This window comes from Gopherus flavomarginatus, chromosome 4 (genome assembly GCF_025201925.1).
Source record: "Gopherus flavomarginatus isolate rGopFla2 chromosome 4, rGopFla2.mat.asm, whole genome shotgun sequence".
NCBI classification, from domain to species: domain Eukaryota; kingdom Metazoa; phylum Chordata; order Testudines; family Testudinidae; genus Gopherus; species Gopherus flavomarginatus.
Window position 1 is genome coordinate 83,476,430 of NC_066620.1, and position 576,716 is coordinate 84,053,145.

General features: G+C 43.1%; 1 protein-coding gene across 1 annotated transcript; it reads left to right on the forward strand.

The window, feature by feature from the left end:
• Positions 1-44,666: 44,666 nt before the first annotated feature.
• SIPA1L2 (signal induced proliferation associated 1 like 2) lies at positions 44,667-294,522 on the forward strand. The gene is made up of 25 exons (XM_050949013.1): positions 44,667-44,820; positions 105,971-106,045; positions 141,624-141,670; positions 150,181-151,879; positions 172,462-172,595; positions 175,204-175,392; positions 181,183-181,357; positions 193,046-193,149; positions 196,587-196,664; positions 200,443-200,600; positions 203,714-204,290; positions 212,512-212,786; positions 235,308-235,565; positions 238,778-238,861; positions 240,500-240,600; positions 241,156-241,259; positions 244,974-245,362; positions 257,158-257,382; positions 261,661-261,814; positions 265,070-265,289; positions 277,218-277,349; positions 285,291-285,344; positions 286,524-286,647; positions 291,766-291,847; positions 293,294-294,522. Exons 4-25 carry the CDS (start codon positions 150,418-150,420, stop codon positions 293,438-293,440), a joined length of 5,226 nt encoding a protein of 1,741 aa, XP_050804970.1. The 5' UTR covers positions 44,667-44,820; positions 105,971-106,045; positions 141,624-141,670; positions 150,181-150,417; the 3' UTR covers positions 293,441-294,522.
• Positions 294,523-576,716: the final 282,194 nt, after the last annotated feature.

Genomic DNA, 576,716 nt, shown 5'->3' on the forward strand with positions numbered 1-576,716 from the left:
ATATGACAATTAAAACAACTGATTGGCTACTGTTTCTAAGATATTTAAGTTTTTACATTTTATGTCTATGTATGTTGTGTAGATAGTAGAGTTTTAATCATAAATTGTAAACCTAGGTCTTTTCATGTGTTTATGGTTGCTTTACATGATAATATTTCACCTGTCTTGTTTATGTAACACTTTAAAAATCAGCAAAAGGGTTATGTAAATCAAATTTATTATGAAACAAAAGGCAAAAAACTATTATGTACATAGTTTAGTTCTATTCAGTGTCTACTCGGCGCTTCTTGGCTTGTCTCTTGTATTCATTAAATGGAGCATCTCTTGTCACTGTCTGCAAGCATTGATGGGCTCCATTTGCCCTGATAGCCTGCCAGGAGGTTCCACTGCTGTAGTCTGGAGCCCAACAGCTCTGCCTTACTCTTGGGTAGTTCCAAATCCCTGACAAGGCCATTCGGTTCACCTTGTGTTAGGAGGTGTGGTTCAGAGGAGGAGGATGGGAGAAAATGTGGGTCCTGTGACATTGATGGTTCAGGACCAGAAGTTTCATCCTCTTCCTCTTCCTCGTCTGACTCAAGTGAGAATGATTCTGGTGCATCAGGAACCGGCAGTCCTTCTCCGTGGGGTACTGGGCATATAGCTGATGGAATGTTTGGATAATGCACAGTCCACTTTTTCTTCTTTGACACACCTTTCCCAACTGGAGGCACCATGCAGAAGTAACAATTGCTGGTATGATCTGTTGGCTCTCTCCAAATCATTGGCACTGCAAAAGGCATAGATTTCCTTTTCCTGTTCAACCACTGGCGAAGATTTGTTGCACAAGTGTTGCAGCATATGTGTGGGGCCCACCTCTTGTCGTGATCTCCAATTTTGCAGCCAAAAGAAAGGTGATAGGCTTTCTTAACCATAGTGGTTATACTGCGCTTTTGTGACGCAAAAGTCACTTCACCACAAACATAGCAGAAGTTATCTGCACTGTTCACACAATTACCAGGCATCTCTGCTCACTTTGGCTAAACAGAAATGTGTCCCTTTGCAAAATCAAACACTGGCAAAACTGTATGATTTTTAGAGCTGATATAGGGCAATTTGTTCAGCAGAGTGATGTAAGCTTCCTTATGATTGCATCATCCATGACTTCTAGGAATAACATGATGCAATTCATATCATGTATGACGCAATACCAGCTTCAGATTGCAGCATTCATTGTTTTGCCTCAAAAGCAAGTACTGTCCAAACCCAGTCATAGATTTATTCATAGATCCAGTCAAAGATGTATTTTAGTCATTTCTGGTTTAAATTGAGATCCCTTCCCTTTATAACTCACTTATCCTCCGCCATTCCCAAGTCAAGGGTCGTATATACTGACCCAATAGCATATCTTGAAAACTAGAGCCAATCAACAATTTTAAGCATTATTTTCGTTCTCAGTGACCCAGAATTAGTAAAGTTGGACTACATTTATTTCAGAAGCATTTTGGCTGTAGAGCAGTGTTATCATTTTAGGCAAGAAATGGTTTATGCCATTCATGTACTTTAGTGTGCACCATGTAGCCATGGCAGGCAGTGTGATCTAGTGGATAGGGCACTGGCCTGTGAATCAGGAGACTAGGGTTCCTCTACAGACCAGTTGTGTGACCTTCGGCAAAAGCACTTCACCTCTCTGTGCTTTTGTTTCCCCATCTTCCCTTTGCCTGTTTAGATCATTAACCCATTAAGGCAGGGACTGTGTTTGTACAGTACCTATGTAATGGGGTCTTGATTTTATTTGGAGCGAGTGCAATACAAACAATAAATAATAATGTAACCAAACAACAGTTGTACAAGGTATTTTTGTATTCTAAAGGGCTCAGTTGTGGCTTTGCCTTGAGCATGAGAATCACAATGTGGTCACTGGTTCCTACCTTGCTTCACTTCACCCTTTGTTCTGGCTCAGCAGTGCTGGCTGGCATGTTGGAGGGTGGGGGAAGAGGGAGAAGAAGTGGAGCCAGTGAGCACTCTGACTACTCCCTGTTCCTGCCCAGCTGATGAGTGAGAGGGGAGAGAGTAGTCCCTCTATGATCCCCCCCGATTGCTACCTGTCATATTAATTGCCTATGAAGGGGTGTCTTATGCCCTCTTACTCACCTTTCTAGGTTCATAGCCAGTGTCATGACTGTACTAAAACAGAGCTAATACTTTCACCACTCTAAGTAGCAAGAATCACGTTAATGAAGCTGAATTTTCAGAGCTAGGTGGAGATGAGGCCAGGTGAGTCCTAACGAGGTTGCCAAACATTTTTATGTGAGCTTCTGTCTTTGTGTTTAAAGGCAATTAGGCTTTCCATTTGCAGTTACTTCAATGAGGAAAGTACATTTTTCATAAATGAACTCACTATAATCATCTTATTAGGGTGTATTTTAAAAGAAGTTGAAGAGACAATTTTGGAGGGAGGAAGAATTCTTTTCCAGGTTGCATTACTCAGCACATTGAGTTGGGATGTAAGGACCTGCTTTCTGGGAGAATCCAGGTGATTGCTATTAAAGAGCTGGCAATGTTCCTTTCTCCTCTCCATTTTGTCAAGCAGAATGATGGTTTAAAGTTCAAACAAATAATGGGAATATTTCCAAGTTCTCTCATTAGAGTGAGCCCCATGATTTCTTAGTCAAATTAAATTGTAAGCTTTTCAGAACATGTTCCCTGTTCCTGTATGTTTGTACAGCCCCCAGCACAATAGGATCTGGATTCCGATGGAGCCTTTTGACAGTACTGCAACATAGTCCTCATAATAGTTTTTGAAGTTCTTCTACAATGCTGCAAGCATGAGAGCAATAGGCAAGAAATTTGACCATAGGTGGAAAACATCAAATAACACTTGGATGTGGCAACAGCATTTGTGACAATATCAAAAGATAAGGCCAAATCTTCAGCTGGTGTAAGTTAGCATAGCTTTGTTGACTTCAGTGAAGCACGGCTCATGTCCACCAGCTGAGGATTTGGCCCTCTGAGTCAAATCCTTCTCTTTACTCAAATAGTCCCATTGAAGTCAATAGCCATGCTGTAATCAATGCTTATTACACTTGTCATAAGTGACTCACTGTTACTTGTTCATTGTGTCCACCTGTGGTCTGTCATCTTATACTTAGATTGTAAATTCTTTCAGACAGATATTGTTACTACATTATGTGTGTAGTGCCAAGTACCTAACACAAAGTGACTCTGAACTCTACGTACTAACAAAATACAAATAATAATGGTTCATCTGAACAAATGGAGTAGGTTTTGGCCTTTTATCTGATTTAAAGCTAAAGACTTTTCACTCTTACCCAGTAGAATAGAAGTCTACCATTATTGTCTTTTTAATACATGGCCATTTGGAATGGATTGATTGGTCAAAGCTTATTTTGTCCACTACAGCTGTTGTCTATTCTAAGCATCTTTAATGAGATCAGAGTTCAGGAGGCAAGGGAGGCAGAAGGGAAACAAGCAAGGAATGGGAAGCCAAGACATGAGTTTAGGAAGGGAAAGATGTGGCAAGTGGGAGCAAAAAAAAAAAAAAAAAAAAAAAAAAAAAAACCACAACAAAAACAAACAATGGAAGAGCCAAGATTTAGGTTCAGGGTTTGGTACAATCTAATCCAGTGAAGACTGTGAGTAGTTGGTTGCCTATTTTTTTTTAAATAGGAAGATAGCACAAATCTGTTCACCTTCATGCAACTTACTTGCATATTCTACATACAGAAATACAGACAGCAATATTCTTGGGGTTAGGGAGGTTTTGACCGTGTTCAAATTATTTTAAAGAAATTGGTGGTATTTATGCCAAACTTCCATTACTTGCAATCCTCTTGGGGAACTTACCAGGTCTGTTAATTTTACAACTGATGTTGCTGATCTATTCTACGCTCTCAATTTTAAAGAGGTTCATTTTTTTATCGTTGATGATGAACATAGTGCTTGCGCTTCACAGTGCTGGGTATTGAAGTCCTTCACTTAACCACAGAACAGGCCTGGCCCAAGCAACAGTACTGCAAACTTTCATGCCTTGTCCTACCAAGCGTCCCTCAGTCCTTCTGGTGAGCACTTTAGGGCATGAGAATAGTTCATTCTCCATGTCTGTTCAGTCATTGGCCTGTCATTTGAGACTGCCAACTAATGCTAGTTGTGGTGGTAGCTTTTGCACCTTTGCATTGTGGACAATTATCCACTAGGTATTGGGCTGAGATTATCAATTCATTTCTTGCAGAGCTCTGCAAGAAATCTGGTGGTAAAAGGTTTAATCAGTACTGTGATGCTTTGGGGGTTCACTCACACCAATAAGGTGTTCTGTCACCATCTGCCATGTAACCCTGGGTACTTCTGTGTTATGCAGCTTTGGCTCAGAGCCCTAAAACCAGCAGCCTGCTCACAGTACAATGAGCTCATCCTGGGTTCCACCTGCAGGGTGACACCAACAGCTTTTCCACCACAGTCTCCCCTGCAGCATCCAGTCCCTCTCACTGGATGCTCACAGAAGTTATGAAGTTTCCTGCCTTCAAAAGAGATAGAACATACATCAGCTTGTTAGTTTAATGGATGACTTTACCCTTCAGTTTAATACACAGCACTGAAATGGTTTTGTAATAAAAGAATTATTTTATTAACAAAGGACAGATTTAAGTGATGAAAGTAAGAATAGAAAACAAAGCTGTGGTTACAAGTAAAACATGACCACACACGCTTTCTAGTGACTAAAACTTAACTTCAGCAAATTATAATCTTTGTCTAAGCAGGTATCTCACCTATACTCTTGATTTTCAGGCTAAGAGGATTCCCTCTTTTGAGTTCAAAGGGCACTGCTCCTTTTTTGTCCCGGTATCTATTGGGTTTCCGGGAAGTGCTAAAGGATCCTACCCCAGCATAAGGGGAGGACCCACAGGACCACAGAACCCACTGATTACAGGGGACAAAAGAACAGGGACAGGAGTGCGGTCAAACCGGGAGTGGCACGACCGGTGGGCCCCCACCCGGACATAGGTGAACGTGGAGACATCGTCCGGGTGGTGGTCGCGCCAGACGTCCACCAGGGAGTGATGGTTGACGATCTCCCGGAGGACATCCACGGCGGCAGGGCTCTGCTCGGTCCCCGAGCGGTCCCGCTCCTCTAGGACGATGTTGAAGTCCCCGCCCAGGACCAGGCACTCACGAGGATCCAAGGAGCCGAGGAAGGTGGACACCTGCTGATAGAGGGATACCCCTGTGAGCCCGTCTCCCGGCCGTGGGGCACCGGCCGTCGCCTCAACGGGCTTGGTGGCCGTCAGCGGGGTGCCAACCACGACCAGGCAGGGCAGGGGACCCTCAGAGGCGGGAGCGGACGCAGCGGCCAGGAGGAGGGAACATGGGGAGAGGGGAGCCGGGGTGAGGACGGCTAGGTCGAGGCCTGCTGGCGGAGGGTCATCCTCCCCCTGGGTAACCGGGGTAAGACCCAGGGCCTCGATATCCTCAAAAATGGAGGGGTGCTCACTGCTCACCACCCCAGGGTCCTCCCCACTAGAGCCCGAGGCAATGATTGCCCCAAGCGTAGCAGGGGGCTCAGGTGGCAAGGGAGCAGGGGGGACCACATCCGAGGCCTCCACAGATGGGGGTTGTAGAGGAGGGACGGGGGTTCCCTCTGGTGCCGCCACGGCATCCCTGGCCGGCACTGGCGGACGGGCAGACCCCGAGGGCATGGCGGAAGGCTCGGCATCCGCGGCCCCATTACTGGTCTTACAGGGGGCTCCCGCGTCAGGTGGTAGGAGCGGAGCTCGAGCCTTCCGCTTTCCCCGCCTACCCTGGACTCGGGTCCAGCCCTCCATGGCATCGCTTACGGGCTGGGTGTCAGGGGTCAGGTCAGAGGGCAGGGTTGGTGGGTCGTGGACCTGGAGAGGCACTGGTGGGACAGCTGGAGGAAGGGAAGATACACCTTGGGGAGGGCCCTCTCCCACGCCCGGCGGTACCCCTGCCGCACCCTCCTCCACAGGCCCCGCCAGAGTGTAAGCAGCGGAGACGGGGCTCTCCCACTCGCCTGGGCATGCCGAGGGAGGTACCCCTGCAGACCGAGCGGGAGCAATGATGGATGGATGAGGAGGAGGGGCGGCCCTGGGCTCCGGGCGGCCAGGGGCGCCGGCGATGACGGGGCCGGCACCCTGCCGGGGCTTGGGGGTCCTGGGCGCTCCTCCGAGCCGGGCCAAGGGGCAGTCCCTCCAGACGTGCCCGCCGCCCGGCAGAGGTAGCACCGGGCCTCCCCCGTGGAATAGTGCACTCGGTAATGGGCTCGCTGGTAAGGGACCAGGAAGGACCCCTCGAGCGCCTCTCCGCCACGCGCCACCGGCCCGGCGGCAGTTGAAGCTGCACCTGCCGGTGGAACGAGAGGACGTGACGGAGGGCGGGGTCCTTGCAGCCCAAGGGGAGAGGGCTCACTACAGAAATGGGCTTCCCTAGAGTCGAGAGGACGGGCAACAGGGCGGCATTGGGGAGGAAGAGTGGGACAGATGTCAGGGTGACACAGACCCCCAGGTCCTCCAGCGGCTCCAGGGGGACGAACACGCCCCCCACCGCCAGGCCCTTCTCCTCCTGAGCGGCGGCCTCCGAGGCAAGGAAAAAGACGACCTTGCCATACATTTTGGAGGCCGCCACAATGGCCGTGGGCCCCACCACCCTCGCCAACGCCCGCACGTAGGTCTCCACGTGGGGCGAGGCGGGCACCAGGAGGCAACGGACGCCGTGCTTCCTGGTCAAGGTGGGAAAGGGGCCCTGGCCGCTATAGATGGTAGCGGAGGTGGCGGCCTGGGGAGATGACGTAGTGACAGGCAGGGGGGCCGCCGCCACCTGGGCATATGCCCTGGGGGCCGGGGGAGGGGCACCCTCAGAGCTGGTGGAAGGAACAGCGGGGAAGGGCGCTGCGGCCAGTTGTGGGGCCGCGGCAGAGGTGACAGGCTCCGCCATGGAGGGCTTAGGTTTCCTAGCAGGGCCCTTTCCCTTCTTCTTGCCCTGGCCCTTCCCGCCAGCCGGAGGGGGTCCCCCAGAAGCAGAGGGGGCGAGGGACGTGGCGGCAGCAGAGGTTACCCCTGCACCCTCCGGGGCCGGCGCCGCAGCGAGAGCGGTGGCAGGTGGTCCGGCAGCAGTGGAGACTAGGGATGTGGTCGAGGGAGCAGGCCGGGCAGAGGGTGCAGGGGCCTCCCAGGGGTCCCATCCGCTGCGTCCCCCGCCATGACGAGTAGGGAGGGAGGGGAAACACCGGAGAAAGGGAGGGGAGGGGAAGCAGGGCAACCACTCCTCCCTGCTAGGCTGCGGGCAGGGGAGGAGGGTGCCAAAATGGGGGAGGGCAGATAAGGGGCCAAGCAAGGACTCGGGGGCGAGGATCAGTCACCGGACACAGGAGGGAAAACCGGCTCCTCTAGCCGCACTAGGGGAGGGAAGGGATACAAAAGCAATTGGGGGGTGCAGTGCCAGAGGGGAAAACTCAAATGGGGAGGGCACAAGCGGACGAGAGAGGTACAGGCGCATGAAGGGAGGGGGCCGAACAGGGCAAAGGGGCAGTAGGGAAGGGGCACAACAAGGCTGGGAGTGGGGCAGAGGGACCAAGGGGCCGGTTGCGGGGCTGAGGCAGGACAAACAAGGCTGCAAAGGGGGACGGGCGGGGCAGGCAAACAAACTGAAGCTGGGGGTGGGTGGACAAAAGGTTACAAGGGGCAGTGGGGCAGGCAACAAGGGGAAAGGCTGGGGGGCCTGTCACAGAGGGGAAGGGGTCAGTTTGGGGAGGGGGCTGGGGGGGTGCGTGCACCCACGAGCACTTGTGCAAGGGCAAAAGGTTTGGCTGGCTGCTGCTGGAGGCCCGAACGGTGGAAAAAGGGCGTGGCTGGCCAGGCAAGCAGCTGAGTCCCAGAGGTGGGGACCGAGGCAGATGGTAAGCAGTCTGTGGGGGTGGTGGAGGGGGCAGCGGTGGTGGTGGGGGTTGGGGGGGCACAGATGGACCAGGGGGCAGGCTCCACGCCACAGCCCCTGTGCCCCCACAAACACAGTCTACACCCCCACCACTAGAGCACAGTCAAAGAGTTACTCAGTTTCTGAGGGCCCCCTCCACAGTGGTCTTCAGGGTCTTCCTGTGCGCTCCCCCAGCAGCCGGTGGTCCTCTCAGGCCTCAGGTGCCTCCAGGCTCCAGCAGCTCCCCAGGCAAACACAGCTCCAGCAGCAGCGGCTCCTCCTCCAACAACCCAGGTGGCCAGGCAGGAAGGACCCCACGCAGGTGGTAGCAGCGGTGGTGGGGTCCTGGCTTCTCCCTCCGGAGGTGGAGGAGTGGGGGCCAGCCAGCAAGGCCCCCCCCCCCCACCTCCTGCTCAGCAGCAGCAGTCCAGGAGCTGAGTACTCCAGTCAGCAGCAACAGCAGCAGCAGCCCAGGAAGGGAGAAGGAGCTCCAGCCAGCAGGGCAGCCAGAGAAGGGTGGGAACACTACAGCCAGCAGGACAGCCCAAACAGACACAGAGCGCTCCCGGTATCTATTGGGTGTCTGGGAAGTGGGCGGGCGAAGCCCGCCCACTGCTAAAGGATCCCCCCCCAGCCTAAGGGGAGGACCCACAGGACCACAGAACCCACTGAGTTCGGGGGACAACTAATAGAAGAACAGGGACAGGAGTGAGGTCAAAGGGTCATAAGAAGGGAACCTGATGGGGACACCGAGCAGAGAACCCCGGATAGCGCCCACTGCTCCTCGAAGGCGTCAAGGGAGCCAGTGGACGCCGCCCAGAGGAACTCCGCCCGGATGCGTGAACAGACCACGGATCGGAAACAAGCTCCACAGTCGCCGGGGTCTCCATCGGCCAACCTCCTCTCTCTGGTCGCGTAGATGGCCTTTTTTGCCAGGGCGAGGAGGAAGTTGACCAGGAGGTCCCGGGACTTCATGGGGCCACGGATAGGGAGTGCGTAGAGAAGGAGGTGAGGGGAAAAGTGCAGCCAGAAACGTAAAAGGATGTTAATGAGGAGCCGGTGTACGGGCTGCAACCGGGCGCACTCTAAGTAAACGTGCGCCAGGGTCACCCTCACGCCGCAGAAGGGGCAGGTGTCCGGGACAGGAATAAACCGCGCCAAGTACACGCCCGTGCTCACGGCCCCATGAAGGAGCCGCCAACTGATATCCCCAGTGGGCCTTGGGACCAAGGTGGAGTAGAGGCTGACCCACCGGGGCTCCTCACCCTCCAGAGGTGGCAGGAGGTCCCTCCACTTCGTATCGGGGCGGGACACGAGGGTAAGGAAGTGAAGGGTGTGGAGCACGAGCGCGTAGAGCTGCTTCCTAGGCGCGGTTTGGAAATGGACTGGCTGCAGATCGTGCAGCTGGCTTGCGGAGAAGGGGCGGGGGGGCCGGTCGAGCCTACGGGGCAGGGGCCCGATGAAAAGGTCCGGAGGGCTTGGGGTAGGGGGTGGGCGGGGCGTGCCCTCCCGCAGGACCCGGTCGAGGTAGGCCCGAGCAGCGGGCGGCAAAGCGGCCTCCACCTCCTGGAGTATGCGCCGGGGAGTACAAGGTCTGGAGAGCCCCATGCGTTGAGCGAGCATCAGAGGATCCAGCCAGCCTCCCCGGTCATAGTCCAGGAGATCTCCCATCCTGGTAGCTTCCGCCAGGACCAACCTCCGGCGCACCGCGGGGGACTCCGCCACCTGCACACGAAGCTGGGGATTGTGCAGCAGGGGCTCCGCGAGGAGGTCGGCCCCCTCAGTGGCCGCCACGGACCTGGTCGCAGAGAACAGCTTCCAGGTCCGGAGGAGGTCCTGGTAGAAGACCGGCAGCCCGGAGAGGTCTCGCGGAAGACCCCTCGGTTCGAGATAAAGGAGCTGCCGGTCGTATCGGAGCCCTCGGAAGCGGCGCAGGAAGGCGTGCGCCAGGGCTCTCCACGCTGGACTACCCGCACCATAAAGGAGCCTCTGCAGTGCCTGGAGGCGGAAGACGTGGACCTGAGTGCGCAGGCACTTCAGGCCCTGCCCTCCCTCCTCCAGGGGCAGGTGGAGTACCCCTGCAGGGACCCAGTGCAGTCCTGGCCAAAAGAACTCCAGAACCACCCTCCGGAGGTCGGCCAGGAGACCCGGGGCCGGGACCAGGGTGTTGAGCCGGTACCAGAGCATGGACAGGACCAGTTGGTTGAGCACCAGTGCCCTCCCTCGAAGGGAAAGGCACCGGAGGAGTCCTGTCCATTTCCGGAGCCGCTCCGCCACCCTGCCCTGCAAACTTGTCCTAGTTCTCCGGCGGAGACGGATGCGTGGCGGAAAGGTAAACGCCGAGATAGAGCAGCGGACCCGTGCTCCACCGGATGGCCTGAAGCGCGGGTGGGAGGGAGCCTGCCTGCCACCCGTCCCCGACCACCAGGCCAGAGCTCTTGACCCAGTTGACCCGGGCGGAGGAGGCCGCCGAGTACACCGCCTGGCAAGCCTCCACCCGTGCCAAGTCGCCCGGGTCCTGGACCACGAGGAGCACATCGTCGGCGTACGCCGACAGGACTAGCCGCAGCTCCGGCTCCCGAAGCACCAACCCCGTCAACCTCCTGCGGAGGAGACAGAGGAAGGGCTCGATGGCCAAAGCATACAGCTGGCCCGAGAGGGGGCACCCCTGCCGCACTCCCCGCCCGAAGCTGACCGGCTCGGTCAGGGTCCAGTTGAGCCTGACCAGACACTCTGCGGAAGCGTACAGCACCTGGAGAAAACCCACAAACTGGGACCCGAAGCCCAACGCTCGCAGAGTGCCCAGGAGATACCCGTGGTCCACCCTGTCGAACGCCTTCTCCTGATCCAGGGACAGGAGGGCGAACGACAGACCATCCCTGCGCCCAAGCTCCAAGAGATCCCGGACCAGATAGAGGTTATCGAAGATGCTACGGCCCGGGACGGTGTAGGTCTGGTCTGGGTGGATGACGTCCTCCAGCACGGACCCCAGACGCAGCGAGATGGCCTTGGCGATGATTTTGTAGTCCGTGCTGAGGAGCGAGACGGGACGCCAATTCCGTAAATCGCGGAGGTCCCCCTTCTTCGGTAATAAGGCGAGCACAGCTCGCCTGCACGAGAGAGGGAGGACCCCACCCTGCAAGGACTCGGCCCAGACGCCGGCCAGGTCTGGGCCGAGGACGTCCCAGAACACGCGGTAGAACTCCACGGTCAGCCCGTCCATGCCCGGAGACTTGTTGGTGGGCATGCGACGGAGGGCGTCCGAGAACTCGGCCAGAGAGAGAGGCAGCTCTAGCCGGTCCCGGGCGCCCGCGCTGAGCGGCGGGAGCCCGTCCCAAAGCACTCTGCGAGCGGCAGGATCGGTCGGATCCGGAGAGAAAAGGCGCGCGTAGAAGGTCCGGGCCCTCTCGCACATCTCCGCCGGATCCGTGAGGGGGGTGCCGTCCTCCGCCAGAAGGCAGGTGACGTGCTTCCGGGCCCCCCTCCGTTTCTCCAGGGCGTAGAAGAAGCGGGAGCCGCGATCCATCTCCCGCAGGAGGCGGATGCGGGAGCGAACAAAGGCGCCCCGAGCCCGATGGTCCTCAAGGACCCGGAGCTCCTCCCGCTTCTCCTGGCACGCTCCGCAAAGGGATGGATCCTCGGGGCTGGCGGCCAGACGCCTCTCCAGCTCTAAGACCTCCCGTTCCAACTGCCCTATCGCCGCATCCCTCCGTCGGCTGACGCCCCGGGTGTAGTCGCGGCAGAAGAGCCGGGCGCGCACCTTCCCCACGTCCCACCAGCGCCGTGCCGAGGGAAAGGCGCGCCGCTGCCCTCGCCAGGCCAGCCAGAACTCCCGGAAGGACGCCACGAAGCCCGCATCCTCCAGCAAGCTGTTGTTGAAGTGCCAATAGGCCGGCCCCGGCCTCTCCGCACTGAGAGAGGCCTTCACGGTGACGAGGTGGTGGTCGGAAAAAGGGGCCGGCCGGACGCTGGAGGACTGGGCCTGTGAAAGGTGAAATCGCGACAAGTAGATGCGGTCCAACCGGGAGTGGCACGACCGATGGGCTCCCACCCGGACATAGGTGAACGTGGAGACATCGTCCGGGTGGTGGTCGCGCCAGACGTCCACCAGGGAGTGATGGTTGACGATCTCCCGGAGGACGTCCGCGGCGGCCTGGCTCTGCTCGGTCCCCGAGCGGTCCCGCTCCTCCAGGATGATGTTGAAGTCCCCGCCCAGGACCAGGCACTCACGAGGATCCAGGGAGCCGAGGAAGGCGGACGCCTGCCGATAGAACGGCAACCGCTCCGGGGCCGATGTCGGGGCATAGACGTTCACGAGGTTCACCACGAGCCCCTCCAAGCGGACCCGGAGGTGCAGCAGGCGGCCCGGCACAGCCTCGGCAACCCCCAGCACCTCCGGCCGTAGGTCGGGGGAGAACAGGGTAGCCACTCCAGCACTACGGGTGGTAAGGTGGCTGAAGTAGACCCCGTCCCCCCACTCCAGCCGCCAGCTGGCTTCGGCGGCCGGATCCGTGTGGGTCTCCTGCAGGAAAATCACAGAGTACCTCCCCTCCCGAAGGAAAGAGAGCACCTGGCTCCTGCGGAAACCCACCCTACAGCTCCGGGTGTTCAATGTGGCAAAGATGATGGGCGCCATGAGGAGGGCTGGGGGGGATCCTCGCCGGCAGGGACGCCCACGGCCCCCAGCGGGCCGCGCAGCAAACCGTGACCCACCCCGAAGGTGAGCAAGGAGTCACGGAAGCCGCGGACCCGCTGGTAAGTCGCGGCACCCTGCCTCCCGGTCCTCTTGCCCTCCCCCATGAGGGCCCTCGCGGCTCGGAGGATCTGATGGAAATCCCCCCAGCGCTGGAGAGCAAGCGCCACCTTGTTGCGGGAGCCCCTGACGTCTTCCAGGAACTCCCGCAGCTCCTCTCGCAGCGCGTGGGGGGGTGGGGCCCCTGGCCCCTGGTGACCCACCGGTGGGGCCTCTGGGACAACCCCGTGGCCTAGGGGGACGGGAAGGCAAGGGGCGGACCCCCGACGTGGCGCCTGATGGGCCGGCGCCACACGGTCCGCCACAGAGCCCGGCTCGACGGGGGGCGGCGGAGGGAAGAGTGCAGCCCCGAGGGGGTCGGGACAGTGAAATGTAAAGGCCGCCCTCTGGGGGTCACCCTCCGGAAAAGGGAAGGGGACAGCCCCAGGGGCGGCAACAACAGCAGGGACAGGGGAGGGGACAGGGACGGGGTCAAGGGCAGGGGCGGGGCCGAGGTCAGGGATAGGGACAGAGATGGGATCCGGGACCGCGGGAGCTGAACCGTCAGGAGCGTGCTCCTCGCGGCCAGGCGCGGAGGTCAGAGGGGCAGGGAGGGGGTCCCCAGCGACGCCGGGCTCAGGCTCGGTGGTAGGCGCGCTAGCCACGGCATCGGGAGATGTAACACTGTTGGTGGGGCCCCCACCCGGGAAGGGAGTCAGGTGCCCCGCACCACCGGGGGATACCCCCGTGAGCCCGCCTCCCGGCCGTGGGGCACCGGCCGTCGCCTCAACAGGCATGGCGGCCGTCAGCGGGGCGCCAACCACGGCCAGGCAGGGCTGGGAGTCTAGGGGACTCCCGGAGGCGGGAGCGGATGCAGCAGCCAGGAGGAGGGAACACGGGGAGAGGGGAGCTGGGCTGAGGACGGCTAGGTCGAGGCCCGCTGGCGGAGGGTCATCCTCTCCCTGGGTAACCGGGGTCAGACCCAGGGCCTCGATATCCTCAAAAATGGAGGGGTGCTCACCTCCCACCACCCCGGGGTCCTCCCCGCTGGAGCTGGAGGCAAGAAGCGCCCCGACCGTTGCAGGGGGCGCAGGCGGCAATGGAGCAGGAGGGACCAAAGCCGAGGCCGCCACAGAGGGGGCCTGCAGGGGAGGGACGGTGGAACCCTCTGGTGCCGCCACGGCTCCCCTGGCTGGAACTGGCGGACGGGCCGACCCCGAGGGCACAGCGGAAGGCTCGGCATCCGTGGCCCCCTTTCTGGTCTTACAGGGGGCTCCCGCATCAGGTGGTAAGAGCGGAGCTCGAGCCTTCCGCTTGCCCCGCCTACCCTGGACCAGGGTCCAGCCCTCCATGGCGTCGCCGACGGGCTGGGTGTCAGGGGTCGGGTCGGAGGGCAGGGTTGGTGGATCGCGGACCTGGAGGGGCACCGGTGGGACAGCAGGAGGAAGGGAGGATACCCCCCGGGGAGGGCCCTCACCCACGCCCGGCAATACCCCTGCCACACCCTCCTCCACAGGCCCTGCCAGAGTGCAGGCAGCGGAGGCAGGGCCCACCCGCTCATCTGGGCATGCCGAGGGAGATACCTCTGCAGCCCGAGCGGGAGCAGCGATGGATGGAGGAGGAGGAGGGGCGGCCCTGGGCACCGGGCGGTCAGGGGTGCCGGCGATGACGGGGCCGGCGCCCTGCCGGGGCCCGGGGGGCCCGGGCGCTCCTCCGAGCCGAGCCAAGGGGCAGTCCCTCCGGACGTGCCCCGTCGCCCGGCAGAGGTAGCACCTGGCCTCCCCCGTGGAGTAGTGCACCCGGTAATGGGCCCCCTGATAGGGGACCAGGAAGGACCCCTCGAGTGCCTCTCCGCCACGTGCCGCCGGCGGCAGTTGAAGCTGCACCTGCCGGCGGAACGAGAGGACGTGACGGAGGGCGGGGTCCTTGCAGCCCAAGGGGAGAGGGCTCACCACTGAAATGGGCTTCCCGAGAGTCGAGAGGACAGGCAAGAGGGCGGCATTGGGGAGGAAGGGGGGGACAGAGGTCAGGGTAACACGGACCCCCAGGTCCTCCAGCGGCTCCAGGGGGACGAACACACCCCCCACCGCCAGGCCCTTCTCCACCGCCTCCTGGGCGGCAGCCTCCGAGGCAAGGAAGAAGACGACCTTGCCATACATTCTGGAGGCCGCCACGATGGCCGTGGGCCCCACCACCCTCGCCAACGCCCGCACGTAGGTCTCCACGTGGGGCGAGGCGGGCACCAGGAGGCAACGGACGCCGTGCTTCCTGGTCAAGGTGGGGAAGGGGCCTCGGCCGCTATAGATGGTAGCGGAGGCGGCGGCCTGGGGAGATGAGGAAGCGGCAGGCGGGGGGGCCGTCGCCACCTGGGCGGACGCCCCGGGGGCCGGGGGAGGGACACCCGCAGAGCTGGTGGAGGGAACAGCAGGGAGGGGCGCCGCGGCCGGTGGTGGGGCCGCGGCAGAGGTGACAGGGTCCGCCATGGAGGGCTTAGGTTTCCTAGCAGGGCCCTTTCCCTTCTTTTTGCCCTGGCCCTTCCCGCCAGCCGGAGGGGGTCCCCCAGAAGCAGGGGGGGCGAGGGACGTGGCGGCAGCAGAGGACACCCCCGCACCCGCCGCTGCCGGTGCCGCAGCGAGAGTGATGGCAGGCGGTCCGGCAGCAGCGGCAGCGGTGGAGACTAGGGGGGTCGCTGAGGGAGCAGGGTGGGCGGGGGGAACAGGGGTCGTCCCAGGGGTCCCATCCGCTGCATCCCCCGCCATGACGAGTAGGGAGGGAGGGGAAACACCAGAGAAAGGGAGGGGAGGGGAAGCAGGGCAACCACTCCTCCCCGCTAGGCTGTAGGCAGGGGAGGAGGGTGCAAAAAAATGGGGGGGGGCAGAGAAGGGGCCAAGCAAGGACTCGGGGCGGGGATCAGTCACCGGACACGGGAGGGAAAAACCGGCTCCTCTAGCTGCACTAGGGGAGGGAAGGTATACTAAAGCAATGGGGGGGGGGTGCAGTGCCAGAGGGGAAAACTCAAATGGGGGGCACAAGCGCACGAGAAGGGTACAGGCGCACGAGGGGGGGGGCCAAACAGGGCAAGGGGCAGTAGGGAAGGGGCTCAACAAGGCTGGGAGTGGGGCAGAGGGACCAAGGGACCGGTTGCAGGGCCGAGGCAGGACAAACAAGGCTACAAAGGGGGGGGGGGGGACGGGCGGGGCAGGCAAACAAACTGAAGCCGGGAGTGGATGGGCAAAAAGCTACAAGGGGCAATGGGGCAGGCAACAAGGGGAAGGCTGGGGGGCCTGACACGGAGGGGAAGGGATCAGGTTGGGGAGGGGGCTGGGGGGGGTGCGTGCACCCACGAGCACTTGTGCAGGGGCTAAAGGTGTGGCTGGCTGCCGCTGGAGGCCCAAACGGTGGAAAAAGGGCGTGGCTGGCCAGGCAAGCAGCCGAGGCCCAGAGGTGGGGACCGAGGCAGATGGTAAGCAGTCCGTGGGGGCGGTGGAGGGGGCAACGGTGGTGGGGGGGGGGGTTGGGGGGGGCACAGACGGACCAGGGGGCAGGCTCCACGCCACACCCCCTGTGCCCCCACAAACACAGTCTACAGCCCCCCCACTAGAGCACAGTCAAAGAGTTACTCAGTTCCTGAGGGCCCCCTCCACAGTGGTCTCCAGAGTCTTCCTGTGCGCTCCCCCGGCCGCCGGTGGTCTTCTCAGTCCTCACCTTCCTCCAGGCTCCAGCAGCTCCCAGGCAAACACAGCTCCAGCAGCAGCAGCAGCTCCTTCTCCAGCAACCCTGGTGGCCAGGCAGGAAGGACCCCACGTAGGTGGTAGCAGCGGTGGTGGTGATGGGGTCCTGGCTTCTCCCCCCGGAGGTGGAGGAGTGGGGGCTGGCCAGCAAGGCCCCCCCACCCCGCCTCGCCCAGCAGCAGTGGCAGCAAGCAGCAGCAGCAGTCCAGCAAAGAAGCACTCCAGCCAGCAGCAGCAGCCCAGGAAGGGAGAAGGGGCTCTAGCCAGCAAGGTAGCCAGAGAAGGGGGAGCACTCCAGCCAGCAGGGCAGCCCAAGCAGAGAGAGCGCTCCCGGTAGCAGAGTGCTGACCCTGCTCCTGCCCTGAAGGGGTGAAAATAGCCCAAGAGAGGGCTGTGGCTGGGGCAAGAAGCCTGAGCTGATTGGGGAAGTAGGCTCAGCTGTGGCCAAGCCTCAATCAGGCCCAGCTGGCCCCTGTAAGAGGCAGTGAGCCAGGAGCCTAGTCAGTCTCCCTCTGCCTATCTCTATGACGTGTTCAGGGAGAAGGGCCTGGCTGCAGGGAGCTAGAGACTGGGGACCTGAGTGGAGGAGGGCTGGGGAAAGGTAGAGGAGCTGGGGAGCTCCAGCCTGGAAAGCCCCAGTCTGTGGCCTAGCATAAGGCCAACAGGCACTGGGGGTTGCAGAGAGCAGCCTAGGGGTAGGCTAAGACAGCAGGTCCAAACCCAACCTTGCAAGTGATGAGTAGGCTGAGACTGCAGTCTGCCCCAGGGCGTGGGGCTAGATGATGACTGGCAGTAGCCTTATACTGAGGTGAGATGGGGATAGAGGGTGGGAGTTCCCCAGGGAGGGGAGACCCTAAGACTGAGGGGTTACTGCCAGGGGGTAGCATAGCAGACAACAGGGCACCGAGTCCAGAGGACAGGTGGATCACTGGCCTGCAGAGGGTGCTCCGGAGCTGGAATGAGCTAATTCCCAGAAGTCACCAGCAGGAGGCACTGCAGGGGTGAGGCCCCCTCCTCTACAGTCCCCTAGACGATGGATACCAAAATGGCTTTCTGCCTTTGCTTATATTTCCCAAAGCCTATTGTCATCTCTGTTTCAAGAGCAAGGAAGACTTCCTGGAGTACAGGCTCCATCCCTGTCCTGATCATTAAGCGGTCTTTAACCCTGCTCATTTAGCTTGATGGTTTTGTTTACCATATAAATAGATGTACTTTTCATTGTACTCTAAGGTAATAATACTTAACTCAATTTACATTGGAGACATGGAAAAACAGGTGAAACAACATTCCTTTATCTAGGACAGGCTGGGCTTATCTATTACTTGCAAATCACCTTTTAAGAATATATTTTTATCACACATCTATAATTCTTTACACACACTACCCATACAAACATCACACAATAATATTAATGACCAGCACGTTACCAGTTGGTACATGATACTTCACATGACACCTTTTAGATACAGAATATGACAACAATGTGTTGGGGCACTGAATGTGTCAGGACTGATGATAGATGTGGTATGGTATGCTCTTTGCAAGTTGGCATTGAGGTACTCTCTGGGTCAAAACTATCTCTACTGATTTGAATCTAGAGGGGAAAGGATTATTAGCCCATTAATAATTCACTGAACTATCCACTCCTTCTGTATTTTCTCTGACAAATATCATTCAGCATCTGACTGGCTGAATGGTGTCTAATTTGTTGCCCCCGTTGTTTACCACAACTCTTGTGGTTAAGACTCTGACCTGGGATTCTGGAGTTAATTTTTGGCTCTGCCCCAAACTTCCTACCTGATCTTGGACAAGTCATTTAGTTTCTCTGTGCGTCAGTTTCCCTCCTGTAAAATGGGGATATTTCCCTAGGTTAGTGAGGTATTGTGAGAATAACTTCATGAATGTCTGTGAGGCACTCAGATACTAAGGCCTGGTCTACACTACGGGGCGGGGGAAGAGGGGAATTGATCTAAGTTAAGCAACTTCAGCTACGTGAATAACAAGTGTCTAAATTTGAGGCCCCCTTTGAATTTGAGGCCTAGGCCAAATGGCCCTCCTGGCCCTGCTTCTGATTGGCCCTGCTAGTAGCTCCTTCAGGTTGCCAGAGTCTGCAAAGCAATGGGATAACTGAAAGAAAATGCTGTTTTGTGGAAAACTCACAGTGATGGGCCCCAAAAATGAACATTTCTGGTTTTCAGTGGCATATGGTCACCATAGGTTGGGGGCACAGCCTGAGTTCCACTGGCACTAAGGGGTTGAACTGGGCTCACTAATTTCAGTTATGGTTGTAGCTTGGGATGCTTTTTAAGCCTATAGAAAAGAAAACAATCACTTCTGTATCTCTTTATTTAACCTTTTGTGTTGTTGGAAAACTTCAACCATCAGATGTTCAGTTTCCTTTCCTCCTCTTCTTTGCTCTGTCTCTCTTTCTATATTCTCATTCCATTTCATGTCTAAATTTTTATTTTATTTATTTACCTCTAATTGAAAAAAAAAGCCCACCTAAAGTGTTAACAGATCTGGCACTGCCCCATAAACTCACACTATGGCCTGGTCCAAAGCTCACTGAAGACAATGGGAATATTTTCATTGACTTCAATGGGCTTTGGATCAGACCCTTACAGCAGAAATCCATTACACAGAAAGGGAGAGGAAGCTAAGGTAAACAGCTTCCAGAATCTTTCAAAAAATAGATCATTAATTTGATTCTTTTCTTTTGACTGCATTTAAACCAATACTGTTCTCAACTCTTTCTTTCTAATTTGTGTGTGTACATTTTCCTTTCTTTTCCATGCTTTACACCTCATATGCAGAAGAAAGAAAAATGAGATATACATCCATTAAACAAGCCAACAGACAAGAACGTTCATGATAGCTTTTATCCATATTGTTGAGCGGCTGAAAATAAAGAAGTCACCCTTTAACTTACAGGCCAACAAAGTACAGAGTTGTGTGGGACTGACTGCCAGAGAGTTTTCCACAAATTCAGTAAATAGGTTGGCCAACTTCAGAGTAGTCTCCTAATTTCTGTTCCTTTTGAGAGGTTTTCCATAGACCTCACCTCTCAAATTTTGTTGAACCAGAATGATAGTACTGGGAAAAAACAAAAACAAAACCCTCTTTTTCTGGCTTACATTATTTCCAGCACAAATGTTAAAATAAGATTCTGGCTACTCAAACATTTCTACCTAAGTACAGTGCAATATTCTGTCTCTTACCTGTCCAAACAATGTCACACGGCCAAGTGTGTTGTAAAACTATAAATTAGCTGTTGTTTCTGCACAGTGCCTTTCACCTTTTCTCCACACATGAACTCCCGCTCCCTCTTTGTACACAGCCCTGGTTGTGAATTGACCCAGGCCTAGCCTCTCACTGTCCAAATTATCAAGCTATATGTGTTTTGAGTTACACTTGAAATATGACAACTGGGAGACCAATTGTGAATGAGTGAATTATGCTAATTGGCAAAGGAATAAAGGCAATTAAAAAAAAAGAGTAAAATGTATCTTCTATAGATATTTATGTTGACAGCTGCAGGTTCATTTTAATTATTTCTAATACTTCATAAAGTACAGTAGCATAGGAAGACATAGTATCACAAGACTACACTGCTATTAAATCAGTGGCGAGTAGTAAAGAAAGGTCACCTTCTTTGTGCAGATTATACAATGGGGGCTCAATCCTGCAAGGTGCTGAGCACTCCAGCCCTGATCTAACAAAGCACCCAAGTACCTGCTTAACAGCAAGCAGACAATTAGTCAATGTGACTATTCATGTGCCTAAATGCTTTGCTGGATCAAGTCCTAAGTGCACAAGGAGGCAAAGTTACAAGGAGCCTTTCCTACTTGGACAATCCATGCAGGAACCAGACACCATTGCAGTCCCTGCTAGTGCTCTCGAGGGCAAAAGCCATTCCAAAAGGGGCAGTATGGTGGTGGTGACGTGGCTCCATCTCACCCTACATTGGCCGGCAGAGATGGAGAGAAAGTGGAGAGAGCACATTACACCCTTTTAAAGGGTGATACGGTGAGTTCTTTCCTCTATGTGCTGGGGAGCTCTTGGAGGCATTCTCTTTCCCAGTGCTCCCGCTGGGGAAGTGAGGCTTTAATGAACCCCTAATGCAGGATAGTACTTAATTGTCACAGTCTGACCCTGTATATGTGGATTACTGAGATTCTGCTCAGTAGAGCTACAAAATACACTCCTCCTCCCTGCCCCTTGCAATATAACAGCAATTTCATATCTGGCATTGCTGCTTTTGAATTGAGCTTGTAGGCTTATTTGGCCCAATCCTGCTTCCGATGAAAACAATAGCAAAGCTCCCAGCAATTTATGGGAGCAGGATCAAGCCCAGAATAGGGATAACTTTTTAAAATCTCAAATGACACCAAAATGCCACTTTTAATTTAAACAGCACAGTCTCCTCTTAAAAGGCTGCATGCACATTTTGCCTTAAGTCAAACCCCAAGAGATATTGTGACCAACAGACTTTACACATGAGCTGTCCAGACACTGTAGTTAGGTTAAAATGAGCTTGCAGTGGAGGAAAGCTGCCTACATAAGGAAATTTCTCAGTTCCTTAGCTTTGAAATCAGGAACATTACTTAAAAAAAAAAGTATAAAGACCCAAAACAGGGGACACTCTCTGTGGAGACAGGAACTTAAAGTACCTAAGAAGCTGTACTATTGATTATGAATATAAATATTCAGCTCTTTATTTCTATGGTCCTCAGCACCATGATATCTGAGTGCATTAATTGTTCTTACAACCTCCCTGGGAGGTGGGGGCAGGGAGGATTACATGATATCTGTTTTACAGATGGAGGACTGAGGCCAAGGCAATTACGTGACTTGTCCGGTCACCCAGGAAGTCTGTGACTGGGCCAAGAATAAACCCAGGTCTCCTGTCCCATGCCAGTCTATTTCCTCTTCTCAAAGTCCAGTATAATATAGGAAGAGCAAGTGCACAGGTACTACTAATTACACAGAATAGTCTCTAAGCGGCAGGAGCAGATGAATCCTAACATAACAAAAAACATGCTTCAATGCGCTATTTCCTAGCGGCTTTTAGTGGGAGAAATGTAGAAAATATTGACCGATATTCAGGGACACACTGGGTACATCTACACCGGAGTGGTGGGGCTGCTGTGGAGAAGGTGCTCTCACGAAAAATATCAAGATTATAAAAAGAGTCAAAAAGGAGAGCTAAGGAGGAGGGAGAGCTCAGTGGTTTGAGCATTGGTCTGCTAAACTCAGGGTTGTGAGCTCAATCCTTGAGGGGGCCATTTAGGGATCTGGGGCAAAAATCCATCTGGGGATTGGTCCTGCTGTGAGCAGGGATTTAGACTAGATGACCTTCTGAGGTCCCTTCCAACCCTGATATTCTATGAATAGAAGTACCAGGGAGGGGACAAAATAAAAAAGGTATGAGAGTTACCCTGGAACACTTTTATATAGGGCCCACTTGTGATACCCTGATTCATATAGAATAGTACTTTGCACCATGTGGAGTAAGTTACTATTCAGTCTGAATAAGAATATCAGACTCTAGCCCCCAGACTTTTAAAAGCAAGGAAGGCAATTTCTGGAGGTGTCCACTGAAATGAATGAATCAATAAAGCTCTCTTAGGATGGGGTGATGGATCACTCTACTTAGTATATGTAAGGTGGGTGATACTTTGGGAATTTGCTGGCAATTTTCAGTAATGAATATCCGAACAATTAACAAATATTCCTCAGAAGCAATGCTTGAATTAGGAAAGAAAAGAGATTGTGTGTTACCCATGCTCTCAAAATGGCATCCATGCCCCCCAATGATAGTAAGCCCAGGTTTAACTTTCTTCTTTTATTCACCTGGCAGCAATAGGAAGAAGTAGTACAGCATAACCACGGTACTCCCACACATGCAGTTCAAGTGCTGCACAGAAGAAAGAAAAGGTTGAGAAAACAACCGGGGACAGTCTTCAGCCTGAAAACCTTCTGAAGCAAAGGATGGGATGACACAGATGTCTGGACATCTGGTACCTTGTGTCTGATAGTTCTTCTGGTTTAAACAATCTCTGTTCAATGAATTTTCAAAAGTTGAATCAAGCCCTTTAGCAACTCTATCACGTGCTTTTGAATTTTGATTGAACAGTGATTCTTTTGCCCCAAGTTTGCAAAGGCTAGAGAAGGAATATGAACTAAAACAAAGTATAGAGGACATTTGGGGGGAGGAGGAGAGAGAGAGAGAGAGAGAGACTCATAAGGCATCAAGTATTGAACACTATAAAAACATTGTCATTTCAGCAGCTTTCATTAAGGAATGTATTTTCTTCAGTAGCACGCTCACAAGGAATTCTGTTTTGTCCAGTTTTTATGGTACATGATATAGTTTAGCAAACTAATTTCTACTCTATCTTTTTTCTGAATAAATGTAAGTCTAGTTGTGAGTGAATAGGTGTGTATATATTTGTTACTGTTTCTTGTTTGTCTTGGAAATTCCAGTAGGAGGGACCACCCAATTAACGTATTACAAAGACAAGCCTCAAACCTGTGGACTGAGATTCAAAAGGACTCCTTGAATGAGGGTACTTTACTTCAGTGTGATTTAGATTGGGGGAATGGATGCAAAGATCTTCTCTGCCCAGTGTTCATATGCAGGAGGAACCATAATTTGATAGTCTATTCTCCCTCAGTGCAAAGGGAGCAGGGTCAGTAATGCTGCTGGCAGCACTGAAAGGCCCAGAGGAATACTCACAGCTGATGCCACAGAAAAGGTGTTGAGAACTTTTGTGGGCATGGGAAGAACCAAACCACCTCAGGATACCAGCTAGGTTTACAAAGCCACTGGAAAATGCAGCAAGTATTGCTCAAATAGCTGGGAATGCTGGCTGAGACTGAGGGGAATGCCTTGAGAAAGGACACTGGAAAATGGACAGAGGCCTGCCCTGACTCTCCTATCCTGCTTATTATGCACCAGTGTAGCTCTGTTGAATGCAATGGATATGCTTCTGATTCACACCAATGTAAGAGAATGATTAGGCCCTGAAGGTCTGAGTTTGGATTTGATGTAGCTCTTGATTTATGTATGTGTACTGGGATCAGAATCAGAGGCCCCAGGAGTCTTGATTCTCCATCACCTGCTTTGATGACTAACTGAACCCAATTCTCAGTTAGTCAGGTCCTGAATTTGGGGCAGGAATGAGGGGGTGGGCAAAGGTGGCTTTAAACCACCTTTGCGATCCCTCTATGCTGGGCTCACTCAGGGGCCCGCCTGACTTCTGGCATAAGTTAGAGCAGCCTTAGGTCTGTTCTCACTTACACTTTGCTTCCAAGCCTCCTTATGGGTCTTGTACAGAATAGCTACATTCCTGCTACACCCCTGCAGCATCCTGGCACAAACCTGACTCCAGGGGCTAGCAGCAGGGCAGGTATAGAGCCCGTGTACCAACTGGGAAGACTCCTTGCTCAGGATAGGGTTGCCAATTCTGACTGAAGTTATTCCAGGAGTTTTTGTTTGTTAGTTTGTTTGTTTTACAACATGACATAATGTCATTTTCTTAAAATATCCTATTAAAATCTCCTGGACTACTTTCAATAGTCACCGGGAGATCAATGCCAATTCCAGGAGACTCCAGGCCAGTCCTGGAGGGTTGGCAACCCTAGCTCAGGGAGAATTCTCTTGTGGCTGTCAGAGTGGTATAAAATGCAAATGAGGGTCAGGCCTTCCTTGTGACAAATTTAAAGTGTAGACCACATTCCTAATAATCCAGTAGTAGTATATAAAGTTCATTAATGAATCAAGAAAAGTTACCTGTGGTACCAGTTAGTAACTGCAAAGGGCATACCTGTTCTAGTAGTATGTTGAGGTTCTTCTGCATGTTGAAAATCTTTGAATGATGGGACAGACACCTCTGGGAAGAAGATTATGGACAACGTTGGGAGAAAAAAGCCAGGGAGAGGATTCATTCCAGTGACTGAGGATCTATTCCTTTTTTACACCTAACAGTGCACAGAATCAACTCATCATTATAGAAGGAGATTGGTTTTGTCTCCTGTTGAAAAGTATTTAGGCTATAGTGTGCATTCTTTACTCTGCAAAATGCAGGCAACTTCACAAGAGGACTGAATATCACAGATTATTTTTATGATGGGGAGTCCATTTATAGAGCTCAGAACTAGTGAGATTGTTGATTCTTATTGATCAGCTTCTTTGATGGTGTTAAAACAACTATGTGTTCATTAGTGCCCTATATCTATTAACAAATGATTTTCCTCCAAATATTCCCCACCTCCGATGCCCATCAGTAAGGTGATTTCTTCTGCTTCCCAAAGTGTCCTGTTATCTTCCATAGCTCAGCCTCCTCTGTCCTCTCACCCACCCAACCCATATTCTTCTGTCTTTGCAGTGGAATCCATGGGGATTCACAATACAGGGGAACAGTACAGGGCAGTTTCCATGTGCCATTGTGCTTTGACTCTACTGCAAAATCAAACGTACTAACATTCAGGTTTCAGAGTAGCAGCTGTGTTAGTCTGTATCCGCAAAAAGAACAGGAGTACTTGTGGCACCTTGGAGACTAACAAATTTATTTGAGCCTAATCTTTTGTGGGCTACAGCCCACTTCTTCGGATGCATAGAATGGAACATATATTGAGGAGATATATATACACATATAGAGAGCATGAAAAGCTGGGAGCTGTCTTACCAACTCTGAGAGGCCAATTAAGTAAGAGAAAAAAACTTTTGAAGTGATAATCAAGATAGCCCAGTACAGACAGTTTGTAGCAAGCATGGGAAGAAGAGACAATGACATGTGGGGTAGAAGAGTCAATAGGGAAAACATGGAAGGGGAGAGAGAAGAGGCAATGCTTTGCTTAGCCAAGGTTTGATAATTGCATGCTTGGATCTATAGTCTCCTTGGGTCACATCTCCATATTAAAAATGACTGCCGCTCCATTTTGGATAACTTAGGTATTCCTGGCAACTTATCAATAAAGCCTTCAGTTGAGCAATGTTTGGACAGCCCCTTCTTTCATGGTACTTGCTAGGAATATTCATTCCATATCCCATGAGTAACACTTTCTACCATCTCTGCCTGGCTAGGAAACTCCATCCCATCCTCATGGATAAAGACCTGCCATCAGTTACTTATGCCTTCATCTCTTCATCACTGGAAATAAGGCATCAGTTTTTCAAGACGAGAGTAATTAACCACTGGAATAATTTATCAAGGGTTGTAGTGAGTCTCCATCACTGACTATTTTAAAATCAAGACTGGATGTTTTAAAAAAAGATATGGTCTAGGAATTATTTTGGGGAAGTCCTATGGCCTGTGCTATACATGGGGTCAGACTAGATCAGACGTGGGCAAACTATGGCCCATGAGCCACATCCGTCCCACGGGACCGTCCTGCCCAGCCCCAGAGCTCCCGGCCAGGGAGCAGAGTCCCTGACCCCTCCTGCGCTGCCTCCCTCCCCTGCAGCCATGCCAGAGAGTGGGCTGCACTCTGGCCCACTGCTCCCGCTGGGCAGCGTGGGGAGCGCAGCTGGCTCTGGCCGGATCTCGTGTCTGTGAGCTACTACTGCTGGTAAGGGGGTGGGGTGTGGAGTGATTGGGTAAGAGAGTGGGGGGGTCCTGGTGGACAGTCAGGGAGGAAGGGGCAGTTGGATGAGGTGGAGATTCTGGGGGGGCGGTCAGGGGATGGAGGACAGGGATGGTTGGGAGTGGGAGTCCTGGGGAGCCTGTTGCGAGGCAGGGATGTGGATAGGGGTTGGGAGGGCAGTCAGGGGACAGGGAGTGGGGGTGGTAAGATAAGGGGGTGGGATGCCAGGAGGCAGTTTGGGGTGAGGGGCCCCAGCAGGGGGTAGTCGGGGATGAGGAGCAGAGGGCAATTGGATAGGGGGTGGCAGTCCTGGGGGGGGGGCTGTCAGGGGGCGGGGGTGTGGATAGGGGTCGGGGCAGTCAGGGGACAGGGAGCAGGGGGATTGGATAGGGTCGGAGGTCCTGGGAGGAGGCAATCAGGGGACAAGGAGCAGGGGAGGTTGGATGGGTTGGGAGTTCTGAGGGGGACAGTCAGAGGGTGGGAGGGGGTGGATAAGGGGTGGGGGCCAGACTGTTTGGGGAGGCACAGCCTTCCCTACCCAGCCCTCCATACAGTTGCGCAATCCCGATGTGGCCCTCGGGCCAAAAAGTTTGCCCACCCCTGGACTAGATGATCATGATGGTCCCTTCTGGTCTTCAAATCTATGAATCTATGATTATATCAAATGCAATATACCTGGGCATGAAGCTTTTGGCACTTAGGAAGCTCCAGCTAGTTATGATTGCTACAGTGTCTCCCCTCAGCAACACAGGTTACCACAGACATGTCACGCTTGTCCTCCATGACCTGTGTCCAGAGTATCTAAAAGACCATCTACTACTCTGGGATGAAGACTGTGATTGACAACTATGCTTCTCTGGCCCAATGAAACTCTCAACAATAAGAGTAAAGCTTGTCTGTGTGGGAGACAGACCTTTCTCTGGGAGGGTTCAGAACCATGGAATGAACTCCCCTAAGAACTAAGGGCCGTTCACAATCCTCACCAGTTTCTCCTACAAATGCTGGGGCATTTCTTTGACCATGCCTTCTCTAACAAACACACAGCAACAGGCATATTTATATTAACAAAAAATAACAAACCCTACCAAAACAATGTCTTGTTTTGGGGAGAGGCTGAGAAAACAAACAACCCATAACAGATGTGTTGTCATGTTGCTTAATGCACTACCGGAAGATGCTGAGATGCTACTGTGATGAGGGTGGTATAAAAACCCGTGTAGAATAGAATAGAATAGAATCCTGAGCTGAAATACCATTAGTGTCTTTAAAACTTGTCTCTGCTGGTTTCAGTTGATGGACCATTAATTCAAAGACCCAGTAGACCAAAAGTGCTGTTGCCTAGTTTCAAACCTAGTGGGCCAATCTAAACCAGTTTAATATTTTAAAACGGCAATTTCCTCAAGGAATATCATATGAGCTGCCTTAGCCCTCTGTCTCCCTGCTGACACTTCCACACTGAATAACACCTATGCCTAATGCAGCTTTTAACACAAACCAGCACACATTGAATGTGTCTGCTGCAGATAGCCAGGATTTTCTTCTCAAATGTAAGAGACTGGAAAATCCCATGCATTCTTTATTTTTCACATTGTAGGCACATCCTGAGGCAAACACCACAACAAAAGGACTTCCAAGAGTCAGCTGTTGCCCTGGAGGACATGAAAAGGAAGTGTTAACAGCACCAATATAGAAGTGTCAATGGCACCATAATCATTGTGTTACCAGTCAGATTCTGACTCTTCCATTAAGATAAGCATCACAACTGTGAAATTCAAGACTTTGCAATTCACTTCTCTTGAGAAAACAGATTTGTTCAGATAGTCAGAAGATCATTTGAAATTTGCAGATACATTTCAGATGACATTTAAAAAAAAATCTATGCATGGGAAAGTCATTAAAATACTAACCAGGACTCAGTTACAGGGAATATCAAGCATATATTCTGAAGATGATCTGCAAAAAGAACAAGAGTACTCGTGGCACCTTACAGACTAACAAATTTATTTGAGCATAAGCTTTAGTGGGCTACAGCATGCATTCAGTGAAGTGAGCTGTAGCCCACGAAAGGTTATACTCAAATAAATTTGTTAGTCCCTAAGGTGCCACAAGTACTCCTGTTCTTTTTGCGGATACAGACTAACACGGCTGCTACTCTTAAAGATGATCTGTTCCCATTGAAGCAAAGTTCTGTGCACATAGGTGTACAACAAGAGAATGCCACATCTAATGCATGTGGCAGGTGTTTCAACTAGAGCTGGCTGGAGACCAGCAATTCCATTTCATGAAGACTTTGTTTTTGTTCCAATGCAGGATGAAAACCAAACCTTTCAAAAGTTTTGCAAAATTGAATTTTCTTTAAATGTCCATTTTGGGGACAAAAAGGTCACCTTTTCAACTCTAGTCTCTTTCTGTCTCCATCAGTAATGACTGTAGCAACTTGCATGGAACTTGATGAGAGGAGCACAGGTTGCAAGAGGGAAGAGTTGGGAGGATACACCAATAAGTCAGTCTGTTTGCTTTGTTTCTTGGTGGTGGTGGTTTGTTTTCCTGTTAATTACACTCTCTTCCTTACTGAGAGTTATTGGCTGATATGTTTCATGTACCACATACCGGGTAATATGATAGGACTCCACGTTTCTAAAACTAAGCTGTCTCTTTAGTAAAAGAACTATTTACAGAGATGCTGCAATTGCAGCTAATATTTGCATAACATTGCATGGGCAAACAGACTGACTTCCTGGTGCTTCCTCCAAACTCTTCCCTTCTGCAACCTGTTCTCCTCCCTTCAGGTTCCATGCATCTTGCTAGAGACCAGAGAGCCCTAGATTTCAGAATTTTTCCCTTTGAAAAGTTTGTCAATACATCTCCAGGAAACATTTCAGCGTCAACAAAACAAATTTAGTTAAAACTACCCTTAGCAGAACATTTTTCTACCAGCTCCAGATTCAACAGTTCTGCTGAAAAATTTTCTTCTATTTCCAATGGCAAATTAAAACAAGCCTAACAACTTTAACTATTTTTTATAATAAGGGGAGATACAATGAGTAACTTGTTGAAAACGTGATGTTCAGTCCTGTTCCCATTGAAATCAATGGCACAAGTTTACAGTGAGTAATTGCTCTTGTGTGTCTGGCCTGGCTTTGGACAGTTTGAGGCATGAAGTGTAGTTTCCTGCTCTTTGCAAAACTAGAATGGATGCAGTAAATTGGGGCAGGGTACCTGACTGACCATTTCCCTGGAACTTTGAAGAAATGGAAGAGTAGGAGAAATAAGCTAAATTCTGCAGGTGCCCAAGATAACAGCTTCAGAGTGCAGGGGACAGAATGAATTTTTGTGAAGGTGACACCTTCAAAAAGAGTGAATAAAGAATTGCAGGAATCCAATAACTTCCTGGTCCTGCATTGCAGAGGTGATGCAGGAGTTAATCCTATATAGATTTTTCGAATATGCAGCCTCTTTTACATTTGAATATATATTAGAAAAGAAAGCTGAGACTGGAAAAACTCCCAAATGTCTCCCCACACTGGAAATAGCCAATATATTACCTTCCAAGGATGTAACTAGGTTTCATTTAGGTCCCTTTTACTGCCAGGAATCTATTCCTGGGGTTTATTTGGATTTAACTTTTTTTTCATTCAGATTTGAATATTGCACAGTATAATTCTGCAGATAAAAGAAAAACTGGACAAATACTAGGATCAGAGTCAAAAGAATAACTGGCTGAGATTTGCCTAGCAGTGAAAGTCCATATTATGCTTGAGAGAGATAAGGTGAGTGAAATAATATCTTTTATTGGACCAACTTCTGTTAGCAGGGCTGGCTCCCAGGCACCAGCAAAGGAAGCAGGTGCTTGGGGCGGCCAATGGAAAGGGTCTTGGAAATGGATTGTCTGGATCTTTGGCGGCAATTCGTCAGCAGGTCCCTCACTCCCTCTCAGAGGGAAGGACCCGCTGCTGAATTGCTGCCGAAGAATGAAGCGGCGCAGTAGAACTGCCACAGAAGTGCTGCCGATTGCGGCTTTCTTTTTTTTTTTTTCTTGCTTTGCCGCTTGGGGTGGCAAAAAAGCTGGAGCCGGCCCTGTCTGTTAGTGAGCGAGACAAGCTTTCAAACTTACAGAGAGCTCTGGGATAATATGCTTTAGTCAGTGTATTTCTTTACGGGCTTTTCTATGGTACTCTTATCATGTACCTTTATCATGTCTAGCCTAGATGTGATAAATCGATCCCTGAGCACTCTCCCATTGACTCCTGTACTTCAGCTCAGCGAGAGGCGCAGGCAGAGTTGACAGGGGAGTGGCAGTAGTCGACTCCCCGCGGTGAAGACACGAGTTATTCATGTAGCTGTTAATAACACTTGTTAATTTTTTGGCATTTGGTAAGTTTGAAACTTGTTTTTATGCACATCCCTATCGGACCAGAAAAGCATTTGTTAAATTAAAAAATATTCAAATTATGTCTCTCTTATTTTTTTTTTGGTGCCTTTTGTTTTCATGTTTTTTGTTTTTATTATGGGTTGGGACCTCAAAAACTGGAAGTGGCCTGGGCCTCTCTGGACCTCTGAGAGGGTCTGACTACGAGTCAGCTGAGCTTTGAAACTGACACCAGCTGGCTAAGTGCATAAAACCACCTTCTGAAATATATCCTTCTGTGGCTACTGCCTTGATTTTTAACTCATTGAAAATCTGATCATCCCACTGGCAGCAGAAAGCCTACATGGAGTGGGGATGCAGCAGTGCAAAGGGTTCATAACTCTTACTCTGCTGAGGGCATAGTCAACAGTGCATAGCTGAGGGCAATGATAATTTAGTGTATCTCCCAAACAGCCTCTGTCAGCTGAGTTCCTAAATTTCTAACTTTCTCCATAAAGCCTTAAAGCTGCTCACGCCTTCTGGGGTGTGTGTGCACAACTGAGAGAGCATTCTCCATCACCCATGAGGTGAATCAAGCCCAATATCTATCTCCAGTGTGCATTTTTGAATGTTCACTTATACTAACCTCTTTCCCATGCTCATTTGCATCTTGTCTTAAACTAAAATTGTAAAAACTTTGGGGCCAGTCTTTTACTATACTTCGGCATAGGACCCGCACATGGGTTACTATTTACGACTGGGATTGCAGTAGTACCTAGAGGTGCCAATCAGGGTCTCAGTGTGCTGAGCTGGATGCCATACAGATATTCAAGCAAAAGACACAATCCCTGCTCTGGAGAGTTGACAATCGTATGTCAAGACACAACAGAGGGACGAGACAAACAGAAGTGGTGGGAAGGAGCAGATGATGAGGTAACAGTAAAACTTATTAATGATGCAATGGTCTGAGGTCTTTACTCAAGTTTTACTCTCGCAAAACTCCCATTGCAGTCAAGGTGTCTGAGTTCTGTTTACAAACAACATTGTAAAGAGCCTTAGTATAAGGAAGACTAATGTCCAAGGACTTCAGAGTTTGGCCCAAATCATTTACATCTAACTGTTAAAGCCTAGAGTTTCTGGAATGATATTTATGATCTGGTAATTTCTGAAACACTGAACAAATTCATTGATTTTTATTGGTGGGTCAAAAGTTAGGTAAAGGTAGTGTTGTAATACTAGTCAGGGCACTGGGTGAACAGTCTTAGCAGAAAAATAAAACCCATTAAACTGTTAAATGTCTCATGTGATGGATGAGTCAGAAAACCTTTGTTTCCAGCAACAGTCATATCACTTTAGCATGGCGTGCAAAAGGGAAAATAGGGTTATGGTTTAGACAACTAGATAGAAGAGATAACTTGTTGTGAAATGACACCCACAACTGGCAGCCAAGATGCAGCAATTATAAAGTACCAGGAGACATAACACATGGACAAAAAGTGTGTCTAGCCCTTGAAAACATTTAAGAATTCAACTTCCGGGTTACCCTCCTTTCTAAAGATTTTCAGCACACAGAAGCAGGTGCTTCCTTGATAGAGTTCCAGTAGATACATCAGAGTACATGTTGTCTCTGGCATCGCTATGAAAGATAAATATTTGGGCTTTAGTATTCCTATGTTGTGTTTAGGCCCAGATGTGCACCTCTGTGAATTCCAGAGGGAACAAATGTTTTCTGATTGTAAAGCTCAGAAGCCAATGCTGCAGAGAGGCAGATAGGCAGATAGGTATAGAGAACAGACAGAAATGGGTTTGAGCTAGGATGACATCTCAGACAAATAGAGAAGAAGTATATAGATTGGGTTGAGGCACAGATTCAAGATCACTCAACAAAGTTACATTTAAATCTGCCAAATTGAATCCTAACAGAATGAAATTCATTCCCTGTGTAGATGATCCATACAAGGCCTTGTGCCCTACTTAATCCCAATGATAAGGATTGTAGAGGGGCTTAATTGGTGCATTGAGCCTTGTACGGACCACCTACACAGGGGTGAATTTCAACCACAACAAATTTGTTTCAGCTGATATAGGCTGAATATGAGAGAATGACCTGTATGAGATTTTTGAACATCCACTGGTGGATTAACAGATTAATTCCAAATGCAAGTCACTTGGGGAAATGTATAGTATATTAGTTATTATCCCCTTTAATTCTGTTGTTCCAAGTTGAAAAGTTCTTAACAAATGTGTCTTTACCTAGGGTATTCTTAACAATGATCTATTTTAGGATTTTCTATAGTTCCCCTCACTGTACTATCTAAATTCTCCCCGGGTTAGCATAGCAAGGGCTCTAGTGAATTTCATGCAGTCTTCTGCTCTTCATGCTTCTGTAGTTATAGGAGCATCTACTTGAGCTGAATATATATAAACATTTTAAAAAATATTTCGAAATTTATTCACTCATTTATGTCTCCTGAAAATGCTTTAAAAATACATTAAAAAGTTCTAATGTACATGTGTGAAATTGCCAACTTTGAACTTTCATATCTTTAAAATTTCTGAACAATTTTCTTTCAAAAAGGTTTGATTTTTTTTCTCAAGAGATAGTGAGGTCTACAAGATAAATAAGTTTAAAGTTTTTAATTTCAGCCATTTTTTTTTGAGGTGGCCAAGTGCAAACATTGTGATTGGAACATAAGGCAAAAGTATTTTTTCACACTTGAATAATTCAGTTTATCTTGCTACATCTTTCAAACACCCAAAGATGATTTTAGGCTAAGACTAAATCTGGAAAATGTCAGTTCAAAAGGAATTTGTGAAAATTATTAGCAACTGAAAAAAGAAAGAGGAGGGGTTAGGTTGGAAGCTGGAACTCAAGTATAATGATGGTGACAGGAACTAACTACATTACACACTTTGCATAACATCTCTAAGATGCAGCCTTTCCTATCCATCTACACAGCTAAACTCTCATCCAGGCTTTCATCTTCTCATGTCTTGATTACTGCAACATCCTTCTCTCTGGCCTTGATAAATGCCTGACTCATGTCAATTAATATTGCTGCTGCAAAGATCATTTTCTTAGCCCATCGCTTTGGCCATGTCACCTCCTCTCTTTGCATCCTTTCACTGCCTTCCCTTTCTCTATCGGATCAAATGCAAGATACCTGCTTTTACCTTCAAAGCCCTCTACAACCGTGAAGGCCCTACCAATCATCTCTCATTCACTACTAAAGTGTTGACTCCCACCTCTGATCAGCCCATGATGTCAGCCTCCATTGCACACTTGTTAAATTTTCAAACATGCCCCTTTATGCTTTCTCCCATGCTTGGGAGGAGCTCCCTGTAAACATTATCCTCCCTCCAATGCCTCCTTAAAATTCTCATTTGCTATGATGCCTACAAAAAACACTTGACAATGGTTAGCCTGCTGATGTGATGAGACACTACATGTCATGTGACCATTATTGCTTCATTGTTCCCTTGTGCTTCCCTGTTTGTCTGTATCCACCTATTGTCTCTTGCCATATGCTTAGAGAATAAACTCTTTGGGGGCAGGGAACATCTTTTTGTTCTTTGTGCAGTGCCTAGCACAGTGGAGTTCTGGTCCATTACTGGAGTACCTATGGGTTATGGTAATAGTAGTAGTAATAATAACTACACATTTGGCTCTTCTATAGCATCTTCCAATCTACAATTCCAAAGCATTAAAAAACCACTGGACTTGATTCACTCCACAGATTCATTGGGGTACCACTTGCACTCCCCTCCTTACATGGATACAGCTGCCCCCAAAGGGGATTCCCCCAAAGGAAGGGATACCCCCAAAGGAAGGAGATAGGATAGTACAATTGCTACTGCCTCATGGAATTCTATGCTAGGAGAGGTGGGGACTGGGGTGGAAGCAACTTTATGTTCCATCTGGTATTCAGTAAGAGCCCTGCCGGCAGCGGTTGTTGGGGAGATGTGCTGAGTCAGTCCATCTCCTGGATGCCCTGGGCTTATCCTCTCCATGGCTGACCTCCAGGGCCAGCCTTAGGATTTATGGTGCCCTAGGCGAGATTATTAAACTGGTGCCCCTGTGCCTGATCTGCTCTTAGCAACACAAACATAAGCTTACAGTATTGGAAAACTTGCCACATTCACGTTATTAAAACCAGTTTAACTTAATTAAGCACACTGTAATGTTGATGGACTAGCACTAAAGAAGCAGCACTATAGAAAAAATTCTGATATGACAGAATGATGCAAATAATATATATTTTTTAATTTATCAAAATTTTATTGGAAATTTATATGAAGAGGTATTGAAACAAAGATTTCTTTTTAATTAAAAGCAATCTTTCTGGCTTTTTTGGCTGCAAAATCAGTAATAATGTCATCGTATGACAAAGTCGTGTCTTGTTCGATTGCAAGAATAGCAAGACCAGTTAAGCGTTCCTGACTCATTGTAGAGCGGAGATAGTTTTTAATGAGCTTTAGTTTTGAGAAACTCCGTTCTCCTGATGCTACTGTTACAGGAATTGTCAGTAGAATACGAGTGGCAATGTACACATTAGGATATATGTCAACAAGTTTGCGGGTATGAATAAACTGTACAATGTCCATCACCGATTTTGCATGTGGCAACATTGATGACAGTGTACTCAATTCTTCGTACAGTTCAAGTCCATTTAAATCAAAACTATCACCGTGCTTCAGGAGGCTCTCTAGGTTCTTGCACTTTGTCATTAGTTGCTCTTGTTTTCCTATTTCGTTGAATTTAGTTATGTCATACAAAAATCCAAACTGTTCATGGTGTACTTGCAAGGTATTAAACCTTTCATCAACAGCAGATACTGCTTTATCCATCACAACATTAAAAAATTCAACCTCAAATTTCTTTTCTGAATCGTCTATGGGCATGATCTGCTGTACAGATTCTTCACAAAGAAGTGTCCCTGGCCTTTTTTACTCATATTAACTATGTATTTACTTTATGAAAGTTGGAGAAAACAATGTGAAAACGTAAAACATTGGCTGCCCAACTTCTGGGCTGGCAAAAGTTATACTGACTCACAGGGAAAAAAAAAAGCAGGAGAATCTTAGTACAACATATGGTCACTCTATACCAGGGGTCGGCAACCTTTCAGAAGTGGTGTGCCAAGTTCACTGTAATTTAAGGTTTCTCTGCCAGTAATACATTTTAATGTTTGTGGAAGGTTTCTGTCTATGTCTATATTATATAAATAAACTATTGTTATTATCTGAGGTCTTGGCCACCGGTCCTGCTCAGGCCACTGCCAGCTGAGTAAATGAAACCCCAAACCGGCAGCGGGCTGGTGGCTGGAACCCTAGACAAGGATCCCAGGCCCTGCTCAGCCCACTGCTGGTCTGGGGTTCTGACCACCAACTCCTGCCAGCCAGGATCCCTGCCGCCAACACCCCCTCAGCCCGCTACCAGCCTGAGATTCTGCTCACCCAGGCTGGCAGGAGGCAGAGTGGGGCTGGCAGCTGAGCTCCTGACTGGCAAGGGGCTGGCAGCCGGAACCCCGGGGTAGCAGTAGGCTGAGTGCTGCTGGCACCCCAGACTGGCAGCAGACTGAGCCACTCAACCCCCCATCGGCCCTGCTCAGCCCGCCACCAGCCCACTCAGCCCGCTGCCGGCTGAGTGAATGGAACCCCAGGCTGACAGCAGGTTGAGTGGTTCAGCTGGCCTGCTCAGCCCAGTGCCAGCTTGGGGTTCCTTGGGGGTCCCCAGGCCAGCAGCAGGTGCTGAGTGGGGCCGATGGCTGGTATCCCAGCTGGCAATAGTGCAGCAGCCGGAACCCCAGAGCAGTGATGGGCTGAGCCGCTCAGCCTGCTGCTGCATACCATCAAAAATCAGCTCACCTGCCACCTTTGACACGTGTGCCATAGGTTGCTGACCCCTGCTTTATACACTAGTAAGGAGATGAGCATATTACAGTTGTTGGAGGGCTCTTATCAGGAGTAACAGGCTATAGGAAAGTCAGTCAACATTTTTTGTTTCTCTGATGAAAACTGGCCCACTCCCTGCCTCAAACCAAACCTGTCACTAATAATTGTCAACAACTTAATTTTCTGTTTTTGGCTAAGATATTGATTTTTTTTAAATAATATTGAAATTGGATTCAGGATTGTTAGCAAGAATTTTTGGCAAACAAAGTTGTTAAATGACAATCTAAATGGCAACACAGTACTGCTTTCATGCTTGGCTCACCTCCCAGCCTGCTGGTCCAACAGCTGCAGTAGAGGAGGAGATAGGTGGAAAACTGTAGGACCCCAAAATCCACCTCTTGGGGTGCAGAGTGGCAACAGCAGCAGCAAACCCTCAGGTCCAATCACACGCCAATGGGCACCACCACCAGCCTTACGGACCATGGTGAAGTTAGCACAGCATCTGATCTCAGGGACGGGGCACCCATGGAGCCACAGCAGCTCATCCTGCCCTGTGCAGCTCCCCCCGGATGAGATGGATCGCTGGCAGCTGCCAGCCCAGGGCAGAGGCGCTCCCCAGCTAGGGTGATAGATCCAGATGTCTTGATTTTATAGGGCCAGTCCCGATATTTGGGGCTTTGTCTTATATAGGCACCAATTACCCCCACCTAGAGTGACCAGACAGAAAGTGTGAAAAATCAGGACAGGGATCGGGGTGGGGGGTAAAAGGAGCCTATATAAGAAAAAGACCCCAAAATTGGGACTGTCCCTATAAAATAGGGATATCTGATCACTGTACCCCAATCCCCTATCCTGATTTTTCACACATCTGGCTAACCCCAGCCAAGCTCTGTGTGACATTCCAATCCTGGCTGCCTGCCGAGGAAGTGAGTTACTTTCACTTTCATTCCTCAGCAGGCAGCCAGCCAGCCTCCTCCTCTCACCTATCCTCCAGCACCTCACTCAACCCAGCCCTGACGGAGGGGAGGAAGGAGAGAGAGAGGGGTGCTCCTGGGGAGGAGGGAGAAAGGAGGGGGTGCTCCGTGGGGCGGGGGGAAGAAGAATTGATGTTATGGGGGACAACAAAGGATACTGGTTCCAGAGCCACAGAGCCTGCGTCACCTCACCTCAGCCGGGGGGAAAGAGTCACACTCACAGGTGAGCTCCTTCCCCAACCCTTACCCCCTCCCCTGCCCAGAGACCCCAGCAGCCAATCCCATTCCTCAGACTGTGCTGCATTCGCCTCTCTCTAGGACCCAGCAGCCCTGCTTCTACACTGTCTGGACTGCCTGCAGAGTGGTGCCCCCAGGCAGAGTGAGGCCCTACGCGGCTGCCTATTCTGCCTATGCCTAAGGACGGCCTTGCTGACCTCATCCATTTTCTGGACAATGCCAGCTCCCTCCAGGTCCCCCAACAGACTAGGGTGTTGTAGTCAGCTTGTACTGCTTGGGGGGAAGGGATAGCTCAGTGGTTTAAGCATTGGCCTACCTGAATCCCAGGTTGTGAGTTTAATCCTTGAGGAGAGCATTTAGGGAACTAGGGTAAAAATCTGTCTGGGGATTGATCCTGCTTTGAGCAGGGGGTTGGACTAGATGACCTCCTGAGGTCCCTTCCAACTCCAATTTTCTATGATTCCCTCTCACACTGAAATGTCTGCCACTACCCATAGCCAAGTTTCTGCCAGCCTAACTCATGTAAAGAATTGTGTCTGTCAATTAAGCGCCCCCCCACCCGAGGTAGGTAAGGGATTGGAGGTATCATTTCAATAACTACTGAAATGCAGCCACAGTGTTGCACACTAATACTTAACAATAGGAACAGCAGAAGAATATTGAATCCAGTTGATACAATAGAGGATTTTGGGCAAATTTGAGTGTAATTTTCCTGTGTTCAAATTTGGCTGGAATATAGACACCTACACCCCTATTCACATGAAAAATGACATGTCATCTAACATGAATGTAAATTTTACATACCTGAGGGCCTGATTTTCCATAGATTTGCAACTTGCATAGTCATTCAGAGTGGTGGAACAGTGAATGCAAAATGGGTTTTCAACACTAGCAGCAGAGTTAAGCATGTGGAGAATTCTGATTTGGTAGCACTGTGTAGAGGGCCAGCTCCAGGCACCAGCATTCTAAGCAGGTGGTTGGGGCGGCAATCTGCAAGGGGCCACAGTCCGTGTGTTTTTGCAGCCCCAAGCAGTGCGCCAGATTGCTGCTGCAGACGGTGGGGGCAGTCCATGTGCTGTTAGGGCAGCACGTGCGTTTCCGCAGCAGCGGCAATTCGGCAGCAGCTTCTGTCTTCAGCTGCCCATGGCAGCAATTCAGCGTGCTCCTTGGGGCGGCAAAAACAGTAGAGCCAGCCCTGACTGTATATCCACATTACAGTTAGATCAGCTGTTCTCTTCAGGCATTCAGCCTGGTGAGAACAGAAGGTGTTTCTTGCTGCTGCTGCAGCCTCCTTCAAGGTTTATGCCAAGAGAGGATAGCTTTAGTGTGCAGTGGGGGCCCCATAGGAAACCTGCTGGTATAGGCTGCAGTGGAGAAGTGCTGAATCGCGGCATATCCCTGCTGATCCAGTCACATCCCCTTTCTTGCCATCACAGCCCATGTTTCACGCTGTGCTGGCAGCCACAGGGCCCTCAAGCAGAGCAGAAGTTGCAGCTGCCTTGCAGGTCCATAATTTCTCCCCTGAAGGTCTTTCCACTGCCAGGAGCTCTGGGACGTGGTTTCGATCGGCATAAACTGGGGTGAATCCAACATATTGTCTAATTGCTCATCAGTGAAGAAACCCAATTTTTATTGTGTGGCACTTTGTCACAAGAAACGTAACTGGCGGTGGGAGTGTGGAATTAAACAAAATTGCTTTCTTCCCCCCGTGAATTGAAGCTGGAACAGCTGTGATTCTCATTTCAGAGTTTCACAGAACGAATGGAGAATGTCAGCTTGGTTAGAGTAAAGATGATAATTATATGTTGTCTAATCTTATCTGGATATGTCCCCTCTAGTGGTTTCCTGCTGGTAAACCACAGAAAAGGGAGGCAATAGTAAGTAAACTAGGGGAAATGAGATGAAACATTGTATGTCTCTTCAGTTAATATGAGGTTCATTTGAAGGATATCACTAATGAAAACAAATAGTATTTTCCTGCAGCTAGGCTTTCCAAGTCCATTTCAGGGGATGTAGAGCAAAGTTTGTTACACTTAGTAAGCTGTGGTTTAGGAAAGCCACTGGGATGTAATATTAGCATCGTGGTAAATTGTTTTTGTATTTTAATAGCAATGTGTAAAACAGACATTTTATGGATTATGGGAAATTGGTTTTCCCCACATGGCTCAATTAAAAGGTCTTCATATTGTTGAAATGCATGGGGTTTGAGTGAGTAAAATCCACTCCTCAGTCCCACTGTGAGGTAAGTTACCACTCTTAAGGGCTGGAATAGTGGATGCAAACTGTTTTATGGGATCTTAGGGTCACTGATTCTATAGAATAACAGATTCTGTGGCTCCTTTTGCATCATGCTATGATGGAGCCCTATGGTGCAAAGGAGGTGTGGAAACCAGTCTGCAAACCCACTCTGCCCACAGCTTTCCCCTACACAACCCCTTGGAAGGGTCTAGCCTTGTGTGAGACCTCTGCACCTGTGTGAATTTTATCCTGGGTGAGTATTTAAGAAAATACTAAACAATATCAGAGAAAATATTTGCAAATGATATGACCTCTCTGTATAAACTGTCTGATCTTGCAGTCAGTACTTATTTACTTACCCCTGCTTCACCTGGATTCTAGGGAGTAACCCAGGATCAAGGAAACAAACAGATCCTTTCTTCATTTGCCCTGTTCACACACTCACATCAGCCAAACATGCCTCACTGCAGGGTCTCCAGCCACTCCTCCTTTCGCCTGGCATACCAACAGATCTATTTCTAGATGCATGAACTGAGAAGTCCATTTACCAAGTCAATGGAAACAACCGACCTGTATGAGATTTTTGAACAGCTACCCATGTGTTAACAGTTTCTGAACTCCAGCTCCAAATGTGGGTAGTTTGGGTGAGACAGCATTGTAGCTGATTTGAATTTAAATAAGGAATGGAGATTTGAAGAAAAGATACGGTGGCGATAAAGTTGATTTGCTGTAGGTTTTAAATCTCAAATATATGTTAGAAGGGGTGCCCTCCACCAGAAAATTCTAGAAAAATTGGTACAATCTGGAGGTATTTGAATGTCAACATCCTCCCATCTTTCCATCCCTTTTCCGTTACATTTTCAATTTGTTTTAGTTTTGCTAGGACAAGGGATTCATCCCCTTCCTATTCTTCCTGCATTCCAGATACCTGAACCAACCCTGCTTAATGCAAAAGCTCCTGTTTACCTCTCTGTACCTGTATTCCGTCTCCTTTTCTTTGTTTCTTTTCTGTCATGTCCCTGAGAGTGCACAGATGGTAGCCTTGCAAGCAAATGGAGTGACACTGTAAGAGAACTACACTGCCTAAAAATAAATAAATAATGATCAGAGTATGACTTCAGGCTGCTCTGGCATCGCACATGTCTGTATGACAACAGCAGCTTATTGGGTCTTTTCAAGTTATAGGTAATATATAATTTTAGGAATTCAGTCTAAGCATATTCTGTGTTGTATGCCTGCTAATGTAGCACACACACTCACTTCATTAACTCAAATGACAAATATATTTTTAACTACATGTGCTGCGTCATTAGGGCTGTTCATTAAAGGTGAAATTCACCCCAGTGTGAAGCACCAACATGAGGTCTATGTACCTCACAAGTCCAATTTAAGCTTTATTAAATAAGTGTTAAGTGGTGCATGGGCCTTGCACTGGCTCTCTGCAGAGAGGTGAATTTCACCCTAAGTGCAGGAAGGAGTTAATGAGATTGCTGTAGAGGCATAAAGAATATCCTTATAGGGATTTATTAGCATGGGTCCGTGGATGATACAAAGGTGCCCCGAAACATACAGCACATCTAGACCTTTCAGTCAGTTTTCCTTGGCATTTTTTTTCCTTTGTCAAGGTTGGTGAAAGAGTACTTTTGGTGCAGAAACTCAATCTGCATCCAGAGCACTTTATTATATACATCTTAAACAATCAACAAGCAGATGCCAAGTGTTGTTTTCAGCGTGCAAGATGCAATAGTGATATTTGTTACACTATGTCAGATCAAAAATATTTCACATGAAAAGCCAAGTTTGTAAAAGAACAGTTTAGCCATATTGAGAAGTGATACGCAGGAGAAATGCAACAATAGTAACTTGTTACTCATTTGACTGAATGCAAGTAAGGCTGAATTAGAGATATCTTAGTGCTGTAGAGAGTCTGCTAGAAGTTAGTACAGTATTGTTGTCTCTTTCGAGGCCGCAACTGTGTAACTGATAGAGGACACCTAAAAGCAGCAAAGAATCCTGTGGCACCTTATAGACCAGCAGACCTTTTGGAGCATGAGCTTTCGTGGGTGAATACCCACTTCCTCAGACATGCATCTGAGGAAGTGGGTATTCACCCACGAAAGCTCATGCTCCAAAACGTCTGTTAGTCTATAAGGTGCCACAGGATTCTTTGCTGCTTTTACAGATCCAGACTAACACGGCTACCCTCTGATGATAGAGGACACCTAGTGGTGATTAGTAGTAAAAGCACACTCCTGAATAAGGAGTATAATAGTTAGAGATGCACAATATTTTTTACTCTTTTGTTCCCAGACTCGTAATTCTCGGTCAGATTCTGCTATCAGTTACAGGGTTGCCTGGATGTAACTGAGAATAGAATTTGACCAAGAGTTTTTTGCATCACTTAATACGAACATACACTTGTTAACTCAGGGACAATCATGTAGAGAGAAGCTTTCAGTCCTCAGCCAGCAGGACCAACAGGCATAACCTGGGATTTTGGGGGCGGGGAGGGGAAAAGAAGAAAAAGGTGAGGAATGATTAAGAAGGGCATTGTGGATCTGCTTATGGAAGGCTTCTAGGAAGGACTGGGGAGGGGGGAGCAAACCTTTGGGTGAGATAACTTCTCATCAGATGTAGAGAAGTAGAGAGACAGCAAGAGTCTTTTTCAGAATATGAAAAAACTGAATAGCTGTAGCAAGAAGCTTGAAATCTAAGAGGAGAGGCACCTGGTTTCCTGAGAAAGATTTAACCAACAAGCAGCCAGAGCACTACAATAAAAAGACTGGGCAATAAGAAGAAATAATAAGAAATAATAGCAAAAGTCAGGCTTTATAATATATGCTTTATCCTACGCTTAAACCTAACTGTATTCTCTGGGTTAAGACTCTTTCTCTTGAGGTGAGTTTTCCTGAACTAGCCCGGGTTTTAGAGGAATTAACTTTCCACCAAGAATATTTATCAAATGCTCATAATGGAGAAATACCTTGTTTTACTGGCTGTGTTTCTCTCTGAAGTTTCATGGCGCCAAAACGGTGCCTGTCCCCTTGCCTTAATACACAAATCAGCTATTGTCTAAGAGTCATTTTAGTTTAAAATAACATTTAAAATTAATCCAAATATTAAATAATAGATATGTTTATCTCCTCCTTGGAGTAAATCATGATATATAATGGTGTCTTCTGTCAGTAAATATGGAGTCTCTGAATTCTGTAGAGGGCAGTGTATGTTTCTGATTTAAAATGTATATAAAAGGAACAGTTAAAGTGAGCATCTATAATTTGATCTAGCATTTGATCTAGCATGTGTATTTTGGATACTGGGCATCCATATGGCATTTCCTCTCCACTGTGTCTTTCTGCTCTGTTTCTATAGGAAGAATAGGCAGTAAAGTGAAATTTACAAGACAGCACAATTCTTGTAAATGTCAATATGCTGCCTATTCACAAGAGCTGAGCAAACTGGTACAACCAGAAAGTTACATAATGATCGGAAAAAAGCAGTACCATGGGTTTATTTCTATAGGCTTACATAGGAGTGGGCTTTTATTTTAAAGTATGTTGCAGTCCTCTTCATAACTTGGAGTAGTGGACAGGGAAACACTATTTCAACTGTCAGGATGATGGCATGAAAATTTACATATTTATTCTGCAACCTTGCCTTGGTAAGGTGGGTCCCCTATCTGAACTGGCCCTAATACAAATGGAGACAGTCTGATGACTTTTTCAAAGCCAAAACCAGATGTTGTTTGCATCACTTATTACAACACCCTGAAGTTTGTGGAGGCAGGGGAAATTTGGATAAATAGTTGTGGTTTATTTGTTAAGTAAAGACAATGTGTTCATTGCCGTCATAAACAGGATGAAGACATTCTCTGCCCCAGTTTACTATCTAAAAGAGTGGCATACGGAAGGCACAATACAGAGGGTAATTCAGAAGAAATAATTTAGTGTGTATTTATTATAAGTATCTCTATTGATTTCAAAACAATCCTATCAAACTATATATAAGAATAACAGTAACTGTGGAAAAACAACAAAGATGGACAATGCAAAAACAGAGCCTTGAAGTGCTACACCATCCTAGCTCAGTGGGATCTCATACTTCTCACTTGCATGTGTATTATCCATGTAGGATTTCATTATTATGCAGAATATGAATGTTTATTAATAATGATTGTATATTTTAAAATGGCTACTAATTCAGTTCTTGTGGGACTTCAAGAAGAAAAGAGATTTTAGGAAGGATTTGAACAAGGGGCAAGTTGGGGCCTAGCGCAGAGTTTGGAAGGTTGGCTGTGCTTGAGGCACAAAAATAGGAGTGGGAGGACATGGAGTGGGCACTGAGGAGAAATGGACAAAACCCAGCAAGGAATGAGATCAGAGATGTGTGGGTCTGGGTGGAGTTGTCCAGGGTCTTGAAAACGAAGACAATGATTACTGAGTGTTGACGTGATGCGTACAGACTTGCTGCAAAGGGCGCAGCCTGGCTTCCAGCTTAGTGCGAGAGCAGGGCCCAATCCTCATTGTCTGGTGCGGATAAGGCGTTTTTCGAAGTTCTCTTTGGGACCAGGTGGTGCAGCCAGCGCCGATCACACAGCAGTCCAGGCCCTAGGAATCCCCCCTCCCCAGACCTCCCTCGCGGTGCAGCACCACCTGCTCTTGCAGCCGTTGCTCCCCGTGCAGCGCGAGCCCCACACATTCCCCCCAGGACGTTCCAGAACGCGGAGCCCAACCGCCGGAGGGTAAACACCGAGCTATCAACGGACCCACCCGCAAGCAGCGGGTCTCCAGACGGCGTGGGTGTGACGTTGCCCCTTGAGAGACAGGGAGACCCCCCCAATCGAGAGTTAAGAATCTTTCAAGGGGCGGGGTTGATTCGGTGCAGCCAATGGGAGGTGGGGAGGCGTGGCCAAGGGCGGGATGCGTGCGGGAGGGCGGGAGTCTCGCTCCCCCTCCCTTACCCGTCCGGCGGCAGCTGAGAGACAGACCCGAGACCCAGTGCCGGCAACTACGCCGGGCAGCGGGCGCGAGAGACCGAGTCGCTCCGCAGCCCCGGCCACCCCTGCCCAGCCCGGAGCGTCCCGGGGAGCCGGGCGGGGGACACGGCTCGGGGGCGGGGATCCCGCAGCAGCGCTCGGCTGGCGGCGCGTGCCAGGTAAGGAGCCGTGCCCGGGGGGTGCGGGTCTCCTGGGGGGCGGGCGAGCGACGCGGGGTCACTTTGCGGGGTGGAGTGACGGGGGAGTCCCGGGTTCGGGGGGTGTTTGGAGGGATGGGAGCGAATCCAGGCTCGGGGGGGGGGAGGTTCTGTAGAGGACACCCCAGTTTGGGGAGGGCGGGGATGTGAGGCGCCGTCTCGCCAGCCCCGGAGCAGCCGTGTTGTCTGCCGCGGGCGCGTCCGTGGACAGACGCCCCAGAGGAGGCGGGGCGGGGTGGGGTCATCTCCCCCAGTCCGCCACCCGCGCGGCGCAATGGGGCGCCCCCTCTTCGGCGCTACACCTGGCGCGCTGCTGCTGCACTAGGCTTTTAAAAAGAGCTCCAGTCTGCTGCGTAAATCATTTCCAGGGGGGGTCGGTCGCCTGGAGGTGCTGATTTTTTTTTTTTTAAAACAGGTCTGTTAAGGTGCGTTGGTCTTGAAAAGCAGCTTTTAAAAAGTTTATTTTTATAAAGTATCTGTGGGTTATTCTTAGGGAGCGATCATGGAAGAGAGAAACCAGTGTAGGTTTAGGATTAGCAGAGGGACACACACTCTGTAACAGATTGAACTGGTCCGATTTCTTCAAGTGATTTCACAGACGATTTGATGTTTGTTTGTTTATTTTGTATCGAGGACTCTACATTCTTTTTCAAAAACATCTTTTGCTTTCTTTCTTATTTCTATAATACAGTTCTCTCTAACATGTACCCCGTGATCCATTTTCAAACTTTTTTTATGTTAAAGTATCTGTCTGGTTCATTCCCTGAAACACAGGAGAGAGTTACTTTGTGTTTACTTATTTTAATGTTGCAGTTACTGTATGATAACATAGCCTTTTGCTTCGGAGGTATTAGTCAATATTTTCTTGACAAAAGACTGCTCTAAAGTTGACTTTCAGATGTGTTTATTAGCTTACTGATCCACTTAGTATGTTGTTAGTATTTGTTGTAGGATAACTTTAAAACATTGGTACTTAGAATGTTATAACTCAGCCTTTCTTCATGTGGCTAAAACTTTATTTTTGTTGCTAATGATGCTGAAGACATTACAGAGTTGATAAGAATTGCGTATGTGAATTCTTTTCTTGAGTCTTTTGTGTGCAGTTTTCATTTCTAAATGCTAACACTAGGTGGCTTTCTTATATCAGAAAACAGGGAACGTTTCTGTCTCTGCTGCCTGATTTATGTATCTCTGGTTTTCTACGAATTCTGAAATGCCTTCATAATCAGTTATGCACTGATTAGACCTAAACAGAATTTAAAGTTTACTCATTTACCATTTATTGTTTTGGTCAGTATCTAACTGTTGACAAAAGTCATTTTACATGCACATTATTACCAACATTTAAAGTAAATCTTTTAGTTCTAAGACAAAGTCTGATGTTCAGAAAAATATTTAGGGTGTCTTTATAGCAGATTTGATTTGGAAGTTTGAGAAATCCAAGTATGGGGTTCATTATAATGAAGCAGGTTGTTATTTTTTATTTACAAACAACCCATTCTAAGTGATCCTATTCTTTAATAGTTTGATAGACTTTCTTTATTTACTTATTTTAGGACTGTGTTGTACTAACATTCATGGGGAAAACAGCTAATCTCTCCTAAATTCTGCAGATGCTTTTAGAGATGCCATGGTACACTTCAACCCTGAGTTTAGTAGCACAGTGCATCAGAGCTTGCTGGGTTTAGGAATAATCATGGCCCAATCCTGTATTTTATGTCCAAAACTCATTTAGTGTTCAGTGAAATGCAACATTGGGCCACATATTCCTTATTACACTTGTATCTCTGGAAGATTTGAATTTTAAAACCACTTTGAAATGTTGTTTTTTTTAATTTATGCAAAAATGTTTAAATCATGAAGGGTTGTAATGCATTTTGGACATTTAACATTACTGAGACTCCACAACATTTGATTTATAATTCATGTAATGTTCATATAAAGCATGACCACAGAGAGGTCTCTGAATCCATTGTCTTGGTTTTTGCACACCCAGTAGGTTGATTTGACAGGTCATAAAGCGTCAAGGAATACCTGTGTGTCAGGGTACAGGACCACTTAACTCATGACATTTTTGTTCAGTAAAAAATGCTTATTTTAAAAGTCTGATATGAATTCTAGACTAAAACAAAAGCTGAGGTCTATCTTACTGGCATTAACATGCTGCTCAAGGAAGGACATTCTTCAAGGCTTCTGTCCAAGGAGAACCTGAATTTCAGTGTTGATTGACACAAATGACACTCATTTTTTGGGTAGCCGTTAATTACTATCAGTGTGCAGTGTGATTCACAATTGTGAATTAGGAGAGCTAGAAGAGGAACTAAGCAAAGCTATGGTCAAAACAGGCAAAAACATAAATCTCTTTTGCTGGTTGACATTTACAAGTGAACTGAGGCAGGAAGCCGGTTTTCATTTTCATCTTTACATTGGACACATCAGTCACTCACTGCACCCAGGATTTTTAAGTGCAGATCAGCAGTTTGACCTGCAGGCAGTAAGTAAATAATTTTCATTTGCCCAGACTGGGATTTTGACTGTCTTGTGTTGTTGGAAATAGGATGTTTTGTAGCTTCATGTCTCTTACAGATGAGTGAATGGAGTGTTGTAACAATGAGTGAGAGCTGCCATGTAATCAGTGTAAAAATACAAGATGCATACTATAGATATAGTGACTCTGGAAAGAGGGTGGAGCTTCTGCTGATCTAGTTTCTCACATTAGTCATTCAAGCTTCCCAACAGTAGCAATATTGTAAGCTAGAAATGAAACCTTGTTTTGGAGACTGCTGCTCTATATCAGTGTGGTTTGCTTCACAGTTTAAAATGTTATACTTTTTATGTTATGTTTTATGACCAGACTTGAAGGTGATTGGACAAATTGGATTGTGAATCAGTGAACTAAAAGGTAGACGATTGCTATTTTTATTGTTTAGGTTGCAGTATTGTACTTATAGTATGTCAAATAGTTTAATTTTTATCTGACTTCTGAAACCCATTCATTTTTTCAATCTTTAAAAAAGTAAAAGCTAAATAAATTTTAAAAATCCTCATTTTTGAGGAGAATCTCTTGTAATCTGAGCAGGCTGGGCAGCTGAGTTTAGTGATGCTTGTTCTTTCTCCAGTCCATTTATTTCACCTGTATTTCGTGGGAGACATCAGGGAAAGGCTCTCTGCTAACTCAGTCTGTTTATATGATGAATGAGTATACTTTCTAGTTTAGAACTCTGATGAATATAATAATTGTTTGTTACTTGGAAAGGATTTTTTTATATAAAAATGCTATTTTCTCTAACAAAAGATGCATTAAGAATGTGTCTGGCAAAAAATATAGACCTGATGCGTAATGCCTATTTTGATAGTGAGGTACATAATTTGAATTTTCAAGAAACTTTTGAACCTGAATGAAGTACAAGTCTCTCTCTTTTTTAAATATGATTAATGTTCAGTTCACTTTATTACAGTGATGCTAAAGTTCAGACATATACAACAAAAGCAAATTGTTGAAGACTTGAGACTTTATCCCATGATACTTCTATCTGTAGAGCAATGACCAAATTTTCAGCCATATCTAGGAGCAATTGAATGAGTTGAGAAGCTTAAGAGTCCCACTAAATTTAGTTTTTGAGTTGATAGCAGAAATGATGTCATGTTAATGTTGTTATAGTTTTGTGTTTAAAATTCTTATTAGAAACTATGTAGAACTTACTGTTCGGATCATTAACTTATTTACAAGTATAATAGCAGCATTTAGAAAATCCACTTGGTGATCATGAGTAGTGAGTTTCCCTAGTGTGTGTGAAATAATCACTTTCTACATAATTAAAGGTTCCATTTCAAAATAAAGTTTCTAAATTTTGACTATAAAGACAATTTTCCAAACTTGCAATAAATGTGAACAGATGCTCTCTTGTCTTCCTGAATCTGTAGACAGACAACTCCAATAACTGGTGCTGTTCATAGGTTTTAGGAGCAGTAGCTGCTGCCTGAAACAAAACAAGGCATTTGCTTCAGTACTGTTATTGAGGATCCTGTGGGCACAGTGAAACTGACAAATTATTGCAACTACACCCTATCCCTGCTTGATAAAGCTGAGCAGGAGTATAGGAAGACAGTGTGGCTGTTTCTGAGAAAAAGAGGCTGAGGAGAGGTAGGCCATTCCCCAGCAATAACCAGGGAGGCTCAAGATGAGTGAGGGGTTGAGAATATCTTTCTCACTGTTTCTCATTTGAAGGCTCTTCAAATTTCAGATACTTAAATTGAAATCCTGGCCCAATTAAAGTCAATAGGAGTTTTGTTGTTGTCTCTGACAGGGTTAGGTTTTCACCCCTAGTATGCAGAAACTGATATGAAAAATGGAGTCTCTGTGCAGATTCCAGGACAGCTCTCAGTATCCCCTCCTCTTCCTTAGCTTCCCATCCAAATTCTGGGTTTCTCACCAGGACAACGCCTGTGGACTCTGTTGATGGTTCTCCATCTTTCATAATGGCTCTGAATTACATGAAAAAAAGTTAAGAATGCATTAGAGTACTTAAAGTTCATTTAGGAAGATATGAAATATAAATTTAAATTCGTATTTCATTTTTTCCAATCTCTGTTCACTTTATTGATCTTTACTTTAAACTAGACAGGGTCTATGTTAAAGTTACAGAATTGACACCTGTTTTGTTAATAAAACTTAATGGCTGACATTGCATAATTATTGCAACAAAATCTACTTTGAACGCACTTTGAGGGATGGAGTAACAATGTTATATGAAATAAAAATGTTTGTGTAGCCTAATAAGTATTCTTGAGTCCTTCTGTAGATGTTTTCATAGGTTGCTGTGGGGGAGATCAAGCTTTGTGGTTTGACGTGCAATAGATAGAGGGGCCAACTCTGACCCATCTCTAATTCCTTAATGCTGGATCTGATTCATATGGGATTTCACGTTCAGCATAATCAACTCTCTCTAGTTCAATTGTTACAGGATATGAAAGCAGAGTAGCAGAAGAGAAGCAAAGCCAGAATACAGCTTTCATAGTTTGTTAAATGTACACTTTTTGCTTAAATATTTATTGTATCTTTTTTCTCCCAGAAGAAGGATTAAAAGGGGATGATGCAATTAACACACTGCTTAGAGTAGCTGGCAAAATTCTATTACTCAAATTCAGGTTTTTTTTAATATTCTGCAGAGAACTTTGTGAAAGAGAAGATGTCAATTACTTTTTTTTGTTTCTAAGCTCTGGAAGCTAGTTACTCCCTTTTGCTCCTGTCTCTTCTTCCCTCCTTCCCCCCGGTTGTATTCATTTGTAGCTTCTAGTTCAGAATGAACTATTTATTCATTTTATAAGTCACCTGAAGCAAACAATACACATACTCCTAGGTATCTTCTCATACTCTTAACGCTGGAAGCAACTATTTTAAATGCTCTTAATCTTATGCTCAAAATCTCATTGAAATATTAGCATGACTCCATAGTGAAGATTAAACACATATGCATATTTTTGTTATACTTGTTTTTGCTTATTGTAATGGCTAGCTGTTTTTGATGAATTAGGAGCAGTTTAAGGTGAAGAGATTATCCTTGCTTTTCTGCTGGAGTAAAGTAAACCTAGTCTTTGCTTTGTGAGGTTGTCAGGACAACAGCGTATTATTGTCCTGACTGTTTTTCTATATCAATGGAGGGAACTGTTTAAAAGAGTGAGTGGCTGCTTTGCCAGGGTTGGTGCTGTGAGGATTGCCAGCTGTGATTTGGATTGAGCAGGATGGTCTGGGTTTGTCATGTAAAAATTCTAATTGATGATGAATTCACACCCAGTGTGAGAATAATTTTGTTTGTTAGACTAATGGAAAACAACGCATTGTGTTTACAAATCCAAGTCCTATTTTCTCAGTGATATTGTCATTATTACTCTGATCTCTTCCATTCTGAAACTCAAAGCAAAATGTTTGAAGTTTAACAGTGTGGAATTTGTGGGATGGGTTCAGGGAAGGAAAGAACTGATTTAAGGTCTGGATTGTGTCTATTTGCTTAATCTGACATTGGAGAACTAGAGTGAAAATGCTAGATATTCCTGCCCTTCTGCTAGATGTATTTAGCTATTTAATCCGCACAAATATATTATGCAGTAAATGTTCAATCATAAGCTATTCACTAATGATAGTGTTGCCAGTTGGAAATTAGATGCTTTACGTTTTTTAAGAATTTGTATTCTGTTCTATACCAAATGCATAATGCCTGTTTATACCAGTTAGTTTACTTACATGAAACTAAAATTACCAGAAAGGTAGTTCTGTGTATGTGGTCATAATATGTGAAGTGCCAAACAAGTACAGTTAAGATGATTGTTTTAATTTCATATGAATTTGAGTATGATTATGGGGGTGAGAAATGTGTGAGAGAAGGTACAGAATGGGTTTGAGTAAAATAGTATTTATTTTACAGGAAGACAAAGAGGACTTGTTAGCAATGCTTTTATTGATTTTGGTGGATCCTGAAGTTGTCCTGTACCTTAATTTTAGGAATCACTTTGATCTGTATTTAGCTATATTTACCAGCCAACTGGCATTCAGGTAGTTAAAATACTCCATGAGATCAATATCGGGTCATTTCAAACTCCTTAATAGTCCAGCAGTTTTTTCATTCATGCTTTCTTTCCATCCTAGTGGTTTGTAGCAGATATGTACTGCAGTTTCTATGTTCCTGTATCTTCTTATTTGGCATTTTGCTGCTAGCTTCTTTTCTTTTTTCTAGTATAGTACAGTATTTACAAAATCAGCAAACACAAAAGATCCTTTCAAGAGTAGGTTTATGCAAATTAAGTATTTGCATGCACAAAAAACCAGTGAGGCAACTAATTTGCCAAGTGCTTGTGAAAATACCATGGCTATTTGTGAAATGTTGAAAACAGAGTATTTCCATAAATAGTTGTCCACTCATCTTTGAAAACCAGACCCATGATAATGCTCCTCACCTCTTCCTTTTTTCTTTCCTCTGTAGACTTTACTCAGTGATGTCAGTATTCCATTTTACTAAATTCACCAAATTAAGTATGCAGGAAGGTCAGAAGTTGTCAAACTTTTTATTGTGGGAACCTCAATTTAATAGAGGTTCTCATGGACCGAACCCTTTCTCTCCCACTAACAACTGTGCAGTTGCCGTAACATTCTGGTGACAATTACAGCAATTACTTATGTGGAAAAATATTAGAAAATAATTAAGCGTACTTTATCTGTCTGTTATGTGCAATTTAGCAACAGGAAACCAGGGAAACCAGATCCATGTAACCAGCTATTTTTCCATGGACCACCACTAAGTGGTTCACCCATTGCCATCCACGCATCAACCAGAATCTGAGAACATACAGAATAATTCATACTGTCCTTCATATTATGTCATATCTTGCTCACCAGGAAAGCCATTAACTGATCTCTTAAGTAGCACTTGCATATATGGTAATGGTTATATTTTTTTAAATTCAGTTGAAGTGGTGTATTTAAAAAAAAAAACCACACCAACAAATTTCATTAAAACCACATTGCAAGTATCCAGAAGACTTTCCTGTCACATCATTGAAGTTTCAAGATGGGTTAGATTTTTAGCTTTTATAGGTTGATAATCTGATGAAAACAACATTTTTCTTGCTGAAACAATTATAGATTATAAAATTTACATCTTTGCACCTTGTGCATAACCATATTATCTCCCCACCAAAAGTAAACAAACAAAATTCTAGAGAAAGTGTAGCTTTTCCTAAAACACTAATTTATACATGTCTCATCTTGCTTGAAAACACTGATTAATTTTTATATGTTCATAGATAGTCCTGAGGCTTTACATTGTGTTGCTGAAAGTGTAAATCTCATCAGATTAGATTTACTCTTGCTTGTGGCAGTTGCTATACCAGATCTTACAATTTGTGGATTTGATAATTGAGTCAAACTGGAATTTCAGTTGATATCCAGCTGTAGTATGTTTTCACTTTATATCCTTACTTGAAATGAATTTTTTGTGTGTCAATGTAGTGTTGACATTTTTTCAATCTCACCTAAGATGAAATTTAGTGCTATATAGTCATTGCATCTTTTTTATTTAAACTTTTTGTGATGTGGTTGCTTATCCTCTGGGGAAAATGATGATAAAACATATTGCATACAAGCCAAAAGTGTAACTTTTGGTCATGAACCGGCTGGATTCCAACAGATAATTTAGAGGTGAAAATTGCTACTTCTCCTTGACTAGCATTGTGGCACCTTGTACTATACAATACGAGTCTCCTGAGTGATCTGGTTATCTTGTTTCTTCCCCTCCCCCCACCCCTGTTTTTGTTTTGCTCTGAAGGTGGAGTAAGTAACTGTTAAGTAGACATATAAAGGTAATCAAATTCCTTTCTGTTTAGAGGTTGTTGTTGTTGTACTGAATACTATAGACGTGTTCATCTGAATTTATTTTATCCTTTTATAAAACTATTTCTCTTTGTGGATGGATTTGGCTGTACCCTTCTTTCATATGTGACACAAGTCCATATCTTACTCCTGAGGGGAATTTTTGCACCAGAAAATTAAAAATTCTGCACACAATATTTTAAAATTCTGACAAACAAAATTTGCAATAAATGTGGTTCTGGCAGTGGGGCGCACAGGCCACTGGCTGCATTGGGGTGGAAGATCACCCTGAAGTCCCTTTTCCCCCCAATACAGGGACTCGGCAGTGAGGCTGCACCTCACCCTAACATAGTGCAAGGGCAGAACCTTCCCCAGAAACACCCAGGAGCCCTGCCACTTTGTGCCAGGCACCAGGAAGGCTCAGCCCAGCAGGATCCAAGTGTGGAGGGGCTTAGTGTGTGTGGGGGTGGGGTGAGGGGGGAGATCCAGGTGTAGGGTGAGAGATTTCTGTGTGGGGCAGTCTGGGTGCAGGCAGCTCAGTGGGAGATCTGGATGCACAGCGGTTTGCTGAGGGGATTCCGGGTGAAGGGGCAATGGGACTCTGCAGGGAATCCAGGTGATGGTGGTTGGGTTCAGTGGGGGGGATCTGGGTGTGGGGAGATGGGGCTTGGTGTGTGTGTGGTGTCTGCCATTTTCTGCAGGGAAAAGCAAGAAATCTACAGGGTGGGGGGCGGTTGTTTTTCTGCGGGTGCGCAGTCCTACAGAATCCCCTCAGGAGTAATATCTAGATTGTTCTTCATCCAACTGCTGCAACATTGAGGGTAGCAAGTGTTGCAGTCCAATTTCCGCTCTTTGAATTGTGCACTCCTCCACCATATGTTTGATCATCTGCATCGCTGTCCTGCAGTCACGCTGCAAATTTCTGCATTGTGAAAGCCTCTCTTGCCACTCAGTTTAGCAACCTGTTAAGCCTAGTCCAGGATCTGCATCACAGGTTGCAAAAAGTTGGCTGTAAGTTAGAACTTCTGAAGTTCATCAGCCCGCCACTGTGTGAGGCTGTTCATCTGAAGTAGGCACTGGACATGAATGCATGAAGAACCTTTGCAACAGGTTGTCACAAAGTCAGTCATGGCAAGTCAACAGGAACATCAGGTGCGTCTTTTCTTCTGGAGCTGTGCAGATCTTCATGTGGGAAATGTGCATTGCTTATTGCACCTATTGGAACCATTGTCAGCCTTGTGTGTAGCGGGTTATTTTCATCCATTGTAGACATCTAACCAAAACGCTGTACTGAAATGCACAGGAGGAGAATTATAATTCATGTAAATTAAGATGATAAACCTAGTTTTCCTTTTCACCTACAGGGGAAGCAGAGAGCCTACTTTCCTTTTAAGCCTTCTAGTTTTAAGTGTTACATCAGTAACATGCAGTTCCCAGTTATCAGTGTGAGTGAGGTGAGGTTCTGCTGGATGTGCAATAGGAGTATAGGGAAGAGTTAATGTTTCTTTGGAAAACTTCACTTTTGAATCTTCCTGACTCCTAAATTTACATTCTCCTTAAGGTTACAGTCAACCTTTCATTCCTATGTTTTGGCTATTACATCCAAAATGAATCAAAACACCCAGGGATTAGCAGGCTGCTTCCTGCCATCCATTGAATCTGCCTTGGTGATTAGAGAAGAGGGAGACTACTTTACCTTTAATTGGGAGTTTTTCTGACTCTGTCACTTAACTTTGTTTTTATGTTGGTAAAAAAAGCTGCTAAACCTAGATGTTTGATTCCTAATTTACTTTTTTATAATGGAAAGTTCAATGGCACAGCCGTGGATGAAGTACTTCTGAAAGCCTCTACTGTGCTAACTCAATACAAGAAAAAATATTTTTCAAAAAATAAAATTATTGGCACAAAGATGACTTTTAGTGGCTTTTCATTCCAATACATATATCAGTCAACTCAAACTGTTGATTTCAAAAAGCAAATTCTGAATTAAGGGGGGAATTAAACACTACTCAGTGTGTGATTTTAAAAACGGTGTGATTGCAGGGGAAATGCTTACTAAAAAGCTATAGTTGTACATGTGAGAAGAAAGCAGATATCAAAAGGACACAAGGTTCATAGAATATTGTCTGTTTTCTTCTAAATAATAAACCATCTTTTTTTTTCAAAAAATCTTTCTTTAAACCCTGTTAAGGGTTGTCAACTTTTATAGCCTCTTTACAAAAATCATGATTGTACGCCTTGCTGTTGTGAAAATGAGTCTTTCTAAGATCTGCTGATATCCAGTCCATGTACTGAATCTTTGACCTCTCCACTTGTCTTCCATCCGTGATCATTGCAAGGGCCATCCTACCCATATAATTTTTGCCATCTCTGCTGGGCATGTCCACACTAACATAGCCTAGTCTCCCTCAACTTTTCTTCATTTGGGGCGACCTGCTTTAGGCCCCTTACAACTTCATTTCATTTATTATCACGTGGCATCCAACAACTTGACCATCTCGATAGCTTTCGTTTCATAGTGGAAAACCTACTAATTTCTTTTCTTGTGGCTGGCAAAGTCTGTCCTGTATTTTAGGATGGGTATAATTACAGTTTTATACACTCTCTAACTTTTTTGGCATCTTTTTATCACAGTGAATTGGGGTCAGCTCCTGCCATTTGTACCAAACATCTTTGGTATGATGCTAGGCATTGCTCAGGAGGGCACCATTGTTTGCAACCAGTGATCCTCAGTATTTAAATTATTTCACTCTTCTAAGTTCTCTGTCTCTAATATCCTTTATGGTGGGTCCTCTCTCTCTCTCTCTCCATTATCAAAATCTCAGTCACACCAACATATACTCTAAGTCCCACCTGCTCAAGACTGTCACCCTGACTGTAATTATTGAACAAATATAGTGGTCTGCTTTTTATTTTTAGTTGGGTTATGTGTTTCAAGCCTTCATTCCTCCAGGCTTTGCTCCCCATAGGGTTGCCAAGTGTCTGGTTTTCGACCAGAATACCCGGTCAAAAACCCAGTTAGACACATTGACCGGGCCATTAAAAGTCCGGTCAGCGGGGCTAAAACAGGCTTCCTATCTGCCCTGGCTCCACGCAGCTCCCGGAAGTGACCAGCATGTCCCTGCAGCCCCTAGGTGCAGGCATGATCAGGGAAGCTCCATATGCTGCTCCCACAGCTCCTATTGGCCAGGAACTGGGAGACAGCGCCTGTGGGTGTGGGCAGTACACACTGTGCAGAGCTGCCTGGCTGTGCTGCTGCCTGGGGGCTGGACATGGTGGCTGCTTCTGGGAGCAGTACGGAGCCGTGGCAGGCAGGGAGCTGTGCCATCGACCGGGAGCCGCCTGAGGTTAGCTCTGCCTAGCCGGAGCCCGAACCCCCTGCTCCAGATCAGAACCCCCTCCTGCACCCAAACTCCTGCCCAGAGCCTGCACCCCAACCCCCTGCCCTAGCCCGAAGCTCCCTCCTGCACTCTGAACCTCTCATTTCTGGCCCCACCCCAACCCCCTGCCCCAGCTTGAGCCTCCCGCATCACAACCCCATGCCTCAGCCCAGTGAAAGTGGGTGAGGAGGGCGGGGCGAAGGTGTTTTATGCAATTAGAAAGTTGGCAACCCTAGCTCCCCAGCTTTGTCTCTAAGAAACAAGGCACTTCCCCCTTCCCCATCTAGGTAGCTCATTTGAGCTATCTTAACTCAAGCTGCTAAAATCTAGCTGAACATTGTAACTGTTAAGTAGGGTTTTCAGCTGAGACAAGCTAGCTTGATTGAGCTATCTGGATAGGGGAGTACCACCTCTGCCGGTTTAGATAAGGTTGTAAATGGAATGTCTCTTCCCCCCACCTCCTCCTAATTCTGCTTGCACTTTGCATATGTCACTCCTGCCTTTTATTTGCTCTACATGATCATGCTGTATTGGCCAGAATGAACAGAGCACTAGACAGTGGAATGGATCAGGAGTAAGCAAAACACTATCATACTGCTAGCAGTATGGGGAGGGAAGAGGAGAGAAGTTAGTGGAGTCTGGGAACTGTAGAAGGGGGAGAGATTGCTTGATGTGAGTGGCAAAGAAAGATTTCAATTCAGCTTTTATTTGAGGGGGGAAATCAAACATTAAGTGGGTTTCTGGATGGTGTTAGAAGGTGTATGTCAATGTTTTAAGACTACAAAAATGTCTTAGTTTTGGGGTGTGATGTCATGCTCATGATTGTTAGATTCTTCTACAGCTTTATGGTAAGGCCTGGTCTACACTAGGGAGGGATCAGTCTAAGTTACGCAACTTCAGCTACATGAATAACGTATCTGAAGTCGTTGTACTTACACCTATTTACTGTGGTGTCTTCTCTGCGGTGAATTGACTGCTGCCACTTCCCCATTGACTCTGCCTGTGCCTCTCACGGCGATGGAGTACAGGAGATGATGGGAGAATGCTTGGGGGTCGATTTTATCACATCTAGACTAGACCTGATAAATTGATCCCCGCTGGATCGATCGCTGCCCGCCGACCCGGCGGGTATGGTAGACGTATCCTAAGTGAATGTTATATGGTAGAACCTGGAATGGGTTTTGTGGCATCTAAAAAAAAAAAACTAAATGTGATGTTGAGTATATAGAGATGAGAGGCTCTATACCTTACACTAGATACTCCATGTATTTCAGGGAGGGAATGTCTGGATCAGGCATACTAATGGGTTCAACTAAAATATTAAATACGGCAAAGAATAGGTACCCTGACGCTTCTTTCTGTTCAGACATTGTCTGCAGGCTCTGTTTAGTTTTCTGTCATTTAGGGTATCTGTACAAGATCCATTCCAAGTAGTGTTTCAGAAGTACTTCCACTCAACCTGGCTGAAAATCTCTTCTGCATTTAAGCATACTATAAGGCTTAACTTTGAGTAGTGGAGAACATTAGCCAGTTGTCATATATTATCAATGCCTTTCCTGCCCTGGAGGAAATCAACTCTATTTATTTTAATGAGTTTCTCCATCATATTAAATTTTTATAGGTAAACTGTCTTCTTCTTCTTATCACTGCGTAATGCAGTGGATCAATAATTGACTCTTTCCCATGGTGACCTACACACTTTTACACGGGATAATACAAGTATTGAGAGAGAAATTGAAGATGTCAATCTAATTTCAGGATTCCATTGAAAGTTCTTTTATATGGGCATTATCTGTCAGTGACTTGCACAATTCTGTGGGTGACCCATAAAGTCTTGAAGCTCTTTTATTTGCGAGGGGTTTGTTTGGTCACTCAGACTGCCATCAGTTGAGATGTCATCTTCCTGGAATGAATCTGTCACATTCAAACCCAAATTTGTAATATCACAAATGCTCTGATGATCCCAATTGTCTTGTTTTGTTGTTGTCTCTCCTTTTTATAGCTTTTGCTAGCTGTTGTAATTTGGTATCTGATCAGTTATTTGTGTCAATGTTTCACTTGTAATTTCCAAAACAAACTTTTTCCACATTTTTTGAGTTCTAGGCAACTATTTTGCTAATTTGAGGTATTTATTGTTAAACTTCTTTCTTTTTAAAAAAAACTTGTTTAGGTTCAGTTTCACTGTGAATCTTTCACAAAATGTGAAATCAACATATAAAGCAAAATCGGTCACAAGTATCAGAAAGATAGGTCTGAAATTGCGACGGTAACTATTTCAAATGTAGCAGCAAAGATAATCTCATACCTCAAAAGATTTATATGTACATGTACAACTTGCCTACCATAAAGGGTGTTCTGTCTCCACAAGCTTACTCTTGTGATCTTCTCCATAATGTATGTTGATGGGCAAGGCTGCAACTTGAATAATTCTTCATAGGATGTCAGTTCAACCTATAATCTAACTTCAGTGTTTTCTACTATCTACAGGAACAGACCTTTGGGAGGTGGGGGGAGAGGGGGATTCTTAGGCCCTTTATTAGGGTACAGTTGCCATTTGTTAGGTTGCTATGGTTGATAAAAAGCTATCAACCATAACTGTTTAATAATGTCCTTTGGGGAGGCCTTTGTCTTTATTGCATTGTATTGGGTTGTGTAGGTGCTCAGTGAATCTGGTAGGGGCAAGCATGTAGATAAGTAGTGTAGTGCCTCTACTTTTATAGCTATAAGTAGAATGGGAAAATTCTCTAATCTGGTACAATTAAGTTTTCATTGCTAAACTGTTAAGATCTCTCCTTTTTCTCTTTGCAAACTTTTGTCTATTTCCTTTGTACTGACAGTCAACAAACAACTGTCTGATTATAAATCCATCCCCAGTTGTGAAAGGCAGACTTCTCAGAGGATGCTCTGGGGACTTTTTTGTCCTTTATCTATATCCCCTATTCCCACATCCAGAAGGAGTGATCTATTGTTTATCCTCTGGGACTTGTGTGGAAGGAAACGGATGAGAGGGGGGCCATCAGGCAGGTATCCTCTCCCAACGCTCACTTAAACATCAGGAGAAAATGGAGGGAGGCTTTTACTCAGGCGTGGGGTCGATTTGTTAAGTACCTGAAGCAGTCAATGCTCTTCCTGTAACCCATGTAGAATGGAATAGCATTACCTGCTAGTGTCTGTGACCAAAACATTCCCTGTTGGTGGTTTTTCATTGGCAAAGCTCAGCCTTCCAATCCACTACAGCCAGGAAGGCTCCGTGTCAAATACTGAGACCATGTCTATGCTACAAACTTTGGTCAGTGCAAGTAAAATTTGGCATACAGCTGCCAAAGTGTGTTGCTTGTGCACATACATACTTTACTGCTTGCATTGATACTGCACACACACTCAGGAGGACTTGTGTTGATGCAAAGTGCGGGGCACTTTGGGTAAGTATCCCGGTGTGCATGTGCCGCTGTCCGGCACGGTGCCTTTTGGGAAATTTTCACAATGTGGAGTTGGGTAGAAATGTCTTGCCCGGGGATCTCTGGGAGCTAGTGGTTAAGCTCCCAGCATCCAACATTCTGCATCTTATTATGCCATCCAGGTCCTATATTTTTTGTGCCTTTAAAAAAAAGATCCCACAAACCTGTACAGCACTTTTCTGTCTCTGTCATCTCTTTCAGAAGCATGGAGTCCACAGGGCTCTGCACTATTCTTGCAAACACTGAAAATATAGGACATACAAGTCTCCTGTATTTGCAGATCCTCAGGAAGCACTGCAACAGCAGGGGACATGACAGGACAGTTTGCCGTGGGACAGAACATAAAAAGAATTCAAGGTTGTTGGTGGTGTTTGCAGAGGAGCTGCTGCTGGGACCAGGAAACGAGTACTTACTGGTGGGATCACATTGTAATGCAGGCTTAATTGGGATGATGAGCTGCAAAGCTTTCAGATGCAAAAGGCCTCATTCCTGTATCAGTGTGCCAAGGTCCTCCCAGTCCTTTGGTGCAGTCCTCACCAAACTGAGAGCTGCATTAATAGTGGAGAAATGAGTGGTGATTGCACTCTGTAACCTTGTAACGCTGGGTTGATACCATCGGTGGAAAATCGTTTTGGAGTTGGAAAATCCACAATGAGGACCTGTCACGGGGTGCAACCCTCATCGCCCAACTGGCTCCTTCTCTTGGTCGTACTGGGGATTAGCTTGAAGCAGACACCTACATCCACGGTCTGTACACTGGCACTCTCTCTGCTCCCACCTACAGCTCCTCTGTCAGCTCCCAGAACTGCAGTGTTCTCTTCTTGATTCAGCCCTCCAACTAGATTAACTGTGTTTCCCTGTTCTAGGGGGAGGACCTCTGTCACCAACAGTCCTGCCACTTTACCAGTGGCAAGTGGGGGGACCTAAGCCCACCCACTACTCTAGGCCCCAACCCAGGGACCCTGTAAATAGCAGCCTCCTGCTGCTCCTCTGTAACCTCGATCATTGATGCTCTTATTTTCCTGGGCCATTTTCTCATGGCTCCAGCACCTTCTTTGCCCTCAGCTCAGGGCATTCAGCTGCTCAGTCCCAAGATCCAGGCACTGCTCAGTCCAAAGTGCTTATAGCTTTCTCAGTCCTCCAGGGATGCAGTTCTTATTCCCTGGGCTCCCAGCAGCAACTGAACTACTCTACCCTGCAACTTCTTTTTATGTGGACCTGCTGGGCCTTGATTGGCTGTTCCTTGCAGCCCCTCTCTTATGGCTGCTTCCCATGCAGCCTCCCCCTGAGGCTCTATTAACCCCTTCTCTCCCAATATGGGCTGGCTGCCCCATCACAGGGCCATTGTCATGCAGGTGTGTAGGGCCATGAATTGCATTCTGCTACTCAGGACTGTGACTCTTGGGAATATGCAGGAACCTATTTCCCGACAGGCAGGGTACCATAGGTGATATTGAAATGCCAATAGTAATGCTGTGGGATCCAGTCTATCCTCTGGCTCATGAAGCTGTGCACCGACTAGCTCGACAATACCAAGGAAAGATTTAACTACTGGCTCAGCAGGTACAAAATGATTGAAGGGGTTCTGGTGTAGTATTTTTCCAGTGAGAAAAATATTGCAATGATTATACCTGCCTGTTGTGTCCTGCATGATATTGGGGGTGGAGGGGTAGGAAGGAAAGCTCCCACCATAGTGGAGGGCACAGGTGGAATGGCTGTTAGCTGACTTCGAACAGCCAGACATAAAGCTGAACCCAACGTGCAGCTATGTCATCGAGAGAGGCTTTGAAAGAGCATTTTCCAGTACAGAACACTACTGTGGTTGCCCTTAGTGTTCTTTGGGCCTGGAACTTTAGGTGCTGCTAAGAATTGGGAAGTGCTTGCTATGCATTTGTCAATATGACTGGGTGTTTTTCAGATGCTATGAATTATGTGGTACTTGCTGTATATTTACAATTACTGTTTACTTTGACTACTGCTATGCATTCTGCAATATATATTGTGAACTATTAAAGATAATTTGATTCGAATTAGAACTCTGAGTAAGGAAAAACAGAAAAACTGGAAAAGAAAACACAGGCAATGCAATACAAATTTTTAACATAAATTAATGGCGGGAAACTTTGAAGTTGGAAAGGCAGCAAACATTTCTGTTCTTTTTAGCGCACAAATGTAGTCCGTTGTGGCTACACATATACCACCAGGGTTCTCACATATCAGCGTATGTGAAGCTGTGGATTTCTTTGCTGTTCCCCAGCATGCAGCAATAAGGGTGAGGATGAGAGCGTTGATGCCATGTGGTATGTTGGGGGTTGTATGGAGCGTTGACTGTGGAGATCAGGGCCACCCAGAGGATTCAAGGGGTCTGGGGCAAAGCAATTTCAGGGGCCCCTTCATAAAAAAAAGTTGCAATACTATGGAATACTATATTCTCATGGGAGCCCCTATGGGGCCTGGGGCAAATTGCCCCATTTCCCCCCCGCCCCCTTCCCCGGGCGGCCCTGGTGGAGATTTCCAAGGATTGCAAAGGGTGGGGAGTCTGGGGTTTTTGGACCTATAAATTAACCAGGGTCTGCAGCATTTGGATTTGCTGCCAAAGAAGACAACACATTATATCCCTCTCTTTGTCCTTCTGGGACTCTTGGGCTTTTCTCCTGTCCTCTGTTGTTCTCCATGCTGTCAGTCATAGTGGCCTTCCAATCTTTGTTCATGGTCAGATGCAGCACTGGCTTGCAGGATATCACTGAACATGTATTCCCTCATTGTCTTCCTCCTCCTCATGGTCAGGTGTTCCACAGGAGTGGTGTGTGTGTGTGTGTGTGGAGGGGCATCCCTCAGGGCCACCGCACCAGCAGTTGCTGATTAAAAACAGATGTATCATTGGATTTACAATCACAACGGAAAGGGAAAATGGATTCAAAATGCCTGTCCTTTGTTCTCATACACACTTTTAATAAGAAATACTTATTCACACTTCTGTTTTGCAGTGCCTCAGGACAGCACTGCTCTCTAGCTCCTGGAAGGGGGAGGGGTGGGGAAGGATTTTCAGTTTCAGAAAGCAATAAAATATTGGCCCCTATTCCATGGGTATGAATATAGAGCAATGGCACTGAATATTGGCACTATTTTCAACAGGCAGTGGGGGTGGTAGCTGATATCTCAGTCCTGAGGGTTATAAAGGTACAGAGAACACTGCTGTTGTTGGCATACCGAAGGTGCTCGGGGCTGTATTCCATTAGCCTGTTAACTGCAAAGGTGCCAGCTGAATTCGTCACAGAGTGGCATGGGAAAGTGTCTTACCAAGGAAGAAGAAATAAGGCAGCCATCCTAGAAACATTCAGGAGAAGATTGCAGAGTATTTCCAGGAAAGTTTCACTTGTCTCTTTCAGAAGGATAAGAGACATTCCTGTGTAGGATTACCATGTTTCAGGTTCCCAAAAAGAGGACGCTGCTAGAAGCTGGGGTGGGAGGAATGTGGAGAGTGTACAGTTGAGGAGTCTGGACATGTACTGGGATGGGTATTTGGAGGGGTGCTGTAGAGATGTGGGAACTGAGAGGGGATATCTGGGGCAGTTGAGGGGGAATTTAGGAGGTGCTGGAAGGGTGTGTGTGTGTGTGTACTGGGCTGGGATACTTGGGGAATGCAGGAGGGGGTGCCAGAGGACCCACTCTTGAGGTGGGGGTGGGGCAAGGCTGCTCTCTGTCATGGTGGCAGGGAGGCTGGTGAAGATACGGAGGCACAGTGACAGTTGTGAGCACCACCCCACAGGGCTTTTCCCTGCCTCAGGGCTGGGAGCTGGGGCCTGGGTGGGCTGAATCCAGCAGCTGTGAGGGACCAATCAGATGTGGGTGCAGGGGAGGGACCAGTTGGGAAGTGGGCTCTTTCTAAGCTGCTACATCTGCTCTGCAAAAAACCCAGACATTGCCTCCTCTTTGAAAAGTCCACCCAGACAGAGGATCAAATAAGACGCAATGTCTGGGAAAACCCAGATGTATGGTAACACTATTCCTATGTACATAAACAAAGTGCTCCATGTGTTTCCTCCTCCCACCTCCGCCTAACCCAACGGGTATAAAAAGCAGATGACTCTAGCTTTGTTGTACTGCTACCTCTTGTGTGAGTAAAACAATGAAAAGTTGATGCTTGTATCTTTGGTTAATAACTTAAGAAAAGTCATTGGAAGAGGAACACTAGGATCCTAGTGTTCCTCTTCCAGATGAGTGCTCTAACCACCAGGCTACAGAGTCATTCTCACACATGCTTTCTCTCTCTGACTCAATTATTTTCATTATTTATCCACAGTGGAACAGCTTTGACAGGAGAGACAGAGAATCAACATCAGAACATCCCATAACCAGTGGTTAGGGCACTCACCTGAGTTGTGGCAGATCAGAGTTCAAATTTCTTCCTCCATTAGGTGGAGGCGAGGACTAAGAGGTGGAAGCAGTATTGTTTGCAACACAGACAACACTGTTTCAGTGCTTTAAAACACAGCCAGTACTCTCACAGCTGTCACTAACTAGCTGACCCTCTGGATCAGCTGTTTGCTGGGAGGAGGAGGAGCAGAGCCTCAGCATGCTCACTGCTCTGGGGAGGAGGCAGAGAAGAGGCAGGGCGGGGCCTTGGGGAAGGGGCTGGAATGGGGGCATATCCCCTCCAGCCCCCTGCTGAGAGCACCCCCACAACCCCAGCCCTCTGCCCACCCTGACCTCTGCATCCCCCACACCCAACCCCCTGCACTCCTACACACTCTGAGACCCCTGCCCCAAATATGAAGCTGAGCACAGGGTGAGGGGACCCCACTAACTCTAAATCCACCGCAGGCTGTCACATCACCTGGGCTGGGGATACTGTGTCAGCTGATCTGCACAGTCTCCAATCTACCTGGGCAGTACAGCAGACATGGCCCTGCCCATTAGCTTCTCTCCACTCCCTAGCCCACCCACCCCTTGCTTCCCATCGGTTAAGGGTTAGCCTTCTCACTTTTAAAAATGATTGCTTGCCCCTCCTCCACCCCTCAGGCTTTTCTGGCACCCCTGTTGCCAGGTATCCAGTTTTAGAGTGGAAACTCCAGTAGAAAATGGGACCTGGGTGTCTGATTAGCAGTGCTGCCTGGAAACTAAAAGTCCAGTTATGGGAGTAACCACATTACCCTCTGCTCCTCTCACTCCCAACAGCTACCCCTGAGGGCTGGAAGAGAACCTGTCCTGCTGCTGCTGGATGTCACGGACTGTGGGGGAGTCAGGGTCCTGCACTCTCCACTTCCTGCAATTCACTGTGACTCTCAGCCAGCAAGTAAAACAGAAGCTTTATTAGACGACAGGAACACAGTGAAAGCAGAGCTTGTAGGTATGGAAAACAGGACCCCTCAGTCAGGTCCATCTTGTGGGGTAGGGAGCCCAGACACCAGTGCTAGGCTTCCCTCCGTTTCCCCAGCCAGCTGCAAACTGTAACCCCCTCCTCTGTCCTTTGTCTCTTTCCCTGGGCCAGGAGGTCACCTGATCTTTTTGTTATCCAACACCTTCAATTGGCACCTTGCAGGGGAGGGACCCAGGCCATTCTCTGTGCAGGCAGCATTACACCTGTCCTCTAGGGCTCTGTAACAGTCACATAGCCTTATCCCAACACCTAGATACTTAAGAAATGCATAGGGAAAACTGAGGCACTCACACAGTATTCAGAGAAAATATTAAGAACATTCCCACTTTGCCACACTGGAGGAGGGGCAGCTCAGTGCAGAGAGAGACAAAGAGAATGGGCTAGAACCGGGGAGAAGGTAGGTACCCGCTCTATGTGGGCGGGGGTGGGGATCCTGTTTACTCCCTCTCCAGCCCTGCTGCGCTTGCAGTTTACCCCTGGCCCCTCCCTAGCTCCAGGGACCAACCCTAGCTCCCACCCCACTGTGTTTTTTCCCCTCGCGGCCCCTTTTACAATAATTCCCTAGGGGGCCCACAAATATGTTTGGAGCCGGGCCCACAAAAAGTTAATCTGGCCCTGGCTTCTGGGTAGAAAAGAGCTCTGGACTGCAGGCATCTCTGGCCTCCAAGTCATCCTCTGCCTCTGGTTTCCCCTCCCCCTCTTCATCTAAGATTGGCTCCTCCTGGCTTGGTCCACTCTTGACTGGCAACGAAGCCAACAAATTATCCTCAGGGGACTTCCCAGTAGAGGTGGGGTCACCAAGTATCGCATCCAGCTCTTTGTAGAACCAGCAGCTCATGGGTGCAGCACTGGAGCGGCAGTTTGCTTCCCATGCCTAGTGGTAGGCGTTCCCAGCTCCTTCAGTTTGACCCTGCACTGCAATGTGTCCCAGTCATGGTCCTTTTCTATCATGCATCTAGAAATCTGTTTATAGGTATCATAATTCTGACAGCTGGAGTGCAGCTATGACTGCTGCCCCCCTTCCCCAAATGCTGATGAGGTTCAGCAGCTTGGTATTGCTCCAAGTGGGGGATTGTTTGGTGTGTGGAGCAGGCATGGTTACCTGGAAAGATGTGCTGAGACCACTGCACGCATCATGGAGCAAACAGGAAGGGGACTTTCAGATTTGCAAAGGAATGTATGGGGTGGGGCTGACAGTTGGTCTCCTGAGGGCAGGGCAGAAGAGTCCAAACCGATGGCCAGAGAGGAGCAGGACCAAGTACTGATTTTGCCCCAGATCCCTAAGTGGCCCCCTCAAGGGTTGAACTCAAAACCCTGGGTTTAGCAAACCAATGCTCAAACCACTGAGCTATCCCTTCCAGTTTCATTATGGTGTCAAATGCACAAAGTAAATGATGGAGGAGGAGTTTTTTTCCCCGCTCCCCTCTAACTTTTTTTCCCCTCTAACTTTCACTTGTAGTAATCATAAGTGTTGGGATAATAGTATGTTTTTAAAGAATGTTCAGATAGTGATTATTTCCCCCCCTGGAGCTGGTGAGTTTTCTACTGAAAACTTTGTTTTAGATTTTCAAATAAATGTCAGATATGCCTCTCATTTTTCTCAGTGCCTAAAATATTTTAAAATTCAGGATACTGTTTTTTGTGTTTCATATTTGCTGGGGAAGGCCCCAAGATCCACCCCCCCATTTTTACGTTTTATATATAAAGTTTTTGGCCTTGCCCTAGCCTCTTACTTTTTTTGCTTGCCTTGTTTTAAGCCTGATCTTGCTTTGTAAAATATTAGCAGTATTCCCAACTGGAAAGATTCAAAAATTGAGAATCAGGCACCAAAATATCATGCAATTAGTTTAAAGTACTTTAGTTTCTAAAGCCTAGAGAGTACATGAAGATCACGTGTTTAAAGGTGTTGGTTGCAGATGTGAGGGTGAGAAACTTGAAAGCTGAGATTTTCATGTAATCACTTGTCTCCGAGAGCTTGGGTTTTAATTAAAACACCAAATATCATAAGGTTTGTGATAAAATAATGAGTTGGAAACACAGTTAGTAAAATATTACAAATAAAGTAGAGAACTTTCAAAAATGGGCAAAACTTTAAAAAAAAATAGTTTTGGGGCTCAAGGGAAAAGGTTGAAAATAAGTTTGATGTCCTTGAACTCTGTGACAAACTTGGTTCTTGATCAAAACTTAAAAACAAACAAACTTGGGAAGTACACTTTTTAATAATGAGGCTATATAATATTGATAAAAGAGAACCACTTTCTTTCCTGCATTGGACATCTTGGATTACTGAGAATTAGAATAATTCACTTTGCTCTTTTTATCTTGTTCGTGTGGACAGTAGAATCAAGTTAGTTTTATTTGTCAGTGTCTAATCATTTTCACTTTCTTACTGTCCTGTGTGTTAATACTTCATTCTTGGTTTTGCAAGCACCACAGAAGCATATGTAAATTTCCATTTGAATTACATGAATTAATAAAAAAGAGACAGTCACTTCTTTTGGAAACCAGGACCAACATCTACCTCATCTGTCCTTAAATCTCCACCTAGTATCAACCTGTATAATTAATAGAGCTTAAAACTGGCCACCATAACCAGTCTAGATTTACAATATGATACACAGGCTAGCACTAGTCTCACGTACGTGCTATATTATAACCAGTGAATTACCCATTCATTTGCTATACAGAAGCTGGAGAGACTCTTCTTAAATGTATCTCCTTGCTATGGGTCAGAGATATCACATATTTGGTGAAATCCTGGTCCCATTAAAGTCAACAGCAAAACTCACATTTGCTTCAATGGGCCAAGGATTTTTTCCCTTTTATCTTGCTCTTCATGTACAACTGAGAAACAGCCCTTTTTCATTTACCATGCCAGTTGGGGCTGGAGGGGCCAATCTGCCCTGGTAATCCTCCCTGTATAGCCTGGATATACTTGTAGGAGAGTTGAGATGTGCAGATACTCAGTTACTGTCCCAGCCAAGGATTCTGAGACACCACCCTCCAGGCATGGTACAGTTAGTTTTCTCTTTACATTGCTTACCTAACACATGGGCTGCTGTCCAAGAATAACTGACGCACCCTTCCCATAACAAGGGAGAGGGGAGCTGGCATGTGCGCAGGCCATGCTTGGCAGCTGCCTTCCACCTCAAGCAGCATACAGTTGCCAGCATTCATTTGCCCCAACCCAGTAAATCATGTGATGTAACCTGAGGATGTTTTGAATCCGCTCTACAGTAAGGACACTCTCCCTATAATTTCTCACTTTTGCTGATACCAGTTCATCTCAACTCTGTTAACAGTAGTGGGTCTTTATATGATTTTAAGCACGGTGTTGTTTAAACCTGTTCTGAGACGGATTAACTGAAGTGGTACTTTAAAAATGGTGATGGCAGCCAGCCAGTCCGTGTGCAACAGTTATTCTGGTGTTGCTAGTACTTGTAGAGCTGAGTCATTGGTGGTAATGGTAAGAAACGTATGAAAAATCGCCATAGTGGGAACTTGCTGTGTGCAGCTCCTGTTCACTGATGTCTCAGTGTGAACCCTCCATATTACACCAGCAGCAGGCAGCTGCCTGTTAATTAACTGGGTGTTGCCTGTTGACAAATACAGAGTTAATATTCAGTACTGGGCCTTCATCCCAAAGATAAGACTCTTCTCTGACACCCTCCTGATATCGGAGGACCTTTCTCTGACGCTCTATTCAATGTAGGCTTCAAGAGTGGGTACAGGTTGTCTTTGTACCACTGAAGACATTATTGTTGGAATTCACATATGCAACAATTTAATTTGGCATCTGTTGAGGATCCACATTCTTTAGGTGGAAGGTGAATAGGGCGACGGGGGCAGAGAAATTAAAAAAAAAAATTATACCTTTTGTATCTTTTTATATTGTGTAAAGAGTGCCTCAAAATTCTTTTCTTTATTTTTGTTAACAAATTATTTGCTGCTTTTTTAACCTTAGGAATATCAACTCTGATCTCAGGATGTTATTTCCCCCTTGAGATGAAGATATATATGTTAGCTCTTGTAACTTAGTTGAAGAAGTTGGAATGTTGAAACTTTAACAAAGATGTCCTATCTCAAAAATATTAGTCAGTCACTGGAGCTTGAATAGGTAATAAAACAGAGTTTTAAACACTCTGATTGAAAATCTCCTAGTCGCTCACTACTTTACTTTAACTTTTTACACTAATGATGTCATAATTTCATTAGTTCGTTTATCATAGAACCTTCAAGACTATACATGACTTGAATTTCTAACATCCGGTAATAGATTGCTTTTGGTGGGGGAAAAAAACAGAAGAAGCTTAGTTTCCTCCCTTTGCAGGTCATTGTTAAGGTTAATATGGAAACCTTAACTGCATATTTTCTGAGTTTCTGGTATTTTTGATTAAAATGTTTCATTGATATTTTAAAGGGCAATATTTCAATGTGAAAACTTACTTTTTTTACCTGGGACTATATTTAGAATGCATGGGCATTTAAAAATATATTCTAACATTGTTAAATTTGAGAACTGAAGTGGGAACTCAGATGGAGGTATAGTATTGTAGGATGGTGTAAAGAGAAAATTGATTAGCATTCACTGTGACTGCCAACTAGCAGCACTGGAGAGCTGCAGATATTGCACCTTAAACTCAATTCCAGATCAAAAGAAAGGAATACACGTCTACTGGCAGTACTCCAAGTAAAAAGAAATGAAAAGTGTTCGGATTCAAGGAAAAAGTGGAAAATAAGCTTGACTTCCTTGAACTGTGACAAACTTGCTTATGAAACTAATCATTTAAGATTTTGATTAAAAATCTAGGACAGGCTATAATGCATAGGATTGAATGGGGTGTGGTAGCAATAGGGATCATTGTATCACTGGAACTCAGCAGAGGCATTTGGACTTCAAATTCTGCTACGGGCACTAGAAATCTTGCGAGGATTGTTGGGGAAAGTAAAAGGAGGCTGAGTCATTTGATAGGGATGAAGGAAAGCAGAGAACATTTGAGACTGGAAAACAAGGAAAGTGAGTTAACCATCTATTTCTATTTAGCCCGTCATGATTTAGGATAACATCAGCCATTCCTTAACATACACTCCTCCCCATTCAATCCTTTTCAGGGCACAAAAAACCATTTGTGTCTTAATTCTGTTTTCCTCACTTTCAAACATTGTTCAACTAAGTTCTCATTTTTTCAATTACTTGATATCCATTTATAATCAACTTGAGTCTTAATGAAGTTATTTTTCTGGGACTAGACTAATAGAAACCATTGTTCTGAGGCCCTTTGTGCTGAAACACTACAGCACAATTGTAACTACTAGAACAACTCTTGAGAGCCTTTGTCGCAAACAATTCAATTTATTTACAGCAATAATATAAAAATGCTCACATTTGAGCTGACCATGCAATCTGAGATTAAATATAAACCTGAAAATGTGAGTTTTTTATAATGAAGCTCTTGATGCCTATTTGCATTGGTGTAATAAATGTGTATGTAAAAAAAAATCTGCCTAGAACAGTTCATGACTTGAAACCAACTGTGGCAAGACATAATTGCACCAAGGGTACCCATTCATTCAGGCTAGTTCATTTAAAATAGCAATGAACGTACGTGAATTAAGGAGTACTTCTTTTTTTCTTTTCTAAGGGCTTGGCTGCACTCAACTCCAAAGCGCTGCCGCAGGAGCGCTCCCATGGCAGCACTTTGAAGTGCGAGTGTGGTCGCAGCGCCAGTGCTGGGGGAGAGAGCTCTCCCAGCGCTGCACGTACTCCACCTCCTCGTGGGGATTAGCTTACAGCGCTGGGAGCCGCGCTCCCAGCGCTGGGGCACTGTTTACACTGGTGCTTTACAGCGCTGTAACTTACAGCGCTCAGGGGAGTGTTTTTTTCACACCCCCGAGTGAGAGAGTTGCAGCGCTGTAAAGCACCAGTGTAGCCAAGGCCTAACTTTCAACTCATGGAACGGTTCTTTATTAAAGGACTAAAGAACACTGTTAAATATTAAATACGCTTTTGCTAATTTTTAAAAGGGAGAACTTTGTCCTTTCAAACAAAACTTCACGAGATGAAACAGCACACCATCAGAAGAGAGAAATACTCCTTTCATGGCTTCAAAAGATAGGAAGGTACTGCATAGAGCTAAAGGAAGTTTTTTTTTTTTTTTTTTGGCAAATAGTGAACTTGCTGAAAAGTATAGTTTCAATGAGGCCAAAAGTATTCACTAATTTGTGTCAAATTTGGTGAATATTTTCAGCTGAAAAAAGGGAGGTGAAATTCCAAACAGTTGAAATATTCTGTTTGAACACTTTCAAAATGAAACATTTGAACTTCTTGTTTCAAGTTGGTCTGGTTTTGGGGTTGGGGGAAAGGGCAAGAAGAAGAAGAAAAAATTAACCCCAAATTATCCTATAAATCATATTAGTACAAAAAAAAAAGTTTCCAGACTACTAGTCATTTGCACTTTAATGCTCGAAGTACTTTTTATTCACATTTTAATAGGTGAGGAAAGGAAGGATGGTTCAATATAGGGCACTGGTCTAGGATTTGGGAAACCTGTGTTCAGGTTCCTGCTCTACTACAGACTTCCTGTAGGACCTTGAACATTTAGCTTTTCTGTGCTTGAATTCACATCTGTAAAATGGGAATAATATCACTTCTCTACATCACTGGGGTGTTGAGAATGATACATTAACTATTGTGAGATACTACAATGATGGGAGCCATGTAAGTGCTTAAGATAGATAGGCCAGTTATCCATAATACGAATTAAGAAGTTTCTCTGTTTATAAACCAATAGGTTCAAATTATTTCATATATGCAGCAGTTTTTTTAAAATTCAGCTGCTCAGTAATATTAATACCACTTAGCAATTTGATGGCACACTTCATCAGTAGATCTCAAAACAATTTCCAAAGCGGCCAATGTCATCCCTATTTTACAGAAGGGGAAACTGAGGCACAGACTGGAAATGACTTGCCCAAGGTCACCCAGCAGGCCAGTGGTAGATCAGGGAATAGAACCTACATCTTAGTCCCAGTCCAGTGCTTGATTTACTAGGCAACACTGCCTTTCTTATATATATTTCTTCTATAGTGTATTAGTCTGTATTATCCTCAAATGTGCTGTTTTAGCTTGTGAGATCTTGAATGCAAGGATTTCATTCTTTATTTGGCATACTATTGTGAATTACCATATATGCTGATAGCTCTGTCTGGTGGCGTGGCAGCGCCACTGTGTTTAAGGTTGTCATGACTCCTGTTTAAAAGTTGACTTTTCAAACTCCTCTAAAATCAACATGCTTAGCCAGATTCCTTTTTTAAATTTGGTGTGCCTCTGGAGGATGCAGGGTGGGGTTAGTGACCCAAATTCTGAGTCATTTGAGCTAAGATTCTGAAAATATAAGTCTTCACTCTTAGTAATTTTTAAAGAAGTTTTGGTTTTTTTGCAGGGGTATGTCTACACTGCAGTAAAACACCTGAGGCTGGTCTATGTCAGTGGATTCAAACTGATGGTGCTTATACTAGAGTATAAAATTGCAGTGTGAACCTTTGGGCTCAGGCTGGAGCCAGGGCACTGGGACCCTCAGGCTCCAGCCCAAGCTCTGCGAGCCCGAATCAACTGACACAGATCAGCCACAGATGTTTTATTGCAGTGTAGACATACCCTAAGGCCACGTCCAGACTAGGAATTAAAATCGATTTTAGATACGCAACTTCAGCTACGGGAATAACGTAGCTGAAGTCGAATTTCTAAAATCGAGATACTCACCAGTCTGGACGGGGCGCCATCGATGTCCGCGGCTCTCCGCGTCGATTCCGGAACTCCGTTCGGATTGATGGAGTTCCGGAATCGATGTAAGCGCGCTCGGGGATCGATACACCGCGTCCAGACTAGACGCGATATATCGATCCCCGAGCAATCGATTTTAACCCGCCGATGCCGCGGGTTAGTCTGGACGAGGGCAAAGTGTCTTTTGCAAAGAGTTAATGATAAAATCATTGATGTGGGTCAAAATGTTTTCTGTCTGTCAAGTCTTACCCAAGATAGTGCATAGCACCCACCAAAATGGCACATGCACTCTGTAAAAATGTACAATACTGAAAAATCGCTATACGGTTTCCATTCACACCATTTTATATACTTCAAAGCTTGACTACTGATAAGTGCTTTAGAATCCAAACAGTTACTCGGATTGCTTTGAAATTTTGTGCACTTTCTAGAGTCATAGGGTAGGGTTAGTGATACAAATTTGGAGTCATATGATTGAGGGGTTCCAGAGTTAGAGGCCCCCCTAAAAAGATTTTCTTCTGCTGTTAAACTGAGAGGTACTAATGACTGGATGAATCACAGATCTCACTGAGCTTGGTGGCTGTGGAGGTGGGGAAAAGAGGGAGTGAGGCTGCAGTGAGGGGAGGAAGTTATGGGGGGATAAAATGGGAGTGGGTGCTATGGTGGAGAGAGGTTGGAGGTTCAGGTGAGGGAGGTTGGGGAGAGTGGAGGAGTGGGAACGGGGATGTGGTGGTGAATGCCAGGGGAACTGAGGGGGCAGGAGCAGTTTCAGCCCCACATTCCCCTCCCAGATCTAGGGGACTCTTGCCCCTCTAGTAGAGTCTGAGTCCCCATCACCTCCCTCAAATGAGCTCAGATATTGGGGCCTTGCCCCTCTGAGTGTGTCTGAGCTCCTCATACTGCTCTCCTTTATGTGCTAGGATTTGGGGGCCCATCTACAGGGGGTTAGTTCCCCCTCCACCTCATGTGAGCCAGTTTTTGGATGATGATGCCCTTTTGGGTGGGGAGCCGAGAATGGGCACTTTTCATATATATCAGTCTCTAAAATTCTTGGGAGTGGATGGGAACATCCCTTGAGATGAAGAGAACAGTTCATATGTCTCAGAAACATTGTTTCATGTTGTACTCATGTTGCGGTCTCATTCAGCTGAGAACATCACATTACCGTGGGCAAACCTCTCCCCCAATTTTGTCCTTTAATAGTATTAGATAGAATACTATGGGTGAAAGTGAATGGGTTACAAAAGTAGGTGAAGATCTTGTACCTTTCAGCAGCTGTGAAGTTGGCAGAGTAAAGGGGTGCATGCGCGTGCGTGTGTGTATATTAATGGGATGTATGAGGGCATTTCTGAAATAGGGCAGAGTTAAGTTTGCATGGGAAGCCTTAACTGTATTTCCTGATTTTTTTTCAGAAGTTTGAGGTTTTGCTCAACCCAATTTTGTGCAAGGAGGCAACACACCACCAAACAACCTTAATTCTTTGTTAACATAGTTTTTTGCTTCTGAATAAATATTTGACACCGCAATTACCTTCAGAAGCCTTGGGAGCAATTGCTGCAAAACTACTGCTCAGCTCTGGACTGGTGCATGCTCAGTGCCCTCTGTGAGGATGGCACGTTCTTCATGGAATTAGAATGTTTGGAAGATCTTGCTCTCTGCTTTGAACAAGCCTCTTCTGAGCATGTGTAAATGGTGATTTTCAGAGGTTCAGAATTCAGACTAATTTGGGTAGATTTTCACAGGGACATGAAAAAATTATCCTGTCACCAGGGCCGCCTGGGGGTGGCAAGAGGGGCAATTTGGCCTAGGCCCGCAGGGGCCCCCATGAGAGTTTTTGGGGTCCTTCACTCGCTCCGAGGGCCCCAGAAGACTCTCGAGGTTGTCGTCGTCAATTCGGCGGTGGAGGGGTCCTTCTGCTCCGGGACCCGCCGCCGAAGTGCCCTGAAGACTCGCGGTGGAGGGTCCTTCCGGCACTTCAGCGGCGGGTCCTGGGGTGGGTCTTCAGCAGCAATTTGGCAGCAGGGGGTCCTTCTGCTCCGGGACCCGCTGCCAAAGTGCTGGGTCTTCGGCAATTCGGCATCAGGGGCCCCCCGCTGCGGAAGACCCCAGGCCACCTGAATCCTCTGGGTGGCCCTGCCTGTCACATTTCAAATCCCTGTTCCAAAGCATGGAGGTGTGTTAGAACTTTTCAGAGAAACAGTTGTAAGAATTTTTTACATTGGTAAAACCATATTTTTCCTAACCCTTTTTCTCAGAAATGGATTAACAGTTTTTGCTGAAACTTCTGCCTTCCTACTCCCAGAATAAATAAAAATAAATTCAGGTTGAGGCAGAGATCCAACATGGAAAACTTCAGCCTGAAAGGTTCAAGTCTGTCAAATTTATAAGCAACTGAAAAGTGTTAGACTCACCGCTAATGCTGCCTAGAATGTTCATATTTTACTGTTTACAGTAGACTCATAGTGTGTGTGATCTTTGATGCTGACACCTCCTTCTTCCGCACATACAGGCCTTGTCCAAATCTTACCATTTTTTCCTCCACCATGTGTTGAAAATCCAGTTCTTCCTTTTTTGGCGTCTAAAGGCTTGGCTACACTTGAGAATTACAGCGCTGGTGGTGGCTTTACAGTGCTGTAACTTACTCCCCGTCCACACTGGTAAGGCACATGCAGCGCTGTATCTCCCTGGCTACAGCACTGGTTGTACTCCACATGGATGAGAGGAATAAAGAGAACAGTGCTGGTGCTGCAGCGCTGGAGTGCCAGTGTAAACAGTGATTAATCTTACTACGCTGTAACTGACCTCTGGAATTTCCCATAATGCTTTTAACTAAAGAACTCTTTGTTTTGTTGTGATGCCTCTCTTTCTTTTGTTGTGAACTCAGGGCTCCTGGGGGGTGGGGAGGGAGTCCATTGGAGCAGCTGCTTATCTGGTCTGAAGGCTATTTGCATTTAAGAGTGAATGAGAGAGGGGTAGGGGAAGTGGTCGGAATTTGCAAGGAGGGAGCTCACAGTGTCAGCTCCAAAAATCCTTCCTCTCTCTCCCCCACGCTCCCTGTCACACTCCACCCCCCTCCTTTTGAAAAGCATGTTGCAGCCATTTGAACGCTGGGATAGCTGCCCATAATGCACCACTCCCAACACCGCTGCAAATGTGGCCACACTGTAGCGCTGGTAGCTGTCAGTGTTGCCACACTGTAACGCTTTCCCTACATAGCTGTACGAAGACAGCTTTAACTCCCAGCGCAGTACAGCTGCAAGTGTAGCCAAACCCTAAAACTCTTGTCTGTTCTCTGGTAATCTTGTATCTTGACTATTACAGCTGCTTCCTTTCCCCTATTGTAGTTGCTACAGTTCATCCAGAATGCAACTGCTAAAATGAACTTTAACTTTTATTTTATTTGACTGTTAGTGCTACCTTCAGATACCTCTTCTGGCTCACACTTATGCAGCATATGAAGATAAATTACTTATTCTTTCCTTTAAGGACCTACCTAACTCAACCTGACCTATATATCCAATCTAGCCTAGTGATGCTGGTTCCAGTGCCCTGTTTTTCCATTTCTCTCAACTATGTCCAAAGCTGATTCAGCTCTTCATCCTTCTGAAGTAAATAGTTCAGTGTAGTGCAAGTCTGTTTCAGATGTGGTCCTTTACAGCAGAACAAATACAAACAAAAAGACCAGCCAAGGTTGTGTCTTTCAGCTTTGTATGGATGCTAACTATACTTTTGGCATTTAAAAGTGTTGGGATACTAGCCCCGTTGCCTTTGACCAAAAATTCTCTTCCTTTTCTCCCCAGTTGGCTGCCACTCTTCACTTAGAGCAGTGATTTCAAAGTCCTGGCCTGCGGGCCATCTGTGGCCTGAGAACCTCCCCATTGTAGCCCATGGAAGAGAGATGCATACAGACATGCTGCCCAATGTCTCCTGCAGGCGCCGCCCCTGGCAGCTCCCATTAGCTGGGGGAGAGGGACAGAGATATCATAACTAGTTGCTGGGCAGAGTCAGCCATGGAGGCAGCGTCACTTTTTTCCACAATGAATATAAACAAGTCAAAATACTGAACACAACTATCTGATGCACACCTTGCTGCAATCCTGAAGGTTTCAACTGCTCAGTCACTGAGACCAAACATCAACAAACTGACAGACCTGAAGCATTGCCAGGTGTCTGGCAAACCCTAAAAACTCTCTGGCAGGTGAAGAATTGTATAAAGTTATATGACAATTTTATTATTTCTAAGAAATTCAAAATAAAAAATACAATATACACATTTTCTTTTCTGAACACCATCTTCAGTGACATTATTGGCCTGTTGGGAGGATTAGAGGAACGGCACTGACCCTAGGGTAAATTGAGTTTGAGACCCCTGACTTAGAGACTGCTAAATTTTGGTGATTATTACATCTTACATAAATAAAACTTAAAGATCTTTAAAGATGAGGCGTTATATGAAATATCAAACTACTTGCATGTGGAGAAAATGAGATGTAGTACTTTTAACATGACTCTCTCATCAGAATATTCTAATGTGCACATTTAAAGCTTGCTAACACTGAGACAGTCAAGATGTATGGAACATTAATGCATATAGAGTAGCAGTTTCTCTCCACACTACTTCCCCATAAAGTGTTAATGTATAGCATAGGATCCTCATTGGTTTACTTCCCTAAAATACACACCGTTTACAAGAGTTGGAGTGCCTGGCGCTTTCAAGAGACACTTAGGTACCATAATGATGGAGACAGAGAGGTGAAAAGAGAGCAGATTAAGATCTTAAACAAAAACACACACACAGAGAATTGTTATTAAGCAATTGACATTCAAGATTTTTCCATTAGATTAAAGAAATGTCAGATGCTATCATTTAGGCGTATTTTCCCCATGTTTTCAGTTTTAGACATTACTTCTCAGATTTGCTTAAACCACATTTATCTGCTGAAATCAAAACAATGACTTAATGAAGTTCCTGGTTACCATAAATGTATTTCACAGTGAATGCCACAGACCTAAATTCCATGTTAATAATCTAGATTTCATGTTGAACATTGCATAATCTCAGTTTTAAACTCCAAATCAGGTCAATTTGACTCTTTTCTTCATAAATTATTTTATCCGACCTATCTTTGTATTATTATGTGAGAGCAGGGTCTGATGAAATGAAAGAGTATGTTTATAGGAATTCACAATCAGGTATGTAAGTCTGTATGTCCTGAACAAAGATGATCTGTCAGAAAACTTAATGCCATCTTGTGTGATGGGGTGATGTATGAGAATAAGCAAAAACTCGAGAAGTGAGCCTCCCTTTGTGCAGAACTGTCACTGCTGCCACATAGCTGATATAGACTCTTTTCAGCTGTCACTTTCAATAGAAAAGAGAGAAGAAGTAGGGTTTGGATGCTTATTCCCAGTGTACTAATCTGATTGTATCTCTCTAAAACCAAGCTTAATGTCTGCAAGGTCACCTATTGTTTTTTCTCCATCACAATGGAAAGGTCTGGAGTTTTGACTTTTCTATACATTATATAAATTCACTTAACAATGAAGGCCAAACCTTAGGCATCTCTTTGCATCAAGAACAAAATAGTATCTAATGTTGATCACTATATATCTTGAGGGACAAAGACTGAAAATTGTGTAACAATATGCATGACATTGTTTAAACCTTTCAAAACTCCTAAATGCATTGGGTAGACTTGTTTGTGTTGCTTATATCCTATTTAATCGCAAGAGCAGAGGATTAATAGCGAATATATAAAATAAGAACAACTTGTCAACAATAAATTAATGTTTGTTCTCAGTAGCTAGCATCGTCGGTTATTCCACTGTGATAGATGTGGTTTTGTGGAGGAGCTGTGAAAAAGCAAACAACCCACCACCCCCATCATGGTTCCAAACTCATATGGTTGCCAGTCATTGCCGAATCCATATATGTTAAAGGAATACCAGTGGAAAAATAAACAATGTGGGCAATAAGATCCTTGGGTCAGTACATTGTATCTTAGTACCATATATCCCTTAAATGCCTGCATGCGTGTGCGTGCGGGATGAAACATGTGCCCTGTGCCTCTTCGTGCCTTCAAGTGAGTGGTATAAAGGGTGGTACCATCCACACTTCCCTTCATTTCCTTCTTAGTACCTGTAGCTATGAGCTGGGGCTTTGCCAAACTATGGAGTGACTTCTTTGTTTGTGTAGGCAATTGAAAAAAAAGGATGAGAACTAAAGATTCATGTAACACACCAGCTCTCTCTCAATTTCTGTTTAAAAGGACCCAACTTTACTTTCACTTGTCCACATAGATGCACAAAGTGTCAAAAACTGTCATTCTGGATCAGAGAAATGTTCCTTTTTGGTTCTTTTACGTAGTTATTCTTTGCACTAAACAGAACACAGATCAGTTTCTCTTCAGCCCATAGTGGCCAGGCTCATGAGAGGTCTGTTCATATATGAAACTTCCTGTTAGGTTTGGAATTGTGATATGCCTCCCTTTGAGCCACCTGTGAGCTCCCATTTTAAATTAGATTTTTATTCCTGTTGACAATGATATCAGTTCACAAACAAAGTGAGCTTCAGCTGTAGTGACTGCTCGATGCTACCCTGATTTTTACAAAATGAGATACTACAGGCTAAATTCTCAGCTGGTGTAGATCAGCACAGCTCCATTGAGCCCTGTGAATTCCTTAGATAAAAATAGGATGGTGTTGTGGATACCTCAGATTCCTTGTAAGTCAGTCAAAATTTCACCTTGAACATTTAGTGCTGGCAAGTATGTTTCTCCTTGCATTGTATGGCCATTTAAGGTATGTCCATACAATAGCTCGGAGGTGTGATTCCCAGAGCAAGTAGACATATGCTCACTAGTTCTGCTCAAGCTAGCATGCTAAAATTAGTAATGTGTCTGTGGAGGCTTGGGCTATCCACCCAATTACGTACTCAAGAAGTCAGACGGGATTGTACTCAGTTGGCTAGCCTGAGCTGCTTCCTGTGCTGCTGTAGCTATTCAGAGCTGTCATGTTTCCCTCTTCTTGTGCTGTGAATTGCACCTCCCAGCTGCTGTGTAGACATACTCTTAGGCAAGAGCCTGATCTGCTAGTTGGATGTGGAAAAACCTCTGGGTTTTTAAGTAGAGTGGATTAAAGCCCTAATTATTTAAATCCAACTTTTTTTTCTTGTATTTGGCAGCAATACAGTAGGTCAAACTATGCTCAGAGTGACCATTTCTAGCCATGAAGGGCACATTAGGTGGAAAAGTCATAAGTGACTTAGGAGCACAAGTGCCTCTGAACGTTAACTTAAGCCATTTTAAAATTCCTACACATCAAGAGAAGGTCAGAGAGATGTTAATAAGGGTATGTCTTCTATACAGGGTAGGGACTTTTTGTCTGTAACCTGTAGTCACTTCTGTGGCACGATGTTATTTCTAAACAATTTGCATGTTGAAATGTAATGGGTTACCTTTTGGTTAACGTACTCTTTAAAAAAAAAAAAATCGTAAGAGAATCTTTTTCCTTGTTATAACTATTGGAGAGCCACAACAGTGTCTCAGAATTACGGACATGTTAAAATCAGCAGCAGATTTTCTTCAATTGGATATGGCACACTGCAAAGCAAAATGTTATCATTGCTAATTATTATGATTTAAATCTGTGTTGTATCTATTTTATTTCAGACAGTAAAAGTCTGCTGAATACTACTCTCGTTTATCATCATTTTAGCAAATGAATCTGGGTACCAAGAGAAATTTTTGTTCCATAGTAAATAGACAGGGATGGCAGAGTCTTGTTCATGCCTTAAGTGATATTTGATGGCATTGGAAGAATGCCAATTCCTTTTTCCTTCTATGTATAGTTCACATGCCCTGTTCCCCATATTAAGCTGTTGTGTGTGCCTTTGGGGATATATCTGGTTTAGTTGACTAGTTGGTTTGTTTAAAAAATTCTATACTACAGTCCATATCTCTTCTTAAGAAAGCACACAAACTATGTAATGTTAAGTAATCTAATTGAAATCCTTCTGCAGTAATGGTAGGGTTAAGAATTTTAAGCTGAATTTCTGTCTACCTAGGTCTTTGCAGAAAAAGAGAACAGAAAAGAGCACATCTGTCACATTCAGAAGAGGAAGCAAAATGAGGCTGATCTCCTAACCAGAAAGTAGGTTTTAATTTCAAACTGCTCTATGGAAGGTTTGTCTGAATCCAGCTTGCCTACCAATAAAGAAAAAAAGGAACGTGGGAAAGCAATGTCAGTCATAATTATCATGAACCAGGGATAGGCTGACTTGTATCAGGAGATAGAGGGCTCAAAGTGTATATCTACTCTCAAGTGTTACACTCTAAAGTAACACTGGAAAATGGTACCACCTTACTAAGATCTGTTGTCTGTATACATTCAATCACATCTGCTTGTTTTAGTGACACAAATTTTTACTACCGTTCGGTCCTGCAGAACCAACACACATTTGGGCGAGTGGACTGGATTCATGTTATGCAAACTATTCAACAAAAACTGTTGCATTCCAATTGGAGTGTAAACTGTGCACGCGTCAGGGCAGACTGTCAAAAAGTAGGGCAGACACCCCAAACTGGCTGTATGTTCTATAATTAGATTTCACCAACCCAGTAAAAATGTGAACTCCTGAAGCTCTGTAACAGTCTTACCATGGAGTCACAGACAGTCCCCTTGGGCATTCTACTCTATCTTCCCACCAAGACAAGATGCATTTTGGCATAGTCTACGCTTTTGGGAGCGGGGGGAATCGATCTAAGTTACACAACTTCAGCTATGTGAATAACGTAGCTGAAGTCGACATACTTGGGTCTACTCATTGTGGTGTTTTCATTGAGGTGAGTCTACTGCTGATGCTTCCCCGTCATCTCTGCCTGTGGCCTCCCCCCAGCCCCAGTAGAATACAGGAGTTGACAGGAGAGCACTCTGGGGTTGATTTATCAAATTGATCCCCGCTGGATCGGTCGCTGCCCGCCGATCCGGCAGGTAGTATAGACATACCCTTAGTGATGGTCGGTTACCATACATCAGAGATCACACAAGATTCAGGTTGTTTCCAGCCACTTATCCCAGGTCAATTTGTACCTCACATCTCATACCAAAGACACCACTTGTAGCCAATCCTATAGTAAACCAACTAAGGATTTACTAACTAGGAAAAAAGAAATGTTATCAGATTAAAGCAGGCAAACATATATACATGAATGAGTTAGTCCATTTTTAAAAGGTGACAGAGATGTAGTCATTTGTCAGCACTGAATGTCTTTTAGGGTTAACCCAGGTTGACACTGGGAATCTCTGCTTCTGTTTCCTAGCTCCAGCCCTGTGAGAGTCCAAACAGCAAAGAGATGACAGATTTTCTTGTTCACTATCTTTGTCCTTCCTCCATAATTCAAGTTGATGGGATGAGCTCTTTTGCACGTACTCTCTTCATGATGTGTGAAGGGGCAATTAACAGTCTTTGTATAGTGATGTCCCACAATGGCCTATTTAGTTTTGATAGCCTTCTTAATGAGCAGGAGATGATCCTTTCTGACAGTTTGACAGTTTCAAGGTAAACATTTTTACAGTTATAAAACAAACTTAAGTATTTCTTTATAGCACGTGATAAAGATATGTGAGATTAATGTATACAACAATTTACAAGCATTTGATAAAGTCTAAACACTGTTTTTAAGTTCAGTAACCATCTTAGGCCATGGCTACACTCACACTTTACAGCGCTGCAACTTTCGCGCTCAGGGGTGTGAAAAAACACCCCCCTGAGCGCTGCAAGATACAGCGCTGTAAAGCCTCAGTGTAATCAGCGCTGCACGCTACACCCGTAAAGGATGTGGTTTACATGCTGCCGCTCCGACTACACTCACACTTCAAAGCGCTGCTGCGGCAGCGCTTTGAAATTCCAAATGTAGCCATACCCTTAGCCATACTAACTCAGAGGTTTTCTTCAAATACACAAGTGGTTTCGGGCAATGAATTTGTCAGTGCTTGGCCAAGGCCTAAAGCCTTGGGAAGAGCTGGCACCTGGACTGCCAGTGTCACACCATTGTCTTCAAATTCTGCCATCAGTTGCACAAGTGCAGCTTCACTAAAGAGTAGAATTTGAAGTAGGAGTTGCACAGATTTAATTAAGAAAAGCGTTTGTCCTGTTGTATCTTTATCGCTGGGCTGATGAATAAGCCATCTCTCCACTGCTAATATGAGATAAATGAGGACAGGATAAAGCAATAATTGAATTGGTCACTGTTAGCAGAGGTACTGGACAAATGAAGTATACTGAGAAATACATAGTGATATCCAAATATATCTTGTACTGAATGTGACGGATGGCAGTTTCCTGCAGTGTCCTGGACAAACCTTATTGAATTAAGTTTATGTATCATTGTGAGCTGGGGACTGTATGTAATTCCATGGGGGAGGGGGACTGCAGCCCCCCAGAAACTAAGAACAGTGAGGCAAATTCACTCAAGTTGTAGCACTTCCAGAGAGCTACCACCACCACCTGTTGACAGGCTGTTATATGCTAGTTTGAACTGGATTCTCCAAGGACTACTAGATAGAGTAAGGATTTTTGGATAAATAGCCTGAGTTTAAACTGACTCAGGGCTCTCATTTTGATCCAGCAAACAGACAGGACCTTCTATCAAAGGGAGGACCCCAATCCTTAGGTAAGGATTGGAAGGACTGACACTAATTAGAGCCCTTGTGAGAGTGAGAGGATGATATCTGGTAATTTATTAACATGCAAATAGGTTGTTTTATTGTTTTTAACAGGTTTTCTCTAATGCTTTTACCTCAAGAATAAACATGCTTGCTTAGAAAGAGCTGTGTGGTAATTTAGCTGTGGTAATTATGCTGTTTGCCATCTCTGAAGAGAATAGTAAAGCAGACTGGCTTAGGTAGCCTGACTTTGCTGGGGAGGTCACAGTAGAGGCAGGAAGCTGTGCTGTGTGGAAATACCTGAGTCAGGAGGGTGAGAGATGCAGATCTTAACTTGAGAGATGACAGCTAAAGAGCTGGAAGCCTAGAGTGTGTACTTTTGCTGGACCATGAGGGGAAAATACAGCTGCAGTTGCCCTGGAGTGTGACACTGGATATTGGCTGAAGTGATTTATAATACTAATTTTTATACAACCCAAGAAAACGTGGGTAAGATGTGCAAGTATAAATAAAGGCTTCAGCTTAAGGAATTATGGAGGTGCTTTCTGTGGTAAACATTTATAAGCAGGACTATAAAGGTAATAATAGCTCTTAATTTAGTCAAGATAGGTAGGGTGAGCCTCTTTAATTGTGTAGAAAGGTAACAAAAACAGACCTGTAATCCTGTTCCCAGTTCTTAAGAACTGATTATCATATCGTATCAAATCAATACTGTAATTATATTTACTTTTTTCATCAGGCTACAAATTTTCTGATTTAAAGACACCCCTTCACAAGAAAACGTCCAATGTTATGGCCCTCATAGGAGATTGCATATCAGTCCTCTCAGTATATACTCTATGGGCTAGATCAGTGGTGCGCAACCTGTGACCCGCAGGCTGCATGTGGCCCATCAGGGTGATCTGTTGGTGGGCCATGAGACTTCCCGCAGCAGCTCCCATTGTCCAGGAACAGTGAACTGCGGCCACTGGGAGCTGTGGGCAGCCGTGCCTGCGGACAGTCAATGTAAAGCAACTGCCTTGCGGCCCACCAGCGGATTACTCTGATGGGCCGTGTTCAGCCTGTGGGTTGCAGGTTATCTGCCACTGGGCTAGATCCTAGGTCATGTTGAAGTCAATAGCAGATTTCCCATAGACTTCAGTGACACTAGGATCTGGATTGATATATTTTAGGTTGCACTTTCTTGCACTGAAAGGACATTAGGCTAGTGTCTTCCCTCTGTAGCCACATCAGTGCAGGGATTCCTTTGTTCTTGATCAGCTTCAGTTTTCATGTACAAATTCCTTTAATATGGCCAAATTACATTAACAACATAAAAAGAGAGATCCAGTTCCTTGATAATGACTAAAACACAAGGCTGAATTTTCCTCTTTGACGAGAGAGTGCAAACATAATGATATCGCAAATAGTAAATTAAATGCTGCATGTTCTTAGAATAAGTTTGAAGACCAACTGAACTCTTTGTTTTTACTTCTTGTGAGGGGAATGGAAGCAATTCAAAGATGTTATGCAGGGTGGGGAAAGAATATTTATAGTTATCTACTAAGTTCTGTTTAATATTAATATTGAGAGGAAACCCAAGGCATTTCTCCAAATCAGTAAGTAAATCTCAATTACTTGCCTTTTGCCAATTGAAAATTGTGCAGCTTGCCTGAGGTAGGTAGTCTGTGGCTGTGGGGAAGCTTCTGTGTTAAGTTGTGTGGGCTGCTGAATATGTGTGTGGCTGTTACCACTAGACTTTTTTTTTTTTAATTTTTTATTTTTTGGGTCTTACCATTTGTCACTGATGGTATCAACAATAAGATGAGAATGGTAGAATAAGACCAGCCACTGGCATTTTATCTACAGCATGATTACTGCAGATCAAGAAAACAAAGTGGTTAAAATACCACCTGCCTGGTGCCACTTGTACTATTGCTACTGCTGCTGGAGCTGCAGTGATAGGGAATCTTAAGACTAGAATCCACATTTGTTTTATTTATTTAAACTATGTCCCCTTTTCCATTTAAACTTTGCTGAATTTGCTGTGATTAATAAGCAAATTTGGCAAGCAAACAAGAATCATGTCAGAAAGCAGATCCTGAATGTGCTGTGCTCTCAATCATGTTTTTCCCACAGTTCTGTTTACTTTGTTAAAATGTTGTAAAATGGTGCAGAGGAAAGTTTTTTGTTTTTGTTTATTAGGAATGTTTCCAAAAAAGTCCCCAATCTCCTGTAATTATAGCTGGTCAGAAAATATATTCTCCCCTTCTTCCTTCCCTGCCGCTCCCCCCCGCCCCCAATTTCAACTTTTATCAGTTTAAAAAAAAGAAAAAAGGTTACTCATGCTGTGTAGGAGAGGGTAAGAATTCCACTTAATCCTTAGTAGGAGTCAGAAACTTCATTTGTTTTACTGCCACTACTTGTAATAAGTTTCTCTGCCTTGAACATCACTGTGGGAATGAAACTAAGTGGTGTTCTTCAAGTGCTTGCTCATGTCTATTCAGTATTAGGTGTGTGCGCTCGCCACATGCACTGGTGCCGGAAGTTTTTCCTGCAGCAGTATCCATAGGGGACTGGCTCTGGAGTTACACCCGCATGGCGTGGTAAGAGGTGCCGCCAGCTCCTCCCACCCTCAGTTACTACTTGCTGCCAGTAACAATGCTGGAACATCTGCTGCTTCAGCTAGCATTGATTCCTTCTCTGTTCTTGGGAACTTTGAAATCCTGTAAAATAATTATACATAGTAGTTTTCTTAGTTACCCTTAATAGTAATTCTCAAACTCTCCGTTAATCCCAAACGAGACCTAGCCGGGTGTCAGGACATGCCCCGGTCCTCAGGCTTTAAGCCCTGTGGTTTCTGCAAATGGCCTATGACCATCAGTGATCACCATACCAGCTGCCGAAGGTGCTTAGGCAAAGGGCACGTAAGTGACAAACGCTGTATCTTCAAGTCTTTCAAAGCTAGGACGAAGAAGGAGCGCGATATCCGCCTAAGAGCACTCCTAATGAAGCCGGCACTCACTTTGGCACTGGAGCAGCCGACTGACTCCGCACTGAGCACCGTGGCCTCTGTGTGCAGTGCACCCCCAGCGCCATCCACGAGCCGGCACTGGTCTCCCTCCGTGGCTCTGGTCAAGAAGCCGAAAATGACTGTGAAGGGAAGATCTCCCACCTCCTGCAAGGGAAAGGAGAGGGAAGGGGGCGCGAGCCAAGACCTGTGTTGGGCAGCTCAACATCCCTCTTGGGAAGTTGGGCCCCAGCTCAAGTCAAGCGGTGCAGCCCATCCCATGCCTTACCTGCGACTTCAGGTAGTGATGCAGGCCCCTGCCGGCTTCAAGTGCCATCAAAGCCCTTCAAGCAGCTCAGGAGATCCTGACACTCCCGGGGCTGCCCTCACTGACTCCTGCGGTACCCCGGTCTCAAGGAAAACCTGTGTTGGGACTTATGTGTGTGTTCCCGCCTCAGCTGTACTGTTCCCCATCGAGGGGGACATCCTGCCAGCGTTTGCTTGTCTGGGCTTCCAAGAAGGAGTTCTGAGTGATCCTCAATGAGGGCATGACTGGCCAGGGCGGCCCTCCAGGTGACATCAGATGCTGCTGTCTGCACCATGGCCTCTGCTATCTCCATGTGGCTAGCCTCTTGGCTGCTCCTCTATGTTGTTCACTGAGGCTCAGCAGTCAGTACAGGACCTTCCCTTTGATGGCTGGGCCCTATTTACGGAGCAATCAGACAGAAAATTGCATGGTCTCAAGGATTCCTGCATCACTATAAAAACCCTGGGTCTCTATGTCCCAGCCCTGGCGTGTAAGCAGTTCAGACCGCAGCAGCTGCAGGGCCGGGGAGTCAGCCTCAGCAGGACCAGCCCCATAAACGAACCAAGGGCTACAAGTGCTGCCTGAACCACCCGTCTCCACCCTCTGCCCAGTTGGGCTTGACCCGTAATAAGCATAGGACTGAACGGTGGTTTTGAGGGTGTGCCCAAGGGTGACCTACCAGCCTACTCCCTGGATCCATCCTTTCCTGTGTTCTCCAACCACCTTTCCCTTTTCCTCCCTGCTGGATGGCTATAACCTTGGACCGATGGGTCCTCAGCACAGTAAAACAGGGTTGTATCCTCCAGTTCCTTTCTACCCCTGCTTCCCTTCCCACCTGCTTTCTCCATCCCTCTTCAAGGACCTCTCTTACAAGAGTCTCCTCGCGAAGGAGGTGAAGGGGTTACTACAGCTGCGTGCGGTAGAAGAAGTTCCTCTTGAGTACAGGAACAAGGGGTTCTGTTCCTGTTACTTTTTAATCCCAAGGCCAAGGGTGATCTACGGCCCATCCTGGACCTGCGAGACCTCGACAAGCACCTAAAGAAGTTAAAGTTCCACATGGTTTCCCTGGCTTCTACTATCCCCTCCCTGGATCTGTGAGACTGGTATGCCGCCCCTGACTTGAAGGATGCATACTTCCACATAGATCTTTCAAGGGCACAGATGCTCCCTCTGGTTTACTGAGTAGGAAGCCCTGAACCAGAATGACTTACTTGGCCAAGTGGATGAGGTTTTCCCACTGAGCGTCGAAGCATGGCATCTGTCCCTCGTGTTCTTCCATATAGGCTGTCCTGGACAACCTGCTCCATTTGCAGAACCAAGGCCTGGCACACTATTCCATTAGAGTGCATCTAGTGGCAATCTCCGCTTTTCACCCACCGATCCAAGGACAGATGGAGTTTTCCCATGACATGATGGTCAGATTCTTGAGAGGGCTCGAGAGCCTCTTCCCGAAGGTACGGACTCCTGTCTCACAGTGGGATCTTAACTTGGTCCTCTCTAGGCTCACCGGCCTGCCCTTTGAGATGCTGAATTCCTGCTCCATTTCCCACCTGTCATGGAAGGACACATTCTTGGTGGCAGCGACATCAGCAAGATGGGTCTCTGAAATTAAAGCCTTGACCTCAGAACTTCCGTACATGGTCTTCTACAAAGATAAGGTTCAGTTGCAGCCCCACCTGGCCTTCCTGCCAAAGGTGGTCTCCACCTTCCATATGAACCCCAGGACATCTTCCTCTGTGTTCTGTCCCAAACCACACAAGACCAGTGAGGAGAGGCATCTTCACGCCCTGGACATCCAGAGGGCCTTGGCTTTCTACTTAGAACATACTAAGCCTTTCTGAAAATCGACTCAACTCTTCATCGCTACAGCAGATAAGATGAACTGTCACCCGGTGTCCTTGCAGAGGATTTCCAATTGGATTACCTCATGCATAAGGACCTGTTACGACCTGACGGGGATTCTGCTGCCTCCAATTGTCAGAGCCCAGTCGACGAGAGTGCAGGCATCTTTGGCAGCCTTCCTGGCACACATCCTTACCCAGGACATCTGTAGAGCCACAACGTGGTCCTCTGTTCACACTTTTACTGCTCATTATGCCATCACTCAGCAGGCCAGAGATGACGCTGGGTTTGTCAGAGTTGTATTTCAATCTACATGTCCTTGAACTCCTATCCATCTCTGGGTTACAGCTTTTGAGTCACCTAATATGGAATGGACATGAGCAACACATCTCGAACACCAGTTACGGAAAAGGTAACTGTCTTTTACCATACATACATTTTATCCTGTTGAAAAGCAACATGGACTGATGTCAGAATCAGTGGGCATGCAAGGATTCTCAAACTTTTTTGTAGTTTGGATGGCATCGTAGAAGAAAGTGTCCCACTAACCAAGTCTCCTGTCATGCAACAATCACATTACTGAAGCTGCCACATAGAGGTTATTACTGAAATGGAAAAATATTAAGAAACAAAATTTTAACTTATTAAATCTCAGCAAGGAGTTAAAAATAACTGGAAATAAGAATTGGTACTAACCCCATATGACCGTCCTACTATCCATGGACAACAGGGGTTTGATAGTGGAAGTGTCTGTCTTGCATTAGAATGATGCAAGCAGTAATTGTGGTTTCACTTGTATTGCATGTGTGACTTGAGACTTGAATCCATGTCAATGGAATGAAGGTTTTCCCCTCACTGATGCGTTGTCTTTTGTATGCTTGAATTGAAATGTACTTTTCACCTTATAATAAAAAAGCAAATTCTGTTGTTTTAAATAGGCTAATTAATTTTGCTTGCTTTTTCCTATTACAGTTTGAGTCATTTCAGTTCATTAGCTAAATACTAATTTACACAACCACCTAAATATTTTTTAAGTTTCCATATAAATACTGGTTTTGTATTTTATTTTTTTCAAATACCCTAGAGCTTCAACATATACTTAGAAAATTTCATTAGCAGGCTCCATGTTCTTCCTGTAGGACTGTTGTTTGTTTGTTTGTTTGTTTGTTTTTTTACTATTCTGTGTATAGATAACTAGATTGCAGCATCATGAGTGTTGGGCTTAGTTTATATTTATTTTAGGACATGCAAATAACTTGTTTCCTTTTCTTGATGAGTTGGGGGGAGGGTTTGCCTTTTTCATTAGTATGTTAAGAACGTGGCATGGTTAACTGCTTGGTCTTTTTAAATTAAAAAAAAAAAATGCCTAAGAGAAGGCCTGACCTAGCCTTGGCCACGTTTTGTCTAGGGCTCTCGTATTGCCAAGAGAACATTATGTAACTACATTACCAGGGGAAATTATTTGTTATAATTAGGTGTGTTAAATACTGTTCTGCTCTAGACTTCTTGGGCATAATCTCCACTCCTTTTGTTTTGTTTTCTTTAGAAATATAGTAGTCACTTAGAGTATTAAGGGTATTCATGAGTTTTGCACGGTCATAGTTTGAACATGGCAGCCCTCATGATGTTACAGTGTTGTGAGCCAAAGTACTCTTATGTCCTGTTCAGAGGAGGTTGTGTGTTCCTCCACTGTTATCTGCTCCAATTAATGGTTATTTGTGTTGACTGTGTAATAGTACAACTATATAACATGGTACCGTTTTTCTCTCTAAAAAGACATAGAAATATAAGTATAGGTAACTAGTTTAGTGCATAATACCTGATAGCTGTTTGGGTGAAAGGGGCTCACATAGCAAATTCTAATGGAAAGTCGGTATAAGTTAGTTAGGTGTTGTGTGTTCTAGAGTGAATTTTTTCTAGAGGAGAAAAAATGTGGTTGGTGTTCAGTAATATAGTCCACCTCTCCAAAAATATGACATATAGAAAGTAGTAAACTAAACTGGAACATGGAAATAATTACTGCTGTTTTATTGCTTCATATGCTGACTTCTGAATTGACTTTATGAGCTGTTCTAAAAATATTTTCTTTTGGTGTCAGCTTGCTGTTTTTAAGCATTTGCTTTAATGTGCCAACTGCCTGCACTGCTGTATTTTTAATTGGAAATTGTCAAGTACCACCTCTTCTCTTGCTTACTCTTTTTTTGCCACTGGCATCACAGTTTTCCACTTGCTTGCTTTACTGTGAACACCATCAAGGATTTCTGCCTCATTTAATAACTTCTACCCAAGATCTGCTGTTCCATCTGTAAGACAGTCATTAACATTTTTCAGCATCAGCACCTTCACATCCTTTCGTTTTTTCTTTTCATGTAGTTGATGTTTGAAGCACTGCAAGTTTCCCACTGCTCTGCTTGTAAGATTGTGGAAGATGGGGACCCTGTCTTGTTTCCCTGCAGTGGTGCTTCAATCTGTTTGGTATTTCTCGGCCTTGTGACTGAGGGGTGAAAACATTATCTTAGTTTCACTAATATTGCCCTTGATGGTCTGATTTTCCTTCATGTGCTTCTCTCAGCATCAGCAGCCATGAGCTGGGAAGGATGTAGAGAGATGCAGTGGGCAGAAAATGGTTATTTATGCCTTGGCAGAGGAATCCCTTAATGCCATAGAAGTACTGTGTCTGCAGGTTCTTTGCAGCTCCTGCTTCCTGAATGTTTTCTGCTCCAGCTCCAAATGGACCTTTTTCATCATTAGGAATAAGTGATGTGGCAGGCTGGTAAGTTGTAATGGTAGAGCTACGAATAGAACTCTGGTTCCCAGTCTTGTGCTTTATTTATTAAATTATGAAACTCTGTATACCAGCAACACTTTAATAGATGAACAGTGTCTATTACTTGTCTTCTATGAAAACTTTGAGTAAGTGGGCCAGTTCTATGTGTATTATAACCTTCATCCATAGTGAACCTGTTAGCTGAATTTAGCAAAAATCTCTGGCTGACTGCACAAGTGACTTAAAACATTATAGTAAAAAACTGTCCTTTAACACTTTCGCTTCCCTATTGGCAAGGCAGCTTTTGAGTATATTCCTCCATTTGCAGTGGATTGTGATAGAAAAGGCTGCAGCATGGATCTAGTCCAGTGAGCTGTGCAAGAGACTTGGAGTTAGGAGCTTTTTCATTCTAATTCCAGTTTTGCTGGTGACTTCCTGTGTGGCCTTGAAATCTTGTTTTTGGATGGGGTTCTTTTTGGGGTGTTCTGTGAAATGGAGATCACATCAGCTAATTATCTACTACTTAAGGCAGAAGTGGTCAAACTATGGTCCTGAGGCAACATCTGGTCCTCCAGATGTTTTAATCTGGCCCTCAAGCTCCTGCTGGGAAGTGAGGTCTGGCGCTTGCCCCGCTCCGGCACTCCAGCTGGGGAGCAGGATCGGGGTCTTGTCCCAATCCTCATGGCTCCTGGAAGCAACAGCACATCCCCACTCTGTCTCCTATGCCTAGGAGTAACCAGGGGGCTTCACATGTTGCCCCCCCCAAGCGACGCCCTCCAAGCTCCCATTGGCCAGGAACTGCAGCCAATGGGAGCTGCAGGGGCAGTGCCTGTGCACAGGGCAGCGCGCAGAGCTGCTTGGCTGTGCCTCTGCATAAGAGCTGGAGTGGGGGCATGCCGCTGTTTCTGGGAGCTGCTTGAGGTAAGCGCTGCCCGGAGCCTGCCCCAACGCTGATCCCCCTCCTGCCCTCTGAACCCCTTAGTTCCAGCCCAGAGTACCCTCCTGCACCCCCAATTTCTCAGCCCCACCCCAGAATCTGCATCCCCAGCCGGAGCCCTCACACCCTCCTGCACCCTAACCCCAATTTTGTGAGCATTCATGGCCCGCCATACAATTTCCATACCCAGATGTGGCCCTCGGGCCAAAAAGTTTGCCCATCCCTGCCTTAAGGTGATTGTGAGGGCTAAATATCCAATGTTTGTACACTGCTTTGAAGACGTAAAAGAACTATAAATATTAATCAAATATTGTTAATAGATTAAAAGAAGGGATCATTACGTCACAATGTGATCACCTGTATAACAGAGGTCATAGGACTTCCCTGGATTAATTCTTGTTTGAACTAGAGCAGTCATTCTTAAACTTCATTGCACTGCAACACCACTTTGACAACAAAAATTACTACACAACCCCAGGAGCTGGGACCAAAGCCTGAGCCCACCTGAGTCCCGGGCCGTGGGGGCCAAAGCTGAAGCCCAAGGGCTTCAGCCCCAGGAAGGGGGCCTGTAACCTGAGCCTCGCTACCCAGAGCTGAGGCCATTGGGCTTTGCCTTTGGCCCTGGGTAGTGGGGCCCTGGGTAGTGGGGCTCAGGCCCCAGCAAGTCTAACATCAGCCCTGGCGATCCCATTAAAATGGGGTCATGACCCGCTTTGGGGTCCCTACCCATAGTTTGAGAACCCCTGAAGGCTGCCTATATTTTAGAAAAACATCCAGTTTTGATTGAATAATTGCCAGTGTTGGAGAATCCACCTCAGCCTGTGGTAAATTTTTTCAATGGTTAATTTCCCTCACTTGTTAAAAACGTACACCTTAGTTCCAGTCTGAATTTGTGTTGGATCTTTTTATACCTTTGTCTGCTAGATCAAAGAGCCCTCTATCAGATTTTTTGTTCATTTGTTTGCTCCCCATATAGGTACTTGTAAACTCTGTAACTCTCCCTTTGTTAAGCTAAATAGGTAGACTTAAGGAGCACAGTCACTATGACCTGTTCTCCAATCTTTTAATCATTCTTGGGGGTTGTATCCTACACCCTTTCCAATTCGTCAGCATCTTTCTTGAATTGTGGATACTAGACTGGACACAGTATTCCAGTAGTAGTCGCACTTCTATCAAATATAGAGGTAATATAACCTCCTTACTCCTACTTGATAGTCTCCTATTTATATAGTGATGGGTTGCATTAGTCTCTATGATCACAGTGGGAGCTCATGTTTAGCCAATTATCCACCACGACCCCCCAAGTCCTTTACGGAGTTGCTGCTTCCCTATAAGTATGGCCTAAATCCTTTTTCCTAGATACGACTTTATGCATATTGTTTGCTTGTGTCCATCTTACCAGGAGATCTAGATCACTCTGTTAGTGACCTGTCCTCTTCCTTATTTACCCCTACCCCAATCTTTGTGTCATCTGCAAATTATTACTGAAGAAACTGCTAATGTAGTAAAAGGAACTCTGACTTCTTGATAATCTTTGTAGGTAGTATTTATAATTTAATAGTTTATTTTACAGCTCCCAGGAGTATGGGCAGCGTCTTGCAACACTCACAAAAAGGCATGATGCTGGCCCCAAGGTTCTTAAACTGGTATTTTACATAAAGGTTGTAGCAAGACATTTAGGGAGCAGTTTGGAAGGGGGACAAGGAGAGAGGGGTTACCAACAATAGGATTGACCCTACTAATACAAGAGAACAACTTGGAGTAAACTTATTCTTTTGTTTTTTAAATAATGAATTCTTATAGGTGTCAGGCTAATTATGGGTCTTAAGGGATTTTAATAAGAGGGTCTTATGGACCAATTTAGGAGAGGTTTACTGTGCCTACAATGCTGAATGGAAGAAGGCATGGAGATATTTTTTAGGTAGCCTAGATACAAAGTTTGTTTGCTTCTCTATCTGTCTTGGTATTTACAGTTTTTATCACCAGAACACCTCACAACATTAGTATATTATTATCACAATATTTCTTCATTTTTCAGATGGTAAGCTTAGGCACAGACTAGTACAAGGTGCATAAGAAGATCAGAATCTAGGAATTGAACCCAGGTCTCCTGAGCCCCTGACCAGTGGTCTATCCACTAGAAAAGAAGTGGTTTCAGACCCTCATCTCACATCTTTATTACTTTGTTTTTAGCTGTGTGGACAAAACAAATAAACAGATCATAGAAATGTTGTGGAGGAAGAAGTGACAGAATCTGGACATGTTCCATATGTGAGGAAGAAGGAGGGAATGAAGAGAACTTCCATAATAGGAAAGGTGGTAGTTCGTTAAACAGTGCCAGTTGAGTGGTGAGGATTCCAGAGGAAAGATAAGAAATTTGAAGCTAAATTATCACAGTTTCTTATTAGCTACCTATTGTGTGGGTGGTAAGGAGACCCAAGTTGAAATGATGGGCAAATCTTTTCCATTGATTCTTTGTTATCTAACTGATGCATTCAATATGAGGCACAATTCCTCTCCCATTTGAAGAAGGAAGTGGAGAGGGTAAAGTAATCTTTAACTTGTATTTCCATAATTAAATTCAGCACAATAAAACCATGCAACTTGGAAAAAAAAATTCTACATTCAAAATGTGCTAAAACCACCCCATGGGTAAGAGTTACATTGCACTTGAGCGCACACAAGTGTAATTGAAAGAAACAATGAAGTGGTTGCCCTTTAGCCGCACAGCAGTCTGCTCCAGGTTGTTTCACTAATCAATATATTGTGCACTACATATTATGTCAATCTCACTATTTACCAACTGTACTTCATTATCTAAGACATAGAAAGGACCCATAAAAATTATCGGACATTCGGCAGATTCTATAGACAACCCAACTCAGCAACTGACTGTGCAAACAAAAACTAAATGGTTGTCAATTTTTAACATACAGCTACATGTACAGCATATAACTAATCACTTTCAATTAGCAAATTCTTACTACTTTTATAAGTAGCAGGCTTCAATGATGTCATTTACATGGCCAGGTCACTGATCATGTATCGTATGTCAGTTCAACTTTGCATGAATGCATTGCTTCCCTGGGGAAAATGGGCATGGTATGTCTTATGATAACTCAATGAAAATTTAAAGCACAAATAGCTGTAGGTTGCAGTTCAAAGGATGATATGAAGAGATTTTTGTAAATGATCATGCACATATGTCATGTGTTGTAGTGTATGTACAGTAATTCAAGTGTGTGCACGGATGTCATGCAAAGTGAAATACAGACAATCAAATACTAAGAATTCAAAAATATACATAAGCAAATAAACTGTCAAGCATTCAGGGAAGAGATTTTTAAAAATTTGAATTTTGTTAAATGAAAAATGCTTTAATTAAGATTATTTGATTTAGTGATTTTGTAATAACTTTCAAGATCTTTTTAAACAGAGGTAAACATATTACAGAATAACTTATTTTAGTTGCACGTGCCTTATTACAAACGTATAGAAGTGATTTTTTTTTTCCCCTCTGATGTTGGGCAATAGAGAATTGCAAGGCCCTGATAATGATCTTACATCATGATAAAAAGGTTACATGAAGTGACTAGCATCCTCAGACCAACTAATGTTAGCACATCATAGGATTTGGGTGGGTGGATGGGTAAGGTTATTCATATATTCATTTTAGTGGTGGAACACCAAGAGAAATCTCTAAATGGAAATTCCGAGGTGGGTTTTAGTTATACCGTGTCTAACTTGGAATTTGGCCTATAGGGTTGCCAACGGTCTAATCACACAAACCCAAACACTCTTGCCCCGCCTTGGAACTGCAGCCAATGGGAGTGGCGGGGGCAGCGCTTGCAGGAGTGGCGCGGGGCCAGGGCAGGCAGGGAGCCAGCCTGCCTTAGCCCTGCTGGGCTGCCACCCAGGAGCTGCCCGAGGTAAGCACCTCCTGGCCAGAGCCTGCACCCCCTCCCATACCCCTATCCCAGCCCTGAGCCCCCTCCCACACCCAAACTCCCTCCCAGAGCCAGCACCCCAACCCCCTGCCCTAGCCCTGAGCCCCCTCCTGCACCCAAACTGCCTTCCAGAGCTTGAGCCCTCACCCCTTCCTACACTCCAATCCCCTGCCCCAGGCTCAGCCTGCACCTCCTCCCACATCCCAACCTCCTGCCCCAGCCCAGTGATGGGGAGTGGGGGTGAGGGAGGGCAAGCAACGGAGGTGGGATGGGGCCTTGGAGAAGGGACGGGGTGGAGTGGGGCCTTGAGGAAGGGGCAGGGAAGGGATGGGGCAAGGGTGTTTCAGTTTGTGTGATTAGACAGTTGGCAACCCTATTGGCCTGGATGTTGGAACTGACACAAGTACTAAAGTGCCAAAAGATTTTTAGTGACCATGTGTCGTCTGGATGTTGGCTTTATATCAGATACATGGTCCCCTAATGCTATGTAGAGGCATTGATTTTATTAATGAAAGGAAGATATTCTTAAATATTGTTAATTGTCTATCTATATCCTACCCAAAACTAAGTGCTTTACAAACACACTGTTTCTGACTTGAGGCGCTTATACTTTGAAATCTTCGGGCATATCTACACTACAGCGCTAAGTCAACCAGTGTTAGGTCATCTTACAGCCATGGCAGTAATTACTGTGGTGACTGTGATGTCCACACTATCCTTGTTCTGACAGTGATGTGTGTTCTCACCAGGAATGCTTCCACCAACTGAAGACGGGTGGGCGAGGGGAGGCTGAAAGCCAGGGCTCTCAGTGCTGTGCAGCTCCCTGCCAGAAGCCCAGCTGCTTCCCCCTCCCCCCCCCCCGGCTCTTGGCTCCCTGCTGCCAGCTGGGAGAGGGGAGCAGCCACCCAAGCTTCTTGCCTTCCCGCTCCTAGCCTGGGGCTGGGGAGAAGGGGAAGCCATCCAGACTTCTCGCCTCCCTGAGTGGTGAGCCTCCAGGCAGCAGCCTGGCTGGGAGTAGGGAGCTGTTGGCAGCCAGTCTTGAAATTGATGACAGCAGCCGATGTAAGTAACTACACCAGCATAAGCGCTGTGCCTCTCATGGAGGTGTAGTTACTTTGTCGGTGTAGTAGGGCACTTACATCAGCGGGACAAGGCTGCAGTGTGTACACTGATAATTAGGTTAATGTAAGCTACCTTGTGTTGACCTAACTTTAGTGTAGACCAGGCCGTAGTCCTGAAACTGCCTCTGCATAGGCACAGGAGTAGAGTTGCTAGGTGCCCTTTTTTAACCAAAATCTCGGTCGAAAGGACTCTGGCAGGTCCAGTAAGCAGCACAGTGGGGCTCCGTGCAGCTCCCAGAAGCAGCAGCAGCATATCACCCCTCTTGCTTCTACGCATAGGGGCAGCCAGGAGGCTCTGCACGCTGCCTAAGCCCCAAGCTCTGGCTCTGCAGCTTTCATTGGCCAGGAACTGCGGCTAGTGGGAGCTGCGGGGACAGCACCTGTGGACAAGGCAGCATGCAGAGCCACCTGGCCGCACCTCCGTGTAGGAGTCAGAGTGGGGATGTGCTGCAGCTTCTGGGAGCTGCTTGAGGTAAGCGCCGCCCGGAGCCTGCCTCCTATCCCGTGCCCCAGCCCCCTGCCCCAGCTCTGATCCCCACGCCCCCCTCAAACTCCTTGATCCCAGCCCAGAGCACCCTCCTGTACCCCAAACCCCTCATCCCCAGCCCTATCCCAGAGCCCGCACCCCCAGCTGAAACCCTCACACACTCTAACCACCTGCCCCAGCCCAGAGCCCTCTCCAACACTCTGAACCCCTCAGTCCTAGCTTGAAGCCCCCTCCTGCATCTCAAATCCATCATCCCTGTCCCCACATCAGAGCTTACACCCACAGCCGGAGCCTTCACCCCCACCCCCTGCCCCCCAACCCCCTTCCCCAGCCTAATGAAAATGAGTGAGTGAGGGTGGGGAGAGTGAGCAACAGGGCCAGGGGGAATAGAGTGAGCGGGGGTGGGGCCTCAGAGGTGGGGCGGGGCAAGTGTGTTCAGTTTTGTGTGGATAGAAAGTTGGCAACACTACACAGGAGTCTACCTGCTGGGGCACTTGCAGGATTGGAAACTAAACAGGCAATGAGCACACAGATATTGGCGTCTGAGAATGAGATGCAATAAAGGTGACCGATCAGATGATAAAGTTCTGCACTTGTCTTGTGATTTCATATTTTTTACTCCATTGTTTTCTCTCTCTATCCTCCCTTTTGAAACTGGCAAATAAAATAGGAAAACTTGTTGGTCTTGTATACGGTTTGGTGGCTGTATACTTCAGTTTTGCTTCACACTGAAGCATACTGCTGTTTCCTTAATTCTGTTGTTCTGTTATTCTTGGTCTGTGCTTTGGAAAGAAGCAGCATGTTCCCTCTGAAACGAAACTTGAAGGATTACAATAGATGCCTTGTATAAAACACCTGCACAGTAGGAAATGAAACACAACTTTCTAGTTCTCACTGCTGCATGCCGAGTTTGCTATTGCTGTTCCTGCCAGTAAACAAAAGCAATCAGTTAACAGAGTGGAAATAGATTGTTTACAGGATGTTTTCTGTATGAAAGGAAGGAAAAGTGCCTTTTTCGGAGATCAGCCCATTGTGTTGGGGATATTGCAAGTTAAATTAAGTTTAGCTTTCTGAGGGGAAATTAGCAGCAAAATGCATGTAATCATTTCAGCCCTGATTTTGAGAGATGTACTGAGCAACCCATGTTAACTGTTGAAATCAAAGGAGTTCTTGGATATTCAGTCCCTGTCAGGATCTGTCCCCAGCCACTACATTTGTGTTTTTTAGAACTTGATTAGCTGTAGAAAGTGCATTTTTAAAATAAAAACTAGGCATTTATAGAGCATGAGTATCTCAATACTTTATGTAATAGTAAAACCACCTTGAAAATGTCTTATTTATTGCTTCAAATTGCTTTGCAGGGCCCGCTTTCCAGCTGGCAACCTTTGAAATACAATCTCCTTCACTACCAAAAAAAAAAAAAAAATCCATAGTCAAATTTTCCCCAAATAATGGCTTAAAGGACATGGAGTATGCTTTCTTTAGTTTGGCATGACTCATAAAATATATTAAATGTGATTCTGGTTAGAAATGTAGTGGTAATTCTTCATCAGTGAGTTTGTCAATGTTCAGTTTACAAGTTAAACAATGTCTTTTATTTTTTTCTAGCAGCCAACTGTATAATCTATGATTAATCACTAGATTTTCATTCTGTCTCTTTTGTATCCTCCATAGCACCCACCAGCATTATCACCAGCAAAGATTGTGGGCTTAGTAGCTTTGAATTCTGATGATCAAGCAATAAGCATTATAAAGTAAGCAGACTTTCTTGAAGATATGTTAACAGGAAGTGCAGACAATAATAAAAAGCTCTAATAGTAAAATAAGCAGTTATGACACAGGCATGCATGGAGTAGATATAGTCCTCGACAAAGTGAAATTTTTAGTTAAGCATTTTTCTACCATAACATTTTAAAGTTGAAATCTATTCTAATAATTCTACTTATTATGTCCATTCTTCTACTCCATATTTTAGAAGCGTTTAATAGATGTACATAGTAAAAACACCAAAATATATTTAAATCATGGCAGTGAAGACACTAAAGAGCAGTTTGCTTAAAATACAGCTAAAAGCCAGAAAAGCTAAAATTCTAGCATAAGGCTACCAAAATATAAATTAGAGCAGGGGTCCGCAACGCAGTGCCCACGGGCGCCATGGCACCCACCGGGGCATCTAAGTGCACCCACGTACTGGCCAGCGGACGAGCATCTGCCGAAATGCCGCCGACAAGCAGTGTCATCCAGAAAATTGGCAGCATGTCAATGGTGACACCACTGGATGACACTGCTCGTCGAAGACAATGCCTATTAACGTTGCCACTTGGCATTTCAGTGGCGGCGCCTACTGATGTTGCCACTTGTTGGTGGCATTTCGGCGGATGCTCGTCTGCTGCCATGGTCCTCCATGGCTCGTCGTCTGGCGCCCGCCAGGCGAAAAAGGTTGGGGACCACTGAATTAGGCTATATTTTAAGAAGCAACATATCGTGGTAAGAATGAGTCCCCTTTTCCCACTGTTCTGAATGGAAATCCTAACTCCCGAGTGTTTCTACCCAAACCAGTGAAAAGGGGTGGGGGCTGGGTTTTGATTTTGGAAACTGGAACTGAAAGTGTGCAGTCTCCTGACATGTTTGAATGGACCTCAGTGGTGATGTTGCTAAAACTTTATGCTTCCTAGTTCCCCGATTTTAAAGTTATTCTAGAGTTTTATATAAAAGGCATTTTCTTAAGGTCTGAAAAGGAAGGAGTTTTGTTTCGTTCAAATCTCAGCCTATATGCTATGCACCCTATCCTCTTACGTTATATTCTTTTGTTAAATCCTGCCGTTTCTCACTTTCTAGTTGTGGCTCTACAACAAATATGTTTAATGCAACCTGGGGATCCGGGATGTTTTAATGTTCTGCTACAAACCGTCTTAAAATTACTTTCAAGAAGTTATCCAGCCATGTTTTCTGCCTATTTTCTAACTCTCTAGGCCTTTCTCAGAGTTTTCTCTTAAACTTTGTCTACACTGGCAAGTGAAAGACACAACTTCTGTTGTTCACAGGTGTTAAAAAAAACACCCCTCCAAAACACAAAAGTTTTGTCGATGACAAGTGCCGGTGTAAACCGCGCTTTGTCAGCAGGAGTGTTCTCCTGCCGACAATGTTATCTCTTCTCGTTGGGAGTGGAAGTGTTTTGTCAGCAGGAGAGCTGTAGCGAAACAGTCGTGAGGGTTCTTTTATTTCAGTTGTAGATGCTTATCAATATTCTGAGTAAGGGATTCTGTAGACCAGTCCTAAAATGCTTGTGGCTCAATAAGCTTAATCTAAAGTAGTTAATTCCTTTTCTTTTTAATCATACCCACTTACAATAAACTTTCTTTCTCAGGAAGTATTCTGGATGAGTTTTAGATAAAAATATTCTAACCTGTGGAGGAAGTCTAATGCTTCTCTCATGGTTATATAGCTTTTTATGAGACTGCCAATCTTCTAAATACTACTTCACCAGATAATTAATTGATGCCATTTTTCCGGCACAAAAATCGGCAATCTAGGAGCCTTCTTTGAGATTTGGGGCACATTCTAGAAGTATGCACTGCATGGAAAAACCTCAATGTATCATGTGGGAAGGAGGAAACTTGCTAGCCTGAAACATTTAGAAATCAATGAGTCAGGGCTAAAAAAAAAGATGATATTGTCTTGAAAATCGTACAATTAAAATAAAAAGATTTCTATCTTAGATTTCTGGCATCTGAACCTTTAGAGTAAATTTAAGTCATGTTTTCAAGTTTTTTCTCCAACTATGAGGGCTAGGGACTTAACCAAAATGACAATTAAAAAACGGTAAAAGCTGAGATTCTCAGGTAATGACATGCCTCTAGGATCTGGGGATTTCAGAGAAACCTCAAGCACTGCAAGACTTATGATGCAATTGTGAGCATTTGCAAAATTGCATTGTGGTCATCTATGCATTCTTTTTTTAAACATTGCAAAACTGTCTTGCTATATTGTATTGGAAACAAATTTTTTAATAACATCTTTTAAACTGCTCTCAATATGTTTTAAGATGAAGATTTGTATTAAATAATGTATTTGTATACAATGCATGTATAGAGATAAAGCTGTTTCTTCTGGGAAAATAACTTTTGAATTCAAAGCTAATTGAAGGGAGTTTATAATATATTTTTAGTCTCAGGTTATTTCTATTTTGAGAGGGTTTCTCAGTGGTCTATTTTTGTTTGACTCACGCCAACTTTTTCTTTATTTGTAATGACTATGTGTTCACTTTTATTACTCTCCCTATATGGTGATTGGGTGATGGTCACTGTTTACTATTTCCCATGAATTGTAATTTCTGGGAGCAGTGAATTGTATTACGGAATTAGTTTTCTTACCTCTGATTTTGATTTCTCTTACTAATTTGTACAGATCCTCCCTATGCTTACCACATATTCTATGTATGCTTGGCTTAGTCTGTGATTCTCTTTTGTCTTTATTTAAATTGGGACAGAGTTACATATGTTACACTGATATCAATACCATGCTTTTATGTATATGTGTGTGTTCAGTTTACACTGTAATAATCTAGTTTTGAAAGCATTTGACTGGTGTGTGTAATTGGTATAGCAAACACAGTAGCTGGGAAAGCTTTCAGAGGAATTTTGCCCCATTCTGATGGGCTGGACAGAAATACCCATGAGTTTAGACATCAGTCCAGAGAAGTGGATCATTCCGTGAGCAAAATTACAGATGAGAGAACTAATTTTACCAGTCAGTCCTACTTTTTGCTATATAGTCTGATATATACCAGTGTTGTTTAAAACTTGGCAACATCTATTTTTCATGTACTTTTACTCTATATACATTTTTTGGGTGAAGTTACTCTATTTAATGTACTTTTGATGGTCTTCCATGCTTCTGCATGTTAATATAATGCCAACAGATCCCGGTAATCAGCCAGCAGGATTGAATTTAGGACCTCTGAAGTTTAGTGTATGAGCCTCTATTGCAGGGGTCGGCAACCTTTCAGAAGTGGTGTGCCGAGTCTTCATTTATTCACTCTGATTTAAGGTTTCGTGTGCCAGTAATATATTTTAACGTTTTTAGAAGGTCTCTTTCTATAAACCTATAATATATACTGTATATACTCATTCATAAGCTGATTTTTTTTAGTAAAAAAGGGGAGCACCAGAGTTGCATTAGAATTTATCAGAGTTTCTAAAAAAAAAAACTAACCAACAGAAAACTACCTGCCTTTGATCCTCAAACTTCACTTAGGCCTAGTCTACATTAAAACGTTTGACATCAAGGGGTGTGCTGCCTTTTTTGTGTTTTATTAGGTCAAGGGTTTTACTTTTGTGCTATTCCTTTGTCACAAAAATCCCCAGTGTAGACAGACACAGTTAAGCTGACAAAAAGTGCTTTTCCCAGTATAGCTGATTTTATTGACCCAACTAGTATAAGCTATAAGGGAAAAAAACACTTTTTTGATGGCATAAAACTGTGTCCGTACTAGGAGGGTTTTGCCAGAATAGCTATTCTGACAAACTTTTAAGTGTAAACTATGCTTTAGGGAAAAGGCAATTGGAGACTGCCACTGGCCCTCAGATAGTATTTTGTTCTCCCTAATACAGTAACTCCTCACTTAGCCATCCCGGTTAACGTTGTTTCATTGCTATGTTGCTGATCAATTAGGGAACATGCTCGTTTAAAATTGTGCAATGCTCCCTTCTGAGGTCGTTTGGCAACTGCCTGCTTTGTCCACTGCTTGCAGGAAGAGCAGCCCGTTACAACTGACTGGTGGGGGCTTGTAACCAGGGTGGACCGGCAGTCCACCATCACCTCCCCACTCCCCTAAGTTTCCTGTGCTGCAGCTGCCCAGCAGGATATAAATTGCTGGCAGTTCAGCTGTCCCTCCCCACTGCCATATGCTGCTCCTGCCCTCTGCCTTGGTGCTGCTTCCAGAGACTCCTGCTCGCTGTGCAGGGCGGGAAGGGAGGGGGCTAATGTCAGGATGTCCCCCTCCCTCCTGCTCCTACACCCTGCTTACCCCTTCTCCATATAGTGTCCAGGGAGGAGACATGGACGGAGAGAGACATAGAGAGCTTGGGGCAGCAGCTGCTGTCTCAACTCCCTGATCCACTTAAAAAGACAATGCACTTAAGAGTGGTTCAGCTTACTTTAAGGGGGAGTGTGCATCTCTCTCTCCCCCACACACAAGGTGTGTGCCTGTCTGCTATGTTATCACCCGTCCCTCGTGTTCTTGCTGCCTTGTGTGAGAGGCTACATTAACAATGTGTTAATCCTTGAGGGCTCAGCCGAGTACTTGTTCATCATTTAGCAGCAAGCCATTCCCTGGGAAATATCCCTCCTTCTTCACCCTCTAACTTCACCACCTCAACCAAGCTTCACAATCATCATAGCTGTGAACAGTATTGTTTGTTTAAAACATATACTGTGTGTATCTATATAATATATAGTTTTTTGTCTGGTGGAAAAAAATTTCCTGGAACCTAACACACACCCCCCTTTACATTAATTCTTATGCGGAAATTAGATTCACTTAACATCATTTCACTTAAAGTTGCATTTTTCAGGAACATAACTACAACGTTAAGCAAGGAGTTACTATATATACATACAACTGCTGTCTACCATATCTAAATGCAGTAAACTTTATGTAGCCTGCTTGGATGGATTTTTAGTAAATAAGAAATTAATCATGTTCACTATTCTGTAACAGTGGTGTTTCTTTTAATCCTGCATTGATCATTTAGTTTAGGCAGCCACATCTGTTCCTACTGTGTTTTACTATATAGGTGTAAAACTGCATATAAAAGTCTATTTTAATATCTAGGGAGCGCATTAAATGTCTGTATTGCAATTCTGTTAATACAGATATAGATTAGAAAGGGTCCAGCCACTTTTTATGGAATATTAGTTTGTATTCCACATCTGCGTGTTGATTGGCTGAACAGACCTATGTAAAATGTTCTTGTTCTAGCTTCTTTCATATAGAAATATTCACTCTAGTACTAAATGTCTAGGCACTGGAATGTATAGAATGCGGATTTTTTTCATTAATATCTCAACAAATTGCTTTTTGTCTTCAGGAATCAAAGTTAAATTCCTTGACATTTTGTAGGCAGGAATAATTACCACATGTTTTAGCATATTAATTACACCTAAGAAGGTATAGCAATAAATCATATAGGATATGAAACAGTTGTACTGATTGCTTACCATTCAGGGCTATATTTCCATATTTGTGTATGTAGATTATTGTTCTATGTTAAATAGACAGCAGTTCTCAAACTGTGGGTCGGGATCCCAAAGTGAGTCGTGACTGGTTTTAATGGGGTCGCCAAAGCTAATGTTAGACTTGCTGGGGTCCAGGGCTGAAGCTGAAGCCTGAGCACCACTGCCCCGGCTCAGGTTACAGACCCCCACTGCCTGGGGCTGAAGCCCTGGGGCTTCGGCTTTGGCCTGCCCCCGCCTGGGTGGAAGGGCTTGGGTGGGCTCAGACTTCAGTCCCCCCTCCTGGGTCATGTAGCAATTTTTGTTCTCAGAAGAGGATCATGGTGCAATAAAGTTTGAGAACCACTGGTTTAAGATATATAGAATATTGATTTTATGTATGCTTGCTATTGATATACATGTTTAGAGTGCCTTCATGTTAAAAATAAGGGTTTCTCATTTGACTTCCAGGCTCCTCTTCATTGTTCCCTATATCACTAAACAAGGAAGTGAGAAGGCATACTTTTGGAACCCTTATAACCAAAGGTAAGCATACCTGTTAATCTGTTGAGGGTAGTGATTTCACAACCAGGCTATCTAAATGAATGATGTAGTATGCTCCAGTCTAATTTTAAATTTGTTTGGAAAACCCTTAGTGACCTTTTTAAAAAATATATTAATCACCTTTTAAAAAGCTAAAGTCTCCACAAAAGAAATGCATTCACACATGCATCTACATGTGTGCATGCAAATACAAATTTGTGCATGCAAGTAAATAACTTGAATGTGCAAATGAATGTTTTTGCACTTGGTACTTGAGGTTGTTTGCTCTAATTTTTGACTTACTAGGTTAAACAGAAGTTTGTTTGGGGTTATAAAATTTGTTGATAAATTATTTAATTCTCTTCCCTGTTCAGTAAAGGAGACAGCTATAAAATTAAATTAATGATTAAAAGGTGGTTTTGGTTTTTTTTGGTTACCCAAGAAGTTAAAACCATTCTTGGGCTAGTCTTTAAACTGTTATCATTTGATTAGGTAAGATTTAATATGTAGTTCTATCATACTCTAAAAGTGACTGCTTAAAAAAAAAATTGAAATATCCTGACATTATTCTCACTCAATGACTTTCTTATGAGATTGTACTCGGTTTTGCAGATAAAAATAGTTTTTCTAACAACCAGCACTGAAGACTCAGTTGGATTTTGAAAGTTAAGCTGGGTTCTTTCCTTTTCATATATCATTGCTAGAAATGGTCTCAGTGACACCTGTGCAGTGTCATTGTTTTCCATGGCTTCACACTAATGTACCTGGAGCTTAGTAAGCAATCCTGTTTATGCCTCAGAGAATAGAATCGAGCTCTTGCTTTCTTACTATTACCAGATTTGGATTCTGAGTACTAATGGGGTAATAAGCAGTGGAAACATACTTTACTCATCACCATTAGTTGATAAGACTTTCAAAATACACAAGAAACTTTTTTGTGGAGTAAAAGTGCTGTTTGCAGAATAGTCAGTGATGTGCTGTCAATTCATTCATAAGGGGCTCCTACAAAAAAAATTTCCTTGTGATTAAGCCCTGTGTTCAGTGGGGAGGCGGAGTGTGTGTGTGTGTGTGTGTGTGTGTGTGTAGGTGGGGTGCTTACAGGAAGGAAGGAGGAAGGTCTGTGAAATATATTAATTTATCTTCCTCTCTAAATGAAAACTCTCAAAACCATAGCCAAAGAGGGAGGACATGGCACTGGGCCAACTTAATATTAAGCAGTAGCAGTTGTTATAAAAGTTTCTGAAAAATATATTCAGTGTATTGATAGTTATATAATAGTGTTCATTTTGGGGATTGTTGGTATTTTCCACAGAGATTTTGTTACTTTACTCCAATATTCTGGATTTTTTGGCTTTGAGTTGACCAGAAGTATTTTTGAGCCATAGGGATAAATCCTCTCAAGTAGAGATGACTTAACAGTGAGCAGGGAAGGTGTGAACTCCAAAAGAGACAGGGAAATCATCTTAACTTTCCACTGTACTTGATGGAAGATATTTTAAGAAAGGGTCCTTGGGAGCTCCCTTCAGTGCATCACTGGTGGTAACGTTTTAGAGTAGAACCATACTTTAAAGAATCAGAAATAGCTGTCCTCAAAATTCATTTCACAAGGCCAGATCCTGCAAGTTTTAAGTCCCTTTTGCTCATTGAAATCAATGGCTTTTAATTTCCATCTAACAAACTGGAGAGCCACTATTTTCATTTGAATGTCAAAAACAATTTTGTATGGTCCAGTACTTCCTTTGTTAGGAGCTAACTGTTGAAATAGTGCTGATGCTAATGATAGACCATGAACATGGACATACTTCTCTGCTAACTGGAAAAGAAGAAAAGTGGTAAGGAAGATGCTTCATTTTCAAATAGGATATTATAAAAGGAGATGAAATAACGTGGAGTGTGGGTGTGTGTGAGATACAGCCATATCTATGTCTATCTCAGTGTCCTTGCATTTCTTCAATTTTGCCAAATTAGAATTTTCTCCTATTTATTTCAATCTTAACATTCTTCCTCTTTGTCTTTCATATAATGTTAGGGTTGCCAACTTTCTGATTGCGAAAAACTGAGCACCCTTGCTCCACCCCTTCTCTGGGGCCCCACACCTACTCACTGCATACCCCCTCCATCCATCACTCGCTCTCACCCCCTTCAATTACTCGCTCATTTTCACCAGGCTGGGGCAGGGGATTGGGGTGTGATAGTGGGTGAGGGCTCCAGCTAGGGGAGCAGGATCTGGGGTGGGGCTGGGGATGATGGGTTTGGGGCACAGGTGGGGGCTCAGGGCTGGAGCAGGGTGTTGGGGTGTGGGATGGGGGACAGGTTCTGGGCTGGGGGTGTGGGTTTTCAGGGTGGGGCCAGAAATGAGGGATTTAGAGTGCAGAAGGGGGTTCTTAGCTGGGGCAGGGGTTTTGGGAGTGGGAGAGGGTTTGAGATGTGGGCTCTGGGCAGCACTTACCTTGGGCAGCTCCTGGAAGTGGCTGGCATATTCCTCTGGCTCCTAGGTGGAGAGGCGACCAGGGGGCTCGGGGCGGTGCCCCCATCCACAAGTGCTGCTTCCACAGTTCCCATTGGCCATGGTTTATGACGGGTTGGCAACCACAGGCACGCAGCTTGCCAGGGAGCCGGGCCAGTTTGTTTACCTGCTGCGTCAGCAGGTTTGGCGGACTACGGCTCCCACTGGCCGCGGTTCGTCGTCCGAGGCCAATGAGGGTGGTGAGAAGTGGCATGGGATGTGTTGGCTGCCGCTTCCCACCACCCCCATTGGCCTGGGATGGCGAACTGTGGCCAGTGAGAGCCGCGGTCTGTCGAACCTGCCAATGTGGCTGGTAAACAAACTGGCCTGGCCTGCCAGGGTGCATACCGTGGCGAGCCACGTGCCAGAGGTTGCTGACCTCTGGTTTATGACCAATGAGAGCTGCGGATCCAGCGCTTGGGATAGGAGCAATGTGCAGCCCTGCCCCGGCCACCCCTGCACCTAAGAGCCGAAAACCGGATGCCTGGCAACCCTATATGATGTACTTTTAAATTTGAGTGCTGACGATTTGATATAACAAACAGTTGCTTCTAACTACTGTTTTCTTAATGCTGAACAACTCTTAATGAAGTTTTGATGGGTGCGGTTAAAACACCACATGGAGTCATTTGATTGTGTAACTACAGGTACAGGTAAAACGTAATGCTTGTTGAAATTTGTAATTTGGCAGTTTGCCTTTATTAAAGATTGTAAATATGAGGTGCAGTAGTTTTATGAGGCATGATTGCCAAATCTCATTATAGTGAAGAATGATTGCATTCCTAGTGTGCTGGCTAAGCGAAAAATCAAATTATAATTATGGTGACTTTGCAGATCTTCAGCTTGGATAAGTGACTGTTCCTTGGAAAAGACCTGACATGACCAAAAATTGAAAGCAGCACCAGGATGCTGAAAAATGGAGTTCTTTGTAAAAGCTAATTAGACTGCTTCTACAAAATCTTAGGAAACTACACTTGCCAAAGAATTGAGACAGGCTGAAATTTGCTGTGAAAGGAATGAAAGGTGATGCAGTCACTTTGTTTTTGTGGCCTCTTACTGTGTAAATTTCTTGATCTGGTCCAAATCTAGTGCAATGGGTTGTTTTATAATTCTAGCATACTGATTACCTGCAGCACTGATTACCTGCAGCACTGATTACCTGCAGCACTGATTACTAGCAAATGCTTCCTGCAGCACAATAGAGAAATGACTGCATCATTAAAGCGTGTACTCTCGCGTGTCTTTCTTCCCTGAATAAGCACTTCTTCGGAAAATATTTCCTTATGGGAATGTATAGAAAAACTTTTCACTTTAACAGGATTTTAGACATTTTTTGGCTAAATTCTTCCCCATTATAATTCCTTTGGCTTCCCTGGGGCTTATAGTACAGTACACTGGAGATAAATTTTGTCACTTAACCTTCTCTTTAAAAAAAGATCTATGATGCATAGAGAGATTAACTGAAATGATAATGTGTAACGATCCTAGCAAGTTACAGATGGTAATGATTTTACTGTTCATCTTCAGGACTGAATGTGTTGAAAATTTGGAGTTTTGACCTGAATTATCAACCAATGGAACTTACTTACCTATCTCACAGAGCTGGAAGGGATCCTGAAAGGTCGTCGAGTCCAGCCCCCCAGGGGCGGTTCCAGGCACCAGCACACCAAGCACATGCCTGGGGCGGCAAGCCCCCAGGGAGCACTCTGCTGGTCGCTGCGAGGGCGGCAGGCAGGCTGCCTTCGGCGGAATGCCTGCGAAGGGTCTGCTGGTCCCGCGGCTTTGGCGGATATCCTGCAGGCTGCCGCTGAATTTGCAGGACTGGGGACCTCCCGCAGGCAAGCCGCTGAAGGCAGCCTGCCTGCCGTGCTTGGGGTGGCAAAATACCTAGAGCCACTCCTGCAGTCTCCTGCCTTCACTAGCAGGACCAAGTACTGATCTTTGCCCCAAATCCCTAAGTGGCCCCCTCAAGGATTGAACTCACAACTTGAGGTTTAGCAGGCCAACGCACAAAGCACTGAGCTATCCCTTCCCCCATATAACTTACTTGAGCATACAATGCTGATATATACTAAGTTATTTAAATTTCCGATATTTTGTCTATATTACTTTCTTGATGGTTTAGTAGAACATTTGCTGTAGATTGTTTTTAAAACAATGTGTAATACACATACAAGCCACAGAATGTGTGTATATATCTGTGTATAATAAATCTGAGATACTACATTATCAAGTACGGTATGTTTTATCTGTATGAGTTTGAAGCAGTGCAGTACTCACAAATGATTTTTATTCAGGTTATTCCAAAAGAGTGACAATAAAATCTCTTGTATTTTAACAGACCATCATGTGAGATTCCTGCATCATGTAGTGGAAGAGATAATGGGGACAGAAATATAGTTCTGGGAGAACAGTGTTTCCTGGGTGCTGGGGGTTGGAGAACAGGAGAGCTTTCCCTCTGCTTTTAGTACAGGAGGAAAAGTTGTGCCTTCCCCTGATTCTTAACTCAATTTAGACTATCAAAAAGAGGCATGGGAGAATTCCCAGCTTTTGTGTTTTGAGAATGGATGACTGAATAGCCCAAGAGCCGTCTAAGGCCAAAAATCTATCAAGTTTGTGAGAAAATCCAAGACAAATGGTATAAAACATATGTTGATTTAAGACTAAACATCGGTTCAGATAGGTGGACCACAACCTTACAGTTTATTTTAGGATTGAGCGAGAAAAGAAAATGCTGACACTTTTAGAATATCTGTGTTTGTATCAATCTCTGAGGGTCTCCCCATTTTCTCCTTAGCATTGAAGTGTCTCAAAAGTTAAGTATCCAATTTTTGCATTTCTTTCCTCTTTCATTCCAGCCAGTTGTTGAAATAAACTTCTGAGCCCTTTCCACTCTCCCTCCCCTCTTCTAAATGAATACTCAGATTTAATATTAAAGGGACAGTGTAGGCTTGAAATCTAGTTATGTCATTTTAGGTATTATACCTGCTTCTGAGTCATTCTGACAATTTCTGTAGTATCAACAATCACACTTTCCTGTTTTCATAAGTGTTTTCTTTTCCCTGTTTCTTTGTGAACACTGCCCCTCCCCTTGTCCCGCAAGCATACACAGCAGAAATTGTACATTTTCAGCACTTGCAGTTTGTAATGAATAAAGAATGATTTTTTTTTAATCAGTCTTTTTATTTCATTCATATTTTGGCCAGCTTTGAAAAAGTATTGTGGTCAAGGTAAAGCAATTCAGATTATTCAAAAAATTCATTTCACTAAGTAGAATGGTTTAAACTTTGGACTCATACATATGTGTATTGAAATCACCATTGCAGAATTATTTATTATTATTATTATTATAATTTATTATTATTTTTGTGACATAAAGCCCTGATTCTGTTAATTCTGTTACTAAATAAGAGGTCTCAGAAGAACTTCCCAACAAGTTGAGATGACCTCAGACAAACTGACGTATGAATAGGTATTAAAGAACCCAAAGTACTAAAGTCTGAAAGTTGTACAATATTCATTTTCCTAAATGAAGAACAAGAGTGCTACATTTATATCAAGAGGAGCCTACTTTCCTTTTGATAGGGGCAGGGACTGTTTGTTCTGTTTTGCACAGTGGCGTCCTGGTTCATGATTGGGACTCCCTTCACACTACCATGATACAAATAATTAATAGCAGAAGAAAAGACACACACAGTAGAGTGGAAGTTGTAATCAGGATGAGAAACTGAGGAAGCACAGGTGGACGAAACATGAAGTAAGGAACTGGTTAAGAGATCGCAATTGGAAACAATGAAAATAATGGCAATGGAGGAGCAAAGAAGTCCTTTGCTCTTCTTACTACTCTTCCTGGTAGCCAAACACCTATAGAGCCTTTCAACTGAGTCCTTGATGTGTATTTTGCCTATGGGGAGGAGGCGGCAGATGAACTGCAGGTGCAGATTGAGAACAGATTGGAGGTGAACAGTATACGGACCAGTGATCAGGAAAAAGAAGTGGAGGGAAGTCCCCAGAAAGAAAGAAAAAAGAAAAATGAGATGTTCTGAACAGTAATTCTAATATATCTGTGATCCAGATACAAGTAAAAGGGTGGTATGCTGTTTTTTTAAGTGTTGAAGGAAAGCTATTGCAATGAGTTACATTAATTGAAGGGAATTTTCTGTTTGATTGTAATTCATGTGAGAACAAATATCAGTGAAATATCTGAGATAATTAATTACTTCAGGCACCTGAGTATAAAACTGAAGACTGGCACAATAATGTATTCTTGGAGGTTTCTTCTACTTGGTGCCGGAATGATATGTGGCTAGTTGGGGGGACAAATTAGAAAAGAAAATTATGCCATTGAGAGGGACAGGCTTTTCTTTGTGTCCAATTTCCCCCTAAATATATATGGTAGAAAATAGAACATGTAATATCGGGTGAAAAGGAGATGTAAATAAGTGGAGATGAACTGAAAATGATGCAGGAAAAGAGACTTCACAAGAAAGAAAATTGAAACTAGAGTATAGTCAGAGAGGAGATGGAACAAAAGGTAGGCACAAATTTAATATTTTTAAAAGATTCTATAGAAACTTGATTGACAGTATGTTTCAATAACATGGTTGTCTTATTTTTATTTAATATTTAATCCTTCAGACTACAGGAGACTTTGAGGAGTAGTGGCCCGGGTGTCTTTCATCCTGACTAGTAAGCTTAGTCATCAGGTATGTAGGTAACTTTTGCTGGCTGTGGCTCTTTAGTTTAACTGAAAAGTTTCATTAGGTTGGGTAACATCTTGTCGTGGTGAGAACGGATGGAGTAACTGTACCACTGCTAGAGTGTAATATGTCTTATTAAACTTTCTGCTTTCTAGAGTTTTTACATTGCCTACAGAAATGTCTAAGCATTTGTCTTCAATACTTTTAGTCCTAAAATATTGATAATACGATACAGATGACCTTTTGTTATATTTGGTCTTTTCTTGGGTAGCCTGTCGCATCCAGTCCCTATCTAAAAAATGCAGACAGTTTAAAATAATCTCTTGGAAGCTGACCTGGACTGGTTATTAACCCAGCAGGCTCTCTGCCCTGTCTCTTTGCAAAGGGAGAGGGAAAGGTGTCTGGTTTCAAAATAGCAGTCCCACAAGTATTTCATCTACTCTAGTTAAGAACCCTCCAAGTCAATGAGGTAAGCATTGTTTTACTGTGAACAGTGCTTAATAGTTTACCGTCTCAGTTTCATCCACAGCTGATGGAATTCAGGATTTTTTGTTTGTCAGTTAAACTAGTAATATGACCAGAGCCTGGTACAGTGATTTTTTTCCCCTCTCTTCTGAATGAATTGCATACTCCAAGGTCAATTTTTTTTAAGAAGCCAGGTCTCTTCATGCCCCTATATAATCTTAAACTGTTTTGATTATGTCCACAGTTGTTCTTTCAGAGCTTGTCAGTGAGAAGAAGAAAAGGTGATGTGGAGGCAGAGGTATCATTCTTTGAGATCTTCCAATTCCTTTTTTCTTTGTTTAATCTCCTCTGCCCTCCTGAAAGCAAGCAAGATTAAATACATTGCATGGGGAGGGGGGAGAAAGCTGCATACCAGCAGAGGCTGGGGATCCAGAGCTGCCTAAAGCACCCTTGCACTAAAATGTAAACTCAATTTGTAAATATTTTTGCCAGATATTCTTGCTAGGAGAGGTGGACTGGAGCAGGTATTATCACTTTCTGCCATGTCTTGCCAAGTATGTCAACTAACTAGCAAGCTTATTAGAGGCTAGTTGGATTTAGCTTTCTCTTTATGAAATCCTGCCTCTTGTCAATGTTCTCTTGAAGGTCCTAGAAAAGGGATCTTCATTATCATTGTTAGTGATTGATGCCAATTAAGTTTGCGTGACATTTGAACTGTCAATCTACTTCTACTTTTGGCTTGCCTTTATTTATTAATTTCTTTCAGTTCTAAGAAATTTCACTTCATTTTCTGATTGCTAGCTATATTGAGTTTTTCTGCAGCATATCATGCTTAGAAATTACATGTAAAAGAGTTAATTTTCAAATCACATGAATCCCACCCTGCAACAATAGTTTTCTGGAAGGGTAGATTTTCTTTATAAATGCTTTTTGCTCATTTTAGACTTAAGCAATTTAAAGTGGGTGGATTCCTGCAGCCCATGCTGTATGTTCCTTTTCAGTAGCCATTTATTTGGCATTTCTGTATTAGTTTCAGCTAACTGTCTTGCAGGCCGTCATGATTTATGGTACCCTAGATTTAGAAAGGTAATCTTGTGTCTGTTACATTTTGTATTTATTGATACAGGTTGACCTTGAGACAGTGTTCTTTAAACTAATTTGTACCATGTAGTTTAAGGTGTTCCCTTTATTTCTTTGAGGAACATGTTAGTATAGGCAAACATTATAAATGTTAGGTGGTTAGAGGTGTTGGCAGTGATGGTGGAATTAGAATGGAATCTTATTCTGTCAAATTCTTTTTTGGTCTGCATGGGATTATTACAATAGTGGTGAGTTGTTAGAGCTGAATCTTCATACCTAAGGTTAACAAAGTGATGCAGTAGAAATTAAAGCAAACTTTAATTTGTCAAGCTTTCATTTATATTTTATATACTGCTTGTTGTGTTTTTTTTATGATGGAAATATCCCTTGAAATGACTCTGTGCTGTAAATTTGTTGAAAATATAAAAATCTATGCTAAGCTTTGCAAATTCAGATTATATTATAGATGCCAAATATTTTGTAAAATGTTAACATAATTTTGATCTGGACCCTCCTTGCTTTATTTTTTTTTTTGCATGGGCATATTAACAAGAAACAAAACATTTCATGCATAGTGTATTTTACTATGAATGTTATGCACATCACAACTAGCTGTTTTACACTACTTTAATATGAATTCATTGCTGAAAATGTCCATTTTGTCAATATGCTAAAGTAGTACTTGGGTCTACTTAAACAAAATACACCCATGATACACAGAGGAACAATATTACACTTGCCAATGCAGCAGCTGCAAGTCTAGGGAAAACACAAGGTATATATGTTATAACAGGGATTGTGTTTCTGAAACAAAACGTAAGAATTTTATGTACACATATCAACACTGTTATAATACAGTATGAAGTGCTCTATGTACAAATAACTTTTTAAAATAAAGCAACTCTTACCTTCCTTTTGGTCTAAAGAGATTGAGTCTTGAGTAGGCGCTGTAATATGAGAATGAACAAAGGTATGTATTTTTAGGAAGACTCTGCAGAAATATTTCTCATAAGTAAAATTCCAGCAAATGTGCTGAAGAAACAGAGAGACTGTGATTTGCACGAGGTCACGTAGGATTTAGGTAGGGGTGTATGTGTTTGTGTTTGTGTGTGTCTGTGTGGATTGTGGCATCTTGGAATTTTGGAGAAAGGAGAGTTTGACCACATTTCTTTCCTTAGATTTTCTTGCCCCTCCTTTCTATGGGGAGCGCCAACCAAACTGGGTGACCTTCTGTCAATGCATTCCTGACTGGTTAATATAAAATTATTTGGATCTACCCCTTTGGTGGTGAATGAAGTATTATTGTAACTTAATTGAACTAATGGCCTTTTTATTCTTGTCAGGTAAGCTTCACCCCCTGGTTCTGGGCCACAAACGTAATGGCTTTCATTGTTTTCAAGACTTGTGCTGATGAAGGACTCAGCTCACTCCATTTTAATGGGCTTGTATGCATAATACAATGCTGTTGTCCCCTGGGACAGAAACATTAAGCTTTTTCTCCTTCCCTGTTTCCCATTAGGCTTTTAATCTCCAAAATGATGAATAGCAATACAGAACCTTACCATCCCTCACAGATAATTGTAACCTGTCATGTCTGTTGTAGAGAATGTACATCCACAGTGGTCAGAGAGGAGGGAAAAATAGTGATGGTGTGAAGGATAGTGGTTGTTAGGAGGTCATAGATTAGTCTGGAATAAGTGTAGCAGTAGTTATACTTGTTCAGCTGTCTAATCCCATGCAAAGCTTCTTTATCTTTTTACAGATGATTTGATGGCTAATTTACTCCTCTGAGCTCATAAACTAGATAGAATATTCTAATTTTGTTATTTTGAGTGCCTTTATTACCACTGGCAGTGTCAGAGATTTCTCCAGAAGATTGATACTGTCTCCTTGTACCCCTTAGTAACTATATGGGTTTGGATGAGGACTGTCCTCTTCTCTTTGTCCTTGACTCATACTATTATCTCCTTGGTACGCTGCTTCCCCAACCTAGTTTTATTTTCTCTAAAAGCACCCACTCCAGCAACCCCCCTAGATATGCTGTTCAACAAAGCTTAACTATACATTAAAAAAAAAGAAGTTATTGGCCAGTTTGCAGAAATAAAGCTCACAGTGAAGCATGTACATCCTAGAGGAATACTATGGAAAGCGCTGATAAATGCCAGTCTGGGTTCAAGTCATAAAATATTGCAGTATTACCAGAATTCACAGCATGGTGGAAGCTTTTCTAGTATCTGGCAGTTCAAAGCTGTGTCATTGTCTTCCTGTAAGAAAAATGTCCCTGGGTGGAGAGGAGGAAGGGGGAGAATGGAGATGCACGTGTATGTATACATATGTTCTTTTGCATGCGTACCAATTCACACTTCAGTTGTTGATCCTTTTCTGTGGATATGGATGTCTGCCTTTTGTAACTTAGCTGTGATATGAAACCTGTTCATTAATAGAATCAAATATTTCTTTCTGATACCTGTTTATGCTGAACAGGTCTCTTCCTGTTAACCACATATGTGATGACTTGTGCAGAGTGTATACTCTGAAGTGGAGCTGGTTGGAACATTTTGGTTGAAATGAAATTTTGGTGAAATATGTTGAAATATTTTGCAGAGACGTATGTTTCCAAAAAACTTTCATCAATAAGGTTTGAGACTGAGAGACTTTCTCACATAATCTCTAACATAGCAGTTAAGGCACTGGGATGTGAGAGTCCTATATTCAAGTCCCCACTGTGCCTAATGTGAAGTGATTTTTGGATGAAAACTCTGAGTTAGAGTCAGATCCCTGTTCTGCCTGTGTCTCCCACAACATCCCAGGCCAGTACTCTAACTATGGGGACACAAACACACACACTCTCATTCTTTTTGTGAATGTTTTTTGTGAAAACATTTTGTTTCCAACATTGAACAAAAATAAATTCCAAAAGTTGCTGCCAAATTGCCGTCCTACAGTCACATGTACTTGTGTTCATTTCTTGCATTACTCACACTTCTGTACTATCTCCTTACTTGTCTATCCATTCCATCTTCTATTTCAACCTCTCTCTTTGACCTCACATCCTGGATGTCACAATGTAGTTAACTGTAACATGGTGGAAATTAGATACCATGTTTCCTCTCAAACCCTCCCCATGACTGCATTCTATTATTCTTTACAACAACACTTTTGTCCCTGAAACTGAGACATAGTCCGAGGGTCATCCTGACCCTCCCTCCCTCTTCTACATGGTGTCCAAAATTTTGCACAACTAAAATTTTTGTTAAACTCCTCACTGTCACCTGTCTTAATTATTGTGACCTCCCTTGAACAAACTCCCTTGCACACACTCCTTAAAGATCTTTTAAAATACAGATGATTTTTTCCAGGCTTGACTCTCTTACCAAGCCACCTTCCAGTTTGAATCCCTCCCTTGGCTCTGTTCTCTACTTCATAACATTTTAAGCTTCTCTTCTTCACTTTTAAGGTCCTTCACAGCTTCCTGGTGGTTCCTGTTCTTGTCTGTTTTCATATCACTCTTCCAGTGATGCCAGCCTTAACACTAATTTTTCTGCCAATACTACAAACCTTTCCATTCTGCCCTTTTATGCATAGAATGTTACTACCTTCATCTTCAGTTCCTGTCTCAAGAGCCACTTCTGCTGTCATGTGCAAGAATCTAGGCTAGGTGGTGGAGCAGTTTTACTTTAAAAAAAAAAAACACAAAAACAAATAAAATCTTTCATTGATTTAGAACTATCAAATTGTGCAATAACTAAACCATATAACCATGATCTTATTTTCATTGTCCTTTTTTCCTTCCTCCTTTTCTTTGTCAAAATTGTTAGGTCTTGTTATCAGATTTGATTGTAAACTCTTCAGGATATGGACTTAAGTCTGCTTGTGTACGTGTACCTTATGTGATGGGAGCCTTTGGATGATATCGCAACACAAAAATAATAGAAAGCACAGTCCTAGAATTGGCACTGCTTATTCAGCAGCTAAATTGCATGTCTGACATGCAGAATGCTGTCTGTCAATTTAGGTTTTTATTAATAGAAAATGTAACTTAACAATAACACTCAACTCCCTGTGGTACATTTGTCCTGTGGGTCTACCTTTTGGCAGACTGTTTCAGGATAGGAAGACATCGACTGCCTTGTACTCCCTTTCTGTTCTGGATAATCTTTTCTGCACTGCTACTTTAATTCTGCTGTTTTCCACAAAGCTGATTTTCTCAAATTTTGATAATGTGTGCGGTTTCCCAGTTACTTCAGAGCTGTTTCTAAGGCTTGCATAGAGTTCAATGGCAATAATGCCTTTCTTGTTGGGCTGAAGCACTGTGTTTTACTAGTTTCCTGTTATCCAACTCTGTTCCGTGCATATTGACTCACATTATTATACTGGCCCCAGTTTGAAGCACACAAGCAAGTGTTGGTGAATTCCGAGTGTCAGAACTATTGAGCACATACCAATGGATCACATAAAATTGTTTTTATGAAAATATTTAATAATCAATCTGGAAGATCATAAATAATGGCACTGATATCTGTTTAAAAGTCCTAGGTTTATTGAAATGATCAGTTTGAACAAGTACCATTTGTTCAACTCCACGATTTCTGTTTGAAAGCTAAATTAAAAAGAACTGCATAACAGTATCACTCAAGAGTAAATAGTAGACAGCAGTTGTTTCTCTGCAGGCCACTTTTAACTTAATCTGGAATTTTTCTTGTCTAATTAGAAAGGCAGTTCTAATAACCTCTTAGCACTGTTGTTAACCTTAAACCACCTATTTAATTGATACTTAACTAAACTCCTGCTCATACAGGTGGATGGAAAGTCGATGCACCTTGGTTTCACCTCCTAATAAGTCAGCAAGTGCAGCTGAGGTAATGTGGATGGGCAACAGTAATTGCTGCTGATAGAGATTAGTAGGAAACTACTGTGCTTTTGGAGCAAAAGAGTAGCGGGAAGGAACTGTTTCTTTGAGGCATAATTCCTCTCCTTTATAGTTCGTGAGGCAGAACACCAGTGTGGTGTTGGCTTCCCATTTGTGTGTGTCTTTTGCTGCAATGGGGAATTTCTTAATCTCAAATGTGATTGTTAAATCAGCAAAAATTGGTAAAGGCAGGTTTACCTGAAAGGCAGCATTTTGGGCATATCTCTCTGCAAAGGAGCCCCCCAGTTTGAATCTGGCTTGCTACTCCTTGTTATATCCTTGCAGATATAGACACATTTTCCTTTGATCACTGGAGGAATTGTCCTGAATGGAACCATAGTTTGCTCTCTCTTGCTCCAAGCCATTTTCAAATGCTTCAATAAGGAAAAGAGAATTCCAGTTAGAGCATTGTTTCTTTAATAAACTCAGTTTTCCAGTAAAATATGCTTAAGTAATACAGAATCTACAATTCATCTTGAAGATGAGTTCTTGAATTCCTAAACTACTTTGATCATGAATACTTAATTAAGTTATTCCCATGATATGGGTTTTATCACTTTGCCCCAGACATACATTACATTTGCTGAGCTTACATTGGGTCTTTGATATGTAAGCTTTTCAAACTGTAATATCTGAATGTCTGAACTCAAAGATGATTCAACCAGTTTTGCCATCCTAATAATTATTTCAGAAGTTCTGAAATCATTAAAAGCTAAGACTAAATATTCCTATTTAATTTCTACTCCAAAGTAGGGGCTTAAAAGTTAAGTGCATTCCACTTTGGTAATTCTACATAAACAGTAGTGAAATACTGCCACAGAGCCATTATGCACTCCATATCTTCCATGTTAACAGATCTCCCTAGTTTATCTAGATGGTAATGTTTGAAGTGAAAATGCCGTTTGAAGTTGCCAAATCCATATTAACGATTTTTGTCAGATACCGGATCTAAAATAGTGGGGGTATGCTTTTTCCCTTTTCCGACTGTGCTACTATCCCTTTGGAATAGTAGCAGGGCTAATAGCTGCAATCACTTTTGCAAAGTAATAGAGAGCGGTGTGGCTGGCAGGGTGTTCTCCATAAGGGCCCAGCAACTCTGAAGCACCCTACTGGTTCTTGTTTAGAATAGCCAAGATTTGTCTACTTTCAGGACACATTGTAGGGCCTGTTTTTTACACCAGGCTTTTGAAGAGCGGTAGAGGGATTGAAGTATGAGTCTGTGTATGGGCCCTTTTTTTATTCTGAAAGAAAAAAAATAAAATATAACACAGCATACTTTTTTTTAAAGATTCACACAACTTCCCTATTCCCTGACACCTTATTCTCCCCCTATCCATCTTACCAGGAAAGAACCTCATGTGGCAGATGCTAGTCATGTTGCTTAATATGCTGTTAGAAGGTGCTTGGATGCTGCAGTATAAGAACCTGTACAAAATAGAAAGGATTCATGGGTGCTATTGTAAGGGAATATTGGGGAAGAAAGGAAAGAACAGAAGGAGAGAAACTTAAAAAAGGAAATAAATATAGAGAAGAAGGGAGTGGAGGAAAAACGGGGACTTAGAGAGAGGAGAGAACACTGAAAGAGAAGTTGCTGGTACTCAAAGTGAAAAATGAGGCAGAATCAGAAATAAGCATGTTGGATAAGAGTCAGAACAAAGAGGAATGATCTCAAAGTAAAACGGATTTCAAATGTCAAAATATTAAATGGAAAAGTTAGTCCAAGGAAAAACAGATCTTGCAAAGACAATGGGGGGAAGTATACCAGAATATACAATAAAAGAAAAGTGGAATAAATGAAAGGAAAAGGAAGTAACAAACAAAGAGAACAAAGTACGTTATAGTTGGCCAAACTTGTGAGGCCTTGCATTGAAATTCTCTGTTTGGCTGTAATGTGATAACCATTGAATGCTGCATCCAAAATTTTAGGAACTATTTTAGGCATCAGTGGTCAAAACCTTATTGCTTTTTTGGCAAAAACCAAAATGGGGAGATGAGGGGCATACAAAGCCCCAACATCGGATTAGCAGAGTCAGCAGTTTCAGCCATCTCTAGTTTTATTGCAACCAAGAACATATTCCAATATAATACCCCTCATTTTAGCTCTTCCCATCCTCCAAGTACAGTTTAAGGACTTATCCACACATGGAGTTCTGTTATTCAGGGATAGCTGTTCCTGAATAACTTCATGTGTAGAAGCAGCAAAGAGTCCTTTGGCACCTTATAGACTAACAGACGTATTGGAGCATAAGCTTTCGTGGGTGAATACCCACTTCGTCAGATGCAACCGTGTGTAGAAAATCACTACAAAGGCTGACACCCTAAAAGAGAGAGACAGTAAAGAAAGGAGGATAAGGATGGCAGGGGCAGGGCAAAGGGAGCGTACACAGGGCCTCTGGCATGAGGAAAAGAGTTGAGGGAGTAGCAGTGAGTCCCTGAAAAAGAGAGGAATGGAAGGGTAGTGCACAGGGAACTTGTGTGGGGAGACTGGAAGGCTGCAAAGACCTGGTGTTTTGGATAGTAAGCTCGATTATGTAAGAACAGAAACTGGCCTTACTGGGTCAGATCAGTGGTCCATCTAGTTCACTCTACTGTCATCAATAGCCAATGCCAGATGAACAGAATAGGGCAATTTATCAAGTAATCCATCCTGTCATCCAGTCCCAGCTTCTGGCAGTCAGGTTTAGGGATACCCAGAGCATAGGATTGCATCCCATGCAACAAAGTGTGTGATCCCTTAATTTGTTCATGGAACGTTTTTATGGAGTTACAATAAATTGCTAGAATGCATACAGTTTATGCTTATCATTTCTGTTATGAATGTGACTTTGCATTACTGCATCCTCACATCTAAATATTTGCAGGGCTGGTTACCGTTCTGATGGAACGATGTTACGTGCAACCATAGCAGTCTGTGGGCGTTGGTGGCCTGCTTGTTTTCTCAATAAAGAAATGATATTTTGAAGAGGAAATAAGAGCAGATCAGCAAATGAAACACTTGGTAAATTGCGCAGCCTTCTTTAAGCTGGCTGGCACGATTCTAAGTCTTGCTTTTCCTCATCCCCAAAGTAGTCAACTGTAATTTATTAATCTAAATCTCTATAGTGTTGTCTCCCTCTCGCTCCCCACAGTTGCCAATGTAGTCAAGCTCTCAGTCTACTGGAGGATATAGACAGCCTTTTAATTTTGTGAATAAAGCCCTAGACAATCACCATTTATCCTTTAAGGAGCCAACTTTTGTTCTCTAGGATATAACACATTTATTTATAGATAGAAAATCTGACAAAGAGCGGTTACATTGCGTACCTAAGGGTACGTCTTCACTACCCGCCGTATCGGCGGGTAGCAGTCGATTGCTTGGGGATCAATGATATATCGCGTCTAGATGAGACGCAATATATCAATCCCCGAACGCGCTTATATCGATTCCGTATCTCCACCAACCCGAACGGAGTTGCGGAATCGACAGGGGGAGCCGCGGACATCGATCCCGCGCCGTGAGGATGGTGAGTAATTCGAACTTAGATACTTCGACTTCAGCTACGTTATTCACGTAGCTGAAGTTGTGTATCTAAGATCGATTTTCCCCCGTAGTGTAGACCAGCCCTTACAGCGGCATATTATAAGATGTGCACTGTTAGCATAGCCTCAGTGTTGGTGCTCTCTTTTAGATCTAATGTAAACCAATGCAACTCTGTTGGAGACAAGTTGCACCTGCTTATGCACCATTTGAATTTGGCTTATGGGAAACCACTTATCTAAAATCTCTAGTAAATTGCATTTGCTTAATGATGTCTTAATTTTTGGTAAATAGTCTGTGGACTTGTTGGGTTGATTGGGCAGGTGATTATAGGGTGAAGAGAAGGAGGAAATATCCTCCAGCTGTAATGTCTTTTAAATTTCTTTTCCCTTAAATTTTTATAACGATCAATAACTCAATGAACTTGACTGTCCCTTTCTAAGCTGTGTTTTTGACAGAAATGTTCTGTATTACAAATATACCTCACTAAAGGAGAATATGCATTGGCACTAGGTGAAAACATTTCTCTAAATGTACAGTCTGTTTAAATGATGCCCAGTTTGGTTTTGGCTGCCTAAAGATATGCTAGATCAAGTGCTATCATCAGATTCAGAGGGAGGTTTCTTCCACAGTATGCTTAGTTAAATACACAGTGAGTTATTATGCCAGTGCATGAACTGTTTGGCTCTGATAATCACACCCTTATGTTTGAACACTTTGATTTACATAGGGATCAGAGCCTGATAAAATAAGTTAAAATTCTGTCTGAGTTGCCTAGGTTTGGAGGTTATATTGTCAGTAATAAAGAGCATATTGTCCCAAGCTGAGAACAAGCCAGCACTTACTTGATTAACGTGAATCTTTGTTATTGCCTAATCCATACCAGCACTGGACAATGGCTTCTTTATTCATACTTCTTAGCAGTATTATTTCATATCAGTATGGATGTTACTCAGACAGGTGTTAAAGGAAAATGTTCAAAGCTGTCAAAATGACACCTTCCTGGCTTTATTTTCATTTGAAGACACATCTGTTCATTTAGGCCATTCTTTACGATTCCTCCCCAGTCAGTTTCACTGGGTAGGCAATTTATTTAAATATTTCAAAAAATCTTAGAGCAAGATGTTTTCAAATTTCTGTCTTCTGCCAATTCACAATAACAGAAGTAGAGTGGAGAGAGGATGCGATGTATATGCAATAGCCTGTGATTGCAAACGCACCTGGCACAAGGTTTTTGTGGGGTGCGAAAGAGCAGATGGGTAGTGGGAGAAATCCCCACCTAATAAAATGGGATTTATCCTATGTTGTAGCCCTTTTAAAGGCTGGTTTAATCCATCATCACTACCACAAAGGATCAAAGGAAGGTGGTTGAAGTTTTTTATTTAGTGACCCTTTTTGAATGAAATAATATGACATTGAACATACCTTCCTTATCTCCACTCATCATAGTGATCAAGAGAGAGAGTTAAGCCTTTTGTTCAATTTAGCATGGTTATGTGCTGTTCCAGCTGGGAATTTTTAAAAGATGTTATTTCCATGGTGTAATTCTGTTGACAGTTATTTTCCCTATTTAAAAGTGAAAATGTGTAGCATACATTCCCAGCACGACACTCCAAAGGAGTTTTTTGACATATTCTTTTCTGTAGCGTATTGCAACTCTCCAGAACTGAAGAATCATGAAGAGGAAGATAACCATTTGTTTTTAACAAAAGTTATAAAGACCTTAGCACAGGAGTAATATTTTATGCAGAACTTTATTACTTGTATTATGCTTTAATACAGTACCTTTTAGGTTTGGTTATGAACATTAATCAAGTGTGTCGATTTGAGATAAACTGCCAAATGTCCACTATATGGAGGGTGATAACTTTTGACTGCTACTTACCTAGGCAAGATTTGAACTGATAATAGAAAAATGAAAAGCTCTATATTTCATTAGAGATTCTCTGTTCGTTAGTTTGCCTTCTGTTGTTTTTGTTTAAAATGATTTGAAGTTAAGTAACTGATTGCATATTGTCCCGAAACGAACTTTACTGAATTATTTTGTAATACTTGGAATTTCTTGTTTCCTGCTATCTTGTGAAGTCAGCTCTCTAACATTACACTGTACACTTAATATATAAGAGCAAGACTGAGTTATAATTTACTAGAAGCCTATATACTAAATTAATATATTTTAGTCACCTACAGTTTTTCATATATATTTTTCTAGATATATTTGTTTCTGTTGTTTCAAACAGACTTTGTAAGGTGTGGGGGAAGAGAAAAGAGCCCATTTTAAAAAAGCAGAACATTCAGAGATTTTTGAGCTTACTCAACATTATGACCTGCTTTTATAAATGAAATGATAGCTTTCTCTCAACTGAAATAAAATTTTATATACAAACAATTACTTGCTTACATCTGAAACCACAGGACTACTGTCCTTTTGTAGGCTATAGAAAATTAGTCAATGATACATCAATTTATTACCTCACAATTCCCACTAGTCAATAAGGAGCAGGGTTAAACTAAAGCCGTTTTCAGAAAAAAATCAAGTATGAGGTTTCATCTTTCTCTTTCTCAAAGCTTATTTTAGTTTGAAACCATAGTTCTAAATGATACTTGGTAGTAATGTAGGAAGTGGTTGGTCAGAGGAGTCCTGTTGCCAAATGACTTTGTTTTGTGCTCATTTTAGTATCTATGAAAGTATGAGCTACTGCTAAAGAAAAGGATGCATAGTGCACATCAAGATAGGACATTTGGTGGAGGAAATAGAAATACTCTGTTTGCTTCTATCTTTTCCATAACTTGATAAGCAAGGTTTTGAACAATCTACCTGTTACCATGTACTGTAATTGGAATGTTTACATCAGTCAGATATATTATCTGCTTTTCCTCTTCAGTCTGAACTTATATGTTACATAAGTGTTTATACTACTATAAACTGGCTATAGTCCATACTAATTAGTTTGGATACCAGAGCAATAACCACATCAGTTATTCTGCAGCATCATCAAAATACTGTGTTTAGGTTAATATAGCTGATTTTTGTACTGTGTTTTACTGAAGATACATAGTGGTGCAGCACTTCAATGCTACTTTCAAAATACATATATGCTATGAAATTCTGTGATTTGTATTTTTAAATTAATTTGATACATGATCTGAAAACATTTATTTTTACAGACATCCAGATTCATAATTTCCATATTATATTAAACCATTTTAATGCTCTTACTTAGGAAAAATTGGATTTTAAGTCAACTGAAACTTATTTTAGTGCAGTCACACCATTATCACAGTTTAAACTGCCCTATCCTCTAGAATACCTAAAGACATCAGGGCAAATTAATGAAATAATTAAGGGATTCACACTTGTGCCAAAATATTAAGCACAGATACAGAGATTACTGTAATGATCCCTTGCTCTCCCACGGGGAGGGAGGCCACTCGGCCTGGTCCCGTCTGGCCAGGACCAGAGTCTGCAGGATAATCAAGAGCCCACGATAGGGCTGGGTGATCAACAGTCATGATCAGGCTTTAGCCTGGGCTTGGGCGGCTCAAGCTGCCAGCCCTTAAACAGAGTCTATAACTGAGCTGAGGTCTGAGCTTGAGGAGGTTCAGGCAGCCAGCAGCAAAACAGTCCCAGGGCTGACTTTAGATGTTGCTGTATGGCTAGCTAAAAAACAGTCTACAAGGGGGATGGTAAGGGAGGCTCCTTCCCCAGTGCAGGAGCTTTTCAGGGAAGTATAGGGAGTTGACCACCCTGGGGGGCGGCAGAAGTGGGAGGGGGACGCAGGATCCCCTGTGTCAGCAGGGATCCAGCCGCAATGTGCCGAATGAGCCACAGCCGAAGCGTCCTTATCCTCTGCAGGTTCTCCCCCAGCTGTGCCGCCAGGCCTGCCTTTTATACTTCGGGCCATGCCCAGGTACTTCCGGTGAGGAGGGTGGGGGCAATCTAGGGTCCACCCGCCAAGGGGAGTGTAATGGTCCCTCGCCGTTCTGTGGGGAGGGAGGCCACTCAGTCTCACTACAGTTACCCATAGCGTAACATATTTGATGGCTCTTCAAGGGATTATTTACATGGATTCTATTCTTCATGTGCACGTGCCCCACACATGCAAGATCATATTCCTTTTGGCTAGCAGTATCTGCTGGGGCTGTGCCTGGCCCTGAGATGCACTTTCACGCTTCCTGCGCTCAAAGGTTTAAAGGGTGGAGCAGGCCCTTCCATCCCTCGGTTCCTTCTTACAGCCTGTGGACGCAACATGGAACCTCTACGCATTGTGATATTTCTTGTTAGTGTTAGTGTAGTTGGCAAAAAAGCACAACTACTGTATATACTCGTTCATAAGCCAAATATTTTTTGGTAAAAAAGTGACGCATCAAAGAGTGGGGGTCGGCTTATAAACGGATCTACACCAAAATTTGGTGAGTTTAAACTTTATGGAATCATTGAATTGAATATCTAATACATTGTCAATTTGTTTACCTGGAACATCTGCAGGCATGGAGCCCCTCAGCTCCCTGTGGCTGCAGTTCGCCGTTTCACCATGGCCACAGGGAGCTAAGGAGCTCCACGCCTGCAGACGCTCCAAGTAAACAAAACGGCCTGACAGCCAGGAGCCAAAGGTTGCCAACCCCTGAAATATAGGATCGGCTTATGAAAGGGTCATACAGTTTTTGCTATTTTTACCTAACTATCTTGAGGAGTCCGCTTATAAACGCTTTGGCTAGCTAACAGATACAACACTAACAATAAACCTATGATGATAGATATCCTTGGTACTTAGACTCAACTCGCTATCTTGGAGTCAGAGTCCGCAGCATTTAAAGTTTGGCCCTCTTATTAGGCTGATGTCCTGCTCATTTATGGGCACACTAGGTGCCTCTTTTGCCTCAGCAAAGCTCCCTGATGGACACCTTTCCCATCCTTTGGACACTCGTGTTATTGCAGGCCTTTCTCCTGACTGCCCATGATACTGAGAGTCCTGAGGAAATTGAGGCAAGACACAAAACTGATGATAACCCTAGTATAGGCCAAGCAGTTCTAATATTTGTATCTAATGAATGCTTCAGTACAGCTGCAGCATAGTCTTTCAGAACAGCCAGATCCTAAACCTGGACCCAGCCTCCTTCTGTCTGACAGCCTGAATGCTGACTGACCGAAATCCTACAAAAGAAGGTCTTCAGCTGAAGCTCAGAACTTTCTGTTGCAAAGCAGAAAAGCCTCAGCTACACAGACTTATAAAGTGAAGTGGAAGAAGTTTTCTGTTTGGGCAGCTTTGCACTAGCTGTGTCCTCTGACAACACTCATTTCAGCACTCATTTACTAGAGAGACAACAATCTGGACTTTCTGTCAGCTGCATAAAGGTCCATCTAGCAGCAATCACTTTCCTACCCAGGGCCACACTGTTTTCTCACCCCACAGTGGCTAGATTCCTTAAACACATTATTCACGTTTTGCCCTCACAGTTCAGGACTCAATATACTCTTGAGACCTCAATATACTGTTAACAGGATCGATAGGATCCCTTTGAGCCCTCAGTAACTTGTTCCATTTACTACCCATTCATGAAAACTGTCTTTTTAGTAGCCACTGCATTATCTGGAAAGGCACAGAAGATTCAGGAACTCAAGGCAGATCCCCATTATACAATGTTTCTTAAGAGCAGGATCACTGTGTGAATGAGCCTATTAATCTCTGAGGCTTCTAATCTATTGGCTTCTAACAAGTGTTCCGTATTACTTTGATCATGTTTTGGAACCGTTTTTGTGGAATACAAGCCCTAAGGCAAGTGTTTGGTCTTCTCCATTCATATAAAAGGTGTAATATCTGTGGTGACCACATCAGGGTTTAGGGCATTGTTTCTCAAAGTCTGGGCCACACTCCACTGGGGTATTTAAAGGGGAAGTTGGATGGTAGAGCAAAGCTAGACAGACCTCTAAGTTGTCCTCCAGAGTCTTGCTTTATTATTAAAGTGAAAGCTGAAACTCTAGCTGCTATAGTTACAAAGAAAGAAAATATTTAGATAGGAGGGAATGTGATCAATGATATCATGTTTGTCTGAGTTTGCAGAGAGCCAGAAACAATAGTTCTGAGCTGTGAACTGCCCAATTCATTTCAATGACTGGGAACTCAGATGGCAATGATACTTTAAATGTCAATATAAATGTCAATGATTTGCTGATCCAGGACATTTTAAGAATCAAGAGGAAGTATATTATGAAATTTATACTAATATTTCTTAAAATGTGTGTGTCAAAGGGGGAGAAGCTCAAAAGACAAGTAGGAGCATGCATAAGCCTTTAGTAACACATCTAGGGCCTACCAGGGAATGAGATTGGTTACATTTTTCTGATGAGGGGGCAGGGGTTCAGCTTTTAAGTGTGGGAAACATTAGACATGGGGATGCCTCTGGAGCCTGCTGAGATAAGCATCTGCAGGAACATCCATTTTTGTTAGCAAAAGGCTGATAGTAATAGAGGAAGGTGTTGGGATTTGGAAAAACCTTGCAGGTGTAGAGGTAGAAAATTAGAGATGAGCTCAGAATGGAGTCTGCATTAGAATAGAAGGAGGGTGTTTGGTGCATGTATTGGATAAAGAGAGAACCTGTAGTAGAAGTGGGGAGAGGGGAGGACTGAGGACTGGTTTGAGATGAAATCTCCAATGGGGAAGGAGGAGGAAGATAAGAATTGGTACAGAAAGGAGCTGGAACTGGAGTATGTTGTTTGCTTTTCAGATCTCATCCTAAGCCAGTCATTCCAGTAATTATGAATTGTGGGCACATTTGAAAAGTTTAAATGATCAAATATGCTTGCTTTGCAGAATTGTTTCTTAGCACTACATGCACCCTGTCTCCAAGGTGAGACCTGCAGTTCTGCCAATTTAACACCGTTCCCCCACAAATAAATGATGTAAACCCTGATATGCAATGGAAAAATATTTCACTATAGTCATAACATAGGCTGCAAAATTACTTTTATATCACAAGCAACAGTCATAAAATAAATGAGAATTCTGCAGTAACTGTCATGCTTGTACTACTAAAGAAGACTTTTGTTACACAATGAAGTCAGGCCAGTCAATCCTGTGAAATAAACTGTATCATTTATAGAATATCAGGGTTGGAAGGGACCTCAGGAGATCATCTAGTCCAGCCCACTGCTCAAAGCAGGACTAATCCCCAGACAGATTTTTTGCCCCAGATCCCTATAATGGCCCCCTGAAGGACTGAACTCACAACCCTAGGTTTAGTGGGCTAATGCTCAAACCACTGAGCTATCCCTCCCCCCTGCATGAGGTCTACGTTAACTGATGGGAGAGATGGAATTTTGAAAAATGACCTAGCTTTCTTTACAGCACGGTCTAAATAGGAATATATGTACTATAATATACAGTATATGTTTTTTACTCTCCCTGCCCTCCGTGGAACCTTAGTTAAGAAACTTAAACTTAATGTTTGTGCTAGATGGAATTAGGTGCACATTTGTTCCATATTAAAGTGTATTGGAGGACTCTAAATTAATTCAGGAGGATTAAATATTCATTCTCCTATTTTAAATTAGTCATATTTTTATTGATTGGGAATGTGGATGACTAAGTTGGAAGGTATTGCCAGCGTGGAGGAGGACCAGAATATCATAGTACAGTAAAAGCTTTGGCATGTTGGCGAAACGGGAGGTGCTGGTAAGTAGCAGAGATGCTATTCTTGACCTTCCCTTTAACCCTCAGGATCCCAGGGTTTGTCTTTTCCGTGTTTGTCTGCTTAGACAATCTCCCTCCTTCTCTCCCTCTAAGACATGGGTGATGATAGACATTTTTGTCATGTTTTGTGTAGGATTACATTCCTGTCTTCAGAAATGTTGATGAAAGGATAACTTAGAAATAACAAAGGAACAATGATGAATTCCAGAGGTTACTCTTATTTACAATTTGAACTTAATCTTTTGTTAAACTGGATATGACTCTTAATATTCTCTGCTCTTAATTTGTTCTCTGTACCTGCTGTTGTGCATATTGTTTTCTCTCTGTTGCAATTTCAATACCTACTTTGTACATTGAGCTAGAAAACCAGCTAAAGTAATGACTTCTGATATGAATAACTTTTTGAGAGGTTAGTGTGCTCTTTTGTATGTTTTTATAAAATGAAATGTGTCATTATCTTATTTTACATTTCTGGGTTGCTTTTTATTTCTCCAAAAACATTGGAAAGGCTGTATTATGTTATGCATATTCAGCTTTTTAAAAATAACATTCTTTAGTCCATATAATTTCAAAGTGAGAAGTTTGTTTTTATTTCTATGCAAGGAGTTGCTATCTCAGCAAATGGGGGATTTAAACATCTGTCTAGTGCGAATATACCCACTAGTTACTGAATACCACTGAGAATTGCTGGATTTCTTTTGATAGTCCCCTCTTTCAAATGTACACAATTTACCTTTTATCCCCTCAAAGACTTACTGTCAGGTCAAGTCTTCAGGCCAAGGTGAATTTGCTCTCTCCAGAGCCAGTTAATATGGTACTTGAATCACTCGAAGAGGACAGCTTAAAAGCTATGCAAGATACTTCCTTTCCTCACCCAACCTCCAGAGTTGCCAAGTACACTGTTTCTATAGTACAGAAGTCCCCTGTTTACCTCTCTAAACTTTGGCTGCAGATTTGACTTGAAAAACTATTTCATTGAACATCTTGACTTTGGTGGTGTGTTCCAGGCAGCACAAATGCAATCGTGGCTGACACCTTGCTTTTCTTGCAGGGCAGGGGATAACTAGTGTTCTGGCTAATGCTACCTCTCTTAATTAAATCGGTTCTAATGGTTGGGGTGAGGTCCACACTAATGCTGAGGGCATTTTTTTTGCTGCCCTTCACAGAACACCACCAGCATTTGATGTCCTACCCTGTAAGGCACTTTGAACACTTTGAAGATGTAAAGTGCTGTACGAAATTTACCTTCTGTTTACTTTTGGTACATCATTTGATATTCAGTAGGAAAGTTCACTTTGTATTCATTGTTCTAAATATACTGTATTCCCAGAGAAAAACTACATTAAACTGAAGTTAAGACTGAGTACATATCAGTAACTTAAGGGTAAAACATTAAAGGGATGTTGTAATTATCCCCCAAACAAATGTTGCAAACCCAGAAAATTTGGAGTTAATGATAAACCTAAAAGAAATTCAATTTTGTTAAGCTATGGAAATGCATGGTGAAGGCATCCAATCACTCTTACCTCTGCCTTGTGTGGTGAATTTATCAAAATGTAATTTTAGGTTATTAATTTTTTCTCTCTGTGTATGTATGCTTACCTTTAACTTGTTAATTTGCAAGTAATGACAAATCATTTTTATTTGAGTGGCCTCTGCACATTCTGACTTTTGTGATGTGCCAAGGTGCAGTTTGGACCAGTGGAAACTTCTACCAGCTGTGCCCATTGGAGCACTCGTATGCCTCTTGCCTTCTCCTTGAGGCCCTGAACATTTGGAGGGTGAGGTTATAAAAGGGGGCATGTCATGAAAACCACCTCAGTTCTTTCCAACTGTGATAGCAGATAAACTAGGAAGCTCACAGATGACTGGATCCCCAAATTTTCAGAACCCTGATTTGTTCTCACCCTATTTTAGTGAGGTTTAGCTAGTCAAAAAACAAGAAAAAACTACCTAAGTATTTTAGCACCGTGGCATGAGTCGTTTGTTCTGATACATCAAAACTTATGATAAAGAAACCTGGGTTCAAGAGGTATGCCTCTTTCCCTGCTATTATTTCTCCTTAGAGAGAGAGAGAGAGAGACACACACACACACACTCTGTCTCTGTCTCTGTCTCTGTCTCTGTCTCTGTCTCTGTCTCTGTCTCTGTCTCTGTCTCTGTCTCTGTCTCTGTCTCTGTCTCTGTCTCTGTCTCTCTCTGTTTGGGGCAAGGTGCTGTGTGTTTGTTCCATATGCAGCACCTTTATTCCCAGGAATTGCCTTCAAGCTATGTTATTGCAGGAATCATTAATAGGTAAAGCTTCTGGTTCTAAAACTCAGTTATGTAAGTGCTGTGAGACCAGCCTCAGCTTTGACTCCTGATAAAGTTAAAAATCATGGCAAAATCCCTTCATGTGTTGGCCTCTGTCTTGAGCCAATCATTATGAATCTGAAAAGATTGGTTCCAGCTGAGCACAAATGCGTGGCCTCACAAGTGTCCACCTCTGCTGAAAGACAGTCTTCAAGAGCATACCTCTATGTATCTAGTGCGTCCAGTTCTGCACACTGAAGGGCAAAAGCATACTGTTAAGCCTCAGGCCTTGGAAGTTGGTGCCACAGTGAAGAATAATATTGAGGGTAAAGGCTGTCTGGATCCAAGGGTGTTCGTTGGTTCTGTGCTAAAAATCTCATTCATTGTTTGCTTTAACACAACTGTCAGTTCCTTCTGGATCTATGGTTACCATAATAGATCAGGCAGGTTCATCAGTTTGAACCCCTTAATCACCCTCATTTAGATCAACCTTCAGATCAGGGGGCCTTTGTGCAGCACTGGGTACATTGTCCTTAGTGCTTAAAGAGAAAGGAAAGACACATAAAGCAGTGGGGCTGATTCCTTCTTCTGCAAGAAATTAAACATCTATCTCAATTCCAGTCTTTCAGACCACAAGATCACCCTCCTTCACCCAGGGATTATGAGAGGGTAACTAGACAAAACCATTGTTACCAAAGGTCAGTTTGTAGTGAGCCATGCCTTGAGAGCATCCTTCTGTGCTTTTGATATGGTATCTAGTACTGTCATTACCCTTACTTTGAGGTACCATTCATGGTTTTCTCTCTCTACTTCCTCAGGAAAAGAATGGTGGGGAGAAGACCTCTCATTTGATAGTGAAGGGCTGTTTAGCTTTAGAACATATGAGTTTGTAAGGGAACTGAAAGACACCAAGTCTACTGCAAGGTGTCTAGTGATTTCTGAAACCCCTAGGGAAAAAATGGGGATACCAAATTTGATCAGAAACCATACCAATGCTCTACTTCCTATTCTTTTGAAGAAAATAATCCCCCCCCACCCCCCAATTCGGTATCAGTAGACATACAAACCCTGGTAAATGCAAGCTAAACAAAGATCTGCTGCATCATCTTCCTGTGTATCAGCCTATGTATCATAGGTTTGATGAGATGCACAAAAATCCCAAATCAGTTTTTTAAACTATGCATCTCTTTCATTTGTAAATTTTACCCCCCTCTGTTCTCATCCCTCCTCTCACCTCCACTGCAATCCACATTTCTTAGAGGCCTGGAGTGTAATCACCATAGATAAATGGAATTTGGAGATTGTCCAGCAGGGTTACTCCATTCAGTTCAACACTATCCTGCCTCCCACCAACCCTCCTCTTCAAAAGAAAAAACTTGCAGAAATCAGAATTCTGCTTGCTGCTGGAGTCTGGTGCCATAAAGAAAATTCCTGAAGGTATCTGGGGGAAAGGAATTTTTTTCCCAGATACTTTCTAACCCTAAGAAAGATGGAGGTCTCAGACCCATTTTAGTTGAGAAGCTCAACTCTCCATCAGAAAGTTCAAATGCACCATGCTTTACCCTAGTCTCACTCATCCCCTCCTTATTCAGCTATGATTGGATTGGGGCTCTTGATTTACAAGATGCTTACTTTCACATCTCAATGAGACTTTTGCATAGAAAATACATGGTTTCTTGTGGGTGGAGATCATTATCAATATAAGGTCTTTTCACTTGGCCAATCTGCAGCACTTTGAGTATTCACAAAGTGCCTCACAGCAGTAGGAGGCCATTTGAGATGTTAGGTTATCCAGGTTGACCCCCACTTGGACAGTTGGCTCATCAAGGTGTCGTCACAGAAGGGCCTGCCAAAAGCTATGTCACAAACATGTACCTTGTTCCAAGCAATGGGGTTCAAGATAAACTGAAAGAATTTGTAAATAACACCAACCCAGGTCATGCCTTTTATTGGGATAGTTCTGGAGTCTCAAAAAATTTAAAAATGCTTACAACAAAAGAATGTAGTACATGAGAACTTGTGTCAAACAGTAATGTTCTTCCTCAGGTTGATGGGCCTTATGACTTCAGTGACTGTTGTAATTCCGTGTGCACGTCTACAGTTGAGGCACATACAACATTGGCTAGCAAGATGCTATTTTCCAAATACAGTAAGCATGTTTATGAAATTGATACTGCCCAAGGATGTGTTCCTGTTCTTATTCCTTATGTGATAAACTCAACATCAGAGTTCTCAGAGATGTTGAATTCAGCCTCCTAGATCAGTCAGTCACTGTCATCGCAGTCAATCTGGGCTTGGAAGTTTATTACAAGAATTTGACAATTCATTGTTGCTTGAATTTCTGGGAGGAAAAAACTTCCATATCAAGTATACTAGAATTAAGCACAACACATTGGGCACTCAAGTTCTTTCTTCCTCCACTATGTGGCAGAGTAGTTCAAGTAGGGTGACCAGATGTCCTGATTTTATAGAGACAGTCTCAATATTTGGGAATTTTTCTTATATAGGCACTTATTACCCCGATCCCCGTCCTGATTTTTCATGCTTTCTATCTGGTCACCCGAAGTTAAAGCAGTTACAGATAATTATACAGCAGTTTTTTTACATGAACAGTTGTTTAAGCACATTTCATCTAGCTGTGCAAAGAAGCTGTAGCTCTGACACCAAACTTACCCATTAGCTTTCCAACTTGCTGACAAGGACAATATGCTGACAAATCAGATGAGCAGAGAGTTACATGGTCAGCCCGAGTGGCCACTGAGGAACTCAGTAGAAAATTTCATCCTTCCTCCGCACCTGAAATTTCTCCCCAAGGTGGTAACATGATTCTATTTTAACTTGGCCATAAGTTGTCCATATGTTTCTGTAGCCTTGCTCCCCTGGGGAGCTAAACTACACATATTGAATGCTAAGACAGAGGTAGCCTATTTCAACAGGTCTAAGAGGAGTACAGGAAATAACCTAGACTGTTTGTCTCCTTATGGGGAAAAAGAATAAAGGGCAGGCAGTTGTACCCCAATGCCTTTCTAAGGGGGCTAAGCTATATGGAGGGGTGTTATAAATATCTCTCTGTTCCAGAGGGCTTGGAGTGCACGTAACTAGAACAAAAGCCACTGTCACCACCTACTTTAAACATATTCTGTATTAGCAAGCGGTAGAGATACCATTTGGAGGTTGATTCATGCATTCACAAAGCATTATTCTGTAGAACGGGTAGGCAACCTTTCAAAAGTGGTGTGCCAAGTTTACTGTAATTTAAGGTTTTGCATGCCGGTAATACATTTTAACGTTTAACGCTTTCTATAAATCTATATTATATAAATAAACTATTGTATTTAAAGTAAATAAGGTTTTTAAAATATTTAAGAAGCTTCCTTTAAAACAGAATTAAAATGCAGATCTTATCAGTTTAGTGTGATCCTTGCCCTCACTTTTCCTTGCTGACTTTTCCAATGAGGGCTACAGCTGGGGGTGACTGGAGAGCGCTGGGTCGAGGCCAGGAGCAGAGCACTGGGCTGGCTGGCAGTGGGCTGAGCGGGGCCGGCGGCCGGAACCCCAGACCAACAGCGGGATGAGTCGCTCAGCCCACCGCTGGCTCTGCTCAGTCCGCTGCTGATCTGGGGTTCCAGCAGGGGTGAAAGTAATTTTAAATTTCTTACAAGTACTGTCATATTGTAACCCCCCCCTCGGGAGAAGGAGCTCAGGTGCTGGGGATGTGTGGGGGAGCACTCAGGGCAATGGGTTGGGATGCAGGGGGCTCAGGGTAGGGAGTGGGGATGTGGATGATGCAGGAGTCAGGGCTGGGAGCATGGGGGGTGCAGGAGTCAAGATTGGGTGGCATGAGGGGCTCAGGACAGGGAGTGTGTGTATGAGGGAAGTCCTGGGGTGGTGGGGGCTTGGGACTTGCCCCAGACAGTCCCGGTTGTATCTGGGTTACCTGGATGGTGGATGGGTCCCTGCCCCATGCTGTGCCTGTTCCTGCTAAGGGAGCTGTGGGCCAGCTGTGTGGGGGCACTGCATCAACAGGCAAATGGGGGACGGTAGCAGAAGACCCCCTGGCCTGCCGCTCCCTTCACCTTCCCCCTGAGGAGCTGCAGCTGTGCATGCCGCAGGGCCGGCACGTGCTTGTAGTGCCCTGGTATCCAGCCACAGTGGCAAGAGAGGGGCAGCAGGACAGGCTGGGACACGGACACTTCTGCTGCCCCCCCCCCCCACCACCGGCCCCTTTCACTTGCCTGACTGCCTGCTGCTTAGTCCGGTGCATGGGACCGCCAGCACCAGCCTGCCAGAGAGTTCCGGCAGCCAGGAGGACCCCAACTGGGAGCGCGCCACGCGCCCTGCCTCCAGCCGCAGTGGAGCGCCCCAGCATCAGCCAGCTCCGAGCGTGCACGCTCTGCCTTACTTTCACTTCTAGGTTCCGTCTGCTGGCCCTTGCCAGCCGGGGTCCCGGCGGCCAGGACCCCGGGTAGCAAGGGGCCGGCAGCCGGAAGCCCAGAGCAACGGCACGCTGAGCGGGGCTGGCAGCTGGGACCCCAGAGCAGTAGCAGGCTGAGCAGCTCAGCCCGCAGCCAGTTTGGAGTTCTGTCCACCGGTTCCTGCCATCCAGGGTTCCAGCCACTGGCCCCACTCAGCCCACTGCTGGCCCAGAGGTCCGTCCTGCCATAGAAGTTATGATGCTTCTGGGGGCACCCAGAGCTAGGAGTCACCTTGTTGCCACTTCCAACATGCACAAGTCTTGCCTGTGCCAGCTGAGTGTTAGCTCCCTAACACAACTAGCTTGCCTTCCACTCACACACTCTCCTCTGGGCTATACCACCCCTTCATTTGCCCTGGAAATTTACAATATATGCACCTCGTCCCCTGAGTCCCTTCAAAGTATCCCCCGGTGGTATTTGGCCCCTGATCACTGGATACCCACAGAAATCTTTGATCCCAATTCAAAGGAATAATGTACCCCAGTTTACTAGTTTTACCTTAGGCCGCTGCTTCTGTATCGCACACAACATTTGAGTTCAATTATAGTAAAAAAAAAAAAAAAAAAAGGAAATTTATTTAAGAACAGAATAGAGAATCAAATAGAAATAAGTGTGAGTTTTAGAAACAATTGGTCACATACAAAACAAAATCATGAAACAGAGAGTAGGGAATACATTTATTCTTATCTAATAGAATAGATTCTCACTCCAAAGTTCTGTCTTTTGTAGCGTTTGCTAGACCTGGTCTTTCATGATCTTTCACCTGCATTGTTTCAAGGTACCTGCTGAGTGAATGAATGTAATGTGTCTTTCTCCACCTTCTGATGCACTGACTCAGTCTTTTGTCTTTGTTCACAAACAGGGCCATCCCCTTGCTGTCATATCGTTCCTTTTCACTGCCAAGTAGTTTTGACACTTATAGCTTGTCTTTGATGATTTTCCACTGACTTTTCTCAGTTGTTGCAACAGTGGACCACTGAGCAATACATTGCATAATTGGCTAGCCAGGGAGGAGTGACAACTCCTTCCCACTAGAATGAGTCGTCACTGAGACACGATACCCTGGTGACTCACTTTGGCTCCAAGACTTATAAAGGTCATAATTTTCTATACAGTTACATTATGCCTTAAATATTACCTGTACACACATCTCACATTATCGATGAGCAACAAGCTTTCAGTAGAGACCTCACATCCCACCCTTTATGGATTAATACACTGTTTTCATGGTATTTGGTGAGTGTGTTTGTCCTGTCTGAGACGGGAGTTGCTTGTAAAGAGCAGTGAGTCCTTTGTCAGTTGACACCAACGCTGTGTCACAGATGTGGCATCTAGAAGAGCTGTACAATTTGGTAAAGCAGTATTACAATTGCCATTTAAGTAGGCCTCTTTGTCCCATCCTCTGAAGGCAGGAATACTGCTTGCTAAAATCCTGAGAGTGGAAAATGTGCAGAAGAAATAAGGAAGTCTTGCCTTATACTTATATGTAACTGCAGTTCTTTGAAATAACCTCTGCACATTCATGCTCCCCTGCCCATCTTCTTTTCTTCCTTGGGGTCCTAATTTCAGTTTTGAACCCAAGGAGGGACTGGATGAAACTAAGGGTACGTCTTCACTACCCGCCGTATCGGCAGGTAGCAATCGATTGCTCTGGGATTGATATATCACGTCTCATCTAGACGCAGTATATCGATCCCTGAACGCGCTTATATCGATTCCGTAACTCCACCAACCCGAACGGAGTTGCGGAATCGACAGGGGGAGCCGCAGCCATCGATCCCGCGCTGTGAGGACGGTGAGTAATTCGATCTTAGATACTTCGACTTCAGCTACGTTATTCACATAGTCTTTTGTAGCGTTTGCTAGACCTGGTCTTTCATGATCTTTCACCTGCATTGTTTCAAGGTACCTGCTGAGTGAATGAATGTAATGTGTCTTTCTCCACCTTCTGATGCACTGACTCAGCCTTTTGTCTTCACATAGCTGAAGTTGCGTATCTAAGATCGATTTTCCCCCGTAGTGTAGACCAGCCCTAAGGTGGTCAGCAAGCCATGTTGTCCTTTTGTAGTTTGGCTATCCAAATGTTCAGAGCCATGAAGGAAGGGGCAGAGTTACAGGGGGCGTGAGTGCTCCAATGAGCACTGCTTCTAGAAACTTCTATCGGCCTAAGCTGCACTGTCTGCTCATATTGAAAAACTCAGGTTATAGGCAAATAACATCCTTTTGCAGTTTGATCCATGAATCATGGTAAATGAATACTTGCTGGCTAAAATCATCTATGAGAAATGGTGGGAGGGCAACTTTTTCTCCTTCTGGCTTAATAGGAAACAGTTAGTACTCACAGCTGTTTTTCTTTCTCCCAGAAAAATCCCTTGATCTGAGGATATAATTGTTTTAATACTGTTCTTTACCTTGTAAAACCTGTGTGTGTGTGTGTGTGTGTGTGTGTGTGTGTGTGTGTGTGTGTGTGTGGTTCCATAAATGAACTAAAAATAGTCTAACTGAATTGCAAGTCAACATGTGAAAATATCGCCCAAATGGGAGTTTTGCTATTGGCTTCAATGGAGCCAGGATTTCACCCTACACATCTATGTAGTCCAGCCTATGTGAGGTCATATCCCAGTCTACTCTTCAGCTTTGGTCATTTAATCAAGCTCTGGCATATATAGCACGATAGAGCTCATTTTTGACAGAGCTATAAGAACCGTGAGAGATTTACTTTGTTTTAGAAAGCAGATTAGCCTTAAAATATCCAACTGCCAAAACTTGTATCACTTATCAAAATGCTGAAGCAAAATAGTAGGGTAATGGTGTCAATAGTTCAAGAAAAATCTGAAGTACTAATTCTGAAATTTAAAATAAACGTTTTTCCTTTCAGCAAATTAAAAAAAAAATTAAAATTAAAGTCCCTTTAGCAACCTTATTCTGTTTCTGAAATATTATTAATTAAATTGATGTAGCATTGTGCTAATTAAGATAGTAATATAAAGTAGAAATGTTAATTGTGGGACTATACCAATTGCATACTGAAAAGTTTATCATTGTTTCCCTATGAAACAAATTACAAATTGAGCTATAGTATTTAAGGTTGATTATTCTGGGGAAATGACCAGAAAAAAATGTATAAAAGCACCTCTGTCAATAAGTACCAAGAGTTTGGGGATAGGTACCTTATTATTACCTTTCCAAATCCAAAATAAATAAAAAATGATTCATTGCAAACTAAACTTGTGTGTGCTTCATAACTGATTGCAATGTATCTTGACATAATAATGATGATCATAATAATTGGGAGGTGGGACTCACTAAATCACTTTGTCATCTTTGATTTCCTAAGTGAAGGAAGAGAATCCAGTCCATAAGTCTGTTTAATAGGAAAGATAAGTTTTGTTTTTTTTATGGTTTTGCTTTTTATTTTTAAATCTTCTAAAACTGCTGCAATAGATGTTATTGTGATTGCCATCTTGGATTCCTTCCAAGACCAAAGGGAAACATGATTATGACTTAGAAAGCATTATTTTTTTACCTTTTGTGAAATTGCACTGACATTAGGCAAAATTTTATCGTTAAAGTGTATAGCTTCAAGGTTATATATTGTGGCTTTGCTTTAACGTTTGTTTTAAGATACATGTCTCTAGCATTTATCCATGAGTGGAAGAGACCATCCGTGAAGTACAAATATAAGGGCTAATTCTCCATTCATTTACACCTGTTTTGTGGTAGTGTTACTCCATTGACATGAAAGGAATTGCTCCTGATTTGCATCAGTTTAAATAGAGAATCATTCCAAGAGTGTATTAGCATAATTGCTTAATTATAACTCTTGTTTCAAATAATCCAAGCCTTGATCTAACACAATAACAGTAGTATAATAGAATATTTTTTTTAGATATTTTATCATAGTTTTTTGATCTCAGCAAGCTTTTTTCATTTTCTGCCCTTACAGTTCACTTACAACCAAAGACTATACATGTGAAGAAAGAGCACAAATGAGTAAGTTCACAACAAATACTCAGTGTACAGAAACTCATGTGTATCCCCATTAATCAAAATGAGGGGCTTCCCATGTCTCTTCTACCTCCTGTCTAAATATGCATATTAGTCATGGACCTGAAGTATGGGTATAAGAAGTAACCATTTACACTGTAGTTATAGTTTTATTGTAAATCTGATGTATAATAATTTGAGCCATTTTTTCATGAACTGGGTTCATAATTTGTGCATTGTACGGTTTTCAGTCCTTTTTCCACAGCTGCAATCCATGTAAGTGACTCAATTATAGTTCGTGTTAGCCTTAAAGATTCACTGATGCCTCATGGAAAACCTTAAAAAACATTCTATTTAAGACAATTATGCTTAAATATCACATTTTCTAAGGACATTTGCATGAAAACAGGCTCTTGCTAAAGCAGTTCATCTGCTCTTCCTGCATATTCCTCATTTGAATAATAATCCTTTGTGATATCACAATTCACTGCTCTTGAGATTGTGATATCACACAATGTATGGCCAAGATTCCAATTTGGATATCTAAAGTTAGGCACCTATATTCCTATTTAAACACCTAAATGAGCACCCACACCCTCCACTGTGCCCTGAAAATCCAGGCCATTTTGATTTAGGAACCCAAAATGGAAATATCTGGTCTATGGCTTTAAGGAATAAACAGTAGGAGCAGATGAACTCCATCCATATAATGATTCTTAATCTTAGTGGTTTAAAAACAAGGGAAGAAGCAAATGGAAAATCATTTAATTTAGAAAAGTATTCTAAATTAAGACTAAATTAAGTCTTCTATATTTTCCTTTTGACAATTTTTGTACAGGTGCTGCTGTCTTAAATAGTTGAAAGTTTAGGTATTCTTCCACTAACACTGTCGTTACCTTGATGTTACTCAGTGAATTGTCTAGTTTCGAGTTCTTGAGGAGTTCTAGATTAACTATTCTGGCAAAATACACAACACTATGCTCTTTAAATGTGTTACTCTGAAGACTGAAAGCTGACTGAACTCTTATTACTCATAGCAAAATGCTATGTAGAATCAGTCAAATGCATATCAAATGTCTGGCTGATCATCAGATTTGGCTTATTATTCACATTTATATTCCTATTTTATCAAATTACACTTCTCATTTTTTAAGATTAGCACAGCCTCAGAATCACAATTCTAGAATTTTAATCTTGATAAATAGTACAAGGATTAACTATGCATTCTTCTTAGGGTGATAAAATTCTCTAATAGGGGCAGATTTCCAGTTTCTTGATCAACAAAAAGATCTCAAAAGGCCCCTTATATCATTCATTTCTGTCTATCAAGGCTAACATGAGGCAGGATTACCAAGCAGCCTCCCTTTGACAGGGTAGTCCAATAGTACAGTTTTTATTCATTGCTCTGTTACTGGCACAGGACCATTTGTGGGCATATATCCAGGTCCCCAGGAAACTTGGAAACATTCCACCTTAAAGAGAACTGAAACTGTGGCTAACAAACCAGCTGCTGTATTGAGCTCAGAAGGAAGTCTTTGTAACTCTGTGGAAGGAACTTAAGTTATTTGCATAACATCCAGCAGCCCTAGTGCAGAGGATTGGCACAAGCACAACAGCAGGGTAGGCATCCAGTTTTATCTTTTGACCATGTTTGGCAATGGCTCTCTAGCTGAAAGACTAAGGTGAGGAGGAAAAAAGGGAAAAGTGAGGAACTTGACCTAGAGGAGTGTGTGCGCAGTGTTCAGGGATGAGGAAGATATTAACAAGTATTCTTTTGGGGCTGGGGCGGGGGAGGAAATCTGTTTTGTTAAATGCTATGTCTCATAACACAAACAAAAGCAAGTTTATAATAAGTGGTGCAAGCATTAGTTATAACTGAGGGGTGTATGTAGATTATTTTGTCCAGTTTTTTTGTGGAGAGCAAACAAATAGAGCAAAGAGCTATTGATGAAAAACAAATGTAGGAGAGGGGGAGTAATGCCATAGAAGGTAATACAATCTCTTCGTCATCTGATCCTTTTTCAAACAGAGGATCTTCTGTATTACTGAATTATGAATCTATGGAATATTCACTATTGTACACACAGCCTATGTCAGTGGTTCTCAACCTATTTACCATTGTGGCAGACATATGCAGTGTTCTATGTGTTATGTGGGCTGCATCCACACAATATGTATATACTATCTGTATGGCCCTGAGGATGCTACATGGGCCACAGCTGTGTGGTGATTGGACCTTGTGTCCCATGGGTTGAGAACCACTGGACTATATTAAAAATAAAGAGGTTATGTAAATTAGTCCAACTATTGGTGAGGCCTCATCTGGAGTACTGTGTCCAGTTTTGGGCCCCACACTACAAGAAAGATGTGGAAAAATTGGAAAGAGTCCAGCAGAGGGCAACAAAAATGATTAGGGGACTGGAGCACATCATTTATGAGGAGCAGCTGAGGGAACTGGGATTATTTAGTCTGCAGAAGAGACGAATGAGGGGGGATTTGATAGCTGCTTTCAACTACCTGAAAGAGGGTTCCAAAGAGGATGGATCTAGACTGTTCTCAGTGGTACCTGATGTCAGAACAAGGAGTAACGGTCTCAAGTTGCAGTGTGGGAGGTTTAGGTTGGATAGTAAGAAACTTTTTCACTAGGAGGGTGGTGAAGCACTGGAATGGGTTACCCAGGGAGGTGATGGAACCTCCTTCTTTAGAGGTTTTTAAGTCAGGCTTGACAAAACCCTGGCTGGGATGATTTAGTTGGGGATTGGTCCTGCTTTGAGCAGGGGGTTGGACTAGATGACCTCCTGAGGTCCCTTCTTCCAACCCTGATATTCTATGATTCTATAGATTTTTAAAAGGGCTGCCTTATTTGTTCATATACCTTCACTTCAGTGGTTCTTGTAAAGGCAGTTTTTTTTCCAAATGTTGCTGTTTCCAATAAAGGGTTAATCCATAATTCAGTGCCAATTTGGGCATCTCCTTGGTCGACCAATACCCTAGTTTTAAGGTGTTCACTGCTTCATAAATCAGAGGAGGGAATAACTGTTTTTTTTTTTGTTTTTTTGTTTTAAACCGAAAACCACTGGATACAATATGCTATTGCTTTAAAATAATGAATGTACACAAATATTTGTTTTCCTGAGAATGGGCTGTGTCATACTTTCTATGTAACTGAAAGGATGTGAGAAGCATAAGAAAAGAGAATTGCCACAATGGTCAAGTCTTTTTGAAGTATGCTTTCCTCCAACATCAGATGGAGCAGGAGGCATGGCCTCAAAGCCTCTCAGGTGATGGAGAGCATGGAGCATCAACACTATGGATCCCATGGTGCATTTACTAGTTTTTGAACTAAGAGGGCAAAAAGAGACAGAATTATTTATACAGACATAGTAGAATTGTCCCAGTTCAGAACTGACTCTCTGTCTTCCATTTAAGGAAGTCATGCGTCTATTAGGAGTGGATGAGGCTGGAATGGAGAAAGGAAACTTCTGTTGTTGAGATCATTGAGAGAGATAAAGAGCCTGATCACTTCCTCGTGCATCAAGAAATGTATCTGGTGCTGGGGAACATCTTGAGGAAGGAAGAGCATATGCAGAAAAAGTGGAAGCAAACTGCTGGCATAGGAAGTTAACAGTCGGAGTGGGGCAGGGAAGAGTACTATGACACTCATCTTTTAAAAAGGTGTTTGTTTTTTTAAAAGAGGAAACTGGTAAAAAAGAACATAAAACCAAAGTGCGTGGTAAACTTTGCAGGTGACTCAGTTGTTTAGGTGAGTGAAGCATAGAGAAGACTGTTGGGAACACGAGAGGGATGCAACAAAGATAGATGAATGAACAGCAGATGAAATTCTGTTGTGCTAAATGCCAGGTGTACTGTGCACAGGAAGGAATAACTTGGACTACTAATGTAAATTACTGGATTTTAAATTAATTGAAACTACATGACAAATCATGGCATCATTGGATATCTCATTGCGCAGTGGCAGTCAAATAAGCCAACATTGTTGAGCGAGTACAAGGAATGCAATGAAAAAATTACAGAAAAGATTATAATGCTATTTTATACAAATCAGTTATACCCCTTCCCTGAAATGATGCATCCAGTTCTGGTCACTATACAAAAAAGATCTAGCTGTATTAGATGAGAGGCATGATATGATGATGATTTTTATTATTTGTATTGCAGAAGCACCTAGAAACCCCACCCCTATTCTACTAGGCATATTATACAAACATAACAAAAAGACTGTCCCTGCCCAGAAGAGCTTCTCTTCTAAATAAACAAATGAAAAGACTTCATATGAGCAGAGACTGAACCATTTTTGACAGTTCAGTTTACAGAGGAGAAGAATAAAAGTTGACATGATGTAGCAACAGATGTTATAGAAAGAGTAAATAGGAACACCCACTTTACTTTTTTCTCATAATACAATAACAAGGAACTATCTAATGAAACTGAAAGATAATGTATATTAAATGATTTGAGGAAATACCTATTTTTACATAATGCATAGTTAACTAGAGGAACTCAATGCTACAAGATATCCTTGAAGACGAAACAGGCTTGTTTAAAAAAAGGATTATCCATTTGTATGTATAACAAGAAAATACATAGTTACATGAGCTAGAATGACAGCCATTTAATTTTATTTATATATTTATATATATGTGGGACATAGGAAACAGCTTCCCCAAGGGCAGTTTATTCCAAAATTATGCACAGTAATGGAAAATTGCACCTTTCTCTAAAGCACCTGGTACTGGCCATTGTCAGACATAAGATACTGTAATAGATGGTCTGTTGCTCTGATCTGATGTAGGAATTTCTCTGTTCCTAATTCTTGCTGGGAAAGAGAAGAATGAGATTATTACAGCCTAGTCTTTTCTCATTTTATATTTATATTTAGTTTGTTATGACAATTTCAAGATATTTGCGGTACCCTTCAAAAAACTAGGTTGAATAGATTTTGATGAATGATTTTCCATTTTTAATGTGTGAATTGGATAGATAGTGTGAAAAACATAATTTACAGCCAGTTCAAAGAAAATAAAATTAATCTTCACAGCATAAGTGGAATTGCATATCATTCCAGATAAGCAAAACATTTTTTTTTGTTCTGAATACTATTTAAGTAGTTGCAAAATGCAAAGTAGGTAGAAGGGTTATGTTGGGATGTCTTAGTCTTATTTGATTGCTTTTCTCTGGGGGGGACTTCCAATCCTCTAACATCACTGTAGTTGACATCTGGAGAAAACTCTTTGAAGAATATGAAGGATCACCTATTAGTTGCTACTGTCAGTAGTTTATGTGATACCATAATTCATATAGAAACTTTCTTCTGCTTTAGTTCTGTAATAGTAATTTTTCCCAAAAGTGTTAGACCACAAAATATTTTCCTACTTGGATTTTATTTTTACCAAAGGAATATAAAATGCTTTAAAAATAAATATGACACAAGATTTTTAAATTTAAAAGATATTTTAATCAGATTCCATGCAAACTAACATTTAAACAGTTTGGTTGATCACTGTAGGCAAGCAAAACTTTTTTGCTTTAACCTACAGGTAGGTATTGTGTTTAAGGTCTTAGGCTGGAACACAACTTTTTTTGTTGCTTAAGAGCAACATGTTTTTGGCCTGTTTTCTGTTGTGCAGCACAATGGAAACAGTTTCAAGTGCAAGACTGATTCTACACTCTAAACACTGTTAACTAACTCAGGTTCATATACAATGGGCTTCAGTCTTGCAATACCAGGCAAAGCCTGAGTTCAGGTTCCTGTGTTCCTCCAGACATGGAAGGAAAAAAGTCCTTTTGGAAAGTGTATAGTTAATTTTTTCGTGATATAGGTAGGAAAGAAATTTTTTCCTCTCTGCCCTCCTCTTACCTCCACCCAACTAACTTCACTGTACTATGGGAAGCTTTCAGTACTATTTACCCTCTCTGTGTAAAACTGCCCTAAATGTGCACATCTTTATTTGAAGCATCTTGAAAGATCATTACATTGCCTCTTACTGCCCAAAGAAGAAAAGCTGCCATGGAAGTAGATAACATTCAATCTTGCCTCACCCTTAAACTGATCTTTCACATTGAGAGAAAAGCACTGGACATGGCTGCAGATGAATGTGCATACCCTGTGCACATTCCTCTACATGATTATCCTGAGAACTATTAAAAACAATTGAAAAATATTTTCTTGTTCTAGTAATTCAATGTTTGACTGAATTAACGTTTGCCAACTTGGCTGCCATGTTGTTGTTCTTTAACGTGGTAGCTGTAGCCTCTTAGATTAGCAAGCAGAGAAATGTAAAAGAGAATATGCTCCAGTTACAGCTGTTCTGCAGTTGGATTTACGTTACTTCATTCTTAGTCTTCCAAATAGTAAAACTGAAGGAAATCATGCAGTATCTTACTGCTGTTTCCTAGATGCATTACAATGAAAGGAATTGCCATTAAAAAAAAACAAAACATTAATTGGAGTTCTCCTCTCTTCCTTATCTAGATATCTGCTTAATGGTTTTGCCTTTAAGTTTCTGCTGGGACTCTTTTTTACTTTCCAGCATGATTTACAGTGTTTGCAATTTCATCATTGTTTGCCTAACCGGCAAGTCCCAAATTCAAAATTCTGTGCCCCCCGCACCCTCCCTCTTCAAAGAAAGACACAGTTTTCAAGGACTTGTCTTCATGAGTACTTGTAAATTTGAAGTGACTACATATTTTCTGCTATGCAACTGGAATTTTTAACTGTAAAATGTTTGGAACATTTTTGTTTGGAACAAAATCCTTGCAATTCACTTTCAAGGATTACTCAAGTGTACTATAATTCAGAGTAACAGAAATATTGCCATATAGAAGTGAAATAGAAATCCAAACCAAAGAGACCTTCAGAATAGAATATTTTAAGCACTAGCATCAGAGGATTGTTCCTTACAGCGTATGTTCTGTTGTTCTTGTCCAGCATAGTTTTAAATCAGATTTGTGGGAAGACTGTTCCACAATTTAATAGACATTTACTAGTTGAGCTGGCTGGAGGAAGGCAATTCTGTTTTATAGCAACGTTTGAGTTTTTGGAACTTTGTTTTCCTTCTGCGTTTTCAATAAAAATAAACCTTTCAAACATTTTTCAAAAACAGAATTGTGTCAAAATGTCCATTTCAGACAGAAGCTTGAGCTTTCTACTTTGGGAAGGTATGTGACTCTATAGCCTGGTGGTTAGAGCACTGGTGTGAGATATGGGAAACCCTAATTCAAGTCCCTGCTCTATCTGATTGAGAAGAGGGTTTTTTGTTCCAGATGACTGACCCAGGAAGAGCATGTGCTTTAAACTTGGTTGAAACTCCAAACGTCATGGAGATGTATCAGTGTTTTGGCTTCAATTAAATGAAATTTCATTGAAAATATTCCAACCAGCTCTAATCACCAATTGAATGTTTTTCCTGATCAGACTGAATTTTACTGAATCTTTTGTACCAGTGGACAGAATCACCTATGGATTCTTCTGGTCTATCATCCAAGAAATTGAAACACTGAGGGCTCGTCTACACTTAATGCTACAGTGGCATAGCTGTGGTGCTGTAGTGCTTCAATGTAGACACTGCCTATGTTGATGGAAGGCATTCTCCTGTTAGTGTATGTAATCCACCTCCTCGAGTGTTGGTAGCTAGGTCGACAGAAGAATTTTTCCATCTACTTAGGTCTGACTACACAGGAACTTCGGTCAGCTTAACTATGCTACTCAGGAGCATGGCTTTTTCACACTTCTCACTGACATAGTTAAACTGACCCAGTATTTTAGAATAGACCAGACCTTTAGTTTTTAGCAGATGTACCCACAAGTGCATTTCTGAGTGATGATAGTGGCTGAGCACGGTCCCTGCCCCAAAGTGCTTTTGCTTTCAGAGATGTACAAAAAAGGAGGTTGCACTGGAAAACCTACAGTATAGAGTAACTTGAAGAGTATGCCTTCTGATTTCCTTATTACTGTTGACTCTGTTCATATGAGCATCACAGAAGTGACTTTTCAGGAGCTGCTTGAATATGGAGTGTCATTTTGGCAAACTGGGATGGGGAAGGCATTCCATGCATTAGGACAGTATTGAGAAAGATACTGAGATGAAAGTAGGAAAAGAAGACAGATGGAATAGATCTGTAATCTATTGCAGATTTAAATTAATTAGGCAAGAATGTATTAATAGTGGATTTAAATTGGTTAACTGTAGTGGCTTATGTTATAGATAAGTTCTTCCATACGTTAATAACAATCTGTGGATTGATTTACATATTCTATACCTTTAGCATTAATAATTAAGAATACTACTGGGCTAATTCATTGGTTCCTGAGAAGTGCAAATCAGTACATACTTCTATCTTTACCTTTATGACTACATAATAATTTATAATATATGCACTATGTTTGTATCTGAGTTCCTTTGAGAATATATGGGCCACTAATGGTGTTTAGGGTGTAGACTTCCTGCTCCTGAATGTAAATCATTTTAATGCACATTTTTCTTTTTTCAAAACAGGTACAAGGAATACACCTGGACTGAGATCAGATTGAACACTTTTAAACTGAAGGAAATATTATGAACACCTCTTTCTAATATTTTTTTTAACAAAAATGGCACTCTGATACCATTATGCTCTGATACAGACAATAATTGTCTTATCTGCAATTCTCTATTCCATATGTGATGATGATGTAATAACAGCAGTGCCGGTCTTGGAGGTAAGACTAGGTACTTCCTTGCCCTTGAGTGGACATGAGCGATCAAAGGTCTTCACAAGAAGATAAGCACAAACCCAGCCGAACGTCCTCAAAGTTCAAGGAGTCTTCAAGAAGTATGCAGTCCGATGACTACTTTGCTAGAAAATTTAAAGCTTTAAATGGCAATGTGGGTCCTCCTGCTTCTTTAAATACATCTAGCAAAAATGAAACTAATGGTACACCAGCTATGCCTAAAATGGGTGTCCGAGCGAGGGTATCTGAATGGCCTCCTAAAAAGGATTGCTCTAAGGAAATAAGTAAAGCAGTATGGGAAAGTAGACCTCAAACTAGTTATGAAAGTGTTGGATCAATAATTCCAAATGGACAAAATGAGCAAAGTGAAGGGCAACAAGAACAGCAGTTGGATTTGGAATTTGAAGAGACCAAATATAGAATAGGAGATCTCTTTGTCCATTCGCCCCAGAGGGGACTTCATCCCATAAGACAAAGAAGCAACAGTGATGTCACCATTAGTGACATTGATGCTGAAGATGTGTTGGACCAGAATGCTGTTAACCCAAATACAGGAGCAGCTCTTCATAGAGAATATGGAAGTACTTCTTCAATTGATAGGCAAGGTTTATCTGGTGAGAATTTTTTTGCAATGATCCGAGGATATCGAGTGGAAAACTTCGAACATAAAACTCTTGCTCCATTTGGATTTCCCGAGTTTTTCCGCTGTGACCCTACGATTTCTCCAAGTCTTCATGCTGCCACACAGATTTCCAGGGGAGAATTTGTCAGGATTTCTGGATTGGATTATATGGATAGTGCCCTGCTTATTGGTAGAGACAGGGACAAATCTTTCAAATGGAGACTAAAATCAGAAGCGGTAGAAACATCTCTGTTTAGAAAACTGAGAACTGTTAAAAGTGAGCACGAAACTTTCAAATTTTCCTCGGAACTGGATGATGGTAGATTTGAGAGAAACATTCGTCCTTGGAACTGTCAAAAATGTTTTGCACATTATGATGTTCAGAGCATTTTATTTAACATAAATGAAGCAATGGTTACCAGGGTTAATGCGGGAAAAAGAAAAAATATAACCACTGGGGCTTCAGCCGCATCGCAAACTCAGATGACAGCAGGCCAGACAGGAAACTGTGAATCTCCTTTGGGAAGTAAAGAGGACCTCAATTCAAAAGAAAACCTAGATGCTGATGAGGGTGATGGGAAAAGCAATGACCTAATCCTGAGTTGCCCTTACTTCAGGAATGAAACTGGTGGAGAAGGAGATAGGAGGATTGCACTTTCCAGGGCAAACTCTGCATCTTTTGCTTCAGGTGAAAGTTGTTCCTTTGAATCCTCTCTAAGTTCCCACTGCACGAATGCTGGTGTTTCTGTACTGGAGGTGCCAAGAGAGAATCAGTCAATTCACCGGGAGAAAGTTAAGCGTTATATTATAGAGCACATTGATCTTGGAGCATATTATTACCGAAAGTTCTTCTATGGAAAAGGTAAGTCTCTCTCCTTCTTGATATGTACATATCGGGTTTAATTTGCTTAATATTTAGCCCTTTAAAAGAGAGCATTTCCCCCAAAGACTCTCAAAGTATTTGACAAAAAATAAACCTTTCAGTATATCTGTGAGGATTGCAAGTAGTAGTAGTATCCAATGAGTAAAATGAAGTTGTGACGATGCGGTTCTAGTGGGACCCAACTGAGAGTACCAATTCAGGACCAATTGCTCAAACAGGGCAGTCACAGCCCAAGGCTGGGGTTTTTCCACCTCTAAGCAAACCAAACCGGCCAGACAAAAATTACTTTGGTTTCACCCCACTGGCTAACCACAAGTCACACAAGCAATTTCCTTAGACACTCCAGTCTCCCCGTATCACCACCAGTGCCATCCGTCCTGGGGATGAATGGTTGTGAAAGCCAACACCCCAGTAAAAGAAAAAGGTTCTCTCGATCTCAAAGGACCAAGCCCCAGACCCAGATCAATATACACATCAGATCTTAACCACAAATCACGCTGTTGCCAATCCTTTAGAATCTAAAGGTTTATTCATAAAAGGAAAAAGATAGAGATGAGAGCTAGAATTGGTTAAATGGAATCAATTACATACAGTAATGGCAAAAGTTCTTAGTTCAGGCTTGTAGCAGTGATGGAGTAAACTGCAGGTTCAAATCAAGTCTCTGGAGAACATCCCCTGCTGGGATGGGTCATCAGTCCCTTGTGTAGAGCTTCAGCTTGTAGCAAAGTCCCTCCAGAGGTAGGAAGCAGGATTGAAGACCAAATGGAGATGAGGCATCAGCCTTATATAGGCACTTCCAGGTGTAAGAACACATCTTTGTTCTTACTGTGGAAAATTACAGCAAAGTGGAGTTTGGAGTCACATGGGCAAGTCCCTGCATACTTTGCTGAGTCACAAGGCTTATCTGTCTCCTCTCAATGGGTCAATTGTATAGCTGATGGTCCTTAATGAGCCATCAAGCAGGCTAAGCAGAGCTAACGCCAACTTGTCTGGGGTGTTTCCCAGAACTGCAGCACCAATTTGAAATACAGACAGTATGCAGCCAATACTTATAACTTCAACTACATAATGATACAGACATACAGACAGCATGATCATAACCAGTAACCCATAACCTGGTCTTAGACACCTTATAGGACCCCCTTTACATAAGATTTGGTGCCGCTACAGGACCTTGGTTGCAAACCATGTTCTATATGGTCCCAGTTTATATCAATAACGTCACAGAAGTACAGAAATATTAAGTGACTTGTCCAAGGTCACAGAGTAGTGTAGTATAACTTAAAGTAAATTAGCTTCCTTGTACAAGGCTTGAGTTTTCTTTGTCTGAGAACAGGGAAAATCTTGATTTCCTGTCTAACTACTCTTAATAGATGGGGCCCAAAATTTTAGAGAGAGAGCTTTATTTTTAAGTTTTTTTTCAGTCGAGTTAACTACCACCTTTAATTAGGTTAGTAACTGACATCCATCCACCAGATTACATAATTTACTTTTAAAAAAAATACATCACCATGCCTGGGTTTTGTTCTCTTCTCTTTTCTCTTCTCTTCTCTGTGCATTTTGTCTGCCAATCTAGTTTAAGTTTCTTCCATCTTTCTCTCTGTGGTTCTTCCCTATGTTTTATTTTTTCTTCAGGGTGCTATTGGAATCTTCCATATACCACTCCTACGTTGGAGTTTCAGCTCCCCCAAAATCTCTGCATTACAATAGCCAGTCTTCCAGCTAAGTAGGGCTGGATATGTTCCCTTTCAAGCCCATCAGCCCTGTTCTTTTAGTATATCTACACTAGAAAAATGTTAAACTGCTTTTCAGAGTGAATCACTAGTATAGACACAGCTTCAGGTTTTTATCCCATTTTAACAAAAACCTCTGTCACTCTTCATAACAAAGGTTCTCTGCCTTTAGCTGAGACTTCCTAATGGCCTGCTTGCTGTGCCTTCCCAACCAAATCTGAGCAACAGCACACATCACATTGATTGACATGCTACTTCCTCTTCTGTCCCCATGCAAGGAACTCAATAGGATTCAGTACAGTTCTTCCCTCCATCATGCTATAGAGATCTGAGAATGGGGAGAGAATTGTGAGAACAGGGTGACAAGGAAAGGGAAGAAAGTAAGAACCTGAAACTTTGTTGGTAGAGGAGGAAAAAAGACCCACAGTTGTATAAAGAAAGACAGAGATAAGGATGCAGAATGGATCTTGAGCAGTCTGGGAGGTCAAGGATAGGGACTGTTGGGATTCAAGGGTGAAGGAGAACCGTGGAAACTGGTGACATGAGAATATGTGGCATATGTTTGGAAAGCCTGGGAGAAGAAGGGATTGATTTAAAGGGAAAATGGAGAAGAGATGGACAGCTACCACTCTAAAAGCTGTCTCCTAGTACAGCAATTCTCAAACTTTTTGTATTGGAGACCCCTTTCACACAACAGGCCTCTGAATTTAACCCCCCCCCCCGCCCCACCAATATAAAAAGTGTTTTTAATTTTTATTTAACACTACTATAAATGCTGGAGGTGAAGCAGGGTTTGGAATGGAGGTTGACGACTCGTGACCCCCTAAGGTGTCCTGACCCCCAGTTTGAGAACCCCTGTAACCTAGCACATCTTATATTGCTGTGTAATTTATTTAAATAAGTCTCATCTACCAAATGTGTGCTCATGTTTATCGTAAGTCAGGGGCTACACTCTGCTCTGGCTTTTAAAAAAATCAGTGTTGTGAAGACCTCTTAAGTAAAACTTTCATACTATGTTTTGACTTCATATCTCTCTAAATATATTCGACACTTGAAAGCAAATCTGTGAGGTAGATACTGCTGTTTTCTCTATCACTTTGTAGGTTGGCAGATACCTGTAGTCTCTTCAATTAAACATTTGCTATCCTTGTCTTGATTATTTTTATCTTCTGGTAACTTTAATTTGATTAAATTACATTGGAAACCAAATTAGCTATCTCTTTTGCTGAACTTTGATTTACCTTATTCCAGAAAAATCTGGATTATCAAGGACTTGTTGCTCTTTTTCAGAAGCCAGCTATAGCTATTGTGCATGAGTCTGAATAACTTGCGTAAAAACAAAATGTACTGAAAATAGAAAATTTGAGTATGAATGCTAAGAACACTGAGTCTGTACTGCATCTTCTTTAAAGTCAGCCTTCCTCTCCAGCTTTGGCACGGGCAGGAGTGGCTCCAGGCACCAGCATGCCAAGCGCACCTAGGGTGGCAAGTCGCGAGGGCGGCAGGTAGGTTGCCTTTGGCAGCATGCCTGCAGAGGGTCCGCTGGTCCCACGGCTTCGGCGGACCTCCCGCAGGCATGCCGCCGAATCTGCAGGATCGGGGACCTCCCACAGGCAAGCTGCCGAAGGCAGCCTGCCTACCGTGCTTGGGGCAACAAAATACCTAGAGCTGCCCCTGGGCACGGGTCACTTGCTGGAGGATTCTCTGCAGCTTGAGGTCTTCAAACCACAATTTGAGGACTTCAGTAACCCAGACATAGGTTAGGGGTTTGTGATAGAAGTGGGTGGGTGAGTGAGATTCTGTGGCCTGCATTGTGCAGGAGGTCAGACTAGATAATCATAATGGTCCCTTCTGACCTTAAAGTCTGAGTTTATGAGCTGAGTTAAAAATTAGAGTAAAAAGAAAAGGGGAGAGAGGGACAAGCCAAATCAAAGAGAATTTTTTTTTAAAAAATGGGTTTTATAAAGCAAAAATTGTAATTTTCAAAAATATTGGAAAGTAGCCTGAGGCAGATTGCAGATAAGACTGAACAAAAGTTGCGTTATTATGGAAGACAAAGTGGAGCATAAGAATGAAGGAAATAAAATAAAATAAAAACATTATGGAATGTCCTTTCTTTAGCAAGGCAAGTTTCTCAGAACCCCTTCAGATAATACAATATACACAACCCTTATTGTCATTTGGAACAGTTGACCCAAATGAAATCTGTTTTGGGTAATATTTGCTTTGATACCATTAGAAATGAAGGTTTATAAGATTCCTTTGCTAGAAACAGCACACTTGATGAGTATATGAATCAAAATATAAACACTAAGAAATGGAATTTTTACCATCTGATAGCTGTTCTATAACTTCTGTGAAACAAATTGTTGGTGTCATTCTTGTTCCCGGGGGCAAAGGCTCAGCAACCCGCAGTGACAGTTGTCACTAATTGGTATCGTGGTTGAAACAGTGGGAGTCCCTCCAGGTCTGGTTTGAGGTATGTTCCTAATTAAGCGTTGGGAAATTTGCACTGCTGCTGGCCATGCTGTTAACTGCACTGTGGGTAGATGACTTCAGGAATCAGCATGCTCATTTGGACACCTTTTACAATCACTGATTCCTTAATGGTTTGAAATGTAAAAATGCATGCTGCTTAGTGTTTTTTTAGGATTCTTCTTCTAGTAGTGTCCTGTTGATGCTCCACTTCAGGTGCCGCTATGGCCTATGCCTTTGAGAGAATTTTGGTAGGGGTGCCTGTTCAGCCCATGCCTTTGCTCCACACATCCCTGTTCCCTGTGCTGAGGCTATATGGGACTGTGCAGGCAAACTACCCTCAGATCCTGTTCAACTGCCTTCAGCATGTCTCCAGGTGCCTTTTCTCTCTAATATTTCAGCAAATTGTTAGCGTATAGTTAGTCACTTACAGTGTTTATACTTGTTGGAACAGTTCCCTTTCTTTTCTTTTTTTCTTAAAAATAATACAATTTTTATTAATTTCAGATTTAGTTAGATAGTTGTTAAGAGCTTCACCTTCTAAGAGTTATTTTCATTATTTTACTTGGATATGCTGGGCTCCCCAGGATTCAAGAGGTGCCATGAGCTTATTCCAGTAAGTGATGGGCATTGCCAGTGCCTCTGGTGTTTGGGTGATACTTATATTCCAGTGCAAGAACTGTACTTTCTTCATCCTGGAAAAATAGGGAGATCAAATTTAAACCTCTAATGATGGAGCAAGCTTTACAGTCATCTTTGGATCTAGGGTGGAGGACCACTGTGTACATACACTCCCAGTTCCGCTAGTGCCTCATCCACGTAAAAATCTCAGTCACCGGAGACCCTTAGAGATGTATGCAGTAACGCAGCACCAAGTACATCTATGGTATCGAAGTTCTCACTGACATCTGCCTCTAAGCAGAAGGAGGTAAGGAGTAAATCTCCAAGAATACCTTGGTCGCTGACTCACAAGAATGCTACGGAGACCTCATGTCTCAAGGGGAGTTTCATGCATTCTCTGACTGATACTGGTACCGCAAAGGAAGAAGAGTCAGTCATCTAAGATAAACACAGTACTGAATACGAGTAGTTGTACCCAGAGCAGCAAAGACACTGTTGAAGAGAGTTCTAAGCCCATCCTTGAACAACACTCAGTACCGGTAACATTAAAGTCAAGGGTACAAAAGACGGCATGTCTGCCTACAGTACTCATGCAATCAGAGCTGACTCATCCAAATGCCAAAAGTTAGGTACCAGCTGCATTGGGACTGAAGCTGTCCTTCACAGGTTCTCACTCGACACCCTGTTTGATACCATTGGTACCACAAGAATTTAGGTACCCCAAGGACCCAATAGTGTCTTCAGAGCCAGAGTCTCCTCTGTTAAAGAGTGCTAGGGGTTTGTTGGCGTTAAGGCTCTCTTGTCAAGTATTAGAGGGGTAGCCGTGTTAGTCTGGATCTGCGAAAGCAGCAAAGAATCCTGTGGCTCTTTATAGACTAACAGACATTTTGGAGCAGGAGCTTTCGTGGGTGAATACCCACTTCGTCAGATGCATGTAGTGGAAACTTCCAGGGGCAGGTATATATATGCAAGCAAGCTAGAGATAACGAGGTTAGTTCAATCAGGGAAGATGAGGCCCTGTTCTAGCAGTTGAGGTGTGAAAACCAAGGGAGGAGAAACTGGTTTTGTAGTTGGCAAGCCATTCACAGTCTTTGTTGAATCCTGAGCTGCTGATGTCAAATTTTCAGATGAACTGAAGCTTCTCTTTGAAGTCTGGTCCTGAAGTTTTTTTTGCTGCAGGAATGGCCACCTTAAGATCTGCTATACTGTGGCCAGGGAGATTGAAGTGTTCTCCTACAGGTTTTTGTATATTGCCATTCCTAATATCCAATTTGTGTCCATTTATCGTTTTCCGTAGGGACTGTCCAGTTTGGCCGATGTACATAGCAGAGGGGCATTGCTGACACATGATGGCGTATATTACATTGTTGGACGTGCAGGTGAATGAACTGGTGGTGATGTGGCTGATCTGGTTAGGTCCTGTGATGGTGTCGCTGGTGTAGATACGTGGGCAGAGTTGGCATTGAGGTTTGTTGCATGGATTGGTTCCTGAGCTAGCATTACTATGGTGCCGTGTGCAGTTACTGGTGAAAATATATTTCAGGTTGGCAGGTTGTCTGTGGGTGAGGACTGGTCTGCCAACCAAGGCCTGTGAAAGTGTGGGATCATTGTCCAGGATGGGTTGTAGATCCCTGATGTTGCGTTGGAGGGGTTTTAGCTGGGGATTGTATGTGATGACCAATGGAATCCTGTTGTTTTCTTTCTTGGGTTTGTTTTGCAGTAGGAGGCTTCTGGGTACACGTCTGGCTCTGTTGATCTGTTTCCTTATTTCCTCATGCAGGTATTGTAGTTTTGAGAATGCTTGGTGGAGAATTTGTATGTGTTGGTCTCTGTCTGAGGGGTTAGAGCAGATGCGGTTGTACCTCAGTGCTTGGCTGTAGACAATGACTCGTGTGATGTGCCCGGGATGGAAGCTGGAGGCATGAAGCTAGGCATAGCAGTCAGTAGGTTTTCGGTATAGGGTGGTGTTAATGTGACCATCACTTATTTGCACCATGGTGTCTAGGAAGTGGACCTCCCATGTAGATTGGTCCAGGCTGAGGTTGATGGTGGGGTGGAAGCTGTTGAAATCGTGGTGGAATTTTTCCAGAGTCGCCTTCCCATGGGTCCAGATGATGATGATGTCATCAATGTAGCGTAGGTAGAGAAGGGGCGTGAGTGGACGAGAGCTGAGGAAGCGTTGTTCCAGGTTGGCTGTAAAAATATTGGCATATTGTGAGGCCATGTGGGTGCCCATAGCGGTGCCAGTGATCTGGAGATTATATATAGTCATCAAACTTTGAAATAATTGTGTGTGAGGATAAAGGCAGAGAGCTCAGCAGCCAGTTGTGCTGTGTCGTCATCAAGGATACTGTTCCTGGCAGCTTGTATTCCATCTGTGTGTGGGATGTTTGTGTAGAGAGCCTCTACATCCATGGTGGCTAGGATGGTGTTTTCTGGAAGGTCACCAATGCATTGTAGTTTCCTCAGGAAATCGGTGGTGTCATGGAGATAGCTGGGAGCGCTGGTGGCATAGGGTCTGAGTCCACATATCTAGACAGTCCTTCAGTGAGAGTGCCAATGCCCGAGATGATGGGCTTGGGAGTACTGCTTGGGAGTCACCTGAAGTGGAGCACTCCCAGAGACACTATTTGGAACAGGAGAGATTACTCAACTTGTGCAATAACTGGAGTTCTTTGAGATGTGTGTCACTGTGGGTGTTCCACTATCTGCCCTCCTTCCCCTTTGCTTTACAGTTTCCTGGGGGACTTTGCAATGGAGAAGAAACTAAGGGTGGTTCACTCACACAGCCCCATTTAGCCACAATGTGGGGTGCATGTGCAGGCCACATGGCCACCACTACTGAAAATCTCCAAAGGTTCAGGGCACAGGCCCACCTGAAGTGGAGCAGTCACCGGGACACACATCTCAAAGAACTCCAGTTACTGCACAAGGTGAGTAACCTCTCCTGTTTGCTTGAAATACTTAGACCTTGATAATAAGTGGCTCATTAAAGTTACATGTACATCCCTGACTTTGCTGCTGCTGTAAATACCATACATGTCTGATACATTTAACATTCACAGTATTAGATTTTCCCCCTCTTTGCTTCTAGAATGCTACCTTAGACATTCAATTTCCTACATGTTCCTGATATATAAAATGATAATGTGTATGGATATGCACACATGAATTGTGCACAGGCTCACTTGATAGCCTTCCATGATAGTGAGCTCACCAGTTGACATTATGAACTACTGTACATTTAATTGCAGATTTAATAGTAGAGGAAAACTTAACGAGTCTGTGGAAAGATGAAATAGAAAGGTAGCAAACAGGTGCTTGTTTATAAAGAAATACGCATCCACCTTCCTTTGCGTGTGCCTTTAAGAAGATACCTATGAAAGAGAAATAGCTTTCTGCCTAATTGGAGTTTTAGTTCACAGTTATAATTGGCAGCTGTCAACATGCAGCTTTTATTTCTGTTTTAAGAAACAGTTCAGCTCTGCAGCATTAACAGTTTCCTTCCCTATCAACAAATTATGAATTAGGAATTCAGTTTCTAATTTCTGAAATAAACTGTAATTTTATGTTGTATATAAGTTGCATAGCTGTTGCAAAAATAAACTCCACACATGACATGGATGTAATATAAAATATTTTCACATTGATAGTGTAAATATTTATCAGATATCAATTTAGCAGACCTGAGGGAGGGAGTAAAAGGAGACAGATGTATGTTAAATTTTTAAAGGATAATTGAAAGGAGCTATATTTAGCATTGAGTTTTTTTTAAAATTTCCTTTTTCATGAAGAAATTGTCTCCATCACCAATCAATGAGCACTATCACTACCATGTTTGTGGCATGTTTACAACCGCTTCTTAATGTATAACTACTCCTACTTATGGACAGCAAATAAAAGTGTCTGTGTCTAAAAAGGACATTTTTAAGGATACGTCGGAAGCCTTTATCAGACTTTCAACATCAGCTGCCAGTTTTGTATTCAATAGCTTGGAGACAGTCTTTTCTCTTTGCAAATGGAATTTTATGAATGTGAGATCCATTCAGTATCAATAGGACCCTTGTATTAGAAGGAAAATTGACCTCTGTACTCTCCAAAATGAAAAAATGAAGAGCTTTTAGATATTTGAGTTGTAGGGCTTTGGGAAAGTATGAGAGGGTCCATAGGGTGCAACCTGTACTCTAGGACCGCTGAGCCCTCTGTCCCACCAACCCGGGGTATCCCTCTCTCACACTGTGCTGTTGCTAAGCCAGAAACCTCTGACAGGTACTGCACTTACACAGATATCCAAAGGCAGGAACACACCCAACTAAGTTATACGAATGCTTTGCCAGACACTCATGAGCCAACAATAGAGAGGCTCCAGCCAATTCCCCCCAGCTCTCTAGCCTTGTACCCCAGAACTGTACTGTCATGCCCTCATCAGAAGCCTGATCAGTGTAAGTTCTTTACACAGTCTGCCCCTCCCTCAATGTGGAGAGAACACATGCTCGCCTTGGTAAACTGATCTGAGATTTCGTAAGCACTTCAACCAAAATACACTGTTTCAGGTAAAATATAAAACAGATTTATTAACTGCAGAAAGATGGATTTAAAGTAATTATAAGTAGCAAGCACAGAGATCAAAGTTAGTTATCTAAAAAATAAAAGTAAAATCTATAAATTTCTACAAATTCAACAGGATTTGAATCAAGCAGTGGCTCACCCTGGCAGATGGTATAGTTCTTCTTCAAGTACTTGCTCATATCCATTCCAGTTAGGTGTGCGCGCACTGCGTGCACGTTCGTCGGAAGATTTTTATCCTAGCAACACTCGGTGGGCCAGCAGGGTGCCCCCTGGACTGGCACTGCTATGGTGCCGGATATATACCCCTGCCGACCCATCCGTCCCTCAGTTACTTCTTACCGCCCATGTCGGTCATTGGAACAGTGGAGTGCGGCTTAGCTGATCTCCACTTCCCTAGCTATTCGCTTGTTTCTAATCGTTATTGTGTATATAGTTCGATATTCTATATTTCTAGTTAGTTTTCTAGTTTTATTAGTTGTTTGTAGTAGTTATTGTATATAGTTAAGGGGGATCGGGGATTAGCCCCTTCCCCATACCCGGTACTGGGGCCCATGCCCAGTTCACCGGGCTTCAAACCGTGCTCGGCCTGTCATAGGCTGATGCCCACAGGAGACCTCACGACTCCTGTCTCAAGTGCTTGGGTGAATCCCACCTCGCAGACAAGTGCCGCATCTGCAAGGCTTTCAAGCCGCAGACAAAAAAAGAGCGAGACATTCGTCTGAAGCAACTCTTGATGGAGGCAGCTCTAACTCCTCCATCTTCGGCACCGACTGTGGCACCGGGAACAAGTGCCTCCTCCGCACCGGAGTGCATGAGTGCAGTGAAGGTTCCTCGACACCAGCCTTCACTGACCCAAGCTCCTGCCCAGCACCGCTCTCTCTCCCCAAGGAGCAAGAAGCATAAGATTCCTGCTGTTTCCATATCTACGCTGCAGTCAGAGCGCATTACGAAGTCGGACCGCCCGGCACCATCAGCTGCCGCGGCACCGATGTCTTCTGTACCGTTGATTCCGGTCTCGCTAGAGCCGTCAAGTCTGGTGCCTACCAGCTCCCCAGCACATGCCGTGGTTGAGCTTATCGTGCCCTCCACGCCGGAGACGTTCTCCATGGCTCGGGAGTTGATTGCCTTGACGGAGCCTGAGCTGCCTCAACCCCCAGCACCGCCCGTGCGGGTTGTTCAATCATTAGGCAAGCCTGCCCTGATGAGACAATCCTCACCCGGTACCACCAAACGTCGCCGGTCATGGTCCAGGTCCCGCAGGCGCTCTCGGTCCTGTCATCAATCCTGGTCCCGACGCCGCTCACAGTCCCGGTACTGCTCTCCATCTAGGTACTGGTCATACTCACGGCACCATTTGAGATCCTGGTCGCCCACCCGATACTCTCGGCACCGATCCAGGTCACGGCACTGCTCTCGGCACCGTACTTCTCGCAGCCAATCTCGACGTGGGGATTCAAGGCACCGGTATGACTCCCGGTACCGTTCTCCGGTGCCGCATGGAGACGGATCGACTGGAGGCAGGGACCATCTTCAAACCATCTCAGCTCCTCCGTGGCCTTCTCGTCATCCATCCGTCTCATCCCATGTGGACAGTACTTCCTATGGGAATTCGGATACTCACAGCAGGTTCCCCCAAGGATCCCATGGCCCGGACCAGGGACCTCATCAGTGGTCCTTTTGGACACCTTGGGCTTATCACCAAGCCCAAGGGGAACCCGCTATACCATCAAGCTGTGGTCCCTCAGAACACCGCATGCCAGAGGCCACTGTTAACAGACCTCCCCCGGCTGGTACAGAGGAAGCTCCTGCCCACACACTGGACCCACATAATCTTCCAGCTCCAGAGGTCCCCCAGGATCAGGAGTCAGTACAGGACCCACTCGTCCTGGGGTTTTCATCCTCCTCTTCTCCAGATGAGGCAGTAGCGGGGACGTCATCATTGGGCCCACCTCCAATCGACCTCAGGTCACACCAGGACCTTCTGCGGCGTGTTGCCCAGAATATCAACTTGCCAGTAGAGGAAGTTCCGGAGGTGGAAGACCTGGTGATAAGTATATTGTCCGCAGAGGCACCAACTAGGGTAGCCCTCCCCTTCATCCGTTCGATCCAAGCTAGGGCAGACACCATCTGGCAATCCCCGTCATCCATCCCACCCACAGCCTGAGGAGTCGAACGGAAATACATGGTGCCCTCCAAAGGGTATGAGTACCTATATGTGCACCCCCATTCCTGTTCATTGGTCATACAGTCGTCAATGAATGGGAGCGCCACGGCCAACAAGCCCCTGCACCTAAATGAAGGGAGGGCAGATGAATGGATTTGTTGGGACGGAAAATCTATTCCACGGGAGGCCTCCAACTCAGGGTAGCGAACCAACAAGCCCTCCTGAGTAGGTACAACTACAACACCTGGGAGGCGATAGGGAAGTTTATAGAGCTGGTCCCACAGGACTCCCGCCAGGAATTTACAGCACTCCTGGAGGAAGGAAATAAAGTAGTGCAGACTTCCCTGCAGGCCTCCCTGGATGCTGCCGATTCGACAGCTAGATCAGTCGCCTCTGGAATTGCCATGCGACGTATATCATGGCTGCAAGTGTTAGGCCTGCCACCTGAACTTCAGCACACTATACAAGACTTACCATTTGATGGCCAGGGCCTAGTCTCACAGAAGACGGACCCTAGGCTACAGAGTCTAAAAGACAATTGTGTAATTATGCGTTCGCTGGGAATTCATACGCCACAGACTCAAAGACAATCCTTCCGCTCCCAACCTCAGCACCCTTACCCCCTGCCTAGGAAAAGGCATGACTTTACCAGAAGGCGAGGTCGTACCAACTGCAGACATCAGTCTGGACCTCAAGGGGGTAACAATTCCAGTCCCACCAAGCCACCAGCGGGACCCAAATCAAACTTTTGAGGGTGCACCCGAGAGCAGTGTACCAATTGTCTCCCAGGATCCTTTTCAGTTTTCTACACCGCCTTTCCCCGTTCCTCCCTGCGTGGTCCCAATTAACCTCGGATCTTTGAGTCCTACGCATGGTGGAGCTTGGATACCATCTTTAGTTTCTTTCACCCCCTCCCTCCCAACCCCCCTCCTCGTCCCTCTTCAGGGACCCCTCTCATGAGCAACTCCTCCTGCAGGAGCTTCAAAGGCTCCTTACAATCGGAGCTATAGAGGAGGTACTGGAGGAATTAAGGGGCAAGGGGTTTTATTCCTGATATTTCCTTATCCCCAAGGTGAAAGGAGGCCTCCGGCCTATCCTAGACCTGCGAGGACTGAACAAATTCATGAAAAAGTTGAAGTTCTGCATGGTATTCCTGGGAACCATCATTCCTTCCCTGGATCCTGGAGATTGGTACGCCGCCCTCGACATGAAGGACGCATATTTCCACATTGCAATTTACTCCCCACACAGACAGTATCTACGCTTTGTGGTGATTCATCAACATTATCTGTTTATGGTGCTCCCCTTTGGCCTCTCCTCGGCCCCTTGGGTATTCACGAAGTGTATGGCAGTAGTCGCCGCTTCCCTCCGTCGTCATCGAATACATGTCTTCCCATACCTCGACAACTGGCTTATTCGAGGGACCTCCGAGGCACAAGTCACCAGTCACGTTAGCATCATCAAGGACCTATTCACGCGTCTAGGACTGATAATCAATCTGGAAAAGTCCACTCTGGTGCCTACGCAGAGGATAGAGTTAATCGGAGCCACGCTGGACTCCAGTCTTGCAACGGCCAGTTTGCCTCTACCTCATTTTCAGGCTATAGTCTCCCTTGTACAAAGACTTCAAAGCCTCCCAACAACCTCTGCCCGCACTTGCCTTGGCCTCCTCGGTCACATGGCTGCATGCACATTCATCACAAAACACGCCAGACTGCGCATGCGTCCTCTTCAAACTTGGCTCGCCTCAGCCTATCGTCTGGGCAGAGACGCCATAGACATTATACTCACAATTCCGCTGAGCATTCTAGGCTCCCTCGACTGGTGGCGGACGCCATCCCTGGTGTGTGCAGGTCTGCCGTTCCATCCACCGCAGCCCTCCGCGTCCCTAACAGATGAATCATCTCTTGGCTGGAGTGCTCACCTAGGGCACCTTCGCACTCAAGGCCTTTGGTAGTCTCGGGAGTTGGCATTACACACACACATCCGAGAACTGAGAGCGGTCCGATTGGCATGCCAAGCGTTCCAGCGTCATTTACAGGGCCGTTGTGTTGCAGTGTTCACAGACAACACAACGGTCATGTATTACATAAACAAACAGGGAGGGACGCGGTCCTCTCCCCTTTGTCTGAAGGTGATTCAACTGTGTGACTTCTGCATAGCCCACTCAATAGACCTGGTAGCCTCCTTTCTCCCAAGAGTCCAGAACACTCTCGCAGATCAACTGAGCAGATCCTTCCTGTCTCACGAGTGGTCCATCCATCCGGACATTCTCCATTCTGTATTCTGGAAGTGGGGTTCTCCCCACATAGACCTCTTTGCCTCCAGAGAGAACAGGAAATGCCAGGTGTTCTGCTCCCTACAAGGTCGCTCCCTGGGCTGTCTCTCGGACGCGTTCCTAATTCCGTGGAAGGGGCACCTATTTTATGCCTTCCCACCATTTCGTCTCGTCCACAGAGTTCTACTCAAGCTCCGCAGGGACAGAGCCCGACTGATACTGATCACTCCAGCATGGCCAAGACAGCACTGGTACACCCTGCTGCTCGACCTCTCCCTGACAGACCCAATCCCCCTGCTACTTTGCCCAGACCTCATAACGCAGGACTTTGGCAGGCTTCACCCCCAGACCTGCAGTCCCTGCATCTGACAGCATGGCTGCTGTCTGGTTGAGCCAATCTGAGTTGCGTTGTTCCACCTCAGAGCAACAGGTGCTGCTGGGAAGCAGAAAGCCTTCCATGCAGACGACATCTCGCCAAATGGAAGCGCTTCACCCACTGGTGCGCCCAGCATGACTTTATCCCAGAAGCTGTATCGGTCCCCATTATCTTGGAGTATTTATGGTCCGTCAAGGAGCAGGGCTGGCGATCTCTTCTGTAAGGGTGCATCTTGCAGCTATTTCCACCTTCCATCCTGGGGAAACTGGCAGTTTAATCTTTTCTCGTTCCATAGTTTCCAGATTCCTCAAAGGCTTGAAGCAGCTCTACCCTCAGGTCAAGCGCCCAACCCCTACTTGGGATCTAAAACTCGTATTAGCTAAGCTCATGGGTCCCCCCTTTGAGCCTTTAGCTGCATCCTCGCTGCTGTACCTGTCCTGGAAGACAGCCTTCCTCGTCGCTATCACCTCGGCTAGACGAGTCTCGGAACTTCGAGCTCTGATTGTGGATCCCCCGTATACGGTATTCCACAAGGACAAGGTACAGCTGCGACCGCACCCGGCATTCCTCCCTAAGGTGGTCTCTGCCTTCCACGTTAATCAGGACATCTTTCTACCAGTCTTTTTCCCGAAGCCGCACTCATCGCGTCGGGAACAACAGCTGCATACTCTGGATGTCCGCAGGGCTCTCGCCTTTTATATTGAGAGGACCAAACCCTTCTGACATTCGCCTCAGCTGTTTGTAGCTGTGGCAGAGCACGTGAAGGGCATGCCAATCTCTTCCCAACTGATTTCATCTTGGGTGACAACCTGTATCCGGGCATGCTATGACTTGGCTCACATTCCAACTGGCCATCTCACCACCCATTCTACTTGGGCTCAAGCCTCATCTGCCACTTTCCTGGCCCATGTTCCCATCCAGGAAATATGTTGTGTGGCTACCTGGTCTTCCATCCACACCTTTTGCATCACACTACGCATTGGTCCAGCAGTCCAGAGATGATGCTGCCTTTGGCTCAACGGTCTTACATTCCGCAACGTCTCTCTCCGACCCCGCCGCCTAGGTAAGGCTTGGGAATCACCTAACTGGAATGGATATGAGCAAGCACTCGAAGAAGAGAAGACGGTTACTCACCTTTGTAACTTGTGTTCTTCGAGATGTGTTGCTCATATCCATTCCAAACCCGCCCACCTTCCCCACTGTCGGAGTAGCCGGCAAGAAGGAACTGAGGGGCGGACGGGCCGGCAGGGGTATATATCCGGCACCATTGCGGCGCCACTCCAGGGGGTGCCCTGCCGGCCCACCGAGTGTTGCTAGGGTAAAAATCTTCCGATGAACATGCACGCGCACACCTAACTGGAATGGATATGAGCAACACATCTCGAAGAACAAGAGTTACAAAGGTGAGTAACCGTCTTTTCCTCAATACCCAGACTGGGACTCCTTTCCAGCTTGGACCCACCCTCCCCAGTTCAAAGTCTTTATCCTCCAGATGTGTTTCCAGGTGTTGAGTTGTGTGGGGACTGTGGCTAAGTCATGATATCACTTCCCCTCTTTTATAGTTTCTTCCAGTTTGCAGGAAAGATCTTTTGCTATGACGTGGGTCAAGCAGTCTCCATTGTATACATGCTCTCTCTGAGAAGTCTCCATTATATGCAGTTCCTGGGATAGTGGATTTGTTCCTTGATGGGTGTTGATGAACCAATAATATTGTCTGGCTACTCCAGGGATGGCCAACCTGAGCTTATGAAGAAGCCAGAGTTTACCAATGTATATTGTCAAAGAGCCACAGGAAAAAGGTCAGCTGCCCCCTATCAGCTCCCCCACTGCCAGCGCCTCCCACTCACTGGCAGTCATGCCCCATCCTTCCCACCCTGCACCCCCTGATCAGCTGTTTCATGGCATGCAGGAGGCTTGGGGGCAGGGGGAGGAGTGAGGGCACTGCAGGCTCAGGGGAGGGGGCAGGAAGGAGTGGAGTGGGGGCAGGGCCTGTGGCAGAGCCAGGGATTGAGCCATGAGCACCCTCGGGCCCATTGGAAAGTTGGTGCCTGTGGCTCCAGCCCTGGAGTTGGTGCCTATACAAGGAACCACATGTTAACTTCTGAAGAGCTGCATGTGGCTCTGGAGCCGAAGGTTGGCCACCCCGGGCTACTCTATTGTTATACCTGAAAGGCTGGTTGTGGTTGTTCCCGAACTCACAACATAGATCAGTAATACACATGTAATAAAACGTCATAACTTTACATACAATGATAAAGCATGCAATCCAAAAGGATATTAATGTTCAACAGGTCAAGACGTTTAAAAGGAAACTTCATAAGGCATGCTTTGTGCAAAAATATCATAATTATGTCAGTGGTGAATATGGGGGTTCCAGGTTGCGGCTTTGAGGTACAGAGTACCACAGAGAGTAACTTTTGTTTGCTTTTTCCTCTTTTCTCTTCAGTCTGGAACATTAGAACATTTTTAAAAAATTGTATTTTGCATTAAAAATCCCCTTCCCAAAGATGAAAGGCTAGTATCTTCACCATGCTTTCATTTTCTAGATGCACCTCCTCACTCGTTGAGTTCTCTTCCTTGAAAGCATCGTACTTTCCATCTTTGATTCATTGTAAACTAATATATTTAGCTGAATTTTGAAGTTTGTTTCTGAATGTCTCCCGCTTTGGACAAGAGATGAGCTGGAACTGGCGAGTTTGGATCTAGTTCTAATCTGGGGTTTTGGTTTGAGGCTCATGTCTTTACATAGCCATGCAGTACTGTCTGATGGTTTCCCAAGTCTAAAGCTTTGGAGAATCATTAAAATTAGTTTTATGGGAAAGTTAGTACATACAAAGAACTGATTGGGCTTCTCCTTTGACACAATGATAGGTGGCAGTACCAGACCTGGCTAAAAAATGTTGGCACCTTTTCCTTGCTCTGGAGTTGGGACTCACTGAAGTTTCCTTTCTCACCAGAAGCAACTCCTACAACTGCTTGCCTTATTACTGACCCATGTTTTTCCCAACTGTTTTTTTTCCTGCCCACATCTTCAAAATGGGTTGGCCTAGAAATTCTGTGTTGGTTGTGTTTTTGTTTGCTGTGCTGAGAAGTACTCCTTTAGCCAAGAGTTTTTCAAAAGTGATAGTTTAAATTTAGTTTCATAAGTCCATAATCAGTTATTTAAATAAGTGAACTGATATTCAGAAGTGCTAAGCACCCAGCCACTTTTTTAGAAGGTGTTGGGAGTTTGTGTGCACTGTACACTTAGAAAATCAGTCTATTTATTTAAGTGCCTAAATGTACTTTAGAGCCTAAAATTAGTCTCCTATCTTTTGACACACTTGGTCTCTGTGGGTTTGATGGTGGAGAATCACGTGTTTTGAAAGATGTTTGCTAACATTTTCAAAAATGGAAGAGGAACCCATTTCAATGGCAAGTTATCAAGAAAACCTCTCAGATGTTAATGAGTTTCAAGATTGTGGTACGAAGATTGACAGTTTCTCACTTTTTTTTGTGCTAGACATATGAACAAACCTCTGTAAACTATCCACCGCTAATTTTTAATATATTTAACTGTCCAAGTGAAGTTAACTGAATAGTATAGGTGAAACTTGTTTATGGCTCTGCAGGAGAGGGCATCCCAAACAGTATGTGCCATCAGAATATTGAAAAATGAAAAAGCCCTAACTGTGTATAACTTAAAAGTATTTACCAGACAAATGTTATGTCCATGTATTGTCATTTCAATCAGATGTTTTTTTGTTTGTTTTGAACATTAAAAGGGTTACTAGGTTATGATTACAAGTTTCTTGTCCCATGAATCCACAAGGACAAGGTAAATATAATATGGATGAATAAGCAAATCTTTCAATAAAGTTGTATATTTGGAGGAGTTAAGTCTTCCTTTATTCAGTCTGCAGAGTTTTTGCTATTTTACATCGTGCTGATATTTTCCATAAACTGTAAGATGAATGTTTAAATTACTTTGACAGGATGATTTTAGCTGAAGCACAAAGCATTGTGTTTACTTATGTTACATGGTAGAAACCCAGTAACTAAAGGAAAACCTTTCTCTTGATTTGCATCAGAAACCAAGGATAGGAGAACCTTAAGGAAGGTGCTTTCCTTTATTCACAGCTTGAATGTGCAATTATGGAAATTCCTGTTGATAGTAAATGTTTAGTTTCTATAGATATCCCAAAGTCTCTGAACAGAGAAATATACACTACATATGATTTCTCTCTAAAAGCTATCCACTTGAGACTATCCACTTGAAAGAACATGTACCTTTTCCTTTAATCTACATACCCCTTGTTTCATCCAGTTTAAGCAGCTGTTCAGATATCCCAGACCAAATTAAAAAATACTTTTTTAAAATACTTTTGATCCGTACAAATATGTTGAGTTCATTTGAGTAACCTACCAAAAATAAGATTTGCCTTGTTGACCAATTTAGGTTTATGTGAGCTTTTTAACCTCTCTCCTGCTTTTGTTTAAAATAAGTAAATAATTTGAAGTAAATGTAATACTTGTGAAAAGTGCCATATTGGCACTACTGGAGACTGAACTCATCTTTGGAAAAACGTGTAGCCTCTAAGGATAGCACAAGAAGCAATGGGTTTAAACTGCAGCAATTGAGGTTTAGGTTGGACCTTAGGAAAAAGTTCCTAACTGTCAGGGTGGTTAAACACTGGAATAAACTGCCTAGGGAGGTTGTGGAATCTCCATCTCTGGAGATATTTAAGAGTAGGTTAGATATATATCTATCAGGGGGATGGTCTAGACAGTATTTGGTCCTGCCATGAGGGCAGGGGACAGGACTCGATGACCTCTCGAGGTCCCTTCCAGCCCTGGAATCTATGAATCTATGATTCAGTCTCTGTGCCCCTTTGATCCTTAGTGTCACTTCCAGGATTGTTAACAAGGGTTTATTTGATTCTGTATAGTATTTTTTTTTTATTTACCATGCTCATCACTATAGTATCTGAGCACCTTCCAGTAGTGCATTAAGCAATTTGACTACACATCTGTCACACATTGTTCCCCTCCTCCCCCATTCTCTTCCCAGAGGGAGAAGCATGTGCAGTGGAGTGGAGCATGTGTAAGGTGTGTTTATCTTTTTAATATAAATATACCTGTTACTGTGAGTTTATGTAAGAGAAGGCAAGGTCAAAGAAATGTCCTTGCATTTGCAGAAGAAAGCGGTAAGGTTTTGTGTTGGTCTTTATTTCCTGGAGGAACCGAGGGTACCAGCTGTTGTGAATGCTTTCCATTGAGAGACTACCAACATGCATCATATAGATCCCTGAAAAGCCGTCAAATGTTAACAATTTTCATTTGTTTTCAATCTGAGCTGTAGTTAAATTGGTAAGCTAGTGGTAAAAGGGTTTGCATTCCATTACCAGTCCTCTAGGCCTTCATCTCCCCCTGAAATACACTTCTGTGAACATTTCCTGTAATGATGCTTCTACTTACAATTAATTCACAGAACTTAGAAAAAATGTGCTGAAGTGAGTATAGAAATCTGAAGAAAATTAGAGGAACACGCTGTTCATTATTCACAAAATTAACAGGTTGCCATAAACTGAAAAGTTGTTAACTTCAATTCTTTCTGATATTGTTAATATTCTGACTCCCAGGCCTGTGCATTAACCACAAGACTATCTAATTATTTTCTGTCTCTGCTTTATTAAAAAAACAAACCCACAGTGTTTTAGTTGATTCTGGTAAATGATACTAGAGCTACAGACTTTCTTCTAATATGTATAAAACTTGCTGTTTGTGCATATTATTCCACACTGATCCACCTAGATTAATTTAATACAGCATTTTATTTAAAATAAATAAAATATTGGCTTGTATTGTCATAGTAACTATTTAGAAAACGTGTTTTTTTTTCCAGTTCCTACTACAGACTAATTTTGTTTCTACCCACTACAACGAAGTCTTCGTGTTCATTTCTGACAGTTGTTATACTGCTTTAAGACACACATTGTCAATCAGTGATAAAGCATGCCATGACACTTTGTAATGGTTCACTCTTGGAAATATTACTAAAAAGCAATATATTTTGAAAGATACATGCTGCTTGTCTACTTGTGAGAAATGGATGTGATTTAGTTGTCTATTGGGAACTTGTCCTACTAGATATTTTGATTCTTGTGTGTCGCTAATCTTAACTAGAGAATGTAATCTCTTCTATCAAACAATGTTTAGACATAGAAAAGCCATTGTATGGCACACAATGCAACAGTAGATGCCTGTTTATCACTGTAAGTCTTCTCTTTTATAAGATTTGATGCAGCCGTAAGTCTAACACTTCACTATTCTCTTCTTTTTTGCATTCATTCTCTTCTGCTACAGAGCATCAGAACTACTTTGGAATTGATGAAAATCTAGGTCCTGTTGCAGTCAGCATCAGGAGAGAGAAGGCTGAAGATGCTAAGGAGAGAGAAGGATCTCAATTCAACTATCGTATAGCTTTCAGGACAAGTGAGGTACTGTTTGAGTGCGGTTTTGATGGGAAGAAGGAGGTAAAAGAGAAGTTAACTCTTAGAACACTGGCTGTTTTCCCATGCTAGCATCGATCTGGAAATTGACTTTTAAAAGATTTTACAGATGAATACATTTTCAGGGAAGTGTGTGTTTTGTTAGCATTAATACATGTTGCAACTGATTCCTGAAGCAAAATTTTGCTTATTTTCCTGCTTCCTGAAGTGCTTCCTTCCTTTGGTTGGGAACCATTAAAGAACAGTTGGATTGGTAGCAGGTACATATCCAGAGGGACCCATAAGGGAACAGATGGGGAACCAGAGAGGGCAGACAGCAAACAAGGGAAGATAAGTTTAGCCCGAGGTGCTTCTGGAGAGTGTTAGGTTTCTTGTGGCAGGAAGGAAAGTTTGGGACAAAAGGGAGGGATGAGGAACTTGAAGATGTTTACTATTCCTCAGGGTTTTTTAGCCAAAAAAATGTTACAAGTGTATAGTTTCAAAATGCCTGTTAAAATGCTATCTCTTCAAAAGTGATGTACTATATTTGCGGTCTGGAATAACTGGGATACCAAATCTCTTCCAAGTACATGGTTTATGGAAGGAGAGGGAATGCTAATATCTTACTGAAGCAAAAATAGTAGATCCTGTTTGAAGTAGAAGTGGTCTTTGATTGTATTGGAGGTATACTTATCAAACCTGATCAAAACTTTCACATTCAGGCTAGTTAGTATTTTTTCCCAAACTGGTTCATTCTTTCTTTATCACAGCAGTGAGTCACATGGATCCTAATTTTAGTGGTGATTTGAAGGAAAGTTTCAGATGCTTATCACAGAGACCAACCAAAGATGACATACAAGTGCAAACTTTCCTTTGATTCTCAGAACTTGTCTCTTCATCATGGCAAGAAACACCTGTTAGCCATAAAGTGGCAGCTCTTGATTAGAGCTGTGCCAATAACTGGTCCAGTGGCTGAACTGTGGGAGGTAGATGGGGGTTGACTAAAATGAAACATTTAGTTTTGGATTTTTTTACCTTTTTGAAATAAAAGTGAACTAAAATTCAAAATGTTTTGTTTCGAAAAAGTCATAACAAAACTTTGACATTCTGGGGTGCAATCTAGGCCAGCGAGGGGCTGTCACCACTTGCCCTGCAATGTGGGATACCTCAAAATGCTTTGCTGCTGTAGCTCCCAATGTGGGCTTCTGACAAACAACCTGCCAGCATGCAGGTACACCCACAAAGTCTGTGTATAGCCACAGCCCTGGTCCAGCAACTATGACCCCAGCAGCCTGTCAGCAAACCCCAACCATGCTCTGGCTTCCAGAAGCCATGATTACTGTTTGAAGGGTGGCCCCAATACATGCCCAGTCCCAGATTTCCCCAAAAAACATGTGCTCTGCACTGTCCAGTCCTCCCCTGGACAGTCCAGATACATTAAGTCCATTGCCACTCTAAGGGGATCAGGAGGGCATTCCGTCACAAAAACATTTAGATTGGGGGGGGAGGGGGGCTTGTTCTATTGAAATAATTTGGTGAATTCAGCACAAACTTGCAAGATGATTTAGCCAACCCAATTCTGCATTTTTTTTAGTGAAAGTTTTGTCCAAAAATTTTTGCCCAGTTCTATTCCTGTTAACTGTAATGTTCAGGTTTCCACTGTACATATATATAATGTGTTGTATAATACTTAGGCTTTGTCTTCACTATTAAAAAGAAGTGTGTGTGTGTGTGTGTGTGTGTGTGTGTGTGTGCGCGCGCGCGCACGGGGAGTGGTGGTTTTTTTTGTATTTTTTTTTAATTTCAGGAAAACTAATATACACTAGCTATTCTGCTGTAAACTCCTAGTAGAGACAAGGCACTGTAGTTGTAACTGTGAGATCAACACTATATTTCTGCCTGTGGCTGACCTCACCTATACTATCTCACAGTAAGAATTTGTCTACACTGCAACTGGGAGTGTGATAATAATATGGGTGGGTGTACCCCAGCTAGCTCTGATCCAGATCAAAAGCTAGATCAAGTAATGATGATAGTGAAGCGATGGCCACACAGGCAGCTGCTGGGCTAGTCCTGCCTGCATAGGACCCTGGGTACATACTCAAACAGTTGCTACCCATGCTGCTACTCAAGCTAGCTTTGATCTAACTAGATCCGGATATGTCTCTGTGTGCTGCAGTCACATTTCCTAATCTGCAGTGTAGACATACCCTAAAAGTACAGTGCCTTGTCCAACTAGGATTTTACTGTGGGATAGCTAATGCACATTAATTATCCTGCTGTAAAAAGACCCACCTTTTTTTTCAATGAAGACACAGCTTTAGTAACAAAAGAAATGAGTTCTGGATTTGAGTATCAGCCCAAAGTTTCTATTTTCTAGTAATTGTACATAGTCTAGTGTTACTATATTTAACTTCTTTGTTTAGAAGTTACAAATGCCTGTTTCCTCTTTTAATGTTTAATTGCTTTACTAACTGTTGCAATATCCTCAATGAATTAAACATGTCTGTGTCTTCCCCACCCCCCCAAATCCCCACTTCAGAGCCTGAAGATTGTATTTTAATAGCATAGTGTTAGAATTATAAATATTCAATGAGGTCTTCCACTCTTGCTGCAGCTTACTACATTGAGAGGAGCAATATTAGAAGATGCCATACCATCTACTGCAAGACATGGCACAGCACGAGGCCTGCCTCTCAAAGAGGTACTGGAATATGTAATACCAGAGTTGAGCATTCAGTGCCTGAGGCAGGCTTCAAGCTCACCCAAAGTCTCTGAACAGCTGCTTAAACTGGATGAACAAGGGGTATGTAGTGTTTGATTTCTCTCTAAAGACTATCCACTTGAAAGAACATGTACCTTTTCCTTAAATCTTTTGTTGGCGTTGTAAATAAACATGAGTTTGTGATGTAATATATTTTCTCTTGAACAGCCATTTGCCCTATTTTCAAGAAGAGTTCACAAACAGCTGAGTATTTTTAATAACAAAATGAGAATGGTGATAGGTAATGGTTCAGTGAGTCCAGAAAAATGCCCTATTGCCAGAGTTACAAGTACTTGAACAATAATTTGTTTATTTTCCAAGCAATATGCCTTTTTTGACTTGCAATTTGGGAAAGACCAAGTAACCTGTAGAGAATCCCAAGAGTAAGGAGAGGGAGAGAATATAGTTTTGTGCTATGTTTGTTTTTAAAATTTTCACAAAAAATGGTTTTCACAGATTGAAGTCCATATTTTCTATGTGCAAATATTGAATATAAACAGGTTAACTAATGTGTATTTCTTATAGACAGAGTAGGTAAAATTCTATAAAATCATGATGAGCCTCTACAAATAAAACTGAAATCAATGGCAGCTGGAAGTGCTCAGCACTTTGGAAAATTAGATGTATTATAGTTAGAAATAAGGTTTACTTATATCATAGTCCCATGAATCCCAAGTTAGTTTTCATATTTTAACTTATGATTAGCACTCTTATTCATTGTAGCAATCTTATCAGTGGAGTGAAATGTGTGATAGTTCAAACAGCTAAAATTCTAATTGAGACTATCTAACAGGTTAACACTGCATCAGCAATGAAACAAACGTGCACTTAAAATTCAGAGTGAATAATGGTGAGATTTAACAGGTTCAGTAAGGTGAACCTTCTCTGTTCAAAGACTACCAAGCATGTTTACTGCTTCTGAATAATCTGTGAAGGACTAGCTTGTGAATACCTTTAGTTCACCTATGCAAAGAATGTTTAAGATTTTAATTTTAAATAAATGATCATTGTACATGCAAAAATAAGAGTCATGTCTTAATAATTTTCAGTATTAATTCAGTATGAAATACGGTGATTGTGTCTAACATGTTAGTGTATACAAGGCATTCTTCTGTTGTTTCTTTTCTTTTAGTTGTAACAGAGTAGTTGTAGATCAATAGATAGTTCCTAGCTATGAGAATGTCAGTTCGGTGTACCCATTTCCTCTATATTTCCCCACTCATTTGCTCTCCTAGGGCAAAAAGAATTTTTAATAAATTACCAAATATGTTTTTAAATTTAATGAGTGTTCTGCATAATATTTTTATTTTCTCCTTTGGTCTGTCAGAGTTCATGAAAAACAGTAAAGGAAATCGAGAGCATTCAGCCAATTTTTAAGCTTAGTGCTCCTCGGGTGCGACATCATTGTAGCTATCTTTTTTGTTTAAACTCAAGTGAGTTCCATCTCGTAATATCAATGATATTAATTGGCCAGAGTGGAATCGCATTTGGGGCAATGTAAGCATTTCCTTCTTTAAACAAACTGTATGGTGCATTTATAGAACTCACTGCCATCATCCACAACCGTAAACTGGGACTGTAATTTGGGTGTCCATTGTGGAAGCATAAAGCAGTCAAACTAACCAAAGTAATGTTGTAATAATTAATGACTTTGAGATACAACAGTCCTCATTTTTCCTTTTTTATACCTGATGTTTAGTATTGAGAATTCAGTTCTGTTGTGAAATGTGCTGTCATCAGTATGAATATATTATTTTAATACTTCTTTTATGCTTCTTATCTTGAGATAGTTACTGAGGCAAATACAGAAAGCTGTGTATAGAACTAGCATGAGATCTTTTTATGATTTTAATCCTCTTAGGTGTTTAATACATTGAGTTTATTAATCAAGCAAATATAAAAAGAGTCTTTCATGGTAACTGAAGGTGATGGCTGGCTGTAGAGCACATTTTTTTTTAAATGTGAACCATGGTTTGGTGGATTAATTTTGTCACCAGGGTAATAGTCATTTGAGAGACTGATATGTAGGAAATGATGACAATAGCAAAATAGATGTGAACAGAATGATTAACCTCTTTCAAGAATGTAAATAAAGAATCTATATTTTCCTATTTGTTGTGAGAAACGGGCAATTCGATCTACCTCGGATTGACCATAGATTTTATGGGAAAAGCCACCTGTTCATCTCAAGATGAGGATGGAATATTTTTAGTAATTGTACTTTTTCCTTTTTCTGGTGATAGGATATGATGAGTGTTCTTATTGCATGTGAATCTTTTTGCCCTCCTCTGGAACAAAGGAATTTACAAAGGAGTCCAAGGGAAATGGTGCTCAAATTGCTTTGAAATTCAGTTGATGTTGAGCACCCAACTTCCCTGGGTTCCTCTGAACATTGCAGCCAAAAAGTTGAACTGTGTAGGATAGAGATCCAGAAGTTGTCATCTAAGCATTCCCTTAATAAATGGAGTGTGATCTGCTTCTCATCAAGCATAACTATGCTGATGTTTCTTCAGTAGCTAAAGCATTATCCATTAGGTAATGACTAACAAATATCTGCCCTGAGTCAGAATAGATAGAATTATGAAATTGTTCTCTGTACCAGTGGAGTTAGGCCAGTTTTATATCAGTAAAACAAAGTAGAAATTGTCCCACTGATAGTTAATTTAATAACTAAGAGTGAAATTCTGGCCCTATAGAAGTCAAGGGACGTTTTGCTATATTCTTTGTCATGAGATGCATAGAATCTGATTCTTTCCAGAGTTTTTAAAAATATCCATGACTTTTGACATTTGAGGATTTTTGTATGTGGTGGGTGCCTGTGATAATTAAGTCAATTTTACTGAGCATCTTGAGTGCTGCCAAGTTGAACTCAAGGCTGCATGAGAGGCAAACAGAGCAGGAGCTCAGAAAAGCAATAACATCATGATGACACAAAAGACCAGTTTTGTAAACCAGCAATGAGAACTTTTATTCCTCCAGGAGTGATGAGTTTTTTTCTTTTAAAAATGAATAGATTAAAAAATAAGGCACACAAACTACAGAGTTTAACTCTTCATGACTGCCCACTCATTTAGTATAAGCACGGCTATTACTAAAATGGGAAGATAAAGGGAATTTGGGGTTTAAAGCCGCTCTCATGACACTTGACTCTATTTTGCCATATTTTCATTGCTTGCCTTTTGTACCATTCCTAGCTCGTGACTTTTCATACCAGTTGCCATGATAAAACGAGTGTGATATCACACCCATGAATTAATGTGGTTTGAAGTATGTTTAGCACTGTAGCCTTTATATTATGTATGCCTATCGTGCAGTAGATTTTTGTCACCTGAGTGTGCTTTGACAGGAAGAGTATTAGTAGTCCTGAATTTTGATTAAGGAAGTATTTTAGAACTTGATAGTAAGTGTGAAGAGTGTGTATGGATAAATGTCTTAAGAGAATCTGATGTGACTACTGATCTCTGTCAATTTGTGAAGCTCTAATAGCTGATAGACTAACAGGACTAATCCACTCATATGGGAGTTTCCTATTTGTTGTCTCATGAATCCGTCTTAAAAAATAAGTCAATACTTTTCTCAGGAAAATAATCCCATCTAATCTAACAATGTTTTAGTATTGAGCTTTTAACAACATTCAATTGCAGTCTGATTTTTAGTTTACAGTACACTGTGCATATAACATATCTCTGCAAATGAAGATGGTCAGAAAATAGGAAATTACTTTTTTGCAAAAGACATTTTTGAGGAAAAAAGATTTATTGATGCATATAAAAGAAATTAATCTTGTGAAAACCTATTTACAGTACTCATTTGAAGCATGTCCTTTTAAATGGCTGTTCTCATATAATTAGAAAGGTGGAATGGGGAAGCATTTGACATACAGGGGACCAACTAGCTAAAGTTCAAAAGCTAAAAATATGTGAAAATAGATAGAGCCCTACACTGATACAAAAAGGTGTATCTGCATCTGATCCGCAATCTGCAAAAATTGTCTGCAGATATCTGCATCCGTGGATGCGGATATCCACAGATATCTGCAGATTTGCACAGTTATAAACAGCTCCACTGGTAGGGTTGCTAACCCTCCCGGTTTCGCCAGGAGACTCCTGGAACTGGGCTCTAACTCCCGGAGGCTACAGAAGCCAAACTGGGAGATTTTAGGCCGCGAAAAGTCTAGCAGCACAGCGGGGCTAAGGCAGGCTCCCTGCATACCCTGAGTCCGCGCCACTCTCAGAAACAGCAAGCACATTCTTGTGTCCCCTGGGAGGGAGCCCAGGGAGTCTCCATGTATTGCCCCTGCCCTGAGCACCGACTCTACAGCTCCCATTGGCCAGGAGCTGTGGCCAATGGGAGCTGCAGGAGCGGTGCCTGCAGGTAGGGGCAGCACGTGGAACACCCTGGCCCCCAGGGACAGCAGGGACGTGCCAGCCGCTTCTGCGAGTAGCACTGGGCCAGGGCAGGTAAGGCGCCTGCCTTAGCCCCGCTGCGCCATCAACCGGGAGCCACCCGAGGTAAGCACTGCCTGATTGGAGCCCACACCCTTCATCCCCTCCTGCACCCCAAACTCCCAGCCCTGAGCCTCTTCCTGGAGTCAGCACCCCATACCCCCTCTGGCACCCCCAATCCCCTTCCCTAGTCTTGAATCCCTTCCATACCCAAAACTCCCTCCCAAAGCCTGCACCCCGCACCCCCTCATACACCCAAAGGCCCTGCTAGGCTCAGCCCAGAGCCCTCTCCCACACTCTGAACCCCTCAGCCCCAGCTCAGAGCCCGCATCCCCACCCCCTGCTCCAGCCCAGTGAAAGTGAGTGAGGGTGGGGGAGAGCAAATGATGAAGAGAAGGGAGATGGAGTGAGTGGGGCAGGGCCTCAGAGAAGGGGCAAGGCAGGGGTGGGGCAGGGCAAGGGTGTTTGTGTGATTAGACAGTTAATAACTCTATCCACAGGTCACTGTGCAGCGGACACATGGCTGTGTCAAACCCCCAACCACAATCCCAACCCCACTTCTCTCTAGACACCTCCTGCCCTCCCACCTGCTCCGTCCCTGCCATACATCCTTCCCCGCTCTGGGCAGGGAGGCTACAAATCTGGGTTCTTCTATGCAGCCCTCCCTTGAGGGGCTCGGACACCCTTACGCAGTTATGGCGACTCTAAAGAATGTAGCTGTTGCTGCTGGCTCGTTTAAAGAACAATCTCACCTTCAAAATGGTTCTTGGCTCACTCCCTTCTGGGAGTTGTAGTTCTTCTCCTTCCTCCAAGCAAGCTGGAGACTAAAACTCCCGGAATGCTGCTGCATGATTCAGAGAATGGAATTGGAGCCTGCAGTCTGGGTGATGGCCGCTCTATTTGAGTGAGTGTGTGCTGCAGACCCCTGTGCGGATACTAAATTTGTATCTGCATCCACGCTGCAATCCGCAGAAATGGTCTGTGGATACCTATGGATTTGCAAGGCTCTAAAAATAGACTCCTTGCTGTGTTCCCAGACTGTAAAAGAAGACAATTGTACAGCCAGTGCCAATTAAAGATCTAAAATTGTAGAGCATGCAATACTGGACATTCCTATATATAATTGATAGCTAAGTCAAAAGTCAAGGATTTATCAACTTGTTCTGTCTGTTCTTGAATGCTGACTGTCGACTTCGCTGAATATAGTTTTCTTTATCTTTCACATCTGAATTTTTCCTTACGTTATAAAATAATTTATTTGATCATATTTATTAAATAATCCTTGCCTGCTATTGCAGAAATAAAATTGTACTTTTAATAGTTCATATTTTTCTGTGTTACTGCTTCCCATGTTTTGCCATTTGTAATTTTATTTTTCTTATTTCAGCTGAGTTTTCAGCACAAGATTGGGGTCCTGTATTGCAAAGCGGGCCAAAGCACAGAGGAAGAGATGTATAACAATGAGACAGCAGGGCCTGCTTTTGAAGAGTTCCTTGATCTTCTGGGCCAGAGAGTACGGCTAAAAGGGTTTAGTAAATACAGAGCTCAGCTAGACAATAAAAGTAAGTTGTAATTCTAACATGTGGGAGGAGTCTATAATTCTCCAAAGGTAAGCATCTTTTGTAAATTCTGGCTCTTTGTTCTGTACACCTGGCCTTGGGAGTTGACTAGCAAGATTATATTATAGTAATTTAAATTCCCATAGATGCGATATACAGCATACTTTAAGTCTAAAAGGTTAATACTCTTTACTGTGACACAGTTAGAAAAACTTTTGGTGCGTCAATCTTCTCTTCCTTTGTCATAGCATCTTTGACTAAATTTATACCTATGTTATGTTTACAGCTATGAAAAAAGAACTATATTAATATCATTGACCCACATTTTACCATCCTGGTTCTTAGTCTGAAAAGGAAAAGTGAAAGTTTATATATTGTTGAAGGGGAAGTGAGGGGAAAAGGGACTTTTTTTCCTCATTTGACGATAGGATTTCTTGGATTAATGTTCATACTTGAAGAAAGACCCGGTGTTTTCAATAAGACAAACATTTTCTTTTTCTTCATGTAACATCCAAACACATACCTAATTTCTATGGTGTTTCTGTGACTTGAGATTTGTTTCTAGCTCTTAAGTTTCATTCTTGTAGGCACTATAGATCAACAGTGCAAAAGAATAAGAAATTTATTGCATATATTTAGTTTCAGATAAGTTTCTCTTGTTATTGATATGTTTTGAAATATGGATATCAACCTAGTCTGTGTACCATGGACATGACAGTTTGCTCTGCTGAAGCTCACATTGTTGGTGCATTGACATTGACATGTTCTGACTGGGTCAGTGCAATCAATTTATTACCATGAACACCTCAATTTGAGTTAGTCACACTGGTGTATGGTCAACAGAACTAATTTCTTTTAGTTTGATCCGGTTTTGAAATGATTTTAACATCAACTCCATATGATCTGGTGAAATGCAGAGTAGGTATCTCTCCTGCTTACATTTATTTAATGTTTCGTACTGCTTGGATTTACTTATTTCTGCTATAATCTACCAAGTGTCAGCTTTCAGCCAACCTGACTGTTGAAGGTGGTATGGCCTACAAACAGATAGTGGAACTTACCAATTGTCATAGTATAATTCCCAAATCTGAACCTTAGCGTCCAAAATATGGGTACTAGCATGAATTCCCCTAAGCTTAATTACCAGCTTAGATCTGATAGGCTGCCACCAATCAGGATTCTGAGTACCTGATAAACTCTGGTCTCCCCAAACCTTCCCTGGGGACCACAAGACCCAAATTCCTTGAGTCTCAAAACAAAGGGGAATAAACCATTTCCCTTCCCCCTCCTTTCTTTCTCCCAGCTCTTTCCCACCCTGGGTACACTAGGAGACCACCGTGATTCAAATCCTTGAATCCCCACCCGAAAGGAATGTTCCCTTCCCCCTCCCTTCTTCCTCGGAGAGAGATACAGAGATAAATGCAGAGAGCAGGTTTTTCTTCCCTCCTCCCTTTCCTTTCTCCCACCAATTCCCTGGTGAGTGCAGACTCCCTTCCCTGGAGTCTTACAAAAGATAACGCAAAAAAATCAATTAGGTTCTAAAAAAGAGGAAAACTTTAATAAAGAAGGAAAAAACATAAAAATTGTCTCTGTAATCAAGATGGTAAATATACAGGGTTTTTATAGCTTATAGACAATAGAAAGAAGCTTTCTTCAGCAGAAACACAATTTAAGCTACTTCCAGCAAGTACACATCTGCAAATAAAGAAAAACAAGTTAAAAGACTGACCGTCTTTGTACGTACTTGCTATTCTGAATAGATAAGAGACTGTAGTAGGGAGATTGGCAGAAACCTGGTTGCACCTCTAGTCCCGTCCAGGACCCAGAGAGAACAACACACAAACCCCAAACCCCCAAACAAAGGCTTCCCTCCACCCAAATTTGAAAGTATCTTGTTTCCTGATTGGTCCTCTGGTCAGGTGTTTGGGTCCCTGTTTGTTAACCCTTTACAGGTAAAAGAGACATTAACCCTCAACTATCTGTTTTTGACACGCCCCCCAAATCGCAGACAGTGGGGAACCTCACTGGCGGTAATTTGTTCCTAGAACTTTAAAATGAACAGATTAATACAACACATGTACCTTTACACCAATATACTATAGATGACATAACTGGAGTATTTTTCATTAGCATAGTGTATCTTTTTGAAATAATACTGCTGTTACTACTAGATTTGCATGGTGGCCACATTCCTTTTGGGATTTGCCAGGATAATATTAATACATATCTCTTCTTGATAATAGCATGGTTAGTGCAATCTATTTCTGTAAAGCATGTTATTAATTTCTCTTGTTTGACATTAACATATAGAAATATTGTTAGCATATACTGATTAGCAATACTTTGATTTGGCTCAAGTCTTCTGGGATCAGTACACACATTAGGAAAAAAAATGGCTCAATGGTCTTTTGGACATTCCACAAGGAGAGTGTGACTGAAAATCATCAGGCAGTCTACATATCAATATATATGCTGATACGATCTCATCAAATTTAGTGCCTGCAATGTTCTCAGCATACACTTATTGTGATTTGCTATTAAAGCAAACAGCTGATACATTTTTGCCCCATGGAGTTCAGTAACATAATTTGGTATGCTGCTAACTGCTGTATGTTGTTGAAGATGCTATCAGATGTTTATGTTGCTGTCTGAAAAGGAGTGAAATCAAGATGACTGACAAACAAGTTGTCTCTGGTTTTATGATGAATATATAACTCTGGCTTCAGTAGACCCTTTTCCGTTTGTGTAATCATATAATTCTTTTTTGCTGAAAACCATAGTGAATGTCACAGGCATGCCGTGCTTACTGTTAGAATAAACTAATCTTTCCATATTCTACAGACTGAGTTTAAAATGCTCTATGATGATCTTCCTTTTTTTCTTTTAGCCACTTTTTCAGCACTTCCTGTGCCAGGCATAATGGTACCATAACATTTACTGTTGATGTTTTACATTTTCATTTTTATAGTGCTGTAACTAATTAAACTGAATTTTTTAAAAAAGGATTCCTTTCTTCCATTCCTCAAAAGTTTATGAATTAATATGATCTTTTTACTAAAGGATTATTTATCCTTCAATTGATCTGTTGCACAGCTTTTATTGTTTACTAGTTTTCATCATACTTATTATTCTGATGAGTGTAACTGGATACATCTGGGCCATTACATGCAGATCTGCAGCATATATTACATGCAGAAAAATACATCAGTGCAACATTAAGATTGTACAATTCTAAATTTCAAAACTAGGAAATGGAAAAAAAATTAAGGCAGCATTTCTACTTCTGCCATATTGCATACTCTGTATGTTTCATGATATGTTTTATAACATAAATAGTAATATAATAGGCTACATGCTTACACAGAAAAACAGGAGTGAAAATACTATGTACAACAGAGTCACGTTAACATTGTTCTTGGAACTTTTAACTTTTTCATATCTTGAATTTTTCATTACTTTTAACTATGTAACCTTATTGGCAGTAACAAAGCTTTTTATAATTTATTTCCTTATATTCCTTAAAAGGAAAGTGAAGGTGGAAGAAATTGCTCTAGGGTTTGAAGTTCATATCTCACTAAAGTGAACTGGGGTCTTGATTTTGTTGCTGCCATTGTTTGGATGAGGACGCTTCTCTGGTTTTTCTGATCCCACTCTGTGATGGGGGCCCTGCGTGTTGAGCTGGGGTGCCCCCATTGGCCTAGTGCAGGGTTGGTACATCCCGTTACCCTGTTTTCAGGCTTCCCCGTTAAGTGGCTAATTTCAGCCAAGTGGGTCTCAGCCACTGACGGGGTCACTTAAACAACTAGTCCGTGGTCTCTGGACGGACAAAACAAACAAACAGCCTGGAGCCCTGCTGCCTCCTCGCTGGGGCAAGCAGTAGTATTTGGTAAATTAGCCCCCTGGATGGGGAATAACAGCAAGCAGTCTGCAGCCTCCTGGCTGGGGCAGCAGTGACACTTGGTGAATTAGCCCCCTGGGCAGGGCAAAATGTCAATTAGTCTGTGGCCCCTGGGTGGAGCAAAACAAACAATCTATATGTGTTACTTCCCTCTGGGCTGGGACACAGAGCAGGTAGCAGCTTCCTCAGCAGGCAGCAGCTTGGCTTCCCCTGCAGTCTCCACCAACTGCGAGTCACCTGGAGGGTAGTCTGGATCTTCGGGCTCTACTGCCAGAAGCATTGCAGGAACCTTCCTCCTCCATTGCCCGCCCAACTGAACTGGGTTGCCTCCTTTTATTTGGCTTTTCCACCTGGAGCATGCAGAGCAGGGGAAAGAGGGCATGGTCGCCTGCGCCCACAATGATTTGTCTGCCCCCAGCAGCCCAGTGCAGAGTTGGTACACCCTGTCTCTCACACTCTGACTCAGAATGGCTGAAGGGATTTTACTCAAACTTTCTGAAACAAAATTCATAGTCCGGCAGAAATGAGGTACTAAAAAGAAATGTTTTGGAAAATTATAAGCAAAAATTATGAAAACGTGTTTCTAGTAGCAACCATTCTGTAATCTTAATTACAGTGGGAACTACCAAGTGCCCATTATAACATCTTCTGAACCAAATTATTTCAACTTGTTCCAAATAAGAGGATCTTAAATTTACAGCATAGACTTACTAGCTCATTTCCAAGGTACTAAACCAAAAGTATTAAACTACATAGGGATGCTACCTTAAAACAACTCAAATTACAGGTAAGGGAGCTGCCTCTCTGTAATAAATAACAGAAAGGGAGAGCTGATGTTATAAAACAGTATCCAAAGGTTTAAATGAGATTGTAGTTCCAGGGAATATGCTGAAATAAAGAGGAAAATAACTTAGGCTGAAATTTTGTGCTTATTTAATTAAAAAGCTTCAGTGGGAATTGTACTGTGTATATAGCCTCATTCCTGAAAAGCTTACATATGAACTTAGTTTTAAGAATGTAAATATGGTATCGAAACCAGTGGTGATACACAGGAGTTTAAAGTTAAACGTGCATAAGTATTTTCAGGATTGGGGCCACAGACACAGGCCATGTCTTAAAATACAAAGTTATTAAAAACAAAGTTTTTTGAAAAAATTAATTAAATAAGAGTTAATTTTATGTTTTCCATTTTAAATCTTTTTCAGGAGGTACTAACATGGCTGTTTTAACTATAAGTTTGAAACTCTCATACAGATTGTCAACAGTTCAAACCCCCATTTCAACAAAACATCTAAAATATGCTTAAGTACTTTGCTGAATCTGGGCCTAAAATAGGTGAAATTGGTTTTGAAATGTTGGTACTAGACAGGACCTAGAGTATAACTTGGAGAAAAGGAGAGTGAGTAAGTGTGGGGAGACAATATAATTACCAACAAAGAAATGAGTGAGCATGAAAGATAGGAAAGGATTAATGGCAGAAAAGGATTCACTGAATTATCCCTCTACAAGAAAACACTTCCAGCACCTGTTTAATGTTAAGCATGTGTAGGTACTTCCCTGAATAGGGATAGACTTAAACCAGTGAGAATATTTTATACAGAAACAATAGAATCATAGAAGATTAGGATTGGAAGAGACCTCAGTAGGTCATCTAGTCCACCCCACTACTCAAAGCAGAACCAACCCCAACTAACTCATCCCAGCCAGGGCTTTGTCAAGCCAGGCCTTAAAAATCTCTACAGATGGAGATTCCACCACCTCCCTATGTAACCCCACCACCCTCCTAGTGAAATAGTTTTTCCTAATATCGGACCTAGGCCACCCCCACTGCAACTTGAGACCATTGCTTCTTGTTCTATCTGCCATCACTGAGAACTGCATAGCTCCATCCTCTTTGGAACCCCCCTTCTGGTAGTTGAAGGCTGCTATCAAATTCTCCCCCGCTCTTCTCTTCTGCAGACTAAATAAGTCCAGTTCCCTCAGCCTCTCCTCATAAGTCATGTGCCCAGCCCCATGATCATTTTCTTTGCCCTCATTGCTATTTAATTAATAGCTTTAAACTTAGTTTTTCTTTTAGGTGCTTTTTTTCCGTACAGAAGCACTTAGGGAATAGCTGGATCTTGAAGGCAGTTCATGCATTGCCACTAGCAAGGCTTAAGAGGTAGTGAAAGATCATTTGAGGAGCTAGTGTAAAGAAAAATTCTGTTTCATGCGGAGGGTTGGACTAGACATCCTTAAAGTCTTTCCTTGTCCCATCATCTATAATTTTATGAAGATAGCAGGTCATCTATTTGAATAATTGTAATCCAAAGAGACACTGTAGGCTCCTAAGTGGACCTGAACTATCTGTACTCTCCAAGGGGCTGAAATTTTGCCCCACCACACAACCTGATCTCATACTAATGTGAAGAAATAGAAAGTCTTTTGCTGACTCTGCCTCAAAGAATTCTATCACCACCCACAACTACCATATCTCTACTGACAGTCATAAGCTAAAAGAATCATCTGACTGGTCACCCACCAGTGGACAAAACCACACACTTGATCATTACATTGATTGCCAGGAAAAAAATTGACTGTGAAATCCTTAAATAATGCATCCACCATAATCTCTCCACTGCTGGGAGGACAGCTATACAATCCCTGAAATCCAACTACCAAATAGTTGTCAAACCAGCACAGAAATTGAGTGCCATTGTAGTCCTCTACTGTGATGGCTATGTCAATGAAGCCAACCGATATCTCTCTGACATGACCTACTATAAAGAACTGAACAAAGACACTCTCTACCACAATTCACAGAGAAATTTAAGGATATTATCAAATCCTTCCCTAAACAACTCCAAGAGCAACTCTACTTCCTCATCCCCCACAGATCCACTGCAGGGACCTCTTGTATGCTTCCCAAGTTACACAAACGAGGGAACCCAGACAGTCCCGTCATATTTGGCCATGGGACTCTTACTGAAGGAGTATCAGAACTCTGAAAAACCATCCTCAAACCACTCACCCATCAAAGGACAAATTTCCTCCAGGACAAAACTGAGTTACTCCAGAAACTCTGCAACATCAACAAACTCCCTCAAAACACCATCCTTGATACCATGGCTATCACCTCCCAATGCACCAACATCCCTCACCATGATGGAATCACTGCCTACCTCAAATATCTACAAGACTATGGACGCTCAGATATGCATTCCAAACACATCACCAAACTCATCCATTTAATCTGTATCCATAGTAGCTTTATATTCAACAACAAACACTGTCCAAACCATGAGAACAGCTGTGAGTATTATGATGGCTCACCAATATGCCAACATCTTCCTGGTCCACTTTGAGGAAGAGTTTCTGGAAAAATGCAATGCTGATATACCTGAGGCATTCTATTTTTATCTATGGAGAGATGTCTTAAACTCCCTCAGATTTCCACTACAATGTCAACCACCATCCATCCAGCTCTTTCTAGAACACTCCTATACCAGCATCAGTTTCCTGAACACCGTGATCAGCTTCCACAATGGAATCCTACAGACCACTGTATGCAAGAAACCTATTGTGACCTTCCCCTGGGTACAACCTGGACTGCCTTATAGCTATCTCCTCAGTTCTCCAACCTGCGATACCTTTTACACTGCTTTACTGGTGTACTGGCCAGTTAACACACAACTTCCAGCCTGTAACTTGCTTCCAGATGCACAGTATTGAGTCCTACTAGCTAACCACTCATGAATTGCACTGCAGAAGAACACCAGCTGATTCTCTAGTCCCAAACTTCCCCACAGTAATGTGTTTTGTATTGCCAAGCACCTTGCTTAACAATGCAAGCTCATATAAAGTCTATCATTTCATCAATGGAAAATGATACATACCAACTTTGTTATCCCAAATGGATTTTCCCTACACACTTTAATCCAAACACACTGGTTATATAAAACAGTGAAACAAGGTTATTAACTATAGAAAGAAAAGAAAAATGTTAAATGACTACAAGTAATGAGGCATAAAAGTCAGGATTGATTACAAAAGAAATAAAAAATAAATTGCAAGCTAAATGTTTACTTAACAAGCTAAGTGAACTTAAAAGCAAAAATTTCTCTCTCCATAAGCTTATAGCAGTTTGTACTGGCTGAAAAGCCTCCCAGCCAGGACTCCCTCCACCCCATTCCTGTGCCCAACTTTAGTTCTGAGAGTCATTGATGTCATGAGCAGAAATGAAGGAGGAGAGTGAGGTCAAGCGTTTTTTTCCCCCCTCTTTATAATTCAATTTCTTGTTCTAGAAACATCCTTGCTGAGTCATGGTGAGAAACCGTTTCTCGTGGACATAGCACCTCTGTCTGATAAATAATTGGTACACACAAATGCTTCCACGGAGAAATCCTTGTTTTTATTGAATACAAAGCATGCATCTAAAATAGCAATAGTCTAGGGCACCCCAAATAGATGTAGTTACTCAAAGTCCTGAGGTGGTGTCAGGTGGCAATAGCAGTTCTCCAGTAGCCAGCCTTCCTCCTAGTTGCTGGGGAGATTGATGTCTGTGTCTGCTTGCTCATAAAAAAATCAAAACTTCTCCAAAGTACATTCTCACTAAACTCTTTATAGGATTCTTCAAACAAAGCATGTAACTTGTAATGGACCCTAATAGGCTAACAATTTCCCTAGAAACATCAAATAATAATTAATTATTCTACTTATCAGCAAAGTAACTTCAGCAAGAAATGTAAAGACACAGGTGCCCAGACCAAGGTCAGCTATCTACATTCACTTCCATTTTCATGAATCTGTCATTTCACTGTATCTATCCTTGTTAGTAACGCTGCAGCTATTGTTTTTGTTCTGTCTGCCTAAGCCAAGGCCAGATTCTTCCTTGCTATGTGATGTCCTCACTTCCAGCTTATAGTGACTAAGTGCACAAGATGGCTGTGAGTTATGTCAAGTCCAATTCTCTTGTAACAGTGTCAGTGCATCTTTGTCCCCAAAGAATGGGTTTGGTCATGTCTTTCTAATTCTGGAACATGATACAGCAATGTTATACAATAGAAACTTATAACTTTACATACAACATTCAGGGTCAGTGCAACCATTTAGACAAACTAGGCTGCCACCTAGGGCTCCTAATGGTTGGGAGCGCCTAAAAGTCCCCTCAGGTGAGGAGGTGGAGTGGAGGTGAGCTGCGTGGGGGGGGGCGAGCAGGGAGGGCTGCCTGCAGTAACGGGGTGGGGGGGCGCACAGGGGAACAGCTACCCACCCCAGCTTATCTCCACTCTGCCTCCTCCACTGAGCACACTGCCCAGCTCTAAGTCTCCTCCAGTCAGCGCCGCAAGCCTGGGCGGAGAGGAGAACTAGAGCAGTGCCGGCGTGCTCAGTGGAGGAGACGGAGCCAAGGTGAGCTGGGGAGGTCTCCCCAGGCAGGGTTAGCTTCCGCACGGAGACGGGGAGGGAAGTCTCCCCAGGCGGGGTTAGCTGCTGGGGACAGGGAGGGAAGTCTCCCCAGGTGGGATTAGCTGCCGTGGCGGGGGAGTCTCCCCAAGCGGGGTTAGCTGCCGTGGTGGGATGGGTAGCTGTGGGGGGGGGGCTCCCCAGGTGGGGGCTGAGTTAGCTGCCGTGGTGGTGGGGGATTAACTGGGTGGGGGGTGCAAGGTGGAAGTTTCGCCTAGGGCGCGAACCTCCTTGCACCGGCCCTGACAACATTGATACGCATATTTTATTAGGACAATGATGAGCGCGTTGAGTTTTCAAATGATACCTCACAATGCATACTTGGTACAAAATTTATCATAGTCTTGTAAAAGAGGTGAACATAATGGTGTAGACTGTCACACCCGTGGATCACCATGTTTAGCTCCACAGATCCTGCAACCACTCTAGATTCACCAAGAAATCTGACCAACCAGCCAGGCATTCAGATACTATAGAATATGCTCCAAGAAGAAAGTCTGGGATATGTACCTTAAAACAGTTTAAACCATCTTCACTGAACAAGTACACTCCACCAGAGAAGAAGATTGCATTATGGAACAGGTCACCCTAATTCCTGGAAAGAACCTGCTTCAATACAAGAGAAAAACCAACAAAAAATATTGACTGCACATTCCTATTTCACACCTCCCATGCCACACTGGAACCCACATGGGGTATCCTCAAACAATTAAAAACCATGCTTGATGGGGACCACATCCTGAAAGAAATCTCTCCCCAAACTGTCTTTTGGCCTTCAAACAGCCCCTCAACCTCTCCAAGCTCATCATCAGAAACAAGCTTCCTGCCAACCAGGACGCACCAACTCACAGTGGCACCAGACCCTGCAGAACAGATGCAAAATGTGCAGACATATCTCCATAGCTACGATGATCAACACCTTCCACCATACATCTTTCAAGATATCTGGGTCCTACACATGCCTGTCACAAAACATGGAGGAACCTATCAAGTGCACCAAATGCATCAACAACAACTATGTAGGTGAAATCAGGCAAGCACTACTCTAAAATGAACTTGCACAGAAAGATTAGACAGTAACACCGTCACTTATGGGCAACGCTTTTCATAAAACAAGCACTCCATATCTGACCTTTCAGTCCTCATCCTCAAAGATAACCTGCACCACACCTTCAAAAGACAAGCCTGGAAGCTTAAATTCATAACTCTGCTAGACACCAAAAATCATACACTGGAGAGAGAGAGTGGTTTTAAGTCTCATAACTTTCTGTAACCAGCTAACTATCCTTTATCCTATGACTGCAGAAATGTTAATTGCCCAGTTCATTTTGAATGCTTTCTTGTGATGTGTTAAATCCTTATGCTTAAGAATATATTCCATCTTATATTTAGCTGTGATGCTTTGATTATTTTTCCCGAACCTGAAGAAGAGCTTTGTGGACCTGAAAGCTTGTCTCTCACCAACAGCAGTTGGTCCAATAAAAGATATTACCTCAGCCACCTTGTCTCTCTCATTGTAAGGTAAAGTTATAAAAGAGGGATAAAATTGGTTAATTTGCTACTAGTAATGATTGAGACCTAAGATGTATTACAAAATTTTGCAAATTAAAAGCCATAATCTTCCATCACAAACTGTACTTTGATTCATTTTACATCTGTAACTTAGTTATAATTGTGAATTTTCATAATGTACTATGAAATAGAATGTAGGGTTGGAGGGGGTTTTTAGTCTCAATTGCAGTATCTGTTTAATATGATAGATAGAAAAATATTGTCAGTATTTCCTGTAGATTAATATATGGAGTAGCCAAGTACCGATTAAGCAGTTTCTATTCTATAAATTTTAAAATTGTGAAGTATTTGTAAGTACAATCTATGGTGGTGGTGGTTGTTTAGGAGAAAGTACTGTGTGTGCCATGGTTTGTGTGTTGAAAAATTAAATGTTTGGCTATGTTTTTTAAAAAATAGGAATAATTTTTGAATCTGTTGCTGGAAGTTTAGCTAATTTCATATTTAGATAACTAAATATGTGGCTTGATTTTTCAAAAGACAGTGAGAACCCCCAGTGGCTACTGTCTTCAAAATTAGGTCACACACACACCAATCTAGCAAGGAGCTCAGTGTGGACAGCTTCTGGCAAGACCCGCGGGCCCTATCTGTGCCTCAATATGGAATTAGGGAGCAGATCTTCAGGTAGTATAAACTGTCATAGCTCCATTGAAATCAGTTTAGCCTACAATTAGGAATCCAAATAGGAAATTTTAGCCATAATATGCAACAAGTGGTGTCTTAAAAGCAGTGTGAATATTCAGTTTTACTGACCCTCTTTTTATAATGAAATTTATTTTCAGCTGATTCAACAGGAACTCATTCCCTCTATACCACCTATAAAGATTATGAATTAATGTTTCATGTTTCAACTATGCTGCCATGCATGCCCAGTAATAGGCAACAGGTACGTTTTCTTAATTCACATTTTTGTAGTAATATGTGGAGTTAGATTTAGGGGCTAAATAAAGTTTTTGTTTTTGCTTGAAATTATATTTCTGCTGTACAACAATATTAACAGTTTATGCAAATTGTGAATGTCATTTGGAATCGTGTTTATAAAATTCTTATTAAAGCATTAAATACTCAGATGCTATTTTAATTTATCTGCATGATTCAGAAGCTTATCCTGATTCTTCCACTGCATGTCAGTATTAAACAGTATTGACATCTGTGGAGATTGAAACATTTTTCTAAAACTTAAACTGGATTAAAATCCATCATGTGGTTAAAATATGTAATAATGTAAACAGGTTTTTAAATGATCCTGAGTAATCTTTATTTTTCATTTCAGTCGTCAAACCTTCTCTTACTCTACTATTTTAATAATAAATGCCTCACCAAATCCTATAAGGCATCTGCTTGTAGACACAGAAAGCTGTGCAACAAACTTATTTTATGTCTGAAAAATGCTCATTGTTCATATTACAGCTCTGAAACTCTTAGAGCATTAAGGATGGCTAAAAAACAACATAGCATCCAAAGTGTATGGAATCTTGAATAAGGTTATGTCTGTCTTTGCCTGTACTAGATACTGAAATCATTAAGAATAAATATTTTTTGTGAATAAGTTGAAAAGCACATTTGGTATAGTATATCAAAACAGTGGCACTTAAGAATAATAAAGAGTAGATCTATTCAGGGATCAGTTTACTGTTGAAGATATAACTTCTCTTACATATTCTGCATACTTCTAGCTCTATAGAAGTAAAACAAGAAGTATTTAATTACAATATCCTCTCAGTTGCAGGGCAAGATATAATCATTTTTCCAGTGATGATATGGGGCTGTTCTGCTGCAAAGATTTTGTTCCTTTTTGTTTTGGAAGAATGTAGAAAAATTACTGGAAAACTTTGTGGTTCCTGGTTATTTCTCAGATCGCAGACTGTTATTTTAGATATATATATTAATAGTATCTGTATCTTTCACATTTTGCCATGCCATCAGCTATTGTGGGAGGGAGGAGGGATGTGTCAAGGCATCAACCAATAGACAAAAGTTACAAAGTACAAAGTCTTGTCGCAGAATTAACTGTGAAAACTGAAATGGGACACATTTTGTTTGTTAAATTTCAGTAGTCAGTCCTCTATGCTGATGTTAAACTTGGCAAAGGTAATGAATTGTTAGAACGGTTTTCCAAAGTCTTAGTCCTTCATATCTAGGGTGACCAGATGTCCCGATTTTATAGGGACAGTCCCAATTTTTGGGTCTTTTTCTTATATAGGCTCCTATTACCCTCCACCCTCGTTCCAATTTTTCACATTTGCTGTCTTGTCATCCTATTTATATCTGTTTCTTCCACTCCTTGCCCACCTCTGCTTTAGGTCTGATCTGGAAACTTGAAAATAGGTGGAAAGTCTTCATAAAATGGAAAAATATTTCCTACCATCATAGTAGGTTTCAGAGGGGTAGCCATGTTAGTCTGTGTCAGCAAAAACAACGAGGAGTCCTTGGGGCACCTAGAGACTAAAAATTTATTTGGGCTATAACCCACTCCATCAGATTTGATGAAGATGAAGTGGGTTATAGCCCACACAAGCTTATGCCCAAATAAATTCGTTAGTCTTTAAGGTGCCACAAGGACTCCTTGGTGCTACCACCACGGTAAAAACCATCTTAGGTCATAGAATCAGCCAATCTCAAAATGTACATTGCATTCAGATGGTAAAAAAGTTGAGTGATCTCATAATTCAGTGCTAAGAGATCATCTGTTGTTTTGACTACACCCATACTTCTCTTGACAATTTTGGCCCATCTCTTACTGTGTATTAGTCATTTAGTGAATATGTTGCATAAGAGTCACTTTGCCCAGAGACCAGATTTACTTCATTCACTGTCAGATTAAACTTTTATATTAATTTTTACCGTATTTGCAAATATACATAGCTTTATGCTTAATTTAAAAATCACATTACGTTTTCTTGAGATACTATATAAGTTTAAAACAAACTGGAGATTTAAGTGATGAATTTGTATGGAAGATATTTCAAAGATAACTTGAATCTTGGCAATGTATCAACTAATGTTGTATACTTATCTGCAAAGACCTCTTTCTCCTTAGTTAAACACAGATGGAAAATATGTTGGAATAGTAGAATATTTCTGAATATTGATGTTAATGTGAATGGCTTAAGGACTTAGGAATGGTTGCAGTGCAGTAAGATATAATATGCTGAATGAGCTTGATTTTAAAATGAATATTTTCATTGCTGATCACAGGTACTGACAGTAAATATAGCCTTACTTGAAGTTTATTATTATTATTTTGGTTGTCTGTCTTGAGCTGCCCTCAGTTGTGAGCATAGGGAACCCTTTTACCTTGATCCACTAATTTTCATGATTGTTTGCTGTTTATCACCTCCACTGCTGCATTGTTCAACCACCCCTACTGCTGTCCTATCACTTCTTTTGCCTTCTCTTCTTCCTTTTCCCTGATACTTCCTTCTGTCTCTTCCTTTCTAGATAGATGCCTGTTGTTGATCTACTTCCAAAATATTCCAGTGTTAATTCTATTATTTTCCCCTGCAATGAACACTCCCTTGCACAGTGTTTTAGCAAGCACTCATCAGTCTTTGTACTTCTGACAGTATCAGTGTTTAGCATCAGTATTGTATTGTGATCCATGGCTTTCTTGAGGTCAAAATAATGTGACAGTTTCACAAGTTCAAGCAGTATGCATACCTGAAGACCCACCACATTATTTTTTTAGATGCTTGAATCCAGCAAAGTTTGCACAGCATGCGCACCTTCCTCAGGTGTGATAGCACACTAAAATACCAAGCATTTAGCCAGCCTTAATGTGTAAAAGGGATCATTAATAAACAACTGTTTAATTTATCACTATTGCTATTTAGTTACCAAAATACATATTGAAATGTGCAATGTATCTACAGTGGTATGTCTCACAAGTTAGGAAGAAATCTGATTAGAAAAATAAACCTGGAAGGCTCAAGACCACAGGTGCAGTTGCTCATGTTCCCAGGATAGAAAGGCTTATTAGCCCTGTGGTATATAAACACTGCTTTCTCAGTAGGACGTGGCTCACTGTATCCACATACCAGTCTAGAGAGCGCAGCAGCTTTCCTTTATTGATACTAAAGGCAACCAAGGACCCCAAATCAATAGCTTGATGCACCGTCATAAGGGATGTATAATGGCACTGAAATTACTCTGCCCTCTCAATATCGTGTCCTACTTTCTATAGTCACTTGCCAAGATGTCAAGTCATTCTTCTTCAGCATTTAGAAACAAGACCTCTTATGAGCAAGCTCTGAGCTTTTGTTACATTCCAAATATTGGTGAGCCAAAATAGGCCACACCAGAATTGTTTGTTGCTTCTTCCAGGACTTAACTACGCCCTGCTTGGTCACTGATCAGGACATCCCTCTAGTTTTAGAGCCAGCAGGAGATCCAAAGAGCAAGGTAATTTTCACTTTGGCTGCAACATAGGCTGGGGACCCTCAATTCAGCTGCTTCTTCCCTAGGACAGAGAGGACGACCAGCCCTGGTGTGGCCCCAGTTCCTTCTCCTATTATTAGCCTCTCCTTCAAATCATAGTTGAAGGCTTTCTCCTTTAAACTTTCCCCTTACAAAGTTCCTTTCCAGTTCATTCCCTTGCAAGTTTCTCCTCACGTTTTGAGTCTGCTTCTGTACATAGTCAGACCTGTTTAATCCAAATCAATTCATAAGTCATTTGTATCTGGATTAATGAAAACTAGAAATTAGATTAACAAGTCATTCTATTGATACATAAGATTAGTTACTGCTAAACTTTTTGAGAGAACCAGACACATGGATGTACCTAACTCAGTTTAACCAGGTCTGATTGAAATGTCATTTGACATTTGTTTTTATTGTATTGAACAGTAACACGTGCTGAAATTCAAGCTTTTTTGAAGCCCCTTTGCTTATTTTAGAAATGTACTAAAATAAGGTTGAAGGTTTCTTTACTTGTGATATCTCTTCACTTTTCACTTTTCACCATTGAAATGAATGAAGAATGATAGAGTGAAAAATATCACAAGAACTCCTTGGTTCTCAGTTGGAACAGGTGGTTGAAATTCCACAGAAATGGGTAGGTTATGTATGGCTCTACATAGCCAGTAGGTGTGCCACATTTTAACATGATAGCCCATATTTTTCCTCCAGATTTATGTACACATCAGAAAATTAGAGTTAAGTATTATGGTTAAGAGATCATATTCAATACAGTAACTAATATCTTTGAGTAACTACTTTTTAATCTAACAGCTTCTGCTTTTCTAACATATTCTCCTTACTGGACTCCCTTTTATGTGTCTCAAGTTCTTATGTAAAACTTCTTCACTGGTTTCCTGTTGACTGCCCATCATATTGTATTAAGTTCATTTTCACATTTTACCATAACAATTTAGCTTGATACTAGAGTGATCTCAGAGAGTATCTGGTGTCTTCTTCCTGTAAGTAACCCTGCGTGGCCTGTGTACCCTATTGAGAATCCCCAGTGTGCTCCAACATTTGGCATGAGAATCTTCATAATATGTTAGAAAGGCAGATTAAATAACCTGAGCAGACCTGGAAATGGGAGAGGAAGAGGAAACTGAGGACTCTAAAGTGCCTAGGAGCTGAAAGTTGGAAAGAGAATAGGTTAAAGGGGACAAAATGGAAAAGGGCATGGGACAAACATTTTAACTTAGCCTGGTTTCCTTCTATTCCTCTTACATTTTCAGCCCACTATCCTGATGTATGCTTTCCAGGGAAGTGTTTTCCCCTCGTTTTTCTCCATTCAGTAATTACTCCTTCTCCTGTTCTCTGATCCTGCTAGAGTTCTTCCTTCCATGTTCCAGTTCACCCCCAATTTCCTTCTCTTCCCCTTTCAAGTTCTTTGCATTCTGATTCCCTATACACAGACACATCAGTATGTTTTGCCTTCACTCACCTTGTGTTGAACTTCACTGATCACTTGTGCATGGTAGCCATTTATAATGATAGTTATATTGGTTTTATTTAAAAATTTCAAGGAAGTCACTCAGATATCAACAAACTTGGTAAGGTATTAAGAATGTTGACCACCTTTTAAATCATGTTAATATTTTTAAGCTTTCTAAAGGTTTAAGCACCTAAAAATGTCAATCAGTTCATTGATAGAACTCAAGAACCTATTTCACCATAAGAACCCTGTTGCTAATACAGTGATTCTAGGTTTCAAAAACTTCTTAGGCTTGTCTCTTAGCAGATGTGCGTCCTATTATTGCCTATGTGTCCTATGATTATTGGCAGTTTAAGCAGCACCTCCCAAAAGACATTTTATCACATTTAAAAAGAAAAAGAATATGCTTGGAGACAAAATAGTTTCCTTGACGATATACTAAATTCAGTCTTACATGAGTTTTGGTTCCTCAACTTCAATTTAAATCCCCCTGTGAACAGGTATAGCAGTAGGCATGAACTCTAACTTAACGAGGAAGAATAATTGGTTAGAACCAACTATGGATCAGTAATAATATGTACACTAATGAGTTGGTGTCCTTGCTATATCTGTTAATTGGGAGATCTGACACAAATTGAGCGGCTATGTAGGTTCCAACCTGTAAGGCAGTGATAATCTCTAACCATGAACTTGTGCTTTACTGTGCCAATCTAAGTGCACTGTTCACCAGTAAAACAAATTACGTTATTTCTGACATTCAATCTAACACACTATCAAATACTTGATTATGCATTTCAGACATAATCTGTCTGCAATAAATGTACATCTTAGAGTTGCCTAAACAGCCATTTATTGTGGCTTCACCATTTAATAAAAAATTACTAATTTTTGTTCTAATAAATATATTTGGCAAATATTTCTAAGTGCTCATTGATTAATCTTTTCTTCTTTACATGTTTTTAGTGCATTTGAAATAGCATATTTTTGTTAACACTTCAGAATTGCATTTCCAGCCATTCTTGTTGGTTTTCAGGTTGTATGGTTCTGGCCCTCAGTATTGAGAGGCACAATGAAAGTCATAAACAGGCATTTATTTATATGTAAACAATAAGGTAACTTTGCCTTTTTTATGTGTTAGTTGCAATATTGGCTTGTAACATAATTAACTAAGAAAAGCAATTATTCCAAAGAGCAAAATGATAATTTCATTCTAAACACTTGATAAATAACCATATCATTGCCCTATATCATGTGGATGTCTATTAAATTTGTTCTTGTACAGTTCTTTCAGTTGTATTTTGGCTATTAAATGTTAGTGCAGCCTTAAGAATCTGAGTCACTAGCCCACAATGCAAGCTCTGCAGAGTTTTGGATGATAATGCATCTGTACCCTACAGCGTGTGCTGTTCTAGCACTCGCTACATAATAGCATCAGCAGCTCTTTAAAAAGAAAGTTCTCTTTAAAAAAATTAAGTTAGAGATGTACAACTCATACCATAATATCCATAATTTCATTTTCTATCCACAAAAGGCTAGATAAATCATTTTTGAGAAGAGGCCTTCTCCCTCACTAGACACTTGTTTTTCCAATTACATGTCTATTAGATTTTCTACCTGTAACAAAAAGGATTATATTACCTATAAAATGAGTCCTAAAATATATCCCTATCATAATAAAGTGACAACGAAGAATTGCTTACCATAATAAGGTTTTCATCAGTAAATTTGAATCTCTGGTACATTTGTAGTTGTCTCCGCTGCCGCATTGCTAAATTGAAGATAGCTAGAATTTGTGCTGAGCGTTTAATAGGACACTATTTAAAAAAAAAATTTATGGTCATAATCTAATATTAAGTTTTTAAATACAATTTGGGAAAGGAAAGGTTTCCTGAGAAAAGATAAACAATATTGTATTTCAGATATGAAAACAAGCCTTTTGTCTGTTCTCTGTCCTTTTCTACAGTAAATGTTAGACAGCGATAAATGTCAGATGGCATTATGCACTTTTCGTATTACTACATAAATACACTAATATGGAGAGATAAAAATTGGCTGGCATAGTAAAAGAGGAATCACATTAGAAAGAAAGGCTGGTAAACTTATGAGCTTAGCCCATTTTTTTCCCCAGACCTCTTTCCCATTCATCCCAGTTTCATGCAGCTTATAAGAATGTCTCCACTTTCTGAAGTGACTTTCATTTTTTAAATTAAGCTGTCATTTGTTTTTGCCAGTGTGAAGAAAACATATCATTTCTTAACTAACTGTTTTTAAAATCATATTTCTTGCATGTAGCTTCTAAGGAAAAGGCACATAGGAAATGATATTGTTACCATTGTCTTCCAAGAGCCTGGAGCACTTCCTTTCACTCCAAAAAATATCCGATCTCATTTTCAACACGTGTTTGTCATAGTCAAAGTGCATAATCCTTGCACTGAAAATGTGTGCTATAGGTGAGTAGATACTTATTTTTTTATTTTTGCTATTTTGATTCCAATAAAGCATCTTTTTCTAGCAATCTTGTATTTCCAAAGAAGTTGTGTGTGTGTTTTCTACATTTCTGTTACATTTCTCTTCTGTTTTAGGGTTTCATTCTAAAAGACACATAGAATATAAAACTTAACATATTTGACAGCAGTACACGTTAGCATTTCAGAAAGGATCATTAGTGGTTTAAGTTCAGAGTGCTTTGTCTATATGAAATTGTAGGTACAGTTTTGTAGGCACAATTGAAGATGTGTAGATATTTGTTTAGCTTCTTTCTGAGCGTATAAAGGGCAATCGGGTTTTAAAAATAAGATTTGAAGCTATAGCAATGGAAATAATTTTACTTTTTATTAACTTTCTTTTTAGGGTAGAGCCAAGTCATTTTAGAAGACTATTAATACAAATATAAATCATTGGCAGTGTATTTAGCTGAATATCTATAGGACGTGATCCCAAATTTGACTGTATTTCAATCATGGTTTGTTTAAGTGGTCCCTTTATATAGTTTTCAGAGTACTTTGAGATCCTTTCAGATAAATATCAGTTTTGCCTGTGACTTATATATTAATGAAAACCCTTTTTGTTTCAAAATATCTCACCAAATCTCATTGTCAACACTCTAAAATGAGAGTTTCAAGTGTCTTAAAATCCCATCACTTGGGCTAGGGAATCTCCGTCCGACCAAAAAAACAAAAAAAACCCCTGAGTACTCCCATCATAGACATGTGCCTGGCACTGGTTCTTTTCTCTCTTTCTGTCAGCTTCATGAGCTGGCTAAGGACTGAAATCAGTCAGACTGGTTATTCTTTAGTTTTAAGGCATGTCTCTGAAATAAATAAAAAGCTCTTTGAACTTAAACCACTAATGATCATGACCTACTAAATGAACCTTTTTGAAATGCTAGTGGTGTACTGCTGCCAAATATATTAAGTTTAACATTCTATGTATTTTCAAAGTTGAAATTCTTATCGGCTAATGACAACGTGGTCACTCTTCTTAGTTTTGTTTTAAAACTAATTTCTTTAGTTCTGAGAAATTAATGCCAATATTGGTCTAAGTCCCGCACGTATGTATTCTTACTCTGATAGAAGAGGTAATGTGTATAGTTTCTAGAGTAATCTGTTTCTTCTAGTTCCACAGCTAGGGCAGGGGTTACCGATGTTGAGAGTAAAACAGAAGTCTGAGAGTATGTTGCTCTGCTAGTAACCTGGAACTGGGTCATATCCGTACTGCATGTTGTTTTGATTTTTTTTTTTAAGGAGATGCAGAGAAAAGGTAAAAATTATAAGCCAAGTTTAAGAAGAAATTCTTCAAACCTCTGTCTGTTAGATGCTCTGTCTGTTGTGCCAGCTGCCCACTGTCCAAAGGCCTTTTGTATGAGAGGTTGGCTTCTGGGTCTTGGTTATTTATGAATTTCACCTGAAATACAAGTTTCTTTTTTAAAGTCTTTGCCAGGAATACAGTCATAAATTGTAGAGCTGTCTGATAGATTTTAATGAGTATTTCTTTCCTGGGTATCTGGCTGGTGAGTCTTGCCCACATGCTCAGGGTTTAGCTGATCACCATGTTTGGGGTCGAGAAGGAATTTTCCTCCAGGGCAGATTGGCAGAAGCCCTGAGGTTTCTTGCCTTCCTCTGCAGCGTGGGGCACAGGTCACTTGCTGGAGGATCCTCTGCAGCTTGAAGTCTTTAAACCATGATTTGAGGACTTCCGTGGCTCAGACACAGTTTGATATAGGAGTGGGTGGGTGAGATTCAGTGGCCTGCATTGTGCAGGAGGTCAGACTAGATTATCATAATGGTCCCTTCTGACCTTAAAGTCTGAGTCTATGGTGCTATGTGTATTTATTTTAATCCAGTTATGAGTTGCATTACATTTGTTGTTCGTTCTGTCAATTTCAAATAAAATGACAGTGGATCTCCTGGAAGTCTGTAGTCCTTTGAAAATCATTCAATTTTGTTCAAGGGTTGTCTAATAGAGATCTGACATGAAGCAGCAACTCCATGGAATACTTCCCCTTGCTCTCAAACTTGCAGAGGCTATTCTGCCACAACCAGCAGAATCAGGATTCTGCAAATTGAGACCCCATGCTGTAGCAGCAGTTGCTCCCGATGGGCCAGATTGTGCCATCTTTACCGTCACTGAATAGGATTTTATTCCATATGTTGTTTCTATTTAAGGAGACTATTTTAGAATAAGATACTACTTAGCAAGGATAAAGGTGGCACCATTTGGCCCCGCTACCAGCTCTTGTAAGGAACGGGCAGATACCTATGTATACTGAGGCTATGGAATCTGTTTCCCTCGGCTAGGATGAATGCTTCTCCCTTCCCTATTACATATGGTCTCGGACCCTCTCCATTAGAGGAAGCATGGAACAGAAACTGTGCAATTTGGCAGTTGGCTTTCTGCAGACTTTTTTCTTCCTATAACTTTTTTACTCAAGTATGGGAGGATTTGGACAAATGTGCCAGGTATACCCTATATTTCAAATATTGCCCTCAATTGTATCTGTACTACCTTATCAAAGTCAATGGGATGATATGGGTGTAACAGGGGTTGGGGGGAGTTGGTTCAGTTTGTCAGAGATGGAACAACTGAGTGGAAAAGTAAATAAGATATATTTGCCTTAAGAAAATTCAACTTTAAAGCTGCTTTAAATTAAGGATCTGTCTAAATAACAATACCCCTAGGAAGCATTTTCTCTTTATCCCATTGAAAGGAAGAAGAAACAGACACTTTATAAACAGTCCTTCTTGAAATGCTGCAGCTTGGTAAATCCTGGACTTTGTGACTTTTATTAATTTGTATAATTTAGGATTATAAAATAATAAATGGCTTTGTTTTATAAGACTGTCCAATTTTGTTTATACCCATTTTATTTGATCTGCAGATGTGTGCAAATATACGGTAATAGGTTTCCTGTATGTTTCAGATACACAGCTTCCTAATTTCTAAAATTTCTTCTGTCTCAATTTGTACATTGAAACTCACCTGTGTCGATGGGTTATATAGGTCATAGTCCTATAATGAGGTTTTGCTGGTGCAGTTATCCATTTTATTCTTTTTTTATTTCTAGTGTTGGAGTTTCAAGATCAAAAGATGTACCTCCATTTGGTCCACCAATCCCCAAAGGAGTAACTTTCCCAAAATCAGCAGTCTTTAGGGACTTCCTTTTAGCCAAAGTTATTAATGCTGAAAATGCAGCACACAAGTCAGAAAAATTCCGAGCCATGGCCACCAGGACACGACAAGAATACTTGAAAGATCTGGCAGAAAATTTTGTTACTACAGCTACAGTGGATACTTCAGTGAAGTTTAGTTTTATTACTCTAGGTGCAAAGAAAAAGGAGAAAGTGAAACCAAGAAAGGATGCTCATTTATTTAGCGTTGGAGCAATTATGTGGAATGTGATAGCACGGGACTTCGGCCAGTCTGCAGACATTGAATGTCTCCTTGGAATTTCCAATGAATTTATCATGTTGATTGAAAAGGAGTCTAAAAACGTGGTGTTTAACTGCTCCTGCAGAGATGTTATTGGATGGACATCAGGATTAATGAGCATCAAAATCTTTTATGAAAGAGGAGAATGCATTCTTCTGTCTGCAATTGATAATTGTTCTGATGACATCAGAGAAGTTGTTCAAAGACTAGAGGTAAGTCACATTTTTAAATTGATCTACCAAAACTTTTATTCAGAATTATTCATGTCTATCAGTCTTTGGGAAAGAACTCAAATTTTCCTATATTTAAACTAATATTGCACTTTCCAACTTCAAAGAGCTTTACAAACATTATTCCTCACAACACCATGTGGAATAGACAATTATTGTCATCCTGCTTTTACGGGTGACTAATCTGATGCAGTTAATTAAATTGGCTTGTCCAAGGCTACATAGAGTTTTAGTTTTAAAGCCAGGATTAAAACTTGAATTTTTGGTTCCCAGCCCTGTGGTCTAGTGGTCAGAGTACACACCTCAATAAAAATACCTTAATTTAAAAAAAATAATAATAATAAAATAAAGAATACCCTTTTGAACATGATTGCTAGCTAAACAGTGAAAATCCTCTAAATAAAGCAGGGAATATACTGCTTATTTTGCATGGATGAGCTGGAAGAAAATGAAGGCAGTTAGATCAGTTAACACTAACTATCAGAGCTGGTGCAATCTCAGTCAAGACAGGTGGAGCTCAGGCATTCTATGAACTCAAGATCTTAAATTATTTGACTTATAGCTATTACAAATGTGTACTAATGGATTGATACAGGCTGCAGGGTACAAAACATTGAGATATCACTGCTCTCGTTCCAGTTTGACTTTGACCTTACCCCTTAAATTAAATGAGGTTAGTGGCATAAGCCTTTTTTATATTGAATTGAGGCTTCTACTGGAAAACAATCACTAGACCTATTTTTTTGGAGATTAGTAGAGCTGAAGTACAAGCTATGAAGTGGCCAGGATTAAACTGATATGTTAAATAAAGGCCTGATGCTGCAAAGTGCTCAGCTACCTTAAATTTTCGAGACTGTTGAGGATGCTCAGTGCTGCACAGGGCTGAGATTAATACCTACCCTGTGTGATGGAGTCTTTCTTCCAGTACAGGTTAATATTTGTAAATATTACAAATATTACTTACCAGTGGGTTAATATTTGTAAATTCATATTGTCACTTGCGTTGTATTTACCTTGTTAAGTTCTTAAGATATTGTCATTTTCCTTATACAAATATTTTCCTTCTGAAATATAGAAAAAATGTTCTCTAATTATCATGTTACTGTTGTAAAATTATCACTAATTGGACAGTTATAAATTGGCTCAAAGTTGTGCTGAAAATAAGGTTAATGAACGTTAGTGTCTTATCGCATCACTACATATTGTAACACAAATTGTTTGGTGTTTTTTTATTATTATTTTAATACTACCTAGCTCTTATATAGTGCTTTTCCTCAGTAGGTTGCAAATCACTTTACAAAGTAAAGTGGTATCATTATCCCCATTTTACGGGTGGGGAAACTGGTGTACAGAGGGGAAATGACTAGCCCACTGTTACTCAACAGGTGAATGGCAAAGCTGGGAATAGAACCCAGGTTTTTGTAGTTCCATTCTATTAAGTTGCACTGTCTTCATTTACCACTTCTTGAATCTTAAAACATACATGAAATTATAGCAGGTTTGGCAAACTGGAAAGGTATCTACTGAGTCTCTGCAGACAGATCTTCATTATATATGATGTATAAAAACATTTTATTTTTTGTATAGCGTTAGTTGAAATGGTTATCTATGAAAATTATGTCTTTGGAGACATTAATCATTACAGCTGACTTCACTCAGTTTGATTCAAATGGCCTTGTATTTCACTCAAATCTAACCATCTGTTACAGTACAACATTATTTACATTTAACTTGAGACTGCTCCTTTTTTGAGGTAATAACCATATTCTCTGCTAAATAAATCTATTGACCTGAAGCCTCAGAGTTAGAAACTTAGGATCTGTCTACACTGCCCCATGATTCAGTGTTCAGGGGTGTGAACAGCAGTGCATACCAATATGTTGTGCTGTAACTCCCCTGTGTGGACTCTGTGGGCTCAGACTAAACCTTTGAAAAGGATGACATTGATGCGAACTAGGAACTTTTTAAAAGTGACAAAGACTCCTGTGGCATGTTATGCATCCGACGAAGTGAGTATTCACCCACGAAAGCTTATGCTCCAATACGTCTGTTAGCCTATAAGGTGCCACAGGACTCTGTCACTTTTTACAGATTCAGGCCATGTCTACATCTAAAATTTTGCAGCGCTGGTTGTTACAGCTGTATTAGTACAGCTGTATAGGGCCAGCGCTGCAGAGTGACCACACTTACAGCAACCAGCGCTGCAAGTGGTGTTAGATGTGGCCACACTGCAGCGCTGTTGGGCGGCTTCAAGGGAGGTTCGGGGAACGCGAGAGCAAACCGCGGCGAAGCTGGTCTCCTTTCCCGGTTTGCTCTCTCGTTCCCCGAACCCCCGAACAAGCAGGTCTCCTTCCCTGCGGTTTGCTAGGTGGTTCGGGGAACGCGAAAGCAAACCCGGGAAAGGAGACCAGCTTCGCCGCGGTTTGCTCTTGCGCTCCCCGAACAAGCAGGTCTCCTTCCCTGCGGTTTGCAGGGTGGTTCGCGGAACGCGAGAGCAAACCGCGGCGAAGCTGGTCTCCTTTCCCGGTTTGCTCTCGCGTTCCCCGAACCCCGAGCAAGCAGGTCTCCTTCCCTGCGGTTTGCTGGGTGGTTCGCGGAACGCGAGAGCAAACCGCGGCGAAGCTGGTCTCCTTCCCCGGTTTGCTCTCGCGTTCCCGGAGCCACCCAGCAAACCGCAGGGAAGGAGACCTGCTTGCTCGGGGTTCGGGGAACGCGAGAGCAAACCGGGAAAGGAGACCAGCTTCGCCGCGGTTTGCTCTCGCGTTCCCCGAACAAGCAGGTCTCCTTCCCTGCGGTTTGCACGGTGGTTCGCGGAACGCGAGAGCAAACCGCGGGGAAGCTGGTCTCCTTCCCCGGTTTGCTCTCGCGTTCCCCGAACCCCGAGCAAGCAGGTCTCCTTCCCTGCGGTTTGCTGGGTGGTTCGCGGAACGCGAGAGCAAACCGTGGCGAAGCTGGTCTCCTTCCCCGGTTTGCTCTCGCGTTCCCGGAGCCACCCAGCAAACCGCAGGGAAGGAGACCTGCTTGCTCGGGGTTCCGGGAACGAGAGAGCAAACCGGGAAAGGAGACCAGCTTCGCCGCGGTTTGCTCTCGCGTTCCCGGAGCCACCCAGCAAACCGCAGGGAAGGAGACCTGCTTGCTCGGGGTTCCGGGAACGAGAGAGCAAACCGGGAAAGGAGACCAGCTTGATTACCAGAGGCTTCCTCCTTCCACGGAGGTCAAGAAAAGCGCTGGTAGGTGTCTACATTGGATTACCAGCGCTGGATCACCAGCGCTGGATCCTCTACACCCGAGACAAAACGGGAGTACGGCCAGCGCTGCAAACAGGGAGTTGCAGCGCTGGTGATGCCCTGCAGATGTGTACACCTTCAAAGTTGCAGCGCTGTAACTCCCTCACCAGCGCTGCAACTTTCTGATGTAGACAAGCCCTCAGACTAACACGGCTACCCCTCTGATACTAGGAACTTTTAGTTTGCGACCACAACGTAGGTGCTGACTCTCTGGGTGCTCCGGGGCTCAAGCACCCATGGAAAAAAATACGGAGTGCTCAATGCCCAAGAGCCATAGTTTTGTACCTGAGGTCTGCTCATGGGGCACGCCCTTGCCCCAGAGGGAGCTTGAGTGTGGAATGTGAGTTCTGTGCTGCAAACAGCTTCTGCCCTTGGGACAGGGAGTTTGTTTATAAACAGAGGCAGGGTGATTAAGATAACAAAAGGCTTGTCATTAAATTAAATTAAATTAAGGATCATTAGATGATCCTGAAAGCATTGCCAGGCCCTCCAGTTAAAAGGTAGGAAACAAAGGATAGGAATAAATGGTCCATTTTCAGAATGGAGAGAAGTAAACAGTGGTTTTTTCACCCCAGATGGGACTTGAACCCACAATCTCTGATTTAGAAAGCCATTGCCTTATCCATTAGCCCCAGCTTTCTGTAATGAGACCAGAGCTGTTCAACATATTCGTAAATGATAAGGGAAAAGGGGTAAACAGTGAGGTGGCAAAATTTACAGATGATACAAAAAAACAGGAGGACTTGTGGCACCTTAGAGACTAAGGGTATGGCTACACTTGAAGCTTTGAAGTGCGAGTGTGGTCGGAGCGCCAGCGCTGGGAGAGAGCTCTCCCAGCGCTGCACGTAAACCACATCCCTTATGGGTGTAGCTTGCAGCACTGGGAGCCGCGGTCCCAGCTCTGCGGCACTGATTACACTGAGGCTTTACAGCGCTGTATCTTGCAGCGCTCAGGGGGGTGTTTTTTCACACCCCTGAGTGTGAAAGTTGCAGCGCTGTAAAGTGCCAGTGTAGCCAAGCCCTAACACATTTATTTGAGCATAAGCTTTCGTGGGCTACAGCCCACTCTATCTGATGCATAGGATAGCTATGCATCAGATGAAGTGGGCTGTAGCCCATGAAAGCTTATGCTCAAATAAATGTGTTAGTGTTTAAGGTGCCACAAGTACTCTTGCTCTTTTTGCGGATACAGACTAACATGGCTGCTGCTGTGAAAGATGATACAAAATTACTCAAAATAGTTAAGTCCAAAGCTGACTGCAAAATGTTACAAAGGGATATCACAAAACTGGGTGACGGCAACAAAATGGCAGATGAAATTCAATGTTAAATGCAAAGTCCTTAAACAGTTATCAGCAAGGTACATTGAATAACCCTCAAGTACTTCATGTTGATGTTCTCTTGAATTGTGCACTTCCTCTTTCACCCCAGACCTCTCAAATTTGATGCTGTTTGTGAAGGAGTAGTCACTATGGCCTTGGCTACACTGGCACTTTACAGCGCTGCAACTTTCGCACTCAAGGGTGTGAAAAAACACACCCCGAGCACTGCAAGATACAGCGCTGTAAAGCCTCAGTGTAATCAGTGCCGCAGTGCTGGGAGCGCGGCTCCCAGCGCTGCAAGCTACACCCATAGAGGATGTGGAGTACGTGCAGCGCTGGGAGAGCTCTCTCCCAGCGCTGGCGCTCCAACCACACTCTCCCACCTCTCTCCCAGCGCTGGCGCTCCAACCACACTCGAAACCTCAAAGCACTGCCGCGGCAGCGCTTTGAAATTTCAAGTGTAGCCATACCCTATGTTGAGTAATCTTTTTTTTTTTTAAAGCTCCCTTTTCTTTCTCACCTCTCCCCTCCTCCTTTTTTTTAATTTTATGAATATTTCTCTTTAAAAGTTAATTTGAAAGCTGAATTTTGGAATGCTGTACTCCTTACCCCTGAAACCTTCACACAGGTGCTAAATGTTGGTTTTTAATGGAGAATGTTCTAAACACCCAGACACTCTTTACCTTTAGCTAGTTATTGATTTATGAAAATCTCAATAGGGGCTCATGCTGTTTAAAAGTGACCGTTACACACATTAACATCTGCATAACATGAGACTCTGGCTGCATAGATCTTAGTGGAGGATCGGACCCCCATACCTGATCAGAGAGCACTGCTGAAGTCAGGAGTCCATCTGTGTGGAGTTCCGTGTATGATTGAGGCATATGATGTCCATCATGTCACATTTTATAATGAATTTATCAGACTTCTATGAATAGAATTCATGCAGGTTAAGTCCATTAATGGCTATTAGCCAGGATGGGTAAGGAATGCTTTCCCTAGCCTCTGTTTGTCAGAGGGTGGAGATGAATGGCAGGAGAGAGATCACTTCATCATTACCTGTTAGGTTCACTCCCTCTGGGACACCTGGCATTGGTCACTGTTGGTAGACAGGATACTGGGCTGGATGGACCTTTGGTCTGACCCAGTATGGCTGTTCTTATGTTCTTAGATAAATACCCACCGTCTAATAAACCCCTTCCAATCAGCTATCATTCTCCTCCCTTGCCAAAAACATTGGGAAATAGTAGGCTTTGCAGTGAGCCCAGAAGGCTAATAAGTTTATTATTTTTATTTGTAGTACCATAGTACCTACCAGCTATAGACATGGAACAGAAGTCAGCTATGCTAAGCACTGTACAGACCCCAAACAACAAGGAGCTTAAAATCACAGTATAACATAAGACACCAGATGGTTACAGATAAACAGAGGAGTACCAGGAAATAATGATAGTACTGGGCAGTGGTGCCCCGCAAGTTTTTCTTGTAGGTATCATAGCAGAGAAGGGTCTTAAGAAGGGATATGAAGCAAGATAATGAAGTAGCTTTGTGGATGTTTACAGAGAGCTCATCCCAAACATAAAGGGGTAGCATGGGAAAAAGCCCAAAGGACCCTGTTTGTTTGAAAATATCTCAAATGGGAGATGGAGGCTGGCATTACTGGCTTATGGAGAGTTGAGAAAAGTGCTGTTTTTACTGTTAGTCTGTTTTGTGGTTTTTCAGCATTCAATATTTAATATTTGAAATATGATAAAATATTTTTAAAACTGCAAAACTGGACAATATGAAGTAGACATCTGAACATACGTAAACGCGGCTTCATTCTCCAGCAAGCCTCCCCATTTGATGCAATATAAAAAGCAGAGTACATGTTGGTAGTCACACTGGGACAGGAAATTTGGGCGAAAGTTTGTATTGTGGAACCCAAAGGACAAGAGGCACATTTTACTATTCTGAATATCATCTCAGTTCTCCAGTGGGGGCTCCCATGCTTGTGCCATGAGTATGTAAGCAGGGCATGCTGGGATGTTGCACTGGAGTGGGGGCTGGCTCTCTAAGGATAAATGGATGACATAAGAATTTTTTAAAATGTCCTACTCTAAGGTGTTGAGTTCCACTTTTAGCCTTCCTACTCAGTTGCAGAACTTACTGTTGTACTGACAGCATTTTGTAAAAACATGTCTAGCACCTTTAAAACTTTTGTAAGGAGGTAACAGTGGTGGCTTTGAGCTAGTTACAGTGCAGGCACAAGTTATGCAAAGTTCCTCAAAGCTTTTCCAATCAGTCATTTAGTGGTTAGAGTGAGAGAAGGAGGAGCTGGAATTACTGGCTTCCTTCCCTGGCTCTGCCATGTGCTAACTGTGTAACCTTGGGCAAATCACATAATCTGTGTTCCAGCTTTCCCCTTTTTCAAATACAGTTATTTCTCTTATAGGAATGTTGTGAGACTTAATTCTTTGTCTGTAAAGCACTTGGAGATCTTTGAATTAAAGCAATTAATAAAAGACAAAATATATATAACACTAATTTTAACTTATGACTAGAAACTAAAAGAAGGTTGGAGTTTAGAAGGTTTCTAACCATCGGAAGAGTTAGGTTCTGGAACAGCCTTCCAATAGGAGAAATTGAGGCAAACAACTCAAGTTTTAAGATGGAGCTTAATAAATTTATGAATGGGACTATGACTGGGTTGCTTGTGATAGCAGGGGACAGGACTCCAGTCCTGTAACCTGTGTTATGACCTAAGCCAGAATTTGACCTTCAATCTCCAAATATTAGTGCACTAATGTATTGCACAAACTACTGAATTGTCCCTGGATTGCTTTACCATTTGTGAAACTGTTCAATTTTATGTAGTATGGAAAAAGAAATCCCTGTAGTAAAAGCTAAAATTTCAGTTTACTTGATTATTCCATATAATGCCAGAATAACTTCCAATTAAGTATGAAAGATATCAGTTCTCTTCTCTCAGTTCCCAATGAAATAATCAATCTTCTCTCATTTGTAGCCAAGCCCCCATCTGGAGATGGCAATGGCATGGATGTCATAGATCAGAATCTGATTGCTAGAGCAAAAGAAATACATTATTTTATTTTGTTACTTAGTGTTGGGGGATGAGAATCTGTTGGAACTGAAAAAATTTCACTTGATTTTACTCATCTTAAATTTCAAGGTGGTTATTTTCCTGAAGAAAAAGCCTACTACACACCTGCAGTCAATCAGCTAACAAAAAATGAAGTAATTGACAGGTTTGCATTTTGCTTGCCCTGTGTTTTGAAACTAAGACAGCTGCGAAGTATTCAGTAAGATATAAATGTCTTTGCATTGGAAAAAAATAAGAATTTGACACAGGACAACTGGTTGTTCCAGGGAGGTCAAATTTTAGGACTCTGAAGATCTTCATTTATTTTGCTCTATGCAGAAACCTGTGGTCAACCATAAATGACAAAATGATTTTTAGTCACCTATTAGTATGTTAAGAGTATTGCACGTGAAACCAAACATAGCTTTATTATGTCAGAAAATAGATCGTTTCATGTTTCCAAAGAAATCAGCCTATAAAGACAGTAGCATAACAATCTGATACTCCTTTAGATAGTCACCAGAGGATGTGAAACAACGGAAATGACCCTACGGAGGAATGGGTTGGGCCAGCTTGGATTCCACGTTAACTTCGAAGGAATAGTAGCAGATGTGGAGCCATTTGGTTTTGCATGGAAGGCAGGCCTAAAGCAAGGGAGCCGTCTAGTTGAGATCTGTAAAGTGGCTGTGGCAACCTTGACTCATGAACAAATGATTGACCTTTTACGCACATCGGTGACAGTAAAGGTGGTGATTATTCAGCCACATGAGGATGGATCACCTAGAAGGTAACAAGCAATAGTCCTTAATGTGACATTTCCAACTGTCTTTTCTTTGCTGGTGCTTATTATTTGGCTTTTTAACAAGTGCTGTCTTTGGTAAAGACCCTTAGGAAATGGATATTGTCTCTCATATTTGGTAATAATGGGATTGTGGTGTTAAAGCAATTCAGAAAAAAAGAGCCATTACCTTGTAATAGAAGATAAAATGTGATCCTTTATGCAATTTAATGGGAAACTGACTTTAGTTTACTTCCTATCCTCTCAAGCCTTATAAACTGTAGCATGATTGAACAATTTTAAAAATTGGTTGTGACTTCTCTTCCACAGGAGACAGTTTTATTCTATTTTAATATTAGTTTTGTAAATTAGGAAACCTTGCCTGAACAATATACTCTTATTTCCTTTGAGGTTTCTTTAACTTCTAACTATTGAGATAGGGGACTTTTATTTTAACCTGTGATTAACAGAGAAACATTGGATATGAGAGAGATATGGGATCATGCCACAGCTTCTTTCCCGTTCTCCGTAAATAGCTGCTCTAAGTCATTCACATTAACTGTTGAATCATATCAGTTGAATCATTAGCTAAAACTAAAATCTTGCTGTAACATGAAATAAATGGGTCATGCTTGGGAAAAGAACATAAGAAAAGATGACTGTATCATTCTTTCTGTGGGTGGGGTGCAATGCCTGCCAGTGCCTCCCTTTGATTAGGGTGCTGTTCGTGGCCGGAAGATTTTTGCCTTGTTGCCACCTTTTGAATAAAAGTACATCAGCTGACAACTTACATTCAAAACTTCACAAAAATCCAATCTTATTTCACTCATCCTTTACCTATGCACCATGAGTTTGGCTAATGAGTCTGAATTAGAAGTGTGCTTCAGTAAATTGAATTACTTGCTTGTCTCCTTAAATCTTCTGTTGATATTCTTTTAATTTAACAAAGGGAAAAAAATAGGCATGCTGCTCTTGGCATGAAAATCAGCCATACATTTTTACAGCATATACAGTGATGTGAGTTATTGGCAAGCTATGTGTGAATGCTGATGTGTTTGTTCTCCAGTCAGTTATTGGACAGATGAATGACACAAAAAGTTCTCCTCCATGCCATAACCTGCACCTCCAAGTTTTGGGTTCCTTTTTGGGCGGGAGGTGGGGAGAGAGAGAGACAGACAGATGTACACACACCTCTGTTTTCACTACTTGCATATAATTTGCAGTTAAATGTCTCTCTGCTTAGCTCAGCTTTTCTCTCCATCTGCTTCTGAATATGAATTTTCACTATCTTGTGTCGTGCACATTCCCAAGCTGATTACGAAATATAAGCCTAATGAGCTGATTCATTATACTTAAGATAAAATGTATATTTTATAGTGCTTGGTAGAATTATGTATTGTTTATGAGCAGTTTTTACATATCATGTGATACATTTTTTTCAGTTAAAATTATGAAGTCAAAATTCAGTATAACACACTAAGAGATGCATTGCATCTGCTCTATCTGTAAGTTAGAATTCTAGCTGTGTGCCGCTGAACCGGAAAGAAAACTTCAAAGCATCTCCTGGGGAACCGAAATATAGATTCTTCACATCTTTCAGAACTGGGTATCTAATCACTACTTAAAAATAAATTGAAGATTACTTTTAAATTTACAGTCTAGCTGTAAAATGTGTAAAGCACCAGTGCTTTATTAAAATAAAAAGCCATGTAATCAAAAATAAAATTACAAAAGAAATGGGACTCTTCGCTCCTGCCTTTTCTGTTCACTGGGCCCAGTTCTGATCCCACTGAAGTGAAAATCCCAAGATTTTCAGAAGTGTGACTAGTGATTTGGGGAACAATTTGAGATGCCTGAAAGGGGCCTGATGTGCAGAAATTGCTGAGAACCCACCCTTTCCCAAAATTGATAATTGAAAGAGAATAGACAGACAAGAGCTGGGGGAAAGGAACACAACGGTTGCAGGAACATTAACAGTGTTGAGCAACTCTTCCTGCACCCAGCAGTTTAGATGCCTTTCAATTTGCTATATGATACATTTAAATGCAACAGTTCAGGGGCACTCAGTTTATTATCTCCCTTAAGTGTTGTCTAGTACGGTGTGATCTTAAGGATCTGGCTGCAGACCAAGGGCGTTTACATGCACATATTTTGGCAAATCCCTAGTGAAATGCTCCCTGTGCTAGAGTTCCAAGGTAGGCTACTCCTTGCAGCAGGGCGCATAGATGAAGATTTATTGTATGTGTTCTTAGCAAACTGATTGTATATTATTTCTATGACCCCACACATCTTGCTCTTTCTCGTCCCTCCTCGCTTGACAGGCAACGAATGATTCTTTAGTTTTGTCTACCTCTAGTCACTTAGACCATGTCTCCTCCCCTTTCTCCTCCAGGCTCCTTGAAAAAAAGTAGCACAAGGAAACTGTCACTATTCAGGGCAGTTGTTTTAAAAAAAACTTTCTCCAGTGTTTCTTAATTTCTCTTAGAATAAGCAGAAATGAGAAGGATGCTTTCCCCAAGGATATTTCTCAAGAACCATGAGTATGCTAGCTTCAGGGATACAAATATGAGCCTCCATCCTCATTTTCTTTTGTTCCTTGTGGGATACCCACTGCATCCGGCACAACACTAGCTTCTGGGGTAAATACAAGAACTTCTGTGGGCCAGCATGGTCTCAGGCATACATGCAGCCCAAGGCAAAGCCTCTTCTGGGAATTTTATGCTTTTTGGGAGACTGTGGATGTGAACAAGTCTTTAGACAGGCTAATGAATGAGCATTTTAAATTAGAGAAACGCTGCGTGCTTGTTTAACCTCCCTTTTGGTTGATCCCACTGAGGTATGTCTGCATTTGAATTGGAAAGTGTGATTCCCAGCTAATGTAGACATACCCATGCTAGCTCTTCTCGAGCTAGCATGCTAAAAATAGCAGTATGGCTGGGGTAGCTTGAGCAGCAGGTTGGACTAGCCACCAGAGCACATACATACTCAGGGAACCTGTGTATGTTTCTTGAGCAGCTTGCCTGAGCTGTTGCCGGTGCTACCCCAGCCACACTGCTGTTTTTAGATGCTGGCTCTAGCAGAACTATAGTGAGTATGTCTGCGCAAGCTGGGAATCATACCTCCCAGCTCAGATAAAGATGTAGCCCATGAAAACATGGTCATCTATTCCATTAGAAACCAATATCTCTTCCAAAGATACCTGCATTCAGATGATTGAGGAGGCTGTAGTAATTTTGAACTATCTGCAACCCTGTTGAGCCCTAATGCTTAGGCTGTGTATATTTGGAGGGCATGCATGGAACTGGGGAGGTGGGGTGGGGGGGAATCTCAGATAATGTAGAGCAATTCCAGCTCTCTTAAGAGTCATCATGAAGCAACTGAGTATTTTTTGTCAGCAATCATGCCTCTTAATGACGTTCTGCTATGTTTCCTGGATGTTCTTTACAAGTGTTGTAGAAATGATAGTGTGATACCTTTTAGCTTAGACATTGAGCAGAAAATTTTTTAGGCAGTGAAATAATAGGTTATCTTCTTTAAGGAGTTTTTAATTGTTTGGAAATTGCCTGGACACTTTTTTATAAACCATGTGATTAGAGCTATTTGGAATGTCCCAACAAGTCCAGAGTTCCAGGGTGGGTAGGTATTTAAAACTATTAATAGTTTCCAAAAACTTAGTAGGCACAAGACTGGAAGTAAAGTGGCTGAACCAGTTTGTAGGGTGTCAGAAGTTCAGGATGGAAACTATGTATTAATCTCTTCTAGAACTATCCCTTGAAGACTCTCTGGAATTAATCTGCAAGAAAGATGCATATCTACAAATCCTGATTCATGCATTTCAGGGTGGTTCAGCCCTACTTCTAGTACTTGATTCTTTCAATGCTTTTGATTACTGCCTAAGGATCTTCCTGTAAACCCTGATGTAGTAGTGGCAGTAATTCTCCTGGGAGGGAGAGTATTTGTATGACGGGTTGGACCTCCCCCCCAGTCCAGGATGCCACCTGATGTACTGGGGTTTCACTGAGCTGCCTGCTCCATTAGCCTGGGCTCCATCTCCCTGTTTTGCTGAATCAGGCTTTCCGGCCTCTGACAGCACGCACACACAGGTAGGGATGCACCAGCTGTAGAATCTCACACACTCTGCAAGCAGCTCTCTATGGGAAGATTCAGCTAGGAAATTGCCCAGGACTCAAGTACACACCCCCTTTTGGGGAGTAAACCCAAAATAATATTGTCTTGCACTGTACAGAAAAGTCTTCACAGCACAAGCTCATAAAAATTTGCCCTCTTCCTCTGTGTGGAGAGAGAGAGAGATGGACAGCTTCTTGCCCCTCCCAGATACGAATTGCACAAATTGAGTTATGTTATAAACAAGAAATAAGTTTATTCACTGTAAAAAGGCAGATTTTAAGTGATTATAAGGGATAGCAAACAGAACAAAGCAGATTACTAAGCAAATAAAACAAAACGTGCACACTGAGCTTAAGATCTTGAAGAGACTGGTTTCAAGAAGTAATTTCTCACCCTAAATGTTGCTTTTGGGCCGACTGCAGAAATTCTTTAAGGTTAGCTACCTTTCTTGCAGCTTAAATCCTCAGGTATTTTATTCACAGACCAGATCCCTTTTCCAGCCTGGGTTCAGTACTCCTCCCTCTTTCCCTTTGTCCTTGTTCCTTAGGTGTTTCCAGCAGTCACCGTGGCTGGGGAGTCAGTGAAGGGTGAACCTAGATCAACTTACTCCTCAGCCTTAAATAAAATTTACGTAAGGTGGGAATCTTTTGTTTCCCAGTCTTGACCTCCCCCTTCTTTTAGTGGAAAAGTACTAGAAGTCCAAGATGGTGTTTTAGTACCAGGTAACATGACCACATGACCTAGTAGTGTCACCGCAAGGTCTCTCCCAGGGAGGGGAGAGATGAGTATCTTCAAAGTCTTATTGTTTCTTCCTAATGGACCTTCAAGGCTGATGGCCGGTTGTCTGGTGGGTGTTTCCCAAGTACACTCCGAGTTATAATTGTTACATAGTCAATATTCCTAACTTTAAATATAGAAATGATACATGCAGACAAATTGGATATCATTCAGTAAATCATAGCCTTTCCAATGATACCTTACAAGACCCATCTGTCATTAAAATGTGTTTGCCATATCCATATCATAAGTATATTTCCATAAAGAATATGTGGTGTAACGTCACAACTTGTCATACCTTGTTTAGAGTTTTGGCTCATCGGAACATGGTCATCTTGTTTCAGCAGTCTGCTTTTGTGAAAACAAGGTCAAAAGCTAGTTTTGGTTTCTGGACCTAGTGATGAAAGTGTTTTTAGTTTTTTAAATCTCATTTCCTTTCAGTAGAAGTCATTGGTGGGAGCAGGAACTAGACAGATTCAACAAGCGTTTCCATCCCTGGAAAGACTCATTCAGCAGACTGAGATGCAAAAGCCTCGTCATCTCACTCCTGGAACTGATTGTGACTTGGTCTTAGCTACACCTGAGGAGCCACTAGCAGATTTTTTTTGACTTTAGGAGTGTAGTTATTTGAATTAGAGGAGAAATAAGCTCCACCAAAAGATGAAAAGAGATAGCATCTAACAAAATATGCCCCAGGTGGTTCCAATTCATGTGTAATTGATAACAGATACCAGTATCTTGGCTTGGGCAGCCTGAATAAACCATAAGATGGCACCAGGTATTTGTGTGGAGTTGTCTCTGATGTATGCCATTGAGCACAAGAGAGTTACGCCCTCTGCACCATGGGAGATAATCCTTTTATTATCAAATCTTTGTCAGAACCAGCATTGTGGCAGCAGTAGCTTACATAAATCAGCAAGGGGTTCTCAAAATACATTTCCTGTCAAGAGGAGTTTCTTTCCGTTGCGGAGCATAATCAAACCTTTGCTTCATTCAGGTTTTGCATGTCTAGAGGGAGGATGGTGGAGAAGCAGAGAGAGGTTTCATACATATTTTTGCATTATTTCATTTAACCTATGCTTCTGTCATGAGATTTTGCTCATTGGAGAGAGTTTATTTTCCAACTCATATTTAATTTAAAGAAGAAAAAATGACCAAAAGGAAAAAACATTTTCTTCCAATGCGTGATACACCTCTATCCTGATATAACATGAATTCTGATATAATGTGGTAAAGCAGTGCTCCGGAGGGGCAGGGCTGCGCACCCCAGCAGATCAAAGCAAGTTTGATATAATGCGTTTTCACTATAACACGTTAAGATTTTTTGGCTCCCGAGGACAGGGTTATATCAAGGTAGAGGTGTACTTTATTTCATGAAGTTTCTATGTATATATGGGGGTGATCCTGGAGAACTATAGTCAACACTTTTAAAAAATCAAATTCTAATAATTGTATGGCAGAAGACATAAGTTTACCTTTGACTTGTGTCTGGCCTATTTTTGTCATCTTGTATTTTAATCTCATTTCCTATGAAAGCACTGTAGTTTAAATGACATTTTATGAACGTGTAATTAAATACAAAGAAAATCAGAGGTTTTGAATTCTACCATTAGATGTATCTTAAATTTATCTCAGATTAGCTATCATTAAGACGTTGATATTCATTAACCGCTCTATTTCTACTAGAATCAAAGTACAAATAGAAATTTTGGCTCTGAATGAGAATATACATCTAATCTTAGCTAAGAAAATCGCATTTGTTTCATAGAACAACCATCTAGCATTTTATTAAAGCCCCTTTTCCAGTTACTGAGAGAATCAACTGATTCTTCCCTGGCTTGACTTAAAGCCAGTTTTCACTTAAAGCTGACTGCTGAGTTTTAGGAATAAAGAGCAGTAAGAACTTCCTCTTTGGGAAGGAGGGGTGCTTATTAGCACCGGCATCTTGCTGGGATCAAGTTCTGGAGTGAGTTTACTTGCATTGGATATGACTGCCATGTAGAAGTTTGGGAATTACACTCTTCAAATGAAAATAATAGTTTAAAGTTTGGACGGGTGTTTCCAAAGCAGTCCAGTCCCAGACCTTAACTGTTTTAGTTTGATTTTAAATAGGGATGATGGCTTACCTGCGATGCAGCCTTCAGTCCCCCACCATTATAAATTTTTAATTACACCTTGTAAGTATGAACACATCTAGAATATTAACACACTGAATCATTAACTATGAGTTTTTATTTTTAATATAAGATCATTTGCAACATAATTCTTTCCAGCACACAGAGAGATGCCTTGGAATCTTGCTCATATTTAAAGATGGTTGTATGGGTGAGGAGGGGAGAATTATTCAATGCAATATATCAGACTGCTACTGTCAACACATTCATATAATAGATGTTTTCCATCACTTATTCATTTCTGACAGTAGATCATTGCATGTTGACTCCCTGTGCTTCTGCTCCACTTGAGAGCAGAAGTCTGCCTGCAAAATCAATCACAGGATCAGAGCCTAAGTTTACTAATTAGCAAAAATAATAAACTTGTTTTAGACATTGAAATTGACAGAACACTTACCACCTTGTTTTCTTCAGCTATTAAGTCATTATGCGCAGATTGGGATATCACAGATATTTGCATGGCAACACACTGATGTTCATCCACAGAGGAGAAACTGCTGAATACCTTCTGTTCCAGTAGAGTGTAAGAACACGCAAGACAATGCATTAGTTTTTGTATAAATGTTCATATTTCAGGTTTGCTTCAGTAGGACTCTATCTTTAAGAAGATTTTGTGCCTTGCTGCTCTTATTGTCAGTGTGCCCAGTGTTGTCATAGCAATGCTTAGAACTATGCACACGTTGTCACAGTAAAATAATGAACTGAATTTTAACTTGCATTCCTTGACATTATCACAATAGTGCTCAGAGATGATACCACATGCTTTGATCAGCCAAGCCAAATCAATGAGTTCTTCCTTCTAGTTCTAAGTCCCTTTTAAACTATGAGCTTCTATAACTACTATGAAATAGTGGCTTAAAATCTGAGAACAAACAAATTCAAAACAAACAGCATTCAGATGGACCAGGAATAGAAACATAAGAGCAGCCACTGTGCCAGAATGGTTTCAGCAGCAGTAGTTTCCAGTGACTGGGTCTGTGAGTGAGTTAATGGCTTGGAGTGACTTTGGGGATTTATAGCTGCTGCTGGTATACTCAGCTCCCACAGTTCTGAAATATTTGTTGTTTTTGAGTTTTGTGGCTGTTCCTGAACTTTCTTGGAGTTATCATCAAACCCTGCTGAGACTTTTACTCTTTTTCCTTTAAGAATTTTTCTAAAGCTGTCTGCCAATTAAATTGAGAATTGTATAATTTTCTTTTTTTAAGTCCTGATGTCAGTCTGTGAATTCCTGGGGTTTAAGATCAGGGAGAATTATTTCTCTAAGATCAGTCCTTTAGGCTATTAATAATTTGTAATCTCATACTGATGGCCATTATGCATGACTGACTGCACTGAAGGCTAAAGCAGAAAAATGTGAAACTCTCTGAAACCGTAACTGATAGTTTTGTTTATACAAATTGAGCTCAAAAGTACCAAGGCTTTAAGTGGAGTTTTAATTGTGGCCAATGCTACAAGACTGAAATGCTTGAAAATATCTGAGACTTGTAATTTGAGAGTACTAGATTTTTCAGAGGCAACAGAAGGAATTGACTGTAAGGAAACGTAAGAAAATAATGATGGCCATACTAGTTCAGACCAATGGCCCCTCTACCCAAGTATCCTGTCTTCCAAGCATGAGGTTGCGTCCCTGACCATCTTGGCTAATAGTCATTGTTAGACCTATCCTCCATGAACTTTAGCTTATTCTTTTTTTAACCCAGTTATACTTTTGGCCATCACAACGTGCCCTGCAATGTGTTCCACAAGCTGGCTGTGCACTGTGTGAAGAAGCTCTTCCATATGTTTGTTTTTTAACCTGCTGTTTGTTAATTTCATTGGGTGAGCCCTGGTTCTTGTGCTATGTGAAAAAGTAAATAACACTTCTTTATTCATTTTCTCTACACCATTCATAACTGCTGTTTGCAAAAGTTAAAGCTGCCTTATCTTGAAGCCTTTTTTTCCCCCCCTGGATATTTCTGCATTGAAATGAGTATGAAAGGACTATCATGGAGAATACAGATATATCAAACAGGAATTTGATTTTATAAAGTTATGTATTACAGTAAATGAAATAGCTTATACTATTGTATCTAACTTAGCTTTCGGCATTTTCTTCCCTTTATCTGTTTTTTGTAAACCAGAGGAAGAAATATATAAGTTGCTAATTCGGACTTGATTTTCTCTCTCTTGTAACTATCATGTAATTAACAAACTTCTTGGTATGTCTAAATTCTGGAAGGGAAAATTATGTAATTTGAGTGAGAACTTAATAGTTTTTGTTCTGTAACTTGGAATTTTGCTCAATTTGATGTATCCATTGTTACATTTTGAAAGTGTTATTGCATGTTACCTTGTAGTACCAGTATTTTACTTGTTTTAACAACCATACTTAAAAGAAACACAAATTACTTCCCTTGGAAGTGAGCCTTTATTTCAAAGGATCTGTTTTTTTCCAGTAGATAAATACAATATGCTTACAGGGTGAAATGATTGCTAAAAGCAAATGACCCATACTGAAACTTCCTGCAGCTGCAAATAGTGTGTGAATTGCTGAAGGTACGGTCTATAGTAATGCATTAGAGACCTAGTTTGTTTAATGAACCAGATCCTTAGCAGTCATTTAATTGCTTCTGCAGTTGATTCTAGTTAAATAAAACACCCTTGTTTCATCCCTTTTACTGAAGCAGCAATAATGGTGAAGATCAAGAAATTGGGTGGGGGGGTTATTCCATTGTATTACTACCCATACAATGAAGGCTATAATTTACAGTGTCTTACTATGTATTAAAAATCAGTTTGTGGTCAACTTCAGTATCTTGATTTAGTATGGTTAATTGATAATTGGGAGGGGGGCAGAAAAGAAAAGTCTGATGATGTGATTTTTGTTTCTTTGTGTTCTGTAAGTCTGCTGCTAAATGGTTGATTGTCTCGTTACCATGCAGGAGCGTTTATATCTGTAGTTTCTAGTAATGCAAATGGAGTTACTCCTGCTTGCATCAGTGGAAGAAATCTGGTATGATAAATTTTCAAAGTGCTTCTTGGGAATTTAGTAGAGAGAATCTACATTATATAAAGATAGGTGAACTTCTGGTTTTTGCTTAGTCCCTGGCTTGTTTATTTCTTGGTAGCTTTTTATAGCAGTATGAAATTATCTGTTTTGGTGATGAAAGTATCCACGGTGAGCAGAGAAGTGTTTTACTTTGGCCTTTTTTGTTTTGCGCAACCAAGTAGCAATCAACTCAGAATTCACTGTGCACAAAATGTTTCTTTCTGCTCTACATCTGAAAGTTTATTAGCAGCTATAATGATTTTTCTATATTCTTTAAATGGTTTACAAAAATCCTTTAGAAAAGATTGCTTATATTGATTTTTCTCTTGAAATTAACACTCTGTTTGAACCATTACTTTGGCTAGAAGTGTAGATTTTGAATGCAGCTCCATGCACCATCATTGAAAATCCCTAAAAGAACCTTTGTGTGTTAAATTTGATGTGCTTTCTTTCCAAAAGTAGCCTACTTTCATATTGACTTTGACATTGTTCTAAGACTCAGCTATCAATCATATAGAGTCATAGACTTAAAGGTCAGAAGGGACTATTATGATAGTCTAATCTGACCTCCTGCACAGTGCAGGCCACAGAATCTCACCTACCCACTCCTGTATCAAACCTGTGTCTGAGCCATTGAAGTCCTCAAATCATGGTTTAAAGACTTCAAGCTGCAGAGAATCCTCCAAAAACCCCCAGAGCTTCTGCCAGTCTGCCCTGGAGGAAAATTCCTTCCCGACCCCAAATATGGTGATCAGCTAAACCCTGAGCATGTGGGCAAGACTCACCAACCAGACACCCAGGAAAGAATTTTCTGTAGTAACTCAGATCCCACCCCATCTAACATCCCATCACAGGCCATTGGGCATGTTTACTGCTAATAGTCAAAGATCAATTAATTGCCAAAATTAGGCTATCCCATCATACCATCCCCTCCATAAACTTATCAAGCTTAGTCTTGAAGCCAGATATGTCTTTTTCCCCCACTGCTCCCATTGGAAGGCTGTTTCAAAACGTCACTCCTCTGATGGTTAGAAACCTTCATCTAATTTCAAGTCTAAACTTCCTGATAGCCAGTTTATATCCATTTGTTCTTGTGTCCACATTGGAACTAAGCTTAAATAATTCCTCTCCCTCCCTGATATTTATCCCTCTGATATATTTATAAAGAGCAATCATTTGGTTAGGCTAAACAAGCCAAGCTCTTTCAGTTTCCTTTCATAAGACAGGTTTTCCATTCTTCGGATAATCCTAGTAGTCCTTCTCTGTACTTGTTACAGTTTTGAATTCATCCTTCATAAACATGGGAGACCATAACTACATGCAGTATTCCAGATGAGGTCTCACCAATGCCTTGTATAATGGTTGTCATAAACAGATAAGTAAGAGTTTATAGAACAGAAGTACTTTATATCTCTTTTGCCTGTAAAGGGTTAACAAAATCAGTGAGCCTGGCTGTCACCTGACCAGAGGACCAATCAGGGGATAGGATACTTTCAAATCTTGAGGGAGGGAAGTTTTCGTGTGTGCTGTTAGATTTTGGTGGTGGTTTTCTCTGGGTTCTGAGAGTGACCAGACGTGCAACCAGGTTTCTCCCCAATCTCCCTGATACAGGTTCTTATAGATTCAAAATAGTAAGTACTAATTGATAAGGCGAGTTAGGCTTATGTTTGTTTTCTTTATTTGCAAATGTGTATTTGGCTGGGAGGAGTTCAAATTTGTATTTTGCTGAAAGGATTTTAATTTGTACTTGTATACTTAGGCTGGGAGGGTATTCCCAGTGTCTGTAGCTGAAAGACCCTGTAACATATTCCATCTTAAATTTACAAAGATAATTTTTACTGGTTTTTTTCTTTCTTTAATTAAAAGCTTTTCTTGTTTAAGAACCTGATTGTTTGTTTGTTTGTTTTTTATTCTGGTGAGACCCCAGGGGACTGGGTCTGGATCCACCAGGGAATTGGTGGGGAGGAAGGAGGGAAGGGGGAGAGAGAGGTTAATTTCTCTCTGTGTTAGGATTACTTTCTCTCTCAGGGAGAGTCTGAGAGGGGGAAAGAGAAGGAGAGGGGAAGGTGAATTTTCCTCTGTTTTAAGCTTCAAGGAGTTTGAATCACAGTAATCTTCCAGGGTAACCCAGGGAGGGGAAGCCTGGGAGAGGCAACAGTGAGGGAAAGGGTTTACTTTCCTTGTGTTAAGATCCAGAGGGACTGGGTCTTGGGGGTCCCCGGGCAAGGTTTTGGGGGGACCAGAGTGTACCAGGCACTGGAATTCCTGGTTGGTGGCAGCGCTACAAGTACTAAGCTGGTAATTGAGCTTAGAGGAATTCATGCTGGTACCCCATCTTTTGGACGCTAAGGTTCAGAGTGGGGAATTATACCATGACAACGGTACTAACACCTCCTTATCTCTACTGGAAATACCTCGCCTGATGCATCCCAAGACCACATTAGCTTTTTTCACAGCCGTATCACATTGGCGGCTCATAGTTATCCTGTGATCAACCAATACTCCGAGGTTGTTCTCCTCCTCTGTTACTTCCAACTGATGAGTCCCCAGCTTATAACAAAAATTCTTGTTATTAATTCCTAAATGCATGATCTTGCACTTTTTACTATTAAATTTCATCCTATTACTATTACTCCAGTTTACAAGGTCATTCAGATCTTTCTGTATGATATCCCGGTCCTTCTGCGTATTGGCAATACCTCCCAGCTTTGTGTCATCCGCAAACTTTATTAGCACACTCCCACTTTTCGTGCCAAGGTCAGTAATAAAAAGATTAAATAAGATTGGTCCCAAAACCAATCCCTGAGGAACTCCACTAGTAACCTCCGTCCAGCCTGACAGTTCACCTTTCAGTACGACCCACTGTAGTCTCTCCTTTAACCAGTTCCTTATCCACCTTTCAATTTTCATATGGATCCCCATCTTTTCCAATTTAACTAATTCCCCCTATGGGACCGTATCAGATGCCTCACTGAAATCAAGGTAAATTAGATCCACTGCGTTTCCTTTGTCTAAAAAATCTGTTACTGTTTCAAAGAAGGAGATCAGGTTGGTTTGGCATGACCTACCTTTTGTAAAACCATGTTGTATTTTCTCCCAATTACCATTGACCTCAATGTCCTTAACTACTTTCTCCTTCAAAATTTTTTCCAAGACCTCGCATACTACAGATGTCAAACTAACCGGCCTGTAGTTACCCAGATCACTTTTTTTTCCTTTCTTAAAAATAGGAACTATATTAGCAATTCTTCAGTCATATGGTACAACCCCAAGTTTACAGGTTCATTAAAAATTCTTGCTAACGGGCTTGCAATTTCATATGCCAATACCTTTAATATTCTTGGATGAAGATTATCTGGGCCCCCCGATTTAGTCCCATTAAGCTGTTCGAGTTTGGCAATATCTACCTCCATATCCTCATTCCCATTTGTCATCCTGCCATTATCCCTAAGCTCCTCAACTAAAGACTGAAGCAAAGTATTTGTTAAGAAATTGGGCCATGCCTAGATTATTCTTAACCTCCACTCCATCCTCAGTGTTTAGTGGTCCCACTTCTTTGTTTGTTTTTCTTCTTATTTATATGGCTATAAAACCTTTTACCATTGGTTTAAATTCCTTTTGCAAGGTCCAACTCTACATGGCTTTTGGCCTTTCTCACTTTATCCCTACATGTTCTGACCTCAGTAAGGTAGCTTTCCTTGCTAATCCCTCCCATCTTCCACTCCTTGTAGGCTTTCTCCTTTTTCTTAATCAGTTCTCTGAGATGCTTGCTCATTCACCTTGGTCTACATCTCCTGTCTGATTTTTTTTCCCCTTTCTTGGGATGCAGGCTTCTGATAGTTCCTGCAACTTTGACTTGAAGTAATTCCAGGCCTCCTCCACCTTTAGAGCCACAGGTTCTTCAGTCCAATTCACTTCCCTAACTAATTTCCTTAATTTTTTAAATTTAGCCTTTTTGAAATTAAAAACCCTAGTCACAGATCTATTTGTTTTCCTTCCATTTAGTTTGAACTGAATTAGCTCATGATCACTCAAACCAAGGTTGTCCCCTACAACCATTTCTTCTATGAAGTCCTGACTACTCACCAAAACCAAATCTAAAATGGCATCCCCTCTTGTTGGTTCAGCGACTACTTGGTGAAGGAATCCATCAGCTATCGCATCCAGGAAAATCTGAGCACTATTATTATTACTAGCACTTGTCCTCCAGTCTATATCTGGGAAGTTAGTCTCCTATGATTACTAAATACTAATAATATCTTAAACAAAATCTCAAGATAATTTCAACTTCGGGGAGTGGATGTGGCTTTTTTGTCTGAATCCTTGTCTGAATACACTTACTTTAACCCAATGGATTTTATGACAATATGTATCTTTATATATAACAGAAGCTTGCTGTTTTCATTGATTTTTTTTTTTTAATAGCTAATGTTATATTAAATTCTGTCACAGACTTCCTAGGTATAAAGTAACTTGACAAGATATGTTCCGTATACTATATGTTTAGGAAGCATCTTCCACTTCAAGACACTTCTGTTTTGTACTTTCTCACACCATTATTATGGTCTTTAAATATTCCCTAGTGCTTTCCTCTTTCTTCTGCTGTTTCAGTAGCTCCATCCATCAGTGGTGAAGAAACAGAAGACTGTTTTCTGTTGACCAACCCAATGCGCACACATCTTTCCTCTTCACTTAAATTCCACACTTTATTCAAGCTTGAGAGAATTTCTTACCCTTCCAAATTAGGGCCAAAGTTGATTTGTCATTTGGCTCTATGTAAGCAGAAAATGGATGAAGTTCTGTAAGGAAAATTTCAAAGTGCAGGGCCAGAAGTACATCCTACTGAAGATATGGTCCATTTCTCAGTGGGTGACAAATCAGCAGATCAGTCTAAGATGACTATCACCTTGGTGTGTAAGCACCAACATCTGTGTATGTTCATACAGTTTTCCGTAACTTTGGAATTTGAGTCACAGTCAGAGCATAACTTCAAGGAAAGTGGGCACACTGTGTTCACTGACCCCTTGTGTGCGTATTGTCCCACATAAAGGAGGAATCACTGCATGCTACTGTGCTGCAAGCTGGAATACGGGAACCCATTACAGAATGTGTTGATGGCTGCCCATGTCTCTTCCCCAGCTAGCCTGCTGGTTGAAACAGGAGGCTGTGCTAAGGGCCTTGCTCGGTCTGTTTGGGGTACTGTAGGAGAGTGTGATAGACAAGGTCTTTAACCTCTGAAGAAAGTGATATGATATTCCAAAGGAATCTCTCTAGCACTAAGATCTATCACACAAAAAATGTAGCTGCCCCCAGTAGCAGACAAGTGGACAGGAGGAGGAGGAATCTGGGAATGTGCCGGCCTGCTCCACTGTTCCCTCATCTTCTCCTTCCCCCTACTAATCTCACTCAGATACTAGGAATACACTATTTCTGACCTTGAAAGATATTTTTAGTACATATCAATTAGAATTTGGCTTTGTTGTTGTGGAGTCAGAGTGAAACCAAGGTTAGCAAACTTGTTATCCAAAAGAAGGATTATTCATCAGTTGAAGATGGCACACTTGGGAAGTATGATAAATAATCACTTTTCGGGCAGTAACCCTGCTGTTTATCAAAACTCCAAAGCTTATATTTTTACATTAAAATGAATGCTTGGGACTCAGAAAGCTCTAATGTGGTTGCTTTTCTTTGTTTGATATTTTCTAATCATTGCATTCTTAATGCCTTGTAGCAAGCTTTTTTTTTTTCCAAAATGTATTGCTCCCAGAATTTCAGGGTTATTCTCAGGAGACAGCAAGAAAATTTGTGTTTCTTTGCACCGTCAATGGTATGGAACTCAGTTATGTTTTCATTTAACCCTAAAGTTGAATGTATCCTCATTTTTCTTCCAGTTTCTATCCAGCACTGTAATTACAGGCTGCATAAGCACGTATGTACATTTATTATTGAGCAGAGAAAATAGCCCAAAACTTGTATGTAATTGATCTGTCAACCTTATCTAAATTTTTTAAGCATTTCCTTTTGATAAGTCTGATGATGATCTCAAATTATGCCCTCCACTAGAAGTTTTGTACAAATCAGTTTAATTGATCTGATATGTCAGCAGAAGTAAAATGTAATTAATAATGATTGAATTACGTGTTCATATGAGAGCAGATTTTTGTAGCTGACTTTGCATTTCAGACTTGATTGGTATTGAATTATTTGTGAAAAATGGCTTCAACTACTAGTTCTATATGAATGATTCCTAAATCTCTCTGACCTGTCTTCCTCCTCCAAATCTTGCATCTCCAGATGTCTTTGACATCACTTGCATGTTCCATCATCATTTTAAACTTCCAGCACTAGATATCTTCTCTTTCATCCTGATATCACTCCCCAACTTTGTTCCTCCCTTTCATTATTAACTTGACTATATCATTCCCTTTTCCTAGGTTTACAGCTGTGGTATGACTTTTCCTTTTTCTCTCTCTCTCCTCCTCTCCCCCCTCTTCCCCCCCCCGCCCCCCGCATTTTTCCTTCCTTCTGATCCTTTACCTTCCCCATAAACATTGTATCATGTCATCTTTTGTGTGTGGTTGTCTTTTTGTATTCTTTGGGACTTGGAAATGTCTTGTTCTGGTTCTGTGGTCCTGTTCTCATTAGCGCAAACTGCAGGTTTGATACTGCTTCACTGATCACACAGGTGTGCCAATCAGGTTGTACTTTTTTGTTTTTTGATGTCCTGGTCATCCGCTTTATCCAGTGCATGTACTGTTTCCCCATCCTTCATGTCTCTCTCACATACAGCATTGCATCTCCAATGGCATTTAAGAAGCTTCCAACTTGCTTGTGGGCTCAGCAGCCCAAAGCTTTCCTTTTAAACTAAAAATGAAGATCTTACTTGATAAGAGCACATTGTCAACTTCAGCTCTTCACATCTCATGCCATGAGTGCTTACCACTTGTACTGGTAGAACTGGTAGTGCTGGAGGCAGCTTCATTATCAGAGGTCACTAGCAACATCATTGTACATTTATGATGCTATACATTATTTTAACTAATATTTACATCAGTTTGTTGATTTTTGACAGTATGCGGTTAATGTTAGTAGATTTCTGGAAGGCTGTGGGGACTAAGTTATAATAACGTGGATTGACCTTTGTTGTTTGGCCAATATTGTCCAGATAGAATCTCTAGGCTTGATCCAAAGCCCGTTGAAGTCAGCGGGAGTATTTGCATTTACTTCAATGGGCTTTGAACTATGCCTTCTGAGGAAGATGTTTGCATGCTTTCTGTGGCCCTGCTTGAAATCAGATAAAACATGCATGTTCATCAATAAAATCTGGAAGCTATTTCTGACCATGTCTATGCCTGCTCGTTATTTACTGGAATTTGTTTGGCTGTCTGGCCAAAACGCAACGGTTTCTTTGAATCAAGAGGATAGTCTGTGGTGAAGGCACTTGACAGGGATTTGGAGGATACAGGTGCAGTCCCAGTTCTGCCATGATCTTCCTTTGTAACCTTGAGAATGTCCATTAGTGTCTTCATTCATTTTCCCACCTGTAAAATTTGAATAATGCTTCCTTTCACCATTCTGCAAGTTCTATCAAGTGCATGGTTGCCTCCATATGTTGCTTCAAATATTTTTGTGGACATACTCACTTGCTAAGGTGAAAAAAGTTTATGAACCCCGTTTTACAGTTCATAAAGGAAGATGAGGAATTTGACTGGAAACACAAACGAAGCAGAACAAGGAGGCAAGAGTCAAACTGTAGATCAGCTGAGACTGCTGGCATATCCATTTGGTTCTGAGAATTTAAGGAGCTGGAAATTAAACATTTTGAGTATGATACAACAGTTGTATTTTCATAAGATTTAGTTGTAGAGCCCAATTTAATTGTGATCCAAAGTACAACAGCCATGCTGAGTAAGTCTCATTATGATGGTGGAATGTAATTGAAAAAGACAAGGCTTTCATGTAGTTATCAAGACAGCAGACTCTTAATCATAATATATAAAAGCTTTTTACGTTTTCTCAAGAGCTTTGCATTTAACTTCTAAGTACCATGTTAGCCTAATGTAGCTCCTTCAAGGCGCATCTTAGAAGCCCTTCATGTAGGAGCTTGAAAGGTTTCAGAGCTTCATGGTTTTTAAAGCTGATAATTTATTGTTGCAGACTGCTTCATAAGTGTATTAAACTAAAATGTTTGCAATAATATTTTAACACTGCAGATGACCACAGCTGCTGCTTTTTATGTGCTAAGATGCGGTAATCAGCGCTGTCCGGTGACTCGGAGTATTAGCTGTTCCAGTTAAGCCTGTAGGTGGTACTTTTATAAACTTAAAATTGCTATAGGTTAGCACATGTTTTCTGAACAGAGGATCCTTAAATATTTGAGTCCATCTATTTGGCTCAGAGGCCTGAGTACTAACCTACATGCCATTATGAAGGGGAAGAAATGTTCTGGCTTCTGATGTGTATATCTAGAAACTGACTGTCATCTGTATTTTCCCTTCTGATCATATTTACTGTCTAACTTTTTGAATCAGGGATCTTTTTTTAGTCTGTCAAAGCAATATGTTGGATGATATGGGGGAAAACTCTCCAGCAATTCTCTACTTCTATTTTACATCATTTAAATATCTTCATAGGAGCATAAGGCTTAGCTTTGGTCTTTGCATTTAAAAAGTAGGTGCAAACGCTTTTGTTAAATACAAATGTCCACATATACCTTTCAAATAATGCAATAACATGTAGCAAACAGACTCATTAGCAACCCAGCTAAATGTTTAATAGTAAATTATATACAATTTCAGCAATTAGCCAGGATAATTTTCTAGATCCAAAATAGCAGTGTCAGTATTCGGCTGGAAACAAACTAGTAGTTTATTTCACACGTCCCCAGTACATGGAGAAAATGCAGTTATGACCTTTATATTTCTATAAACTGCAGTACTCATTCTGTGTATGGTTGTTGTGAAGTAGTAAAGTATACCATTCAATCTGAGTGCACCAAACAACGTATTTTCTTTTTGTGATTTCAAGGAGGATAATGTTCAAAAATGTTTTGATTTAAGCAATGTATTTACCTGTTTTTAAGTGACTGGGACAGTATTGGATAACTCCATTGCTTCGTATCGTTTTGTATGTGAAGTCCAATGTGTCCTTATTCAACTTATGAAAGTGGCTTGATTAGATCTGAAAGTGATTTGAAATAGGGTTATTTACAAACCTCTGTTACAGAAACAATGTCTTGAATCACATAGTCATTGGTTAGTTGAAGGGACATATACTTCAGTTGAGGCAAGTAGCTACACATCTGTACAAAACTTATAAGTATAAATGTTAGCTGAGAAAGCGGTAATTTGGTGATATAGCATGTTTTTAGATATGTGGCAAACCAGATAATCATAATGGTCCTTCTGCACTTAAAATCTATGAAAATGTGCTTGTAGCAGCTAAATTTAAAATACTTCTTTAGGTTTAAGGATCTGGAGAATGACATGTACATATTGTAGAAAGAGCTTGTTCAAGTTACCAAACTAAGTGGTAAAATCAATATCTGGAAAAGCCTGAATTTGTAAGTGATGTTTTCAGCTTAAAGCAAAAACTTCTCACACTCAGGATTCATTGGAGTGAGGGTGAGGGAAGGATGCAGGATCTTAGGGAATCAAATTAGGGGTAGTTTAGATCACAGTTCACATAACCAAAATTCCTAATCCAATAATGACAATCCATATTGATAATTATATCCCAAAAATTATATTAAAAAGGGTGGGGAGAAAAACTTTTCCTATTTCTAGCTTACGAAACTTTTTCCGTAAGTGCAGATTTGTGTAAGTCGCGTTTGTATAACCCGGGGAGTGTCTGTAATTTAATTTTTAGTTAATTCACTCACTCATTAACAGACAGGGAAAAGGGGAAGTCTCTTTAGCAGCACCAGTAGTACACTCTTGTAAAAGGCTGCAGCAATTCTGAGTGTGCTCACACAGTCTGAAGAAATCTTGCTGTTAGACTTTAAGTTTTTATTCTCACTTCCATCTGTTCTATCTTTTCTAAAACAGGCTTGATGTCTGGGCAATTCTTCAATAGTAATAACTCATAACTTTGGGGCATTAGTTACTATACTGACCAAAAATGAATGTTGTGAGTAAAAAATTGCCGAGTCCAGATCGTGACATTCAAACGACAGTTTACTTGGTGGTCTTCGCGATGCTTTATCAGAGTTATGGGCTTCTGGGTTCATTGCTTCTGCTACTTCATAGGCTGACACAGTAGGAATATTCATACAGTTCAAGGAAGGAGGAAAGTAATGCCAGGCAAACTTGCAAAGGATGAAAGGTCAACAGATCCCAAAAAAGTTGTTGAATGTGAGGCTTTCAATCCCCAGTTAGACACCAATAGTAACACAGTTTGATGATAGGATGTGTAAATAGGATGCAGTCATAAAAAAGGCTGCGTTTTTGGCAGACGAGAAACTGAAGAACCTCAACATAGAAGACCTCGAGGCATGCTTGAAGTTTAGCAAGCCAGCTAACTCTGGGGATTTAAACTGAGTACTGAGAATGAGATGGAGTTCTTTGCCACTTTTTGCGAGTGAATCTTTAAGGATGACTTGTAAACAGAGGCGCACATTGATCTCCTTAGCTATATAGACAAAAAGTCTTTAGATGAGTTTTCCTAGCACAGAAACAGCTCTGCATAGTTTTTGCTATCTTCCTGTAACCATAGCTGCTAATGAAAGGAGTTTCAGCAAGGTGAAATTAATCAAGACCTCGCTAAGAATGTCCATAGAGCAGGAAAGCGTTAAATGATCTGCTAGTTATTTTTATAGAGAGCTTGGAAGCAAGGTGGGTAGACTGGGATGAGCTAATTAATGAGAATGCATCAGAGGAGGCTAGAAAGGTCCATTTGTAAAAGTACTTGGCAGTGATCGTGGGTTATATATTATTATTTACGGGGGGGGGGGGGGGCAGGCGCGCACAGCGGAGGCTGATTTTGAATCTTCCAACCAGACGCAGAACGTCCCTGGCACAGCATTGAGAAATGCCAAAATTCAGAAATCCTGGGATGTATTTCAGCATACTCCAAGTGGTTACAGACCCTTCTGCTCCAGCTGTCCTTCCAGCCAGTCCTTGTCTCCTCCTCTTCCACCCCTCTACATGCCCTCTCGCTCTATAGACTCTTGGTTGCTCAATCCTTGGCATTCTAATCAAGGTGCTTCCTCCTCACTGCCTCAGAACCAGCAGTCGGGAGTATTGAGATCACAGGAGAGACATTTCCCCTGCTGTCAGTTCCAGTGCCACAGCAGTTGGGGACCAGCCATTGAAGGGACAGTGCTGTTCAGCCCCTGCAATCCTGGTTTGGAAAATGCTCAGTGAAGATGGAATATCCAGAGAATGTAGTTGCTACTGCTGTACCATAATTTATTTTTCAACAAACTTGGATAAAGTAGTTAGCATCTGATAATATTTTTTTCATTTTATATACTTGCTGCAAGACTGAATATGAACATAGTATATATTTCTTATTGTTAGTGTTTGATCCAGCAAATGCTGGAGCACCTGAGTAGCTTCACACAGTGAGCAGTCTTATTAAATTGTATGCATAACGTACTTGTACAAAGTTGATCAGGTGCTTAGGTGTTTGCAGGATTGAGAATGAGAACGTTTTTGTATAAATTCTTAGATTTCCCTAAGAAATGTGTTTTGCTTTAGTCAGCAATGATGACTATGCATGTTCTTTTCAAGAAACAGGAAAGCCTTTCTTAGGTTAAATAACTCATGTGATGAGGTAGTAAACTTGACTTGTTTTCTGTACACTTCTGAGGCCTATATGTATGTTTCTCTGTTTATTTAATCTGTAGTATGAGTAGAAATGAGTTTAGTATACTCTGCCTGGCATACACAGAGAAGGAATCAATCATGCCAGATAACTACATAAAAGTATATAAGGTTGCAGGAAAAACTATACATTAAATATTTTTCAACTTGTATGATATTTGTATAAATTGAGACATCGTGTGTGATCGTATAATTTGACTTGTAGTGTGATGCATACACAGAAGGGAATAGAGTTAAGACTGCATTTGCAACCTTAATGTTGGCATTTCCTGACTTCTGAGTGCTTAACAGTGCAAAACATTTTCAGATTTTATTTTGTATAATGCAGAATTTAAGACATGGATTAACTTTTAGTATTGTATATTGCTCTTTCACTTTGAAAGACGGATATCTGAAACACTGGTTTCCACATAGTAGTGAATAGTTCAAATTATTTTTTTGCCAGATGAGTGGTTTGTTTTTTGAAGTGTGCAAAAGACAATTCTATATGGGGATGTTTGAGCATTTGTAAGAAAAATATACCCATACCTTTTATGGTAGAAAGAGATTTTTTTTTCCCCTCCAATAAGATTTATTGGCATTGTTATTTGTCCTGCAGGGGTTGTTCAGAACTATGCCGAATCCCCATGGTGGAATATAAACTCGACAGCGAAGGCACCCCATGTGAGTATAAAACTCCTTTCAGAAGGAATACTACTTGGCATCGAGTGCCGACTCCTGCTGGGCAGCCTCTTTCTCGTGCATCTCCAATCCTAGGAACATCTGACAGACTGCAATGCCAGCAGCTTCTTCAGCAGGCTCAGACAGCCATTCCTCGCAGCACTTCCTTTGATAGAAAACTGCCAGATGGTGCAAGGTAATACACTCTCCATTTAATTCCTATCATTTTCCTAAATGCTTCACTTGTAAACCTCTGTTTTTAGGCCTTGGTATGAAGTTATTTTTAAAGCCTTTTTTGATCATTCATACATTACTCTGTTGGGTTTTAACAGGGATTTAAGTTTGAGATTAAGTGCCAAAGTGAACCCAGTGAACCACAGTTCATCCTAGTTGAAACAAATGACATCTGGGTTTAGTGATAAGTGATAATGTACAGTAGTACTACTCATAACTAGAGATGGACAGAATTTTGTGGACTAATAGTTCATTCACTAAACAATGCAGTTTCTGGTAGACCAAAGCTATCCATGAATTCAGCTGTCCCGCTCAAATTAGGTTGATTTGGTGAATAGTTTTGTCTCTCTCCTCCCCCATAAAATAAATAAATAAATTAAAGCAAAATGTTTTGTTTAACATTTTCAAAACATTTGTTTTTCATTTTGAAATAATCTTTTGTTTCAACATTTTGCTAGATTTATTTTAGAAAACAAAAAGATGTAAAAACCAGTTGAAAATGAAACAAAAAAAATTTGTTTCTGGTCAAACAAAACATTTTTTCACTTCAGGAAGAAAAACCTCCTTTTCAGGTTGGCACCTCTCCTCAAAAATGTTTTAGATTTTTCAAACTGAAAAATGAATGATTCACTCATCACTATTCATAACTTCATCCCATGAGGACTACCAACCATCCCCTTCAACCCCAAATCAAATGAAACAGAAGCTGACTGGCTACTTTTACTCTAAGCTGAGGCACAATCAGTGATGTTATGGAAACCTATTTAGATGAGTGATAAGCATAAATAAAAACAAACCTGTCTCTTGCAAAATGAATGATTTAAGCTCATTATTGTATTATGGACACAGTTTCAAAGGATTCTGTAATTCATTACCAGTCCTTATGCTTTGCTTTTTTTCACTGTTTATTAAACAAAAGAGAATTTGTGATTATAAAAATATCAGATCTCTTACATTATGGTGAGGTATTTTAAAGATAATTATAAATCGTTTTACTTATACTTCTTGAAAAGGGGTACAAATCTTTTTTTTTTAAAAAGCTATGTAAATGCATTTGACTCTTTACATTATTTGGTGATAATTAAACAAACACATTTGCTTCTTAAACAGAATTCTTTCCCCATTAATTTCTTCTTCATTTGGAGTTTTCCCTCCTTTATGCCCTTTCCCCTTAAACCATGCAGTTTCTCTAACCTCCAAGCAAAACAGATCTCATGACTGAAATCTAATTTGTATAAAAATCTAAAATTTATCATGTATTGGTTTTGAAAATTTCTGCCCCCGCCCCCCAAGCATAAATTATTGCTGTACTTAAGGAGAAATAATTGACAGTATTTTTACATTTTGTTTAAAACACACACAGTTAGACTATTAGTCATAGTAATGCATATTTTAAAACTTGTCCTTAGGGAAAGAAGGTTCTGAGTTAATGGTTTGAATATTTTACATCTTGTTTTGAAAATGCATTTTATCTAACCACACTTAATGTTAGATGACTTAAGATCACCTTGCTTGCCCCATTCTTGTGTTGCTTGTTAAAGCCCAATGTTACAAGGGCAGTTGTACTGAATATCTAATTTTCTGGATTTGTGAAGCTCTGTTAGGAAACAGTACCTATTTCATTAATTGTTGAATAAATATTTGCTATTAATTTCCACAGCACATTACAAACATAAGCATTCATAACTAAGTGAAGCACATGCAGGACTGAGGCCTTAAATATAGTGAGCCATTGCTTGCCCTGAAAAGCTTACTATATAATAGAAATAGGACAAGTTTAACAAAGACAAAACATTGGATAGCAGTTCAAGAGAGACAGGGTGGGGAGATTAATAACAACAACAAGGGAAAACAATTTGCTTGCAGAGGTGAGGTTTTGAAAAGGGATATAGAGAAGAGAGATGGTGCCTAATGGATGAGGACTCTTCCAGACATGAGAAGCAGCCTGGTAGAATCCATGAAGTAGGGAGGTGGGAAGACGAATAAAAAAGGGTTTGGAACTAGCCTACGGACTTAGATACTGAGTAATGAAAAATAGGAGAGGTATTATATAGGACCTTGTCCGTAAGGATGAGAAACTCATATTTACTGTGGTCAGACTACGAAGCCAATAGAAAGTTTCTAGGAAATAGGAGATTACTTTAGAAGCAACATTTCAGACAGTTTGGAGAGGAGTTGAGGCTAGGAAGGGCAGTGAGATGAGACAGGAAGTTTACAGTAATATGGGAGATAACAAGGTTAAGAAATGTGAATTATATAACGCCAGGAACAAGGAGAAGGGTGAATTTTAGAGATTAAAAAGGAAGAAATAACCAAAGTTAGAAACTAGATATGTGAAGGAAATGGGAAAGGAAAGAAAGATGAGGAGTCAAGATTCTGAAGTTGGGAGACTCAAGATAGTGGAGTTGTAAATTGGCAATGAGAAGCAAGGTGAAACAGAATGGTTTAAGGAAGAATTTGGAGATTATATTTCAAATAGCTGGAAATACAAGATTTTTTGTCAGAGAGACAGTTAACAATGTGAGACATGATGATCTTTAAAAATATAATAATAAAATTTCCCTTTAAAATGCTTTCATATTACCCACATAATGTATATGAAGGATGACCTAGTTCTCAGTTGGATGAAGGTACTGATATTATGCATTCCAGAGTGTAATCAAAACCCTTATCCTTTCTGGTATATCATAGTATGTTAACAATTGTTTCTGGGTGGGAAGGCATTTGTTTTCCTTGTGGGAGTTTCCCATATTCAAAACTGAGCAAAGTCTTGCTTTGCTTACTCATGCAAGTAGATCTGTTTGTTTGAATGAGGCTACTTATATCAGTAAGGAGAGTGGGATTTGGCCATTAGTCTGTTAAAACCTAGTCTGTCCTCTGCTTTTGTGTTTCATGGTGTCTTTTTAAGATTTTCATATGGAAATATCCTGCCAATAACAAACTGGGAAATATTATTTTCTAAAATTCTTAAATGACATGAATTGTAGGAAATAAGTCTAACTGTAAAATCCCAATAGGAATATACTTGAAGTATTCAAACTGCAATCTGTATGCCTCATTTTTAATTGTAAAAATGAATTTATTTGTAAAATAAATAAATAACAGTCCAATTAAAGATGTTGAAACTCCACAAATACTTCAGTGCACTGTTAATGATTCTAGTCAACATTACAGAAGTTCACCGAGCAACCAGTCCTCCTCCAGTGACCCAGGACCCAGCGGGAGTAGCCAGTGGAGACAGCAAGTGGGATATGACGGGTATTGGTGATTTTATATCTCACTGCAACTCCCATAAATAATTCTTTATGAAACAGAGTTTATGTACAAGCTAAATATTAAATAGTCCCATTTGCAATGGAAATGTAGTTTAAACAGAGGGCATCACAGCCCTAGTCTCATCTGAGATACCTCAATGTAGATCAGTGGTGGTTATCCAGATTTGCACCGCTGTAATTGAGTTCAGGATTTGGTCCTCAAACTAGTGTGGAAAACTTGTGAATTTCTACCCACAAATTGAGATCCTTGCAAATTAATGAGGATCAGGAGAAGTGCTTGTGATAAGATACTTCCCTAAGTAAATAGGAAGCAAGGAGTTACAGATCTCTCATGCAATCTGTATGCAAATACAGTTTGGGAACCAAACTAGTAATTGCTTTAGTGTTGGATTAGGACAGCCTAAGTGCAGGAACCAGATTGTGACTCAGTTCCGGTCTGGTTTCTACTTCCCCTTTGCTTTAGTGGGGGTAATATTCTGTGCCAGTCCTTTTGCTGGTGCAAATTATTTCTCCCTCTGCATTTGCTCCAGTGACATCTGCTTCCTCTCCACTTTCTTGGGGGGCTGAGTAGTATCCCAGCGGCAGCTGGTCTCTTTCCCTGGGCGGCTCCAGCAATATGGGTAGTTCTTTCACATGAGTGTAATGGGGCTTGTTACTTCCCCTTACTTCCCTGCAGAGAAGGATTCACAATTGAGCTGTTAGTGAATAGGAACCCCTTCACAAAAATATGTTAAATGTTTAGGGTCACCAAAAAGTTAACTAACTCAGTTCTGCTACATATTTTCTATGTGAAATCTGTTCTTCATTACCGTGAATGTAGCACTTTGGTTACATGAATCTACTGCTTGGTAACATCTTTGCTGTTAAATATTGAGATGCAGAAATACATAAGCTGCCTAATTTAAAAACACTTGAGACCTGCTACTCAGAGTTAATTACGTTATTTTTATAATAAAATATGGACACTGAAATAATTTTCTTGTCTGTTATCAGCAGAATATTGCCTTGACATGTTTATGTGTAAAATATCCCATGTAGCAGATATGTGTAGTTTCTTGGAACCTGCTCAAGGAATTTCAGATTAAGAGGGCCTGACATCTGTGAAAGTGGAAATGTTTCAAGTAATGGATTTAGTACTGAAGTGTGTAGAGGCATCAATTCCAATTTTGAATAAGCGGCAAACTTTCAAACCTCTGTTCAGTAGATGCAAACTATGTTGTGCACCTATTTCATTAGTAGAATCCTGCATTTGCACATACTGTCAAATATTTGTGTGCCTGGAAGTGGGAACTCATCCATGGGACAGCTAGTTGATGCATTTTCATGGTCCATCCATTGTATGGGGCTTTGAATGTTTGGCCTAAAAAATGTAGGGGTTTTTAATCTAGCATTGTTGTTTATGTTTGTTAATAATTAATCATAACTAGTGTTCTGGCAAGAAACTTACACTTAGATATTTTTACTTAGAGTAACAAGTTTCCCAATGCTATTTGCTTGCTGGGTGGTGATGATTGTTTACAGTTAATGACCTACAAAGATTTTTACATTGGAAAGTTCCTTGTAGGATAATCAGTTTTGTAGTTAAGAAAGAAACAACTTGATTGTCTGCTTATGTTACAAGGTGCCAATCCCCTTTACTTCATGAACACCAAGGTTCAGGTCCACTGGAGTGTGAAGGAGGCAGAGAACGAGAGGAAACTTTGGAAGGATCCAGATTTGCTGGTAATAATAATAATAATACCATATATTAAAAGTAAATAATATTCCTAGGGTATACAAGTAAAGTTAACTACTGGTTCTGATGATAGGCTCTATATAAATGGAAATTAGGATTATCATCCCAAAGGATCCTAAAATGCTTCAAAACTAATGCAGCATCAGTGAAATGCAGCCACCTCCTGAGGTGGTAAGAGGAAACTAAACACGCAGTATAACAGTCAGAATAGGATAGATTTTGGCCAAAGAACACTTGAGGCAAATTCTTACTCTTTTTTATAGGAAGTACCTTGGAATATTTGAAGTAGGCTCAGAACAAACATTTTGATTTCTAAGGTCTCATTCAAAAGCCTCACACAGAGTGGACTGCATAGAACTCTATTTAATTATTGTGGAACAACAAAAGGGTTAGGAAATTCTGCCAAGGTTTGAACCTGTGATTCCACAAGGTTTAGTTGTCTCAAACCTGATGCGTAAAGCATTGAGCTCTGTGCTTTTTTCTTTGTGCAGTATGTTCATCCTTTTTGAAATGAGAAATTAAAACACAATTATTTATGGCAGAAACGAAGTGGCATTCACCATCCACCAAAGTCCTGAGTTCCTACAAAGACCGGGCTTTACCAAAAGAAGGCAATGTCAAGGATTCGCCAAGCAAACTTTCTCATGTAAGTCTTTTCAAACTTCTCTTCTACTGTTAAAAATTTGGGTCTGAAAAGACACGTGCAAGAATCTTAAATGTTTAAAATACATTTTAGTAATTCCTGAAGTACAGTTTGGTGTTTGAGAGGCTAATAGTATTGTGTATAGCTATGCAAGAGTCTCTGATTCAGGCCTGGATTCAGTATTCTCAAACTAAGTACATTAAAAAGGTCATGTTCTGGTTTCTGGGACATTGCAGGGATAAAATCCTTAGTAATATAAGCATCACTCGGGGGTCTAATAACAGCTTCATTTACATTGGTTTGCTCAGTCTTAGGAGCACCTCCCATTGTGCACATTACATTCATGCATGCAATTTCTTGACATGTTGTATGGAATACATATGTACTATAATTATCAGCAATCAGCTTTCTTCTTATTTGGGCAAAGGTTCTACCTCGAAAGACTGTATCTAGTTAAATATTATCTTTTTGTGCCTTTTTAATTGTGAGTGTGAAAGTGGTGGCCTATTTGTTTGTTTTTTAATGATTTCCAGCTGGATTGAAATGTCAGAACTGGCAAATAAGGGCTGCCTACCAATATTGTGCTAACTTCATTAGGATTAGAAGTTAAGTTATTAAACAGATTTATTTTCTAAGCATGATACAAATTCTGTGGCTGTCTTAAGAAAAGACAAATAGAAGTTGAAGTGCTGGATCAGATAATTGGTCCACCTTGTTCAGTATCTTGCATTTAATAGTGGCCGGTGTCTTATGATTTAGGAAAAGGAAAAGAAAAAAAAACACTAGTAAAGTGCCATGTTCCCTTAATAGCACCTTGTATGTTTGTAAAACAAAAGTCTTGCTAGATGTACCAGGAAACTATATGGTACTACTTGTAAAATAATTTCAATAAGGTTATAGGGCCAGATTCTCAGCTGGAGTAAATTGGCTTTCTGATTTAAACAGGCTGTGAATCTGGTCTATGATCTTGGAAAAATGACCCTCAGAATGCTGTAGTGTACAGTATTATACAATCTAACACATGGAGGAAATTACTTCCTGATGTTTTCAGGCAAGGAAAAGTTGTCCAGAAGTTTGAGGATTGAATCACTGTGTAGAATGAATAACATTAAACCGAGTATCAATACCTGAGATACTGTTCTATTCACTGAACTTCATACATTTATTATGTCTTGGTTATGTATATATTTGAATGCAGCACAGCATTACTCTATCCTTGAATTACTCAATCAATCACTTAATACAAAACTGAGAGAGGTCTATCCAAAGCATAGGAACATAAAAATGGTCATACTGAGTCAGATCAATGGTCTATCTAGTTCAGTATCCTGTCTCTGACAGTGGCCAGTGTCAGGTCTTCAGAGGAAATGTGCAGAACTGGCAATCAAGTGATCCATCCACTGTTGTCCACTCCCAGCTTCTGGAACACAGAGGCTAGGGACACTCAGAGTATGGTTGCATCCCTGCCCATCCTTAATAGCCACTGATCGACCTATCCTCCATGAACTTATCTAATTTTTTTAACCCTGTTATAGTTTTGACCTTTACAGCATCCTCTGGCAAAGTGTTTCACAGACTGACTGACTGCGTTGTGTGAAGAAATACTTCCTTTTGTTTGTTTTAAACCTGCTGCCTGTTAATTTCATTGGGTGACCTCTAGTTCTCATATTACGTGAAGAAGTAAATAACATTTCCTTATTCACTTTCTCCACACCAGTCAAGATTTAATAGACCTCTATCATATCTCCTCTCAGTCATCTCCTTTCCAAACTTAAAAGTCTCACTCTTTTTAATTTCTTCGTATATGGACGCTGTTCCATACCTTGGTCACTTTTTTTGCCCAGTTCCTTGGATTGTCCATTGCTGGAGATGAGCACTAAATGAAAAACTTTACATTCTTCACGAACAAATGTTGCTGTTTAGGATATTATGCATATCCACCTCAGTATCTTTGCACTTCAGAAATCTTGGCTGAATATCATCTTGTCCTGGTGATTTACTATACTTGAGTTCTAATTGCTCCATGACATGTTTAGAGATTGGTCTCTGTTAAGGCCACACTGAGATTCCCTATGAAGAGTGGCCTTGACGCATGGAAATACACGACTCTGAGCTGTAGTTGAAGTTTGCTTGGTGTAGCTCACGAGAAGAGCATGCAAAGGTGCCAGCTGTTCTCCAGCTCACCCCAATTCTCTGTGCCAGTTCCAGTGGCAAGCAGGTACTTATTATAAACTAGAGCAGCCTGAAGGAAGCTTTTGCTGGGACTGATACTTACATCGCTCCTTCCTGTGTTTTTTGTTTTTTTTCTTCTTGAAGGCTTCCTTCCTTCCTAATGGTTTCTTTCCTCTTTGATGCCATGTTGCATTTGTGGTCCAAACTGAAGCACCTCTGCCCTAGACAACTCTCTAGTGAATCCTAGCGCATCCCATCTCTAGAAACATGTTCATTTGCATTTCCAGCATCTAGTTCCCTAATAGTGACGTTGAAAACCATCTCCAAAAGGTTCATAATGCACTTAAACCCCCTCTTTTTGTAGCAACTTTTCAAACAGACCCTGAGACTTGTTAATTCTCAATGTGCAGTTAGGTGAGGCAGCCTTTTGAAAAGGGCTACCTCTAACAGCTTGGTGTATAAGAAATTATTATCCTCATGTACATCTGCTGGAAGGGGAATCTAATTAAAAATAGTAGTCTACCCTCCCACTTTACTTCTTACCTAGGCTTTATCTGGCTTGGTCCTGGCTGTCTTGCCTCACAGGTAAATGAATTCAGCTCTTCGTAAAATCTCCTCAAAATTTCTACTGATGCAACTATCTGACACAGTTCTTCTAGTCCAGCAGTCATATTGAGCTTGAACCCCCAAAGGGTCAAGTCACTTGTATCTGGTACACACATTCCACTTGCCTTCATTTCAAGTAGTTATACATGCTGCACCTCATCCAATAAACTGGATAGTTCATCTACTCTGAGAGAGGATAACAGTAATTCAATCTCCATTGTTCTCCAGAACTGCAAGAGAACCCAATTCAGTGGTTTGTTGTTCATTTTAACTATCCACAAATGACAGTTTATGGATGCAAGCATGTCAGAATCAAAGAATTTAAATGTGAACATGGGATTTTCCATACAAGACCAAACCAATGGTCTAAAGCAGGGGTAGGCAACCTATGGCGTGCGTGCCAAAGGCAGCACACAAGCTGATTTTTCAGTGGTACTCGCACTGCCCGGGTCCTGGCCACCGGTCCGGGGGGCTCTGCATTTTCATTTAATTTTAAATGAAGCTTCTTAAACATTTTAAAAACCTTATTTACTTTACATACAACAATAGTTTAGTTGTGTATTATAGACTTATAGAAAGAGACCTAAAAACGTTAAAATGTATTACTGACTCGCGAATCCTTAAATTAGAGTGAATAAATGAAGACTCGGCACACCACTTCTGAAAGGCTGCCGACCCCTGGTCTAAAGTCTATTGTACCTACCCACACAATAGGCTTATTTTGGAGGAAAGAAAAGTCCCATCATACACCTAGCCAATTGTGCAGTTCACTTCACTTTATAGAAGCTCGTTGCACATTTAGTTTCTTTTGTATTTGGTGTTTGTATTCAATGATGCTGTGAAAAGTATTAAATGCAGGCTAAATGACCTTTGAATAAAGAAAATTAAGTGACCTTAAACAGAAGTAAATATTATTTATAAACTTTGTTTTTTTTTAAGATTGGAGACAAAACCTGTTCCAGTCACTCCAGCAGTAATACCCTGTCCAGTAATACATCGAGCAATAGTGATGAAAAGCACTTTGGCTCCGGAGACCTGATGGACCCTGAATTGCTTGGATTAACATATATTAAAGGGGCTTCTACTGACAGTGGAATTGATACAGCTCCTTGTATGCCTGCTCCTCTTATGGCCCCTTTACACCTTGCTGGCAGCAGGTCTGGCGTGCGTAGTCGGGCTGAGCAGTGGACTGAATCTTCTGAAACTCCTGGGCAAGATGATGAACAAGCTAAAATTTATGCTGTACATAGCTATTCTTCTGCCATTTCTAGCAGTCATACAGCTGAAGGTAGCATGGGAGACCTCAGTGAAATATCCTCTCATTCCAGGTATGTGTTTTTTCTATACAAATTATGTGATTCAATTAGTGACCGAGAGAATTTGCTTTTGTTTATGCTCAACGATTCTGTTTCTTGAAAATGTGCTTATTAATTTTAATTTTTTATATTTCAATACATAATGAGAACCAACAAAAGGCTTTCCCTCACCTTCCATGAGTCTGTTACAGAGGGTGCATGTAGGGTGTGTCTGTGTGTATGAACTTCTATTTAAAAATCTAATCCAGATGTGTGTGTGTGACAAAATTTTTAAAAAATTACATTTAGTATCTTTGGGGGAACACACCATCTATTCAGTATATATCGCTCCTTTGAAATTGATTGACCTACCCTGAAAGGCATAATAAATATATTGCACTTTTTCCCCAAAGCACTTTTACCCTTGAGGTGAAAATGCAGTGCCTGTTTAATGGCACTTGACTACATTGGACAAACATTTAGGACAGGAAGTGATAACATCTATATCAGTTTGAACTGGGTAGAGGGTGTTAAGATAGCAAAATGATGGGCCATTGTTTCGGTCAAGGCCATTTCAGACAGTTGTGTCAAACTTGCACTGTAGGGCCCTTTTGAGTATTTTTGGAGAGGAAGGACTTTCCAGTAGGGCCATAATGAAATGCTACTATGATATTTAGTTGTCATGCTACAGTGAGACATGATGAGGAGTACAATCTGCTTCACATTCACTGAGAATTTTGTGAGGATAACCAAGCACCCTGGACAATCAAAGTGTCTTCCCCTTTATTGCAGCCTTATGTGGCAGCACCTTGTAGATTCCTCCTTCTATTTAACAGAATACTTTCATCCATGATTTTCGAAGGGCTTGCCTACATGGGAAAATTTTACAGTTGTACCAGTAAAATTATACTGATATAGTTTGTGCGACCTGTCAAGAGCACAGCACAAGGTGGCATAGCTGCAGAGCCCTAAGGGTTCTGGGGTTGTGGGATTAATTGGATAAAGCATGTGTTATTTATGTATTGCATAATACAACATTTTCTAATTTCTTAATCAAGAAAATAACAAAATAGGATAGCATTGTAGGAGTATTGGGAGAATAAACACCTGTCTCACGGCGGTGTTAGGAGAATACATTCATTAATATTGCTGGAGCTGTCAGGTAATACAATGAGCACCATAGAAAAACCTACTCATAAATAAGTATATAGTTTATTCCTTGAGAATCCCATTCTATTGTGACACTTCAGGTCAGCAGCATAACTGTTCAGATGGAATGAATAAATAAATAAATTAGTCTATCTATACTCTGTCCTGCTGGCAATGAAGTGATCATTAAAATATTGGAATGGGTACAAAATAAGTTTGTCAATTAGTAAAATATCAGCTCAGTGTGTTTATATTATTAATGTTAATTTTGCATTAGTATCACTGCCTCCATTATTCCAATTAATTTAAATAACTGTAATAGCTTCAAAAAGAAACCAGTCAAGTTAGCTTGGCACCCCTTTAGCACATTTTTTCAAGAAGCACTTGGCTGCACATGCTCTTTCAGTACAATGCAACTGATGGCATAAGGATTTAATGCTATAGCAATCAGATATAATTCCACTGGAAATATCTGTTTCTTTATATTTGTGTATTGTGAAGCTGCATTGCGTACCTTGCCCCTTAATTTAAATTAATATGTTAGTTGTCTGGCAAAATGTGTATGTTGGATTGAATTTGATGGATTTTGCTGTCTGCCCTTTGACTATAGATGAAATTTGTGTACATGACTTGTATTCTAAAGCGAGTTGTGTTGTGTGAGAGGATTTGTACAGCTGGTCACTTTCATCTTTTAATTCCCATTTTCTGGTGTTTTTGAGGGTGCTGCTTTTGAATGTATGTTGAAGGCTTTTGCATGCTAAGGTGGAGTCATTTAAAGGGAAATTATTTGCACGTTTCTGTTTCTCTGATTTGTCCATTTTCAATGCACACGAGTACAGGAAAAAACAATGAGTTGCATTCCACATCCTCACTCTGTGTGCTATGAGTAAGTTTGTCTCATCTAATTTCATAAGCATTTTCCTAAACTGTGGAAGATACAGTAGTGTTCAGACAGGAAGAAAACTCGATAAATACTTTCAAATATTGAGTACTATATACATACATAATAGAAACAGTGGTCTGAAATAGATTTCTGAAGGATAGAAATAATTATTTGCATAGCACTTTAAATATGTAAAATGCCATACAGACATTAAATAATCTTCAATCCACCTCCGTGAGGTAGACAGGAAAATCTATTCTTGTTTTGCAGATGGAAAAACTGATATGCAAAGAATTCACATGACTTATCTAAGTCAGTGGCAGAGCGAGTTAAAACTTAAGAGATCATGACTATCCCTTCAGGGTTGTCCGATCTCACTTTGGTAATATTTTTTAAAAAATATCTGTTCTTAATTTGAGTGCCAAATGATGTTACTATTTAAAAAAAAAACACATAAATTGTATTTCATGTGGGTTAGCTGTTTTAGGTATAACTTATGTGAAGATCCTCTTCAAATAAGTTGTGTCACAAACCATGCTTCATAGATATTTAAACACTTTTAAGAATCTGATATACTGTAGCCAAACAAGCTTTAAGAAATGTCTTATTTCACAGCTGTGATATTACTACTGTGAAATACAGTGTTTTCATTATTTTAATACGTAAATGAATTGTGTTCTGACTGACAAGTCACCCCAATGCCAAATCCCTCTTAGTATGGTAGTCTATAACTGTTCAGAATTTGACTAACATAGTAGGGCTCTGACCTGATTGAGACTTTCAGGTATTACCACAGTATAAATGTTTAATAATAAACATCTTCTGTAAATATCTAATAAATTAAAACTTAAACAAGAAACAAACCAGAGGGCTGGTGGAAAGCTACTTCCTATATAAAAAATTCAGTGGTTCCTTGTTAATTGTATGCTGTTTATTAAATGGATGAAATACAGCACAGGAATGCTGTTGAGTATAGACGTATTGGGCCTGATTCTACCACCCTTTATTCATACTGAGTAGTCCCATTGAAGAAAGTATTAATCTGTCTGAGTAAGGGTTTCAGAATCAAGCCTATTGTGTGTAATGACATCACAAACTTATCAGATCCCTTTGAAATGTGTACGGCCTTGTTTTTCACAGCTGTGTAATTGTCTGTCTATCTTGCTGTCTCATTTTTTAAATTCTAGTTACACCCTTGGATTACCAAATACAATCAGGTTACTGTAGCTGAAACAGTTTCATTTAGCCTCAAATAGTTTTGCATTCCTACCTTCCTAGCTAGTCAATAGTCTTGAACTCAAAAGCTAGTGACTTTAGTGCCACTGTATGAGGCAAGGTCATACTGAACTGGTAACCTGAGATAGAGAAGTCTCTACATACTGTGACAAAGTTCCTCCTCTACCTTGGTGGGTCCTGCGTTTATTGGCAGATTTGCTCACCTCAGTGATCTCCCCCACAGTCTGGATCAACTCCTCCTGTGTCTGATGAGGAGTTTGGAGGTTTGGGAGGAACCCAGGCCCGCCGTCTACTCTGGGTTCCAGCCCAGGACCCTATGGATTTGCAGCTGTCTATAGTGCCTCTTGTAACAGCTGTGTGACAGCCACACCTCCCTGGGCTACTTCCCCAAGGCCTCCTCCAAACACTTTATTTATCCTCATCACAGGACCTTCCTCCTAGTGTCAGATAATGCTTGTACTCCTTAGTCCTCCAACAGCACACCCTCTCAGTCTCAGCTCCTTGTGTCTCTTGCTCCCAGCTCCTCACATGCACTTCCTCTCCTTTGGCTCCTCCTCATCTGACTGGAGAGAGCTCCTTTTAAAACCCAGGTGCCCTGATTAGCCTGCCTTGATTGGCGGCAGGTGTTCTAATCAGCCTGTCTGCCTTAATTGGTTCTAGCAAGTTCCTAACTACTCTAGTGCAGACCCTGCTCTGATCACTCAGGGAACAGAAAATTATTCACCCAGTGACCAGTATATTTGCCCTCTACCAGACTTCTGCACCCCACTGGCCTGGGTCTGTCACATATCCCTCCCCCGTGCTCAACACCAAGGGGTTGGGCAGCTTGGGAAGCCAGACAGTGCACACATGACAAGCCATCGGCATTGCCATGATGGCTCCCTGCTCTGTGTTGCACACGGAACTGGAAAGGTTGGAGGGATAAGAACCACCTGGTCATCCTTGTGTTCTTCTCCTTGTTCCGCTGCATCCATTGGAGAGGAGCATGATCGGTCATGAGGACAAATCTGCTCCCAAGCAAGTAGTAGTGCAAGGCTTCCATGGCCCATTTTACGACAAGGCACTCCCTCTCCACCACTGCATATTTTTGTTCCCTCGGAAGGAGTTTACTACTGAGGTAGAGAATTGAGTGTTCCTCCTCCTCGACCTTCTGTGATAGAACGGCCCCCAACCCTACTTCCGATGCATCCGTCTGCAGGATAAATTCCTTGGTGAAATCAGGGGCTATTAGGACAGGGTTACTGCAGAGGGCAGTCCTTAGGTCTGTGAATCCTTCCTCTGCTGTGTCAGACCACCTCACCAGATCAAGTCCACGGGCTTTTACTAGGTCAGTCAGGGGGCTTGCCCTTGTGGCATAGTGGGGGATAAATCGTAGGTAATACCCCACTACACCTAGGAATGCCCGGACTTGTTTCTTGCAACATGGTCGTGGCCAATTTTGGATGGCCTCCAACTTGTTCACATGGGGTTTTACCAGACCTTTTCCCGCAATGTAGCCAAGATATTTGGCCTCCGAAAACCCTACAGCGCACTTGGCAGGGTTTGCTGTAAGGCCAGCTCGCCTGAAGGTATCAAGGACTGCCTCCGCCTTCTTCAGATGACTTTCCCAGTCTGGGGTATGAATGACCAAATCATCCAAGTAAGCAGCAGCATAACTGTTTTGCGAGCGTAATAGCTTATCCATGAGGCGCTGGAAAGTAGCTGGGGCCCCATGTAGTCCAAAAGGGAGGACAGTATATTGAAAAAGACCCTCTGGTGTAGAGAACGCAGTCTTTTCCTTTACATCTTCCGCAAGAGGAATTTGCCAGTACCCCTTTGTCAAGTCTAGAGTAGTCAAGTGCCGGGCATTACCCAGACGGTCCACTAGTTCATCTATGCAAGGTATGGGGTACGCGTCAAACTGGGATACTTCATTTAGTCACCGGAAGTCGTTGCAAAACCTTGTGGTGCCATCAGGTTTGGGCACCAGCATGATTGGGCTGGACCACTGACTGTGGGATTCTTCGATGATCCCCAACTCCAGCATTTTTTTTACTTCCACTTTTATTTCCTCCCTTTTGGCCGCTAGCACCCAATAGGGCCTCATTGTTGTTCTGGCCCCAGGGTTCGTGACAATGTGGTGATACATCTCGGTTGTTCGACCCAGTTTTGTCGAGAACACATCATGGTTCCAGAAGATCATCTCAGACACCTCATTCTTCTGGTCTGGTGTTAAATCAGGAGACACTCTCACCTATTTGGCAGGCTTGTTTTCCTGGGTTAGGTCTTTTTGGACAGTTAGGCAAGCCTATTGTGCATGCTGGGGTTTCAGAAGGTTGATGTGATAAATATGTTCTTGTTTTCGGCGTCCTGGCTGCTGCACCTTGTAGGTTACTTCTCCCTCAGGTTCAACCACCTCATAGGGTCCCTGCCATTGGGCCAGAAGCTTGCTTTCTGCCATAGGTACCAACATCATCACCCGATCCCCTGGTTGGAACTGTCGGACTTTTGTCTGGTGATTGTAATAGGTTCTCTGGTCCTCCTGGGCCTTTTCGAAATGTTCCCGTACAATAGGGGTGACACGGGCTATCCGGTCTCGCATCTGTATTACATGTTCTATTATATTTCTCCCCTCATTGGGTTCCTCTTCCCAGATCTCTTTGGCGATGTCTAGTATGCCACGGGGGTGACTCCCGTATAATAACTCGAAGGGGGAAAACCCAGTTGAGGCCTGAGGTACCTCCCAGATAGCGAACATAAGGTAGGGTAGTAGGGCGTCCCAATCCTTCCCGTCCCAACATACCACCTTCCTTATCATAGCCTTGAGGGTTTGGTTAAACCTTTCTACTAATCCATCAGTCTGCAGATGGTAGACTAAAGTTCTCAGGGTATATATATGGAGCAGCGTACAGAGGTCCTTCATTACTTTAGACATAAGTGGGGTTCCTTGGTCTGTTAATATCTCCTTTGATAACCCCACTTGGGCAAAGATCCCCATCAGCTGTTTGGCTATCGTTTTAGAGGCTATGTTCTGCAGGGGGACGGTTTCTGGGTAGCAAGTAGCATAGTCCAAAATCCACAGGTATATATTGGTGGCCCCGAGCCATCTTCTCCAGGGGTCCCACTAGGTCCATGGCTATTCGCTCAAAGGGGACCTCTATGATGGGAAGGGGTACTAAAGGTGCCCTCGGGTGGGGACGGGGACTGTGCAGCTGACACTCTGGGCAGGACGCACAGTACCTCTGTACTTCTTCGTGTACTCTGGGCCAGAAGAACTGTCGTAGGACTCGTACCAGGGTCTTCTCTACCCCCAAATGCCCCCCAAAAAGGTGACTATGAGCAAGACTTAATACAGCATTCTGGTGTTTGTGAGGTACTAGGATCTGCTGTATCTTCTGCCCCTGTACTGTTGCAACCCGGTATAAGAGATTCTTCTTCATTATGAAGTAAGGTCCTGATCCCTGGGTTTTCCCTTCCCCGGGGACCCCATCTATTTCAGTCACCTCCTTTCTAATGTTGTCATACCTTGGGTCTTCGGCCTGGTCTCGTCCAAAATTTCCTCTTCCGGGACTAATCTGCCCAAGATCTAGGGGCCCACTCTCTGTTGCCTCTACTGGTTCAGAAACGCTAGGGTGGGGGTCAGACTTGGGTGCTTCTTCCTCCAGGGTGGCCTCCTTTTCAGCTGCTCGGGTCCGCCTGCCTACGAGAGCGACTCTCTGGCTTTAAGTCAGTATTTGGGTTCCCAAGGCCTTAGCTGCCCTCCTTTCCCTTTTTGACTTTCTACCATGTCTGGGAATGGAAAATAAATCTGGGGATATTTCAGAGAAAACCAGGGGTTGACAGTCTCCTATGGAGGCCTCAGTAACTTCAGGGTTCCCCTTTTCCTCCAATCCTCCTACTTGGAGTAAGTTTCCAAACCCTGGAAAGTCCCTCTCTCTGAGCACCGGGTAGGGGAGTTTAGGGACTATACCTGCTGCTACCTCAGTAGTGTTCCCTTGAATTTCAAGTTGTACTGGGATGGTGGGGTAATAACCAACTGTCCCATGGACGCATGTTATCCCCGTACGCTTAGCCCGCAGCAGCTGACTACACTTCACAAGCTTCCCAGAGACAAACGTGATTGCACTCCCCGAATCAACCAGTGCTGTGGTCTCTACCCCATTTAGCTTTACTGGTCTGGTGTACATATGTGGGGTTAGTGAGATCCCCACAAGGTGGATTAGGGAGCGTGGGTCTGCCCAGTTCCCCAGGTTACACTGCATCAGCTCCTCAGCATTGGAACACTGTGCAGCTATATGTCCCCATTCCCCGCAGGCATAACATCTATATGGAGCCCTAGGCATTCCCCAGTCTCTTGGTTTGGGCAGTCCAACCTCATGATCCTCTTCTCTCTCAGTTCTCTTACTCTTTGTGGCTTCTGGTGAGCCTTCAGCCCCTCTCTTTTTCCACCTGGGCTACCCTGGTGACCCCGTCACTCGAGCTCTAGGGCTTAGCGGTGCTAGTTTAACCCAGGGTGCTTCTTCCTTAACTGGTCGGGTCAGCTCCCTCACTGTCCTTCGCCTCTGTACCAGTGCAACAACCTCATCATAGGTGGAGGGTTCGTTCTGGCTTATCCAGGTACGAAGATCTGGCGGTAGTCCCCTCATGTATCGGTCGATGACCAGAACCTCTAGTATCTCTTCCGGACTCCGGGACTCTGTTCGCAACCACTTTCGTGCGAGATGGATGAGGTCATACAATTGGGACCGCGGGGTTTTATTTTCCTGGTACCTCCACTTGTGTTACTACTGGGCCCGCACTGCAGTCGTTACCCCGGATCTGGCCAGGATCTCTCCTTTCAGCTGGAGGTAGTCTGCTGCAGCCTCTTCAGGCAGATCATAGTAAGCCTTCTGGGCCTCTCCACACAGGAATGGAGCAAGGATGCCAGACCACTGATCTCGAGGCCAGGCCTCCCGTAGGGCTGTCCTCTCAAACACCAGAAGGTATGCCTCTACATCATCCTCCCGCATCATTTTCTGCAGCTAATGGCTGGCCTGTATGAACTGCGTCCTATCATGGCTGTGGTTCAGCTCTGTAAGGGTCTTTACCTGGTTTACCAGTTCTTGCAACATAGCTCGGTCTTGAGAAGCCTGGTCCATCAGCAGGCGATTAGTCTCTAGCTGCAGCTGCACTGCCTCTTGTTGGGCAGCTTCCTGGACACAGGTAGCCTCCTGCTGGGCCGCCGTAGCTTGTATCAATGCCCGCACTAAGTCATAGTGGTGAAAAAAATTAAACCCTCTACCTTTTTTTTTCTTTAAATCACTCTCCTTTTTCTGCCACACTGTGCACACCAAGATCCCACTCCTGACACCAGTTGTGACAAAGTCCCTTCTTTACCTTGGTGGGTCCTGCACTTATTGGCAGATTTGCTCACCTCGATGATCTCCCCCACAGTCTGGATCAACTCCTCCTGTGTCTGATCAGGAGTTGGGATGTTTGGAGGGAACCCAGGCCCACCCTCTACTCTGGGTTCCAGCCCAGGGTCCTGTGGATTTGCAGCTGTCTATAGTGCCTCTTGTAACAGCTGTGTGACAGCTACACCTCCCTGGGCTACTTCCCCAAGGCCTCCTCCAAACACCAGGACCTTCCTCCTGGTGTCTGATAATGCTTGTACTCCTTAGTCCTCCAACAGCACACCCTCTCAGTCTCAGCTCCTTGTGTCTCTTGCTCCCAGCTCCTCACAGGCACTTCCTCTCCTCTGGCTCCTCCCCATCTGACTGGAGAGAGCTCCTTTTAAAACCCAGGTGCCCTGATTAGCCTGTCTTGATTGGCTGCGGGTGTTATAATCAGCCTGTCTGCCTTAATTGGTTCTAGCAAGTTCCTGACTACTCTAGTGCAGACTCTGCTCTGGTCACTCAGGGAACAGAAAACTACTCACCCAGTGACCAGTATATTTGCCCTCTACCAGACTCCTGCACTCCACTGGCCTGGGTCTGTCACAATACTTTAATTTTGATGCTGTAACAAGTATATGGCAAAAAGTTCCCTCTGATACTTCTCTCTCCTATCGCAAGATCCATCCTGCTAACCTTCAGCCATGGCTTACCCCCAGCATCTGTTTCCTCCACACCTGCTCTCCCAATGAAGAGCATTTCTAGCAGAAATCAAGTGACCAGGCCAACTTCCTCCACCACAGATTCATTCTCTCTTTCAATTCTGCTGTCTTCCTGAACAACTCCTACTTTTCCAACTTAATTGAATCTTATGCCTGCAATACTAATTGCTTTTCAGCACCTTTAACTCACTCCTCAAACATTCACCTCCTCCCGCCACTTCTCTCTGCGCACTGTCTCGCTGATTTCTTTCAAGAGAAAATTGACAAAATATAACATGGCATTTCCCCTCCCTTGGCTCACCTTCCCTTCCCCCTTCTCTCCTCCCCACCCCAAACTTCCTTTTTCTCCTCCTCCCCTAGCCACAGAAACAGAAGATTCTCATCTGCTCTCTTCCACTGTCCCCTTGCTCCAGCGTCCCATCCCATCTCCTGATCTCCCTGCAGGGTCCCAGTCTTATTTCCTCCTTTACGCTTCTCCTTAATCTCCCAGTCTCCTCTGGTTGTTTTCCCTCTCAATACAAACATGCTTTAGTTTCTCCCATCTTAAAAATACAAACCCTTGACTCCACTTTCCTCTCCGCATACCGCTTCTTTTCCCATCTCCATTTAATTTCTAAGATCATTGAACGTGCCGTTTACAGCAACGAAGAGTCCTGTGGCACCTTAAAGACTAACAAATGTATTGGAGCATAGCTTTTGTGGGTGAATACCCACTTCACTCTCTGGCGTTTTTCTCCAATTCCATCCTGTACTCTCCAGTCTGGCTTCTGCCCTTGCACTCAACTGAAACAACTGTCACCAAATTCTCTAAAGACCTCTTGTTAGCCAAATCTCAGAACCAATACTCCATCCTCATCCTACTTGACCTGTCAGGCACTTTTGACACAGTCAACTGTGCTCTTCTTGAAATCTTGTCCTCCTTTAGCTTTCATGACTGTCCTGTCCTGGCTCTCCTCTTACCTCTCGAATTGCTCCTTCTCCATATCTTTCAGGAGATTTTCCTCATCCCCCTTCCCACTTTCTGTGTGGGTATTTGGAGGTAAATCTGTGACAGGCTGTTCCCTGCTCCATCAGGAGAATCCAGAATCTGATGAGGCTGAGGAGCTGCAGTTCCAGACACTGCTCTGACAGCTAGAGCCCCCAATTCCCGCTCCTCACCAAATCTTTTCCTGGAGTAGAAGTCAGCCTGCGTCAGATTCCTTCTGGTTTGCTAGTGATCACCTTTAAAGTTACCCACCCACATTTTCTGATAAGCATAATCCTGCGCATGGATCATCTGGCTACAGTTGGGAAGTGGGGGCAACTATGAGAATCAGAGAAAATTAGGGGAAAGAAACATAGTTGTTATGTTGTCCACTGAGGGTGAAAAAGTAAGCTATTATAACTGGTAATGTCTCCAATACTCAGCGTCACACTTTATATCCCAGTGTTGATCATTTTTAATAATTGAATGTTCATGCTCTGTGTGTGTGTGTGTGTGTGTGTGTGTATATATATATCGTGTGTATGTTTATTTACAAAAACAAAATCAATAATCCATTGTCTCTTTTTTTTTTTTGGATATTTTATTATCTTCCCCCTCTGCCCCTAGTAGGTCCTTTAGAAAACTCAGGTCAATCAAAACATAGCTATGCTGTTTTACCATTTACATTTCACTCAGCATAAACAATGAAACAAGTGTAGTCACTGTCACTTTCTGGGTCTCATGAATGAGCACAGTACTATTATGACTGGATTAACAATGAGCCTTGTATGGTAGGTAGGGCACAGGACTCAGAGTCCGAGCTGTGACTTAAGTCCCTAGCCCTGCAACTGACACAACGAATTGCCGGAAGTAAGTCATTTTATTTACTGGTGCCTTAGTTCCTTCATCTGTAAAATAAGGCCTTCCTTGATGAGATGTTGTTTGCTTTAATTTGACTGTAAAGTACTTTGCGAGAGTCTGATGAAACATTCCATTAATAATTACTAGCACTATTAATAATGCAAGAGAATATTAAAATAATCCAGAAAACTGTGTTCATTGCCACATTCATTGAGGTGAAAGTTATTTCTATTTATATGATCTTTTTTTAAAAGAAAGCTTAAATCAAGAGCCTACCTTTAGCTGATGTGTCTTGTCAAGAATAATATTAAGTGGAAATGCCTAGAAGTTCTCAAAGTTCAGGCAATCATCTGGGGCCATGTTCATTCCTGATGTAATTCTTGGCATTGATGGAGTTACACCAGGGTTGAATTTGGCTCATTGTCTTTAAATCAGACTGGTTTGCCTTGGCATTGCAATAGATTCAGTGATAGAAAATGCTCATTTTGTGGAGTCCTTCTGTGTGTACACATGCGTGTGTGCTTGAACAGTTGATAGCTGTGATTTAGCTATATATAAAATGTATTAAAGAAAATGTAAAAATTATGATTGCATAGCTGGCCGTAGTCTCAAGTCCTTGATGTTTTATTGCACTGCAGATTTTGTTCTGTGTTCCTTTTCAGTGGATCTCACCATTCAGGAAGCCCTTCAGCACATTGTTCTAAAAACAGTGGCTCTCTAGATACCTCCAAAGTCTACATAGTGTCACAGAATAGTGGTCAGCAGATCTCTGGGTCTGTATCAAAATTACACCACAGACAAGGAGCAGTGAGCAAATACGTCATTGGTTGGAAAAAGTCAGAAGGCAGCCCTACACCTGAAGAATCTGAAGTTTCTCAATGCCAAGAGTAAGATTTTTTTATTCTTATTTTAGAAAGTTTATATATATATATTATATATATATATATATAAAATAATATAGTGTGCGTCTTATTTATATTGTGTGGGAAAAGTTTTTAACTTTCTCATTATTTGAAAAGTATAAAATGCCTCTCCTTGTCTTCAATTTTATTTGAAATATTTGGGTTTTTTTCTTCCTTTATGTACCAGAGATCTCGACACAGGTGAAAGAAAATCATTGGTTGGAGGGTCCTCTTGCCTCCTCCTTCCTTTTTCTCTTTGTTTCTTTCCTGTTGAACCACCTCCCTTTTACCCAGTGAAGCAAAATGAGAGAAAGGACTGGCATTGTTAATGTGGCAAAAAATTACAGTTGTGTTGTAAAGACATGAAATTCTATCTTGAAGAGGATTAGTTAGGCATAACCCCATTCAGGTCTGGAGAATCTCAGTATCTTCTCAAATGATTCTCCAAAAAAGCTTAACTTTCATTGAAGGGGTTCTAAATAAGGTTGCTCCTGGATATAACCTCTGGTTTTGGACCCAAGGGCCCCAGCTCTATAAACCTTAATTCAAGATTTTGCTATGCTGCTTTTGGTTTGAGATGAAAAAAAGAAGAGTATTGTGGAGATGGAAAAAAAACTTTGAGCCTTGTCAATTGAAATTAGTGTTGCTTTTGAGTCCTTTTGTGGAGGGACACCCCTACTTCTGTGTTAGAATATTCCCCAATTCCTGGAATTATGTAATTACATCAGAATTACAATTTTCACTTTTAAAAATATTTCTAGCCTTTATAGCTGCAAAAGAAAACTAGAAAACATTAACTGACTATAACTAATACAACAGTGTCTGCCATAGTCTGCAGAGACCATGACACAATAGCTGTGAGAGTGCAAACAGCCCCATTATCTCAAGGGCGTACTAAACTGTACCTGAAAATAGTAGGGGGCCCTGCCAGCACTATCCCATCAGAGGACTGTGTGTATGGTAGGCAGAAAATGCAGTATGCCCTACCCGTTCATTCATCCAATTTAAATACTTCCAGGCTGCTGAGCTAAGTACTGGGACCCTGCTGGAACTACTGCTACTATTCTTGGAGGGTAGATAGAGACTTCAAGCCACTACCCATCCCTGATGTCCCAGTGTCACTCCAAGTTGGGGAGGAGGGCAGGGTCATGGCATAGGAATGAAGCCAAAGAGTCCACTACGTAGTGGAGTGCCTCAACTGCTTTAATCCTGCCCTGGATGATCCTGGGGCACTTGATGAAAAGGCCTCACATAGCCCAGGTCTACACTAGTGGTGGGGGGTCAACCTAAGATATGCAACTTCAGCTACGTGAATATCATAGCTGAAGTCGGTGTATCTTAGGTCGATTTACCTGGCCGTGAGGATGGCGACAAGCCGACTGCTGCCGCTCCCCTGTCAACTCTGCTTCCGCCTCTCGTGAGCTGGAGTTCCGGAGTCAATGGGGAGCACGATCGGGGATCGATTTTATCGTCTCTAATCGACTCCCGATAGATCGATCACTACCCGCCGGAAGACCTCCCCTTGGTCTTGGGAGTGGAGGTTTCTCACAATTTGGGCATTTTCTCTCTGACCTGATTCTTGCGATTAGAAAACCTACTCAGTTCTGCTTAGATGCAAGGAGGGGAAAAAAGGCAGAGAAGTACTGAAGATCCAGGCCCTGCCTCAGAAATAGCCCCCCAGATCTCCAAAAAATCCTCTTCAAGGGCAGAGATGTGGAGCTGCAGGCGTGTGGAACTTCATGGAAGCAGAGGCCTTTCTGACTATTCCACTGGACCCTGCAGCAATTGTTTCTAGAGCTAGGAAACTTCAAAAGGATTGAGGCATCTCAGCTGCTTTCCAATCCTGGCCACATACTGTCCCCTTACTGGAACTGTCCCAAGATAAAGGGGCTGGTGAAATTAACATTAGAGCCAGATGATATTTCATTTTGTGGCACTTTTGGAGGTTTCAGTATTTGTATTCATTGTGGATTGGAATTAAAACGAACCCTTTACAGCACTTGCATGGAAATGGAATTATCAAAATGTCTGTTTTCAAACCAACACTTAAGACAGGGTGGGCCTTGGTACAGGTGTGTATGTATGTATGTGTATGTGATCAGGACCCTGGCCTGGGATGTGGGAGGCAAAGTTTCAAGCCCCCCGCTCTGCCTGATTCAGAGTGATCTAGGATGGTGGGCTCTGAATCAGGCAGAGAAGGGACTTGAACCGAGGTCTCCCACAATTCAGATCGGGGCCATAATCGTCTGGTGAGTGCACATCTCTTTCAAAAACTTGATTAAAATCTATAGATCTCTATGAAATGTTTTGGCTTCAACGAAACAACATATTTCAGTAAAATTTCATTTTGCTGAAAGTGTTCCAACCACCTCTAATAAAGAGCAATGTATCTTGCCTGGCACTAGGAAAGCTCAGGAGGATCTTCTTCCTCCTGTGCAGAAGTGAAAGCCTTGGTTCAGAATGTGGTGCAGTTACTCAAGTTTGGTTACAGGTGGTGCTTTGCATCCTTCCTATTGTACCAGCATATTAGGAGCAACAAGTACTGTTTGGATCTGCCATGTAATAATAATAATAATAAAGGTGTGTTATATATTCTTTTTGTCTTCAAAATCATGTACCATGATGATCCCCTTACTTCCATATTGAGTATAAATAACCGATTCTGCCTCCTTTTCTACATAGTAGAAAGCGCTGTGTATCTTGGCAGACTGGCAGCAAAACACATGGAGTAGTTTATTTTTAAATGTGATGTGTGGACTATCCTTTATTCTGTGGGAGGGGAAAATGAATATTACATCTAGAATGTTGTAAATGTTTCATATATAGTACATAATATTTATAGCAAAATCTACAGTAAAAATGTAGGCCAAAATTTTACATGTTCAAAAGTAGGAGCTTAACTTTAGGCTCTTTAAAACCATATTTCAACACTTGCCTCATTTTCAAAAGTAATGAGCACCAACTACTCCCAGTTGTGGCCTTCACTGCACATTTGTTTTGCCTTAATATTATGAATAAGCACGCGTTCACTAGATTGGTCAGTCATAAGAATGCTGCCTCTTTAAAAGTGTGGCATTCTCTGTTGTCCAATCCTGCAACCTTTTTTGCAGTTTTGAAATGAAAACTTTTATTGAAAACTGCATAATTAAGCATTCCCTTTGGACTAAAAACCCAGAAACTTTGAAAAATGTCTGTGAGGACTAGCTCCAGCTGAAGAGTGTGAATCAAAGATGGCCACGCTGCACATATGAAAAAATGTTCTCATAAATTTTCTATGCTTTAGAGCAATGCTTAACTTTCTCTCTCTAGGAAAGCTTTCCATGCATCATGAGGGGTGGGAGTGGGGAGGGAAGGGACTCTATTTCAAAGATAATTAGTTTGAAATAAAATAGCATCTCAAATTAGCAGTGGTGATGAAAATCAGGTCATTTGCTGAAGGTTGTGCCACCGTAAGACATAATTCACTGAGAATTACAATTTAACATAGCAAAGCCTATTTCCTCTCTGCTGAGAATACAATTGCTGATTATGCTGCACTTGGCAGTAAGTAATTGGTCTCAAATGTATGCACTGTGTGTTTGGGAATCTCCAGCTCCTCAGATTCCATTTCCAGAGTAAACCTTTTAAGATCATCTCTCTCCTTTCTTGCTGGAAGGGAGCTGAAAGACAGTAATTCAGTTTGACAGTCTTTTGTTGAATGAAAATATATTTCTGTATGCTGATAATTAAAGAAGACGCCTGTTTTATTTATCCAAACAGCTTTGTGAAATGGCTGATAATAAAAGGCGCTTGGCACATGGCAAAATTGATTACAAGTGAACTTTTGGTGCTACCAGTGATGGACCGTGATGATTTTGTCAGATTGTGATGCTGCATACAGTTTCACACCACAAGATATTGATTTTCTTATTTGCTTAGGAAGCACAAGTTTAATAATTTATCACAGATCAAAATATTTTAAGTATAAACAAGACAATAGAGAAGTGTAGTGTATACAAAAGAAAAGTGCAGACTTTGAGAAACATGCTGCTTGTTTCTTCCCATTTCTTGGGAATTCAGTACTTTTTGAATAATTTAAAAATTCTATCGTGAAACTGAAACTAATTCATAAATTTAAAATGATTGGGGGAGATGGTAACAATGCACTATGCAGAGAGAGAGAGATTCATACAGCAGCTTTTAGTTTTCATAAATGAAAATAAATGCAGTATTGTAAATCCATGACCAGTACTTCTTACCATAGTAATATACCAATTGTTTCAGCAGACTGTATGGTGAGGATGATATGTCTGCATCAAGTCAGCTTCAGACTTCCGTGAGGAGTGCAGTTACTGAAAGCCAGCAAGTCTTGTCCAAAGAAGATTTTCTGAAGCTGATGCTGCCAGATAGTTTCACTATGGAGGAGGGTAGAAGAAAGGTGAGCTACTCTTTTTTGGCTCTACATGTACAAGAGGCAATTACCCGGAAGTCATCTACTTTTAGTTCTGAAATAGATTTAGACTAGACAAGATCATTCTATATAAACCAAACATAGTAGGCAGAAACTATGAATTCTGACAGTAATTCACATAATATGCATACCCTGCTCTATAAAATGATACCTTGTGTTTGGCAATTGTGGATTAAATTCAGTGTTTGTTAAACATGCTTCTCTCAAATTTAAAAGCTGAGCTTTTTCATACAAACACCTAGTTAATTTTGAGAACAAGTCCAAAGACTGAGATCAGTATTTTAAAACCTAGGTACCTAAAGTTAGGCAATTGAATTAAGTGGCATGGCTTTCATGATTCTGAGCAACAGCAACTCCAATTTGAAGTTTGTATGAGTCAGTGACTTAGATATTAATTATAAGTACCGTATATACTCGATCATAAACCAGTTCGTTTATAAGCCGACCCCCCCGCCCCAAGATGGATATAAAAAAATTCCATTTTTACTTGACTCATTCATAAGTCAACGCTATAATTCAGAGGTCAACAACCTTTGGCTCCCAGGCCAACAGGATAAGCTGCTAGTGGGCCGAGAAGGTCTGCAGGCACAGAGGTAAACCTAAGTAAACAAAGTGTCCTGGCGTGCCAGCGGCTTACCCTGACAGGCCAGGCCAGCAACTGGTGGGGAAATTTTTTTGGGGAGGAGAAGCTGGGGGGGGGTCAGGGGAGTAACCCTTGTGACCACCCCCCACATGACCCCACCTCTAGCCCGGGACCTCCACACACTTCCCATTCCTTCCCACCTTCTATGGGGAGGGCCAGGGGAGGATGTCTCTGGCCTGGCTGGAGCTGTTCTGGCAGGCCAGGCGGCGTGGGCGCGGCCGCAGCCTGCTCCAGTGGGCCGGGCGGCGCGGGCGCGGCCGCAGCCTGCTCTGGAGCTGCAGCTGCTTCGGAGGCTGGGGGGAGAGCAGCATGGCCAGAAGCAGAGGGACTCTGGCTCCGCCTCTTCCCTTCTGGCTGTGCTGCCTCTCCTTGCTCCCTCTGTTGGGGGGAGGGGCTGTGTCCCACCTCTCCCTCGCTATACCCATTCATAAGGTGACCCCCTTCTCTGGTGCTTCCCTTTTTTACTAAAAAATATTGGCTTATTAGCAAGTATATACAGTTAATTGGAAAGGTCTCATAGTCTGCCCACAGAAAGCTGTGATCTGTTTGTCATACAGAGACAATGTTGTTCATGTTAAAAAGTTCATTAAAGTACTGATATTGAACTTACAGTATGCTTTCTGAACTGCAAATACCAGTGACAATGCATTTTTTGCATAATAGGAAATGGCACCACTAGCAATTTAATTACTTGAAGTAATGCTCTTAAATAGATATTAACTCAATGGTACGTTAATCCGCTATGTCCATAATACATACTAAAGAACATGTTCATCATGTATAAATAGGTCATATGTGGGACCCTCATGTGCTAAATTTAATTTAAAAGGAGTCAGATTGTTTGTTTATTTTTAACATATGTATTAAGTTAAATACATATATAGAGATAAAATCTCTGAAAGTTTAGGAATAATAGCTGATAATTTTTGTTATATTTTCCTACAATGACGCATTATTAATATAATAACTAATTGGACTGCAGTTCTGACTCTAAGAGGCTGTCTACACTGTTTTCTTTATAAATAACTGAGGTTGCACACTTTCTATTCTGGATACCCATCAAATAAGTATAGATGCAGTGGCTTTTTTAAAACAGTGAATGTAGCACCAGAGTTAAAAATATCTACATCGTTATTTTTTTTTGACAGGTCTTCCTAACTGATGAATACTCATCAAAGGAACCGAGGGAAACATTCAATCATGCAAAGGGAAATATACTCTGTAAAAAATAGTTCAGTACACATTGAGGCCCAAATTCAGTAAAGCATCCCTCTTCAGGAAAGCACTGAAGTCAGTGGGGTTTAAGCAAATGTTTCAGTGCAATCCTAATGCAGGATGGACTTAAGCATATGCTTACATTTTTTCCAGAATCAGAGTCTAAATATTGAAAGAATATAGTAGTTTTTAGACCCTGACTCTGGAAAGAATTTCAGGATATGCTTAAGTTCTGCTTTAGGGCAGCACTGAAACATTTGCTTAAACCCCATTGACTTCAGTTGGACTTAAACACATGGTTACAGTTAAGTACATGCTTCAGTGCTGTCCTGAAGAGGGATACTTTCCTGAAATGGGCCCCTAGAGTACATTGTACTATTTTGTACATAGTATATTATCCTTTTGCATGATTGAATGTTTCCCTCTGTTTCTTTGAGAAGTATTCATCAGTTAGGAAGACTTGTTAGAAACACAACAATGTAGATATTTTTAACTTTGGCGCGACATTCACTTGATGTGTATCCAGCATAGGAAGTGTGCTGCCTAAACTATTTTTAAAGAAAGCAGGTCAGGATGTTGGACTCTTATAAGCAAAGAATACTAGTTTAAGATCATTTGTACAAATAAATTACCTCTGTAAACATGCAGAGTAACTATTTTTGCATTGCTATAGAATTAAAGGGTTCTCAAGTAAAATAGCCGAGTTTGATCCAGTTAGGGCAATCAGATATAATTTTACTTTAGACATTTAGATGGTATTTTAAGTAATTTTATAAAAGATAGAACAGCTTTCACTGAACTCTATTATCTTGTTCTAAGCATATTTCATGTTATCTAGACAGCTATAATGCTTTAAATCAGCTTTATTGTCATATAAATTAGATTGCACCTCACATATAGTTGATAACTTCAGAATGGCTTGATATTAAAATCTAGTCATTTCAAATTAAAATCAAGCAGTCCTATGTATGGCCTTGGATAAGTGTTGCCAGAGATGGTAACCTTATATATATTTCTGGAAGCCATTACTGTCAGAGGGTTATAGAGATTTCATTTAACATTTCAGAATTAATAAAACAATGCAGTATCTAATTAATTCATGGTGACCTGTTCCAAAATGTCAAGAGAAAATATAAAAATCCAATCCAGTAACTCCACTGAGGCTGCAGGAGAGTTGACATGTTGGAACTAATATTTGATCTTCTATTGCAAGCTCAAGAATTCCAAAATGATATTTTATGCCTGCCTACAGAAATACTACAAGAGTTTTCACAATATCATAGAAATTATTTTAACTAGTAAAATATGTTCAGTATTTTCATTTCTTTACCAATTCATCTTTCTAAAACTATTTTATTATTTAGTTTTCATTTTATGGGAACCTATCTCCAAGGAGGACGCTTTATCGCACCCTTTCTGATGAGAGCATATGTAGTAATCGGAGAGGATCTTCATATGCTAGCTCACGGAGTTCAATGCTTGATCAAGCCTTGCCAAACGATATTTTGTTCAGCACTACCCCACCATATCACAGCACTCTGCCTCCCAGAATGAGTCTGGCTCTTGGAATGGGAAATCTAAGAAGTAAGTGATTGATCATGTTATGAGCAGGTTTCAGATTTTCTGTTAGTGAACTCAAATGACTTGCCAAATGTTAAAATAATTGTTCTTTTAATGGCAAGTTACATAATTATTTCAGCATTTTATGTTCTAGAGACCCTAGCAAGTATCGAGTCTGGTCAGTAGTGCCTGTTTATATTTGATTTAGTGATCAGAAGTCAGACTTTTTTCCAGATTTGAAGAGACATTTTCCACAAAGTGGATTTTCACAAAGCAAGTGATAGGCAAAGAATGCTTGCCTCAAGACAGCTCTTTTCATTTGTCTGTTTTAGTCCAATGAATGATCTAGCTGAATAAAGCTAACTAGCTTTGTCCCACAAGCTTGTATTTAAGTTGGTTTCTCTATTTTGTTGCCGTTTGTTTTTCTAGTGCATTCAAACTGTTAACAAATATATTAGTGTTATCCATTTCATTGTCTATTAAGTTTGATATGAAGATAGCCCATTTATCTTAGTGACAATATCTTAAAACTTAATGCACATTGTGATCCTTGTTCCCCTTTTCAAGATAGAATCTACTGAGGTTTCTTCACAATATTAAATCCCTGCTCTTAGCCATTCATTTATCACTTTTTAGTAGCAGAAAACAGTGGTCTTGCGGTAAGTTAAATTGATTTAAATAGGTGTTTCTTCATTTGTATGTTAGATGAGATCTTATTGTATGGATATATTCCATCAGTATAGATGGCAAAGATTACTCTAGAATAATTGTAAGGTAAATATTTGGATGGCAAATACTAATACCTGTACTAAGCCCAAAATTTTCAGACTCGGGTGCTGAAATTTAGATGTCCACTCAACGTGCAGTGGCAGTCAAAAAAGATAACAGAATGTTGGGAATCATTAGGAAAGGGATAGATAATTAGACAGGCAATATCATGTTGCCTCTATATACATCCATGATATGCCCACATCTTCAATACTGCATGCAGGTATGGTTACAGCATCTCAAAAAAGATATACTGGAATTGAGAAAGGTGCAGAAAAAGGATAACAAAAATGATTAGGGGTATGGAACAGTTTCCATATGAGGAAAGATTAATGACTGGGACTTTTCAGCTTGGAAGAGAGACAAATAAGGGGGGATATGATAGAGATCTATAAAATCATGACTGGTATGAAGAAAGTAAATAAGGAAGTGTTATTTAATCCTTCTCACAACACAAGAACTCAGGGTCATCAAATGGAAGTAATAGGCAGCAGGTTGAAAGCAAACAAAAGGAAGTATTACTTCACACAATGCAGTCAACCTGTGGAACTCTTTACCAGAGGATGTTGTGAAGTCCAAGACTATAATAGGGTTCAAAAAAGAACTAGTTAAGTTCATGGAAGATAAATCCATCAATGGCTATTAGCCAGGATAGGCATGGATGCAAAACCATGCTCTGAAGTGTCCCTAGCCTTTGTTTGCCAGAAACTAGGAATGGGCGACGGGGGGTGGATCGCTTGATTACCTGTTCTGTTCATTCCCTCTGGGACACCTGGCATTGGCCACTGTCAGAAGACAGGATACTGAGGCAGAAAAACCATTGGTCTGACCCAGTGTGTTCTTATAGGAGCAGCTCTTCTGAAAAACTCGCCACTTTTATTTAGGTACCTTAATATTGGAATTAGGCCAATTTTTTTCAAAAAAAGCCAAACTGGGTTCTTAACTCCATATTTAGGCACCTATGGTTAGGAGTGACTTAAGCACTTAAATTACTTAGGAGCACAAGTCCCATTGAAGTCCTGCAGGGATGGACAGAAGTAAGATCAAAGAAAAAATAACTAGTAATATTATTATAAAAAACTGTCCAGACCATGTCCGTAATGGACAGGCCTAACTACTGAATTATGTGCTTCAGAACAGACTGATAGACTTAACTTTGAGATTTGCTGGCAATGTCACTGTAAACCATCAAGTCATAGACCAGAGCATCAGAAAGCTCCCTAGTCTCCTCTCATGTTTCATTTAAGTCTAATGTGAAATCAACCCAGAGGCCCTGAAGTTTTTGGCTTCAAGTGACCCAGAATCAAGAGTAACAGCTGGGTATCGAGACTCTGTATTGATACCTCCCACAGTTGCAAAGACCCAACATGTGAGGCCCAAAGCTGTTCCTTGACACCCTGGAGGCAGCATCAGCAAGACTCAGTGCATGTGTGTCAACAGAACATGTTGAAACTCAGATGTCATCTTTGCCCCTCTGGTTGTTTTCAAAACAGACACTTTTTGAAGCCAGGCATTCCCTTTCTGCAAGTGCCAAAGCAAGTCTGCACCAAGAGCCTAGTGAACTCCCAACTTTCAGGCAGCTCTGCCCTCTACCCCTTAGACTTGCAACTGTCCAAGGCCTCCAGCTACCTCAGTTTTAATTGTATTTGTGCTGATAAACCACCTGGAACACCATAAACTATTGATTACCCTGCCGTCTTCATTTAAGCAAATTATGTTACTTGTCAGACTTTTGGATAAATGGGAGAAGCCAAGACTAGACAGAAAATTTGGATTTTGTGGTGGCTTACTTTAATCCCTTTCATGAATACAACCAAAAGCTAGTGATGAAGGTAACTTTCGACATGACACAACTTTTGTGGGTACTCTGTTCTGGAGCAGGTGAAGGAGCCCATCTGCTTATACATTCATTCATGTCTGCAGCAATTTTCTCAACCACATGTTTTCACAAGCTTGTTCTCAGCTACTCCCACGTGCTCCATTCAGTAGTTCCTGAACCACTCTGTTCCCGTTCCATCTTCCTTTTCTCCTAAACTTGTTACTTTACTTTCCTGCAGGGAAGGAACCAGCAGTTCCATTTGCTCCGCTCTGGTTTCTGGATCCAGTAATCTCATTTACCCATTCCAAATTCCTATTCACATCTTGCAAATGGATTTTTGAAGCCTTTTATGTGGTGGTTGGAGACAGTAAGAGGGGAAGGAAAGTACTGAAATCCTTATTCATTCTCCTTGCAGGCCTATACTGGTTCTGCCTCCCACATTTTAGGTAGGTAAGGAATTGCAGCTCTGATCTGGGCTCCCCTAACACTCACTCCTCTGAGACTACAGCAAAGAGAGCAAAGGGAGTCCAGTTTCAAGCTTGCACTGTGCAGCTGTTTTGGCTGCCCCTCTTGAATGACACTCGCTGAGCACTTTGCAAAGCTAGGAAGACTAGTGCATGTCCTCTCAGGTGCACATCTTAGGGCTTGTCTATGCTGGCCCTTTACAGCACTGAAACTTTCTCGCTCTGGGGTGTGGAAAGAACATCCCCCTGAGCACTGCAAGTTTCAGTGCTGTAAAGTACCAATGTAGACAGTGCACCAGTGCTGGGAGCGGTAGCTACTCCCCTCATGAAAGTCGGGTTTTTTTTTAACCAGTGGTGCCACAACTACACAGCCACATTAAAGCACTACCATGGCAGCACTTTAACGTTGCTAGTGAAGACATGCCCTTAGAGAGAGATCTCTGTTCCTCACCCTGATTTAAAATGCTTGAAGGTTTTGGAATGAAGGTTCCTTATATTTACAGTCCATCTTGAGGACCTACATAGCTTTCATGGACAAAGATCTTTGTAAATGTAGTGTTCAAAAACCAGATCCTGATTGAATTGCCAGGTGAACTTATTATTAGCAGATAAGCAGGGTGGAATAAGTACATGTCTCCTGTGTCAAGAAGCATTGCAAGTGTAGAATTTGGATGCTGTCATAAGACGATGTGAGTTGGCATTCAAACAGGAAAGGAAAACCCATACATGGAAAGAAGCTAAGCTGATCGGTAATGAAGAACAAGAATGTTCCCTTGATAAAGGTGGTAGATTTATCAAGTGGGGAACACTGGAGATAGGTATTTCCAGAACACCTCTGTACAAAATACCAGTGTTCTTCACGAGGCACCAGAAAGAAAATGCACTGCCAACAAACACTTTATTTTTATTCACTGCTGAGGAAAGTTTACATATGTATCCATTATCTCTGATAGCAAAGGTTCTGACTAAGCTTAGGCGAGGATGTTCAATGATCCTTATTTTCAGTTATCCTTATCCTTAAGTATCAGAGCGGTAGCCGTGTTAGTCTGGATCTGTAAAAAGCAAGAGAGTCCTGTGGCACCTTATAGACTAACAGATGTATTGGAGCATAAGCTTTTGTGGGTGAATACCCACCTTCTCAGTATTCAGGGCCGCCCAGAGGGGAGAGGGAGGGCAAGTGGGGCAATTTGCCCCGGGGCCTGCGAGCCGCTCCAGGATTTCGGCTGCACTTGGGCGGCGGGCCCTTCAGTGCAGCAGAAGACTGAGTACAAGCGCCGCCGCAAGTGGCGGGGCGGGGGGAAGCCGCGATCGGCAGCAGCTGTAATGCCGCCACTTCATTCTTCGGCGGCGGGTCCTTCCCTCCGAGAGGGACCCGCCCCTGAATTGCCACCGAAGACCCAGCCCTGTCCCAGGCCCCCTGAATCCTCTGGGCAGCCCTGTCAGTATTCACCCATGAAAGCTTATGCTCCAATACATCTGTTAGTCTATAAGGTGCCACAGGACTCTTAATCCTTAAGTAGGTAATCAGCTGATCCTTCAGAACCATTAGGATAATGTGGCACATGATACATTTAAAATTAGAATGTGTCATGGGTTGTTAATATGATTTTAACTGAGCTGATGAAAGCTACTATCAAACCACTTACTAACCTCTGAAATCAAGGGTTTTTTTAATATGGTAAATCACTTTTCGGGTTGCAGTAACTTCCACTCAGTGATTAAGGTTGAGTTTCACTGACCACTTTAAACTAAATCCTTCAAAAGTAAGGTAGTGTTACGGACAAATACCATTTAATGGCGTAAGATAGTAATTGAGTTCTGCTTCAATCATTCAGTCCTCTTGCTTGCATTCTTCCACACTCACTTATCTATCATGGTGAAACTCTTTTCTATGATTCTATGATAAACTTGATGTCAAAAGATCCTTTGGCTTTTATTTGGGGAGAACTAAAGCCTTTAAAAAATACACGCACCTTTGTTTCAGCTGACACTAACTCAATAGATTGTGTGGTCTCCAAGGAGACCACATTTCTCAATAGCTGTTTCATTGTTATACCATGGCAGGCCTGCAGCTTGTAGGTCATGTCAAGGTCTCTTTGGCATGGAGTGAATCTGTTATGGCAGCAAACTTCTAATCTGTTTTTATTTTGGAGGTTTACAAGGCAGTATTTTATGTTAACTGAGTATACTCAGATTATACTCTATTGCTCAGATTCAGCTTCCAGTCAGGAGTTAAGATTTAGTCTATTGTGGAACCTTTTCTAGGATCCTTTTTCTAGGATATCTTATTTTCCTTCTTTGCAGATATAAAAAGATATCTACATAGCTTTAGAGTAGGGCTGTCAATTAATCGCAGTTACACATGATTAACTCAAAAAAATTAATCATGGTTAATAGCAGTTTTAATCGCATTGTTAAACAATAGACTACCAACTGAAATGTGTTAAATATTTTTGGATGTTTTTCTACATTTTTAAATATATTGATTTCAATTATAGCACAGTATACAAAGTGTACAGTGCTCACTTTATATTATAATTTTTATTACAAATATTTGCACTGGAAAAATGCAAACAAAATAAATAGTATTTTTCAGTTCACCTAATACACATACTGTAGTGCCATCTCTTTATTGTGTAAGTGCAACTTAAAAATGTAGATTTTTTTTGGTTACAGAACTGCACTAAAAAAGCGAAACAATGTAAAACTTTAGAGCCTGGAAGTCCACTCAGTCCTACTTCTTGTTCAGCCAATTGCTAAGACAAACAAGTTTGATTACATTTACGGGGATAATGCTGGAAGTGAGAACAAGCATTCGCATGACACTTTTGTAGCCGGCATTGCAAGGTATTTAGATGCTAAACATTCATATGCCCCTTCATGCTTTGGCCACCATTCCAAGAGGACATGCTTCCATGCTGATTATGCTTGTTGAAAAAATAATGCATTAATTAAATTTGTGACTGAACTCCTTGGAGGAGAACTGCATGTCTCCTACTCTGTTTTGCCTGCATTCTGCCATGTATTTCATGTTACAGCAGTCTCAGATGATGACCTAGCACATATTGTTCATTTTAAGAACACTTTAACTGTAGATTTGACAAAACACAAAGAAGGGACCGATGTGAGATTTCTAAAGATAACTACAGCACTCGACCCAAGGTTTTAGAATCTGAAGTGCCTTCCAAAATCTGAGGGAGATGAGGTGTGGAGCATGCTTTCAGAAATCTTAAAAGAGCAACACTGATGTGGAAGCTACAGAACCCAAACCACCAAAAAAGAAAATCAACCTTCTGCTGGTGGCATCTGACTCAGATAATGAAAATGAACATGCGTCAGTTCGTATTGCTTTGGATGGTTATCAAGCAGAACCTTTTATCAGCATGAACACACGTCCTCTGGAACAGTGGTTGAAACATGAAGGGGCGTATGAATCTTCAGTGCATCTGACACATCAATATCTTGCAACACTGGCTATAACAGTGCCATGTGAATGCCTGTTCTCACTTTAAGGTGATATTGTAAACAAGAAGCGGGCAGCATTATCTCCTGCAAATGTAAACAAACTTGTTTGTCTGAGCGATTGTCTAAACAAGAAGTAGGACTGAATGGACTTGTAGGCTCTAAAATTTTTCGGTTTTATTTTTGAATGCAGTTTTTTTGTACATAATTCTACATTTGTAAGTTCAACTTTCATGATAAAGAGATTGCATTTTTTACAGTACTTGTATTAGGTGAATTGAAAAATACTATTTTGTTTGCAATTTTTCCAGTGCAAATATTTGTAATCAAAATTATATAAAGTGAGCATTGTACACTTTGTATACTGTGTTGTAATTGAAACCAATATATTTGAAAATGTAGAAAATATCCCAAACTATTTCGATAGTTGTTGTTCTATTATTATATTATTATAACTGTGATTAATCGCAATTAATTTTTTTTTAATCACGTGATTAATCACAATTTTTTTTAATCGCTTGACAACCCTACTTTAGAGAAATAGTTAAAACTTGAAAACTGGTATCCCACCATTCAGAATAAAGGTACATTAACCCTGTATTCACATTCTACATGCATCTCTTGTTTTGTTTTGAATAACCCTGGAGCTTTTTAATCTCCAGAAGAGGGAATCTTTAATGAAGCCTACCTTCAAAGAAGAGGGAACTACTTATCTGTAACTGACCTCTGAAAATAAATACATAATGACTTGCCAACCGTCCTCTTCGAAGTTGAATGCTCTGTAACATTTCTGTTACTTTATTCTTTTGGGTCTTTTACGTATGGAGATAATTTCTGGGCAAAGATCTTATTGCTGGAGCACATGGGGTGCTTGCGTTCCCTTGCAAGGGTGATTTGAGATACCCTTTATGGATCTTATAACTGTTAGCTTGGGGAGTGCTCACAGTCATGACTTCAAAGAGAACCTGACATCTTGATTTACACAGTGTTGCCTATAAAAGTGAATGGTATAGAGGAACAAAGTAATTCAGCTGTGTGCAGTGTTGCAAGCTGCTTGGAATTTGGAGGGGAGAGCACAGGTTGCAGGAGGGAAGAGTTTGGAAGAGGCATAGGGACACCAGTCTGTGTGAATATGGCTTAAATGCCAGCTGCAGTTGCAGTATCTCTGTAAATAGTTCTCTTAATAAAGAGTCAGTTTAGTTTTAGAAACATGGAGTCCTCTCATGTCATTACCCAGTATATGGCACATGAAATATATAGTAACTTCCCCCCCTCCCATAATTTAAGATCTCTTCATGAGAGGAGAACTCACAACTCCCATTAACAGAAACAGGATAGTTGTCTTGGTAGCAGGACGGACCAGATAAGATAAAATCTGTTTACCCTTACATAAATAAGAAATCTCTCTCTGAATAAGGAGATTTTTTGGCACTAATGTCAGTTGATTTCAGGAGAACTGCTTTGGAACCTATGAGTTTTAAATAAGAAAATGCTGAAACTAAATGTTATCGAAGTTGCTTTATATCACTTCTCTGCAATAATAAAAGAAAAGTGAAAATGAATAAAGTTTGATGGTATGGTCATGCTGTTTTCTATATAAAAGAACTGGAAGTCACAAGATCAATAACTGTACCAAAAAGCACGGACTTAACAAACAAAAATGTTTTCTTTACAACTATGGGTTAATACATGGATTGCTGTCCCAGAGGGCATAGTCTTTTCTCTCCTAAACTCAGACCACACCCAAAATGCAAACGGCATGGGAGAATCATTCCTTGAAGCTCAAGAAACCCAGGAGTTTTTTGCACTGTTAGTACACCAGAATATGCTTTTCTTTCTCTATTTAGATTTTTTTAAATAATTGTCTGTCATGGCGTACTGATGCCTGGACTGTTGTTACTCCTCCTCATTTCTTCCTTCAGTATAGACACTGTGAGGTTTGAGATCTCTCCAGGGCTGGTGCAAGGATGTTTTGGGCCGTAGGTGAAACTTCCACCTTGTGCCCTCACCCGCACACGCCGCCGCCCTGAGGCGCCCCCCCTGCGGCTTCTCCCCTCCTCCACCCTGAGGCACCCCCCTTGCAGCAGCTCCCCACCCTACGCCCTGAGGCACCCCTCTCCCGCCCCAGCTTGCCCCTGCTACGAGCGCGAACACCCCGAGCACACCTTCGCTGCTTCACCTCTCCCGCCTCCCAGGATTGCGGCACCTAAGCTGATTGGCAGCACAAGCCTGGGAGGCGGGAGAAGTGAAGCAGCGACAGCGTGCTCAGGGAGGAGGCAGGGCAGGGGTGAGTTGCTTCACTTCTCCCACCTCCCAGGCTTGTGGCACCTATCAGCTTAGGCGCTGCAAGCCTAGGAGGCAGGAGAAGTGAAGCAGCCAGGGCATACTCGGGGAGGAGGTGGGACAGAGGTGAGCTGGGGCAGGGAGTTCTCCTGCATGCCGCCCCCCCTTACTTGCTGCAGGCGGCCATCCCCATGCTACCCTGCCCCAGCTCCCTCCGCCTAAATGCTGGTGGTGACCGGAGCGGCCGAAGATCCGGCCGCCGCGGTCGCTGCCAAAGAAAATGGCGCCCCCCAAATCCTAGCCGTCGCCTAAATGGTTGCACCGGCCCTGGACCTCTCAATAACCAAACCTGCTTTCATCCAGCAGACTTTCTGCTATTAAGGCCCTCTGTCTACCCTGGACAAAGTAGTGTAGGTCCTATGAATTTAGGTCCTCACAAAGACGTATAAAATGAGATGATTACTGGTGACTAAATCAATCCTACACTCCAATCTGGGAAACTAGCAGAATCTTATCAAGTAGACACTTTTCTGACAGGTTTCACGTTCATCTTCTATTGACTTATCACACAAAAGCAGGGATTCTTCTAAAGTGACTGAACACTTCTCTAGGAAAGGAACTGGACCACCAGCTTTCAAATAAGATCTCCTGTCTGCAAAGAACGTTTCCCTTTTTGTGAAGCACCAGAATACACAAGTATTTGTATTATTCTACAAAGGGCTTTCACAGACTCCAAGCCGTATACGCAAGAGATTGTTCCATGATCAGTCCCAAGTATGATTTCACCCTCAGACACTTCTAATGTTTTCTGCCATTAATATAGGCAGGAAGTGGGAAGAGAGTATATTTGTATGCTGAAATTCCATTTGATATAAAATCTACTTTTGGATTCCTGGGGTTCGGTAGAGACACATATGTTACAGCAAATTCTACTAAACAGACTAACTGCATACCTTCTTAGTTACTCCATCAAAACTTGATAATGGAATATCTTGCATATAAATTGCAGGATAAGACAGAAAAATCCCATGGTCTATAGGATTTTTATCTGTCTTGCATCATATTTAGGATGCAAGCCCCTCTCCCCCAGTGTTTTTATTGAGGATTGCATACCTGCTCCTCCATCCTGTCTTCTCCATGAGAAAGATAATTCATTCTATTAGAGACTGCTGCATGCAATAGAATGTATTGTCACTCTATGCTTGTTGTGTTTACATACAAACTTTAATTTATACAGACTGTATACTATATTCTTCCGTTAATATTTTGACAAATGATACCATGCCTTTTTCATACAATAGGAAGATATTCCATGTTATGTGTGTGCCTTGTTTCTTGTGAAAAAACACTTCTTAATTTTTTTTAAAGGGTACAGTGGTGAGAAAAATATTCCTCAAACATATTATAGCCTATATCTGGGGAAGGACTGGAGGGAGGAAAAACTTCTCTATTTTTTAAATATTTTTTTAAACTTCTGATTTATTTTCTTTTTTGTTTTAAAAGGGTTGAAGCAGAATAGCTTTTTTGCTGAATGACATTTAATGAAATGACATTCGTCATTAATCTTATTAGTATAAAATTAATGTTCTCTTCTCCCTAATGTGATTAAATCTACTTGTTATATCTACTTTCATGAATGTCAGTATTTCTCACCTCAATATTTATTATATTGTCTGCAAGTATACATCAATATACAGCTACATCACAGAATCACAGAAATCTAGGGTTGGAAGGGACCTCAAAATCATCAAGTCCACCCCCAGGCATTGAGGCAGGACCAAATAAACCTAGACCATCCCTGACAGGTGTTTTTCCAACCTGTTTTTAAAAACCTCCAATGATGGGGATTCCAGAACCTCCCTTGGAAGACTATTCCAGCTGTTAAATCCCTTATGGTTAGAAAGTTTTCCTAATATACCTCTACCTCAATATAACGCGACCCGATATAACACGAATTCAGATATAACACAGTAAAGCAGTGCTCGGGGGGCGGGGGGGGGGGGCTGCACGCTCCTGTGGATCAAAGCAAGTTCAATATAACACAGTTTCACCTGTAATGCAGTAAGATTTTTTGGTTCCCAAGGACAGCGTTATATCGAGGTAGAGGTGTATCTAACCTAAATCTCCCTGGCTACTGATTAACCCTACTACTGCTTATCCTATCTTAAGTAGATAATGAGAACAACTGATCACAGTCCTCTTTGTGATAACCAATAACATATATGAAGACTGTTATTGGTCCTCCTTTGTAAAAATCGTCTGGCTTGAAAATGAAAATGTAAAGTAATTCTCAAAGTGGAATATGAAAATCTTTTTTTCTTTCTGCAATGTAAATTCATAGTATGTTTGTAAAACGCTGTATAACCTAAAAGCTCAATATCACTTACTATTAATGATAAATGAGAGTTTGTGCTCTAATACAAATTTGTGCTGTATCTATTGTATAGTAAGACTTGCAGTTCATTCTGGAAATAGTGTTACAATGTGTTGAAATCTATCACTTCCTGAGATATATACTTTGTCAATATAAAACTGAAAGAGCATTTTTAAATCTGAATATAATTTTTGTTTTCGAGGTTAGAACAAATTGATAAACTAAAAAGGGAAAGTTTCTGAATATTAGGTGAAACGTGGGCATAATTTTCAAAGCAGTCTCTGTACCTGCACTCATAATCTGAGCACATCTCGTTTTTCTGTATATAACTGTATAGGTACACAAATTCTGCATGTGTGGTTTCATGGATTTTCTGAAAATATGGATCTATATGTGTGTCTAGCAACTTTCTCTTCATAAAGGATCTTAAAAAAGCAAATATTTGGGTTCTGTAATATTCTACTGTTTATAACTGTGTTCTGTCTATTTATAATATTAGTATGCTCTCTTATGTAAAGTGGTGATTAGGAAGAGAATATTCTTTTTAAAAAAATCTTCTTTCCTTCTCATTCTTCCTCAGTCCAATGCCACTTAAAATGTTATGCTGACACTAAGTGTTTATTTATATATATATATATATATGTAATAAAAAGCAGGGCACAAGGGAGAAGTGAAGATGAGCACCCTTTGGCTATATATATATTTGAAATTTAATTCTAATAGCCTCAGAACTAAATATAGACTGTTATCATAAGAAGACTAATTTTTATGTTTGTTGATAGATGAATTCTGGTTCTCAGATGGCTCCTTGTCTGATAGAGCCAAATTCAATGATCCTGGCCTGATGCCCCTTCCAGACACTGCTGCAGAACTAGACTGGTCCAACCTGGTGGATGCTGCACGAGCGTTTGAAGGTAAGAAAATTCAGCATAAAGACTGATCTTCCAAGTTTTTCCCGTATTTTCCATATGCTCATTTTGAATAAGAAAAATCTTATTTATCTCAGTAGTTATAGCCTTTTCTATCCTTTTTGTAATATTACTTACTTTCAAATGAGGAAACATGTTGGACACAATATGTATTGTGTGGCTGCTGTCAACTCTGCATGTGCAGTCCAGGTGATGTTGCCCCTTCCCCTAACTCACATAATAAGCCCTCAGAAGAATATTGCAGTGGTACAAGTATTAAAATGTCTATTGATATGTTTTCAAAAATAGTGTGCAGTCAAGAAGTAGAACAGTCTTGCAGAATTGGACTATAATTCCAGGTTAAGCTGAAGAAAATGACATACTCCATCTCTTTGATATCAAACCTATACATGCTTAGTTTAAAAGTAAACAGAATAGTAGACATGCATATTTAAAGGTTTTGTTTTAATATATGCTTTGGTCAGCTCTTTCTCTGTACTGTCCTAGAGTTCAACAATCTCAAGTAGAAAGACTTTGTTGCTTTACTCTTTAGTTACAGGCATTCAGAACTATTGTAGTACTATTCTGAATGAACAGAAAATGTATCACAGTGATGATCATCATTCTAAAACACTATCTTGCTTTTTATCTTGATTAACTTTGAGTTCCTTCATCTCTGCTCAGCCCTTCTCAGATAAATTTCTCCTAACTGGTAGTAAGTATTATAAAATTGAAAGATACTCTGAAAAGGATTCCCATTGTATTTACACACTTGGTTGCTTATGGGGAAGATATGTGTATATTTTTTTGTTACCAATATCCTAATGCAGCAACTGGAAAATAAAGACTTATCAGTACGAAGAAGAGTTGGAGTAATGTAACTGTGTTCATGCTAAAGCAGTTCTTACTGCTGCATAAAAAACATTTTGATGTTCAACAACTCTTATCAGTTCAGCTGACTGAAAGTACTTGTTTTGTACTCATATTTTTTGAAACTCAGATATTTTGAAGGTCTTTTAGAAACTTTTTTTATTTTCATTTTTCTAGTCTCCTTAAACCGTCAGCTCAGAACAATGGCATACTGCTTTATTCTGCAATTAATCAATTTAAGCAGCAACTTCTAGATTCTTGTAATTTTATGGCTTATTCTCTATAGTTGCAGAGTCATATTTTTTCTCATTTGTTCTGCTCAAATAGGAGAAGATATTGACTGACTTGTTTTTAGTTGCATATATTTCAGATATTTTAATTTATTCATTTTGTACTGCAGTGAGTCACAAAATACAGATCGTCTGATTGATTGCTTTGTGAATTATTTGAAAAATATGAGTTGTAATGCAGATTCCCATAAAGAATGCTGTAGTAAGTGTTTCTATGTTTTCTGCTAGTGTGTACATTTCTTTTCTGTTAGTGGGTACATTCATGCAGAAGGTGGAAAGATCTATGCATGTGCTATATAACCTATAAAACATTATAACTAATTTTTTGATTTTATGCTATGATATGGTCCTCCTAAGTGGAAATGGGCTTTCTAAAAGATTTGGTCAACTTTCTGCATCCTCAGTCTCACAACCAGAAAGCCAAAATCAAAATAAGCTAAACGGACTAGCATACTATGAAAAGTTCATTTGGAGGGAGTCCATTATATATAATAAAAAAAAAAAAAAAAAAGGAGTTCTTAAAATAGTTGGGTTTGAATTGGAGGAAGCAGATGCTATTTTCCTGTGTATGTTGAAGTTGTCCTTCGTAATTGAGGAATTACTTCAAGACTTGGTATTAAGAGTAGGTGGGAGCTAGTGTTCTGGACTCTATGAATGTAATGAACAGAGAAATGATGATCCCAGAGATTATGCGAATTGATGATAAAAATGTCAATGGAGTTTTGCTATGCAGGGTTCATAGTGTTCGAAACTGAACATTTCTAGAAGTTCAGAAATGAAGCCAAATGGCTATTTCAGCATTCTTCTTTAAGAATATTTTAAAAAGGAAAGGTCTGTACCAGCACAGAAGTTGAGATGCCATAATCATTTCCTTAGTTGTGTGGGGATTAAAACCTCTGAGACCTTTTTATTTTGGTGGATGAGAATGTGGTCACAACTTTTGAGATATGTTTGTCTTTAAAGAAAAGTGATCCAGTTAATGAAGACTAAGCCATTGTTAATGGGGTTGTTTGCTACTGAAGATTTAAGAAATTAAAGTTAAATTAGTCTCCAATTCTGATCTGCCAAGTCTTCTAACATTTATGCAATTTACCGCTATTGAGAGGGAAATTTTATTTTAGTTTTCTTTTTTCATACAAGGCAGTTTCTCTCTATCTCTTCCTCTCCATAGCTGGCAGCATGATTCAAAGGTCATTTCTTTCTTGGGTCTCTCTCTTCTATCTATTGACAACCCATAAAATTTATGCTTATTCATAAATACAAATTTTGAGCTATTACCATCATTCTTCTTCTGTGTTTTAAACCCAACTCTCATCCAAGATGAAACAGTGTGGAACAGATGAGTGATTTTAAGCCTGGGAGTGATACGATTAAGAATGAATATGTCGACATAGCCTTTTATTGCCATCACAGCTAGAACTTGAAATTCACTGTTAGATGCTACAGAGGCCTTCTTTTGTAATTTAAAGCTAAATGAACCAAATAGCTTTTCCCCCTTAGTTAACTCATCATTAGTTATTCTTTCAGTTCATTTTGCTCCTGCAAAGTTTTTGGTCTAAGCTAATGTTGGAAAATCTATTTTTAAAAATTGATACTGAGATTATTTTTTTAGATATTGTTGTAACCCTTGCTTGATAAAAGCCCCTATGAATAGAATGCTACAAGATCTTAGAGATCCAGGTACCAGTGCTTCCAGCAGATCAGACTCTTCATCAGGATCCTGATGCTGCTGGTCTCCTTCATAAGTCACTTTTTGAGGATCCCACTGCTACCACCCCTTGCCAGACAAGAACTTTGTGCACAGGTGGATGATGAAGCCTCACACTAACTAGGATCTTGATGACAGGGAGCCTGGGCAATTTCCTTTTTTCCCTGTAGCTCAACCTCATGGTCCAATTTTCTCTTCAGAGATGGCCCTAGGGGTCCATGATCTGGGACTATTTTAAATATCAAAGCAAAACTTAGTTGTCTTTAAAAAAAAAAAAAAAGAGAGAAGTTTTCTGCACTTCTTGCTGCAGACAGAGCCTTTCTAGAGTTGAAAGTTTACCGCTAGTATTTCCTGACATTCTTGTGGAGTTCACAGTTCCCACATGGTCAGTTGGAGAGGGCTTTTGCAACTGATGAAATCAACAGGAACAGTTCCTTGCTTTTTGAACCCATTCATGGCTGGGGAGAAGTTGGGGTTAGGCTGCAGCTGATGCTGCTAGAACACCCAAGGCTCCCTCCTGTCTGCCTGGCAGCTGCTTGCAGTTTTCGCTCCTTTCCAGAGCAGTCAGCATGTGTGCAGCTCAGCTCAAACATTGATTCTTGTTGTGTCCTTGGCCAAGACACTTTTAAAATTTTTGATCTGTTTCCTCAATATTTAGCTACATTACTATGATGTGGTGACCATTGTTTATAGACTGCAGTGCCTATAATTAACTCACTTGTGGTTTCACCACTTGTACTCAATCACATTCCAAATTTATGGCAATGCAACAAGCGTGTATTCTCTGTGTATAATATGGGAAGAAACTTGAAGAGCTAATGGAATACAGCTGAGAGCAAAGCTGACAGATGAGACTACAGAGGGAAAAGGGGACAGATAACAAGATAAGAGAAGAACGGGTAAAGAGAAAATGTAATATGGAAGAGGAGAGAGAGGAACTGAACAACAGAGAATTGGATGCTACTGGGCAAGGCACTAAAGAAAGAAGAGTATAGACTAGAAAGAAAACAATAAACAACTGAGAAAAGAGAATTGTATTTAAAATGGAGAATGAATGGAGAGAAAAGGGGATGAAGAAATGTCAGAGAATAAGCAGGAAAAGAGACAACCTTTAGAAAATTTGATTCATATTCCTTTAATTGTTTTATTACACTTCTCTAAAATCCTCATAGTTTTGAGTTTGGGGCAGAGCAGTGTACTTTTTGAGTACTTAGATTATATTAATAGTGATGGCTACTCCGGAAAATCAAATAACTTAATATAGTGAAAGAGAAGAACAGAAAACTCTCCAAGATTCCCACAACTGCTTCTCATTCTAGAAGTTTGGGGTGGGACATAAACATAAACGTTGACTCTTATGTACAGACCCAGCAGTATTTGTGTCACCGTTGATTGGTGGTTTTAGTTTAAAAATGGGTGTTATCTGTTTTTTAAATATTTTGGAGCTTAAACAACCTGACAGAGAGTCTCTTTATGTATTGTTTATGATTTGGTTATATAAACAAAAGTAATTTCAACCACTGGTCTATACCAGGTATTTTCATGATTCTAAGTTACTTATGCCAATTAGGATGCACCATTTCTTAATGCCATTCTATCTTTGTGGCACCATCTGTGCTACTATAATTAATATTGTTTTAACATCTTCATTTTAAATCTTCATAGTTTAATCAAATTTATGCTAAACATATTGTGATTAGGGGAAAAAAAGCATTCAGCATATAAGATAAACTAGCTAATTTGATTAGAGACTTAAGTGTTTAGAAAAATAAAGTTCAAAACCATTTAGGAAAAGCTCTGTTCTCTGATATGCATGTGTAACTCCTGTTGACTTCAGTGGAAGTTTGTGTGCATGTCTGGGGACAGAATTTGACCTTGAGATGGGAGTTTAGCAATGAGAGGTCCACTTAATGCACCATTTTATTTTTAGCCTTCTTCTATTATGCTGTATGTTACCTAACTTCAACTGTTTGGATTCCTTCTCTCCCTCCTTCCTCCTCCTCCCCCCCAAATCTGTTGTATTGCTGAACAAATGCAGTTCTGGTCCAAATTCTGCTCTTTTACAACTATGCAGTCCCATTAACATCCACTGAGTTGGATGGGTTGCACATTTTGGCCCAGTGACCTCATTTTTGTCTATCTGGAGTTGGCAATTTTTGCTTAAAATTTTGATGTAAGTGCCCATATATCTTCTCAGGTAATTGGCTTGGAAAATGACATACCAAACCAAAATTAGAAAAAGAAAAGATTGATCAGTCAAGAGGATATGATATTCACATAGAGCTTCTATTAATGTCAGTAGGAGTTGTCCTTGCAGGTTTTGGTAGCACAAGTGTTGCAATCATAGACAAAAGACTAGATTCTTCTCTTGTGTCAATTTAACTCCATTGGTATCAGTGGAGGTCTTTTGATTTCCACTGGTGCCAGTGAATGGAGAGTCACACCCAAGGAGTTAATACTTTATATTTTGTGTAAAATTCTGTTAGGCATAGTCAAGAACAAAAACTTTTGGTCAAATTCTGCCCTCCAAAGCACAGATTTAACTCTTATTTCAGTTCACCTTTTAAAAATTGCCCTGTTAAATTGGTGAAACAATTAAACTCGAGAAAGTACTCGTGGACATATTCAGTGGGACTAGAAATAATTACTGAAAATAAAAAAATAAACATGCAGCTGAATAAGAATCTTCCTATGTAACCATTCACTTTGCAATATTCCATTTCCTTATTTCTTATGGCAGCACTGTCTTGTGCATTGTTCTGGGGAGGTAAAATAAGAGAACTTGGTGGTGATGTCCTAGCTGTTATCTATGTTTGTTGTTATATTAACTTTGTTACTGAGGGAGTAAACTTTGACTTTAACATGAGCAGCTTAAATTAGGTGGTTGTTTTTGCAGTAACAACTCACAAAATCATTTCTTTAGCATACAATGTGGGAGCCTAATGGTTTCTAACACCTATTTAATGACATTGTTGCCCAGCCTGTGAATGGTGGATTACCGTTCAACATTTCACAAGTAATTGACTATAGTAAAGTTCTGTTTAGAAACTAGCAGAAATGCAGTAATAAAAAGCTCTAAATATAAAATTTACGTTTCGTACAAATACAACATTTGAAATTTAGTAGAATTTTTGCAAGGAATAAAAAGTTACAAATGCACAAGTTATAGTCAATGCACATTTAAGGTAATATAATCTATTTATAGTTTTTGCTGACTAAAATTAAAGTTTTCAGGTAAATTCAAGAAGGATGTTGCTAAATTGGATAGAGTTCAGAGAGGAGCTATGAGAATCATTAAAGGATTAGAAAACCTGCCTTATCATGATACTCAATAAGCTCAGTGTATTTCCTTCTCTTTGTTAAACTAAAGGGGTGACTTAATTACATTTATCAGTACCTACATGAGCAGCAAATATTTGATGATGGGCTCTTCAATCTAGCAGGTAAAGGTATAACAGGGTCCAGTAGCAGGAAGTTGAAGGTAGACGAATTCAGGGTGGAAATAAGGCATATGTTTTTAACTGTGAGGTTGGTTCACCATGGGAACAATTTACCAAAGACCATAGTAGATTCTCCATTACTGGAGAATTTTAAACCAAAATTGGATGTTTTTCTAAAAGATCTGCTGTAGTAATTATTTTGGGGAAGTTCAATAGCCAGTGTTATACAGAAGGTAAAACTAGCTGAACACAATGGTCCCCTCTGGCCTTGGAATCTATGAATCAATGGAAATTTTTAAAAACTGGGTGAAATATTTTATTTTAAAACTTCATAGTGTGCTTTCAGTGACTGTTATGAACGTCCTTTATAATTCTTCCTCACTAAAGGAAAGATGGTGGTTTGATTCAGATACCCCTAGTAGGTCCAGAACTACAATTTTTTTTTTTTTTTTTTTTTAACTTAACAGAAAATGTCTTAAGCTCAGTAGACTAGACAAGCAGCCATTCTTCTTAGAAATGCTTAGTCAGTATTGTGAGGAAAAACGCAGGGTAAATTATATTGAAATAGACTTCAGTGACACAAATACCCATGTTTTGTACATTACTGAACGTTAACTAACTCATCATGTAGGAAAGCTAGGAACAGTAAGATTTGCCACTGCTCTTCTGTCCTCCGCCATCAAATGTCAGTCAAAGACTTGAAGAAGAGCTCTGTGTAAGCTCGAATGCTTGTCTCTTTCACCAACAGAAGTTGGTCCAATAAAAGATATTACCGCACCCCCTTGTCTCGGTAATCAAAGTTTAGGCAAAGGAAGAAAAGAACAAGTGAAATGGGTAATTAGACGTGAATCCTAAATTTACTTCTGCCCCATTTCTTTTGTGAACATAATTGTTTGCACAGTCTTTTCTGTGGCACCTAGTTTGACTGAGTTTAACCTTTCCCTGATGCTTAATTTAATTAAGCTATATTGCTTCCATAGTGTGAGTTGTGTCACTGTGATAGCAATGGTGTGTGAAATTCCTCTCTTTTCTCACTTTAGATGTGTGTGGAAAACTCATGATCTAAAAACTACCAAGACACATGACAAATTGCAAATAAGGATAAAACTTGGGAAACTACTGCTGTATAAAGTTGGTCTTGAAATCCAGTATAAAAGTGCAGATTTGAATCAAAGTAGAGTTATAGCTGGAAATGACTTTTTAGTCTTTACAGTTAGCTCGAAAAGTGTTCATTTTGTAATCACTTAATAAAAGCTTCTAATTGCTGTGATTCCCCGGTTTTGTTTTTGGTTTAATATCTTGGTAGCACTTTTTAAACAAATCACTAAAAAAATCTTACTTAAAACAATTTGCCATGTATTTACCATTTGACTTTTGTGACTTTTCCATGCTATGTATCATCATACTGTACATTATATTAGGGCCGCTGAGCATGAAATGTGTAATTACAATCATGTTGGTTGGCATTACATCACAATTGGTTTTGACAGGCTTAAGGGCTTCTCACAATAAGAGGCAGTCTGAACTGCATTGACAGTATTCCATTATGTGAATCTTGCACAAGGACCACAGCTGCTTTAGCAGAGAGATAGTTGGATGTACTTTCTTGTTGATAGGAACGTTCTAAATCTTATTCCAGGTTTTGACTCTGATGAAGATCTTGGGCCAGTCTGTCATCATACATCGTTTCTAGGTGATGGTTTGGGGTTGATTGTTGGCTTTTATCTTTAGTAAACCTTCCTTTCTGTTTCAAGTGTTTGCACGTTTGCATGGTAATGCAAGCTTTGGGCCTGCGGGGGAGGAGAGGGAGAGGGGAAGGCATGTCATGGCCAGAGTCAATAGAAAGCTGCAGGCATGGAATTTATATGGAAATCAGTTAAATCAATCTCCACAGAATATGGATTTTCCATAGCAAACAATTTAAATCATGATGAATCATTTACTTTTATTATGTGCAGTGATGTTCTGCATGGCATATTTTTCATAAATAATGATATGTGGTACATTTTGGCAGCTACACTGAATGTCCGCTGATAATGATATTGGTCATTGGGAGACAGGCTAAGTTCCAAGCACATTGAGCATGTATGCTGGTGGCCCTGGTGTAGTATTATTGGTACTTGAAGGTGCTTTTACTAAATAAAAGCTACTTTTTATACTTAAATATGACAAAGTAAGTGCATAATAATAGCACTTGTATCCTGCTTTTCAAGTATATAGATAACCAGCAGCTTACACAATGTGTTTGAGATATCAGAATAATAAAAATGGAACTGTGCAAATTTCTGTGGAATTTGATGCTTTAGCTCTATGGAAAATGCAAACGTTTTCCATGAATTGGTATTGTCACTGGTCATGGCCCCTGTTTCTCAGGTCTTCTGTGGATTTCAGCCTGACCAATTTACTGTTCAAATTATCATTAACTAGTCAAAACAAATCTATCACTCTGCTGATATTTGTAAACCAGATGTTGACACAGATGTTGGAAACAGCGACTAACTGGAACAAATTGTATATCTGCTGATTGTTCTCAAAGCAGCCATGTTGGGGGGGAGGGATAGCTCAGTGGTTGAGCATTGGCCTGCTAACCCCAGGATCGTGAGTTCAGTCCTTGAGGGGGTCACTTAGGGATCTGGGACAAAATCAGTACTTGGTCCTGCTAGTGAAGGCAGAGGGCTGGACTCAATGACCTTTCAGGGTCCCTTCCAGCTCTATGAGATAGGTATATCTCCATATATTATTATTTTATTTCCCAGGCTCTAACCAGGTCCAAATAATTAATTGTACATCAGCCTCTGATTTTTTTTTTAATTTTGTATATGAAATTGTCTTTAGAAATAGCTTTACATTAGCTTTATTTTTGCCATTACAGATCAGAGAGTGGCATCTTTTTGCACCCTGAATGATATGCAGCAAGCTCCAAGTTTGGAGGGTGCTCCAGAGTTACCTTTGGATGAAGAGCCAACAAATGGAAAAGATTTCATTGATGCTTCTGGGTATAGAAGATTTAGAGCACTTTTATTATGAAGCAGATGACAATCACTTCCTCTTAATATCGTGTATTACGTGTTCTGAATAACTTCTGAAATATGTGATGTTCTTAACAAAACCTAACTTTCTTTACTTTTCCATGCCAAGAAAATAATTTATTCTAACTACAGGAGGTACTTATTCAAAGAACAAGGTGTTAAAATGCCCAAATTATCATATTATTAAAACTTAGACTCCCCTGTAAATAGTGCAGAAAATATCTTTTACAACTATGGCATTCCCAAAAGTTTAGGAGTTCAACTGAGATTCAGAGTTACCATATTTTATAAGCCAATATCTTTGAAGAACTGTCAGAGTGGTAAGATATTGAAGGGAATTATTTTGGTTTACCTACTGTTTTCTGGAAATTAAGAAGAATTTTTGCAGCTCCTCAACTTGTGACTTGTGGTTGTCCATGGTAAATTGTCAAGTTTGTAGATCATGACAAGCCAAATAATGAGATTGTTTAGTGTAATCGTTTCCCTGAGGGATAAAAATCCAGAGGAAACTTGCATGCAGTGCTGAGCTAGCTCATTGAATCACTGGACAAATACTTCTTCCTACCCTCTTGGCCTGCCAATACAACTATATCTCTCTGTGCAATGCTATGAAGTCTTGAAGAAGAATTATCGAAGATAAAGTGCAATGGCAGACAGAGCTATTTTTGGTGGTTTGTTTTTTTTTTAAATCAACTTCTTCAAGAAAGTCAAAATACCAAGTGTTTTGTACACACCATACCAAAAATACTGCTCATTTGAAGTTAATGGGAGTGGCTGAGTGCCCAGCATTTTTTAAAATTAGGGGCTTACTTTTCTTACAGCTTATACCTACAAATGACTTCTGGTGCTTAACTTCAGGCACCTTTTGTTGTGTTGGACATAGCGTTTTAAAATACAAGCAGAGATACTAGACTACAATTCTGGAGCAAGGGTTGGATTCCACAGCTACAAAGTCATCCAATGTGTAGCTCCCTGATTACCAGGTGGAGATCAGATGAAGCCCAATCTTGGTCATGTTCAGGTTTACATGCAAGGTCTACCTCTGTAATGGCTTTTACTGAGTAATTGCAACTTTCCAGAACCAAGCAACAATTTGGAATACTGAAGGAGAAATAGTAGAAGGCAAGAAGGACTCATACACAGCAGGAACTAAAGAGGCTGTGAGAAATTGGCCCTTCAACAAACACACAGTGCCATCTGTAACTGTTTTATGGCACATAGATAGCACAGTGATAGTTGCCTAGAAAACAAGATAAGTATGTAAACGGACATATAGAAGAATATGTATCTGAACATACCTGCTTCTTCAAACATTCCCATGCAATGTCAACGCTCAAGTAATTTATATGAACTTGGGATGTACTCTGGAAAATTTTAGATCCATTAATAAAATGCTGTCGGCATGGGACAGACCTAATCCTGTTCTTTAGTATTTCATTCTAATAAAATGGGTAATGCCACCCATTTTCCTTAGACCAGCACATAGGTCCTTCTTATCCTTTGAAATGTCTATTAGCATGAATATACAAATGAATATATATGAAATTTTATTCAGCATCTTTTGAAACTACTGACTTTCAAGATGAGCAGAACGTATTCATCTTACTGTTTGCTGTTTTTGATTATCACCAAGGGCAAAATAAAACAGAATAGAAAAAAAATGATTCCAATATGAAAGAAGTTGCAGTGTTTTATACTATGTTGCAGGCCTGTCAGTGAACAGACACCTTTTCTTGGTTTCCAGAAAACTTGTAAAACTCATCAGCACTCAGTGAACTTCCTAAGGAATGTCAGTGGCTATAACAGTTTGCCAGGGTCTGATGTCCCTTTTTAAAAAGAGAAGTCATTAAATAAGACTGCTTTTAAATATCTCATATGTGGTCCTGTGCTTCATTTGAAGAGCATCTCTGGCAAGCCATGATTAAAAAAAAAAAAAAAAGTATTATGGGGTTGAGGGGGAGCTTCTGCTTCTGCTTTAGGAAGATTGTCCGTGCATAGGAAAGTGATTCAGTACCTCCACTGCCTTGGGAGACTAATTAATGGGAACCCAGGGACTGCCAGGGTCCCTCCAGGACTAGGAATACTTAGGCACCACTGGTGGTCAGGTCTGCAGGACCCTCAGCCTTTGTGGAAGAGGAATTTAGGTAGCCTTGTTGATTGGCGATTTCAGGCAGGAGAGGTTGTATTAGAACTTAAAGCTGGATCCCCTTTGCTATACCTATAGACCAATTATGCTTCTGAATTTTTTGAAGCCAGGAGACAGATCAGCACATCAGGCTGAAGCATTCTGTCTCCAAAGCTCTGGAGTTGCTTCAGCATTAGCAAGAGAAGCACCGGTTATGAAGTATTCACTTCCTCTTAGAAGAAATTGCTCTGAGCAATTAAGTAACATTATTATTTTTTTATTTGTTTGTTTGTTTATTGGATTACTGTAACATCCAAGAGCCCTCATCATAGACCAAAACCCCATTGTGTAAGGAAGCACTGTACATACGCGTACACACACACGTACACACACACACGTACACACACACACACACACACACAAGATGGTCTCTGCCTCAAGTAGGCATTGTAGTTGCCTTGCGAGGTATACTGATATAAGGACAATTACTAAGGTAAATCCTCTTTGTTCTGCAGTTGTATACGGTACTGTTTCAGCACTCAAAAGCAGCTGAACATTGATGCTGAGTAAATGAAGTTTGTGCACCTCAGTGAGGCTGGGTCTCTGCTCAATCCATGTCCTTCCTATCAAGTTTAAGTACACTGTGGAAAGCGCATGGACAGCCAGGAAGTTGGGAGGTCTGCAGCTACAAAACACTGCTGCAGTAGGAGCTTTGCACCTAAGGACTTTCGGGTGGGCAATAGCTGGGGTAGGTGCCTGCCTGCAGAGCACTTCTAATCTTGGCCAGAAAAAAAGTGCTCTTCTCTAGAGAAGACAAGGCAACCACCTCCAACAAGCATCTCTTTGGAAACCTCTGAGCCTTAAAAGGCTCACAGAATTGGAAAGGCATCAGGCCTCCCCGGGTCACCAGTGCTCTAGTAATGCAGACCTTGAAAGATCAACCTGAAGGATTCTCAAGTGATGTTAAAAATATTTCTCTGAATAAATTGTGTAGAGCTTTCCTTCTATCAAATTCAGCAAGAGGAAATCCAGCCCCTTCTAGCAAAGAATGTCAGATCCTACTAACCCAGTATACAACCTGCTTTAAAGATAAAGGACTTGCTTATGAGCACCTCCTAATTTCTTCCCAAAGAATTCCACTGAAATCTGTCATTTTACCCTATCTACATTACCATATTAACAGGTTCTTCTCTAAAATTCGGTGTGAGAATGACACCTGGGACTTCAGTCATCTTCAAACAAAGTGCTCAAAGGCTATGCAGCTTACTGTGTCCTCTTCAATAGCAAATACAATTGGCTCCCTTGTTCCCAAGAGTACCATGTCTAAATGGCTCTCTACACATTTCATTGCTATGCCTTTGCAGCTCTGCAGCTTTAACTGAATATGCCTTTACATTGCATCCAAGAGATTTCTGCTTTCGCAGCCAACCCCTGGTCAGTTTCCATCTAGGAGACTTGCAGGGTAGCCATGTGACATTTTCTGCTTGAAATTAGTATCTAACGTGGGGTAGAATCTGGTCTTCAGATCACCACTCACTACCTTATCTCCCTTAAAAGTTGAGTTCTGTAATCTTTTGTTACAATCCACCCACCCACCTCTTTAAACGCACTTTGCTTTGTTTATTTCTACCTTTCATTTGGATGGAATTGATCAGTGGGTGTTGTGTAACTCTGCACAGCAGGGATAGCATATAGTGCCCCCAGATGGAACAAGGGGCTTAAGTCTTCAGCATGATGGGAGTTCCCTGTCTGATGACTTGGTACAAGAAAAGACAGCAGCTATGTGTCTTCAGAGAACAAATACTGGCAAACCTATAGCCCCTGATTACAGATGAAGCAGAGAGATTGTAACTTTCTTAGGGCCACAAAGTACCCTAGTGCCTCACACCTAGTCCAGTGCTTGGAGCTCTAGACTACCACCTGGCTTCTATCCTTTCTACTAGGGAGTTGTGGGTTTCAAAAACAGGAGGATTCAGCAATAGAATGTATCTGTTTTAAAATCTTTGATTTGTTTTGCTTTTCAACTTGAGGAGTGGTGGGAAAAAAGGGAAAGGGGGGCAACTTTAGTCTTTTTTGCTTATTAGGGTGTCGTTTTTACTTAATACCAATTTTAGACAAATTAATGTACTTACATGGCAAAGCACGTTTCTCCTCAACGACTTTAAACTCACATCACCTCTTCCAGCTAGTGTGCATTAGGAATAGCAAAAAGGCATGCAGGCATTCCATGTTCAGTGTTGTCAAACCTGTCCAATTTGCTAACCTGCATGAAGCAGCTGATTCAGCTTTGTATATTTCTTCAGCTTCTCTCATCTAGATGAAACAATTCACATTACATCTAATTTAATCTGTGAATATGTATGTAACTGTCTCCCAAAGCGTTCACTGTCATGCATAGGACAACTGCTCTTCTCTGCATTTTCTCTGTCATGCATTTGATTAACCTTTGGCTATATTCTGTACATTTGACCTTTAAAGACAAAATGTTAGTCTTCATTAAGTCACTGGTTTATCTTTTTACTTGAAATGGAACAATTGCAGACCAGAGAAGAGAACTAAAATAACCCTAAATGTTTATAACCATTGCTGCTGCAACTTGCTTTGTTACTAATGTTCCTTATCAGAAAGCAGCTTGTTCACAAATGCACTCTTCGCATTATTTAGTTGAACAGTTAACTTACACTGTGAATACATGTGAGAGTAATATCTGAAGCACTTCCTTTCTAAAGTCATTTTTCATTTCTGCTTCATTAGTGTGAGATGAAGCAGCATATTCCAAACATCACAGTAGTGGGTTCGTGCTTGAGCTAGTCTATTGTTGCTTTTTCCAGCTGACATACCCAATTGGCCCTGGGTCAATTGTTTTTTGTGATGTGTCCCTATAAAAGTATGTTTTATTGACATTAAGGAAGGAAGTATTTTGAACTAACTCCAGAGTGAAGTTATTGTTTACTTTGTAGGGAGCACACTCCATCTACTCTGACTGGAAAAGTAAACCAGCTAGAAGTGATCCTCCGGCAACTACAAACTGACCTCCGGAAGGTAAAAAATCTCTTCATCAGGATTAAATGTCTCCATGGCTCTCCAGTAGAAATTACTATACTTATATACCTTCCATCCAAGGGTTTCAAAGAGCGGGTTAATGTGGTCAAAAAGAGGGCATTTAACCTTATGTGGTGCACCTGGAGGGGATTGAGAAGACCTAACTTCAGATCAAGAGCTGCTGTGGGAGAAGCTGGGATAGGTTTATAAAGCCAGGAAATGAGGCCAGGAGGAGGCTGCAGGGAAGGAGCATGCCGTCACTCCCTAGAGGGAAAGCGAGTTGATCACAAACAATGTGGAAGTCCAAGGGGAAAGTGAGCCCTTGGATCCTGCCCTGGACTATGGAGTCAGACAAGAGGCCAAGAGGGGTGAAGTAGCCATGGAGAGCAGACAATACTCCAGTGGTAGGCCAGGAGATAGAGACATGGGGTAGGAAGGAGCTCAGAGAAACAGCAACAGAAACTGAGCAGACCTTCATTTTTAGCCATAGGGTCCCTGGGCTGGAACCCAGAGTTGTGGGCAGGCCCAGGTTCCTCTACCCACCACTGGGAAGAGGCGAAGTACCTAGAGGTGAAACGGAAGACTGTCTGATATGGCATCCGGACATCTTGTCTGGTAGGAAGTTGATACCCTGGAATGCGAGACTATATAGTGACTTGGCTAGAGAGCCAAGTCAAAAAGATGGAGCACGTCAAGTCATGAGCAACCAATTATGGGGACACCATGTGGGGTGAAAGCCAGTTCTCAGACCTAGCCACCAGGAGGCATACCTGCAGTGAGTGCAGCTGTTTACAATCCATGAGACTGTATGCCAGGAGTATGGTATTCAACTTGCAGATGAGTAAACTGAGGCACAGAATGATTTGTGGAATGACTGGAATCAAACAGTGAGTTAGTGACAGAGCTGGAAACAGGAACTTGGCTGCCATGTCTGTTAAGCAACGGGCCACATATTGCTTTTAGTGATGAAATCAATCATGTCCCTCTAATGGTTTAAGCCAAACATTTTGCATTAACTTTGTATTTGTGAAATCAAATCCTTGTGACTTGAATTCTTCTGTATCACTTGTTAATTCTCTGATCTTGAATCTTTTCTTTGGGAAAACAGATTTGAGAGGTTTCACAATTGGTAAGTCCCTGCTTTTAGGGATGAGTCTAATCTGAACTGTAGAATAACTTTTTAGTGCTCAAATCTGTGTTATACAGGAAGTGGGTTCTAGAATTCTCATACAGAAATTGCATTAAGTTTTCGTTTTAGCCTGAAATGTGATCTTCTTAAGTACAACATTGCAGCAAATTTGGGGATTCAGCTTACAGTTCAATAGCTGTCACAATGGATTAGTGAGCTAAAGTAAACAGAGCTCTGTGACTCATTTTAGAAATAGGAGCAACAAAAATGTCATCCTGGCTACTCACTTTATTCAACTTCTATTTTTTATTAACCAGGAAAAACAAGACAAAGCTGTTCTCCAAGCTGAGGTCCAGCATTTGAGACAAGATAACATGAGACTTCAGGAGGAGTCTCAGACAGCAGCCGCTCAACTAAGAAAATTCACAGAATGGTTTTTCAATACCATAGACAAGAAATCCTAATGTCTAGACCCCTGGAAAGCACTGTTTGAACTGCGTAACAGCTGTATTTTTGAATTAGCAAAATATTATTTCATTGTGTTCACAATCCATTTTAGATGTTTCTGCTGTATTCTCTGCCCACCTCTATTCACTTGAACAAGACTGAGGGCCATATGGATCTATCTTTGTATTCCTTTGAAGAAAGCAGAGACTAGCAGACGTTTGTTTGTGTGAAGATGAATGTAAAAATCTTGGTGTCATTTTAGACATTTTTAGAAGATGCTCTGGGTTGGGGTTGCCTGAAGAGGAACGTTTTGGGTTTTATTTCCTATATTTCAGGTCCTCTGGAGAAGATGTTTAAAGCAATTTACAGTAGCTTGGGCTTCAGTATTGTAAGATAAAAAGAATAATCAGACATATACCTTAATGTTTAAAAGGTGCTCTATTTTTTGTATGTACAGTAGTTTATTTCCACAGTCACGTTGTCATAGCAATAAGAATGGAGGTATAGTGAATAGTCACAAAGCTGTGTTTATAAAATGTTAGCACTGATGTGTTTAACACTAGTTTGGATGCAGATACATTAGAGATTATTTATTTGCAGGAACAAATGGTGCCTGAATATAAACAGTGTTCTGATTTTTCTAAAGATACACATGCCTTGTAAATGGCTCACTGGGTTAGCCCACTCCAACTTCAGATAATTTTGTATAGTTGATGTTCAGCTAAAACAGTTATACTGCTTAACTATTAAAATCATGTATGGTGTGAGCCAGCCAATCACTTGTACAATGCCAAATTCATTTCTTTGTACAGAGGCTTTGATCAAGTGTCTTGTATTTAACACCTTTATTTAAGCTTATTTAACCTTCAGTTGTTAATTTTATAAAGTTTTTGTTTTATCTGCACTATGGTGAAGACGGTTGCGAGCTGTAATATTTTTAGCTTGCTGAGACTGTACTGAGGAGTTCTAGAAAATTCTAATGATTGGATGCTGCTAGTACACTATTTGTATGCTTTAACATTTTTAACTGTTTCATTTGAGATGAACATACGTTTTGCTTTTTTAATAAACGTTAAAAATATAAACCTCAAAAAAATTCAGTTTTTCATCATATACCACACATCCAGTTCCACTGTCCATAGTTTGGGTTTCTGCTCAGTCCATTGTGAATGTCATGTGCGCATATGTGTTGATCTGTGATCTTACATTTATGTTCTGATCCTGAGAAAATCTAAGCATGCATAGCTTCCATTCACTTCTCAGGATCAGGCCATGAAGTTGATGCCATTTTGGTGTGACCTGATCTGTACCTGACAGGTATCTATTCTGTTCAGGGAGCAAAAACTATCTAGCTACTTATATGTGTATTGACCTAAAAAAGCTATCACTATACCAAGGAGAAGTATAGAAAAATCACTCAAAAGGCATCAAGTATTTTGAAAAGTTATCTTAATGCCAGATAGCCTGCTATCTTTAGTGTGTGCAATCAAAGATTTGATTATGTTGTTAGCATCTGCGAGATATGAAAGCATGCTGATAGCTGAGCCTATTTTATGTTCATCATCTTTTGCTGCAATTCCACATATAATACTATCCTTAAAATCTACTGGAAAGGTGCAATTGTATGAAATGAATTGAAGCTAACGAGCCCCTTTGATGTTAGTCTGCCAAGAAGAAACCAGTTTGAGACTGTGATATTGAAAGCACAGGCACAAGAAATGGTTTCTAAGTGAATATATAAAATGAAATTTAAAGCCTAATGTAAAAGCTCTCAAAGCTTTCAGTACATAAACTCAGCTGATACAAATTATTCTTCATCCACTATTATGTACTGTGTGGGCCAAATTATGTTTTCTGAAGTGGAACAAATATCTGTCTCTGCTAAAATGTTGTTTGGATGAACAATAGAAAAAATCATCTTTGGGCAGAAAAAATCAAGGCTTTGGCCAAAATTTCAATATCACAATTTACTAGTGAAATTGAGGTTGGGGAGGGGAGGAGGAGGAGAAGAATGGAACTGCATTCTGAGTCCCCGTACTTTTTTAGCAATAGCTCTGATTCTAATGTGCCGGGCAATGTCTGGCAAAAAGCTCCATTAAGTTAGAGTAATTAAACATGGCAGTCATGTGTTTCACTAGAATCTGATTTAAACACCTTGCAAAAGTCATTAGTAAACCCATCTGGGCTGGAGACCTTGCCAAATCACAGACTGTACAACCTTCACAATTTGTCAGTAAAATGTGCCTTCAGGAGAGGCTTGTCGTCTTTGGAAGCTGTGCTAACTGAAGTGAACTCAAAGAAAGAGCTTTTGCTGGAGAGGTAATATAGAGTTTGTATAATAGTTAATAAAACTTTTTAGATAACATATATTAGCGGGATATAGTGTGTATATATACTAATTCCTGTTTTCAGCTGCTGAAATAACTAAGATAATTTACTGTGCAAAAGAAGCTTGGCAAATAGATTTCTTCTCTCTCTCTCCCTCCTGGTCTCAAACACTTGAATATTTTGTTCCCAAAACTGATAAGTCACTCAAGGATTGTGACCCCCTTTATTTTGATTGTAACGCTCAATAATCATTCCATCATGTGCTGCCACAGTAAATGAATCTACTTGAGTAACTGCTTGCCACCAAGAGGGAAGTGGTTCACAATCTGACCTTAAATGTTTAATGAGATGAGCAATCTGTCAATTTTACCACAAACCTTATTCTAGGTTTAAGGTAGAGATCGGATGCATTTAAAGGTAGAGATTTGATTATCTACTCTTTTTTCAATCATCTTTTCAGAGGAACTTAGTGCTCAGGAAAATGACGGACTAAACGCTAGCAAGAGGCAGCCATACTACCGACAAAACCTTCCCAGCACCTCAGTGCTGACTTGCAGAATTCCAGTGTTGAACAGAAATCAATCATCTGTGCCAAACTTTGTGCTGTTTTGGTAACGTGAACAAATGTCTAATAGCGGCTACAATGGGACTACAAAATTGTTTTTGCTTCCGTCCTAAATGTGTAATGATGTGGATAATAGTTCAATACAGAGATTGTCTTCTGGGTGCACCTGCCCACCCATTCATGACCACATGAACTATCCCACTTCCCATTCATGATCTCATAATACCCTTGTGGCAACTACAGAAATTGCTTACATATTAATATTTTATTAAAATTCTCTTTTCTAGAGATAGTGATGCAGAGCTATTTTTGGTATGATTTCTCCTCCTGAGGATGTACAACTTAATCATATTGTGGTCATTATTATTTAGTGCCTAAGTTATGTCTACTTCTTGAACCAGCTCCTGTGTATTCCTCTTATATGCCCTATATCTAGCTGTTTGGAGAAGCAGTTGTTTAAGGTGTTGAAAATTACTTCTCTAAAACCTGTTCCATTGGAACATTTGACTATATTTTCTTCACTGAGAAGCATGTAACAATTACTGTGCTCTTTACAATAAATATGCTAGCACTAATACCCAAAAGGCTTAATGAAACGTGGAAATTATTTAATTTGAAAGCATCAGAACTATCTACATTATCTCCAATCAATTTGTCCCTTTTCTTTTTTTCTGGTCTACCACCATCAAGTTTAGTTGGAAAAAGAGCTTATCTTGAACCCCAAAGACAAAAATTCTGCCTTCACTGTCCAAAGGTTTCCTGTGGCTGAGTGGTTTCTGCAAAAGTGGGAGACAATATGCCCCTTTTTAAATCCCAGAATCTACTTTATCAGAAAAGAGATCTTAATCTCACCCTTTCTTTATGCCAGGCCTGCACAACTCGTAAAGCAGTGAGGGCCATATTACTCCAAATAAAACAGCTGAGGGCCGGCCCCCCCGCCCCGGCCCTACCAACCCCTTCCCCCCCCCAGTGCCGCCAAGCCCTCTCGAAACACAATACCCCTACAGCGCCGCCCAGCCCCCCTGAAATACTCCCCACCCCCAACACTGCCCACCCTGTGAAAACAAACCCTCCTCTTCTAGCACTGCCCCACCAAAACGGTGGTATTGAACCTTGGTAATATGTTATAGCGGGCCCCTAAGGTAGTATAATTAAGGTAAAAGAAAAATGTCTTTTTGCTAGTAGAATAAGATCTTCCCCTCATTTTGTAATCAATTGCCATGGTGAATGAATGAGGTGTGACTGAGGAAGGCAGCACCTCCAGACAGCTGCAACCCTTGGAGAGGAATGGGAGCCAGACCAGATCAGTAAAACAGGTCAGCCACCGACTCGTAGCTCGCCACCTCAGCTCCTCTCGCCATTGCCCGCCTGCCTCTTCAGCCCCTCTCCCTCACCCGCCACTTGCTTACTCACCCCCCACAGGCCACACAGTGAGCCCACCTACTCACCCCCCGCGGGCCGCACGGTGAGCCTACGCAGGCCGCATGTTGTGCAGGCCTGCTTTATGCAAAGGTACCAGTAATGGTTCTATGAAGTCAGTCAGAATAAGGAACCTGTGAGGTAAGGATTTAAAATTAAAAGGAAAATCAAGTGAGATAGGGTCTAAATATTTTGTGATCATTGCCCTCATATTCTGTCAATAGAGGATTAACATTCTCTGTAGTTCCTATTTTAGAATAGAGCAGAATGTTACCTTCAATAAGGACACCATAAGAGATTTTGTGCTTTCTTTCTGACATTGCAAAATCTTAATCCCACCTTCTGATTGGCTCCTAAATCATTCACTATCTTTTCAAATGTATAAGTCTGAGAATCCACTGAATCAAATTTACTCATAAGTCAAAGAAATTAGTTTAGAGTATGAATTTCCAAAAGTACTGCTTCAAGTGGGATTACTGAAATCTTGTTCAGGGAAGATCAATGAAAGGAAAAATGGGGTTGGGTTTTGTTTTTTTTCTTTAAAGCTGAATGAACGGCAGTGCAAGCTGCTGCAGCTAATTGGAATTGAATGGGGAAGAGGAATAGACCAAATCCCTCTATCCTTTCCTTTTAGAAATTATCCAAAGGTAACATATTTCTGTGTCTGAATCCTGTTTATTTTATTGGCTTCTCTTGGGAAACCATTTTGAATAAGGTATAAGTCGTCTTCTTCCGCAAAAGAAGAGTATTTAAAGTCTGCTTTCCTGTGCTACATACCATATTTTTTATACAGTAATGATCACATTGGCATTGTCCAAAGTGGAATGAACTGTTGCTGACAAAAAGAATAAAATAAATGTTTGGACTCTTCCTAATCCCCTGCTTCACAAAATCAAATTATGAAATCTCAAAAGCATAAAAGAAGCAGACAGGCCTTTTCCAACAATCACAAATGGAGCATTATCAAATGAACTGATACCAATTCAGGTGTCCTTGACTCTAGACATCAGTCAGAAGCAAAAATAATCTGTCTGAGAAAAGCGGATGGAGAGTAAGAAAAACATTGCATCATTCTCACCAGTAAATTTTAAATGTAGTACACTAGCAATATATCAGTGGAATCCTGAGGGGAGGAGGGGAATTTTCATTAGTAATGGATACATTGGTGCCCAGAACTCCATTGCTTTTTTGAGCTTTGAAATATTAATTTAAATTGTTCTGTTTTGTGTGCCCATCTGGATTCCAGACAGAAGAATTGTTAAAATACCAAAGAAAGGTGATTGTCTCATGAGTATAAACCTGACCAGAAATCTGTCAAGATTTTCAGCCCAGCTTTGGAGACCCATGATGTTCAGACAGTTTGGATATAAACTTCCTAACAGTGGGGTGCTTCACCAAACTGAACCCCAAATTTAGAAACTTGAGAAGCAGTGAACCTCTAAGCTTTATTTCCATTTTGATCAGCTTGGCAATGTGCTCGACTATTTGAGAGACTGATGTTATCACTCACTGAATAAAACGTGACTCCATGGTGGTGTTAATGTTTAATTACTAGCCATCAGCATAGCTCCCCACAATTACTAATACCATCGTTCCCCTTTGGGTTCAGAATTAACTGATAACTGGTCATTTTTTACTAAGAAATATCGCTCATGAAAATCTGAGCCTTATTTGCACTGAAAAACCCTGAATTTCTAAAGCTTTGAATATGTAGGTTCCTTTCCGGGTGGCAGATGCTCTTATGTAACCCCTGGCAAGCAATGCCTCCCCCTCTTCAACAAGAGCTACTCCCCTCCTGTACAAGGAGAAAAAGCCCCCAAACATTCCATGAAGCATATTTCAGTGAGTGCTGGAGGAATGCAGCCTCCAGCCACATGTCCTCGAGGAAATTTGCCAGCCACAAGCTTGTCCCTTGATCAATGATTTTGTAACCAGCCCACAGATGAAATGTACTGCTATTGACTGTCCTATGACTGCATAGCTCTAAAGTGCTGGGGCTGTTCTCCTGTCCTCTTTCCCTCCTCACATCTACTTTTGGGCACCAAAGCAGAATAATAATCAGGGTGAGCAAAGTAATCCTTCTTGATCCCTGTCTCTGACCATAGTTTTGTTAACATAATAAACCTTCCTTTCTTTCCCAGGGCCTGATCCCTTTCCTGCAACTTGATGGCTTGGAAGGCTGAGCAGGCCCAAGGGAGTTTGATATACTTAGCACACAACAGAAAATGGACTCAACCTACTATCAGTTTTCAAGCATCTTCATATGGCAAGGTGCTAATGTCCTGTCCTGCTCTCTCCTATACACTGTAGCTCCTGTTATAAAAATAGGAGCTGCTGAGTGCTCAGCACTTTGAAAATTAGGCCATGTTTAGATGCTTAAATATGATTTAGGAGCCTAAATTTTAGGCCCTAATGTTTTGAAAATCTTGGTCTGCATTCTGTTGGTCTGTATTCAGGTCAAAAGTCCTTGCCTACAGTTAATGAAAAGCCCTCACCCTAATTCCAGTCCAGCTTTTTGGACAAGGAGGCATCTGCCACGCAGCTCAGTAGGACAGCCACTGGGTCATCTGTACATACCTCACTCAGGCATTACAGGTGAGACCTGTCGCATCATTTAGTCAGAACTGCTCTAAATAGCATTGTTAGTTAAGCCTGCTTTTTGTGACACACTGCTTGAGACATCTGCTGTATAATTGGTGCATTGATTTTATTCTTTTTTAAAAAATTGAGGTCTGATTCTTCTGTGACACTGGTGGAAATCGGGAGTTAACTCCACTAAAATCAATGAATAATGTAAACCTGGTGCAAGTGAGAAGAGAATCAATCCCTTTATATGTAGAATGGTGAATTATACCCCACACTGTCTTAAAATTGAGGTCAAAGGATTAGATCAAGAATGGGAAATAAAAATATAACTGAAGTCCTTCTTTATTAACCATGACCTCAGTAGTCCACAGTTTGTTGGCTCATTGATTTCTAATGTTGATGTGGTTTAAACCTCTTACTAAGCTCTAAAGAATGTTCTTTCAATATGAGTCATTTGCTCTTTAAAACGAGATAGCTCCACAGTGCAGCATGCAATAAGCCTTCTAACATCTTGCCAACTGTCTGCTAAGATTGTTGATATTTATTTAGAGAAACTTTAAAAGGCAAGTTTCAGAGTAGCAGCTGTGTTAGTCTGTATCCGTGAAAAGAACAGGAGTACCTGTGGCACCTTAGAGACTAACAAATTTATTTCAGCATGAGCTTTCGTGAGCTACAGCCCACTTCATCGGATGCATAAAGTGGAACACGCAGACAGGAGATATTTATACATACAGAGAACATGAAAAGGTGGAAGTATGCATACCAACAGAAAGCTCATCTCAATTGATTAGACCCTATCATCAGCAGGAGAAAAAAAACTTTTGAAGTGATAATTAAGATGACCCATAGAAGGTGTGAGGAGAACTTATCATAGGGAAATAGATTTAATTAGTGTAATGACCCAACTATTCCTAGTTTCTCTCTAAGCCTGAGTTAATTGTATCTAATTTGCATATTAATTCAAGTTCAGCAGTCTCTCTTTGGAGTCTGGTTTTGAAGTTTTTTGTTGCAAAATTGCCAGCTTCAAGTCTGTCACTGAGTGGTTAGAGAGGTTGAAGTGTTCTCCCACTAGTTTTTGAATGTTATGATTCCTGATGTCAGATTTGTGCCCATTTATTCTTTTGCGTAGAGACTGTCCAGTTTGGCCAATGTACATGGCAGAGGGGCATTGCTGGCACATGTCGGCATATATCACATTGGTAGATGTGCAGGTGAACGAGCCCCTGATGGCGTGGCTGATGTGATTACGTCCTATGATGGTGTCACTTGCATAGATATGTGGACAGAGCTGGCATCGGGCTTTGTTGCAAGGATAGGTTCCTGGGTTAGTGTTTATGTTGTATGGTGTGCGGTTGCTGGTGAGTATTTGCTTCAGGTTGGGAGGCTGTCTATAAGCGAGGACTGGCCTGTCTCCCAAGATCTGTGAGAGTGAGGGATCATCTTTAAGGATAGGTTGTAGATCTTTGATGATGCGCTGGAGAGGTTTTAGTTGGCAGCTGTAGGTGATGGCTAGTGGCGTTCTGTTATTTTCTTTGTTGGGCCTGTCATGTAGTAGGTGGCTTCTGGGTACTCTTCTGGCTCTGTCAATCTGTTTTTTCACTTCAGCAGGTGGGTATTGTAGTTTTAAGAATGCTTGATAGAGTTCTTGTAGGTGTTTATCTCTGTCTGAGGGATTGGAGCAAATACGGTTGTATCTTAGAGCTTGGCTGTAGACAATGGATCGTGTGGTGTGTCCTGGATGGAAGCTGGAGGCATGTAGGTAAGTATAGAGGTCAGTGTGTTTCCAATATAGGGTGGTGTTTATGTGACCATCGCTTATTAACACGGTAGTGTCTAGGAAATGGACCGCTTGTGTGGATTGGTCTAGGCTGAGGTTGATGGTGGGATGGAAATTGTTAAAATCACAGTGGAATTCCTCGAGGGCTTCTTTTCCATGAGTCCAGACGATGAAGATGTCATCAATGTAGCACAAGAAGAGTAGGGGCATTAGGGAATGAGAGCTAAGGAAGCATTGTTCTAAGTCAGCCATAAAGATGTTGGCATACTGTGAGGCCATGTGGATACCCATAGCAGTGCCGCTGACTTGAAGGTATATATTGTCCCCAAAAGTGAAATAGTTGTGGGTGAGGACAAAGTCACAAAGTTCAGCCACCAGGTTAGCCGTGATATTATCGGGGATACTATTCCTGATGGCTTGTAGTCCATCTTTGTGTGGAATGTTGGCATAGAGGGCTTCCACATCCATAATGGCCAGGATGGTGTTTTCTGGAGGATCACCGATGGATTGTAGTTTTCTCAGGAGCTCAGTGGTGTCTCGAAGATAGCTGGGAGTGCTGGTAGCATAGGGCCTGAGGAGAGAGTCCACATAGCCAGACAATCCTGCTGTTAAGGTGCCAATGCTAGAGATGATGGAGCATCCAGGCTTTCCAGGTTTATGGATCTTGGGTAGCAAATAGAATACACCTGGTCGGGGTTCTAGGCATGTGTCTGTACAGATCCGTTCCTGTGCTTTCTCAGGGAGTTTTTTGAGCAGATGGTGTAGTTTCTTTTGGTAATCATCAGTGGGATCTGAGGGTAATGGCCTGTAGAATGTGGAGTTAGAGAGCTGCCTAGCAGCCTCTTGTTCATATTCCGACCTATTCAAGATGACGACAGCACCTCCTTTGTCAGCCTTTTTGATTATGATGTCAGAGTTGTTCTTGAGGCTGTTGATGGCATTGTGTTCAGCATAGCTTAGGTTATGGGGCAAGTGATGCTGCTTTTCCACAATTTCAGCCCGTGCAAGTTGACGGAAGCAATCTATGTAGAAGTCCAGTCTGTTGTTTCAACCCTCAGGAGGGTCCATGCAGAATCCTTTTTATTACAGCGTTGGTAGGAAGGATTCTGTGGGTTAGTATGTTGTTCAGAGGTGTGTTTTGAAGTATTCTTTGAGTCGGAGACGGTGAAAGTAGGATTCTAGGTCACCTGCTGATGATAGCTCATCTCAATTGATTAGACTCTTCCTGTTGGTATGCATACTTCCACCTTTCATGTTCTCATGTTTATATGTATAAATATCTCCTGTCTCTGTGTTCCACTTTATGCATCTGATGAAGTGGGCTGTAGCTCACGAAAGCTCATGCTGCCATAAATTTGTTAGTTTCTAAGGTGCCACAAGTACTCCTGGTCTTTTTAAAAGGCATGCTATCAAGATATTGTCGTCATCTCTGAATAGCTTTATTAACCTCATGTATCAAATCTTCTTGGAAACTTGAAATTCATATTCCTGCACACTCCTCTTTTCCTAATGCATACTTGTTTGTTGTTGAAGAATGGCTCAGGAATGCTGGATTGCTTCATTTGTGTTACAAAACAAATTGACTGCAAAGAAAGCTATGGAGAGAAAGTAGGTGCAATTTTAGGTGCAACATCAATGAACATCCTGGCACAGTTCAGGGCAAGTGTTCCTGTATTACCCCTTAATGGTTCAGCAAGGGGCACCCACTCACAGGCTTCAGATCTCCAGCTGTTGCCTTTCTTGGATGGACATCTGTGTCTCACTCCCTTCTGACCAAGGTATTTCAGGCTGCACAGTTCCCTACTTTGACTGTGTTTATTCCCAGCAGAGACAAGCTGCCCAAGCATACCTGCTTGCTTTCTCTTGAGAGACTGGTAACACATTGATTGTGAACAGTTACCACACCTTTTTTTTTTAATGCAAGTCTATTTTATTCTTAAGATAAAAGCACTACGAGAAAGCGTATGTAAAACAATAAAAGAATCTACGTGCAAACCAATAACTTTACCAGACATCACCCCAGCTCTCTCACAAGTTCTGGCAGGAGCAGTCCTTCAACAGCCTACCCACAGAGTTTCCTTTGAGGTCACAAGTTCAGCACAGCTTCAGCTCAGAACAAGTGCACAGACTTATGGGGCCTCAGCAGGCCAAGTCCTTCCAGTCTTTCTCTAAGGATTGGGGCCCTTCATGGACCAGGGTTCTATCCATTTCCTGGATCCAGAAGAAGGCCCTGAGCCTGTTTAAAACCATTTATGCAAAAGTCTTTTCTTTGTCTGGTCCCTGAAGAATCCAGTTTGAACTATGTATCTCTCGGAGGTAGGTGGAGGCATCTTCAAAGGGCTCGTAATCAACCGAATTATATTAGTATCCTCCTCCTACCAGAGAAGGTACATACAATGCCACAATAACACATACACAACTGCATTTTATTGTAATGAACTCCAAAGGTATTAAATCTAATTCAATAAAGTTTAACTTACAACCATTAAAGGTTATTCAGGATAGTGTAGGAAATTGTCAGTCTTTTATACATCCCTTTATTTTAAAAATTATGTAATCAAGATATTGTTTTAATTGCCATCTGATTCCTCTTCCTCATGGGGAGAGAGGAAATAACCAATTACACTTTTCACAGCCTGTTGTACAATTCCTGAATACACCACGTGTTTTCTGCCATCCAGTGCTTTGCAAGTAAAATATGTTAAGTGAATTGACGATAATATGTTGGTAATGAACTGTCCACAAATTTAATAAGGAATATTATGTACATTTCCTCTATAAATCCTTTTCACATGGGGTAACATTTCCACCAAGTGCCTAAGTCCCTGATTTAAAAGGGACTTTGGTGCTTAGAAGCCTAAATCTCACTGAAAGTCAACGGGACTCAGGTTCCTCAGTAACTTTTGAAAGTGGGACTTATGCTTCCAAGTCATTTAGTCCTTTCTGGAAATTTTACCTGTGGTCACTTAATGGTAGTTCTGGAAGCCTGACTGTTACTGGTGTTAAGCACAAACTGAATTACAGCTGGAAGCCAGGATACAAAGTGGAATGTGGTTAATTATTTCCATTCCAGGAGGCCACCAAGATTTTATTGGCCAGTCCTTTTCTCAAGAAGTTGATGGCAACACTATCATCTGCTTCATTTCTAGCTCTGCCACTGAATTATTGTTGATCATACTCCCTGCACCTCAAAGTGCCCAGCTGTAAATGCGTATGATACCCCTGCTTCACAGGTAGCGTGTAAGACTATGGGCTTGGCTACAGAGTTTTTGTACCGCTACAATTATATCCATTTAGGAGTTGATATAGTTAAGGTGCTACAGCTCCCTAATGTAGTTATACTAGTACAAAGGTGCCTTACACCGGTGTAGCTTTTTCCTCTAAATTTACAAGAATAAGTTGTACCAGTACAAGCACTTTTATACCATTATAATTGCATCCAGGCTAGGGAGCTGTACTGTTTTAAACATATCAGTTTCTAAACCAATATAGGAGTACAAAAACTGTGTAGCCAAGCCCTTAGTCAATGTTTAAGAATAGCGTTGAGACCATGGGTGAAAGGTGTAGTAAGAGGAGGCCCTGAGATATAAACCTTGGTATCAGAGGCCCGGTAGGAGGCCTAAGACCTGAACTAAAGTAATGGTTAAAATTTTGCTAACATAAAGCAAAGTTAAGCTGTGAGCCAGAGGCAGGCCCTGCTCACAGAAGCTGGCAAGGAAAGGGCTGATGCTGCAAAAAGAGATATACCTAAAAGGTACTGGACACCAGATATCAGAACATTTGCATACTTGTACACTCCACACAGATAACAAGGAACAGTCTGACCCATCCCAATGACAGGGCTAAAAGGGGAATATGATGGATAGAGTTGTTTTGTTCGAACCAACATGTACAAGGTGAGAGGCGGCACCTTACTACATAGAGGGGTTGTACCTTGCTACGTAGAAGGGTTGCACCTCATAGGTCAGGAGTGATGTGTAACTTGTTTGTACCTGTGTATAAGAATGCATCCCTGGGGCGGTGTCTTTGTCCAGCCTAGGGGGCAGTGGAAAGTCCCACCACTGACTGAGCTGAGTCCATTGCCAGGGAGCACATAAGTACTGGCTAGCTGCACCTTAGCAGCACCTTGGACTTCGTTTGCCAGGGAACTGGAGACTGTGTTTCTCTTCGACAATAAACCTGGCTTATGTGCCTTCGTACCTTACTAGAGTCTGTGGTCATTGGGGCTTCTCTCGGGACCTGCTGTGTCAGCTATCTGCGCAGAGCTGGGGCAGCGCGCAGAGCTGGGGCAGCACACAGAGAACACACGCATGCAGCTGATTGATATCAACATTGAACAGAGCAGAGCACCACACCGGTAGCATCTGACAACAAAGGGTACTTTATAAGTGCTCAGTATTTATAGTATTTCTATTAGCTGACAGCCTGGGGCAGTCGGACCAAATAATCTGCTATCTGTGCAGTCTCCCTCGTACAGCCAGTGAAACTGTTGCATACAAATTAGCTATAGAGTAAATGTGTTGACTGAGTTACTTTTGATCTCACCATGGTTTAGGACTTTTGGCATGGACTAGATCCATACCTTACTGTAGACATACACCACATGGGTGTAATTCATAGAGTCAAAATGGCTGAGAACTTAAAAATTGGACAGTAACAGGCTGTGAATCCTAGTGATGCTTATGGTGATCCTCTGAGCAAAAAGCACGCTCAACCATGCTTGTAGCTATTTCACTCTGACTCAACAGAGGTTCTAGTCTTCAGAGTGACACACAGAGTGACAATCCTGGAATCTTACTATAGTGACTATTATCTGCTCCTAAAATACTTTTGCATTTCTTCTTGCATCCCATAGAATAGGATTTTTCAAATTCTTTGGACTAGACTAGAAGAGGAAAACCCCTCGATGTGATCAATCCTTTACTTTTTGGAGATATCTTTGCTGATATCTTCAAATGTCACATTCCTCTCTTGCCACAAGTGAACTTTGCTCTGGGAGGAGCATAAAGAACTGAATCATCAGCCAGCACTCTCCAGGTCAATCAGTGACTCCTGCTGCCCAAGTAGCAGAGATCTTCACGCACAGCTTGGCGTCAATCACCATCCCAGGTACCAACCAAAAGATCTAAAACACTCTTCTGACTTTTCCAAGTCAGCGCCAGCTAAACCTCACCAACACAGTGAGTCTCTGGGATCTACTGACTCACATCACTCAGCTCCAGTAATGCACCTTCAGTCTTCAGCAATCACAACCTCAGCCCCAATGTCATCAGTACTATCAGTTTTGGAATCTTGAATACCACGCAGTGATAGAAAACCTTAGTCAGCAGAGTCATTTGCTTCTGTACCAGTATGCTCAGTACCATCTTTGGTGGTGCCATCTTCCTCAGCATTGCCATCTTCATCACAGAATTCCACTACTCCAGCTGCATTTACATCACCAGCTGACCTGGTGATTACCCCAGAACCAGAGTCTGGATATTTCACTGTTAGCAATGATAGCTAGATCTCTCCCAGTACCAGTAGCCAGGGTACTGATTATGAAAATATTTGGGTCTATCCATTGCAATGACTGCTGTTACGCTGGCATAAAACTGGAGTGGCATAAAACACCCAGGCCTTTTGATTAGATTTAGATGTAGAAGATTTTCAGCTTTTAAAACAGCCAAATATTTTTTGTTAATATCTGTGAAAAGAAATTTAGTTCTTGGCTGAACAATTATGTGACAAGTTTTTCCCTAGAGCAAATTTTTACCGCCAAACTAAAAGCTTCTAAAATTAGGGTTTAAAAATGGAAATGGTGACACAAACCGTAACAGTAGCAGTGCCTAGTACATGCTGCCACAGTAATAGGTATCATAAAAGAATGCTGTCACATTGTATGGCATTTTTGGCCTCTTTGTCATCTTGTAAGACATATTTACTCCTGAATATTAATGTTGAGAAGGTTTATTCTGATTGTAAACTATTTCCAGACTCTGCTAAAGAAAATGAATGTGTTTTCTGGTCAAAATCACTAGTAAAACAAATTATACTGATTTTTAAAATAGCATTAGCAGCAAAGCAAAAACTCTACACTCATGAGTGGAGAAAAACAGAGATCAATTTTATACCATTGTCTAATTCTCAATGATGAAATATTTCATACTGCAAAAATACTCATGGGAATTAACTCCAGCAGCACCAGTTCCTAAGGCACATGACAACTCTTTGAGCCTGTCATCGCCAAAGGGAACAAATAATAGTCAAATATCTTTAGTGTTAAAAAGGGGTAAGGAGATTTATGCTTCTTAATAATACCCCTGTCACTGGGAGAATAAATTGTATTGGTAAATAGAGACAGATGGGAAATGGTTTTCCTGTCCCATGAACATTTCCCTGTCTCAAATCAAGTCAAAAAGGTCAACAATTTTTGCAATCTGAAAAGAATTCAGTTCCGGCCAATCATAATGCCTTGTTTTTATCATTTTGAAAGATTTTGTTCCGATTGGACCGTTTAGCCTTTTTTCACCTTTAAGTCTAATTTAAAATTTCTCAACAAAATACAACCCCCTGAAACTTTCCACATCAGAAATATCAAAATTGATTTTTCTGGCAGTTGTGAAACTTTTTTTCACTAAAATTTTCTGAGTTTGGAATTCATCAAAACCAGCCCTTTTCACAAATCGTTTTGGTTTCAACTAATAGGCTTTTTATTTTATTTTTTTTGGTGCGGGGGAAAAAAAGGTTCATCAAAATTCTAGCTGTATTTGTACAGTCTAGACAGCCACCTGGCATAGCTAGTAGCCATGGGAAGAGCCAACTCAGTGCAGGGCATAGAGATGACATAGCAGATCCTATGCCATCTTCTGCCTCTGGCCAGTATATAGAGACATGACTATGCCCCAGTGATTCCAGCTGTTGTAACAGTTCCTTGGGGCCATTGTCATCTGGAATAATTTGGATCAGCCTTCAGGCTGATGTAAGTTGTGTTTGGAAAAGAGGACTAGGATCCAAGGGGCACAAAAGTAACAGAATCTCATCTCTGATGTAAACTGACATTACTCCACTGACCACCTGAGGTCTATGGAGTATTAAATTTTCTTGACTGTTCAGAAATTAGAACAACCAATTAATCAACCAATTTCTGGTAGTGCCCACAGTTTGCTAGGCACTTTCCTTACAAGGATAAAGGCACAATCCCTGCACCAGGGAGTTACTGCACTGGTGGCAGACACTGTCTTGATGCATAAAAGTGATCCACAATGTGAGCACAGATTTAAAAAAGACCAATTGTGGAACCAAAAACATATTTATTCTTCCAAAACGATGTAGGCTTTGTAAAATGTCCTTAAACTAGGAATATGCATCTTTTCCCAACTGTATTTCCAATAACCTTCAAGTGGCAGATTTAGCATTACAGATAATACATTAAACACCATAGAAAAGTCTTACACCTTTGGAGACTTAAATATATTTCTGGCCATTCAGTCTTCAGGCTCTACAGACCTGAAGCTAAAAACTGATGTGTGCCATCTTTAATATAAAGTTCTCACTCACAAATCAGATTATCAGTGTAAAGAGGATAATCTAGTGCTAGATTAACCTAAAAAAGAAAATCATATTTAGCTTTAACCAGCCAAAGCACTGCAGGCTGCTCAAATAGGTGGCCACAGTATTCTCTGCTCTCTCTGAGAGCTCTTAAAATAGAGACGGGTGTTTTTATTCTGAATATGCTGTAAGAACTCTTGTTTACCTGTTCTACTTAGTATGCCATAAAAAACCTTCACCTTTTGTCCTCACCTCAGATGCAAAATCCCAGTGCATTCACTCACGTGATCCCGTCTGATGCAGTTGCAGAACGGAATCAATAATCTCATTTGAAAAACTTGCTGAAGGCAGGGAATCTCCTCATATTGGATGTGCTATCAGAGTGGAATCTGCCACCCTGGATGCAACCTGACCTCCATCCTGCAAGGATAAGTCACTTGAGCAAGTGTGATGGATTTAATAGCAAAATGAAATGACTGAAGAGTCTGTAATAAGGACTATGGAAAGTTACTGGGGGTTATTAAGATGCAGTACTTCCATTTTTCAGTGGAACACTTTTTTTCTGCAGCTGTTTAAATAACTTTGTCTGCCCCGATTTATAGGTTATGATGTACAGTGTCTGTATACTGATTAAGTCTCCTCGTTGAAACTGAAAGCAACAAAGCATCCAGTTCCACTACTTGCCTTTCTTTTAATGTGCTCATTGTATACAAATGGCAACTACAGCCACAGTGTCTTTCTGGGTTCAGAATAACTTCTTTGATCATTATTGATAAAATTTCCACCCTGCTTTCATCTGGGTGTTTGAGACATACTGAGTCTGGACAGTCCAGTCCTCCCAAGCTTGAGTGTGTACTGTGTTACTTCACAGAAAGTAGATTGGCATGCAAAATCCAAATATAGAATGCCTGCCTCGCTTCACAGGTGGCTTACTTTTGGAAAGGGAAACCAAATTCTCACTGATTACCAGTCTGTGTGGGTCATTTTCTTTGGAAGGGAGTACAGTAATTTTCCAGGACTGGAATATGGTTATTTGGGGGCACATTATTTTCACGATCATTTATAAAGTAACCATATTTCAAGCTTCCTTGTCCCTATCTATGTGAAGGATTTTTCAGGGCCAGTCCGTCTTCCGTGGCTATAACTGAGTATTCATTGGTCTTGGTGTCAGTGGGGTGCTGCCACTGGGACAATCAATATGCTCAAAAGAAATGGAATAGAATGAGAATAAAACAAACATTCTGTCAACTCTAACCCATGTAGTACCCTAGTTCTGTAGATATGGGGCCAGATTCTCAGCTGATGTAAATTGATGTAGCTCCATTGAAATAATAAATTGATAGCAAGAACAGATACCCTTATAACTATAGATGTATGAGGTCAGGATGGGTTGTAATTTGACTGTTCCCTGAGACAAATATATTCAGTCCACACTTTGGCTGTCTATTGTACTCTCCTGTCTATTTGCTGAGCCTGGTGTGTCTGCTCACAGGTTGATGGAACTACTTTCTTAGGTCATAGGTGCAAGGCACAAAGGGATTTAGACAGATACCTAAATTAAACTAAAAGCGGAACACTTCGCAAGGAATGGTGTTTTAATGAGCCATATTCCTTTGGAAGCTGTCCTCAAGTTAAGGTCATGAAGAAAAGTAATTCAATTAAACAGAAGCCATGTCAAGAAAAAATATGATCAGTCTTCACACAGCGGGACAATGAGATGACCAGAACTAACATCTTACACAAATAGCATTTTTCTGCCACTGTGCACCTGAGAAACGACTTCAGCCAAGAATGCCCTACCCCAGGCACTGGGAATGCAGCCTTGGCTCCATCATCCAAAGTGCAATTAGGAGACAAATATGGAGAGTATGGAAGTTTCTAATATGGCTGAGTCCTCTTTTGCAAAGCCAGGCTTTGCAAAAGAGGGCCAGGACTTTGAGGCGAATATACAAAACAGTGGGAACCAACGGAGAATGAGGTGTATCGGTGTGATATGCAGACATGCCAAACCCACACGAAAACACAGAAATTGGGCTTGTTTTTGGCTTAATTGGGTTGTGTGTTGCAGGTTGGCTAGTTTTTGGCTTGTAGCTTGTTTGGCTCGTTGTAGCTTGTTGCTTTCTTTTTTTTTGATCGACTCCCAGCAAGCAGGGGCAAGGGTGGAGGGGGAGGAGAGAGAGTCAAGGGTCCACAGTGGGCCCACTACAGTCCCAGACTGCACGCCGTGGGGATCTAGTCACATAGAGAGTTGGGGTTCTTAAGGACTGGCTTGTTTTGGCCTCGTTTTGAAATGGGATTAGCTTGATTTTTGGCTTGTTTGTGAAAATCCGGATGCTTATTTACTGCGTGAAAGTTGGCAGCTGTGGTGATATGTTCTCTTCAGTCTTTCTCCTAAAGGATAGGTTGGTGTATTTTATCCCAGTTGGTCATTCCACATAGTCTCCAGTCCCACAAGGAGTGAACTGCACTATTCCAACATGGATGTGATCAATTCAGGAATCACTGTGATTAGGTCCATGGCCAAGAAGCAAAGGTGCCTGATTTCCATACCTAAAACATAAAAGCAAACAAAAGTGATTTTTTCCCTCAGTTTCTAGAATTTGATTTAAAAAAATGCAACCTCAGTTATAAAACACTTTATTTTAATTTGACTTATTTACACTGATTATCCTTGTGTCCCAGACAGATAGTTCACTAGAATAAATGTAAGTCCTTAAGTCATTGTTTATCAGGTCAGTGGCATTTAGATAAGAATTTGAGTTGGTGAAAAATGCTAAAAATGTAAACCCTTAAGTTTATTTGCCTTCAGTGTATATCCAAACAATACAAGCTTTTGCTTCCTCTCTACTGCAGCCAGCTAATAATAAAGTCAATTTCATCTGAGACTAGTCAAGAGGAAAGATTTGGATTTTTCTTTTAAATCTATTAAACATAAAAATAAACTATATCATTGCAAAGCATGAGTCATACAGATACTTAGAATTGAATTACAGGGACTCTCTGGGTAGAATATAAGAGAAACAAACAAGTTTTTTTTTCTTTTTTCTTTTTCTGTTTCTTGCTTATTTCATGTTGTGTGAGACAACTTTTCCCATTTGTAATGTGCGAAATGTTCAGCTGTTCAAGTTTTCTGCATGACTGAGTCCTCCTTAATTTTACTATAAATATTGAATCTCATGATTTATAGTAGTGCCAGAATCCCTGTGTAGAACAACTCTCATATATGGAATTTCTCACTTATTATTCTGTTGGAGATAGTTTCTTGATATCTTTTTTAAAGTGGTCTGGTATTTTTGAATAACCCAATGATCAGGATGAATGTGCTTTGTTCTCATCTCCCCCTTCCTTGCCCATTTCCTTCCAAAGGAGTGTGCTTCCTGTCTCACAACTCGTTGTGCCTTCCCAGCTCTCCCTACCATTTCCTGAACTTGTCCTATCTCCTCCCCTAACACTGTAACCCCAGCAAGCATGGAAAATCTTTCCCATTCCCAGTGGGCAAATGGCCTCTCTACCAGCCCAGTTTTCACTGTCATTGGCCCCCAATGGTCTCCCTCTACCCTCCTACTGATGTCCTTTGGTTCTGCTGGTTTCCACTCTGAGAGATGGGTCAAAATCTAGCAGTAAGAAAAGGGCAGGAGATATGGCTTTCTAACCATGATCGAGGTGGGACCAGTCAGGATTTGCTCCAGGTAAAAGTTTTAATGGGGCTTTGCCTCATGCAATCCTGAATCCTAGTCCCTTCTCCCATAGTACCCCTTAGTGGCTCCCTCAGACCTGGAACCAAAACAAATCATCTGATATAGCTACAAATCTAGATCAACATGAAACTGATCAGAAGGTTCTGATGAGATATTTGTGGATATGTCATCTCATTGTGTGCACACACATATGTATGCACATTATACCACTTGAGACAAATTGACTGGACAGCTTCTCTTAATGACTCAGCTGGACGACTGAGCTTATGGGAGGCTCTCCTCATGTTCATGCTGATGCAGATTGCCAGAGCTACTACACTAGCAATTCGCTCCTAGCAATACTGACTCCCAGACTCCGGGGGTTAGTTAAGTTATCAGCTGGATGAAATACTTGGTCTCTTGACATCACGCTTGAGCACTTTAGGAAACTACATCAAGTCCTCAAAGTAATTTTCAGACAGGCATCAGCACCAATCAAGAGACTGTTAAATTATTTCTGTTACTTTGCATGTTTTCTGTTTCCACATGTGAGCTTCTGGCATATCTGATCCATAGAACCTGTGGCCTTTGTAAATATCTGCTGATGGAAATTCTAGATGTTGGTCTTTTTACTGAATACTTCAAAACATGATGTCAGAGCAAAAGAATGAATATGCCAGATTACTATCAGATGAGCAACTAGAAGACCAGGAATGGAAGCAGAAATGGGGCAAGGATATTCTCACTGTACTTCTCATCAGCTCTAATCAGAAAATACTGGGAATCTTGCAAGAAAGTCTATTCTCAGAAGATTTCCCAGACAGCTTCTAGTCCAAAAAGATGGATATGTTTGGATGGGCTTTGGTTATCAAACTTTAGAATCTTAGGGATTTCACACATTTCTTAAAATGGATCTGTAATGAAATGTAAATGATCTTGAAAAAGGAGTAAGCAGTGAAGTGGCAAAATTTGCAGAGGATACAAAACTATTCAAGATAGCTATGTCCCAGGCAGACTGCAAAGAGCTACAAAAAAACCTCTCAAAACTGGGTGACTGAGCAACAAAATGGCAAATAAAATTCAATGTTGATAAATGCAAATGGCTGTGTTGATAAATGCACATTGGAAAACATAATCTCAACTCTACATATAAAATGATGGGGTCTAAATTAGCTGTTCCCACTCAAGAAAGAGATCTTGGAGTCATTGTGGAGAGTTCTCTGAAAACATCCACTCAGTGTGCAGTGGCAGTCAAAAAAGCAAACAGAATGTTGGGAGCCATTAGGAAAGGAATAGATAATAAATTAGAAAATATCATAATGTCTCTATATAAAACCATGGTATGCAGCTCTGGTCACGCCCATCTCAAAAAAGCTATATTAGAATTAGAAAAGGTACAGTGAAAGGCAACAAAAATAATTAGGGGTATGGAACAGCTTCCTTATGAGAAGAGATTAAAAAGACTGGGACTGTTCATCTTAGAAAAGAGATGAATAAAAGGGGATATGATAGAGATTTATAAAATCATGACTGGTGTGGAGAAATTGAAGTGTTACTCACCCCTTCACATAACACAAAAACCAGGGGTCACCAACGAAATCAGTAGGCAATAGGTTTAAAACAAATATAAGGAAGTACTTCACACAGCATACAGTCTATCCTTGGAATTTGTTGCCAGGGGATATTGTGAAGGCCAAAAACATAACAGGATTCAAAAAAGAACTAGACAAGTTCATGGAGGATAGGTCCATCAATGGCTATTAGCCAAGACTGTCTCTGACTGCCAGAAGTTGGCACTGGACAGCAGGGGGTGGATCACTCGATAATTGCCTGGTTCTGTTCATTCCCTTTGAAGCACCTGGCACCAGCCACTCTCGGAAGACAGGATAGTGGGTTAGATGGACCATGGCCTGACCCAGTATGACTGTTTTTATGACTTTATGGTCTTTTCTGTTGATGTACTCTGTGGCAAGGTGGGCTGGTGCCAAAATGGGTAATCTGTGTGCTGTCGTCACACTGCAGTTCAGGAAACCTCATTGGTACAAATCCATCCGCTATGTCCTGCACATTATGGACAGTCACAGTCTTGTGTAGCAACAGACAATTAATGGCCCTGCACACATGAATGATAACAGTCCCCACTTTGGATTTTCCAACTCCAAAATTATTTCTCATTGATCGTTAGCCATCTGGCATTGCAAGCTTCCACAGAGCACTCACCTTTTGCTTCTCCTCTCTCAGCCTAGCCCTCAGTCTGGTGTCCCTGCACTGGAGGGCTGGTCGAGCTCAGCACATGGATCCAGGAATGTAAATGAAATGAAAATTCTGCAGCAACTGCTCATCCTCCCAAACCTTGCGATGCAATCCCACCAATCAGAGGTGGAGTTTTGTGGTCTACAGCTGCTCCATGAACACCACCAACTACCTTCTATTGTTTATTCACGATGTCCCTTAGCAAACTGTCCCCAAAGAAATCATCATGTCACCTGTTGCAGTACATCCTGCAGGTTTTCCTGCATCATAAAAGTGTAGGACTGGAAGATCCCACAATAGCTCATCTCATCCAGCCACCTGCATCAAGGCAGAACTATGTAATAACTAGACCATTCCTGACAGGTGTTTATCTAACCTGTTCTTAAAAACCTCCCGTGAGGAGATTCCACAACCTTCCTAGGCAATTTGTTCCAGTGCTTAACTACGCTGGCAGGCAGGAAGTTTTTCCTAGTGCCCAACTTAAACCTCCCTTGCTGCAGTTTAAGACCATTGATTAACAAGAACAATTTTTCACTCTCCTCCTTGTAACAACTGTTTATGCACTTGAAAACTTATCATGTCCATTCTCAGCCTTCTCTTCTTCAGACTAAATAAACTCATTTTTTTTCAATCTTTCCTCATAGGTCATGTTTTCTAGACCTTTAATCATTTTTGTTGCTCTTCTCTGGATTTTCTTCAATTTTTCCACATCTTTCCTGAAATGTGGCACCCAGAACTGGACACGATACTCCAGCTGAGGCCTTATCAGTGCGGAGTAGAGTGGAAGAATTACATCTTGTCTCTTGCTTATAACGCTCTTGCTGATGCCTCCAGAATGATGTAACACTCATGCAAAAAAAGCAAACACTATTGACTGATTTTTAGCTTGTAACCCACTAGAACCTCCAGATCTCTTTCCATAGTACTCCATCCTGGGCAGTCATTTCCTGTTTTGTATGTTTGCAATTAATTGTTCCTTCCTAAGTAGAGTACTTTACTTTGCATTGACACAGGCAGTCCTGGTGAGTATGTGCGGCATTGACGCAAGCAGACAAGTATGCATGCACCCAAGTGACATACAAACCTTGACAACTGTCCAGTGATGTAACTTGCATTGACCACAGGTTGTAGTGCTGACATAGCCTTATTCTAGTGCTCTACCCAACAGACCATCCCTCCTTCCCCACAATTAATCACAAGAAGGTGGAAGAACTGTTACTCTGACACTTCCCCATTAGAAGATTCTCCTACTCTGAGATGATCCTCCACTAGCCAGCTAGTCTGGTTTTATGTCTGCTTTGAGCATCAAAGTGGCATAAAACCACCACAGTGCAGGAAAGAATATGGTCCCTCATATGTTACCATTTTGGTTTTACATGCAGGAGATTGGGTAGTAGGATTCCTGGATTCTAGTCCCATTGTTGCCATTGTCTAGCTGTGTGGCACTTTGGTCAGATAGCTGGTGAATGAATACAAGTCCCAAAAGTCTGGCTGTTCAGTAGATCTAAATCATTCGGAAAACAGGAGGACGTTGGTGTTTAATAGAATTGTAAAAGTGAGAAATATTCCTTTTTGCAGCTATACATTCCTTGCTTCGTCTCTCTGGGCTTAGTTAAGTACGGCATTTGTCATTATATACACTACATTACTACACTCTTTCCCTCCAGTGAAATTCCCAAGGCCAGTGCACATTCTGAGTGGTGGTGTGGGGAACTGTCTATTCATTTTGTATTGTGAAAAGCTTTCTAAGTCTGCTTTTTCTTTGCTGTTTCTACCAAGGTGAACATATCTCCAAACCTAGTCACATCTGCTTACATCACTTGTGCTGACATGTTGGAGTAAGTCTATGTGACGCATCTGTCTATGTGCTTAATATTGCCGGCCATCACCATAGTCTCTGAGCACCACTCGCATGACACAGTATCCCAAGGGTTTAAAAGCTGTGATTTGTTTTAGAAGAATTGAATTGTTAAACCTTTTTACTTTAATAACAGGAGCCTGTAGAGAGAGATGGAGAAGACCCTCTTTTCTAACATGTCAGCCTCCATCATTAACAGTTCTGGGACTGTTGCATGCCACTCTATCAGCACAAAGTGACCCTAACACACACTGGAAGGTGTAAGAGAGTAAGTACCTCTCATCTGTCTTTCCCTATGGCTGGCAAAGATGCATAATTAGGATGTCCCTGCTCCTCTGCAATCAGTGGCTGCTGATGCTGCCTTGTGGGACTATGGGCAGCTAGTGTAGATTAGATTAGCTTTCTGATTGTTCTGGATTATGACAGGGAACAGCCTGGTAACTGGATAGCTCAGGATTGTGAGAGCACAAAGGGCACATTTGCATCCCCTACTCATGTGCTATACAAGATACTGTTTGGCTCAGGCCTGTTATATGCACCCAACTTGTCGAAGATGTTTCCGTAAGAGGGACTGCATAACTCACCAGCCTTGTCCATTCACCTCCTGTCCTTAACTTTCACTTTTGTCCAAATGGTTCTCTTAGCTGAGTGTTTAAACTTTTAGAACATTTACCTGTTGTATTAAAAATGCATCTATAACTACTCTGCCCCTTGAGATGATGTGGAAGGGATATGAAAGATCAGATATGCTGCTGGTAGCCCAATATGCAAGCAAGTCATTTAGTGCTATTGATACAGAGGGATACTTAAACTTTCACACACTGCAGCAGCAAATAGGGCAAGGTGCATAGGGTCCTTGTGTTGACACCACCCTGGGTACAATGATAGGAAGGGAAGCATTGCTGTATACAGAGGAGGAATGCTCATTGAGGAGGGACATAGCAAGGAGAAAAGAATTCACAGTCACCATTTGGAAAGACAGATGGCATGTCCCACCCAGGTGTAAAACTTAAAGTAGCCAAACTAAGCTTTAAAGCCAGTGCCAGAACCAAGGGAGCACAATGAGGAGGCATTGGCCATGCACCTCAGCTTGCCCTGATGCACACAGTATGTCAGATCCTTGCTGTTCCCTCCTCCACTTTCTCAATATCCTGCCCTGCTCACTTGTGTGTTGCACGTGTCAGGAGCTTCTTCATGCTTTACTCAATGTCTTCCTGCTGACTAATAGCTAGTGGCCTATGCCTGCCATTCTCCCCACCCTACCAGCCAAGACAATCAGCTTTGTCTAGCTAATAGGCTTAGTGGCAGTGTTAGTAATATTGTCTTCCTGGTTCTCCAGGAATCCTTCTCACAAAGGTTTTTGGAAGATTTGTGCCCTAACTTCAGTTTCTCATGTCTGTTCCTCACAGCCTGTAGCATTTCCCTCTCTCATATCTTCACTTTCCTCTTACCGCTGCCATGTTTCCCAGAATTCCCTTAAAAGCTTAATAGTCTGGATTTTCTCTTTTTCTCCTCCTCACTAGACTTCTTGATGATTCTCTTCTCCCTCGTGGGCTGGGATGACAGCAGGGCTAACTTCAGTTACTGGGACCTATTAAGTTAGTTGTGCTATCTGATGCCATTTCTTAGGAGGGACTGGGAGGAATCTTGATCTGTCACTCATCTGGCAGACGTCCCAAAAGACTTCTGGGAAATGAAACATCCTGAAATCTTTGCAGGTTTTTTTTTTTTAGTATTTATTTATACAGGAGGGTTGGCTTTGCTCTCATTTTCTGATTGTTGTTAGTTTTAGAGGAGAAGGAAGTGTGTTTAAGATGGGCAGGAACCCACTAATGTTTACCTTAACAGTGTTCATGCCAGTGGTGAGTGACAACCTTGGCAAAGCAGATGGTTCACAGGAGCCCCAAGTGGCAGAGACATTTTTTTTTTCTGAGTAAGCTGCTCCTTGGGCATCTTTTTATTTGTTCACTGAAGTGCCCGGAACTGGAGTAGACAGATATTAGGCGGTCTGATATTCAGGGTCATCTGTATAAGGGCACATCTACACTTGCAATGTTACAGCGCCTGCAGTCACAGCACCGCTCAGAGTGTGCTGAAGGAAAACCACAGTTGTGTGCTCACACTGACAGCTGCCTGCGCAATAGCGTGTTCACACTTGTGGCACTTGTAGTGCTATTTGGAGCGGTGCACTCTGGCCAGCTATCCCACAAAGCACCTCTTTCTATTTTGCTGCTAAGACTTGTGGAAAGGCGGAAGGGATTGTGAGGCATCCTGGGTCCTGTCCCAATGCATCTTGATGCATTGCTTCACATCCCATCAATCCCTGTGCTTCTGTCCGCATTTGGGGCCAGATTTCAACAGTTTGTGTACTGTGCGCCCTGCCTTGCCTCTTTCTGGCTGCAGGAATGGATCCCGAGCTGTTGACAACAATGCTGTTCACACTGACCAACACGTCACGAGTGGCAGTGGAGTTACTCCTTAAACTACAAAGACAAGAGGAGTGCGACATTGATCTTGCCACAAGTAGTAGCTACAACACGAGAATGGTTGTGGCATTCATGGAGGTGTTGACCGTTGAAATAAGTGTTGAAACAAGCACTGAGTGGTGGGATCACATCATGATGCACATCTGGAATGATGAGCAGTGGCTGCAGAACTTTTGGATGAGGAACTCCACATTCATGGGACTTTGTGATGAACTCACACCAGCCCTGTAGTGCAAGGGCATGAGAATAAAAGCTGCCCTGTCATTGGAGAAGCACGTGGCGATTGCATTGTGGAAGCTAGCTACTCCAGACTGTTAGCAATCGGTCACTGTGGGGGTGGGAAAGTTGACCGTTGGAGTTGTGTGATGCAAGTGTGCAGGGCCATTAATCGCTTCCTGCTCCGAAGACCGTGATTCTGGGCAATGTGCGTGAGATTGTGGATGGCTTTGTATAAATGGGCTTCCATAACTGTGGAGGGGCAATACATGGCAAGCACATTCCAGTGCTGACACAAGACTATCTAGCCACTGAGTATGTTAATTGCAAGGGGTTTTTCTCAATGGTTCTCCAGGTACTTGTGGATCACTTGTGGACATTTCACAGACATTAATGCAGGCTGATCCGGAAAGGTGCATGACGCACACATCTTTCAGAACAGTCACCTGTTCAAGAAGCTGCAAGAAGATCACAGTAGAGGAAGTCGAAATACCCATTGTGATCCTGGGAGACCCCACCTAGCCCTTAATTCCGTGGCTCATGAAGCCTCAGTGCCTGGAGGCTGAGTTTGAACAGCTGGAGACCAAGGTTATTAGAGGGGCACAGCACAGGACCATAAGGACCAGGGATGCTTTAAGGCAGCAATTTGAATCTGAAAGCCACTAATATTTGTTGCTATGCTTGGGATTGCAGTGCTTGTAATGCTAGGAAGTGATTGGTGCACATAATGCAAGAAGGGGACTTAACATAATTGTATGTTGCTTTGCAGGGCTCTTTTTGCTTTCACTTAATAGACTAAAGATTGCTTTTAAACAAACACAATGCTTTTATTGAAAGACAATAACCAGAGGAGAGAGTCAAATGAAAAAAATCTGGCTAGGCTTCTCTGGGGTAGAAAAGAGCTCTGGACTGCATGCATCTCTGGCCTCCGAGTCATCCTCTGCCTCTGATTCCACTTCCCCCTCTTCATCCAAGATTGCTGCCTCCTGACTTGGCCCACTCTCAACTGGCAATGAAGCCAACGAAATATCCACAGGGGACTTTGCAGTGGAGGTGGGGGTCACCACGAGTATCACGTCCAGCTCTTTATAGAAACCAGCAGCAGCAGTTTGCCTCCCACACTTTGTGGTAGGTGTTCCACAGCTCCTTCACTTTGATCCTGCACTGCAGTGTGTCTCGGTCATGGCCCTTTTCTATCATTCAGTGAGAAATCTGTCCATAGGTGTCATAATATAATTCCCAATTCTGGACCTTAGTGTCCAAAGTATGGGTATTAGCATGAAATTCCCTAAGCTTAATTACCAGCTTAGATTTGCTAGGCTGCCACCAATCAGGACTTATTTAGAGCGTCTGATAAACTCTGGTCTCCCCAAACCCTTCCCTGGAGACCCCCAAGATTCAGATTCCCTGAGTCTCACAACAAAGGGGAATAAATCCTTTCCCTTCCCCCCTCCTTTCTTCCTCCCAGCTTTTTCCCGCCCTGGGAACACTAGGAGATCGCCTGATTCAACTCCTTGAATCACCACTCCCCCCTCCCTTCTTCCCCGGAGAGAGATACACAGATAAACGCTGAGAGCAGGTTTCCCTTCCTTCCTCCCCGTTCCTTTCTCCCACCAATTCCCTGGTGAGTGCAGACTCCCTTCTCTGGAGTTTTACAAAAGATAACCAGAAAAATCAATTAGATTCTAAAAAAGAGGAAACTTTAATAAAAGAAGAAAAACATGAAACTTGTCTCTGCACTTAGATGGTAAAAAGTTACAGGGTCTTTCAACTTATAAATAATAGAAAGAAACTTTCTCCTACAGAAACACAATTTAAGCTACTTCCAGCAAGTACACACATGCAAATGAAAAAGAAAACAAATTAAAAGACTATGACCGCCTTTTCTACTTACAATTCTGAACAGATAAGAGACTATAGCAGGGAGATTGGCAGAAATCTGGTTACACCTCTAGCCCCGTCCAGGACTCAGAGAGAACAAAGCCAAACCCCAAACCCACAAACAAAGGCTTCCCTCCCTGAGAGATCTGAAAGTAGCTTGTCTTCTGATTGGTCCTCTGGTCAGGTGTTTGGGGTCCCTGTTTGTTAACCCTTTACAGGTAAGAGAGACATTAACCCTTAACTATCTGTTTATGACAGTAGGTATCAAAATTCCGATGGCTGGAGCGCAGCTGGGACTGAACAGCCGTCTCTCCCCAAATACTGATGAAGTCCAGCAGCTTGGCATTGCTCCAAGCAGGGATCGCCTGGTGCGTGGAACAGGCATGGCCACCTGGAATGATGCGCTGAGACCACTGCACGCATCACCAAGCAGACAGGAAGGGGACTTTCAAATCTGCAAAGGTATTTACAGGTTAGGGCTGAGTTGGTCGCCTGAGGGCAGGGTAAGAGTTCAAACCAATGGCCATAGAACTGGGAACAACAGTGTTGTAATCACCACTGTATCTACACTGGCATTGCAGCGCTATAGCCATGGCGCAGAAAGCTGTATGCCTCTCGTTGAAGTGAGTTTTTATAGAGCATTGCATCTGCCCAGTTTCCGCACACTAAGTGGCTTGTCAGTGTGTACACATCAGGAGTTACAGCACTCAAAGCTGCTTTACTGCGCACAAACTTGCCAGTGTAGGCTGGGCCTAACACTAAGAACTAAACAGAGGGTTTGTATGGGTGGCCTGTTTTTTCTATGCTTCTGGAATCTAACTGGAAGATAGAAATATAGTCAAGTCAATGGTACCTCCCTAAACCTGAGTCCTACAGGTCACTTAACTGTAGAGCTGAGCAAAATTCAGAATTTCCATCCCCTGGGAAATGACATTTGTTCTTTTCCCAAATTGAAACAAAAGTTTAAATTTAAACTTTTTTCACAGATGAAAATTCAGTTTGTTGAAATGACCTGAACGACTTAATTTTGAGCAATTTCAACATTAAACTCCCCCTCACAAACACATTTGCCTCATGGGTAGTTTGGGAGCCTGATGTTTCTATTCTGCTGTATGGGCTAAGCTGCCTAGCCAGACTCTCCAGATGCACCTAGAGTTATCTGACTTCTCTGATTCATCATGCAAAGCTTGGTTAAAGGGAAGTTTGGATTGCTTTATGGGAGATGTAGTCCTCCAAGGAACTTGACCTGTATGAGAGAATACTCCCATATTCCCAAAGTACAACTCCCATAAGGCAATGTGCAGCTAGGAAAATGCAGTTTGATGTTTTATTGACTGATTGGGAACTGGTTTGTGTCAGTTCAAAAAATCCAAAATATTCCAAATCAGGACCCAAACAAAATATTTCATTTCTCTTTTCTCAGTGGAACATTGGGAAATCAGCAAAATCAAGACTTTTCCCACAAATGAATTCAGTGGGAATTTTGCTTGTGTAAAAGCCCAATTAAGTTCATGATTTAGGGGCAGTGGGAATTCAGCCTATCTCAGGATCTGATTTAATGATTTCAAACATCGGAAAACAGTTCTTCTACACGGAGCAGAATGGAATTAAAGGCAGGTTGTGTTCGCACAGTGTACAAAGTGAACTCAGAAGCAACTACATCCTCCCAGCCCTGCTGCCCTGCAATTGTCTTTTGTAATTTACTGTAGAAGCATCTTTCTCATTGCCTCAGACAGGCAATCTTGTTGAATATACATAACCTTTAGTTAAAGGGAGACTAAATGATCCCACTCCCAGGATAAAGTACCATCTCTTTCCATACCTATGGGACCTCATAGCAATTTTTAGTCAGCCACATATTTCAGGCAGCAGCTAAAAGGGACATTTGATGAGACTCTGGTGGACAGTGACAATCCATTAGGAACAGTAGGATGGGTTTATTACATGGGAGTCTGGGCATAATACGTAGTTCATTACTCAAATGGAAGTTGAGAAAATCTAGATGGCAATGTGATTCCTTCAGGACTTTGGTGCATATTGCCTGAGACCATAAGGACAAGTTGTCATTATCCAAACAGCAGGCTTAGGGCCGTTCCACTGAGTCACATGTGGCATGTAGCTGCTGAGCTGCTATTTTGTCTATTACGCAGTCTCCCTCTCTGCTCTCCCCAGCCTCCCTCATTGTCAGTTCTCATGACCGGAGTGAATTTGCTGAGTACTAAGACTGTTAACAATGCATCTGAGCCTTAGACTCACGGAGGCTGATGCCATCTGAAAGTGGGTTAGCAAAGCTGATATGTAAATATATGCTCAGAGCCAATTTCCTGCTGCCGGAAGGATCATGGTATATCTGACATTGCACAGGGTATGCTTAAAAAAAAAAAGTCTGCCCTAAGGAAATGCCACTTCATGAAGCTGATTTTATTCAAACTTTTTCCTACATTCCTCTACAGAATACATTAGTTCCTTTGTCTTCCTCCCAACCAAGATAGTATGAGATCCATTTTCAAATGTTGATGGCCTTAGATTGGGGGTGGTATTTGTAGGTGCACTATTTTGGCCCCAACTGCATCTTTTTAAGGGCCTGATCCTGCAAAGTGCTATACACCTTCAATTTGCACTGATTTGCTCGGGAGTTGAAGGTGCTCCGCAGTTTGCAGCATCAATCCCAGAACGAATGGATTAAATAAACATCTTTGATTTACACCTTTGTAAAAAGTTAGAACTGGCCAGAAATAGTTTTGTGCTATAGGGTTTATTGTGTGTGTTCGGCCCATGTCTGACATGTTAATGGACATTTGATATTAATATGCTTTGGTGCAAAAGAAAAGTGAGATTATTCTTTGAGTCAACTTTCACAATGCGTTCTGTACTTCCCCACACCCTCCTGAAATAGAAGCAGAGATCTTGCTGAGCTAGTGGTCTCACAGCGACTTGTGCTTTGGCATCAGCCCAGCAAGCTAAAGATGCTGAATTACAGATCTCACAGAAATCTGCACCATGAAATCAGCCTTGCAAGACAGAAGTGATGATCCATTGACATCATGGTGGCATGTCACTTGGCATGAGTCCAACCAAAGAGAGGTGCTAAATCAGTGTGATCACAGACATCAACCAAACACACTAGAGATGCTGAGCAAACAGATGTATCCCTTAACATCAGACCAACCAACTTGGTGCCGAGACATGTAATCTCAGAGAGGTTGGTGCCTTGACATTATTCCAAGAAGATAGACATCCTTACCTAGTAACCTTACAAAGTTCTGTGCTGTAGCTTCATCCATGGAAGCTAGAGGTGCTGATCCAAAGACGTCACAGCAGCCTGGCTTTTGACATCAGCCCTACCATCCAGACAATAATCTCACAAAGGGCTGTGTCGAGACATCAGCCCCGCAAGGGAGAGTTTGAGTCGGAGTTCTCACAGGATCCCATGCTTTCACCAAAAGTCAGTCAGACAGAGGTGCCAGTCACCTCACCGAGGCCTGTGCCTCGAGTAAATAAAACATACATGGGATTAAAGATGTGGAGGAAGTGTAACTCTAGCTGTTTTGCTAAAAGCAAATGAAAAGCTCCCCTTTCTTTTCTGTCTTCCAAATGGGGATTCAGCTTTGCCTGATCTCTACCACCTCCTACCTCTTCGCTGTCTGTGACATAAGGACTCATCAGGTGAAGGAATCTGAAGTGGCAGAAGCTACCAGAAGAGCTTTACATGAACTCACGCACGTTCACTCCACTACACTGCTTTATGCACATTTAACATACATTTTATTATTTGGCTGGTTAGGTCTGTGGACATGGGCTTCTTTCAGATACTTTGTCCCTCCTCATACTATGTCCTGTCACACAAGCCAATGCAATGTCACTTCAGTAGATAGAGAAAGTCCGGAGGAGAGTAACAAAAATGATTTAAGGTCTAGAAAATATGGCCTATGAGGAAAGATTGAACAAATTGGGTTTGTTTCATCTGGAGAAGAGAAGACTGAGAGGGGACATGATAACAATTGTCAAGTAAGCAAAAGGTTTTTATAAAGAGGAAGGTTATAAATTGTTCTCCTTAACCATTGAGGACAGGACAAGAAGTAACGGGGTTAAAGGGAGCAAGGAAGATTTAGATTAGATATTAGGATAAACTTCCTAACTGTAAGGGTAGTTAAGCATTGGAACAAATTACATAGGGAGGTTGTGGAATCTCTGTCTAACCTGTTCATAAAAACCTCCAGGGACAAACTCCTGTCAGGGGTGATCTAGATAATACTTAGTCCCGCCTCATTGCAGGGGACTGAACTAGATGACCTATCACAGTTCCTTCTAGTCCTACATAGCTATGATTCTATGGTACTAGCACCCTTCACTACATCCAATCACCAAAATGGAGAGCTCCCCCTCTGTTTTGGTCTACTTTAACCACTGAATTCTTTAAGTATTTGCTCAAGAAAAAATAAAAAAGAAGAAAAAGAAGCGAGACTGAACAGTCACTGAGGCGCAAAAAATTCAGTCAATTTTTGTCATAAATAAAACTACTCTCTCCCCTACATACGCTTGCCGTAAAACAGTATCGAGATGCTGAGCCAGGGAAAAGCCTGCACTGCTTTTGCTGGTGCTGTTGCTAATCTGTGGTAAGTAACACACTTCAGACTCCAGGGCTGTCAGTCCATCAACTTCATGGCCTCCTTCCTGGAGCAGTGGCCATTGTCTAGGGTTCTCTCTCTGTTCCATTCTAGTCCCTCATTTTATGCCTGCAATCTTCACCCCAACCCTGGCTTCTCATTTGTTGACCACTGAGCTCTGTGGCCCCTTCCCCATCTGGGAGGGTGGCCCTTTTGTTCTGGTGGGCTCACACCATCCTGCCTAGCATTCAGATAGGCCAGCAACTCCAGCTACAAGGTAGTCACTCAAAGCTAAAGAAAACATAGCCCTAACCCTGTTAGAGTGATATATGTCAGATTATAATGGTCTGCCTCACACCCTTTCTCTGCTTCACACTGTTCCTCTCCCCTCCCACACCCTGTTAGCTGCAGGCCATAATGGAGTTTATCTGACTAACCTTTTTATATAAATCCATTCTGACTTGTCATACCGCTACTGGGTTTGGTCTTCTGGTAATTCTTTCCTCCTCCTTTTTTTTAAGGTAGCAGAATCTGGTTTGCCCAGTTACTCACTCCCTTCTATAATATTAAAGCTCTCACACCACCAGCCATTGGGAATCACAGACAAAATGTAGTTTCCACTGCAGTGCTCACACAGTTCTTGAAAAGCCTCACTGCCTATTTGTCAGCATGTTTGTTGTGAGGGAGCTCCTGGGATGTTAGGCATCATGTGAGGAATAAGATAGGAAATAATGACCTAAGGTGTTGGCTGAGAAGCTCTGAATACTCAGGATATGCTCTGAAAAAGGATAATAATTGGAAAATGATTAGCATTTCCAAAGGACAAAATCCTGGACTCCACACAAAATTTGAGCAGCTGAGTTGTGCCCTGATGGACTCCCTCAGAGCGAGGGGAGCGGAAACCTGCTACCAAGTGGCAGATAAATCACTTCAGCGTCATTACCTGAGCCTCAGGATCAGGGAAAACATCAGTAGTTATATAAAATAGAGCCTTGCAAGTCTTCAAATTTTTAAAGCTGAAAGCAACCATGTAGACTCAGGTCTCAGCACAGTACTGTAATTGAAGCCAGATCCTCCGGCAGAGATCTGCATGACATCTCAGTCACACAGGTTGGTCCCCAGTTGCTGCTTTTGAAAAACGAAGGCCACAGTTAACATCCACAGCATCATGATCTTTTTACTGGTGTACATCCAGCTCTTATAAGGATAATACTGTATGTTGTGTGTAATGATGGGCAAAAGAATACCACTTTTATCATTCCCACTAATGAAATGGGAATGGATAGATATGGTAATTCCCAGGATGGGGAATTCAGCTAGTCCCTCTGATGATGCTGATGGGGCCTGGGTTACCTCCACAGAACAATCAGCAGCAGGGCATGATACAGAACCTCTGCAGTCTTGAGTTGACACTAAATAACAGCGGGCCTTTGATCTAAACAAGGTCAGTGATGTCAGACTGTAGTAATTGGAACTAGTTGCAGAAACTCCCCTCCAGTGACGGGAGTCACCATCATACACTGATCACAGCTGAGACTCCAATTACATTCTTGAGATCTACAGACAGCAGTTTTCCTAGCTCCAAATGGAAGCTTCCCTTTAGCCAAACCAGCAAGAACTGTGCTAAGCTGGTCTCAGGCAGTGGCTCTTTACATCTTTTAAAGTGACACTCCACTTGGTGCATGAGCTCAGTGGGAAGTGAGAAGAGAGTGACCTTCCTTCCTGCCAGAGTAATAGTCTCAGAGGAATTGGTGGGGGGAGGAAATAAATCTGTCCTGTGGTATTATTTCTCTATAAGCAAAGCTGATCCTTGTTGTGCCATCCGTAACTTACATAAACCAGAGTTGGACAGATCCAAGAGGGGTTCTCTGGAGTTGAGAGATATTTGTGAAAAGTCAATATAAGAGAGGCTGTTAAGCAAATTTTTGTTGTTGTTGTTTTTTTTTTTTTATTTTTTGTGTGCAAAAGTGTTGTCATTATGGGAGAAGGGAGACAAAAATATCTTAGGGAGGTGAGTAGATTTGTAAGGATCTATTCATACTCCGTATACAGTACAGCAACGATGTGGAAAAAGATAATTGTATTGAAAGCCACAAGGGCAAACACAATAAATATAAATCAGCATAGGCAATTGGGGACAAATTATAAAGCTGTAACTTAGAGATGACCTGACAACCTTTGACTTAAGATCAAGCACAGTATCAGTTTAATATCTGCTGTGACGAGACCATATCCTGCTCTGGCAGAGGCTGGATAATGCTGAACTCATATGATTCTTCTCTCTATATCTACTGTGTTCCTATGAAAGGCTTTTTAAACTTCCAAGATTTGAGCTCAGGTCTTTGGGTCTTTATTTTTCATGCAATAGCTGATGACACCGCTGCCCCTGTCAGCAGAAGTAAGAGCTGCAATCCATACAGAGCTTTGGATGTTCGCAAAAGAGGTAAATGTTGCAAGAAAAAAAACATCCCGGTAGATGGGAACAGAATGACCTTGGTAAGGGTCACTTTGCAAAGCACTCATAAATTGAACCTTACTTGGTTTTACTCGCTGGAATTGTCGCTATGGGAACTCCGACACACATCGACCTAATATTATTTTATATTTAGGTGGCGCTTTCCACAGGGTCTTCAAGGAATGCCAGATGGCCACTCCTCCCAGTCTTGCAGCTTTCCGGCGGAAGGAGAGACCCAACACTGGTCAGGTAGGATGAAATATGCTGAGCTTCCATGGAGTAGCAGAACTAAGAAAACTGCCATGATTTTGCTGCCAGCACCTTTAGCAACCATGCATTAGGAATCATAGGAGGTATTTCCCTACCCATCATGCTAGGGATTATGAGACACTGTATGCTCTGGCTCGTTAATATTTCTGTCAGTGAAAGCAAGAGGGTTTCCCAGTTTCTGTTGCCCTGTCAGCTGGGAGGACCTTATGGAGAGAGCTGGGGATTCAGGGACCTAGGGTTGTGTGAAAAGCACAGTGCAACAAACTTTTTGTGAGTCTGGACTAGTGTTCACAAAGTAAGCGTGGACCATTTTTACCTAGGAAGTTATGCACCGATAAAGTGTGAGCGACAATTAGGTTTTGCTTTGTCAATGAAACAGTTTTGTACATGGTGGAAAGTAAATTCTTGGATCACACGGACAAGGTGAACCAAGGTCACGGGGTACATTTTTCACATCGTGGCAGCTTTTCAGGGTCAGAATCTCGCCTGCACAATTAGACTCAAAACAGAGGGGAGCTTGGTAAGTGGTGGCAGAGAATATGGGAGGGTAGGGTGAAGTGTGGGATTGTCTTGGGAAATGGAAGAAAATAATCACAGAAGAAGGTTTTAAATATTGGCTGTGAGCAGGGAAAAATAACCATTGTGGAAGAGGGCATCTCCTTCCTTGCTTGGTGGGTATGAGCTGGAAAGGAACCATCAGCAAATTCTTTGAGGACTTTTTTCCAGGGGAGAATGGCAACACAAGGTCCCGAAAACCAGGAGCTCTTGACATAGGTGGCGCATATAATAGGCTGGGGAAGGCTGTGCCTCCCCAGACAGCACTGCGTAACCCCACCTATGCTCCTCCTTGAGGCCCCCTCCTGCTGCTAATTGGCCCCAGCCACCTGGGCTGGCTGCTCCTCTTCTGGAAAGGGAAGCCAGCTAGGGTTAGGGCGGCTGGGACTTGGGATAGCTGAGGTGGCCCCTGGTACTGGGGCTGTGCCACCCAGTGCTTTAGGGCTGTGGGGGAGGGAGGGCCTCATGTCACCCGCCCACTTGGTGATCTGTGGCTGGGGGCGGGGAAGGGGGTGCACACCACCTGACCACCTGCCTGGCACTCTGAGGTGGACGTGCTTGGGTGACCCAAGGTTGGGTCTGTAGGGGGCAGATCTGGTCTTGGGGGAAAGGGGGGAGGGGCGTGTCCTCAGGCAAAAGGGGTAGGCCTGGAAGCCCGTGGTTCACCTATCACCCATGGCTCTTGAGTTTTATTCCAAGCTCAGCCGTGTAGGGCCAGATTTTCAGGTTGGGTGCTGAGCTCTTTTGAAAATCTGGCCCTTATTTAGGCACCTTGATGGGAGACTGAAACTCTTTGACACTCTAGCCCAAATTGCGGTTGCTGAATACTTTTCCAAATCTGTCCCAAACTGGCTGTGTGACTTTGAGCAAGTCATTTAACCTCTCGGACTCACTTGCTCACCTCACAGAGTTATTGTGAAGATTAACTAGTTGGCATTTATGAAGTGCTTTATATGAAGCTATAAAAAGTTAAATAGATATTGAGTTTTACTGGGATACATTTAGAAGTCTGTGCTCAGTTTTGACTGAGTTGTTACTAAGACAAAACTCCCAATGAAGTAACCGAAGAGATGAAATGTTAAGTGAGAGTGGGACAGCAGAAGAAAGAATAATGGCCTTGCTTACAAGGGCCTACACAAGTTTAAATATTATTTGTTTGTTTAGTAGTTTATTTGTATTGCTGTAACAACCAGCCCCCTCAGTCATGGACCAAACTCCCATTGTGCCTGGGTGCTGTACAGGCACAGAACAAGAAGATTGATTATACACTCGTTGCACAGGGGCCAAGTATAAGTCAAGAGACAACAGGTGGATACAGTCAGATGGACGGGGGGATACAAGGGCACAACTAGCATGGAAGGCAGCAGTCTCAGCACACCAGCTGCCTAGTGGTTGTCTAGTTTTTTGTCGTTGGCTCAGGAAAGTTTTTAATATTGCTTTTAAGGAGGAAGATGTAGTGAGAGCAAAGGGGAATGGCAGATGCTATTGCAGACATAGCCGGGGCAATAGCCTCACAGAGGAAGTGGGGAAAGTTCCGTGGCTTGTGTAGTTTAAAATTGGGCTGGACAAAGCTCTTGTAAGTATAAAGGCGGGAGCAATCCTGCCTTGGCAGGGAGGTGAACTAGGGAATCTATGGCGTCATTTCCTTTTCTGACTCTTGTGTGAGCCTGTCTTTCTACAAACTGAGTATCAGCAGCAACAGAGACAACTGGATCGGGGTCCATGACAGCCAGTGTAGGGCAGTGTATCCGGCAAATGATACAGGCATGGCAAATCTACCGCTCTCTGTTGCTCATAAGAAGCTCTGCCAAAGTTTTGATCCATGAAGGTGAAAAACAGCTTGGCAACCTGGGACAGTGGAAAGCTGCTGTCAGGCAATAAGATGCTGATCTGAGGGGATAGCTGGGATGTGGATTGTCCCATGCAAGCAGCAGATTCTTGCCGGCTGCAGTGCTATTCTGATCAGGAATTGGAATGTCAGGTATATAGTGGGTGCAAGAGAGACCAAAGTGGTTGAGTTATGCTGGAGATAAGGTTTGAAAAACCCCTTCTCGTTGTCTTTCCTCCACTTCCTTTTCCTGTTTTTCCTTGCCTCCCTCTGCTCCCAGTGCCACACTCCTATTTCTCTGCTGTGTGAACATGCTTACAGCAGAGTAAAAGTGACTTGAATAAGGGACTTGTTGGCTGAGTGCAATGGTAATAAGTAGAGGGCCAGGTCCTTAGCAGGTGTAAACTGGCAAAGCTCCACATTGAGCAATGCCAATTTACACCAGTTGAGAATCTAGCCCAGACTTTCTCTTCTAGAGTCTTGATTGCGCTAACATTTATCTAAAAATTTCCTACCATCACTTTACAGTGGTGCCAGTGTGTATACACAGAGATTAAAGTGTGTGTGTGTGTGTGTGAGAGAGAGAGAGAGAGAGAGAGAGAGAGAGAGAGAGAAACAGAGCTCTACTGACAAGAGTGCTAATGTAAACCAGCTGTTGATATTTTAAGTACTGTATCATCTAAGATTAGGGTTTGACAAAAGAGTGGTTAACATGCAGAACGCCACAGTGGCCAATTAACATCAGCACTCTCTGCAATGCTACAAGTTTTGAAATGACACACATGTTACTGCAACAGTGAGATATTTTTGGAATAATGTTAATGCAAGATCAGTCTTCAACCTCTGGCTCAAATCCAGATCTTATAGATTTGGGGCTAAATTCTGCTCTGCTACATCCCATAAATCCAGAATAGTTCTAATGAAGTCAATAGTTAATTTTGATTTACGCAGATGTGAGATTAGAATTGGACTCCATATCTGTAGTCCCCGCCGGTCATTGCTCATGGCTGAGCAGAATGCAGCTAACGTTTTCCTGTGACTATTTTGCTCCAATCTGTAAATGAATTTGCCTCAGCCATGCTTGCCCCCTTTTGGGGTTTGCTTTCCAAAAATATTTGTATGACTGAATTCAGAGTAAAAGGAAGACAGAAGGAAAGAAAAGAGACAAAGACAGAGGGGGCAGAGGAGAGTTTTCTATCTAGTCCATGGTTTCCATTAACACAGAAATCTCTACCTCCCCACTGGAGGAGCAAAACTTACTATTGGAACTTTGTGACTGATTCACAACAGTACATATGATTACAATGTCAGCCTATGCCCATTCACTGCAAGCATTCCTTGGTGCATTCATTATGATGCATGTTTGAGTTCTGTGGTCAGTCACCTAATTCATACGAGATTGTTTTTAGCCCCTGAGTGGATGTCCTAATCTTTTATAAATTATTCCAGCTCCAACTCAAAATGAATTCAACTACTCACAGACCAGCTCTTAGCTATGGGTCTGAATTTCACTCTAGGGTAAAATTCGCCCCCATGCAGAGGGTCAGTACAAAGGCTACGCACCACTAACATCCCACGTACGTCCTCAGAATGGATTCATGTGGTGTATTGTCCTTGTGCTGTCTCTCTGCAAAGGGATAAATGCCAGCTGTGAAAATACGTACACACAAACTTCACTCATATGAATATTTCTGAAAAGCAAATAGAAAAGGGATTCCAGCCTGGTTTGAAACAGAATTCTATTTAGAACTGGTCTAAATGTTCAGATAATTTGTGCAACTGTTCACCCAGCTCTGCTCATGATTCTTTTGACCCTTCTCCTGCCATGTTGTGCTCACCAAGTACTAATTTTCTATGTGTTCTTTCTCCCGTTTCATATTGTGATGCCTCATCAGTTCAGTATCAGATCATCCTTCCCTTGCACTCTTATACCGCCTGTCTTATCTTCTTCTTTTGAAGACATTTTACCTCTTCCTATCTCTGTATCATATTGCCCTAACTGTTTGGCTGCTCATTCTATCATTTTGTCTCCAACCCTATTTTATCAGATTACAATCTCCCTATATCTGCCACTCATTCCTTTTTCCATATCTTATCATTCAAACCTTCTCCACTGTATCACCCACTTACTATATTCTCCTAACCCAGTCCCATCTTATTGCATCATCATTCTTCATTAACTCTCTCCGAATTTTTCCCCTAGATATTACTTCAGATTCTTCTGTGCCTTTCCTATCATTCTCAATGCAACCCTCCCTGCATTTGCCATAGAATGAAAACAATTTTCCTTGTGATTTTTGGGCTTTTTTGTTCTTACACACACTTCTAGTAGATTAATCTAACTGTACCCACTGTGTTAGTGATCATGTTAGGCAAAATTCATTTCTGTCTCAATTTTTCTTTAAAATTTTGAGGGAGTTGCCAAAAAAGGGAAACATCAACTATTGTTTAGATTTTTAACAAAACTGTAATGTTTTAATCAAAAATGTATTTTTTGCCACAAAAATTCATCTAATTTAAAAACCATTTTCCATCAAATAAAATTTTAATGGAAACATTTTGAGCAGCTGTATATGCAACATTTACTCCCTCAAAAAACAAGTGTGACCAAGTTCCTCCTCTACCTTGGTGGGTCCTGCGCTTATTGGCAGATTTGCTCACCTCAGTGATCTTCCCCAGAGTCTGGGTCAACTTCTCCTGTGTCTGATCAGGAGTTGGGAGGTTTGGGGGGAACCCGGGCCCGCTCTCTACTCGGGGTTCCAGCCCAGGGCCTTGTGGATTGCAGCTATCTATAATGCCTTCTGTAACAGCTGCATGACAGCTACAACTCCCTGGGCTACTTCCCCAAGGTCTCCTCCAAACACCTTCTTTATCCTCACCACAGGACCTTCCTCTTGGTGTCTGATAATGCTTGTACTCCTTAGTCCTCCAGCAGCACACCCTCTCACTCTCAACTCCTTGCGCCTCTCGCTCTCAGCTCCTCACACGCATTTCCTCTCCTCTGACTGGAGTGAGCTCCTTTTTAAACCCAGGTGCCCTGATTAGCCTGCCTTGATTGCCTGCAGGTGATCTAATCAGCCGGTCTGCCTTAATTGGTTCTAGCAGGTTCCTGCTTACTCTAGTGAAGCACCTGCTCTGGTCAGTCAGGGAACAGAAAACTACTCATCCAGTGACCAGTATATTTGCCCTCTACCAGACACCTGTACCCCACTGATTTGGATCTGTTACACAAGGTAAGTGGAAAAGTGCCTTGATTTTTTGCTGGTCCTCTGCACAGGAATGAATTTTATCCACTGAGAGCAATGGCAGGTCTATATTGAGAAATTATGGAAGTATTGTAGGATGGGGGGATAGCCAACTGGCCTGTGTGTGTAATATAGAAATTGGGGAGCAACATCTCTCAATGATGTCACTTGTTGACAGCAAGCGGCGTCAGCGAGAGGTGTCCCCGCCGAAATTCGGGGGCGATGCCTCTCGATGACACCACTTGTCGATGGCAAGTGGCGTCATCGAGAGGCGTCCCCACCAAAACTCAGGAGCGACGCCTCTCGATGACATCATTTGTCGGCGACAAGCGTCGTCATCGAGAGGCGTCCCCTCCAAAACGCCGCTGCAGCATTTCGGCGGGTGCTTTCCCGGGGGCTAGGACGCAGGCGCATTAAGATGCCCCCATGGGCACCATGGCGCCTGTGGGCATCACGTTGGGAATTCCTGCTCTAGTTTGACCTCTTATGTAATGCAGGCCATAGAACTTCCCAAAAACAATACCACAGATCCATCTCTCCTCACTACATACACTCCACCCAGTGCTTGCCACTTCCAGCCTCCTCATGGAGTCTCCTTTTGGTGCCTCCCCTCCCTGGTAGCTGTTCCTCACAGTAATAGTGATAGTGGCAGCAAGGTGTCCTGATCCCTTTGCTGTCAATGATAGGAGCAAGTAACTGAGGCCGCTAGCCAGAGGCATGTTTGGTTGGCTGGGAAAAGGTCTCTTGTGGTGGTGGACTGGATGGTCAGTTGGAGATTGCGTCTCCTTTGATTCTCGAGGCAGGCAAGTTTCCTTTGACTGCTGACAGCTTCCCCTAGCTGGTGTGATGGAGTCAGAAGTGGACAGGTCTCCCCAAGGCTGGTGTGGTGGGTTAGGACTTTCTCTTGAAGGGACTGATGGACTGGGGTGGGAGTAGCTCCCCGTACCAGCTCATTTTTGAGTTGGGCAGGCAAACTATCGCTGGCTGCAATGGCTCCAAGACTCCCGCTCAGTATAGAAGCAACTTGGCTTCATCTTCTCCCTACTCTTCCTTGTGTGCTGCTGGAGCATGCGATACATTTGTGTAGATGAGCTGGGAAAGAAATGGGACATCCCCTCTGTACTCCTAGCAGCACTGATGTGGGTCACAGGAGAGGCCTTGTAGCAGCAGCTGCCACTGTAATGGCCAGCACCTGAGTAGAGTGGGCAGCAGCCAGCCCCAGAGGGTGCTGAAAACATTAACAATCACAATCAACCTTCGCATTTTGGGACAGACTTGTGAAACAATATTTGCTGTTCCTCTTCTAAACATTGTAACCAATTCCTGCCCACCATTCAGTCACTACTAGGCACTAAAGTGTCCAAGAACGGTTGCTGAGAGGGTTCTTTGGGATACACCCAAAACTTTAGTGGCTTATTCTCTATAAAAAGTAGGAGCAGGCCTGGTGGAGTGGGTGGCAAGGATATTTAGGTCCACCAGCCCCCTGCTGCAGATGTGGAGACTAGCTGTGTCTTCATTTCAGCATTAGGAATTGTTTTACTGGTACAGTACATTGGATTACAGTTGTTGACATTTTCACCGTTATCTGTTCAAGGAAAAGGGCTAGAAACGTACATTAAAAAAAAAAAAACATTGAGATTCGTCTTCCTGGGATTCAGTGAGCTCTGTTAAGGAGTTCAGCCACCAGCTTGTAAGTTAAAAATGGTGGGGGCAACACAGCCCATCACAAATTGTAGGAGGATCGTAGAACTATTATTATACACGCTGTGATCCTCATTGCATAGCCTGCGGCTTCACTCCATTGTGGTTCCATTGCTATATTCCTGTTTTGAATAAAATCCTCTTTGGCCCACCAAACTGGTGTAGCTTATGACGGTGCAACCCAGCATCACTTGGAACACAGCCACAAATAATTGTGCACAAAAACCTAGCACAACAATGCTAATTAACAGCGGCTGGGTTTTGGGAAAGTAAAGAATGCAGTGCTTTACAGTGGCACAAAATACCAATCTAATTACAGTATTTAAGAAGAAAAGATGAGTTCCGACAGCTGATCTGAACGCCAGCAGTGAGTCAGACTTCAGTGTCACCAGGGAGATGGAACACCATATGACCAAAATCGATGTTCTGGATTTTCTGAGGTAGTTACTGGGAATATTAAAAGGCCTGGATTTGCCCATTGGAGTGTACAGAGAGAAACATATGGTATTAACAAGCTAGCAATTCAGTCATGGGGCTGCAGGATGAAGAGATTTTTATGTAAACATAGTGGAGTAATGCAAAAGCCATGCTTTTGTCTGTTAATTTAGCTGTGTTAGCTGTAATGACAATATAATTATAGTAGTGCAATTCAGGAGATTTATCTTTTTAATTAGTAAGGTCTTACATCCTTCAAAAATCCCCATTTCATTGCAATAGTGCCACCTGCCTCAAAGCGCAACTGAGGGAGCTCCAGCATACTCGTGACTTGTGCACTGAGAATCACACCAGGCCGCAGAACTGCCACAGCTCTGAGCAGATGGTACTGTATCAAATGTTTTCTTAAGGTATCATTTACAATTAATTAACTGGAACATTGTTAGTATGCATCATAATTTTCTTAGATGTTTCTCTAGTATTGGCACACACCCTTTCAGTGGTACCTTACAGAAATATAAGCTCATCTTGCATGGAATATAAGATCCCCAGCTAACATTTCAGCTCAAAGGCCCAATCCTGTACTACTTGGTCATTATTTCGTTAGCAATGCTCCCAGAATCTGGAATGCTGGAGCAGGCCCCAAGTGTGTATTTATTGGAGCGTGCATCAAGTAAACAAGTAAGACAAAGGGACAGATCCTGCATTTATTAAAGTTGTATTGTGTCCAGATTCTCTCTCCTCCTAGAGTGAGTCATCATGGTCTAGTGGAGAGGGCACCAGACTGGGAATGGAGAGATGTGAGATCTACTCATAGCTCTACCGCTGGGCTGATGTGTGACCTTGTGCAGGTCACTTTCTTCTCTGTACATCATTTTCCCTCTTCTGCAAAATGGGAATAATGATCTCCTCCTTCGAAAAGCACCTTGGGATCTACAGATGAAAAGTACTATAGAAGAGCTAAGTAGTAGTGTAAAATTATGGCTGGATTTTAGAATTGTAGCAATTTTTAATAGTAAGATAAAATATAACACAAGTACTTGGTTGTAATAAAACTACAGTACGTACATTTGACACGACTTTTCCTATGGTTACCAAAGAATAAAAACGTCAGTCTCATGACTGGGCTTGTTTGTTTGCACAAAACATATTGGTACAATTTTAGAAGTTGGGTGGAGGCTGACTGAAAATTTGGAACATGGAGCAAATCTTTCTTTCCATGGACACATTCCAAAGGGCACTACAAATCACCACAGTGATTTGGGATGGAAGGGGGGTGGGGAGTGGATCTATAATTATATGGCTCCAACAACAAAATTCCTAAATGGCAGATGGGAGGCCCAGTGGCTGCGGAGTCTACTGTGGTCCAGAGGTTGTTATAATGGCCACAATGTGGCTACACTGCTGGTCCTTGAGATTTGACAAAAGGAGTATCCCCGTTCTGAGCCTTTTTATTCAGGTTGTATGCCAGAACTAGGTTTTGGTCCACAATGATGAATGTGATCTCACACACTGGATTTTCCATTGTAAAACCAGATCTTTAGAGGAAGATGCCCAAACTGGGAAGCATGTCGGAAGCTCCAGGATAAGGATGAGGGTTGACAATTCCACTCCTTCAACACAATGGAACTTTCTACTATGAGGATAAAGCTCATCTGTGAAGGAGACAGAGCTTCCTCCGGGGCCAGTCCAGGATTATGGAACAAACTCCCACAGAAACTAAGGACCATAACATATCTCACCACCTTTTGCTCCAACTGCAAGGCATACTTCTTCGACCTGCCTTCACTAACATAAACATATAGTAGCATGTACACACACACACACCCCGCCCCAATCCTACCAAAACAAAACATTACACTGCAAATGTAAGTCTCACCCTTGGGAATGGACGAATGAAAGAATGAACCACACGTGCCAGATGTTAGCCATATCACTTAATGCACTACTGGAAGGACTGAGGGTAGAATAGAATAGAATGTGGATTTTTCTAGTTAGGATTTTGTGATCTCAAAAAACCCGAGACTTGCTGCTCAGAGACTTTCTGGTGGTCTCTTGGCTGCCTCCAGTCCCAAGCATGTGTTCGTCTGGTACTGTGTTCACTCACAAGTTGTTCAGAACATCGGACTAGCTGGCAAGTCCCAGACAGAGATGATGCTTTTAGACAGAATAAGAACACTTGTGACGTGTGATTATATTATGTTATTTTGACAAATAAAATATGCAGAATTTTGCAAAATTTTATAATATTGTGCGTAGATTTTTTTTTTTTTTTGGAGCAGAATTCCCAACCTGGAACTGTATTTGCTTTTAAGAGCTAGTGCCTCTCTGTGTTGCTTAAAATCCCCTTTGATCCAAATGCCCCTGTATATGGTCTACAGCCCAGCCATTAACCAGTTTCCTGGGACTACCCCTTTAGTGTACTGTATAGCAAGGACCCACACAGTTCTGCAGGGTCAGGAGCATGGTCTCCATGACTCTGAAACTGGGCCTGTGGGCTCCAGCAATCCCTGTCTCTCTGTGGCTCCCTGCAACAAGTCCAGTAAAGCCAGATTCCTGCAGGAGACTTTTTCCGCCCCTTTCCCACAATGCTTTCAGTCAGTAATTACAGTGACACTAAGCAGCCTTCCTAAAACAAGGTAGCAATTATTAGTCACTGGAGATACAGAATCTGAAAGCCTTTGGGTTAGCATGAGTGAGGTAGGCTTAGGATATGATTCCTGGTGAAGGGAACCAGGGTTTTGCTATGCCCGGCTTCCCTAAGCCCTATTGTCGCCCTGTGAGTCCCTGTTGGCTCTCAGTCCCCAGAGAAGTCCTCCATGTCCATATACTCTTCTCTTCTTAACACAGAGACCTGAGACCTCTCATCTTTGTTCTCCAGCCATAGCCAGGCAGCAGTCACATGTTCAGCTGCCTCTGCAGCTAGACCTTTATCTTCAGGGTTTCCATTGCCTCTGTAGGGTCTTTCATTCAAATGTGTCGACTCCAGCCCAGACAGTCTTAATGGCTCTATGTCACAAAGACCTAGCCTAAGCTCCCATGTCTCAGGGAGAAAATCAATTCTTATCTCCCAGGGAGTAGTGATGCCAAGGGGATAAATATAGAGTCATATGGACAGGTAATTCAGAAAACTATTACAAAGATTTCCACTTTCATCCACCCTTAAACTTGAAATATGTTTGAAATATGGATCTGGATCCAAATTCTTCATTTCTAGCCAGTCTTTAGTCTGATTCTTTTCTAGGTACTATATGTAACTTTAGCACCCTGGTGGCCAAGACGGAGTTTGCTCTGCAGGCAGCTCTGGCCAAGATAAGGCCTGTGCAGGAATGCAGCAGGGAAGGTCCCTTGCGCCCCAGGGGCACCTGTTCCAAACTCCCCAGAGTGAACACACACACTGGAAAAGTATACAGTGAATATAGCAAAGGGAAATATTTATTTACAGAGGGATGAAAGGAGAAAAACAACAGGGAGAAATATAAAGGGAGCAGTAAAACAGAGTTGCATTCAATACAAAGCCCAGTGATACCACAGTCTGAAGGGGCAGACTCCCAACAATGTGTCTGCACACAGAGTTCAGGGGTCCTGGGCAAAGTTCCAGTTCAGTGGTGAGTCTTGGGTGCTCCTGGTCATCTTTGCCATCAGTAAAATTCCCCCAACAAACCCCTCCATTGCCCTCTTCTGCCATTCTCTGCAAAGCCATACGGAGCGACAACCTCCCCACTTAACTTGCTAAAAGCCTCCCTCCTTATTCCCAATGCAAAGTCATGAGCCCCAGTACTCAGGGCTCCATACAGCTCTGGGCAGCAGTAATACTGGATCCAGCTCCGGTCTGTCCTTCTCGGGAATTCCTTCCTGGCTTTCTAAACCCCGAAGTGGTTACATTTACATGGTATATCTATATCACCAAAGAACTGATGCACTGAGGGGACACCTCAGATGTTTGGCAGTAGTCAAGTCTCCATGGGTACATTTTTACTATATGTCAGAAATCACCAAGTTTGGTATGTCTTTAATATGTAGAAAGATTTGTAATGTTCCAGACCATTCCATGATACTAATAAACCATCATTCATCCCTTCAGAAAAGCAGGTGTCTGTGCAGCAGAAGATTAAACATACTACAGCCAGACAATGCTGCATTGTTAGACCAGGCAAGTGCTGCTGCTTCTCTCCATAAACCCTAATCCACTATATCATCTCTTCTTTAATGTGCTTTACTGGGTTTCTAGCTGAGGATGATCTATATGCTTTGTGGTGGCAGAAACTAATATTATTCTGAGGTGAGCAGGGGAAATAAAACTTAAGCTGGTTGTTGGCGAATTGAATTTTTTAAATAGAGAACTTTGAGGATTGGGCAGTTTTTTTACAAAAGAAAAGCTAATCTTCTTTACTACATTCTTGATGGAGACATGTTAAAATATATCTTTGAAAGCTCTGAATAAGAGAGGAAAAATAACGAACCAGATTTGCCCCTATGTAAGAATATGCAACTCCAGAAAAATATGTGGTTGTAAAATATACATGGGGTCAGGTTCTCTGGTGTAAGGACTGAACTTGCATTGAAGTCAGTGAAATAGCACCCATTTACACCAGCAGAGAATTGGTCCTCTGGGTATTAAATGAGTCATCAGACTGGTCTGAGTGTTAAAGTTGTGAGGCCTCACTGAGCACAGTATTACTCCAGTTTTACACTGCTGTCACACATTGATCAACATAAAACTGGAGTAACACAGTGGTGAAGCAGGCCTATGTAACTTGTACTAGTTTGGCATTCAGGTATGTGCAAGATCAGTGCAATGTACATACCAAGGGTGCAGAGAGGGGCATTGTAGCAGGAAAAGTAACTAACAGGAAGTTATAAAATAAAGCCATCAGCCCTCTCTTTAATCCGCAACCACCAGTTATTTGCTTTTCCAATTGTACCCTCCCTTACTCTAAACTTCTTAGTATGTAATTTTGCCCACCCACAGAATGCCACATTTATGCAAATAACACTACTTTGTCCCTCACATCTGTCTCCTGACCAATCTACAGCCCCTCGGTCACTAATACCACTACTGTATTCACCAAAGAATGTGATACAATGACAAGAACTCTATTGTCCAAGAAGTTGCAATGATCCATCTACCTACCTATATAGGTGCCTATATGGCCCTCAGCATCTTAGCACCTCACAAAGCTTAATGACATTTTCTCCACAGCACCCTGGGGTGGTGAGGAAGTAGTATTACTCCCTTTATACAGACGGGGAACTGAGGCTTAATGAGATTAAATGACTTGGCCAAGATCACATGAGAAACCCGTGGTAGAACACAATCTCCTGTGTCCTCTGTCAGTGCCTTAACCACAAAGCCAACCATCCTCTTTACTATGCGGCTCCTGCTGTGAAGCTACTGTTATGTATTAAGGCTCAAGCCTGCAGTCCTGCCTAAGGTACCATTCCCGGTAGCTTTAAGTGAGCAAGGGTCCCAGGACGTGAAACTTTCTTATGTTTTTTCATTATCTACATCAGGAAAGATATGTTTATAAAAACAAACTCAGTTTAATGATGAAGTACAGATCCAGAGTCACTTCCAGACAGGGTGTACGCTCACAGGTAGCTATTAGTAGCTTTTAGAGAGGGGCTCCTATCTTTTCTCCAGGCCTTTACTGTTCTTTGTGTCCAGAGTTTGTGTTTTGATAATGATTTCCAGGATCTGAAGTAGCTGCACTGCAGACTGGGGGAGATGATGACTGAGTAGATGCCTAAAGTCTAGACTTCTTCTGAGCAAGGATTTTATGTGGCAATACAGAGGAGCTCTGATAGAAGGTCAGGAGAGTTCCTCATGCTAGTTGTACTTGTTACAGGCGTCATCCAGCTGAACTCTTCTGAGTAGTGCTCTGTCAGTTTCATGCAAATTGTCTAGAACCATTCCTTCATATGGTTGCTGTGATGATCTTATATGCTTCCTGGGGAAGCTAGATCAGCTTCAACATAAGTCTACACAGGATTTTGACTGGCAGATGCATGACCTCCCAATGGTCTGTGTCTCTTGATTGAGTTCAGCTTAGTTTTTAATGGAACTGTCCATGACTCTTTGAGTTTCCTGAGCCTTCTGACTCTAACGTTTGTTCCACTTCCTTACTTAAAATGAGTGGTGGAGTTGTAGTTTCATTGCTGACAGATTTTATTAAGACCTCAAATGAGAACAGTTGGATGCCAGTCATTTTTAAAGATACAGAGGTCTACCTCCCACTCAAAAATCCAGATGCTGGAGCTCCGGTTAATTCATGGCTAATCTCTTTTGGGGTAAGCTGAATGAGAAAGGCATTGGTTACTCAAACTGGACACCAAGAGAATCATGTGTCGGTTCTGCAGAGGTCTGGCTTTCCTTTGGAGCTGATTTTCTATTGGATCAGCTAGCTAATCTGGTCATGCTGGGCTTCTTACTAGTTTTTAATACAGCCGACCATGGATTTTTCCTTCAGTAATTAAAAGGCATTGCTAGTGCCTTTCGAACTGTGCTTCCATTTATACCTAGTATCTATCACCAAAGTATTTGTAATTTCAAGTTGCATTTATCATTAAAGCATGGGCTGTAGAAAAATACTACTATTTTGGCCATAGTGGTTAATCCACACACACTGGCTTTTTTGGCCATGACATTCACTTTTTGTCACCCGCCATTGCTGGTTCTACATGAGATGATTTTGGTGCAGTTCCTCCAAAGCACATTAATGGGTATGTTGTGTTACCCTATTTCCCCCTCACATCTCACTCTACAATGGGCAATTGGGCATCGTACGTAAAAAAAAAATTTTTTTCTTGCAAAGTCAGCCAACAATCATCTGGAGTTTATTTTTGAACAAACAGTTGCTATTTGAAAAAAGAGAGAGAGAGAGATCGAGAGAGAGTGACAGGCAGCCGTTAGATAAAGAACTCACTGAGGTGGAAATGAAAGCTTCCATATCACTGAAATCTGATAAATTCATGCATTGCATGGGGATACCACAGAGTGTAAAAAAAGATACATAATAGTGCCATTACTGGAAAATATGATGGAGACTTAAAAGACAATATGTCATCAAAACTTTCTTACGCTGAATATTTTGCCTATCCTTTGTGCAAAGAAAAGGCAAGGTCACTGATCTTTATGCTCCGGTCATTGCTTTTTTGCTCCCATTCTTTTCTTTGAAATACAGAGCAAGGTAGCAGCTGAGATCAGGACTGTGTGAAAAACAAATTACTAAAATCTTTTACCTAAACAATTATATTAAACCAATATTAGATTTGCAAAGTTGTAACACTCAAAATTAAGAAAATGGCAGGTTTAATTTTGCCCCTGCAACCTTATCTCTGCCCCTTATGCGTATGCATTGTGATACAGACTCTGTTATGTTACCATCTAATATTTTTTTCAGGGACCCTTCACCTAAGCTGGTGTGCGGGATGGACAGCTCACTGTGAATGAGGCAGTGAAATATGATTAATATTTCTTTTTAACCTTATCAATCAATGTGTAGCCTTGAGTTCCATTTAGAACCCGAGGCTATGCCCGTTGCAGTCAATGGGAGCCTTTCAGTGATTTCACTAGGCTTTAGATAAGGCTCTTACTGCACAGAATCCAACTCCTCCACTGAATAAGGATTTTTTTTTCCTCTCTAGGATTTCCTTTGGGCTCTCGTCACCTACTATCTGAGCACCATATAAACCCTGATGAATTATACCCATGTGAGGTCAGCAAGTACAGTATTATTATGCCCATTTTACAGACATAGAACTGACAAACAGGGGCTTGAATGCACAAAAGGATTTAGGCATCTAAGTCCTTGTTTTTAGGCACCTAAATCCCAGTTTTTGGACCTGTGTGACACACAAAACTCCTGCTGAAACCCTGTAGACACCTAAACTCACTCAGTACCTAAGGGGGGAGGGATAGCTCAGTGGTTTGAGCATTGGCCTGCTAAACCCAGGGTTGTGATTTCAATCCTTGAGGGGGCTACTTAGGGATCTGGGGCAAAATCAGTACTTGGTCCAGCTAGTGAAGGTAGGGGGCTGGACTCTATGGCCTTTTGGGGTCCCTTCCAATTCTTTGAGATAGGTATAGCTCCATATATTATTTTTTTTATACTAAAAATTCCCTAGGTATCTACATTTCTGCCACTGAGCATGTGCAGTGCTGCCTCCTTGTGGCCATCCAGCTACCTTTGGTGGGAAAGATTGAGGAATTCCCCACATCAGGATAAGCCACAGCCCAGTGGTTAGAGCACTCACCTGAGGGTCTCCAATCCCTTCTCCCCATTAAGTGGAAAGAGGACCTAAACTGGAGTTATGAGAGAAGCTCTCCTTCCCCCGCAGCTTCTCACTAAAATGGCATAGGGTGTCTAACTCCAAAGAAGGTTCCCAGGTGTGAATCACAAGCAGAAATAGGCATCTCATGCAGCCAAGGCTTAATCACCTATCTCTATAAGAGGGGTGAGGCTTAGCATACCTCCCTCTGGTCAGCGTCTCCCATTGGCTAGCATAGGTCACTCCTGTCATAAACAGATAGCTAAGGGTTAATGTCTCTTTCACCTGAAGCACCTGACCAGAGGACCAATCAGGAAACCGGATTTTTTCAACTTTGGGTGGAGGGAATTGTGTGTCTGAGGTCTTTTGTCTGTCTTCCTGCTTTCTCTGAGCTTTGGAGAAGTAGTTTCTACTTTCTAGTCTTCTGTTTCTAAGTGTAAGGACAAAGAGATCAAATAGTAAGTTCTATGGTTTCTTTTCTTTGGTATTTGCATGAATATAAGTGCTGGAGTGCTTTAATTTGTATTCTTTTTGAATAAGGCTGTTTATTCAATATTCTTTTAAGCAATTGACCCTGTGTTGTATCATCTTATTACAGAGAGAACATTTGTATGTATTTTTCTTTCTTTTTATATAAAGCTTTCTTTTAAGACCTGTTGAAGTTTTTCTTTACTTCAGGGAAATTGAGTCTGTACTCACCAGGGAATTGGTGGGAGGAAGAAATCAAAGGGAGATCTGTGTGTTGGATTGCTAGCCTGATTTTGCATTCCCTCTGGGGGAATAGGAAAGTACTTTTTGTTTCCAGGATTGGGAACAGAGAGGGGGAGTCTCTCTGTGTAGTTTCACAGAGCTTGTGTCTGTGTATCTCTCCAGGAGCACCTGGAGGGGGGAAGGGAAAAAGGATTATTTCCCTTTGTTGTGAGACTCAAGGGATTTGGGTCTTGGGGTCCCCAGGGAAGGTTTTTCAGAGGGACCAGAGTGCCCCAAAACACTCTAATTTTTTGGGTGGTGGCAGCAGGTACCAGGTCCAAGCTGGTAACTAAGCTTGGAGGTTTTCATGCTAGCCCCCATATTTTGGACGCTAAGGTCCAAATCTGGGACTAAGGTTATGATAACTCCCTGCCTACCACGCTGGCTTTTGTGAAAGCCAGTCTATAGCGCTTCTCTCTCCCCATTCATTATAAAGGAGCTTAGACACCTAACTCAGACTTTGTGTATTTCAATGATTTTCCCAGGCAGCTAAAAGTTAGGCAATGTGACACTCAGCTGACTTAACCATACATATATTATGGGCAGATTTTAAATACATGGAGAATAAAAACTTTACAGGTGTTTTTACAGTCATGAAAAGCTCAAATACTGATATGGCCAGTATTTTCCTCCTTTGTGTACACATGATTCAGAGTTCCTCCCTGACTGTCAATTCTCTTATGCAAGATAAGATTAGCAACTTGATGGGGTAGCCAGATGCCCTGCTCCTTCCTTCAAGCATTTTGCAAGTCTGGCAAGGACAAGCTAAGTGCTTGGCTCAGGGCACTGCAGGGACTACTCCTTCTTTGCACCTCTGGGCATGCAGTTCACACCCGAAGGGGCAGGGTGGAAAGAAGAGGCGGCAGGAGAGCACAGCCTGCGTGCTCCCATGTGCAGTGAAGAGCTAGGTGAAGGATTCTGTTTCACTGAGGCAGCTGGGTGGTGCAGCTCAATAGTCAAAGCTATGTGTAATAGGTAAACTTTAGCCCCAAATATTGACCAGTCTCAGAGATCTGGCATACCCCACAGCACAAGGTGTTATGACTGCAGGCCGTGGAAATTTCATCTCCATTATGTTTCACTGCTGCATAACATGCTCCACCTATTAAGCAAACCATGACTCTAGTGTTGCTCACATCCCAGGTACATCCTAAAGTTCCATTGTGGTTTCAATGGAAGTGAACAAACCCCTGCAGCTATGATGCTGGAGTGAGAGACTAGCAAGGAAGCGGTTAAAAACACAGACATGAAAAATCAGTATTTTTGAAATGGGAGAGCAAAATTGTCAGGAAAAGGATGCTTAGTTTCTACCTTCTAAGAGGACATTACAAACAACAGTGTGAGAAATTAGCCCCCAGCCTCCATAATAAAAAGCTGAAAGTACTTGACAACATATTATTAAAAAGTGAGAGTCTATTTTTCTGTTCATACTCAAACATCTCCTAAAGGAACAAGGATTAGAATGATATGCATCATATGTTGCCAAATAAAGATGAAAGCTCCATGTGAGGCTTTAAAGGAAATTTACTTTATACTGTGGGTGTCCACTGAATGGATTTGGAAGCTTTTCCTGGGTTAACTCTGTGAGCTCCAAAGAACACCACGGTCCTGCTGGAAGTCACGTTGATGATTCAGAATGTCCACTAAACCAGTGCCCCAGCACGATGTCGGGAGAACTGTGCAGGTGGCACTGGCATTTGTCATGTGAGACATACATCTGAGGTCTAGAACACGCATGATCATTAAAGGTTCCATGACACTCTGCATAAGAGTATGTACAGCGTTGCTGAACTTTATTACACTGCTGTCATGTTCCACCCCAGAGATTGCTGTTTCAGTAGTGGGTGAGGTGATCCCTTTACATATGTATTGTGGGATATTAATTAGTTAATGTTTAGAGAGCACATTGAGATCCTCATAAGAAAAGTGCTACATAGGTTCTACTATTATTATTTAGGTTTCTTTGGTAGATGCTGAAAGACTCATTTTTCATGCTAAGCAGAACCCCCCCGCTGCCTCCTCGGTATTGGGGTCAAGGTAAAACTTTCTGTCAAGTCTCACTCTTATCCACCCTTATCCTGTTGTTTTCCACTGTTTTGACATCTAGGGTGGAATCCTAGCTCTACTCTTCCATAGAGAGGGCCAAATTCCCAGCTATGTTGATATTAACAAAACAGAAAGCATTGCTGGGGGAAATTTGTCAAACGTGTTTTCTTTTGTAATTTGAATGTGCTGAATTTTGAACTTTAAGGTCAATAAAAAAAAGAAAACAGCTCCCGTTTGTAACTTAAAATTAAATAGAACTTAAAGGAGAAGTACTCAATATGGAATAGGTTCTTAATTTGGAATGCTGTGCTATCAGAAAGCCCAGGGTGTGAGCTCTGTGGAAGACCACAGTATCTGCTTCCTCTGGTCATATGATGATATGTATTTGAATTTTGTTGGTTTTACAGTAAGGTCAACATTTAAGAGTAAGTAAACTATCCACTTTTCAGAAATTTTTTATATGTGAAAGAGTTAAATGCACTCCTATCATTACGCAGTGTATCATACACAATGTAGTTTGCTATAGTTTTTTTCCATAAGTTAGCCTTTTTCAAAACTATAAATTATTATGAGCTAATTATTAGTTGGAAAGAGCAAAGCAAAGACCAGATAGTCACAATAAAAGCTGATCATCTCATACTACAGTGCATCACTCCTGTCTATAATGCAGGAAGGATCTGCACAACATATTGTATCATGCACTAATGCCAGTTCCACTTCCTCTTGCTGAGCTAAATGGACATTTTAGAGTTGGAAATAAGTCTGCTATGACAGACATTTTAACCAGAAACGTTCCTTATCCTCCTGAGATTACACTTCATAGGACCCCCTCTCTGGGGATCGATGGCCAAGTGCAGGTGATGGCACTGGGGAAACTTCTTCCATGAATAACCTTTGGTGACTTTGCAAACAGTTTTGTCAAGTCAGTTCTTCATTCTGGACAGCACTTCAGCAGGTTTGATGTAACCATTGACAGGTACAGACAGGAGTCTATTAAAGGAATGATGCGACAGACACGTTCTATGGCCCATCAAGGGTCATTAACTGTACAATGAATCCATTGAAAGGAATTATGGGATACATCTTATGAGTTGGGAAGGCATGTGGTATGCTTATGGACAGGACTCTGAGGCTTTTCCATGTCCATGTGCTGTGAAACTTGTGTTTGGGACACACAAAGTACTAGCCACATAGCAAATGAAATATACAGGGCAGCTACATCATCTCCATTTTATCTTTAATCCTGCTTCTTACCTCTGGAGTGACTTTTCTACAAACTGGAGCTCTGACCAAAGGACTGAATCACCCATCCAGGCTGTGGATGTGTTCCAGAGGGACTTTCAAGCCAGCAAACTCACCAGTATTGCTAAGAACCTGATAGATGGACTTTGAAGTTTCTGTTGTATTTGACTGCTTTATCATTTAGCAACTGTCTTCTCATTCTTTCTTTTTTCTTTATAATAAACCTTTAGTTTTAGACACTAAAGGATTGGCTGGCAGCATGGTATTTTGGGTAAGATCCAACCTAATATTGACCTGGCAATGTGGCTAGCCTTTGAGGTGCAGAAAAACATTTTGTATAGTGAGCAGAGTGTTTTATATAACTTCTAACTGTACTGGATCTAGGTGCAGATTGGGAGCCAGAGAACTGGAATGCACTGAAGGGGGCTGTGTGATTTTTTTTTTTTTTTAACTTCTTGATAACCAGTGTGTGGGAGATCAGAAGTACAGTCTGTGGCTTGTTGGTGAGTTTAACTTCAGTGTTAACCACCAGTTTTGGGAGTGACAACCCAAGAGGGACACATCATCTGAAGAAACAGGAGGCATTTATGAGCTAACATACACAACAATTGGAATGCCTACAGAGATACAGAGATCACCACAGAACAGAGACTGAGAACCACTCGGAGGCCAACCCCACAGGGAACGAGGAGACTTCACAGAGAGTTAGCTTGTTAGACTTGGAGACAGGTGTTAGAGAGACAGAGGTGGGTTACTCGCAGTGTGGTTGCCCATGGAGGAGACCAAACTATCTCAAAATACCAGCTGAGCCTGTGTTAAAGACAAGACTGCAATGGCAGTTATGTGCTACCAACCTCTGGTTGAAGGACCATGAGGTGGGGATTTGGGAAACAATTATTTGTTTTTAATGTTTATATTAAAATGTTTGTAGAACAAGGAAGATGTGTGATGATCACTGGAACTGGAGTCAGAGGGTCCATGTTCCCTGAAGGGCTTGTTATTGAGGAGTGCAGTGGAACAGCAAACACAAGAAGTTAGGCTGGAAGCAGCTCGAAAGAGTCCACAGGGTTTAATAAAGTTCCACTAGTTAAAATTAACCTACATTCAGCTTCACTCTTTGCAAATGAAACACTAGCTATTCACTTCCTTTCTCAATTGCTTTCTCGGGTACCTTTAGCAGATGTTTAAGGTGCTTTTGTAAAATATATGTACAATAGAATTGCATGAATCCACTGTAAATCACTGAATGTTGCAAATTAGGAAGAGAACAAACTCCATTAAAAAGCACGGATTGTGCATTATAAAGGGTACTCTGTTCATTTATTTGGAAAATCATAGCTTAGTTTTAAATTATTTATGGTAATACTTCTTAATGTACTAGTAAATGTACTACAGTAAATTTAGTAAAAGAACAATACATGAACTCATTACAGCACTTTGCTGTTAATCTTTGCTGAGCAGTAGAGAGAAGTCTGTAAATTTTTTGCAGGTTAGTGAAGCGTGGATTGGCTGGGTTCTACTGCAATTAATAATTTAACATCTTGTTTGCTACTGAAGAGGGCTGAAATCCACATCTTTCGCTTCCCATTGGCTTACAAGCTACCTCCCAATAGCCAGCTAATTAAAATCCATCTCAGAGATGGGGAATACTAGGGAAAGGGGGATATTTAGTGCTCCATCTTGCTCCCTTTGAAGTCAATGGAAATTGGCAAGATTGGATCATTAAAAGAGCCAGTGACTGTTCATTGATGCTGGTTGGGGGTAGCAAGAAGCAGGAATAATTCAAACTGCATTCAGACTAGTTTTACCACTTTGATGGTTTTGGAAAGTGATGCCATACGTAAAGGTCTCCTCACCTATAGTGTTTGGGAAGAAAGAGTGGGAACCATTAGGAAGAACAAGGACGTGTTTCCTTCAAAGGGTTTCAGCAGCTCTGGTTACACAGACCACTGCTGTATCACGTGACTGAAAGATCTGCTATTTACAATTATTTAATTTAAAATGTATTAACTATTGAAATATTTAAAAGATCTCCTGTGCTAAATGAGCTTTCATAGGTCAGACCAAAGATTTCCTGATCGGTAAGACTTTCAGAATACTCCTAACTTGAGTGTTAAGGCTGTTTGCTTTGCAAAGCTTTCAAAGTGGCTTTTTAGACAAGTGTTTATTTTACTTATTTGTCTTTTATGTAATTATTACCTCTGATGATTTGGCAACTGTTTGTTTATTTAAAACATCGTGCACCGGGTTAATACTGCAAATGAGTATTCACAAATATTTTTGCCAGTAAAAACAGCTGATTTTCTTCCCAGGTATCCCTACTTGCTTATTCACAGACATTTAGCTGAGTGAATTCTTATTTGCAGAAATGCTGGAGGGAAGCAAAAATGTCACAAATACTAGCATGAGTCAATGTTCACAAAATTCTGTGCACTGGAAGTGCTCTGTGAGCCATTGAATAAAGCTCTCTTTATTATTCACACATTACATTTGTGGAACAGTTATACAAAGAAAATACTAGTCCTGTTATAAATCTTTAAATTCCCCAATCAGAGAACAGAAACAGCACCATGTGACTTTGGTGACCATGCATACAGCGTGGATAACAAATAGCAAATACTCAGAGCTAACTAGTTCAGGAATAAACCATTAAGCTAATGCTCGCTATTGTGAATAAAGAACAAATTTGTAAAAGTCATTTCCTCATTATGTATATTTCATGAACAGAAAAACAGTTAAATTCATTGCATAAATAAGTTGTAATGAAAAATTCAAGAAGCTCTAGTCTTGGGCATTGTCAAATGCTTTGAACAGCAACTGAACTCTGACCTTTGAGCTGGTGTGGTCAGAAATAGGAAGGGAAAATGGCATTGATTCCTTTCCTCCAAACTGAAACAAAGATGCTGGCAATATGGGCACTAGCAGAGACAAACAACTTGAAAGTATGTTTTGCAAATATAGGTGTCTTTCTATATCTATAGATTTATAATGAGTGCAATCCAATTTCCAGTCAATGGGTTTGCACGTTGCTCTTTTGTCATCGGCAGTAATGGTTGACGGTCTCTACAGCCAGACCAAGGACTGAATGGGAATTACACAGAAACGTTTGTTGCAAAGGAATTTGTAAAATAATCCTGGAACTGTGATATCTAACAAGCGAGGATTTTCTTTTTGAAATCAAGTTGTAGTTCTTGAATTAAATATGTTAATTATTCATACTCATGTTGATGTTTTCACAATGTTTTCCTGTGCTCTGCATGTATTATGAATGACTTTTTCTATACATAGAAGGGCCTCTGAGACCACTACTACAATAACCCATCATAAGTTTGCTCTGAAAATGATCACCTGCATTTAGCATGTGAAGGAGGTATCTGGAACTGTGGATGAATGACTTGTTAAAACATGAACATGTTGGAACATGGTGTAGTTCAGAATTTTGTTGAAAAAAAACTGTGTGTAAATGTTGAGTACGTCTTGCATGTGATGAAAAATCTCACTTACCTTGCGAGTCTGCATCTCACAGCTGCAGGCTCTGGCTCCAAGTTGGACTCCACACACATGAGGACATATCTGTAGAGGGAGCAAATTTTAATAAACCCTAGGCAAGCTAGACAGACCGTTATGAAGTTTCCTTTTAGAGAATAAGAAAATGAGAAGATTATTTAAGCAGTTCAACAACACTAACGCAATGCTCCTTAAGATAGTAAGGCTCACTTGTGCCTGATAGACTTAGTTCTGTATTGGGAATGGAGGGACCAGAGGAGACTGTGTTCAGGAGGCACTAATCTTTCCCTTCGTAAGGGACCAAAGGTGGCCGTGTATATCATTTATGGCCCTCCTTGTTACACCATGCTAGAGGGACCACACTGGAAATGGGGAGAGTGCAGAGTTGCCAACTCTTGTGACTTTTATTGTGAATCTTATGATAATTTGGTGTTTTTCTTAAAGCCCCAGCTCCCATATTCATTTCCTAATGTGAGAATCTCAGCTTGCTCTCTCTTGTTTTTTTAAGTAAGTTTCTAACCTTCATGATTGTGAAGTAAAGCTTGAAAATATGCCGCGTGCACCCTTAAGGCTCAAAAACTAGAAGGTAAACAAAAAGAACCACTGATTTTTCCCCTCTGATTTTTAATCTAATCTCATGATATTTTACTGTTTAGTGTTGTCAGTGCATCCCACTGTGCCCCCAGGAACCATGTCTTTTGCATGTAAAATGGCTCCCTAAGGGTCAGGGAATCATGTTAATCAGAAACATATATTAAAATAATCCCTCCCTCCCTCCTCCTCATCCTGCATGACCCCCCAGCAGAATTCAGCAACGGTTTTGTAACACTTGTACCATGATCTCTGGCAATTTTATACAGCAAAATCATGAGGCCCTCAGTCAGGTTTTTTCACTAAATCCTTACTCAGACAAAGCTCTCAATGAAAGTTTACCTGGGGAAGAACTAAGTCAAATCTGAGTAAGGACTTCAGGACTTGGACAATGGTGTGACTAATAACCACACTACTCCATTTTGATTTGTGTTTTAAAGGGCTGTTTAACTGATAAGTGGGACAGGGCTTATGAGAAACTTCTGAGGACCTGACTCTGATTGCATTTCAAGTTTACAGCACTGTTACTCAACTCACTTCAGAGGATTCAATCCTGATCTACATCTGTGCGAGAGCAGAATCAAGCCCTAAATAAAGAGTGTTCAGAAAAAGAAATATCCCACAAAAGCACACTGAATATGCATGTAGTCGTTGGCACTGAATTCACTGTGGAAGTCATCCTCATTTCTTAACCCTTAGTGACAAATGAGAGGAGATATGGAAATGTTTGGCTGCAATTTATTTGGAAAGAGGTGCAATTATAAAATAAGATCTCTTCCCCCATCATTACCTCCATATCAACCTCATTTGTGGGACGTTGTCTGTGGCACCTGCCACCAGTGCTAAGAATCTAATTCATCAACTTCACTGCAGATGGTGTCATCCACTGGGATTTCTGTTGGTTCATAATTAGTGCCAGCATCCTCACTGGAGAGATGGGGGGGAACACTCCAACTGATTTAGACTTTGAATGTAATGTCCTTCTTCCACCACAAAAATCATCTCTTCATTGCCTTTTCTTTACAGAATCTAAATGTATAGCAAAAATGTTGCCAACCACAAAAACCATCAATTGTCAGATTCAAAGGAAAACTAACTTCTGGATAAACTACTGTACATTACTCAAAAATCAAGAAGATGCTGCAGGGACCAGGCCTGTGGGGTGGCAAGCGGTGACAGCTGCTTCTGTTTTGCTAATGCCTTCCCCCTCTCATAGTAGCCATGGCAGCAGCCGTTGTGCAGCACCGCTATCGCTGAGCACACGGCACGATCTTAATTAAATGTAAAAGCTGCAGGAGAGGAGTTTGCAGGACATGCTTTAGGTTTGTGTGGCTACTAGTGGGAAAATCATCTCCAGGCATGTCGACCTCTTAGGGAAAGAAAAGACTTACCTTTCATTTGCCCTGACCAACCAGGTCCCAGGCTATAATGCAACGCAGCTGAAGATAAATTCACTAGCTAGACTCCCTGATTTGTTTGCTGCACAGATACTAAATCCTGGGTGGAGCTGGAATATCTGTGACAGTGTGAAATAAATGGGGAGAGAAGATTTTTAAAATGGAAGTTGTAAAAATAAATATTAAAATAAACGAGGATTCATGCAGGAGGCAAATTTCAGGGCACTGTAGAATGCATGCAGTTACAAGGATTAGCTCCTACTACAAGTATACAGGCTCTTAGGGGTCTATTCTTCTCTCAACATACACACACACATTCCATTAATAATAATGGGAACTAAACACTCACATCAAGAGGAGAATGTAGCTGTATGTTTGAATCCTTGTTACACTCCCCAGAAAATACAATGTGCAAAGAGAGTGTCAGACAAGCTAGTTCATTCTTTTAAATGGAAACAGAGTTTCATTCTTGTCAGGAAATATTTTCATCCCCCTCCAAAACAAGAAGAAAAAATTAAAAACATTAAACAGCCATTAAAAATACGTCCAGCTCTAAGAGGACAATGAGCCTTTGGATTAAAAAACACTTTTACGAATGTAAATTATCACCTCTTTTGTCCCCTTGGCAGCATCTGTTCTGCTGACTGCTCGGCAGCTGGTGTGTGCTGCCTCACATCAAGAAGGCCCTGATCTCTCATTCAGACAGAGGGTGGGTGAGGGAAGAGGCACGTATATGGAGAGGTTTGGCCTAGAAGATAAGGCCATTTCTTTAGCTGTCCCTGCTACTGTAGTTTGTCACAGTGCTCATGTAAATCAGAACTTTTAATTCTCAGTGCATGGGCCACACAGTGCATATCCACAGGCTCATACAGGTCAGGTGCCCTTTCAATGTACGCGGCTACATCGATATAATGCCACCTGATTTAACACGAATTTGGATATAATGCAGTAAGGCAGTGCTCCGGGGGGGCGAGGTTGCACACTTCAGTGGATCAAAGCAAGTTCAATATAACACGGTTTCACCTATAATGCAGTACGATTTTTCGGCTCCCAAGGACAGAGTTATATCAAGGTAGAGGTGTATTTGTGTCTTCTGCATGTCCTTAGGGATCAGAGGGCACATCTTACTGACATTTCAGCTGAGCCCATTAGCAGGCCACTTCTCTCTTACCTCCAGGCTTTCTAGCTTTTACCTGGATTGTATGGCACCATGCTGCACAATGCTTTTGACTTCTGCTTATGTGGATTTTAAGGATGGGATTTTTCAAAAGTGCTCAGCATTGGTGTAGTTCTGCTCCCATGTAAGTTAATGATAAGCCCAATATTGCAAAACCCAGGGGTTGAAAAATCATGAGTCAGACCCCCAAAATCATGAGATTGAGTTAAAAATCATGAGATTTTAAAAAATAATAATTTGCAGATATTTTGTATTTGCCTTGGATTTCTGAGCCTCTAGGATTCAATTCACCTTTTCAAGCTTTACTCTGCAGCAATTAGGGCTAAAGCTGAGATTCTAACAACCATTTGACACCACCTGAGGCTTTAAGAAAAGCACCAGATATTGAGAGACTTGTGATACAATTACAACAGCTGGCAACATTGCATCAGTCAGCTGCATGTCTCCTTTCTGCATTATAGAACAAGATGGTGCAAGTGCAAAATAAGTCTGGATCTGAATTTACCTCACTGAGTATGTAAAATTGCCTCATTTCAAATAATATGCCATCACCGGCCTCCACTCCAAAGCAAAGCAACATTATATCACAAACCAGTGCCTTGAATTTCAAGGGATACTTCAGAGGGGTATACTAATGGACGTTCACAAATGATCCACAGAGGGAGCATAGACTACAAAGGAGCAGAAAAGAAGCAAGAATCTACAGGCTGGGAGGTAAGTGTTGCCATTGAACAAATGCAGACATTCTCTTTGGGTAGTTTCTGAATCTCTAAAACCCTGAAAGTCCCTTGAGGACAGAGGACAAGATCATAACAGCCACTCGTTTTCAAGCATAATACGGTTAGTACTTATAGCTTCAAGATTTTATTCTACACAGGAAGACTGGCTTCTCACCCCCTCCCCGCCCACCACACCTTCACTAGTCATGATTTTCCTACATGGAACTGGTTGAACTCTCTACTAGGAACATTTGTTTTAGGCAAACTTAGCTCTTTTTTTAGTTTGTGAACTGTCTGCAAAGAGTTCTCAAGGTCTTTTGCAGCCCTACATTTCTGTGATTGTATTCTTTATTCAAAATTGTTTTCCAAGTATTTTGATGAATAACAGATTCAAGCTGCGACTGGTGACAGACTAGTTTCTCTTTAATTAGTTTGTCGCAGCACCTTTCCTTTGTATAGCTCGATCTCAGACAGTGCCTTATCTTTATTACTTCAAAAGAGTATATCTAAGATAGTGAATTCCTCCCCATCTTCTGCAGGGAACAGTAAGTACTAAAGGGGTCCAACACAGGCCAAGTTGAAGCCTGGTTCTTTATATGGTGAGCTGCTTGCAAACAAGTTTTTATGCCCTTACAACAACAAGTAGCCTTCCTGCGTCGGGGATGTGAATGCTCAGCAGCTGCTCCAGAAACACATCTGTGAACTACGTGTGGCTTTGGTTTCACTTGGATGCCCTTTTACTATGTCACTGACAGTCATTAAATGAAGAAGAGCTTCTGAATATATTTCCATGGCATATTGCAATTCACATTCATAATTATTTCAAATGTGACTCATTGCTGAGCTCAGGAAGTTGGAATCCCAGGGTAATGTCTTTTGTAGAACTAGCATGGGAAGCAGCCCTCCGAAAGAGACAAGAACTCAGACAACTGTAAACCGAAGGCTCTCTATTTGCATAATGGTAGTTTATGAATGAGGAGAAAACAGCAATATTTGGAATGAACTTCTACTTTAAAAGCACAGATCTGCAGTATGAACAGTGACTCTATGAAGGGTAAAAGAGACAAAATGTACTTAAGGTTCAGAAGCATTCAACAAGCTTTATAAGGAAAGCACAAAGGAAGATTAGAAACCACAGTTGTCATTGAGAAGTGTTGATGTATTGACCACATCCTTTAGGGTAACACAAGAGTGTTAAAGACATAAACAAAAGAAATACACACAGAAGGTTCTAATAGGCTAACCTGCATTCTGAACCAAATATTCACTGAATGCAAAGGAATCTTAGAGATGGAATATTGTTTCTGTGGTAGCGGAATGTTTGTGAAAAATATAGTGTCCCAGTTAGGGATGGTTGAACTGATATAACTAGACAGAATACAGTCCCTTCAGACCTTTGGTCAGATCTTGAACCCAATCTAAAATGAACAATTTCAGGCATTCTAAAAGGTAGATTAATGTTTTCCTCTATTCTTTTTCACTTTTGCTCCCCTCTGCCTTTCTGAGATCTGGCTGTGGAAATAGAGATACAAGTAACAGGAAAGAAGGCAGGTCTTAAGTGCTTAAGTCTAATATCACTTCCTGTATTATTGGTTTCACATAAAAGTGACTCCATTTAATTGGTATTATTCTAGGGTGACCAGACCTCCCGATTTTATTGGGACTGTCCAGATATTTAGGTGGTTGTCCCGATATTTTGCTCCACCAGACGTACTCGGTTGTTTTTTTTTTGCTCTGCCAGCGGATTCCCCTTTCCCCCTCGTGTCCCTATATTTTCTCTCTCTCATCTGGTCACTCTACATTGTTCCTGATTTACAACAATGAAATCAGACTCATAGTATTCTAGCTTCATCAGGAGCAGGAAGTAATGCAACCTTGGAGAGAGGAAGTCTGGATATCTTGTGGATATCTCCACACCAATTCTGCAGACCCATGGGATTCGTACACTGTAAGCAACTAAACCAAATCACAAAATTTCTTAAGGTTTGTCTCTCACTAGTTTCAGAAGGTGAAACTTGCCAATATTCAGAGAGCCTGTGCATGCATTTTTGCACCTTGTGATGGCGCTCTGCACAGAGGTGAATTTTATCTAATGTTATCTATATTGCATAGCAGAGATGAGCCCAAACCAAACCCCACGATCCAAACAAGCTTAAACTTTGGGGAGGTCAAAATCGGTATCTAGATAGAGAGCTACGTTTTGTGGCTTGAGGCTCTCTCTAATGAATAGTGACACTTGCTGTTAGTAATCCAGGGCCCAGTTCTGCAGTTCTCCCTCATGTTAAGCAGCACTTACTCATTAAAATGCTTCCCTTGAAGCCAATAGTAGTACTGTGTAACTGCTGTGCAACACGAGTAAGGGTTGCAGAATTGGGCCTATAATGATTTGAGCGCCATATGACTCCTAAATAATTTTAGAAATAAAATTATATAATTAAATCCCAATGTCAAATAACTCTTTAGAGTAGGAATGGGCAACGCAAAACAATTGGACTACAGCTACATGCCTATGAAATCCAGCTATAGGGTATGGCTACACTTGCAGCTGTACAGCGCTCCCGCGGCAGTGCTTTGAAGTGCGAGTGTGGTCGCAGTGCCAGCGCTGGGAGAGAGAGCTCTCCCAGTGCTGCAGGTACTCCACCTCCCCGTGGGGATTAGCTTACAGTGCTGGGAGCCGCGCTTCCAGCGCTGGGGCACTGTTTACACTGGCACTTTACAGCGCTGTAACTTGCTGCGCTCAGGGGGGTGTTTTTTCACACTCCTGAGCGAGAAAGTTGCAGCGCTATAAAGCACCAGTGTAGCCAAGGCCATAGACTCCTTGTTATGACTGCTGTGCTCCAAAAACACTAGTTCACCTCTGAGATGCTTAATACTGGGAGGGAGTGGGGCAGGCAAAAGTCTTTTAAAAGAAACAGGAAACATTTTTGATTATTCTTGCAGTAAAGCAAGCTTTAAAAAGTGTCATAGGTGACCTTCTGTCACATCTTACCCCTAAGTTAAACTTGGAAGAGAGAACATACATTCCACTTCCCAAAGGCAGGAGGTAAGAAAGCCATTAGACATTCTGCCCATGTCTCCTTGTCTTCACCCTTTGTCCTTTGCATTTACATGTGGAGGATGTTGATTCCAGAAATGACAAAGACAAGATAAGTCAAAGCTCTTTGCTTCTCTGCAGATAGGAGGCAACCCTTGTTTTAAACCTAATGTCCCTGTTACCAGTCTTCTTATCCAGCTGTTTGAGTCAAAAAGTTAGCGGAGGGTTGCATTTACACTAATGACTGTTTTTCCCCCCACTTACGAAGACTTTTGTTTCAGCATGACCAACAAAGCATGAATAAAAATAAACCTGAGACTTTTTTCCTTTCATTTTTATTTCACTACTTTTAATACTTAAGAAAAAAGTGTCATTCCATTCCAGAAGAGCTTTTATACTGAGCTGACACTGTGCATTTAAATATGTATTGCTTCCTCTATCATTTGCATTTTAATGTTCCAAACCAATAATCATGAAGCCTTGTGTGAAAATGTAAAATAATAAGGACTGGAAGAAATTTGGATTTGATTCTAAACCTCACTGAATTATACTTAAGGGTGGGTGGCAGCTCAGTGAACATATCCTTTAAGAAATTATTTAAATAAATTTAGTGCTTGAGAGAGATGCTGGGTTGAATGGCACTGCAGACTGAAGTACCCCCTTTACCACAAGATCAATGGACATTTTCCTACACTATTGGTGCCCTGCCAATCTGTCAACTCTGCTTTGAAACACCCACCTTTAGGAGTGTGAAGATAGGCTTCATATAGGTTCATTACTAGGCCTGTCTGCTGACCAGGAGGTCTATTAGTGCCAGTATGTTGTTGGAATATTTGTGATGTAGGTAACCATCCACTAGGAGCTGCGCTGAAACAAATTCAATTCACCCCAAAATACCAGATTGTAATCAAATAGTTAGCAACAAAGCTGGTCACAAACTCTTTCATCAAAATATAATATTTAGTAATCTAAAAAAATCACACTATAGAAAGGACAAAATTCTCTTCTCGGTTCCGTATGAGAAACCTTGTTTCTGATAATCTGCTTTCCCTAGATGTAAAAATCTTCCTTTAAGAGGTGAGGGCAGGGTATTAGAGATGTTGTATAGCCCTTTTATACATGATGTAGCAATCCATGGTATTGGGTAACCTTACAAAAGGTCAACTTCCTCCTGCATTCCTGTTGAACATCTTGTCATTTTTAAAGGGATTTTGTTGGGAGGAAAACATGTTTCTGTGCATTATTATTCTATTTCCCTTTATTAAAAAAAATCCCACTTTAAAAACAAAATAACATTTCTATGACTGCTGTCTTAGGCCAATATTTCCTCCAAGATTCATAGAGTGACTCTCTTTATATGTGATTTAGGGAATATTGGTGCACAGATTTATGCTGTAAATCTGAAAGGAGAATTTTGCCCATTCATCTCAGGATGGAACCAACAAAGGGACCCCAGGGTGAACTAGTTCAGATAAAATAAGGAGCACTATGAAGAACCAGTATATGAAGATAATCAGTCTGAAGCTCAAAGTCTGAACCAAGCTGAAAACATTTTTGGGGTTGGAAAAAGGGGTGTGTGTGTGTGTGTGTGTGTGTGTAATGATCAAGATCCTAGCAAGCACCCTTTTCTGGACACCCACTGTCCATTGCCGTGAGGGGAATCCTCTCTTCTGTGCTCTGTATATTTTGAGGTACATCAATTGCTAGTGCACCCTCTGTCTGACTGTCTTCATCACTTTTGTCTCTGTGTTTGTTCATTTTCTTTTTTCTCTTTCCATTGTTTTCAGTTGCCATGAGATCTTCTCCTATATTTTGAAAAGTTTCTACGTTAGCATAAAGTCAGTATATTTACCCCTAAAAAGATGCTATTTTCCCCATACTTAGAAACAAATACCTGATGGTGGGTTGATGTGGATTTGCCATTGACACAGTAATACTTCCTTCATGCACAAATATTGCTAAAGCTAACCATGTCTTGCTGAGATGTAACAGATTGTTCAAACCTTTAGAATTATGTTACAGCATTAAGTGCTCCAATAAATCAGATAAGCTCAGGTTTAACTGATCACCACCTCTGTATGGAGTAATATGTTTAGACAGTGATAGACGATACAAAATTCTCAAGATAGAGTTAAGTCCAAAGCAGACTGCGAAGCATTACAAAGGGATCTCACAAAACTGGGTGACTGAGCAACAAAATGGCAGATGAAATTTATTGTTGATAAATGCAAAGTAATGCACATTGGAAAACGTAATCCTAACTGTACATACAAAATGATGGGGACTAAATTAGCTTTTCCCACTCAGAAAGAGATCTTGGAGTCATTGTGGATAGTTCTCTGAAAAAATCAATGTACAGCAGAAGTCAAAAAAGCTAATAGAATGTTAGGAACCATTAGGAAAGGGAGAGATGATAAGACGGGAAAAATCATAATGCCTCTATATTTCCATGGTACATCCATGTTTTGAGTAACGCATGCAGATCTGGTCACCCCATCACAGAAAAGAGATATTGGAATTGGAAAAGGTACAGAGAAGGACAACAAACATGATTAGGGGTATGGAATGGCTTCTATCTGAGGAGAGATAAAAAGACTGGGACTTTTTAGCTTGAAATAGAGACGACTAGGGGGGGATTATGATAGAGGGCAGTAAAAATCTTGACTGATGTGGAGAAAGTGACTAAGGAAGTGTTATTTACTCCTTCATATAACACACAAACTAGGGCTCACCCAATGAAATTAATAGGCAGCAGGTTTAAGACAAACAAAAGGAAGTATGTTTTCAAATAATACAGAGTCAGCCTGTGGATCTCATTGCCCAGGGGATGTGAGGCCCAAGACTATAACAGCGTTAAAAAAGAACTAGGTAAGTTCATGGAGGATAGGTTCATCAATAACTATTAGCTGTACAAGTGTTAAGTATGGTCATAGACTGGAATTTAACTTTTTTCTATAGAAAATTAAGGCTTTTTCGTACTTTTAATCTGAAAGATTGAATGCTTCATAAAAGGCTCAGACACTATGTTTGCAGATTTTGGGTCTGATTCAAAGCTCATTGAAATCAATGGAAAGCCTCCTGCAGACTTCAATGGGCTTTGGATAAGCCCCTATATGAGTGCATGTAGACAAACACCCCCAAAGAGCAAAACAGGCAATTTAGACACACAATATCTGTTTTGGATGTGCAATCACCTGTTTTGCACAGCCAGGTGTGTGCACATGCATCTGCCTTCTTGCATGCATGCATATATTGCAAGTATCTTTTTTTTAAATATTGCCCCCAAATATCGGAGTTTGTGGGCAACAGAAGACTGTTTAATGTAAGTCTGAAGTTATCAGATGCATTTTGAGGATAAAGGCATCCACTTAGAAGAGAGAACCTATGAGAAACCACAAAGCTGTAGGGCCTCAGCTGTGCACCATGAACTTCATATACTCTGAGATCTAATAGAGAACTAGGCAGTATAGGGTTATTTGCAACACAAGGGAAGGGAGGGAGGGTCATGGCCTCCCCAGCAAGAAAAGAGAAGAGAGAAAAAGTCAATCGAGAGAAATATTTTTAGGCTTTCAGCACTCGTTCGACTGCAGACAGTGCAAAGGGTATGATAATCACAGCCTCTGTGTGCATGGGCTGGAAATATTCTCTGCATTTAGCTGACTGTGCTGATATTAAAAGAAAAAAGAACCTTGCTAACAATATGATCACACATTGTCCTAATAATTGTGGGTTTGCGTGTGTGCGCTACTAGCTTCCTTTTGTGGACAAAGAGAACAAGAAGCTAATAAAAGAGGGTTTGGGGGGTGGGGGGTGGCGGAGCCTCACTGCTCTTTATATGCTCTTCAACCTCTTTACTTCAAAGGACAGTGTCGGTTTCCGTATGTCTGATTTCTATGTAAACGTACATTCAAAAATTATTAACTGGTGTTATCTTTCTGTTTCTTGCTTAGTGATATAATCTCTCTGATAAAGCTTTGTGGCCAAAATGTAAAGGGACTACTCATTTTGCAATTGCTGGTGTGAATTATGGGCCTGATTCTGGCATTTTTACTGGTATTGAAGAGTGCTCCAATCTACACGGAGTCTTGGCGGGGAGAAGTACTAGTCAGCATGACTAAGACTAGTAGAGTCTTTCTTATATAATTTACATCTAATTGACAGCCCTAATATAAATACTATTTTATGTGTCTGAACATTCATATAAATGCAACATTTGGATATTCTATCTATGTGGCTAGTGCAAAAGTCTAGTCGTAATAATAATAATAATTTCATCCACATATCTTAATGCACGTTGCCAACTTTAATTAATTAAGGCTAGCTGCATTCCAGTGAGTATCATTATACTTGCTGCAGGGAGATGATGTTATCCAGTGGATTTAGGAGACTCAAAAGATTTAGGTTCATTTCCAAACTCTGACCTGTGACCACGGGCAAGTCACTACAAATGTTTGTGCCTCATTTTCCCCATCCATAAAATGAGGATTACAATATTGATCTTCCTTTGTAAAGCATCATGAGATTTATGGATCAGAAGAACTATGCAAGAGCGAAGTATGTTTATTATTGTTTTACAGATGGGTAAACTGAGGCACAGAGCAGCACGATAATTTGCCCCAAATCACGCTGTAAACCAGTGCCAAAGTCAGACTCCCAGTATCCCAGTCTAACTAGCAGACAACATTTCCTTTGGTTTCAAATAGTATTCATTTTATGTTCTCGTCCTTACTTCTGTCTATTGGTGAGGAAGAAAACCTAACTACTTGTTTACCCTAAATATACAGAAAACACAAAGTAGCAACCCATAGATATAGCCTTGGCTTTCAGTATCAGCCCAAGCAGAGGCGCCTTTCCCAAGGGAGATCTTTCTCCAACTCCTTACACGTGTGTTTATAAGATGTTTAGCTGTAAACACACTGGGTCAAATTCTGTCCTAAGTCACAACCGAGGTAACTTCAAAGGGGTTCCACAGCGGTGCTAGGAAGAGAACAGTTTGGTTTGCTAGATTTATGACACATCAAATTTGGGCAAGACAAAGGACATTGTAAACGGGTGAATGAGAGTGAAGAGGGGAGATGTTGTTAGGCTTTTAGAAACTGGAATTGGGACCAGTTCCCTGTTGTGAACAGCTTTAAAGCGGTCGCCTCCCCTTGTAAAAAGGGTATATTTTAAAAGTAAAGCCAAATAGGGGTGGCAGAAGGTATGGGGTAACATCAGGCAGGCAGCAGGTGGATAGAACAGCAGAAAGACAGCATCAGGCAGGCAGCAGGTGAAAAAGACAGGAAGGCAACAGCAGTTGGAGACACCAGCAGGAGTTTATAATGCTTGAGTTACTGGAAGTTACTTTTCCTTCAAATGTCACATATTTTGTATTGTTACCAGCTGCAGGGTGCCTGTTTCAACAGAACTGATTTTTCCAGTTGCCTCTTTTATTTTTCTACCTCCCTGCAGACTGCAAAGGTCACAGCTGAAGAGTTCTAGCTTTGCTTTAAGGTTTCTGAGCTGGAGGATCCCTCTAACCTGCTTTCCCTGTGTGGGCTTCCACAGAGGACAGAACATTTAGCTTCCCTGTGCATGGATACTGGAGAAACAGGCTGTGGTGTCAGAGAGGGCAATATTTCTGAAGTTCAGCAGATTGATCGAGGTACAGTATGCTCAAGGTCACATTGAAGCATCCTCCCATCTCTGATAGCTTTTAAGTGGGAAAAAAAGCCAGCTGAGGTAAAATGAAGCACTGATATATCCTCAGCCCACGCAAGACTGTGACTGTTCAGTTCATTGTTAAAACAGACGGGCATTCATTACTAGTTACAATACTGGCTGTAACACCAGGAGGTCAACATTGAAAATATGGGTTTATTAGTAATGCATGGCCATCAACTAACTATAGGTTATGAAAAAATGCCTGTCACTTATGAAATGTTCCTTGGAGTAATTAGCATATGTTTGTACATTAGTATGTCTTAGATGATGTGGGTCTGATTCTCCTCTCACTTGTCTCAGTGTAAATTCAGAGTATCTCCAGTGTAGTGATGTGATGCTATCCATATGAAATTGATGTAAGTGAGAGGAGTGTTGGGCCTTATATTGGAGGAGTTTTCTGCAACGGAAATTTGCAGAAGATTGCAAGTTACAACATGAATTTTCCATGCTCACCCTCCAGTGATTTGAAGTGATTCATTCTTCATGTTGGTACAATCCCTTGGTCAATTGCGAAGAAACAGTGTGCCAAGTCACAGTGTCATGTGAACATCTGTCTACTCACAAACAGCGAATACCCCACTTTGCAAAAAGCTGGGAACCCAGAAAAGCTTTATCCATTTCTAGTCTTCTCATACAAGTTGATTATGCAGAGGTACTTCCAATTGCACTGACAAAATGCACTTAAAACCATCATCGTTATGATCTTTTATTATTTCAATCTTGTTCAAAATCTTGTGTTATGATAGGGCTTGTGAAAGGTGCTGGGTTGACACTGCTGGAAACGAGTCCTCTGTCCACAGAACTTTAGTGCCTGAGTCTGCAACCCTTGCTCATGCTGGTTCTCGGGTAAATACCTCTCAGTGTTAGTGAGTGTGGCACAGTTAGGCCTATAATGAAGGCAATGAATGGCTAAGAATGGAGTTCAGGCTCCATGTCCATTTCAGTCCTTGACCTCTGCTGCTGTTATCCATGTGGGTATCACCTGGTACCAGTTGTGATGTAGTTTTTGTGACATGGGCACTTGCCTACAGGGACATGGACAGAGGCTACTAACTCATATCACATGGGTAACTTTATCCTAGGCATACATTAAGCATAATTTTTAAGCATATACAAATAGAATTGATGGCTTTCTGAGCTTCCTTCTCAGAGTGCTGCAGTTACAGACTGAATTGACAACTCTGGTGCTGTATCTGTGACTCCCATCAGAGTACAGCTACAGGAATACGCTAATACTACATTCTAGGGAGCTGACACAGAAACAACTCACCAGCATTTATTGAATGATCTGTATGTTCTATTTAGGTACAACTGCAGTAAAGCTATGGCAATATGTTACCGTATGCAGTTGCCCCAGAAACAAGAACATGGTAACAAACATACAGTTGTTGGTCAGATTCATCAAGGTTCTGTGCCAACTTCTTGCTGATTAGGAAAGGGAATTGTCCTAGTTCTGCTTCACAGCCATTGCTGCTGGAATTCCTGCGTACCTGCAAATATTTAATTGTGGAATTGTAGATGTACACTGTGAGAGTTTTGTCCCATTTAGTGGCTGTGTCAAGTGTTACACCACAAACTTCACTTCAAAATATTAGAATGAGTTGCATTTGCCTATTGAACAGTAGTTGCAGTATTGGAGTTGTATTTGTCTAGTGGTTTCTGGATACAACTGAAGTCCCAGTTGGCTTTTTCTAGCCAGTATGAAGCTTGCTGATGCATTTACAGGTGCCATATGCCCAGGTACATTATGTATAATTGAAGGTGTGTTCAATATTTATGTATCTGAAACCAAAATTGTATTTGTGTTGCTTATTTTTCAGAAATAGCTTGGAGTGTAGTTTTTATCCAGGTTTCCAGATGCCCTGTATTGCAGTATATTTCCAGCAAATGTAAATACTTTTGCAGATTGTCCTGACTGGGCAATAATATGACCAGACCTTCACACTATTATGAAATAGATACTTTATCTCTAAGTGGGAAGTGTGGCTTTGGAGACCGTTTTATCTAGGTACTTATATGGCCCTGTATCCCCACAGTATCCCAGTGCATCACAAACTTGAATTAATTTACTGGCTCAAGGTCACACAGAAACTCTCTAGCACACCTGAGAGTCAAAACCTGGTCTCCTGTGTCCCAGTCCAGAGTTTTATTTACTACATTAGTCTTCCTTTGTTCCAGAATAGTCAGACAGGTAAGAGTGAGGTAATATCTTTTATTGGACCATCTTCTGTTGGGGAGAAAAACAAGTGAGGGCAGAGGGGAAGAAGCAGTTGAAGTTATATATAACCCAGTAACAACACCACCAACACCCCCCAGCTCTTCCTTTCCTCTCTATGACTAGAGAGGTATTAACAGGCCACTTCATCTTCAATGGTCCCTTGAAATATGTGCTAACTACTTATGCTAAACAATCTGTTCCACCTGGCATTGCTACACTTGCAAATGTAGAGCGCTTTGAGTTAAACCAGCCTTCGTAGAGCGCAGTACGGAAAGCGCTGCAGTCTGTCTACACTGACAGCTGCAAGCACACTGGTGTGGCCACATTTGCGGCACATGCAGCGGCACTGGGAGCGGTGCATTATGGGCAGCTATCCTACAGAGCACTTCTTCCCATTCTGGTGCTGCGGCTTGTGGGAAGGGGGCAGGAGGTGCAGAGCATTCTGGGTCCTGTCCCAACACTCCATGATGCATCGGTTCGCATCCCAGCAATCTCTCTGCTTCCGTCCACATTTGGCGCCATGGTTCAATGTTTTTTGTACTGCACACTCTGTCTTCCCTTTCGGTCTGCGGGAATGGAGCCCGAACTGTTGAGGAATATGCTGATGAGTCTCGCCAGCACATAACATTTGGCAGTCGAGTTACTCGTTAAGATCCAAACTGACAGTGAGGACTCTGATGATGATATCTACTCAAGTAATGCATATGACTTGAGATTGCTTATGGCATTCATGGACATGCTCAGCACCATGGAACATCACTATTGGGCTTGGGAAACAAGTGCTGAGTGGTGGGATCACATCATCATGCAAGTCTGGGATGACAAACAGTGGCTGAAGAACTTTCAGATGAGAAAAGCTACTTTCATGGGACTGTGTGAGGCACTCACCCCCATCACATGGTGCAAGGACATGAGATTGAGAGCTACCCTGATGGTGGAGAAGTGAGTGGCTTTTGCAGTCTGGAAGCTGGCAACTCCAGATAGCTACTGATCGGTCGCTAAGCTGTTTGGAGTGGGAAAGTCTACCATTGGAATCGTGTTGATGCAAGTTTGCAGGGCCATTAATCGCATCCTGCTCAGAAGAACTGTGACTCTGGGTAATGTGCATGACATTGTGGCTGGCTTTGCACAAATGGGTTTCCCTAACTGCGGAGGGGCGATAGATGGGACTCATATTCCAACTCTGGCACCAGCCCACCTAGCCTCTGAGTATGTTAATCGGAAGGGGTATTTCTCTATGGTTCTCCAGGTGCTTGTGGATCACCGTGGGTGTTTCATTGACATTAATGCAGACTGGCCCAGAAAGGTGCATGATGCACGCATCTTTCAGAAAACTGGCAGGTTCAGGAAGCTGCAACCTGGGACTTTTTTCCCAGATGAGAAGATCACCGTAGGGGAAGTCGAAATGCCCATTGTGATCCTTGGAGACCCCGCTTACCCGTTAATGCCGTGGCTCATGAAACCCATTGAGCCTTGACAGCAGCAAGGAGTGGTTCAACAGGCTGAGCTGGTGCAGAATGACTGTGGAGTGTGCTTTTGGCCACTTAAAGGACCGCTGGCACTCTCTGTATGGGAAGCTGGACCTGGCTGATAACATCCCTGTGGTTATATCCATGTACTGTACCCTCCATAACATTTGTGAAGGGAAGGGTGAAAGATTCACTCAGGCATGGAACTCGGAGGTTCAACACCTAGAGGCTGAATTTGAACAGCCAGAGAACAAGGCTATTAGAGGGACCCAGCGCGGGGCTGCAAGGATTAGGGATGCCTTGAAGGAGCCATCTGAGGCTGAAAGCCACCAGTAATGTCTGGTGCCCTCCACAGGAATGAAGTGCAGTGGTTCCAATGTGAGTAGGAATCTGTGTTTGCTACGCTGACTTGCAGTGCTGAAGTGCAGTGCTTTCCTGGGCTAAAGTATCTTTTACTTTATGCAATAATAAAGAATGTTTTCAAAGCCAAAAAATCCATTTATTGAAAAGAAACAACTTCTTGGGAAACAAAAAGGGCAAGGGGTGGGGTGGGGAATGGTATAATCACAGATTTGCGTATGTCCTGTTATCATACTCAGCCTTCCTGTCTGGAGTGCTGCGCAATGCGTGCTGCACTTCAGGATGGCTATAATGCATGATGGTAGTTGAGTGCAGTAGGGAAGGGTCGTAGTTTTCAGAGCTGGGTGGTGAAGCTGTAGATGTTGGAGGCAGCTGGTGGCGATAAGGACCCAGATGTTGGGGAAAGTGGGTTGGAGGTGACATGGGGGCACAAGAAAAAGAGTTTTGGGACAAGGGCTGCGGGGGAGGGAGAGGGGCGGAGTGGTAGTGCTCCATCTGCATGGTTACGAGCACTTGGACTGAGTCCGCTTGGTGCTCCATGATGCTTATCCACTGATCCATGCTTTGCTGCTGGAGCTCCACGCTTTTGTGCCAGCGCTCCTTATTCTGCTGGCGGATCCTCCTTTCACTCTCCCTCCACTCCTGCACTTTTAGATTCTCATTAAGGGACTGCTGTTTTACTTCATGCAGCATGTCTTCTTTGCTTCTATGTGGTCTCTTCCTAATTCTTTGGTGTCTTTCAGCTGGTGATAACACAGGCGGCTGAGATCTCAAGGTTGCATCTGTCAAGGCAAAATGCAACACTTAACAGAGGCAGCATTGTTCACACCAGACAGAGCAATGATTCCCCCATACTTAAGGGCACAGTCTACACAATAGCATAATTTGCCTATCCTAAAGCAAACGCACATAACCCACAGGAGCCCCAAAATGATGAGTAAGCACAAGGTCAAGGGGGACTGATTGTTTCACAGCCATACTGTCCTCTGGATTTCTGTGCCTTGGGGAGAGCCAATAGTTACAGGGGGCCCCTATACTGAACACTGTCCCCACATTTTCCACAGGATGAGTTTGTCCTGGAAGATATCTCGCTGCTAAGGGTGATCTGGGAAACAAGGGAATTATCTTCTACTGCAATGCAGCTTCTGCCATAGCCCATATGCAGCTTTCCTGTGTGCAGCAATGATCCCCCCCGCCCCTCACGGCACAGTGGCACGGACATGTTAACCTGACTGGACCAAGGACCACAGTGGCTTTCCCAAGGAACCTGCGCAAGCGCATTGCTCAACTTCTGGATGAGACCTTTGAAAAGATCACTGAGGCTGATTACCGCGATGTGAGAGAGCACATCAACACCCTATTCCGCATCTAAGCATGCATGTAGCCCTAACCCTCCTCGCCCCAAGAACCTGCACTGAATAACTTCCTTCCCAAAATAAAAGCAGCTTACTGGGAACTTCCTTTGGTGTTTGTTCTTCCCCAAGCACCAGCCACCGTGACTGGCTACCTTCCCCCTGGCTTGAGAAAAGCTCCTGGCAGCATTCCGGGGTGTTTTCCTCCTCCTCAGCATTCTTGCTCCCGCTTTCCTCCTCCATCTCCCTCCTGCCTTGTTGGACAGCTTCCTCCCCCCAAACACTGATGACGTCCAGCACCTCACCATTGCTCCATACTGGGGATCACCTGGCGCGTGGAGGTATGGTCACCTGGAAAGATTCGCTGAGAGCACTCCATGCCTGGCTGAGCAAACAGGAAGGGGATTTTTAAAATTCCCAGAGAATTTAAAGGGCGGGTCTGATGGTTGTTCATCTGAGGGCAGGGCAGTAGAGTTCAAAGTGATGACCCGAGTGGCTAGAACAGGCCTTGTGGGACACTTCTGGAGGCTGATCAGAGCGCATTAACAGAACAGGGCATCCACACTGGCGCTGTGGTGCTCCAGCGGGGACGCATCAAATGTCATTCCACTCGCCGAGGTGGAGTACCAGAAGTGCTCTAGCCACAGAGTCAGAACGCTCTATGTGCCTTGCCAGTGTGGACACATCATGAGTTAGAGCGCACAGGGCTGCTTTAATGTGCTCTAACTCGCAAATGTAGCCATGCCCTGAGGCTATGTCTATACTAGACACCTTACAGCAGCACAACTGTACCGATGCAGCCGTGCTGCTGTAAGATCTCCCGTGTAGCCACTCTATGCCGATGAGAGAGAGCTCTCCTGCCAACATAATTAAACCACTCCCAGCGAGTGCCGGTAGCTATGTCAGTGGGAGAAGCTCTCCCACAGACTTAGCGGGTTTTTTCCCACCCCTGAGCAACGCAAGTTGTGCCAACATAAGTGGCAGCATACACATGGCCTGAGAGTACCTTTCCCAGACCTGAAGAAGAGCTCTGTGTAAGACTGAAAGCTGGTCTCTCTCACCAAAAGAAGTGGGTTCACTAAAAGATATTACCTCACCCAAATACCCTGGGACTGACATAGCTACAAGACTGCATACAACACCAGAATAGTCAGAGAACTACACAGACAGATGCAAAGAATTTCAGCTTTGATTGCAGCCTACATTGACCCAAAGAAGTTTTGGTGCGAGGGCTCATGAGATTGACAGGTTCCTGCAGTACAAATTCCACAACAGGACACAAGCAGAAACAGCTGATTTCTGTCAGCTCCTTCCAATTGTAAATGAAAGACAATGAGAAACATCAGGGAGCCACATTTCAGAAGAGCTTGAAGACAGCAGGGAGCATAATTAACATTGGAATCACATCTGCGTCAAATTGAAAATTAGTAAAAATAAAGAAAACTCTCAGCTTTGCCACTTAGATGAAAAGCAGCAAGTTTACTGTGCATATTTTTGTATTAAAATTGTTTTCTTACTATTTGTAAGATTTCAGTGAAGCACCAATGAAAATAGACAATCCATCTATTCATCCCTCTCAGGGTGTGTTTCCACCATTTGGTGTTCATGTTTGTAACAAAGGATTCTGACTCTGGCTGGATACCTGCCTATCGTTGGATGATCATCTTTCAGCGGTAGCCAAAATGTCTTTTTACCATTTGCCAGAAGGTTATGATCTTTTATATGATTAGCCCACGAAGAAGCAAATTTCACCTTAAGGAAATGCATAGGGAACGCTGGGATCTGTGTAATCCCATTGTTTTCAAATATTGGCCTCACACCTCTGCAACTTCAGTAGATTGAATAGAGGTTGCATAGATGTATCCAACTGGTTTCAGGGAGAGGCAGTGTTGCCTAGTGGATAGAGCACTGGACGTTAAATGGCCTGGGTTCTGTTTCTGGCTATGCCACTGGCCTGCTTGGTGACTTTGAAAAAGTTACTTCAATGTGCTTCAGTTTCCTTATCTGTAAAATGGGGATAATACCACCTCTTTGGTAAACTGCTTTGAGATCTAATGATGTAAAGTGTTATATAAGTAGTAGTATTATTAATTTATTGAGATTGCATATATGTAAATGAGATGCTAATTACACCCCAGATAGAAGTTTTAGAAGTATTAATTTTGTTGATGATGCCTAAGAGGGACTGGAATTAAGATCACTCATTCATAGCTGTGTTTGCTTTACAGAGCAAAAAGAAGTAAAAAGCGTTTTTAATTAATTTTTGACATTGAAATGAACAGATTGGAGCGTGGATACATAGAGAGAGCAGATTTACCGAGTATGAAGATGCTATTTGTGTATATACACTTTTCCAATTAGAATCCCACTTTAATGAAATACTTATATTTCCTTCTGTTCCCCTTTTCTAAATTCTCTCTCTTAGTTGAGAGAACGTGTTTTCTTCCAATCAGTGTTGAAGTCAGGGCTGTGGCAGAGTTGGCCCACATTAATTATATAGATGGGATTCTAGCCAGGCACTCACCTTAATACAGAAAAGTTAGCTAACGTTTTGGGATGCATTTTTAAAAGTGACCTCTACGTTTGTGTGCCCAAGTTTTTACACTTGTGGTTCAGGTGATCAAAACCTGGGTGTCTACTCACAAACACCTTTTTAAAAAAAAATAGCATGATATATAATTGAATACTGTTTGCTAGCATAAATGTGGTGTGATGCTGGCAGACCAGGTGTCACCTCATGTCAAGGGCCCTAGGTCTCAACTGAACAAAAACAATTCAAAAACAGACTCCAACGTGAAACTGCAGAACTGGAATTAATTTGAAAACTGGACACCATCAGATTAGGCCTGAACAAAGACTAGGAGTGGATGCATCATTACAAAACCGAAACCTAATTTCCCCAATACTAATTTCCCCTACTGTTACTCACACCTTCTTGTCAGCTGTCTGAAATGGACCACTCTCATCACCACTTCAAAAGTTATTTTTCCTCCCTGGGTATCCTGTTGTTAATTGAATTGTCTCATTAGACTGACCTCACACTTGGTAAGGCCACTCCCATCTTTTCATGTATTTATAGCTGCTCCTGTATTTTCCACTTCATGCATCTGATGAAGTGGGTTCTAGTCCACGAAAGCTTATGCCTGAATAAATTTGTTAGTTTCTAAGGTGCCACAAAGACTCCTTGTTGTTTTTATTGACAAATACATAGCTGTCAACAAGTATGGCTCACCTGTGTGTTGTTAACATTGTTGAAATAGATGGTAAATTTATCAGAATGTGTTTAGTGTTTAGATTTTATGAAATGCTTGTAGAATGCTGCATCTATTAATCACACTTGACATCTATGCACCGTGTAATAAGGTGGCAGTAAGTGTTTGCATTGTAATCCACTGTAATTGGTTAAGTCATCAAACAGGAAAGGAGCATTAATTAATGTAAAAATGCTGGCTTCCTACAGAAGGTGTTAGATCCTGCTCACCAAGATGCCCATTGAAACCAAATGAGCCATTGTGAAACATCAAAGAACAAAGATTTTGTTAATTGCATTTTTCCCCCACCCCTCCATAAACAGAAGAACCTGAGTGAACTCATCCCATCAGCTTGAACTACTGGGAAAAGGGAATAAAAATCTCTGGCAAGGAGAAACTATCTTTATGCTGCTTGGACTCTGAGGACTAGTCTTCACTGGCAACATTAAAGCACTGCTGTGGCTTGTGTAGTCATGGCATAGAGGCTCTAAAAACCCCATCTCCACGAGGGGAATAGCTCCCAGCGCTGGGACCACTGTCTACAGCAGGGGTCAGCAACCTTTCAGTGTGCTGAGTCTTCTGTATACACTCTAATTTAAAGCTTTGCGTGTCGGTAATACATTTTAATGTTTTTTAGAAGGTCTCTCTATAAGTCTATAATATATAACCAAACTACTGTTATATGTAAAGTAAACAAGGTTTTCAAAATCTTTCAGAAGCTTTATTTAAAATTAAATTAAAATGCAGATCTTATTAGTTTAGTGTGATCCTTGCCCTTGCTGAGTTTTCCAATGTCTGGTGGCACATATTGGATACTTTAAGCTGCACACCAGCTTCTGAGTGATCAGTCGTTAACTGGCTGGAACCCCAGATCGGCACCTGAAGTGAGTGGAGCTCGCGGCTGGTAGGGCTGAGCAGGGCCTGAGGCTTGGACCCTGTCTGGCAGGGGGCCTGCGCTGGAACTCCAACTGGAAGCAAGGTGAGTGGGGCTGCGGTGGGGACTCCAGCTGGCAAGGGGCCAGCAGCTGGAATCCCAGAGTGGCAGCGGGCTGAGCCGCTCAGCCCGCCCAGCTCTGGGGTTTCGGCTGCTGGCTCCTGCCAGCTGGGGTCACAGCCCGCTGCCAGCCTGGGGTTCCTTCACCCAGGCCAGCAGCGGGCACTGAGAGGGACCAGCAGCGGGACCCCGGCTGGCAAGTGGCCAGCAGCAGGAACCCCAGAGCGGCGGTGGGCTGAGCGGCTCAGCCTGCCCCACATGCCAAGAAAAATCAGCTCGCATGCCATCTTTGGTACGCGTGCTGTAGGTTGCCGACCCCTGGTCTACACTGACCCTTTACAGCACTGAAACTTGCAGTGCTCAGGGGGAGTTTTTTCACGCCCCTGAGCAAGAAAGTTGCAGCATGAAAAGTGCCAATGTAGACAAGCCCTGAGGGGCAAAGATTACTAAGCATAAGCAAAAGAACTCCAGTGCTTGATCTGGGTTAGCCCTAAAGGCCATATAGAGCTTCCTCATTATAGAAGCTTCTATTACTTTTTGAAACTTAAGACTGGAACTCCTTTGTGTATATATGTGTGTTCACCTGCTTTAATCTCGTAACTTCTCATTTTTTTCTGCTTCTAATAAATTGTTAGTTTATTATAGGACTGTCTACGAGCATTGTGTTTAACGTAAGATCTAAAGTCCAATTAACCGACAGTAAGTGAATATTTCTTCTTCCAATAAATAAATAGAATCATTATACTATATTAACATAACTATACTAATCATTATTGGTATAATTATTTTAATTAATTAAATTTAATAATTAAAATTTTGAATGTAATGATAATCTTAAGAAAAAGAAGACAACAATTTCTTCTTCTAATAAATCTTTATAGAGTTTATTATAGGACTGACTACAAGCTTTGTCTTTAATGTAAGATCTAAAGTGCAGTTGTCCCACAGTAAGTGAATATTGTTGTGATTTTTCAGCGTAAGGGATCATCCACCACAAAGGCAAGCTTGCATAGGTGGCAAGATAGTCCTGTTCCCCCGGGTATGCTTGTCTGTCTGTGACTCCATAGTTGGGCTGTTATAGTGCCTGAGGAGTTTATACTTCATACTTTGTTGGTAAAATCTAAGTATAGAACTCACAGCCAGTGTGGGGTTTGTGCCCTACTTCTGAACAGTCTTCCCTGAGACTGGTACTCATGCTCTTGAGCCACTGCAGGACAGCCTGACCCCTGGATTTGGAAGCAGAGCTGTATAGGGAAAGATAATTCCATTTCACGAAAGATTTTGATATTGCAAAAGTTGGATTTGCTTTTTAAACCAACAATTTTGAAATTTGCCATGAAAAGAGATGGAGCCCCAAAACCACACATCCTGGAAGCCCTGGTGTCTCAACACAGGCCACTCCCCTTCTCAAAGATCTAGTGCAGCAAATATGGCCCAGCCACCACTCTGTCATGACAGAGTGAATGGTGTTGCGACCCAACACATGAGGTTGTAACACCATTCAAATACAGCCTGGCCACACCTCTGTCCTAGTTTGCCTATAGCTAGAGTAGCCTCTGGATTCCCAACTCTGAGGCAATCCAGTAGGTGGGCTGCTGAGGAGCCAGGTGGGCAAGCTGACAGGAAATCAGACAGGATTCCACCAGATAGCTCCCTCATCTTTTCAGAGCTTTGTTGAAAATGAGCCATCTCCATAGAAACTTGTGATGCCAATAAAAATGTTTCATCAGAATTTTTCCTGCTAGGTTTACTTAGGATCATGCAATACTTGGTCATCCAAAATTATAACACAAAACTTGAAGCCTTCAATTTGTGAGCATGAAGACTCAAAAGCTTTAAGACCTTTTGGAAAATGTGGGTCCTTTAAGATCTGCTGCAGTTTTTGTATCATGTAGAACAGAGTGCGCATTGCTGCTCCAGGTAGATATGCCCTTAAGTAAGTAAATCTAAGGGAGTTCTGAAGCCTAAGGTATTGTAATGTGCCCAATGAGGAGGCCAGAAGATGATGTAACCTTTGGGTGGGCTACAGTTCATTTCATTTCCCATCTCCAGGGCTTTAAAAAAAAACACAACTCCTCCCACAGAAAGTAGCTGGAGACCCAGAATTCAGTCTAAGGATTTTCAGCAAGGATTGCACAGGTCCACTTCCTCACATTCAAGTCCCAAAAAGAACTAAAGAAATGAATGTAATTAAATAACTTTATAAAATCCTATGATAAACAAATAATCTAAATTTTACAGCATAACATGGCTATTTTATAATTCACAGACATTACCTTCACAGTTATGCATATACATAAATAAAGACAACAAATTAAAATCTGAACAGTTCAGTCCCCACAGAAATATACTGAGAAGAAACTGAAAGTTCCCAAAAGCTTAGGTTTTGTTCACCTAAGGGTACGTCTACACTACAGGGTAATTTTGAATTAACTTAAACCGATTTTATAAAACAGATATTATAAAGTCGATTGCACGAGTCCACACTAGGCACATTAATTCAGCGGTGTGCGTCCATGGTCCGAGGCTAGCATTGATTTCCGGAGCGTTGCACTGTGGGTAGCTATCCCGTAGCTATCCCATAGTTCCCGCAGTCTCCCCTGACCCTTGGAATTCTGGGTTGAGACCCCAGTGCCTGATGGGGCAAAAATCATTGTCGCGGGTGGTTCTGGGTACAGCCTCACCCCTCCCTTCCTGAAAGCAGCAGACAGCCATTTCGAGCCTTTTTTCCTGGGTGAACTGAGCAAACGCCATAGCACAGGAATTATGGACCCTGCTCAGCTCAATAGCTCATTCTTGGATGTTGTAAACACCTCGTGCATTCTCATGCTGTCTATGGTGAACCATGAACTGCAAACGCAGGAAAGGAGGAGGGAGCTACGGCAGCGCGGCGACGGGAGTGATGAGGACATGGACACTGAATTCTCCCTAACCGTAGGCCCCTGCGCTTTGGAGCTCCTGCTGGTAATGGGGGAGGTTCTACACATTCAACGCTGATTTTGGGCCCAGGAAACAAGCACAGACTGGTGGGACCGCATAGTTTTGCAGGTGTGGGACGATTCGCAGTGGCTGTGAAACTTTCGCATGCGTAAGAGCACTTTCTTTGAACTTTGTGACTTGCTTTCCCCTGCCCTGAAACGCCACAATACCAAGATGAGAGCAGCCCTCACAGTGGAGAAGCGAGTGGCAATAGCTCTCTGGAAGCTTGCAATGCCAGACAGCTACCAGTCAGTCGGGAATCAATTTGGAGTGGGAAAATCTACTGTGGGGGCTGCTGTGATGCAAGTAGCCAAAGCAATCATTAAGCTGCTGCTACGAAAGGTTGTGACTCTGGGAAACGTGCAGGTCATAGTGGATGGCTTTGCTGCAATGGGATTCCCTAACTGTGATGGGGCGATAGATGGAACCCATATCCCTATCTTGGCACCAGAGCACCAGGGCACCCAGTACATAAACCGCAAAGGGTACTTTTCAATGGTGCTGCGAGCACTGGTGGATCACAAGGGACGTTTCACCAACATCCACGTGGGATGGCCGGGAAGGGTTCATGACGCTCGCGTCTTCAGAAGCACTGTTCTGTTTAAACTGCTGCAGCAAGGGACTTACTTCCCGGACCAGAAAATGACAGTTGGGGATGTTGAAATGCCTGTCGTTATCCTGGGTGACCCAGCCTACCCCTTGATGCCATGGCTCATGAAGCCATACACAGGCAGCCTGGACAGTGGTCAGGAGCTGTTCAACTACAGGCTGAGCAAGTGCAGGATGGTGGTAGAATGTGCATTTGGCCGTTTAAAAGCCCGCTAGCGAGCGTTACTCACTCGCTCAGACCTCAGCCAAACCAATGTCCCCTTTGTTATTGCTGCTTGCTGTGTGCTCCACAATCTCTGTGAAAGTAAGGGGGAGACCTTTATGGCAGGGTGGGAGGCTGAGGCAAATCACCTGGCCGCTGATTATGCGCAGCCAGACACCAGGGCGATTAGAAGAGCACACCAGGAAGCGGTGCGCATCAGAGAAGCCTTGAAAACGAGTTTCATCACGGGCCAGGGTACAGTGTGACTGCTGTGTTTGTTTCCCCTTCATGAACCTCCCCCCCTTTACTGACTCCTCCTGTAAGCAACCCACCTTCCCCTTTCGATTACAGCTTGCTTATGGAAATAAAGTTACTATCGTTTAAAAAGCATGTATTCTTTATTAAAAGTCATTCCCTGTAAGCAAACCACCCTCCCCCTTCGATTGCAGCTTGCTTAAGGAAATAAAGTCACTATCGTTTAAAAAGCATGTAATTATAAAAAGAGGCAGAGAATTAACAAGGTATCCCGGTGTGGTTTGGGAGGAGGATAGGAGGCAAGAAAAAGGCCATTAAGGACATTTCAATGTAATGACAGCCTTTTGGTTGGACTGTCCACGGGGGTGGAGTGGGCGGGTGCAGAAAGCCTTCCCCCACGCGTTCTTACATGTCTGGGTGTGGAAGATATGGAACATGGTGAGTACTGAGGGTGGTTAAACATGGGCTGGAGCAGCACTCTGTGACCCCGCTGCTCTTCCTGAAGATCCACCAGACATCAGAGGATATCAGTTTGATCACGGAGCAGCTCCAGCGATGCATCCTGCCACCTCTGATCTTCCTGCAGGTGCTGTGTGCTCTCTGCAAGCTCTTCTCCTCCTCGTCATCTTCCCCCTCCGCTGAATCCTCATCCATGGTTGAGATTATAACCCCCACCTCGGAATCCACAGACAAGGGGGCATAGTGGTGGCGCAGCCCCCTAAAATTGCATGCAGCTCAGCGTAGAAACGGCATGTTTTTGGCCCTGATCCGGATCTTCCGTTTGCTGCTTTGGTTTTCTGATAGGCTTGTCTGAGCTCCTTCACTTTCACTCTGCACTGCAATGAGTCCCTGGTGTGGCCTCTCTCCCTCATGGTATTGGAAATTTTTTCAAAAGTTTTTTCATTTCGTCTTTTGGAACGGAGTTCTGTTAGCACTGAATCCTCTCCCCATACAGCAATAAGATCCAGTACCTCTAGTGTGGTCCATGCTGGTGCTCTTTTTCTATTCTCAGGAGACTGCATTGTTACCTGTGCTGATGAGCTCTGCATTGTTACCTGTGCTGATAAGAGCTCCACGCTGGCCAAACAGGAAATGCAATTCAAAAGTTTGCGGGGCTTTTCCTTTATACCTGGCCAGTGCATTAGAGTTCAGTTACCTGTCCAGAGCAGCCAGTGGTGCACTGTGGGATACCGCCCGGAGGTCAATAACTTCGATTTGCAGCTACACTAACCCTAAATTGATATGTTAATATCGATTTTAGTGTTACTCCTCTCGTTGGGGAAAAGTACAGAAATCGATTTAAAGAGCCCTTTAAATCGATTTAAAGTGCATTGTAGTGTGGACGGGTGCAGCCTTAAATCGATTTAACACTGTTAAAATCGGTTTAACAGCGTAGTGTGGACCAGGCCTCAGTTTCAGTTAGTCTTTGATCACCACATCTATACAGTCTGCTGAGTCTAAAACAACATCTTCCCTCCACTTGCTTGTCGGAATCTTCAGCTGGAATCTATGCAGACTCTTTCTCTGCTGAAACCCCTGCAAGCCAGTCAGCTAACTGATTAACCAGCCACTCAGTTAAGTGTATAGATTTAAAGAAAACCCTGTTACAAGAAAATACTGAGAATAGCAAAATAGAAATGACTCTTTCCCCATTACACTTAAAGACAAGTAGGTGAATCAGATTAGTTCAGACAACTTAACTAGAACAGTTTGGCTAAAATCAAAACAACATTCAAAGCATATAATTAAAACAGAAGTTATTTTTCTCTCCCAATTTCCCCTTGCTATAATTAGCACTGCCCATGCTTCCCTGTTAGAGGGTTAACAATATCACTAACCTGATGCAAAATGCTTCAGAGTTAGGAACAACAGCCTGCTCCTGGCCTCAGCTTCTCCCAGCTCACACAGGTCACATGGCCTTCTGCAAAGCAATTGGCCTGACTGCTTGCCCTCATGGAGTCTGACCCCAGCAACAGGGAATCTATTGGAGCATACCCAAAATTACCACACCCAATTCCAGAAGTTTCTGGATGTAGAGTGCTTAATCTGCTAGGAACAATGACCCAGACACAACTCACTCCTGCCTCCTACACATGGGTCTCTTAAAGAGATATCTCCCTGTTAGGCACATGGGTTACAATGGCATAAATTACACCTCCTTCAATCTGACTTGCTCATCCTGATTTAACATCACATATTATGGGCTTCCTGATTCTGATATCTTTTACACCATACTTCTGCTGATTTGCATGAGGTTAAAAATGTAAAATTAGGGTCACAGATTAGCCTCTGGATTTGGCCTACTGTATCATTAGTCCATCTCTAGAAATTGTGCACGTGTGTAATTGTGAAATCTTTATATACACGACACTCACACATATCCATATTAAATCAGAGTTCATTTTGCAGATTCTCACACAGCTGATTTGAGAAAGTTTGCATTCCTTCCTGAACCATCTGGTCAGCAAAACATTGTTTCTGGGTGTCATAAACAGATAGCTAAGGGTTAATGTCTCTTTCACCTGAAGCACCTGACCAGAGGACCAATCAGGAAACCGGATTTTTTCAACTTTGGGTGGAGGGAATTGAGTGTCTGTGTCTTTGTTTTCTGGCTGCCTGCTTTCTCTGAGCTTTGGAGAAGTAGTTCTACTTTCTAGTCTTCTGTTTCTAAGTGTAAGGACAAAGAGATCAGATAGTAAGTTCTATGGTTTCTTTTCTTTGGTATTTGCATGAATATAAGTGCTGGAGTGCTTTGATTTGTATTCTTTTTGAATAAGGCTGTTTATTCAATATTCTTTTAAGAAATTGCCCTGTATTGTGTCATCTTAATACAGAGAGACCATTTGTATTTTTTCTTTCTTTTTTATATAAAGCTTTCTTTTAAGACCTGTTGGAGTTTTCTTTACTTCAGGGAAATTGAGTCTGTACTCACCAGGGAATTGGTGGGAGGAAGAAATCAGGGGAGATTGGTGTGTGTTGAATTGGCTAGCCTGATTTTGCATTCCCTCTGGGGGAATAGGAAAGTACTTTTTGTTTCCAGGATTGGGAACAGAGAGGGGGAGTCTCTCTGTGTAGTTTCACAGAGCTTGTGTCTGTGTATCTCTCCAGGAGCACCTGGAGGGGGGAAGGGAAAAAGGATTATTTCCCTTTGTTGTGAGACTCAAGGGATTTGGGTCTTGGGGTCCCAGGGAAGGTTTTTCAGAGGGACCAGAGTGCCCCAAAACACTCTAATTTTTTGGGTGGTGGCAGCAGGTACCAGGTCCAAGCTGGTAACTAAGCTTGGAGGTTTTCATGCTAACCCCCATATTTTGGACGCTAAGGTCCAAATGTGGGACTAAGGTTATGTCACTGGGGAACCAAAATTAAATGGACTAGAGATGTTTACAAAAATTGTGGCTACAATTAATGGGGATGGTTGACAGCAAATGCAGAAGCACTTGAGGATATTAGCACATACGTAAATCATTAGGAGAAAGAATTAAGCTTTCTACTGCAGCAAACATTCTAAATCTCTCAGGTTCTGAAGAATAATGTGCAATTTAACATATTTTTCTTGTTTCAGAGCATATTATTTACTCTTGCTTCCAAATATGATGTAAAAAGCCAATCATTTGAAATCTGTAAGTCAATGATGAATCATGACTCAAATGAGATGGGAAAACAATCTGCTGCCACTGAGAGTGTTTTCTCCAAATATTACTTTTTATTTTTAAAAGGGAAATTTCTCCAGATCCAATAACAGCATGTTTTGCAGCTAAATGGGATGATTTGCATATTTCAGCATAACAAAAATAAAACAGTCTCATTTTCCTTGGCTGAATATCCTTTGCAATATCTCTTTGTTTTTGCATTTATTTTCGGTCTTCAGGATACTTTTTCCTTCTCTCTGACCAATGAGGAGAGCGTACTCTCTCCTGGTTTTTCAGGATCCTGTGCCTGTCATTTGGTTCCACCTGCTTTCCCTTATACTGAAGGGTCTTTGTGATAGAGAGAAAAAGAATAGATGGACTCTTCAGTAATGCCTAAGTGACCAAGGTGCACAAGTACAGTAAAACTGAAATTCAATGATACCAGTGTTCCTAAGTCTCTTTGGTGCTCTTGAAAATCCATCAGTAATGAACAATTTACATTGATGAATATCTAATAGGGTCTAGACTTTTAAAATGTTGTCCCCTATTTTTTTTGTTACAAATCTAGAAATTGCATTTTGTCACTGCTCTAAAAGGCTACTACTCTCAGAATTGCACTCATGGATTTTTAAACTCAGTGCAAATGTAGATAATCAGGTCAATGCACCTTTTTCTACACCCTCTCCTAAATAAGTGGAAGTATAGATTACATCAACATTTGAACTCGAAGGGCTGATTCCCAGCTTATGTAGATGCACCCACCCATGCTAGGTCTGCTTGAGTTAGCACCTAAAAGTAGCAATGTATCTGTGGCTGCAAGGTGGCCACTTGGGCTAGCCACTCTGAATACAATTACGCCTGACATCTTGTGTATGTATTTGGATGGCTAGCCCGAGCCACTGCCTGTGCTGCTACAGATATGCTATTTTTAGGTGCTAGCTCTTGCAGAGCTAGCATGGGTACACTACAAAAGCTGGGAATCACCCCTTCCTGCTCAAAAGTAGACGTACCCTAAGAAATATTGTATTTCATGAAAGTGTATCAATAGTTTTGTTAGCTAAGTATCTCTTGGGCCTAGGATTTGCAGGAGGACCTTTACACAGCTCAAGTAGTAATATCTCAAAGTGTCACATACGCATACTGTAGCTGTCTTTGTTTGGAGTCACAGATACAAATTGCATTAAAAGTATATGAACAATGTAGCCTGGGATGAATCTAGTGTGCAAAGTGTACCTGGCATAAATAACAGGTTCTTTATTCAGGTGGCTACTTATAGTTAATTAAAGAAGATGAAATTGGGGAAGTACACACACAAAGTTTATGAACTTTTGTTAAAACAGACAAATAATAGAAATCATAGAAAAAACAATATGCATAAATAATAGAAATCACAGGAAAAAAAATATGTATAAATATTAGAATAAGTACAGTAGCATGGTGTCCTGCATTGTTTATATTTATAATCTTATATTCTGCATACTTACAACCTCATGGAGACCATTAGAAACAAAGATGGAAGGAAAAGTAAGTGGAGATCATCCCAAGAGGAAGGTGCCAAGATAGTCTTCCTACCTAGTTGTCCCTTGTTGTCGTCCGGGTGTTACAGATGGGTTTGACAACCTATTACACCTTTTCCCATTATCCACACATACATCTGGGACTATATCTGATCAAGTCAAACCTCAGCCCTCCATTCATATCTGGTATTCTGGGAACTCAGGTTTAGGGTTCCAGTTGTCCATATGTGGTGTTCCTCTTGACCATAATTCCATTTCCAACAGTTAACTCAACCATTTGTGTCAGTTTCTTTCCCAAAAGTTTTGAGACAACTATGAGATTACCTCTTAGTACAAATAGCCCCTAAGATGCTACCCTCATTTGTGGTTTACCTGTTCATCACTAAATGCATTGATAAACTATCACAAGACACATATTACTAAATTTTATAACCTTAGGTCAAGCTTGTATCATTCCGTAACCTTTGGTCAAGCACATAACACTCAGGCTATCTTATACCAACTGCCAACTTCTTCTAGGCCTAACACTTAATACTTAAGACCTATAGCCAAGCCAAGCCAATACATATATTTTAGTTCTTCTGCTTGCTGTTACAGCTTCCATTATTCTTTCTGTAAACATGCTTAGCAGATAGATTATATTTTGCCCAAAATTATAGACCCTCCAAGTTCAGGTCAGGGGTCGATGTTCAACACCAACATACTGTTTTGGATCTCAGTAGGAAGATTTGAAAAATTACCCACAGGAGTCATATGGTAAAGGGCCTGCAAATGTAAAACTTCAATCTCATAACCCTTTAGTCAATAGTTTTATTGAACACAACATTAATATAGAAGCATTTCTTATGCAAATATGCCACTACAGTAGTTTTGTTGCTCACTGACTATTTACCTGAAATTGTACACCATGCACGCACACTGAGCCATAGTTTTGGCAGCTATAGATTGTGCCCATATATTGTAGATGACTGGCTCAAAATAATAAATTCATATCAAGATACAGTAATCATTTAATATCTTTAAAATGAAGAGATATGTTTAAATATCATGCTTTAGCTTTACGAGTAAAAATTTTATAATCAATCATTCCACATAAACTGCATTAGTTACAGTAAGTGCTACTTGGGGGCAAACAAGTTATCATGCTTTGAAGACAATGAAAAGGGTTTACAGTATATCACAAATGTCTGATGTTTCTGTACTTATTTTTAAAGGGAAGAAGTAAAATGTGAACCAAACATACATAATGTGATACAAAGAGCATATAGTATATGTGTAACAGAGGGGTGTGGAGAGCCAGTTGGCCTAGTCATTGGAGACTTCCTGCTCTGCTTCTGTGGTTAAGGTGCCTCAGTCTTTAAGGCAGGCAGATTAGGGGTCCCAGGCCCTTCTACTACACTGGGTCCCAGCCCAGGGCTCTGTGTAAGTCACTGCTGAGTAGAGGACCTCCAGCAGGGAGTCTACGTTCACTGCCCTGGGCTACTTCCTACTATAGCCCCTTCAGTTGGGGCATCGCCAGTATGGTCCAAGTTCCTGTGGTGCCTTGTCTCTTAGTAGTCCCCTCTACTTGTTCCTTCGTGGACCATGGGAGGCATCCTGCTGCAGTCCCAGGTTCTTCCGGGCTAGGGAGCCATTCGTTTGACAGAACTTGAACCCCCACAAGGTCTCCGCACTTCGATCACCCAGCTTCCTCTGAGGCCATGTGTTCCTAGGCCTCTTTCTATGTCTCCTTCGGCCAGAAAGACCATTGCTTGGTCCCTGGTAGTTGCCTCAGCCAGCAGGCTAGCGATCTTTCCCTCAGGTAGAGAGGCAGCTAACTCCTAGCTCTTTGCCAGTCAGCCCCAAACTGAGCCAGGCTACCTCCTTTTCTCTCCCCACCAGGCCTGGCAGTGGTGGCATGTATAATGTGGTAGGGCTAGCTGAGCCCAAGGACTGACCTTAACTCCTGCCATGCTGGCGGTGGGTTCCTCTGCTTTATCACAGTATGATCAAATCTAGGAAGAGAATCATTTCTTAGAGTGTTTGGGTGCTCTAGTTCATGTTTTTAATGAATTTATTTTCTAACATGTAAGAGAGCCATTTCATGGGGCCAGAATAACACATGATCTGACCTCTCATGACATTTCAGATCCCGGATGGTGGAAATACTAGGAAAAGATTAGGTCTTGCATTATCAGCCATAAATGGCTTCATGAATGGAAAACAAACCCACCAATGGCAAACAAACTCAAATACAGAGATGCTGGAGTTTATCTGGCTTCCTGAAGAACATGAATGCACAGCCCTTGGGCTTGTATGTGCTAATGACTGACTTCTGTAGAACATTTGACTTGCAGCTGAGAGAATGTTTCCATATACAAAGAGCAAGATGCACAATCTAAAGATTTGATTTACTTTCGATTAAAGAAAACAACTGGAAGAGAGAACAAAAATAAAATCTCAGTGAGAGAACAGAGTGTGTCTCCTCTGTAAAAAGTTGTAGAGGCTTTGAGGCCAAAACAGTTGATCTCTATGCAGAGAGTTGGAGATTTTTGAAACAGAAAGGTACAATATACAGGAAACAAAGCCTTCACAGTTTGAAGCTGCTATTAATCTCAAAATCACAGGAAAGGCTTCAATCACAGTATATGTCTGATCACAATCATAATTATGCATCTAATTATGTGTGCTGGAAAAACAAAACCTGCAAAATCATTTCACAGTCATTCTATTTCTTTCCTATATCACCTTCCTGTGATTTTTGGAAGCTCTAGCTTTATATGTTTTCTCTTTTAACTTCTCTTCAGTGGCTGTGGCTGAACAGAAGGCAATGAAGAGAATGGAATTTACTAAAAGAAAATGTAGCTGTTGGCTGTCCAGCTAGTTCAGGGGTAGGCCACCTATGCACGTGTGCCAAAAGCAGCACATGAGCTAATTTTCAGTGGCACTCACACTGCCCGGGTCCTGGCCACCAGTCTGGGGGGCTCTGCATTTTAATTTAGTTTTAAATGAAGCTTCTTAAACATTTAAAAAACCTTATTTACTTTATATACAACAACAGTTTAGTTATATATTATAGACTTACATTGGGGGTAAGGGGGGCCATTTAGGGAACTGGGGTAAAGATCTGTCTGGAGACTGGTCTTGCTTTGAGCAGGGGGTTGGACTACATGACTTCCTGAGGTCCAACTCTGATATTCTATGAAAGCAGCAGATTCTATGAAAGAGACCTTCGAAAAATGTTAAAATGTATTACTGGCATGCGAAACCTTAAATTAGAGTGAATAAATGAAGACGCGGCACACCACTTCTGAAAGGTTGCCGACCCCTGAGCTAGTTAGTAAATATAAACCACTAGATATAGCAAGGTAGCTGTGTAGCAAGGTAGTGCCCAGTCACTAGTCCTGTATGGCCAGGCCTTAAAGTAAGATTCTTAATGTAAAATGACTTTCATACACTAGCAGCATTTTCTCTCCAGTGCATGCCTAACACTTCATGCAGTGACACCATTCTGCTAGCAGTGATGAACAAATTCCAGTGAGTTGAAACAAGTGAAGCTGCAATATCAGGTAGGTATTAACAACCACAGCATTGAAGAGGTACAACAATGGCTCATCTCCTTAGAGAGACAGAGTTTGAAATCCTGTTTGGTTTCCTACCTGAAAGTGTGTTCTGTAAGGGTTCTTCTGGCAACAAAACTCACGTACACGTACTTGCCCATCAAACACAATAGATTCTGTTTATTTCTGGGACTGTGTGCATAATTATGGCTCTACTATTATGGCTTCTTGCCAGTTGTGCCCATAGTAAAGTCCACTAACAGGAGTGAGACTGTGCAGTGTGTTCAAGAGAGAACCCTGCCAAGACTGGCTATTCATTCAATAGCATGTGCTGGCTTAACAATCTGAGGCTTTTCCCTGCAGGGTGTCATTTATCTGAAGTGACCCACTTGCTCGCTGCTTTGAATACTGCATCAGGTTGCATAGGATAATTCATGGTTTGAGTCCTGGTCCTGCTGGGGAGCTTTGTGAATTAATGGGTTTGGTTGGGAGATCAATTGTGGTGTGAGGGGGGGTGGGGGAATGCAAGAGCATTCTGATAATGAACGACACACACAAATGTGATACATGAATGGAAGCGGTAAAGAGCTAAACCAACAAAGGCAGAGACACTCCATGTTAAGGCATATCACTCTACTCTTAACTATCATCCTGCCTTGGGGCTGCAAAGCCAGGCTTCACCAGATACGCAATGGGCCTATGGTGACAAAACATCATTGCAGCAAGATATTTAAGCCTGCTTTTTTTGTGTAGGAGACCATGAACTTCATGCTGCTCCTCACGTTTGGGAGAAGCTCCCTGTAAACATCTGCCAAGCTACCACATTGTCCTTCAAATCCATCCTTAAAACTGCCATGATGCCTACAAAAAACTTGACAATGGTTAGGCAGCTGGTGTGTCAATTCATGCTGACCAGTACAGCCTCATTGTTTCACTGAACATCTCATCTGTCTGTATCCACCTGGTGTCTCTTGTCTTGTACTTAGAGTCTAAGCTCTCTGGGGCACGGATGGTCTTTCTGATCTGTGTTTGTACAGTGCCTAGTACATTAGGGTCCTGATCCGTGACTAGGGCTCCTGGTGCCTAGATGGAGAGCATCAGGTGCTGATGAGGTTTCCCTTTTTCTGGGGCTTGTTACCTTTGCTAGAGATAAATGAATTGAACACTAGTGGTGAGAGGACCTAGCTCAGTGCCAGCCTCTGCAAGTTCACTTGGAAGTTGAGAGTCCACTGAATTCCTACAAGCTGTAATTCAGCATCTAGCTCCTTTTGTTTATCTTGTTAAAAAATCCAGAATTGGGATGGTTCAAATGCTTTCACCGAAATCTGATTTGCTCCTTTGGAGCTGCTGAGTTTTCACTGGAGGGTCTGATGCACTGTTTGCTACCTCTGCGGAACAGTGATAAGACTGATAGACAGGGCTGCTGTATGGTGAGCCAAATTCTGCACTTCACTGAAGACTCAGGGCTTACTGTCATATGCAGAAAATAGTCCTGTGCCCAGTAGTAAGGTCAGATTAGGTATTAGGGCTTCTCATATGCTGCCTGCCCCTGTGCAGTGGAATTGCACCAGTCCCATTCGGGCAAGACCTTTCTCACCCTCAGAGCCAGGAGTAGAACTGACACCGAACTACTATTGCTCCAAACATGAATTAGCAATGGAGAAGCTGATAGGTTATCTTGTTCATCCTGATTCAGGATTCTCCCCTAAAATGTATTAGCTTGGGCTCTGTACACTCCAGTTGTAAGCAGGGCTGGCTTCAGGCATCAGCGCAGCAAGCAGGTGGTTGGGGCGGTCAACAGTAAGGGGCGGCACATCCAGCTCTTCGGTGGCAATTCGGCAGTGAGTCCGTCAGTTCCTCTCTTAGGGAAGGACCTGCCGCCCAATTGCCACCGAAGAATGAAGCAGTGGCGGTAGAGCTGCCTCAGAAGTGCCGCTGATAGCAGCTTTTCTTTTCCTTTTGCTGCTTGAGGCAGCAAAAACGCTGGAGCCGGCCCTGGTTGTAAATGACTTGATCAGCTGGGTTGCCACCTTGGGGAACTGTTCAATAATCAAACAGATCTCACCTCAGGATTCCCCCCCACAATATCTAGCCACGTTTTCCTTTCCTTTCAGAATGACTGTTTTTATGGCTGAGTTCTATTGTAACCTTTGGACAATAGCAGCTTGCAATGACTACCCTGAGAGATACTGATCTCTCGCAGCTCTACCCGGGAAAGGAGTACTATAATGTCTTGAGGATGAGCTCATAAAGACTAAGGATCAGATCCTCGGCTGGTGTAAATCAGCATGGCTCCACTGAAATTAACGAAGCTATGCTGATTAACACCAGCTGCGAATACGGGTCTGAGTCTTAGATTCCCTTGTTTATCTTGGTTGTGTTTTTCTCTCCTTGCATTGGCCAATACATTTAACTGGATGTTCTCTGGAACTCACTTCAGTAATTCTCAGTTACTACCAACAGTTGGGTTATCCTAAAATAAACAGGACAGAAGCTCACCAGAGCTTCAATTACTAATATTTTTTCTTCACATCATGTTCAGTTCCCTTCTCCCCCACACCCACCAGTACTTCCCTTATGCTGATGCCTCTGGAAAACATTAGAAGACACAATGTTTTTTTATTCTGCTCCTATTAGCTCTCACTGTACATGGAGTAATCATCTTTCTGAGATAAACTGCTGTCAGCATCACTGGCCAGTTTCACTACGGATAGCTAAAGACAGCGATGTCTGACGCTGAGTAGAAAGCTGTCATCACAATGCCTCCTCTCTTACCAGGGAACTGTACCAGGAATAATAAAAATGATAAAACAGAGAATTGGCTTTTACAGAAGCGTGTCCTAGTGGAGCGGATCAGATTGTTTAGCCTGGCTCTTTGCAGGACTTGGATAAGGACTCTTCTTCCCCCAAACAAAAGATTATTGCATCACATGCAGAGACAGGTACAGTGATATCTACTGAAAGAGCAATGCACACACAGAGGGCTGATGTTAGCTGATTCCTTTATTAAAGCAACAGATAGTTCTTAGGGGAGGGGAGGAATGCACATTCTTCATTCCCATTGTTTGACTTTTATGCCTATTAGTACGGACAAGGACACAGCTAATTAACTGCAGACTAACTGTCCCTCCAATGAAATCAGCAAACTGCTCTCTGGCTATAACAAGAGATCGTGCCTTTGTGGCCAATAAAGATATCGATTTTTTTTCAAACTTCCTTTCTAAACGCAAATCACCAAAAAGCATAATTCCAGCAAGGCTAGTGACCCTTTACTGATTATCGAAGAGTCTCTTGGTGATGACCAGTTTGCAGAGAAACCTGGAGCAATCCCCAAACAGCTCTACCTGGGCTGAAGACATCTTTTGCTTCTGGGCTCTCTTTATCTTTTTTGTTTTTTCTCTTCATATTCTATCCCAGTAATAATTTTGTTCTCTCTTCAATGGTAACAGGGCAAAAAGTATGATTACCACATTCATATAGTATTATTGGTATCCTTCTTTTGTGCTGCTGTAGAAGGGGCCAAAGATGTGCTCCTATATCTATAGAAAGTGGATAGAAATATTGACCTCTTGCATAAGGATGTTGTGATGCTAAATTAATTAATGTTCATAAACAGCCTTTGGATCATTGCGCCAGATCACTCCCTACCATTTGGAAACACATGGAAAAGAGGCAGGCAGACAGCAAAGATCCTTCCAGGGTTTCTCATGCAGCATCCATTCAAGGGGAGAGGCGTGGGGGACGTGATGGGGAGTGAGGACTCCCAGCCCCACAGATCCTGGGAAAAGGACATTCTTCACCAAAAGCGTGGAGGGAAAAGCTGTCTGCCAGCTTTGCCAGCAGTGTTTTCAAGTTCCTTGATACTGGGGCCTTTGTTAAAAATCTCTCTAGCTTGTTGTCTCCTTCTTCTATGGAGATTTTAAGATCTGCAAGCTGTCATCCCTGGCAGCTGTAACAGAGCTGTTGTTAACTCAGATCATCCGTAACTGACCTTGTATGTTTCTTTATACTGAACTGTCGTCAGTGGAATACATGTTCCTTGAACAAAGGATATTTAGCTTGTGGGGCTTCCAGACTTCACTGGTGGAAAAGCATCTTTAACAAATGTATCTTTGAAGTGCATTTAAAAATGCACAGACAAGTTCTCATGGGAATGTATAAAATTGCTGGCTTTAAATATTGCTAACTTTAAAACTACTGAATCAGTTTTCTTCAAACTTACCTTCATTTTTACTTCTCGGTGAAATCTACAAAACAAATCAAATGTGACATTTTTAGCAACATACATTACTAAGTAATGTAAGCACAAGATTTCTAATCAGAACTTACAAGGAAAGGGAATTTTCCCCCCTTCCATTTATATAACTGAAATCCAGCTGGGCTGATTTTGCTTGACTTTTTTTCAAAAACAAGTCAACATTACATGAAAAATGTCACCCTTAAAATAGTTTGAGAAAGTTATGACCAACTGACTATTGTAAGAGGCTGAATGGAAACCATACTTCCATGATCGAGAGCAGGTTCCAGAAGTGCCTGTTAAAATCAAAGGTTTCACAGTGCCAGATTGTGGCTTCAAATTAGGGTCAGTTCTGTGGGAAGGCCAGGAGGGTATCCACTCCTGGTGCTAATTTTCAAACAGGGGGCATTGTATTGCTATGCCAATGGGCTTTATTCTGTTCTACTGTTTGGCCAGCTGTTGTTTGAGGGATTTGGGGGTTTTGTTTATTTGTATAGCTTGAAAGCTTTTCCCTTTCACCACCAGAAACTGGTCCTGTAAAAGATATTACCTCACCCACTCTGTCTCTCTAGAATTCAAAACGGCATGTTTAGTCCCAGTATCTTGAACTATTAGTGTAAATGGAAAGAATGAGAGGCCACGTGGCAGTTCAGGGTGAAATCAATGTCCAGTTCCTCAGTGTCAGTGCTGGATCGATCAAAGCTGGGACCTGCTTGTGAAGCTGTAAGATTGGACACCCCTCCCCTGGCTGCAAGGCCCAAGGCTCAGTGTGTGACTACCTCTATTCAGCCTACTCCAAAAGCTTCTTCCTGGCAAGAGGTTCTGTGCCAGAGGGGAGAACATGTTCCATGGCTAAACATTGCAGCCTAAGGTGTGGAAATTCTTGTGGGGGGATTAAGGGAACAGTGAATGGGGGCGGGGGTTCTGATAAAAAGGCAAGGGAACCTCACAATGAACTCCAGCAAGGATCAAAATAAAAGATGGAGAGCCTGCTCGAAAAGATGGAGAGCCTGCTCAAGTTATGAGTGGTGACTTCTCAGTCAACGCAAAGCATCTCTCACTTCACGAAGCCTGGGAAACAAGCAGGAAGAATTGGATGTCCTGGCAAAGTCAAGGAACTATGATATGATTGGAATAATAGAGACTTGATGGGATAACTCACATGACTGGAGCACTGTCATGGATGGGTATAAACTGTTCAGGAAGGGCAGGCGGGGGTGAAAAGGTGGAGGAGTTGCACTGTATGTAAGACCAGCAGTATGATTGCTCAGAGCTCCAGTATGAAACTGGAGAAAAGCCTGTTGAGGGTCTTTGGATTAAGTTCAGAGGCATGAGTAACAATGGTGATGTTAAGTATCAGGGGTAGCCCTGTTAGTCTGTATCCACAAAAAACAACAAGGAGTCAAGTGTCACCTTAAAGACTAACAGATTTATTTGGGCATAAGCTTTTGTGGGTAAAAAACTCACTTCTTCAGATGCATGAAGTGAAAATTACAGATGCAGCATAAATATACTGACACATAAAGAGAAGGGAGTTACCTCACAAGTGGAGAACCAGTGTTGACAGGGCAAATTCAATCAAGGTGGATGTAGTCCACTTCCAATAATTGATGAGGAGGTGTCAATTCCAGGAGAGGAAAAATTGCTTTTGTAGTGAGCCGGCCACTCCCAGTCCCTATTCAAGCCCAAATTAATGGTGTTAAGTTTGCAAATGAATTGTAGCTCTACAGTTTCTCTTCATGTGTCAGTATAATGATGCCTGCATCTGTAATTTTCAAGCCATGCATCTGAAGAAGTGTGGTTTTTACCCAAGAAACTTCTGCCCAAATAATGGTGATGTCGTGGTGGGTGTCTGCTATAGACCACCAGACCAGGAGGATGAGGTACACAAGGCTTTCTTCCGACAACTAACAGAAGTTTCCAGATTACTGGCCCTGGTTCTCATGGGGGACTTCAATCACCCTGACACCTGCTGGAAGAGCAATACAGCAGTGCACAGATAATCCGGGAAGTTTTTGGGGAGTGTTGGGAACAACTTCACAGTGGGAGTGCTGGGGGATCCAACTAGGAGCCATGCTCCTATTGACCTGCTGCTCACAAACAGGGAAGAATTGGTAGGGGAAACAGAAGTGGGTGGCAACCTCTGCAGCAGTGACCATGAGATGGTCAAGTTCAGGATCTTGACACAAGGAAGAAAGGAGAGCAGCAGAATATGGACCCTGGATTTCAGAAAAGCAGACTTTGACTCCCTCAGGGAACTGATGGACAGGATCCCCTGTGAGGCTAATATGAGGGGAAAAGGAGTCCAGAAGAGCTGGCTGTATTTTAAAGAAGTCTTATTGAGAGCACAGAAACAAACCATCCCAATGTGCAGAAAGAATAGCAAATATGGCAGGTGACCAGCTTGGCTTAACAAAGAAATCTTCTGGAAGCTTAAAGACAAAAAGGAAGCATACAAGAAGTGGAAACTTGGTCAGATGACTAGGGAGGAGTACAAAGATATTGCTCAATCTTGCAGTTGTGTAATCAGGAAGGCCAAAGCATAACTGGAGTTGCAGCTAGCAAGGGATGTGAAGGGAACAAGAAGGGTTTCTACAGGTATGTAAGCAACAAGAAGGTCAGGGAAAGTGTGGGACCCTTACTGAATGGGTGAGGCAACCTAGTGACAGATGATGTGGAAAAAGCTGAAGTACTCAATGCTTTTTTTGCCTTGGTCTTCACAGACAAGGTGAGCTCCCAAACTGCTGCACTGGGCAGCACAGTATGGGGAGAATGTGAGCAACCCTCAGTGGTGAAAGAACAGGTTAAGGATGATTTAGAAAAGCTGGACATGCACAAGTCCATGGATCCAGATCTAATTCATCTGAGAGTGCTGAGGGAGTTGGCTGATGTGATTGCAGAGCCATTGGCCATTATCTTTGAAAACTCATGGTGATCGGGGGAGGTCCCAGATGATTAGAAAAAGGCACATATAGTGCCCATCTTTAAAAAAGGGAAGAAAGAGAATCCATGGACCTACAAACCGGTTAGCCTCACCTCAGTCCCTGGAAAAATCATGGAGCAGGTCCTCAAGGAAACCATTTTGAAACACTTGGAGGAGAGGAAGGTGATAAGGAACAGTCAACATGGATTCACCAAGGGCAAGTCATGCCTGAACAATCTGATTGCCTTCTATGATGAGATAAATGACTCTGCGGATATGGGGAAAGTGGTGGATGTGATATATCTTGACTTTAGCAAAGCATTTGATTCAGTTGCCAGCAAGTTTTAAAAGTATGGAATGGATGAATGGACTATAAGGTGGTGAGAAAGCTGGCTAGATCCTCGGGCTCAACGGGTAGTGATCAACGGCTCGATGTCTAGTTTGCAGCTGGTATCAAGAGGAGTGCCCTAGCAGTCGGTCCTGGGGCCAGTTTTGTTCAACATCTTCATTAATGATCTGGATGATGGGATGGATTGCACTCTAAGCAAGTTCACAGATGACACTAAGCTGAGAGGAGAGGTAGATACGCTGGAGTGGAAGGATAGAGTCTGGATTGACCTAGACAAATTGGAGGATTGGGCCAAAAGAAATCTGATGAGGTTCAACAAAGAAAAGTGCAGAGTCCTGCATTTAGGATGGAATAATCCTATGCACTGCTACAGGCTGGGGACTGACTGGCTAAATGGTAATTCTGCAGAAAAGGACCTGGAGATTACAGTGGACGAAAAGCTGGATATGTTCTCAGTGGTAGTAGATAACAAAACAAGAAGCAATGGTCTCAAGTTGCAGTGGGGTGGCCTAGGTTGGATATTAGGAAACACTATTTCACTAGGGGGTGGTGAAGCATTGGAATGGGTTACTTAGGGAGGCGGTGGAATCTCCATGCTTAGAGGTTTTTAAGATCAGGCTTGACAAAGCCCTGGCTGGGATGATTTAGTTGGGGTTGGTCCTGCTTTGAGCAGGGGTTGGACTAGATGACCTCCTGAGGTCCCTTCCAACCCTAATCTTCTATGATTCACACAAACAGCAGTAGAGCCTGGGCAGTACAGAACAAGCTAGTGCTTCAAGCTTCCCCTTGGAAGATGGGACCCTGCTGTGTCTGCAAGTTTAGCATCATTGTCTAAGCTAGTTCTGCCCAGCATTGACATTAATTCTTTCACATTGGGTCCTTCAGTCATCAAGGGCCAGTTTCTGCTCTCAGGCGCATTGTATGGCTTCCTTCGTCGGCGTCAATAGACTTCTGAAGGAAGAATTTGGCTCCAATATAGCTTCTTCTGTTTATGGCCTGCTCCTGCTTCCCATCAAGTTAGCAGTCAAAAGCCCATGAACTTCAGTGGGAGCAGGATGGAAGCCCAAAGACTCCTGGCTCCTTCCATAAAGGTTCTCTTCTTGGAACCTTTTCTGTGCCCTCGTCCAGACTAACCCGCGGCATCGGCGGGTTAAAATCGATTGCTCGGGGATCGATATATCGCGTCTAGTCTGGACGCGGTGTATCGATCCCCGAGCGCGCTTACATCGATTCCGGAACTCCATCAATCCGAACGGAGTTCCGGAATCGACGCGGAGAGCCGCGGACATCGATGCCGCGCCGTCCAGACTGGTGAGTACCTCGATTTTAGAAATTCGACTTCAGCTACGTTATTCTCGTAGCTGAAGTTGCGTATCTAAAATCGATTTTAATTCCTAGTCTGGACGTGGCCTTAGTCTGACTCTATGGTAATTCTTATGCGTGAGGACTGGGGGTGAAGGAACAGATGCTGCTACTGTTCCTTTCCTGTTATCGTCTCACTCCCAGGGATGCTCCCTGTAATCATTTCATTGTAATGTTGCATTTTCTATAAAGCTGAACAATGAATAATGGATGCAAAAACTAAGTGGCTTTTCAAGTTCATTAGTATGCATATTGTTATAAATTCGTTTCAGTTGGTGCTGTGAAGCCACCCTCCCTTCCTTTGTATTTCTAAGTGTTTTAGCTTCAGGCTTCGCTAATGTTCATTTTGTATTTATTCATTTGTTTCTGTAGTTTTACCTGCATTCTACGCTATTGTTCTTATTTGCAGGGCTTTGGTTTAATTTCCTTTGGGTAGCATTTCCTTTGTCTCTAGAGCTTTTTCTCCTATTAGCTTCCTCCTTAAGAGTAATAATACCACCCTGCTGTTAAAATATAATTTGTTTTTTGTTTTTTGTGTAAAGAAAATTTCACCATGTGTGTCCTCAAGACGTCTGTTGTTTTTTTTTTTAAATCAAAAATCAGTTCTCCCTCTTTCCTCTTCTCTTTGCTGGGATCCAGAGCTTTACATCCTTTTCATTTTCATTTGTATTCCCACATGCTTAGTAGCCCATAAGCAACCCACTCAGAATCATGTGAATTCTTATTTTATTTGGAACAGATTCCGATGCAGATGGAGGTTTTGCTGACTCTGTCTGACTCCCTGTAAGAAATCCTGTTGACTATGTAAATAGTCAAGTCCTGAGATTGAGTTTCCTTAAGAAGATGAACAGAAGCTACTTACTGGCTTCACTCTTTCCCTGATATCAGTATCTCTTGCAGTTATTTCTTTTGCTTACGTGACATACATATTTCATTTGTCCTCATTAGAGTGCTCAATATCAAGCCATTATCTTTTGACAGATTCCTAGCAGATAAAACATTTATATTATTGGCCTTATTTTTATCTCTATTTTAAAATGCCACACACACAAACTATACTTGCTTGCAGGATTGTATTATTAGACATTGCCTTCAGCCATCATTAACAATGAACAGATACATGCTACAGAAAGTACAGCAGATGCCAAATCTTTTCCTGCCCCCTCAGAGGCTTTATACAGCACCATCATTTGACCAGTAGTCACCCTAAGCTATCAGCTCAGGAAAGTACACAATGCCCTGCAGAGACAATAGTACAAACAGTCAACACCAAGCTATGGCTCTGTTCTCCTCTTCTAGGATACTTTCCACAAAAGAACATTTGACCCTAGCAGTTATACTTTGCAGTGGATAATATTCAGTGTATGCACTGTACATATAAAGTGGTACTGTGGAGGCCGAAGAGGGAGTTTCTTTGTATATTAGGCATCTGGCTGAAAAAAATTCTCATCTTCACTACTAAAGGTAAAGTACTAACTTATGTCTTGGTATATAGCCTTATACATTAAGGACAAAATATTGAAATCCAGGTGCCTAATTTTAGGCACCTAAATCTAAATGTCAACACTGAAATCAACTGTCTTTGATATACCAAAACAGTGACCACTCTTGAAAATTTTGGCATAAATGACTTCCATAAGGATGCTATGGCAGAGTAGGGGACAGGTTCTGCTGATCTGAATGACAGTAATTGGAGTCTGCTCTTTTCATTCCACAGCAGCAGAACAATAACAAAGGTCCAACCCTTGATCACAAAAGTCAGCGAATGCAATGGGTCTACTAACATAAGTAAAGGCTACTCACATGAATACAAGTTTGCAAGATCAGGCTCTTTATTTGAACTGTAGTAAGCTTGTTTCCTCAGATACAAATTGTGCTTCCTGCAACCATCTAAGGAGACAGGTGTCAATCTTGAACAGTTGATTTTCATTCTCAGTGTGATACTTTGCCAGACACTGACTACATGCTAATCTCTTAAATCTGCATCATGCAGAAGCTAATTATTGGAAATTCTAAATGCACAGTGTGCAAATCATATATGGTGATAACTGCACCCATCGTGACATGCCTCTTGATAAATATTAGTTCAAATAGTCTCCCACACCATATACAATATAAACATTCTTATTAGATTTCCATTCCCAGTCTCATGAGATTTCCCTAAGATTGGCCAGACTTCAAGGGCATCTGTAAAATATATAGATATATATGTTTATGTATAGTACCATATGTCACCCATTGTAGAATTTTACAGTACAGTGAGCTGTCTTTGCTCTACTGTCCCCTAATGTACCTGATTGAATAATCTAAATGTTCTGTTATGCTTTTGTTGTTGTTTAATGCTCTCTGCACAGCCATGTTTCTGCTAACAATAAACATCTTCAAGCATAGTTGTTGCTAGCCAGGTTTCCCTGACCATTCTAGACAAGAATTCTGTTTCTGATCATTTAATTCCCAAATTATGCTATACAGAATGGGACAAATTCAACTCCTGTGTAAACCAGAGTATCTCCACTGAAGTGAATGCTTGTTTACAAGGAATTATGCTGGACTAAATTGGACCATTTGGGCCAAATTCTGCTTTTTTCACACTTGTGTGACCCCACAGATGTTGAGAGAGTAGCACCAGTGTAACAAAGAGCAGGATATTACCTTATCTACTATCTCTCTTATAAAGACTCATTCCCCTATTTTAACTAACTACTTATCATAAAATAATATTAGCTAACATGCTGTGTATGCATGCTACACATGCAAAAACACACAGACCCTTAAACTTATTTATTTTACATATTCCTCTTTCCCCTGTCAGCCTGATGCCATATCTCCTGCATCATGGCATGACCTATACTGAAATGTCTTCCAGGAGAGGACCCTGGGCTGTATTCTCCACTGCTTTGCACCTCAGGTAGTCACATTTATACATGTTCAAAGGGAGTACTAAATGTATATTTTATTATTATTTATAATTTTTATTATAGTAGCACCTCACTGAGATTGGGGCCATATTGGCAAGGCCTATACGCACACATCACAAGAGGAATTCCCTGCCCTGAACAGCTTGCAATCTAAATAGACAGTACAGACTAAAAGTTGGAGGGGAAACTGAAGCACAGAGAGATGAAATGACTTGCCCAAGGAAACACACAGCATGTCAGTGCTAGAGCCAAGAATAGAACCCAGGTCTCATGAGTCACAGTCCAGGGCCCTGTCATTTTAGATTAAATGACATTTCTTTCAGATTATGGAAAACAACAAAGAACACAAATATGGAGTCTCCATACAAGAGAAAGCTCTGGCTCACTGTAACATTCTGCTTCTGAACTGAAACATAAAATGGCAACAACCTCAAATATGAACAGATTTACACATAAAAGAGAAGAAGGATGGTCCAACAGTTGGGGCCCTAGCTTGAGACTTGAGTTCAGTCCCCTCCCCGCCACTGACTTCCTGTGTGATTTTGGGCAAGTTACTTAGGCCCAGATCCTCAAAAGTATTTGGGCTCCTAACTAAAATCAGACCCTCAAAGGTGTTCAGAGCTTGTCTGCCCTACAGCTGCTACAGTGGGGGGCCAATGATAGTTCACTGGTTTGAGCATTAACCTGGTAAACCCAGGGTTTCGAGTTCAATCCTTGAGGTGGCCATTTAGGGATCTGGGGCAAAAATCTGTCTGGGGCTTAGCCCTGCTTTGAGCAGGGGGTTGGACTAGATGACCTCCTGAGGTCCCTTCCAACCCTGATATTCTATGATTTTATATTACAGAAATGGGGGGGGTTCTGTCACTGTAATCAATCCACCCTTGAGAGGTGGTAGTTAGGAATATGGAATTCTTCTAGTTGAGTCTATACCATGTGTGATGCTCTGTAGCTCGGGGGGGGGGGGACACCCAGCACCCCCCTGTTCATTGTTGTAAAATGATTGTGTGGTATCCAGTACAAAGTTCGTCATGTCAGGTGTCTTCAGAAGGCTCATGAGCATTGCTGTTACAGTAATGTTAGGTTATAATTTCATGTATGTAGTTATGAGGCTGAAAATGTATCCTCATGGTTTAAAATAAACCCAGGAAAAACTCTCCAAGAGCTGAGAGGCAGTTTACACCTCATCAGGGCTTGTATGGAACAATCCCAGCCCAGCCTCACAGGAACAAAGGGCACTGGCCTAGACAGCAATAAAAGGAATCTGTTGGACTCTTGAGAGAGTCAGCCCCCTTCCTTTGCTCAGTTTGGAACTGCAATGAGGTAATGCTCACCTAACTGTGAAGGGGAGGGAGGGGGGCTAAAGCCAAGAGGGAAGAAAGGACATGATAAAAGGGGAGAGACGTTTGCCATGCTGTCTCTCTTCCATCTCCATCTACAGATACCACCACACCAAGCAACTGGAGCACTGATCAAAGGGGAGAGCCTGGCCAGGGGTGGCTCCAGGCCCCAGCACGCCAAGCGTGTGCCTGGGGCGGCAAGCCGCGGGGGGGCGCTCTGCCGACGCTGCGAGGGTGGCAGGCAGGCTGCCTTTGGCTGCTTGCCTGCGGAGGGTCCGCTGGTCCCACGGCTTTGGAGGCACACCTGCGGGAGGTCCGCCGAAGCCATGAGACCAGCTGACCCTCCGGAGGCAAGCCGCCAAAGGAAGCCTGCCTGCAGTGCTTGGGGCAGCAAAATGCCTAGAGCCGCCCCTGAGCCTGGCTGAAGAACAACTAGCCAGACTGTGGTGAGAAGCATCTAACTGTTAAGATCAGCTTTGAATGCATTTTGCTTTTATTTCATTGGCCCAAATCTGACTTGTTATGCTTTGACTTATAATCATTTAAAGTTTCTTTATAGTTAATAAATCTCTTTGTTTATTCTACCAGAAGCAGTGCATTTGGTTTGAAGTGTGTCAGAGACTCCCCTTGGGATAACAGGTCTGGTACATATCAATTTCTTTGTTAAATTGATGAACTCATATAAGCTTTCAGCGTCCAGTGGGCATAACTGGACACTGCAAGATGGAGGTTCCTAGGGTTGTGTCTGGGACTGGAGATATTGGTTAGTGTCATTCGGTTACAAGTAGCTGGGAGCAGCTTACATGCCAGAGGCTGTGAGTGAACAGCCCAGGAGTGGGTATTCTCACAGCAGAGCAGGGTAAGGTTGGCTCTCAGAGTCAAGTATTGGAGTGGCCTAGCAGATCACTGGTCCAGATAACACCAGAGGGAACATCACACCAGGGTTTAGGTCAGCTTAACTCATCTCTCAAAGGTGTGATTTTTTCACTCCCCTGAGAGACTTAGCTAGATCAACCTAAGTTTCAGCTGTAGACCAGGCCTAAGGCTCCAAGTTCCACTGATTTTAGTAGAAGTTAGAAGCCTAAGTAGTTTTGCAAATCAGGACCTTTGAGCCTCAGTCCCCCATCTGTAGAATGAGGGTAATAGATCTTTCCCTCCCTCACAGGGGTGTTGTGAGGATAAATACATTAAACATAAGATCATAAAAATGGCCATACCAGGTCAGACCAATGGTCCATCTAGCCCAGTATCATGTGTTCCAACATTCACTGATACCTCAGAGGGACTGAATAAAACAGGACAATTCTCCAGTGGTCCATGCCCTATCATTCGGTCCCAGCTTCTGGCAATCAGCTAAATATAGAAGCAGACAGCTAAATATAGAAGTTGCTGCTGAATTGCCACCACCGCGGAAACACACATGCCGCCCTAAGGGCACACTGACTGCCCCTGCCATCTCTGGCGGCAATTCGGTGCGCTGATGGGGGCAAAACAACAGGGACTGCCGCCCCTAGAAGATTGCCTCCTCAAGCACCAGCTTGGAATGCTGGTGCCTGGAGCCGGCCCTGATCAGAGGCGAGGGACACCCAGAGCATGACGATAAAGTCATTGCGGAGAAACTAAATGGATTCTTTGCTTCAGTCTTCATGGCTGAGGATGTTAGGGAGATTCCCAAACCTGAGCCAGCTTTTGTAGGTGACAAATCTGAGGAACTGTCACAGATTGAAGTGTCACTAGAGGAGGTTTTGGAATTAATTGATACACTCAACATTAACAAGTCACAGGGACCAAACGGCATTCACCCAAGTGTTCTGAAAGAACTCAAATGTGAAGTTGCGGAACTATTAACTAAGGTTTGTAACCTGTCCTTTAAATCGGCTTCGGTACCCAATGACTGGAAGTTAGCTAATGTAATGCCAATATTTAAAAAGGGCTCTAGAGGTGATCACGGCAATTACAGACAGGTAAGTCTAACTTTGGTACCGGGCAAATTAGTCGAAACAATAGTTAAGATTAAAATTGTCAGACACAGAGAAAAACATAAACTGTTGTGCAATAGTCAACATGGTTTCTGTAAAGGGAAATCGTGTCTTACTAATCTGTTAGAGTTCTTTGAAGGGGTCAACAAACATGTGGACAAGGGGGATCCAGTGGACATAGTGTACTTAGATTTCCAGAAAGCCTTTGACAAGGTCCCTCACCAAAGGCTGTTACGTAAATTAAGCTATCATGGGATAAAAGGGAAGGTCCTTTCATGGATTGAGAACTGGTTAAAAGACAGGGAACAAAGGGTAGGAATTAAAGGTAAATTCTCAGAATGGAGAGGGGTAACTAGTGGTGTTCCCCAAGGGTCAGTCCTAGGACCAGTCCTAGTCAACTTATTCATAAATGATCTGGAGAAAGGGGTAAACAGTGAGGTGGCAAAGTTTGCAGATGATACTAAACTACTCAAGATAGTTAAGACCAGAGCAGATTGTGAAGAACTTCAAAAAGATCTCACAAAACTAAGTGATTAGGCAACAAAATGGCAAATGAAATTTAATGTGGATAAATGTAAAGTAATGCACATTGGAAAAAATAACCACAACTATACATACAATATGATGGGGGCTAATTTAGCTACAATGAGTCAGGAAAAAGATCTTGGCATCATCGTGGATAGTTCTCTGAAGATGTCCATGCAGTGAGCAGAGGCGGTCAAAAAAGTAAACAGGATGTTAGGAATCATTAAAAAGGGGATAGAGAATAAGACTGAGAATATATTATTGCCCTTATATAAATCCATGGTACACCCACATCTCGAATATTGTGTACAGATGTGGTCTCCTCACCTCAAAAAAGATAGTCTAGCACTAGAAAAGGTTCAGAAAAGGGCAACTAAAATGATTAGGGGTTTGGAGAGGGTCCCATATGAGGAAAGATTAAAGAGGTTAGGCCTCTTCAGCTTGGAAAAGAGCAGACTAAGGGGGGATATGATAGAGGTATATAAAATCATGAGTGATGTGAAGAAAGTGGATAAGGAAAAGTTATTTACTTATTCCCATAATACAAGAGCTAGGGGTCACCAAATGAAATTAATAGGTAGCAGGTTTAAAACAAATAAAAGGAAGTTCTTCTTCACACAGCGCACAGTCAACTTGTGGAACTCCTTACCTGAGGAGGTTGTGAAGACTGGGACCATAACAGTGTTTGAAAGGGAACTGGATAAATTCATGGTGGCTAAGTGCATAAATGGCTATTAACCAGGAAGAGTAAAGAATGGTGTCCGTAGCCTCTGTTCATCAGAGGATGGAGATGGATGGCAGGAGAGAGATCACTTGATCATTGCCTGTTAGCTTCACTCCCTCTGGGGCACCTGGCATTGGCCACTGTCGTTAGACAGATACTGGGCTAGATGGACCTTTGGTCTGACCCGGTACGGCTGTTCTTATGTTCTTATGTTATGTTGCACACCCTGACGATATGTAATAATAGCCTTTGATGGACCTATCCTCCCTGAACGTAACTAATTCTTTTTTTTATCCCAGTTATACTTTTAGCCTTCACAACATTGCCTGGCAACAAGTTCCACAGGCTGACTGTGTGTTGTGTGAAGAATTACTTCCTTCTGTTACTTAAAAACCTACTATTAATTTATTTAAAAGTATTAATTTCATTGGGTGACTCCTAGTCCTTGTGTTATGTGGCGGGGTAAATAACACTTCCTTGTTCACTTTCTCCACACTAGTCATGACTGTATAGACCTCTAGCATATCCTGCTTCAGTCATCTTTTTTTTTAATCTGACCCATCCTCATTTTTTTAATCTCATCTAATATGGAAGCTGTTCCTTCTATACTGTTCTATACTCCTAATAATTTTTGATGCTCTTTTCTATACCTTTTCCATTTCTAATATATCTTTTTTGAGATGGGATGACCAGAATTGTGCAAAGTATTCTAGGTGTGGGAATACCATGCATTTATATAGTGGCATTATGATATTTTCTGTCTGATTATTTATCCCCTTCCTATTGCTTCCTAGCATTCTGTTGGCTATTTTGACTGCTGCAACTCACTATAAGATGATGTTTTCAGAAAGCAATCCATCATGACTCCAAGATTTCTTTCCTGAATGGTAGCAGCATATTTAGACTCCATCATTTTGTATCTATAGTTAGGATTATGTTTTCCAATGTGCATTACTGTACATTTATCAACAATGAGTTTCATCTGCCATTTTGTTGCCTAATCATCCAGTTTTGTGAGATCCCTTTAAATCACATCACCGTCAGATTTGTACTTAACTATCTTGAGTAATTTTATACCATCTACAAATTTTGCTACCTCACTGTTCACTCCTTTTTCCAGATCACTTATGAATATATTGTACAGCAGAAGTACCAGTACAGATCCTTGGGGAACACTACTATTTACTTCTCTCCATTGTGAAAGTTGATCATTTATTCCTACCCTTTGTTTCCAATCTTTTAAACAGTTACTGATCTTTGAGAGGACTTTTCCTTTTATCCCATGAATGCTCTAGTTTGCTTAAGAGCTTTTGGTGAGGGACTTGTTAATGGTTTTCTGAAAGTCTAAATACACTATATCAACTTGATTGCCCTTAGCCACATGCTTGTTGACTCTCTCAGAGAATTCTAATAGATAGGTGAGGCATGATTTCCCTTTACATAAGCCATGTCTTTCCAGCATATTGTGTTTATATGTCAATTCTATTCTTTACTATAGTTTCAACCAATTTGTGTGACATTGAAATTAGGCATACCAGCCTGTAATTGCCAGGATCACCTCTTGAGCCTTTTTAAAAAATTGGCATCACATTAGCTATCTGCCAGTCATCTGGAAGGAGGCTGATTTAAGCAATGGGTTACATACCAGTTAATAGTTCTGTAATTTGACTTTTGAGTTCCTTCAAAACTCTTGGGTGAATACCTTCTGATCTTGATGACTTATTACTATATAATTTATCAATTTGTTCCAAAGACCCTTCTACTGACACCTCCTCTGGCTCAATTCTTCAGATCTGTCACCTAAAAAGAATGGCTTAGATGTGGGAATCTCTCTAGTTAGGACCAATGCAAAGAATTCATTTAGCTTCTCCGCAATGTCCTTGTTTTCCTTAAGTGCTCCATTAGCACCTTGATCATGCAGTGACCTCACTGATTGTTTGGCAGGCTCCTGCTTCTGATGTATTTAGAAAGAATGTTGCTGTTAGTTTTTGTGTCTTTTGCTAGTTGCTCTTCAAATTCTTTTTTGACCTGCCTAGTTATACTTTCACCTTTGATTTACCAGACTGTATGCTCCTTTCTAGTTTTCTCAATATGATTTGACTTCAAGTTTTTAAAGGATGTCTTTTTGCCTCTAGCTGACTCTTGTACTCTGTTTAGACATGATGTCATTTTTTGGTCTTCTTACTGTTTTTTTATTATTTGGGGTATACATTTAGTTTGAGCCTCCATTATGGTATTTTAAAATAGTTTCCATGCAGTTTGCAGGCATATCACTCTTGTAACTGTTCCTTTTTGTTTCCATTTAATTAGTGTCTTCATTTTTGTGTAGTTACCCTTTTTGAAGTTAAATGCTAATGTGGTGAGTTTCTCTGATATCCCACCCCCCCCAATCAGGGTATTAAATTTAATTATATTACAGTTGCTATCTCTGAGCAGTTCAACTATATTCACCTCTTGGACCAGATCCTGTGCTCCACTTGAATGAAATCAAGAATTGCCTCTTCTTTTGTGAGTAAAGGTTGCTAGGTGCTCAGATATTACAATAATGGGGGCCAGATATAATAGGCTAGGGACCTAGACCCCCCCTCCGTCTCCTCCACACACACACACACACACACACACACACACACACACACACACACACACACACACACACACACACACACACACACACACACACACACACACACACACACCAAGGTCCTTGCTGCTTGTGCTGTCCCTCCTCATCGGGATGGGGAAGTGAGGTATGAGGTGGAGAGCCAGCATCTGGCAGACTGAGGAGGCTCAGCTGGGTTCTGGGGCTAGTGGTGGGAGAGGGGGACAGTGGCTCAGCCCGGCACTCAGGGAGGCTGGCATCTCGGTCTGGTGCTCGGGGAATGGGGTGGTGTGTTGGGTGGGAGGGCCTGGGTGGTGGCAGCTTGGCCCAATGTGGCTGGGGTAGGCAGGCCAGGCTCCTCCAGTCAGGGAAGGAGGGGACTCAGGGCTTTTACTTTTATGGGGGCAGGTTTGGGGGCTGGCGGGCCTTGGGCAGAAGATGCGGGGCTGGTGGGCTAGCCTCCCCAAAGCAGGGGTTCACCTGCCGCCCATGGCTCCATATCTCAAAAACTGGAGTGAACACAGCAAAGTGACTTTCCAGAACATTATTCTTCCTTTCTTGTCAAGTTCTTCATTCTTTCACTTTGTTTGATTGGGTTATTTTTGTTCTACTGAGGCCTTTATAAGCTTACATGGCACTTGCTGCAATTAAAATGTTAAAGCAGCAAAGAGTCCTGTGGCACCTTATAGACTAACAGACGTTTTGGAGCATGAGCTTTCGTTGGTGAATACCCACTTCGTCAAATGCATGACGTGTTGATACTTGGCTGCAGTGAGCATGAAGTCTCCACCATTGATTTTGTAAATTGTTGACTAATGAACCGTCAATTCATCACAGTACTTCTACTCCCCTACTGCTGTTGTAGGATATTGTGTTGCTGCATTTGGTGGCATAGGACTGCTGCTGCTACTACTGGCCTTGCTATTGTTAAGGGTTTTTAAGTAAAATAATCAAAAATTCAATATAGTTCAACTTTGTGGCATGTAGATTTCTCCTACTGAAGGACTTTCTCATTTAAAAAAGTCAATTTCAGTTACACTTGCTGTTCAAAATCATGGCTCCTGAGTGGAGCTAGAGGGGGAAGAAGACTTGACATTTTGCTTTAAAATAATGGGGGACTGAAGACTGGCCCAATGTATTTGGCACATAGAACTTGTTTGAGGCAGGGCATCAGCAGTGCTAGACAAAGACAAGGAAAGGTAATAGAAACATCAAGAAATGTTTTTAGCAGCAACAGCAGTAGCAGCAATATGCTTTTCTCTTAATCAGATTCTGGTAATAAGGTTTTTAAAAATTAAAGTCTGAGATTAATGTGGCAGATTTATTATTTCATAGGTAATATGTAGTTGTTACAGACTGTCCTGTGTCATATTGATTCAGTACAATGCAGAATGAAAAGGGAAGAGTATAAAACCAGCACCAGAATGAAAACTGCCTTTAAAGTTGAACATTAATGTCTGAGCAATTGGGAACAGCAACAAAAAATAACAACCAAAATGAAAAAGCGTTTCTGGCAGTTTTCATATCATTCTTAGGAAGATATTTTGTTTGCTTTTGATGGTGCAAACTATTAAAGGCATCAATAATGAAGAAAAGAAACCATACAGTGTCATAGAAAGTACAATATTTATTTTTAAAAGTACTTAGAAAAATGTTTATAATGTATCTGCAGTGAAAGCAGGAGAGAGCGACAGAGAGAGAGATGTCCAGAATGTTAGGCTGGAGATAGCTGAAACATCGCTATAAATACAATCGTTTAAAATGTATTCCCTAGACATCTGACCTCCTAAATACCAAAATAATCACTGCCAATATTAGCACAACTCAAATAGGGCAGAAAGAATAGTTTAACTTATGAAGGCCAGGACCATGGAAAAATGGGATGTGTTTTCCAAATAGCAATACACTTCTTCTATGCAGTCTGGTCAGTGGCACAATGGGGCTACAGGCTCCGTGCTGCTCCCAGAAACAGCTGCATGCCCTCACCCCGGCTCCTATGCATCGGGGCAGCCAGGGGGCTCTGCATGCTGCCACCGCCCAAAGCGCGAGCTCTGCAGCTCCCATTGGCTGGGAACTGTGGCCAATGGAAGCTGCGGGGTGGCGCCTGCAGACAGGGCAGCACACAGAGCTGCCTGGCTGTGCCTCTGCATAGGAGCCAGAGGGAGGACTTGCTGCTGCTTCCGGGAGCTGTTTGAGGTAAGCGCCTCCCAGAACCTCCACCCTTGACCTCCTCCTGTGCCCCACCCCCCTGCCCCAGCCCTGATCCCTCTCCTGCCCTCTGAACTCCTTGATCCCAGCCTGGAGCCCCCTACTGCACGCCTCACCCCAGAGCCCACACCCTCAGCTGGAGCCCTTATCCTCCCCAACCCCCCTGCTCCAGCCCTGATCCCTCTCCCACCCTCCAAACCCCTCAGTCTCAGCCTAGAGTACCCTCCTGCACCCCAAACTCCTCATTCTCAGCCCCACCCCAGATTCTTCACCCCCATCTGGAGCCCTCACACACCCCCTGCACCCCAACCTCCTGCCCCAGCCTGGAGCCCCCACCTGCACTTTGAACCCTGGAGCCCCCACCTGCACCCCAAATCTCTCAGCCCCAGCCCCATGCCATAGCCAGCACCCCTAGCCAGAGCCCTCACCCCCCCTAAACCCTAACCCTCTGGCCCAGCTTGAAGCCCCATGCCAGACCCTGAACCCCTCATTTCTGGCCCCACCCAAGAACCCCCAACCCCAGCTGGAACCCTCACCCCCTCCTGCATGCCAACCCCTTGCCTCAGCCCGGAGCACTCTCCCATACTCCAAACCCCTCAGCTCCACCCTCTAGCCTGGAACCCCCTCCTGCACCCCAAACCCCTCATCCCTGGCCCACTCCACAGCCTGCACCCCCAGTTGGAGCTTGCACCCCCTCCTGCACACCAACCACCTGAGCCAGCCCAATGAAAATCAGCGAATGAGTGAGGGTGGGAACAGCGAATGACAGAGGGAGGGAGGTATGGAATGAGCTGGGGGTGGGGCCTCAGAGAAGGGGTGGGGCAGGGGCAGGGCAAGGGTGTTTGGTTTTGTGCAAATAGACAGTTGGTAATCCTAGGGAGATATAGTTCCTGTGACTGTGGGCTGGGACCCTAAGGCATGCTAGAAAGGACTGCTGGGGAATATAGGGCTCAATCCTGCTATCAATTAAGTCAATTGCAGATCTCAGTGGTACAGGAACAGGCTCAATGAGCTGGCCTCAGTGGTACAGGAACAGGACCATAGGTACCAGGCTTCCCTCAGAATGAAAACTGGGGATGAGGCTCTCTATCAAAATAGCCACCATGGGCTGTGACAAAGGACCTGTGCAGAAGCAGGCCCCAGCAAGGGTAAGTTGTTCAAGGTCTGTCCTAGGAGACGAAAAGCTTTGGAGGAAGTCTGTGAAGGAGATTGGGAAGAGGGATGAAGCAAATGCAGGAAAAGGCCATGTGCAAAGAGAGCAATGACAGCTTGGGATGGGAATAAAGTAGGGTAAGTCTCAAAATACAGAGTTCAAGTCCCGGTGCTGGGCTGACTGACTCCAGGACAGTATTTGTCCCGGATTCCCTGCGGCGCTGCTCCATGTCTGTCCGAGGCTCAGTGGCAGTGCCAGCCTCTTCCCTCCCCTCCTCATGAGCCCCTGCTCCCTGGCCAGGCCAGAAGTCAGAGAGGGGCAGTTACAAGAGTTGCCCATGGATCCTGTGCCACTGTGGGGAGCCACAGACCCACCACCTGCCCTAGGCAGCGCACCCCAGGGAGTGGAAACATGGCCAGGGGCTGCTCTTGGGCCCCCCAGCCACCCACCCAGGGCAGGTGGAGGGTCCAGAGCTCCCCACAAGGGCTCAGGCTCACTGGGAGGCATTTACCATGGCCCAGCTCTGGCTTCTGGCCTGACTGGAGTTGCGGCCTCAGGGGAAAAGAAGGGGCAGGGATGGGGCCATAGAGATGGGTGGGGCTCCTGTATGTGTCCCACTTTTGCCTTTTAAAAAGGTGGTAACCCTAGAACCACATGCTGGCTGCCTATTTCGAGGCCTGTGTCTTGGCCTTCCATAGAGGTTGGGAGGAACCCTGCCTCAACCCCTGCTTCAACTGTGGAGAGACCAGGAGAGAACCTGGTAGAGAAAGTGTTGGAGTGTTTATCTTGCGGAATGCAGATGACAGAGCACCCATTTACCAACAGGTGTGAAAGCTGCATTGGAGAGCCCTGAAGGACTGCTTTGTGTTTGTACTCTATTTTCTATTTGCCCTTCAGGAGGAGGACTTCATGGTTTGGTTAGAGGGCTCATTTTCCCTATCAGAAGGGAAACTAACTTACCTTACTGTAAGAGGGAGACTGCAGACCAGAGGCTAAAACAAGTCAAGGTCTGGAGAGGAAACAGGCATGATTACACCCACATGCCAGAAAAGTAAGAACCTGTTTACACTCACCCAATAAGAAGTTCTGCATGGACACGCTAAGGGGTGAAGGTAAGGGCAAAAATATCTTTAGCGTTCATTATTATGCCTCTTGCCATATAGGGCCAGTCACAATCCATCTGTCTGTCTAATGATGTGTCTGGTAATAGCTAGAGATCCACTTCAGATAAGATCACAAAAGTTCAGATGCTTACCTGAGGTATCAAGACCACTTAGGGGTCTGCAAAGACTGGAGGGAGATTTCACAAGAACAGGATTTCCTCGCAGAACACCAAAAGGAGAAATAAAAAAGCTTCCCTTAACTTTTTTAAACACCAAAATATTTGGTTGATTTCAACTTTTAGTCGATGGTATGGGATACCTCTTTGCTTTCCCAAACATGTTTGGCCATCCCCAGTTCTGACTGGCAATGGTGCTCTGTCACAATGGCACAAGCTCTTAGCCTCATCCTAAAATGAAACACAAAAGACTATTAATAGCAAGAAACAGCATCCTAATACCTCCCAAATAATATTTTGTGGAACACTCTCCCTGCATCAGTCTAGCTATTATTACTGTAATGCATGTCTCAGATGCAACTACACTTGTAAGAATTTTTAGTTGAAAAGCTAAAAAATACTGCCACAGAAAATATGTGTGACAGAAGAAGAAAATTCAGTTGGGTTTCCCTCACAAAGTTTCCTCTGAATCCTTCCAGGGGTGGTTACTGTAGAAGTAGTAAAGTTTCAGCCCTCAAAACTAGCAGATCTAAAATCTACATACCGGTAGATACTGGGGATCTACCAGAGGAACAAGGCTATATACCAGGAGTGGCCAAACTTACTGACCCTCCGAGCCACATATGACAATCTTTAGACGTTTGAGAAATGATGATAATACATACAATTTGACAGGATATAAATGTTCAACAAATCAAGACTTCTTAAATGATGCCTCACAAGGCATACTTTGTACAAAACACAGAATCATATCACAACGGTGAATATGGGAGTTCCAAGGTGCTGTTTTGAGGGACAGAATGTCACAAATATCTCCTAGGATTCCAGTCTAAGATGGAGGCACAAAAAACAAGGAAGACAGGCACAGATCAGACTTACAACCAAACTGGTGCTCACGCAACAAACAGAGGTTGTAGTTTGATTTAGACACATACAGAGTTTTGCTACATTTTCACAAAGGGCTATAACCTTTAATTATCAGGATTTATGAAGAACATTTACCAGAGCAGGTAGGTTATTCCGAAATGTTGACTGCAAATTTTCTTGCACCCATATCTATAGCAGCTGGTGCTGGGCATGTTGGTAACAGGGTACTGAACTAGAGGGATCTAGGGTCTGACCTAGTATGGTAATTCCTATTTTCCTCTGTACCTCAGCGTGACCCTCAGGCAGTTTTAAATCTCAAATAAACTTCTTGCAGAATAGGAGGGTGCACGGGGAATAATGTTCATCCCATCCAGCCCTACCGTGCTCATCTTCAAATATATTATACTGCCTCCATGGGGTCCGGGACATGAGGGATAATGCTTTGGAGGCAACCAGCTGCTTTTCTCTGTGCAGAGAGATCTGCACAAAGGGGTTTGCCTCCATGCATGGATCTTGGGGGATGATCACCCCTTAGGTTCAAATGTATCCATAAATATTCAAAGATGTATCTTATTATTTGAAAGACTAAACAGAGAACAATTTGAGAGCAAAGATAGAGATAGAGGTGTTAGCCTTGACCTAAAGTTAGGGTGTAGATGGAGAGACTAGGATACCAACTCAGAGCAATGGTGGAGGTAAAAGAGTGGTTTACCCTGGTTTCAGGTAAGAATGGAAAAGGAGGGAGGGTCATATAATGTATTATAGATCCTGATCCTACTTCACAGCCGGAGGTCCTTAGTCTAGAATGAAGCCTACAAAACAAGTAAGCATTCCAATATTGAAATGGTTCATTATTTCTCTGAAGCTGATTTCCTTACAATAGGAGATATAAGCCATAAGCTGTAAAATGACACCTTTGCATCACAGTTATCGAGTGGTTCGTGTCACACCCTGTATTCTTTTTTTACACTACACCTGTAAGCATGCAGATGTTGCATCATATTGCAAGTCATGTCTGATTGTTTAATTACTCTGGTTACCATTGTCATGAATGAATACACACCCATCACAAGTCATTCAATTTCTGCCAAGATCTTGTGAAAAGACATATTCAAGATACTTATAATGATGGTTTGTGGGAAAGTTTGCAGGAACTCATGAGAATCCCATTAAAGCTGACTGCAAGATTTGTAAGTCTTTGTAACTGCCCACAGACTTTCTCACTGAAGCCTGCAACAGTCATACTCTTCCAGCAGATAACTCACAATCTTGACACCTAACATTGATATGAATCAGTGAAGTTTCATTGTCTCCAACTATAGCAGAATGAAGGTCACCAACGTATGATCAATGCACAACTTCTTCTATACACATAGAAATATAACTTTTATGGCATCTTACGGTATAGAGATTTATAAATCAGAATTTTAAGATCACTAGATTACTCGGTACCAATATGTTCATTATACTGCATCATCGGGTATTCTGTGTAAGCCATATATTTGGTAGATGAACTACATTACGGGGATTTCAGAATAATATTGCTCATTCACTGCCACAAAGGACAGTAGTTAAACCTTTTAGCTTGAGTGACAGGTGATAGCTGCAGTGGTTGGAAAGCCAATGAATGAGAAGTGAAGTGTGGGAGGTGGTCACTTAATTTGCACATTTCCCACCTGCTGTCTAGATATACAGCTTGGGAACACCAAGCTAGAATGTTTTCTTCCTTCGTACTTCTTGGTAGGCTCACCTTTCCTCTGAACTTGACCAGCCAGTTGCAGATCCAGGATCCATGGCTTTGTATCTTTTCTGCCAGTTCAGACCTTTAGATTCTTTTCCCTCAATTCCTCCCAATCCTGATCAGAAACTTTAGTTGCAAGGCACTACATCATTTATATTTTTCTCTTCTTCTTTCTTTTACTCTTGCCATCACAAGATAATATTGTCCCAGAATATATGTTTGGGGAGATAATCATATGGAGTGAGAACGAAGTATTTTATCATAGTCTAAGAGCTGGTCTACACGGGGTTTAAAACCAGATCAAATCTAGTTAATCGGGTTTGAAAACACTTGTTTATACACAACACAACCCAGCACAGCACACTAACTCCACATTTAGCAGGAACCCTAGAGTCCTCTTGCAAAATGGACCAAATTTGCTTTGAAATTAATTAGTTCAGCCTTTTGTTCATGTGCCAACAATTGCTGGCATCACTTTTTGCATGATTCCAACAGCTATACCACAGTGCTTTGCAAGTTGACTGTTACTGACCTGTCTGTTTATCTGTGTGCCCTCTCTGCCCTGGTTTCCAGGATGACCCTTCCCTCTTAAAAAGGTGGCACAGATTTTGCCCATTTGCTCCTGGATCCCAGTGTATCAGTGTTCTTGTGATACAACAACAATAGAACTCTAGAAGCCCCACAACATGCTTAATGCAGCTGCTTGGAGCCGTGCTGAGCCCATGAATCTCAGCACCATCTGGGGAGAAGTGTCGCTCAGGAAGCTCTTCTGGTCAGCCACAAGAATAAGGAACTTTTTGGGGACATTGCAAAGTAGATGGCTGTGAGGGGTCATGACTGGGATGTCAGCCAGTGCCTGATAAAGAGCAAGCAGCTCAGGAGAAAGGACATTGAAACAATCTAGCAGGAGACATGTGACCTATCTATTTTCTGATGAAGTGGAGAGGATTCTACACAACTATTGTATGAATCATCCCAGGCACTGTTCAGAGTCTGCCATCTGCTCTCTGCCCCTGCACCAAGGGCAACTGGCAAGATCCATCAAAGGAGGACCAGAAGGATGCCAGAGAGGAGCTGGCCCTTGAGAGCTAGGATCTTTCTGTGACCCAAGACCCTGATGACAATCAACTAGAAAGCCGGCCCCAGTCCTGCCCTGCTATATGGACCCCGATTCCTGCCTTGCATTGGCTGAGCTGCATGGTACCCAGCAGGTTGCCTAGAGAAGGCCACCTTCGGCAGGATCCTTCCTTGTGGGTGGCTCTGTCCCCTTCCCCTTTCTCTGCCCCCTTTCCCTTCCTCTCTCTGAGTCATCCTCTCTTCAATGGTGGCTACTCAATCTGTCAGGGACTGGGCCATGGGCGATCTTGCCTAATGGTCAGGGCTGGAGGCTGGCCTAGTGGTTGGTGATGAGGTCACCAGGCCTAGTGGCCAGAGCCCAAATCAGGAGCCAAATATCAAGTCCAGGAAGCAAGCCGGAGCCAAGAGCCAGCAATCGGGAGCAAGGGTCAGAGACAGAATATCAGCCAGAACAGTGGCAGGAGCCAGAGCAGAAAATGGGAGTCAGGAGCAGGAGCCAGGAACAAGGAACAGGAGGCAGGAGAAAGGAAGTAGCTGAGAGCAGGAGCAGGAAGCAGGACCAGAAATACTGCTGCAACCTGCTTTTCCATGGGTCTGGGGTACACAGTTGCTGAAACTCCAGGATCAGTTCTGCATAGATTTTTTAAAAAGGTGGCCATCCCCATCTTGCAGTTCTCTTGCCACTGCTTGTCATCCCAGCTTTGCAGAACAATTCTCTCCAACCAAACCACGCTGGTTTCCTGGGCCCAGAAATGGCACTGAATGCTATGTAAGTGATCCAGGAACCAGTCCTCTTCTTCCAGCATCTCAGCATTCTCCTGTTCGTCTGCCTTATCCTGTGTCACCGCTGCAGAGCATCCTCCTGCTGTCAGAGGAACTGATACGCCTGCTGCCATAGAACATTATCCTGCTCCCGCATCATCTGCTCGTGGTGTGAAGGGCAAACTCCAATGCCGAACTCATCCGGCTCTCAGTTTGTAATATGGTCCAAGCAGTCTGTGAACTTTCATGCTTGTTACCATAGTGGCACAGAACATTGCTGGGTCCATGCTGGCCAACAGCAATTTGAAAATGGCACAAGACAGCCCACAAAGGAAGTATGGGGTGGAGACAATGAAAACAAGGGATTTTAAAAGAATTTGAACCTGTCTGGCTTCCCACAATTCCCAGTGAAACCAATCCCATGATGCACACTGCTCAGAAGTGAAGTAAAGGACCATGGGATACCTCCAGAGAACACTATGCTCTCAGTTTGCAGTGAACTGCCACCATGTGTTCAAACAAAAGGAACTGAAAATGGAACAGGTTTCTGTGTGCATGTTGTTGGTGCGAGTTGCATACTGCGAGTTACCTAACACTCATCTAAAAGCCTCAGGTTAAACCTCCCATATAGATACATTCTAAGTAACATAGTGGTGCAGGAAGAACGGTGGTTATGGACTCTTCACATCTGCCACAGTTTGATGATGACTCTGTCCTATATTTTTGAAGGGCGCGAATACTTTAAACATTTCAATCATTTCTTCCCACTATCTTTAGGTGTAAGACACCTTCCTCCCCATCCGTATGTTTTCATATGTGTCTCCTTCTCTCCTTTTGGGCTCCCATGTGTTTGATTCTTCTTTCAAACTGGCTTTATACTGCTGTAATTTCATCAGTTTCAGTGAAGTCACTGCTCAGACCAGCACAACTGAGAGAGTGGAGGCCAGGGCCAGCTCCAGGCACTAGCTCAGCAAGCAGGTGCTTGGGGCAGCCAAGGGGAAGGGGCGGCACATCGGGCTCTTCGGCAGCAATTCGGTGGCAGGTCCCTCTGTCCCTCTTGGAGGGAAGAACCTGCCACTGAATTGACACCGATCACAATCATGAATTTTTTTTTTCCTCCGCTTGGGGCGGCAAAAGCCCTGGAGCCAGCCCTGGTGGAGGCCCATGTATTACCAAGTGAGAATTCATTAACAAAACCAGTATCATTTCAAGTTGTTTTATTCATCTGCTTGCACACATGGAATTCTCAGCAGTCTTTGAGGCGTAGCCTTTCTGTTCTGTTCCAAAGGGGCTCCACAACTCACCACAACTACCATCAAACTGAGCACCTCTACGCCCATACTGCACTTCCTTCTCCTCTCCCTCACATCCCATCTACGTTTCACACACTGATGCTGGAAGCAATGAAGTAATTTCAAACCTTGCAGTTGGTTTTGGGTGGAGCCACCAACTGGTGCTGTGGCCCCAGTGAGGCATGATGTTCCAGTCTGAGGGGAACAGCTGATGCCCCTTAATCTTTGTGCCAGATTAACATTTAGTCTGTTTGGAAGCAGAGTGAAATTAAATTGCTTGTTCTCTTAAAGAAAAGTAAGTGATGTAACATCTACAGAAGTCATTATATATTATAATTACCACACCAATGCTATTAAGCAGTACTAACTCTTCCCTTCTATAATTACCAATCAGGAAAGGCAGGTGTGTGGGACTAGAATCAGCATGAGGTTCCCATGGCATCATTCCCTAGGAAGGATGAGACTTTATCTGCCCACAGATGAAACAGGGGGGAGGAGAGCAGTCACACCCCTAGATTCACAGGTATCTACAGCTGCGAAAGACAAGAGCCATTTGGGCACAGGATGTGTGCTTCTGCACTCCCGTCTCACTCTCTCCAGCTTCCCTAGAGTGCCCACGCAGCTCAGTTTCACAGAATACACACTGCCACCACTTCCCCTGGTAGGACAGAGGGGACAGTTCATGCCAATGTTTTTTACAGGACTCTAATATACTTTGTGAGTGACTCCTGAAAAGATAGCAACCTCTCCAGCAGTTAAGAACTACTGTCTTATCTAGTATATTGAAGCCTGAACAAGCATCACAGGAAAACAAAAATGGGAGTAAAGCACTTAAGAAAGGAAGTGGGGGGACAGTTTAGTGAGCTAGTCAGCTTTCTTTAAATAAATATCAGCAAATTTTGATGTTTCTTAATTATGAAATGCAAGAGAAATGTTCCTAAAGTGTCTTAGTCTTGGAAAACACTCAGGTGAGGCTGTTGAAATAAAATGAAACCTGTGAATACTGTTCAAGGAAAGATTCAAAATTGTCACATTTCTATATTTGAGATGTATTATACTATAAAAATTCTCACTGAAGGGGCAGATTATGTACTGAATGTTAATGAAAAGATTTTCTTAGTGCAACCTTGTCTTCCATATAGTAATCAAGTATCCATTCAAACACCTATAAAGATTCCAAGCATTCTGATTTGACAGACAGTATTAAGTCTTTGACCAATGAAAAGAGCTCAACTCCCTTGCTCCTGTATAAATGAAGAACGACTTAAAGTAGTGTGGATGGAGAAATTCATGGAGCGCATGCCTTCTGATTTTAAATCTAGCTGCTTTTCTTTGGGATTGCATTTGTATCATACGCTAATAAAACTACCAAGTGTTATTTTTGTGCAAATGATATAAAAATATATAGTTATCTGAAGTGACTGAGGTTTTCATATTGTTTGGGGATACTAATCTGTAATCTTCATTTATCCTATAGCTTTTTTTCTCATTGGGGAAGGTTTTCCTCCTAACTCTGAAGAACCTAGTATTTCCTTTTTCTGTTTACTCCCTCTCTGCCAGAGCCTCAATGTTGTGTTGAGGTGACCTTCCACACAGCCAAGGAAGGCTGCAGGCAGCTCCTTCTAGTGCCTAACAATGCAACTCCTAAGTCTACAGCCGGAAAATGTTGCATAATCAGCCTTATGCAGAAGGAGCTGAGTGCACTGCATCCCTGTATTCTCCAACCTAGGAGTGAGGAGCCAAACCTGAATGAAGAGTTTACTCCCCCCATGACTATAGCACAATAAGACTAGACATCCATGTTGGCCTATGTTTTTCATTATGTAATAAATAGAAATGGGACAAAATCAGGATTTTGAACATATTTGAATTTTAGATGGTAGTTGGACTTTGAACTGTGGCTTTGGTTCCAGCTTGGCTCCAGCAGTTGTGGGGGGGAGGGGTTGGTTTTTTTAGTTAAGGGCTGGATGCAGCTGAAATCTCAAAGAAACAGCTGTTTAGACAAGGTTTCCACCCAAGGTGACGGAAATTGCATAAGATCAGCTGGGGCTGTTTAAAAGCAGAAAAATCCCAACTGTTATGTATTTGTAATTAACCATTTTGATGTTACATACTCATGAGAGTGATGATGTTTACTAAGGAAAAATAGCTTGCCAGTTCAATTCCAGCCTAAGCTATTAATTACTGGAAGGTCATTTCTTGCTGAAGGCTGCTCAGTAGCCTATGTGAAATGAGTTTGTGGTGTCTGACCAGTTCCTACACTAGGATGTAGCTCAAATTGTTTCAATATAGGCAAGAATCTTCAGACTTGGATTGAATATTACTTTATCAGGAGGAAGGTATTAACGAACTGTCAAGATTTTTTCCCCACTCTGAACCTTAGGGTCCATGTGTGGGGGATCTGCATGGACCCTTCTAAGGGCTTGGCTACACTCGCAACTTCAAAGCGCTGCCGCAGCAGCGCTTTGAAGTGTGAGTATGGTCGCAGCGCCAGTGTTGGGAGAGAGCTCTCCCAGTGCTGCACGTTCTCCACCTCCCCATGGGGATTAGCTTGCAACGTTGGGAGCCGCACTCCCAGCGCTGCGGCACTGTTTACACTGGTGCTTTACAGCGCTGTATCTTGCAGCGCTCAGGGGTGTGTTTTTTTCACACCCCTGAGCGAGAAAGTTGCAGCGCTGTAAAGCGCCAGTGTAGCCAAGGCCTAAGCTTAATTACTAGCTTAGATCTGGTAACATTGCCACCACCCAGAATTTCAGTGTCTGGGGCACTTTCTGTCCCCTCAAAACTTTCCCCTCCCTTGGTTGCCTTGAGGAACTTCACCAATTCCCTGGTGAGTCCAGATCCAAACCCCTTGGATCTTAAAACAAGGAGAAATTAACCATCCTTCTCCTTTCCCCCCACCAATCCCTGGTGAGTCCAGATCCAATCCCCTTGGATCTTAAAACAAGGAAAAATCAATCAGGTTCTTAAAAAGAAAGCTTTTAATTAGAGAAAGAAAAGGTAAAAATTATCTCTGTAAAATCAGGATGGAAAAGTTTTATAGATAATCAGATTCCTATAGACCAGAGGGACCTCCCCCCCCACCCCACCAGCCTTAGGTTCAAAGTTACAGCAAACAGAGGTAAAAATCCTTCCAGCAAAAAGAAATATTTACAAGTTGAGAAAACAAACATAAGACTAACACGCCTTGCCTGACTAATTACTTAAAAGTTTGAAACATGAGAGACTGATTCAGAAAGATTTGGAGAGCCTGGATGTAAGTCTGGTCCCTCTCAGTCCCAAGAGCGAACAACAACAACACAAAGAGCACAAACAAAAGACTTCCCTCCACCAAGATTTGTAAATATCTTGTCCCCCTATTGGTCCTCTGGTCAGGTGTCAGCCAGGTTTACTGAGCTTCTTAACCCTTTACAGGTAAAAGAGACATTAACCCTTAACTATCTGTTTGTGACACGAACTCAGGCCTATTATTGGCCTGAATGCTCTGCACTCATTGCTTTGAAGCAATTCAGTGAGTGCTTTTGACCTGTTACAAACACAGATAAATCCCAAAACAGAATGTTTTTCCTACTTGAAATGGATCCTTGTAAACTCCCCTGAAAAGTGGCTCTTAATACCACTCTTGCTGGTAATCTTTACTAAGAGATGGAGGCCTGCAGGGGCACAGAGACTGAATTGGCTGTGTCATCCCAAGAAGCAGTTCCTTCCAATCAAGGTTGGATGAGATAGTGTGGGGAAGCTTGCCCAAATGCTGCCTGTGTTGAATAATTAGCCATATGAACTCTTTCACAACTGCTTGCCAGGCTCCAGCAGGAGACAGGATGGGGGGGAGGGGTGGGAAATGGACTTCCGACAAGAAAATATGAGAACAAGTGTCAAGACTGATCACACAAGGCCCCAAAAATCCTCGTGTAAATAAACATTGATCACCAGCTGTGACTTCAGCAGCATCACAGGGAGATACAACCATGAACACAATGAGGGAGATTGATATGAATGGTGAGGCCTATGTATGGGGTAGGTAAGGTGCAATCCTGTAGCAGCCAGGTTAAACAGGGTTAGTCAATGTTATATAAGCCAGACTGCATGACCATTGTAGCAATACAAGGGAGCAAATGGCCTTTACACAAACTACAAGTTGGTAAGGCTCATAGTCATAGACAATCTCATGGGAGTATATGAAGTCTGGTGTGTCCCTTTCGCTCTCAGTAGATAGAGGATGAGGTCAAAATACGACATGTCATGGGCTGCCATCCGCTTATGCAGGTACAGATGTAATTTAACTGCAGTGAGGCAAATTAATCAAACAACGTCTGAATAGAACAAACAGGAATAGAGCAAGTGATGAATAATGAATAAAATGTCAAGGATGGTAAAGCACTGGTAGAAGCCATTAGAAATAATGATTGCATATAGACAAAGTTGAGCTGCTGGGTTTTATAATGAAATGCATATGGCAAACTGTAAGAAATACAAATTGATATGCTATATATGCCAATACTTGCAGTTACTCATCTGGCTGTTCCCAAGACCCACAAATGCAGAGTTGGTGATAGATTTCAACAACAGAAAGAAGTGGTCACGATCATGGCATGACTCAGGCAAAAACATATTTACAAAGGATGCAGTTTTCTCAGGAACTCAGTTTCCTGAAGCATGTTTGCACTTGCACTCACTTAATCATTTTCAACAGTGTGTTGCAAAAGGTTCGTATGCATACCAACACACAAAGCTTTTGCATGCCTGTCAGAAACACCCAGCACAGCAACAACCACACTGGATTCCAGCTGTGTACTACATACAACTTTGTATTTATGAGCTTTGTCCTCTCAAACTGGAAACATTCATTGTGGTATCAGTCACCTGGATACTTTTAACACATCAGCAGCACATCAACTCCCAGAAGAGCTCTCACTGGCATGGTATCACCAGAGCAAACTGATCCTTGCTGGCACAGTCACAACATGAAATGCAAAGAGTAGCACTGACCACAGAAAGAAATAGTTGATATTGCTGCCGTAGACACCCAGGAAGTTGGAGTATGCTGCATAGATCAAGTTGTGATATAACTACATACAGATAAGAACAAACAATATGTTCAATTGCTGACCCTATGATTTTTATTATATATTCTGTATTGTGGCAACATTTGGAAGTCCAGGTCACTGACAATACAAATAAATAATTTTAAAAACCATAGGGCCAGTGACTGATAGGGGTCAGCAATGTGTCCATACATGGACACAAGTGTCCGTGGTAAAAATTTTGAGGCCCGTAGTAATTTTTCAAAAAATTGAATGACTGAATGACATAAGCACCTTCACCCCCACACCACCACCAATGTCAGTCACTAGGTACGGTAATTCTGTTAACTGTCCGTCACGCAACATGGTGGTGCCAACCCCTGGTGACTGATCATATTGTTTGCCATTGCAGGCACAGTGCTAGTTACAACATAGGGCACTATTATGTTAGGCATTGTACAAACACATAACAAGAAGATGGTCGTTGCACCAAAGAATTTACCGTCAAAGTGCCTGATATAATTTCATGGTTCATAGGTCGTTGTCTTCATTGCAATCTGTTCTTTGTAGTCACAATCTGTTAGGCAATGCTGACTCATTGCTATCTCAGTTTTGCAATTGTTGCAGTGCTGCACTATACATAAATGTGTTCAAACATCCTCAGCCCCACAGGCTCTTCCCACCCTGGGTGGCTCAACTTGGTAAGGCTCATTGTATATTAACTTTCCATAAAATATTTTTGTATGAATCTTTGAGATTTTTTTGTTGAAGCAACAACTGCAAAGATTCTGCAGAGGAAGGGGTCAAATTAAGAGTTTCCACTATTATAAGTTGTAGTGGCAGCTTTACCCCAGCCTTTAGCCACTAAAGATGATTAATTACTTTTTAGCTGAAATATTTAGCAGGAGATGGATTAATTATGTAGCTTGTGCAGCTGAACAACAGGTTAAAAATTTACCGCCACTCTTGGATCTTAACACATGCTAAGATCTGTATTATAGTTTATAACAAGAGTCTGACTATATAACTCATACCTCCAGAATGTTAATGTTTAAATATCTTTACCAGTTGAGGAGGGGAAATCTATCATTTTCCCCTCAACTGACCTCAAATGGATGACATGTACAGAACGGTGTCTCACACTGTGTTTTATAATGAAAGAGCTTGATAAACCTATTGACATCTGATAACCTCCAGGACTGGGACAAAATGATAGTTGGGAAAGGAAGAGGAAGAGATCCAGCTGAATCCTCCAGTACTCAGGCCTACTCCTGAATTAATCAGAACAAGAATTTTGATTTTCCCACTCCTCATTCAGAGAAGGCCTTCTCCTCCTCATCTTCCTCAATTCAGAGCCCTGTTTCCTTCCTGTGATCCTCAAATAGGCCCTTTGCCTTCTCTCCATCTAATAGGCCCCATGAAGCTTCCCTTCCTTAGTCTGACACCTACCCCCTGACTGACAGGAAAGCAGTGCTTAGATACCATTGTAATAAGTGCCACATGCAAACCCAAGATAGATAGGACATAGCTAGTAGTATTTCAAGATCTTGACTGTAGATCGGGGGGCAGGGGACGCATTACTGCCCCCCAAACTGCAAGCCTCGGGCAGGCACAGAATTTGCCTTCCCACCCGTGGCCCCATTGGCCTGACTGGAGCTGTCCCCCCAAATATAAAAGTCAAACAACACCTATGTTCAAAATGCAAACTCAGGACCCAGCCTAAGGCCCCAGGCACTTTCCCAAGTGTTCTGAGTCCTACAATGGGAAGGACCAGGAGAGATGGTTGTGGGCCTGCCCCCTGGAGTAATGCTGAAGCTTGAGAAAAGGAGCCCTAAGTGTTCTGTTGGAAGTCATGAGGAAAAGCATAGATTTCAAGGCCAGAAAGGACCATTAAGATCTAGCCTGACCTACTTCATCACATCTGTTTTCAGATAAATTAACACAGATCCTTGTATTTCCTCAGAGCCTCAGTGGCTTCCTTGTGAAGCTATACAACTATAAGAGGCTGCCCATGCAAATCAGATTGCAAAGTCTAATTTCAGTCACGATGAAACAAAGGATCAACAAGAGTGTGGAGTTGGAATGGGGGAGGAAAGACAGGGGCCTCAACAATAAAATTAAATTGGTTGAGAAGCTTATTTGCACACGGACATAGATAACTATGTGTCTTATAAAATAAAAACATGGATTAACATTGTGTCCCAGTTCGTCACCACAGGAAGCCAGGAGAATGTGGCAAAGAAATGTGTTGGTTTGTTTTTTCCCCTCTTATGAGACAGCAGGGTTTTTCTTTTCTTTTTTTAATGTGTCTGTATTTTTCTCTACTCTGGACAGATTTCTAATTGTGTCAGTCATACTCTACCAAAGGCAATACTGGTGAATTAATTAGAGCTGAATTCACTCAGCACTGCCACAGTAGAAAATACACATACTCAGCAGAGGTAGTGGTGTTCTGAGACTTGTAAGGGGGACTGAAGTTCCCCCACAGTTTAAATTAGGGCTAGATTCTGCCACCCTTAATCATGCTGAATAGCACTTTACTGCAATAGAAATCCCATTGAAACCAGTGTTCCTATTTATGGAATAAGGTACCAAGCTCAGTATGAATGAGCATGCCAGAACCTGGCCTTAAAAATTAATGTTCCAAATTCTCTGCCAATATAATGGAAGAGATTCCATAGAAGTCAATGAAGCTGGACCCCTTCATATGAGCAGAGAATCTGGCCTGATGTTCCCAGCCCTTTTGGGATGAAGTTAATCTTTCAAATTACCCATACCAAAATATATATAACAGAACAAGTCTGTTATTTATAATACAGACTTGCCATTGAGTTTTTTTTGCCCAGTCATCCCTTGGATATGTGTCTGGATATGTACTGGACAGTGTGTCCCAGCTGCTGTAACTAAGCTTAGCATTTGTATTGCCAGGTGACCCTGGAAGCTGCATTTGCTGGGGAACTGAAGCAGTGAAATGACAGTAAAAAAGTGCTCCACTCTGTATAATAAAATGTTTCATTTCATCCCCTCTTTCACTATGCAACCTAGGCAATTACACAGTTTTGTAACAACTTGTGCACTTCCATCAACAATAACAGTAGAATTGCTTTCAGCCTGGAAAATACTTTAATTGATATGCTGGAGAAGTCCATTTTCATATTTCATTATTACAAATGGCATGAAGAAATAATCTCCTAGGGTAGGTCAGGCAGCCTGGAAGAAAATGTTAGCATTCAGATTACATTCTCTGCCCCCTAAAAAAGATAAGGTTTTGAGATTGAATTCAGTGTGGTGTTGGCTGATAATTGTTGGGTCTGATGACCATTTCAGCTTGTAAAGATGGAGGAATTGCAATTAATATTTTATAATTAAAGGGGTTCAAAACCAAAAAGGAATATTAACTGGAGGATGCACAAAATAAAAAAATAAGGGACAACAATTTTAGATATTTCTTCAGGCTAAGGAAAAAGCTTTGTTAGTACAAAATCACAGCTAATTTTTCTTTTGCATTGCTTAAAAATATCATACACAAACATCATTTTGAACCCTGATAACCAATAAAGAGATGAGCTGTAGGGGGTAGGGTGTGTGGATGTGTAAGATGTTATCTTATTAGGCAGTGTTCCCAAATGACCCTTCAAAGGTTAGTGCCCCCTACTGCTAGATGCTGTACACATACGGAGTAAGAAACAGTCCCTCCCCAATGAATATACAATCTAATTAATATCTGCAAACATTTGGTACAGGCAACAGAACAGCTTGTGTGACCTAATAGGTGTTTTCAGCTCTCATTTCTGTGGGTCATACCCTTCTATTTCCTTAAAATATCTGCAATGTTGGCATCTTTGAGGAAGTCCACAGTTAAGTTTTATCAAACACTCTGCACAGCAACCAACCAGCAACAATTTACAGAAAGCATGATCTTCATCTGGCTCAATTTTTACTATTCACAATTTGTCATCTGTTATTCCCCTGTTTTAAAAAAATACAGGCATCCAATCACTGAGCAGAAAATGTACCATATGATCAATTGCACACCACAAATAATGCATAGTAAATGGTCTAAATGAATGAGTTGCAAAAAAATAATAATAATTAAAAAAAATCTATAGGCTGATATACGTGTTCGTAAACTATTGGATAAATACTTAAAACTAATGAACACATTTGTAGACATTGGACCCAGAATAAACTATTTGAGAACAGTAAAAAAATACTAAATTAATTGGATAATTCATTTGCAATGAATAATTCAACCAGCTCTACTAATGAAGTTCTACGAAGGAGTTGTCAGGAATCATTAGTAAAACAAAAGCAAGGCAATGGAAATTTATATTTATCCCAAACACCAGTTAGTGGAAGAATATTCATGAATGCTAAGATGTTTATTCAGCTAGCCTGAAAGAATGGAAGAACTATTTAGAGAAATCACATGATGGTAAGGAGGATATTGTAAGTATGTGTATTGATCGGGACTTCAAAGGAACAGGAGTCTTAATCAAAAGCTAACGTGTATTTTTGATCTCACACAAGGAGAAAAACTTCTTTTGTAAATACTGACTTCAGCACATCAGACATTCTATGAACTGTAGGTGGGCTGGTATTTCAGCACTAAGGACTTGATCTTAATCTCAGGTTGTTTTTACACTGACTTCAGTGAAGTTACTTTTGATTTACACTAATGCAATGGAGATCAGAATTGGTGCCAAATACATATTCACACTGCACAAATTTCTAACAGTAAAAACAACAAGACACTTTTTAACTCTGAGTGAAGTGGGAGGGATGATACTATTTACAATTGCTTTCCTCACAGGCTATTGTGAGGATTAACAAATGTCTGTGAAGCTATTTGTAAACTGAAAGTGCTTTAACATGCATAGGCATTATTATGAGGGCTCTTAAGTGACTCGGATTTTCCATGGACTTTCTTCCTATGTATCTTACAGTATAGACAAATCTGAAGGTACTTCTTATAGTGTATGTTTTGGCATATGAAGTATATTAGTAATAATCTGAAGCATATTATTTAACAATCTTTTTTCTATAGAAAAGACAATCGCTTCTTGGTTTGATCAAAATATGTTTTCCCTGTTATCTATGGAAATTACTGACAGATGCTTTCAAAGGAAATGCATTCTTTTCTTCAGAGAGGTAAAGAAAGGTGAACTTGACAGTTTGTGAACCAGCCAAAGGAACAGAGAAGTCTATAGCATTCCTCTCAGGCAGTGTCCAGAAGGACTTGAGGGTACAATTGTGCACTCAGATGGGAAATGGGCAAATTATCTAAGGGCACAAGTATTTATCAGGCCATATAACATGACTGGGTCTCCAAAAGTGCTCTCTTTTTCAGATTATATTTCCATTTATCTGATGTCTTTCTCTCAACATTTCTTAGTTTAATGATTTTCTAACTATACAGCAGTGTTTGTTCACTGGATATTTGACAAGCAGTATGCCTGATGCTACATTTGCCATGTGCAGCATCACTCTTCAGAGCCTGAAGTAGATTCTGTTAAACTGTCCAGAGACTCCTTTTTGGATTCATTTGAATTCATTCCTTAACCCACAGTTGGAAAATATGTTTTTGTGGCTATATTGAAAGCCTACGGAGATTTTCTGGAGTATCTACAAAAAGAATTCTGCCTGCAGGCTGGCCCAATGCTCTATGGCTATAGTCTGTCTGTTTGCTTTCCAAACATATCCCCACTCCCTGAATCTCCCACCCAGTTCTGCTTGGCAAAAGAAGACTTAAATAACATGGTTCCTTGAGGAAGTCAAAGAGGTTGCTAACAGGCAAAGAAAATGTCCTTTGCTGCTGGTAAATGGTAACAAACTCTTGCAGGCAACATTATATGGAGGGAGGGTTGTTTTGCATGGTATCTTGTTTTATTTGGGTGAATTATTTTTGGTTCATGTCCTAGCACTCTCATTCACAATGTTTTCCTCTCTCTTTAAAAATATAGGATAAGTGTAACAGTAAATGTTTGATTAAATATATTAAAGGGCTGTTCCAGGCTGTAAAGAGCCTTGGCAAAAATGGTATTATAGGGGTTCCATATGTCATGGTCCAGTTTCTATCCTGTAATCTCAGTTGCACTGAGGTAGGGTTACTCTGTATTTATGCTGCTGCAACTGAGAGTAGAATCTGGCCCATTGTGTCTTGGAGATTCCATATCAAATCTACCCACTGTGCAGGTAACAAGTTAGTTTTTCCAGCTACCAGTCCTGTAAACTCAGCCTGGGGTCTGAAAATCAAATTGGCTTCTGTGATGGGATGGTCACCCCATGCTTGGCCTGAAAGAAGTAAGGCAGCTTGAGGAGGGGGCTAATTAACCCAAAAGGCCACAGCTGAGACAAATCAGGTGGCTAAGCAATCCCCTACCTGAGAGAGGGAGCCCAACTGGGGAGGAAGGAGGTAGGCTAGACTCATAAAGAACGGAAATTAGGTGCAGATGGGGCTGCTGGGAAATTAGGCTGCAGTTATTCCCTGAGAGGAGGGTGTCGTGAAGCTGGCAAACCCAGAAAGGGGAGAGTGCCAGATGATAAGGAAAGGGCTCAGGGAAAGGCAGTAGGGTCTAAAAGAGAACAGACCTTGAGTGTTGACGAGAGGTTCCCTGAGCTGGAACCTGGAGTAGAAGGTGGGTCTACCAGCCACTGAGGGAGTGGCACCATGGGGCAGTGAATGGGAAGACTGCCTGGGACTGCTAGTGTGGAGAGAGACTTTAAAACCCTTTGGTACCCCAGAAGGGGGAAATGCATAGAGTGACCTGGCCGGAGGGCTGAGTCATGACGAGGGACCAGCACCTTGTGGAGGGAGAGAGAGATTGCACACCCAGAGAGCAAAGCAGAGAGATGGTGTGCAACTGTGGGAAGGGGCGTCAACCTCATGAGCTAATCCCCAAAGTGTCTAGAAGGAGGCATCAGCCTAGCACTGAGTGGAACACCCTGGCACAACTTATTTTTTGTGTTCTAAATGTTGCTCTTGCTTGCATCTGTGCAATGCAATATCCTCATGTTATACCCTCAGTTAGACTTGTGGAATCTTAAGGGCATAATCTGAAGACAATGGGTTTGTCCAGGAAAACTTGTAGCTGGAATTTAGTTAAGAATTTTGTTGACAATGTTTCCTTCACACAATGCACAGTCATCCTGTGGAACTCTTTGCCAGAGGATGTTGTGAAGGCCACGACTATAACAGGATTTTAAAAAAAGACTAGATAAATTCATGGAGGATAGGTCCATCAGTGGCTATTAGCCAGGATGAGCAGGGATAGTGTCCCAGAAGCTGGGTATGAGCGGCAGGGGATGAATCGCTTGATGATTTCCTGTTCTGTTCATTCCCTCTGGGGCACCTGGCATTGGGCACTGTCCGAAGACAGGATACTGCGCTAGATGGATCTTTGGTCTGACCTGATATGGCCATTCTTATGTTCTTATCCAGAAGTGGAATGATTCTATAGGGCTGACGATAGAAAAAGTAGTAAAACGTCACTCGGTCCACCAACTCTGGCTGCACACAGGGAGCTGATCTGCCAAATAAAGAGGAGCTATTTTTACATAGTCACTTTTCAAAGTAGAAATACACCTTAAACCATTTCTGAACCATGCATAATTGTTGTTACTATCTGAAATAATTGAAAACACAGCAAGATGCTTAGTTAGCTGTTCCATCTACATGTATAATATTTGACAACTAAGAACTCTGTGGCATACTTATAGCTTACCCTGAAAAAAGTCAGCTCTAAATTTGTATTCATAATTTACTCCATGATTTGGGGTTTCTGTGACTTGCAAAGGGATTCCTCTGGCACTAGCAAAGAAAGAATATAATCTAGACTTGACAGTCTAAGCAATATGTTTATTCAAAAAAAACCTTTGTAACTCTCTTGCTTTCTCAAATAATGTATCTCTGCCTTATCTTGCCCTCTCTGTTACAAGAAGCTCTCAATTTTTATTTTTTATTTATTTTTTTGGTCTGGTAATCTAACTTGTCATATTTTAGGACACCTAAACTAGATCTTGATACTGGAATTACTGGATGAAATTCTTTGACCTGTATTATGCAGGAGGTGCCTTCTGACCTTAAACTCTACAGATCCTAAAATGAGATGGATGATGAAAGATCCTCATTTTCTCTGCTTCTCTGCCCTACATTCATTTTCAATCTAGAGTACACTCTGAAGCTACCTGAGATAGGTTGAACCTCCTTTTGAAGAGGAACACTGATGGATTAAGTACACTTCATAGGCAATATTATTGTTATCTATTGTGCAAGGACAGTTTATCTCATTCATCTATCCCTCGTTGTAGAATAATGTATGACAGTAAAATCTTCTTAATTCAGATAGCCAAGTAGACAAACTATAGTCTTGATTGGGGTCTTAATCCTGCAAGTCCTTGTGTGGCATGCCTCAGGGAGTGTAGGGCTAGTCAGGGCTGGTGCAAGGAGGTTTTGTGCCCTAGGCGAAACTCCCACCTTGGGTCCCCCCTACGCCCCTGCCCTGAGGTGCCCCTCCGTGGCAGCTCCCCACCCCCCGCCCTGAGGCACCTCCCAGCCCCAGCTCACCTCTGCTCCGAGCACGAGCACGCCCCAAGAAACATGAGTAAGGTTAAGTTCTAGGCCTAGTCTTCTACACTAAGCACAAGAATCAGGCCCCTTATGCTCCTGTTCCCATGCAGGGACATGGATGGAGAGGGGATGCCTATGGGACATGGTCTTAAATGCAATCTTGACTGTGCTAGTGAGGTGTTTAGGGTTCTGATCCAAAACCCCCTGAGCCTCAGAAAAAGACTTTAAAAGTTTTTTGGATCAGGCCCTCTCTTAGCCCTGTCAAGTAGTAGAAGTGACTGAGGACAAAATTGGTGGCTATGCAGCAATTTCATTATTGGAGGATTGAGTACCCCTGCTCAACACTTTTTAACCTGTGCTTATAAATGCCACAGTGAGCAATGAGAAGGACTGAACCATAAATGGCTGTCCCATGTAAAGGAAGAGACCTTTAAAACAAAATCATAAGACACGGAAGAGAAAAAGACAGTTTGAGAAGACTTTAAATGAAACAAAATATTGAACTGAACAAAAGCACACTAATAAAAATGGTATTGACTGTAACAGTCTCATTTGGTTACCATTGTTACTCCAGTTTTATGCCTGTTGATTTCAATGGAACTACACCAATATAAAACCTAAGTAATGCCATGATGAATCAGGCACTGAATTTATCCACTTCGGGATTTAAAACCCCAGAACTTAGAATTTCATACCTGTTGTGACCTCCATTACACATAACTTTTGCCACTACTATCTCAGAATATGTCTATACTACCCACCGGATTGGCAGGCGGCGACCAATCCAGTGGGGGTCGATTTATCGTGTTTAGTCTAGAAGTGATAAATCGACCCCCAAGCACTCTCCTGTCAACTCCTGTACTCCACCATCTTGAGAGGCGCAGGCAGAGTCAACTGGGGAGTGGCAGCAGTCTACTCACTGCAATGAAGACACCACGGTAAGTCGATCTAAAAGTACGTTGATTTCAGCTATGTTATTCACGTAATTCATGTAGCTGAAGTTGCTTAACTTAGATTGATTCCCCCTACCCCCCAGTGTAGACCAGGCCTCAGTTAAGGAGTAGTCTTTACTATTCACTTTTCTTAGGCTGAATCAGTGACCTGGGAGTTGCCGCATGTAAACTGATTTCTGTAGTAAGCACATCCTGATGGAATATACTGTAGATCTTAATGTTTAAATGGTATAAATAAAGAGGCTAAGATTAAACTGGCGAGTTCAATTTCTTAGCTGCTACCTTTATACTGTCTCTTTCTTGTGTTCCATAGAAATGTCTCTGCTAGCAATAGCATACAGGCAACTTGGGACTTCATTTAGATTATCTGGGATCATTTTAAGTGAAAAAGGAAAACAATGTCCCAAAATGACAAAGGAAACAGATTGACTGTCATCCCCCTACATATTTCTATTACACAAAATTGCATGCACCACATTCTTACAGCTGAAACAAACACGATTTGGAAAAATGACTCTATGATGGATAGCAGAACTCTTCATCACTGCCTCCGACTAAGTGCACTTAGCGATCCTGCTGTATAAAACCAAAGCAGCTGGGAGGCTTCTGACATCCTTGGACAAAGAAACAACCACATTCTGCTAACATTCTGTCATGCAATTATATCCTTGTGTGTATACAAGTCAATAGCGAAGGTTAAGAAAATAGATACAGTAGTCCTCAATAAAATCTAGAGATAATCTGGTGTGGAAATCCTGGAAAGTTCATGCTTCTGGAAAAAAAAAAAAAACAGGAAAAAATTATTTTTCTCACAGTAAAATTATGAAGCTATCTCAGGTTCTATTCTAGTTCCTTTCTTTTCACTAATCTTCATCCTCCCCTCTCCCCCTTTGAGGTGATGAGCATCCCAAGAACACATGGAAGGATCATTCCCACAGACGGAGCTTGTCCATTGCTTAAGATGTTTCTTTAAGCTCTTATTTCCCCATAATATAAAGGAGATGACCTGTCTCAGGTCTTGTTTATTTTGTTTTGTTTTTTGCAAGGTCAGGTTAAAGCTGTATAGTAAATATTCCTGTGATTGAGGATATTTTCCTATTATGACATACAATACTGTACCTTAACTAAATATATGCAGACCCAATTCTCTGACTACACAATAGAAGAGGCAGTGTTCTCACTGCTAGCTTTTTACACCCACTTTGCTTATATATGCAAATGCCTAGACAAGGTATAGAGCAGTGAAGAATCAGACCTTAGCTGTCTGCACAACTAGAGAAATTTCTGCCTGGTTTCTTGCCTCAAATATAACATTCTTCTCTTGATCTTATTTACACATTCTATGTATTCAACAAACCTTTCAAGCATACATAATTCACACCAGAATCACTTCAGGCATCAGTATCCATTTCTCCTGCTGACAAGAAAGGTCATTGAATCATCTATGAGGTGGCAGGGTGTGTTGAACCTGAATAAATTACAATCGTACCAAACAAACTCACTGGTTACTTGAAGTTTACTCAGCGGGAAGATGTTTTATTGCTGCAGCTAGTATAATTCAGAGAGTTTGTCTTTTTAACCTCCTTCCTTTCATAGCAGCTGCCTGGTCCATGGATGCAGATGCCCTGAGAGACTGGCATCTGTTCTCTGGTTACATTGTCACCCATCTGTACTCTCTTCAGCATTGTTCTGTTCTGACTTTTCTAGAATAGTCCCTACATGAAGGATAGAAAAGGAGAAATCGGTGAGGCTACTGAAAATCCATGGTTTGGGGAGTCCTATGCGGGAGAATGTGCACAAGTCTCCATATTCATTCACACATGTAGGACCAGCTACACTTCTTTGCTCCAGCCTCTCTGCACCAATCTGGTGGCACAAAGGAGATTGAATCTGGCCCTATCCACCCTGCTGGGCACTCCTCTGGCATGGGGAGTCTTCAGTGGGCACAGAGCAATTGTAGCTGGTTCCTGGACACGTCTCTCTGCATCCGTCTGTGTAAGGGGTATGCTGGGAGTGGTCAAGTGCATTATGCTCAACTGGGGGTCTGGTCCTTTGGACACCATTCATAGCTAGTATGCATGAGAGCTGCCCCCAGGCTGAAAATTCTGTTTTCAACAAAAAGCTGTGAAAATGGGAAATTTCTTTGTCTGTATAGTTACTTGCTTAGTGCCAGTTGGAGCTATACAAGACAGAGCGAGCAAGACAGTCCTGTCTTGAAGCTCTTACAGTCTAAATCCTGAAATTGAGATTTTACACATGGGTAGAATTTTGTTGTTTTCACCATGAAAGTCTGGGAGATAATGTTGCCATGTGTCAAATTCGTTTGTACCTGTGAGTATCAGTTTTCATGAACAAGTCCAGGTAAAATGAAAAACCAGTCATTTCACAGTCCTGCCTTTAAGCAATTTCTCTAACAATTATCCAGTATGTGTTATCTCATAAGCTGTGGATAACTAAATGTAATAGCTCATCTTTCAAACTCACTAAGAAACTAATTGCTGCCAACCGTATCTCTGGATGCCTTGATTGTGACGCTGATTTACTCTTAGCTTCAGATCAAGAAATCCAGCAGACCTCATAGAATATAAAATTCCTCATTTATAGAGCTTCCTTTTGTGTCACCTGAATTTAAGAGGATTTTCTTCTAAGGCAGGAAAGATAGTAAATGTAGAGCCTTTTTCCCTAGAAAAGAGCTTCCTTTTCCTACTTACCCAAAATGCTTTGTACCAAAGCCTGTTGTGGGGCTGATTCCTTTTTTACCCCAGAATGAATCTGAAGTGACTCCACTGAAGTCAACAGAATTACACAGGAGTAAATCTGATGTTAACTGAGCAAAGAAAAGACACACCCTTTTTTGTTGTTGAGATCAGCTCTTATTACTGTAGATTCATCCTCCAACCCTCCTCTTTGAAAACAAGTAACCCTAGTTTTAAATTTATTTCTGTGGCTTGAGAAAGAGAACTTCCTGTTGCAAGCATCAAAGTAATGAAAGGAGGCCAATATATTTACATGAAAAAGATAAAAATCAAAAGGCTTTAATCCCAAGCCTGAGGTCTAGGCTATGTCTACAATTAAACCACTACAGTGGTGCAGCTGCAGTATTTCAGTGTAAACAGTGATGGGAGAGGGTCTCCTGCCCCTGTAGTTAATCTACCTCCTTGAGAAGGCAGTAGCTAGGGGTTATGTCATCTTAAATAAATCACTCAGAGGAAGGGATTAATTTTCACACCCCTGAGTGACCCACCTGGGTCATCCTAACTTTTAGCGTAGAGCTAGTTTAAGAGCTGTCTGCAGAAGTTCCTTCCCCCTGCTGAAAACAGGCTCAGCTGGAGCCTGGAAATCTGCAAGCCCTCCATATAGGGATAGTGTCGCCATCAGACTCAGGGCTGGTCTATACTATAGGGGAAAATCAATCTTAGATACACAACTTCAGCTAGGTGAATAACGTAGCTGAAGTCGAAGAATCTAAGATCGAATTACTCACCGTCCTCGCAGCGCGGGATCGATGTCTGCGGCTCCCCCTGTCGATTCCGCAACTCCGTTCGGGTTGGTGGAGTTATGGAATCGATATAAGCGCGTTCGGGGATCGATATATCGCATCTAGATGAGACGCGATATATCGATCCCCGAGCAATCAATTGCTACCCACCGATACGGCGGGTAGTGAAGACGTACCCTCAGACTTTAAGGCCAGAAGGCACCATCATGATCATCTAGTCTGACCTCCTGCACATTGCATGTCACAGAACCTCACCCACCCACTCCTGGCTGTCACAGACCCCTAACCTCTGGCTGAGTTACTGAATTGCTCAAATCATGATTTAAAGACTTCAAGTTACAGAGAATCCACCAGTTACACTAGTTTAAACCTGCAAGTGCCCCATGCTGCAGAGGAAGGCAAAAAAACCCTGTTGGAATGAAGGATCTTTAACTCGCTGTCTGGGCTGGCATAGGAAAATGATAGCATGAGCTCTTCTTCTTTGTGTGGAAATTGACTTGTTTTCAGTAGAAATTCCCCTGTATCTGGCTGTGTAGACTAACTGCTGACCAAGCACTGAACTTGACCAGTTAGTGGAGGTTTCTTTGTGATTCCTGGGCTCATCTGTCTGTGTAACCTGTGCAGTGATAAACACTGTGTTACTTAGCATGGATCTTCTTCTTTCGTATGACTTGGGTAGGTAGCAACAACTACAAATTTATGTCTACATTTGATAGCAAGCACATTGTCACAGCAGCGAGCTGGTAAATGTCCTTCAGGCTCCCAGCAAAAGAATGAAGGGAACATTCAGATATGATGTGCTCTATCGTTTGTGCCTGGTGACCACAGTTGCATACAGGTGTTTGCCTCATTTTTCATTTAAAGGGCATTTGTCCACATCTCACATGAGATGTCCTGATGCAATTCAATCTGCACCAGTCTTTCAGACATAAATCAAAACCAGATGGTTCCTCAACAGGATTAACGATGAGTTGTTTGTTTTGAGTGGTTGAAGTGCTCCATGTGACTCTCCATTGAGCCTCAGCGTTGAAGTTGGGAGTAAGGATCATGATACGGTTCCGTAGAGGGTTGTGGGATTTTAATCTCATTTTTGGAAGTTCTCCATGTCATGGTGCAGTGAGAGCCTTGTATTCACATTGACATGATTAAGAAAGCGATATATTTGAGCAGCTCTTCTAATCTGTGGAGGCTGGATGTGTGATAGGATTGGGAGCCAGTCAACTGGAGTAGATTTGAGCGTCCCTGACACTATGCACATAGCATTATTGAGTTGAGTGTCAAGGAGTTTAGTGTGACTGCTATGAGACCACACTGGTGCACAATCTTCAGCTGCAGAATGTACCAAAGCAATTGTTGCAGTTTGTAAGGTCCTGGACTGGAGCCCCATGATGTTCCAGACAATTTTCTGATAAGCATGACACAAGACCTGACCTTATTGCAAGTGTTGTCAAGGTGTTGTTGAAAGGTCAAACGCCAGTCCAGTGTAATGACAAGATACTTTGGATTAGCTTTCTGGATGATGCTCTCACCACAGAACTACACATCAAGTTTGGTATTAGCCATGTTATTGTTCAGGTGGAAAGCAGTTACCATGGGTTTTTTGGATCAGGCCTAAATTTCCAGCATTGGAAATAATCAGCCATTGTGCTAAGATCTCAGGTTAGGGTGCAGCTGATGGCATGGAGGCTTGTATGCTGAACAGATAGGGCAATGTTATCCACATACATGAATTTCCTTGATTCCATTGCTGGTATATCCGTGGTGTATGGATTAAAAAGTACTGGGGCCAGGACAGAGCCCTGAAGCATGCCCAAGCTAAAAGTTCTTTGTCTACTAATCTGGCCATTATGGGGTACCTTAAAGCAGCAGTCCCCAGTCATTGCCACCAAGAGGTGGATCATTCATCGGCGGTGAATGATGCCGGAGACCTTGAGGAGGAGGCCCTGTCTCCCGACAGTGTTGTATGCCGAGGACAGATCAACAAAGGCATTTCCTGTCTTCAACTTATGTTGGAATCCTGCTTAAATGTAGCTGGTAAGTGAAGCTACTTGGTCCCAGCAGTTCCTTTTCTGGCGAAATCCTGCCTGCTCCATTGGGAGGATGACTTCAATAATATCAGACAGACGGTGGAGAACCCCCCTTTCCATGAGCTTGCCGGTGGTTGAGAGGAGAGAGGTAGCTAGCTGCATCCTCTGGGGGTTTCTCAGGCCTCACTAGGGCAACTACTGTTGCCTGTCACCAACTTGTTGGCACTTCTGCAGTTCTATGCATGGCAATAAAAAGCACTGCCAGCCATTCCCATCCCCGTCTCCCCAGATTCTGGAGAAACTCTGGACGAATGCCATCAACTCCTGCAGCTTTCCAGCTTTTGGTTTCCGCCAGTGTAACACTGATTTCATCAATAGAATATGTGGAAGAGAGTAGGGATTCCTCTGGGCATTGTTGAAGGTTTCTGCGGAGTCCCTGCTGGACCTCCTGGCATGTAATCTTGTCTGTTGGCATCTTGCTGTTAGAAAGAAAATGAGAGGCAACAGCATTTGCTGCCACCTTTGCTGAGCATTGCATAACTGGCTGGGATCCTCCAAGTTGCCACAAAAGATCCCATGCCTTAGGGCTTGAATGGGTGAAATCAGGACTTTCAGCTGTCTCTTTCCACCTTTCCAGGCATGCCGAATTCAAGGACTCAAGCAGCACAGTGGCTTTATATGGGTTGCCACTTGTTTCATATTCCCTCAGGAGAGACTCAGATTCTTTTGTCCAGCATGGTGTGAAAGGCTTGTGGTGACCACGCGTGATGTTCTTCTTAGTGGTCAACCAAAGTTTCTAGGTATCGGTTGGAGCCATGGGATCTGAGATTCTGTTTCTGAAGTGTAGGCGAGCCAGTCAGCCTTGCAGAAATTCCAACACAGCTTTGGCACAGACTGCAGAAGAGACACTTCCAGGCCAATCTGGAGGACGATTGGGCGATGTTGGCTATGCGGGAAGTGGCTCAGGATGGTTCTTGTTGTGGCCAGTGGGACACCTGCATTATTATGGGTCACAAAAAAACAGGTCAAGGTTGTGATCCATTGTCCATCTTGCAGACCGAAAAGATCCAGATTGCTTTGGATCACTGAGCAGGTGGAGGTCTTCAAAGGAGGCCCATTCTGTGATCTGCTCCCTGGCTGTGTCATTTGAGCAGTATCCCCAGTCTTCGTGATGGCTGTGAAAGTCAGCTTTGTAGATGGCTAGATGAGGAAGGGAAGGTAAGATGGGATCAGGCCACATGATGTTAGGTGGTTTGTATATGTTTACTATAATGATGTTCCTAATTCTAACTATGTTGATCTCTCTTCCACTGGTCAATGATTCTTCCAGAACTTCCACATCCTCTAATCCAAGGGTCAGCAACCTCTCAGAAGTGGTGTGCTGAGTCTTCATTTATTCACTCTTATTTAAGGTTTCGCATGCCAGTAATACATTTTAATGTTTTTAGAAGGTCTCTTTCTGTAAGTCTATAATATATAACTAAACTGTTGTATATAAAGTAAACAAGGTTTTAAAAATGTTTAAGAAGCTTCATTTAAAATTAAATTAAAATGCAGAGCCCCCCAAACCGGTGGCCAGGCAGTGTGAGTGCCACTGAAAATCAGCTCAAGTGCAGCCTTTGGCACACGTGCCATAGGTTGCCTAGCTGCTCTAATCCATTTTGCATGTACACTGCTAGCCCATTTTTTGGATGCTTGACAGCAGGGCCGTCCCTACCCATACATCAGGGGTTCTCCAACTGGGGATCAGGACCCCTCAGGGGGTCGCAAGGTTATTACATGGGGGGGGGGATTGCAAGCTGTCAGCCTCCATCCCAAATCCTGCTTTGCCTCCAGCATTTATAATGGTGTTAAATATATAAAAAGGTGTTTCTAATTTATAAGGAGGGGTCGCACTCAGAGGCTTGCTATGTGAAAGGGGTCCCCATGGCTCCTGCCCCACATTTTCCCACCACTGCTCTGCCCCAGCACCACTCCCACTCTACCCCTTCCCCAAAGCCCCTGCCCCTGCTCTGCCCCAGCCTGCCCCTGCTCTGCCCCGCCTCGCCTCTTCCTGCCCATGCTCCACCCCAGACCCGCCCCCACTCCAGCCCTTCCCCTGAGGACTGCAGCAGGGGTTGGGCACCCTGCACTCACCGTTGGTAGGAAGTGGAGCGACCTGCCCCCAGCCCTCTCTGCACCGCTGGCTCCCAGCCACGCTGCTGGTGAGTGCTGGAGGGTGGTTCCCCCTCTGCCTCCCAAGCCCCAAGGCTGGGAGCCAGGGAAGCAGAGAAGTGTGAGCTGGGTCCGGGTCGCTCCACTTCTCACCACCCTGTGAGTGCAGGGTTGGGCCTGCTCTGAACCCACTGGATGGTAGGAAGTGGAGTGATCCGGCCCTAACCCACTCCGCTCTGCCAGCTCGTGCTGGGGGGCGGTTTCACCCCTGCCTCCCAAGCCTGGGGCCAGCCCTACTCCCACGGATGCCTGGGGCCCCACACAGCATAGGGCACCAAAATGGCTAGAGACAGCCCTGGTTGACACCAGCGCTTTTGGTATAGCCATAGATTTTATGTCTGGCAGCTTTATCTTCTCCTTTCATGTGTGTTTCTTGGAGGGCCACAATGTCAATGTGTAAAAGCAGCAAAGAATCCTGTGGCACCTTATAGACTAACAGATGTTTTGGAGCACGAGCTTTCATGGGTGAATACCCACTTCATCAGATGCAATGTCAATGTGATGGTCTTTGAGGGTTCTAGAGAGGTAATCCACTTTTTATCTGGACATCTCTTCTATGTTAACATGGTATATTTGGAGGACTGGCCCAACTGTTCTTTTTGGTCCTCGAAAGGGCGGTTTGAGGAAGTATTATCATTGCTATGTTCACTGGGAGGTCAGTAAAAGGACATCCAGTGGCCAACTGACAACTTTGGTGTGTTGGTGGTTTTGCACAAAACACAGAGCACAAAAAACACCAGCACTTAACAGAAACACCATGTGAAGGTTGTTATCTTGCTCCCACTTAGCATGGGTGCAACTATGCAAGCAAAATGAGGTTCTTATTGGAGTGGCTATACTAATACTTGACTTCTTTAGCATGAACCAGTTGGTTCCAGAAATCTGAGGAGCCACAGACTGAGGTGAGGGTATGTGTAGTTAGTAAAGGAGCTGCCCTTTCCCTTCTGACAAATCCAACTCTTGAGCACTCAGAGAACACTATATAGTGTCAGAAGCTGTATCAAGCCAAAGATGTGGAAATGACTTCCTCCATCTCCAATAAACTCACAAGGACACCTTTCAACAAATACAATATTTTGAATTCTTTCTACCTACCATGGGAGCTGCAAAGAAAGCACCTAAAGTGAATGCAGAGATGTTTCTTCATATAGCAAGACCAGTAATGTGGCCAGTAGATTAAGAATGCTTTACATCGGTGAGGAGGATGAAGATATCAAAGATTTGGTACAGGTTATGGATATATTTGAGGGAGGGAAATCATAGGTGCCAACTCCGTGGGAGCTCCAGCCCTGGAGCACCCACAGTAAAAAAAACTGTGGGTGCTGAGCACCCATCGGCAACCCTTCCAATCAGCTCCTTTCCCCTCCTCCCAGCATCTCCCACTCACTGGAAGCTCTGCCGATCAGCATCTTCCCCCCCACACACCCCAGCACCTCCCATGTACCGGTGATCAGCTGTTCAGCAGCATGCAGGAGGTGCTGGGGGGAAGGAGAGAGGAGCGAGGGTGGAGTGCACTCGGGAGCAGAGGCAGGAAGAGGCAGGGTGGGGGTTGGGTTTTGGTGGGAAAGGGTGGAGTGGAGGTGGTGCCTGAGGTAGAGTCAGGGGCGGCTCCAGGCAGCAGCACACAAAGTGCGTGCTTGGGGCGGCAAGCCACTGGGGGTGCTCTGCCGATTGCTGCTATGGTGGCAGGCAGGCAGCCTTCGGTGGTGCCTGCAGGAGGTTCACCAAAGCTGTGGGACCAGCAGACTCTCCACAGGCATGCCACCGAAGGCAGCCTGCCTGCCGTGCTTGGGGCAGCAAAATGCCTAGAGCACCCCTGGGCGGAGTCAGGGGGAGTTCCCCCAGCACATTAGAAATTCAGCACCTCTAAGGGAAATGTATAAAAGACATTTGCTTTTATTTATCATCAACAGTATGCACCCACAGGGGAAACATGCATGTGCCCCATAGCAGCTACCACATAACTACATTGGGCTGCCCGACCCCCTCATTTGGAGAATCTGTGATGCCTCTCCCTCACACTGCTTCCATCCCAGCTGGAATATATGGCAACGATTGGGGATGATAACATCTCCCCTAATGTCCAGTAGTGGTAGGGCCCTGGAACACTCCATCTGAGTGGTAGGCTGGGGTGGAATGAAGGAGCTACCTACTCAGAGTTCCATGCTGGCTGACAGCTTCATGTTGGCACCACCAGTCACAGGTGAAGGTCCCATACACCTCTTCCTGCAAAGACAATTACTTCCTCAGTGGCCCGAGAGTTCACAGGAGAACCCTTTGCCCGTGCATAAGAACAGATTGGAATTGGTCCACCTCAAATTGTTTTAATTTCAAAAATTTGGAAGTACTCTACTTGAAAATAACAATATCAAATTCCTTTGGTTCAAAGAACAAAGGATTCCATAATAGAGGAGGTAAGTTCCATTGCACCATAAAAGAAAACACAAATGTCTTGGCTGTCCCCATGTGCCACAAGCAGTACCCCAGTGCAGTACATCTTTGTAGTTTGTTTTACAGTGAAATGTAACATGAAATGTTACAGCATAGGTTACACTTTGTATAATGGTTTTGTCATTGTAGTTTTTTGGTTTTGGTTTGTTTTCTTATACATGTTGTGACACAGTTCCTCCTCTACCTTGGTGGGTCCTGCGCTTATTGGCAGATTTGCTCACTTCAGTGATCTCCCCCACAGTCTGGATCAGCTCCTCCTGTGTTGGATCAGGAGTTGGGAGGTTTGGGGGAAACCCAGGCCCGCCCTCTACTCCGGGTTCCAGCCCAGGGCTCTATGGATTTGCAGCTGTCTATAGTGCCTCTTGTAACAGCTGTGTGACAGCTACACCTCCCTGGGCTACTTCCCCAAGGCCTCCTCCAAACACCTTCTTTATCCTCACCACAGGACCTTCCTCCTGGTGTCTGATAACACTTGTCCTCCAGCAGCACACCCTCTGTCTCAGCTCCTTGTGTCTCTTGCTCCCAGCTCCTCATATGCACTTCCTCTGCTCTGGCTCCTCCCCATCTGACTGGGGAGAGCTCCTTTTAAAACCCAGGTGCCCTGATTAGCCTGCCTTGATTGGCTGCAGGTGTTCTAATCAGCCTGTCTGCCTTAATTGGTTCTAGCAAGTTCCTGACTGCTCTAGTGCAGCCCCTGCTCTGGTCCCTCAGGGCATAGAAGCCTGCTTCTCCTGGGGCCAGTAGTGGCTTTTCCTTTGACCGCTCTGCTGTAGAGGAAGGAGGGAGAGGACTGCTGCTGCTGCTGCTGCTGCTGCTGCTGTTCCTGCTGGGCACTGGGCCCTCGCTGCTGCTGTTTCTGCTGCTGTTCCTGCTCCTGCTGCTCCCCTGGCTGGGCTAGACACCACCACCAGCCCCTCTCTCTGCTGTCTGTTTGCTGGCTGGCTAGTGGTTTCCCCCCCCCACCTCAGTTACTGCTGTTCCTCCACCTACAGCCCCGGGGGGGGCTGCTGCCCTGCTTCCCAGAGAGGAGGAGAGTGAGGGACCCCAGCTCTTGTTGCTGAGGACACCATCCTCTGAGCGGGGTCCATCCTGCCTGGACACCAGACCACCACCACCTGGAGCTGCTGGAGCAGTTGCTGGGGAGCTGTTGGTGCCCAGAGGAGGAGAGGAAGGAGACAAGGACCGCCTGCTGCTGGGAAACCATGTAAAGACCACTGTGGAGGGGGCTTTTCTGGACTGAGTCTTTTTCGAACTGTGCTCTTGTGGTGGGGTTTGGACTGTGTCTGCTGGGGCAGCGGGGGTGTGGCTTGGAGCCTGCCCCTGGTCCATCCGTGTCCCCCTTCGCCCCCACCACCATCGTTGCCCCCTCCACCATCCCCGCTGGCTGTTTTCCTTCTGCTTTGGACTCCTGCCTCTGGGTCTGAGCTGCTCGCCTGGCTCACCACGCCCACTTCCACCATTTGGGCCTGCAGCAGCAGCAGCCAAACATTGACTTTTTGGCACGAGTGCCTGTGGGCGCACCACCTCCCCCCTTCTCCTGGACTGATCCTCTCCCCTTTGCCACATTTGTCCACCCCACCTATTTCCCTCTGCCGCCTGATAGTTCTGCCCCGGCCCTGCAGCTGTCCTGTGGTCCCTCTACCCCAATCTCAGCTCACCCTTTCCCCCCACCCTGTGCTCCCCAAGCCCTGATTGGTCCCTCCCCATGCACCCACGCCCCCTCTCAGGCGCTTGTGCCCTTCCCCATTTGGTTTCCCCTTGTTCACTGCACTCCCCCCTCTGCCATTGCCCCCCCTGCTCCCCTAGTGCAACTGGAGGAGCCGGACCCCCCCCTCTGCGTTGGTGCCCTGCAACAATCCCACCCTTAGGTCCTTGGTTGCTCCCTACGCCCCTTTAGCCTTCCCCTTCTGGTGCCCTCCTCCCCTGCCTGCAGCCTAGCGGGGAGGGGTGGCCGCCTCCTCTCCTTCCCCTCCACTCGCTCTTTGTCCCCCTCCCCGCTCTCGTTATGGCGGGGGATGCGGAGGGGGAGACCCCTCGCGATGCTCCCACTGCCCCTCCTCCACCTGCCCCCGTGTCCACTGCCCAAGCCGCTACCTCGAACGCCGCTGCCGATCCACCTACCACCGCCCCTGCTGGGGCACCGGCGGCGGCGAGTACTGGGGAGACCTCCGTTGCTGCCACGTCTCTTGCCCCTTCTGATTCGGGGGGAGCCCCTCCAGCTGGTGGGAAGGGTCGGGGTGGGAAGAAGGGTAAGGGCCCCGCTAGAAAGGCCAGGCCCTCCATGGTGGAGACTGCTCCCGCTGCCGCAGCCCCGCTACCGGCTGCGGCGTCCCTCCCCGCTATTCCCTCCACCAGTTCTGCAGGTGTCCCTCCCCCAGCCCCCAGGGCGTACGCCCAGGTGGCGGTGGCCCCCCCGCCTGCCGCTGCTCCTCCGCCCGCCGCTTCCGCCAACATCTACAGCGGCCGGGGCCCCTTTCCCACTTTGACCAGGAAGCACGGCGTCCGTTGCCTCCTGGTGCCCGCCTCGTCCCACGTGGAGACCTACGTGCGGGCGTTGGCCAGGGTAGTGGGGCCCACGGCCATCGTGGCGGCCTCCAAAATGTACGGGAAGGTGGTCTTCTTCCTGGCATCGGAGGCTGCCGCCCAGGAGGCGGTAGAGACAGGCCTGGCGGTGGGGGGCGTGTTCGTCCCCCTGGAGCCTTTAGAAGACCTGGGGGTCCGCTTGATCTTGACCTCCGTCCCTCCCTTCCTGCCCAATGCCGCCCTGCTGCCCGCCCTTTCTGCCCTGGGACGCCCCATCTGTCATCAGCCCTCTCCCCTTGGGCTGCAAGGACCCCGCCCTCCGTCATGTTTTCTCGTTCCGCCGGCAAGCGCAGCTTCAACTGCCACCGGCGGCGCGTGGCGGAGAGGCGCTCGAGGGGTCCTTTCTGGTCCTTTACCAGGGAGCCCACTACCGGGTGCATTACTCAACGGGGGAGGCCCGGTGCTACCTCTGCCGGGCGATGGGGCACGTCCGGAGGGACTGTCCCTTGGCCCAGCACGGAGGAGAGTCCGGGACCCCCGAGCCCTGGCAAGGCGCCAGCCCTGTCATCGCCGGTCCCTCTAGCTGCCCGGCACCCGAAGCTGCCCCTCCTCCTCCTTCTCGGTCCACCTCTGTGGAGGAGGGTGTGGCGGGGCTACCACTGCCTCCTTGAGTCCCTGAGCCATTGCCCTTGCCCCCCGAGCCGACCCCTGTTAGCCAGCCCCCGGATGATGCCATGGAGGGCTGGTCCTTAGTGCAGGGGAAGCGGGGCAAGCGGAAGGCTCGAGTTTCTTTACATCCTTCGGATTCGGAGGCCCCCCGGAAGAGCAGGAAGGGGGGCGCCGATGTCGAGTCTTCCGTCTTGTCCCCTGATGACTCCCAGTTTGTGGTGCCGGCTGGGGATGCCGTGGCAGCACCGGAGGGTGACACCGCCCCTCCTCTGGGGTCCCTTCCCATGGATGCCCCCGAGGGAGCCTCTCTCGCCCCCTTCCCACTTGGCGCCTCTGAGAGCGCCGCGGTGGGTATCGCCTCGGGTGCTGGCGAGGAGGGCCCTGGGGTGGTGGACTGTGATCTCCCTCCCATCTACGCAGAAATCGAGGCCCTGGGTTTGACCCCGGTCACGCAGGGGGAGGACGACCCTCTGCCGGCGGGCCTCGATCTGGGCGACCTCACTACATCCCCCCTGTCCCTGGGTTCCCTTCCCCTACCCGCTGTTTCTGCTCCCACCTCTGAGGGTCCCCTGGAATCTTCCCTCGACTCGGCTGTGGGTGGCACTCTGTTGGCAGCTGCCGAGCCCCTTGGGGCGACGGCCAGTGCCCCGCTGCCGAGACCCGCTTCCCAGGGGGTGTCCCTCTTGGGTGTGGAGGACCCGCCCTCCTTCCTCAGCGGGGATCCCATTGACCACCATCTCTCTCTGGGTGCCGAGGCTGCCGCACGTGCCACAGTGGCTGAGCCCGGCATCGTTAGGGGTCCCCTGCCCACTTCCCAGATCCTTGAGCCTGGCCAGGAGGAGCCACCTTCTGGCATCTCACCTATGGAGGCTCCGGATCCTGCCTCTACCTCCCTCCCGGATTCTCTCCCTGATCCCTGCCCTACTCCTGTTGGCTCTGTCCTTGTCCCCCCCACTTCCTGTGATGCCAGTGCCGCCCCTGGCAATACCTCCCAGGGAGCGGGTTCACTAGTTCTTTCCTGTCCCGACCCCCGAAGGGCTGCTGTTCTCCTTCCACCGCCCCTTCTTGAATCTGAGAGCGGGGCGGGTCGTGTGGCGTCGGTCCATCTGCTGCCACGTTGGGGATCTTCCCCCTGCCTACCCGCCTTGGTGGGCCACGGGGCTGTGATGGGGGCCCCACTGGGGGCCAGTCATCGATCAGTGACCCCACCCCCCATGCGCTGAGGGAGGAGCTGCGGGAGTTCCTTGAGGACGTCCGTGGCTCCCGGAACAAAGTCCATCTTGCGCTCCAGCGGTGGGGGGGATTTCCATCAGGTCCTCCGGGCCGCGAGGGCCCTCATGGGGGAGGGTAAGAGGACCGGGAAGCAGGCCGCCGCGGCCTACCGGCAGGTCCGTGTCTTCCGTGACTCCTTACTCACCTTCGGGGTTGGTCACGGATTGCTGCGCGGCCTGCCGGAGGCCGTGGGCGTGTCTGCCGGCGAGGATCCCCCCCAGCCCTCCTCATGGCGCCGATCATCCTTGCCACCTTAAACACCCGAGGCTGTAGGATGGGTCTCTGCAGGAGCCAGGTGCTCTCCTTCCTCCGAGAGGGGGGGTACTCTGTGGTTTTCCTGCAGGAGACCCATACGGATCCGGCCGCTGAAGCTAGCTGGCGGCTGGAGTGGGGGGACGGGGCCTACTTTAGCCACTTTTCTGTGCGGCTGGAGTGGCGACCCTGTTCTCCCCCGACCTACGGCCCGAGGTGCTAGGGGTCGCCGAGGCTGTGCCGGGTCGCCTGCTGCACCTCCGGGTCCGCATGGAGGGGCTTGTGGTTAATCTCGTCAATGTTTACGCCCCGACGTCGGGCCCGGAGAGGCTACATTTTTATCAGCAGGCGTCCGCCTTCCTTGGCTCCCTGGATCCTCGTGGGTGCCTGGTCCTGGGAGGGGATTTTAACACCACCCTCGAGGAACGGGACCGAGCAGTGCCCGGCAGCTGCGGACGTCCTCCGGGAGATTGTCGACCGCCACTCCCTGGTGGACGTCTGGTGCGACCACCACCCTGACGATGTCTCGACGTTCACCTTCATCCGGGTGGAGGCCCATCGGTTGCGCCACTCCCGGCTGGACCGTATTTACCTGTCACGTTTCCATCTTTCACGGGCCCACTCCTCCAGCATTCGGCCGGCCCCCTTTTCGGATCACCACCTTGTCACCGTGATGGCCTCTCCGCGCAGAGAGAGGCTGGGGCCGGCCTATTGGCACTTTAATAATAGTTTGCTGGAGGATGCGGGCTTCGTGGCGTCCTTCCGGGAGTTCTGGCTGGCCTGGCAGGGGCAGAGGCACGCCTTTTCCTCGGCGCGGCGGTGGTGGGATCTGGGGAAGGTGCGCGCCCGGCTCTTCTGCCGTGACTACACTCGGGGTGCCAGCCGACGGAGGGATGCGGCGATAGGGCAGTTGGAGCGGGAGGTCTTGGAGCTGGAGTGGCTTCTGGCCGTCAACCCCGAGGATCCATCCCTCTGCGGAGCGTGCCGGGAGAAGCGGGAGGAGCTCCGGGCCCTCGAAGACCATCGGGCCCGGGGTGCTTTTGTTCGATCCCGCATCCACCTCCTTTGGGAGATGGATCGCGGCTCCCGCTTCTTCTACGCCCTGGAGAAAAGGAGGGGGGCCAAGAAGCACGTCACCTGCCTCCTGGCGGAGGATGGCACCCCCCTCACGGATCCGGCGGAGATGTGCCAGAGGGCCAGGGCCTTCTACGCCACTCTTTTCTCCCCGGATCCGACCGATCCTAACGCTTGCAGAGTGCTCTGGGACGGGCTCCCGATGGTCAGCACGGGCGACCGGGACCGGCTAGAGCTGCCTCTCACTCTGGCTGAGTTCTCGGAGGCCCTCCGTCGCATGCCCACCAATAAATCTCCGGGCTTGGATGGGCTGACCGTGGAGTTCTACCGCGTGTTCTGGGATGTCCTCAGCCCAGACCTGGTCACCGTCTGGGCAGAGGCTTTGCAGAGCGGGGTCCTCCCTCTCTCCTGCAGGCGAGCCGTGCTGGCCTTATTGCCGAAGAGGGGGGACCTCCGCGACTTACGGAATTGGCGTCCCGTCTCGCTCCTCAGCACGGACTACAAAATTGTTGCGAAGGCCATCTCGATGCGGCTAGGGTCCGTGCTGGCGGACGTGGTCCATCCAGACCAGACCTACACCATCCCGGGCCGCACCATCTTTGATAACTTGTATCTGGTCTGGGACCTTCTGGAATTGGGGTGTAGGGATGGTCTGTCGTTCGCCCTCTTGTCCCTGGATCAGGAGAAGGCGTTCGACCGGATGGATCACGGGTATCTCCTGGGCACTCTGCGAGCGTTTGGCTTCGGACCCCTTTTTGTGGGTTTTTTCCAGGTGCTGTACGCTTCTGCGGAGTGTCTGGTCAGGCTCAACTGGACCTTGACCGAGCCGGTCAGCTTCGGGCGGGGAGTGCGGCAGGGGTGCCCCCTCTCAGGACAGCTGTACGCTCTGGCGATCGAGCCCTTCCTCTGTCTCCTCCGCAAGAGGTTGATGGGGTTGGTGCTTCGGGAGCTGGGGCTGTGGCTGGTCCTGTCGGCATACGCTGACGATGTGCTCCTCGTGGTCCAGGACCCGGGCGACTTGGCGTGGGTGGAGGCTTGCCAAGCTGTGTACTCGGTGGCCTCCTCCGCCTGGGTCAACTGGGTCAAGAGCTCTGGCCTGGTGGTCGGGGACGGGTGGCAGGCGAGCTCCCTCCCACCCGCGCTTCAGGCCATCCGGTGGAGCGTGGGTCCGCTGCTCTATCTCGTAGTTTACCTTTCTGCCACGCATCCGTCTCCGCCGGAGAACTGGCAGGATTTGCAGGGCAGGGTGGCGGAGCGGCTCCGGAAATGGACAGGACTACTCCGGTGCCTCTCCCTTCGGGGGAGGGCACTGGTGCTTAATCAACTGGTCCTGTCCATGCTCTGGTACCGGCTCAACACCCTGGTCCCGGCCCCAGGTTTCCTGGCCAACCTCCGGACGGCGATTCTGGAGTTCTTTTGGCCAGGGACGCACTGGGTCTCTGCAGGGGTCCTCCACCTGCCCCTGGAGGAGGGGGAGCAGGGCCTGAAGTGCTTACGCGCTCAGGTCCATGTCTTCCGCCTCCAGGCCCTGCAGAGGCTCCTGTTTGGTGCGGGTAGTCCGGCGTGGAGCGTATTGGCGCACATCTTCCTCCACCGCTTCCAAGGGATCCGATACAACCGGCAGCTCTTTTACCTCCATCCGAGAGGTCTTCCGCGAGACCTCTCCGGGCTGCCGGTCTTCTACCAAGACCTCCTCCGGACCTGGAAGCTCTTTTCAACGACCAGGTCCGTGGCGGCCACCGTGGGGGTTGACCTCCTCGCGGAGCCCCTGCTACACAATCCCCAGCTTCGTGTGCAGGTGGCGGAGTCCCCCACGGTGTGCCAGAGGCTGGTCTCGGCGGGAGTCACCAGGGTCGGAGACCTACTGGACTACGACCGGGGAGACTGGCTGGATCCCCTGACGCTCGCTCAGCGCATGGGGCTCTCCAGACCTCCTACTCCCCAGCGCGTACTTCAGGAGGTGAAGGCCGCTTTACTGCCTGCTGCTCGGGCTTACCTCGACCGGGTCCTGCGAGAGGGCACGCCCCGCCCACCCTCCACCCCAGGCCCCGTGGACATTTTTATCAGGCCCCTGCCCCGTGGACCCAATCGGCCCCCTCACCCTTTCACTGCCAGCCGGCTGCATGATCTGCAGCCGGTTTTGTTCCAGACCACGCCACGGAAACATCTGTACTCGCTCGTGCTCCATACCCTTCACTACCTCACCCTCGCGTCCCGCCCTGATACCAAATGGCAGGACCTCCTGCCGCCTCTCGAGGGTGAGGAGCCCCGGTGGGCCAGCTTGTACTCTGCCCTGGTCCCGAGGCCCGCCGGGGATATCAGTTGGCGGCTCCTTCATGGAGCCGTGAGCACGGGCGTGTACTTGGCGCGGTTCACATCTGTTCCTAGCACCTGCCCTTTCTGTGGTGAGAAGGAGACCTTGGCGCACGTTTATTTGGAGTGCGCCAGGTTGCAGGCCCTGTTCCGGCTCCTCCTGTATATTTTCCTGCGTTTTTGGTTGCACTTTTCCCCTCACCTTTTTATCTACACGCTCCCCATCCGTGGCCCCACGAAGTCACAGGATCTCCTTCTCAACCTCCTCTTGGCCCTGGCCAAACTGGCCATCTACAACACCAGGGAGAGGAGGTTGGCCGACGGGATTTCCTGCGACTGTAGGGCCTATTTCCGTTCCTCCGTCTGTTCACGCATCCGGGCAGAGTTCCTCTGGGCGGCGTCCACTGGCTCCCTTGACGCCTTCGAGGAGCAGTGGGCTTTGTCTGGGGTTCTCTGCTCGGTGTCCCCATCAGGTTCCCTTCGTTTAGCCTTATGATCTCACCCCGATCCTGTTTTTTCATTAGTTGTCCCCCGTAATTACTTGGTGTCCCAGACCTGTGGGTCCTCCCCTTAGGCTGGGGGGAGGTCCTTTAGAAGTGGGCGGGTGGGCTTTGCCCGCCCACCATGGCTGGATGCCAATAGGACCAGACTCCTGCACCCCACTGGCCTGGGTCTGTCACAACGTTTATATAACGTTTATGGTCTCAACATAACCCACACAGCACTTTGGAAGGGCCTCAGATGGCATTATGCAGATGTTTGCTGAGCATTCAAACATTCCAGAGAGACTACTGGAAACATTTGCTAACATAATGCTCTGCAAACATAAACGTTATAACATGACACTCTCTCAAGACATGGACGCATTCTCACAAGCAAGGCAGGATATATTCACAGGATGAAAGAAAGATCTTCCCAAAATGGCATGTCTACAGATGATTCTCACTCAAATGCCTTAAACACTTAACCCCTTATCTCTATGCTTACTCCTCCCATATTGTCTGTCTTTTCTTACAGTAATTATATTTGTGCTTACTCTTATTCCTTTGAAAGGGCATGAATCACCTAGCCACAAGCATATTATGCTCCATTAAAACCAGAGCCAATACAAAATAGGCCAAAGTGGGTTTACTTCATGCTTTGTTTTTCATTTCCATTATTTTCTGTGAGCTATGTCATGCCTTAAGGCACTGCCTTGTGTTGGGAATGCTGCTAAATTTCACCACCCCCAAGGGAAGATCAGGGGATGAATTACACCTCCTAAAGCAAAGGCCTTAAAACTGTGGGGCATGCCTCCTTAGAGTGGTGAGAAGGATGTTCTGGAGAAGGGAAGGAACGAGCAGGTGTTTTTGGCCAGCGTGCAGAGCTTGGGGAGGGAGCACCATCACCACCCCCTATTCACCTCAGCAGGCCACCCAGCCTGTGGGTCAGTGTCAACATCCGCTGTGGCCGTGCCAATTTCTGCTTCTGGCAGTCTCAGCAGCACCCAGCACTAGTCCACTCCCAGAGACAATCACACGTGCCTCTCTCCATCCTGAAAACCTGAGGAAGGAGGGGCAGGTATTGTGTCTTTTTTTTGGTCTGGGTTGAGGGAGTGCAACCAAACATTGTAACTCAAAGGAGGGGCTCAGGTCAAGAAGTTTGAAAATCCGCTGTTCTAGAGGCACAAACAATCTTTCCCTGAGCTCACTGGTGCATATGGCAGTGTGCCATCTGCACTCTCCCCCAATGGGCTGGTGAGGATGAGAGCAGGCCTCCTTTCCTCTTTGGGGTACATAGGAAACAGTCCTTCCATTCCTCTGAGCACAGAGAATGCAGCTGGGGCTGGTCCTTATGCTGGCCATGCAAGAGGATGGAGAGTAGGGTCTTTGTGCATCTCCAGAAAAGTCAGCCACAATATGGCTCTACATACATTGTGATAACTAAGGGCACAGTCCTGATCCCACTGAAGTCAATGGAAGTTTACCATGGATTTCAGCGGGAGCAGCTTTGATCTTTACATTTGTATGAACTTTGTAATCAATTAAAACTCTCGTAAACAAAAAATGAGTTTTGTTTTTTTCAGGTTGTTCCATTCTCCTCTTCTGTTTGTAACATTTGCAAACTCCCAAAAAAATAGGATGAAGTCTAAAGCAACATAGAAAGAGCCAGAATCTGCCTGTGCTAATTCAAAGTAGGGTGCATATTACCTGTGGAAAAACAATGCAAGAGCAAAATCCTGCTTGTCTTAGACCTGGCCTACACAGGTTTTGTACCAACCAACATAATTATTTCAGTTATGGGTGTGATTTGTTTACAGATATAGTTACCAATACAACCCCTACTGTGGATGCAGCAATACCAGTGAAAAGGTGCTCAAACCAGAATACTGTAGTTTATTCCCCTTCCCTTATGAGAATAGCTATGCCAGTATAAGCATTTCTATGCCAGTACAACTACATTCACACTAGGGAGGTTGTGATGAGGCATTCACTCCACCCTGCCCCTGGAAAGGTAAAGATAGCATGGAAGGGGCTAATTCATCTGATAGGTTGCACCTGGGGGAGAATGAGGCTGGCTAGGCAAGCCCTAACAGTAGATAGAACCCAGATGGTCAGGAACAGGCTGAGTTGGTGCAGCACTAGGAGGCTGAGAATAGAAGGAGCTGCAGTTGCTCTCCAGCCTGAGAGAGGAAAAGGAGGAAACTTGGGGAGAACAGAAGCCCTGTGGTCCTGGCCCTGAAGGAAAAGCATACCCAGAGAAGAGTGGAGAAAGAGTCTGACAGAGACAAACCAGGAGCAGTCTAGGGAAATAGTAGAAATGTTTGGGACTGTGCAGACCTTGGCTGCTGTTTGTGAGATCCTTGGCTAGAACCCAGAATAATGGATAGGCCTGGGTTCCCCTACCAGCTGCTGAGGAAGTGGCACAGACTAGGCAGTGAAGCAGAGAACTGCCTAGGACAGTTGTCCAGTGGGACTTTAGTACCCTGTAAGGGGAGGACTACAGTGAAATGGCTGGAGGGCCAAGCTGTGAAGAAAGAGCATCCTGCCTCACAGAGAGAGGCAGCAGGACCTGTGAATGAGCAACAGAAGTGGGTGTCAAACCTGGAAAGAGCTAATCCCCAGTGCAGCCAGGAGGAGGCACTCTAGTGGTGAGTGGACCCTGTGACAGGGCTGTGCTGCTTTAACTACAGTGGGGAAAGTTAAAAGGGTACAAGTTTTGTGTGTGTGTGTGTAAACAAGGCCTGCCTGATCCAAGCTGTTTACCCAGTAGGACTGCTTACTTGGAAAGGCTTTAGTTGGGGTTGGTCCTGCTTTGAGCAGGAGGTTGGACTAGATGACCTCCTGAGGTCTCTTCCAACCCTAATCTTCTATGATTCTAAGGCAAGTGGGATTTAGCCCTAAGTTACTACATTAAATTGTTAAGCAGCTCTGACAACTGCTGTTCCCTATTATGGTAGATAATTAGGGCTGTGTCCTCAGATTTCATGTGTCAATTGCACAGTTCACTTTTTAGTGACTTTTTGCTGCTCTTATCTCTTCCTTTCCACACCCTTCAAAGGGAAACATGGTTCTGACTCATTAACACTCTGAATTTTAAGAAAATTACAAACATGGACTCAGGCTATATAGATATCAGGCTACCTGTAAGCTGATTTTTTTTTTAAAGTTCTGTGTTACTATCACTTATTGGAGAAGTGAGGCTCGGGTGCTCCCTTCCCTTTGTCTCATGCTATTGGAGCTGAAACACTGTTTGGCATATTCATGTTCCATTTCCTATGGGGGGGTGGTGTTTCTCAATCAATCCATCATTAACTTCTCCTTTGCAGCTTCTGCTCCTCAGGTGTTGCAGATTGGCACTCTTAGCTCAAGAAGTGCAAAGTACTCCAAGGAAGGGTTCTCATGTGTTACCTCTGATCCAGTAATAAGCAGGCATATTGGAAATTTCATGGAAGAGCGTGTTCTTATCACACTTTCTGCCTAACTTGGCAGAATCAAGAAGTTCAGGTACTTTAGATAAAGTACAGATGAGCATCTGAATTTTTGGGTATTTATCTGAATGGAATCTTCAAACCTGAGATTTGCCCTTTTTTAGTAGAGAAAAATGGCTTCTGCCATTGAAAACTATTTTTTAAAAAATTTCAGGAAAGCAGAAATTATCACTTTCACCAAGCTGTTCCCTTAACACTGCATGAACTTTAGCTCTAGAATTTGTGTATAGAAACTTGATAAAACAGTCCCTTGAAGACAGATAGAAACCTGCAGGTAATTAAAAAGATAACAACATTATTCAGAGACTTTTGCTTTTGACTGAACAGTTGGGTATGGGTAATTATAGTCCCTCTTGGATTGGTTTCAGTGACTGACAACCCCCAACAATGCCCAGACCTCATTCCCAGCTGCACAGGGAAGTGAAATTGCAGACGGATGCAGATTTCCTCTAATTTATAGCAGCAGGAATTTTTGCTGCTTTTTTTTGGTTTTTGTTGTATTTAGGCTTATCTTTTCCAAATATGAGATGAGTTGCGTGCAGAGCATGTTACTTGTCAGCAACAGCACCACTTTCCAAGTCCATGAGCAATTAATGTGCTGTATTGTTGTAACTTTTTTTCTTATAAGTGAGGACTTAAAACTGTAACTGTGTGTTTGTGTATGTATGTGTAAATCAATCAATGGCTGGTGCAACTAGACTACAGTAGTTAAGTAAAACGTATCCAAGATTTTTCAGTAACTAGTTAGATTAAATTTTTGCGGCTAGATGAGGTTGTTTCAGAGTTTCTGGAGTTTTCCACATCATTGCTTTTGTGGCTGAGTTACAGTGGTTTGAGTGCATTTTAGTATCAATTATTTGGTGGTCTTTTCAATTTAATCTTAATTCTGAATTTCTGGGTTTCTAATCTAATCTTTTTGATGTAAGGTTTTTTATTCATTAGCTTACTGATGTTTACGCTCAACCTAAATACCAGATTAAGCAAGGGTATTCACTAAATTAATATCTGTAAGCTATTCCTTTTTTGTTTTAAAGTACAATCGGGGTGGGGGAGTTATTTCAGGAAGCAGTAGCACGAACAGTTCCTTACTTTTGTAAGGAGCATGTGTGTGGATGCAGAACCTCCAGTTAATTGAATTTCTTTGATTCTAGTTTTAGGCCAAACCACCTGATAAAATGCAAAGTATACATCTGAAAATAGACCTTATAAAATATAGGATAAAAAATTGTCCAAATTTAGTCTTCACAGAGTTGAACATTTGTTTGTGGAGGTATCCTGGAGACCTAAAGGTCCCCTATGCTCATAGGGGATGCAGGACTTTGAAGGGAGCCAGTTATTCATAAAATTCAAGAAAAAAGAACAGGAGTACTTGTGGCACCTTAGAGACTAACAAATTTATTTGAGCATAAGCTTTCATGAGCTAAAACCCACTTCATTGGATGCATGCAGTGGAAAATACAGTAGGAAGATTATAAATCATACACAAAGAACATGAAAAAATGGGTGTTAACATACACACTGTAATGAGTGATCAGTTAAGGTGAGCTATTACCAGCAGGGGGGAGAGAGAACTTTTTGTAGTGGTAATCAAAATGGCCCATTTCCAGCAGTTCACAAGAAGGTGTGAGGAACTGTAGGGAGAAAAAATAAACATGAGGAAATAGTTTTATTTTGTGTAATCACCCATCCACTGCCAGTCTTTATTCAAGCCTAACTTAATAGTGTCCAGTTTGCAAATTAATTCCAATTCAGCAGTCTCTCATTGGAGTCTGGTTTTGAAGTGTTTTTTTGTTGTAATATTGTGACTTTTAGGTCTGTAATGGAGTGACCAAGGAGACTGAAGTGTTCTCCAACTGGTTTTTGAATGTTATAATTCTTGATGTCTGATTTGTGTCCATTTATTCCTTTATGTAGAGACTGTCCGGTTTGGCCAATGTACCTGGCAGAGGGGCATTGCTGGAACATGATGAAATATATCACATTGGTAGATGTGCAGGTGAACGAGCCTCTGATGGTGTGGCTGATGTGATTATGTCCTATGATGGTGTCCCCTGAATAGATATGTGGACAGAGTTGGCAGTGGGCTTTGTTGCAAGGATAGGTTCCTGGGTTAGTGTTTTTGTTGTGTGGTGTGTGTATTTGCTTCAGGTTGGGGGGCTGTCTTTAAGCAAGGACTGACCTGTTTCCCAAGATCTGTGAGAGTGATGGGTCGTCCTTCAGAATAGGTTGTAGATCCTTGATGACGCTCTGGAGAAGTTTTAGTTGGGGGCTGAAGGTGATAGCTAGTGGCATTCTGTTACTTTCTTTGTTGGCCTGTCCTGTAGTAAGTGACTTCTGTGTACTCTTCTGGCTCTGTCAATCTGTTTCTTCACTTCAGCAGGTGAGTATTGTAGTTGTAAGAATGCTTGAGATCTTGTAGGTGTTTGTCTCTGAGGGTTGGAGCAAATGTGATTGTATCATAGAGCTTGGATGTAGATAATGGATCAAGTGGTGTAGTCTGGATGAAAGCTGGAGGCATGTAGGTAAGTAGGTTTCTGGTATAGGGTGGTGTTTATGTGACCATTGCTTGTTAGAACTGTAGTGTCCAGGCAGTGGATCTCTTGTGTGGACCACTATACTTACCTACCTATTTCTTCATGTTTATTCCCTCCCCGCCCCGCCTACAGTTGCTCACACCTTCTTGTCAACTGCTGGAAATGAGCCATTTTGATTACCTCTACAAAATTGTTTTTGTTTGTGTTTTTTTGTTTTTTTTTTCTGGCCTGCTGGTAGTAGTTCACCTTAACTGATCACTCTCATTAGAGTGTGTATGGTAACACCCATTGTTTCATGTTCTCTCTCTATGTATATATATCTTCCTACTGTATTTTCCACTGCATGCATCCAATGAAGTGGGTTTTAGTCTATGGAAGTTTATGCTTAAATAAACTTGTTAGTCTCTAAAGTGCCATAAGTACTCCCGTTCTTTTTGCAGATACAAACGTACATGGCTGCTACTCTGAAACCTGTCATAAAATTTAAGGAAGCTCCTGTGTCTCAATTTTTAGGGTGAAATCCACTCCACTCTTACAGAGCCTGATTCTGATCCTAAACCCAGGGCCAGTGTGCAGGCTGCTTTGCAATCCTTCCCTGGGGCTGTTATTCCAGCCTGTACAGCCACAACCTGTCTGTGCTGAGGCCAGTAGATGTGCATCAGTACAGAGTCTGGTTCTGTCCCTGGCCTGCCCCTTTCTATGCTGTCCTATGAGAGGACAGCACTGCCATTTTCCATGGTATGTAGGGGGTCTACAACTAGTGCAAGCACTCCTGCCTGCATTCTCCATGGCTTAAGTGAAGGAGAAGACCTCATGACTTTCCTTAGCACTAGTGGTGAATTTTCAGCCTTGTGGTGTAGACCTCTGTACAGGAGAACAGGCTACAAAATGGTAACTGTGCGTGCACACGCACAAACTGTCTTTGGGCTTGTCTACATCAGAAAGTTGCAGCGCTGGTGAGGGAGTTACAGCGCTGCAACTTAGGAGGTGTACACATCTGCAGGGCACCACCAGCGCTGCAACTCCCTGTTTGCAGCGCTGGCCGTACTCCCGTTTTGTCTCGGGTGTAGAGGATCCAGCGCTGGTGATCCAGCGCTGGTAATCAAGTATAGACACTTACCAGCGCTTTTCTTGACCTCCGTGGAATAAGCAGGTATCCCAGCATACCTGAGGAAGCCTCTGGTAATCAAGCTGGTCTCCTTCCCCGGCTTGCTCTCGCGTTCCCCGAGCAAGCAGGTCTCCTTCCCTGCGGTTTGCAGGGTGGTTCCGGGAACGCGAGAGCAAACCGGGGAAGGAGACCAGCTTCGCCACGGTTTGCTCTCGCGTTCCGCGAACCACCCTGCAAACCGCAGGGAAGGAGACCTGCTTGCTCGGCGGTTCGGGGAACGCGAGAGCAAACCGGGGAAGGAGACCAGCTTCGCCACGGTTTGCTCTCGCGTTCCCCGAACAAGCAGGTCTCCTTCCCTGCGGTTTGCACGGTGGTTCGCGGAACGCGAGAGCAAACCGCGGCGAAGCTGGTCTCCTTTCCCGGTTTGCTCTCGCGTTCCCCGAACCCGAGCAAGCAGGTCTCCTTCCCTGCGGTTTGCAGGGTGGTTCGCGGAACGCAAGAGCAAACCGCGGCGAAGCTGGTCTCCTTTCCCGGTTTGCTCTCGCGTTCCCCGAAACCCCTTGAAGCCGCCCAACAGCGCTGCAGTGTGGCCATATCTAACACCACTTGCAGCGCTGGTTGCTGTAAGTGTGGCCACTCTGCAGCGCTGGCCCTATACAGCTGTACTAATACAGCTGTAACAACCAGCGCTGCAAAATTTTAGATGTAGACATGGCCTTTGTTTAGGGGGCCGGTACACCTTGCTTTTGCAAAGGGCAGTGCCTCAGAACAGCCTAGAGAAGAGGTAAAATGTCCTGTGTTTCAATATATAGCAAAGTGTTTAAGACCCAATTCCAGTACACAAAGAGATGCTTAGGGGAACCAAAATGTGATTCCTTCCCTTATCCCCAGCTAAAGTAAACAGAATGAGAGAGGGGAATGGTCAAGCAAGAGAGACAAGGCAGGAATTACCTGGGCAGAAAGATCTCCCCACAGCCCCTCTACTAAATCTGTTTAAATCCTTATGCTGAATACGCAGCTTGGTTCACCCCTGTCCTAAACAAACGGGTTCAGCAACATCCCACTGCCAAGACTCCCCTCCAGGGAGGGGAGAAAAGAACTAATCATTCAGCTGTCAGGCCCTGCCTAGGTTTGATTGCTGCTTGATTTCCATGAAGAACAGAACTGACTACATGCCTCTTCTTTCTCAGAGACGCACACATTCTTGAGATAACCCACACCTCCATTATATGCCATTTTTTGTGGTTATTCCAGGAGATACTCAGACCAAAAATACTTGTATAGACCCAGCTCAGTGTAGGACCTCGGGTTGCAGGATTGTATGTTATTATGAAGGTTCCTATTTGCTGTTACCTTTTATATAGAGATCTGCTATTTTTTTAAGACAACCCCGTCAACTGGTTGAGTGTCTGGCTACGTGCAACTGTCACTACTAGGCACAAGGGCAGCTGAATGCTTAACAATGTTAGACAGTATAGCAGATGGGGAATTTTTCATTGGCATGAGTTTCCTATGGAAAATGCAGTTTCTGCAAAATTGAAACTTTTCTCAAGAAATTTTGATTTTTGGTGGGGGGGGGAGAAAAAAGTTCCATTGGAATAATCAGGTTTTTTAACTGATCCCTAAACAATATAGCATATTGCTTTATGAAAGACATAGGTCTGCCGGGAAGCCCAGCACCTAGAAGTGTCTGAGGCTAGATATACAGCTCCCATAAGGCAATGTGTTCATTGTTCTCTGACTGAGCAGCATAATTCTGGGTGCATAATGGGAGGGTTGTCCAGTTAGAGAACCTGGTCTATAGGAAAGAATGTGCAGCAGAGCTACAGTAGTAATAAGGCTGTGCCCCATAGGTAAATGCAGTTTAACGTTGAAATGACTTAGGGACAATAAAGCATTTTGGATAATTTCAACAGACCAAAATGAAACACTTTGATTTCAGGAATATCAATGTTACATTTTGATGTGAAATGTCCCAACACTTCTGAACTGAAATTTTTCAGAATTCTTTTGATAGAAATATTTTTGAAATGTCAAGTCTCTCGTTGTGAGGCAAAAACAAATGTTGAAATTTCCTGAGGGTTGGACATTTGAATTTTTCTCAGCAGTAGTTTTGTCCACAGCTAATGCACTGGTTGAATGTGTTTACAGGTTTCCCTCTATGCCCAATTTACAATGATGTGAGTCTGTTACAGCCCCAGCTGGGCAGCCTCAGCTTAAGAAGGTCCTAAGTGCATCAATCAAATAAGCAGGAGCTTGAGAGGTCCACCCTGCTCAATTTCCCATAGAGGTCACCATTTGCAATGCCTTTTCATTGGGTTTGCTCTCAACAGTAGGGATTTAATATGGGACCTCTGCATCATAATACATGAGCTGTTACTAACTGAGCAAACAGACCCATCTCACTTAGCCCAGACTATAGCAGTCTCCTTTATTTTTGTGGCCTAGCCATCACCAAAGAAGGTCAGAGTGCCATACTGAGCTGGCATGAGTTATGCTCCCCCCCACATGCACTTGGCAAGACTACTAGAGGCTCCTCTGAGGCCTCAGGGATCTTGGGGAGGTGGAGGGTGGGAGCCAAATAGAGATGTAGGAGATGAACTAATAATTTGATTGCTGACAAACTGATGTGCTCATCTTATGGTGTACTTCTTTTGGTTCTGTCCTTTTCTCAGTCTAGTTCTTGCTGCACTTCCTGACTGGCTCCTTGATTCCTTACAGTCTTGTGAATATTATACTGCATATTGCTTTCAAAGGCAGGCTGGGACCCATTCTGTGTACGTCCCCAAAACCATTGGAGGCACTTCACAATAGCACAACTAATTGATAACATTAACTCTTATTACCAATGAACAGACAATAAGGTCAATACCCTTCCAACCAAACTAGACATGCCCCTTCTACACATTGGCTACTGGAATATGGATTACATGCAACTTCCCTAAAATCCTTACTCCCAGGTGTCTCTTAAAAATACTTGCAATTTGCCCAACCCAGACAGAATCGATTCTTCTTTTAATGGTTTTTGGTGTCTATATATTACAGTGAATGCCAGACTTCAAATGCTTAAGATAGATAAATATCCTGCTTTCAGCAGAGACCGATACCAGGCCACAGAGGTAAAGGTTTTTAAAAAGAAGATATTGTATATCAGGCATTTGTTTTAATTAGACAAAACTTAACTATTATTAATATCTCCTCAACTTCCAGGTCATTTTAATTACCAACTGAGACTTTGCACTCCATTCGTTAGGGGAATTCGAAATTCAGTTTTAGTCTGCTTGTGGCCTTATTTCAGTTGTGATGTCTGTCTCCTTCACCTTTCTTTTTCAAACCTTGAACACTAAGAGAATTCCCTCTCTCTAACCAATGCAGTGCACTTCCTTGATGTTTTAAGGAACATGCACTGAATGTACATGTCAGTTTGACATGTTAAACACTTAAGAGGCTCTCTTAAAATGAACACCAAAGGCCAGCACACTGCCTGTAGGCATGAACCTTTGTGCTAGGTGGAAGGCTAGAAGGCCGTTTTCTGCCTCAACTGTCATCTGTATAGTGCAAAAGAAGCTAAGGTTTAGCATTAAGTGCAAGGAAAGAGGAGCTTCCCTAATCCTTTCCTCTCAAAACAATCAAAGGAATTCAGGAACAGTCAGGTGAAGGAGTCGTCCTAGGAAGAAGCAATGGAAACCTGTTCTGCCCGGGTGCAGGGGTATGTAAGAATGTCTAAGAGGAATCCTGATGAGATCAAGGGCCTGATTCTGCACAACACCAGTAAGGAGGTTTGTGCCTGTAAGTACAAGAGAAAAGATGACTAGCAAGACAGTGAGCATGGGAACCTGCTCCTGCATGAAAGCAAGCAGGATAACTTATTCTTGCCTAGTCGCAGGAGTAAAGCTGAATGGAGGCGACGGAGCTAAAAGTCTCATTGGCACAATGAAGGGTATGCTTATTCATGCCTTTTCATGTGCACTTTATTTATCCTGTGCTATCAAGAGCTAAGGAGTGAGCACAGTGGAGCTTGAGACTTCTGTCTGCTCAGCCAGTCATGCCTAGCACTGAAAGGATCTGAGGTTTTCAGAACCAGTTAAGCAAATGCCTCTGATCCGCAGCACTCGGCACCCACACCGCAAGCAAACTCATCGGTCTGCTATCATAGTCAGGTCTGTGTGGGCAGATGCCCTCATCGTATGAGAGGGGGAAGGGTATTGTTAGAGGGATGCTAAGCACCCCCGCTGGTGCAGAGGTAGGTGATAGAGAAGAGCCAGAGCCAGAACATGGGCCCCATGTGAAGGACCAGAAGAGAAAATCTAGTTTATAGATAGTGATTTTTTTTGGAGGTAATCTGCTGCTGGGCCCACAGTCCCCAACCAGCTTTGCAGCTGTGTGCGTGAAAAACAGTTGTGGAGCCAGAGCATGATGTAATATATGCAGGCAATGGCACAGGCAAACTGAAGGCATAAAGGCAAAAAAATGGGCTGATCTGTGGCACAGAGCCAAGCTGACTGAACACCTGGCAGCTCTTCAGGGAAGAAAGAGACCGCCGGCATCAATCCCTGTGCTCTCCTCAAAGGCTTTGGCACTCTGCCACAACTCCAGCCCAGAGTGACCAGTGAGGGGGCTGGGAGATCTGGACACTGACCATGGCTAACCAGGAACTGATGAACATTTCTAATAGTGCAAAGCACCTGCACAGCCTCACACGGGAAAGGAATTTAAAGGGTCCCTACCTAAACCTTCTTTCATCAAGGGGCACAGTGCTAGAGCTGTACAATAGCCAAAGCTATGATCACTCCCTCTCCCCACACACCATATGTCCTCATCATTTACAGTGTCCTGCATGTTGCTGGAGAAGTGATGTCACCGGTCAGCTTATGTGACCACCAGTGCTGGCTGCTAATCTGTCTGGAGAGGGCAGATGAGTGCTCACCTCCTCAAGCTGCTTCTCTGTCCTAATTTTACAAGTACATCTGCTGGCACATTCAGCCTCTTAGATGAAATCTCGGCCTTTGGTGAATCCCTCACCCAAGATTCCTCATCATTAGAGGACTGTGGTGTCTGCAGAAGAAGAGAATTCCAGTCAGGTGGCAGGTACTAGTGGTGTTCCCCAAGGGTCAGTCCTAGGACCAATCTTATTCAATTTATTCATAAATGATCTGGAGAAAGGGGTAAACAGTGAGGTGGCAAAGTTTGCAGATGATACTAAACTGCTCAAGATAGTTAAGACCAAAGCAGATTGCGAAGAACTTCAAAAAGATCTCACAAAACTAAGTGATTGGGCAACAAAATGGCAAATGAAATATAATGTGGATATATGTAAAGTAAAGCACATTGGAAAAAATAACCCCAACAATACATACAGTATGATGGGAGCTAATTTAGCTACAACGAGTCAGGAAAAAGATCTTGGCGTCATTGTGGATAGTTCTCTGAAGATGTCCACACAGTGTGCAGAGGCGGTCAAAAAAGCAAGCAGGATGTTAGGAATCATTAAAAAGGGGATAGAAAATATGACTGAGAATATATTATTGCCCTTATATAAATCCATGGTACACCCACATCTTGAATACTGTGTACAGATGTGGTCTCCTCACCTCAAAACAAATATTTTAGCACTAGAAAAGGTTTAGAAAAGGGCAACTAAAATGATTAGGGGTTTGGAGAGGGTCCCATATGAGGAAAGATTGAAGAGGCTAGGACTCTTCAGCTTGGAAAAGAGGAGACTAAGGGGGGATATGATAGAGGTATATAAAATCATGAGTGATGTGGAGAAAGTGGATAAGAAAAAGTTATTTAGTTATTCCCATAACACAAGAACTAGGGGTCACCAAATGAAATTAATAGGTAGCAGGTTTAAAACAAATAAAAGGAAGTTCTTCTTCACGCAGCGCACAGTCAACTTGTGGAACTCCATACCTGAGGAGGTTGTGAAGGCTAGGACTGTAACAGTGTTTAAAAGAGAACTGGATAAATTCATTGTGGTGAAGTCCATAAATGGCTATTAGCCAGGATAGGTAAGGAATGGTGTCCCTAGCCTCTGTTCATCAGAGGATGGAGACGGATGGCAGGAGAGAGATCACTTGATCATTGCCTGTTAGCTTCACTCCCCCTGGGGCACCTGGCATTGGCCACTGTAGGTAGACAGATGCTGGGCTAGATGGACCTTTGGTCTGACCCGGTACGGCCGTTCTTATGTAGAAGCAGTAGATGCACCTACTGCACCACAGGTACAGTCCCCATTACCAGAAAATCAACAGGCTATCCCCAAGACTCGCATACGCTGTCCCTGCCCTTAGTGTGTTAGGGATGAGAATGCAGAGGGGTACAAACAAACCTGCCGCCCTTCACAAAATTGAGGACCAAAGCATACTTCTTTCCCACCACCTAACGCAATCTTCAAAACATTTTTATGGGAAACCTTTAACATCCTCCTTATTTTCAAATTAAGCCTTGTTTTCCTCACTCTTTTGTTTCTATAATATAAAATGTACTTCATTATTGGGTTTCAAATTTCACACACACTCAGCAGGCATGAAATAGGAATTTGAATTTTAAATTTACCACTTTCAGCACAATCAATGTAGCTGTTCTGGTTTTTGCCAAGCATAACTGATGTAATTTTGTATAATAAACAAAACATCTGTATCCTAAAACATATATGTTCATAATCCCAGACAGGGAGTCAGGGCTTATTCCCTGGATTTTTTATAATGATATGCACAAAGTTTCAGAGCCTAATATGAGTGCCTTACAATGTGTTAAATAGTCCCCTCAAGTTAGAATATATCAGAGTACAAGAGATTTGCCTCTTTTATATACTAAATTGCATTTTAAAAAGCCCTACATTAAAAGAATGTTGTTTTGTTTACAAACTCAAGCACTCAGATTCAGGAAATGCCTCTGTGTGGTCACCTGTACAACTTAAATTCTGTCCCCCAGTACCTCCAAACTCAAGGAGATAGGAGTCTGATGGGGGAAAATAGCGATTAAAGACTGTATTGTAATGCAGGGGAGAGATTTAAGGCTGTGTGAGCCCTATCAGTTGCCCATCCCTTTTCTGAGAGAATTGTTCCTGGGAGGTAGCAAGGGCTGAGCATTCTGTGATGAAGGGAATGGCTATTGTGCCCATTCCTTACACCTGCTACAACCTGAATGGTGGCTGCCTGCATCTGTCCATGCTCCCTTACTGTGTATTCCGCACAAGCATTATTCACATTGCAGCCGTAGGCAACTGCAACATAAAAGATTTTTGGAAAGAATGTTGGAGTGCCACATTCTCTTTCTGATGCCCAGCTTCTACCCAAGCTCCTTTACATTGTCTCTCTTCCAGGTCTGCATCTTACACCAATGTTTCCTCCTTCTCTCAAGCTTGGAATTGGCTCATGTCCCTACCCAGAAGAGCTGTTCTCTGTCACTGGGTCTTTGTGAGGTTACTCCCTCGCTGTCCTTAGCCTATAGAGCTTTGATCCTTTCCAAAGTCCCACCCTTCTTCACTGCCAGGATCACATCCTACGTCAGGGCCCCTACTCTACAGCGCTGCTGACCAATACCCAACTGCTGTGCAGTCCTATTCTCAGGTTTATATGCTCTGGATTGTAGTGGTGCTCACTGCAGATTCTGATTTTCCTCCCATGTACTCGTTCTTCAAAATTAGTCATTGGTCTTGATTACACAGTATCTTGCTATTCTGAAAAACAATTGACAAGAAAGGAAATCCCCACATCACTAGAACTGACTGTGTTGCTCACTGATTTCAAAATAAAATATTGCAGGACAGCAGATTTATGCCATTCTTTTTCCCATGAGGCCTCTAGTTATGGCTGGCACTAGCCCTTAAAAAAGCAACATGTTGACATTTCAGCGAAATGCTGAATTACAATGGACATCTCATAACAAGCCTATCTGACAGCAACGCGCATATATTGGCTGCTGTCCTTGCCCTTACAGTGATGGGTCACATAATATGTATTGTTGAGACAGCCCTAAGAAAACACAAACTTGAAAACATACAATTTTAGCATGTATGTTAAAACTAAGGAGGGATTCATAAACTGCCACAGTAAATTCTTCTTTCAATTATTGAACACATACAAGATAATGCCATTGAATATTGTGCTGTTTCAGTTTCCATAGGCTTGTCTGATAGGAGACAGTATCCCGGTCTCCAGCCTAATATATTAGTAACTCAGCACCTTGCATGTCTGGATTATGTATCTGTATATGGTTCTCAATAGCTATTGGCTCAGAATAGCTAAAAGGAAACAATGACACCTACATATTAAGCAGTTGAGCACCGAAGAACCTCAAACCATCAGCAGATTCTCCCCAAAAAAATCTGCTCTGCATAAATATCTTTAGAGGAGCTCAATTAACAATGCCGCCTAGAGCAATGGATAGGTGCTTCATACATCTGAAGAAAAAAGACCTTTTTTTGTATTTACACTAAGGGCCGTTTATGCTGTGCTGCCAGAATGGCATGAGCAGCCTTAATGTAAAAGAGAATCAAGCTAAGAATATTTGTCATCCACATGCCAAGGGAAACAGTTGAGTTGAAAAACTGAACACAGGTCTGCTAGGTTCTGAGACTGAAGCTTTAGCTGCTAAGATAAGTGGCAGAGTTCATCTAACACTTCACGTCTAAATCACCAATTTAAACTCTGATCCCGTCAGTAGTTACTGAACAGTGTTACCGTTTGACTGTGTGTGTCCGATGTAAAACACATTGCGGGGCTCGGTCTCCTTCCTAGTAGATAAATGCCCACATCATAAAACCCATCACCACAAATGGACACGTTAACAGTTGCAACAGAGAGGCCAAGTAACACATGGGCCAGGCAAACTGCAATGCTACTGTCCGAGATGGACTCTCTAGAACAGGGTTGAGGCACACTGTCTTGGCAGCATGGGGAAAGATTCCACTGCTACTACTGTGGCTATATAATAGGACTTCAATCTCCCAGGCAATACCTTTCACAAGCAGGAAGTTCACTAAAAATGGTTCATATAATGCAAGTACCACCATTAAAGAAGGCAGGGGGAGGACTTTATGATTAAAATACTCATCACATGGAGGCTCATAAAATGCCGCTCTGTTGCTTTTTTTAACTATGGATATGTCTACATTGCAAAAACCCCCAAGCTGGCCCATATCAGCTGACTCAGGATCACAGGGCTCAGGCTAAGGGACTGTTTAATTGCGGTGTAGACATTTGGGCTCTGTCTGCACCCTGGTCTCTAGATCCCTGTGAGGTGAGAGGGTCCCTGAGCTTGGGCTGTGGCCCTATGTGACCTCTCAAGTTTTTTAAATTTCCATCTCTAAGCAACAGACAAGCAAACAGCAGTAAAACTGAAAAGCTTGTTCTGGGGAGAAACCAGATTTCAGGTGGTCAATGAATTATGCAAGATTTATTTTCTTGTAAATCTCTATGGGTCTTGTGGCACTGCTGCACTAGGTGTTTCCTTCTCGTAACTTGTGGGTGATGGCACAAAACTATTTTATTATTTACTTGCTTTATTGTGATGCTCCTAGCTGCATTGGTGCTGTTTGCTCCATTCCTAGTGGACTACCACCTTGCACTCTCCTAACCCCATTCAGACCATTAGCTCCTGTGCTGGCACTAGCAAGGATTCTGGATAGTCCCTGGCAGGTGTGCTAGTGAGAGCTCTTTGCACACTTCCCTTCTATGCACATTCATTCAGGGGACAGCCAGCATCTGGGCATAACGCAGCAGAGGTTTATATCTTTTAACACATCTGGATAGAAAAAAAAGATGTTTTAAATTTCATTAAACTCACAAAACAGCAGATGGTCTGTCTGCCTCTGCTGGGAGCCTGGAATAAAACTTTAAGAAACCCTCCAAAACTCTGTGCAAATGGTAAAACGTTGGGCCTTATTCTGACTCTACTTTCATGCATTTTGCAGTAGGGTACCTTCGCTAAATTCCTTTTACTTGTTCCTGGCTTACTTCAATGTAATGAGTTCAGAGTGAGCGCCAGTGTGTTTTTTAAAGGCTTCAAGTAGGCTAGAGCTTGGCCAAATAGCTAAGTTAAAAATGTTTCCAAGGTTTTGGCCAGCAGTCACCATAGCCTACTGTAAATCAATTTAGAACAGCTGTGCACAGCTTTTAAAATCCAGGACTGGAACATTTTAATTGGGGAAGTGGGGTGAACATTGCTGGGCCATAGTCCCATTAAAAACAAGGACTTTTTTATGGAGGCAAAAGCTACACAAAACTCATTCTCAAAACTACAATACCTGCACAAGGAAATAAGGAAACAGATCAACAGAGCCAGACGTGTACCCAGAAGCCTCATACTGCAAGACAAACCCAAGAAAAAAACCAACAGGACTCCACTGGCCATCACATACAGCCCCCAGCTAAAACCCCTCCAACGCATCATCAAGGATCTACAACCCATCCTGGACAATGATCCCACACTTTCACAGGCCTTGGGTGGCAGGCCAGTCCTCGCCCACAGACAACCTGCTAACCTGAAACATATTCTCACCAGTAACTGCACACCGCACCATAATAACTCTAGCTCAGGAACCAATCCATGCAACAAACCTCGATGCCAACTCTGCCCACGTATCTACACCAGCGACACCATCACAGGACCTAACCAGACCAGCGACACCATCACTGGTTCATTCACCTGCACATCCACCAATGTAATATACGCCATCGTATGCCAGCAATGCCCCTCTGCTATGTACATCGGCCAAACTACACAGTCTCTACGGAAAAGGATAAATGGACACAAATCAGACATTAGGAATGGCAATATACAAAAACCTGTAGGAGAGCACTTCAACCTCCCTGGCCACACTATAGCAGACCTTAAGCAAAAAAACTTCAGGACCAGACTTCAAAGAGAAACTGCTGAGCTTCAGTTCATCTGCAAATTTGACACCACCAGCTCAGGATTGAACAAAGACTGTGAATGGCTTGCCAACTACAGAACCAGTTTCTCCTCTCTTGGTTTTCACACCTCAACTGCTAGAACAGGGCCTCATCCTCCCTGATTGAACTGACCTCGTTATCTCTAGCTTGCTTGCTAACATATATATACCTGCCCCTGGAAATTTCCACTACATGCATCTGAGGAAGTGGGTATTCACCCACGAAAGCTCATGCTCCAAAACCTCTGTTAGTCTATAAGGTGCCACAGGATTCTTTGCTGCTTTTACAGATCCAGACTAACACGGCTACCCCTCTGATACTTGACAAAACTCAAAAGCCATCATGCCATTCCATCCCCATTATAATTCCGAGGTAGCATGCTAGGATTTTGATATAATCCTCTAGCACTGAAAACAGCAACAGAATGTAATTCACACTATGGGATCATTCTCCTTGACATTAGAATCCCTTGACTGGATATCTTTGCTTTCCTATCAGAGAAGTCTCTCCCTGTGCTGTTGGCATATGTGGATAAAATCTGTTGGCAACAGTGAAGTGGTACAAGCTTAGCAGTGAATTTGACCTTTTTGTGGCCTATGTCATCCTTTCATACCATTTCGGATAAAGTAAACCAACCATGATGATCTTGCAAACTAGTGTTTTGGACTGCAAGGCCCTATTGCCTACTTTTCAAGAGGTGGCACTCAAAATGTCCTCTAATAATACTGTGAGAAGGGGAATGATTTATTTCAGTCTTTTCATCTGCCTGCCCTTGATTGGCTGAATTAAAAAGGAGAGGACTCTTGAACTTCCACTAGGTGGGTATAAAATGTGAAACAGGGTACTATTATTTATATGTTAGTGGAAACTTCCAAAGACAATAGACAAAGGAGCTTCCTTTCTTCTTTCACAACAAATGTAGTATTGGCAGCTTCCAGGTACAATATGCCTTTTGTGAAAACAAAATGCTCAACACTTCACTTAGATTTCCTTTTTTTTAATGTTCTCCAAAACAAAACAAAAAACCTTGACCAGAACAGGATTTAGTAGGAGGTAGAACTGAGGCAAACAGGGCCAGCTCTAGGCATTAGCTTGGGGCAGCACAATTTCAGGGGCGGCATTTCGGACAGTGTGTGTGTATGCTTGCGGTGGCAAAAAACCTAGAGCCGGCCCTGGATACAAAAACCACTACTTGTGAAAATCCTGTTAGGACTTGATATATTTATGGAGGGGGACATATGATGAGGTTCTTTACAGTGGCATATGGTCCAGCTGTGACCACTGGACCACAGCAAATATCTCCAGTGGCTGGAAATATGACACTAGAGGCGGAGGGCTCTGAGTTACTACAGAGAATTCTTTCCCAGGTGGCTGGCTAGTAGGTCTCCCTCACATGGTCAGGGTCTAACTGATCAACATATTTGAGGTCAGGAAGTTGTTTTCCTGCTGGTCAGATTGGCAGGGATTGGAGTGAGGGGCTCACCTTCTGCTGCAGTGTGGGGCACCAGTCACTTCTTGGTTTGAACTAGGGTAAGTGGTGGACTCTCTGGAACTCAGTCTTTTTAAATCAAGATGTTGAGGACTTCTGTAACTCAGCCAAAGGTTATGGGCCTACTATAGGAGCAAGTGGATGAGGTTCTGTGGCCTGTGATGTGCAGAAGGTCAGACTAGCTCATGATGATCCCGTCTGGCCTTAAAGTCTATGAGTATACGAAGGGTATTTAAGTGCACTTAAACAGACAGTACTGTCAGAACCATTCTGCTTTCTCAGGAAAACAGCGCCTTCAAACTATATTATGAAGCTTTAAAGTGAGCATTGCTGTTCAGCATTGATGCCACAGGCCAATGAGACTAAACATCTGGACACAGAAGAGCCTTTTCTTAATCAAAAGCAGCTGCAGAGAGCCACAAGAGAATAAAATGTATTTATTTGTAACAGGTACCTGTTCGTGTCACCTGTGCCATCCTATTCCTTGAATCCTTTCAGTGGTTTCCACTCTTTTACTAGTAGTAGGAGCAAATCTCCATCTCTTTTTGTATCTGCTGAGATTTCTGGTTTTATTTCCTCCTACTTTCCCTCACACTCTTGGGTTGCTTCCTTTGCCTCCTTTTGATCTCAAGAGATAATGTGGTACAGCAGATAGGCTGGTAAACGAGGACTTGAGAGAGCTGGGTTCTATTTTTGGCTCTACCATTGACTTGGAGTCTGACCTCAGATGAGTTTCTACACCTCCCTTTGTAAATCAGGCATAGTAACGTCCTGCTTCTATAAAGCACTACAGATGAGAAGGCTATCAAAGCCCACGTCCAGACTAACCCACGGCATCGGCGGGTTAAAATCGATTGCTCGGGGATCGATATATCGCGTCTAGTCTGGACGCGATGTATCGATCCCCGAGCGCGCTTACATCGATTCTGGAACTCCATCAACCCGAACGGAGTTCCGGAATCGACACGGAGAGCCGTGGACATCGATGCCGCGCCGTTCAGACGGGTGAGTACCTCGATTTTAGAAATTCTACTTCAGCTACGTTATTCACGTAGCTGAAGTTGCGTATCTAAAATCGATTTTAATACCCTAGTCTGGACGTGGCCAAAGTGTTAAGCATTCAGGCATTCTTTCAAGATGTCTCTATGTGGAACAGTCTTCTTGTCTGCTAAATGCTCCCTCCTTCTCCACAGTCTTCCAGTTTTGATCTTCATGTTGACTCTGTCCCGTTGTCATCACTTTGTTTGTTTTGCTAGTTTCATATGTCTGTCTGTGTTAGACTGTGTACTCCTCAGGGTAGAGACCATGACTGTCTATGTTTGTGAAGTGCTGTATCCTTGTAGGGCACCTCATAAACAGAGGGGTGTGTGTGTGTGTGTGTGTGTGTGTGTGTGTGTGTGTGTGTGCGCGTGTGTAATTTTGGATTCTATCTATTTCTGAGACCACTCCTATCTCTTTGTGATACCAAAAGCCAACAATCCTCTTCCTTAAATCAGAATGGTCTTGTGACAGGGTTTTCTTGATGATGGATTCTCAGCTCTGATATGCACTTTCCCTGTTTGATTCATTATAGCTCCATTCTGACTACCTTTGTGGCCTGCTTCAAGGCCCATCTGTTTTCCAAGTACTCTAATTTTAAGAGCTGCTCAAATGGAAACATCCAAGCAGAAGTTGCAGCTTCCCACAGCTGCCTAGAGCTTTAACTTAAATGTCTGTGTATATTAGTCTTTGCATGTCTGTGTGAGTGTGTCCATCTGTTTGTGTGTCTGTGCTTTTGTTTTATTTTAAGTTGCCATTTCCCAGGGCAGCTAATATCACATCATTGTCAGGATGTCAGACAACACCTGCTGTACAACTTACTCCTCTTCAGAAAAGAACGGTAGGTATAAATTTTTGCCATAGACTTTAGATTTCAGGGTGCTAAATGAGGAAAATATCCTTATAAAGAAACAAGGCGAGCCTTAAGGAGTTTCCTGACAGGAATTTTTGCTGACGCAGTTTGTTCTATAGCTCTCTAATTGGTATGAGGCTTCTGTTATCGCAATTTTTGCTCACTTGCACAGATTGTTTGTTTACCTGCTGTGAGGGGGAGAAAGTTCTCTGTTACAGCTATTAATGGCATTACTTTCTCAGGCATGGACAATAAAAATATCAAATCTGTGTGAGTGAACATGGTGGCGTGGGCCCCTTGGCTTTGACATCTACACATGTGAGCCTTTGTGGAATATCTCTAAACTCTTTAGACTTGCAACTTAACTTAAATGGCTCTAACACACACACTACTTTTAATAAGGGATTTTTCATGAACAATGAACTGCTTCTAGTGATATTCCCCAATTCTACCTTCATCCTTCTTCCAGGCCAAGGAATCTTAACATAGGTCTAGGACAACTGAAGCTGACATAATAGCTGTGAAGGGCTTATGATCCAGCAGATGAATCCACCCTGCTGAGAATGACTGCATCTAAGAGGCCTATTCACTAGAGGAAGAATTTTATTATTAGCATGTTCCCAACCACATGCCTGTTGAACACTGTTGATTGAGAGTGGCAGGGCCATGTCTCCTTTCCTCTCTATCTTGTGCACAATATTGACAGGAGCATGAAACAGCTGCGTTTTGTAGGAATGCAAGGATTATAATTTCCTGGGCTGTTGCATGGGAGCATAAGAGGGTGGGAATGAGCAGGTGACCCCTTGCATACATTTGGAACAGCTGGGCAGTGGGCATGAATTAGGAATAAAGTCATTGTTTGGCCACTCTGCAACATATGTAGCTTGTGAGGAAAGTAAGGTGTTTCATGCTCTTTGAAAGGAAAAGAGAAACTGGAGACGCTTCCGTGTTTAAAGCACATTTCTAGGTAATATTTGATTTTATTTGATTTAACATTGTTTTTTAATATGATCAATACTTGAGTGTTTTCCACACGGTTCTAAATAAATAACACTTACCCTAAAGAAACCAAGAACTGCTGTGTATTTATATATACAGCACATATGCATATAGTCACTAATATTCAACTTCCTATGTACTGTATTAGAACTGCAATTTTCCTTCCGTGGGCTGAATGCGGTCTCTGTGCTTAATTGAGGATCCGTATGTCTTCTGCATCTGTGATGGCAGACCCCCAAAAGGGGATGTGAAATGGGGAAGTGGTCAGAATTAATAAAAGAATAACAACATTTATTCGCATGTTGCTCTCTGAAACAGGTGGATCTGGAGGGAATATTTTTGAGCTCAAGTTAATGCTGACCTTAGCTGGAATAATTTGCCCTTTTGATCCTCCTCAGATGTATAGTAAATAGGGAGTTGTCTGGCTGCTAGATGTGATTGTACACATCTGTCAGATAAATCAAAGATTCAAATGCAAAATGTAGCACTCGGCAACATCGTGCATATTTGTGACACTCCCTGAAGGACTTTCGGTCCATAAACCAGTGAATGGATTATAGTGAGGCATAAATATAGCATTTTTATCAGTGACAGATGTAATCCTGTTCCAACGTTGCTCATGTTGTTTAAAAGAAAATCATATCTATTTTCCTCGCATCGGTACTCTGAATTTCCAAAGATAATAAGCACTTTTCCACATGAATGAGCTGGGAACTATGTCTGAAAATTATTTGGCAGTATTGTTTTGAAACAGGGTTGGCCATAGCAGAGGGAGCTTTTATTAACTCTTGTAGGACGCCACTTCCACTTACAAACGTAAACAGCCCAATTCAAACTGCTTGAGCAACAGGGATTGAAGTATTTAGCATTGTTTGCCATGCCCATGGATGTGACTTGCAGCATGGTACAGTCTAAATGGCAAACTAGCAATATCATGGCAGAGTTAGAGAGAGCAGCGTCCCAAAGCCAAGAAGCAGGTGTGTGACATACTTCTCACTTGCACAGATATATACCACAAAATGCTTCAACCCTTCCTATATAATATTGTAATATACACTCCTTAGTAAGAGCATAATGCAGGGTGCACATGGAAAATATCAGCTGCTTATATTTTGAGACAAGAGAATGTACTTTCTCTTTAGCTACTAGTAAGCACTGGCATTTGCAAGGAGAGAGTGTTATGCAGGCTCCAAACAATGGCTTGCAATCCAGTAGTGAGCAAGGCTTGAAGAGACCAGGACTTTCAACAAATTGTAGGCCAGGAAAACTATTATGTGCAGTGCTTCCAAAACTAACGACACTACTGTAGCACTGGATTATATGGATTTCAGGCTGCTGGATGCAAAGTCTGTGCCAGTTTGCCATTACACAGGCATTACATTGCACAGCACTGCTAAACTTACACTGACTGCTACAGGAAGCCTCCTGGGACCCTAGCAACATCTAGGCAGAGTTGGAGGAGATCTTTGATGTGGCTCTCAAATAGCTTATTTAGGAATCAAAAGTTGGACTCTTGACTGTAGCTGGGGAGGTTGGATTCTCTGCAGCTTGAGGTCTTCTTCAAACCACAATTTGAGGACTTCAAGAACTCAGACATAGGTTAGGGCAGGCCTGCACAACATGCAGGCCGCATGTGGCCCCTGAAGGCTCACTGTGCGGCCCACAGCCGGGATTCAAAAGGCTCTGAGCTGCCCGCAGCGGCGGGGAGCCCAGAGCTCTTTAAATCTCAGCCGCGGCCGGGATTCATAGGGCTTTGGGCTGCCCGCAGCAGCAGGGAGCCCAGAGCCATTTAAATCCCAGCCGCAGTTGGGATTAAAAGGGCTCTGGGCTCCCCGCCGCTGAGGGCAGCCCAGAGCCCTTTGAATCCCGGCCGCCGCTCCAGCGGATGAGCTGGGGCTGGGATTTCAAGGGCTCGGGTTCCCCTCAGCAGCAGGAACTCTGGACCCTTTAAATTCCTGCCCCAGCCCCACAAAGCTCTGGGTTCCCCCAGCCGCCAGAGCCCCTGGGCCTTTAATTTGACCCTGAGGGCTCTCAGCCACCTCTTCAGCTGGGAGCCCCTGGTTGATTTAAAATCAAGTATCGCCTCCCTACCCCCAACCTTCCTTTTTGGCCCACAGCTGTTTTGGTGGGGCGGCGCTGGGGAAGGAGGGTTTGTTTCTGCAGGGTTGGGCGGTGCTGGGGCGGAGTGTTTCCGCCGGGCTGGGAAGTCCTGGGGTGGGGTTCGGGCCTCAGCTGTTTTCTTTGGAGTAATGTGGCCCTCGTCACTTTACGAGTTGTGCAGGCCTGGGTTAGGGGTTTGTTATAGAAGTAGATGGGTGAGATTTTGTGGCCTGCATTGTGCAGGAGGTCAGACTAGATGATAATTGTCCCTTCTGACCTTAAAGTCTATGAGTCTATAAGCACCAATTGAAGAAACTGCTGGATTATGACATCCTTTGAGGGGATAATAGATTTTCTGTCTCAAAAAAAAAAAGCGTTGATTATCTCAGTTGGGGGGCTCAGACACTCTTGACTTTTGAGCCAAGGGGGTAGGGAGCAGGGATGGATCAGTCATGGGTGGGTTCATGCACTATGAAATGAACTCCCAGGTTATCTTCTGGGGCCATGTAATACTATTGCATTCTCTTCTAGGCAAGATTTTGATAGAATTGGAGGAAATTCAGAGAAAGGGGGCAAATATTAGACTTATTCATCAAGAGTGGCTAAAAGTGATTTAATCTGTAAAGTTTTGCTAAATTTGGGAGGTGATCTCCATCTATTAGCTTTTGAAAATGCAAATGTCGAGGCAGAAGAGGAATTTTTTGAGTTGATAGAAAGGGGTATGCCCAAGAGTGCTGGAATTACTAATAATATTTGAAATTATTAATATGGGAAATCACCAAATACCAATTTAACAATAAATTCCTTTTTTAAATCCAAAGACCAAATGGGACTTTATATGGTTGCTTTAACCATGCCAAAAAAGCCTAACTGATAAGCAACTTACTGCATCCAAACAGTAACAAAACAGACTAACTTCAGGGGTGCTTCGACTCCTGTTGGTTGGCTCCAACAGACAGGTGTTAGTAAGGAACCTCTTAAGAGTTTTCTTTCTTTATACCCTTTAACAAACAAGTGATGTCATTGCCAATTACTGACTTCAGCTAAAAACTAATTTGAGACAGTTCACCCTTACTTCCAGTCTTAATCCAGATAAGATTTACAACCTCCTTTCCTCCTTATCGCTTGCCCTCCTTCCTGCTGACCAACCGCTTTTTCATTGCACCTGGGTTCACATAAGAGATAACACTGGTATGTGGGGGGAAGGTCCATAATGCTTCCTTTTTAAGAGAGATTCTTTCTGACTTTTGAAAACCATCTTCAGTCACCCCTGCCAGCCAGAGGCCTTCTTTTTAGAAACTTTCCCTTATCTCTTTAGTTATTCTTTGAACCAGACAGACACCCTCCCTACTTCATTCCTTCAGGCTTCAGACCTCATTATTTTCAAGGTCTTCCTTCTACGTGATAGTCAGGGCATTTCTTTACAACAAGTTTCTATTTTCTTATCTTAAGTTTGGTTAACTTTAATTCTTTAATCCTTGTAGGAGAAGTATAAAATTAATGGGACAAAATTTTACAAATGAGAAATTAGGCTGGATATGAGGGGAAAACTTCCTGACCGTGAGATCTTTTGGTTTGTAGACTGATTTCCCAAAGGGAAAGGAGAAGCCTCATTACTTGGGACGTTAAAAGTTAGACTAAATGAAACACTAGTAATTGCATTGTAGGAAACAATACTAGATTGGCAGGGAAATGAATTCAGTGATCTGCCAGGGTAGGGATTTTTCCATCTCTAATTTCTATCTCCTTCTCATCTTTAACTGTGGAGTTACCACCATAATGATTCTGAGAGCCTGGTCTTTTGGCACAAACATATAACAGCATGTCAGAAAATGCTATTCTTTCTCTTGATCAATGTATCTTAAATTTTGTATATAGGTCATATCACACTGATATCTAAGTGCTGTTCCTATTCCCAATTAGGAAGATGATCAGTGGCTTTCAGGTAAGGAAACTAGAGAGCCAACAGCCAAAATAGCACTTTGGTGCTTGGTCAGTTTTCAGTCAGTCCATGCTTAGGCAAAATTCCAGTTGGCTGTGTTGTTTTCCCTGGATAAGCTCTGTGGGACCATATGGGGGACCGCATGCATCCTAACCACACTGTCCCTGGCTTATCCACTCATTCTTCTTCCTACCTAGTGTCCATCCGCACCCCTCTTCACAGACCCTGGACCTCCAGAATTGTTTGCGTTTCCTAGAGGAGCAGGGGAGGACAGTGCCACGGAGGCAGCTAACCTGTCTGCCTTCCAGGTGAAGTGGGAGAGTCACATGCACAAGGCTCCTTCCTTGTGCAGATCTTAGATTATGATCCAGATGACACAGACTTACAAAAAGTGAGCGTTCTGCTAACTATTTGCTGAAAAAAGAATTTCAAATTGTATATCAATCATAAAATGTGCAGTTCGCTGTGTGTAGGTTAGTTACATCTATCATATGATGTGCTTTCCACATCCTAATTGCAGGACTTGTATAACTAGTGAAATACCAAAACTTTCACAATCAAACAGTTAAGTGAGCTACACTAAGTGACTTAGATAGCTCACTTAAGATACAGCACAAATTGAATGTGTAACACTTGCCATTCAGGCAACCTGCTGGACAAGAATCATTTACTGAAGAAATTTGTGAATAATTTTGAAAACTGAATAAATCTGAGGCCTTTGCAATCCTTTCAGGGACAATTAGCAAACAGTAAATAAAGGCAAAATTTGTTAAATTTGTTATTTGCTAAGATGGACCCCTTCTACTACACCCCAGAATAACGAGGAAGATGGTATGGTGCCCCAGATGCCTTGTAAAGTATTGTTGCTTGCTTGCCCATAAAAAGAAAGCATTAGCTGCCCCCTCGTTATGAGTGCCATCCAGTTCTCACTGAAGTCATCCATGGAAAGATTCTGGTTTTTTACTAGGTGCTGCATCAGGGGCTATAATGCTCTAACTGATCATCAGAGACAACCTCGTTGCTCCTCCCAAGATTGGCAAGACTCACCAGGGTGGCCATCATTAGTTAGAAAAGCACCTACTAAGCATTTTATTTGTGATCAAGATGAAGGTTGCGATGGCATACTCTGTACAGGCAAGACAAGCGGCAAAATTCTGTCCTGACATGTCAGCGCCTACTTTACAGCCAGAATGTGGCTTGGAGGAATCAGTGTGTGAATAACAATGATTACATCTGGAGAGTGAAGAAATGTTAAGAATGGCTGTGCTACTTCCCATTTCCTGTGCAGTGACCCTCTTGCCTGTTCTCAGTTGGCAGCTGATGAAATGGTGGGGAGAGTTTGGGATCCCTGCTGAGATTATTGCTGAAACTCCAGTCGCACTCCTTATTTTTATCCTCCTCCTGTAAGCAAGTGATTTTACTGTCCACACCATGAAGTTAGGTTTTGCAGGTGGAATAAAACAATTTTTCATCTTGAAAGGCAAGAGCAAGAAGCTTATCATATTTTTTTAAGTGTTGTGATGACTTTATATGTAATTTAAAGTTATGAACTGGAGACCAAATTTGGTTCCATTATAGAGGTGTAACCGAGCAGGATTTAATCCCATGCATTTCAATACGTTATTTGTTAGTAATGACACTGTGCATCATTTAAAATCAAATTTACTTTTCCCTGAGTGAGGGTGTTCCTCTACTTTTTGCATTTCACTGTTTGAACAGTGAACAATACTGGTCTCAAGTATCAGAGGGGTAGCCGTGTTATTCTGGATCTGTAAAAGCAGCAAAGAATCCTTTGGCACCTTATAGACTAACAGAGGTTTTGGAGCATGAGCTTTCGTGGGTGAATACCCACTTCCTCAGATGCATGTAGTGGAAATTTCCAGGGGCAGGTATATATATGCTAGCAAGCAAGCTAGAGATAACGAGGTCAGTTCAATCAGGGAGGATGAGGCCCTGTTCTAGCAGTTGAAGTGTGAAAACCAAGAGAGGAGAAACTGGTTCTGTAGTTGGCAAGTCATTCACAGTCTTTGTTCAATCCTGAGCTGATGGTGTCAAATTTGCAGATGAACTGAAGCTCAGCAGTTTCTCTTTGAAGTCTGTCCTGAAGTTTTTTTCCTGCAGGATGGCCACCTTAAGGTCTGCTATAGTGTGGCCAGGGAGGTTGAAGTGCTCTCCTACAGGTTTTTGTATATTGCCATTCCTAATGTCTGATTTGTGTCCATTTATCCTTTTCCGTAGAGACTGTCCAATTTGGCCGATGTACATAGCAGAGGGGCATTGCTGGCATATGATGGCGTATATTACATTGGTGGATGTGCAGGTGAATGAACCAGTGATGGTGTGGCTGATCTGGTTAGGTCCTGTGATGGTGTCGCTGGTGTAGATATGTGGGCAGAGTTGGCATTGAGGTTTGTTGCATGGATTGGTTCCTGAGCTAGAGTTATTATGGTGCGGTGTGCAGTTACTGGTGAGAATATGTTTCAGGTTGGCAGGTTGTCTGTGGGCAAGGACTGGCCTGCCACCCGAGGCCTGTGAAAGTGTGGGATCATTGTCCAGGATGGGTTGTAGATCCTTGATGATGCATTGGAGGGGTTTTAGCTGGGGGCTGTATGTGATGGCCAGTAGAGTCCTGTTGGTTTCTTTCTTGGGTTTGTCTTGCAGTAGGAGGCTTCTGGGTACACGTCTGGCTCTGTTGATCTGTTTCCTTATTTCCTCGTGTGGGTATTGTAGTTTTGAGAATGCTTGGTGGAGATTTTGTAGGTGTTGGTCTCTGTCTGAGGGGTTAGAGCAGATGCGGTTGTACCTCAGTGCTTGGCTGTAGACAATGGATCGTGTGATGTGTCCGGGATGGAAGCTGGAGGCATGAAGGTAGGCACAGCGATCGGTAGGTTTTCGATATAGGGTGGTGTTAATGTGACCATCACTTATTTGCACTGTGGTGTCAAGAAAGTGGACCTCCCGTGTAGATTGGTCCAGGCTGAGGTTGATGGCGGGGTGGAAGCTGTTGAAATCGTGGTGGAATTTTTCCAGAGTCTCCTTCCCATGGGTCCAGATGATGAAGATGTCATCAATGTAGCGTAGGTAGAGAAAGGGTGTGAGTGGACGAGAGCTGAGGAAGCATTGTTCCAAGTCGGCCATAAAGATATTGGCATATTGTGGGGCCATGCGGGTGCCCATAGCAGTGCCACTGATCTGGAGATATATATTGTCATCAAATTTGAAATAGTTGTGTGTAAGTATAAAGGCACAGAGCTCAGCAGCCAGTTGTGCTGTGGCATCATCAGGGATAGTGTTCGTGACAACTTGTATTCCATCTGTGTGTGGGATGTTTGTGTAGAGAGCCTCTACATCCATGGTGGCTAGGATGGTGTTTTCTGGGAGGTGACCAATGCATTGTAGTTTCCTCAGGAAATCGGTGGTGTCACGGAGATAGCTGGGAGTGCTGGTGGCATAGGGTCTGAGTAGATAGTCCATATATCCAGACAGTCCTTCAGTGAGAGTGCCAATGCCCGAGATGATGGGGCGTCCAGGATTTCCGGGTTTGTGGATCCTGGGTAGTAGATAGAATAACCCTGGTCGAGGGTCTAGGGGTATGTTGATTTCTTCTGGTGTTAGTGTAGGGAGTGTCCTGAGTAGATGCTGTAGTTTCTTAGTGTATACCTAAGTGGGATCTGAGGGAAGTGGCCTGTAGAATTTGGTATTGGAGAGTTGTCTGGCGGCCTCCTTTTGGTAGTCAGACCTGTTCATGATGACAATGGCACCTCCTTTATCAGCCTCTTTGATGATAATGTAAGGGTGGTTTCTGAGGCCGTGGATGGCATTGCGTTCTGCGCGACTTAGGTTGTGAGGCAAGCGATGTTGTTGTTCCACGATTTCTGCCTGTGCACGCCGGCGGAAGCATTCAATGTATAGGTCCAGACTGTCATTTCGACCCTCAGGAGGAGTCCATGTGGAGTTCTTCTTCTTGTGCTGTTGGTGGGAGGGCACCTGTGTATCAGTGCACTGTTCAGTGTTGTCTTGGAAGTATTCTTTGAGTCGGAGACGGCAAAAATTTAGGCTTCCAGATCGCCACAGAACTGTATCATGTTGGTGGGTGTGGCAGGGCAGAAAGAGAGTCCCCCGAGATAGGACAGACTTTTTTCTTCTGGGCTGAGTGTGTAGTTGGATAGATTGACGATATTGCTGGGTGGATAATACTGGTCTGTTTCACTTCCTATTTATAATAAATTGTACTTTGCTGGCTCCCACTCACTAGCACAATAAGGCTTTGTTTTCATTTCCAACGCTGCAGGAAAATGTTTTTAATTAAATTATTTGTATTTAATTTCATGGGCTAAGATCTTATGTTTTGCAATTAAAAAAAAGGAGGAAGAATAAGAAAGCAGGGCCTAAGTTTGGGGCCGAAGCTACTCGAATATCACTTTAAGCTTTAGTCTAAGGGGAAAAATAACTCTCTGTCTGAGAGCACTCCCACAGGAAAACCCAGAGGAGGCCACTGAACAGAGAAGAAAATCTTCATGAGATTCCCTTCTATGGAGTTTCCTCCCAATCTGTGTGCCCCATTTTCAGGCAGAGTTTTCCCCTTCCCTGGAGGAATAGGCTGTGCCCCAGGCCTACGAACTTCTCTAATTGTATCCCCTTTCCAAGGGAAATGCTCACTGCCTACAGGGTAAGATCTTTTGGGGGCAGAGACTGGCTTTTTATTATGTGTTTGCACAGTGCCTACCACAGGGGATTCTGATCCCTCATTGAAGCTTCTGGACACCATCAAAGTACAAATAACTAATAACCAAAAAAGCTGCCAGGCACAACAGAGAGGACAACGCATCATCCTCTCCCCCCAGTGCCTCTCCACAGCCTGTCTCCTCCTCGTACATAGATCAGGGACTGCAGGGGAAGGCAGGAAAGCTGCCATGGGGTTGGGAAGGCGTGTCTTATATGAAGGGAATTCTCTTTCACATATGGGTCACAAGGGGTATTTGTGATGCCTTTCATCTTCTCTGCAGTTATTCTGAACCAAGTTCTGTCTTAAGAAACGTGGTATCAGTGAAGTCCATGGGAGCTGAACTTGTGCACATCCAAGGTCAGAACTTGGCTGTCTGTAATTATTTATTGGGTCCCTCCTCCACCCTGCACACTTAATTATAAGGGGAGTAATTTATATTGCCCTGGAATTTTCAGCTCAGATGCAGCATTTGGGCTTCATAGAGGTTGTTTTTTCTCTTCCATTTTCTAGGTGGGTTAACAACTGTGATACAGCGTGGTAAAGTGACTCACGCAGTTACACAAGTGACTCACTGACTCTTCTGCAATTGGAATTCAGCATCCCTCTGACTCTAACCATTTAGACCACACGACCAACTAATATTATGTCTGTGGGGAGAATTTCCTCAGCACAATTCTGTCCTTTTAACCTTTTAATATTCTTCCAGCTTAAGATGCTATGGGCAGTCCCTAGACTTAAATAGCTGCGCACAGCTGCCACAAATTGCTTTCAGTATGCGCCAGTGATATCTAGAGCTGCCTGACCTAAATCTTGGAGAAAGGATTCTTAAAAGGTTTTATTCTGGGCTAGCTTTTAACTGCTTTTATTCTTACTTCACTATTTGGCCTGAGATGAGCACTGAGTTAAACATATAAAAGGGAAAAATAAAAGGCAATCCTTTCTCACCCATAAAGATGGCCTTGATGACCACTTGTGGCAATGAGTTCCACACGCTAAGAGGTTGGAAAGATTTAAAACAGGATTGTATATTTATACGGGTAACAAGACTATCTAGGAAAAAAAACGAGGAGTCCTTGGGGCACCTTAGAGACTAACAAATTTATTTGGGCATAAGCTTTGTGGGCTACAGCCCACTTCATCAGATGTATGAAGTAAAAGATACAGGAGCAGGTATAAATACATGAAAGGATACCTGATCCTGTATCTTTTACTTCATACATCTGATGAAGTCGGCTGTAGCCCACGAAAGCTTATGCCCAAATAAATTTGTTAGTCTCTAAGGTGCCCCAAGGACTCTTTTTTTGCTGATAGAGACTAACACAGCTACCACTGAAAAGAATATCTAGAGTTAGAATAGTAAATGTTATAAAGAGACAAGAGTTTGAGAAGGGGATAACTCCTCATTTGTCAGAGCATAAGCCAAACTTTAACAGGGATTAGGGAGAAACTATAGGCAGGCTAGTCCATATGTACCTAGGGTTTCTTGCACTCTTTTCTGAAGCTGTTGCTACTGGCCACTGTTTGGTACAAGACACTGGGCTAGATCAGTGGTTCTCAAACTGTGGGTCGCCAGGGCTGGCATTAGACTTGCTGGGGGCTAGAACCCAGGGCCTAGCCCTGCTGCCTGGGGCTGAAGCTCAAGGGCTTTCATCCTGGGCAGTGGTGCTCAGGTTACGGGACCCCACCTGGGACTGAAGCCCTTTGGCTTTGGCCCCCTTGCCCCCTGCAGGCTGGCGGGGCTTGGGCAGGCTCAGGCTTCAGTCCCCTCTCCTAGTGTTGTATAGTAATTTTTGTTGTCAAAAAGGGTCGCAGTGCAATGAAGTTTGAGAACCCCTGACCTAGATGGATCATCTATCTGAGCCAATATGACAACTCCTGTGTCCTAGATATGTTTATCTGAAGGATAAAACAGTAAAGGGTTAGCACTCAGAGATTCTAAACTGTCACTTTAAAAATGTACCATCTCTGAAGTTCTGCCTTAACAAACCAAACAACTGTTTATGCAGGCCGGTGATTGTTTTAGTGTTCACAAGAGTGGCAAAGAACTGGGCGGGAAAAATCTGTACTCAGGCTTCTGCAACACATTCTGGCTGGCACTGCCACAACAATTCCATATTAATTCCACTGAGTCTAGTAATGTGATGCAATTAATACAGGGGGAAAGTGCCAAATGACATTTTGGAGCAATTAAATCTTTATTTTGTTTATCTGCTTATTTATTTGAGAGCTAGCGTAGATGACTGTGAATATTGAAGTTGCATGCCTCATGTGAATTGATACAATGGCTAATTCCTATTGTACAAACAATTTTTCCTCTTCTCTCCCCCCTCCCCCATTACTATAGATCTTCTGCATAACTGATCTGTAATTAATGATGCTGGAAGATCTTGCCATGCATTTTATAGTTGAAGTTTTGGATAGATTTGTTGGGCCAGATTCTGCTCCCTCATAGACTGGTGCATATCAAGAATAAACTGATAAATAATGGGTGTAAGTGAGAAATCCATTGATCCATTTTGATGCCTTAATAAACTAATCCAGATTCAAAATATATTTTATAGTATTATAAGCAATTCTAATGAAGTACATGCGCTTGTCAACAAGAACAAAATTCCCCACCAGGGCCAACCCTGAATAACCAGATGGGGTTCTAGGCAGGTGTATGGGTGGGGATTCCTCCCATCAAGGCTGAGGAGCTGGCTACTTTGGCCCAATGGGCAGGGGTGGCTCCAGGCACCAGGACACCAAGCGCGTGCCTGGGGTGGCAAGCCACTGGGGGCACTCTGCCAGTCGCCGCGAGGGCGGCAGGCAGGTTGCCTTCAGCGGTGCGCCTGCGGAGGGTCCGCTGGTCCCACAGCTTCAGTGGACCTCCTGCAGGCTGCCGTGGGATTGGGGATCTCACAAAACTAAGTGACTGGGCAACAAAATGGCAAATAAAATTTAATGTGGATAAATGTAAAGTAATGCACATTGGAAAAAATAACCGCCACTATACATACAATATGATGGGGGCTAATTTAGCTACAACGAGTCAGGAAAAAGATCTTGGCGTCATTGTGGATAGTTCTCTGAAGATGTCCACGCAGAGCGCAGAGGAGGTCAAAAAAGCAAACAGGATGTTAGGAATCATTAAAAAAGGGGATAGAGAATAAGACTGAGAATATATTATTGCCCTTATATAAATCCATGGTACGCCCACATCTCGAATACTGTGTAGAGATGTGGTCTCCTCACCTTGAAAAAAGATATTCTAACACTAGAAAAGGTTTAGAAAAGGGCAACTAAAATGATTAGGGGCTTGGGGAGGGTCCCATACGAGGAAAGATTAAAGAGGCTAGGCCTCTTCAGCTTGGAAAAGAGGAGACTAAGGGGGGATATGATAGAGGTATATAAAATCATGAGTGATGTGGAGAAAGTGGATAAGAAAAAGTTATTTACTTATTCCCATAATACAAGAACTAGGGGTCACCAAATGAAATTAATAGGTAGCAGGTTTAAAACAAATAAAAGGAAGTTCTTCTTCACGCAGCGCACAGTCAACTTGTGGAACTCCGTACCTGAGGAGGTTGTGAAGGCTAGGACTATAACAGTGTTTAAAAGAGAACTGGATAAATTCATCGTGGTGAAGTCCATAAATGGCTATTAGCCAGGATGGGTAAGGAATGGTGTCCCTAGCCTCTGTTCATCAGTGGATGGAGATGGATGGCAGGAGAGAGATCACTTGATCATTGCCTGTTAGCTTCACTTCCTCTGGGGCACCTGGCACTGGCCACTGTCGGTAGACAGATACTGGGCTAGATAGACCTTTGGTCTGACCCGGTACAGCCGTTCTTATGTTCTTATGACCTCCCGCAGGCAAGCCGCCGAAGGCAGCCTGCCTGCCGTGCTTGAGGTAGCAAAATACCTAGAGCCGCTCCTGCCAATGGGTGTCAAGTTGTTGGCACTTTCTGGAATACATTATTCCAGGACAACGCTGACCCCAGAAAAGCCAACTCTTACAGGATTGATCTTAATTAATGCAATGTTTCAGTGCCCTGCATTTTATTCCGGTAGCTGCTGACTGTTCTGGTATCTGGGACGTCCCAGAGAGGGCCACCCAATGGAGGGTGAGTGCAAGAAGCGCAGTTTGTACCAACCTTCCCATTTGAGAGAGCCACCAAACCCAGTGATGGTGTAACACGGTACTTGGGTTTGCGGCACCACTCATGATAGAGGGACAGCCAAGCCAAACCTGAATGATGCTGCAGTCCTAAGCACCAGGTCGCAATGTCCACAGTGTGAAGTTTGGTTCAGCTCTGTGCAATAGAAGCTGCCATGTTGGGGTGAGTTCAGGGCAGACTCTTGCTCTAAGCTTCCCCCCCACACACACACACACACTCTTTCCCCTTCTCGGGGTCTCTCCTCTGTGAAAATTATTTTTAGAAGGGTTGGGGGACCCTTAATTTCAGATTATGCCCCAAAACCTCTGTGCACCTCTGATGCCAGAATAATGCATGGGGAGCATGTTTAATTCTTGTGGCTGCACACTACACCAAACCCCTAGAGTGCCAGTAGCATGCCAGGTGTACAGCAACTTGGAGGTGAGCATTGTAGGTGCTTCAGCAGCCAGGCCTTATAGGTGCTAGTTCTGCTGGATCCCAGAAACCGCTTGTCACATGGCTAAGTGAAAGGGTAATGTACTAGGGCTGGCAGAAAAAGGGAAAGGCCTCTGTACCCAGGGTATTTTCAGCCTAAACTGTTTGGGTCCTTGGGGACAGTCCAATTGTCAATCTGGGCTTGTCAGGCCTAGTGCCTGGGCTGCCCTCTCCAGTCCAGTTTCTATTGAAGCAAATAAACACTTGCAGCTTTCCAGGCCAGGCTCAGTTAGTCTCTCTCACTGGGACCTCTCTGTGCTGATGCCCAGCCAGACCCTGCTGCCCCCCCACCCATAAGTCCCACACAGCTGTAATGTCTGGCAGTCACAGCCAGAGGTGGATTTACAATGAAACACACAGTGCCCTGGCATGGGGCCCCCCAACTGCATGGGGCCCCAGGGCTGAGTACCCCAACACAGTCCAGAACTTGCTGTGGGGGCAGAAGCTGTGGTGGAGAACAGAGATGGAGCCGTTTAAGAGCTGTGCTGGAGGCGCAGCCTGCGTGCGCTCTCTCAGCTGGTGAGCCGGGCTCCTGCTGGCTTCCGGGGCCTCTGCTGCAGGCTGGCGCTGGTGGCCAGATGAGGCAAGCAGGTGAGGGGCCAATTGGGGGCAAGCTGTAGGGGAGGCAGGTGCACTCCCTTTGTGGGGCAGATGTCCATGTCTGTGCTGCTCCCCTGCTCCTCTGGATATCGGGCAGTGCAGGTGCAATCCCTGGCGTGCACTGCTGCTGGTGGCCCCTGGAAAAAGGCCAGGGAAAGGGAACCGCAAGCCAGGGGTTCTCAGATGTCACGTGCTGCTGCCACCACAGCTCTCTTTGGCATCCGACAGGAGCAGCAGCAGGGAAGGGACATGTTTGCTAGCCAGCCAGCTAGGTAAGGTGACCCAGCAAGTGTTGGGACTGCCCCAACCCCCCCACCCCCCCAACCCCCACATACACTGCTCCCTACACACACACCCCCTCCGACCCCCTGGCCTGAGCTGCTCAGGGCAGGGGGCTGGGATGGTCGTGTCCCCCTCCCAACACACACACACACACACACACCCCTCCCCCTGCCGTGACTCCTGCACCCCCCTCATTCCCCATCCCCACTTCCACCCGAGCACCAAATGGGAGCTCCTACACCCTCCCCCCATCCCCATCTGCACTCCTTGCACCAAACGGGCTGCCCAAGGTAAGCGCTCCATACCCCAACCCTCTGTCCCAGCCCTGAGCCCCCTCCCCAACCCTAACTCCTGGCCAGACCCCACACCCAGGGGTATAGCCAGTTGGAGGGAACAGAGGAAGCGGGGGGAAAAAAGGCACCACCTGCTGCTGCGCTTTTACTGATGGGACGGCGCTCCGGGTCTTCGGCAGTACTTTGGTGGTGGGACCTTCACTCACTCCACAGGTTTTCAGCAGCATTTTGAGTGAAGGGCCTGCTGCCCTTCAGTAAAAGCGCCACAGCGTGTGGCGCCTTTTTTTCTTTCTTTCTCCTGGGCGAGTAAAATTTAAAAGGCGCCACTTGTTTTCTGTGGGGGAATGGCCACTGCCCCACTCCCCACTAGCTACGCTACTGCCCACACCCCAACCCCCTGCCTGCTCCTGCACCCTAACTCCCTCCCAGACTCCGCACCCCAACCCTGAGCCTCCTCTCACACCCTAACTCCTGGCCAGACCCTGCACCCTAACTCCCTCACACACCTCACATCCTAACTCCTGGTCAGACCCTGCACTCCAATGTTTTTTTAGGTTTTTTTATAAGGCACTTTTATCCAAAGCACTTCACAATAGTTAGCTATGGTACAAGTGATACTTGGAAAGATCATTAAGTGGTCTGCCAAGACCTTTAGCAATTTTCAAGTGGCCTGTGGAAAAAAAGTTAGACTATAGAAACAATCACGGTACCTCATTTTATTTTCATTTACTTCCTATTGCTTATAATATAGGAGGAGGATGAAGGAAAAAAAGAATGAAAAACAGGGAAGGTGGAGATAAGAGGGAATGTTCTTTTTCTTGACTTGGTCCCAAGGAAAGGACCCGAAAATGAAGCTGAGCACAGGGCCCCACTAACTTGAAATCCACCACTAGTCACAGTCTCTTCCAGATGTGGCTCTGTTCACAGTTCCAGAGGCTTCTCTCCAGCTCCCTGCTGCCATGCAGCTCCCGCTCCCAAACAGAACACAGCCACTACCCTTACCTGGACAGAAGAAAGAAAAGTGCACTAGGGAAGATATTGATGGAAGTTGTAGTCCCCTGCTTTGCAGATCTGTCACAGGTGTATGCTAAATGATGGAGTGGGATAGTTGGGGAGCCCTGGGTTCTATCACCATTCAGCTCCTGGATCCCTATTGGACTTTGGGGAAGTTACTTAGTGTTTCAGTGCCTCTGATTCTCCATCTATAAAATGGGAGTAATTACACTTATCTAAATCTGTGAAGTGCAAACATAAGCACCGACTTCTACTCGTGCCGGCGGGTGCTTGACACATTGCCTCTTCCCGGTCCCACCCTGACTTCACTGCTGCCCAACCCCCTCCTGCCCCTTCCCCAAAGTCCCTGCCCCAACTCCACCCCTCCCTGCCCCTATTCTGACTCCTTCCCCAAATCCCCATCCCACCCCGGCGGTGGCAAGCACTGGGAGGGAGGCAGAGGAGTGGGGATGCAGCACGCTCAGGGGAGGAGGCAGAGGTGACGTGAGGTGGGGTGAGGATGGGAGCTTGGCTGCCGGTGGGTGCAGAGCACCCACTAATTTTCCCCTTGTGTGCTCCAGACTCCACAAAGTCGGTGCCTATGAGTCCAGATATTTTATTATCATCTGTGGATCCAGGAGCAAAGCTGGGAGTGAGATATGAGCCCCCAAAGAGTGAATCTTCAGATCCACAGTGGAGGGGCTGGGGTGGCATTAAAGCCTGGCTTTCACTAGAGCAAGGGAGCAGCCAGCATGCAGTCAGATATTGCAGAGAAGAATCTGCTTTCTCACAAACCCAGCTCAGCAGCTCACCCTCTTGGCCAATCATATCCCAAAGGGAAGATCCAGGGTCAGTGTCTCTTCTTCCCGAGATAATGAGTCATGAACCATGTGACCTAGGGGAAAGCAGAATATTCAGCCACCAGCATGTAGGTGTCTGACCGTACTCTCACAACTTCACCCTGTGGTGTGCAGGTGGTCTGGATCATAAGGAGTCACTTTTAATTAATGTGGCCTCAGGAACTAGGGGAAAATAGTAAGTTTTCAAAAACAAACTGCATGATTCTTTTCTTGAGGGGAGTGGGGAAAAAGGAAGCCTTGGAGCTGAGGGGAAGTAAAGTAGCTGTGGGTTGAGCTGAAAAGATCTCAGGTGAGGAGAGCAGTAGAGAAGGCAAGGGAAGGGAGCCATAAGCTGGGCACTGAGGAGGGACAGGAGAGCTTTGGAAGACCCAGTCTCTGCAGGGGTCACTCAAGCAAAGGATCTCTGACTTTAGGTGGAGATATGCCTCAGCGCTCTCCATAAAGGTCACTTTGATTTTGTTGAAACTAGACCCTTAGTTAATCTGCCCTGATCAGAGTGTCAGCTGTGTCCCTGCTATATTGTTGCTGCTTACAATGATCTGTGGTCTATTTTATTCACAATCCTTATAATAAACATTGGATGGAAAATAGCAAAATGTTTACAACTGGATCTCCTGTGTGTGAGTTTAAGTGCCTCTCATGATGAATGTGGTGTTCTGACTCTCCCAGTTTCCTTGAGACCCCATGCTTGCCTGGCTTTCCTGAGGAGTTTTTCTCACAGCAGATGTATTGTGTTCTCAGAGGTTGAATCCCTCACAGAAGGAGGGACTGCTATGGCCCAGTGGCTGATTGATCCCCAAGGCAGATGTGGTGTCACCTTTGGAAGACTGGCAAAATGACAGTAGCATAGCTCTGGGGAACAAGTGCTTGACTAGGAGTCAGGTAAACTGGGTTCTATGCCTGGCCCTGCCAAAGCTCTTGGACCTTAATCAAGTCACTCAATCTTCTTGTGCCTAATTTTCCTCATCTGTAAAATAGGGATAATGATACTTTTTAAAATGCTTTCAAAAGGTACTGAGGAAATGTTCTATAACAGTGCAAGGGATCATTTTTGTAAGGGGTTAATATTTCATTTACTTACAGAAAATTGTACGGCTATCTAGCATTGTTGTGGGGGTTAATTAGGGAAATCAGGACCTGTTCAGATGTATTGTTTATTGCAGAAAACAGTTTAAAAGCAGCTGGAGTCTCAGCTGTGTTATGGCTGGTATTGGTTTCCTCCCTTGTTTTGCTTTGTTTCTTTCTCTTTGTGTTTATTCCACCAGTACAAACAGCAGCTATTAGAGGTCTTCTCACCTTGTTGCAGGAATGAGGGTTATGGAAGTATAAGTAGGAATGGTGCTAATCGTTGAAAAGCAGTTGCATCTGTGTTTTACCATCCTTTACTATCCCTTCTGGTCTCTCTCTCCCTGCAATGCGCCCCCGCCACCAGAACACATATGTGCCCATGCATGTAGAGTGATTAAGTGTAACCCTAGTCAAGATAATCCATGTTTCAAGAAAATAAAAGGACAGCTGTGTGAAAAACACAGGGCAATGTTTATTTTTAGGGCTAGCACCCTAGGATAAAACCATGCATTGTTGTATTGGAATATCTGATCCTTTGCATGATTATTGCTAAAACAGAGATCAAAGTGTGCCCTAGTTTGACCTGATATAGAACAAGCAATATTAGGCACCGAACTGTTTAAATTATTTGCTGTGAATGGAACTTTAATTTTTCCTGTTGGCAAATTATTCCCAAACTGATCACAATTTCTACAGATTTCTCTATTCTCTATTCATTCCTATTCCCTGAATAGTTTGACCATTTTAAGCTTATGTATGATGTATTAATCCTGGTGTGCAGATATCTTACAGAGGGCACAAAGGCAGCAAGCAGAAGGGGAGGACATGAAGCCAGATTCTGGCTCTCATGCCAGCTTTTTTGTGCCACTCCCAGGGCCGTCCTTAGGATTTATGGGGCCCTAGGCAGTATTATTAAACTGGTGCCCCTATGCCGGATGGCAGCCCAAGCTCACAGCCTGGTGGGGGAGGGGGAGGAGGGACTTGACAGCAAAGAATAATGAGATGCCCAGCCTGCCTCATGGTGGCAGAGAGTCACAGTTCCCCGCAGAGACTTCCATGCACTCTCCCTCATGCAGAATGGACATGAAGAAAGTACCTAATTAAAAGCACTAAAATTTGGGAATAAAAAATGTCAGTCACAGGTTTTTTGATATGCCCTGAAGTTTGTCAGAGATTTATTTGCAAAAACTTCATAGTAAGAGTGAGTCAGCTGTCCTGCTGAATACAACATTACATATAATGGAATACATGATGCAGCTCTTCTCTGTTTTACATTTTCTTATTCAGTATTTCTAAATTGAATTTATATTTTAAATGTACTCAAATCTTAAGCCAGCATTCCAGATTACTACATATTTAACTCACTGAAACAAAGACATTCTTTTAAATTAATCAGAGAGGTTTAGTGTGTTCATAACAATGTTCATTGCTTTTAGAAAAAGGGAACAGTAATTTACTTTGTGTGATCTCCATAACAAGAGACATGGTTATGAAATTTCACCAACTTTAAAAAAATATGTTTCCAAAGATTTTAGGTATAACAAGGATTTTGTCTTACTAAGATACTGATTTTGCTGGAGGGTTCTTTTAAAACTAGTTTGTCGGATAGTCAGAAGTAAAGAAAGGGAACTCTTTGTCCAGCTATCTGGAAGGGAAGGACTGTTGTCCCTTTAAGGGCTCTCTTCAGTGGGGAGTGGGGGGAGAGATGGTGAAGGGATGGACAGAAAGGACAGGAGGACTTGGAAGCACTTTTTTTTTTTAACTATTGTAATTAAAATGTGTATTTTAGATAAGGGAGGTCTTTTGAAGGATTTATTTAAAAAACTATGTGTGAAGATCCACACATTTAAGGCTAAAGATGATTGTGCATCTAAAACTCTATGCAAGCATTTTTTAGAAATGTGATTTTATAATCTTCACCAGCTCACTAATGAAATATTTTTAAAGCAAATTTTAAACTAAGGTCCTGTAGACTGACATGTTCTGTGTAAATATTACATTAATGCACAACTGTTTTTGTCAGTAAAGTCAGAAACTGACAGTATAAAAATTTATTTGGGCATAAGCTTTCGTAGACATCTGATGAAATGGGTTCTAGTCCACAAAAGCTTATGCCCAAATAATTTGTTAGTCTTTGAGGTGACACAAGGACTCGTCCTTGTTTTTGCTGATACAGACTAACAGGACTACCACTCTGAAACCTGTCAGTATATACCTTGGGGTTGGCAAATGCCTGTTAAATGGCTTTATTACCCCTTGAATGTCTCTTTAACAGTTTCAATGTTGTGCTAATAGGTCTGGCAGGCTGGAGGCTTTTTCACTTTTAACTACTAGATTCCCTCCCAAGGAAGACTCACCAGGCTAGAGCAGCCATCTGTGGGAGCCTGCAGGAAGGGTCAAAACAGGGATAGCAAAACAAGCAGGTGGACACTAAGACCCAGTGGTGCCCCAAATTTTCAGGTGCCCTACGCAGCTGCCTATGTTGCCTATGCCTAAGGACGGCCCTGACCACTCCAACAATGCAGAGTAGCTAGAAATCAGGTTAACCAGCTACTTAGGGATTCCCTTGTCATAAATTCCCTGGGTGGTGCAGGACTAGTGCAGCAGAAGGGACATACCAGGGCACTCCTGTTCTCCAGCTATCCCTTGCTACCAGAATGGCTGCTTGAGAGCATAGGCAGCCAGGCATAACTCGGAGCAGGTTTTAGACGGCTTTGATTTAGGGGAGTGGACCAGATATAGTAAAGCCACCTTTTCCCTCCCCCTCCCTTCTGGTCTCGCAACAAGCACAGGTCAGGCAGAGCAGAAAACCTGGCTCACTGTATATAGCCACTTGTCCTTTCTTGATGGGACCTCTGCATTGTGTGTGTGTGTCCACTACACTGCACGACCTGAGTAAACAAGAGGCTTATGTAATGGGTAAGGGTTTTAGTTCATCCCTAACAGTTCCCTATCTACTGGGCACTTGCAGAGGTTCTATGGGTAGGACAGTGGTCTTGCGTAAATACATAATTAAGCAATGGCTAACCATTATGGCCACCTGTGCAAATGAGCATTTGAAGTCCTGGCATTAGATACCCATAAGGAGCACAAAGACCGGCTGCTTGTTCTTAGACTATTTATTTTTAAAAAGAGCAAATGTCAAACAAACATCCTCTGTCTTTAGCAGGAAAAGAGAACTGCCAGTTATGGGATGCAGGGGCCACGGTAGAAGTGGAATGTACCACTTGTGTGATGGGGGACAGCAGCCTTCCTCACTTGTTCACTTTGAGCTTTGAGGCATGGCCTCATATTAAAGCATGGACCTATGAGTGGGAAACTTTTCCAATGAATATCACTAGAGAAAAACTCAACACATGCCGTGCTATGAACTACCAATGCAGTAGTCCATATTTTCTCTCCTTTTCTTTTCCTCCCAATATTTTAAATGTTTTGCACTGACGACATTTACCAGATCAATAGGATGTCAGTGCCCAGGAATGTTACTCTGCAGAACAGTCACAATATGGGTAATTGCTGAACAAGCTTTGCCATGACACCCAACCAACCTCTGTGTGTGTGCGTGTGTCTCTCTCTCTCTCGTGGACGGCTGAGTGGATTTTCGTAGCCATTTGCTCCATGCTGAGAGTGCCTAGAAAAGAGATGATTAGTGTCAATTTTGAAAGTCATTTTTTTCACTTGAACACCTCTCCACTAGGAACTGGACTGACACTATCAACTTGCCAACAGGTGCCTGCTCTGTTACAATCACGGTTAGTACATGTAATGTTTTAGTCAGAGTCCCCAAACAGAGTGTAACAATAACCAGCAAAGAAAGGCATTAGAAGGATCTAAACTTCACTGAAGAACATGCAGATTGCAGACAGAACAGAGACAAACTCATAAATGCTTCAGATAGCTTCCTCTGAGAGGCTCTGCTGAAGCTGAAAGAGCAAAAGGAAGGTCACTTGCTGCTTCTGGTTTCACTTAACTATATCCACAACAAGAACCAACTAAGGTAAACCTACCTTATAATGTATTTTCTTTACTTGGAAATGGAAGAATCATCCCTGTGATGCTGGATAACCTTACTGATATTAGCTTGTGAGTGGGGAAATTCCCAGTTCTTTCAGTGCAGCTGATTAGTGAATGCACAATAACTTGGGGTGTGGGGAGAGGGGATTCAAGTGACAGGAACCTAGCCATTTCTTTGCTGGAGGGCTGCCAGGAGGTGGGGGCCCTGTGAAGACAGTATTTTTAGTGGGAGTATAGAGTGTCTCCTCTGCCTTTGCAGTGATCTCTCTGGCCTAGTCAGGATGACGTCAGCTAGCTGCTGAGCCCAGCCCTCCTCAGTCAGTCATGATCCAATATTATCGGTCTCTGTGTTACACAACGCTAATTAAAATAATGAGAGCTGGCAATATTTGATGTTTCATTTATAGCCCCAGCTCCAGGAAATATGTGGTTCTGTGAAAATCTTAATGTCAATTTTTAAAAAAAAACAAGAAGTTTCTAGCCCTCATGCCTGCAGGAAAAGACTTTAAAATGGGACCCAATCCACCCTAAAAACTCAAATACTGGAAAGCAGATGAACAAAAATACCCACCAGTGGGTTCTTTTCAAGTCTCATGATTCTTAAGCCAATCTCATGATTTTGCAGGGCCTGACTCCTGACTTTGAAAATCTGGGGCTGTCTTCTGTCAGTACATTTTTAATGTAACTATCACCATAGCATCAAGGTGCCTGTAGAAACGGGGGAATATAGTAAAAAATGGAAGACTGCTCAGGACTCTGAAAGAAGCTCTGAGGACTTTGGGGAAGAAAATAGCTTCTTATTAACTTTACTGACCCAATCTCTTGAGGGTGATTGTTTATGCATTAGTTATCTTGTCTGTCTAACTGCCTACTTTCAACATATCGGATGTGATTTTGCTCAGACACAACAGTGGATGGATAGACAGTTCCAGTGAATCATCTTAATGGAGTCTGAGTTTGTTTATAGGGTAAGGGAGATGCTCTGAAGTAATCCAGAAGGCTAAAGATCTTTAAAGGCTTTTGCAGATTGCTCATAGATTGCACCCGCCACAGGTCTGAATGATGTCAATGGGTCATTGTGGCTTATGCAGCAGCTTATCTTATGGTATGGCTCTAGAGATTGACGTATGTGGTGTTTAGCTGTCTAACATCTGTGCTACATCAAACTGGATGAAGAATAAAAGGTACAGTATAGACAAGTGGTCCAATCTAGCAACTCTCTCTAATTCAGCCTTTTTTCATTAGATCAAAACCAAACTGCTCTCATTTTATTTATTTTTTTAACCTTTTAAGTCTTTTCAGTGGCTGGTTTGAGGTGGTATCAGCAAACTTACCTTCCTCCACCATCCTTTCTGCATGGACTTCTAAGCAAAAGAAATAGAAAAGACATTGCTGTGTGTATTTGTGGCATAAAGGAGAATCTGAGCTGCTTTAAACTGCTTTCCTTCATTTCTACCCAATTCCCTTTTCTTTTAGACAAGGTGAAAAACAAATGCAAGAAAGATCAGTCCACCCTGAAGAAGCCCTGAAATCTCGCAGAGGAAGACATTTGTGCCAGTCTTGGCCCAGGGAAAACACTCAAACAACGCCCAGAGCAGTTATTACTAACGAAAATATGGGGTGCCTCTTGTTCTGCCTAAACATCCTCGATAATTGTTAGCCCATATCAGGCTCATCGTGGCTAATGAGCCCCTAACTCCTCAGTCACTGGTTGGAGAACACCAAAAGACCCTCAATGCAGTTGATGGTGGATCCCGGTTGCTGCAAAAGAAGTTGAGAACCTGCAGTGAGGAAGCAAGATAACCTGTGGGTCCAGAGATGCTCAGATTTCTCTGTCAGAGAGGAAAGCCCAAAAGCTTTCAATTCGTTGTACTGTTTCTAGTCTGTGGGCAATGTGTGATCACACCTCTGGTTGGGATACCTACAGGGGATTGAAAATGAGTCTTCTGGGTCTAAAAAAAACGACTCTCTATTTGAGCTAAAGGTTTGGGTCTGTTAGCTTGGAGGCAGCAGCAGATCTATAAACCATTTTATAAATGCTCTAGCCACCTGAGCCAGACAAAGACCCCCATTATGTTGGCATAGGTTATGCATTACATCACTATGATGATCTAATGAAAGGACACATGCCAGAAAGACACTGTACTTGCAAATTTCATCTCAGCCTGCTCTTCTTCCAAGCAGTTTAGTTGTCTCCTCTTGCAGAACTTAATGAGGGTGCTGAGAGGTAGGTCACTGAATTTACATATATTGTCACCAGTTCTACAAGTGGCTGGTGTATTTTATTTGGATTGGTGCTAGTACAGGCCAGTTCCTCAACTGGTGTATATCTATTGCAGTCTGAAGGTGTTTGACAGTAGTGCACTCATGGTTTGGCTGTACTTGTCATTTCCTAGTGTAACTGATACTATGATGCATTTTCTGTTGGGTAAATTGTACAGGCACATTAACCTGATTGACAGGAACAGTGAGTCTCAAGAGTTTCCTGAGGAGAAATGTCCGTGTGCAGCAAGTGAAATGTTTCAGTTTTCTTTTGACTGCAGTGTGATATATCTTTCTACTAATTTGATTTGCACATATATAATATAACCTTCATGAAAATATTGGCTTCTTTGCTGCCTGGACTCCCTAGAAATTTCTGTCATCTTTAAATAACCCAAGGCAAAATCAGCAATGAGACTGTCTCTTCCTGCCTGCTATTGTGTTACTAATTTAGTTTGAGATGTTTGCCCTACATACTAATGGTTGCTAGTGAAGCAGTTACTCTCTGCATCAGAATTTAAAATGAATGAACTAAGTTACGCTTGCCCTATTTGTCTAATGGCAGTATGAGTGCTCTTGGTTCTCATGATTCAATGTAGCTGCTGTTTTTATTAATTATATAATGAAGGCCCCCTATTGTCGTAGTAATGGTCAGGATTGGGGCCCCACTGCAGTCACTGCCTCATGGTCACTGCCTCAAATAGCTCATGATCTTATTTGAAATGTGACACAATTAGGGCATGTCTACATGGGGAGTTGAGATTAATTAATTAACTAAAACTCTGAAGTTAATGCACATATGTTAAAGCACATTAAATCTCCATGTGGGTGCTCTCATTCAGAAATAAAGTGGCCTTAGGAATGGAGGATTAAGCTACAGTGAACTAAAGCCACTTTATTTCTGAATGAGAGTATCCATGGAGGGAGTTAATGTGTTTCAACAGCTGTACATTAACTTCACACCTTAATCAGTTTGTCCTGGCTTTCCTAAGTGTTCCCATGTAGACTAGTCCTAAGCTGGATAAACTAAAGGAGGGACAGGAGTAAGGTATATGTAAGTTTAGTTGTTGCACAGTTTGATTCCAAATCATCTAAAAGTATTTGCTGCTGTTGTTTTACTTAAACTATTCCCCCACTGAGCCATCATTGATTACATGGGTTTTTGTTGTTATGTTTTGTTGGGGGGTGGGGGGAAGGCGGGAAGACAATCTTTCATAGCTTCATGCTACAGCCTCAGCTTTAGACCAGTCTCTTTTGATATGCCAGTGGGCCACACGGCCTCACCACCTCCAGAGAACAAACTTCTGGGGCTTCTATACTCCTATTTATCAGGCCCAGTGGGTCTAGAACCTGGGTCTGCAGAGCTAACAGCCAACAGATAGTGCCATGCCGTTACTCAGTAGCAGCCAACTTGTACTCCACTACTCATGACCTGCTGTGGAACCAGACCATAGGAAGTTCTGCCTTGGAGGGGTCTGACAGGCAGCAGCCTCATGACTCCTGATTGGCTCCCCACCCTATATAAATGCAAGGGGCATTCCAGGAAGTGTCAGGCAACAATGTGGATACGCATAATATTCATAAAAATATTACAGAAAATTCCCACTTGGTCACAACAGAAATGCATCTCAGTATGGGGTGGGAAGGAGGATAAAGGTAACACATGTATACTGGGAAGTGTGCAAGGGGCAATTTGGTGTTAATTATTTGCATTCAGATATTTAGGAGTACCAGTTATTCAGAACTCCACCAGAGAGGTCCTTTGGGGCCATCTGCCTGTCCCAAGTCAGGATAAAGGAGGAGGGTTGAGCGTGGGGCTACCAACTCCACCCCGTAAAAAAAATCAACCTGCTACAGAAATGCCAACAATAGAGACAATAGAGACTTTTACCCTGGAAAAAGAAGGGTCTTCAATTCGAAGATGCATGACACTGGGTGGTAAAAGCCGTGAGGAAGCCACTAAGCTGATTACCCTTCTTGCAACCAGGAGGATTACCATAGGCACATGGAACGTGAGGACTACGTACGAGTCAGGAAAGACGGCGCAGGTTGCAGCAGAGATGAGGAGCAACAACCTGACCCTATTAGGCATTAGCAAGACAAGATGGACGCAAGCGGGACAGAGACGACTGTTGACAGGAGAGCTGTTGCTGTATTCAGGACATGAAGAGAGCGACGCACCCCACACACAGGGAGTAGGCCTCATGTTGTCCAAGCAGGCACAGAGAGCACTGATTGGTTGGGAGGCACATGGTCCCAGGATCATCACAGCATCCTTCAGAACTAAAATGAAGAGGATTAAGATGAATGTTGTTCAGTGCTATGCTCCAACTAATGACAGCAAAGAGGAGGATAAATATTTTTTTTACAACAGACTCCAGAAAATATTAGAGATTCTCCCAGAAAAAGACATCATCATCCTTATGGGAGACTTTAATGCCAAAATTGGACCTGACAACACAGGATACGAACAAGTCATGGGGACTCACGCTCTGGGAGAGATGAGTGAGAATGGAGAGAGATTTGTGGATTTGTGTGCACTTAACAACCTGGTCATAGGAGGTAGCATCTTTCCTCACAAGCGGATCCACAAGAGTACCTGGGTATCACCAGCAGGCATGACAGAAAATCAGATCGATCATGTCTGCATTAGCAAGAAGTTTAGAAGATCCTTGCAGGATGTTAGAGTTAGAAGAGGAGCAGATGCGTCGTCCGACCATCACTTACTGGTGGCCAGATTGAAGCTGAAGCTGAAAAAGAACTGGATAGACACGTCAGACAGAAAAGTGAAGTACAACGTCAGCCTTCTGAAGGACCATGAGACCAAGGAAGATTTTGGACTGAGGCTGAAGAATAAGTTTTCAATATTACAGGATCGGTCTGAGGAACAGTGTCCTAAACAGATGGCAGAAAGTGAGAGAGACACTTAGGTCAGTATGCCAGGAAGTGCTTGGAATTAAGAAACACCAGCAGAAAGAGTGGATCACAGCGGAGACCTTGATCAAGATAGAAGACAGAAAGAAGAAAAAGGCAGCAGTCAACAACAGCAGGACTAGAGCAGCAAAGGCCAAAGCTCAAAAAGAGTATGCTGAAGCCCACAGAGCAGTGAAGAGGAATATCAGGAAGGACAAGAGAGAATATGTGGATGAACTGGCAGCAGAAGCAGAGCAGGCAGCATACAGCGGTAATATGAAACAGCTGCATGATACTACCAAGCGACTGTCTGGAAAGTTCGGCAAGCCAGAACGTCCCGTTAAAGATAAGCAGAGAAAGTCTATAACAGGAATAGAACAACAGATGAACAGATGGGCAGAGCACTTTGAGGAACTCCTGAACAGACCAGCACCACCAAATCCACCAGATATCAACTCAGCTAATGAGGACCTCCCAATTAATTGCGATAAACCAACCAGAGATGAGATCAGAAAAGCCATCACCATGATGAAGAATAGGAAGGCAGCTGGACCTGATGACATCCCAGCAGAGGCCCTGAAAGCAGACCTGAGTGTTTCAGTGGAAATGCTATACCCCCTCTTTGAGAAGATATGGGAAGAAGAAGTGATTCTGGTAGACTGGAAAGAGGGATATCTCATCAAAATCCCCAAGAAAGGAGACCTTAGCAACTGTGCCAATTATAGAGGAATCACACTCCTGTCGGTGCCTGGGAAGGTCTTCAACCGAGTCCTCTTAGAGAGAATGAAGGATGCTGTCGGTCCACAGCTAAGAGATGAACAGGCAGGTTTCCGGTAGAACAGATCATGCACGGACCAGATAGCAACGCTTCGCATCATAGTCGACCAGTCTATAGAGTGGAACTCCTCGTTGTACATCAATTTTGTTGACTATGAGAAAGCATACAATAGAGTGGATCGAGAGACCCTTTGGAAGCTCCTTCGGCACTACGGCATCCCAGCAAAGGTGGTCAACCTGATCAAGAACTCATATGATGGTATACACTATAGAGTGACCCATGGAGGGCAGCTTACTAACAGCTTCCAGGTGCAAACTGGAGTCAGGCAAGGATGCTTGTTGTCATCACTTCTCTTTCTTCTCGTCATCGATTGGATTATGAAGACATCCACCTACGAGCGTAGGAACGGAATCCAGTGGACGTTGTGGACCCAGCTTGATGACCTGGACTTTGCTGATGACATTGCACTCCTTTCACACAGTAAACAGCAGATGCAAGAGAAGTTCAACGTAGTGGCAGCCACGTCATCACAGGTTGGCCTCAACATTCACAAGGACAAGACCAAGATCCTCAGGATTAACTCCACTAGCAATGACCCAGTCACACTGAATGGAAGCCCCCTGGAAGAAGTGCAGTCCTTCACCTACCTAGGTAGCATCATCAACCAGCAGGGTGGCACAGACACAGACATCAAAGTAAGGATTGCTAAGGCAAGAGCAGCCTTCTTACAGCTCAAGAACATCTGGAGCTCTAGAGAGCTGTCTTTGGCAATAAAAATTCGACTGTTCAACTCCAATGTGAAATCAGTCCTACTGTATGGAGCTGAAACCTGGAGGACAACCAAAACAACCATCAGGAAGATCCAGACCTTCATAAATAGCTGCCTAAGAGGATTCTCCAGATCCGCTGGCTAGACACCATCAGTAACATCCACCTCTTGGAGAGGACCTGTCTACTCCCAGCAGAGGAAGAAATCAGAAGGAGAAGGAGTGGGGTTGGATAGGACATACACTACGCAAGCAGCCAACTAACATCACCAGACAAGCACTGCTGTGGAACCCCCAAGGCAAGCAGAAAAGAGGCCTTGAAAGTGAAGACCAGTAACTTATGTCCGATGCACTGGAAAAGGGACAGTCAGTGGAGCAATGCAAAGAAAGGAAAGGTCAAAATATCAATCTAGGAAAATGATCTTTGCAATGCAGTCTGAATGGATATCACCCCAGGGCCTTGTCCAGACAAGGATTTAAAGGTGTGATGTTAGAACATCTTAGTACCATACAGGCAGTCGGTGGGGGGTAATGTCCTGACTTCCAGATCTACTTCCTGCAGACTCACCATCTTGCCATCCGTGTACTCAGTCCCTAATATCTTGACAATAAGAGCCTCCGTTCCTGTAAATCGGTGGAAGTAGTCGCCTCCTAAATTCAGATCAACTTATTGAAGTTCTTTATCTTATTAGGATTCCACTTGGTGCCTAAAAATCTAACATGAATGCCATGACTATCTGTGTTTGTCTAATCTACATTATGTCATGTGAGATGTAAAGCAAATGGTTATTTACCCATAGTAGTGCACTCATTTAACTGAGTGCTAAACATTTCTGGATTCATTATTTAATTTTGTAATGTAACTATGAAGATCTAAAATAGCTATCGTATGTGCTAAGTGTTGTTATTAAATTTGAATTGAATAATGTAGTAAACATGCAGCAGAATAATTAGGAAGAAACTTAATTTCTTCTAGTTGTTCAGCCGGGAATGAGCAGGAAAAGATTAATGCTTTTATGCAATGAGCTAGCAAAACATTTACCTCATTTGCTATAGGGGGCAAAAAGCCTCTGCTTCCTTACCAGAGAACATTTCCTTGAGAGCTTGATCAGATAAATACAATTAAATCCAACAATGCATTTGTTTTTACAGTTGTTGTTCCTTGATATAGATGCTAATAGTTTATAAGTAAAGAAGTGTCAATACTAAATGCTTTAAAACTGTGTAATGGAAAAGAATGATTTTTGGCTATAAATCGCAATAGGTAAGATCTTGGACCAGATCCTCAGCAGGTGTATATTGCCGTAGTTTCATTGAAATCATACCAGCAGAAGGGCCTGGCTCCTTTTCTGCTTTGATAGTCATTTCCACAGTCCCACCCAGCAGGTAACTAGGACTGAGATCCTGCTCCAGTTTGACACTAGCAAAATTCCCACTGACTTCAGTGGTACACAGGACCATATGAAATGACATGCTGAATCAGACCACTAATCCATTTAGTCCAGTATCCTGTCTTCAGTGGTGACCAGTACTAAAGGCTTCAAAAGAAGGTCCAAGAAAGCAGAGGTGCTGACTTTCATTTTTACTAGTGAGTGCTCCTCTCCGCCCTCTACCTTCCATGCAAGTGGCAGGTGGAGCCTCTGAGGGAAGAGGCTGAGTGGGGGCGGGCCTCAGCGCAAAGTGTGGGCAGAGGCGGGACCACAGACCAGGCACTGGGGTCCACAAAGATTAATCCAGCTTTTTTCAGTGAGTGCTTGAGCCCCAGAGCGCCCATGGAGCCAGCACCTATATAAGAAACCCTGGGATAGGCATTTAGGGCCTGATTTTTCAAAGACATTTAGGCACCTAAAGATGCAGCTAGGCACCTAGTAGGATTTTTAAAAGCACCTAAGCGCCTAACTCCCATTGATTACAGGGGGTGGGTGCCATGTTACAGAACTGTTAGCAAACGTGTTCACATTTGTCCTGACCCATATAATAAAAGCACTAAAGTATCTTACAGTAACTGTTTTAAAGCATAGCTTACGATAATGATATTGCAGCGTTTGGGGCTACTATGGTAAAATGTTGTGCAATTTTTTTCAATAATGGAAAATACTGTTATGTGCATCTATGTACGGAAAAATATAGATACCGTTGGCTCCTCCAGAGTACACTGATACCTAGAGAATATTTGCTAGAAGAAGGATTAAAGCAACTTTTAAGAATCCTTTTATTTTTTCTAATATGTAAGTGCCTGGAAAGGGGTAATGGGCTTTGTTTGTGTGGAAACCAAATCCCCAGGTGATTCAAATTTGAAGGAAGCATCTGAGCTGAGTTTTATGTGCATATATGTGGATCTGAAATCAGAACTCATTAAGGACAGCTTTGTGATGTATTCTTTTTGGGGTAGGAAGAGAGAGAAATCCTTATTGTTCTCCAGGAGTTCACATAGCGCTTTCTGAAATTGAATTAAGACTTTGAAAGCAATCTTTAGCCTGTTATAGCTGAGCAGCTGAACTCTGTGAGGTCACATACAGAAAGAAATTATTGTGCATTATTAAAGCAGATTAGATTTTCATATTTTACTATTCATGATGACCTTGGGTATGCATAAAATGACAGCCAGGTGAGAGCTCATCAGTGCTTGCTCCTTAGGGAGAAATGGGAAGGAAGTATGTGATAAAACTCTTGATTCTGCCATTATCCTAGCGAATACATTAAGGTCTAACTTTTCCAGGCTCTGTCACTGCCGTACTCTGTGCTTTTGGGCAAGTCATTTAACCTTTGTATCTGTTCAGACCTCCAGTAAAATATGTATAACACCAAATTGGCTCACAAGTGACCTTACTGCCTCATTAATGTTTGTAAAGTGCTTTGAGATCCTTGAACTAAAGGTGTCTTATTACTACTGAAGATACATGAGTTTTAAGCAGTAATTTATAAATAAAAACAAGATTTGGAAATAGCCGACAACTATGTACCATGATGATTCTATCAGGGAAAGTTAGGTGTTGTCTACACACAAGTTGTATCGTTTTAACTATACCAGAATACAGTTGAAGCAGCACCATCTCCCCTCTGCTCCCTGGCCTCAATGTGGATGCAGTCTTACCAGTATAAATGTGCTTTTACATTGATATAGCTATTCCTGCACACGAAGGAGAACAAACTATGCCAGTATAAGGAAACTTTATACCAATTAATTTCATCCACACTGGGGGTTGTACCCATATAACTACTTCGGTTTTAAACAAAAATAATCATGAAATAGTTATACTGGCACAGAATTGGTGTGTAGACCAGGCCTTAGGTAACACGTTAGTTAACATATTTTTAAACAGCACTTAGCACCTAGTGCAAATCAAGACAGTGGTGTATAAAAGCAGCAGTTTATACAAATATTAGCAGGTTGTGCTAAACTCTAGAGTCCCTGTAGTGTTTAGAAACATGTTAATCCACTTGCTAAGCAAGGCCCTACAGGCTAATGACATGCCTTCCATCACACTGACAAACATCTCTAATTTGGACACATAGTCCTAGGATTTTTTTTTAGTTTAACTTCTAATCAAGTGTACAAATATATTTGATTGGTGGATACTTTTATTTCACAGTTTACTGTAAAACAGTTCTAGTTTATTGTTGAATTATTGGTTTTTGTGCATATTTGATGTTTTAACATGTCCCTCTGCCTCCAAATCTGAATTATGTATTTTGCATTTGCAATTCTTGTGGCTTATGAGTAAGGGGGTATTTGGCTTAGAGATGGTGATGAGCATGTGCAGTATTAAAAGGAAACATGATTTCATCCTGTTGCCAACAGAGATTCCCCCCAAAGGGTATGTCTACACTACCCGCTGGATCGATGGGCAGCGATCGCTCCAGCAGGGGTCGATTTATTGCGTCTAATCTACATGCGATAACTTGATCCCCGAGCGCTCTCCCATTGACTCCTGTACTCCACCGCTGCGAGAGGCACAGGTGGAGTCGATGGGGGAGCAGCAGCAGTCGACTAACAGTGTCTTCACTGCAGTGAGTAGGTCTAAGTACGTTGACTTCAGCTATGTTATTCACATAGCTGAAGTTGCATAATTTAGATCAATTTTCCTCCTTCTTCCCTTCCAAACCCACCCAGCGTAGACCAGGCCAAAGAGTCAGTCAGTTTTGCCTGGCCTGTTTTGAGTCAGAAACAGCATGATCTCTACTGGCTGCTGTAAATTGCCTCTGAATGGTATAGTTGCATTTCAGTTTTGCCTGTCCGCTTTCAGATGCTGCTACAGAGTGCTAGATTTTAAAATGTTTCTGTTTTAATCTTTTGTGGAATTAAAACAAGAATATGTCCATGGGATTTCTATGGCACTTGCATGCAAGTATTTCCATTTCAGATAAATCATACCAGCAAGGCAGGATGTGACCCATACCCCCACCAAAAACATTTTTAGAAGTATTGCTTGCCCACAACTCCAGATTCACTGAAAGGGAGCAACAGATGCTCAGCATTCTGAAAAATCTGTTGCTTTTTTTTCTTCTAGCACCTTTGCAGTGCTGTAGCAACACAGCAGGGCACTTTCTGGGACGTGTCTTCATTGTACAGTACTTGAAAGCAGCAGGACAGTTGGGAAAGGGAAATCCTTGAACTGGCTCCTCTGCAAAGACCCTGTGACCAGGAGAAAGAAGGAGCATGCCTATGAACTTTGCTCAAAGTTATATTTGTTCCTGGGAGACAAGTTGTCATGTGGGTGAGGGGAGAAGGAAGAATCTGGGTCAACCTGGAGTTATGAGTAGAGAGCTATGAAAGAAGATCAAGAGGCCAGAAAAATAAAGTGGAATCTGTTTTTCGATACCCATTATCTAAATGCTAGATCCCTACTGCCTAGATGTCATAGGCTTTTTCAAAGATTTTTAAGGCCAGAAAGGACCATGATGACTATCTGGTCTGACTTCCCATATAACCCAGGCAAAAGAATTTCACACAGGGCTTCTTGCATGAAGCCCATAACTACTGGTTAAATTATAGCATATCTTTTAGAACGACAGCCAGTCTTGAGTTAAAGATTTCAAGTGATGGAGACTCCACCCATGTCCTAGAGTGACCAATTAGCAAATGTGAAAAATCAGGATGAGGGTAGAGAGGAATAGGCACCTATAAAAGAAAAAGCCCTGAATATTGGGATTGTCTCTATTAAAATCGGGACATCTGGTCACCCTACCATGTCCCTAGGTAAGTTGTTCCATTGGTTAACCACCCACACTGTTAAACATTTGTGCCTTATTTCTAGTCTGAAATAGGTTGTTGCAAAATTTGCTATCGTGCATAGTGCAGGGTTGAGTGTTGGCTGAGCAGACAGAGGTCCTACACTCAACTTGATGGCATTTCTGTTCGTCTATCTGTATTTAGTGTTGTTGAAGTGGTGTCCGTCCCAGGAGATTAGAGAGACAAGGTGTGTGAGGTAATATCTCTTATTGGACCAAATACTGTTGGTGAGAGAGACAAACTTTTGAACTTAGACAGAGCTCTTCTTCAGATCTGGGAAAAGTACTCAGTTTCACAGTTAAAAACAAGGTTTGAACAGATTGCTTAGCATGAGTAAGAAGAACAGGAGTCTCTAAGGTGCCACAAGTACTTCTGTTCTTTTTGCGGATACAGACTAACAGGGCTGCTACTCTGAAACTTAGCATGACTAGTTAACACATATTTCAAGGGATCAGACGAGGTGAAGTAGCCTGTCCAGTCATTTGGGGAGGGAACAATGTGAGGAAATCAGACTCTCACTATGCTCTCAAATGACCCCACATGGGAAATTGGTAAAACAAAAACACTACATATCATCTGTGTGTGAATGCTTTTCACACAGAGCTCAGATATAGTTTGATCGATCAGTCTTGATCCTCAAAGGAAACCTGCACTATACTTTCAAAAGATGATCTTGGGAACTGAATTTCATAACTTTGCTGGGTACTAAAAATCATGGGCTGCACAGACACATTGGATTTATGGTGTATTGCAACATTCTGTAACCCACTAACAACCCTCCCAGCTGCCTTCCCCCACCCGCCTTCCTTCCCCCCTGTGACTGGAGGGGTGATAACAGGTCACTTCACCTTGAATGGTCCTTGAAATATGTGTTAACTACTTATGCTAAACAGTCTGTTCCACCTTGTATTTAACTGTGACGCAACACTTCCCAGACCCGAAGAAGAGCTCTGTGTGGCTTGAAAGCTTCGCACACCAACAGATGTTGACCCAATAAAAGAGATTATCCTCGCTCACCTTGTCTATCTGCATGTCCCATAATAACTTTTGAATGCCACATCTGATCAATTCCAAAATTTCAGGGAATGTTCTAGAAATCAATGGGCAGAACCCTATTGATTTTGGTGAAAGTTGGAAAATGGAATGGAGAAACAGGGGCACTAGGGTGACCAGACAGCAAGTGTGAAAAATCCGGATGGGGGTGGGAGGTAAAAGGAGCCTATGTAAGAAAAAGACCCAAAAATTGGGACTGTCCCTATAAAATTGGGACATCTGGTCATGCTAGCGGGGTACACATGGAGGCCTGGGCATCTGGTTAGCAAAGCCAGTACCTTCAACCAGTTTTTAATTGCCTATTGATAGAGAAGCGGTTAATGGCAGTCATTCACATTCCACATAGCAATACCCCCTCCCATCTCAAGCAATGTAAATGTTTACACTCTAGAGTTATCTCTGACCTTCCTTTCAGACTTCAGGAGTATAAGACACGTGGTGGGAAGGACATGCACACAGAGGAGAGCCTGGTATAGGTGAGAAGGAAATGGGGGCACACAGAGTCCTGGCATGTGGCAGAAGGGGAAATGGGAGACACACAGGCATGAAGAAGGGGGTGAAGGGTTGCAAGGGGTCCCTGAAATAGAGGAGGATGGGAGGGTAGCACACAGGGAGCCTGAGAGGAGGGAGGGATGCAAATAGCTCCTGGTGTATGCAATGAGCTCAGCCAACAGATGCAACAAAAGTGCAACCCGCTAGTTTAGTTTCAGCTTCCAGTCTTTGGCTTTGTTATGCCTTTGTCTGCTAAACTATAGAGCGCTTCCAGGATCAGAAATCTTCTCCCTAGATTTGGTTACTTTAACAATTCTACTAGCTGCTCTCTGTCTTTCAGTACTCTTGGGTCCTAATCCTGCTTCCACTGAAGTAAATGTTTTTTGCCATTGGAATCCATGGTAACAGGATTAGCTCTTTGGTATGTCTCCTTGGTTTTGTTCCAAACCACTCTGTGAGCGTCTCTAGCCTGTATCAGAGCTTCATTGGCTTCTCTCTGAACTCTTCCAGTGAGTGAGCTGCAGTAGCCTCTCGCTGTTCCCTCCCCCACAACCCCAATACATTCTATAAACTATATGCCTGGACATATGTGCTGTCAATACAGGACTTTGTGCAGGGTGTTTAAGAACTAAAAACCTATCATTACACGTTCTCTGTTGACCTGATCCTGCTTCCATAGCCAGGCAAAAATACTTGCAAAAATCAATGGGTGTTTTGCTTGAGTAAAGACTACCTGATTGGCTAGTATATGTGTGCATATGTATACACATTCATTATTACATAGATCCCTATAGATAAACATGCACATTGGGGCAAACAGAAGCATATGACTACACATAGTATACACTGCCCAGCCTCCAAAATGGCATAAACTGTTCTCACTGAGTAATCAGAGAACTGATCAATGTACAATGAAACCTACTTACGGTGAACTCTTAAAATAAACACTTGTTTCTAGTGAACTGGAGCAAACTGCTTCAACTTATTTCAATAGGCATTCACTCTCATTTAGATTGAAGCTTCACTTTGTCTAGGGCTTGTTTACACAGGATAGTTTTACTAGTTGTAGAGTTAAACCAATATAGTTATTCTGGTATAACTCCCTGCATGAGCATTTTTATTCTACTATAAACTAAACCACGGAGGGTGTGTGTGAGGGGGGAGAACACACTTTTAAACCCCTTCCAAAGTGACAATATAAACTTAAAAAGTCATCCTTATTATGGAATAAGTGTGTCCATATGTGGAGTTATGACACTATTGATTTAAATTCACACTTTAGCTTATGCTGGTATAATTTCCCTGTGTAGACAAGCTTTCATAGGGAAATTACACTCCACTTTATAACCAGGTTACAGTGTGCTAATCCCCTCGGATTGAAGCAATTATCACCTTTGACTGGTGTTAAATGCTGCATTACAAGGGGATTATCTTCTTCTTTGTTCTGACTGAGGCCTGGTCTACACACACATTTATAACAGTTCAACTAATTTGGCTGCCTCAAATCTTTGTGGATATTTTGCTGCACATCTGTGTATGAATGATCTTTTCTGGAACAAAAATAGCTAATGTTAATTTAAGGCTTGTCTACACAGTGAAGTTAAAAGAACGAGAAGTACTTGTGGCACTTTAGAGACTAATAAATTTATTTGGGCATAAGCTCTTGTGGGCTAAAACCCACTTCATTAGATGCATGGAGTGGAAAATATAGTAGGAAGATATAGATATATATATATGTATACAGAGAACATGAAAAGGTGAAAACATGAACCCCCATCTTTTCATGTTCTGTGTGTGTGCCTGTGTATACACAATAAAAAAATCTTATTGTGCATAAGTCTCTCTCCACACACAGAGTTAGTGTGGAGTAGCTAGTGCACAGCAGCTATTGTTGCCTTTTCCCCTTGGTTAAAATGGGCTTGTTACAAATTGTAGCTAAATTGACTTTAGCACTTCTTTTCCGAAATAAGAGTGTACACACAGACTAGTGTGGAAATAACTAATTGGGTTTTAATTTGCACCTTTTGTTATTTCTGTGTAAGACTGTGTAAGCCAGCCTTGAGCAGAAGAGTAGGTGGAGGGGAAGACAAGGCTTTGCTATCCATTGAGGGATGGTAGAGAGGACTCCCTGGCTCCTGGTCTTGTGATTAATTTTTTTCCTCACTAGGGAGTTATTTGTATTGCAATAGAGCCTAGAAGCTTCAATCAGGATCAAGATCCCATTGTTTTAAGCACCATTCAAACCTATATTAAAAAAGACAATCACCACCCCAAAGAGCTTATATTTTAATAAAAAGATAAAACCAATGTATGAGACCCACAAGTATGAAGGTGGGGTAGGCAAACTAACTAATTATGCTTGTTATCACAAGAAAGTGAAATAGAATTGAGTTGGTTTGCTGTAATTTCTCCTCAGTGGGAATGAAAATATGGCTTTCCAGAGGCTTCCCACAGCTACCAATGCCTTGTCAACTACTTGGGGTGGGGAGATGAGGAAATGCTTTTTGTCATGTAGACCCTCTCCTTTCATAATGAAACTCCATTTGGAGAATTACATCCTAGTGTCCTTACTTAGTTTTTCAGTTAGTCCTGACTCTGGCAAAACTCTGACTTAAATGGGAGCTGTAGGTGCTCAGTTCTTATGAAAATATGTCACTTATTTAGAGGCCTTAATTAGGAGTCTAACATTAGGGACCCAAGTTTGAAAATTTGGTCAATGCCAATGAATAATGAGAGGGAGTTGCATTTTCCTTCCTCTGTGTCACTTAAGCATAGTGTGATTAAAACTGAACCCAAAACCAGTTCACTTGATAGTAGGTAATCCAAGATACTAAATTATCACCTCTCTGCTACCTGATCTGGATCCATTTACTTCCCTGCTCTGGCCTTCTGTTACCGAGCAAATTTTTTTATCCAGTTGTGTATTTTACCATCAGTACTGTTTTTATTATTATTTGTTACCATATAGCACCTAGGAGCCCTAGTCATGAACCAGAACTACTTGGCTTGAAGTCTTTTCAGATATTTGTAAGTTAAGCAGAGTTGGGTCTTCTCAGCCCTTCTATGAACACAAGGAAAATGTTGCCACAAGAAGCATTGTGGGGAGTCAGTAGCTGGCTGCCTTTTCTTTCTGAATCAGTGCTCTAGCACAATGCTAAGGGATACCATGTTGCTGGAGGTGATATCTTCTGAATGAGCTGTAAAACAGAGGTCTGCCTTTAACTGCTTGTGGTTGTTAACAAATCTCATCAAAGTACCACAGAGCTCCAGTGTCTTGAGAAATTCCAGTCAGGTTGCTATGTTCTGTATATCTAAAATTTCCTTGTTTGCTGTGTTGGTCCCAGAATATCAGAGACAAGGTAGGTGAGATAATATCTCTTATTGGACCATCTTCTGTCGGTCATAGAGACAAGCTTTTGAGCTACACAGAGCTCTTCTGCCTGTCTCTACCACTAACAGAAGTTTGTCCAGTAAAAGGTATTACCACACCCTTCTTGTCTCCCTCTAAAATGTCCTTATAATTTAGCTAAAGGAGGTTGTGATGGGCTCCCCCGGGGTGCCACTTGGAACTGGGGTACCACTGACCTCACCTGACCCACCAGTCTTGGCTTCCTTCACACTGCATTGCTAAGGCAAGCCAGCTAAGCCCTCCCTCAGGCTTCAGGATGCACATTCCCAGCACACATACAGGTAGGGACATGCACAGCTACAGAAACGCACACAGACACTGAAATTAGCTCTGTGTGGGAAGGCTCAACTAAGGATTTGCAATACTCAGGTGCACACCCTCCTCTAGAGGATAAACCCAAAATTATACCATCTTGCACTGCACAGAGAATTGTACAGTGTAAGCTCATGAAATTTGCCCTCTCCCTCAATGTGGAGAGAGATGCAAAAGCTTTTCACCCCCCACCTCCCGTTATGAATTCCACATACTAGGTTTTAGACTTAACAAAAATAAGTTTATTAACTAGAAAAGATAGATTTTTAAGTGATTATAAGGGAAAGCAAACAAATCAAAGCAGATTACCCAGCAAATAAAACAAAAATGCAATCTAAGTTTAAAATACTAAAGAAACTGGTTACAAGTTGTAATTTCTCACTGTAAATGTTGTTTTAGGCAGATTGCAGAGATTCTTGAAGGCCAGCTGCACTTGCCTGCAGCTTAAAACTTCAGATATTTCATTCACAGGTTAGATAATCTTCCAGCCTGGGCTCTGTCCTTCTCCCCTCATTCAGTCTTTGTTTCTTAGATGTTTACAGTAGTCATCTTGGGCTGGGATGCATTGAAGAATGAACCCTGACTGTCTCACTCCCCTGCCTTAAATAGGTTTTACGTATAACGGGAATCCTTTGTCTTCCAGTGTGATTCCCACCCCCTCGTCCCCGTCAGTGGAAAAATACTAGCATTATCATGGTGTCTAGTATCGGGTAACTTGATCACATAACCCTGAAGCTATGGCTCAGTCTGTTTGCAGTGTCCCCAGGAAGGCTTCTCTGGAGGTGATAAACATCTTCTGAGACCCAATGTTCTCTCTAATGGCTCTTCCTTACAGCAGGCCATCTAGACTGATTGCATTCTATCTGGTGGGTGTTCCCCAGGTGTAAACACACTCGTAATTGATACATAGTCAGTATTCCTAACTTCAGATACAGAAATGATACATGCATACAAATAGGATAATCATATTCAATACATCATTACTTTTCCAATGATATCTCACATGCCTTATCTTGCACAAAATGTATCATAATTATGCCATACTCGCATCATAACAATATCTTCATGAAGAATATGGGAGCATAGTGTCACAGAGGTACCTTTCACTGAACAGTTGCATAGTGTCGACATGAGTATGGATAGAGAGTTCTGCCTTCCACTCTAGAAGTGACTGTTTCAGGGATGGTTGAGATGTTTTATATGTAATGGCCCAAATAAAGGGGCTTTGTCAGCTGTAAATACACTGATGTACAGTCGGCTGAGGGAAGGTATACTCCACTTCAGCATATTCTTCAGATCTTATAACCCAAGTAGCTGACCCACTGACAACTGTTGTAAAGCATTGTGGGACTTTCAGCAGAGGCTTGACAGGGGAAGTGGGAGGGGGCTCACTGACTTTAATCAGAGAGTTCCTTCCAGCACAGCATGATGTCATGGCATGAAAGATGGTACAGGGCGAGGAAAAGGGCATATCTAAACTATGCTTTGACTGAACTGAAGGGAATGATGATGAATGGTAATTTGCACCCCAGAAGGAGAAACATGTCTGTCTCCTACGCCTTCACACTTCAGTAGAACTGTGATTTAATTAGGAGCCGAGCGTCTGCAGGTTTCTTGCTTAGAAAACAAAAAAATCTCTTTTCCACTACAATTGTCATGTTTCTCAAGTCACATCTGGTATAAATCTAGTGGAAAGCTGAAACTGTACTGTCAGCATTAGTGTAGGACTGTTTTTTTCTGATTAATGATGGCAAATGTAGTTCTAATATGATCCCTGCCTTCCCCCTCACATTAAAACCCAGTATCTTTTATATCTGTATATGTTTCTTCAAGGACTATAGCTAGTGACAATGTAACAAAGATTGCATTGAAGAAGTTTCACTCTGGCAACCATATACTCATCAACATCCTCAGTGTGAAAACAGTAGAGAGGGAGAGATGAACAGAGGGAGAAAGGGGTGGGGCTTTCCAGCCTGGCTGGGGAGAGTAGCAGCTCATCCAATTATTTCACAACCCAGTTTCCACACAATCTCTCACACTCACCCTGACCTCCACCATCAATCCAGTTCATTTCTACTCTCCCTATTCCATGAGCACTCTGTTCTCTCACTCTCATTCCAAGTCAACCTGATTTTGTTTTCAGCTTTTCTCCTCCTAAAACATTTCTTACTCTGTCTCCCTGTCTTCACCCAATGCCATCATTTTACATCACATTCCCTCCCCAGCATTTCATACTCTTCATCCCTCCACGTCCCTTAGATATTCAGCTAGTGTCACTGAAGATCATCCATGAATCAAATTCTTCTGAAGGTGTTCTATAGAATGCTCCTTCACCAACAGTTAGAGCTATCAAGGATCAACAGCAAAGGAGTCTCCTGCGAGTTGCTGGGGATTGCCTGACTGAGGTTAATGAGCTAATGTTAATCTATGGAAAAAGTCTGTGGAATGGATCTCACTTGGGCCAAAGTCTTCAAAAGAAGCCACTGATTTTGGGATGCTTCCCTTTCTGGCTGCCTAGCATATGATGCCATGGGCCTCAGTTCCTGTTAGCTTTGAATGGAGCTGTTGGTTCTCAGCACTCCTTGGAAGCAGGCAATGGTTTCTGCAGTTGGGCATCCAAAATCTGAGCCACCCAAAAAATCAGTGGTTCCTTTTCAAAAGGTTTTTATAAGTATCTGTTGTCAACAGCAAAACTCCATCCAGCAGTGCCATTCACAATGCATGGACTCTATGAATAGTGCTGTATGAAACCTTGATTGTACAGGTTCTGCTTCTTTAAATCTTACCTTTGCAATGAAATCTCTTCTGTCATGTGCTGATCATCAGGTCGTATCAAAATGCATTTGAACCTGGTAAGATTATTGTTCAGGGAAAACATGTTGTTGCCCTATTTCCTTCAAAACCTGTAATGATTCAATGGCCTCTGACTATAAACCTCCATCTTTTTGGGGTCATAAATTTTCTCTACTGCTGCAGCATTACTGAAACCGTTTCCCCTGTGGATGAAATATCTTATGCACTTAGGTCTGCACAAGGAGGCATGCAGCCGGATGGCAAAGCAAATAATACTGCACTAAAGGAGGGAGATCGTGTTTAGCCACTGAGGTAGAACACGATCAGTTATCAGGCTGGAAATGTTTTCTTCTCCAATCTCAGTCTCTGCAAAACAAAGCAAGTCTGAATAGTATAGTAACTGCAATGAATAGAAATGCCTTAAATGATCAAGTTTCCTTAAGTAACAGAGCATGAAAGAAGAAAAATCATGTAATGTATTTTCCTAAAAATATGAGTTATATGAACAACTGGTGTGCATTAAATGTCAGAGACCTATCATGTGGTGGTTTGTCTGACCTCTGCTTTTCTTTTGTATCGTTATTTCTATTGTGGTTGTCCCCAGTATCCCCCATCAAGGTCAGGTCCCTTTTGTGCTGGATTATGCACACATACATAGAATAGTCCCTGCCTTGAAGGGCTTTACCATCTTAAATGTCAAGTCTCTTCCTCCCACCACCTATCCCAAAATAAATAGACTAATGGTCCCCAGCAGTGATGGTTCTTCTACAATTTGCCATAGGTGGGACCACTAAGCACTGAGGAAGGGGTGGAGATTTAAGATAATCTGGATATGGCCCAATACCTAAATGAATATTTTGCCTCAATTTTTAATTGCCATTAAAGGAGCCTAGAGCCAGTGGCAGAGTGGCTAATGGGAACAAGGATAGGGAAGTAGAAATTACTATATTGGATTTGGAAGCCAAACTCAAACAGCTTAATGAGAGCAAATCAGGGGCCCAGATAGTCTTCATCCAAACATATTAAAAGAACTGACACATGACATTGAAAGTCCAATAGCAAAGATTTTTAATGAATCCATGAACTTGGGGGTTATACTCTGACTGGTGAATTGCAAATATAGTACTGTTACTCAGTAGGTTGGGGGGGAGGGGAACAATAACAGAAAATGTGGGAATGGCAGAAGTGCTAAATGACTTTTTTGTTTGTTTTCACCGAAAAGGTTAGTAGTGATTGGACATCTAACATAGTGAATGCCAGTGACAATGAGGTAGGATCAGAGGCTAAAATAGGGGAAAAAACAAGTTAAAAGATTACTTAGACAAGTTAGATGTCTTCAAGTCACTAGGGCTTGATGAAATACATCCTAGAATACTCAAGGAGCTGATTGAGGAGATATCTGAACCACTAGCGATTATCTTCAAAAAGTCATGGATTGGAGTGATTCCAGAGGACTGGAAAAGAGCAAATATAGGGCCCATCTATAATAAGGGGAATAAGGACAAACTGGGGAATTACAGACCAGTCATCTTAACTTTAGTACCTGGAAAGATAACAGATAATTGATTAAGCAATCAATTTGCAAGCACCTAGAAGATAAAGGGGCAATTAGAAACAGTCAGCATGGATTTGTCAGGAACAAATCATGTCAAACCAACCTAATAGATTTATTTGACAGGGTAGCAAGCCTTGTGGATAGGGGGAAAGTGGTAGACATGGTATATCTTGACTTTAGTAAGGCTTTTGATACTGTCTCATATGACCCTCTCATAAACAAACTAGGGGAAAACAACCTAGATGGAGCTACTATAAGGTGGATGCATAACTGATTGGAAAACTATTCCCAGAGAGTAATCAGTGGTTCATAGTCAAGCTGCTAGACATATCAAATGGGGTCCTGCAGGGATCAGTTCTGGGTCTGTTTCTGTTCAATATCTTCATCAATGACTTAGATAATAAAGTCTGTGGACAATACCAATCTGGGAGGGGTTGCAAGTGCTTTGGAGGATAGGATTAAGATTCAAAATGATCTTGACAAAGTGAAAAAATGATCTGAAGTAAATATGATGAAATTCAATAAGGACAAAAGGAAAGTATTCTACTGAGGAAGGAACAATCAGTTGAAACATGCAAAATGGGATATGACTGCCTAGGAAGAGTACTGCAGAAAAGGATTTAGGAGTCCTAGTAGATCACTTATGAAATATGAGTCAATGTTGTAACACTGTTGCAAAAAAAAAAAAGAAAAAGCGAACATCATTGTGGGATGCATTAGCAGGAGTGTTGTAAGCAAGACACAAGAAGTAATTCTTCCGCTGTACTCCATGCTGATTAGACCTCAGCTAGAGTATTGTGTCCCGTTCTGGGTGCCACATTTCAGGACGATGTGGACAAATTAGGGAAAGTCCAGAGAAGAGCAACAAATTATTAAAGATCTAGAAAACATGACCTATGAGGGAAGACTGAAAAAATTGGGTTTGTTTAGTCTGGAAAAGAGAAGACTGAGAGGGGACATAATAGTTTTCAAGTACATAAAAGGTTGTTACAAGGAGGAGGGAGAAAAATTGTTCTCTTTAACCTTTGAGGAGCAATGGGCTTAAATTGCAGCAAGGGTGGTTTAGGTTGGACATTTAAAAAAAAAAACACTTCCTAACCATCGGGGTAGTTAAACATTGAATAAGTTGCCTAGAGAGGTTGTGGAATCTCCATCATTGGAGATTTTTAAGAGCAAGTTAAACAAATCTGTCAGAGATGGTTTAGATAATATTTAGTCCTGCAATAAGTGCAGGTGTCTGGATTAGATGACCTCTCAAGGTCCCTTCCAGCCCTACAGTTTTATGATTCTATCTGTATTTAAGAAAGTCAGTAGTAATGGGGGAATTCAGCTATCCCCATACTGACTGGATACATGTCACCTCAGGATGGGATGCAAAGACAAAGTTTCTTGACACCTTAAAATGACTGCTTTTAGGAGCAGCTAGTCCTGGAACCCACAAGAGGAGAGGCCATTCTTGATTTAATCCTAAATGGAGCATAGGATCTGGTCCAAGAGGTGGATATAGCTAAATGGTACCACTTGGTAATAGTGACCATAACATAATAAAATTTAACATCCTTGTGGGGAGAGGAGGAGAACACCACAGCAGCCCATCACGGCAGCATTTAATTTCAGAAAGGGGAACTACACAAAAATGATACTTTTCTATGCAGTGTCTACCCTACGCATCTATATGATACTGAAGGTGTTAAATAAATCATCTCATGGCCTACCAATAGCACTGAAAACAAGATGTTGCATCTGTCATAACATTTATGTAAGGAGGAATTTTTAAATAAACACATACAACTATCAAGATGCTGAACATGACATTAAAATCCACACACATCCATTTAAGAGTGAGATGTCTGGCCACTTTAATTCTCCATTTCATGCTCTGACACCTTCTCTTGAATGATCTAATAATAACCCAGGTTTCCACTCTGAAAAGCCCTCTCCATTTATCATTTTGTCTGTCGGGATCTCAGTGCAATTATACGCTGCATCTCTTCAGCTGGGAAGAGACATTAAAAGTAACTCTAAAATGTCACAGAGCCAAACCCTAAAAAAGAAATGGGTAACTAGGCCTCCCTTGATGAGAGAGCACTCCAGGATATTGCTGAACAAGATACAAGATAGTGTTCTGAAAGAAGCAATTAATGCAATCAATTTAACTTCACATTTTGCCTTGTGTTGAAAATTATTGAGTCATTAATCTTAGCAGTGTCATGGTGTTGTCATCCACTGAATTCAATTAAATGAGAGCCCAGGGTAATAAATAAGTGTGTTGTTCATGTGGAAGAATGCACTATTGGCAGTAATAAGTACAGTACTACCTGCTGAATTAAGAGGGATTTAGAAAGAGGCAGATAAGCGAAAGAAGACTAGAGAAAATAAGTGAGGAATGCACATTAGTTGATATTCTCTTTTCATACTGTGTAACTCTTGGACAAATCTGAAACCTTTACAGAGCTCCATTGTTCCCTGTGTACTGTGTAATAACCCATGCCAGGGAGAAGAGGGTCCACAAGCTTCAACTCATGGAGCCTGATTCTCTACCTTGTTTTCTCATTGACACTGCCTTGCACCTGCTGTTGTCAATCAGGCACATAGAATTTCCTAGGAGTTCTGCCATTTGGAATGTGTGGTGTCCCCACTCAACTTCCAAGGAATAAGATGGGAGGTCCCCCATCTTATCCTGCAGCTTTCTGAAGATCTACGTAGATCTCAAAGGATCAACAGGAGGCAAGGAGCATCTATCCAGATCCTCCTTATGTCTGCTCCTTCTCCTTCCCCCACCCCAAATGTAGAGGGTGTTTCAGGATGGCTGAAAGCCAGAAGTGGCATAGTGGGGTGGGGCCAGAGCATGTGCTGGAGAGCAGATCCTTGAGGAACATTATCTGCCAGCACAACTTACAGCAACTCTAAGGCTACTCTATTTGTACCAGGGCCACTTTGGTCCCAGACAACCCACAGGTTCAGGGGGCAGAAAGGTGGCTTTAAGCCCCCTACTTTCCTCTACCAAGCATAGCTCTGGAACACCTGCAGATCTAGCTTTTAGTAAGGACTTCAGGATTTGGCCCAATGTTACTGGATATGACTTTTCTCTCAATGTTTTCTTTAGTTCTACTTTTGCCTATGAGAGCTAACCTGAAAGAAATTCCTATAAATCCAGAGTGAAGGCCTGGAATTGTAATGGAAGAGTGGCTCTGACCAGAGTGTGACACAGTAAAAATGGCTTCAGGCTTCCATAGGCAGGTTCTCTCTTAAGGGTAGCTGCTGAGTGAGCATGTGTATTTGTGGTGTTGGGGAGAGGAGTATGGGGAAGAGGGTGAATATTGTGTCTGGAGTACATTAGAAAAATAACAGCTGAGTTTATGTCAAGAGGTTAATTGAACTGAGATTATTTGCTACTGTGTAAGTGGGCAAAGGATAGATCCCTGGGTTTAGGGGTTCTGTAGTGCCACACAAAACTGGAATTGACATGAGGACACTCTCAACTAATGCAGTAAGTTAGAATCATTGCACCATCAGAAAAAAGTCTCATTGCCTGATCATATCTAAAGGCATTGCCACTGGAAGTAGCATGTATAATGTCTGGAGCGACTACCTTTGGCTTGATGGCAACTGAGATAAAGATCACGTGTGCATGTTGAGCCAAAATGGAGTGGAAGGAGCTTTCACTGATCACATCTTTCTGACTGGCAACATACAGAGTGATGCCCCACAGTGAACTCTCACAGCCCAAGAATCTTGGTGTCAGTTCTAATGCCCAGACCAGCACTATACAAAAAAATATGCTGGATTCTGTAAGAGAATATCTCAGATTTGGCTCTTACAAACATTTATGTAGAATATGGAGCAGATCACTATGGATGTTATTGTTAATCACCATATATTTTATGGTGATGTCTAGAGGCTCCAGGCAACAAGACAGTCTCATTATGCAAGGCGCTGTACAGACACATCATAAGAAACAGCCCTGGCTCTGAAGAGCTTACAGTTTAAACAGACAAGACGGATGTAGGGTTGGAGAAAAGGTTGGAACACACAAGCCGAAGAGTGGGGAACTGAGGCACAAGGGCAAGGTCACTGTTTGCCTTATGTACCTGCACAGGAAAGTAAGAGGGCATAAGGTGTATCAACATGTAGGTGGACAAGCAGCCTTCTCAGGGCTGCTACTCCCCCACTTGTGCAGAGAGGGGCAAGGGAAGTGTCAACTGGGTGGAACTTTGACTGTGCCACCACTGCCCCTGAATATACTGCCAGCAAGACTATATACTAGCATAGATTTCTAGCAGATGACTTCCTTCTCCCCTCCACCCCTGAGCGAGGCAGAGCCAGTAAATGAATTGTGTTTCTCGGGGTATGGCTACACAGCAGCTAGGAGCGAGCCTCACAGTTGTGTGGACAGACTCATGCCAATGCACTAAAAATAATTGTGTGGAAGTTGCAGCAATGGCGAAGGCTCGGCTAGCCACCTGAGCTCAAGCCCACAATACCACTTGGGTATCTAGCCTATTTAAAATAATAATAATAATCCTGAAATGTCTCAATCCACCCCTTACCTTATTTTCTGCATAACTAGAACATAAAGTAAATAGAATTTGGGAGTTATGTGTGTACCTTGCACACTAAAGGTCTTTGTGTGCTTTGCAAAGCAAGGACTCGGAGACTGATTCAGTGACCGTTTGCTGGGCAAAAACTCTCACCCAAATCCATGGATTTTAGAGAACTTCCTTTGTTAAGAGAAGGCATGTTTGTCTGGTAGAGCATATGGAGCTGAGTTATATAAACTCTTCTTTCTGCTTCAAGAAATTGTTAAGATGAAACTGGAAAACTCAGTGGAAATATTTGCAGACTGTTTGTTTTTCTGTTTTCCTTCTCTAAATCAACCTCATTCTTTTCATTTCCCTCCTGGCTGTGGTAATGTTATGACATTTCTCAGTTATTTTGTCAGTTATTTGTAATGGTTTTGGGGAAATTGATAACTTCTGCAAAATGTGTGTTTGGTTTTTTACTGTGCTTTTTTTGTTATTGTTTCGGGAAGTTTCTATTTTTCTTTCTGTCAAAGGAAGGTGGGGGGGAACAGTTTGCACATTTCCCAGTTTCTTTTCTTCTGCAAAATGCTTACAGTGCAGCTCTGCACGTGTCATGGAGCTACTAGGAAGCTACTACTTAGAATAAGAGAGGCTCAAAGATGAATATGGCTGTAAGAAACTATAGTAATTACGTACAATACAAGCGGTACAAAAGTGAGAAGAGATTTTGGTGGTGGAGGGGCAAGGTAGTGGTCCTTATGTGTACAGTATGTCTTTATGAGAAGATAAAAAAAATTTGCAATGTTTACCACTTGTACTGTTGTGTTCTTACGTATTCTATTGCTTTCACTTTTATTGCCTTGAAAGCGTTTCCCCCTTTTTGTTTTTATAGCACTATTTATCATAGCACTGGTGGAGAAACTAATGTTGACTAAAAAAAAATAATTGGAAGCCAGAGAATAACTGTTCTGAAGGGCCAACACACGATGGGAATATAGTTATAAGAACTTGTCTTCCTTCACATTCCTGTCTAGGTCCTGTCTGTAGCACACATTTCCATAGGGCTCTTTAATAAGAACAAAAGTAGTCTGTATTTCCAAGATATGTTTGGAAATAGCATTGTAAAATCTCTCCTGAAGGGTGTCTACCTGTATTTGTTTATGGAGAACACAAAGTGTAAACAGGATTTTGATGATCATATGCAGACCATTTGAGGAAAAACTGATACACTGGTTTGTCGGGTATGGCTACACTTGAAATTTCAAAGCGCTGCCACGGCAGCACTGCGGGAGTGCTTTGAAGTGTGAGTGTGGTCGGAGCGCCAGCGCAGGGAGAGAGCTCTCCCAGTGCTGCACATAAACCACATCCCTTACGGGTGTAGCTTGCAGCGTTGGGATCCGCGCTTCCAGCGCTGCGGCACTGATTACACTGAGGCTTTACAGCGCTGTATCTTGCAGTGCTCAGGGGGGTGCTTTTTCACACCCCCGAGTGCGAAAGTTGCAGCGCTGTAAAGTGCCAGTGTAGCCAAGCCCACAAACCAGAATATGATTGTCTTCCTAATTTCTAGAGAACTCCAAGGAAGAGGAGAGAGATTACTAATCATGATCTTGGAGCATGCACCAGTAAGTGGCATGATTGGACTCCAGGAAACCATACTCAAAAACCTAGCAACAAAATTTGTACAATTTTGTAGAAGCTGAAACACAGGAAGAAGGAAAGTGCTAAAAATAATGCAATCTTAGAATGTGGTTACAGAAAGCTGAGGGCTTGGCTACACTGGAGAGTTGCAGCGCTGGTGGTGGCTTTACAGCGCTGCAACTAACACACTGTCCACACTTGCAAGGCACATCCAGTGCTGTATCTCCCTGGATACAGCGCTGGCTGTACTCTACCTCTGCCTGGGGAATAACGACTGCAGCACTGGTGATGCAGCGCTGCTCTGCCAGTGTGGCCACCAAAAGCGCTGTTGTTGGCCGCCAGAGGTATTCGGAAGTATCTCAGAATGCCTGTTCAGCCACTCTGCTCATCAGTTCGAACTCTACTGCCCTGGCCTCAGGTGACCTGCCCTTTAAATGCCCCGGGAATTTTAAAAATCCCCTTCCTGTTTGCTCAGCCAGGTGTGGAGTGTAATCAGTGAATCTTTCTAGGTGACCGTGCCTCCATGCACTAAACGAGCCCCAGCTTGGAGCAATGGTGAGTTGCTGGACCTCATCAGTGTTTGGGAGGAGGAAGCTGTGCAGTCCCAGCTGCGCCCCAGCCGTAGGAATTACGATACCTATGGGCAGATATCAAGGGATATGATGGAAAGGGGCCATGACTGGGATGCACTGCAGTGCAGGGTTAAAGTGAAGGAGCTGTGGAGTGCCTATTGCAAAGCCCGTGAGGGAAACCGCCGCTCTGGTGCTGCCCCTACAACCTGCCGTTTTTACAAAGAGCTGGACTCGATACTTGGGGGTGATCCCACTGCTGATCGGAGGACCATGATGGACACTTCAGAGCGGGAGGGGGAGGCGGAGAGGAGGGTGGGGAGAGGAGGAAACTGAGAATGAGGGTACTGGGATGGGGGGAGACACCCTGGAGTCCCAGGAAGCATGCAGCCAGGAGCTCTTCTCAAGCCAGGAGGAAGATAGCCAGTCGCAGCAGCCGGTACTTGGTGAAGGACAAGCAGAGGAGTGGGTTCCTGGTAAGCGGCTTGTATTTTCAGGATGGAAATGTTTCGGGAGAGGAGGGGAGGTTATGGCTGCATGCATGCATGCCTAGATGTGGAATAGCCCATTGATGTGGTCTATCACATCGCGGTAATCGGCATCGGTTATCTCTTCAAAAGTTTCAGCCAGAGCGTGGGCAATGCGCTTTCGCAAGTTTATTGGGAGAGCCACTGTGGTCCTTGTCCCAGTCAGACTAACGCATCTATGCCACTGTGCCGCAAGGGGTGATAGGACCATTGCTGCACGCAGGCAAGCTGCATAGGGGCCAGGGTGGAATCCGCACTGCTGTAGAAGACTCTCCCTTGCTTCCCAGGTGACCCTCAACAGTGAGATATCTTGCAGGATCAACTCCTGTGGAAAATGTTGAGAGACTGTTCAGTGTAGGTGCCCCCTGCAGCTGTTTGCTTTCCCCAATGCACAGAAACCCTAGTACAGCCCAGAAGCAATCAATCAGTCCCCCTTACTCACCATTTCAGGGCTCCTGTGGGTTATGTGCGCTCTCTTTGGCATGGGAAAATTATGCTATTGTGAAGACTGTAAACTCCTTCACTGTGTAAATATAACTGTTGCCTTTTTTGCCTTTCTACAAGCAACCTTGACTTCTCAGATGCCCGTGTTATCAAAAGCTGAAAGACTCCAAAACCTCCCGAAGAAGCCGCGAAAAAGCGAAGATGACCTGCTGCAAGCAGTTATGGATCACTCTGCCAGAGAGAATCAAAAACTGCAGGACTGTCAGGAAAAGGAAAGCAGGATCCTCCAGAGAAACTCAGCGGCCAGGAAGAAAAGCACAAAGCAGCTGATAAGCATCCTGGCGCGGCAAGTGGACTCTATCCAGGCGCTCGTAGACATTCAGGCAGAGCACTATCGTGCCGCCCCGCCCCGCCCCATGCCAAAGCTCTTTCACTTGTGCCCCAATGTCAGCTCAAAACCCCTTTTCCCAGCATCCAGGTTCTTACCACCACCACCACCAGCTGCCTCCAACACCTGTACATTCACCAGCCAGCTCGGAGAACTATGACCCTTACCCTCTGCACTCAACCCCCATCACCATGCAGTATAGGCATCCTGAAGTGCAGCAGTCATTGCACAGCACTCCAGACATGACATATTCAAACCTGTGACTGTACAGTTCCCCACCACACCCCCCTGCCCTTTTAGGTTCCCAAAATGTTGTGTGTCTGTCAAAAAAGTTATTTTCTTTTCAATAAATTAATTCTTGGCTTTGAAAACAGTCTTTATTATTGCAGAAAGTAAAAAGATACCTTAGCCCAGGAAAGAAATAGGCACTGCAAATCAGTTTAGGAAAAACAGATTCCTACTAACATTGTAACCACTGCACTTTACTCCCGTTCAAGGCACCAAACATTACTGTTGGTTTTCAGCCTCAAATTCCTCCCTCAAGGCATCCCTAATCCTTGAAGCTCTGTGCTGGGCCTCTCTAGTAGCCCTGCTCTCTGGCTGTGCAAATTCAGCCTCCAGGCGTTGAATCTCAGAGGTCCATGCCTGACTGAATGTTTCACCCTTCCCTTCACAAATATTATTGAGGTTACAGCACTCGGATATAACCGCAGGGATGCTGCTTTCCCCCAAGTCTAGCTTCCCATACAGAGATCTCCAGCGGCCCTTTAAACAGCCAAAAGCACACTCCACAGTCATTCGGCACCAGCTCAGCCTGTAGTTGAACCATTCCTTGCTCCTGTCAAGCTTCCCTGTATATGGTTTCATGAGCCAAGGCATTAACAGGTAAGCGGGGTCTCCAAGGATCACAATGGGCATTTCAACATCCCCTACTGTGGTCTTCCGGTCTGGGAAAAAAATCCCGGCCTGCAGCTTCCTGAACAGGCCAGTGTTCTGAAAGATGCATGCATCATGCACCCTTCCAGGCCAGCCTGTGTTAATGTCAATGAAACGCCCACAGTGATCCACAAGCGCCTGGAGAACCATAGAGAAATACTCCTTCCGATTAACATACGCGGATGCTGGGGGGGTGAGGATGGTGCCAGAATAGGAATATGCGTCCCATCTATCGCCCCTCCACAGTTAGGGAAACCCATTTGTGCAAAGCCATCCACAATGTCCTGCACGTTCCCTAAAGTCACTGTTCTTCTTAGCAGGATGCGATTAATGGCCCTGCAAACTTGCGTCAAAACAATCCCAATGGTCAACTTTCCCACTCTAAACTGGTTCCCGACCGATCGGTAGCTGTCTGGAGTTGCCAGCTTCCAGACTGCAATAGCCACCCGCTTCTCCACCGGCAGGGCGACTCTCAATCTCATGTGCTTGCGCTGCAGGGTGAGGACGAGCTCAGCACACAGTCCCATGAAAGTGGCTTTTCTCATCCGAAAGATCTGCAGCCACTGCTCGTCATCTCAGACTTCCATGACGATGTGATCCCACCATTCAGTGCTTGTTTCCCGAGCCCAAAAGCGGCGTTCCAACGGTGCTGAGCATTTCCGTGAATGCCAGCAGCAATTTCGTGTCATATGCGTCAGGCGACTCGCTATCATTGTCGGACTTCTCATCACTTTGGATCATAAGGAATAGCTCAACTGCCAAACGTGATGTGCTGGCGAGACTCATCAGCATACTCCTCAGCAGTTTGGGCTCCATTTCCCACAGAAATCACGTTGCACAGAAACCATTGAGAGAGTCAAGATGGTGCCAAACGTGGATGGAAAAACAAGGATTACTGGAATGTGAAGCGATGCATCACGGGGCATTGGAGAGGAAGCAGAATGACCTGCACCCTCCGCCCCCTTCCCACAACCCACGGCGCCAAAATGGGATGAGGTGCTCTGTGGGATAGCTGCCCATAATGCACCACTCCCAACAGTGCTGCAAATGCTGCAAATGTGGCCACACTGCAGCGCTTTCCCTACACAGCTGTACAAAGACAGCTGTAACTCCCAGTGCTGCACACCTGCAAGTGTAGCCAAGGCCTGAGTCAGTGATCCATTGAGATCTACTGAAGGCAAAATACTGGCACCTTAGCCAGGGCACAGAAGACTCAAACTGAAGCAGTACCACTGCAGTTTGGGGGGGGTGATGAGGGCCAGGATGGAGAAGGGAGGGGGCCTCAAAGAACCTGTGAATCATTGTGATCTGGAGTAGTTCTTGGTGCACCTGAGACAAGGAGGAGAGGGGAAAATTGGCTATATATCACTTTTCAGCCCCCCACATTTTAACAACAGCAGTGGGCCAGTTCAGGCCCCAGTGTAACTTACAGCAGACTCTGGGTTGATAGACCCAGTGTGATATTTTGGATGCCCAAGTGCATAGGCAAATATAAACAGGATCTATCCGGTTTCTCAATTATGTCGCCCCCTGTCCTCTCCAGGGCTGCCTCACCTCAAATTTCTCATGAAGCTGCAATATAATAATCGTGCTGGCAATTGTCACCCTGCTGAACTAAACAGGTGGTAATTTTCAACCCTCAGACATCAGGACTTGGGTAGGGGGGGTAATGAGTTCAGATGATCTTCCCCTACTATCTACTCTGAGCATCTAATTAATTCACTGAGGCAAAATGGCCTGTGCAGTAGAGGTGAGGCAATGAGTAGCACTATCACTGAACAGCCCAGTCTGCAGGTTGCATGCATTGATCTCCCAAGTTCATCTTCCGTGCTGATGACTCATTTCCACTCTAAATATGCATTGTCCTGCAGCATGCTCTGTGCTGAAAACATGCTGCTGAGAAAATGGACTCTGCAATTGGGATCTCTGTGGAAAGGGCAACCTGTATTACTGTTACTTCCTTCTGTCCTAAAGAGATGATCCCCCACCCACTATGCACCCAGTTGCCCATAAAGCACAGTTGACAGAGACCCATTGCTTAAGCGGCAGCTGTTTAGCCTGGGCTGTGTGTAACTGTATCTAGAGAAAGCCGGCAAAAGGTGTTCAATACACACTAGTGCTTTGAGGTTGTTATGGTTTTTTAGGCATCCAAATGGAGTTAAAAAGCACAATAATTAGCAAACGAAAATACCGCGGTTTTTAGCAAGGAAGTAAATTCTTGGATCTGTTGAGAATTCCAAAGTAGGTCATCCTGAGTGTGACAGCATGCTGCACAAATGTGCTAGACTTGAAAACCTTTTAAAAACAAATATTACACTATAGAGAAGCAATTGAAGCACCAGCTGGTTCCCTGTAGACTCTCTCCCTTGTGGCCTTCTGAACCTCATGTCATATGAGCAATCATTTCCAAAAGTTGCATCTTTCCTTCTCACAGGTCACATTCTTTCTCTCCTTCTGCAAGTAAAGTTCTATTGAGCAGTAAATGTAACAAATTCTAATGGGAACATTGAAATTAGGAGAAATTTAAGGAGAATAACATCACCAGAGAATTTAACTACTACTAGCAGCTTTCTCTCTGTGCTGTGTGGAATGGCCAACTAGCCAATCATTGGTATTTTCACCATCATTGACAATCAAAATGTAAAGGCACAACCAACTCAACAACCATTTGAATTTGTTTCCGTGACAACAACTTAGTAAACAAGGTCAACAAAAGTTTAAAATCCATTGCAATAAAAAGCAATTATAAAAATTTGCCCTGTGTCCTCTGATTATGTATTAAAATGAAAATATCACAAACAAAAACAGTGAATAACAAAGAAACCAGTTATCACAACCACACTGTAGATTGGAGGAGAATAATGGTCTCTTATTGTAGAAGAAATCGCAATGCCATCTCATTATACAGTAGCTTTCTAGGGGCTGAGGGAATGTGATGAGACACATCCACACATATGAGAAATCCCAGGATTTATGCATAAATGGATTTATTTCTTATTAGAGTCTAATTAGAATACATAGCTACTGCAGTTCGACTTTTACCATCATGATCCATGTCTAGCTCTTGTTCCAAGCCCGAGGGTTTCAGACACAGCTAGTAATAAAGGGAGAATGATCCAGCATTGCTTTTTTTTTTTAATATATTTGAATCATTTATATTTCTAGTTTATGAATAACAGGGAAAACAAGGATGCTACTGTGTCAAACAAAGCAGTTAAAAGAGCCCTCCAGCCCAGAGGAAGATAAACATCATGGCATTTTGTGAAGAAACAACACAATCATAGTCATAATAATAAAGTGCTTCTTTTTAGGGCAAAGATTGAAAATAATAGGTTCAAAAGCAAAATAAGTGGGGCCAAATACATTAGGCACACAAACCTAGTTACAGTAATTAAGGTTATGTTCTTGGGAGGAAAAGTGTGACTAATAAAGACTGCATGTAATTTTTTTCAGATAACAACAAATTGTCTTTAGCAATAGCAAAAGCCCTTTAAGTAGAATAATACAGCACACTGGTGATCCCATCTCTTGTTTGTTTCCTGGCAAAGTTGGTGAGGTTTCATAGATATGAAAGACAGCATGCAGCTGCATGATTTTCCTGTGTGTATATTGAAGCGGACATTGATTTTGCATTGGCAATTGGCCTTCTTTGGAGAACAACAGTAGTCCAAAGAGAAGTGTTTTGGGTTTGTTTTGTTTGTTTTTATTTTTAAAGAGAGAAAGCGCTCACTGTGAAAGAGAGATGAAGAAAATTTCTTGATTAACTCTGAAATTTTGAAGTCTAGGGGTCAGATCCTCAGCTGTTATAAAATATCATAGCTCTGTTGACTTCAGATGATCTATGGGATTTCAGCAAATTGAGGATCTGGCCATTGGTTTCATACCATGCCTTTTTCCAGACTAATTTTGCACTTAATAATGAATACATGCAATAGCAGCATTCAGGTTGTCCTTCTCGCTCCCCCTTGGGTGGAATGATTTATTTGCTTTGATTTTTGTATTATTAATTTCTGTAAATAATGAATGATTAAAGGAAAGCTAGGTCAAAGAAATAATCTCTCTTCTTTTAGAAGTGAATGCAATGAGGTTATTGATTGTGTTACCACTTTTTAGCAATGAGTCCCCGGTCTTGGAAACTGAGACGCAGGAGAATTAAAGAGTAAATATCCAGCTAGGCTGAGACTGGGCACAAATTGCTCTCGCCAAAAAAAAACAAAAAAAAAACACAAAAGGCCTGAAATTCAGGTAAGAAGCGAGTACAAATCTTAGTAGTTAATATATTTGATTGTCTGATTGCAGACATAAATCAGATCAATAGACATGTAACTACTTTGATTTGCACCTGTAAAAAAAGGTGGCTGGTCTTCTGAAAATGAGGCCTGAGCAACTTGCCCAATGTCTCTGAGAGTCGGTGGAGGAGTCCCCTACATTGTTAGGCAAAATTTCCCTCCCCAAACTATCCAGGAAAGCATGGCCTGTTCTTGCCTTGTTCAAAAGCATCAGGATGAAAGGACTGCATTTGTTCCATAAATTAGCAGTACAAAAGAAAGTTCCTTCTGTAGGAAATATGAACAAGTGTGTGTTTAAGTGTGTCATAGTTTTATAGTTTGTATTAGTACCCTGGCTGTTGATGACCTCAGGTCATCGGTCATGGAGCCTTTGAATTAAAAAGTATAGTACAGTCTGCCACAGTACCAGAAGGAAAAGCTTTCTAGTAGAGAAACCTGTTCTTGATTCATGCAGTAACTATTTCCTTATTATTTTATTATTGGTCCTTCTGATTACTAAAATATAACACTAGGGGCCCCGCCTGTGCAGTGGGTGCCTGCCGCATAAATTAAAACTCACAAATCACAAAATAAACAAAAGTTGGCCCATAAATAGATGTACTGTCCTCTCAACTGCTTTAGAGAAGAGAGAAAAAGCTAGTGACAGGCTCTCTGATGATGAGTGTAATGTAAATACCTAGACAGTTCGATACTGACATTTTGACAGATGGAACATGCATGGAAAGCAAAGTAATAACCTATTCTTGAACCACACTGCAAGGGGTACCGCACGTCTCTGGCACATTCTTCATGTCTCCCTCCCCTTCTCCTTCAACCCCCTTTTAGGATCTTCTTTGTATTTTTAGCTCCTTCTCCCTCCCTCTTTCCTCCTTTTGTGCTTTTTTTTCTTCTCTTCTCATGGGAGCCAGCAATTTGGAGCCTTACATTTTTCATGGTTCACTGCTTCCGCTTTGCAGTGCTTCATTCTTCAGTGTAAAACAAAGATTGCAAGAAGAGTGCAAAGGCTACAGACAGGAGGTTACATCAGGCATGTTGTAGACAGTGCTGATGTGTTCGCAACATTGCCAGATGGATGGACAGCCCCACACACTCCCAACAGGGTCTCCTGAAAGCAGATTCAAACTCATGTATTTCGTGGGGGTGGGTATGTGGAATTTTCATACATTTCCATTAACTTAATGTGATTTCCGCCTACGATGTCACTAGCAGTATTTTACAAGGCTTTTCCGCGCTAAGTATTCAGAGCTATTAAGTGTCTCTGACCTAGCTGTCCCATTCCTCCCGAAAACAAATATTGCAGAACACTTTTTGCTGCTCATAGCAAATTCCCTGCAGTAAGTAAGTAGCTTCTATTGTTATGATTCTCTTGTTTCTGCTAGCTGTCGTTGCTATTCTAGCAATCTCACAAAAATAGGAATATCCCGAAGTTCTTGCCTGCAAGATTTGCTCCAATGTCATCTGTGTGGCTACACCAGCAAAACCCCCTAGTGTAAAAAAGCAGACACGACTTGCACTGGTGGATCCTACAAATATTTAATATCTGTTATTTGTATTGCAGTTGCACCAGTAGGGCCCCAGTCATAAACCAGACTCCACCGTGCTAGGCCCTGCACACACCGAGAATGAAACAAGGAGCTCACAGTAAGTAAGATGGGGTAACTTCACCAGTGCAAATAGCAGTTTAGAGTGTTTGACTCTATTTACCCTGGGGTTGGCAATGGTGGCTGTTCACTCATGCTGTAGTGGAGACAAATCCCCACTGTGGACAAGGTCTCAAGTGCAGTCCTGCTCCAAATGCAAATATCCCTCACTTGATTAAATTAAACTCTCTTCCAAACAGTCACAAAACTATGGTCTGACACCCGCATTTCCCATTCAGGCGATGTCTTCACTGCAAAGCCATACCCGAGTTGCTGTGTCCTCATTGTTTCCAAACTCACCTGTATGTGTGTGGGGACATATCTCTTGGTTCTTTGTTCTGAGATGCTCTAGGATTCTTTCCCAGTCAAATGTATGAATGGGGGGGTGGGAACTTGTCTGTTCTTTGGGGAATTGTGGGATGGCATCAGAGGACTATCAGCCCGGTTTAGCCTGCATCCTCACTGCAAAAAAGGGCAGATTCCAGCCTGAGTTAAAGCAGAGACTGGACTCTACTCTAAGGCCACAGCTGGGTAAGATAGCTTGGGTTTAGATAGCGGGGGCCCCTACTTTTGAGAAGGCTCTGCCACGCTTGCTGATGGTGGGGGGCACAACCCAGAACAGCTCAAGACATGCACACACCTCCAATAGCTCTCCTCCTGGAAAGCAGCAACCCCTCCCTGCAGCTCCCAGTTCTTCCTCCTGCCTCTGCCTCTCCCTGCCTGGCACAGCTCGCAGGCTCAGCTGCCCTACAGGGAAGGGGCTTGGCCACACCATGTAACAGAACAGTCTGGGGGGGCACGTTACCCTGCATGCCCCCCATGCATTGCCTCTGCCTGCCCATCCCACCCTGAAATATTTTGCACCATCTACACAGATTCTTCTCTGAAAACTTCCATTGGCCGGGTCACAGAGAGAGAGAGGAGTGACTTGATAGCCTAGTGGTTAGGGCAATCACCTGGAAGACTCGAGTTCCAGTCTCTGCTTCTATTAATATTTAAGTATTTAGACAAAATGAAATAATTTCAGCAGGAGAGATTGAGAGAGCCCCACCCCAGAATACTCCATATGCCACTCACCTAGGAAATGGGTTTTGAGTCTCTGCTTCACATCAGGCAGGGTGGGGATTTGAACCCAGGTTTCCCTACTGCTGGGTGAGTGCTCTAACCATGGGACTGTGTCTTTTGGGAGTGCCCCAGACTAGTACATGCTCTCTGAGATGGCCTCTGAGATGCCTAACAGCTTGGGTGTCTCAGGTGAGCAAGGCAGGAGAAACACCTAATTCATTAATCTTGCCAGGGCTTAGGCATGAGAGAGGTGCTGAGTTGCTCACCTTTGTGCAAGCCCACTGGCAGAAGTATAGAATTCTTGACCCACAGGGTTAGAAAGGACTGCAAGAGTCATCCAATCTGACCCTTTGCCAAGATGCAGGATATATAGATGCGTTGGGAGGTTTATTGGTGGACACTTGAGCACCTAGGGACTTTAGTTGCCTTTAGGGATAGGTGGCAGCTGAGAGCTGGTTTTATAAATGCCAGTGGTACCTAAAGGTTGGAGTTAGGCACTTAAGTCCCTTTCATGAATCTTAATGTTAGCCCTTAATGTTCATGTAACACAAGTACTGGCCATTGTGGTTTTGGAGCTATTAAAATGATGCTGCCCCTGAATGAAAGTTTCCACAGTTCATATAACACAAGTTTCCACCAACCTATTGTTTTGTGAAACCTTCTGTGCTAGTTTGTTCACACTGATGGTGGGTTACAGTTCCTGGAATCATGCTCCTGCGATGAATCACTGGGTGCATGTGACTTGGCTAGTAGCTGCTGAACACTTTGGGCTCCTTCCCATAAGGAAGCATTCAGTAGGGATTTATGGCTCAGAACTGTTATGTTTTTGAGGAGTCCAAAATATTCAGTATTATAGTGGACCTGCCTAGCATCCACTGTAATTCAGGTTGAGTTCCATTCTAATTCACCTCTCAGTTGCTCACAACTTTTCATGTCCCTTTTGATACAAATTTTTCCATGCTTGGTCTCAGGCCAGTGGTGGATTGCGTGTATATAAAAAATAAAAAACAGTTTTGAGCAAAATTGGTTCAGCCAATTTTTCTGAACAGGGAAATAATTCCTTCTCCCACTCCATGTGTTTATACTAGAAACCTTACACTTCAGAAAACTTTACACTTGATTTGCAGATCTCATGGAGATTTAACAGTTCAAGCCCAATCTGAAGAAAAAAGGTTTTATGATTAAAAACACACAAGCCAGTCCTGGTCCATTTCACCCTCAGTCACAGCAATGCAGATCTTGGCTCATCCTCACATGCATCACATTACCTGGCTGTCCAAAGACCCCAAGCAGATGGTTCTCTGATGCCTTCATTGACCAGTTTTACCAAAGAGATGTTTCATATGGAAATAGGACCCTGCATCACAAAAGAGAAGATGGTAACAGTTAGAGAGACAGAACTTAAATAAGTATCTGTCCTGAAATGGCAGAATGGGTCTGTTTTTACTCTCACACTGGTCTTACGCTGTTATGACTCATAGGGCTTGGCTATACTTGCAAGTTAGAGAGCATTAAAGCAGTCCCAGGTGCTCTAACTCCTGACCCGTCCACACTGGCAAGGCACTTACAGCACCTGGACTCTGCAGCTGGAGTGCTCCTGGTATTCCACCTCCATGAAAAGCATAATGCTTGCTGCACCTCAGCTGAAATGCCCCAGCATTAGTGTGAATGAGGTGTTGCATTACTGTGCTGCAGTTGGCCTCCAGAAATGTCCCATAATCCCCTTAAGTCAAGTGGCCACTCTTGTCATTGTTTTGAACTTGGCTGTAGGAATGCAGATATCCCCTTTCAAAGCTCAGTTTTTGACATCCGGCCTGCTTATCTGCTCCGGGACAAAGCAACCATTACTGTGGAATGCTGCTTGCTGTAAGTGTGTGAGAGAGGCAAGGAGGGGAGTGGGGTTTGCTGTTGTCTGAACTTATAAGACAGCGTGCTGACACACTCTCAGCATCCCAAAAACCAAGTCTTTCTCTCCCCCAACATACGCACAATACACTCCCTGTCACACTCCACCCCATCCCCCCATTTGAAAAGCACGCTGCAGCCACTTGAACGCTGGGATAGCTACCACAATGCACTGCTCTCTGTGGCACTGCCAGAGCTGCTAAGGTGGCCACGCCAGTGTGCTTGAATCTGACAGTGTAAACACAGGGCAGCGCTTTCCCTACTGCACTCTCCAAGGACTGGTTTAACACCCAGCGCACTACATCTGCAAGTGTAGCCATGCCCATAGGCTCCAATAGCATTTCTCCTCTCACTGACAATGAGGTGCATTAGACAGCCCCTCCACCCCACCCTTGTGCTTTTGAATGAGGCATTGTCAGTAGAGATACTTGTCACTAAACTCTGATGCTGCTGTTTAATCTTTTCACTCTGGCCAGCCCAGTCCTTTTGCTTATAAGTTCCTTTAGACTGAAATGTGCTTTCAATCAAGATCAAACTGTTTTCCAGCAATAAGATCTTGTTAAATCTTCACTAGTATCTTATTTGAACTCCAGCTGGGCTTGTTTCTGAGTGTAACTTGTCCTGGTTTATAATATAGTATTTTTTGTTGTTGTTTTGAATGCTAGCTTTTGAAGCTGATTGGATTCCTTTGCTCTCCTGTTTGACTGCATATACTCCCATTAGTAAACCCTGGGAAACAAAGACCTTCATTTCACCATGCTTAGTCTGATGTAATGCAATAAATATACAAAAGATGTTACGCTATAAACAGAAAGATTTCAGACATCTGTTCAAAGCTACATCCAACATAATTACATAATACTAGGGCTGATGGATGACTGATTTATCCAAATATTTGGTGAAGAGGTTGACATACTACAGGGATAAGTTACTGCCTCACCGCTGCTTCCTACCTCATTAATTTATTTATCAGTTTCATACCAGCAATTACCAATTGTAAAATTTCAGGGAATTATCACCTTGATGCAAATCTTTAACAGGTGAGTAAATATTGTCTGACTTTGCAAGTTAAATTATAAACTCAAGAAGTCTCTTAGACTAGTTACTACCGTAAAAGCTTAACCATTAATATTTCATGCCTGTTTAAACTAGAGAATTCAAGCAAAATTATTAACTGGGAACAGGAAGTAAAAAATCTTTCAAGCAGGGTATGTGGTAAAAAATCATTTCCCAGAAAGTCTGGTTTCAAAGTTTAGTGTTTTCATAGAAACACATTTACAAAATGGTGCTTTTTAAAAATGTTTGAAAACCCTTCACCCTGCACCAGTGAATATAAAATCTAGAAGTAAACTGTAATTTTTAATGCTTATGTGACTTTGCTTCTAAGAAAATGATGTAGCTTTCCATTGCAGCTGATGTGTGTCTTCACATATTGCTGCTTTCATAGTGGTAAATACAGACGAGGGGGTTTAAAAACACCCATTGCAAAATCTATATGCTGCAAAAGCAGCTTGAGGGTTGGATTCTGAGAGTTGCTTAGCACCCTCAGTTGCCATTGAATTCAAGACTGAAAACACTTTGCTTCTGGGCTCCTTTGCCCATTATCTACTATTGAAAAAAGCATAACTAAGAGTAAAGTAGGAACAATTTAATTCAAATGTAAACCATTTTGGTATTAATGTGGGAGTATGCAATATAATGCCACCTTTAACAGTAGCTAGTTTCCATGCTTGTAAACAGCATCTGTTCACGATATCCTCTCTTTGCAGTGTGAAAGGTGGCGTTAAAGGTCCTTCATAAATCTAACTGAATAAATGGAGGTGGATATTGTAGCAAAGGGAGTCTTTCAAAGATCTAGTGAATGTAATTTTGGCATTATAAATAAACAATGTATCTAGTGGTAGGGAATTGTGAGTTAAATATCTGGGGTTCTTGTCTCCTCTTAGATTGAGCTGTGATTAATTTCTGATGCAAAAGATCATAGGGCAGGATTTTCAAAAGTATGTGGATGATTTAAGAGTAGAAGCCACACTAATTTTCAGTAGGACTTCTACTCCTAAGTCATATAGGTGCTTTTGTAAATCCCAGCCACCATGCCTAGTAATTATAGACATGAAAGAATCAAGGCTACATTTGGCCAAATTCATCATGGGTTTAACTGTATTGATTATGGGTTTATGCCAGGGATGAATTTGATCTATAATCTCTAAAGATCTAGGATAGGATTCTCTGAATCTTGCTTGCTTGGTCTTCTAATGAAAACTTTACCAAGTGAAGTGTGTCCATCTATACCCGAATGGCCACTTTGAGATAGGATCAAACAACTTTTCTATTATGAACCTGCACCGTTATATCATTAGTAGTTACTTCTTCATTATGTTTATTGGCATTTCATGCTTCTGCTTCTCTGAGAAGTATAGCATCTAAGAAAAAAAATACATGAGTGGGGTCACACTTGGGATCTTAACTGGGGTGTGATGACAATCAAAATCTTTGCAGTTACTCTGAGGGAGGGGAAGAGTGTGAAGAGCACAGCTCTTCCTTTTGCTTACGAAAGCCAACATTATCAACAAAGATGCCAAGGCCTTAGTGGGACATGAAGGTAGGCTTCCTCCCAGTCTATTGATGTCCTAGTCTCCTTGGTTTTTGTTTTGACAAGGAATAGTGGTTGAATTTAGGTTAGATTTAGTTATCATGAATAAAATAAACCTGATCTAAGTTTGACTACTAGTCTTACTCTAGGCAAAGCCCTTGAGGTGGAGATTTAAAAACATTGCTTTGGGGATATAAAAGGAGCTGGAAGGAAATGCCTGTATTTGTCTCTCTGTTTAGCTGTTATGTTCTCTGGCAAAAAACCTAACTGGCTTCAATACTGAGCTTGATGAATTTACGGAGGGGGTGGTGTGATGGGATGCCAGCCTACAATGGCATGTGGCCCATTGGCGACCACCAGTAGCAAAAATCCCCAACTGCTGGAGATGGGACACTAGATGGGGAGGACTCTGAGTTACTACAGATAATTCTTTCCCAGGTATCTGCCTGGTGGGTCTTGGGACTATGCTCAAAGTCTACCTGATTGCCATATTTGGGGTTGGTAAGGAATTTTCCCCTGGGTCAGACTGGCAAAGACTCTGGTTTTTTTCACCTTCCTCTGCAGCATGAGGCATGGGTCACGTGCAGATTTAAACTAGTGTAAACAGTGAATTGTCTGTAACTTGAAGACTTTAAACCATGATTTGATGTTAGAGGTCTCTTTCAGGAGTGGGTGAGGTTCTGTGCCCTGCAATGTGCCTGAGGTCAGACTAGATGATCAGGATGGTCCCTTATGACTTTAAAGTCCATGAGTCTATGGGATCTTCTCAAATAACTGTACATTTTCCTGAGGATGGGTTCTCTTTGCAGTGGTTATCAGAATGTACACCAGAGATAATGCCTATCTACTAAACCCTGGCTACTAAATTCATATAGTCCACTGAGCCTTTGCTCAGGTTGAATGTTCAAGCTTAACTAAACTTACCCACAATTTGGTCATCAAACAGCAACTATTCATGAGAACTGTATCTGGAGCAAAGTGCTCTCCTGCCTCTCTCTCAGTAAAATTGACCCAGAAACAGGAATGCACCCCAGAAATCCTAATCACCAGCATTCTACTGCTGTCTAACAAACGGGAGATCAACTAGCAAAGATTGTATATCACATTCCATTCTAGTGGCTGGTCTGCAGAAAGCTAAAGGGCCCTCCTCTAGTTCAGTTGGTATGTGTCTGTGCTGAGGACCAGCATTCAAAACCTGCTGACATTCCATGTTGCATTTTCCTTTAAAAAATGGTCATCTGGTTTATTTAATACACATAGAGAGGAAGCATCTTTAAAAACAGGTTTTACAGTTAGGTCTTTATAATCCACCAAGTAGGGCATGATGCCCACAAAACACAGTTCTAAATTTTGGTTATTTGTTATACTTTTTGGTTGGTTGTCACACATTGGCAGGTTTGAAGATTAAGAAATAAATTCCTCAATCTTTCTCCTGCAACTGTAATTTCTATAACACCTCCTCCCATCACTCCCTCTTCCCTACTGCTGGATCCTTCATCCTCTATCCTTGCCAAGGCCAGCCACAGCCCCCAATGGGCTAAAGAGATGCTCCACTCCCCACTGGCAGCTGTGTTAGGCTGTTTGTTGTTTTTGAGTCTGTAGGCTGTTGAACAGAGGTTGCTCAATAACTGATGTGTGGCTTATGGGGGGTATCTGCTAAGCTCTGAAATGGTACTTTCACAGCACTGCTAAAGCAGTGAATCTAGCAGTGAGCACAGTTGATTGCACTAACAGGCGACTAGGGAATACTGCTGAGATTTCTATAGCCTTTGGCTGGAAAGTGTTCTGATACCACAATGATGGGCTCAGTTTAAAAATTGAGATAGATGGAAGCAGCTTCATGGACCATCTGGGCTTGACAGAAAAAAGTTTGACTTGCTGGTGCTGCTCCGTATCTTTTAAATCATGACACAATGGCTTGGCTACGTTAGCAGAACAGATTGTTGTGTGAGATGACTGAAGACAGGCTGAGCTGGCTTCAGAATTACATCTAAGGTTCTCCTTTATTTTCCTATCCATGGGGATCCTTTGAAAAAATCCTTTTCTGAAGGATTAATCATATCTCTAGGTGCAGAAGCTGTGGCAGGATCTATCTTGGGGAAATAGAAACTAAATTAGCCTTTGACCATTGAGGATTACAAAATTTCATTATTTGTTGATTTTTCCCCTTATCAGGGCTTTCCCATTCTGTTTAAATTACATCCACAGATGAGGAATTAGGACAGTGGATCTGAATTTTTGTTTTCTAACTTGAAGGGAAGATATTTGCCATTTTATCCCTCTCTTCTTTGTAAGACAGTGTGACAACAACAGTAGCCACATGGGGTCAGATTTTTAAAGGGACTTAGACAGCAAGGCACTTTTGAAAATCCCACTCAGTACCTATATCAGCATCTCTGCATACCTAAATACCTTTAAAATAGGCCTATGGTGCCAAGACATTCTGGTGGAAAGACCCTCTTTTTTCAGACTGAGATCATTTTCCTTCCTCCCCAGAGGGGCTGATGTTGAAGAGAATTCTATTTTTTGTTGTTCTTTAGTTGTTTTACTTTTTATTTTGTATTGTTTTTTCTGCATGTATTTCTTGTGAAGAACGAATGACCTCTCAGGGCAAGGGGGTTTCCTCTTCCTCTTTTGGCTTTGTCTACACTGGCAAGTGAAAGATAAAACTTTTGTCATTGAGAGGTGTTAAAACACACACACACACCCCTCCGAAAGACAAAAGTTTTGTCCATGACAAGTGCTGGTGTGAACAGTGCTTTGTTGGCAAGAGGGCTCTCCTGACAATGTTAATGCCGCTTGTTGGGGGTGGAAGTTTTTTGTTGGAAGGAGAACGCTCTCCTGCCGACAAACAGCAGCTGCATGCACACCTTTTAACCGCCTGGCTGTAGTGTCACAGTTGTGTCGCTAAAAGCTGCGTAGTGTAGACATTGCCTAAGTGATCCCCTGGCAGCACAGCGCTCTCAGGAATGTACTAGCTTAAGAAATTTCCTTCTTATTAGAGAGAGCCTCTAGGTGAAGAGTCAGAGGGTACGTCCACACTACCTGCCAGATCGGTGGGTAGAGATTGATCTATCGGGGATCAATTTATTGCGTCTTGTCTAGATGCGATAAATCGATCCCCGCCACGCTCTCTGTCGACTCCGGAACTCTACTAGGGCAAGAGGCAGAAGCGGAGTTGACGGGGGAGCAGCGGCCATTGATCCCGCACCGTGAGGTAAGTCGAAATAAGATACGTCGACTTTAGTTATGCTATTCTTGTAGCTGAAGTTGAGTATCTTACACCGACCTCCCCCAGTGTAGACCAGCCCAGAGGAATGCCCTGTGAGTGAGAGGACCTTGTTAGGCTGATCACTAAGAAAGGAAGAGCAAACGCCTGTTAATTGGGACTGAGTGAATTTAGCACCATTTTGGAGGGAAATAGTGGATTTCTATAATAAGCTGATACTTTTCCTGATATGGGAAAGTGAACTGGCTTTTCTCCTTAGTTAGGAGAGCAGCAATAAGACAGGATGAGGTGACTTTTATTTTTTCTGAGCACTTGGGTTAGGGAGTTTTGTTTGTTTGTGCCAAAGGTTTATGTGAGGTACCATGCTTGTGTCAGGCTCTCCTGTCCATCCCATATCACTCCACATCAGAGCCCATTTATCCTGGCAGGGTGATGCTTCGCGGGCTTGGCACAGTAGGTATAAGTGCTGTATCTCAGTTGGATGTGGAGCTGCATTACTGCAAGCTGGGCCATGTCTGCCAGACAGTTCAGATAGGGAAGCTCCCCTGAATGGTCTCTTGGAAAATGCTCTTCCAAAAAGGCCTTCAGCTGAAGCAAATGAGAAACAGACTCACTGAGAGTTAAAATTAAAGGGGCCTGGTTAATATTTGCCAAGAGAAGTGTTGGGGGAGGAAGATGAAAAGAAACGTGAAGAAGAGTCTGAATTACAATGCTATGCCTAACTGCTAGAGACTGGCCGGCTGATGGGAAGCTTAGCTGAGCAGGTGCAACCTTCAATCCCAGTCTCCCATCAGCTCAGCCAAACTGCCCCAGGCCTCCACTAGCAAGAAAAGAACCCATTTGTGCAGATTAGAGACAATGTTTTGAGGGAGAATGTATTATTACTATTTGCAAATTCTAGCCCTGTAAACTTGGCATGGAATAAGGGGACAAAAGCCCTTTTTCACATCCTTTTGGCATCTACCCTAGGATAATAATGATAGCTGAGACAGAGCCGAGTGACTGTTAACAGTGAGCTTTGGATGTAAGTAGCTCAGACATGCAGGGTGACGGATCACGGAGGCACCTGTGCAGTGTTTTTTATACTGTATTTTCTATTCTGTTTGGTAACTGAAGCAAATCACAGTAAGACTATATTTCTCTCATGCATTAGCTGCTAAATGGCTAAACAGTAGCATTTTGAATAAATCAGAGCCACTTCAGGGAATTATTTAATGCAGCAGAATTGCAGCAATCAAAGAGCAAAGTTAGATGTAAGAATGTCTGGTTAAGGAGGTTGAATTGAGTTCAGAGTAAAATCACCTGCATTCTGTTTACCTACAACAGACTGCATGGTGTAGAGAAAGGAGCAGAGGACTGGGAGTCATCAGGCAGTTCCAAATTCCAATCCCAACTCTGTCATGGACTCCCTGCGTGACTTTGAGCAAGTGACTTAACTTCTGTTTCCGCACAGTTAAAGGGACTTACTTCCCTGCCTGTTAGGGATGTTGTGAGGATTAGTTTGTATGTGGAAAGTGCTACATAAATTCTAATAATTATTTATTAGATGGCAAGATGATGCATCAGGAAAATGGAATGGAATGGCTTGATCTAGAGCCAAATAAGAAATTAAAGCTTGATATCTGGCTAGGTTTGAAAGGCCCAAATAGAACTTAAGTCTAAATCCATTTTCCAGCGCAGGTTATTTATTGCGTTTTACACTGATGAATGCTGCTTATTGCCCAGCATCAATACTATTCACATTTAGTTCATGATGGTTTCACACACTTCCTGCTGTCTGCCCCATAATGTGTCTTCATTATTTGCTACTGGCTTTAATGAGGCCACGCTCTTGAAGTCTTGGCATAAAGGATCCAGCCTGGTGAGAGAGTGAGCAGGGGAAGTAAGAGAGATGACATTTAAAAGTAGTAGAGATGGAAGCCAGTATCCTGGCTCAATAGTTACAGAGGTGACAAAGGAAGGTTCTGTAATATGGGGGAGGCACAGGGAGTCTGTGGTTAGTAGTGAAGAAATTATAACTAGAAATGAGTGAATCTTTCATAATGTCACCTGAAGCTCAAGAGTCTCAAACCTGGGTGAATTAAACCTGCTGGTTTAGATTGACCAATGCCTTGCAAACTTGAACAGGCATTGCTGGAAAGAAGCCAATGACATTTTCATAGTAAACATGATCCATTAATTCTCCAAAGCAGCTTTTACCCTATTTAAAAAACAAGGGCAAGATTTTCAGAGGAGTGAGCACCCAAAGCTCCAGTACAAGTCAATGGAAACTGGTGGGTCCTCAGCAGCTCTGAAAATCAGAACCTAGATAAACTAAAGCTGGGCACTGAGAATTTAAATTGCCCAAGATCTGAATTTGAAAATGTGGGCTTGTATCTCTGTAGTGGGGCCTACAATGGGCTGAAAGCAATTCCAGTTAGCATGAAAGGACACAGATAGAAGAGTTAGGGGTCAGTCATGTCCTCCCATAAATGGGGGACAGTCCTTTTTGTGTTGGAGAGCTCTGACAAAATAGGCCTAGCAATTAACCAATCCAACTACAAAATCTACTTGCCTAGCCTTTGCCATGATGGTGATGATGAAAGAGCTAATGACACTTAATTCACTCATCTAAAAATTATTTCTCCCAGCTGAGTATGTAGGTAGAACTTTGCAAATCTCAGTTTATAGTGATCCATATCTAAACACTGAACCGTTTCTTTCATTACAGGAGCTTCTAACGAACCGCAAAGACTGTAATCCACAGGTTCTGGTGCTATGTAGCTGTCTACAGAATATGTATCTGAGTAGAAATAGGAGTTCCAGGATAGTTCTGTAACCTATAAATCAATTAACAAACATATGCATGAATTAACCAAAAATAAGTTTCTATTAATGATGCAACATAATACAGCAAACGTGGTGTCAAGGAATATGTGTGTGTGTAATTACAAACTTTTGGTACAAAATATAGTCTCTAGTCCATAAAGGTACTCCTTTTATTGTGCTATCTTAGCACAGCTTTATTTTAGCGGAGAACATCTGGAGCAAAAATCATTGTCCAATGAGAACGAATTTTCCTCCAGGGCAGATTGGCAGAAGCCCTGGGGGGTTTTCACCTTCCTCTGCAGCGTGGGGCACGGGACACTTGCTGGAAGGTTCTCTGTACCTTGAAATCTTTAAACCATGATTTGAGGACTTCAATGGCTGAGACACAGATTTGATACAGGAGTGGGTGGGTGAGATTCTGTGGCCTGCATTGTGCAGGAGGTAAGACTAGATGACCATAATGGTCCCTTCTGACCTCAAAGTCTATGATCATAATAATCAGGAACATTGATTCTCTGTTCCTGATTTACAGGTAAAATTTAATGCCTTCTATGTTTTCCCATACAATCATTTCTATGTAGAAAAGCCTTTGTCCTCCACAATGGGGAGCAGGTTGCTAATTTTCGATCATACTTTTTTCTTACAAGTACAAGCTGATGACAATTTACAAAAGCAGTATACTGGAATTCTGGATACCTAGCATTATGGCATTTCCCTTTCAACCATTTGCTGTTATCCAGCTGCTATTGGTGCCTTGGACATTTTGTTGCATTGAGCTGTATTCTTCTTTTTCGTCAAAGAATGATTTTGAAGATCAACATTTAAACTTGGGAGACCACTTTCTTCAATGCAACAATTATTCAGGAGCTATATGGAGCCAAATACTGAAGCCTTTATTTAAGCAAGACTCCCACTGAAGTCCCTGGTACTGTTACCTGGGCAAGGAAAGAGTCAAAACTGAATAAGGTTTTCAGGATTTGCCCTCTGGCTTGTTGCATGTCAAATTGCTTAATGGCTGTATGTAAGAAACATGACAAATGACTGCCAAGGCTTTTCTTCTAGGTCAGCAGTTTGCAAACAGTCTTTCAAAACTCATTAAGTTACAATAGTGGCACAATGGATGTCTACAGTTGCTGTTTCAAAAGCTCCTACCAATATAATAATTTTCCTATGCAAATCCAGTATGGGGTCTGGGTGCAATTGCACCCCACCTGCTGAAACCCCGTTTTGATGAGCTTCATAAGACAATAGGCTCATGTATCAAATATATGCCATGAGGGACTAACTCACCATGGACCTGAAAGGAAGGACAGCACTACGGATCAATATTATTCTGCCCTTTTGGGGCTATCTTCTCTTTGGGATCTCACACTTTCTGTAAGGCAGGACATGGTCCAGCATCTGCTTTGAACTATTCTGCAAATTGCACAGGAAGTTTACTTGTTACTAGTGCAACTGTTCCCATAGCCTCTTCCAGGCAGGTACCAGTTCTTAACAAAGGTAACCAACAAGCAATTTGCAACACTTCCCCATCCTGCTCTGTGTCATTGGTAAAAGACACCAAGGGAGTTGACCCTCATGCAGTGTACATTCCACATTGTCCAACTCCTTTCATAAACAATATTGTCAGTAGCCAGGCCAGAAGGTAGATTTACATCCCCAGAAGGAAACTGTACCATTTTTGAGTCACTAGGACTCAAGCAAAGGCTTTTTCAAAAGTAGAATGCTCCGATTAGTGTGGTCAATTCAAATGCAACTGTACTTTGAGGCTATTAGCCAAGATGATCAGGGTCACAAGCCCATGAGGTGTCCCTAAGCCTCTGAGTGCCATGAGCTGGGACTGGATGACAGGGGATGGATAACTCGATAATTGCCTTGTTCTGTTCATTCCCTCTAAAGTGTCTGGCATTGGCCACCATCAGAAGACAAGATACTGGGCTAGATGGAGAATTGTTCTGACCCAGTATGGCCGTGCTTATTTTCTGATCTTCATGGATGATACTGAACTTTCACCTCTGGTAGTGCAGCTCTGCATGGCACCCAACACAGGACAGGTTGTAAAGTACACGCTTTGGGCCTTACTGGATTGCAGGGATCAAACTAGACAGCAGGCATTCTTTGTAGATCTCTACTTCCAAATATGATGCTTTAAACAGTGGGTGGCAGGAGATAGGCCACTAATGCAAACTGGTAAAAATGCTTCATCTATCTATGCAGACGCTGAGATACGGTTATGAGAGCCAAAACTGCAGAATTTATGGTGCTCATTCTTCAGCTGGTGTGTTTAATTCTGCTCAGTGTTATGAAGAAGGAAGATTACAGGCCTATCAATTCCTGCTGCACAGCAAAAATGAATATGGAATACAATTGGAGCCATGAAAAATACGGCATTGGACCCTCAGCTTATGTAAACTGGAGTATCAGAGCAGAAATTGAAGGCACTGGAGCTAAGCCAATTTAAGCCTGCAGTACCAGTAACATCTAAAATGCTGCATTTCCCATTCCATTTTCCCATGTCTACACTATGAAATTAGGTCAATTTTATAGAAGTTGATCTTTAGAAAGCAATTTTATACAGTCGATTGTGTATGTCCCCACTAAGCGCAGTAGGTCGGCAGAGTGCATCCTCAATACCATGGTTAGCATCGACTCATGGAGCGGTTCACTATGGGTAACTATCCCACAGTCCCCACTGCCCACTGGAATTCTGGATTAAGCTCCCAATGTCTGATGGGGCAAAAATATTGTCGCGGGTGGTTTGGGTACATGTCATCAGTCTCTCCTCCCTCTGTCCCTCCCTCCTTGAAAGCAATGGCAAACAATCATTTCGCTTCTTTTTTTTCCTGGGTTACCTGTGCAGACATGATAGCACAGCAAGCATGGAGCTCGCTCAGCTCAGAGCTGCTGTTGTGAGCATTGTAAACACCTCACGCATTATCCTGCCGTATGTGCAGAACCTGGCTAGGAGATGCCAGCATGAGGATGATTGTGAGGAGGCCATGGACACAGACATTCCTGAAAGCATGGGATGTGGCAATTGGAACATCATGGCAGCAATGGGGCAGGTTGATACAGTGGAACGCCGATTCTGGACCCTGCAAACAAGCACAGACTGGTGGGACCACGTAGTGTTGCAAGTATGGGATGATTCCCAGTGACTGTGAAACTTTCGCATGTGTAAGGCCATTTTCATGGAACTTTGAGTTGCTTTCCCCCACCCTGAGGCACAGGAATACCAAGATGAGACCTGCCCAGACAGTTGAGAAGTGAATGGCAATAACCCTATGGAAGTTTGCAACTCCTGACTGCTACTAATCAGCCAGGAATCAATTCTGAGTGGGCAAATCTACCGTACTGGCCATGAATGCATCCCAATTCTTCAAGGCAAATCAGACATTAAACACAATTGCTTTTAAACCCTGTAGTGTAGTGACAATTGTGCACTCACCAGAGGTGCCTTCTCTGGCTTCAGGGTCCGGGAACCCGCCATGGGAGGGTATTGGCTCCAGGGTGATGAAAAGGTCCCGGCTGCTGGGGAGAACGGATTCTCCGCTTGCCTGCTGCACATTCTCCTCCTCCTCCTCTTCCTCATTCACAAAATCCTTTTCTGTGTTGCATAAGACTCCCCCTTTGCAGGTGTCCACAGACAGTGGTGGGGTACTGGTAAGGTCCCCCCTAGAATGCCAGGCAGCTGATCATAGAAGCAGCATGTATGGGGCTCTGATCCGGAGCAACCATTTGCCTTCTTCGTGTTGTAGTAGGCTTGCCTGAGCTCCTTAACTTTCATGCAGCACTGCTGTGTGTCCCTGTGTAGCCTCTCTCCACTATGCCCTGTGCAATTTTGGCATATATATATTAACATTTCTTCTTTTTGATTGGAGTTCTGCCTGCACAGATTCTTCTCCCCATACAGCAATCAGATCCAGTGTCTCCCATTCGCTGGAGCTCATTTGCGATTCTGGGGCTGCATGGTCACCTGTGCTACTAAACTTGCCATGCTGACCAAACAGGAAATGAAATTCAAAAGTTCCTGGGGCTTTTCCTGTGTACCTGACTAGTGCATCAGAGTTGAAAGTGCTGTCCAAAGCAGTCACATTGGAGCACTCTAGGATAGCTCCCAGAGGCCAATACCATCGAATTGCACAATGCTGCATTTGCACTACCACAAATTTGACCCAAGAAGGTCTATTTTAGTGCTACTCTCCTCATCAGGGAGGAGTACAGCAGTCGATTTTAAGGTCGACAGAACGAGGTTGGTTGTGTAGGTGCATTGCTTACAAAATCACCCTAACGCAACTAAATTCGACCTAACCTCATGGTGTAGACCAGTCCTAAATGTAGGAATATCACACATACCTTGATAAATGTAAATACTGCTATGTTGCAAGTATCTATTTTTTAAAGGTCCCCATCCATCTGACACTTCAGCCCCAGGAGCAGGAGACTAAAGGCTCAAGGCTTGGTTCTCCATTGTCCTGCATTGCATTTTTACCAGTGCAAAGTGGCCATAAAACACTATCATTCTGATATGCAGGGCCGGCGCCAGCTTTTCTGCCACCCCAAGTGGCAAAAAAAAAAAAAGAAAAGAACGGCGACACTTTGGCAGCAGCTCAATCGCGCCGCTTCTTCTGCGGCAGTTCGGCAGTGGGTCCTCCCTCTCTTCCTCTTCGGTGGCGCTTCGGTGGCAGCTCAAAGAGGAAGAGAGAGAATGACGGACCCACCGCCGAATTCCTGCCAAAGACCTGGACTGCCCAATACTGGATGGAGTGCCGCCCCTTTGATTTGGCCACCCCAAGCACCTGCTTCCTACGCTGGTGCTTGGAGCCGGCCCTGCTATGGTAGCATTTTACACCCACTTTGCACTGGTGTGAATGACTATACAGGATGCAGGGCAGTGGAGAATCAGGCTCACAGTCCAGTCGCACAGGCTGTACCAGGAAGACAGCCAGGAACCCAACATCTATTTAAAAAGCATTTAGAAAATCACAGGATTTTTTAATTTTGGGAGCTGAAAATCCACACACACTAAAGCGAACCGTGTTCTTTTTCTCAGCTATCTTTACAAAGGGAACAACCTTTGGCCTGTAAATGAGCTCAGACGTGTCAGACCCTTCTGCTCAATAATATTTAGTCTTCCCTGCTTCCTGGGATGCTGTGTTTATTGTTTTATTTCAGGCTGTTTTCAGAGTAAAAGTAAACAAAAACACAAGCCTCGCTATAGGCCCTGCTATCTCCGGTCCTAGGACTGCAATTACTTTACGGTCCTTAATAGCCGCAATTATAAGAAGAGAAACTTAACTTGTCCGCAGAACAGGAGAACCTCCCCTTCCCAGCTCTCCTAGCTATAGTCCTCACTTGCCAGCTGATGGACGGTCTCTGAACTCCCAGACCCCCACCCAGAAATTGTCCACAGGTTACATTATTCCCAATTGGCATCCTCTTGTTTAACACCAGTTGATCCTGGATAAGGTCACAGAGCAGAGGCAGGGATCATGGGGTTTCTTTCCCGGGACCAGTTTGGGTTGGCCAGTGCACCCCACCACAGGCCTTCAGCAAAAGAATGAGCTGTATTATTTAAGGTCTAGTAACTGAAAGCCCATGATGTCACATGGGTGTCGCAGTTGGGTCAAGTAATCCACTATCTGTGCAGTCTCCCTCATACAACCAATGAAATGATTGCCTACAAACAGGGTCGGCTCCAGGCCCAGCACAGCAAGCAGGTGCTTGGGGCTGCCAACGGTAAGGGGTGGCATGTCCAGCTCTTCGGCAGCAATTCAGCGGCGGGTCCCTCAGTCTAAGGGAAGGACCTGGGTCCAAACTGTCACCAAAGAATGAAGCGGCGGTGGTAGAGCTGCCACCGAAGTGCTGCTGATCGCAGTGGCGGCTTTTTTCCCCCCACCGCTTGGGGCAGCAAAAACGCTGGAGCCAGCCCTACATACAAATTAGCTGTAGACTAGAGTAAGTGTAGTGACTGGCTGAGTTACCTCTGATGTCTCAATGGTCTAGAACTCTTGATATGGCATAGCTCCATGCCTTACTGTAGCCATACACCACATGGGTATAATTTATAAAGTTAAAATGGCTGAGAACTTTAAAATTGAACTGTAACTGACTGTAAAACCCAGTAATGATTGCATCTGGTAATATTCTGAACAAAAAGAGCTCACCAACATACTTGTAGCTGTTTCCATCACTTCACACTGACTAAACACACATTCTAGGCTTCAGAGTGACAGAATTCTGGAATTTTCTAATATAGATTCTTTCCTCTCCTCCCACATTACATTCCTGTCTTCAGACGTCTTTGGCTGTTTGGCGTGGTCAAGCAAAGGTGACACTCAACCCTTCTGATTGTCTCAGACTGTTCTGCAGTGGAGTATGACTCTGAATACCTGATTTTACTCTCTCCTGTCCTATAGAAGGAAATGTCCTCCCCAGGGCAGATAACTTTTGATGAGCTAATCATAATCTACACTATTTGCTGTCCTGTCCTTGAGTTCCTCCGCTGAACCAGTAACAAAAGGTAACCAAATGGGAGGTGCTAACAAAGGAGGAATAGTATCAGAGGGGTAGCCATGTTAGTCTGGATCTGCAAAAAGCAACAAAGAGTTCTGTGGCATCTTATAGACTAACAAATGTATTGGAGCATGAGCTTTCATGGGTGAATACCCACTTCGTCAGATGCATGTGTCTGACGAAGTGGATATTCACCCATGAAAGCTTATGCTCCAATACATTTGTTAGTCTATAAGGTGCCACGGGACTCTTTGTTGCTTTTTAAAGGAGGAATAGTTCATTTGTAGTCCAATGCTTTGAAAAGTGCAGATTTAAGGGATGAAAAGGCAGCTCTGCTTGACTTTCCCTAACCCTTGTCAATCTTTGGCTGGTTTGTGTTTGTAGATTCGCACCCCACCCTTGTTTATGCCAGATTAATTTCAGCCATGCACTTCGTACTTGAAAGAATCTTCAAAGGTTGACGTCCTCTCTGAAGTTTGTACTTAAAGCAAATTTTTATAGTAGCTTTACACCACAGTGTGTTTAGATGGATTATCTATTTTCCAACTGTGGGCTAATATTTCTAGCAGGCATGTAATTGTTTAAGGTTTAAAGATGGGACTGGCTTACCTTTTTGGTGAGTTTTTCATAGTTTAAACTAAAAAAAATTACACAGCACCTAATTATGAAACCTTTATTCCTTAGTTACTAATGGCTGCCTTTTTAAAAAAACAGCAAAGACAGTCTGCAGTGGATTTTTTAAAAACTGTTTTAAAAACAAAACTTGATATCAAGATAAGTGAATCAGTGAGTTGGTGCTCTAGAGTAAGATTTTTCAATTGCATTCAATGGGACATATGCCCCTAAATCACTTAGGTGCTTTTGAAATCCAATCCTTAGTATTTCATGTTAGAAGGACTGGGTTCAAACTCTTGGTCAGGGCATACATTGAAAATGAATGTGCTGTCTCATCCTGACTCCTGGGTGAGATATGTCCACATCACATGCATTTTAAAAGTATCTGAAAGTCCAGTGTTGTTATTTGAGCTTCATACAACTTAAGAACTGGTTCAGAGGAGGACATTACATTTTGGGAAAGCCAGATGGAGAGGAGCACTCTGATCAGCCAGCCTGTATGTGGCAAAGGGGCCCATGAGGGACCAAAAGAGAGAGAATATTTTTAAAATTCAGAAATGTGAACTTTTGGTCTGTGACTCAACTGATAAGAGAAAGTGATTAAAAAGAGCCAAGTGTGCTCCTGCCTTGTGTATGCAATAAAAGGCAAGCAGCTACCTTCGCTGCACTGGGTTGTGACGTGGTGGGCAGCATGGGAGTGAATGTGTTGAACCTTGCCTTGATACTGTGAGGAAGAGAGATGGAAGGACCACTCTGTGCCCTCTTCACCTCCTCTCATGCATTTGAATAACCCTGGGCAAAATCTGGCCATGAACGTAGAAGAGACTTCACAGGCATTGGGAGCTTCGTAGAGCAACACTGTAACACAGACAGGTCTACTGTAGTCCTTGAAACTGTGCAGCAAAGGAGCATTTCACTAATCTTGGGTGGACTTTGATGTCAACATTTCAAAAGGCTGTGAAAAAAACCCTTTTGTTATAGCGACAATAAAAGGAAAATATTGGAAATGACATTTTGAAAGGGAATAAAAGCCTGTAATTGAATTTCCAGATATTGCTGCACTTATGCACTATGCTGGGAAAGAACTTTATTCTGAAGAGTCTTGAAGCAGATTAAAAGGGAAGTGACTTGAAGGATTTTGCAATCGCTAACGTATGAAGCATTGTCTGTTAACTAGTTTTTAAAAAGAAAAAGTTTCACATTTAGAACATAACACTCAGCTCTGTAGAAAATTGAGACAATATATTTAGGAGTCCAATGTTAGGCCAGCAGATTGAGAGTATTGGTCAGTGGCTGTTTGTGAGATTCGATCTCAGAATTATATTGGTGTGGTGGGATGCAGTTGAGAAACTCACTTTGAGACACTTACCACGGACAGAAAATAAATAAGGAGCTTTCCTTCCCTATATTGTCCAGTATCAGGAATAAAAGATGAGCTTGGCCTTTCCTTAGGTTCTAACTCTTTGGTCCTGTTGCTACTTCTGGCAATTTAAGGGGGAAAAAACCATCATCTGTGACAGGAACACTCAAGGCACCCTCTTAGTTGACTAGAAACACTTTTTCAATTATGTTTGGTTTGTACTTTCAATTTTATCCCATTAGAACTGCGTAGCACTACTAGCAGTCTTATGCCATTCCTGACACTGGGGTTGTCTGTGCTATCTAGGAATGCATTCAAAAGCAGTGGCCTTGTACTGTCTTAGTCTGAAGAAATGCTTTGCTGTTCTGTTAAGTCAAGCCAGTTGCTTGGCTGTGCCTTATTGCTTGGAAATGAGATATATAATCCCGAATGGTTCAGAAAGAATAGAGTCCTCTCAGCTAAAGACAAAGCAGACATATTTAGAAGTGGAGTGCTGGGGAGTGGGTAGTAGTGGAAGTAAGTTTTTGAGTTAGGGAAGGATTGGCTTGGCATAGAACAAGAAAGCATTCTGCTTGGGTTTGACTGAATAGCTCAGGGGATTGGTAACAAACAGGCTAAGGCCTTTCACTGTTAGGCCAGTAGTTTGAATGTGGCCCACAACAGTAATAGGGGTCTCATAAAGTTGTTAAGCACCTGACATAGCTGTGAAGGGAGTTGCTTATTCCATTCCTGTCCCGCATAGTTGGGTCCACATCACAAAAAATCAAAGCTGACAAGAATTGGCCGTCTGTGTAGAAAGGCCAAAGACCAAAAGGCCCATGGAGAGTGAACCATTACACCAAAGAGGTTCTTATCCTCAGGCATCGTTCCTGCCAGTCAAGACTGAGGTCAGATAAGGAAGCATTGTGAGAAAGCTTACGCTGTTGCTAGCCATGTTGTGTATGTCGTGTGTATAGATAAATCCCTGTAGTCTCCAAGCTTGCCAGTTAAGCATTTGATTCACAGTAACCAAAGCGGGATTCATTGGACACACAGTTCATCAAAATCAGAAGAGAAACCTTGGCTCATGAATGGGCTGAGCAAGGTAGAATGAAAAGAGGAAAGATTTTAAAATGTAAAACTCGTCTGATGCAGAAACATCGGTAATAATACCCATTCCATTCTGAAGAGGCCTTTGAGAGCTGAACTGTTAGCATTGGAGTTTTTCTATTTACCTCCACTACAGACAAATGAATACATAAAAGAAATGTGTGTGCAATCCCCGTGCCACATTGTTGGGACTTCTGCTCGTAAGCATTGTGAAAATCTTTTAAAACCCATCTAGAAGGAAGGTAGCTCAATTGCTTACTTTACCAAGTTACAAGGATTTCAAAACTTCTTTTCTCCATAGTTTCTTCAACATTTTGGTGTACATCTTTATTTCCTGTAATGGTTCTGATCCTGTTGCAACTAACATCCAAGGGTGGTTTGCTATTGACTTCAGAGGAAGGAGGATTCCTTCCCTCCCATATTGTAATTGCTATCAGTTGTTCTTGGCAGTCTCAAGAAGAGAGGCCATTAAAGTAATGGATCAGAGAAATTGAACTACCTTCTCACTGCTAGAAGTGGTCCCTCCAGAGCAGGATTGATGCACACTAGCTGTGCAAAGAAGGAAGTGTGTATTGTCAATGTTTATGCTCTGCTTGTGCTGTGACTATACAGACGACTGAACTTCAGCCTTTATGGCTGTCAGTATAAGTACCCTTCGTGAGTACTGCTTGTTAAAGAAATGTATTTCAGAGAACAACCTGTGTGCTGCTTGGGAGACTGGGCCTCAGATTTGACTCTGCTTCTGGGTTTATTTTAAAATGTCATTGAAAAGGGGGGATATTTGTTGCCATTTTTCTACTCCCTGATTTTTGCTACTTAGAGGCAGCCTGTAGCATTACAATGCATACCACCCCTCTTCCCCACACACACGTTACTAGGTTTATTTGATCTTGTCGCAGCACATGGGGCTGGACTTGACCTCTGAAGGTGTCATAAACAGATAGCTAAGGGTTAATGTCTCTTTCACCTGAAACACCTGACCAGAGGACCAATCAGGAAACCGGATTTTTTCAACTCTGGGTGGAGGGAAGTTTGTGTCTAAGTCTTTGTTTTCTGTCTGCCTGCTTTCTCTGAGCTTTGGAGAAGTAGTTTCTGCTTTCTAATCTTCTGTTTCCAAGTTGTGAGTACCAAAGAGTTTGTTTCTTTTGTATTTACATGAATATAGTTGCTGGAGTGCTTTGATTTGTATTCTTTTTGAATAAGGCTGTTTATTCAATATTCTTTTAAGCAATTGACCCTGTAGTTGTCACCTTAATACAGAGAGACCATTTTAATGTATTTTCTTTCTTTTTATATAAAGCTTTCTTTTTGAGACCTGTTGAAGTTTTCTTTACTGGGAAATTTCAGGGAAATTGAGTCTGTACTCACCAGGGAATTGATGGGAGGAAGAAATCAGGGGGAGATCTGTGTGTGTTGGATTTGCTAGCCTGATTTTGCATTCCCTCTGGGTGAAGAGGAAAGTGCTTTTGTTTCCAGGACTGGAATTACAGAGGGTGGACTCCCTCTGCTTGGATTCACGGAGGTTGCTTCTGTGTATCTCTCCAGGAGCACCTGGAGGGGGGAAGGGAAAAAGGATTATTTCCCTTTGTTGTGAGACTCAAGGGATTTGGGTCTTGGGGTCCCCAGGGAAGGTTTTTCAGGGGGACCAGAGTGCCCCAAAACACTCTAATTTTTTGGGTGGTGGCAGCAGTACCAACTCCAAGTTGGTAACTAAGCTTGGAGGTTTTCATGCTAACCCCCATATTTTGGACGCTAAGGTCCAAATCTGGGACTAAAGTTATGACAGAAGGTCCCTTCCAGCCCTATATTCAGGGCCAGCCTTACAGGTGGGCAACATGGGCAACCGCCAAGGGCGCCATGGTCAGCAGGGACACCATGATCAAGAGACAAGAAGTGGGACAGGCCTACGGTATGAGACCGCGGAAGGGAGCACGGAGCGATGGTGGGGAATGGGGGCAGAGAGGCAGCAAGGCTGGCGGTGATGGGAGGAGGGGCCTGGGGAGCCAAAATACAAGTTCACCCAGGGCACCATTTTCCCTAAGGCCAGCCCTGCCTACGTTTCTATGATTCTGTGATAACTTCCTATCTGACCTTATTCGTTCAGATGCTCAATCCCACAGTTGAGACCAGATTTTTCAAGAGCCCAGCTCCCACAATTTGGGGCCAGACTTTCTAAGGAGTCCAGCCCCCGCTGACTATATGGCCAAATGTTCAAAAGAGCTCAGCAGCCAATGTGCTGAGTATACTTGGTTGGAAATTTTTCACCCAAAAGCTTCTTTTTTTCCCCAATAAAAATTGGCTTTTTGATCAATACAGAAATTTTCATTAAATTTGTTTTGCATCATGCTAAATATTCGTTTTTTAATGAACATGTTTGTTTTAAACCGTTTTGCTGAAAAACTGGATGAAATCCATGAAAAATGTTGACCAAAACAAACTCTTAATTTCATTCAATTCTCCCCCCAACACACACATATGGAATATAATTCCTCTTTTTCAACCAGTATTTATGAAGTTAACCTCAGTGTGATCTTTGCCTCTGTGAATGTAGGAATTAGGAAATCCTCTGGATGTCAGTGTATCACAAACCAATCAGTGTTTCAATCTGGATTAGATTGTGCCATCAAGACATAGTCCTGAGACAGGGGACAGTGCAGAGCCAGCCCATGCCAGCAGGAGATCACTTCAACCACTCTGGTCACTCAATAACAGATTTAAAGGTGGCAATTTTGCAACAGAAAAGCTTCACAAACAGACTCCAATGAGAAACTGCTGAACTTGAATTAATATGCAAACTAGATACCATTAATTTAGGCTTGAATAGAGTCTGGTAATGGCTGAGTCATTACACAGATTGAATCTATTTCCCCATGTTAAGTATCCTCACACCTCTTGTCAACTGTCAGAAATAGGCCATCTTGCTTATCACTACAAAAGTTTTTTTTTCTGCTGCTGATAATAGCTCGTCTTAATTAATTAGCCTCTTAGAGTTGATATGGCTACTTTCACCATTTCATGTTCTATATGTGTATTTATCTCCTTACTATATGTTCCATTCTATGCATCTGAAGAAGTGGGATGTAGTCCACGGAAACTTATGCTCAAATAAATTTGTTAGTCTCTAATAATCCTGGTTTTTTTGAGGATACAGACAAACACGACTGCTACTCTGAAACCTGTCATTTTTCTCTAAGAGTATGTCTACACTACGGGATTATTCCGATTTTACATAAACTGGTTTTGTAAAACAGATTGGATAAAGTCGAGTGCATGCGACCACACTAGGCACATTAATTCGGCAGTGTGCGTCCATGGTCCGAGGCTAGCGTTGATTTCTGGAGCGTTGCACTGTGGGTAGCTATCCCGTAGCTATCCCATAGTTCCCGCAGTCTCCCCTGCCCATTGGAATTCTGGGTTGAGACCCCAAAGCATGATGGTGCAAAAACAGTGTCGCGGGTGATTCTGGGTAAATGTCGTCATTCATTCCTTCCTCTGTGAAAGCAGCAGACAACCGTTTCGTGCCCTTTTTTCCTGGGTGAACTGTGCAGACGCCATAGCATGGCAAGCATGGACCCTGCTCAGATCAATACCGCAATCGTGGACGTTGTAAACACCTCGCGCATTCTCTGCAGTCTATGCTGAACCGGGACCTGCAAAGCCAGGCAAGGAGGAGGAGGCGGCTACGGCAGCGCGGCGACGAGAGTGATGAGGACATGGACACAGAATTCTCTCAAACCACGGGCCCCTGCGCTTTGGAGATCCTGCTGGTAATGGGGCAGGTTCTAGCCATTGAACGCCGATTTTGGGCCCGGGAAACAAGCACAGACTGGTGGGACCGCATAGTTTTGCAGGTGTGGGACGATTCGCAGTGGCTGCGAACTTTCGCATGCGTAAGGGCACTTTCATGGAACTTTGTGACTTGCTTTCCCCTGTCCTGAAACGCCATAATACCAAGATGAGAGCAGCCCTCACAGTTGAGAAGCGAGTGGCAATAGCCCTCTGGAAGCTTGCAATGCCAGACAGCTACTGGTCAGTCGGGAATCAAGTTAGAGTGGGAAAATCTACTGTGGGGGCTGCTGTGATGCAAGTAGCCAAAGCCATCATTAAGCTGCTGCTACGAAAGGTTGTGACTCTGGGAAACGTGCAGGTCATAGTGGATGGCTTTGCTGCAATGGGATTCCCTAACTGTGGGGGGTGATGGATGGAACCCATATCCCTATCTTGGTACCGGAGCACTAGGGCACCCAGTACATAAACCGCAAGGGGTACTTTTCAATGGTGCTGCAAGCACTGGTGGATCACAAGGGACTTTTCACCAACATCCATGTGGGATGGCCAGGAAGGGTTCATGACGCTCGCATCTTCAGGAACACTACTCTGTTTAAACGGCTGCAGCAAGGGAATTACTTCCCAGACCAGAAAATAACAGTTGGGGATGTTGAAATGCCTGTAGTTATCCTGGGGGACCCAGCCTACACCTTGATGCCATGGCTCATGAAGCCATACACAGGCAGCCTGGACAGTGGTCAGGAGCTGTTCAACTACAGGCTGAGCAAGTGCAGGATGGTGGTAGAATGTGCATTTTGCCGTTTAAAAGCCCGCTAGCGAGCGTTACTCACTCGCTCAGACCTCAGCCAAACCAATGTCCCCTTTGTTATTGCTGCTTGCTGTGTGCTCCACAATCTGTGTGAGAGTAAGGGGGAGACCTTTATGGCGGGGTGGGAGGCTGAGGCAAAACACCTGGCCGCTGATTATGTGCAGCCAGACACCAGGGCGATTAAAAGAGCACACCACGAAGCAGTGCACATCAGAGAAGCTTTGAAAACGAGTTTCATCACGGGCCATGGTACGGTGTAACTGTTGTGTTTGATTCCCCCTTGATGAACCCTCCCCCTTGATTGACTCATTCCCTGCAAGCAACCCAGCCTCCCCCTTCAATTACAGCTTGCTTAAAGAAATAAAGTCACTATCATTTTAAAACTCATGTATTCTTTATTAAAAAGACATTATAAAAAGAGGGAGAGAAATGACAAGGTACCCCGGGTGTGGTTTGGGAGGAGGATAGGAGGGAAGGAAAAGGCTACTAAAAATATTTCAATGTAATGACAGCCTTTTGGTTGGCCTGTCCACGGGGGTGGAGTGAGCGGGTGCATGAAGCCTTCCCCCACGCGTTCTTACACATCTGGGTGAGGAAGACATGGAACATGGTGAGTGGTGAGGGTGGTTACACAGGGGCTGCAGCGGCACTCTGTGACCCCGCTGCTCTTCCTGAAGATCCACCAGACGTCGGAGGATATCAGTTTGATCACGCAGCAGCCCCAGCATTGCATCCCGCCACCGCATATCTTCTTGCCTACACCTCTGATCTTCCTGCCGCCACCTCTCATCTCGAGCATCCCTCCTATCCTCAAGTTGGTCCCTCCTGTCCTCATGTTCACTGGCATCTTTCCTGTAACTTGATACCATGTCCTTCCACTCATTCAGATGAGCTCTTTCATTGCAGGTCACTTCCATCATTTCCGAGAACATTTCGTCTCACATCTTCTTTTTCCTCCGCCTTATCTGAGATAGCCTCGGGATGGAGTAGAGAGACTCGAAGAATGTGCAGCTGCATGAGGGAGGGAAAAAAGGGAGAGAAGTATTTAAAAAGATACATTTCACAGAACAATGGTTATACTCTTTCACAGTGAACAACACTATTCACCTTACATAGCACATGTGATTTCACTACAAGGTCACATTTTGCATCTTAATATTGAGTGCCTGCGGCTCTGGTGTTACAAATCTCACAGACGCAGGCCTGGGCATCAGAATTCAGCTTGCATGCGGCCATGGTAAGCCATTGTCTTTCGGCTTCTGCAGCCTTCATATACACAGTGCCCCCCTTTCCCAAATACCAAGCAAATCCCGTTCAGTGATGCTTCTTTCCTGTTAACATACAGCAGCAGAAACCACCCCCACCTCCAATTCTGTGGGATGATCGCTTTACCCCCCCCACCACCGCGTGGCTGGTAGCAGGGAAGTTCCCTGATAGCCAAACGCGAAAAAGCTCAGCGCTATTCCCCTCCCCCTGCTTGGCTACGTGCAAGGAAGGATTTCTTTTAAGCAACAGGCAAACAGCCCAGTAGGAATGGCCATCTCTGTCCCCTTACTTAAATTCCTGAATTTCAACCAGGTTACCGTGAACGGTATCACTCTCCTGAGGATAACACAGCGAGATAAAGAACGGATGTTTCTTGAACGCCAGCAATTACCGGGACCATACGCAGCTATGCTTTGTCATGCAATGATACCCAATTACTTGCTACATGCATGGCGTGGTAAAGTGTCCTACCATTGTGGACAGAATAAGGCTGCCTTGCCCAGAAACCTTCTGCAAAGGATTTTGGAGTACCTCCAGGAACGCTTCATGGAGATGTCCCTGGAGGATTTCCGCTCCATCCCCAGACATGTTAATAAACTTCTCCAGTAACTTTACTGGCCGCGAATGCATCCCAAGTCCTCAGGGCAAATCAATCATTAAAAAACGCTTGCTTTTAAACCATGTTTTATATTTACAAAGGTACACTCACCAGAGGTCGCTTCCATGGCTTCACTGTCTGGGCTAGTGGCTTGGGAGGGCTGGGAGGGTAATTCCGTCTGGGTCACAAAAAGCTCCTGGCTGTTGGGGCTAACAGAGTGCTGTGTCGTCTCTGCAAGCTCATCCTCCTCTTCCTCCTCCTCATCTTCCCCATCCACAGAATCCTCAGGCTTGGCTGAGATTATCACCCCCACCTCGGAATCCACGGACAGGGGTGGGGTAGTGGTGGCGGACCCCCCTAAAATTGCATGCAGTTCAGCATAGAAGCGGTATGATTTCGGTCCTGCCCTGGACCTTCCGTTTGCTTCTTTGGTTTTCTGATAGGCTTGTCTGAGCTCCTTAACTTTCACTCTGCACTGCACTGCGTCCCTGGTGTGGCCTTTCTCCATCATAGCCTTGGAAATTTTTTCAAATGTTTTTTCATTTCGTCTTTTGGAATAGAGTTCTGTTAGCACAGAATCCTCTCCCCGTATAGCGATCAGATCCAGTACCTCCTGTGCGGTCCATGCTGGAGCTCTTTTTCAATTCTCAGGAGACTGCATTGTTACCTGTGCTGATGAGCTCTGTGTGGTCACCTGTGCTGATCAGAGCTCCACGCTGGCCAAACAGGAAATGAAATTCAAAAGTTCGCAGGGCTTTTCCTGTCTACCTGGCCAGTGAATCAGAGTTGAGATTGCTGTCCAGAATGGTCACAATGGTGCACTGTGGGATACCGCCCAGAGGCCAATACCATCGATTTGTGGCCACACTAACCCTACTCCGATATGGTAATACCGATTTTAGCGCTACTCCTCTCGTCAGGGAGGAGTACAGAAACCGATTTCAAGAGCCCTTTATATCGATATAAAGGACCTTGTTGTGTGGACGGGTACAGCGTTAAATCGGTTTAACGCTGCTAAAATCGGTTTAAACGCGTAGTGTAGACCAGGTCTAAGAGAGGCACAATGCCTCATTGGATCCCTGTGAAGTGCAGCTATTTCCCTCTCTGGCTGGTTAGTTCTATTAGCAGAGGTAGGTAAAGGTGGTAAATGGCTCTTCTTTGCAGTGTGTCATGCCCTGAGCAATCCTTGCACTAGGGGGAGCACAAGGGTTACAAGAGTGGCCAGCCCATGCATGAAGAGTACAAGGTGGGAGAGTGGAGTGAAGAGAAGGCTCAGCTCTCTGCCGCATTGTGCACCAGCAGGGGCTGGCTCCAGTGTATTTATTTATTTTATTTGTTTGTATTCCAGTAGCAGCTACAATATTCCCAGCTCTGTGTGTGCATATGCTCAAATGCAGCCCTGCCCTGAAGAGCTCACAACCTACTAACACAAACAACATTTGATGGGTGCGGGAGAGGGATACGGTTAAAATCAGTATAATCTTTATATACATGTTTTAATGTAATCTGCCCTGAATATTTCCTTTCCCTTTCCATATAAACCAAGGCAGAGCAAGTGAGTCAACCTTCAAAACCATGCCACCTACGAACCATGATCAGGTGGCTCTAAATCCTGCCAGATCAAAAGCATCAAATTTCACTCTCAGTAAAGGAGAACACAGTGATATTCACTGTAAAGATCAGAAAAATGGGATCAGAGAAGTGATCATAGTATTGTATGTAGCTAATATACAACGGTTTCTAAGACCATAAAGACTCATAATTACGTTTATAGGGATTAGTATAATCCATGAATTTGTAACCCCCAAGGACTTGGTCATGCGGGGCTGGAGAAGTAGAGTGCTATGATAGTCTGACTAATAGAAGTGTTCTTCTTAGCCTTAGTCTGAATGGAAGGGTGAGGTGCTGGTGCCTTTTAACCTGCTTTGGTTTTCATTGATAGAATTTTTAAAAATCCTGAATAATAGTTATAATGGTTAATTCATAAAAGACATCTGATCTGTCTATGCGGTATGATCAGAAAGCTGTTTAAAGGAATAAAAAAAATTCCTATATTCATAAAGAAATAGCTTTCCTTACCTATATTCCTAACACCTTCGATTATTAAAATGAAAGGGTTTGGCTGATTGATTATTTTTTACATTTCTTTCTATGTCAGATGATCAAAATGGACTAGTTAATTTTATCTTGGTTTTTAATCAGTTTCACTTTCTGGCTCTCATGTACAAATATAGTGCTGGAACACTGGGGTTTCAAAACCTGCAAAGGGATGGTTAAATCTAGACTGGGCACTGGCATGTGTTGCTTGAGTCATCATGCAAAATATTGTTTTAACAAAACCTAAATTGTGAACCAAAATCAACTTGTCAGTATCCTTTTAACATTCCATCCAGCAGCACTGCCTCTGCCCCATGGTACAGCAAAGGGAGTCAGGATTCCACATGCTTGTCAGAGACTTGAATAGCTGGAGAGAGACTGTGAGGATGCAACTGAGCAAATATTCACTTGCAAGCTGTAGTCAAAAATGGTTAAGGCTGAGTCAGAAAACCCAGTGAAACCTGTGAGAGTTGAAGGAAGTCAGCACCACACAATAAGTGCTCAGCACACCCTGCAGCATTGGGTCCTTTGTGTCTGGCTGGAGCCCAACATTGAATATTTTACCCTCAGCTTGGTATTTCTTTGATCTGGATTTTGTATTCATTTTCTTCCATTTTTTATGTGACTCTGTGAATTTAGCACAGAGACTAAAGTCAAGCCAGACAGAACAAAACTCGGTGAGTTCCTGGACTGTACTACTTTGTACTCATAAATATCAAAAACATTTTCAGGAAAGAGCAATTTTTCTGTATTGAATGTGAGTGGAATGGGTCAGAATATCAACTAGTTTGCTAATGACTAACTAATTTGTTTCTTAAAAAAACAGACTAAAAATAGGCAAATCAGTTAGGCCATAGTGGGAAGTAATGTTTTGTTTATAAATCTTAAATTCTCATCTTAGTTCTGCATGTGGGGGAAAGGCAGCTTAATCTTCACCTGGACAATGGCACGATGCATTTGACTATTGTAGGGATCTCCACATGTCCTGTTAATGGCCATTTTGTGAACTATTTGAATGGGCTCTAATAAAACCCTTTACTCTAAGATGTCCAGAAATCCCTACTGTGACATAATCCTGGTTCCTGCTGCATGATGCAACATAACCAGAAAAATGTTTCATTTTGGGGTACGACCCAATCCTATGACCCATGGATGTGGTGTTCTCCCCGCTTCGAAGCACAGTATTCTCTATGGTGGATTAACCAATTGCTGCTCTTATTGAGCTCCCTTATTCCTTTTGGCAACTTGGCCTTCATTGTCCAGACCCACTTCATTAGTTCACCATAAATACATGACAAGAGTGCACTCCCTGCCTGCTGGAAGGCAGGTCAGGCATTGCTCCTCCACCTGCTCCATCCCACTGCTGTCGTTCGGATCATTGTATTGGACTGACTGGCCCATTCAGATTCCCCCAGCTGGCTGACGGCCACACAGATGAACGCATTTCCCAGAGAGCTGGCAGGCCTCTTTGTGCTTGACGGGGTAGAGTCCCTGGGCCAGCTCCTTTACTGGTGTAAATTGGCATTGATCTGTTGACTTCAACGGAGCTATTCCACCATGCACCAGTTGAGATGGCTGTGAGGGAAAGGGATTTTGCCCTATTCAGGCTCTGTGGCAATGAAGTCCAGACAGGCCCCATTGCTCTGGCTGGCTCAGTACCACGAAAGAGCTAGAGGTTAGATTTGGTTCACAGTATCTTGCTGGGACTAACATTTGTTCAGTAGTTTAAAAAATGCGGTTATGAATAAGTAAATTCTCATTAATTTTCAGATTATTGACCCAATGGACCATAGAGGTGGTGGACTCACCACCATTAATGGCCTATCCAAAAACAGTCTGAATGGTTATTACCTTTAAAATCTGAGATGGTTGTTATTTCCCAGAAATGAGATGTTCTCTCATTTCAGTCATGGACAGCTGTGGTACCACAATTATCTGGAATGAAGACTCTAGTACAGAGACGCCTACTGAGTTTTGAAATAAATTCTAATTAGCTACTGATCAGAAACTAAATAGAGAGGTACTAGGAACACAGCAATAAATCTGTGATCTGAAAATACTGTAATACTTGCTTACAGAGATCAAAGGACTTTTGGGATGCTGCAAGTAACAACTCCAGACATACAGATGGGATTTAACCTTCTCCTGCCCTGTCCTTCCAACCAAAACAAATAATATCAAAACAACTTAGCCCTAAAATAAAGATACAGTACCATCTAATGGTGGAGGTGCTGTCTGCAGGGATCATTACAATACATAGAAAAATGACATTGGTGAGAGGGAGGCGGTGAGGGGAAATATATCCACGTAGAATAGGTGATTGTGATATATTTGAATGTATTGAGCAGAGTGTTGACTCAATTATGTGACTTTGCAGTTATAGTTTCTTAAGCCGTTGTTTATGTTGAATCTGTTATATAATGGTTACTACACTTTTCTTATTTCTGCAATACAGGAGTCAGTCTGCCATCATGGCAGCAACTATGTGGACATGAATATGTTTCTAAACGGATTCATGCTGTATCCGCCATATGCAACATCGGTATTCACAGCTTAATATCTCCTGCAGAGTGAACGGATGTCTAAAGCTTAATGTTACATGCAGAACACTGCTTAGAAAGCATTCTTGGTGACAGTAACCTAATCCCCACTTCAGGGAATATGATAGAACAGTTGCTCATCATCCTCAATCCATTTGAATCTACCTCCCTATCTATGGCTACTGAGTCATAAACCTCCTGGAATAATGACTCTTGCAAAACAACAACTACATCGGGGGTTCTCAAACTTTTTTTTACTGGACACCCCTTTCACAAAGCAAACTTCTGAGTATGATTCCCCCCCCCTCCACACTTATATAAAAAAGTGTTTTTAATTTATATTTAACACCATTATAAATGCTGGAGGCAAAGCGGGATTGGTGTGGAGATTGACAGCTTGCGATCCCCCATGTAATAACCTCATGATCCCCTGAGGGGTCCCGACCCCGTTTGAGAACCCCTGAACTAGGTCCATTAAGCGTATGTGAAAAACACACATGGACTTGCCAGCATGCTCATGCAGAAAATGACTGAGCAGTTACTCAGTAATACCCAGTTAAATAGGGTGTTCCAAACCCCACATTGCATGCTAGCTACACAATAACCCTTAGTTCATACAGTACAGGTTTCACATGGATTGACAGAAGAGAGAGAGAGACTGTAACTTGATAGCCCAAGCACTTTATTTTACACAGACAGGCCAGAAGGGGCAAATCAGATAGTAGAATCTTCTGCAGTCTCAGATACAGCCCTAGCAGTGGCAGCCTCAACTTCAGCTCCTTGACTGCACTCAACATTTCCTAACAGAGAGAGCAGCAACAATTCTCCAAGGCATCAACCTATGGAGAAATCTGACCTGATTGCTTCTGCACCAGCGCAGCCACAGTCAGAGCAATTGATCCCTAAATTGGTACACTGCTGCTACATTGATGAACCACTTACACAGAGCATTTGGATCCTGGAAAACAAAAACAGTAGCCTGGCTAGAACTGGCAAGGTTAACTTTGGAAGTCCTAAGTTGCTTACCAAGCAGCATGTGCTTCTATTAATACAGAAGTCAGATCTGTTGCTATTAGAAAATGAACTTCTGCAGACTTACATAGCTGGAGTGTGCTCCCATGTGTGACACTGTGGCTAGTGAATTGGTCAATGGCTCAAATAAATCATGCTGTCAGGAGTTAATTGTTCTTGCTCTCTTGGTCTTTGCCCCGTGCAGTGTCCACTCCAGTTGTCATGTTATTGACTTAAACTGGGACCATAGAACATGGTTGCAACCAAGGTCCTGTAGTGGCACCAAATCTTGTATACAGGGGGTTAAATAAGGCGTCTAGGACAAGGTTATGGTTTACTCATTATAATTATGCTGTCTGTGTGTATCATTTTATAGTTGAAGTTATGAATATTAGCTCTATACTGTCTGTATTTCAAACTTATGCTATGCTTCTGGGTGACACCCCAGATAAGTTGGTGTCACCTACCCTGCTTGATGGCCCGTTAAGGACCATCAGCTATACAATCAACCATTGAGAGAAGGCAGATATGCCTTGTGACTCAGCAAAGTATGCAGGGACTTCCCCATGTGACTCCAGACTCCATTTTGCTGTAATTTTCCACAGTAAGAACAAAGAGGTGTTCTTACACCTTGAAAAGACTATAAAAGGCTAATGCCTCATCTCCATCTGGTCTTCGATCCTGCTTCTTACCTCTGGAAGGACTTTGCTACAAATGGAATCTCTACATACAGGACTGATGACCCATCTCAGCTGGGGATGTACTCCAGAGACTTGATTTGAACCTGCAGTTTATTCTATCACTGCTACAAGCTTGAACTAAGAACTTCGCTATTACTGTATGTAATTGATTCCATTTAACCAATTCTAGCTCTCATCTCTATCTTTTTTTTTCCTTTCTGAATAAATGTTTAGATTTTAGATTCTAAAGGATTGGCAACAGTGTGATTTGTGGGTAAGATCTGATGTGTATATTGACCTGGGTCTGGGGCTTGGTCCTTTGGGATCAAGAGAACTGTTTTTTCTTTTACTGGGGTATTGGTTTTCATAACCATTTGTCCCCATAATGAGTGGCACTGGTGGTGATATTGGGGAACTGGAGTGTCTAAGGGAATTGCTTGTGTGACTTGTGGTTAGCCAGTGGGGTAAGACCAAAGTCCTCTTTGGCTTGTTTGGGTTTGCCTTAGAGGTGGAAAAACCCCAGCTTTGGGCTGTAACTGCCCTGCTTTAAGCAATTTGTCCTGAATCGGCACGCTCAGTTGAGTCCTGCCAGAACGAGCATCATTACACCAATTTTTTAGCTTGAGTCAAGACAATTCTGGGTGGGTTGGTTCACTTGGAGCCAACATCCCCTCAGAGCAGCACTCAATAATACCTTGTCTGAGACCTGCATATGTCAATACCAATCTTCCTCTTGATGTTGGGGACAGAGCATAATGCAGTTTGATTGTTCGCCACCATGTTGGCCTCATAATTGCTTGCGTCACAAATAAGGAACTCTGGAGTCTCAAGAATATATCTGCCACATGGCATCAACTCTGTCAGCAGAACTAGTGAGACACGCTAGAGAGGTCAGAAGTTCTGGCTTCAGGAGCTGCCTGATGGAGAGCAGGCTCCCATAACTTAACGGGTGGTGTGTGAATGGCAGTGGGTCCTGGTCTTTGGCCTGGATTTCTTTGGAAATCTGGGTCCATAGCAACATTAACAGCACGAAGCTCTGGATTTTTGTTTAGGGTGGAGGTGTAAAAGCCCTGAATGATCTTATGAGCTATATTGACAAACGTTAGCAGATGACTCTGAGGAACATACATCCTGAATGACATAGAGAGATGTAACAGCAGGAAGCCACAGATTTTTTTTTTTAACTTCATTATTATTTTGTTTTGACTGCGCCTCTGTGTAGCATTGTAAGGTGAGAAAATAAGACTTGGGAGAAATCCAGCACTTTGCCTTTCATCTTACTTTTTCTCCTCATCAAGCTGCCCAGCCCAGCCCTTCTCTCGCTCTCTCTGTCATAAAGACAGAGCACTACATAACCTTGGCACCAGATGATCATTTAGAGTCATAATGCTGCATTGGAACTGGATGATTTAAAAAACAAAACAGTCTACAGGGGGACAGCTGTAAAGTGCCATTTCAGCTGCTGGGCTGTGCTCATCTCGCAGCAATTTCTGTACAGGAATCTCTGGATTTACATTTTCAAAAAGTAAACGGCTTATTTTATCCACTAATTACTTCCTTGGAGTTGGTTAATTAGCCTCTGTAGTGATAAAAGGGGTGGGGAGTGGGAGTGGGGTCTGATAAATGCAGATGGAAATGGATAGTACCAAAGCACTGAGAAAAGGTGAAGAAGGAAAAGAGCCTACAGGTAAATCAGAGACCTTTTGCTCATTAAGGTGTGTATTGTGGAGTCTCTCCCCAGTCCTGATTATCTTCGTAATCGTGCTCTCATCCAGATAGCCCCATCCTGATCTCTGTGTGAACTAGAGTTCACATTAGTCCATGGATATGTTTGCAATAAATCTAAGCACTCTGGTCTCTTGGTATCTGTCACAGTGTACAGGGTAAGTTCCCTGCCTTTCTTCTGTGTTATACAGCACTGATAACTGCTGAAGGGTAGGAATAGTCGTCTTCATTTTCATTCTGAGCTGGATTTCTGGCACTAGGATTTTTTTGTTTTGTTTTGGAATCATGTGCGGTTGGTTCACCTGTCTGGCACATGCATGTCATTTGTCTGACTGAGTCTGAAAATATATCAAGGATCAGTGCATCTTTCTGGTTCTTGAGATGGACACACAGGAAGCAATTGAGCTAAACATTCTTGTTCCCTGTGCTATCTAAACAATGTTGTAAATGTAAAATTAACCCTGGCTTTTTTGATTAACTAATAAAACAAACCACTTGGGGGCATGATTCTCCACTTCCCCATCTTGTGAGTTGTTGTTTACACCTGGGCAAAGTGGGGGTGAGCTGCTAGTGAATCACAACGGTAACGTTCTGCACATGCTTTTACAATAGGCGGAAATAGCTATTCTAGGTGTGAGGTGGGAGAATCAGGCCCTTATATTGGTACCAGTCACAGGTCTTAATCTAAATGTGGTTTTTAATCTACAGTCTAAAATGTCCTACACTGCAAGGCATTGCACCCGGCGTTTCCAAATTTGTCAGATGACCCCTAAATGCCACCCTACCACATACCCTCCCCTCGCCATTAAATTTCCCTCACTCTTCACTTTTGTTTTTGTAGCTACAGGCTTAGGGCTTGGCTAGATTTGCGAGTTACAGCCCAATACAGGAGCCCCGGGTGCACTAGCTCACTCCCTGTCCACACTGGCAAGGCCGTAGAGCGCTCTGACTCCACGGCTAGAGCACTGCTGGTACTCCACCTCGGCGAGTAGAATAACATTTGATGTGCCCCTGCTGGAGCGCCGCAGCATCAGTGTGAATGAGGTGTTGCATTACTGCTCTCTGATCAGCTTCCGGAAATGTCCCATGATCCCCTTATGTCAAGTGGCCACCCTTGTCAATGTTTTGGATATGCCTTTTGAAAGCTCCATTTGATAGCCAGCAGACTTATCTGCTCCGAGACAAAACAACCATTGCTGTGAGAGAGAGAGAGAGAGAGAGAGAGAGAGGCTGGGGGAAAGGGGGAGGTCTGCTGCTGTCTGAACTTACAAGACAGCATGCTCTCAGCCCCCCAATAACCCACTCTCTCTCCCGCCACATACACACAACACACTCCCTGTCACACTCCACCTCCCCCATTTGAAAAGCACGTTGCAGCCACTTGCATGCTGGGATTGCTACCACAATGCACTGCTCTCTGTGGCTGGTGCAAAAGCTGCTAATGTGGCCACGCCAGTGCGCTGGCAGCTATCAGTGTGGACAGACTGCAGCACTTTCCCTACTGCACTCTACGAAGGCTGGTTTACCTCAAAGCGCTCTACATCTAGCCGTGCCCTCAGTCAATAGCTTCACTGAAGTCCAGGAAGTTAGGCCAATTCAAAACCTGTATAAAAACTTCTGTAATTCCTAATTCTCAGGTGGAATTATGCTAATTTTAGTGAAAGGCTTAGGAAATTGCCTATTAAAGAGAGAGGATGGCATATGTTTCAGCCTATCACATTACACAAAGGAGACGGACCCTTCTCCTATAAATGTAGGATGCATCGTGGGAGGAAGGAATAATACAGGCAGCAGCTTCACTGAGGTGAGCTGAAAAGACGGTTACTCACCTTTGTAACTGTTGTTCTTCGAGATGTGTTGTTCACATCCATTCCAGTTAGGTGTGCGCGTGCCGCATGCACGTTCGTCGAGATTTTTACCCTAGCAACACTTGGTGGGCCGGCAGGGCGCCCCCTGGAGTGGAGCCGCTATGGTGCCGGATATATACCCCTGCCGGCCCACCCGCTCCTCAGTTCCTTCTTGCCGGCTACTCCGACAGTGGGGAAGGAGGGCGGGTGTGGAATGGATATGAGCAACACATCTCGAAGAACAACAGTTACAAAGGTGAGTAACCGTCTTTTCTTCTTCAAGTGCTTGCTCATATCCATTCCAGTTAGGTGATTCCCAAGCCTTACCTAGGCGGTGGGGTCGGAACGAGACGTTGCGGAATGTAAGATCGCTGAGCCGAAGGCGGCATCGTCTCTAGACTGCTCGACCAGTGCATAGTGGGATGCAAAAGTATGGACGGAAGACCAGGTAGCTGCGCAACATATTTCCTGGATGGGAACGTGGGCCAGGAAAGCGGCAGACGAGGCTTGAGCCCAAGTAGAGTGGGCAGTGAGATGGCTAGTCGGAACGCGGGCCAAGTCATAGCATGTCCGGATACATGACATCGCTCAGGATGAGAGCCTCTGGGAAGAGATAGGCATGCTTTTCATGTGCTCTGCGACCGCTACAAATAGCTGAGGTGAGCGTCTGAAAGGTTTGGTCCTCTGGATGTAAAAGGCGAGGGCCCGGCGGACATCCAGGGTATGTAGGTGTTGTTCCCGGCGCAACGTGTGCGGCTTCGGGAAGAAGACTGGTAGAAAAATGTCTTGATTAACGTGGAAGGCAGAGACAACCTTGGGAAGGAAAGCAGGGTGCGGTCGCAGCTGTACCTTGTCCTTGTGGAATATCGTATAGTATAGATGGGGATCTACCATCAAAGCATGAAGCTCCAATACTCGTCTGGCCGAGGTGATAGCAACGAGGAAGGCTGTCTTCCAGGACAGGTACAGCAGCGAGCATGTGGCTAACGGCTCAAAGGGAGGGCCCGTGAGCCTAGCTAATACAAGGTTGAGATCCCAGGTAGGGGAAGGGTGCTTAACCTGAGGGTAGAGCCGCTCCAAGCCCTTAAGGAATCTGGAAACTATAGGGTGAGAGAAGGTCGAACTGCCAGATTCCCCAGGATGGAAGGTGGAAATCGCAGCCAGATGCACCCTTATCGAAGAGAGCACCAGGCCCTGCTCCTTGAGGTACCATAAGTAGTCCAAGATAATGGGGACCGATATGCCTTCGGGAATAAAGTTATGCTGGGCGCACCAATGGGAGAAGCGCTTCCACTTGGAGAGATATGTCGCCCGTGTGGAAGGCTTTCTGCTTCCCAGTAGGACCTGTTGCACCGGGGTAGAACAGAGCAATTCAGATTGGTTTAACTAGACAGCAGCCATGCTGTCAGGTGGAGGGATTGCAGGCCCGGGTGGTGAAGTCTGCTGAAGTCCTGTGTTATGAGGTCCGGGCAGAGTGGCAGAGGTATCGGGTCTGCTAGAGATAGGTCGAGCAGCATGGTGTACCAGTGCTGCCTCGGCCACGCCGGAGCGATCAGGATTAGCTGGGCCCTGTCCCTGAGGAGCTTGAGCAGGACTCTGTGGACTAGGGGAAAGGGTGGAAAGGCATAAAGTAGATGACCTTCCCAGGGAATTAGGAACGTGTCCGAGAGGGAGCCTGGGGAGCGACCCTGCAGGGAGCAGAACACCTGGCATTTCCTGTTCTCTCGGGAGGCAAAGAGGTCTATCTGGGGAAAGCCCCACCTCCAGAATACTGAAAGGAGGATGTCCGGATGGATGGACCACTCGTGGGACAGGAAGAACCTGCTCAGGTGATCCACGAGAGAGTTCCGGACTCCCGGGAGAAAGGAGGCTACCAGCTCTATCGAGTGGGCTATGCAGAAGTCCCACAGTTGCATCGCCTCTTGACAAAGGGGGGAAGATCGCGTCCCTCCCTGCTTGTTTATGTAATACATGGCCGTTATGTTGTTTGTGAATACTGCAACACAAGGGCCCTGTAGGTGATGCTGGAAGGTCTGGCAGGCCAGTCAGACCACTCTCAGTTCACGGACATTGATGTGAAGCGCCAGCTCCTGAAAGGACCAAAGGCCTTGGGTGCGCAGGTGCCCTAAGTGAGCGCCCCAGCTGAGAGAGGAAGCGTCTGTTGTCAGAGACATAGAGGGCTGCGACGGATGGAACGGACGACCGGCACACTCCAGGGAGGGCGTCAGCCACCAGTCGAGGGAGCCCAGAACACTTGGTGGAACCGTGATGATCATGTCTATGGCATCCCTGCGTGGACGATAGACTGAGGCGAACCAAGTCTGAAGAGGACCCATGCGCAGTCTCGCGTGCTTCGTAACGAAGGTGCACGCAGCCACGTGACCGAGGAGGCCGAGGCAGGTGCGGACAGAGGTTGTTGGGAAGCTTTGTAGTCGTTGTATAAGGGAGACTATAGCCTGAAACCGCGGTGGGGGCAAGCTGGCCGTTGCGAGATTGGAGTCCAGCATGGCCCCTATGAATTCTATCTTCTGTGTAGGTAGCAGAATGGAATTGTCCAGACTGATTATCAGGCCTAGACGGGTGAATAGGGCTTTGATGATGTTTACATGAGCGGTGACCTGAGCCTCGGAGGTCCCTCGAATAAGCCAGTCGTCGAGGTATGGGAAGACATGTATTTGACGATGGCAGAGGGAGGCGGTGACTACCACCATACGCTTCGTGAATACCCGAGGGGCCGAGGAGAGGCCAAAGGGAAGGACCGCAATTTGGTAATGTTGACGATTCACCACAAAGTGTAGGTACCGTCTGTGCGGAGGGTATATCACGATGTGGAAATATGCATCCCTCATGTAGAGAGCAGCGTACCAATCTCCGGGATCCAGGGAAGGGATGATGGTTCTCAGGGATACCATGCAGAACTTGAACTTTCTCATGAATTTGTTTAGTCCTCGCAGGTCCAGGATAGGCCGGAGGCCCCCTTTTGCCTTGGGAATTAGGAAATATCTGGAATAGAACCCCTTGCCCCTTAATTCCTCCAGAACCTCCTCTATAGCTCTCATCGCAAGGAGCCTCAAAACCTTCTGCAGAAGGAGTTGCTCGTGAGAGGGGTCCCTGAAGAGGGACGAGGAGGGAGGGTGGGAAGGTGGGGTTGAAATAAACTGAAGACAGTAGCCACACTCCACCGTGCGGAGGACCCAACGGTCCGAAGTTAGCTGGGATCACGCAGGGAGGAATGCGGCAAGGCGGCTGGAGAACTGAAAAGGATCCTGGGAGGTCATTGGTACAGTGCTCTCGGGCGCACCCTCAAAAGTTTGGCTTCGGTCCCGCCGGTGGCTTGGTGGGACTGGCATTGTTAACCCCCTGAGATCCAGATTGTTGTCTGCGAAAGGTACGACCTCGCCTTCTGGTGAAGTCTTGCCTTGGCCGAGGCAGGGGGTAGGGGCACTGAGGTTGCAACCGGAAAGATCGTCTTTGAGTCTGTGGCGTATGCATTCCCAGCGAATGCATAATTACGCGATTGTCCTTCAGACTCTGTAGCCGAGGGTCTGTCTTCTGGGAGAAGAGGCCCTGGCCATCAAAAGGTAGGTCCTGTATCGTGTACTGAAGTTCAGGTGGCAGGCCTGACACTTGCAGCCACGATATACGCCGCATGGTAATTCCAGAGGCGACGGTTCTAGCTGCCGAATCGGCAGCATCCAGCGAGGCCTGGAGGGAGGTCCGCGCCACTTTCTTCCCTTCCTCCAGGAGAGCTGTGAATTCCTGGCGGGAGTTCTGTGGGACGAGCTCTGCAAACTTCCCTACTGCCTCCCAGGTGTTGTAGCTGCACCTACTCAGGAGGGCTTGCTGGTTCGCCACCCTGAGCTGGATGCCTCCCGCGGAATAGATCTTTCTCCCCAACAAATCCATTCGCCTGGCCTCCCTTGATTTAGGAGCAGAGGCTTGCTGGCCATGGCGCTCCCGTTCATTGACAGACTGTACAACCAATGAACAAGGAGGAGGGTGTATAAACAGGTACTCATACCTTTTGGAGGGTACCATGTATTTACGTTCAACCCCTCTGGCTGTGGGCGGTACGGATGCCGGGGATTGCCAGATGGTATCCACTCTAGCCTGGATCGAGTGGATGAAGGGGAGGGCCACCCTGGTCGGAGCCTCCCCCAACAGTATACTGACAACCGGGTCGTCCACCTCAGGAACTTCCTCTACGGGCAAGTTGATATTGAGGGCGACGCGGTGCAGAAGGTCCTGGTGTGACCTGAGGTCGATTGGGGGCGGTCCAGATATAGATGTCCCCGCCACCGCTTCATCCGGGGAAGAAGAGGATGAAACCCTGGGGACAAGCGGGTGTTGGATCGACTCCTGGTCTTGGGGGATGTCCTGAGGTGGCGGAACTTGTGGGTCTGGTACGTGGGCTGGAGATTCCTCCGTGCCCGCCAGGGGAGGTCTGCTCACTGTGGTCTCTGGCGCCCGATGTTCAGAAGGGCCAGAGCACGACGGTATATGCAGATCACTTTGGGTTTGGTGGTAGGCCCAAGGTGTCCAAAAGGGCCACTGATGAGGTCCCTGGTGGTTATCCGAATCCCCATATGATGCAGTGTCTGCGTGGGAGGAGATCGACGGATGACGGGACGGCTACGGGGGGGCGGAGACCATTTGATGTGTGTCTCTGCGTCCACTCGAACTGTCCCTACGCGGTGCCAGAGAACGGTACCGAGATTCGTGATGGTGCCGGGAGTGGGACCAGGACCTGCGACCAGCGTGGAGCTGGGAGATCAACAGGTGCCTGGAATCGCCATGCCGAGATCGGCTGCGAGAGGTACGGTGCCACGAGTGGTGCCGAGATCTGGAGCAGTGCCGATAGTATCTGGATGGCGACCGGGACCTCGAACGGTGCCACGAGTACGACCGGTACCGGGACTGCGAGCGGCCGCGGGACTGGGATCGATGATGGGACCGGGAGTGCCTGTGGGACCTGGATCAGGACCGGCGGCGTTCAGTGGTACCGAGCAAAGAAGGTCTCATAAGGGCCGGCTTGCCTATTGACTGAAGAACCCACACCGGCGGCGCCGGGGGTTGAGGCAGCTCAGGCTCCATCAAGGCAATCAAGTCCCATGCCATGGAGAACATCTCTGGAGTGGAGGGCACGATAAGCTCAACCACGGCGCGTGCCGGGGAGCTGGTAAGCACCGGACTCAACGGCTTTTGCGAGGCCAGAATCAACGGTGAGGCGGACGTCGGTGCCACGGTAGTTGATGGTGACGGGCGGTCCGACTTGGCTAAGCGCTCAGACTGCGGTGTAGATATAGCAGCCGCAGGAGGCTTGTGCTTCTTGCTCCGTGGTGAGAGCAAACGGTGCCAGGTAGGAGCTTGGGCTGGTGATGGTTGATGTCAAGGAGCCTTCGCTGTTGGCATGTGCTCCGGTGCCAAAGAGGCACTTGTTCCCGGTGCCGCTGGCGGTGCCGAAGAATGGGGAGTCAACGCTGCCTTCATCAGAAGTTGTTTTAGGCGAATGTCCCGCTCTTTTTTAGTCCGGGGCTTGAACGCCTTACAGATGCAGCACTTGTCCGTAAGATGGGATTCACCCAACCACTTAAGACAGGAGTCATGAGGGTCTCCTGTGGGCATCGGCCTATGACAGGCTGAGCATGGTTTGAAGCCCTGTGAACCGGGCATGGGCCCCGGTACCGGGTGAGGGGAAGGGGCTAACCCCCGATCCCTCTTAACTATCTACAATAACTACTACAGAACTAATAACTAAACACTAACTATACTTGAAGAAATCGAACTATATACACAATTACAATAGAAACGAGCGAATCACTAGAGAGGTGGAGATCAGCTAAGCTGCGCTCCATTGTTCCAACGACCAACACGGGCGGTAAGAAGGAACTGAGGCGTGCAGGGGCCGGCAGGGGTATATATCCGGCACCATAGCGGCGCCAGTCCAGGGGGCACCCTGCCGGCCCACCGAGTGTTGCTAGGGTAAAAATCTCTGACGAACATGCATGCGGCACGCGCACACCTAACTGGAATGGATATGAGCAAGCACTCGAAGAAGAAAGGGTTCTTGCAATAAAGGCAAGTCATCTGGAATGGCTTGTCCAAACTGCAATACATGGCCTCTCTTTCCTGGAAGTGCTGGTGAGAAAAATGTGTGTCTATTTCTTTGTGTTTAAGGGAAAGATGTTACCTTGCCTTTCCAAATCACATTCCAGCAACCTTCTGCCTGTCTTAGGGCTTGGCTACACTGGAGAGTTGCAGCGCTGGTGGTGGGTTTACAGCGCTGCAACTTAGTAACTGTCCATACCTGCAAGGCACATCCAGCGCTGCAACTCCCTGGCTGCAGCGCTTGCTGTACACCTAGTCTGCTTGGTGTGTAACAATTGCAGCGCTGGCGATGCAGCGCTGCTCATCAAGTGTGGCCACCAAAAGCGCTGTTATTGGCCTCCAGGGTATTAGGAAGTATCCCAGAATGCCTGCTCACAACAAACCGGAAGAATGGCTGAACTCCGAGCTTCCCCGAGCTGCTTAGCTAAAAAACAAACACAGCTGCCGTTTGCTCGAGTGAGCGAGCGGAGGCAGGCAGGGGAATTGCTTTGGAAGGTTCACAGCTGTTTGCTTGAAGAAAGAAGTCACACGGCAGAGGAAGAGGGGGGAGTCCCTGTTGAGCAGCTGCTTATGTGGTCTGAAGGCTATTTAGGAGTGCATAATTTGCATTTAGTGAATAAGAGAAGGGTGGGGGAAGGGCTCAAAACTTTTAAATTGATTGCAGGTTGGTGATGTGTATGTTCTAGTCCTTAGAACTTGCAGCAGGGAGCTGAAAGATCCAAAAATCCTCTCTCTCTCTCTCTCTCTCTCCCCCCCCCACGTGCCCCCTCACTCCCCCCCCCCCTTTTGAAAAGCACATTGCAGCCACTTGAACGCTGGGATAGCTGCCCACAATGCACCACTCCCAACACCGCTGCAAATGCTGCAAATGTGGCCACACTGCAGCGCTTTCCCTACACAGCTGTATGAAGACAGCTGTAACTCCCAGTGCTGCACAACTGTAAGTGTAGCCATACCCTTAGTCCACTCCATCCCATATTGTTACCAATGGGGACTATATTCTTTGCTTCTCCTTTAAAAACTGATGTATAGTGTCACTACCAGAGAACAACTCCTGTTCTTCCACACTAGAGGTGACTGTTTCTGTGGGAGTGAAATATATGCAGCCTTTCTAGATGAAAGGCACTATATAAATCTCAGATATTATTTTTTTCCGCCAATGCAATAACTACAGTGCCATCACTGTAAAAGTGTGGTGGAGCCTGCATCAAGGGATCTGTGAAATCAACTACACTAAATTGCATTCTTTGAAAAGTCTTGCCTGGCATCTACAGCCTAGTAAGATTAGAAGTGTTGGACTCATGGGGAAATTTGCAGGACTTTTGTAGTGTCTGAGCTGACTCTGAACAGCCATGTTTGATTCACTCCTTTAAAGGCTTGGGTTCTCAAACTTGTTTGAAGCTAAACTGTGCCTTTCTTATTTCCATGTTGCCTATGCTCAACTGTGCATGCCAATTACAAATGACATTTTAGTTCATAATTGTTATGAATGATCAATAAATGTTTTCTTACATAAATGTATCAAAGGAGAAGGTGACAGATACAGGAATATAACAGAGTCGAGGCAGTATAGGATCTGAGTTACAGTAAGTGTATCTATTGTTATGTTTTTTTCATCCGTTCATACCATTTGGCCCATGTTTCCTCAAATAGCTCAGTTGTTACTCCATTAGAGGTGGTAAAATTGCTTCATTTCTCTTAATTCTTTTATTCTGAGAGAGCACATTTCTCTAGCTGACATTGGTTTGTGCAGCCATAGTGATGAAATACATTTACTGGCTGCAGGCACAAGAATTCTAAGCAGGCATCTGTCTTTGTTTAATTTCAGCAATCAGGAGATATCCACATGGAAGAGGAATTTGGGGGACATACCACTGAAATAAAGTCTTGCATCAATATTATACCTTCAGACCAGAAGCCTTTCACTGGGGACCATTCCAGATCTAAGGTGACCTTCCATAACATGGTGTCCACTCCACCGAAAGGTTTTGAAAGATTACTGGAAGCTGCAAATTAAAGGCAGGGGCCAGGATTTGGCAGGTGATGAGACACTGACCAAACTCT

Excerpts from the sequence above, each read along its gene's own strand:
- SIPA1L2 (XM_050949013.1), top strand. The coding sequence starts at position 150,418 with ATGAGCGATCAAAGGTCTTCACAAGAAGATAAGCACAAACCCAGCCGA. Across the intron at positions 193,150-196,586 it reads TGCCCAGTAATAGGCAACAG|GACTTAACTACGCCCTGCTT; the intron begins GTACGTTTTCTT and ends TGCTTCTTCCAG. Across the intron at positions 241,260-244,973 it reads CGCCAAGCAAACTTTCTCAT|ATTGGAGACAAAACCTGTTC; the intron begins GTAAGTCTTTTC and ends TTTTTTTTTAAG.